Source organism: Sus scrofa, chromosome 9, assembly GCF_000003025.6.
Source record: "Sus scrofa isolate TJ Tabasco breed Duroc chromosome 9, Sscrofa11.1, whole genome shotgun sequence".
Taxonomy (NCBI): domain Eukaryota; kingdom Metazoa; phylum Chordata; class Mammalia; order Artiodactyla; family Suidae; genus Sus; species Sus scrofa.
Genome location: NC_010451.4, coordinates 544741 through 1025000, shown reverse-complemented (window position 1 = coordinate 1025000; position 480260 = coordinate 544741). Strand labels below are relative to the sequence as shown.

The 480260-nt window shown below is 53.5% G+C and overlaps 5 protein-coding genes and 2 long non-coding RNA genes across 12 annotated transcripts in view; 2 read left to right on the top strand and 5 right to left on the bottom strand.

The window, feature by feature from the left end:
- LOC102158037 overlaps window positions 1-3906 on the bottom strand; it is a 7420-nt gene extending 3514 nt beyond the window's left edge. The window contains exons 1-2 of the long non-coding RNA XR_305150.3: window positions 2368-3906; window positions 729-874 (exon numbers count right to left, since the gene is read on the bottom strand). This is a non-coding gene — a long non-coding RNA (uncharacterized LOC102158037). The remainder of the gene's footprint in view (window positions 1-728; window positions 875-2367) is intronic.
- Window positions 87023-238382, bottom strand: STK33 (serine/threonine kinase 33). Of its 6 annotated transcripts, none has more exons than XM_021062263.1 (13): window positions 238142-238360; window positions 157941-158323; window positions 156788-156901; window positions 153448-153561; window positions 151123-151227; window positions 145322-145460; window positions 143028-143116; window positions 141186-141270; window positions 130425-130500; window positions 126331-126443; window positions 125844-125929; window positions 109533-109730; window positions 87023-88934 (listed from the first exon to the last, which is right to left on the bottom strand). In XM_021062263.1, the coding sequence occupies exons 2-13, from the start codon at window positions 158178-158180 to the stop codon at window positions 88722-88724; spliced, it is 1572 nt and encodes a 523-aa protein (XP_020917922.1). In that variant the 5' UTR covers window positions 158181-158323; window positions 238142-238360; the 3' UTR covers window positions 87023-88721. The 6 variants fall into 6 exon arrangements, with proteins under 6 accessions (XP_020917922.1, XP_020917923.1, XP_020917925.1 ...); XM_021062264.1 differs by lacking the exon at window positions 87023-88934 and adding an exon at window positions 107226-107767 and having other exon boundaries at window positions 238142-238362; XM_021062266.1 differs by lacking the exon at window positions 87023-88934 and adding an exon at window positions 107798-108737 and having other exon boundaries at window positions 151192-151227; window positions 238142-238382.
- Window positions 255202-313430, bottom strand: TRIM66 (tripartite motif containing 66). The gene is given in 23 exon segments (XM_021062260.1): window positions 255202-260201; window positions 260832-261050; window positions 261390-261542; window positions 262414-262488; window positions 262774-262900; window positions 263286-263550; window positions 263804-263966; window positions 264375-264435; window positions 265736-265913; window positions 266062-266264; window positions 266267-266549; window positions 276308-276469; window positions 277755-278656; window positions 279978-280095; window positions 282259-282405; window positions 282877-282991; window positions 284124-284240; window positions 284530-284662; window positions 285763-285910; window positions 287812-287855; window positions 287858-287911; window positions 311203-311426; window positions 313306-313430. Coding segments are annotated over 19 exon segments (3366 nt in total). The 5' UTR covers window positions 313320-313430; the 3' UTR covers window positions 255202-260201; window positions 260832-261050; window positions 261390-261542; window positions 262414-262488; window positions 262774-262865.
- Window positions 264537-267546, top strand: LOC110255348. Its single transcript, XR_002335509.1, has 2 exons — window positions 264537-264624; window positions 266974-267546. It is a non-coding gene; the product is annotated as an uncharacterized LOC110255348 (long non-coding RNA).
- On the top strand, window positions 312591-316470 carry RPL27A (ribosomal protein L27a). Its single transcript, XM_003482496.4, has 5 exons — window positions 312591-313807; window positions 314172-314235; window positions 314620-314695; window positions 315228-315402; window positions 316291-316470. Exons 1-5 carry the CDS (start codon window positions 313805-313807, stop codon window positions 316417-316419), a joined length of 447 nt encoding a protein of 148 aa, XP_003482544.2. The 5' UTR covers window positions 312591-313804; the 3' UTR covers window positions 316420-316470.
- Window positions 321618-371187, bottom strand: ST5 (suppression of tumorigenicity 5). The gene is given in 21 exon segments (XM_021062259.1): window positions 321618-322317; window positions 322788-322874; window positions 323832-324071; window positions 324739-324850; window positions 325792-325833; window positions 326007-326184; window positions 327668-327816; window positions 330691-330831; window positions 331312-331389; window positions 333896-333965; window positions 334097-334206; window positions 335039-335223; window positions 335998-336042; window positions 336580-336676; window positions 337525-337740; window positions 339427-339578; window positions 346443-346579; window positions 349696-350011; window positions 350014-350942; window positions 359615-359719; window positions 370615-371187. Coding segments are annotated over 21 exon segments (3441 nt in total). The 5' UTR covers window positions 370632-371187; the 3' UTR covers window positions 321618-322282.
- On the bottom strand, window positions 452132-464208 carry LOC110262312 (formin-like protein 5). The gene is made up of 5 exons (XM_021102706.1): window positions 464179-464208; window positions 463515-463559; window positions 462917-463320; window positions 453472-453563; window positions 452132-453106 (listed from the first exon to the last, which is right to left on the bottom strand). Exons 1-5 carry the CDS (start codon window positions 464206-464208, stop codon window positions 452928-452930), a joined length of 750 nt encoding a protein of 249 aa, XP_020958365.1. The 3' UTR covers window positions 452132-452927.

Genomic DNA, 480260 nt, shown 5'->3' with positions numbered 1-480260 from the left:
GGTCTTTCCCACAGAGGTGAGGCTTTGTTTGAATGCACCCTGGGGAGTGGCAGCGGGCTCCTTTCCAGATGCCTCGCGGCCAAGGCCTTGGGGACCTGGCCCCCACCTGCCCGGAAGGAGGCTCAGAGGCTCTGCTCCTTCTCTGAGCTGCGGCATAAGGGCCAGCTGGGCCCTCAGAGGATCTGCAGGGAGCAGGGGTCTGGCAGCTGCTGAAACACGCAGCCCCAGTTTAGGCACTGGTCCCGGCCTTGTCACAAACTCCCCCTGGGCCTCAGCCTGCTGACCTCTAAAATGGGACTTGGGAAGCTCCACGGCTACTGTGACTGTGACCTGCCTTCCAGATGAGGAAGATGAGGTCCAGAGAGGTGTGATGCCTGGCCTGAGGTCGCAGGCGGCATCAGTGACGGCGCGGCCCCGGCCCTCACACCTGTGCTCACGCCCTGCCTTAGACGGCTGCGCTTCTCTTCTCACATGGAGACTTACTTCCCGATGAGGCTTCGAGCCCCTCGGGGCAAGAGCCACATCTGGTTCATGCTCCTCCCCAGTCAGGCAACCAGCAGGTGCCTGATGCAGGCTTGGCCAAGGGGACAGGGAGCCAGGGTGCCCGAGGGAGATGCATCCAAGCCAGGACCCCGCCAGGCCTTCCCGGTTCCCCCAGAGCCTCCACACGTGAGGATCTGGGCCATTCACTCGCTCGTCTGCTCATCCAAACAGCAGGTGCCAATTACCCGGTGGGTGCCCATGACCCCTGGAGCGCTGGGAAGCCAGGAGTGACCAGGCCAGACAAGGTCCCCGCCCTTGGGCGCATGTGTTCCAGTGGGAAGCAGCCGACCAGCAAGGACCAAATCCAGACAGTTTGAAATCAGGACGGGACCTGCGACGGAAACAAATCAGGTGGACATGACAGAGTGGAGCCGATTCGGATCCGGAGGAGCTGGGACCGGCAGGACAAGAAGGAAGGTCACACCAGGCAGAGGGAGAAGCAAGTGCAAAGGCCCTGCGGGGAGGGTCTCTGCCTGTGAGGAGCAGAGGGAGGGCGGGAGAGGCTGCAGGAGGCGCGGAGGTGCAGCTGGGCGAGGGAGCTGGAGAGGCGGGCAGAGGCTGGACCACACTGCAGTAAGGAGTTTGCCTTTTTTTTCTCTTTTTCCCCTAAATTTTTTACAGCTGCACCTGCCACATAAGGAAGTTTCTGGGCTGGGGATCAGATCAGAGCTACAGCTGAGGTCTCCCCCACAGCCACAGCAACACTGGATCTGAGCCCCATCTGTGACCTACACTGCAGCTGGCAGCAACACCCGGATCCTTCACCCGCTGAGCGAGGCCAGGGGTTGAACCCGCATTCCCACGGACACTGTGTCGGGTTCTTAACCCACTGAGCCACAGCAGGAACTCCTGGGGTTTGCGTTTCACTGGAAGTGAGGGGGGAGGTCTTTAGGGAGTTTCAGTAAAGGACCGGAAGACACAGCCCTTGCTTCGGGAGGACTTCTCACTCTGGGACTTCTTGCTGCTGCCAGTAGAGGAGCCGCAGGAGGCCGCAGCGCCTTGCCCAGGTCGGGCGGGGGAGGAAGCCTTTGCTCCCTGGCAGGCGGGCAGGCAGCGGCGGGGGCTGATGGAGGGCGGGCATCTCAGGTTCTCCTCCAGAGGAGCACAGCCGCATCGCACCCCCGGCCCCGGGATCCCATCAGCCACCCCGCCCCCGTCATCCCGGGGGAGTTACAGCAAACAGTGCCTGCAAGGTGTCTGGCCCCCACTCCTTGATTCTATTAATGCCAAGATGCATTAAAGAAGCGTGGTGGGAATGCCATTCTAATTGTTTCGTACACACGCCACTGGGAGGGAACTGATTGGACACAGCTCACAGGCAGTATGTTAATACGCTATTTTCATATGATGATAGCTTTGCATAATCTCCCTCTCTCCCAGCTTTGCAGGGACCTGTTGTTAACCGAGCCCCAGGAGAGAGGGAAAGGCAATCTGCCTTCAAGTCCACTCCCCGCCACATTAATTAGTCATGTGGCTGGGAAGGTGCCACTCTGTACAAAGTGGACTTTATAATTTATACGCCAGCTGTTTCTGTCCATTCTCTTCCCCGCCTGCCTCTAATGAAATCGTGTTACCGGAGGGCCGACTGGCGTGAATTGAGCCTTTAATCCCATTGACCCTGGCCTGGCTGGCGGGGCCCAGGGGAGCGGGGGTGGGGCTGGGATGCGAGGACCCTGCCGGGCACGACCCTCCCGCGCCCGCCCCGGCCTGGCCCGCGACCGCACCGCGCAGCGCGGCGGCTGGGCACAGGAAGGGGGTGCCGGCAGCGGGGGCCCGCCTGGCTGGGCGGCCCTCGTGGGGCTCCCCGGAGGCTGGGATGCTCACATTTACCGCCTCATCTTCCGAGATCCAGCGAAGCACAGCATTCTCATCGAGCTTGTTCCTCCACTTGGAGACCAGGCCAGGCCAGACTGCACACCCAATGAGCTAACGCTTGCTTTTCTGGCCGTGGGGGTCGCTGGGAAAAGGGAGCTGTGATTCCAAGGAGAGGACGCCACCCCAGCCCCCCAGCAGCCAAGCTGACCCCTCCCCAGACAGGAAGCTGCTCCGAGCCCAGGGGCCCCCGAGTGGGGAGAAGGGCTGGGGGCCAGACGAGAGGGACGCTCCCCTTTCCCTCTCCCCCTCCCCCGCCAAAGAAAAGCAAGACCAGGCAGCCGGAGCCACGCAGCAAGCAAATGCCTGCAGCACAGAGCCCATTTGGTGAGCAGGAATAAACACAGCAATTAGCACCATGGCAGCCTCTTAAACAAACACATGGGACGAGTCATGGGCGGGGAGATGCATCTGCCAGGGGGCCAGAGGCTCCAGAGGCACCAGCCGAGCTGAGGGAAGCTGGAAAGAAGGACGGCCAGGCTCAGGGGCTGGGGCGGCACAGACCTGCGTGGGCAGAGCCGGAGGGAGCAATGGGCTAACAGGCCTGGTGCACAGGGGGTGCACTCCCCGGGGGATGGGGTGGCTTCCCGCCCACCTCCTCTAATTTGTTGGGAACCCTGAGAGCCTTACATGGACGAGAGGGACTCGGGGAGGTGACGCGTGGCATCCTCCGGCCTCATGCCCCGTGGTCCACCTCTGTCCTCGGCCAGGCACCCTCCCGAGCCCCGCCCGCTGCTGGCCTTGGCTGCCACCGTCTCTCTGCTCTGGACCAGCAGCCTTCTCTTCCTCCCCGGCTAAGGCCTGGATCCTTCAAAGCCCTCGGCCTTTCCTGACCCCCAGGCTGGCCTGCGCCGACCCCATCCCCGCCTCCGTCTCTGTCTGGCCTGCTCCCGACGACAGGGGCCAGGCAGGGGGACCCGGGGCGGGTGCTCTCCGTGGGCTGCTCCTCCGTTTCTCCCTCTGTCAAGTGGGCTCGATGACCGCCTGGAACCACGCTGGCTGCCCGAGAGCCCCGGCCCGACTCTCAGGCTGGAAGCCACACGCTCTGCCCTAAGAACAGGAGGGCCTCTGTCGTGGGCGTCCCAGCTCATTTATTGGCTCTGAAATAGCCAAAGTCCTGTTTTGGCTTCATGGCATTAAAAACAGAAGCAAACCTGCGCTGACTCCTCTCTTTAATGAGAATGTGGGGCGCATCCGGGGGTCTCTCCAGGGAGGGGAAAATGAAGTTGTCATTTTTCAATATAATTAAACTTGGTTTTCAAAAAATCTCCTGATCTGAGATGTGAATTACGCTAATTACTTCTGGTGGCTGCGACATTGATTTCAGTGTTAAAGTTAATGGACTTAATGGGCGTTGCTCTCCCTCCGACGCGGCTCGGGGCTCCTGGCTGGGGGTCCTGCTGGCCCAGCCCAAGGGGCCTTTGTGGGACCCTCCCTCTGCCATCCGCTTCTGCTGCCTGAAGTGCCCTGTGGGCTGCTTCCTCCTGGCCCGCCCGGCCCCGGGCTTGAGGCCTCAGGGGGACCAGGGTCCCCTCTCCTGTAGGGGGGCCCTGGCACCTCCTCTGTGTTCCCACGGAGCCAGGCCCTCAGGGGACCCGGAAAGGAAAGAGCAAGAGGTCCCCCCTCCCGGACCCCCGCCTGGGGAGGCCTGACGGATGGCAGGGGCGGGCAGGGCCGAGCAGGCTGGGCGCTGGGGGGGCTCCGGGAGATGCGGAGGGGGAGGCCGAGCTGGCTGTGCAGGCCCTCCCAGGGCCGGGCGGGACGGGGCGGTCCTGGAGGCCGGGCAGGGGCTGTGACATGGTCTCTGCCTTAGTCCAGGAGGAGCCACCCAGGGCACCAGTGGCCTCTGTGGGCAGGCCCGGCCGCCTCCAGGGGCCTCGTCCCCAGGAAAATGCTGTCTGCGCTGGGAGTTTGGGGTCCCCTCCTGAAGGTCTGTTTCCACCGGAGGAGCCTTGGGGTTCGCTGACCAGAAGCTCATGACATGTGGGGCACAAAGCTACAGCCCCGAGAGCCACCTGCCTCCTTCCAAACAGCCCCGACGGTGTGCGCCAGGCCCCTGGGGCAGGGGTGCGGGGAAGGGGAGATGTTGGGGGCACACGTGGTGAGGGGGCAGGGGTCGCACTCCCTCCCGAGGCAGCCGCCCCCGACCCGGCGCAGGGGTGGAGCTGGTCGGCCTGAGGCTGTGCTGGCCTGAGAAAGATTTCCTGAGGCCCAAGGCATGGAAGTCACAGCCCTGTGGCCGCCAGGAGGCAGCCCTGAGTCCCTGGCAGGGGCCTAGGCTCCTGGGGTGCTGATGGGGGCCGGCTGGCCGGGGGGCTGCAGAGGGAAGCAGGCTGACGGCACCTGATGGGCAGCGAGGGGCGGGGCCGGCCAGGGTCAGAGTGGGAAGGACCTTGAGAACCAGGCCAGGGAGTCGGGACTGGGTCCTGTCGGGAGAGGGGGCAGGGGAGGGAAGGGCCTTCCTGAGACGAACCCCCCCCCGGGGAGGGGGAGAGGGCAGCAGGGCCCCCAGGAAGGGGAGCGAGGCGCAGGCCACTGCAGGAGCCTCATCCGCCCCGAGGAGGGCCCGATCCCCAAGCTCGCCTCTCCATCAGCGACCCTCCCTCTGAGCGGGTACCACCTACCCCCCTCTCAGGTCCTCCTGGTCTCCCAGCCCCCATCCCTGACCCCGACCCTCCCAGCCCTGGCCTGGGCTGCAGCAAAGCCCCCTCACCAGCCTGGGCGAGCTTTGTGAGACCGAGATCCAGCTCATCCCGCTCCTCTGAAACAGCCGAGGCCAACACCCACGCGGCCCTTGCGTCAAGCCAAGCACCGCCTTTCGCATTTTAGGTGCATTAACGGTCTTAAACCTTGTCCCAATCCTGTGAAGTTGACACGATTGTAAAACCCCGGGTTACATGTAAGAAACCGAGTTCCAGAGAGGTTAAGTCATTTTCTTGAGGTTACACAGCTAGGAGGTGGCCAAGCCGAGATGGGAACCTACACAATGTCCGCTTCTGCCCTGGGGGCCCCTTTGAGTCTGTCCTCAACCACGGGGTCAGTAAGGCCCTGATGTCACCTGCAGGCCCATGCGACATGGTCCTCCCTGCTTCTCCCCCCTCAGTGCATGGAGCCGCGGTGGCTGCTCCTCAGCCCCTCCTGCCGCGCGTGGCTCCAGATCCGCGGCTGCAGGTCTCTACGTCCTCTCCTCTGATTTCTGTCCCGATCCCCAGGACCTTGGACTCCTTCCTCCATTTCAAGTCCACATTTTCAAGGTCTCCTGTGCTTCTGACCTGACCCTCACCTCTCTGCCAAGCCAGCCCCAGCTTGCCTCTGGGCCCAGAGTCTAAGTTTGCCATGTTCGGTTGTAGAAGTTGTACACTGCACAATTTAAAGAGGGGGCATTCATATTTGCTGTCGATGTAAACAGCGCTCTCTGAGAGGGTGCAACGCAAAACGGCACAGCCAGACTAGCAGACCCGCTGGGCCCCCATTCGTGGCAACACCTTGGCTAACATTTCCGCTGAGACAGCCGTCTTTGGGCCTTTCTGGACGCCACCCGCTCTGCTGCCTGAAACCTGAAGGGCTGAAGAGTCTGGAGAGAGGAAGCAGGTTCAAGAAAGAAGGGCCCCTGCTCTGAATCTTCTGCAGGGGGACTGAGGAATCCTGGCGGGGGCAGCAGCCTCTGTGGACGGGAGTTGAACCGGAAGCTAACTAGTTTCTGAGCCCTACAAATCTGATGCAGAGACAAGAAGATCCAGTGGGCAGGTTACCTGGGGATCATTACTGGGCCAGCAAAGATTTCCGGATGTGGGGTGGTCACTCCTCACCCTACGGGGTCACAAGGAAGGGCCCCTGATGGTCGGCCTCACCTCCCACGTCCACCACTCGCTGCCCTTGCGTGGCATCTCGCCAAGCTGCCCACGCCAATCAACTTAGCCCGTTTCCCCATCTTGCTCTTGGGCACAACACAGACGCGGGCATCGTAACCACTGCAGTCACGCCCATTGCAACTGTTCACCAGGCCCCAGAGAAGACGGAGACCGAACTGTGCCCGTTCTACACACAAGCAGAGTGAAGCTGCAGAGACGCTGTGACTTAGCCCGGCTCATGGTCAGTGAATTTGAACGCAGGCTTGTCTGGCTCCACGTCCTAGGCTCTCGGCCACCCTGCTCTCCCAGCTTGGAGCCTGTGGATGCAGAACAGCTGGAGGAATGTGCGCAAATCCCCCAGCCTGGCCCCAGCACCCAGTGCAGATGCGGGTGTGGAACCGTGCCCAGGCCGGGAGCTGGCTGGGTAGAGCGTGGGTAGTGCACGGATTGGGCGGGGCCGTTCCATGCCTGTTGCAAGGGCTGAGGAACAGAACACGGAGCCCGGGCCTCTGTCCTGACAGAAGCAAGCGCCCGAGTGGATGTCCCTCGGAGCGGCATCAGGCCAGAGCCGCTTCCTCACAGGTGCCGGGCCATCCCTCGGGGGGTGGACGTTGGACGGCGGTTGATTTAAAACCCCGACACCTGGGTCCCCCGCCCCAGCCTCCGCCACGGTCACCATCCCTCTCCAGGTCCTAATCCCTGCGCTTGTGCAGTGTCCTCGCCCTCTGACGGGCCAGGCCCTGTGTGAGCAGGGAGACTGGGTTATTATGTAGAAGAGTTATAATAAGAAATATGACTGCAAAAGCCAAGTCAGTCGAAATTGGACTATAATTAAATGCTTAGAAAATTCTATGCTTGGCTCATTTTAAAATCAAGTGCTTCTTTGTAGCAATTTCCTTTCTTTAATTACAATTTCCTGTCTGGTTTGACATTTACAATGCAATCTTGGGGGACATGTTTGTGATTTATTATTCCTGCTCCTATCAGGATATCACTGTGCAGAAATGAGTTTATAAAATAAGAGCTCAAATTATTATGGCCTTTGACCAATAAAGCAGGCTCATAATTTCAGGCCTGAGAGGAGATTACCATTTTTGACAACCCAAGGCAGAACGAGCGGAGGGGGAGCTCGCTCCGTGTTCAAAACCACTGCACCGTCTCCTTAGGGAAGGCCGGTTTGGGAGGCAGAGGAAGATTCAGATAACCTCGCCAATACACACGCGCCGTCGCGGCTTGGAAGAACTTTTTCTGTCGTGGAGTCGTATCATCCTGGAGTTTGCCAGGCGGGCGCCATGGTTCCCACCTTACAGACGGACGCTGAGGCTCAGAGGAGTTCAGTGACTTGCTCAAGGTCACAACGCCAACAAGCGGGGTCTTGGAAACAGCACCCAGGTCCAGTCTAGAGTCCTTCCCCCCCAGTGTGGCAGCAGTCCCGAAGGCCTGAGAAGTGGCCCGAGGATGCCCTCGGGGCGCCTCCACACAGGGCGTGTCCTATCCTTCCACCCCGGTGCCAGGGGCTTTGACCAGCGCTCAGAGCAGCCCCTGCCCGTGACTCACAGGAGGCCTTCGGGGCTGTGGTCCCGGCACACGAACGAGACGCTCCGTCCTGTCCCTTTTCCTTGTTCCTCATCTCAGGGTTTTACCGGAATCTGGCCCTTTGACTCCGGGCCACGAAACGCAAGAGGGTTTACCTTGATGTGCACACGTGGACGTGCAGTTGCACATGTACGTGTGTGCCTGCACGTCTGCATGTGTTTGGGGGTCGTGAGGGCACCCGTGCCCCTGGCGCTGCATGACAAGTACGAGCGGCCTAGGGATGCTCGTGCGGCCTGTGCGCCGTGCCCAGGCCACTGGACATCAAGACCGGGAGGCGCGAGCGGATGCACGAAGGGACGTGCCTCAGCCTCACGAAGGCCCTGGCTTTGGTCCCTCTGGGCAGGCCTCGAAGAGAAAGGGCAGGACGGAGAGGAGCTGGGCCCCAGGGCTGACTTCTGCTCCTTAGAACGTCCTGCAGCAAAGGCTCTCATCAGCCTGGTCCCCGGCTGGAGGTGGGGGGCACTTCTGACCAGGTCAGGGACACCCACTGGCCCCTCTCTGAGGCTGGAGAGTCTCTGGGAGTGGGCGTCCAGGCTCCCGCTCCCTTCCGGAATGCCGGCGGGCTCTGTGCCCGGGTCAGGAAGGCATGATGCCACCTTGGTAACGAGGAGCAGGGGTGGGGCCGGCGGGGACCTGGTGATGCGTCCAGCTTCGTACTCAGTGAATCAGAGGCACAGGTGGACAGATCCAGGGCGGGGTGTCCAGGCGGTGGCATGAGCAGGCCTCGGGCCTGGGGACAAGGTCTGAGGTGGGCTTGCGCCTTCTGACCCTCTGCCCTGCCCCCTCCATGCCTGCCTGTGGCCTTCAGCCTCACTGTCCCGCTCCAGCTTTGACTGTGCCGCGCAGACTCAGTCAGGGCAGACCAGGCCCTGAAGCGGGCTGAGGCCGTCGGTCCGCAGCCCTGGGGAGACCTGGCAGCAGGCTGAAGCGGGCGTGTGGGGCCACTGGTCCGGGCTTGCCCATAAACCAGGCTTCTGGGCCCAGAGAGGGGGTTTCGGGGCGCTCCCCCCTCCCCCAGTGGGTCCCTTGTAGCAGCGAAAGCCAGGCTCAAGCTTTGTCTCACTTGAAAGGAGTTGTTATGAGAAGTAAATGCGCGTCTCTGGCTTTTGGCCTCAGATTAAGTCTGTCCAGAGACTCCTCTAGAGCCTGTGAAAATCCCTTTATTACTTCAAAACAATTTTAAAGCAGATGCATTAAGATTTTTGAAGACAGAGACGGATTCCTATCCCGACCCCGGCGTGCCGGTTATGAAATTCAAATGCCTGGGCCCCGATCCGCTTCCTGCGCCTCCCTCGCCTAGAGCCGGGGCCGCGGAGGGGCTCGGGCCCAGCGCTCTGGGTTCTGAGGAAACTCCTGACCCCTGATCAAAGTACTGCTCCCCTGAAGGCCACCGCGGGGGGACCGGGACGGGCTCCGCCTGGGCGGTCCGCGCTCACGCCCCGGCCCCGCCCCCGGCCCCGCCCCGCGCCCCGGCCCCGCCCCACGCCCCGCGAGCAGGTTCACACCACGCGCCCTGAGCGGCGTAAAGGCACACGCTGGCCCTCCCTGTCCACGGCGACTTCTTTGACGCGTCATATTCTTCAGGGAGGAAGCCTGGAAGGCTCTTTGATCTCTCCTGTTCAAAGGAGAAAATGGAGCTTTAGACGGGGGAAGAGACCCTTCCGAGGTCAGCCGAGGCCAGATCTGAAGTCTCTGCTTCCAAGGCAGACCTCCCCGTGCAGGTGTGAGGCTCCTCCAGGCTCCTGACTCCTTGGGGAGCTCCCTCCGGCCCAGGGGATCCCGGGTCCTAGCTCCTCCTCCCCACGGCTCGCCCACCCTACCCCGCCCCAGACACGAAGAAGTAGGTGGAGCGAAGCCATGCCCCTGCCCCAACCCCGCCCTGTCCCCTCCTACACTAGCGCTTTCTCCTCCCAGCCCCAAGGAGCGAGAAAGGCCTGTGCAGGAGGAGACGGTTTCGGGTTTCAGATCCGTCAAGTCAGTCCCTCCACCGCAGCTGCAGCAGAGTAAGGCAGCCAGTCCTGCCCGCAGGCTGCTCGTGGATCTGGGACAAGGCAGACGGGAGAACAGCCATTGCAGCCCAGAATGCGGGGTTGTGACCAGAGAAGTATAGGGAGCTAGGGCACAGAGACGTCACTTATGCAGCCTCCTGAGCCATGGCAGATGGACGAGCCAGCCCACATTCCTACGGAGCAAGGAGGGTGGACAAGGGGTGTGAGCCAGTCCTTTCCGAATGTCTGTTTGGCGAGCAAAGGTTGAGGGTGAGGGCGGCGACTGGGGCCCAGGACTGCCTCTGCTGAGTGCCGCAGAACTTCTAGGACGCCTCTGTACCGGGGGACCATCAACTGGCCCCGCAGGACACCCACCGTAAGCCCTCCACTGCACACTCGCCCGCGGGGCCCTTGCTAAGTACGATTTAGACGTGACTGTCTCTGGCGGGAACGCTCCAAGATGCGCACGACAGCTTCTACTGGAGGCTTCAGGGAGGCATCTCCCTTAGATGAGGAAGCAGGTACAGGGTGCCTCTGATGCTCGGTGTGCAACCCAGGAGCGTCGTCTCCGTTTTTGAACCCAGACTAAATCGGGTGCTGGCCAGGGCTCGCCAAGGCTGGTGAGGGATCCGATGCCAGCCACGTGCAGGTGGTTCCTGCTTCCCCTTCTTTTGATTTTGCAAGAGCTTCAGGTGTTACCCATCCCAGAGGACCAGAGAGACCCACGTCCCCAGACATGGCTGCCTCTGCTCCTGATCCAGGCCCATTCAAAGGCGGGTGCTTCCAGCTTAGAGCCGAGGCCTCGGCCCTCCAGCTCCAGCAGACATAGAAGCGTGGTCCCCACGACTGTCCCGAGGCCTCAGGACATAACCTGTGGACTAGATCACTCAGGGGCCTCTTGCCTGAAGCTCTGAAGCTGACCTAGTGGACTGGGATCCCCTCTGGCCACCCGAGGTCTTGGCTGCTGGCAAGCCCAGCATGTGAGTCCTTGTCACTGGCTACTGGGAGGGGCTGCTGGCCTGGCATCCCTTCACTTTCCTACCAAAGGCCCCGCCAGCCTCCTGATCACCAGCAGGCTGATCCAGCTCCGTGATAATTCAAAAGCTGTGCATCAGTGGAAAGAGGAGGCCTGATTCAGAAATTTGTGCTAACGAACTGTGCTTAATTGGGTTTGGGGAAGGACACGAAATGGGCTGCCTGACATTCCAGGGTCCTCGGCCGAGGGCTACGGCCTCCCTGGCTTCTCCCTGCAAGGCTGACCACGACGGCAGCCCTTCTCGCCCAGCGCTGCAGCCTTCGGCCTCTCAGCCTAGTAACAGGAAGTCATCTGCCTAATCAGACTAATTAGCACTGGGGACACAAAGTCATCATCTAGGAAGAATGCAAATGCCAGTTTTACAAAATGAAAACGCCATATGTGCAGTAATTAGCAAACCACGGGCACATTTTATAAATCATATTTATTAGTTTGTAAACAAATCAAGCTCTAAATGAAATGAAAGATGCCGTTAACCGTGACTGCAGCAGCGGCAGGGCCAAGCAGGCCTTGATAGGGGGACCGGGGCTTTGGGGTAGAGCCTGACCCAGGCTCCGCTAATCTCCCTTCTAGCTCAGGAGCCCTGGTCTGGGAGGCAGGGGTCTGTGCCCCAGCTAGCCACGATCCACGGACCACCTGTCCTCCTACCAAGGCCCCCCGGGGGCTGCCCCCCTGCCCAGGACCCCCGATCTGGGCGATTACTCAGCCGAGGGGTTAAACGAATCACGGCCCCCATCTCTGGGGACCCACACCTGGCCTCTGAGCCTCACTGCAGCACCAGGCCCCTCTCTCCTTAATTTTGGAGCCACAGGCCTCTTCGTCCACTGACACACATACCCCTGGGGCTTGAGGAAAAGTAAAGACGTCCCAGTTGAAGGAGTTTCATGCAGTGACCAAGCCTGCTGCCTGCCCTGCTTCTGCTGTCCTTGGAGAAGCGCTTGGGGGAGGGGCCTTTCCCGGGCGGGTCCTCTCCTGTGTCACAGTCATGTGTCCTGTCCACCCAGCTGAGGCCCTGCCTGGCACTCAGCCCTCACTCAGAGGGTTGAAACGGACCTATCAGGGTAAGTCGAAGCTTGCCAGGTGCTCCAGTCAGGAGAGGGCTCCCGGCGTGGGCTGCGTGGCCGTGGGCGTGTTCTGCTCAGCGTATTATCCAGCTCCCTTCTTTGGCGAACTGTACCTCCTTGCCTTGGGAAAAACCTCTTTCTGCCCCATGTGGCTGGGACGAGACTTTCAGTCCAGATGTCCGGCACCCCCTTCACCGCAAAGGGACCTGTCACGGCACTGCATATCCTGGACCAGTGACACCAATTGGACATAGGGCTCCTTGCCCAGATTTTCTGAATAGAGATGGAAGGACTGTCAGTGTCAGTATGACACAGGTCACTCCCACTTTGGGGGTCTGATCTGGTCTATGTAAGGAGCAATTATATAGACTATAGCAATTATATAGAGTAGATTATATAAAGAGAAAATCAACAGTTCATAGGTCATTTTAAAAATAAGACTAATATTTCTATGAACTAGAAAGGGAACAGAAATCTAATATATTAGATACATTATATATAATTTTATACTTTTATATACATAATGCTCACATACATGTATGCAATTGAGAAACATGGAAGTTACACTGAAGAGCTCCAAAGTGCATCTAATAAAAGCTATATAAGAAGAAAATGAGGAGTTCCCGTCGTGGCACAGCAGAAACAAATCCAACTAGGAAGCATGAGGTTGAGGGTTCGATCCCTGGCCTTGCTCAATGGGTTAAGGATCTGGCATTGTCGTGAGCTGTGGTATAGGCCAGTGGCTACAGCTCCGATTAGACCCCTAGCCTGCAAACCTCCATATGCCACAGGTGTGGCCCTAAAAAGACCAAAAAAAAAAAAAAAAAAAGAGAGAGAGAGAGAGAGAAGAGAATGCAAGACATAGTAGAGAGGCAATATTTAAAGAGATAATTGCCAAACTTTTTCCAAAATTGAAGATATAGGTTTTCAGATTTAAAAAATCCACAGAGTTGGAAAAATAAAAATAGAGCACGTTCAGATACATTATAGTGCCACTTTAGAACATCAAGGTAAAGAGATCATTTTAAAAGCCATCAGAAGAAGGAGACAGATCATTACAAAAATCAAATTAACACCAATACCAGGATCCTCTTCAGCAACCCATATCAGAAGAAAAATGAAATAATATCTTTAAGATACTGAGGGAAAAATCACAGGCAATCTAGAATTTTACACTCTTAATTTATTCTCTAAAAGTGCAGGCAAAATAAAATCTATTATGGACATGCAAGGACTAAGCTGATATGCCTCCAGAGCTCCAAACTGAAATAAACATGTGTCCTGGATAAAAAAAGAAAGCAGATTTAAGGAGAAGGCAAATGGGATGCAAGAGGCCGTGATGACCACAGGAAATGATGTAAAAAAAAACCATGTGCTGGCAAATTCAATTAAGTGTTGACTATAAAAAACAGTGACACCCATGTTTTGTATATTTTTAAAAAGTTAAACTAACCCTCTAAACAAAATAATGGAATGAATAGGCATGTTCAACCGGGTAATATATGAAGGAAAAAAGAAGGATATCTCCAGGACCAAAGACACAGTGAATTTATCGCCAGGTTGGCAGGCAGGACGTGATACCGTCGTGTCCCGTGATGGTGGTGGCGGCAGCATTCTAAGACCCACGTAGGGACAGGAGGTTGGGCCTCCTGCCCATGAAAAGCACAGAGACGAACTATGCCCCTTGTGCATGGCTGAGAGCACTGAAAGGCTCTATGTAAATGGAACCATATGAAAATAGTTCCACATGAAACTATATGAACACGGAACTGAGACACTAAACTCACAAGTGCAGGAAGCAGTAAGAAAGCACTGCGTGCGCCTGAGAGAGAAGGACCGTCCACAAGAGGTTGAAGCCCTGGGAATGGACCGGAGGCACACTGTCTGTGGTGTCTGGAGGATCCACGGGTCCGGAGAACAAAAGGAGCCGAGGGAACCAGCAACAGGAGTCCTGGAGCTGCTTGGCAAGGAACAGTGTGGCAACTACGGCACAGTGACTCCAACAGAAGCGCAACCCTTGCTGAGGCCAGCTCGCTGGAAAGGCACCACCCGCACTGGGGAAAGGAGGCACCACAGGGTACCTACCGTCAGACGGCCCAGAGACTCCCGGGGGTTCTGGAAGAGAACAGTACAGATGGGGAAGCGCACCCTAGAAGAGCAAATGCCTACGAATTCTCTACAACTGAAGAAGGAGGGAGTCCCTAAACTGAATCAAATGCCTTCAACCCCGAGAAGGACAAATAAACAAACCCAAACCCAGATGCATCAAGGCGAAACTTCAAAACATCCAGTAACAGAGAAAGGCAACTGGAGACCGCAGAATATTCCTAAAAAGAACAACACCGGACCGGCAGCAGACCTCGCAGCAGCCAAACGGACTCCAGAAGACAGTGGAGTAACATCTGCAAAGCATTACAGGAAAATAACTGGAAATTTATAGTTTATTCGAAGTTAAGGCAAAATAAAAGATATTAGAGAAAGTCTGACAGTTTACGACTCACGATTCTCTCTGAACTAACAACTAAGGGATGTAACTTAGAAGAAAATTGAAACCAAAAGGAAGAAATGATAAGCAAATACATCAGAAAACATGTTCGGCTAATCTAAATAAGCACCGACTACAGAAAATGAAGACTAATCTTTAGAAGGGGCTAAAAAACAGGGTAGAATAAAAATATTTTGCAACAATAGCAAGAAGATGGGGGTGGGGACTGGAGTTAAAACATTTGAAGATCTTTGTATTATTACTGGAGGCAAATAAAGATACCGACAAAAATTTAGACTTTCAAAAAAGGTGTAACATCCAAACTAGTGGAGAGAGGAAAAGAATAAAAAGAACTCAATAAACCCAGCTGAATATAGGAAAGGAAAAAAAAGAGAAATATTTAACATGGTAAAAATATTGTAAAGATAGTCCAAGTTTATCCGTAATCCCCCCAAATTTAATTAAACCCACTTATTTTGAGATATTCTCAGATTTTCAAAATCTAGTTAGAAGCTGCTTATAAGAGACATAATAACTAAAACATAATCATGCAGAATGTTTGATAGCAAAAGGATGGAAAAATATATTGTAAATAGTAACCAAAAGAAAGACAATATATAGAAATATTAAAAGCAAGTGAAAGAGATAAGACAAAACTTTTTGAGATTTAAAGAAAGTGAACGTTTACTGACAAGAAGAAAAATGCAGTAAATATCTACATCGATGCTGAATCTGATTGCTATTAATAACCTAAACTTAAAAATGACACAATTATGAGGAAAAATTGACAGAGTCTATTAATCACAACGACATGGAAACAACTGACAGAATTGTGGGAGAATCTGACAAACTTATCATTACACTGGGGAAATTTTTTTTCATTTTAGGGCCACACCTGTGGCATGTGGAAGCTCCCAGGCTAGAGGCTGAATTGGAGCTGCAGCCGCCGGCCTCCGCCACAGCCATGGCAATGCCAGATCCGAGCCACATCTGCCGCTCATGCTGAAGCCTGTGGCAATGCCAGATCCGCAACCCACTGAGCGAGGCCAGGGACTGAATCCACATCCTCATGGACACCAGTCATGAGCCACAGTGGAAACTCTTCACAATGGGGAATTTTAACATTGCTTCTTCAGAAAATGATGGAACAGGAAAAAATGAGTAAAAACATAGGCGGTGGAATACCCGTGACTGAACTACCCAAGGAACAGTTGCTTAATGTGTACATACATAAAACACTGTCCAATGGCCTGTGTCCAATTTTGATAAAACCCTGAGACTAAATTTTATTTTCAAGTATACATGGAATGTACTGACTACATAATAGGCCACAAAGGATGTCTTAAAAGATACTAATAATTGATATATTCAATGACACATTTTATGACTCCAGTGCAATAGTTAGAAAACAGTAAAAAAAGAGTTAGGTCCAAAAAATCTCATTCATCTTCTTCCTTGTAGTGAAATATATTATACATATAGAAGGGTATACATATGGTATATACGGAATTTAAAGACATACAATAAAATGACCATCACTCAGACTTTAAAATCCTCTCTTTCCAGACTCTCCCTCCCCACGTGCATTCTCTTCTCTCGCCCCACAGATAACCACCATCCTGACCTCCAGGATATTAATTTTCTTATTTTTTTAATTATGGCTTTGCTATCCACATATGCACCCCTAGATAATAGCAATTAGTTGTCTGTTTTTTATCATTGCATCAAATCATACTGAATCATACTTTATCATTACATTGAACCATGCCGTCTACACTCTGCCTGGTGTCTAACCATGTTCTGGGCAAAGGGATGGCAGAGATGAAACAGACATGGATCCTGCCATCAAAGTGACTACATCTGGTGATGGGGGTGGGTAGTTATGACACAGTTTCAGGTAAAACATGGAAGCACAGAGAAGGGGCATTATCACCATCAGAATGAGAAAAAGAGACAGAGCTGTTGACATTTGAGATGAGTCTCAAAATGAGTCATCCTATTTTGCAACAAGACAAGGAAGGTGAGACTTGCTGACAGCTTGAACACGGCGTGTAAATCAATTCAGTTATTATCTTAGTCAAGATTCAAACCAGGCAAAAGGAAATTTTTAATTTACATAATCGAAAAGCCATTTGCAGTGGGTTTAGGTATGGCTGGATCCAGGAGAAGACTTCCAGGTTCTGTCTCTTTCTACACCTCTCAGATGATTCCCACCCCCGCCACCATCCCGTGCCCATGGCATACACAGAAATTCTTGGGCCAGAGATCAAACCTACACCACAGCAGTGACCCAATCCACAGCACTGACAATGCTGGATCCTTAACCCACTAGGCCATTAGGGAACTCCAGATAGGTTTTGTTTATGTCGTGACTCAGAGGGCCCTCAAAAGTCCTAGGCTCACTTGCTTTCAGCATAACACTGCCCGTAGGAAGTATTTTCTTTCCTAAGTTCTAGCCACGATTCCCAGGGAAGATTCTAGCCGGCCCTGCTTGGATCCTGCTCACATGCCTGCCTCAATCACTGGGCCTGGAGGACAGGGTGTCCTGACCGTCCTAGGCCACCCAGCTATCTTCATTCAGACCACACAGAACCGATTCGGCTCTCAGAAGTGGGAAGAAATCTTAAGAAAGCAAGAACAACGAGAATCACCCCAAAGTAGGCGAGACTGCTTTGCATTTGAGAAGCGACAAGCTACTCGGTGTGACTGGAGGAGGTGAGAAGAGCGAGGTCCCGGGGAGGTGAGAGGCAGACGGAGCACAGGAGCGACCACATAACGGGAGACTGACGGTGACCCAAGGGACTGGGGCAGAGGCACGTGCTGAACGGCCCCTCGGGCAGGAGGGCTGAGGATGACCCCAGCGAGGGGCCGAGGCGAGGCGGAGGGCGGGAGGCCTGAGGGGCAGGGAATGACCCCGTGAGAACGGAGGAGGAGAGACCGGAGGACGAGGCAGGAAGGTGGAGGGAGGCGGGGGGTCAAGTGACACCCGTGTGTCTCAGCCGGGATCGGGTGTGTGTGGGGCGCGCGGCCCTGGACGGGGGCGCGAGCGTGATGGGCCCGTTAGACGGCGCGGGTGGCCCTGCTTCTCTCTCCAGCTTCTTCAAGCCTCAGGCTGGCTGCACCCTGGGGTCCCGACATGCCTTCATGGGTGGACTAAGTGGGGTTGCGTTGAAATGGAGACGTGGCCTGTGGCCTGTGCTTCAGGCTGTAGGTGTCCTTGGGCCCCGGCGCCGAGTCCTGCGGTTCCCACGGAGGCGGCTGGGGCTGAGCGGTGTGTGCGCTGAGCGGGAGGACGTCGCTTCCCACTGGCAGCCCCATCCTCGCCCGCCAGGCTCCCAAACCTGGGCATCCTCCCGGCGGGATCGGAGCAGGCTGCCCGGCGCTGCTACCTAGCCTGGCTCGGGGCAGGTCCTGGGACCTTGGCCTCCTCCAGCTCTGCCCTTCCCGCCTCTGCCAAACCCTTCCGAGGAACTCCTGGCGAGGCCGGAGTGACAAGGCCACATCCTAACCCCAGCCAGAGAAGGGGCTTCAAGGGGGGGCCTGGCCTCAGACGGGGCTCTCCCCCACCGTGACGGGGGCTCTGCGATGTCTCCCCCCTTTCACCCTCGACAGAACGCACTCTCAGGGCCTCTAGTTACTGGCTACGAGGCAGACACCAGCATCACCCCTAAATTACAGACGAGGAGACTGGAGCCCAGAGACGCAAACTGGGTTGCCAGAGGCCCCTGCTTGGTGAAGTGGGGACCAAAGAGCCAGTCCAATCCGAATCTCGGGGCTTGGGCCCACGCCGGGACTGCGGTCCAGAGGCAGGCAGCTGGGGCTCTTAGGAGAAGAGGCTGCGCTCCGAGTTCTGAGCTCTGAGGTCCAGCAGGGTCGACCAGAAGCCTGGCTCCACCGGGAGCACGCAGGCCCTTCCCCCTCGGGCCTGGGCTCCTAGGGGCCCAGGCAGAGGACGGTGACAGGCAGAGGCTGGCAGCCACGGAGCAGGCAGAGAGGGGCGGGCGGCTGGGGTGGGTTAATGCTGCTGCCTTATGAAGGACATTTTTCAATGGAGCCAGTAACTAGAGGCCCTGGGAGTGCGTTCTGTCTCAGCAGCTCCACAGTCGGAGGATGTGAACTGGCAGTGAGCAAGCCAGCAGGGGCTGGCCATTCCCAAACTCCGGGAAGGCACAGAGCTAGATTTAATAAAAGGGGGAAATGGAACATTTTCATTAGCACCAAATTCTCCATTTAATTTGGACTTTTGCAAAATAAGTGGCCTAATTACTGTCATGATTTGAGCGTCTCTATAGGTTTTTCCTCTAAGAAGCTGCAGACTCCGCACAGGCTCCATCCTCCAGAGGCTGCTCCTGCCCCTCTGGCCCTCCTGCCCCTTCCCTGGAAGCGGGAAGGCTTCAGGAGGGAACACAGGGCTCACGCGAAGTCACAGGCCCTCCTCAGCCACCGGGCCCTGCAGCCAGTGGGGAAGGCGCCATTCGGGGGGCCCGTGGAACCCCCAGCAGCGGCTTAGACCGTGTCTGAGCCCTGACCCGGGTCTGACCTGGGTGTCAGCTCGAGCTTGGGAGCTTGCGGAGCTGCGGTGAGCTGACGGGATCCCCCGCGGTCTGGCTTTTGGCTTTTTCGCTGCTCACCCTGGGCCTCTGCTCTTGGCCTATGGACATGGCTGCAGCCCAGCAGCCTCGGCCCACCCTGGAGAGCTCAGGGGAGATGAGCAGCCTTCGCCCTGGGACCCTCAGCTCCGGTCTGGGGCCCTCAGGGCCCCTCGCCGTCCCCACCAGGGTCGGCATCCAGTCCGGACGCCTCAGGCTGGAGCCACTGCCTTCAGCTCTCCCCCTGCCCCCCAACAGGCTTTTCCTCTTCCCTCTGCGCTTGAAGAGAAGCAGGGATTAAAGAAACAGAGCAAGAAATTGCCAGGAACTAGCCTAGCAGACCATCAGATAGAGAGATGGGGAAGGGCCCTCCCCAGAGCAGCTGGGAACCTCCAGCCTGAGGCCCGGAGACAAGGAGAACCCGTGGGATGGGTCTGGGTCCAGAGGTGCCCCGTGCCAGAGACCAGGGCACTGCCCCGCCAGCCCCGCCCCAGACCCCAGAGACCCAGCCGACCTCGTGGCAGCAGCACAGCCCTCGCGGGCTCCCTCCCTGCCCAGGATCGCCAGGCCCACCCCGGCCCCTCTTCGCGCCAAACCAGCAGCCTCAGCGCCTCTAAGGGCTCCTGTCCCTCGCGTCCACTGTCCAAGGCCTGCATCAGCCTCGGCGCCCCCGTCTGGGGTCCCTTCCAAGGGGGAAAGAAGCCCCCCAAGACCCTATGGAAGAGCAGCTCGAGGCCCGTGGCGACACGTCAAAAGCCACCTGACAACTGGGATGTCCCTTCAGACCCACGGCCCTTCCGACCCTCAGAGGAGGGTCTGCTCACACGGCGGCTCTTGGGCCAGACTCTCAGGAGGCCGAGGGCGGGCCAGCCGCGTCCCTGTTCTCTGCCCTCTCAGGCCCTGCTCTCGCTGGAGCTCGCTGGCCAGAGGAAAGAGGAGGAAACACTCCCCCTGTTTATGGAAGAAGAGGCTGATGTGCCCCAGGACCCAGCGGGGTGGCAGACGTGGTCAGGATGCAAACTGAGGCCCTGAAGGGCAAAAGGCCTACTACGTTCCTTTGTTTGTTGTCAGTAAATTTCCCAGAGCGAGAGGCAGGCGACTGCAGCTCAGGGGCCTTTCCCGCGCGTGGACGCCCATGTAACCATGGCGCAGCTCAGTCCAGATTCCCGGCATCCCCGAAGCTCCTCTGTGCCCCCTCCCGGGCTGTACACTCCCACCAAGCTCACGTCTATTCTGCATCGCTTGGCCCGCCCTGGCGAGCAAGAGGACTGCTGGCCCCGCGGGCTCCCCACTGATGCCGAGACTCAGCGTGGCTGGAAAGCCCGCATGACCAGCTCCAGACTGGCACACGGGAGGAAAGCCGGGCACTTCGGGGAGTGGCGAGGTAACAGTGTCGGGGCGAAGTGAAAGGTTACAGCTCTGCAGACACAAACATGAAAGATCACACGGTAGTGTTACAGACTAAGTTTGCATTTCTCTTATGACCTCGTTTCTAGGACAACTTTTTGCAAATAAAAATGATTTCATATCATATGATAGAGCAAGAAAACTGCTGAAGTGGTGTCAGGTAACCTAAGGTCAAATCCCCACCCCACCTGCCAACCGCTCAGTAGCTGAGAAAGTGATGTGTGTTCTTGGATGCTGACTTCTTCCATCTGTGAAACAAAGGCATTGAACTCAACGTTCTCAAGTCATAATAATAATAATAATGCCGGGTGCCGACTGTTAACCGGGACGGCTCCAGTCTCTCTCTCTCTACCGGGCCCAGCTGCCTCTTGGCATCCGCCCTGCCCCGCGAGAGTCCAGCGGCTCGGAGCTGAGGATCTTGGTGGGAGCTGGGGAGCTCTGGAACAGGACCAGAGGCGGCCCCCAAGCCCTTTTAGGGCCTACCAGCCTCAGGACTGGGCGAGCGGGGGGCCAGTAAGGAGCCCACAAGCTATGGCGGCTCTTGCAAGAAGCTTCCTTTGCCCCGGGTGGCAGCCTGTTCACGTAGCTCTGCTGGGTCCAGGCTGCACTTTCCTTGAGGGTGGACCTCGAGGTGCTGGGTGAGGACGCCGTGTCTGCCACCCACAGGATGGAGGCCGGCAGGAAGCCGGGTTCCCCCAAAAGGACTTCTGGGACCCCTGCTGCCCCCGCCCCGCCGCAGCATCCACTGCTCAGGAAGGGACCCCCCCCGCCCCGGGGCCGATCCTCCTTGACCCCAGCCTGCCTCCCTGTCTTTGAGCCAAGCTGGCCAGCTCGGTGTGAACGCCGCCGGAGTGTCCAAGGAGACATAAAGAAAGTTCAGAGACTTTTAATTTGCCAGCACGGCCTCTCCTGCCGGCCAGCAGGTTGAGCGTTTATGGACAAGGGCAGCTGCAATAAAGGCTTATTGTTCCTCCTCTGAGCCACTGCTTGGTGACTCCTTTCTTAAGTGAGACAAAGGGAACTCAAGGCCCACTGGCCTCCCCAGGCTGGGGGGCTGGGCCCACAATTAGCAGGCGTCCCCCACAGCCACCGCAGAGCCAGGCCTGCTGGGAACGGGCAAGCAAGCCAGGGCCGCTGAGCCTGGCACCCACACCCCAGTGGGGACTGCAGGAGGTGGGACTCCAATGGGGGTGGGGGGCACAGCCAACAACGGAGCCGCCACCGGCCGCAGAGGGTCCTCTCGTTTCCAAGGCCCCCTGGGAGGTGGGGGTGCCCTGGGAGAGACCACCTCAGCAGCACGAGCTCCCCGCTGCAGCGGGTGTGTAAGCAGAGGCCAAAAGGCCGCTGCCAGGAGGGTGCCCAGAACGAAGCTGAGTTCTGGTCGAGGAGCTCCTCCCGGGCCCAAACGCCCAGACCCAGGAGCCCTGCGCAGGCCCCCTTGGCCAGGCAGGGGGCGGGAGCGGAGGGCGCGTGGAGAGGCTCCTCTCCAAGAGACAGTCCGAAGCTGAGGCTGCTCCCTGGTGCTGCACACGGGGAGGCAGGGACCCCCGCCCGGCCCCAGGAACAGAGACCGAAGGTGTCACCGTGTCCCAAAGCGCCCTCTGCTGGAAGCACCTGGTATCGCATCCTGAACGGTCGGTCTGCCCTCACCTGTCAGGAGGCCTGGGATCTGCAGGTACCGGGTAGGGACATCCCATCTCACTGTCCAGCGCCCCCTCTGGAGACCCACCTTGCTGCACTGCCCAGAACGTCAATGGCTCTGGAGACAGCCTGCAGACAGTGAGCTGCTTAAATAGCTACATTTCAGGCCATGACGCCGCTGCTGGCAGGGGGTAGAGCCATTATGTACAATTGCGCAGGCTGTTCACTGCACAAGAGCAAAGGGAGCAAATGAGGACTGGGATCCAGACGTTGCTTTCCTCGCCAACTTGTGGGCCCTGGTGGCCCACCCCTGCCTGGAGGAAGGGGGACTTGGCCTAATTTTAATCCACAAAGATGCACCGGGAGGGCTGGCAGAGACCCCAAGGTCTGGCCTAGTCTCTCCAGGGCACTCTGACCAACGGTCACATTGCTGAGGTTTCTGTGACAGTCACAGACCCAGTACCAGTGCATCACCAGCACGCGGGGCCCTTTCTGGCACTGGCAGCAAGAACTGGTGCCTGTAACTTCCATGTCTGCACATGAGACTTCAGCCTCAGCTACGTGGGCGCTGCCGCCCTGCGCCTCCGCCTCCCGACTCCCCGCATCCCTGGGTAACTGGATCCGGGAGAGAGAGGATTACTTTCCAGCCGTTTAGACCTGCTCCTCCAGCCTCTCCTGCTCCCCATTCTCTGCCTGGCCAGAGAATCAAGATTGGGGATGAAATAAATTCAATAATAACCAATAAGGACCCCCAGAGAAAGTAAGGCAGCTTTTATTAAACTTTGTCCAAGACCTCTTGTGCTGAGCCTCCTCAGGATCTCTGGGTGCCACCTTTGCAGGCCTGGCTCTGTTCCCGTGGGGATGGGCAGCCCCCAGGTGGGGCCCTGGGGTCCCTCTTGCAAACACCCAGCAATAACTTGGGCCCTGGTTCTGCCCATGGCTGTCCAGTTCCAAGCGGACTCCCCCGTGAAATGCTACGTCGGAGCCGCAGAAAGACGCCAGCTCTGCCTTGCGGTCCTCCTCGGGCCGGGCCAGGGCTCTGGGCAGTGGATGCCGATGGGTCCCAGCTCCGGAGGCGCGCGCGCGGGTTGGGGCTCGGGGCCTGCTGCCTGGGTCCCCTTAGTCATCTCCCCAGGTTGAGTATGGCACGATTTAATGCTCCCATTCCTTCACTCCTGCTCTGCATGACAAATTGTTTTAATAAACATAAACCGGGTAATAATAAAGTCATAATAAGCCTGCGACTCACCTTATATCACTGCAGTTAAATCCCCCCATAAGCGGGCGCTGGTTACAATGACAATTACGGCCGGGCCAATCCGCAGGCAGGCCTGCGTGCGGACAGATTTAATATCGTTTGTAAATATGATTAGTGGGCTGTCATGTTATTGCAGGCTGCTATTTACATTTCTCTCCGGGGTTATACACTCCGCCAAATCAACATGAAGCAGCGGGTCTCTCCTTCCTCCTTAAATCATACACTCCTCTGCCTGCGCCAATCCCGCCTAATGAAGAAGGGGACGTGACGGCGGGCGCGGGCCAGGACAGGCCTCGCCTCGGCATCTTTCTGAAGACAGATGGGCACGGGGAGCCCCGCGAGGGCCCCGCCCGGACGCTCGGGTGGGTGGACGGGCCGACCGGCCGCAGCCCCCCCGCCCCCCGCAGCCCTGCCCCGCTCCCCGCCTGCTCGCTTATGAAAAATGTTCAAATAATGAATGGTTGTTGTTTACAGAAGTAATTTCATGCTACATTTCCATTATTGCCGGGATTTGTCTGGCTCCGCACACTGCCCCAGTGCCGACGTCAAACTTTTAAGGAAATATCGCTCCCGCAGCCTGCTCTGCTGCCTGGCTTCTGACGGAAGCCGCCCGCACGCGAGGCCCGGGGCGAGGCTTCCCAACTGTGTGCGAACGCGATTCCTAAACTGCTGGGGCCATGAATCGGTCTTGCAAAGGCTGATCTTGCTCCTGGGGCACCAGAACCACCCCACGGCGGAGCCAGGCTGGAGGCACAGAGGTAAAAAACAAAAATCTGGGAGTTCCCATCGTGGCGCATCAGAAATGAATCTGACTAGGAACCGTGAGGTTGCAGGTTCGATCCCTGGCCTCGCTCAGTGGGTTAAGGATCCGGTGTTGCCGTGAGCCGTGGTGCAGGTCGCAGATGTGGCTCGGATCCCGCGTTGTTGCGGCTCTGGCATAGGCCGGCGGCTACAGCTCCAATTGGACCCCTAGCCTGGGAACCTCCATATGCCGAGGGTGTGGGCCTAAAAAGACAAAAGATGAAAACAAAACGAAACTAACAAAACAAAAACCCGGAGGGTGTGAAGGCTGGGGAGCAGCCAGGGCCACGGCTGTGCTGTCCAGGTCATCCCGCGTCACTGCAGGCCACAAAGGTGCGCTCTTCTCGGCCCCCAACACGGTTGAGGGTGAGCCTAGCAGCCAGAGGTGGAGGAATGGGGAGCCACCTGGAAGGGGGGAACGAAGCTTGAGCATCACCCATCCGAGGGCTTCCCGGCGGCGCCTTCTAGACGAGAGCTCATCTCCTTGCGATGGCCAGGGTCGCCCTCAGGTCTGGAGCGGAACGGACTGGCGCACACCGGGCTCCTGGCGCCGCGCGGCATCCCCCCGAGCCCCGGAGAGGGACGTGGACGGTGTCCACAGCCGTCGGGGTGTCTGACCCCTGCCTCCGCACTTCCTCGTGACGCTCCTCCTCTCTGCTGAGCTTGGAGGCCAGGAACTCAACCCTGGAGCTGGAAGACTGAAAAGCCAAAGTCTGCAAATGGTTTGTGCAAGAAGACGCGTCAGACTTTGGCTGAGAGTGTGGGGATTCTCCTCAAAGTCAGAGGCAGGACGTGTATTTCATTCAGGGCCTTTTGTTTCCTTCCTGGTTCTCCAGGAGCAGGAGCCGGGGACCGGCCGCGACAGAGGCGAGAAGGAGCCAGATCCTGAGGCTGAAGCGTGTCCCTCAATTCATCCTGCAGGTGCTGGATGTCTAAGCGCCTGTGCGGACCGGGCACTTCTCTGGGCACTGGGCTCACGGGTCCCCTTCCTTGGCTGAGACGACGATGTCAAGAGAATCACGCTCCCCTCTTGGCGCCCACGTGCCAATCCTGCAGCCCCCCCCATGCACGCACACCTGTCTGCATTTTCTTCTTCATTAACGACGCCTGAGTGAAATAATTTCTCCTCATAATGGCCTATGGTTGCCAAACTTTGTATAACGAATATTTATTCTTTTAATAAAAAGAGATAAAGAGAGAGTCTTTGTGTGATGGCAGGGGAGAACTGGGGAAAACATTCATCCCCAAAGGTTCAAATGACCAAGTGGGTGCTTATAGGGTCACACAATCTGCTCTCCGGAAACTGGGTCAAGTGTGTGTGTGTGTGTGTCAGAGACAGGGACAGAGAGGAAGGGACAAGGGAGGCAGGGGTGCGTGTAGCTAAGGGCCAGGTGAAAGGGGCCTGAGGCCACTTGAAACAAATCACAGGTCCCAGAGCCATGTGCTCACCGGGCTTGTCGGCCCGCGCGGAGATTAGGGCTGGGACCGTGGCCAGAGAGCCGTCTCGGTCCCCAGCAGCGCGGAGGAAGCAGGAGACACAATGAAGAGCAGCCGCCCCGCGCTGAAAGTGGAAGATCGTGTGACCTCCAGTGCCCGGCTGCTCGGAGAGCTCGCCAGGTACAGCCATAAGGGAGCCCATGCCCCAGGGCGGGCTGGGTGCCCCCTGCCTGCCTCGCTTCTGCAGCTCCTCAGCCTGGCCTTTGCAACCCCTGAAGGGCCCGGCCCTCTGACCTAGGGGCAGACAGTGCGGGGACCACGGGGCGGAAGAGGCCCGAGAGGACCCAGCTCTCGGCTCCGGCATGTGTGAGCAGAGGTCAGGCCCCTCCCGCAGGCCACGGCCCTGGCTCCCTACCCTGGTCAATCAGGGCGGCCTCCAGGCACTTGGGTGGCCTGGCCTTGGAACCAGAGCCGTGAAGGGAGCTCCATCTGAGAACCAGAAGCAGAGAACAGAGGCAGGAACTCCACGGAGCAGCCTCGGATGCAAGGCCGGCGCAGCCCCACAGGCTGGTACCCACAGGCGGGTACCACCAGGTAGGTACTCACGGCTGATACCCACAGCCAGGCACCCACGGGCTGGTACCCATGGCTGGTACCCACAGGCAGGTACCCACAGCTGGCACCCACAGGCAGGCACCCACGGCTGGTACCCACAGCTGGTACCCATGGGCAGGTACCCATAGGCTAGTACCCACAGGCAGGCACCCACCACCAGTACCCACAGGCTGGTACCCACAGGCTGGCACTCAGAGGCAGGTACCCACAGACTGGTACCCATGGGCAGGCACCCACAGGCTGCTACCCACGGGCAGGCACCCACAGGCAGGTACCCACGGCTGATACCCACAGGCAGGCACCCACAGGCTGCTACTCACAGGCTGGTACCCACGGGCAGGGTTACCATCTGAGGAGGTGATACCATTAAGAGTAGGGTCTCTGGACTCAACCAGGCCTGGACCAGCAACCTGGCTCCCTCATGTGTCAATAAGGGAACTTCTTGAGCCTCCGTCACCCCAGGTGCAGAACGCAGCCAGCAGGTGTCTGTCTCCTTAGGGTAACTGTGAGTCACCGTCGCATAAAGCACAGACTCGGCTCTAGCAATGCTCCGGATCATTCGCTGAAACCACAACGATAAACACCACGCACTGGGCAGGGCGGAGGCCCACAGCAGTTCCCCACCGCTGCCTCTCCAGCAGGCCCCCTGCCCTGACCGCCTGGGGCAGAACCCGGGGGCAGCCCAGACTCCCCCCTGCGCCCTGGGCTGGTGAGCCCTCCAGTCCGGCTGCCCCGTCCTGGGCCCTTCTTCATGCCCACGGCCTCCTCAAGCATTCAGCCCCATGCCCGCTCCCAGATGACGGCGGTGGCTCCAGACCGGCCTCCCCAGAGTCGCTCTCGCCGTTCCCACTGCGGTTGACACCCCGTGTCTGAAGCAGAGCAGGATTCCACGACACTCTGACCTTCTGTCCTCAGGGTCACTCTCTTGTCTGAACTTGCCCGCCCCCCGCCCCGGCCCCCCGGGGCAGCGACTCCTCCAGGGCCGAGGCCAGGGGACCAAGCGGCCTCCGGAATGGCTGTTGAGTGAATATTCGAATGTTTGCCAGAGCCCCCCCCCCCAGCCGCATCTCTCTGTTTAGAGTCAAGGCTCTGGACTGGCCTCCAAGCACAATGCGTTCGGCAAGAAGCAGCGGCCTTTGGCGGGGGCGGGGGGGGGGTGTAACACCGAGGAGCGGGTGACTGGGGCAGAGCTGCAGAGCTGGGGGGCGGGGGGCAGAGGAAGAAGAAACGGGGGGCGGGGGGGCTGTGGGAGCTGGGCTGCGGCACGGACTCTGCAGCTCACTCTGCGGGCAACAGGGGCCGTGGAGGGTTCCGGCAGTTCAAAGACTTGCTCTGATGCCTTAGGAAGGCCGCTCTGGACGGCGGCCCGCGGAGCAGGAAGAGTAAACGCTTCCCGTTGTCCAGAGAGGCGCTGGGGTGGCTGCATCCGCGGTGAGGGCAGTGCAGAAGGGGAACCAGATTCAAGAGACACCGAAGAGGTAAAATCGGGAAGGTCCCTTGCGGCCCAGGGGGTCAAGGATCTGGCACTGCTGCAGCTGTGGTGCCGGTTGCAACTGTGGCACAGGTTTGATCCCTGGCTGGGGAACTTCTACATGCCAAGGGTGTGGCCAAACATTTTTTTAAAAAAGAGGTAAAACAACAGGCTTTGGTGCACTCACTTTTTGTTTGAGAAAAAGAGATGTGGGGGCCTAGCAGGCTGCCCAGTTTCTAGAGACCCTCCAGACAACTGCGTGCCAACAGCGCCATTCCCCAGGATGCGGGGCATGTGGGCTGGCAGGGAGGGGGATGCGACGGGCTCCATTCTGAAAGTGGGGTGCCCAAGGGCAGACGACGGGATGTGTGGGTTCTGAGGGTCTGGGGCCCAGGAGACAGCTCAGAGCAGGGGACAGAGGCAGGGGTCCCGGCACACAGTTCACTGGTGGGAGAAAGCCAGGGACAGGCCAGATGGCAGGGAGGTGCGTCTGATGAGGGGAGAAGGCCTGAGCAAGCAACCCCGACATCCAGGCGCCCGTCAGAGGAAGGCGGGAGGGAGCGGAGAGCCAGCGGGCGGGCAGTGTCGGGAAACACGAGGGACATGGGTGATGCCCGCGGAGCCCCCGCAGGAAGTGACCACGATGCCTGGGGAGGGGGCCGGCAGGGAACGAAGACTCAAAAGCATTGTTATTGTCATGGGGGGGGGGTGGAGGAGACTGGAATATGTGTAGCTACCGACCGACGTTAATGTATTTCCACCTCGTCCCCAAAACAATCCGGGGCAGCTGAGGATCACGTGACCCTATTCGGAGCCAGCGAGGGACGTTGAGCCGGGCCTGGCCCTCCATCTACGGTCACGGCGGAGAGAGGCCTGCGCTGAAACCCCTTGGCGGGGGTCGGGTGAGGGCCGCGCAGACAAAATCCGAGTTAGATGCGGTCAAAGTGAGGTCAGGACGTGTGGAGTCAGGATGGGGTGGCAGGGTCAGGGTCAGGCGAAGATGTGGGGGGACACTGGGGGCTGGGGTGTCCATCGAGGGAGGGAGATCAGGGGGCAAGAAATCCCACGGGAACAGGGCACATTCAGAATCAGGCTCTGGAGGTCCCGTCGTGGCTCAGCAGTAACGAACCCGACTAGCCTCCATGAGGACGCAGGTTCCATCCCTGGCCTCGCTCAGTGGGTTAAGGATCCAGCGTTGGCGCGAGCTGTGGTGTAGGCCGCAGACATGGCTTGGATCTGGCGTTGCTCTGGCTGTGGTGTAGGCCGGCGGCTACAGCTCCGATTAGATCCCTAGCCTGGGAACCCCCATGTGCGGCAAAAAACAAACGAACAAACAAACACCCAAAATCCAGAATCACGCTCTGGGGCGAGTGGTCAGGGCGGGATGGGGCAGGTGGGATCCCAGCGGGAGCGGAAGGGCGTGGTCGCTCTGGGTGGTGGCCAGGATGTCAGCCATCCCGTCCCTTGTCCCCACACTGGGTGGCATGTGTCCCCAGGGCCCGCAGCCTGTGTGTGTGCACGTACGGTGTCCCTTGACGAGGGTGTGTGTGCGCTCGCTTGTGGGTGCGTCTGAGCTCATGTTTCCTGAGAGCACGGAACAGAGAGGGGATGATAATCAGAACCGGACACCCTCAAAGCTGTGGCTGAGCACCCCGTCCCGCTCTCTGATGAATGCTCCCGGCTGAAGAGCTTTAGACGGAAAAGAGCTCTGGGCCTTGTCTGCCTCAGGAGGCTGCCGTCCGGTTGGTGGACGTAGGGTCAGGGGCAGCTCGTAAAGCATTGACCCCTGGGAGTTCCCGCTGCGGCACAGTGGGTTAGGAAACGGACTGCAGCAGCTTGGGTCCCTGTGGAGGCATGGCATCAACCCCCAGCCAGGCACAGTGAGTAAATGAGTAAAGGAATCTTGCGTTGCTGCAGCTGCGGGTTCAATCCCTGGCCCGGGGACTTCCACGTGCCGTGGGTGCGGCCATACAAGAAAAACAAAAAAGATGGGCCCCCTGAGTCTGGAATGTCCCCTCCCTGCAGCTCTCAGGCCCGGCAGCTGACCCGACTGAGCCTAGCCACGTCAACATCAGCCTGAACCTGTCCCTGTCCCCGGCCCATCCCAGGACAGGAGTCACAGTGACCTAAGACAGACCTGAGGCACCAGCCTGTCTGAAGCCTCCAAGAGCTCCTCCTGGCGCACCGCCCGGGTGAGAAGTAAGCAAGAATGAAAATTCGCCACTTGCAGCAACGGGGGTGCGCTTGGAGGGTGTTATGCTCAGTGAAACGAGTCAGGGAAAGACAGACACCGCACGATCGCACTAACGGTGGAATCTCAAAAGCACAACTAACTGGCGACTGTGACCAAAGAAGCAGACTTGGGCAGAGAGAAGAACCCAGGGGCTCCCAATGGGGGGGGGGTGTACAAAGGATGGGGAGTGAAATAGACTGTAAGGAGGGGCCACACGGGGAGCCACCCGCACCGCATCGTCACTGCAAATGGATCACAGCCTCACAATCCCGATCACCAAGCACCACACTGGGCGTCCACAACACACGCCCCACAGCAGCGATGCGGCAACAGATGCTTTTAATTTTAAATGAAAATATGTACAAAACACACACACACACAAATGTTGGTTTCAAATACCAGCAGAGAACGGGGCCAGGGAGGGGCCTCGGGGAGAGCTCGCTTCTCTCTTCCATTAACTTGACAAATACGTATTAGCTGCTTCTAGACCCAGAAGATAAAAGACGACTGGAACCCAGACAGTGACCTCCGGGCACCGGCTCACGCTCGAGGGCGAGCGTAAGCCAGGCTGTAACTAAACGTAATAGCGGCTCAATAAACACATATTCAACACGTAAGTGGACAGATGTCGTGTTATAACGGGGGTCACACAAGAAGGCACGAGGGGAGCAGAGAAGCCTTCTTTTCCTCTTCCGGGAGATCAGGAGAGATGTCGCGAGGCTGGCGACAAGCTGGGTGAACTCGGGAGGGTTGACGAAGAGCTAGTGTGTGTCCCTGGGGGAGGCCGGGGCAGAGGTGCAGGCAAAGGCAGCAAGGCCAGACGGTGGCAGAGCGTAAGGGGGGGGGGCGGGGAGCGGGCCCTGGCCCCAGGCGGCCAGCGAGCAAAGGGTCCCACCGGTACGGAAGGGGACGGGCCTCTTGCGACGAGTCAGGAGGGAGACGCCCTTGAGGGGCCTGGCGAAGGGCATCTGCGGGCAGATCCGTGGGAGCTGGCTGTTGGGCAGACAGCTGCGGCCTGGAAGAGGCGCCCAGGCTCAGAGGGGCCCTAAGCTCTGCGGTCGCCACACTGGATGTCTCCCCACTTTATCGAAGAACTTGTGTGTTGGGTGTGAAGCCTATGGGGACAGAGGAGCACCGGCCAGGGGGTGGAGCACAGCTCAGCTGCTGCCCCTCCCGGGAGACACCTGCTAGGCCCGCCACCTACCCGGGGCCCCCGGCGGAAGCCCCCGCCTGCCCTTCGCACCCCGAGCCTTCGTTACTCGACGGCGTGATTGGGGAAAGGCCTGAGTGTGGGCTGCTGGGGACAGAGTAAGAGAAGGGGTGACCCCTCCTCCTGTCCCAACTGAACAGGCCTCGGCCCCGCTCCCGCAGCTCCCGAGTCAGGGAGCTAGCTGCCTCCGGGGCAGCCGTGCCACTGGTCTGTCCAGCACCACCATCCTCCTGCCTCCGGGGCCGACGAGGTCCCTGGACGTCTCTCGGGGCGTGAGTACCCCTTCCGCACTCGCTCAGAGCCTCAGCTCCCGGCCAACCTCTGCCTGCTCAGACCACCGCAGCCAGGCCTGGGGTGGAAGACTCGGGGCCCAGGAGCGGCGGCGCCCAGCCGTCAGCAAGTGCCAGCTGTTCCACACGCAGGATGTCAGCGCGCCAGTTGTGAAAGTGTCAGGAGCCTCAAATCTGCCACAGTGGCCGCATTCAGTGTCTTCTCATCAAGGAAAATACGGCATTTTCATCAAGGAAACTGGCAAACACCACCAATCAGGGCGTGTTTTCCCTTGGAGAGCTGGCTCACCTACTCACCCCAGCGAGAGCCCTGATGCCCACGGCCAAGCGCCTGGAGAGGCCTGGGGACTCTGCATGTGCGTGCGTGTCCCCCTGTGTGTGGCATTGCGGTCAATGACAGCCCAAACGACCCACGGAGCAGGAGTTTCCCACTGTGGGGGAATGTCCTCCAGAGGTCCAGTGAGAGGCTGGGCCCTGTGACCACCCAGGCCCTCCTGCGCCACCCCAGGGGCCTCAGGTCCCCACCCCACCCGACAGCAACGGGCTGGCCTTTCTGTGCACATAAACCCTTTGAAATCCCAGAATCTCTGCAGCTAGTCTGGCTGTTCAAAAACTACATTCTGGGAGTTCCTGTCTGGCTCAGAGGAAACAAATCTGACTGATATCCATGAGGACGCAGGGTCAATCCCTGGCCTCGCTCAGTGGGTTAAGAATCCGACATTGCTGTGAGCTGTGGTGTAGGTCACAGATGCAGCTCAGATCTGATGTTGCTGCGGCTGTGATGTAGGCTGGCAGCTGCAGCTCCGATTCGACCCCTAGCCTGGGAACCTCCATATGCCGCGGGTGTGGCCCTAAACAAACAAACAAACAAAAACTACATTCTGATTACTGCGTTATTTTTCATTTTAACACTTACAGAAAACAATATTTAGCCGCTTTGGAAAGTCTTAAGTCTTGAAAGAGTTTAAAACAAAAGAAAATAAAACCACAAACTACTAGAAGATAATCTTTGGCTTTTCCTGCAGTTATGCTCAAACCAAATCCACAGAAACCCAGCGAGAAGGCGGAAGTGGAAAGGCTGGTACCCTGGCGCCTTCAGCCTGATGTCCCGGATGCTATAGCTGGAGCCTGGGAGGCGAAGGTACGGATCAGGCCCCTCCCCAGCTTCCCTGACCTTCCGAGCAGGAAGGGCGGGGTCACTACGTCCCTGAAGCGGAGAAGCCGGGAAGGGTGTGTGCCTGCACAGCAGTGACCCAGAGGGAAGGGCCCTCAGGCCGGGACCATTCCCTGTCCAGTTTTACCTGGTCCCCCCTCTGGGGACCCCTCAGAGAGGCACTGTAAATGTTCTCAGGAGGGGAGGGGTCACGCCTGGCCACTGGCCGCACCAGCACTCGGAGCCGCAGCAGCTGTCCTCGGTGGCACCCGGAGGAAGCTGGCTGTGCCCCCACTCACTCCCTCACCACCCACCATAATGGCCACATTCAGCCAGCTGTGCCCACGGATGGGCCCCCAGGAGAAGTCCCCAGGAACCACACGCTAGAGTCTCCGCTTCCTGGTTCCTGGGTGGCTGCCCTCTGGTAGAATTCTAGAGGTCCCCCAGATGCCTCAGGACGGTGGGGGGACAATTAAGGGGCCATTAAGACATTTAACTCGAGTTCCCTTATCTGCCCATCCCCTCTGCATAACAGGCTGTGTGCACCAAAGACTCTCTCTGAAGAAAGTGTTTGGCTGCTTTTTAAGAACTGCAGATCCTTGGTCTGGGAGAAGCGACTGGGTAGGTGGGTTAATAACCTTTAGGGGATCGCCCACGGGGAGGGGGGCTTGCAAGTATCTTGTAGGAGATTCTCTGGGGCTCTGATTTGTCCTCAGAAGCCACTGGCTAGCGGGTCAGAGAGGGCTGAGCCGGGCTGGTCCCACAGAGGGGCGGATCATGCCTGGTCCGGGTCCCCTGACCGCATGGGGCCTGAGGCCAGTCTGCCTGTCCTGTTTATCTGGGTGCTGACTGGCAGCTGCCCGGGCCCTCCTGCGACTCCAGCCTCGTACTGGGGAGAGGTGGCTGGACCCCCCGCCCCCAGCCCAGCCTCCCTGCCCGCAGGTGCAGAGAAAAGGGAATCCCTTCAACCCAGAGGACACGAGACGTCCCAGCTTGGCCTGGGCCACAGAGACTCTGCTGACAGACAGGACGAAGCCTTTGGGAGGCTGACTCAGCCTGAGGTCGCCCACCTTTCCCCCTCCCCACTCCGTGCTCTGGGAGTTGGAACCCAAAGGGGGGGGGGGGCCTGCGACAAGGTGGAGGCAAGCGCCTGCCTGGAGGAAGCTATGGTGGAGGTGGGTCCTGGGCCTGGAATCGGGTCAGGAAGTCCTGCTCCCGAGACTGAGCCCTCCCAGGGCCTGCAGGCTAACCTGTGTCCTCCCCAGCCCCTCCCCAGGCCCCTCTGCCCGCCCCCAGCCCCTGCCCGGCTGTCCCGGGCTGGGCCCGTGAACTCTGCCCCCGGCACCCCTGCCCTCTCTGCAGACCTAGCCGCTCCCCCCTGGCCTGGCACAGGGCATCTGCCCGGTTCTCCGCCTCTTCCTGGTCTGGCCTCTGCCCCTGCCTCGGGGAGCCTGTGCTTCAGCCCGGGGGCTCTAGGGGGCGACAGAGAGCGCACAGCGGCGAAGCCGCGGAGGAGCCCCGGTCCTGATCCTACCTGCCCCCAAATGCAAGGAAACCCCTCTCTTGGCCTCCGCCTCGTCATTCGCTTTTTGGGGGGATGACTCACAGGGCCCCGCCTGGGGGACTGAGCTGCAGAGAGACTCCGAGGAGGAGGAGGTGGAGCTGGGCGCGTTCCGGCTGCGGCGGGCGTGAGGAGGCCGAAGGGTGGGGCGGCCGGGCAGGCGTGTGGGTGCCGGGGCTCCGCGGCCCGCACCCCAGGACACAGACCGGCGCGTCCGGCCCGGACAACACGGTGCTGGAGCCTGGCAGCCGGAGACCCAGCTGCGGGCCCCGGGACTGAGACCCAGAGACTGCTGTGTGCCCGGAGGAGCCCAGCACCCAGGGCCTGGCAGGGCCACCAGCTGCCCCTCCCCCTGCCACCCCGCTCTGATGAAAGGTCGCAGAGATGAGGGGTTCCTCTCTGTAAGGAAATACACCCCCAGGGCCTCGCACACCCAGAGGCCCAGGAGCTCCCCCCCCCCTGCCCCCCAGGAAGGGCTGGATTTGGGCTCAGGGCGCTTGGCAGCCCTGCCCAGGAGAAGCTAGGAAGCCAAGGAGCCCCGGAGGGGCCTGTACCTGGCTCTGGCCTCTGCCGAGCTCACTGGGGAGGCCCAGGGGGGTTTATTTGGATTTTTTAATTATCATTTTTACTTTTTTTCTCTTCATGAAAAAGTTTTAATATACACAGTAAATTAAGCCCAGAAAACAGGAGGGGGGCACATTTCATCTTTAATCTATTTACTTCTGAATATTTAACATACAATTCTGGCACCAATCACCAAATTTAACTGGAAAATTACTCACTAATCTGTTTGCTTATTTGGAATAATTGGGTCGGCTGCCAGCGCGAGGATTTCCCCCGTTTAATATCTCAGTTAGTAGTCCAATTTCAGCTCGGCGGCATAATTACTCTGACAGAGCTGTAGCCACGGGGCCTGTGAGTGGGGCTGCTTTTAAACCGTAAATTATGAAGGATTAGCATTTATGAATTTTAAATCAGGGCTGGGGTAGGAGACACTAAAGCTGCTTAACGCTGGGGAACAGCAGCCTCCACTCAGCAGCCGAAGCCGTAACCCTTCCGCTCCCAGGACGGGCCACGGGACGTGGGAGCCGGGGATGCCAGGGGCGGTGACCCAGGAGGTGTGGGCGCTCCAAGGGCACAGGGGTGGGGGGGACCTGGGGTGAGGCAAGCAAGGGCTTTGGCCTCCCTCCCTGCCGCCGCTGGTCCCGGGATCCCTGGGGTGCAGTCTCCCCCTGTCAGGAACAGGTCCCCTCCCCTCCGCCCCAGAGAAGCTTGGAGCCCTGACCCAACCTGGAGTGGAGGTCAGCTCCTGTGGCTCCTGGCCTGCGCGCAGGGCAGCACCTCACAGCGGCAGTGTCCCCGCTGCTCTTTTAAGAATCCCCATCTGACCACAAGCCAGTCGGAATCCATGCCCTCTGGACAGGATCCGGGCAGCTGCAGAATGGCCAGCAAAGGCATTGTGACACGTCTTATGAGTTCTCACCTTCCCTCCCCTCCTCCTCCACCCCTGCCCTTCTCTGGCCTCAGACCCCCCTCAGAAACCCGAGGGACCAGGGTTTGAACCCCAGCTACGCTCTTTAGAAGCTGTGTGGCCGCGGACACGTTACTGAAACTTTCTGAGTCTCCATCTAATTCATCAGTTAAATGGGGACCTTCAGACCCCCCGCAGCAGGGCTGCTGGAGACCTACTCGATACGGTAGGTCGGGTGTCAGGCTCAGCGCCGTGCTCTTTGGGGTCTCCCCAAACCCGAGTCAACACCCTGCACCCACTGCCTTCTCCCTATACCTCAGCCCTCACAGTGCAGGGAAATCTCAGCCTCTGGCCACTCGGCCTGCCTGCGTGGTGGACGCCAAGGCTGGGCCTCAGGACTGGACTGGATTCCAGGCACCCGTGGCCTCTGAAGCACAGACACTGACTTTGGCTGGATGTGAACTCTGAAACTGTCATTCACTAGCTCAGTGACCTTGAACAAGTAACTTAGCTTCTCCATGCCTCGGTTTTCCTAATCTGCAAAATGGGAATAATGGCCAGAGCATCTCATAGTGCTGTTGAGAATGAATGAATGTGCAGCACTGGAATCACCCCTGCCACAGAGTAAGCACGAACGCTGCTGTAATTATTCTTCATCACCCTCAGGAAGAAGATGACCGGGGCCATCTCTGCGGAACCTGCCTGTTCTGAGGCTGCAGATGGACCTCCCTTGAACCCGAGGGATCTCTGCGTGGCCTACAGAAAGAGGAGGAAAAGAGGCAGGAGCTGAGTGGGCAGGAGAAGACCGCCGGGGGCTTGATCAGTCTGGAGCACATCTCTCTGTCTGAGATCCAGCAGCCCGTACAGTGGCCAGACCTCCACCTGCCCTTCTGCAGCAATGGGAACTCTGCATGACCTGCAGCTCTGGAAGGGCCTCCTGGCGTGTCTGACCGGGCAGATGTGTGGGGTGCAGGCAGCAGAGGCTGGCGGGGCACGCATGCGGCCAAGGGGCGCGCCAGCCCAGAGAAACCCTCTGTGTGGGTCAGCCCTCCTTCCTAAGCCGGCCAAGATCTCTGTCCTCCGGGTCCCCAGGCCTGGGCTAGACCAGAGCAGTGAGAGGCCAGGGAAGGCGAAGTGGGGGCAGCTCCAGGCGGCTCAGCAGGCGGCAGGGGGTGGGGTGGGGGGCAGGCCAGGCCTGGCTGAGCCCAGGGCCTCACTTGGGCCTCCAGGCTGATCTTTCCACTGCCCCCCGCCCATCACACGGGTGACAAGCTGCCAGTGCCTTTATGGGAGGCCACCGCCAGTCCACTTCCCCTTCTGGGACCTGATTCTGCACCTCTGAAGAAGGACAGGAGGGCTCCTCCCCACCTAGGGTCTACAGTTCAAGGTCAGAGCCTGTTCAAGGTCTGCTGTCTGCAGAATGGACACAGCACATGCTATTCCGCTGTTCTCTGCACAGGAGGGCCCACGGCCCGCAACAGGTCCAGCCTGGGCGCGGTCTGGCTTCAGGGGACACACTGGATGGATTCTGCGGCCCAGCCCCGTCCATGGCCTTAGGCTTAATGACAGACCAGCCGCAGCCTCAGCTCCCAGCGCGGGCTGGCCCTGGGCACCCTGGGAAATGCTGCAGCCCAGCTGGGGCTCTTGGGCGCTCATTTTAAAAATGGCCTCACAGTAATTCTGCTTCAGCCAATAAACCCTTAAGTCTCCCCACGTTGTCCCTCACACGGTCCCCCCAGCCATTTGTGACCTGGGGCACAGTGAAGGGGGTGGGGGAGAGGGCCTCTCGTGGGTCCGCCTGCAGAGCCGCGGGAGCCGGGGGGATGGGAAGGGCCGAGTCTGGCAGGTCCTTGCTGAGCTTTGTGATAACTCATTATAGGTCCTTCTTTACCAACCGGCCCCTTAGTACTTGGAGCTGAACGGGATCCTACGCCAGGAGCTACCCAGCCGGGCTGAGCCCGGCCCGGAGCTACCTGCCCTCTGGGGAGGAAGCTGGGCCCAGGCGGCTGGAGCCGGCCCTCTGCCTCCGTTCTGCAGGAAGTGGGTTGGTTTTCTTTAAACTCCAGGGAAGGAAAGTGTTCTGGCCCAGCCCTGCCGACAGAAATGGCAAGATTCTGCCTGGCTGCTTGCTGGCTTTCAAGCTGGGGCTCCGGTCCTGTTTGAGGGGTTAAACTCTAACCCCATTAAGCCATTTCTGGAAAGCTGACCACCAGGGAGGGGCCGCCCCTCTTCCTGCAGCCTCCCTAAAGCCCACAGACGCTGAAATTGGTTGTCATTCTCAGTCAGAGGATTCTAAACAAGGAGGCGCTAATCTCCTCTGTTAAGGAGATACTTATTTTGTCTGAAAAACTTCAAAGAGCCCATGACAGACACTCAAAATCAAAATTAGCATTCCAATGAGGATTTAAAAAATAATAATTCTTACAGTTCTGCTGAGGAGAGGAGGAGAGGGGAGGTGACTGGCCGGGGAGGGCGGGGGGGACAGGGTGGGGGCAGCGCCTTTCATCTGCCTGCCCTCGGAGCCTGAGGGGCCCTGTGGCTCAGATGCCAAAGCCCCCACCCCAAAGGGCCAAAGGCTGGGCAGGCCCCGGGCCTCCAGGGTGCCAGGAAGTGGCAGCCCCTAAGGACTGTGTAGATGAGAAGCCCAAGTCTCAGAGAGGGAGGTGGCGGCCGGGCCATCAGGCATGAGCTGCAGCTGAAGCCAGGCCTTTGGACCAGGCGGCCCAGGTCTGCCTCCCGAGGCCACAAGGGTGCTCTCAGCTCATGGGGCTGGGAGGACTCCAGACGGGCCAACGGGGGTCCTGGGCCGCCGGGGCAGCGTGTGCAGCCTCGCCACCACTGTCCACATCACGGCTGGGCCCAGGACCACCGCAGGGCCCTGAGACTCCCCTCCAGGCCTGACAGCCCCTCTTCTGGAAGCCAGCACGCCTCGTCCACCCCCAGGCCGGCCCTCTCCCATTGCTGGACGAGTGCTCCCCAGCCGGCCTCCCCCACCTCACCACCCAGACGACCCGAAGGCCTCCCTCGTCAGAGTCATTCTGGCACCTTCCTCCCCGAGGGGCCCTCCTGCTCCAGATTCCAGATTCCCAGGCCAGGGCGGCCCCATCTCCAGACAGGGCTCCTCTCCCGTCTCTGTAACCCTTTCTTTCTAGAGCCCTCAGTGCCTGCAGGACCTCCTGGCCCCCCCTGGACTCCTGGGCCCGCTTCCCCACTTGCTCTGGTGGCTCCTGCTGGGCCTTCCTAGGAAGCTGGGGGCCCGTCCCATCCCTCCCGCTCCCTGTGGCCGGGCTGTGCCAGGCCTGTTTGCTGTCACTCCCTCAGGAAGAATCCTGCCCCTCAAACACCGTTGAGGGCACGGAAGTTCCTGGACCGTCCGTCTCCCCCCACCCCCACACACTGCTTTCCTGCCGTCACCTCTTCAGTCCCCACGAGCCCCGTGTCCTGCTCCCAGGCTCATCTGGAACCAGATTCTGTCCATTCAACCCCCCACCCCTCCAGTGTGCAGCCCTGCACTGTGCCCGGCCCCGGGTGAGCGCTGCAGCCGGGCGCAGACCCGCGCTCGGTACGCTCCCCGCCGAACAGGAGCGGGGTCCCTGGCGGAACAGAGGCTGCGCACGCTGACAGGGGCATGAGAACCGCCTCTGGGCTCCGCAAGCAGGTGCCTGTGGGCTTCAGCAGAAAGTCACCAGGCGGGCAAAAGAGCAAGGAGCCTTCTAGCAGACAGAGCGGCCTGTGAGCGCAGGGGGCCGGGGGGGCCAGGGGGCCTGGGACGAGGGAGACCCCGACTCTCAGCTCAGGCAACCCCCGCCCCCCTCCTGACCACCAGCCCAGGTGCCCAAGTGGTCCTGGTCACCTGTTTCAGAAACAACCCGGCACAGGGGCACGTGAGCCTCGGGAGGGAAGACGGTGCCCGAGACCCCCCCCCAGCCAGAGAGAGGCCCCGCCTCAGCACTAATCCTTCCGGAGGCAGGCCGGGGTGCCTCCTGGGAAAACCGGCTCGGTTCAATTCAAAGCGCCTTCCCAGCCATACCGCATGTCATAGATTCTAGAACCCTCCTGCACACAAGCCACATGGACTGGTGTCTCCGACAGAAACACACTGCAAGCCACAGGGGTGCCCTCTAAAGTTTCCAGTAGTTACACTGAAAAGATTAAACTAATTTAACAGTATGTTTTATTTAGCCCAGTGTTATTACTGAGTGTAGAGACCCCCAAACACTACCGTTTCAACACGCAGTCAACATGAAATCATGAGTGAGATTTTTTGTTGCTAATGAGCCTCAGAAGCCTGGCATGCGTTTTACACTGATGGCACATCTCCGTTGCGACCGGGCACATCCCAAGCGCGGCTCCTGACCCAGGCAGCACAGAGACAGCCCAGCGTTTTCCAGAGGAAGAAACTGGGAAGGAAGAGAATGGATTTGCCACGGGCGAAATGTCTCCGAAATTCCTATCGCCTCAGCGCGCCAGGAGGCGGGACTTTCGACCGGTGATGAGGATGACACGCAGTCACGCAGGTGGGGCCTCCGAGTGGGAGCGGTGTCCTCGTGGGAGTCCCTAAGCACCCGCTCCCCTCTCTGCCCACCGCCCCGTGAGACGTGGGCGGCCCGCCACCCCCAGCCCCACCGCGCAGGCGTCCGGCCTTGGGCTTCCAGGCTCCAGACCTGTGAGGATCTAACCGCCCGTCTACGGTACCCTTTTACAGCTAAGGCAGACTTGCTCAAGGTCAAATGCAAATCAGGCATTAGGACGGGGTCCCGGACTCCAGCTTCTGGCCCCTCCACTGTAGGACCCGGAGGCGCCCAGGGTCTGAGATACAAGAGCCGGGGCTGGGTTCGAGGCGGGGATCACGTGCTGGGGCCGCCCACCTCCCTGCACGTGGCCTTGAGCGGATCAGGAACTGCAGGAACGGCACGCAGCCAGGCCCCGCCAGGCCCTGCCCGATCATGCCGCCACCGGCTGAGCAAGAGGCCAGAAGGAGGCTGTGCTGGCTGGGGGCGGCCTGCACCACAAGGAGCCTGCGGCTTGGCGGGCACAAGACAGCACAAGGAGGAGCGCACGGGATCCCGCGAAGCTCTGAAGACAGAGGCGGGAGAGGTGAAACGTGACCTGGGCCTGTGAAGAAGCGCCGAAAATCTGCTCGGAGGCCTCTTTCTGCTGCTGGCAGCACCCGGCTCCCTAAAACCCGGGACCCCGCCGCCACCGACGACGGCTGAGCAGCCAGGTGGCACAGAGAGGCAGCCCAGCCCTGCCCACAGCTGCCGGACAGGCAACACCCAGCCTCAGAGGTGGCTGACACCGTGCCTCCTCGTGACGCCCAGGGAGCCTGGCCCCAGCCTCCCCTGCCCCTTCGGCCCCCCGGCCCGCTTCGGCATGAACTGAGCCTGCCCGCGAACCGGGCTTGAACCGGAGAGACGGCCTGAGTCTGGCCTGCTCAAAGCCGGGCAGCCACTGGGAGGTGGGAGCCTGCCGGCCTCGGGGCGAAGGCTGGGGGCGGCCGTGGGGCTGCGGGCTGCTCTCTGCAGGCAGGGCCGCCGCCTCTCCCCCCACCTGACGCCGAAGCCCCGGCGCCGGTAATGAGCATCTCGGCGCCTCGGCGGCTCAGAGGAGGCCTCCCGGTAGCCCGGCCTTGTTCTCATTGTCCTGCTCCAGCCCAGATGCACCAGGCCCAGGCCTCAATCACGATCAATGGGCCGAGGATGTGCTGAAGCGGCACTTTCATCTTTTCTCAAGGCCGGTGTTTGAACTTCTCCGAGCAAGCGGCCTTCCCAAACGGGCTTGTCTTCTAAGAAGGCGGCCAATCTCCTTTTCCCTGCTTCCTAAGCAGGCTGATCCCGAGAGTTATTGAGGCGCACAGAAAAAGAGACGTTCAAAGGCAAATCTAAATTACCGTCCTCTTCAAACTGGGGAAAAGTCTTATTAAGTCACCTGCGTGTGAATCCCGGCCTATTTCTGTCTGCAGACCCTTCTTCCTTTGTGCCAGATAAATGGACACATCTTATTGATTTTCTTTCAACCCGGATCACCTCCATCGCTGTGAATGTGGGCAGACAAATCCCGCTCCTTCCCGAGGAAAAATGGGGGTGGCTGCACCCTCCCCCCACCCCGCCTGCCTTCCCTCGGGACCCAGCACAGCGGCCTGGAGCAGCCCCGCGGGCCTGGGCTGGAGGACAACGCCAGGACCCCTTGAACTCACCTCCTCTGCCCTCGGCCTGGGCCTCCTGGGCCTCGTACCTCTGGTCGCCCACGACTCCCACCCCAGCCCTCGCCACTCTGCTCCCACTGTCCCCCCTTGATCTTGCAGAACCGGCCACACACACCTCAGGGCCTTAGCACAGCTGCCCCCTTGCCGCCCTCGTCTCCACTTAAATGGCAGCTTCCTGCTGCAGAGGGCGTGGCTGCCTCCCTGTATCCATCTCCACCAGATTTCACCTTGTGGCCATGCAGGTGGCAGCATCCCCTCCCCGGGACACCCCCAGCCTGCAGGAGGCCTGCCTGCTTCTCCCGGGGACCCTCCCAGTGAGGCCCACCAGTGAGTGCTGCAGTCTGGGCCGCCTGGCCACGCTTCCTGTGCATGCCCCGTTCTCCTTGCCTCGCTTTTGTTTTTCTTTTTAGGGCTGCGCCTGCAGCACCTCACGTTCCTGGACTAGGGGTGGCATCAGAGCTGCAGCTGCCGGCCTGCACCACAGCCACAGCAACGTGGGATCTGAGCTGCATCTGTGACCTATGCCACAGCTTGCAGGTAACTACGCAGGATCTTTAACCCGCTGAGAGAGGCCAGGGATCGAACCTGCATCCTCAGGAACACTGTGTCGGGTTCTCAACCCACTACGCCACAATGGGGCTCCTCCTTGCCTCACTCCGACTGAGGTGTTCTCCTCTCCCTAGACCCCTGTGGTCCCTTCCTAACTGGCCTCGCTGACCCAAGTCTCTGGGCTGGGAAGCGGGTTCCGGCGCCCAGCTGCCAATGATCTTTCTAAAGCATCTGGTCCCGCATCTCTCTGCGGAAACCTTCCACTGCCCCGGGGCCCAGTCTATGGTGCAAAATAGAAGCATGAACTCACCTTTGGGCTGGTGCAAGTGCAGAGTCAGCCCCAAAAGGCAATGCCTCCTTCAACCCCTCAGGGCCCTGCCGTACTCACCAGGTCCTAGCACAGCGACACCCTGAAGTCCAGATACACCCTCAGGTCCTTCACGAGGCTCAAGGCACCCCCGCATGCCCACCCTGGTCCTTTCCTGCCTGTGGCCTACCAAACCCCACGGCCCCTGCACCTGGTCACACCAAAACCCACAGGCCCGTCCTTCCTGCTGTCCCGCCCTGCGTCTCTGCACATTCCTGGTACAGCCTGTCCCCTCCCTGGCCTGTCCCTTCCTGTCCCCTCGGCCTCACTCGGCTGTCACTTTCTCCAGGTAAGCCTCTGACCAGGGCCCCCGTGGGAGCAGCACACGCAGGCCCGTAAAGGAGGGGTCCCGCCGAGAACCCCGCATCTGCTTGCCGGAGAGACGCAGACACAGACAGATGGAGGCGGGGAGGCCCAGGACGTCTTTGGGGGAAAGAAGCTCATTTTCAAACGGGAGGCATAACGGCCGTGGGAAGACAAAAAAATTTCTCAAAATTAAACCAAAGGAGGGGCTGGGGGAGCGCGGGGCTCTCGGGGATTTATTAATATGCGCCTCGGAGCGGTTCTTCCTCCTACCATCCAGGTACTGGGGTAGCACCGACTTCCAAATTATATTTAATTGGACAATTATTCAAACTGAAAAACCTGCGCAGGAGAGGAAGGCGGTCCTTAATAAACACCTTGTCTCCTCAGCCCCAAACAGGCAAGTCGTTTACTGACCCAAGAGGCACATTTTGTCTTCGGTAAATTTATTTTGAAGTAATTGCCGACTCCAGGAGTCACCATTCTTCAAAGGGAAACCTGGCTCCAGCGGCAGGATAATAAATTGTTCTCCGACCCGACCCGTGTGAAGCCTAATCCCCTTAGAAAGAGGTGTGCTTCGAAGGCCGACGGCCGCCCCATCCACAGCGCCGCCGCTCTGCCCTGGACTCCAGCAACCGCCAGCACCAGCTCAGACCTTCTCCGCAGGAGGGGCTGCGAGGGCTGGGCCACGGTCCGGTCCGGTCCGGTCCGGTCCGGTCCGGTCCGCGCGCGCAGGACAGAGGCTCACCCCTTCCCCGCTACCTGGCACCGCCTGGAGCCCAGCGCGGCCCTGGCGCTCCAGCCTCTGCTCCTGACCCCGCCCCGCCCCTCAGACCCGCCCTCGACCCGCCCCTCGCCCCGCCCCTCCGCCTTCAGTCCTCAGCTCCGCCCACCCCGGCCCCGCCCCGCCCCCTTCTCTGAAGCTCAGCCCAGGTGGAGGGCGCCCAGGCCCGCGCGCACCCAGTTGAGCAGCTGAGGGCCTTGGGGAACCTGCTGTGATGAATAGGGGTGCGTCTGTGAATAGCTTATCCACATGCAAATGAGCACCTCCGACAGCCTGGAAACTGGCGGGCTCGCGTGGCTTCTGCACACACAGTTGGCAGAAACTGCCTTTTCTTTTTCAGGAGCGCGATGGACGCCTTCTCTCCACTTGCAAGGGTTCCGACTTGGTTCCTTGAAGAACAAGGTCCCTTCGTTCACGGATAACTCGACGCCTCCAAACCCTGCTCGGCCTGACATGGTCTTTTTGTTCCCTGATGCATCCAAGTGCCCACAGCAGTGACTGCCAGGAGATGGGGTGCAAGACCTGTTGTCCGCGGAGCCGGAGGCCTGGAGAACCCGGGGCCCCTCCAGCGCCTCTCACAGCGGTCTTCAGAGCTCGGCAAAGCGGAGCTCACAGGACACAGGGCTGGAAAGTCTCCAGTGTCGCCAGTGATCCCTCCCTCTTTTCCAGTCGGGAGAGCAAGCTCTGAGAGGCTACGTATTTGGCCCCACAACAAAGCAGCTCGGAGGCAGAAGCCGGCTGGGAGCTGGATCCTCAGTGGTCGGAGCGCAATCCCTCCTCAAGTCCGGGCTCTCTCCCAGGCATCAGCCTGGCCCCACCAGAAAGGAAACGCCATCAAAAGAGCCCTGGCCCTGAACAGGCCCCTTCTGGCTGCATACCTTCGATTAGCAATCAGGGAAACTGAGGCCCACGGAGCGGGGGGCTCTCAGAGGGGGGGCCTTGCCCCACTTCACACCTTGAAGGGTTGTTTCCCCGACCCTCAGACATCCACATGCAGCCCAGACGTCAGGGCCAGGCACCCCATCGCCACCGCTGGTCCTCTTGGGCTCACCGGGCACAGCCCCTCTATGGAGCAAGGCCACTTTGTCAGAGACCAGGACCTCCATGGAACAAGGAGGCTGCCTCTTTGGGTTCTAATTTCTGGGTCGTTCCACTGCTCCCAGCCCATCCCAGGCAGCATTCAGAGCACCTAAGGGGGCCACCCCGACACCACTCCCACGGCACCCCAAAACCTCTGGTCTTGCCCTGGGCTCCCAGACCAACCCCCCTGCCCCCCATTCATATCCCCCCCCCCCCGGGACCTCAGTGACTGTGGCCTCACCTTCCACTAACCTAACAGGAGACAACCAACAGTTCAGCAATCTTACCACCTGAGGGCAGTGGCTGCAGCCTTGGGGGCATTTTGCCAGAGGAGACCAAGTTCCGGGAGAGGGTTTCCAGGGAGGGTTGGGGGGGGGGCGTCTGAGAGTGGGGCTAGGGACTGGGTCCTCGAATAACCCCTGCCCAGCTCCTGACCAACCATGTGGCTTCCCCAAGTCACACCACCGCTCAGAGACCGTTCCCTTGCCTGGAAAACGGCGCCTAAGCTGCTACACCGTCTGGTAACGAGCGCGAAGACTTGCCTGTGCACCTGCTCTGTCCCAAAGCACGAGTCTAAGTGCCCTGCGGTTACCCAGTCACCTGACCTGCTCTGCACGCCTGTGAGGTAGATATTACCTCCCCATTTCACAGATCAGGAAAACGAGACACAGAGAGGCAGCTTACTTGCCCAAGGTCACACAGCAAGGAGGCAGTCTTCCAATAGAGGGAAAAGACTCGGCACGCTGTAAGCTCTCAATCAATATTATCAGCGCTATCATTAAGACCTGACTTCCTGTGTATCCGTCCAGAGAGCAGAATGAAGGCCGCAGCGAGGTCAAGGGCGCGAGTCGTCTGTTGGGGAAAGTAACGGAGCAGGGCGAGCACCGACCTGAGACTTCTCATGGGAGCACCGCGGCACACCCTCAGGCAAGCATCTGCAGCCAGGATTTGCCAAGAAGTACGCGGGGGGAAGGCCTGGGATTTACCCGACATACCATCACTCTCTAGGGCCCGGGGCCCTGAGAGAGCAGGGAGAAGGCCCAGCTGAGAGCTCACCCAGAGGAGTGATGGTGGCTGGGATACGGGCAATCCAGCCAGATCAGAGCCCCAGAGGCGATGTAGGGTCTTGGCCCTGCAGCTGGGGACCCCCAGCCAGGCACGGCTGGAGGCAGGGCAGCCCTCACTTGGAAAGGGAGGCCCAGAAGACACCGGTTTCCGCCATGCAAATCCCTGGTACAGGAGCTCTGGGGTGGCAGTAGTGGTGGCCGTGGCAACAGTGAAATCGTGGCCAGGATTTTGGCACAGCTGGCGGCCCCTGTGAGCACAAGTCGTGTAAGAGGTCCACAGACACCTGGACTGGGTGGGGCCACAGCGACCCAGGTGTTCTGCTAAAAGGCTTGACACGTACAAGGAAGCACCTGCTCACTTCAGAGTCTACCAAGAAATCCAGCAACCTGAAAGGAGAGTGAGCGCCCTGTCACGGGGAGTGTGCAAGAGGAAGCTAAGCCACCGTCTGCCAGGGTTGCTGAGGAGAGGTTCACGGGCCTGTGCAGAGGCGTGATGAGCCTTCCTGTCCCATCTCCGCTGTCTCGCTTTGCTTCCCCCTCTCTTCCCTCTCCCCTCACCTGCCCACATCCCAGGCTGCTCTTCTCTCCCAGGGGCTCGAGGCTCAGGCAGGAGAGCCGCAGAGAGATGACAGCAACAGCGAGCTAGCACTTAGGACAGGGACCTGAGGGCTGCAGCTCTGCCGGTCCTGACTTGCACGTGGCCTCAGGGCAGGTGAGCCAGGTATTGTCATTTGGCAGATGGGGAAGCCACTTGAGGTGGGGGGGGGCGCTGGGGGGTGGGCAGATCTGAGTGGAGGAGGCTCAGCATCCCTGCTAGGAAGTGGTGGTGCCAGGATCGGACCTGGTGGCCAGGGCCCAGGCCCTCACATTTAGCCCCATTCCTGGCTGCCGCCCACCCCAGGCAGTGCGCCGGGGGGTCCCGCATGGCTGGACTGAGGCCGGGAGACGTGGCTGGAGCCCAGCTGAAGGAGGGGCCCTCAGGCATGTCCCCTTGGGGCGGAGAAGGCCCCGGCTGTGCTGGCTGGGCGGCCTCTACCTGTTGGGTGAGCGGCGCGGTTCCCAGTCAGGGGGTCCGGGAGGAGTGGGGGTGGCTCTGCCTGCAGGAGGGAGGCCCACGGGGGCCTCGGCCACCACCTCGGAGGGCAGCAGAGCCGTGGCCGGGCACCTGCGTCTGCCTCCGCTGTGATTTCTGCCACCGTCTGCAGAAAAGCCCTCAGGGTAGACGGGCCCGGGGTTGGGGCTATGAAACGACAGCTGTGGAAGCCGATACTTCTCACTCTGCACCCAGGCAGGGAGGAATCCCCGGGACCAGAGCAGGGCAGGGCGCTGCCCAGAGGAGGGCCTATGCCCAGGACAAAGGGAGAAAGAGGGGCAGGGGGCAGGGCCTGGGCGCTGGGAAGCGCCCTTCCGATCCCCGTGCAGGGGCGCTTCGTTCCGACTCCCGGGGCCTCTGTCCCTGCCTGGGCTGGGGGTGAGCCGCCTACCTGGGCGCCTCTATAATGCCTGCCCACAGCCCCTAACTCTCCCCTGCCCTGGACTCATCCGGAACGTCCTTCCGCCCATGCCTTACCCGGTAACAACCTGTTCGTGGCTGCTCAGCACCCTGAGGGCAGCCGGGTCTCCTCTGCCACCTCGTCTGCTCTCCCTCCTTGGCCCTGTCACCTGGCGCCCTCACCACGCCCCCAAGGGCCATCTAATTATGGCCTCAAGTCTGCCCTCCGCTTCCTCCACGGAAGTTGCATTCTTCTGGCAAAGCCCTGACCCGGGATTCGTTCCTCCTCCCTGAGCTTCCAGACAAGACGTCCAAACACGAGCCACCGTTTCCACTGCGCTTCCCGGGTGCCGGCACTATTGTGACAGCTCCACGCCACCGAGGCTCTTCGCCTGACCTGATTTACGAGGTAATCAACCCATCAGCCCCATTTCACAGATTAGAAGACTGAGCACAGATAGGTTAAGTAATGGGTCCAGGATCACGGAGCCAGTTAGGAGGGGAGCTGACATTCAAAGCTTGGCAGTCTGACTCCAGAGTCTTAACCATTGTTTTAAATTCATGGGTTTGGGTGTCAGTTACAGGTTTGGTTTCCTTCTAGGGAGTGAAGAGGGGGGCTTGGGTCTATGCCTACTTTACTGCGTAACCCTGTGCCTGAGAGTATGCTCAGCCCCACAGTCAGGTTCTCGTCCCCAGCCCCAAAGCCAGGCTGCGTCTACGTCCCTAAGAGCAGGTCGTCCCGGGCCTGAGTTTGAGTCTGCATCCCTCTGTCCCAGGTCCTGGCTTTCCCCAGCATTTCCCTCATGTCTCTGCAGCTACCTTACAAAAATCCTGGTTGGATCAGCACACGGCTCTTAGAAGAAAGAATCCCTCCACTGTCCTACCCCCACCCTCCACCGTGTTTAGGGAAGGGTGAGGTTGGAGCCCCAAGACAACAGGCATCTCCAGAGTTCCCTAAGAGGCCTTGCAAGGTCCAATTTAAAATCTATTATCCTGCTCTCATCCAAATTCCAACCATTGACAATTCCAACCTTGCAATCTTAATCCCACGTAGAAAGTTCTGGCTAATATTAGTCATAAAACCACTATGTCTAAGGGTCACCATAAAACCCCTGGCAGGGAACACAGGCAAAACATTTTCGGACATAAACCATACAAGGTTTTCTTAGGGCAGTCTCCCGAGGCATTAGAAATAAAACCAATAATAAACAAATGGGACCTAATCAAACCTACAAGGTTTTACACGCAAAGGAAACCACCAACAACAAAAGAGGAAAACCTACAGACAAGGAGAAAATATTTGCAAACAATGCGCAGACAAGGCCTTCATTTCCAAAATATACAAACAGCTCAGACAACTCAGTAAGAAAAACCAAACAGCCCGATCAAAACATGGGCAGAAAATGTCCATCGACAGATGATTGGATTCGGAAGATATGGTATATATACACAATGGAATACTACTCAGCCATAAAAAGGAATGACATAATGCCATTTGCAGCCACATGGATGGAACCAGAGACTCTCATCCTGAGTGAAATGAGCCAGAAAGACAAAGACAAATACCATATGATATCACTTATAACTGGAATCTAATATCCAGCACAAATGAACATCTCCTCAGAAAAGAAAATCATGGACTTGGAGAAGAGACTTGTGGTTGCCTGATGGGAGGGGAGGGAGTGGGAGGGATCGGGAGCTTGGGCTTATCAGACACAACTTAGAATAGATTTACAAGGAGATCCTGCTGAATAGCATTGAGAACTTTGTCTAGATACTCATGTTGCAACAGAACAAAGGGTGGGGAAAAAAATGTAATTGTAATGTATACATGTAAGGATAACTTGATCTCCTTGCTGTACAGTGGGAAAATAAAAAAATTTAAAATAAAAAAAAAAAAAAAACATGGGCAGAAAAGCTAAATAGACAGTTCTCCAAAGAGGCCATACAGAAGGCAAACAGGCACATGAAAAGATGCCCAATACTGCGAATCACTGGAGAAATGCAAATGCAAACTACAGTGGGCCACCTCATGCTGGTCAGAATGGCCATCATTAAAAAGTCTACAAATAACAAACGCTGGCGAGAATTTGAGAAAAAGGAACCCGTCCACACTACTGGTGGGATGTAAATGGTGCAGCCCCTGCGGAAGACAGTATGGAGGTTTCTCCAAAAACTAAAACTAGAGTTGCCATATGATCCAGCAGTCCACTCCTGGGCGTCCATCTAGTGCAAAAAGAGAATGCACTCCAATGGTCATGGCAGCACTGGCACAACAGCCAAGACATGGAAACAACCTAAATGTCCATCGAGAGATGAATGGATTCAGAACATGTGGTACACATACACAATGGAATACTACGCAGTCATTAAAAAGAATGAAAGAATGCCACTGTCAGCAACATAGATGCAACTAGAGACTCATACTAAGTGAAGTAAGTCAGAAAAAGACAAATACCTTATAATTCATATGTGTAATATAAAATATGACACAAATGAACTTATTTACAAAACAGAAACAGACTCACAGACTTCAAAACAAACTATGGTTACCGAAGGGGAAAAGGGTTGAAGGAGGACTAATTAGGATTAGCAGAGGCAAACTATTTTGTAGAAGGTATGCAAGGTCCCACTGCCTAGCACAGGGAACTACATGCAGTGTCATATAATGATCCATAATGGCAAAGAATCTATGCATATGTACATAGCTCCGAATCACTCTGCAGCACACCAGAAACTAACATTGTAAATCCACTATAGTTGAATTAAAAAAACCTTGTAAAACCCATGATGTCTATATCAGCTCTATGAAAGGCCAGCAGCTCTTATGCAGGCAGAAGATAACGTGCCAAGGGTCTGGCAGAGAGAAGATGCCGTTAAACCGTTCTCCCCCTTCCCTCCTTCCTTCCACAGTATGTGCTGAGCACCTGCTGTGGGTCAGGCCCTGTGCCGGCTGCTGGGGGAAGCTCTGAAAGACAACACTGGTCTTCACGGAGCAGCACGCATCCACGGCACGAGGCTTGAGAGCGCAAGCAGCAGGAGGCCCGGGAGACGAGGACACGGTCCCCACCTGGAGACCTGGATGGGCCTGTGTGTGTGTGTGTGTGTGTGTGAGATGGGCAGGGAGGGCCGGTGGGTCAGGCGGAGCAGCCTGGACTCCACCACGGAGCTGAAGGGAGCACGATGGTGAGCCGTGAGCTCAGCAGGGCCCTTCTGGTGGACGCGGCAGGGATACGCCCGCACCGCGGGCTAAGGAGGACGATGACGGCCGCCTCTCCTAGGAAAGGGGCAGCGGGGGCCAGGAGCACGACGCTTCCACAGTGGTTGGGGGGTTACGGTTAATTACAGCGTCTCGTTACGGAGGGACAACCGCGTGCCAGGAGTCGGACCTTTGTGCTCTCTGCCTGCTACTCCATCCGCACAGACCCGCTTCCACCGAGGTGCCGTCAGCCACAGCCCGGCAGGCGCAGACGGCGCCAGGCGGAGCACCGCCAGAGGAGTCGGGGCTGTTTCGGGGTGTGCGCGCGGTTAGGGAGTGAAGGGTATCGGGCTGGGAACAGCGGGGACAGTTCCCACCCCAGGACGACAGGAGGGGGCAAGGGAGCAGCTCCTGCGACCCAGAGAGAGGAGAGCTGTGGGGCTGCCGCCTAGGAGGTGGGGAGCTGCAGCCGGGGACACAGTGAGCCCGCAGTGACCCTGCAGGAAGGGGAACGAGGACAAGGGCAACAACCGCCTGAAGGCAGAGCTGGGCAGGGTGGCAGAGGACAGGCCTGGAGGGCCCCGCCCCTGGGCAAGGCCAGGGGGCTTGGGACCGAATGGGAGGGGGAGGAGGAGAGGGAGGGAGGGAGGAGGGGGGAGAGGGAGGAGGGGGGGGCCGTGTTGGGGGAGGGGAGGGAAGGAGGAGTTGACCTCAAGGGTGGCCTGGGTTTCCGCTGGGCCGGTGGCAGAGGGTGGTGTGCTGCGCTGGGTCGCCAGCAGGGAGGGCAGGGGTGGCTCCCCCTGAGGAGAGGTCTCGCCCGCTCTCCTTATTTCTAAAGTGGGACTTGGCAGCCGCAGGAAACGGCCTTCTCTCCATCCTTCTTGCTGCCTGAGCCGTGTCCTCCCCAGGCAGGGACAGGAGGCGTCTGGGGACAGGAACGGAGGGGAGGCCCGGGCTCTGGGTCAGACGGAGCTGAGCTGGGCAGGCGCAAAACCGCCGAGGTCCCTCCCTGGAGACGCGCCAGGGCCTGGACCTGCATCCGCCGCAGCTCAGCTCAGCTCGCTCGGTGCCTGGGTTCCCACCGGCGCCGGGAAAGGCGGCGGCAGAGCTTTTAACTCATCCGTTAAAGAGAGCGCAGCCTTTTCTAGTTTAAAGCATGTCTTTCAGGTCAACTTCACACCTTTTGCATAAACGCTCCGTCTGTCAACACCCCAGCCCTGAGGACAACTTCCTCCTTCCTTCAGCACGTCTTCTTTCTACCCCTTCTTCCAACGGTGGCAGCCGACCACCAGGGGCAGCTGGCCCCTTGCGTGGGGCACAGCCTGCCCGTGGGTTCTCACGGGTCTCAGCTCCAGTGGCCACTGAGGTGCTGAGTCCTTGAGGCCTGTGCTGGCTTCTGCTTGTGAAGCCTGTATCAGCCGGTAGAAGTTAGGTTCTGCTGTGACAACCAACAGTCCCCAAATCTCAGGGACCTACAGTGAAGGTTTACTTCTCACCGTGTTACATGTCCAAGTTAGCCACAGGCTCTGATCCACATCGTCACTGTCCTCCTGCCAGGACCCAGGCGGGCGGAGCGGCCAGCATCCAGGATGTCATGAATGACACAGCAGGAGTGGATAAAGAAGATGTGGTATCTATATACAAGGGAATATTACTCAGCCATAAAAAAGAAGGAGACCATGCCACATGCGGCAACATGGATGGACCTAGAGATTCTCACACTGAGTGAAGTCAGTCCTTGGCCATTTCTAAGCTGCTGCCTCGCTGGTGCCTTCCCCGCCTGACCCCCACGGGGCTCAGATCCTCACGGAGGAGCTGAGAGGAGAGGAGACACCCCTCACTGGGAGACCCCAGGCCCTCCAACCCTTTGCAGCTCTTCCCGCTGGCCGCTCAGCGGTACCCAGCCGCCGGCCTGCTCCCTCTGCCTGCCCTCCGAGAAGAGCTTCCTCGCGTCTCACCCCATCCTCCTTCTGCGGCGGCGGAGAGGAAACCTCGGAGACCCGAGTCCACCAGGCTTGACTCCGCTGTGTAAACAGAGCCTTAGGAACTTAGAACACCTTTTCTCGCAGTCAGGCCTGGCTTGCGACATGCCCGTGTCTCTGCAGACAGTTCCCTTGGGGGGTCTGCGCGTGGCAGCTCTGCTCCAACAGCCCTGCACCTCCCTTTTACGGGGCGTCTCTGGCTGAATGGAGGTTTTTTTGGGGGGGCACTCAAGCAATTGAAGGGGAAAAAACCCCACGTGACTCCATTTAAAAACCATCGTCCCTTTACCTCTGTGGGGCTCTTTTGGCCGCCATGTGGTACACGGGGTTCCTGGGCCGGAGATCAGATCCGAGCCACTGTTATGAACTAAGCCGCAGCTGCAGCAACACCAGGACCCCGAGCCCACTGTGCTGGGCATCGTTTTATTTTTTATTTTTTGCTTTTTAGGGCCGTGCCTGCGGCTAGGGGTGGAACCAGAGCTGCAGTTGCCAGCCTACACCACAGCCACAGCAACGCTGGATCCTTAACCCAGTGAGCGGGGACAGGGATCAAACCAGAGTCCTCATGGTTGCTCGTCAGGCTCATTACCGCTGAGTCACAATGGGAGCTCCCTTCACCCCCGCCTTCGGGCATCCTTTTAGATGCTGGGTCAGATGTGTGACCATGAGTCACCTAAGCGGGCAACTTCAGCGTCCCTGATAAAGCCGGGGGGTGGGGTCCAGGCTGGTCCCCAGCAGAGAGAAGCCCTCAGGAATCTCCTTGCTGACGCCCCCTGCTGGTCAAGCCTGCTGGTCACGTCCACTCCCGTCCACTTCTACTCGTGACCCCGGGCACCGGCGAGGATTTTGCCAAGCCTCGTTTTCCTCACCCCCGGGGACGGTTACAGCCTCTAGCTCCTAGGGTTGTGGCAGTAAATAACACGAAGCCCTTCACCAGTGCCCGGGACCGTATAAACGCGGTGCTGCGGTATGAGCGGCCGTTGGCACTGCCCTCAGGAGAGCGCTCCGGGCTCGGAGGGGCCGCGCCCCGAGGCTGGGTGTGCCCAGTGGGGAGTGCGCTGCTCCTGCTTCACCCCACGCCGGCCCCTCGAGGCCACGCCTGGCCTCACGCGCTGGCCCCACGCCGAGGACCGCTGCAGCCGCCCTGGACCTGCTCCGCCGGGTCCCCCCACAACCTGGGCTTGGGAGCTCCGGCCGCCTCACACGCGGGTCCCCGGAGGAGAGCGGATGTGCGGAGGTGCCGCGGCACGAGTCGGGGGTCTCCAGGGAGGCAGAACCAACGGCACGGGTGGGGGTAGGCGGGAGGCTTATTCCGGAACTGGCTCGCGTGGTTGTGGCGGTGAGGCTCCGTGATGTGCCTTCTGCGAGCGGGAGAACCAGGCAAGCGGCAGGGGCTTCAGCCTGAGTCCCCGGGCCCAGGACCCAGACGTCCGAGGGCAGGAGAAGACGGATGGCCTGGCGCAGGCCGGAGGGCGAACGAGGCCTCCCTCTGCCTTTCAGGCCCTCGGGGGTTTGGAGGATGCCCAGCCCACCGGCCGGGACAACCTCTTTCCGCAGCCGACCCCTTCAAGCGCCCTCCTCTCTGGAACCAGCTGTCTGGGCGTCCCTTAGCCCAGTCACGTTGATGCATCCAATCGCAGGTCACACAGGCCTGGGCCAGTGACCAGCAGGGGCTGTGACAGGAGCCCGGCTCCCCTGCTCCCGGTCAGGGCAGCTCGGGCGAGTTTTTCGCACCAGAGTCCCCGCGCACAGGGACAGTCCCCGCTCTGCAGCACGGAGCCTGAAGCGCCCACCTCTTCCAGACTCCAGCCTGGCGCTCCCTCCTGGTCCTCTGCCGTCTCCTCTTTACAAGCTTGTCTTGGGAGCACCTCCTTCCTGAACCAGGATTTCTCATCTCAGGGTTCGCCACTGAGGCCACACCAGAGCCCCCCGGGCCCCGCAGAGGGTTCGCAGGCGCAGCTAAGGCGCAGCGCGTCGGCTCTTACTGAGCACCTGCTGTGCGCGTGGCCCTTCGCAGGCTTGTTTGGCTGAACTGCTGGCCAGGCATGTTATGATTCCCATGTTACAGACGGGGAAACTGAGGCTTAGAGCAGTCATGTGACTCGCTAAAGGCCATCCAGCCTTACGTGGTGGAGCAGGATTTGGATCCAAGACTGCGGGACCCTACAGAAATAAACCCGCACACCGATGCGCAATGATCTTCCGCAAAGGAGGCGAGAACATACAACAGACAAAAGACAGTCTCTTCAGCAAGCGGTGCTGGGAAAGCCGGGCAGCCGCATGTAAATCACACCCTCCCATCACACCCAAAAATAAACTCGAAATGGCTTAGAGACTTACATGTAAGGTATGACTCCATAAAACTCCTGGAAGGAAACACAGGCAAAACATTTTCGGACATAAACCATACAAGGTTTTCTTAGGGCAGTCTCCTGAGGCATTAGAAATAAAACCAAAAATAAACAAATGGGACCTAATCAAACCTACAAGGTTTTACACGCAAAGGAAACCACCAACAACAAAAGAGGAAAACCTACAGACGAGGAGAAAATATTTGCAAACGATGCGCAGACAAGGCCTTCATTTCCAAAATATGCAAACAGCTCAGACAACTTAATCAAAAAATGGGCAGAAAAGCTAAATAGACAGTTCTCCAAAGAGGCCATACAGAAGGCAAACAGGCACATGAAAAGATGCCCAATATTGCTAATTATCAGAGAAATGTAAATCAAAACTACAAGGGGCCACCTCATGCTGGTCAGAATGGCCATCATTAAAAAGTCTACAACTAACAGATGCTGGCGAGGTTTTGGAGAAGAGGGAACTCTCCTACCCTGCTGGTGGGAATGTAAATTGGTAGAACCACTATGGAAAACAGCACGGAGATTTCTACAAAAAACTATAAAATAGAGTTGTCATATGATCCAGCCACCCCACTCCTGGGCATCTATCTGGAGAAAACTCTAATTCAAAAAGACACATGCACCCCTACGTTCATAATGGCAGTATTTATAACAGGCAAGACATGGAAGCAACCCAAGTGTCCATTGACAGATGAATGGAGAAAGATATGGTGCATATACACAATGGAATACTACTCAGTCATGAAAAAGAATGAAATAATGCCATTTGCAGCAACATGGATGGACTAGAAATTGTCATACGAAGTGAAGTAAGTCAGAAAAATAAATACAAATACCACATGATATCATTCACATGTGGAATCTAAAATACGACGCAAATCAAAATATGTATGAAACAGAAACAGACTCACAGACACAGAGAACAGACTTGGACCCACGGGCGAGGAGGGGTGAGGGAGGAGAGGATTCAGAGTTTAGGGATGAGCAGAGGCAAACTGCTACAGAGCAGGTGGATAAACAACGAGGTCCGATTGCATAGCACAGGGAACCATGTTCAATATCCTACGATAAACCGTATTGGAAAAGAATGTGAAAAAGAAAAAATATGCATATGTGTATATATATATTGAGACATACATATCTGAATCACTTTGCTGTACAGCAGAAATAGACACCACACTGCAGATCAGCTACACTTCAACACAATTTTTTTAAAAGATGGGACACCGTAGCCGCCCTCCCGACACCCCATCCCAGGATGCAGAACAGGTGAACACGCCCCGGATTCCCAGAGCAGGAGGTAAGGTAGCCTGAGGGAGAAACCAGACCCTCTCTGGAGTAATTATGGAAAAGCAGAACGCAAAGAGCTCAAGCGGGGATTGGGTGGAGAGACAGAGCCCAGGCAGCACCAGGCACTGCGGAGGGCAGGGCCGGGCTCCCTCCCCCGCCTCACCCTGACACACAGCAGGGAGGCTCCGGGTCGCAGTTCGTGTCTCGTCATCTCATCATTCCCTTGCGGGTCCCTGGTCACAGCCACCTCGTCTTGCACTAGAACACCCCCAGCACGGCTCCAGCTTCCAGGGAGGAGGGGACAGGCCTGGATGGGTCACCCAGGGCGGGGGGTCTGCTCAGAGAGGGTCCTGGGTGGAGCCTGGAGACGCAACCCCCACAGGACGGGTCTGGATCTGAGTTGGAGGAGGGACTGCTCGGATCCAGCCCCTGACGAAGGCGCCGGGGAACGAGCACGGACCTCGGCTGGACTGTGAGGGTCAGGAGGGGAGGCAGGAGTGGCCCACAGCCGGGACCTGTCACAGAGCAGCTTCTGCCTGAGACCCAGGAGGCTGCAGGAGGGGCTGTAGGTCAAGGGCAGCAAAGCTCCCCTTCCTAGAGGTGGGGCCAAGCTTCCCCGTGAGCTGGGACTGGGCTCGCAGCCAACGGCAGGTGTGGGCAGGCGCTGAGGCTGTGGGCAGGGAGGAGAAAGGCCAGGAACACTGTCCTTTGAGATGGCACCACACTTCCCACACTGGCCGCACGGCAGTGACGAGGGACCTTCGGTTTCAGGGCTTCCACAGGGTCCCCGGCCTGTGACAGCCCTGGTCTCAGAAAATGGTTGGGGCGGGACACGCCCTGGGACAGGGGAAAGAGAGTGGGGACACTGGAAACAAGGGGAGCAAGCTTCTGGGTGTCCCCGAGGGGGGGCTGGAGTGGACCTTAGGGATGACCTGCCCGACCTTGTCCTCTGGGCCCCCAGAGAGTACCCCCCAAATGAGGAAATCGCACCCCAACACATACACAATCCGACTGTAACCTCACCACCAAAATCCTTTTCCCCAAAACCAAGCTCCAGTTCTGTCCCCTAACCTGACCCCTCCCAGAAGCTCCCCCGACAGCCTCCCCGACCCCCAACCTGAATCCAGCCGTCTCTCATCCCAACGGAGCCCAGACCCAGCTGCACCCTCGCTCTGTCCCGACCTCGACCATCCTTTGCGAGCCTGGAGCCTGGGAACCTGTCCTGACAGCTCCGCACTCATCCGGGCTCACAGCTTCCTCGGTTCAGAAGGACAGGGCTGGGCACCTGGCGGCTGCCAGCCTCCGCGGACCCTGCCCCGAGGACCGCAGGGGACCTGAGAGTGACCAGGGCTCTGAATGGCTCTGGCCGACCCTGCATGTGATGCATGAGCCCTGGCATCACCCGGGACCCCAGGAGGAGTCTCTAAATCCCTGTCACCGCAACATCCCTTCTAAAGCACAGGACGCTGCCTCTGTCCCCCAACGCCACAGGACTGTCCCTGCCCCGGAGGCCTTCCTTGGGGCCGGACCCAGAAGGGACAGCCTGGCTGTGATCACTTTCCAGACACCAGCAGGCACGCCGTGTCGACAGCCACATCCCGCTGGCCTCCTGGACAGACGCCACCCCAGGGCCCCTCTGGCCAGGCCCAGCTCTCCCGGCATGTCGGAGGCTTTCATGCCACCCACCATCACCTGGGAGCCTGAAGGAGGCAGGTGGGGCACAGACCACGGGCGTCCTTGACAGGCTGGGCCTCCAGCCCTCTGGCAGGTGACGGAAATCCTATCCTCAGAGGTGCTCAGGAGCCTGTCCACGCAGGCAGCATGGACACCAGCAGGGCCTGCTGTGACCTATGTCCCATCGCCTCCACCATCTGCAATTGTTCCAACAGACCGACTATGAGCTTCCTCTCCTGCTGTCACAGGACTCCGCGGGCAGCGGGTTCGTGGCCGCATGACCCCCTGTAAAGCTGGGCGCCGGTGTGGGGGAAGGTGGCTCAGGAAGGTGCCCATGGGTCCCAGGGAGGAGGGATGCTGTGGCAGAGCCCGCAGGACCGCCTGGGAACTGGAGAGGCTGATGGCACGGCCCACCCAAAAGACAGGCGTTAACCACAGAGCGCTAGGGTCTCGGCCCAGCCCAGAGGCAGAACCTGCCAGAAGGAGACGGGGCAACACTTCCAGGCCTCAGCCAGGTTGTCCAGCGGTGCAGCCCCCAGGGGCACGGTGGGCGTTAGAAGGCCCACAGCCTCGGGACAGGCTCCCATTGGGCCCTGTGCCAGGAGGGACCAGATGCTCCCGCCTGGCATGGGGTGGGGGGCGGCGGAAATTAGGGTGTTAGTGGGAAGGTTTCACCTCAATATAAGAAAACAACTTCCTAGCCACCCCGGCATCCAAGTGAGCAGAAAACCTAAGACGAAGACGTGACATCCGCTCTCTGACTGTGGGCTTTGCAGCCTGCCTGTGAAACCTCCTCGGTGATTAAGCAGAACGACTCCATTTTGCCACATCGGTGTGGGTATGGCTCCTGGGTGGCTGCAATTAATACAAAAGCAGCTTAAGGAAGCGATCAGCAAGGCCTAATGAGTTTTAAATATTAATTAATATGTTAATAACCATCCAGGTGAAGGGTGAGCTTTTGTGCCGGGAGAGAGGATTTCTGCCCGGGGCCGGATGCCTGCAGCCCACCCTGCCCCGCGTTACCTGGCCCACCGGGCGGGGCTCGTGGGCGGCGAGGGCAGCGTGGAGATCGGAGCCCCCGCTTTGCCAGCAGCCTCGCGGTGCCTCGTGCCCGACCCAGCGTCTGAGCGACTGGAACCGGAACGCAGAGCGTGGGCTTCAGAGGCCGGAGGGCCTCCCCAATCTAAACACGGGGTGAGGGCGAGACGCCCCCAGGGGCTCTCAGCCCACGTCTTCTCCCAGGACGTGGAGCAGAAGGGATGGGCAGGGGTGGGGGCAGCTGGACCAGGGCGCGCGCCCTGCCTGGGCCAGCGAGATGCCCTGAACCTACACTGGTGCCCATGGCCCAGCTGGTTTGCTGCCCATGCAGGTTGGCCAAGCCCTCCTTTGGTAGGAGCTGGAAGGACCGTGGTCAGAGGAAGGTCTGGGGAGGGGGAAGGGGGGTGAAGCACCCCGTTTTTGTTCTCTTCTGACTTTCTGGTCTACCTCGTGGGGGCGCAGCTGCCTCCTGGGATGGGGGCAGCAGCCGGTGGATACACTTGTGTTCCCTGCTCCCCGAGGCCCCTCCCGCAAGACCACTGGAGAGCAGCGGGTCCGGAGGCCCCGGAATCGGACATTCATTGAGTAACCCCAGGCCGTCCCTCGCGCTTCAGCCAAAAATTCACCCTCCTAGTTCCCCACCTTGGGTCATGACCAGCCTGGCGCTCCGGCTCGTTCCCAAAAGAGGCACCACAGACAGCGTAGGGCCGAGGTCCAAGCAGCAAGAGAAGAGTCCCCCAGGGCCGAAGCTCCACCTCTTCAGTACCTTCCTCCAGAGAAACTCCTGTCCGAGAAGGACCCCTTTTCTGCGTTAATCTAGTTCAAGGGTCCCCCTCCTGCTGCTTTCTGCCTGTCTCAGAGAGCGCGGGCCTTCCTTGGAGGCCCGGGGTGTTGAGAGGACCTCTTTATCCTTGCAGCCTGGACCAAATTTCTTCAGAGTGGTTTTCAAAACTACATAGAGCTAATTCAAACTCTCTTGTCTGTGCCATTTTCCCTAAAACTCCAAATTAAAACAAATGAACAAACAAACATCAGCCACAGCCCTCAATCCAGACCATTTGGAAACAAATGTGGTCCTTTTAGCAATAAATAACATTTCCCGGCTCTCTGGCTTCAGACTATACTACAAAGCTACAGTCATTAAAACAGTATGGTACGGACACACGCCCAGAAATAGAGATCAATGCAACAAGATAGAAAGCACAGAAATAAACCCACACCTATCGTCATTTATTCTATAACAAAGGAGGCAGGGACATACAATAGAGAAAAGGCAATCTCTTCAATAAGTGGTGCTGGGAAAAATCAGCTACACGTAAAAGCATGAAATCAGAACACTCTCTAAAAACAGACACAAAAATAAACTCGAGATGGACAAAAGACCTAAGTGTAAGACCAGATACTATAGGCCAAACACTCTCAGACATAAACCACAGCAAACAAAAATAAACAAATGGGACCTAATTAAACTTAAAAGCTTTTGCATAGTAAAGGGAACCATAAACAAAACAAAAAGACAACCCACAGAATGGGAGAAAATATTCGCAAATGAAGCACCTGACAAGGGATTAAGCTCCAAAACAGACAAACACCTCATGCAGCTCCAAATCAAAGGGAAAAAAAAAACCCAATCAAAAAATGGACAGAAAATCTAAATAGACATTTCTCCAAAGAAGGCACATGGATGGCCAAAATGCACATGAAAAGATGCTCCCCACCACTAGTTATTAGAGAAATGCAAGTCAAATCTACAATGAGGTATCACCTCGCAATGGTCAGAATGGCCACCACCAAAATCTCTACAAACAACAAATGCTGGAGAGGGTGTGGAGAAAAGGGAACCCTCCTGCACTGTTGGTGGGAATGTGCATGAGTGCAAGAGCGGTATGGAGAGTCCTTTAAAAATTAAATATAGAATTACCGTATGATCCAACAATCCTATGCTCAGGCATCTATCCCGAGAAAACCATAATTTGAAAAGGTAACACGCCCCCCAGTGTTCACCGTGCAGCACTATTCACAATAGCCAAGACACAGAAATAACCTAAATGTCCATCAACAGATGAACGATGTGGTACATTTATACAATGGAATACTACTCAGCCATAAAAAAGAATGAAATCACGCCATCTGCAGGAACAAAGAGCTATCAGATGATTATATTAAGTGAAGTCAGAGAAAGACAAACATATGATATCACTTACATGTGGAATCTTAAAAAATGATACAAAGGAACTTATTTACAAAACAGAAACAGACTCGCGGAGTGCAGAAATAAACTTACAGTTCCCTAAGGGGACAGGCATGGGGCAGGGATGCACCTGGGGCTTGGGACTGGCACATGCCCACCGTCGTATATGGAGTGGGTGGTTAAGGGGACCTGCTGTATCACACGGGAATTCTAACCCATGTTCTGTAATGGCCTACATGGGAAAAGAATCTGAAAAAACATGAATATGTTGGCGCAATGGGCTGGGAAGCTTTCACCTCCACCCTGTGGGGCCCTGAGCAAATCAGTTCCCCACGTGGGGCTCAGTTTTCTCTTTCTGTAAAATGGGAATGAGCGTCCACCCTGCTTGCTTCTCAAAGCTGTGGGGATAATCCGAGAGGAGGCATTCTACAAACGTGGAGTGACACGCGTGACGAGACTATCGCCGAGCTGGACCCTGCGGGGCTTTCCCGCCTCCTCTGCTGCAGCTCCTCTCCGAAGAACCCCGATAACAGGAGCTCAGGCCCAGTCCCCAGGAATTCAGATACTCAGTCTCTGCCAAGTGGAGGAAATGAACTACCTGGGGATGAAGAGCAGGGGCCCCCAGACCTTCTGACGGCCAAGGACTGACAGCTGGGGCATCCGCGGAGCCTCAGCACCTGCCAACCAGAGAGCTGACCACACGCCCTGGGAGCCCCTCCCTCACCTGGCCTTTAAAAGCCCTGGGATTGGGGATCGGGGGGCATGGGCCACCCGTCTTCCTGCAGGGCCCTGCAACAAACCTTTCTCTGCTTCAAACGCCAGGACTTCGGCTTGGCCTCCCTGCGCAAGTCCCTGTGTCAGGGACTCGAACAGCGCAAGCTCTCTGTACCTGGGTCCCCTGCTTCCTTGGCTTCCCTCCACATGGGGCAGCTCCAAGGACAGGGTGGCATCAGCGATGGAAAACCCCTGCCAGGCCCGGCCTGAGCCACCTCCCAGTCCTCCCACCTCCCACTCCACCCTCAGGCCTGATCTTCCTTCCTCACCCCACCCTCATCCTTGCCTCCCCACATGGAACATCCGCAGGCACAGGCCTAAGGCACCTGGGTGTAAGGTGCTCCATGCCCGGCTCCCGCCCCATGTCCCGCTCAGCACAGGTGACCTCACATCCAGGAGCTCTGTCTCCTAGCAGTCGGTCTGGGGGCCAGAAGAAAGTCCTAACGCTGTGAACACGGGCTCCCACCGCCTGTCCAGATGGTCTCAGACGTGCTGCGACCAACGGCTGAGCCCCTGCCCGGGGAGGAGCAGCATCTGGGCCGCGGAGCAGGGGGAGCGCTGCCAGGCAGGCCCGTGTCAACTGGGACCTGAGTAGCGGGGAGGCGGCCGGGTGGGCTGCTGGCCGGGCGCCACCCCTGCGGGGCTATAGCCTCGCTTCCCTAATTGGAAGCAGAGCCTGGCAGGGCTGGGCACAGATTTCATGCCGAGAGAGGAGAGGGAGCCGGGGGCAGCCGGGATGCTTCTGATTCTGGTCGCTTCTTGCAGGAAAGAGCAGAGCTGCCGGCTGCAAGAGGAGGCGAGCGCGGGTTTACGCGGCGCTGGTGCCTGATGGGGGGCTGCGAGGCAGGTGTACCGGTGGGGCCCTCACGCCTGCCCCCACAGCCCCTCCCTCCTGTCCTGCCAGGCGTTCCCGCTCCGAGGCCCTGGAGGGCGCTGGGGAGAAGGTTCCGGAAGGTCTGCGGGTCGGCGTCCTACCCAAGCTGGCAAGGCCCCTGGCATTCAGACCGCGGTGACTGACAGCAGAGATCAACCCCCACATCTGACCAGCGAACACAGGAAGGCGGCTGGCGTGACTCAGGAACCCAATTTGCAATTTTGTTTAAGGTGAGTTTGTTTAAAGAGCACGTGGCGTCAGTGGCAACGGCACAGATCCGGAGGAGAAGGCTGCCAGATTCCCCTCAGGTCCCTCAAGGGGCCCCGAGCGATGACACGACTGTCCCCGACCCCTCGGCTCCACCCACCCAAGGACTTGCCTTCCTCTCCCGGTCCCGCCTGGGTCCCCGCGGGCTGGGCTTCCAGGAGCAGTGGGGGCCTGAGGTGAGAAGCACAGGCTTCGGGACCAGAGAGACTGGAGTTCAAAGCCATCCCTGCCCTGCTGCTTAACGACAAGGCACCAGGCTTTTCTGAACCTCCATCTCCTTGGCTGGAAAAGGGGGCTCGAAAAACAATGCCCACCCCCACTTCTGGGTACTGTGGGGCGTGAATGCGGTAACACGTGTGAGGTGCCAAGGCTCGAGCTGGCACGTAGGAAGCACCTGTAAACGGGAGTTTTTGCTGCCAACACAGCTATCACTGCCAGCACCACCACTCGTCCGCACGCAAAGTAGCAGCCGGACTGCAAAGAAAGGGCCGACAATAGGCTTCCAGCGGGAAGACCAAGGCCTTGAAAGTGCAGCTGGCTCAGGAGCTTCCCCTTGAGCAGCAGAGTCAAGGCCGCCAGGAAAGAAACCAAACACCTCCACCACCGCTGGGGGGGCCACACCCCGTGCCAACGGAGGAAGGGTGTCCTTGCGGAGGGATGCCGTGGGGAAAGGGGCCTGTCAGACGTCCCAGGAACAGTCAGGGGCGACGCTCACCCCAGTGGGAACAGCGGCAGGACAACCCTCCCAGGAGCGCCCCTGTCCACCGGTGCCCTTGGGCCTGGCGCCCTTCCTGCCCACAGCTGTCCTGGGAGACCCGGGTGGCTCTGGACCTAGAGGGAGGGGAGGGTGGAGGCACGTGCTCTCGGCAGATGACTGATGGGGACCCTGCCCTGGGCCAGAAGGACAGACGCTCCTCAAGCCCTCACGTGCTCCTGAGAGGGGTTCGCAGGAGACCCCTGACGGGGCGGTGGCCTTGGAGCTGGAGGAGGCGGAGGAGGAGCCGGGGGCACCCAGGTCACCACGCCGCCTCTTAGGACCCCAGGCCTGCAGTGACGCGCCTGGGGGACTCTGGAGGACGTCCTGCTGCCCGGAGCTCTAAGAGCACCCCCGTGGGATACAGTCCCTGTCAGCGCCAGCCTGGGGGTCTGGGGAGCCAGACGCCCCGTCTCCTCTGGCTCCGGGAAAGAGTGTCGTCCGCTGTCAGATGGCTGGACCGTGACCCACTGTTCTGGGCAGTGGTGGCTGTCCGTGCAGAGCCAAGGCCCTTGGTGGAGCTGGCAGTGCCCAGGGACGACCCCCCCATGCCACGGAGAGACACTGGAGGGATGGAGCTTGAGCCCAAGGTGACCCCAGGCCAGGAAGCTGGGGGTGGGGGGACAAAAGACGGGGCTGCCCCTGGGGGCCTCAGAGGGGGGTGTTGGGGGCTGGCCTGCAGCTTGTGCCTCCCCCCCCCCCCCCCCCACCTCCGGGCAGGGCTGTCATCAGACTCATTGGCTCCCAAGTTCCGGAATGAACTCTGCTCCAAGTAATTAGAGCTCTTCAAGTTTCCCGTCCTCTGTTTAAAGAATTCGTCCTCTCGCCCTCAATGCCCCATCGGCTCGCTAATTAGCGGCGGCGATTACACATTCCCCGCAGCTCGCGGGCCCGCGCCTAATGAGGGTTTGCGGACAGCGGGGAGCCGGGCGCCCGCCCGCGAGCCCGAGTCAGGGCCCAGGAGTGCGGCCTGTCAGCTCCGTGATGGGGCTGCGGCTGGTCGCAGCCCCGCGGGCCTCGGGAGGAAAGGCCTTGAAATATAAATGAAGATGAATATTCATATTTGGCTCAATAAGTGCCAGCTATTAATATACATGTCTGTCGGGAGGAGGAGGCGGCGCCGCGCCACCCTGCCTGCCTAACCGGGCTCCTAACGCACAACCAGCCTGGAGCGCCGCGCCTGGGCACAGCCCGAAGTGGGCTCTGAGCGGTGGCAGCAGCGGGGGCCAAGGCCCTGACCTCCCACCCCATGCTTCTGCCCAAGCCCCCTCCCCACCGGGAGAAGGTGGCCTGCAGTGCCCGCTGCAGGCATCACGCGGGCATCACAGAACTGCCACCTTCAGGGGGACCCAGAGTCACCTCTGCATCAAGCACACAGCTCCTAGCGGGGCTGCCAGCCCGGAGGGCTCAGGTGCAGCCAGGGCTCCACACCAGGAACCGCCTAGAGACGCATGCGGATAAAAGGCCGAAAGCTGCAGGGACTTGGCCGGAGTGGCTGCTCTCCCCGTGGAAGGCGGGCTTCCCGAGGCCCAGGTGCCATGGCCGGGTCTCCACGCGCCGCCCCACCCGGTTCCTGGTGTCACTCAGCCTTTCTTTCTGGCCCTCTCGTGTGGCCCTAGACTCTGCCCAGACGTCTCCTCACACACAGCTGCCCCAGGCCTTCTCCACCGATGAACCGTGGGCCGCCTGCAGTCGGCTGAGCACTGCCTGTCCTGCGACGGACCCCCGACTCGGAGACAAGGAGGAAGACCTCAGGGTCCAGGGGCCCTGGAGGAGTCAGCCCAGGGAGCACGTGTCTGAGTCCTGGGAGTGACACACCCGGGGTGGCTGTGTAGACCCCCCTTGAGCCAAGAGCGGGTGGGGCACCAGGTGGCCCCTGGGTCAATGCCAGGAGGTCTGCTCCAGCCAGGGCCAGGGCCTGAGGTCCGCCACTGGGCCCCGGTTCAGACCCGTCAGGACTCAGCCCCGGGGGGACGGGAAGCGGGCGCTCAGCAGGCTGGCCTGGGGGTGAATGCAGGGTCGGACGGATGGACTGGAAGCTGGTCCAGGTACTTCTGCCTCGACAACAGCCAGGGGCAGGCTGGACGGTGAGGGGGTGCAGGTGCTGGGACAAGGCCCTGGGGCAGGGCCCCCCAAGGCCCGGCGTGATCTGGGCCTGGAGCGCGGGGTGCTTTCACTGACCTGCGAGGCAGGCGCTCTGCGGGTGAGGCGGCTGAGGAGCAGAGAGGAGGCAGCGCACAAGCAGAGCCACCGCCCAGCCTGCTGTCCCAAGGTCTACAACGCGGCAATGCCACTCGGTCCCGCAGCCAAAGGGGTGGCCTCCCACCGCCGGCAAGGGGGAGGGATTTTAAATGGAGTGTCTACTCCTCCCCTTCCTCTCTTTCCTCCCTCCCCTCCTCCCCCCTTCCTGTCCTTGCAGGTTTGCCCACAAGCCACTAGGGGAGGCCGAGCAGGTAGGTGTCTGCTCTGGGGGCGGGGGCGGGGGGAGGCCACGCTGGCCCAGAGCAGGTGTCCTGTCGGAGCCCGAGCAGGTCCACGTGGCAGGCGGGTCCATCTCGGTGGGTGAGAGCACGGGAACATGGGCAAGGAAGGTTCCTGGGACCGGGGTGTGCGGCGGGGGGCGGGGGGGCCTGATTACATACGGGGTTCCAAGTCATAAATGTATAGAGGCTAACGGGAGCCCCGTTTCACACGGCCGGGGGTGGGGGTGACAAACAAGGAAGGGGAGAAAGTTAAAACTGGAGGCGTCGATGGGAACGCACGGCTCTGAACAGAGACGGAGACGAAACGGGTGGCAGGAGACAAAAGCAAAGACCCAGATGTGGACGTGATCTGCCCATCGCTGGACTCATGTCCCCTCTTCCTTTGCTCAGCCCCCAGGCAGCCTGGGGACAGCGGCCGCCAGGAGCCGGGAGCTCACCTCACGCCACTTCTGCATCGGAGGGTCGTCCTCTTTGCACGTCTCTTGGTCTCAGCCTACTTTCCACACAGCGTTTCCGCACGAAGGGACAAGGAGTGACGTCACAGCGGAGAAGCCCGGCAGACGCCGCCTGCACCCAGGGACCCAGGTGAGCGTAGGGCGCCTGGGGCGAGGGGCACCTGCCCCCGAGGAGGCGGTGAGAAGCCTACAGCGCGTCGGTCGTATTTCCGCCCAGAGGGCACGGCCTGACCGGAATCTTGAGACACATCAGCCTCGAACTGAGGGACATTTACCGAAGGCGCCGTCGAGGAGCGGCTGCGGAAGCGCTTCCAGAGGAAGGCGATGAAGTGAACACGACTAAAGGAGACGCGCCTCTGGGCGGCTGTCCCCCCCCCAGCCTGTCCCCCAGGCTGAGGCTCAGACTTCTCCCCTCTTTCCAGCCTCTGCCCTCTGCCCGCCCCGCCCCACCATCCGCAGCCCCGTCGCTCTGGCTCCCCAGGCACCAGGCTCCTGCGAGCCCCGGGCTTCATCACACGGGCCCTGCTCCCACCGGGGTTCAGGGTTCCCTCTCCCCGATCCCTTTACTCGCATCCTTCCTACACGTCAAGGCCTGGTTTCCTCACTCCTCAGGAAGCCCCATCAGACGACCCCGCTGGGCCCCGTCTTCCTCGGCTCCAGGGCGGGGTGGAACGCCCCCAACCCCACGAGTCGGGACAGCAGGGAGGAACCCTGCCTGGCTCAGTACAGGCGTATAGGGTGTGGGGGTGTTCCAGGGCAGGGAGTGAGCCCCCCCAAGATGCTGGTGTTGCCCCACGTGATACAATGGCCGTCCAGCAGGGGCAGGTGCCCCCAAGCCCTCAGGCCCTAGGCCCCTGCCCCTCGTGCCACAGCGCCCTCTCACCTGCCTGCTCAGCCCCTTTGCTCTGTCAGGCACCCTGGGAGCCCCGCCCAGAACGGTTCAGTATCTGGTTTCTGTCTGCTGCCCTGGGTGCAACAACTCTGCTAGAGCATGTCTCTGTCTCCCGGGTCTCGGGAGCTGGACTCGGTCTGCAGAGGCCGAACTGGCTCCCTGGCTCCGGCTCTGACCTCCCCCAGCCGAGCTGCTGAGGGCCTCTCCAAACAAGGTCACACCCTGGCAACCGAGAGCCAGTCAAGCTCCCTCCATCAAGACTTTAACTAGAAAAATAGTGTGCCCATTTCTCTGTAATACACCTCTGGGCTTTTTTATTATGACTTCATTTCCCCTTGTAATATTGGAACGTCTCTATAATTGTAAAAGTGTAATAGAATCTAATAGAATTTCATTTGGCGCCCGGAATGCTCCGTGCCACGACCGCTCATTCCGAGTGAAATAATGATGTCTAATGCCCACACACGGCGCCCCGTGACCTTATTCAGTCTTGGGGCTGATCGGGAAATATATTGATTCAATTATACACTGATGACAGATGAACTCAAAGAAAGAGGAAAAAAAGGTCAGCATGTATTTGAAAATGTAAATCTTAGCAATGTCTTTGGGGTTCACCCCCCCAAAAAAGCCATTTCAAAATGCCATTTGTGGTAATAGTAAGGAGTCCCCGGCTCCAGGAGGGAGACTCATCGGGGGGCAGCTGGAAAGGGGTGAACACTGTGTCGCTCCCTTCCAGTGGGGATCAGACCCAAATCCGCCCTGAGGGGCTCCACCGCCCGACCTCTCCCGGCACAGCCTCTTCCCCGCAGGCTAGGATGCCACCCACAGCCAGGTAGTGGGGACAAGGAGGGGCCAGACAGGAAGGCGGACGCCAAGAGGGCTGGACCGTGGGCATCGGGCGAGGGAAGAGCCTGGAAGAGCAGAAGAGCCGTCGCGTCAGACTGTCCAATCCTAGAGCTCAGAGATATATCAGACTCCAAGGCACAGTCACCTAATTTCTCCAGTTAAATTTTTCTACATCAGGACTGTCTTACAGCAAAGAACACAAATACGAAGCACGGCTCGATGAGATTTTTACAAATGTGTATCTACCTGGGGCCAGCACCCAAGTGGACAGAGAGAATATAGTCGGCCCTCTGTATGCACGGCCTCTGCATCTGTAGATTCAAACTATTCGAGCCTTGCAAATATTTGGAAACATGCAATTCCAGAAAGTTCCAAAGAGCAAAATTTGAACTTGCCACACGCTGACAAGTATTTACATTGAGCATGTACGGCGACTTATTCAGCATTTACATTTTATCAGGCATAAAAAGTCATCCAGAGACGACTTAACGTACATGGGAGAATGTGCACAGGTTATGCAAATGCCGCCCCCTTTTCTATAAGGGACGTGAGCATCCCTGGCTGCTGGCGTGAAGGGGGGGTCCTAGAACAACCCCTTGCACATGGGGAGGGACGTTTTTCCAGTCCCCCAGGGGCCTTCCTCCTGACGCCTCAAAACCAGCAGCCCTGCATCCGGGCAGGGAACCGCTGCCCCGGCCTCCACCCCACGCATGTGCGCTGCCTGCCCCGCACTGATACAAACGGAATCACAAAGGCTGTTCTTCTCCGCTCCTCTGGCGTCGTGTCGGAGACGCACCCGTGCTGCGCGTACCAGCCGTGATTCGCATGAGGACTGCGACGCGACTAGGCCGGCGGACGTGAAGCAAAGCTGTCTTGATAATCAGTGGGGACCATGATGGTTCTTCTGTGACGTTTCGACGTTTTTATTTTTATTTTTTTGCTTTCTAGGGCCACATTCGCGGCACATGGAAGTTCCCAGGCCAGGCCAGGGGTCAAAGTGGAGCTAGAGCTGCCAGGCTGCACCACAGCCACAGCAACACGGGCTCCAAGCCGTGTCTGCGACCTACACCACAGCTCACGGCAACGCCGGATCCTTAACCCACCAGGCGAGGCCAGGGATCCAACTGCATCTTCGCGGATATGAGTCGGATGTGTTTCTGCTGCAGGAACTCTTGACTTTTCAAAGTTTTAATCAAAACATTAAAGACTCTCTTGCTGTTGGTTATAAATGCAGAGGGAAATGGAAAAACAGCAGCACTAATACGCACCTAGTGCCCTGTCGCTGAAGCACTAAAAGTCAGAGTGCTGCACGTCTTTCTGAAGAAGCTCGTCGAGCTCTCCTTCCCCGCCGGTGCCTCTTTCCTGGGCCTCGGCAAACGGCCCTGCTGTTTCCCGGGCTGGCTCAGCTTCTAACGCTGCTCTTTCCGCACAGTGAAATAGCTCAGGAAGTTTCTCCATCAACGTTTTCTGCAAGCTCCTCTTTGGGACGCGGCATCCCTTCTGTCGCCACCGCATTCCTCACCGAGTGCCTGCGGCTGCACGCGCAGCACCCAGCGGTGGCCTCGTCGCATCTGCGCGAGGCGCTCTCTCTTCTGCAGCCGCGCGTACGTCTGATTCAAATTGCACTTCGATCATCATTGACCTTCACTTCTTTGTTGTACTTTCACCTCTGTGACTAATACCTTCTTCCACTTGTTGACTTTTGTCAGGTGTTGCTTGTGTTTAGAACTTGGAGAGGAGGCGGCGGCACAGCTGGGCACGCCGCTGTCCACTGGTGACATGAACAGCAGTGTCCAGTGGCTAATCACCCGCAGACTCCCAAAGAAGCGACACGATGGGTCACAGATCACAGTGTGCACCTGCTATTTACACAGCGATCTGAAGAGCTAGCAGAGAAGTCTGTGGTTTACGTAGTTACAGTTAATACAACATGGTAAGTAAGATTTGAACTGTTTATTAGGAAACTAGTATTATCTAACTATGTAAACTGAAACCTGTGCGTATTGGACCCATGTAAAATGAAGACTGCTTATATAAACAGTGGGTTCTTTTTCACTGCTGTGTACTACTCCACTGTGCGACTGTCACAATGTATCTGCTCCTCCTTCTATTGATGGACACGTGGGTTGTTCCCAGTATTTATTATGAATAAGGCTGCCATGACTATCCTTGCACCTGTCTCTGTCTACACAGGCACTCGTTTTAGTTGGTTAAATATTTTCCTACTCAGCCTCACCAATTATTTCATGTGACCCCAGGCAAGTCCCCATCCTCACAGCGCTGGGGATTATGAGCCACATTCATAAAGAGAGAGGATTCACAGGGTCAAAGTTAAACTGAGATGGGAGGGAAGACCTGGAGATATCCCCTCGTTTGGCCTGCCCCTCGTCCAGATCCATCTCACAGATAGGAAGACAGACTCTAGATCCACAGGGACTTGCCTGAGGTCACCTGCTCTCCAAGAGACCTGCCTGCCCTGCCAAGGGTCAGCCCTCTCAGCTACGGGGCTAGAGCTTGCCTTATTCCAGGGGTAGGGGGGCTCCCCCCTCTTTCCCCTGACGGGAAAATACCTCCATGCCTCCCACATGGGGCAGAGGTCACATCAGGTTGTGGGGCTAAAAGACCAAAGGCAGGAAGCCCCCCTCCTTCTGATGCCCCAGAAGCTCTCAGGAAAAGCTCAGCCGGCCTGGCGGCCCCATTCAATTCTCATAATTAGCTGACAGCTCATTAGCAGCTCATTAGCAGCCCTGGAAATGCCTTGACAGTAACAAATTCGGTGCAACCAGGGAGTCTGGGGGTTTCGCCAAGGGCTTGACCCCAGCCAGGCTTCAGGGCTGGTGGAGGGGAGCCTTGGGAATGAGGAGCCCCTGTGCCCATATCTGAAACCTCAGAGCTTGAATCCTAGCCCTTGGATTCCATTAAAATGTCCCCTCCCCAGCCACCTGCCCACTGCCACTTTCCAGCAGTGCCCCCAGCTGCAGGACCCTCAACTACCCTCCCCTGGGCTCCTCTCCTCCAGGGACCCGAGAGGAGGCGCTCTGGCTCCAAGAGAGGAAGGTGGACCCCAGAGTCTCTAGGGAACCCCAGAGAATCAGGACCCTGCCCCACACTGGGCACCAGACCAAGTCTGGAAGACCCCTCTCTCTGGAAGACGTCCTCTCTCTGCATCCTGGGGGCATGCTCACCAAACCCTTCCCTGCTGGTCCCTCCAGCTCTGCTCTCAGCTCTCAGCTCTGACCGCGTGTCTCAGTCTATCTCCATTTATTCAACGTTCATTTGGCACCTGTCGTTTGCCTGTTCCAGGCTAAGTCTGAAGCAGCTACAAAGCTAGGTTGCATCAGGTGCTTACATCAGGTGATAGAGCAGGAAGGAGATGAGTAAACAGATATTACAATTCCATGAAGTGAAGCCTGGGAAGGAGTAAAAGCTGCAGAAGCATCAGAAGAGGGGACTCGAGGACCCAAGGGGATGGGCTGTCAGGGAGGGCTTCCTGGAGGTGGCAGCATGGTGGAGGAGCAGGAATTTCTGATTGATGCCTTCGTCCTTCTCACTGTGGCTGAGCCCCTACATCTCAGGATCTTGGGCCCACTGAAGGCCCCAGGGGCAGAGGGCAGAGACTTGGAAGGGAGCCAGTCCCATGGGAGCTAGCAGAGCCCCGAGAGGGCAAGATGAGACAGAGAGACCTCCGCTCCAGGGGGTGGGGGGAGGGATGAGACAAGGACAGTGCAGGCGCCCGGCCCCAGCGGCCTGTGACCGTGGGCTTCTCCCACTCCGGGTCTCCGTTCTGTCTCCCCGCTGCGCTGAGGGACCCGTGTAAGGTGGGGCCTCAACACAACTGGGCCACCTGGCAGGGCCACCAAAAGCGAGGGTCCGGGTGGCCGGCCTGGCTCCAGTCCCGGCTCCCGGCTCCACCTCTGGGTGGCCACGCGTCTGCCACTGGGATCGATGGGGAGCCATTATCATCGCCACGTTTTAATGACACCAATTAATTCCCCATCTGCGGATCCCTGCAGCCTTCAGCGCTGAAGGTTAAAGGGAGGGGCACTGGCTCGGGGTGGACCTTCCTCAGGGTGACAGTGCCGGCCAGTCGGCGCCGGCGTGTGGGTACAAGCTGGTGTGCTCGTTATCCTCGCGTGGCTTGTGTCTAAACAGCAAGATCTTCCTTGACTGGTTCACGTGGGTCCACAGGCACGCTGTGTGTGTGCTGTGTGTATACAAACATTTATGTGGATCAAGTGTAAATTGTGCATACGGCGCAAAGTGCTACACCCCATCTGTGTGCCTTATACGTGTGCAAAGTGTGTGCGTGTAAATTCTGCCTCTCTTATGTTTGTACACGTCGCACTGCGGGTGCGAGTCTCAGGTCACCGAGCGCCAAGGACACAAAGGACCTGCACCTCCGTATCCACTCGGATTGTGCGTCTGCCTGCATCACTGCACACACACCCGGGGATGTGTGCCTCCTTGTCCACTCGTGTGCGGGGTAGGTGGCAGAGGCTCCCTCTGCTTCTTCGGGGACTAAGGTTCTGCCCTTGACCCCAGGGCTCTAAGTGTAGATCTCCGAGCACTCTGACGAGGAGCCGATGCTGCCTGACCTTCACCTGAGTTTTGAAGGATGCGTAGGAGTTCACCAAGCCAATGGAGTAGCAGAGGAGGGAAGGGGGTTCCAGGCTAAGTGTCCCAAGTGTCACATTCATATAATCTTCCCAGCGGCTCTACAGAGTTGGCATTGTCATTACTCCCGCTTTACAGATGAGGAGAATGAGACAGAGAGGTTTAGTAGTTTGCCCAAAGCCCCACAGCTTGAAGGTGGCACAACGAGGACTCAACCCACACACACCGCCACATACGCACAGCGCACGTGTGGACACAATGATGGACACACACCCACAGTCCCACAGACCCCCCCGGGCACACACCTGTGCACTACACACAGGTGCACACACGCAGGCTGTCTCCCGCGCGTCCCCGCGCTGTCCAGAGCGACCCAGACCGGAGCGGCCGCCCAGCCCCGGCTTTGCTGGGCGGGCCCCTGCGGCGAGGAAGGCCGTGAGCATGAGATGAAGGTGGATGAGAGAAGGGCCTGGGGTGGTCTCCGCCCTGTAACTGTCCCCTGCAGCTCCGGAACGGAGGGCAGGCTCCTCCCCACGCAGCACACCCGACAGGCACACCTGCTCTGCCGACCTTGGCACGGCCTCACTTCCTCCACCAGCCTCGAGGCCGAGCGCGTGGAAGGGCTCCCTAGGAAACGGGCCTCAGGGTCCCCCGGGCCCCTCGGGGGCCAGCCAGGTCGCTTGCCCTAGGCCCAAAGCTGCCTCCGACCCAGGGAAGCACCCCGAGGGCCAGGCTGCCCCCGGCCCGCACCCTCGAGGTCAAGCAGTGTGTGGCTGCACCCTCATCCCAAAAGGCCCTGGAGGGACAGCCTGCCTTGGCTGCCTGTGCCAGCAAGCCCCGCTTGCCCTCTCTCGGCTGGGCTCTCTCTTCCTAATTAACAGAAAGCCGCTGTGGATGCTGAAGAAGAAATTAGCACCTGTCAGCATCCCCGGGTGTTTCTCGATTTCTCCGCGCTCTCCAATGAACCCCTCCGGTTCCGAAGCCCTGCCTGCCCTCGGATGGAAGTCTGGCCCCTACCCTCCAGGAGCCCCCTCGAGCTGGCCTTGTCCCCTGTTGAACAGCAGCTTCCCATTCATCTCAGGCCCCCGGGGAGGCCCCGCCGCCCAGGAGCCAGGCGGTCGGATGAGGACGTGAAATGCACATGTCCCCTAACCGCCACTCCCCACCCGGCATTTAGGAAAGGGGCGAATCGGCAAAGCCACCGGCTCGGCCCAAAGCCACGGCCACCTGTGTCCACGCACACGGGTGGCTGGTTGTGGGACAAACGGTCCCCCCGGGCAGCCACACGCCAGTGGCCCCGCAGACCGCGAGTTGCCGCGGCGGCCACTGGCCCATCTGCACGGTTTGGGCAAAGCTGCAGGTCACGAAAGTGCGTTTCTGACGTGACACTTACACCAACTCACACTGAGAGACAGCGACGGAAGGCAGACGCCTCCGGGGACAGGTGCCTTCAAGTCACCAGAACGCTGACAGTATTGCCTCTGCGAGGTAAAATCTCAGGGGATTTTTTTTAACTTCCCTTTTTTCATTTCTTTGTGGTGTTTGATTTTTATACATTGTGTATATATATTTATAAGTCATATAAACATATAAATCAGAAAGTCCAGCAGAGGTGCACTGATTTGACCAGGGCGCGGACTGAAAGCTGCAGGGACCGGGCCCTCTGGGCCCCAGGGGCGGCCGGAGAGGCTGGGGGGCGCATCTTCTAACCCATGAGGCGTGGGAGGGGTCTCCAGAGGGCTGGGTGGGCAAGTCCTGCCTGACCAAACCGCCTTTCTTAATTTTTATTTTTTTGGCTTTTTAGGGCCGCAGTCTTGCCACACGGAGGTTCCCAGGCGAGGGGTCCAATCGGAGCTACAGCTGCCAGTCTACACCACAGCCACAGCAACGCGGGATCCGAGTTGCCTCTGTGACCTACACCACAGCCCACGGCAATGCCGGATCCTTGACCCATGAAGCGAGGCCGGCGATCGAACCTGCGTCCTCATGGATACTAGCTGGATTCTTAACCCACTGCGCCATGATGGCAACCCCCGAAATTGCTTCTTAGGTTGTGTGGAAAGCAAGACTGTTGGGCACAGAGGGTAGGATGGGGGAGGGGCCTCGAGAGGAGGACGGAGCTGGCCAGCAGGCCTGGCCTCTCCTCCTGCGCCCCCAGCAGGCAAGGGTGCAGCCGGCCTGTGTGGGGAGGAGAGCCCCCGGCTGGAGCTCAGGCCTGGGCTCCCGCCTGGTGGACCTCGGTCCCTCCCTCCCTCCCTCTTTCTTGCTTGCTTTCTTTCCTTTCTCTCTCCTTCTTTCTTTCTTTCTCTTTCCTTCCTCCCTCATCCTTCCTTCCTTCCATTTTTGGCGACCCCAGGGCACGCACAGCTCCCAGACCAGAGATCGGATCCAAGCCTCAGCTGCAACTTCAGCTGCAGCTGTGGCAGTGCCAGATCCTTAACCCAGTGTGCCGGCCAAGGATCAAACCTACGTCCCAGCGCTCCAGAGACGCTGCTGAGTCTACACCATGGCGGGAACTCCTGACTTCAATTTCTTACTTTGCAAACGCTAAGCTCCCAGAGCTTGGAGACTCCTTAGAGGCTGGCCCAGCAAGGCCAGGACCTGCAGAGAAGCAGATGGCCTCCTGGGCAGCCGAGGGTTCGGGCCCAGGGCTGGTCTAACTCGCTCTGGAGGCCTCACGGATCATTTCAGCCTGAGAGGCTGGGCTTTAACCCCAGGGCCTGGCACAAGCCGTGCTGTGGGCAGAACTGCGGACCGAGCGCGGTTCTCAGACCCAGTCCTGGGTCTCAGCTTTCTTCAGTGAGGACCCCAAACAGGGGCAGGTGACCTTGAATTTCTGAGTCGGGGCCCTTCCGCTTTAAGGACAGACAAGCCCACGGGCTCCAGCCACAGCTGTGGCCAGTGAGGGCAGGAGGCAGCCAGCCCAGGCCACCTGCCGCTCCTGTGGGCCAGGTCTGAGGGTGGAGCTGGCTTGGGGGTGCCTAGAGCAGAGCTAAGGGGCACAGAAAAACAGCCTGTTCAGGCCCAAGGCCTCAGAAGCTGAGAGTTTCTACAATGGTCCCGGGTGCCTTCCCCAAGGGGGGCTTCAGGGAGCAGCACCACATCCAGAGCTTCGGGACGGGACCTCATGGGGCAAATGCAACATCCTGAATCTCGGGTCAAAAATTAACTGCTGGAGGCGCATGAAAAGACGCTCCGCGTCGCTCTTCATCCCGGCAAAGGCGAATCAAAACCACAGGGAGCGACCCCTCACACCTGTCGGAATGGCTGTCCTTGAAAAGAGCACAGACAGCAGGGGCTGGCGGGGACGGGGCGCAAAGGGAGCCCTCGCACACCGTCCGTGGGAACGCAACCTGCTGCAGCCACCGCGGAAAACAGCACGGAAGTGTCTCAAAAAACCAAAAGCAGAACTACCATGTGACCCAGTGATTCCACTCCTAGGTGTGTATCTGAAAACCCCAAAACACTAATTCCAAAGACAGGTGCACCCCCATGTCCACAGCCGCATTCTTTACAACGTACAAGCTACAGAGGCAGCCTGAGTGTCCGTGAGCTGATGAGTGGACAGTGATGTGAGGTACATACACACACATATGTGCAGTATTACACACACCCACAGTGTGCATGTGCACACACACGCCTGCACAATGGAGTACTACTCAGGCATAAAAAAGAATGAAACGTGCCCATATGCCAAATCCTGGATGGACTTGGAGGGCATTTTCCTAACTGAGATAAGTCAGACAGAAAAAGACAATTACTGGATGATAGCCTTTACATGTGGAATCTGAAAAATACAACAAACTAGCGAATGTAACAAAAAAGGAACAGACTCACAGATGCAGCAGACCCCCGGGGGAGAAGGAAGGGGGGGGCAAACGTGGGGGCGGGAATTAGAGGCAGACACTGTTAGGTACAAAATAAGCCCTGAGGCTACATCGCACAGAGTGGGAAATGTAGCCAATATTTTATCATAAGTCTACATGGAGTAGAATCTTGAAAAATTGTAAATCACTAACCTGCACAAGGAAACATATTACACAGCGCCTGCACTTCCATTAACCAAACTAAGAGCCGCATTGAAGATGGAAGCGACGAGGCAGCTCATGTGACACACAGGGCTGGAGAAAGATCCCAGAAGCCCCAGAGCAGGTGTCCTGACCTCAGGCACCCAGGGCCCGAGTGTGCGCAGCCCTGAGGAGCGGCCGGAGGCTGGGCTCAAGCCCCAAGGCCGTGTTTTCGGGGAGTCTCAAATGGGTCTGGAGGCCTTGCACTGGGCGGAGGGGACAGTAAGGGAAGCAGCAGGGCCAGGGGGGCCGTGGCTGGGGCTGTGGGCTGGCGGCGCGGGGGGCACAGGGGATGGGCAGCAGGGGAGGGTGGTAACAGAGTAGTGTCCCCCCACACCCCACAATTCAGGGCCACACGGAGAGTCTCAGGATGACACCGTCTTTGGAACAGGCTCTGTGCAACGTCACCGGTGAAGGCTCTGGACTACATCGTAACCTAAATCCTGTTGACTGCTATCCCTATAAGAGGAGAGCACACAGAGACTCAGGGAGCCAGCCACACGACGGGCAGAGATGGCAGCAGTGCTGCCACAAGCCACAGAGCACCAGGGCCACCAAGCTGGAGGCAGCAAGACAGGACCCTCCTCCAGAGTCTTCAGAGACGGCACGGCCAACAGCCTGAGCTGGACTTCTGGCCTCCTAACTGTGAGAATAAATTCTGTTGTTCTAAGCTAAGGGCTTGGTGGTAATTTGTTTCTGCTGCCCTGGGAAACCGATACAGGGAGAAAGGATGGAGGAAGTTTCTAGAGCCACAGAGTCTTTTCTAACGGCTGGAATCACACAGAAGAGCAGACTGCCCTGTGAGGTAATGAGCTCCCTGACCCTGGAAGGAGTTCAGGCCAAGTTCTGTGGCCAAATTCTGTGGACACCATGGGGCCACTGCAGCGGGGGGAGGAGCCCCACCCTGGAAAGTGATCTTGTGGGTCCCGGTGACCCAGGCAGGTTGTGTAGATCCAGATCTGGGGGTTCGGACCTGGGCTGACCCCTGGCCCGAGAAGGAGTGGGTGGAAAGAGAGGGAGGGAAACTTGGCCGGACTTGGCATTCTCAGCCCGTCCTGGGTCCAGCCCCAGTCTGGACCTTGCAACCTCAGCTTCTCAATCAGCAGCCAGTGGCAACACCCGCACGCAGAAGAGGGACCTGCGGACGTGCGCCTTTGGGTCTGGGCCTGGGCTTTGAGGCCTGCTCTTCACGCGGCCTGGCTGCTGGCAGCCCCACAGCCCGAGGGAAGGGTGGCTGCTCTGGCCCCACGGCCTGCATGACTCTGACAGGCTGTCACCTCCCCGAGTGCCTCCAGCAGCACGCAGGGTCACCACTGCAGGCCACGACGATGGCCTCGCACGGCCAAGAGCACACCTGCACTTTGAAAGCCTCCCTGTGGAAAAGGCCACCGAACTCGCATGTAAATGAGCTTGCTCTGGTAGCCGCAGACAGCGTGCAGGCCAAGCACCCGGGCAGCCCGCCTGGGCACCGCCCCTCTCGCTGGCCAGTCACCCTGAGGAGCCTGCATGGCCCTCGGGAAGATGAGGGCTGGCCTGGAGGTGGCCGAGGGCTCAGCAGGAACCTGAGGGTCGGCGCCGACGGTGGCCCCAGAGCAGGGGTTTGCACAGCAGGTGCTTTGGCAACTGCAGAGTCCCGTGCCCCTCCCCCCAGGCCCCCAGGCAGGCCCAAGTTCGAGGGCATCCACTGACCTTGGCTGAGGGCTCGGCTTGGATGGCTGGGTTCCTGCCAGTGGTCGCTCATCGTCCAGGAGGCTGATCCCGGCTCATTCTCAGGAGAAGGCAAAGGCGCAAGAACGTGCATGAAACCCCGGGAGGCCTCGGGAAGCCTCAGCTCCCAACCGACCCGAGTCAGTCATTCCTGCCACGTCTAACCGGCCAAAGCAAGTCACAGGCCAGCCCGGGCTCGCGAGGGAAGAGTCAGGCCACAGCGGGAGGGTGTGGGGACCACGCGGAAAGCCCAGCCACACGCGGATGCGGAGACAGCGTCCCAGGTGATGTCGCTAAAATATCCTCACGGCTGCCCTACTGGGAACAGCGGATAAAGGCGTGGGCGGCAGGACCCCACAGGAGGGCGGTGACTGGGCCAGGGCCGCCTGGGGCCAGGCGTGGCCGGGAAGAAAGGCAGGAGGCGGCCTCCCCATCGAGCCCAGGGCCGTCTCAGGCCCCATGGCTCCGCTGGCCCCACCGCCTCTGGGGCAGACCCTCTTCTCAGGGAGCTCATCCAGGCCACCGAGGCCCAGGCGGCAGCACGTGGGGCCTGGCGTCCCTGGAAGGGCAGGCTGTCCTGAGCCGGAAGAGCCCGCGCTGCTTCTGTCCTGGGCACGTCCCAGGCTCCTGCCTTCCGGTGGCCGTTGTCGAAGGGGCTGTGGCTTTGACACAGGAGAGCACAGGCCGCCTCCTCTCCCCCGAGGCCAAGCGTGAGGCCCCTTCCTGGCTCCAGGCCACAAGGCACAGGCAGTCCTATTGTGGGTTTTCTTGCATCCGGGCCGCCTTTCCAACGCCAGCCAGCGATGCCAGCCGCTGCAAACGCCGGTCCTCGCGGGCGCCGGCCGGCTCTCAGCCGAGCTCCCGCTGCTCCAATTTCAGTTACGCGGCCTCCGAAGAGACCCCAGGGCCTTCTCCAGGCTCCCAGGGCGTCTCTCTGCCTCTGGGTTCCCCCCTCCTCCCGCCCTGCCCCGGGGGCCAGCGGGTCCACCTGCGCTCAGCCCAGGGGCCAGGAGCGCACAGAGCCCGCCCACTGCTCCGTCTGCCCCGCCCCCCCGCCCAGGCCCCGCCCCACGCCTCGCCCTCAGGCCCTTTGCCAAGCGGGGGGGGAGGAGGAGCTCCTCAGAGGCAGGGGGTGAAATAGTCCGCTTGGGCCGCCGTAATGAGATACCAGGGACCGCGTGACTTTTCTTTTCTCACTGTTCTGGAGGCTGGGACGTCCACGGTCAAGGTCCCGCAGGTTGACTTCTGCGGAGGTCTCCTCCATGTTGGCGCCAGCCGCTGCTCACTGCCCTCCCACAGAGGGGGTAGGGCTTCCCCTGGCGCCTCCCACAAGGGCCCGCACCCCATCAGCTCAGGGCCCCTCCCCGGTGACCTCATGTAACCTGCCTCCCTCAAGGCCCCGTCTCCAAACACAGCCACCTGAGGGACCCGGCTTCGATGTGTGCCTTTGGCAAGGGCGGGGTGCGGCCGCAGTTTAGTCCAGAACTGGATGTCGACCCTGAGAAGTCGCACCTCCCATGGAGGGTTCCACTGTCCCGCCGCCCCTCTGGTTTCCTCTCCCAAAAGCCCTGGACGCTGCTCCCCATCAGCACTTCGGCGGACCCAGGCCTGCTTCCAGCCCAAGGACCCACCAAAGCTGTTTTGCAGCAAGCATCCCCTTCCTAGGAGCATTTTCAAGATCATTCCCCATCATGTAGTCTCAGTAAAGTTTCTTCGTGCGCATCCTGAGTCTTTGCAAGATCCTGAGGCCCAAGCCCGGCAGAGTCCGGCTGCACAAAGGCTGTGGACTCTCACCTGAACCCGCTTGCAGGGTTTGGAAAACGCTTCCCCGAGTGGTTGAAGTTTTAATTAGCTGCCATTCTCCTCCTTTAACCACCGACAACTGTTAATTTAGCTTCTTCATCATCCACTTAGTTGCCTGCCAGTTAACCCTGTTATGTGGGGACACAGCTGCAAAAAAAGAGTTTCTAGAAATCCCGTCCCATCACTAGCATGAGAGGTGGGAGCTCTTGTTGGTTCAAACACTTCTGCCCTGTGCCTCCCTCAGAGCACATGCCCCTCACCGGCCCTGCCGAATAGAATGGTTACCCGCGATGCACTCCTAGAATTTGTAGTGAACACTAGCAGGGTAAGAATAATACAACTACTGCATGGTTTTCAGGTTCACAGAGAATCGTTTTACGACGTGTTGACGCTTATACTCAGTCACAGGAAACACGCAGCTCATACATGCTGCCCCAGCCAGTTGTCTGAAAATTACTTGCAAATTTTTTTCCCTAGAAAATGGAAGCAGGTGGGTGAGCCTTGGGGAAATTCAGCTTTATGTGGAGAAGGCAGCCACTCCTTGGGCTCTAGGGTCACCAAGATTCCCAGACTTCCATCAGGACACATGCCCCCCACCTCCCTTCCTTCCTTCCGAGCCAGGCACCCATGGACATTTCCAGAGAGGCCACAGGTGAAGGAGCGGGGTCGGAGCCACGGTTCCAGTCCAGGCACTGCTGAGAGAGACCCAGCTGGGGCAGGGCTCCTGGGCATGGGAGCCTGGGTCCAGTGGCACCCAGCAGTCAAAGCAGCCCTCTCACTGGGCCCAGCTGTGCAGTGAGGCCTGGCCCGCAGCCCACCCGCTTCACGCCATGGATGCCTTTTATTGTTTCTTTTACGGATGGTGATTTGAATGATTGTGTCTCCCCCAAAACTGGAGGTACGAGTGTGGCCAGAGTGGGGATGCCCTTCCCTCGGGTTCAGACATTTGAGAACAGCCTGCAAGTCCCTCTCCTTGCTTTGGGGCCCAGACTGCTGCTTGTCAGGATTACCTGGGAGCCCAAGGCCTGGGGTGGGGCCAGGGACTGCCCAGGGACCTCTGCCCCGGCCCCCGCCCCTCCCGTGCACGACTCCTCCCACAGCCTCCACCCCCCATCACAGCACTCATCACCACCCCCGCCACCCCCTGTGCAAGCCGAGGCCACCGCAGGGGCTCTGAGGGGGCGCCCAGGCCACCACGTCTGCGTGGGACACCTGCGAATTGGGCCCAGCTTTCATCACTGGACACGTGGCATCTTGCTGGGCAGCTGCTGCCACAGCCTCTGGTTCCCCACGAGCTGCACCAGAGCTGGGGAAGCAGCAGCCCCGTGGAGGAAGGGGCCGTGCCAGGGCCTCAGAGGTTAAGCCTGGTTTCCAGGGTCATGTCGGGCACCTCGGCCTCCAGGAAAAGAGCAGCAAGCGTACGGGAGCCTGAGTGAGCCGTCCTGGGAGTTTGCGTGGAGGCCGGAGCTGACGAGGCTTTGATTCCTGCTGGTAACCGGGCGGGGGGCGGGGGCAGAGCCATGCGACTCAGGCATAGATATTCCTGCGTCCCCGTGGCCTGGGAGCCGAGGGGACATTTGGTGACGCAGACACGGAGGACACCTTGTGCTCATCCTATTGAGAGGGGCCAGGATGGGTCCCACCTGAGGCTGCCAAGCCTCTCCTGCCCCTCAGTGCCACCAGCACTAGCCGCTGGCAAGCAGGCCTCCGAGTCGGTTTGCACCTTCTCCCCAGTCTGTGTATCTGGGTGGATAATTAGAAAGACAGACACTCAGGGAAGTGAGTCCTTCTTCCCGGGTAACCTCAGGGCTCCGGGCCTCAGACTCACCCCAGCACACTCTCTGTCGCTCCCCGCGGGTGACATGCTGGGAAGGGGCCCTTTCGTGGTCGCTAAGAGCCCGCCACGAGGACAAGGACAGGAAAATAACGTGTGCTGCAGGGACGCGTGGTCATCAAGGGCTGTCCCAGCAAAGGCGAAGCAGACTGCGCACAGACGCCCGCGCACAGCCTGCAGGGACTGGGCCCAGCGCGCAGAGGACCAGGGTGGCGCCACACGCGGATGTCCGGGCTCGCTCCGGACACATGAGAGTGAGGGCCCAGGACGCCGCAGATGGTCACGAGCTGCCTCTTGGATTAAAGACAGTCTCTCAGTCCAGTTCTACTGAGGGATGGTCTTGGTGCCCCCCTGGTCCTTCGTGCCTGCGCTGCGGAGTGTGCGGTGCCGGCCACCCCGGAGGGAAAAGGAGACGCGGGCAGTGGTGACACTGCTGTTCTCCGGGGGAAGCGGGGTCCCTGCAGCAGGACAACCCGCCGAGGCTGACCCGGGGTGGGACACTCGACGGTGCTTCACGGACAGGGACTGCGTGAACCCACGGAGCAGAAGCTGGCACGAAAGCCAAGTGGCTGAACGACTGAGTCTACACGGATGGGAGGGGGTCCCGGCTACAGAAGGTAACTGCTTCTGGAGGGGAGACAATGCGTGTAAAAACTACTCATTTCAATGAGGCTTGGGAGCTTGCCCACTAGCCTTTTCTGCTACGGTTCCCCACAGCAACGCAGATCCGTGCAGGAGCTCCCTCTCTCCTCCGGCGCCAGCAGCGGGCCGCAGGCTGAGATGGGGGGCAGGGGGAGGCAGCAGGAGGCATCGCTGGGCTTCATTCTGGGGCAGACCTCACCCCATCCTGCCCCACGGAAGGGGTCCAAGACTTCAGAAACGGTCTGTGCTCCTCGGAGCCAGGGGGCTGTGGGTAGGACAAGGGAAGGGGTCGCCCCACCCCAAACTGCCTTAAAGCGGCAGGTGACCGCAAATGCTGGAGACACAGGAGAGAGGGGAGGCTGACAGAGGGTCCAGCCGCTGACTTCTGAACTCCGCACAGCTGCAAGCACTACCTGATGAAGGTCACGGGAAACGGAAACATTCTAGAGGTTCTTAACACCCGCCCCCCACCCCCCGCCGCCCTGTGACAGCAATCACAGCGCCTGGCTCCTGGTAAAGCATCAATCTATCGTATCTGCATGGACAGGGCAGCTCACAGGAATTTCTGAGGCGGCAATGGAGCCCTTCTTCTCTCTTCTGTCAAAAACATTCAGGAGTTCCCTGGTGGCTCAGCAGGTTAAGGACCTGATGGTGTCACTGCGGTGGCTCAGGTCACTGCTGTGGTACAGGTTGGACCCCTGGCCTGGGAACGTCTGTATGCCACAGGCATGACCAAAAAAACCCCTCAAAAACCAACAACATACTCAAAGACATCTGAAGCCTGCTCCTGACAATGACCAATTAGAGCATTTAGGACTTATTTTTATTATGCAAAATCCTACAGAAGGTATGGTGTGGTTGGATCTTACCCAAATTTGTAAGGAACCTGGGGTGGCACCGGGCTAAAGAGGGGAAGGCTCTCAGACCACCAGGGGTGACACTGCCGTGTCCCACTGTCACGCGTGTGTTGCTGCTTGAAGTGAGGCCACTGGGCAGTTGGCAGGAATCCCCGCAGCTCCAGCCCAGGGCTGCTCCAGGTAATTTAGGGGCGTGTGGAGAACTGGCCGGGAGCGAAGGGTCCAGCTGATGACACCAGCCGCTGAGGAAAGCGCCCCCCAGAAAGCAAGACGGACACTGGTCTTCCTCGGAAGAACAAAGGCAAAGAACACTGGCTCACCAACGAGAATTAAGCGACAGCCACACACGGAGCAGACACCGAAATTCATCCTGAGCCTGTACAGGCTCCTGAAGAGCAAAAGTCAACTTGGTGAGGCGTCTGAAGAGCTACATCGGCACTTTAAGACGCTTTGTGAAGCGAGCTTTAGCGCTCGTAGAGAGGAAACAAATGCACAGGCCAGGGAGGCGTCTCCAGGCCACCTGTGCCCTGTCCCCCCCGCCCCAGGCCTCTGCCCAGCCCGGGTCTGCAGCAGGAGATGCAGCGCCAGCGCCCGCCAGGCTGTAGAGCCTCTGGGCTGTTACAACCCAAGCGTTGCTTTCTTCCGGCTCCCAGAGGCCACGGCTAGGATTTAAGACCTAAATTTCAAGCTCTGGGTCCACAGACTCAGAGCCAGCTGGGCAAGGCTAGATTTACTTGCTTAATCTATGTGCCAACCCCAGGAACACCTCCCCTGGCACCCGGCCCGGCCTCAAGTCCTAGTGCATCAGACCCGAGCGCATCAGTTGGTCTCAGGAAGGAGAAGAGCTTCCTGCTCTTCACTTTACTGTCATCTCGTAGGAGACTGGCCACCACGGACAAAGCTGCCCCTGGGCTCAGCAGGAGAGAGAAGGTGCCCTCGGACGGGGTACCGAGAGGCTACCTGTGAGGTGCCGAGAGACTTTAGGAAGAGCCCATAAGGAAGACACGGTCCCCAAGGCAGAGGCACCTCCCCGAAGGGCCAGAGGGCACCGTGGTGGGGGTGCTGGGGCAGGAGCCGAGGCCTAGAGACGGTGATGCAGGGAGGTCGCAGCCGCCTGGCACTGGGGGCGTCAAGGCCTGGACCTCGCTCCCCCACCCCGAGGAGCCAGGGGCCGGGCGAGCCGGTTGACACGGTCCCTGACAATCACCGCCCTGGAGCCGGCACAGCCGGACGAGTGGTTCCCGAGGGGCAGGAAAAAATCCAGCCTGGGGTCATTTGCCAGAGGCCGCAGCTCCTCGGGCTCCAGCCAAGTGCAGCCATCACGGGACACTGGTTCCCCGGCCAATTTCAAAGCTCTGCTTACCGCTGTGAATGCATGTTTGAACAAAGCCTTTATTCTCTATGCCAACAGCAGGGCTGGAATTTAAAAAGCTTCATTTTCAGGACTGGCTGCTTTTCATCTTTCTAACCTGGAACTTACATTTTGGAGTCAAATAGAATTATTTAAACAAAGCATTTCAGTGATAAGCACAAAATGTTTTTGAATTTTGCCTTCTTTCTCCTCCCAACATCATAAAACACTCCCACATAAAAGGGAGGGCGACTCCGCGGCCACCTCTTACACCTGCGCCTCCCCCGCTTCCGTTCCCGCAGGCCTTTGTGGCTCCAGCTGGGTCCTCACCCAGGTGTGCGGGTGTTCAGGCCACAGGCGGGGCCGCTCCTGCCAGACTGACGGGGCAAGGACGGCTCTGACCCCCCGAGGGACCTGCCTCTGGCTCCCGCTTCTGGGTTTGGGACAGCCAGGTGCTGTCACCCGATCGGATTTCTTTACCGATCACACTCGTTCTCTTTTGGCTCCCCGACCCCAGTCGATATTCGTACATGGCCTGGCCCAAGCGTGTTCCGTGCAGAGGACTAACAAATAAAAACACTATGGGAGGAGTTCCCATCGCGGCTCAGTGGGTTAAGGACCCAAGGTTATCTCTGTGCGGACGCAGGTTTGCTCCCTGGCCTCACTCCGTGGGTTAAGGACCCGGGGTTGCTGCCAGCTGCGGCAGAGACTGCAGATGTGGCTCAGAGCCCATGCTGCCGTGGCTGTGCTGCAGGACCGCAGCTCCAGCTCTGATGCGACCCCTGGCCTGGCAACTTCCATGTGCTGCAAGTGCGGCAATAATAATAATAATATGAAAATTCCCTTTCGAAAGAGTGAGCTAAGTTCCTGTCCAAAGAAGTCTACGTGACTCAAATGAAGCTGCAGACGGAGGCACGTGAACACAACGCGCCCTACGGGAGGAGGACAGGTGGCCCGGCCTGGGGCTGGGGGGAAGGTACCGACGCCCTAAAAGGTGATAAAATGGCCTCACCTTTCATTCGGTCCTTAGTTCTGGACCTTTGTGGAGTTTACTGAGCAGAGTCCCTAATTTAAGACTAAAAAATGTGGACAGAAATTTGGAGCCGGTCCAACTTAACAACAGAGCTGCCCCGATGTGACCCGGGAGACGGCATCGCCGCCGACGTGAGAGCGTTTCGAACACATTTTGGAAGAAAGGGCACGTTCCTTTTTTGGGCCCAGAAGATCGACGGGGTTAAAGCCCCTGCCTCGCTGGCTTTTCTGCCAGGAGACCAGCTGCCAGCCCTCGCCCGCACCGCTGGGAAAGGGAACTCTGCACCCAGCTGCGGCCTGGCTCCTCCGAGGGCGACCAGGTCGAGCGCCGCAGAGACGCCTCACTCATCCGGGCGAGGAGGCGGCGCACGGGCTCCGACAGGACAGGGAAGCCATCACCACGAAGGGCACCCGCCGTGGCACAGCAGGAGGACCCCAACTAGGACCCATGAGGATGCGGGTTCGATTCCCTGGCCTCGCTCAGTGGGTTACGGATCTGGCGTGGCTGTGGCTGTGGTGCAGGCTGGCAGCTGTAGCTCTGATTCAACTGCTGGCCTGGGAACCTCCATATGCTGCAGGTGTGGCCTTAAAAAAAAAGAGACAGGCCTCAAAGGAGCGGTCAACTTGAGCTTTAGTAAAGTCAGAAGGAGAAAGACAAACACCACGTGATATCACTTGTATCTGAAACCCAATAGCCGGCACAAAGGAACCTGTCTACAGAAAAGAAACAAACTCGTGGACATGGAGAACAGACTTGTGGTTGCCAAGAGGGAGGGCGAGGGAGTGGGATGGACGGGGAGTTTGAGGCTGGTAGATGCAAACTTTGGCATTGGGAGTGGAGAAGCAATGAGATCCTGCTGTGCAGCACAGGGAACGCTACCCAGTCCCTGTGACGGAGCAGGATGGAGAATAACGTGAGAAAAAGAATGTATAATGTACGTATAACTGGGTCCCTGTGCTGTACAGCAGAGATTGACAGAACGCTGTAAATCAACTATAATAAAAAATTAAAAAGTAAAACGAAGTCTAGATCACCCCTTACCTAGCTCTGCCTCACCTGGCAGATTCCCCCCCGGGGAAGCGGACCAGGAAAACACCGGCAGAACTACCCAGCCAGGGCAACCCGCGTCAGAGCCCTCTCTGACCCATCTGGAGGCACGAGGGGGTCTTCCAAATTCATTGCAAGAAGGATATTCACTGCCTTCAGCCACTGAGGGGATTTACATGCATCCAGCACCCGCTCAGCTGGCTGGGTGGGGGGCATCATGGGGCCTAAAGCGCAATCCCACAAGGGGCTGGAATGAAACCAGGTTACTACTCGACAAGGGTAAAAGCAGATGCAAGCTGCTTCTTCACCCCGTGACCCAGAACACAAAATCACGCGCCCAGGAGGAGAGCCCTGTCATACTGAGCGGAGAGATGGCTCTCTCCACCCCGTCCAGCCTCAGCACCTTCCCGAGAGACGTGCGCCCACCTCTGCGGCAGCGGGTCAAGCTCAGGGTCTGCATCGGGGGCTTAGAACCCGACTAGGGCCACCTCCTGTTCACATCAAAATTAACGTGCATGGGTAACCACTTTTTTCTACTGATTCCATTGATACATTGGGAATTTAGCAGCAAGTTAAGGGGAAGCAGTTACAAAAACCTCTTTTTTCTACATTCAAAATAAGTTGTTTTAAGAGTCCCCTTGTGGTGCAGCAGGTTAAGGATCTGGCGTCTGAGTCACTGCTGTGGCATAGGTTCAATCCCCAACCTGGGAACTTCTACATGCCATGCGCACGGCCAAAATAAAATAAAATAAAATAAGCCATCTTAAATAATCTACAGCAACCTAAAGTGACAAGAACATGCATGACTAGCTGCAGCACTCCTGCTGTTACGCCTGCGGCAAGTTTATTAGCAATTTCCTAACAAATCTTCTAGTGCAAAGAGCACATAATCACTTGGAAGCTCCATTACCATATCTGGCTCTCACTTTCCCATATAAGTAATCGTGCCTAAATGTAAGAACTGGAAGTAAAGCTGGGCAGGGGCGCCCACAGCCTTGCTCTGCGGGCATCTGCTCCTCTAAACAACTCTCCAAAACACCTTGCGTTCATTTGGCCGCGCCTGCCTTCGAGCCTGTCGGCGGCTGCCTTTAACACCAACCCGCTTTGGAGAAAAGAAGCTTCCGTTTGAAACGGGTGCAGACCCGTGGCAAGGCTCCGCACGGCTAAGGGGCTAAAAAGCTCAGCTTGGTCTCAGTCCTTCTCCCGTCCTACCCCTCATTCCCAGCGCCAGAAAGAGCAGCTCTGCTTCTGTACGCGCAGCACTGTCAGAGCTTCTTTTTGGTTCTGGGCAGCGCAGCGGATTTAACCTTGCCTTTGGGGGATGCCCCTTGGCTTGAGGTCGTGGGGGGCTTCTCTGCTTCTCCCTTGAGTTCCACTGGAAGGAGTCTGCTGGGTACGGAACGCAGGGAACGCAGCTCCGAGTCGTCCACGTCGTCCTTCTTACCCGGCCCAGAACGCGTCTTGTCACAAGCAGCCGACTAGAAATCAAAGAAAAGGCCTGGGTGAGTTTTCAGAACGAAACAAGATCCATCAATTCAAGGAAGCGAGTCCAGCTTTGCAAAGTGGACTCTTCGGATGCGAGACATAAACTGAGCACACCGTGAAACTGTTCTTAAAGCGCCTTTAGAACCTTCCAGAAAACAGAACTGTCTAGCGTCAGGGTCTGTCGAGCAGAGCACAGGCTCGACCCCAAGCCCTGCGCCCTGCAGAGTGAAGGTGGCCGTGACTCCTCCTGGACAGACGCGTTCCTCTTCAGATTTTTCCGGATGCGCCCTGATGCGGTCTGGACCCGCGGGCGCGCTCATCCCGACCGAACCGTCTAACCCGGCGCAAAGGCGCCTCCCGGGGCCGCTCCGCGCATTCGCATCATTCTCGGCATCGAGTCGGGGACCGGCTCCACGCCCAGCCACCCGGCGCGGCGGGTCTGCGGGCCTCTCGGGGTCTCGACGCCTCGCCGTAAATGAGGAAAGTGGTATCTGCCCCTTTACGGCACGGGTTTATTACGAGGATGACCCGAGGTGCTGCCCGTGACGGCCCTCGGTGGGCTCTCAAGAGCAGAGCAAACAGAGGGACCTAACAGGCGGAGGTGTCTGCACAGGACCCTCGGCCCGCAGCCCAGGAAGGGCCTCTATCCTGCTGCCGCGAGGGAAGCAGAGCCCAGCGCGACCTTAGCTGCATCTTAAAAGGGCTCACTTCCCTTTCAGTGAAGCTGAGCAGAGCAGAGAGGGTCTCGGAGACCCTCACAAGCAGGACGGGCGATGAGACATGGGGGTCCCGGGGCCACAGGTCCACCTGCACACGGAGTGATCCTGGAAAAGGGCTCAGAAGTTTAAAGTCCTGGTGAGTTGAAAGTACATGTGAGTTAATAATCAGAACAACCTTCCAGGACTGTGAAAAGATTCCATGGAACACGGAATAAAGCCGGTGTGGGCTTTGGTGTTTGGGGGCCTCTCGTGATGCCAGCGACCACGTTTCACACTCAGCAGTAGGCCCAGTGTGTGATCTGTCCCAGGAATGAGTGGCTTCCCAGGGCTGCAGCAACACCTCAGGTCCTGTATGTGAAGAAAGAGAAACGGTGCCTGACGTTTGCCTATTTCGGACAAGCCCTTAAATGTGTGCCTCTTCACACCCCACGCCGTGTGACGTCACAGCGACGTGGGCTAAATCGTGAGCAGGTGATTTTGTACACTGAAAAATTAATTTGTATAAATTTGGAAATGCTAAGAGGTCCTTTTCGGCGCTCCTGTTGTGATTTAGTGGGAACGAACCCAACTAGTATCCATGAGGTTGTGGGTTCGATTCCTGGTCCCGCTCAGTGGGTTAAGGATCCCCTGTTGCTGTGAGCTGTGCTGTAGGTCACAGATGCGGCTCGGATCTGGCATTACTGTGGCTGTGCTGTCACCGGCAGCTGTAGCTCTGATTTGACCCCTGGGAACTTGCACATGCCGAGGGTGTGGTCCTAAAAAGCAATAAAAAAGAGAACATCAATCTTTTAAAAATCTATATATGTTCAATATAAGTTATAGAGATCAATTAAAAAAAAAGGTCCTTTTCTCAAGAAAATTTCTGGGTTGCTTCTCTGTGGGTTCTTTTGAGGAACAGAAAACCCTTAAAATGTGTTAGCATCCAGTAACACAGGCTGTGTCTCCGTGAAAACTCCTTAGGTTCAGCAATGGGGTGAGAATACAACACACCCACAGTCCAGTGTCTGCCTGACCATAAGCTGCTTTGCTGAGTTCAGAACTGGTCGCTAGACATGAAACCTACCTTGGAAATTTCACTGCGTAAACATTTAAGTCACTCGGCATACAACTCTTTTAAGGAGATGAATCTAAGTTTCACCCTCTCTCTTTCAACATTTCTCCCTCTTGAGTTCTCATCTAAGTAGCTGAAGAAAGGCTGTTCCACACACCTGCTAAACTAATACTCTGCAGGACAGGAACAGAGGCTCGGCATTTTCCTCTTTACGCTTCACACTCACCTCTGGTTTACCATTTCGGTTCTTCTTCACTGGTCCACGGGTTAATCACTGTCCTTGAGCCATTAATGTAGACTCGGAAGCTGAAGGCTCCAGGAGGAAACCCTCAGAAACAGTCTCTGAGCAGGACGAGGGGGACAGGGATGCTCTTTTTCCAAAGACACCAGAGGCTCCGGGTCCCTCTTGGGCAACATATCTTAAGATAATGCTTGGAATTTCCCGGCAAAGTGGAAGGAAGAAGGAAACTCAACCAAAATGTTTGGTTGCTTCAGGGTGGAAACATGGTATTTCAGTTTCGTCCTCGAGCGAGATGAGAAAAATGCCATCATGGAGCCACGCTCACCTTACTTGCTTATACCCAGCGTTAGTGCTTTTTAAATAGGCGGTGCAGCCTCGTGCTTCGAAATTCACGGTGTTCAAAGTGCCTCCTTGCCCGCTGGTTACTTCAGCTCTGCAGCCCCACCACAGGCGACCAGCACTGTCACTTTACAGTGTTTCTCTCCAAAGAGACTTTAGGCAACTTCAAGCAAATATTAGGCAGAATGAGATGGAATTGACTGTCACTTTTGCAGGTCAAAACCAGCCCACTAATGGCAATTTTATATGTTCCATCTGTCTCAACACTGATGCACTTTCATATCGCTTTTTAACACAAACGGCAGCCCACTGTAAACACTCTTTTAACCTTAATTTTTTTAAACTAATAATTATCGTGACCATTACTCCAAGTCAATAGACAAAAAGAGTTCTCCTCTTTCCTTCAGCTGTGCAGCGTTCTCTTCTTTGACTGTACCATAATTTACTTAGCCAGTTCCTTAATGGGCATTCAGGGTGTTTCTAACCCTAAGTAGCACAAATAATGCTGCTGTGAGTGACTTTATATCTGTGTCACTGTGTACACGTATAAATCATCTACAGGACGCACATATTTTAGAGGGAGAACTTCTGGATCAAAAGTTATAGGGATTTGGAGTTCTCGTTGTGGCTCAGTGGTTAACAAATCCACCTAGGAAGCATGAGGTTGCAGGTTTGATCCCTGGCCTCGCTCAGTGGGTTGGGGATCCAGCGTTGCCGTGAGCTGTGGTGTAGGTCACAGATACACTCAGATCCCGTGTTGCTGTGACTGTGGTGTAGGCAGCAGCTACAGCTCCGATGAGACCCCTAGCCTGGGAACCTCCATATGCCGTGGGAGCAGCCCTAGAAATGGCAAAAAGACAAAAAAAAAAAAAAAAAAAAGAGTTATAGGGATTTGTAATTTTGAAAGACATCGCCCCATGGCCTCCACTGCAGTTGTACCAACCTGCACTCTTACCAGCAGCATTATCAGTACCTGTTTTCTTATTTCTTTTTCAATTTGGTATTTAATACATATTAAAACTAACAGGGTCCACCATTTTTTGGTTTTTATGAATCTATTTTTTGTTTGGTTTTTATTGAAGTGTGGATAATTTACAACACGTGTTAGCTTCACGTGTACAGCAAAGTGATTCAGACACACATATATTTATATACATATTCTTTGCAGATTCTCTTCCATTATGGTTATTACAGCTCTCTGTTCTCTACAGCAGGTCCTTGCTGCTTACCTAGTTCACACATAACCGTGTGCATGTGTTCACCCCAAACTCCTAGGCTTACCTCGCCCCGCCCCACCCGTCCCGGGGGTTCCCCCGGTGACCGTCAGTTTCTTCTCTAGGTCCGTGGGTTTACTTCTTTTTCGTGAAGAGGTTCGTTTGTACCAGATGTTTACATTGCACACGTAAGTGGTTCACATGGTAGTGGTCTTTCTCTGACCTACCTTACTTGGCATGAGAGGCTCTGGGTCACCCATGTTGCTGCAAATGGCGTCCTTTCGTTCTTTTTATGGCCGGTGTTCATATGAAGAGACTGACCACATATTCTTTACCCGCTCATCTGCTGGGGGCGCTTCTTGTCTTGGCTGGACATGTCTCGGCTGTTGCAAATGGTGCTTCTGTGAGTACTGAGCTTCTGTGAGTCAGGGTTTTCTTAGGATATGTGCCCAGGATCATGTGTTAGCTCTGTTTTTAGTTTTTGAGGAACCTCCATACTATTCATCGCAGATGCACTAATTTACATTCCCGACAACAGTGCGGGAGGCTCCTTTTTCTCCACATCCTCTCCGGCATTATTTTTTTGACTTTTAATGACGGCCACTCTAACTGGTGTAAGGTGGCACCTCATTGTAGTTTTGCTTTGCGTTTCTCTAGGAATTAGCAATGCTGAGCATCTGTTCCTGGGCCTGTTGGCCATTCGTCTGTCTTCTTTAAAGAAATGCCTATTTCGATTTCCTGCCCACTTTCGGATTGGGTTGTTGTGTTTCTGATACGGAGCTGCATGAGTTGTTTGCATATTTGGGGGATTCATCCCTGGTCGGTTGCCTCATTTGCAAAGATTTTTAATCAACCATGTTTTAATTGAGCTTCGACACTGGCCTAAAACTGGCTGCACTGAAACCAGTCCCACTGACTGTACTTTACCCTTCGGTAACATCAGTGCAAATCTACTTACCTTTGTGCAGGAAGTTACCGCAAATGCCTAAAAGCCTCTGTGTGTGTGTGTACCGTACACAACATCACGTATGCTTGTGCTCCACACGCCTCTCTGCTAACTTGCGGATGTGCTAAGTCTGGGACGCCACTGTCGAGGAATCAGAATCCCGAGACGTTTCCTAAAGACTGTCCTTCCCGCTTAAATCCGCCCTTAGCGCCGCTGCGCTCTGATGCTAACAAAACATGGACGCAGGCTGGCCTCCCGGCGCCCTCTGGGCCAGGCTACAGCTTTCCTCACCAAGAGCCAAGCCTCTCATCTCTTTGGAATATAAATAACTAAGGGAAAGTCCAACTTCCAGGCTTTTCTGTAGGATTTTTGAAAGGATTTCTTTTGTAGGTTATAGGTTATCTAAATTTTAAGTTTCTCTTCTTCTTCTCTTATAGTTGATGGGATTCTTCAGGGATCTGTGCTGCCCTGATGCAGTTTTACAGTTTTGTAGTAGAAGAGAGAAACGGAAAGTGGACTTGCCAAGGTCGCAGACGTTCCCAAGATCCTCCAGGTCGTGAAAGGTGTGCGGACGGTCAGGCGCTCCGAGAAGGCTGTACGAAAGGGGGGAGCGCTCGGCGAGGAGTTTCCGTGCGCGGTGCCGGGGGCAGAGTCTGTTTCAATGGCCATCACGAGACTGTCGGCATCACGTCAATCCCAAAGCAGGCCTGAAAGGCACTGCAGACTGTTCTCTAAAGATGCCGGCGGAATAGACCATCTCACAGGGACCACGAGAACCGGGCTATAATCTGAAACTTAGAACTCAAAGAAAAGCGTTTGTCTCTCCTCGGATAAAATTATGAAGAACTCGTATGTGAAACACCGCCACCGGCCTGTGTACTCACAAAGGGATGGGATTCGGCTGCTGATGGGACTCCTGGGCGGGGACGTCTTTGTAAGAGAGCCCTTCCCAGTCACCGCTGGAAAATGAGGGGGGGGCGACCGCAGGGCCGAGGCGCCAGACGGCACCTCTGAGCGCTGCGGCCAGGTGGCGACACAGGGGCTCCCCAGGCAGCCTCTCTGCTGTTCCTGGTCTTTGGCAGACGCCTTCCGCGTGGGGCCGCTGAAGGCTGCCGCTCCTGCTGGAGGCAGCGATGGGAAACACGACCTTGCAGAGGTCCCTCGGTCTTACCGTCTAGTAATTCAGCACCCTGGGCCTCATTTCTCCAGATCACTTTACTAATCTTGAAAAGGGGGCTCCGTGTGTGCCAAGGGAGGTATGTAACCGGAAAACCGGGCTAAACACACCCATTCCATTATTCGCTGGCGTAACCTGAAGCTGATGAACTCCTGTGGCGATAGTGGATGCAAAGCCTGTAGGCTCTGGACACATCCCTCCAAGTTAATACCAGCGCAGCATTCCTAGAAACCGTCACCCCTTCTCTGAATTTTGAGTAAAATACATGCTATTTAAGTAAAGTGGTTTATCACCATAGCAACCAATTCTAGAGCCACACATTCAAATTATAGGCCTGCACAAGGTCCAAGTGACAGAATATCCTAAGTTTTCAGCTATAGTTTTATTGTAATGGTCACCTGCTTTCTCCCACATTCCTGGGGTTTTTGAAGGAAGAGAAAGGAAAGCAAAGGGAAGGAGATAAATTTACTTCCAAATATATAGATTTCTTATATAGGGCTACCTACATAAAGAGCTAGGCCTTGTGTGGAGTTAATGAAAATCAAATCTAACTTGCAAATTAGAGAAAGATAAAAATATCTCTTTTCGTTTTAATTAAAGTATAATTTACATATAGTAGAATGTCAAAATCTCAAATGCACAATTTGATGAGTCTGGATAATGCTGGTCTTATATAACCAACGCCCCAACCAAGAAACGGAACAACGGCCCAAGAGGTTCCCTCATGCCATGTCCCGGTCAGCACCCCCGCTTCTGGGGCTACAAGTGTCTTGACATTTTTCAGCCTAAATTACTTTTGCTTCTAAAACTGCGTATCAGTGAAATAACAGACAATGTTTACTCCTTCGTGCCTGACTTCTTTTGCTTAAGATGTTTTGTAATTGAAAATTTTTACTGAGATAGCCATAGATTCTCACACAGATTATAGCATGTATTTGGGAATCATCCGTGTACTCGGAGTTTTCTTCTTTTGCCTGCCAGGTGGTAGTCCACTGTGTGGACATGCCACACTTTGCTTATCCAATCTCTTATTATGGCTATTTGGGCTGGTTTCAGTTTAGGGCTCTTCTAATACACAAAGCAGCTATAAACATATTCTACAAGTCCTTTCTTGAACTTACACGGGATTCTGGGTAAATGGTAAGTAAATGCTTAACTTTACAAGTAACTGCCAACCGTATCCCAGAAGAACTGCATCATTTTGCATTCCTTCCAGCAATGCAGGAAAATGCCAGTTGCTCCAATATTTGCTGACATTTCAAGTTGCAGGTCCTTTTAAATCTGGGGCATTCTGGAAAGAAGGTAGTGATGTATCACTGTAACTTTTCCTTACATCTTTTGCATTTCCCTGATGACCGATGATGTTGCCCATGTTTTCACATGCTTATTAACTACTGGCATATCTTCCTCTCTGAAGTGTCTGTTCAAGTCTTAGGCCCATTTAAGACAAAGAGCTGTCTTACTGAGTTGTGGGAATTGCCTTTACCCTCCAGGTACAAGCCCTTTGTCAGATTTGGTTATGCAGATATTCTCTCCCTGGGGCTTGGCCCCTCCTTTTCTTAATATGCTTTTTATGAGGAAACGCTAATTTTGGATGAAGTCCACTTTATCCACTTTTAAAGGGCTTTCTCTGCTCTATGAAATCTTTGACTGCTCTCTGGTTACAAAATATTCTCCTGTGTTTTCTCCCAGGAGCTTCACAGATTAGCTTCTTTTTTTTTAATTTTTATATTGTTTATTTTTTATTTTTTTGTCTTTGCGCCATTTCTAGGGCCGCTCCCGTGGCATATGGAGGTTCCCAGGCTAGGGGTCGAATTGGAGCTGTAGCCACCGGCCTCCACCACAGCCACAGCAAAGCGGGATCTGCGCGCGTCTGCAACCTACACCACAGCTCATGGCAACGGTGGGTCCGTAACCCGCTGAGCAAGGGCAGGGGTCGAACCCACAACCTCACGGTTCCTCGTCGGATTCGTTAACCACTGAGCCACAGCGGGAACTCCACAGATTAGCTTTTAAACTGATCTTTGTACATATAGTGTAAGCTAGGGGGTCAAAGTTATTATTTTTTTTCCATACAGATATCCTATAACTCCAGCACCATTTACTGAAAAAACTATCCTTTCCCCCATTAAATGGCTCTGAAATAGCTGTAAAAAATCAAGTGACCGCATAAGTGTAGATGTATTTTTAGACTCATCGACCCATTGGTCTCTTCACACAGTACTGATTACTGTAGCTGTATAGTAAACGTTGAAATCAGGTCACATAAGTTTTTCTAACTTTGTTCTTTTCAGGTTATTTTGGCTATTCTAGGTCTTGTGTATTCCCAATTACATTTTAGAATCAATTTGTCCATTTCCATCAGATAGGCAAAAGCCCTAGATTTCACTTGGGATTGCTTTAAAACTACAAATCAATTTGGAGAGAACTGACATCTTAACAGTATCAAATCTTCTAATCCATGAACATGGTATAGCTCTTCTCATACTTCAGTCTTCTTCACTTTCACTCAGCAACATGTTCTGGGGGTTGGTATAAATATTTTGCATATATTTCTTTCAATCTATTGCTAAGTATTTTATGTTTTGTAATATTTTAAATGGTTAAAAATTTTGTTTTCTGATGTTCCTCGATAGCATATAAAAATAACAACTGATTTTTTTATACAGATCTTGCATCTTGCACTTTACGATCACTTTCTGAAGACTTCTTGTGACTTTCTATGTACACAACCATGTCATCTGCAAAACCAAGCTCTGTGGCTCCACCCAATGGCTCCGCAGGGCTTGTGCTGGCAGCGCAGGTTCCAAAAGAGCCGAGAGAGGACCACCAGTGCCCCTTCCCCCATGGGAACTGTAAAGAGCTTCACCAAGAAAAGCCACAGGCTCCTGCAGGGGCTCCCACTAGTGGTGCCCAATCTGTGCCAAAAAGAGCCAAGAGAGGGCCACCTAGGCTCACTCCATGCTCCAGCTGCAGGCTGACTGGCTGGCGAAAGAACAAGCTACAGGGCTCCTGCCAGAGGCCCCCTGCGAAGGCTCCCGTCAGTGGCACTCATTCTACATCAAGGAAGCCATGGGAGGCCCATTCATTCACATTCCAACCAAAGAGGCTACAGACAGCACTCCAACCAGCAGCCAGGTGGGGGTGGGGGAGGGACCGCCAGAAGTACATGTTCTGCAGATACAGGGAGTCTGTTAGCAACAGTTTGGGAGAAACCTCGCCCCCGCCCCCCGACCCTTGGGGCTTCAGAGAGAGATCTCTAGAGTGGCCAAGTAAGGGGAGTGATGGTAGGATGGTAGCACTTGCCCCTACAGCTTCAGAGAGCAGTCCCTAGAGCCTCGCAGCAAAGGGAGGGGCGGCAGGAGAAACTGCTGACACTGCAAGTACAGGAAATAGCCCTTAAATCTATCTAGTAGCAGGTGGGGTAGCAGGAGACACAGCTACCCCTGTGTGATACAGAAGCCATCCTGCGAACTGTGAATCACTGCCGCCTGCCTCAGAGACCCCACCCCTAGCAGCCACCCAGATCCAGGAGAAGGAGTGTGATACTGCTGCGCCCAACACGTGCTCTGGGTGCACGTGAACCACTACCACCCCCGAGAACTCCGGGACTGGGCACCTGCTACTGTATCTACATTCGTACTGTCAAGGGGACAATAAACAGAAAGGCAGACATTACGAGACAACAAAGAAGCAGCTTTCAGACAAAGGAACACGACGAAAACACACAGACAACAAAGAAGCAGCTTTCAGACAAAGGAACACAACGAAAACACAGAAAAACCACTGAGTGATGAGGAGACCGGCAGTCTACCTGAAAAAGAGTTCAGAGTGATGACAGCAAAGATGATCCATGGTCTTGGAAAAAGAATGGAGACGCAGATGGAGAGCTCCGAAGAGATGTTTAACAAGGAGCTAGAGGATTTAGAGAGCAAGGTGAATAGCGCGACAGCTGAAATGAAAAGTAACCCAGAAGGAACCAATAGCAGGTTAGTGGAGCAGAGGAACAAATAAGTGAGGTGGGAGACAGAGAGGTAGAAATCACTGCTACAGAAAAACAAAACCAAAAACTGAGCAGAGTCTAAGAGACCTCCGGGACAACATTAAACGTACCAATGTTCGCATCACAGGGGTTCCAGAGAAGAAGAGAGAGAAAGGGCCAGAGAAAATAGTTGAAGAGATTATAGCTAAAAATTTCCTTAATACGGGAAAGGAAACCCTCACTCAAGTCGAAGAAGCACAGAGAATTCAATCCAAAATAAGCCCAAGGAGAAACAGCAATCCACATGCTAATCAAAATGACAAAAACTAATTACAAAGAAAAAACATTAAAAGCCACAAGGGGAAAGCAACAAATCACATATAAGGGAACCCCCATGAGGATAACAGCTGATTTTTTAGCAGAAACTCTATAAGCCAGATGGGAATGGCAAGATATATTTGAGGTAATGAAGAGGAGGAACCTAGAACCAAGAACACTCTACCCAGGAAAGCTCTCATTCAGATTTGATGGAGAGATCAAAAGCTTTACAGACAAGCAGAAGCTAAGAGAATTCAGCACCTCCCAACCAGCTCTACATCAACTACTAAAGGAGATTCTCTAAGCAGAGAAGGAAAAGCCACAGTTAGAAACAATAATACTGCAAATGAAAAAAATTCACGGCTAAAAGCAAAGATAATATAAAAGCAGTAAATCGCCCGTTGACAAATATGATATCAAAACTAGCAGGTATGAGAAGAGGAGAGGACAAATGCAGAAAATTGAAAATGCACCTCAACTTAAGACACCAGCAAGCAGAAACAACTCTGCACACATACAGATGGTTAAGAAAATGACAAGAAATACATACTTATCCGTAATTACGCTGAAGGTAAATGGATTAAATGCTCCAATTAAAAGACACAGACTGGCTTACTGGCTACAAAAACAAGAGCCATATACGTGCTGCTCACAAGAGACCCACCTCAGCTCTAAGGACACAGACAGGCTTAAAGTGAGGGGATGAAAGAAAATATTATATGCAAATGGAAATTACAGAAAGTCAGGAATAACAATATTCATATCATACAAAATAGATTTTAAAATAAAGAAGGTCACGAGAGACAAAGAAAGACATTACATAATAATTAAAGGATAAATCCAAGACAAAGCTATAACAATTGCAATTATATATACACCCAACATAGGAGCAACACAATACATGAGGCAACTACTAACAGCCATAAAAGGAGAAACTGACAGGAACATAATAATAGCGGGGGGCTTCAGCACCCCACTTACAGCAATGGACAGATCATCCAGACAGAAAATCAACAAGAAAACACAGGTCTTAAATGATACACTAGACCAAACAGACTTAACGGATATCTATAAAACTTTTCAGCCCAAAGCAGCAGGATATACTTTCTTCTCAAGTACACAGGGAACATTCTCCAGGATAGATCATTTCCTGGACCACAGATCAAGCCTTGGTAAATTTTTAAAAATTGAAATTATTTCAAGCATTTTCTCTGACCATAGTGCTATGAGACTAGAAATCAACTACAAGAAAAAAAAAAAAAACACCAAAACACACACACACCTGAAAGCTAAACAGTATGCTACTCAGCAACAAATGGATCATTGAAGAAATCAAAGAGGAAATTAAAAGATACTTAGAGACAAATGACAATGAAGATACAACAACCCAAAACATATGGAACACGGCAAAAGCAGTTCTGAGAGGGAAGTTTATAGCAATACAATCTTATCTCAGGAAAGAAGAAAAAACTCATATAAACAACCTAACCTTACACCTTAAACATCTAGAGAAGGAAGACCAGACAAAGGCCAAAATTAGCAGAAGGAAAGAGATCATAAAGATTAGAGCAGAAATTAATAACATGGAGACAAAGAAAACAATTGATAGGATCAATGAAACCAGAAGTTGGTTCTTGGAAAAGATCAACAAAATTGATAAACCTTTAGCCAGACTCATCCAGAAAAAAATGGGAGATGGTTCAAATCAATGAAATTAGAAATGAAAAAGACATTACAACTGACAATGCAGAAATACAAAGGATAGTGACAAGACTACTATGAGTAACCGTATGCCAGTAAAATGGACAACCCAGAAGAAATGGATAGATTTTCACGAAGGTACAACCTACTAAGACTGAACCAAGGAGCAATAGAAAATATGAACACACCACTCACAAGGGCTGAAATTGAAAATGCAATTTAAAAACTTCCAAAAAACAAAAGCCCAGGGCCCGATGGCTTCACAGGTGAATTCTATCAAACATTCAGAGAAGAGTTAACACCTCTTCTTCTGAAACTTTTCCAAAAATCGCAGAGGAAGGAACACTCCCAAGCTCATTCTATGCAGCCACCATCATAAAGATACCACAGAAAAAGAAACGACAGGCCAACATCACTGATGAACATAGATGCAAAAATACTCAACATATATTCAAACCACGTTCGAATATATATGAAAAAGATCTTACACCATGATCAAGTAGGATTTATCCCAGGGATGCTAGGATTCTTCAATATCTGCAAATCTATCAGTGTGATACACCACATTAACAAACTGAAAAATAAAACCATATGATCACCTCAATAGATGCAGAAAAAGCTTCTGACAAAATTCAACAGCCATTCATGATGAAAACTCTCCAGAGAGTGGGCATAGAGGGGAACTACCTCAGTATAATAAAAGTTGTTTATGACAGACAAATCCACAGCTTACATCATTCTCAATGGCGAAAAACTAAAAGCGTTTCTACTAAGATCAGGAACAAGACAAGGGTGTCCACTTTCACCAATGTTACTCTATATAGTTTTGGAAGTCCTAGCCATGGCAATCAGAGAAGAAAAAGAAATAAAAGGGATGCAAATTGTAAAGGAAGAAATAAAACTATCCCTGTTTGCAGATGACATGACACTTTACCTAGAAAATCCTAAAGACACTACCAGAAAACTGTTAGAGCTCATCGATTAATTTGGTAAAGTTAGAGGCTACAAAATCAATCACAGAAATCTATTGCATTTCTATACACTAACCATGAAAAATCAGAAGGAGAAATTAGGGAAACCATCCCATTTATCATCACATCAAAAAGAATAAAATATCTAGGAATAAACCTACCTAAGAAGACAGAAGACCTGTACTCCAAAAACGGTAAGACACTGACGAAAGAAATCAAAGATGACACAAATAGGTGGAAAAATATACCATGCTCTTGGATTGGAAGCATCAATATGGTCAAAATGCTTGTACTACCCAAGGCAATCTACAGAGTCAATGCAATCCCTATCAAATTACCAATGACATTCTTTACAGAACTAGAACAAATATTTTAAAATTTGTATGGAAACAGAAAAGACCTCAAATAGCCAAAGCAATATGAAAAAGAAAAAAATGGAACTGGAGGAATCAGGCTCCTTGACTTCAGACTATACTACAAAGCTACAATCATCAAAAAGTATGGTACTGGCACAAAACTAGAAATATAGATCAATGGAAGAGGATAGCAAGCCCAGAAATAAACCCAAGCACCAATGGTCAACTCCTCTATGACAAAGGAGGCAAGAACATACAGTGGAGAAAAGATAGTCTCTTCAATAAAACTGGACAACTGCATGTAAAGTAATGAAATTAAAACGCTTTCCAGCACCAAACACAAAAATAAACTCAAAATGGATTAAAGACCTAAACTTAAGGCCAGATACTATAAACCTCCTAGAGGAAAACATAGGCAGAACGCTCTTTGAAATAAATCACAGCAACATCTTCCTTGATCTGCCTCCTAGAATAATGACAATCAAGACACAAATAAACCAGTGTGATCTAATTAAACTCAAAAGCTTCTGCACAGCAAATGAAACTATGCTAAAACAACCCAAAAAGATAACCCACATAATGGAAGAAAATCTTTGCAAATGGTTTTTAACCAACAAAGGTTTAGCCTCCAAAATATACAAATAGCTCATGCACGTCAACAAGAAAAACGGCAAACTACCCAATCAAAAGACGGGTAGAAGACCTAAACAGACATTTCTTTGAGGACATTCAGATGGTCAACAGGCACGTGAAAAAATGCTCAATGTCACTAATCATTAGAGAAATGTACATCAAAACTACAATGAGGTCCCACCTCACTCCAGTCAGAATGGCCATCACTAACAAGTCAACAATCAACAAATGCTGGAGAGGGTGTGGAGAAAAGGGAACCCTCCTTTTCTGTTGGTCAGAATGTAAACTGGAAAAACAGTATGGAGGTACCTCAGAAAACTAAATATAGAACTACCATACAACCCAGCAACCCCACTCCTGGGTATCTGCCCATACAAAACTTGCATTGAAAAAGATACATGCACCCGTGTGTTCATCGCAGCATCCACAGTATTCACAGTATCCAAGACATGGAAACGATATAAACGGCCATTGACAGATGACTGGATTAAGAAGACGTGGTACATATACACAGTGGAATACTACTCTGCCATAAAAAGGACAAAATAAGGCCACTTGCAGCAACATGGATGGAACTCGAGACTCTCCTACTAAGTGAAGAAATTTAGAAAGAGAAAGACAAACACCATATGATATCACTTATACGCTGAGTCTCAGATGTGACACAAATGGTCTCTCAGAACGGAAACAGATCAGGTCATGGGGGGCAGACTTGTGTTTGCTGGGAGGGAGGGGAGGAGAGGGAACTGACAGGAGTTTGGGGCTGGTAGATGCAGACTGTTCCATTTAGAATGGAGGGGTGATGGGGTCCTGCTGTACAGAACAGGGTGAGAAAAAATGGAAATGAAAATGAAGAAAATGGGTGTGTATGGGGGCGGGTCACGTTGCTGTGCCGTAGAAACTGAAGGAGACAAAATAAGGCCATTTGCAGCAACATGGAAGGAACTTGAGACTCTCACACTAAGTGAAGAAATTCAGAAATCAACTCCACTCACGACGTGTGTATACTTCAATCCAAATGTCTACAAAGAACCAGACGGAGGTTTTAGAGTAAAATGTAATGTCTGAGATTAACTATTCACCGGAGAGGTTTAGCAGGAAAAGAGACAACAGAGAGAGGAGTAAACCTGAAGCAAGATCAACAGGACGCATCTGATCTAAAGAACAAATTGAAAAAAAGATAAAGACAGCTTTGGGTACTTATAGAGCAATATCAAATGGTCTAACATGTGAGTAATTAAGAGCCTCGGAAAAAAAAAATGAGGAAAAATTCACAAAACTTCCCAAACTTGGAAAAATGCAGAAATACAAATTCGAGAAGTTTAGCAAATTTTAATCAAGATAAATGTGAAGAACATGCCTAACGATAGCATCAAAATGCTGAAAACCAAAGATAAAGAAAGACTCTTGAAAACAGTCAGAGAAAAGCAACACATTACATATAGGAAAAGAACATTTCAAATTACCAATGATGTCTTATCAGAGAATCTGGATATGCCAGAAGGCAGCAGAATAGCATCTTCAAAATGTGGACCAAAATAACCTGTCAAATCAGAACTCCGTAAACCGAGAAAACGTCCTTCAAAAATTAAGACAAAATAAAGACATTTTTAGATAAAAGAGAACTGAGAGAATTCACTGCTAGCAGACATCCAAGAAAGGCAAAGAAAGTTCATCAGGCTGAAGGGAAGTGACACTAGGTGGAAATTTAGATTTTAAAAAGGAAAGAAGAGCATCGGAAATGGTGACTATCTGGGTGACTTTAACAATTTTCCCTTTTAATTTCTTGGAAAGAGACGCAGTAAAAATGAAGCCATCATTTTGCAGAGCTTATAATTACGTAGGTGTGATACATGTGCCAGTTACAGCATGAAGGCGAGATAAGAGACGAATGGACCCCAGTTAATACCTTTGAAAGGAAAGCAATGTCTGTTATAACCCAGCCGGGAGTTGATTCTCCACAGGAAAAACTGCACGGCACACACTACCAGCTATGGGCCCTGAGGAGGGCCGAGAAGCAGCCAGGGTGGAAGAGCAGGGAAATGACTTGAAAGGCGTCCCCAACACATCCCTCAGCTGAAACCTAAGCCTCGCACAGCGGGTTCTCCTGGGAAGAGAAGCAGGGACGAGAGCCTTGCTGTTTTTCGAAGCCTGCGAATCCACACGAGCATCGGGCACTGCAAGCAGCCCGAGATCAGAGCACAAGAGGTCACGTTCCTGCGTTCGCCAGCTATTGCTCAGCTATGCTGCTGCGTCTGGGAGGCTCCCCGGTTCCACGATTCGCTAGGAGGACTCACAAAACTCCATGCACACTGGTGCTCACCACAGTCATTTTTTACAGTGAAAGGACACAGGGCACAATGAGCATCTTCTCCTAAGAAGAAGTCCAGTGAAACCATGCTCGAGCTCCAAAGCGTCCTCTCCCAGGAGTCACGGAGATGCTGAACGACCCCGGCAACAAGCTGACAAGCTGGGCCATCCCGTGTGAAGTGCGGCCAGCAGGGAAGCTTAGAACCTTAGCACCCAGGGGTTTGTGTGCGTGTGTGTGTGCGTGCGTGCGTGCGTGTGTGCGTGTGTGTGTGTGTGTGTGTGTGTGTGTTGGGGGGGTCTTTTCAGAGCCACACCCACGGTATGTGGAGGTTCCCAGCCTAGGGGTCAAATCGGAGCTGTAGCCACCGGCCTACACCACAGCCACAGCAACGCGGGATCCGAGCCGCGTCTGCAACCTACACCACAGCTCATGGCAACGCCGGATCGTGAACCCACTGAGCAAGGGCAGGGACCGAACCCGCACCCTCATGGTTCCTAGTCGGATTGGTTAACCACTGCGCCACGACGGGAACTCCCAGGGTGGTATTTTAAACGGAGAGCTCGGGCCCCCGTGCCAGCTGACAACGCTTCGGTGCTGGAGTCTAAAACGTGACCTGCACCTGATTCACAGGGCTTCGGGGAACTAAGATTCACCTTGTCAAGAAAAGACAATTTTCACCTTGTTGAACTAAAATACCAAGAAAACTTGACTTTCTCTCAAAGCAACAGGTCAATATACCACAGTTCGACTGTTTAGTTTTAATCTTACTTAAGTCTAAACATTCTTCGTCTTTGACGAACCGCTACATGAACACAGTTCATTGATCGAAATAATTTTCAGAGTTTGAGGCACCCTGATTTCCTACTTTCTAAACCAGATAAAGCATCTGCCACATGTGCCATCTCCCATGATTCCATAAAGACTATGTTTCGGTCAAGAAAAATGATCCTGGAGTTCCCGCCGTGGCGCAGTGGTTAACCAATCCGACGAGGAACCATGAGGGTGCGGGTTCGGTCCCTGCCCTTGCTCTGTGGGTTGGGGATCCGGTGTTGCCGTGAGCTGTGGTGTAGGTTGCAGACGCGGCTCGGATCCCGCGTTGCTGTGGCTCTGGCGTAGGCTGGTGGCTACAGCTCCGATTTGACCCTGGCCTGGGAACCTCCATATGCCGCAGGTGTGGCCCTAGAAAAAGGCAAAAAGACAAAAATAATAATAGCAATAATAATTTAACAGCTAAGCAGCCTCTCCTTTGTGAAGCAAGAATTCGCCAATACAAACATACTTCTGCCACATCCAGAGTTGCAGTCCCTCCCTCTAGGAGGAGGCGGGTGTGTTTCCTCTACAGACACTCATCTCTCTGCAGTTGTTTTCTGAAGTTAACCAATACTGCAAGTATCGCACCATATATTGTACGGAAGGCACTACGCACCCAATGTCACGAGGCGCTCCTGCCATAAGCAACGGTCGGCCGAGCGTCTCACTTGAAGAGGAGTGAAGTGCTGTCGCGGGGGTCAGAGTCGGGGGCGCCTGACTGGGTGGAGGAAGAAGCCCCGGCGGGGAATTAGGGGGTTGCGTGAACACAGGACACCCTCTAGAGGCTCTCAGCCTGCAGAACCCATGATCTGCAAGAGAGAACATTTCTGTCTACAAAAAATATGATTGCCTCAAGTAGACGAAAGGTTGGAAATGAACAGACAGAGGGAACAGGGACGCCGGCAAATGCCAACGACCTGAAACCAAGTTTGCAAGAGTGTGGTGTGTGACACCTCAGTCCAAGCGTGAACAATGAGGAGAAGCGGCCTGTCTTTCTCCACGATTCCCGGGGCACATTCGGAAGGAAGGCGCAGTTACTCGGAAAGAAAGCAGGTACTTAGATCCAGCGTTTGGTTCTTAACAAAGCCTCACTTTCTCCAAGAGTTTTCCAAGCACTCCCCACGCATCTAGAAAGGGTGATTACCTGGCTTGGGAGAAACACAGAATCGGGAGCTCTAAGTGGATTTATGACGCTCTCCTGAGGGAGGAGAGACCCATCATACAACGGGAAGCAGGAACTGCTGGCAGATTTCCATTCATTTATTTATTTTTCTTTCTTTTTAGGGCCTCGCCTGCGGCACACGGAGGTTCCCAGGCTAGGGGTTGACTCAGCCTGCGCCGCAGCCACAGCCATGCAGGATCCAGCTGCGTCGGCGACCTACACCACAGCCCACGGCAACGCCAGATCCTTAACCCACTCAGCGATGCTGGGGATCGAACCTGCGTCCTCATGGATACTGGTCGGGATCTTCACGCGCTGAGCCACAACAGAAAGTCCCAGATTTCCATTTAAAGTAAAGCCAAAGTTCACATATTTTAATGGAATAAGAATCATATATATCTCTTTCATTCAGTAGGTGTAAATTATTTTTCATGTCAAATTGTCCACATAATCTAATTTGAACAAACAAATTTTTCCCATGGGAAATATTTCAATATGCATAAAATGATTTTTAATAAAATTTAAGTTTCACTCTTAAGAGTATCAGTGACCGTATGAATCCTGTGTGGACTCAAGACTAACTAGCCAACTCTATTTTCAGGTATCACCCCTATTTACCATTAACGAAGATTTGAAAAAAAAGAATTTCTTACTAGAAACTCGACTTCAATATAATAACAAAGTAACATACTCATTCATAAAAATCTGTGGAAAAAAACGTAACCTGCATGAGAAGTCCTTCTCGTAAGGGGTGGCACTTTTCAGAAAAATGCCCAAATGCGGGAAAGTGTTCCTCCCGGGACCTCAGAGGCAGACCGAGGCAGGGAGGGCTCTTCAGGAGGGACTCCGGCTCCCCCTGCAGAAACCCTTTAGCGCATCTGCGACAAGCAGCCGGCTTTCCAGAGGCGGCCCGAGGCCTCCAGGGGCTGTACGGGCTTTGCTATGCCCGGTCCGGCCCGTGCTGCGGCCACTGCAGGTGCGCTGATGGCAGGGAGGTCTTCCTGCTGATGAGCAGAAACCCGTATTCTTAGCTTCCAGTCCGCTGGGCACAGTTCCAGCATCCCCACGCCGCTCAGATACCAGTTCCTCTGTTGGCCAGGTGGACGCAGCTGAGAGGAGCACAGGGCAAGTCCCACCACTCTGTAACTTGCAGGGGGTGAGGGGGCGACACGGCACAGAGCAACGGCAAAGGAGACGGAAGACAACCAGACGTGTGGCTCGCAAGGAGGTTTTAGGTCAGATGCAGTGACAAGCACAGACATAATCCAAGACTCCAAAAGACGTTCGCTTGGATGTGTATGTATGTGTCTTATTGTATACACGTGAACATACAGCAGCTGCATGTGCGTACATGTGTGTGCGCGTGTGAGCGTGTGCATGCGTGCGGAAAACGCCGAGTCAGCTAAGAGGAAATTTTTCAAACTATGTTCAATGAGGAAACGCAAGCGTGGGTTTTGGGGATATTATTTTAACAAGAATATACAATATACACGGCTGCTAAGCACCGCAGGAGCTGGTAACAGACTAGAGAGGATGAAAGGCGTTCAATAAGCTTACTTTCTACTACGGTAAAAATACGGTTCGTTCAAAACATCTGAATAATCAAATGTTAAGCTTACTATCTAGACGTTTGCTCTCAAGTAGATGAATAAGTTCCCCGTGAGTAAATCAAAAGCAACCAGATCGCTGGGGGGGGCTCCTTCTGCAGGTTCCGACAGGACTCCGCCTGGCAGGGGTGGGCCCGCCACCTGCAGCTTCCCTGGTGCGGCTGGGATCGGCTCTCGGTCCTTCTCTGCACTTTGCCGGCTCTGGCTCGGCCTCAGGGGGTGGAATGCAGCGACTCCTCCTGCGCAGTGTGGGCTGCCCTGGGGTGAATTCCAGCCCCCACGGGCGGGAGGTCCCGTCATTAATGAAGAGCTAAAATATGCTGATTAGACGTCAAGACAAGACAAAGACCAGACCTACAGAAAAACTTCCCCCAAATGTGGAGACACAAGGAAAAGGGTTTGGGTAAACCGCCAGGATATGGAGTTAGTGGCACGTGATCCAGAATTAACCAAACCTGCTACTACATTTTACTCACCAAACCAATAAAACCACATTCAGATCTAATGAGGTGAAATGATAAGCCCTTACAGAGAATTTTAGTTGTCAGAAAATTGGAAACAAGTAACTGGATATTGCAGGAAGTCTTTTTCTAGGTAGTACACAAACCCACTCCAAATTACGCAGCTTGGTAAAATACAAAATCTTTCCTTGTGACCATGGGCCAAATCTGGCACACCAGCAGTTTTGTAAACAAAGTTCTGTTGGAATGCGGCCACACGCACTCGCTTCTTGTCTATGCCTGTTTCCATGCTGGAACATCAGGGGTGAAAAGCTGCGACCGAGACCAGGTGGCCACAAAGCCTAAGCTATTTACTATCTGCTTCTTCACGGGAGGCGCTTGCAGACCCCACCCTCGATAATCACAGATCCTAAAATGAGCACTAGGACCTGGTGCTAAAGCATGATCTTTCAAAGGAGGAAAGAACGTCACTTTCCTTACCAAGCCGGCCTGTTACAAACCACGCGAACCAACAGCAAACACGAGAGGTGCAAGACCAGGCTCCCAAAGGGATGTCGGCTGGGGGAACGGAACCAGCCGTGTCCCTCCATACCTGCTTGCCCTCCTCTTCGTCGGAAGAGCGGCTGACGGCGAGCGCGTTTCCACTGGGCGGGTCCTCTCTCCCCTTTTCTTGATGGGCCCAGTTGCTTTCTTGGTCCGTCGTGCTTTCTTCGTCGCTTCCTGGGTTATTCTTCCATTCTTTCATCATCTCTAACACATTGGCTGGTCTCGCTGAAGAAGGTGCATTGCCCTAGCATTAACGGAGAATTTTTGGTGTTACAAGCAAGTTTGAAAATGGAAAAGACTCCCACGTCTTCCAGTAACGTATTCCCCCAAAGACAGTGCGTCCCGTGGAAAACGTAACGCTGAAGAAGAGCCAACCTTCGAATGCCCTTTTGAGACCTTCCCTACAACCAGGGCTCGGGCCCTCTCCTAACACGGCCGCAAAACCCCGAGACTCAGGGATGGGGTCTCTTCGGGTGTGAAAGAACAGTGCAGCCTGCTTGTGTGAAAAAAGGCCAGACAAGGCAGCTCCCTGGACTCCAAGACCCCCTTCCAGTGCTGCTCTCAGAAAATTACGAGGGAGGCAGAAAGAATGCAAGAAAGCTGTCCAACGTCCAGTGGGCCCAACACCCAGGGGAAGCCTATATGGCACCAAAACGTCCAGGTAAAACCGCAGTTCAACTGGTCGGTCAAGTTCTGTGTCCAAGAACACAGACGTCTGACTGGCAAGCTCTTAGCTGACTGGAAGACTGAGAGATGATGTGGCCATTTGATTAGAAGGGATTCCATGTGCTTCTTTACCCCAGATTTAAATATACATGTACCAGAGTTGACCATTTTACATTAACTGTACTTTTCTCCAATGCAGCGTTCCCTTTCATGCCAGGGAATGCATGAGTGCGGTCTCCAATCGTTCCTGTTTAACCAGACACACCGCAAGCATATTTGTTCGTAAGTCAGACTAGTAGAGAAAGCTTGGACGAGACGCCTGGATGATATCCAGAATACGACGGGGCACAGCTACGGAGCAGTTCTAACCTAACTCCACACATGGGTAGACGAAGCATCCGTGACACAGAATACTATGCCAGAGGGCAGCCCTCTGGTACACTCTGGAGGATTTGTAGGGTTTAACGCATCCGTGGTTAAAGGATAGATAGGCGTCGCGTACGAAACAGGGACAACTAAATGAGGGTCGCTATGCTATTAAATCCCTCTGGTTCTGCCATCTCATCCCCTTTGAGGGTTTATATTCCAACCCCTTTCACCGCATCCTACTCACGGTTGCACGTAAGCAGGTTCTACCACTTGCTCCCAAGTGCCCTTACCATGCCTTCTGCCAGCCCATAGCCTATGTTTCCTTCAAGGCTCAAGCTGAGAGCCACCTCTGTCAGGTATCCCAGAACTCCCAACATGATGTCGATTTAAATGAAGCACAGCCGAAGGCTCAGAGACCAAACCGGACCTGCTACTGTTTAAACGGTAGGCTCAGCGCTCTCGTCTGAGCAAGTTCTGACCTCCAGGGCTCTGTCGACCACCCTGCCTGGTCCCGACGATTCCTCTAGCCATTAGCGCACCGTCCTGGCTTCATCCTGACCTTGAACCCTAAGCGGTGTCCGGGCTCCTGCAGGGCTCACACACACAACTTCGCCGCAACCTGATTCTCTCACTAGCAGACAGAGACGGTCCGACACACCTATGTCTGTAACCCCATTTCCTTGGGTGCCCTTCCCTGCTGAACTCCCCAAAAGCTAGTGCTTTGGATCAGTGTCACTCGTGTGGCTCACCCAACACTCCTTTCTTCCAGGCGCAAGGTAGAATTTTGCTTCTCTACCTCTTCTGATTCACGACCATATGACTTGCTTTGATCAGTGAAATGTGACTTGAAATGGTACACAGCACTTCTGGGTGGAAGTTTTAAGAGGCAGCATGCAGTTTACAAGCTCCCACAGAAGCACAGAGATGGAGCCTCCCTCAGCCTGAGAGGATGGCGTAAAACAGAGCTCGCTCCCCTCCCCACAGGCAACGGGCAACAGAAAACACCAAAACCTCCGAGATTTGGGGGCCATTTGCTACCAGCATAATTGAGCCTTTCTCATGTCAATAGCAGAGTAAACATTTACATTCTATAAGGCACCTCCAAAAAGTGTTATAAAGATTGAGCCCACTGCACAATCAGCATATCCTGCAAAACTGTAATTACTACAGAAATTACATGCAATTATAGCACCATGCAATGGCCAGTTTATTTAGGCAGTCTTTGCTCTGCACAGTCCTGATATGCATGAATCTCAGTCATCAGGACTTCGTTAAATACGATCAGTGCCTCGGCAACACAGTTCAAATTTCAGTCACTATGGCACAACTATAATTGCATAAAGTTCAAACTTCACTGCTGGCTCTTCAAGCCTCACTCACCACGTAAATTACAGATTTGCATCCTGATCAGTGAGCAATCACGTCACTTCTTTCACAGTCTGTTGGTCATTGGACACCGTGCATCGGCTATTCAGTTCCTACAGACAGCAAGGCGTGCAGTTGTGCTGCCTCCTTGTCTCCCAGGGAATTTGCCAGCAAAGATGAACGTGCAACAAAGAAATTACAAGTGATACTACTGGAAGTACAATCAGATTACAAGTGATACTACTGGAAGTACAGTCGGAGTCAACGACAAATGAGTTAAGAGGAGAAACGGTTGACCACGTGAGTGTTGACGCTGCCACTGTGAGAGAATGGGCAAGAAAAGGAACTCAGCGAAGGCAAACTTATCAACATGAATGCGGGAGGATGAAGATGCGCCAGGGAAAACGATGCCCGCAAAAAAACTTGACATTTGAAGAACTTTCAGAGATATTTCACGATGTTGAAAGAAAGGAGGCAATGTTGAAAGTTGATCCACACTTATAAAACATTATGACAATTCGTCAAGGCATAAACAAGATGCTCCCCTCTCTAGGACAACTAGGCTAGCACTGTTTAAACTAATCTTGATAAGTTTTAAACCAAAAAATAAGACATTTTAATTCCCAGTGTTTCTAATGTTTTAAATTACAGTGCACTAAAAAATCTACTTTTGTTTCATTCCCTATATACGTACACTTATGAACAACGGAGAGTTTTTAATGTTTATCAAAAAACTTAAAAAGGGCATGGAACAGTCACTTTGCAGCTTCAACCTGCAGCTGCTGTGCAAAGCAAGGATTTCCTGTATTACCTCGAAGCCCCATTTCTAGCAATCTTTCAAATGCTTGGTTCACATATATGCACACCCAAGAGCCTGGTAACTGATGTGCTACCTGCTTAAAGTAGAATATGCCTTTGTATGCAAAGAAATGACTCTATTTCTTCTTTCAAAGATATGGTGGAGGCAAGCCAACAAGCTGCAACAGGAGCACCAGCCCCTCCAAACCAACCAACCAACCAACCAACTACTATTTAGGAAAATGTGACTATTTGGTTTCTATATTCACTTGAGACACCAGCAGGGCACACACGGTGGAATCGAGCCAAGGCCTTCCCTCTTGTCTAAAGTCCAGTCGACAACTGACCAGACCACCCAGCTCTTGCTTTTGCTAAGCTGGATGAGGAATTACATCAAATACTTGGACTGGCCAATGAACAAGTGGCCCAGGCTGTGTCAAGAGCCTTCTAGACTCAACACATGAACCAAATAAACAAACAAGAGTGGGTGGAATTGTGAGGGCAGAAACTGGAGCTTGTGGAGACACCCCACCATCAGAACACTAACCTCTGAACTCCCTTTACTGGCTGTACTCCGGGGATGGTCAGCTCCTGAACCAATCAACTAGGAAGCAGCAAGTGGCAAGAAGGCAGCAGCAATATGCTGAAAATGGGCTGTCACAAGTAGAAAAGCAACCTTTTGCTTAATAAGTTTCCACTTGTTTAATTAACAGTTTGAGACTATCTTATTTTGAAAAAACAAAAACGAACACTCATAGAGGAGACGCATCAGAGGTCGAATAGGAAGATTTGGGTTTATCACTTTAGAAGACAGGACTATAAATAGAGACGCAACGTATATCCTCATCTAACAGAATTTGCCTTTTCAAGGACAGTGCCTATCAGAATTTTGTAAATAACAAGCTTTTTTGTTTGTTTGTTTGCTTTTTGTCTTTTCTAGGGCTGCACCTGCAGCATATGGAGGTTCCCAGGCTGGGGTCTCATCGGAGCTGTAGCCACTGGCCTACACCAAAGCCACAGCAATGCGGGATCCGAGCCACCTCTGCGACCTACACCACAGCTCACAGCAACACCGAATCCTTAACCCACTGAGCGAGGCCAGGGATTGAACCCGCAACCTCATGGTTCCTAGTCCGATTCGCTAACCACTGAGCCATGATGGGAACTCCCTGTAAATAACAAGTATTTTTAAATGAATGAATGAATGATATATATGAGTTGGGGTGAGATGGTATGAAACACAAAAGCAGCAAAACTAAAAGGAAGGATTCTGGGTCTTTAGCTTATATTTTCAACTTTTTGTAAATAGCTAGAACTCTTTATTTTATAATGTTCCCAGAAATAAAATTTTCTATAAGAAAATGGAACAGTCACTTCATAAAAAACATATAAAAGGATGTTCAACTTCACGAAATGAATGAAACCCAAATCAAAACAATGGGTTGCCGATTTTCCCGTAATAGATGATGGACATAAATTTACGCCTGGTAGTGCCGAGGTGGCGAGGGCAAGGGGAAACAGGCTCTCGTTTACTTGCTTTTGATGGGAGGGCAAATGAGCAACAAACTATCCAAATGTGTAATGTACATTCTCACAGACCAGTAATTCAACTTTTAAGAATTTCTCCTATGGATATGCTGACAGAGGATGCAAACATTTTTACAGGAACATGTGTTGCACCACTGCTTGTAACAGAAAAGATCTGAAACAATTTAAATATTCCATATTCATGGGGCAAAGCTGGAGTGTATCCATGATTTTGGCTATAATGCTGCTTTTTCAAAAATAAGGGTATCTTTCCAAAATACATTAGAGAAAAAGAAAAGTCTGCATAATATAAACCCACTTGTGAAAAGTGGGTACATAAAAGTGTATAGAACATATCTGAAAGAATATATGCGACTTAATGGTTATCCTTAGTAAGAGGGAATGAGGGAATAGAAGGAAAAAAGTTATTTTTCTTGGTTTGTTTGCCATTTAAATAATTTACCAAGGGTAAATGCAACTACTGTATGACTGATAATTAACATAAATTACGTAGGAAAAGAAATGATGTAAATTGCAGATACTTGCAAAGGACTGAAAGCACCCAGTAAAATCACCAAACATGCCCTGATGGGCTCAGGGAGTCCAAGGCAGCAGCACAGAAGGCTAACAGTAACCGATAAAGCAAGCAAGCAACTGTGTTGGAGTTCCCGTCATGCTCAGCGGTGACAAGCCCAACGAGCATCCATGAGGACGCAGACACAAATAAATATATTACAATACAAGCACTGTGAGAAGCTGACCTAAGATAAAGAACATGGGAGTTTCTGCTGTGGGTCAGTGAGCTAGGAATCCGACTAGTATCCATGAGGATGTGGGTTTGATCCCTGGCCTCGCTCAGTGCGTTGAGGATCCAGCCTTGCCGTGAGCTGTGGTGTAGGTGTAGACACGGCTCAGATCCAGCGTGGCTGTGGCTGTGGTGCACGCGAGCAGCTACAGCTCTGATTCAGCGCCTGGCTGGAGGACGTCCACATGCTGCACGTGAGGCCCTGAAAAAGAAAAAAAAAAAAGGAAAAGAACATGGCAAGAAGTAGTGTGCAAATCCTTGCTCAAACAGGTGACTTTTGGAAAAGAACAGGTGATTGGAAATTGAGTGTCTTGACACTGATTCCCTGCAAGCTGTCCCTTGGGAAGGCTTTGTGTGCGGCAGGCGTACACAGAGCCCAGTTGCATGACTGCTGGTTTGGAATAGATGGTTTTTATCTTTCCAGCTTTATCGAGATATAATGGACATACACTTTTAACATTGCATAAATACAAGGTGTGCAACATACTGAGTTAAAACATCTATGTATCGTGAGATGATCCCCACAGTAAGTTCAGTCACTACATCCATCACCTCCCATAGTTAAAACTGTTTTCCTTGTGATGGGAAATTTAAAGAACCGCATCTACTCTACTAGCAGCTTTCAAACATGCGTCACAGTATCGAAGGCTCGGCGACACTTCCAGCTAGAGATTCTTGGCAGACAATTGGAAACGCACTTCTGGAATAAGGGTAAATTCCCAAATTTCCCGGGCTGCTTTCTCTTAAGGAATAAGAATATCAATACCAACGTCGGCTGCTCTCCACATTTGCTATACTTGTGAAAGAAAACCACTGACATGACTTTGTTAGGAAATTTTTTTTTTTTTAAATCAACCAAAGGTAGGTCTTTTTTGTAAAAATACCTGGTCCCGTCTCTTGTCCTCTTTGTACTGATGTGTAAGAATTACTGAGATTTCATCATATGAATCCTTCGTTGGTTATTTGGGTTACAAGAGCCTTCTCCTAATTTATAGCCTATCGACTCACCCTAAGGTATTGATGTATAAACAGAAGTTCTGAAGACTCACCTGTGCCCAGTTTATCTATCATTTCTTTTACGTTAGTGCCTTTGGTATCTTGCTTATAAAATCCTTTTCTACACCCCCCAAAGTCCAAAAGATCGTCACCCGTAATTTCCACCAAAACTTAAACATAAATCTGCCCCAGTTAAGTCCTTGATTCGGGCGCAAGCCAGGTTTTGCCTACGGTGTGAGACAGGAACCCAAAGTCATTTTTAACATGTACAATCATTTCTTCCAGTCTGGTTATCGAATCGTCTCTGCTTTTGCACGGATCTGCTCCACTACCACTGTCATAAAAGTTCCAGATGTGCATGGATAAGTTTCTGTGCTCTCTATTTTACTCCACTAGTCAATTTGCGTATCATGGCACCGTGATTACACTGTGCTGTAACTACTACAGCTTCCTAAGTCTGAATACCTGTTACAGCAAAACGTTCAGAAATGTCTTGGCCATTTCCGAGCCTCTGTGATTCCATATCAACTTTAGGGTCAGGAAAGCTGTGGAATTTGGATTGGATTTGCACCGTATATGAATGTCAATATGAGGAAAACTAGTTTTATGTGACTAAGTCTCCTGACCTACGAGTAGGGTGTATCTGTACACTTAAGTTTTCTTCACTGTTTTCCAATAAAATTTCATAACTTTCCCCAAAGAAGTCCTACAAATCTAATGCTAAATTTCTTCCTAGAAAGTATATATTCTTGGAAACTATTTTACATGTCTTTTTTTTTTTAACATTTTCTATTGCTGGTTGCTAGTGCAATTGACTTAGCATATTAATCTTTTTTGCCAACTTTACTGAGATATAATTGACATGTAACGTGGTGGAAATTGAAGGTGCACAATGTGTTGATTTGACGTTTCTGTGTTGATGTGTATCAGCCTCACAGCCGCCTACCTGGCTCAGCGCGACCATCACTTCGAACCATTTGGCTAATAAATAAGAAAAGTTTCATTCCTACTTTCCAAGTCTCACGACTTTATCTGTCTTGACTATGCTCAATAATGTTAGGGAAAAACCCTGAAAGCTGACTTCCTTGACTAGTTCTTAGTGTTAAAGAAAATGCTTCTCACTTTTTCCATTTAAAATGATATTTGCAGAGTTCCCATTGTGGCTCCTTGGGTTAAGAACCTGACTAGACTCTGTGAGGGTGTGGGTTTGATCCCTATGCTTGCTCAGTGGGTTAAGGACCCAGTGTTGCCACAAGCTGTGGTGTAAGTCGCGGATGTGGCTCAGATCCTGTGTTGCTGTGGCTGTGGTTCAGGCTGGCAGCTGCAGCTCCAATTTGACCCCGAGCCTGGGAGCTTGCTGCAGATGTGGCCCTAAAACGAAAAAAAAAGTAATGTGACATTTGGTGTAATCTTCTATCAGAGTAAGGATGTCTTCTTCTATTCCTAATTAAACTATGATTGTTGAGTCTTATTACAAGTGTTTCCTTTGAAATGATCATATGCTTTTTCTCCGTTAATGTGATAATGTGAGAATTTACATTTATAGATTTTTCTTTAAAAAGATTTTCTTTTGGCCATGGCCATGATATGTACAAGTTTCCCAGCCACAGCCGTCCCCTGAGCCACAGCAGGGACAACGTCAAGTTCTTCAGCCCTGGGCCACCAGAGAATTATGCCTACGTTTACAGATTTTTCTTTTTTCTGAAATCAAACCATCCTTGAATTCTTAGGGAAAATTCAGCCTGATTATCACCTTCTTAAATACACAGTTGGATCCCCTTTGCTAATATTTTGTTTATGGTTTTATACCTATATTAAGTGAAAGGAATCATTCTCTTTTTTCATATGTTTGGTTTCCATTGGCCTAATTTTGTTACAATAGAGTATACAGTTATACTAGACTCCCGGGATAAATCAGAGAAAATTCCCTCCTTCAGGAGCATGGGAGGAGGAGCGGTATAAACCTGAGATGAACGTTTTTGCTAAAGCTAATCTGTAAGGTCATCTAGGTCTGGGGTTTCCTTGCGGAAGATTTTAAACTACCTTTTCAATTTCTTTAATAATTACCAGGCAATTCAAGTTTTCTATATATTCTTGAGACAATTTTATGAAGCTATATTTTTCTAGGAAAAGCATTTTTTGGGAAAAGAGATTTTGCCCATTTGCCCAAGTTTTCAGATTTATCGTTGGTGTTATTCCCTTATCTTTTCAATCGTCATCCTTTTCATGTCTGCCGTATCTGTGTAATAATCAATATTATTTTTGTCTTCTCTATTTCTTACTTTTGCAAAAGATTTATTTGTGTGTTGGTCTTTTCAAAGACTCACGTATTGGTTATGCTGATCATCTCTTTCAAACTTTTGCTTTTATTTAGGTTATTTTCACTTACTTTTATTTTTCCACTACTTTATTTAAGTATATTCTGTTGGGATTTTTTTCTGCAATTTTATGGTAGGTATACAGCTCTTTTTTAGCCTTTCTTCCTTTTTAATGTAAATATTTTAGACTGATAACCATCTGCTGAAATGCTCTTTGATTGCGTCCTGCAAGTTTTGATCTGCTGTATTTTCATTACCATCTAGTTCTAGAAGCTAATTTTTTTTCTCAGTGGTATTTATTCTTTAACCCGTGACTTACCCAGAAGCATATTATTTAATTTCCAAATATGTGCAAATATTTAACCTTATTGTTATTAACTTTTAACTTAATTGTGTATTGCTAGAGCACATAATCCGGGTGAAATTTGCTGAGGCTTGCCTGAGTCCTGGTCAAATCAATTTTGGTGAATGTTCCACATGTGCTTAAGAAAGACATACATTCTCCAAGTGCTGAATGCAGAACCGTATATGTGTCCACGAGGATAAGCTTGTTGTGTTGTTAAAATACCCCTTTGTTTTCGTTTGTTTCACGTATGAGTAGTTGAGAGAAGTATGTTAAAATCTCCCACTATGATAGTGAATTTGCCCATTTCTCCATATAATTTTGTCACTTTGTGATATATATTGTTCAGGTTATTTTATTAGTTGCCTGCATGTTTAAACATTATATAGGCTGTTTAAATTGAAATTTTTTCATTATAAAGTGACTTTATTTATCTCTAAGGATGATTTTTCCGTGTTAAGGTGCATTAGTTGATACTAAGTCAGTTACACAGGCTTTCTTTGGTTAGTATTTGCCTGATGGGTTCTTTTCCAGTCTTTTTCTTTGAATATTTCTGGTCCTTATGCTCCAGACGCGCTTCTTGTAAAGAGAAGTTAGCTAGATTTCAACACTTCAACCTGACAGTAGGTCTTTTAACAGGTATTTCTAACCCATTCACTTGCAATCGCTTTCACATCTGGCCTCCTTCCTGCCATTCTCATTTACTACTTCAATTAGCTCCATGCTTTGTTTCTCAGTCCGCTGCAGCTCTGGAAGTCGGGTATCCACATCGCCCAGCTCAGCGCCCTTGAGCGCACCGCGCCCTCGCTCTTCTCAGGGCTTGTCAGTGGCTGTTATGTCACATTTGAACCCTGGGTTATTGTGAACCTACTTTCTCCTCTTCTTCTTGGGTCCTTTTCTTTCTCCAGACACCAACAAACGCTCTCAGGGTATGGAAAGACTCTTGGTGCACACGGCTCAAGGCTCGGCTACTGGATCTCTTCGTCCTATCTCGTGTGTGAAGTCTAGGCCTTACGGGGCAAACTGAAGGCTTATATATCTGAAAACATTTCTGATGGTTCCCTTTCACTTGATTGACAGCTGACATGGATGAAAGTTCGCAAGTGAAAGCGCCTTTCCTTTAACACACGCACAAGCATCACTTGCGGTTGCGTCTGATGTTGCTACGGAAACGATGCCCATGGGATTCCTGGTCTCTTTTACATAGTATCCCTCTTTCTTTCTGGGGACACTTAGAATTTTCTCTTTGTTTCTGATGTTCTTAAATCTCATTATTCATTTCATCAGTTTTTCGTCTTCTCCCCTGGTTGGTAGCCTATCACCCATCTGAAGCTCAAGTCTCTCTTCTTTCTTTATTTCTGACGAGTTATCTCTATTATAAAGACTCCCTCCTCCAACCTTTTTTTTTTCTCTGAGACTCCCAATATATGGAATTTGGAACTTTCCCTTCAACTCTAACAGCTTAACTTTATATTTTTGATTTTTTTTATCTTTACCTGTTCCATTCTATAAAGCTCTATTCCAGTTCCACAATCTGATCATCTAGTGTTTTAGTTCGTTCTTCAGCGGCGCACAGTTCACTACTTACCCTACACAACCGCATTCCCTTTTAACCAACTCATTTCATTTCTGGCCATCCCATAGCACCTGGAGTTCCGGGGCCAGGGATCAGATCCGAGCCGCAGTTGTGACCTACACCTCAGCGGTGGCAACACCGGATCCTTTAACTCACCGTGCTGGGCTGGGGATCGAACCTGTGCCCTGGCGCTGCAGAGACGCTGCTGATCCCGCTGCGCCCCAGTGGGAACTCCGCAGCTGCCTCTTCATTCCACAGCTACACCCAAACAGCCCCACGCGGCTCTCTTTCGTCATGTAACCTCTGGCTGTGAGTCGTCACTGCCGCCCTATTATCTCTTAAGCACGTTCGCCTTGACGACTTTGACACTCCTGAGTTAGGCTCAACCTAAAAGCACCAGAGGGGAGTCACAGTTGTTCAATGTATTAGTGTTTTGGTTTTGTTTTGAATGGTTGCACCTGGGGGTATGGAGGTTCCCAGGTGAGGGGTGGAATCGGAGCTGCGGCTGCCGGCCTCCACCACAGCCAGGGCAGAGCCGGATCCGAGCCGCGTCTGGGAGGCGAGTGTGAGATGCACGGGCAGCTCTAGCCTTCTTTGCGTGGGCGCCGTCCAGGCAAGTCAGAGCTGCCTCTGGCGCGGGAGGACTTTATGCTGCCTGTGCCTGACAAGGGATGCTACCGAAAAGCACCCCGGTACCAGGATCACAGCAGAACCTGGGGGAGGTCTCTCCGTTGTCCCTCCGACCCTCGTAGAGTGATCTGGGTGGATACAATATTTATATATAGTACATGTTTTACCCAGGGTATTTATTTATATACCTTATGGAGTGTATCCCGTTACATACTATGTAACTCCTAGAGAATGTATCTCTATTTTAAACACACACACACACACACGTACACACATACAGCAACATCAGACCTGAGCCACATCTGCGGCAACACCAGATCCTTAACTCACTAAGTGAGGCCAAGGATCAAGCCAGCATCCTCACGGAGACCATGCTGGGTTCTTAACCCACTGAGCCACAGTGGGAACTCTGCTGCCTGTGTTTTAAACCCTTCCCTGGGCTGTAGGGAATCTGCAAAAAAGGACTGTGTCAGCCTCATCCTGGCATCCTCAGCAGCACATAGCAGCAATTCAGTAAATGCTTGTTTGAACTATTAGGTATAAATCAATTACCTCATATTGAGCAAATCCCCAAGGTTCCTGGGTCATGAGCTTCTTTTTAACATAATTCTTACAAAAACCTTCATTAAACAGGGCCTCATAAGTATATTTACATACATAAGATAATTCAGAATTTAAGAGTAACTAAAAACAGTAAAATAAAGGTAAGAGGAGTTCCCGTCATGGCTCAGGGGTTAGCGAACCTGACTAGCACCCATGAGGTTGCAGGTTCGATCTCTGGCCTCGCTCAGAGGGTTAAGGATCCGGCAATGCCGTGAGCTGTGGTGTAGGTCGAAGAGGCGGCTTGGATCCTACATTGCTGTGGCTGTGGTGTAGGCCGGCAGCTGTAGTTCCAATTGGACCCCTAGTCTGGGAACCTCCACGTGCCGCAGTGGGGCTCTAAAAGACAAAAAAAAAAAAAAAAAAAAAAAAAAAAATTACAAATAAAGGTAAGAGTCTTAATATATTTAAGATAAAAACATACGGTATGAAAAAAACCCCAATGGTTCATTAGGCACCAGAAAATTTCATTCTCTTGCACCCAGCGCACATGGCAATGCTGAAGTCAAATGCTGCTGACTGAACCGAGGGGTGGTGTGTGAATGAGTGCACAAGGGCCTTGTTCACACACGGGCACAGGGTCTGGAGTCAGATCCGCCCTGCGTCACAAGGGCCTTGGAAAGTGTGACCACACGGCAAACACACTGCGACCCGCGGTAGCGTCCTCAGCGGGCCAGGCTCCGTTTTACCCTCCTTGTGCCCATCACACCTGACGGATTCAAATCGGAAGACACACATTAAAACCAATGCGGGCCTTTAGGCGACTGTGTCCCACTTAAAATGAGCCACCTGCAAGGCGCTCAGGATGCACTAGAACAGTAACTTCCTTCTTCTCCAGGAGGAAACAACTGCTCTCCACTCTCTAGGGCAGGAAGTTAAAACTCTTCAGCTTAGGACTCAAGACCCCCCAGCATTTTCTTCACTTTCAAAAAGACTCATTTCCCACGTATTTCCTTCAGGCATCCTCTCTGCCCATCAAGCCAAACCTCCTGATTTCCCGCTTGCGTGCCTCCGCACCTCTCTGGTCGTGTGCAAGTTTCCTGCGTCATTTACCATCTTCTCGCGCTGTACCGTAGGCACGGCTGGTTTCCCTGACTGGGTTTCAAGTTCCCCACGGCAGAGACCAGGTCCTACCTGGCTTTCACTGTATTTTACTACCTGGCACAGGCCCGGTGCCTGGCAGGCACCCAAAAGAATCTGCGGAAGGAATTACGACCTGATACCAACAGCGCGCAGGTCGGGAAACTGCCTTTTGAGGCCACAGAAGAAACACGCGTCCCTACCTCACTGCAGGGCGGTCGCTGTGAGCAGGCATTGCCAACCCCGGGACGCTCGTCAGCCCCGCAAATGCTTGGCGTCAGGTGTGACCAGGGGCCTGAAGGAAAACCCAAGGGCGCCAGCCAGCCCCTCCCCAGAAGGGATGACTCCGGGACCGCCGGCGGCCCGAGGAGGGCGGAAGAGAAGAGGGAGCGAAAGAGGCGAACGGGCAGCCTCCTGGCGCGGCGGCGTCGCCCCGCTGCTCCTGGTCTCCGACGTTTGAAACCAGGACGACACTGTCCCTTCAAGACTCCTCCGCTCAAACGTACACGGAGAAACGACGACAGCTGTCTTTTCGGCACCGGATTTCAAAACGCCCACTATGCAGGCCGAACCACAGCACCTTTCCCACCCAGTAAGGCTCTTGGAGAGGAACCGTGCTGAGGGGCAGCACCGGAGGACAACTCTGGCTGCGACGCTGCAGGCGCCGAGAGAACGGACACGTCCCCTTCGGGTTGTTCAAGCGGCGGGTGTGAGTCCCAGGAAGGACGCCCTCGTGGCAGAGAAGACGAGGCTTTGTGCCTTCCAGATGCCGGTTCTCTACCCCCCACCCCGACCCAGCTCCTCGGGACCGTCCGACAGAGCACACGCTGCCTGTCACTCCTCTACCCACGCGGCAACGACGACACAGAGGCAAATGCTACAGAGGCTTCTGGAAAAGTGACCAAAGCCAGAAATAGAGTCGTACTAATTAGAAAACAAGTAACTAAATGGCCAAACCCGAATGCTGAGCGACGCTGAAACGGGAGAGATTTCTAAGGCACACCATCTGCTGCGCAGTTTCGTATTTTGCTGCACTAGAGTCTCCTCAGTCCTTTTGCAACGATCTAGCTGCTAACTCACCTGCACAATTACGTTAGGCCAGAAAGACCTCGTGCACAGAACCATTTCAGGGCTCAACACAGGCACAGGCGGGGCCAGGGAACCCACTTTGAGTGGAGACATTTTTTTTCCTTAAAGAAAAAAATATTATTCAAAAGATGATGAGAAATTGCCAGCGGAGAATCAGGGAACATTTGAAAAGAGCAGTGTCCCGCTGAACGTAGGGCCCTCCCTGCTCTGGGCCTTCGGGGTCACCACCCACCCCTCTGTCGGCCGCCTCGTGAAAATACTTTCACTCTCACCTCCACCTCTCGGCAGCATCTACCTAGAACCGACGGCTCTTGCTTTCTCTCAAATAGTCCTCCCCTTACCTGCCTTGGCCCCCAGGCTCCCACGTGGCCTCCCTCCCCGTCCGCTCCTCCCTTACAGCCTCCTGCTGGCTCCTGGCTCGATGTCACTGTGCCTAAGCTGCGGCCGCTCGTCCTTCCTCTGTCTTCTTCCTAACTTCTCTCTCCAGCCCCCTGGCTTTATGGGGTGTCTACACACTCGTGACGCGCGAACCCCCCACCTCCAGCTCACACGCATCCAGGGCCAGACGCGAACATTCAGCGATCGAGTCGCTATCCCCACTTGAAAGCCACGGGGGCACCTCAAATTTAGCATGTCTAATAGGGAACTCTTGACTCACGACTGCCCCCGGGGAAAAAGTCCATTTCTCCTGCGGTCGTCCACACCTCCCGACAGAGCACCAGCTGGTTGCAGCACCAGCATCCAACCTGCTGTTAAAGCAAAATCTAGGAATCATCCCTGATGCACCCCGATGCACGTCCCTCACCTAATCCATCAGCACGTCCTGTCAACTACACCTGAAAATACATCACATGTGTCTCTCTCCAACTCCACGGCTCCCTCCCAAGCCACCACCTCTCAGTAATACTCCTGCAGTGTATCACGTGCCGCCAGAACCCAACGCACTGTGTCCAGCGAGTAGCAGAGGCATCAGAGAGAAGTCCTGCTTAACAATATTCTTATGTCTCTAGAAACCTCCCATCTCAACTCCCATTTTCTGAGATACCTACAGACGTATTCACTTGCTGAGCCATCTGCGGACTCAGCAATTACGAGTTGAGCACCGTACTCACTAAAGCTCACCTGCCTGCTTTTACAGTGGCTCCGGGAGGGCGGAAGTTCATTCCCTGCTCATGCTACAAAGTCTAGAGGCAGGCGGTGGAGGGCTGGCCTGGCAGCTCGGAACACCAAGGGCTCGGCCTCCTTGTGCCCTGCCGCTCTGCCATGCTGCTTACAAATCCCACTTCCCGGGCGACAACGGCCACTCGCACGCCATCCATCGCAGCTGCATTCCAGGCGCCGGGAAAGAGGATGGGTACGGGGAACGCCACACCCTCCGCACAAGGACACTCGCACTCGCACCTAAACCACACCGACCGGCATGATAACTAGCAAAGACGGGGCATGACTTGCAGAGAAGACCAGACAGCAGTGCCATCGGCTAAACGTCAGGATTCTCATCACCAGGGAAGAGAAAGGGCACAGATACTGAGCGCAAGTAGCAGCCTCCCCAGAGTGCCTGCTGTCATCAGGCAACAGGGATACAAAGGTCCAGGGTTACAAAGGCCAGTTGACACAGGGCCTCTGCCTGGGGCACCGGTCTAAGGCAGGAAAAGCAACGTGTAAATGAATCGTTGCTCAGGATTTCAAGCCAGGCAGCAGCCACTGCTAGATGACCTCGGCTTTCCCAAGTCCTGAAGACTCTTTGCATCTTAAAAGCTGAAAGAGAAGTGGATGGATGGTCCACGGTGCTTGGTTTTTTAAAGTTTACACAACTGTATATTCTGTACACATTATTTGTATCTTGCTCTTTGAAATAACACTATCTCATAAAAGAAGTGGTGGTTCCAGCGCTTGGCTCACTAAGCTCTACGGACCACTTCATACCCCACGGCTCGATAACGGACGTGTCTCAGCCCCTTCTACTGGACTTGATGCGAGAGCAGAGCCAACACATGCAAGCAAACAACTGGGGTCGTGACTTCAACAGTCTGAAAATACCCACTTCGGAAATGTCAGCAACACTCAATAATGTTTTAAGTTGTCAGAAGCTGAAACCACACGACCGCTGTAAGAAGACCACACATAAACCACAAGGCCAAGTGAAAACCAACACGCGATGACGGGGTGCCAACAGAAGTAAGGCTGCAACTTACCGTTAACCACTCGTTATCTAGCAGTTCCTTAGCTGTGATTCTGTGAGCCGGATCTACTTTCATAAGTTGCTTCAAAACGCTTTTCGCTGCAAATAAGGGAAAAATCCTGAAAAATCTTATTTATCTTCATTACAATTCATACCATACATTTCCCAATTTATTTAGGACGACGTTGGTGCTGCCTGGAGGAAAGATGTGGGTTGTAAAATAAACGCCATCAGTACCAGTGGCGACTACGAGATGAAGCTTAAGGCCTAAAGTGAGGCCTTGCCGCCCGGTTACCTGGTTTACGTCTCCAGTGAAAATCTTCGAGCTTCACCGTGTAGTTTTCTGCTTTTGCGGAAAGCCTCGGCCGCAACAACCGCAAATGCCACTCTTTCCACAAGTAAATGTAAGGACGGAAAAGAGACCAAGGAGTCCGAATCCCGGGCCCGCTGTCTCTGAGGACATGATGGCGTCAGTACGACGACGACGCGTCCCCACTCACCGGCGTCGCTGACGGAATCCCAGACGGCAGCTTCGAAACGCAGCTCCCCCTTTCTTATCAGCTCGAAAAGCTTCTCTTCCGAGCTTGCCACGAAGGGCGGCTCCCCACACAATCTGCAACGCAGGCAACCGGTCCGTTCAGATTGTTTCAGAAAGAGGCAGAATTAGGACAGCAAAAGGCACGTTTCCACGAGACCTGGGGGGAGGGGGCTCCCCGGGGAAGGGAGGGGGGCGGGGGGGCAGGGGTCCGGGTGTGGAAACGGGAGCCGAGGCCTTTTCTCGGGGTGAGGCTCTCGTTCACGTGGGCCCCTCTGGATCCGCAGGGGACCCAAAGCTCTGCCTGGTGGGGACACACTACGCTGCAACGGGGTTAAAATCTAGACAGGGGTGGGGTTCACGCGCACAGTAACAGTGGAGGCGCCGGAGGAGAAAGACGTCGCCGTGAGCCCGGGGTCGGCAGGGCCCCGGGCACGTAATTCAAGCTGGATTTGCAGAGAGATGCGCCGAGTTATCAGCCAAGGACCGCGGGACGAAACACCACACACGTGTTAGTGGCAGTAAGAAGGACCCCGGGGCCTGAGTCGAAGCTAAACACGCATTAAAATGGCCACGACTTTACAAAAAGCGAAGAAAATATGGAGGAGGAACTGCAGGTGATGGCGATTTGACCCTTCGGTCGGGAAGGGTAAGAGGTGAGCACGTGCAAAGGACCCACACCGTAACGCCGAGGGCGGCGACGCACAGCAAACAGGGGCTTATCCGTAAAGGACCCCTCGTCTTTAAAAGCGCTTCCATGGAACTACTGTGCTGTCCAAAGAGCACCGCAGGCCTATGCTCCCGGGGGTCCAGCCCCAGACTATGAAAACATGCTTCAAAGTCGCAACTGCGGGCCACCAGCCATGCTGCCCAGCCCGGCAGCTGCCGGCAACCCTGGAAACGGCCAATGTCCCCCGTGACACCCGACAGAAGCTGGGCCCAGACTCGGCCCAGAGGCCGCTCTGCAGGTCTTCCTTCCACGCTCAGGATATCGCTCTGCTGTCTTCTGGAAGGACAGCACGGCATGGTTCCATCGCGCTTCCCAAGTGCGGGGCTGTGACGCACGCACGTGCAGTGATTCCACGCCTCTTAACAGACGCACATGGGTTGTTGTTTAGTGATGTTTTTCTTTAAGTTCTTTCTGGACACATCTAAATTCGGTAAATACAGCCCACGATGGCGAGTCTGATGAGAATGACTCCCCGAGGGGACACACGCTGTTTTCATGCTGGCAGTTTGCCAGAAGAGGCTGGACGGCAGAGCTTTTCATTTACCAAAAGGTTCCCGCTGAAAGTGGAGTATTTATCAAATTGTTCTGCAAACTCTCCCTTCACTACTTTCCATTTCTCCAGCTCGTTCTGACCCTTCTCCCTCTGATCTTACCTGCCTCACTATTGTTTAGTTTTAAATGCAATTTTAAAAAAGCCGGATCACCACCTCTTATAAGGAGCCCAGGCCAGCAGAAGCCCAGCTCATCAAGTCTGTGAACAGCCAGCGATGTGCACACATACCAATGTCTGGGCTGCTCCTGCACGGCCTGACTGCCACGTGACTGTCGCTCAAGGGCTGTGTTTAAACAATGCCACTCTTTTCGGTCCTTTGCGATTTTACTTACACAAAATTTATCCAATGGTGGGTCAGTCAGCAGCATGTGAAATTCTACGACAGCAATTTTCTGCGCATCCAGAAAAGGAAACTCAAGACATGAAAAATGCCTCTCAAAGCCTTCCCATTATTTTCTGTTTCATGGGAATCAGAACAGCAAAAGGTGGCGTCCATTAAGAGTATTTCTGTTAGTTTCACCTTGAGGAAGCATGTCACCATTGTCCAGTTAAGCAGCGAGGAATCAGGGGAAACTGAGACACAAGAAGATAATCCCCCTGGAGAAGGTGACGTGTCTGTGCCCTTGGCGGAGGAAATTACCAGTAAGACCACTGGGCGCCGGCAGATTAACAAACAGGCACGGATTAGCTAAACAAGAGTCTACGCGAAAGAAAAAAGACATCATTGTCAGGATACGCAGTCATGCTCAGAAGCAGAAAAATTCAAATTGGAGAAAAAAATTTCGGATGTGTAAGACAGAATCATTTTCCTTAATACCAAATTCAAACTAGGAAGGCAGCGGATATGCCGCACGAACGTAGGAATGAGAGATTTACACGCAGCCTGCTCCACTCGTGTTGTCTAGAAGGTCTCGAGAGTATAAAACTCTCATTTTAAATAGCTACCTTCCTAACTCAAAGCCAAGGCTCAGAACTGTTATGATCTGAGTCTAACAGCACAAAACAGGGATCAGAGCCTTTGCGGCGACATTTGCGCTTTCCGCAGTCCAAGCAGGGGCGTGTGCGGACCCCTGAGTCGCAGCCACGGCCACACGCCCCGGTCTCTAGGGCCGCGTGTGTCCATTTCACAGAGCTGCGAAATGTAGCCGCCGTGATGTCCAAACTCAGAAACGGTCTGGAAGAGGCAGCGCACAGGGAACTCCGCGAGCTGACGGTAAAGCTGATGATGCAGCAACGCGGAAACGTCCCCTTTCACCAGGAGGCAGGACGACGACCCTAGCCTTTCAGAACAGCTCTTAGACAAGTCCCTTTAATCCAGCCTCACAGACGTATATGAAGCATCGACTACACGCCCACTGTTGTACCAGGTACCAGGTACACAGAGATGAATAATATAAAATCTCTGTCCTTCGTGGAATTTGGAGCAAAGAACCCAGATTTCATAAAACCACAGTCTGGTTTTTCAAAGAGCTATAAGAACACACAAAAGTGACCATTAATTCTGTCAAACTTATACACGTGCAGACTTGCGTAACGAAACAGTCTTACTTCACTTCTCTTTCAACGTCTCTGTTTTGCGTCTTTGTACTCTGGCTGAAACCCCCTGCGGAGTGTGGGGGAAGCATACACGTGCGTGATGAGCGCACTAACTCTGCCGGGAGAGCAGGAACGAGGGACCTGGAAGCTGCTGGTGTGTGAGCGGGACGCACCCAGGACAGAGGTCAGGAGCGAGGGAAAGAGAACACCCAGGCGGAGAAACCAGATGAGCAAAGGCCCAGAGGCACCAGCTCAGGGTGTGTGAGTCCCGAGCCCGGAGTGGCCCCCAGCACAGAGAGAGCGCTCGCAGGAACGAACACACACACACACACACACACACACACGTCCCCGAGACAGGAAGGCATGCCGGAGCCGGGCCGTGGAAGGCATGCAGGGTGCCGGCCTTCTCCTACCGCAAAGGAGCCCTGTCAGAGGCTGTTAATCAGGAAAGCAGTGCAATCGGACTTGTGATTTAAAAAGACAACCCTGACAACTGTGTGAAGGAGGAATCAGAGGCAGGTGGGCACACGAAGGCCACTGAAGTAATCTAGAAAAGGGATCAGAAGGAGAAACGATACAAGAAAACCGAAACAACAGGTGAGGACACTTCGAAGGAAAAGAGAGGCCGTGGCGTTGCCTGGATCGGGCACGTGGAACAGAAGGGAGAGCAGCGAGCCCGCGTTTCCAGCGGCACTAGGAGGCTCAGGAACCACGGACCAGGCTCCCGGACCCTGCGCCGCACTGCCGTCTCGTTCCTGCCGGCCCCTCACTTAGGCCCTGTGCACAGGGAGCTCTCGGGCCGGATCCCGCGACTCTCCTGAGAAAATAGGCAGGCGCTCTTGGTTTGTGGCAGAGGATCAGGGCGGCATTGAGGCATTTCCCCCTTTGCCCAAATCATGCAGTGCATGATCCAGGAAAAGCAAGGCTGAAAGTCAAAAATTTAGTGTCTTGAACAACAGCTGATGATAGCCAATGGGGAGTTTCCCAGCGGCTCAGCGGGTTAAGGACCTGGTGTTGTCACCGCTGTGGCCCAGGTCACCATGTGCTGTGGGTTTGGTCCCTGGCCCAGGAATTCCCACGCGGATGTACCTGACTCACAGGACCGCTTTCAGAATTCTTTCCAACTGTTTCTTCAGTCGCTTTCTTAAAACTATACTCATTAGTTTTAACTGAAAAATCTACGGAATCTACTGTGAGGGGCCGTGCGCTCACCTTAGTTGTACATTTAGCGGCTACTTACAGAAGGTACATGATGACCCCTATGCTCCAGATGTCACACTGCTGGCTGTAGTCGTGGGCGCTGATAACTTCGGGGGCTGCCAAACAAGCAGAAATAAGACAATATTAATAATACAGTAAATGACTTTAAAATGCTTAAACACAAAGCACGAAAAATGTGCTGATGTGTTGTAATTTATTCCCCCACAGGGAAAAAGAGAACCAACAGCAGATGTTAAATGAATAATGTACAGGCCGTAACAATTGATGGCGCTGAATCCTCACTCCCGCCCCTGAGCTTCTGATGGAACAGCGGCCCAGACGGCAGAGCTAACGGTACAACTTTTCATCTCTTTCAAACTGTTAAGAAATGATTTTGCCAAGATCGTGTACTTAGAGGACGACAACATCCCAGCTCTGCCAAAAACGGACTCGAACACGTGCCTTAAGCAGGTACAGCTGAAAGCAAGCCCCGTAGGTGGAAATCCGAGATAAACGGTTATAATCACTTTGGTCAAGTAACAGCAACAGTAACATCATAGCCCTCGGATGACGGTAAGAATGACCCCCCCCCCCCCCCGTTTTCCAAATGGGACACCTGAGGCAGAGAGGGAGCCGGACAGCGAGGTCGGTTCGTCCGGAAGCCAGGCAGCCGCAGGACCAGGATCCAGGGGCGCCTCCCGCCGGCTCTGGGCTTCTTACGACGAGGGGTCCACCAGAGCCCCTTCTTTTATAATGTAGCACATTTTGTAATGATTAGATGTTTCGAATAACGGCTAGCTGTTGCAAAAAGTCACGTGAGCTACATCGGGAGTGTGTCCTTTATGCCTCTACAGCCAGGGAGCTCAGAGTCTGCCTTACTCGCGGAGTCACCCGCGTTGTTCAAGGGTCCATGTGTACATCTGAACGCAGATTTAAAACTCAGAGTCCTTCCGTATAGACGCTGTCGTGTGTCCGAATGACAGCAGGAGCCGTGAGAGGTGGGCACGCAGACATCCGCCGCACTGTGCCAGCGGGAAACCACGGTTCAGAAATGCGTGTTAAGTGACTTACTGAAAAGGACACAGTCGCACGGCACCTCCCTGTGAAAGGCGACTTTTCCTTCAGAAAAGTTTCCGCCCTGCCTCCCAACACACCCATTTTGTTAACAACTGAAAACAAGTGACATTTCGTTTCCTCCACCTGTTACTAAAAGAACTAGAAGGCAACAAAAAGGAGTCAAAGGCAACAGAGGAGTAAGACAAGGCTCCACCGCAGACACTTAACGAACTGGGTGATCTGCCTCCAAAGCCCTGAACCTAACTGATTAACAGCAAGTACTCGGGCTCTCTGGCGCTACTTAAACTTTGAAAATGCTGACTCCTTCCAGCTCCAGTTGCTCTCTGGCTGCGCAGCGATGGCGAGCGCAGGTTCTGCCATCAGATGCCATCACCGTCTCTGCACAGCTGCCCCACACGGCAGGGCCAGGAAGCCGGAGCCCTCGCTCTCCGAGCCACCTGAACTATGGGGCATTTCTACTCGCAGTGTCCTCGCAGCCCGCCCAGGGAGGCAGAGGCCAGAAGAGCTGTGCCAAGAAGCCACTTAGGAAATCAGCAGAGCTCCACACACCATCTGCCTTCCCCCGCTCCCTCACTGGTTGTCCAACTCAAGGTGCTGGGCTATGTTTTCCCCTTGTAGCTACAGACCAGATGTCTTTTGCCAACCGGAGGATATGAACAGAATCTAAAGCAGCCTCTTCCCAAATAAGACAAAACCATTTAGAACTTTTATGCACGAGGCAGGCAAAAAACCAATGAACTAGGTATAGTCCTCGGCAATAAAAATGAATAAACTACTGATATAACAACATGGATACGTCTCAAAATCACTTACATGAAGCAGAAGAAGACAGACGACACAAAAGAAAATACACCTATGATTCGGTTTCTATCAAGTTCTAGACAAGCCACACTAAGTCAAGTGGTGGATTCGCCACAGGCTGGCAAGCGTCAGTGGTTACTGGGGGCTGGGAGAGGGACACAGAGGAAATTTCTGGGGTGACAGAAAAAATTCTCTATCTTCATTGGGGTGGTAATGATACAAGTCTACGCATCTGTCAAAACCCAATGAACTTTACACTTAAAATCTATGCATTTTCTTGTATGTAAATTGTATTTCAATAAAGTATATTTTTCAAGAAATCTACTAAAAGTACATTAAGAATCTATCAAAGCCCTATCTTAGCGACTTTAACAGCTTTCTTAGAAATCAACCCAAGAAGCAAGCAAAGTTAAATTAACAGCGTGGACTGGGTGGCCACGCTGCAGGACGAGGAAGGGCCTGAGCTCATCACCTATCACGGACACACCAAGATCGCAACCCTCATAGAACACGTGTCTGCAAGAATGACCCGAAGACTAGCAGAGAAGACGTTGCACAGTTGGAGACACCAAGTAGGGACCACGAGAAGGTGGGTAGCAGGGGCGAGACGAAGCACACCTAGAACCCACGGCCCCGGGTCAGCAAACCACAGAGTAGGGAGGGGTCCTCCCTGAGTAGGTAGGGGTCGTGACCCCACATCCAGCAACCCCGCCTGGGGGTCCTGCACCGGGAAGGCAAGCCCGAAGAGTGTCCGGCCAAGCTTACGTTCAGGAGAGCTGGACGGCTGTGGGTAACAAGAGACTCCACTCTTCCAGGGGGCACACAGAATCTCGCGCACTCAGAAGCCCAGCTCAGAGGCTGTAGTCTGAAGGGAGCCTGATTAGACCCACTTGCTGGTCTTGGAGAACCTCCCAGAGAGGCAGGAGGGAACTGCGACTCCCCCAGGGGACTGGCAGCAGCCTTCTGGGGAGTTCATCCTAACACATGGACACTGGTACGGGCAGCACCGTCCTGCTTGCACCACCAGCCCCACGCCCCCCAGGAGACAGGTGCTGAGACCTGGCCTGCCCACCAGCAGACAGCACCAGCACCAAGCCTCCAGTGCCACACAGACAGCCATGTTGGAACACAGCCTTGCCCACCAGCAGGCCAGCAACGGCCCCACGCTTACATGAAGACAACCACCTTCCAGCAGGCCCAGAGCCACGTACGTGGCACAGCCTCACAGCCAACAGGGCTGCGGGAGGGCCCCACCCCACCCACCAGGGTGCCCACTGGAGTTGGCCCCAGCACAGCTGAAGGGGGCATGCAGCACATGGAGGAGTCACTCCTAGAGCATACAGCTCCAGGGACCAGAGGGAAGCGTGCTGCTGGGCCCTCAGGACACTTCCCATATAAGCCTGCTTCACCCAGATCAAAAAATGCAACCAACATACCTAATATAATACATAGAGGCACAGACAATTGGGCAAAAGGAAAGGAAAAAAAACTGTAAAAAGCACAAAAACATGAAGTCTAAAAAATATACTACTAAACAATCAATGGGTCCCTGAAGAAGTCAAAGAGAAATTATAAAAACCTAAAGAGAAATAAAAATGGGAATACGAAAATCCAAATCCATGGGCCACAGCAAAAGCAGTTCTAAGCAGGAGGTGCACAGAGACACAAGCCTTACCTCAGGAAACAAGAAAAACCTCAAATGAACACTCTAACCTTACAAAGGAACTAGAAAAGGAACAAAACTCAAAGGTGGTAGAAGGAAAGAAATAATAAAAGATCAAATGAGAAATAAAATAGACCAAAAAGATACACAAAAGATCAATGAAACCAAGAGCTAGTTCTTTGAAAAGATAAACAAAATTGACAAACTTTTAACCGGATGCATCCAGGAAAAAAGGAGACACAGATAAATAAAATCAGAATGATAGAAAAGGTACAGCCAACAATGCAGAAATACAAAGGCGCATAAGAGACTACTACGAACAATTATTCGCCAATAAAATGGACTACTTAGGGAGCTCCCGTTGTGGCGCAGTGGAAATGAATCCAACTAGTATCCATGAGAATGCAGGTTTGATCCCCGGCCTCGTTCAGTGGGTCGGGGATCCGGCATTGCTGTGAGCTGTGGCAGAGGTTGCAGACATGGCTCGGATCCCACATGGCTGTGGCTGTGGTGTAGGCTGGCAGCTGCAGCTCCAATTTGACCCCTAGTCTGGGAACTTCCATATGCCATGGATGCAGCACCCTCCCCCCCAAAAAGAAAGACTACCTAGAAGAAGACATGGATAAATGGGTAAATTTCTAGAAACTTACAATCTCCGAAGCCTAATTCAAGAAGAAAGGAGAAAATATGAGCGAACTGGTTGCCAGTAATAAAACTGTATCAGTAATTTAAAAACTCCCAACAAACAAAAGTCCAGGACCAGGCACTTCACAGGTGAATTTTATAAAACATTTAAAGAAGAGTTAACACCTATCCTTATCAAAGTATTCCAAAAAGTTGAAGAGGAGGAATACTTCCAAACTCATTCTCAAGGCCAGTACCACCACTGATATCAAAACCAGATAAAGATACCACAAAAAAAGAAAATTACAGGGAGTTCCCATCGTGGTTCACTGGTTAACGAATCCAACTTGGAACCAGAGATTGTGGGTTCAATCCCTGGCCTTGCTCAGTGGGTTAAGGATCCAGCATTGCCGTGAGCTGTGGTATAGGTTGCAGATGTGGTTTGGATCCCACATTGCTGTGGCTCTGGCGTAGGCCTGTGGCTACAGCTCCGATTAGACCCCTAGCCTGGGAACCTCCATATGCTGAGGGAGCGGCCCCAGAAAAGGCAAAAAGACCAAAAAAAGAGAAAAGAAAAGAAAATTACAGACCAATCTCACTGATAAACATACATGCAAAAAACTTTAACAAAATATTATAAAACCAAATTCGACTATACATTAAAATAATCATATACCATAATTAAGTGGGATTTAGTCCAGAAACTCAAGGTGGTTCAATATCTTCAAATCAATCTTGTGATACACCACATTAACTAAAGGACAAAAATCATACAATCATTTCAATAGAGGCAAAAAAAAAAATCTTTTCCATTTATGATTAAAAACTCTCCAGAAAGTGCGTACAGCGGGAACACTCCTCGACCTAATAAAGGCCATAATGACAAACCCACAGCCAACATCATCCTCAATGGGGAAAGGCTGAAAGCATATCCTCTAAGAGTAGGAACAAGACAAGGATGCCCACTCTTGTCACTTTTATTTAAATAGCATTAGAAGTCCTAGATACAGCAATCAGACAAGAAAAAGAAAGAAAAGGAATCCAAACTGGAAAGGAAGAAGCAAAGCTCTCACTGTTGACAGATGATATGACATTATATACGGAAAATCCTGAAGATGCCACCAAAGAACTGTTGAAGTAAATTAATTCAGTAAAGTTGCAGGATAGATACCTATTCCATTTCTATCTACCAACCACTAACTATCAGAACGAGAAATTAAGAAAACAATCCTATATACAAATGCATCCAACAGAATAAAATACCTAGGAATAAATCTAACCAAGGAAGTAAAAGACCTGTGCTCAGAAAACTGAAAGGCAATGATAAAAGAAGCTGAAGACCATGCAAACGGAGGGAAAGATATACCATCCTCATGGATTGGAAGAATTAATACTGTTAAGACCATCATACTACCCAAGGCAATTTAGAGATTTGGTGTAATCCCTATCCAAATACCAACGGCATTTTTCACAGACTAGAACAAATGCTTTGAAAAGTTGTACAGAAATATAAAACACCCTGAATAGCCAAAACAATCTCCAGAAAGAACAGCTGGAAGTATCACACTCCTCAATTTCAAAGTATACACAAAATGACAGTCATCAAACCAGTATGATATTGGCACAAAAACAGACGTACAGCTCAATGGAACAGAATAGAGAGTCCAGAAATGAATTCACACTTACAGGATCAATGAACGCATGAAAAGGAGGCAAGAATATACAACAGCTTCTTCCATAAGTGCTGCTGGGTAAACTGGACAGCTACATGCAAGATGATCAAAATGGACTACTTTCTCACACCCTGCACAATTTACATAATCTAAAAACGAATTGAAGACTTAATTGGAAGATCTGAAACCAAAACCCCCAGAGGAAAACAGAGAGAGTATACTCTTTGACACATATTTCAGCAGTGTTGTTTGGATATGTCTTCTCATGCAGGGGAAGCAAAAACAAAAATAGACAAATGGGACTACAACAAATGAACAAGTTAGGAAGGAAACTACCAATAAAATGAAAATGCCACCTACCAAATGGGAAAGTATACCTGCAAATATAAATCTGAGAATAGTCAATGTTCAAAATATACAAAAAACTCATATAACTCAATAGCAAAAAAAAATCAAACAACCCAATTTAAAAATGGGCAGAGGGCCTGAACAGACGTTTTTCCAAAGATGACATAGATGGCCAAGAGGCACGCGAAAAGATGCTCAACATCACTAACTGTCAGGGACGTGCAAATCAAAGCCACAATGAGACACCGCCTCCCGTCTGTCAGAATGGCTGTCACCAAAAGACAACGAAGTGTAGGTGCTGGTGCGGATGCAGAAGAAAGAGAACCCTCGTGCACTGCTGGTGGGAATGCAAGCTGGTGCAGCCACTATAGCAAATGGTATAAAGGGTCTTCAGAAAGTTAAAACTAAAACTGCTCTACTATCCAGGAATCCCATTTCTGAGTATTTTTCTGGGAAAAAAAGTACAAATTTGAAGAGATGTCAGCACTGCTAGGTTCCCTGCAACATTATTTACAGTATCCAAGATACAGAAGCAGCCTAAGTGCCCACTGGTAGATGAATGGATAAAGAAGACGTGATTTACGTATACAATGGAATATTACTTAGCCATAAAAAATGAAATCCTGCCATTTGCAACAACACGGATGGTTCTTGAAGGTCAAGTGAAAAAAGCCAGAGAAAGAAAAATCTGTATGACATTACTTGTATGTGGAATCTAAAAAGTCAAACAAACAATATAAAACAAAATGGATACAGGTTCATGGAGCAAGAGGACAAACAGGTGGTTGCCAGGGGTTTGGGGAATGAAATATGTGAAGGGGATTGAGAGGTACCAGCCTCCAGTTTTAAATAGGTAAACCATAGGGGTGCGGCATAAGACATTCAGTCAATAATATTTTAATAACTCTGTCTGACTTACCGTGGTGATCACTCCAGACCGTACGCAAACGCCGAGCAGTACGTAGGACACCTGAAGCTAACGTGACACTGCGTGTCCACTATATTCAATAACATCAACATGAAAATTCTAAATCACAAAGGCATCATGTTTGATTTTTATAAACATACACAGACAAAATTTTTCATGCTCAGCAAACCAGGAATACACAGTCGTCCCTGGGTTTCTGCAGTAGATTGGTTCCAGGACACAAATCCTACCACCTAAGCCCCACACTCATCAGATACCAAAATCCGAGGACGCTTAAGTCCCTTATATACATTGGCTTAGTATCTGAATATAACCTACACACAACTTTCCACATATTCTACTTATTTTTTTTTTTCCTTTTTAGGACCACACCCATGGCATAAGGAAGTTCCCAGGCTAAGGGTTTAATCGGAGCTGCAGCTGCCAGCCTCCACCACAGCCACAGCAACGCGGGATCCGAGCCACGTCTGCAACCTACACCACAGCTCACGGCAACACTGGATCCTTAACCCACTGAGCGAGGCCAGGGATGGAACCTGCATCCTCATGGATACTAGTTGGGTTCTTAACCTGCTGGGTCGCAACAGAAACCCCCTCCCATAAACTTTAAATCATCTCTAGGTTACTTATAACCCCTAGGACAACGTAAGTGCTATGTAAATAGTTGCTACTGTGCGGCAAATTCAAGTTCTGCTTTTTAGAACTTTGTGGAATTTTTTTTTTCTAGAATATTTTAGATTGGTGATTAGTTGACTCTTCAGATGTAGAACTCATAGATACAGAAGGCCGTACATGCTTTCTAAATATCCAATGTAACATTTGCAAAAGCTAATAATGGGTTCCTTCACAGCGAAAACTCCACAAAGTTGAAAACCTATAAGTCCCAAAATCACTAGCATAATGAAGAAACCCAGATGGAAACCAAAGGGCAGACGCATGAACAAACAAGCACACAAGCATCAGACACATTTCAACTACCTGTTAAATGCCAGAGACACTCCCAAATAATTCATGGATTAAAGAAGACAAAAAGTAAAAATCACAGGCTATTGAGAAATGACTAACAACTGGCGCCAAAGAAATGGCCACAGAAACAGTCCAAGGAAAACACGCAGCCTTAAGGGCACTTACTAGAAAACGGGAAGATGAGAATAAAGTAGCATTTAACTCCAGTTTAAAAACACACCAAGAGAAAGTGAAGGAAGGAATGCCCAAAATAAAAGCAGAAATTAATGACAAAGCAAATCAAGCAGCACTAGGCTTGAGCCGACGCTCGCAAAGCCCAACGCATTTTCTCAACCACCAAAACGCGATCAGGAGAAATGATTTGGTAAAACCACGACGACTGAGTGTGACATGCCAGGGACTGTGCTAAGGAGCTGACGTGCGTTCCCGTTGAGCCTCACGCCCGCCTGGTAAGAAGGGCGTCCTCCTCGCCCTCCCTGCCCTGTTTCTCTCGCTTAGCTCTTCCCCGCGAACACTAACCTGCCTCATGTCTGCGCCAACGTAACAAGTTCGCGTTTTGTTTAGTGCTGTATTCCCGATACCTCGGCTGGTGTCTAACACAAGCAGACCCTCTGAATTGTTTGGATAAAGGGGTGACGTGATCTCTGTATCACAGAGGAGAAGCTGATTGCCCCGGTTAATCAGAAAGCATGGGGCTGAGCTGGAACCCCGCGTGAGCCAGGCAACGTCGGGGACCACACTGCTCGCGTTACAGTACATGCCTTCTTAGTAACTATTAGGAATTAAAGGGACATAGAACCACCGACCTGAGAATTAGAAGTGACTATAATATGCATCTTTATACCAAGAAAAAACTCTAGAAAAACATAAATTATCAAAATGATGCAAAAAGATGGGAAAAACTTGAACAACCTAATATAAACTGAAAGTATAATGGAAACTTTATCCTCCAAAGGGTATCAAGACCAAAACATTTTAAGAGGAAATTTAATCACGCAAGTAATGAATCGGTAATTTCTCTTACTTAAATGGTTCATGAGCATGTACAAAGTGAAAATATTTTATTTTAAAAACGAGGAAGCATAGCCCTGACATCGAAAGAACAAGGGCAGCACAAAAGAAATCAAGCTGCCCCCAAAGTTTCTGGAAAAACTGGTAACAAACTGAATACAGCAGTATCTCAAACCACGGGGGAGTCAACCCAGCAGCACAAGGATGGGTCAACAGCTTTTTCTTTTCTGCTTTTTAGGGCCGCACCCGCAGCACACGGAGGTTCCCAGGCTAGGGGTCCAGTCGGAGCTACAGCCGCCGGCCGACACCCCGGCCACAGCCACGAGGGATCCGAGCCGCCTCTGCGACCTGCACCACAGCTCACGGCAACACCGGATCCTTCACCCACTGAGCAAGGCCAGGGATCGAACCCGCCACCTCATGGCTCCTAGTCGGATTGCTTCCGCTGCACCACAGTGAGAACCCCTGGCTCAGCACTTTTAACGCCCAGTAATGTAATTATTTCATTACTAAATGTAAAGAGAAAAAATATTTGACCATCTCAGGAGGCGCAGATTCCAGCAGACACTTCCCAGAGGGGGTCTAGGCATGACTGACACGCACAGGAAAAGACGCTCGCGCCACGGGCCACGCGGGCCACGCGGACTAAGGATCACGTGGAGATCCACCCCGCCCCCACCGGGGTGGTTACAACAACGAGACACAACATCGAGTGTCAGCAAGGATGCCAAGAAGCAGGAGCCTCCCGTGTCGCTGGCGGGCAGGTAACTGCGTGGCCCCTCGGCGAAACTGTCTGGCTGCTTCAAAACTATTAACACAACAGCAGTTTTACTTCCAGGGAGCCAGCCGAGGAAAGCGCAGCCGATGTCCAGAGCACCACGTGCACGGCCACGGCCACGGCGGCGGAAGGCAGAACAGCCCGAGCGGGCAGCGCGCCGCAGGCAGGCTCGGCGGCCGAGGACGGGTACGGCCACGCGACGGCCAGACGGCCAGCTGCTCGACAGCCAAAGGGACAGACCGCAGGCTGCGCCTCAGCAGGGACGGACCTCACACGCAACATGCTCGGCGAAGGAGCCGGCGAAGGAGCCGGTGTGTGCACATGCCGTCCCACCGACACGCAATGCCCAGAAACAGCACGTCCCCCGGGCTGGGGTGGGAATGGGACTGGGCGCAAAGGGGCGCGAGGCAGCTCGGGGGTAGAATTTTTCTCAAACGGGATTGTGGTGATGACGGCTGCACGACTCTGTGAGCGTATGAAAAACCACGGAGTGGGACGCTTTTTACGGCACTTAAATTGTACTTCAGGAACGTGGCTAAATATCACGTTTAGAAAAGTGGGAAACGGTTCACAAATGCATTTAGTCGGTACTCTGAAAAACCAGTTGATGGCAATGAAATTGGATTACAAATTGGAAAGAAGCATAACACTCTCACGATTTTAGCTTGAATTAGCAAAACAAGAATTAAATTTGGGCGTGTGATTACCTAAGAGATATAAGCAGCCTTAAGACGAGCCCAGAAAACCACTGACAACTATCACCTTTGAAGACTCAGAACGACGGAGAATCTGCCAAAACAACTAAAATTATTTGACCTACGAAAAGAAAAGGTGGCTTGATCAGGGCATTAAGTCATAATGCGAAATCCAGCGGCTCGGATTAACCCACCGTCGTCATCCCCCTTTTCCTGCCACTTTAACCGCCAACGTACCCATGTAGATCGGCGTTCCACACGTGGTCTGCAGCATGGCCTCGCTCCTTCCCTGCTTCCTCACCGCCAAGCCAAAATCTGTCACCTGCAAGAAGAAACCCACACAGCGTCACCTGTCTCCCAGGCCCAGAATTCCCGTCTTCTGCACGTAGCACCCTCACCACACGCGGTCGCATCTGGTTCAGGGCTCCGAGGACGGAAGGGCTCTCCCTGTGTCACTGATTCGGACGGTGCTCCCCCATCGACCCCGCCCTCCTCGTGCCGCAGAAACTTGGTAAAGAGAAGCCTGGTTTCTCAAATCTTGTTCTTTCCGACTAATGCAAATTCACAAGTTCAACACAGGAAGCTGTATCTTGCAAGAAGGCATTTACTTTGGTTTCAAACAAAGACGTTCTTTCGTTGTAAGATACATTCCGGCTTTGGTAAGTTGACCGTCTGCGTTTCTGATGCTCCTGCTATGTCCCAGTTTCAAGCGCTGTCATTGATGCAAACCGTTATTCTCGTCAGCACTCATGGAAGCGCCCCCTTTTACAAGTCTTTGTAAACAATTCTCTCTAAGAAATGCTATCTTTGTCATTATTTCTTTTGTGTTTCTAGAGTTTCCTAATTAAAACAATGACTATACTATTAGAAACTGTGAGAAGCAACTTAACGGGAGAAAAACCCTCACAATGTAACTGCAAACACACGGGAGGCAACTGCGGTTTTTTGTTCAGTTCTAAATCTTGGTCACTAAACATGTGGTTATTAAATTGTCAGTATATGCTCTTAGTCTCGCCTCCCGAGTTGAAACCACCTGGGGCCGAAAGCAGAAAAACAGGTGCATTTACTGATCACACAACCAAAGACAGGCCCTTGGGCCGCAGACACCGAATGCAAAGTTTCCAGTGCCCTTCGCAGCAAGAGAAGGTTCCAGTCCACCTGTGACACCGCGGTGCCTCCACGGAGATGAGCAGACCTCCGGGAGCCCCCAGTGGTCCTGCTCGGAGCGTGGAGACACTTTTCTCTCCGCACAGAGGATCCATGCAGATGTCAAACTACAAAAGCTCTGGAGGGCACGTTTCCGTCCGGCAGCAGACACTAGGTGGGCACGTGCTACGCTGCGGGCACCACGCCAGGTAACAGCCGCCAATAAGTCAGACAGAATTCCTGCCCTCGGAGAGTCTAGAGTGGAGGTATTTAAGAACATTTACTTGAGGAAAAGAGCCATGCGGATAAACCTGTGTATGTGCTAACTGGCACAGAGTGAGTTATTCGCGGAAAACATTTTACTCCTAAATTAGCACATTCGTGCATTTTGAAAGCAGCCACTATTAAAGTGCTAAGCAATAAATAATGTGTCCTATCATTTATTCGACATTAAGGAACACTTAATTTGAATAAAACCTTCGAGAATAAATACTTGGCATATTAATTGTGCTTAGGACATAAATATTAATACCCAGGAAGTGTTTCAATGAGAAATACAGATTTTAGCATTAATTTAGCAACAAAGGCACAGCCGAGGTACATTTTTCTCTAAATTCCTAACACATTTACATCAAATTACCAGGCATCACTTTGAAATTAATTAGAATTCGGAGCATCTGTTTGTTTCCTATTAACTAATGACTTAGAGCTATCCAAATGCATATGTATTTTTAAAAATTCAGTAGCACCACTTCACCTGTAAAATTATTGTCAGCTCTAAACTCTTTTGTGAAATTTTAATTTTTTTTTTGAGCACAGCCACTTCTTCTTGGCTATTTAAAGGCTCCCAAAGTGTGTCTGAAAGGAGGATGTGCTTTGCGGCTTTGCTCCCGCACCGCTTGCGGGCGGGTCTCCACCCGCCCGAGGTCTCACCTTTATGTTCACGTTCATCTCGTTGTTAGCGTCAACAAAGCTGCTCTTCACCATGACGTTCTCTAGCTTGAGGTCCCGGTGCACAATATCTACCGAGAAAACAAACAACGGACCAAGTGAGGTGCCCGCACGGTCCGTCGCAGGGGACACGGAGAGAGTGAAGAAATGCCTCTGGCCGGCCGACGCCACCGCTGACAAGTGTGCGGCCGGTCTTGTTCCACCCCTTCGGTTCCAGTTCCTTCTCTCCGTTCGGCCAGCCTTCAGGAGCCCCGCTCCCGGCCTCTCCCACCTCTCCCCACCCCCGCTGCTCCAAGGGGCTGCTCCCCGCAGGCCTGGCCGGGCGGGTGAGGGGGACCAGAAGCATTTCCAGGAGGAAGAAGGGTCCAGGAGGATTCCTGCTTTACGTCCCTGCACATGCAATTGCCACGCCAAACACCTGACACACTCAGTGTGGCTACCACCTCATCAGCACCGCCTCCCTGCTCCTTACACACTAACGTCAAAAACAAAGACCCTGAGACACAAAGGCTCCCACCGAACGGGTCAGGGTTCGAGCGGGATTTTTATGTACATGCAGATATGTTCGTGTGTCAAATATCTCCTTTGAAAATAACGGATTCAGTTCGTATCCGCAGCAGTCATCTCCCTAAACTTAAGAAGTTATAGGCATGATTCCTGAAAAAGCGAAGCTGAATGAGCCTTGGACTGGCAATGACACCGAACCGTTTACAGTTTCCCCGGCACAGTTCCAGCCTCTGTTTTTGGAATTCTTATTGTTTCTGCTGCTCTGCTTCTCTCTCCTTACATAAATGCCACACTCTTTTATTTTGCCAATACACTGCTATTTTTTTTCTTCCCTCCGGCACGGTGAGCCCGTTCCACATACACGTACACGCTCTTTTTTCTCACATGACCAGGCTCCATCACAAGAGACCAGCCGGAGTTCCCAATGCTGCACACAGGGTCTCCACACACTTTCAACCAGCGTGTCTTTATCTGTCCTGGTCTCCGGCAGGGCCAGTCGGCTGCCTCCGCTGTTCTTTTTCATTGTTTTCTCTACTCGTCTCGTCCATTTCAAAATAATTATATAATTATATCGAGTTCTGTGGAAAATCCTGCTACGATTTTGCTTGGAATTCTACTGAATTTATAGTTTAATGTGGGAGAAAGGACATTAGCATGATAGTAAGGTTTCGGGTTCCTGCCCTTGCAAAAACCGTTGCCCTTTGTCTGGAAAGTCCTCCCTTTTTTGTCTGAGTTTGCATTCCTTGGTCTGAGTCGTGCTTTCTCTGTGAATTCTCCCCCGACTTTCCAAATCCCGTTCAGGAGGCACTGGAAGCACCCGTGCTGCTGGCATTCGACACGGCTCTCTCCCAGAAGAGAGCTCAGCACGGGCTGCTCTGACATTTGTGTTCTGTGCTCCGTCTCCCACCAACCTCCTTGAGGGCAGGGCTCCTCTGTAGCCCTAGGACCAGGAAATAGCTGCTGAACGAACCCCTGGGCTCCGGCACCGGCTCTGCCACCTCTATAACCGCGTCCCTTCTGGAACAAAGTTTTTCCTCCTCTGTAAACTGGGAAGTGTCTGAAGTCACATGTAAGGCAAACTAACATTACAGGGAAAAGGAGGAGCGTGAGGAAAAACAGCCACAGTAGCACCAAAAGCAGCAAAGCGATTAGAATAATAAGAATAATACTTAAATGAGGATTTTAAAGCAGTAAAATGATTCTCTAAGATGCTATAGTGATGGAAACGTGTCCTCATGCATTTGTCAAGGCCCACAGCGTGTACCGACACCAAGCCCGAACCCTGACTGAGGACTCTGAGTGACAACGTGGGCCCGTCACATAACAACCGTCCCGCTGCAGCGTGGGTGCGGATAACGGGGCGGCGGTGGTGTCCGGGCGGCAGAAGGCACGTGACAGTCTTGGTACCTTCTGCTCAGTGTTCCTACCAACTTAAACCTGCACTGATAATTACACCTAAAAGATGTAAATGCCTGGAAGGTACAGATTTTTAGTGTTAATATATGTGTTTTCAGAAATTTCATTTTCATTATTGATTTTTCTACTTCTGATTTAATACCAGTAGCGTCTTTGCAAACGGGTGACCCCACAGGTTCCTAACTCCGTCTCCGTCTGTGGACAGTGACGGTGCGGCCGAGCTGTTTCGGATTAAACACACGCCTATGACGTTAAAAGGAAACATGCCTTAACTTTCGACAAACTCCCCCTGCCAGTGGGCATCACGTCTGCGACCGGAGGCCCGACTGCAGGCCGCCCGACGCCGCTCTTACCCTTGCTGTGAAGATAGGCTGTGGCCGCCGCCAGACTCTGGATGATCCACCGCGTCTCGTTCTCCGAGAAGTGGCCTTTCCTGGCCAGCACGTCTTTGAGTTCTCCATCCTCACACAGCTCCATCACAAGGTACATTTTCTGACACCGCGTGTTCGAGAGAGAGCGAGCGAGAGAGCACAGGTGACTCAGCTGGAGTCTCTCCAGGGCTGGACGGGGCGCGCACGGCGGAACCGGGACTGTGCCGTTAACGGTCCAGCCATTCACTCAGAACCACGGGCTGTCGCTCGCGTACCAGACACGACACGCCACCGACGGCCAGAGGAACGAGCAGCCGTGCGGCCCGGCATTTACCCCGGGGAGCTCAGGTGCGTTTACAGTGACGGCATCGCGTGCTCCGCCAACAGACGCAGACAGCCCCGAACCCCGGCGTCACGAAGGGCACGCAGGGGAGGCCACACTGCGGGGTCCCGACACCCGAGGAGGGACCTACAGGGAGAGGTCGTGGCAGGAACAGGCCTGGCCCAGGGCGTTTGCGGGCTCCAACGCCTGCAACAGCAGGGCAGTTACAGACCAGCAAATATCTCCGTGCCAGCAGCCCCGAGGGCTTGGAAAGTCAGAGGAGCGGGCACGGGGAGGGCTGCAGCCAGATGGACACACTGGCTCCTGGGTGCAAAGAGTCGCAGACCCAGGGGGAGCTGGAGTTCCGCCCACACGCAGCAAGGAGCCACTGAAGATTTTTTTAAGCTGGGTCTGGAGTAGGAGGGAACGTGCTGCGAGGAGCAAGCCTGCGCTTCCAAATGAACTGACAGTCACGGGGAGGGCTCTGCAAACGTTTTCTGTAAGGCCGGGCCCAGAGGGTAAACACTTTCGGCTGTTCAGGCCAAACGGTCTCTTTTGCCCTCACTCAACTCCACTGATACAGCATAAAAGCTTCTAAAACAATTCAACAAAACTTTATGTACGGCCCTTCAAATTCAGTTTCATCTCATTTTCACCTCTCATGAAACAGTACACTTTTACATTTTTTCTAACCATTTCAAAAGGTACAAAATTTAGCTTACAGGCCATTAAAAACCCAGGCCCCATGACAGACTGGCTCACATGCTGCTGAGTGCTGACTTCTGTTTACTAAGGGCTAATTTGAGGCACCGAATGGAGACAAGACGGGGGGCGGGGGATGTGACAACTGCCCAGGAGGAGGCGAGGGGGACTTGGTGACGCACTGGGTGTGAGCAGTAAAAGGCCCCGGATGAGAGGCCCCTCCGTATTTGCTGGTTCCGTGGACGCTTCGCTGTGCCAATAGCCAAGCCATCTACGGAGTCCAAAAGAGGCACAGCCAACTAAAATGCACGTCTCTTTCATACCTGCTGCTGTTCAAACACACACGACCCTCCCTGTCTCCACTCTGTCCTGCGTCACTACCTTTTCAGTGCTGTTTTTAAGATTCTGGCATCTCAACCGACAAGGGCTTCATCTCTAAAATGTACAAACAACTTGTACAACTCAACAGCAAAAAAGCCAACAACCCAATTGAAAAATGGGCAAAAGACCTGAATAGACATTTCTCTAAAGAAGACATACAGATGGCCAACAAGCACACGAAAAAATGCTCAACATCCCTGATTATTAGAGAAATGCAAATCAAAACCACCATGAGATACCACCTCTTGCCAGTCAGAATGGCCGTCATTAATAAGTCCACAAATAACAAGTGCTGGAGGGGGTGTGGAGAAAAGGGAGCCCTCCCACACTGTTGGTGGGAATGTAAGCTGGTACAACCACTATGGAGAACAGTCTGGAGATACCTTAGAAATCTATACATAGAACTACCTTATGACCCAGCAATCCCACTCTTGGGCGTATATCTGGACAAAACGTTCCTTAAAAAAGACACATGCACCCGCATGTTCACCGCAGCATTGTTCACAGTAGCCGAGACATGGAATCAACCCAAATGTCCATCGACAGAGGATTGGATTAGGAAGAAGTGGTATATATACTCAGCCATAGAAAACAACAAAATAATGCCATTTGCAGCAACATGGATGGAACTAGAGACTCTCATACTGAGTGAAGTAAGTTGGAAGGAGAAAGACAAACACCATATGATATCACTTATATCTGGAATCTAGTATACAGCACAAATGAACCTTTCCACAAAAAATAAAATCATGGACTTGGAAAACAGACTTGCGGTTGCCAAGGGGCGGGGAGGGGGAGGGAGTGGGATGGACTGGGAGTTTGGGGTTCACAGATGCAGACTGTTGCCTTTGGAATGGGTCGGCAATGAGATCCTGCTGTGTAGCCCTGGGAACTCTGTCTAGTCACATAGGACGGAGCATGATGGGGGATAATGTGAGAAAAAGAAGTATACATGTCTGTGTGACTGGGTTATCTCGCTGTGCAGCAGAAAATTGACAGAACACTGCAAACCAGCTACAATGAAAAAAAAAAGATTCTGCCATCTACTCCTGTTCTATAACCACTACTCGTGCAACTTCTGTGTTCAATAGGCAAAGCACCGAAACAGGAGAAGGCTAACGCACTTCTTCCTAGAGTCGAAATTCTGATTCACTAACGCTCAGGGTGCTTTAGAATTTCAAAAGTAACCACAGAATTCGGCAAAGTCTAACACATAAATAAGCTTTTGAACTCAGCCATGTTTTTTCCGCAGGGATCATAAAATGAAGTGGTAAGTGAACTGCCTGGAAGGCAACGCTGCATTAGCAGTGCTTACAGTATAAATTGATATCAGTTTAAAATAATGTACATTGATAAAAATTACACCAATAAAAGCTCTTTAGAAGTCCTTCTGTAATTATTAAGAATAGGTGTGAGTCCCTGGAGAACAGGTGGACTCACAAGAAACCCGAACGCAGTCAACCTGGACGACCAGTGTTACAACCCTGGCCCCTGACTCGGGGCAACTCCTTTCATCCTTAAGACGGCGGAAGTGGAAGGTCTGGCACCTGCGCACGGGGAAGGCAGGGGTTCGGATGCGAATCGGGGGCAAACAACAGGTAGCAAGACAGTCACAGACAATGGTACCTTTGCCTTCAAATTATTCCAGATTTTGGCTCCCACCTGTGCCCAAGATGAAGGAACAGACCAGACGTACCCTCCCTCCAGAAACAACGGAAGAAATGGACGAAATACATAAAATAACCACTTTCAGACACTAGACATCCGGCAGGGACCCCTGAGAGAGGGGACAGCTTTGAGGCAGGTCCCTTGATGAGCCCTGCTCAGAGGCTGGGGAGGCTCCAGCCCACAGAGGAAGGACAGGGCATCCAGCAAGAGCCCGCAGGCTCTGGGAGCGAGGAGACGGCACGGGGAGTCCGGGAAGGCTGAGAGGGCTCATGAGAACCAAGGAGAGCAAGCTGTGCGCAGAGACAGCGCCACGGACTTGCAGCGGGACCCTCTCCGTTCTCCAGTCTGCACACGCGTATGAGGAAACCGCCCAAAGCTGAGATGAGAACTATGCAAAAAATCAGAAGGGGCCATCACTGGGGCTCACACAGGGCCAGGAAGAGTTTGTGTTCCCATGAGCCAGAGTGGAAAATGTCATAATTCACGGGGCATTGGTAAATACTCAAAAAGGTCCCACCCTCATTAGCAGGAATATATTAGCCTTAGACCAGAGGCTGCTCTGATGTCACCTAATAAAGCTTAAAGCAAGCTTCAAAAGTATCCAACTATTCCTAAGTAACTTAAGCTGTCATAAAGTAACTTGAGTTATCATAAAGCTCAAGAGTAATTGTAAAAACATAAAAAATCACCAGCCTCCAATCAAACACTAACAGGCAGGAAAGAAGCAGGAAAATATAACCCATAACAAAGGGGAGAAAAGCCATCAACTAAAACTGACCTAGAAGTGGCACGGATGACAGCGGTAACAGAAACAAACGCCCATCAAAAGTTAGTATCACCACCTCGAAGGAAAAGGAGGAGCTGGGGGCACAGGAAGCAGGAGCGAGGAGGCGAGCAGATGCTCCAACCCGACGTCCACGGGAGGAGGAGAGCTCCTGCGCCGCCACAGGAGAAGGACCGCTGCATCTGCGGGCGTCACCACGGAACCTACGCCGCGTTCAACTCGGAGAGGAGGAAGACTGGGAGACAGAGGAGCACCCCAGCACGCTCTGGGCAACGTGGAGCGAACTCACGTGAACCTCGAGGCCTCAGAGCGGGAGAAAGCAGAAAAACACCTGAGGAAAAGAATGGCCAAAAAGTTCCCCAGTCTGAGGAAAGCCATAAGCTCACAGATCCGAAAGGCTCCATGAACCCCAGCGCAAGAAGCGGGAGGACAGCTACACGACATCATCAAACCGGTTCAAGGTGACGAAAGAGCAAAGCCATTCCAAGACGATATGGGGGCAAAGAAGTCAGCACTAATTCTCAGACGAAACGCAGAGAGGCGCTTTCGGCACCAGCCACAGACAGCTCCCGCGAAAGACAACCGCTCTTCCACGGCTATCGAGCACCGCTAAGGAATCCAGTGCAGCACATAACCCACAACCCAACCTGCCCACTGCGCCGCGAGACCCGCAAAGGAAAGAGGAACCACAGCTGACAGCGGGGGAGGCCTACGCTTCACACTGATTCTCCCGTTTGGTTCCTCGGCAACCAAACCAGGTTGCTGCCATCATCAAACCCACCTTGCAGATGGGGAACTGAGGGACAGAGAGGTGGAGTCACTTGACCACAGCCTCACAGCTAATAAGCGGTGAAGACGGATTAAATGCACAGGCACCATGACCACAGAGTCCACACGCCTGACCACGGGATCAGACTGCCTCTAGGCAGAGAAACTCAAGCTCTAAACAACTTGGAGGCAGACTGGCAAACCACGCAGGCTTCAGAACAACTCTAAGTGGAAATTCCAAGCACTGAAAGGCCAGAAAGGTCACATCTGGGAAGACGAAACATATCAGTAAGACACAGTGACAAACCACCTTCCACACGGCAGCGAATACGCCCACGCCCATTCCACTGTGAAGCTAACCTTGCCAAATTATGACCATATTCCAAAGACTCAAAGGGAGAATCAAGGACCAAAGCAAAAGGAAGGCCGCTTCTAGGGAAGCTCTATCACTTCTGGGTTACTGTGGGCCTCCAAGGTCCCTTCAAGGAGACAGAACTCAAACCCTCTGGCCAAGACAAGAGGTCCTGGGCCCTTACCACTGTCCCAACCGTCTCATGGTAATCCCCCTCCCCCCCGGAGCAACGCGGCCTACTCCCTCTCACCCTACTAGGAAAGGCCTGCGGCCCTCCTCACCCCGGCCTACAGAGGCCGTATGTGCCCCCAACCAACCGGCGTGTGTATCGGGCCCCTCTCTCCCCAGCCAGTCAGCAGGTCAGCAGGAGCTTCCTGAGCCCTCGCCTCCCCCTGGGCTGTAAGAACAGATGCCACCACACGCCCAGGGGTGGCTGACCCTGACTATCGGGAAGTCATCCCGCTGTGCCAGCAGCTTCTCCTACCTCAGTAAACCTTCCTTCTCTTCACCTGGCATGCTGGAAAATTCTTTTTCCAACCCACATGCACAGACCGCAACAGCTACATCTGAAGGTGTTTCAACCTGCAACACTTGTTTGCAACACGCCACAGGAATACCACTAACGACAACAACCTAATCATCAGACGCCTAAGTATGCAATCGAGAAAAGCCCCCAGCATGCTCTCAACAGTCTCCAGAGACAGGCCTGGGAGCCGCTGTGCCCCACAGGGGTCACTTCCCAAGGGAGTCGCGTCCGTTTTGTAATAACCACAATTTTCAAAACACAGCACCTGTAAAAGCTTTACCTTAGGCGTCTCAAACACTTGTTCGAGTTGTATAATGTGTTCGTGTTTCACACTTTTTAGGATACTCACTTCCCGTTCAAGTAACTTCACAGCAGAGCTTCCAGCCTGAAATGATGAGGAAACAGATTTCACATATGAACGTCATTACTGCATACCTCTCTAAAAGTTGGTTATTTCGTATTTTTCCCTGTATTTTCTTAAGAAGTTTCTTTTTCAAAAGACAGCATGTAACTTACTTGCATGGTAAGATTAAAGCATGCCCCCTCTTTCCTTTGTCCAACTTTAAGTGATAGGTAATTTGGCCTCAAACCACATCTGTTTCTTGGACTGTGTTTATAAATCAGCTCCAACGTGGTCTCTGTCTCCTCACAAAACTACCGCAATTTTTACCATGCTTTTTGGTATTTCCTTCAAAATCATCTTGATCCTTTGATGTTAGAATAATAAAAACAAAATCTACTTTCCAGGGAAACCAATTAGACAATGGACATAAAGCATCTGTCTCATTATGTCAGCTATTATAAACAGAAAATGTTTCTCTTTTCTTTTATTGTGGTTCTGATTATATTTATACACATATCAAAAGCAACGGCGGGCAGTGCGAGTCTACCCCTGAGCCCTGCAGGCTACGCTTCCTGGCCCCCCGCCCCCACCTCAAAAGTCTGGGAAAAGGAAAAGAACCTGCAGCTTGGGCCCCGACCCCGACCCCGACCCCGATCCCGACCCCGACCCCGACCCCGATCCCCGACCCCGACCCCGACCCCGATCCCCGACGGGGATGGAGACTCTGGCTTCGGACCAGCTCAACTTCGGCTTAGCCCCCCGGTGTCCTCCTCAACCACGGCTGACCGGCCCTCTTTCGGGGGTAAGTGGCTGCCTGTCTGCAGGTCCTCCGAGAAACTCCACAGGGCTTTGCCCACCCCTCAGCACCGCGGCCAGCACCCTCATCACCCTGCCGACACCCACATCAGCACCACTCTTCTCGGATCAACGCTGTCCCAACCCGGCGGAGGGCTCGGTGCTCCCGAAGGGCTGGAAGGGGACTGACGGCAGCCCTACCGGATGAAAGGCGCAGCATCCCCGTTCAACCTGTGCCTGGGGCCGCGCTGCTCCCACCACCACCTCGGTGATGAGAAACTGCCCACCTAGCCTGCCCCACCCACGAAGAACAAAACTCACATCTTAAGGGCGGCCCAGAGGCTGAAAAGAAGCAGAGCCGGCGGGGAGCGGACTCCTATCTAGACTGAGAGGGAAGGTGTCCCCATCTCTGAGAACCACGTCACTCCTCTCCCCGCCTCTCCTCGCAATGGTGTCAGCAGCACCGGGCGCAGGACTGTAAGGGCAGCCCCATCCGTACGCGGACTGTGTGGTTTTATTACCTTAGTGTCCCCCAAACTCTCAGCATCAATACGTATGTGCAAGACTGTGAATTCCTAAAGTTGCGAGCATACATCCTGACGACGTGACCCTGAGACCCAGCCCCTAACCCTCTCTGACACCAGAGCAGCAAAGGAAATAACATGCCACGGTCTAGAATTCTAAAGGTTTCTAGAAGGCTCTGGATCGCCCTTTATTGAGATTTAATGTTACTTTATTAAACTTTGGGGGAAACAGTATGAAATTTCCTGTAGTTTGTTTTAAAGAATACCTAAGACCTACGATTTCATTTTGTAAATTAACATTTATCACCACAAACCCAAGGGAAAAAACACCGCGTTCTCTTTTGTTTTTCCTCAAGCACAGAAATTGTTCTCAAGTTGACGGTAAGACCAGGTATAAACCTGGAGGACCGACCCCTCCCCTAGAGAGCCGCCCAGTCGCTCCCGCCCAGAGAGGACGGGTGGATCCCGCTATGCCCTCGAGCAGGTGCAGGGGGAACCGCGGTTCAAACCGCAGGAGCAGGAATGTCGGAGGAGGGAGCGTGCGCTCGAGCTGAGCTGCCGGTGGGGAAACGGATGGGAGGGAGGCGTGAGAGGATTGAAGGGCAGTGGACCCCACCAGCAGAGGGTCCCCGGGCCGAGTTCCGCCAAGACGGCCCCAGCCACAGCCCTACGTCCGCACGCACGTACAATCGACGCCCGCCGCTAACTGTACCCACGCCTGGTTATCCGGGTTATGGCAGCGAATCCTCTCATTCGCTTTTTGCAGATGGCACTTGTCTACGGAGTTTCAGATGGTTCTGGAAGCCTAGAGAAACACCCGGACTCTCCAGGGGAGCGGCTCCGGCCTGGCCCGCGGGCCAGCTGAGCCAGCGTGAACCACTGCACTGCCCAGCCCTCGGCGCACTGGCACTGCCCCTGCTGAGAAGCTGCTAAGAAGCCTTACCTTCTCCTTGTTCACTTTTTTGATTGCCCACCTCGTCTCTGTTTCCTTGTTTATGGCTTCGATGACCATTCCGAAGCTCCCCTGTCCCAATATTCTTCCGAAGGTGTAGACTTCCTGGATAAGAAAGAAGGGTTCCTCCATCGTTCTCTGTCTTTCATCCGTATCAGAAACGAACGCCGAACGCGGCCAGGGATCCCCCAAGGGAAGGAAGAGGGATTCTGCTCCCGGGTAAAATCAAAGAGAAGACACCACATATTTGCTTCAATATTAATAAGCACGTCTTAATTAGACCAAAGTACGTTTTGATGAATTTCCCTATACGTCCCTTGGACGAAAACCGTAAAAATCCTAATGAGGAAATGTGGACAACCTCGAAAGTATAAACACGAACCTCTTAGAAGCGACAATATTAATGAAATGTCTTCAGAAGAAAAAGGAGGAAAGCGCTCTTGCCACAGACATACGAACATACATGTGCACGTGTGTGTCAAATACCCTCATCCAAAAACATCACCCCAAACTCAGAGCTACATGAGCGAAGCAACACGTGCTAATTCCTGCACAACGGCGCTCTTGCTTCCCGAGTCGGGCTTCCTCTTTACTAGTCTATTCAAAACCACTTCTGTTATTTTATCTCCTTTTGTTTTAGGAAAAGGAATATATGGCCAAAATTTTCATATAAACTAGCGCTGAGGGGAAAACAAAGGCTGGCCACCGCAAGACTCCCCAGACGAAGGAAGGTCCCTCTGCTGCTACAGGGACCCCGTCACTGGACAGGACAGCGCCCGAGCCGCACTGCGCAGCACAGCCAGACAGGCACTAGCTCCTTCACACCTGCGTGACCGTGCCCGTGCCCATGGTTGAGGGGGTCCGTTATTCAGAGGGTTTCTGGGCCCACGATGCCCTGGGAGCAGGGCAGGAGAGCACCTGAGCTAAGGCCCGGGGCGGGGGGGGGGCCTCACCAGCCTGAGCCTGCCTCAGAGGGGCCACCCTCCCTCCAGAGACAGCTGCCTCTTCCCCGTCCAGCAGGAGAAGGAGGGCGAGTCTTCACATTTCCCACTGCTCACATTCCTTCCTTTCTTTTGCAAAAGGGGATCCAGTGCCCAACTAACTCCTTCCCTCCGCCCTGAAGGGCTTCTCAGCCTACCTCTGCACCCCGGCAACTGCCCCCTTATTCTGACCTCCCGCAACAGGCGCGTCCTGGGCCCCCAACGCTGTGGTTCTCACTCTCTTGGGCACAAACATTTGGGCTTATTTTTTCCTTCCAAGAAGGTCTAGAAACACTTGTGAAGCTATTTCTTTTGTATCCTTCAAAACACCTGCCTGAAACCTTGCAAGCAAAATATTCATGCTTAGTGCATGGGAAGAAGAGGGAGGGGAAGGGAGGGGAGGGGAAGGAGGGAGAAGGGAAAGAAAGAAAGGGAAGGGGGGAGAGAAGAAGAGCAAAGCAAAGGAAGTGTTCAGCTTTAACATGTTAGATCTTCCTCAGAAATTGCCTTGGGATTTATACCTTGGGGGCTACAAAGACGAATGAATTCTCACCATTTGTCATCTACTCAAGAAACAAGATTATTACTTAAGTCATAAAGTCTTAAGCTAAAAAAAAAAAAGGACACCAGGGCCACAGAGCAGAACTGAAGTCCCGGGAGAACAGGGGACAGGGGACCATCAGGACAGAGGCGGCTGCTGGGCAGGGATGTAGGAGCACAAAGGCCAAAGACCACGAGAAGTTTTTTCTGTAATCCGATCAAGGCAAGGCAGGCATTTCAAAGACAGAGCAGTATAAATGTGGCGTGAATGAGGGAACCCATAAATGGACTGAAGCCAGCCAGCCAGCCAGCCAGCCAGCCAGGAACCTTTGGGACACCTGCCCATTTGAGAGAGGGGCAGACGGGGTGGGCGGAGCTGAAGCTTGGGGGCGGAGCTCCAGAGGGGCGGCCCTGAATGCTGGAAAGCCACTCCTAGACTCCTGCCCGCACATCGGGCCCAGGAGACTGCGCCCCAGGGCACAGCCTTGCATTCCCTCTAGTGACCTGGGCGTTGTCCTCTTCCCACTGACACCCAATGAGAGACTCAGAGTCAGGAAACCAAGACGATTAAAAGAAAACAAAACAATTTATATTATATGTACCTGCAACTCCCAACTGTATATGACATAACTTGAGTTAAATCTCAACTTAAATTTTTCATTCCCAAAGAACAAAATTTCCTAACCATTTCCCCAATCTTCCATGTCCTTTAAAAATTAACCTCTCATTTTCTCTCTAAACATGGAGAACTACAACTTGGACACAGCATCCTAATATTGTTTATAGGATTGGGGGGGGTACTGAGGGGCCACGCCTGCAGCACGTGGGAGACTCTGGACCGGGATTAAACCCACGGCCCAGGGATTAGACCCAGGCTGCTGCAGTGACAACGCCAGATCCTCAACTCGCTGTGCCACAAGAGAATTTCTGTTCACAGGACTGTTCACAGGAGGAACGGGCAGAGAGCCTAATTCGTTTTTTATAAAGTCATCTTTTTCTTCGACTGGCTGCTCTGCTATCATTACACAGAGGTGGAAATAAGGAGAAAAAAATTCTCAGGAAGTGCTTCTGATCGCTTTGAGTAAACTGCCACATAGTTCTTAAACCAATATTTTCAAAGTTACTTAATGTTAATTTTCTTCTCGTAGTTGTTCTGGAAACAACTGGAAAAGAAAAAATGGAGGGGACCTAAGGGAAATTCTGGACTCACTACCAGTCACCAAAGGGGTGAGCGGCCAGGTCTCGTCCTGGGTAGGTGCAGACAAACGTCCTTGGCAACAGGCAGGACCCGGAGACCAAAAGGTACTCGCGGCATCACGGAAAATGCCTCCGCCCGGTTCCCCGGTCATTAACGTCCACTTGCACCTCTACGCGGGGAAGCAGCTTCGTTTTCCTTAGAAAAGACTTTGACGTCCTTGACAATGACCCTTCCTTTCGTCTTTCCTTTTCTTACAGACTCAGTCTGAAATCATTTTTGCCGTTAGCATTGACTTAGAAGAAACCCGAGGGAGTTCCCGCTGTGGCTCAGCAGCAACAAACCCAACCAGCATCCACGAGGACACGGGTTCCACCTCTGGCCTCGCTCGTTGCGTTAAGGATCTGGTGTTGCCGTGAGCTGGGGTGCAGGTCAAAGACGCGGCTTGGATCCGCACTGCCGCGGCTGTGGTGCAGGCCGGCAGCCACAGCTCCGACCCGACCCCGGGCCTGGGAACCTCCCTGTGCCGCGGGTGCGGCCCTGAGAAGGCAGAAGACGCAGCCGACGACGAAGAAACCTGCAAGTGTCTAGTAGCTTCGGCGTGTTTTCCAAATACCTCAACAGCAGCTCCGTTGTCTGTTCGTATGTGAGGAACTCGTCCTTCTGGAACGTTGCCCCGACCCCACTGTGGCTGAGAGGGTTTTCTCTCCACCTCTGAAGTTCTTGAGGGCTTGGACCCAAAAGAAATTTTAAAATTAACTTTAGGATATAATACACTCATTGGTCAAAGCAGGAATCCCAGTTCAGAGAATCTGGCAAATCTTTGAGGTGTTAAGACATTGTGTTGTGAACAGGACAGTTTCTGTCTTTTGCAAATTAATTCATTGACTGATTAGGCTAAACAAGACCTTCAGAAGTTATTCGGTCTGATCTCCCGAGCCCAGGCAGGCCTGCGTGACAATCCACACCGCAGCTCTATCAGAACTCAGAATCTTGAAAATCACAAAAGAAGGCAACGTCACAGCTTTTTCGGTCACCCCTGCTTCGAGACACCACGATCATCTCAAGTAGGTTATACACAACAAACGACTGGCCAGACAGTCACGAAACATGCCTAGGATGAAAGTAACACAGAAACAAGTCCCTCGGGGGACCTACGCAGCAGCGGTAGCTGTACCATAAGCGATACAAGAAGTGATAGTTCAGTGTGAAAATGAGTAAAGGCAAAATTTGAGGGCTGAGACCCTAACTTTTCTTCAACTTGCTGCTCTGTCTCCAAAGCTGTGCTCGCTCCGGGATCATCTCTGCACGGCGAGCCTCCCAAGCCAGCCCAGCTCAGCAGGGATGACGGGCTCGGTCTGTCACCGGCACAAGGCAGCTTTGTGAGCCGAGTCTGATGCTGCGTCTAGACAACCGGGAACTGTCTTAGATAAGAACCACCATATATTTAAGAGCAACCATAAAGCTCATTCTGCATCAGTTGAAGAAAATGCCTCCAAATCCAGATTTAATTCCATTGGAAAACCATTTCTATATAAACCATTTTAAAAAAAGAAGAAGAAGCTGGAACAACATTCTGAATTATTCATGACCCTTGGAAATGATTCACTTGGACAGTGGTTGGAAATATCCTTATGTAAGAAAGGAAGGCTACTTTAACAGCTAAGGTGGCAATGAGTGAGCTGACAAGGACCACGGGCCGCGGGGGAGTCTAGGGCGGGACGAGGGGGGACACGGGCTGGTACTGGGCCAGGCGCGTCCATACTGACCGAGGCGTTTGCCGAAGCAGCGTCTTTGCTGGCGCGTCTTTCTTGTCTCCCCTCCGGCGAAGCGGTCAGCTCCGCACTCCCGATGCTGGATGTCTGGGACATTTCCACCACGGACACGGCTGGCAGCTTTGCTCTGCAGGAGCAGACACAGAGCACGTTTCTCCGGGAAGGAGAGGAGCAGCTGGGGCACTCGCGGGATTTTCGGCCGCAGCTGCCCTCGGCCATCGCTTCCCTCTGCATCAAGGGCAACTTGGAAGAAGACGACTCTCCTGCCGAGGGGAAGGACCAGACCAGAGAGGCTGCGGGCAGCGGGCGGTCAAGACGCGACGTCCGGGCGGGGAGGCCGGTCCCCCGGGCACCAGGCCCTCAGGCACACGTGAGAGCTGCAGGCGGAAAAGAAGTCGCCGTTCAGACGGTTGCTTCTCACCCTATCCCCTCCTAGAAACCAGCGGAAAACCAGCCACTAGCTCCAAAATCATCCTGCCTATACATGAAAAGTTAACAGTTAAAACAAAACTGCAACATTCTTCTGAAAACCAACACATTCTCACCTTCCAAAATTGAATTCTTCAACTGCAGGCATTTCATTTACTTAACAATCCAAAGAATCCCCCTCTGTTCAGAACCCCACAACTGCTGGAAAGCAGGAGCGAAGGAAATTTGGTGGGTTGGAATCTCTTTTTTAATGAAGTAGAAGAGAATAGATGGGAGTGTTTTGCATAGACCGTTGCTAAGCTCTATGAAACTAAAAAAATCATGTACATATGAGTGTATAGTGTGTGTGTGTGTGTGCTCTTTCTTGGTCATAGTGTAAAGTGTATTTCTTAGTGTGGGTTGTGTTTTAATTTTTTTATAAAGGCTTAGAAATACTGGTATAAGACATGCATGACCGTGGTTTCAAAAGTGAAGCCTTAGTTATTTATTATTAGAGCAAACCCTCCTACACACGTCATGAAGGAGTAGGTAATCTGACTTTTATAAAACCACCTAACCCCACAAGTTCAAAGGCAGGGCTGGAAGTAGCCTCACTTTCACTCTCAAGGAGAGAAACGGGAGCCAGTGGGTGCTTTTCCCCCCGAGGGCAGCGTGGGTGCACCCACCTCGCTAGACCGCCGGCGGGCCTCGCGGGGGCCCCGGCGCTGTGCGTGGGCACCGTGCCGAGATGCGAGCTGAGGAAGGAGGGAAGTGTTTCGTGCCCACAGAAGAGGCCACTCTGAGGAACCCCCAGAGGGACTAGGAGCACCTTACTCGCTTTTCTGCTCTCCTACTTCAGATCCTATTACCAGTGTATTTTGTAGTCAAGACTCTCAGGTCTGGAGACGTGGAATATACCTTTGTCCTCTGCACTGGAATAAACTTGACCAGAACAGAAACCTGACATCTGTATTTCATTGAAGAGTATGTGATTACATTTAGGATGGGTAAGCAATGGGACCCTACTGCACAGCACAGTGTCTCTTGGGCTAGACCGTGACGGAGGGTGGTGTGAGAAAAAGAAGGCGTGCGTAGGACCGGTGGCGATGCTGTACAGCAGAAACTGGCACAACACTGTAAATCAACGAATAAGAGAAATAAACTGGAGTTTCCTTTGTGGCTCAGTGGGAACGAACCCAACTAGCATCCATGAGGACATGGGTTGGATCCCTGGCGCCACTCAGTAGGCTAAGGATCTGGTGTGGCTGTGGTGTAGGCCGGCAGCTGCAGCCCTGATTGGACCCCTAGCCTGGGCACTTCCATATGCAGCAGGTGCAGCCCTAAAAAGAAAAAATAAATAAACAAACAAACAAAATTTTTTAAAAGAAACATCTTCCTAGTTTTCGTGGTCTTAAGACTGGTTTTCCAATCAGAAAGAAGTGTGGACTTTTATCAAATTCTTATCTATTGTGGTTATCAAGTTTATTCGGACTGGCTCTTTTGACATGCTGTATTGTATTAAAAGCTTTCCTGAAAGTAAGCATCCCTGCATTTATAGTATGAACCACATATGATCATGACGGATGATTCTTGCACAGGCTGAAAACTCGACATGATTGTACATTGACTTTCCACAGTTTCAGTCATGAGTTAAACTGGTCTATAATTTTCCTTTTCATCATCTTTGTCAGGTTCTGATACAAGATTCTGGCAGTTCTATAAAATAAATGGTGTATTTCTCCACCTCGTAATGCTTTGTAACAACCTGCAGAGCGTGGGAATCTACAGGAAAACTTCCCAGGCGCGTAGGATAGACACCGCAAGAAGCGGCTTTTCCAACACTAATTCTCCCCTTCTTCCTTGCCAACAGAACCCTGATTTCGTCTGGGGCGGCAACGTGCTAATTAAAATCCTCCACTTCCCGGCACCCCTGCAGCTTGGGCTTAGCCATGTGCCTCATGACCACGAGCCGCAGAAAACGCCAGCCAAGCTGGGCTTCCAAGAGAGCTGACGTGGCTAAACCTTTATGAGAACAGCAAAGGAAGGGGTGCAAAGGTACTCGATGAGCAGTCAAATCACAAAGAGAGAAAAACAAGATGAAGAAACAAAATTTAGGCACTCCTGTTGTGGCTCAGCAGGTTACAAACCCGACGAGGATCCGTGAGGAAGCAGGTTTGATCCCCGGCCCGCTCAGTGGGTGAAGAACCCGGTGCCGGCGTGAGCTGTGGTGTAGGTCGCAGAGGTAGCTTGGATCCCGCATGGCTGTGGCTGTGGTGTAGGCCGGCGGCTGCAGCTCTGACTCCATCCCTGGCCTGGGAACTCCTATAGGCCACAGGTGCAGCCCTAAAAAAAGAAAAAGAAAAAGAAAGTTTCTAAGGTACAAACTTGATGGTGAACAGAAATGAGAAAGAGGTGTAGGTCTTGCTGCATTTTGCCTTCCAGGCCCCAAACAAACCAAGCCCGACTCCTCTGATTCCACACCTTACATCCTCTCCCCGGCTCCAGACACACTGGGCGCCCTGCTGCTCCCTGCAGGGGAGCACCCGCTGCCTCGGCTGGGCCCCTCCACCTGCTCCGCTCGCTGGGATGCTCCTCCCGCAGCCTCCGCGTGTCCTGCCTTCACCCCCCCACCCCGTGCTGGCTCCGCCCACGTGCAGACCCCTCCTAAACAGCAGGCCTGTTCCCCTGTCCCCCTTCTGGGCTTGGTGTCTCACCGTGGAGTGTCATTGCCCTCAGGAAGTTCTCTGCCAGAGGGTTCCCACCTGCAGGGAACAGACGATTCCCATACATGTAAATGGTCCCAGAGGAATGAAAACCATCCGATTGGTGTCAGTCAGTTAGAATAACCACAATCAGACCACGACAACATTCTGAAAAGGGGGCAGTTCCCACAGGCCAGTCTCATCTGAGACGAGATACACAGATTCCAGATGCTGCGCTTGTGCCGACCTCAGTAACACAGCGCATATTCTAAGATCACTGGACAGAAAGAGCAGACACGTCCGCCCAGCCAGTGGGACCTCTTGCCAAAGCAGTGTGAACAGTTCTGCTGTGACGAAAACTGGTGATGGAAGCCCTGGAAAAGGCACGTGAAGACAGGCAGAGGGAAGAGCGAGTGCAAACGCCACCAAGACACACACGCGCCCCAACAGACGCCTGACTCACGTTTCAAGTGTATGTCATCAAGACAAAGAACACTCAGAAGGTACCCGCGTGTACTTAGCAAAATGATGTAACTTCAGGCCTGGGAAGAAAATGGCTTTGCATTTCAGCCTGTTAACCGTCAGTGACTCGGAGCAGTGGAGCAGACCTGCCTGCAAAGAACAGGCTTTCTCTTTGGGAAAAGCAGTGCTTTCTCTCTGGGGGTCTGGAAAAAGACCCCTGTCGGGGGGAAGGCACCGCTTTCTGCGGGAGGAACACGGGTTTTAGCTACTTTCGATGAGAAACTGAGAGACGTGTTCACAACGCACAGGTGCACTTGAAAGCGGCCGAGCTCCTCCACCACGAACAGCACTCCTCCAGGCAGGCTTATCACATCCTCCAGGTCTCCCCCCAGACGGGCACAAAATTCCAACACAATTTAAAAATATTAAATTTCCCATTCTTGAAATAGATTTTGTGTGGATCGAAAAAGTTCTCCGTATCTTAGCTCTGTTAAAAGTGTCCCCTTTAGTTTTACCCTCAGTTTCACAAGAAATCATGTTATCCCAGGGGCAGGGTCACTGACGCCCACGTGCAAGCATCTTCTTGTCCAGCTTCAGGCCCTCACAGACCCTGGCAGCTACACGCCCCACGCACAGGCGCTCCTATTAACTCGCCCCCCACTTGCCCAGCACGACATCTGCCAAAGCAATCGCTGGCTTTCTTACCCCAGCAATTCTAAAACAAAAGGCTGAAGAGCTGCATGCAAAATTTCCCGACAAGAATTGGATTTCAAATTTAATTTCTTTTTGGCTGGCTGCATTCTAATTATTTTAGCTTAAAAACCAAAACAGAGCAAACGTTTACTCACCTTTCTTTCTCATTTATGAACTGATCTAAAAGATTTGTGACTGAGATAAACCCACTGTCTAGCAGGCCCAATGATGCCATTCACTTCTAGGGCACAGAATGAATCAGGTCGCACAAGCCCAGCCCATCTTTGTGCAAACACGGAGACGAGCGGCTCTTCTTCTATGCAATCATGGAATTCTGTTCCAACAGGACTTTTGATATAAAAAAACATATCAGAAGACCAAAAAAGTAATGTCATAGCATCTCGTTGTGTCTCCAAAGACTGCGCAAGCACAGGTACTGAACACAGTGTGAACAAATAAAATAAGGTCAGACCCCGTCAGGGCTTAACTAACATGTGAGCTTTCCTTTGGCCAAAGGTTTTCGTTGTCCTCTTAGGAGGACAAGTCAGTGGAACAATGCTGATATGGAAACTCTCTGAGCTTTTATTTAAGCAGAAAAAAAAAGTCTCTTAACGTATTGGCCCAAGAAGATACACTTAGAGTAATTTCCTCAAGAAAATGAGCACAAGAATATGCTTTTATGAGATAGAACTAGCTACAATTTTCTACTCAAAAGCAATTTTTTAGTTTTCTTTGCTACGACTGTGTCTACAAGGTACCTAACAGTCAGTCAATTCAGTAAAAAACGTGGTCTATTCAAGGGAAGAAAAAAACCAACATATGGCTTGTCTGACATGATTCGGATCAAGAGGAATGACCACACATCCACTTTTCAACACCTCGCATTCACAATGCGCTCGCAGAGCCTCAAGAGGGGCCAGAGGAGCTTTCTGGGCCATCGTGCGGTTACGCTTTAACCAGCACCACCCTTGGGCACTCTTCCACCAAGGTGACAATTTGGGAAGCCAGCCTGTGTTGTCTTGTAAAAGGATTTACAGTATGTTTAAATTTTCCATTATTTCAGACATTTAAAAAATGTTCAACAGCTAAAAATTTTAGTTTTTAAACATTTTAATCTGCATCGTATCCCTCGCTGACTATGCTGTCATCTGGAGGGGGCTTCAGTGCGGCCCCATGCGGACGGTTTAAGGTAGGAAAAGAGACGTTATTAAGAATGCTTGGCTTAAAGAGGCTGAGCCCAGGAAGCCGGCCTCGACCCCTTCCTGTCGGGGCCCAGGGACCTTTCTCCATGGACCCTACAATCACCCCGGCCGCCTGGGACCTTCGGGCCAGCGCGGGCTCATCCTGGTACGTGGCAGACCCTCAGCAAGAATTTCTGAGTGTTGACTCCGTGGGAAAGAGCCCGAAGCCCACATCACATGGGCAGAAAAGCGGGCAGGTGGGCGAAGAGTCAGCAAAGGAGGGGCCCGAGTGGAGGAAGGACGGCGCAGCGGGGACGTGAGGGCGCTCGGCCCGTGGGACCCCGGCACGCGTGCCCACCTCGAGCTCGCTCAGAGGCGCCCTGACGCCTAGAACCACCAACGAGCCCAGGAAGGACGTCTCCCCGGCCCCAGACGTGACCCCGCCGGGGCGGGAGGGCGGCCGGAGGAGTCCCCGGAGGAGGATGCGCAGGCAGACCTTGCCCGGCCGAGGCGCCTTCTGGCCCGAAGAGCCTCCGAGGCTGAACCGCGCCTCGGGAGCCGGAGCCGGTGAGGACGCCGGCGTTTCGGGAACGAGGGGCGGCCGACCTGGCCTCCCCTGCGGACGGCTCGCATCGTCACGGCGCCCCTGCTTCCCCACCGCGGCCCAGCCCCTCGACGGACAGCCCCAAACCGCCTCGCCCCGAATCTGAACGTCTCTGCCCTCGGGGCCGGGCGGGGGAGAGCGAGGAGCCGGGGGAGCCGGCGGCCGGCCCCCCGGAGGACGCGGGGCCTGGCTGGACAGCAAAGGCGAGATAAGGGGTGAAAGCAGACGCTTCAAGCAAACGGAAACAGGTCCACCTTCCCACTCACGACATCGGAGAATTACAGGTGAAGCCCAGACGGCCCAACCCCACGGGCTGCCCAGAGACTCCGACGCAGAGGCAAGCACTCCGAGCTGCGGCGCCGCCGGCCAGCTGCGCTCCATCCAGGAGGGAAGAGAAAACCCTTGGTGGACTCGGCAATCATTTGTTTGTCCCTCCAGGCTTACTGAGCTATAGCTGACAAATAAATAGCACGGTGTCTAAACTGTAACAGGAAACTGTGATAAACATACACAGCGGGAAAGAGTCCCCTTCGTGGAGTTACCACATCCACCACCTCGCGTTTCAGTTACGACACAGGTCTGAGGAGCTAATGCACAACATTGTGGCTTTTGTGGATGACACTGTATTTATTCTACAACTGAATTTTTTTCTAAGAGACTAGAACTTAAATGTTCTCCTGCACAAAAGGAATCTGAACCCAGTTAGCAACAGCTCAGTGCGATGAAGGATCTGAGGGTAAATGTGAAATGTTTGCCAGCTTCGTTTATCAAGCACCAATGAATAATCTTAGATTAATAAGATGTGTTGATATTAACTGTATGGCCAGAGGTCTTTCCTGTGTGTCAGAGAGTGCCAGGAGTATTGGCAGGGAGGGGCTGTCCAAAGCCAGCAACTCCGCATGACACCAGCTAGTCACCTGAGAAAGGTGTGACACGTGCTCCAGCCACAGCCGAGTCACGGCGCACGAGAAACGGCACTCAGACCCCCCAGATCACGTCACACCCGGAAGCGCAATCGGGGCTGCAACGCTCCTCCCATGACAACTCTAAAACATCTACAACCAAACGCCAACAACAGAGTCCATGCTGCCTGTTTTCAAGGTAAATGACAGCAATTTAATAAAACAGAAAACAACAACAAAAATACTCCCCTTAACGGTGAGCCCTCCAGGGCAGGGACTATGTTTGAGTCACCCTGTCCCCTTCCATCCGGTAAAAGCCTCCGGTAGTAAAGAGGGATTACTGACTGAAAACCATCCACCGATGGACAGAAATAGTGTCTGAGCTTACAAATATGACATGGAATGCAGTTGCCTCGTGTAAGAGAGCCAGTGGCTTATAATGTAAATGAATATCCCTAAAGAAATCTCCTGGCCAAAAAACTGCACTACAACCCAGCGCTCACTCTCTTGAAAAGCTCACTCCGGAGCAAAACACCAAAACCTCACACCCCGTCTGATTCCGATCCGCCCTCTAAATTTCCACCCGCTTCTGAAAGGTTCCCTATCGAACCAATGGTTATAACTACACTCCCAAATTTACGTTCCATTCAAGACTTCGGGTTTTCGGGGATCAATCTCGAAGGATTTATGGACAAAAGTATTTATTTCAGGGACGACCATATTGTCAAACTCTAAGGGTTTCTGCTAAGACTAGTCCCCAACATCAAGAGGCCTTGGTCATAATAGACCTTGCAGTTTCTCAGCTCCTCATATGCAACAAAAGATCACTACTTTTGGGCAGACGTGTAACCAGCAATAACTGGTTCATGTTTCTTTCATAATAAAACGTGCGTGTCATAGCCAAACCCAAAACGAGAATGGCATGTAGGATGGCCTTGCCAGGCTCCCTAACCAAGCTGCCTAACCTAAGTAAGGATACTTATTTTCTGGAAGAGTCTGTCTTCTTCATTCCTAATGATGAGCCATTCAAGTATCTGCAGCACACAGACCCCAGACTTACGGCCAGAACAAAAGCATTTGGTTTTTTTCCTTTATTATTAAAGTATAGTTGATTTACAATGGTGTGCCAATTTCTTCTGTACAGCAAAATGACCCAGTCATATATAATATATATATATATACACACACACACATATATATACACACACATTCCCTTTTGTGTGTGTGTGTGTTTGCCATTTTTTCGGCCACTCTCATGGCATATGGAGGTTCCCAGGCTAGGGGTCAAATTGGAGCTGTAGCCACCTGCCTACACCAGAGTCACAACAACGCAGGATTTGAGCTGCATCTGCAGCCTACACCAGAGCTCATGGCAACGCCGATCCTGAACCCACTGAGCAAGGCCAGGGATCGAACCCGCAACCTCATGGTTCCTAGGCGGATTCGTTAACCACTGCGCCACGACGGGAACTCCAACATTCCCTTTCTTATATCATCCTCCATCATGGTCTCCCAAGAGGTTGGATATAATTTCCTGTGCTTTACAGTAGGCCTTGTTGCTTATCCATTCAAAATGCAATACTTTGACTCTATTAGCCCCAAACTCCCAGTCTATCCCACTCCCCCCACTGGCCCCTGGCACCACAAGTCTGTTCTCTATGAGTCTGTTTTTATTTTGTAGATAGGTTCATTTGGGCTGTATTTTAGATTCCACATATAAGTGATATCATGTGGTATTTGTCTTTCTCTTTCCGACTTGACTTACATGAGAATCTCTAGTTCATCCATGATGCTGGAAACGGCATTATTTCATTCTTTTTGATGGCTGCGTTAACATTCCATTATAGATGTATGTACCACATCTTCATTCAGTCATCTGTCAATGGACTTTCAGGTGGCTTCCACATCTTGGCTATTGTGAATAATGCTGCTAAGAACATACAGGTGCATGTATATTTTTGTAATTTTGTCCAGATAGATGCCCAGGAGTGGGATTGCTGGATCATATGGCAACTCTATTTTCAGTTTTTTTGAGAAACCTCCATACCGTTTTCCATAGTGGTTGTACCAATTTACACTCCCACCAACAGTGCAGGAGGGCTCCCTTTTCTCCACCCCCTCCCAGCATTTCCTGTTTGTAGATTTATTAATGATGGCCATTCTGACCGGTGTGAGGTGGTACCTCATTGTAGTTTTGATTTGCATTTCTCTAATAACTAGTGATGATGAGCATTTTTCCATGTGCCTGCTGGCCATCTGTACATTTTCTTTGCGGAAATGTCTATTTAGGTCTTCTGCCCATTTTTCAATTGAGTTGTGTTTTTGTTGTTGAGTTGTATGAGTTGCAGAACAAAAGCATTTAAAGTGTTCTATCTCAGGCATCGGTGTCACATGGCTGTTAATTCCAGCAAGACAGGAAAGACAGGGAAAATAAGACCTCAAGGCACATGGTGGCGCGAAATCTGTACAAGTGGCCAAGAAGAGTGTCCAGAGGGCAGTGAGGCGTTCAACCAAGCACCCGAGCACCAAGGAGGAGAAAAGACCAACCGAGAATCCAGCCGCCCAGCCATGTAGGTATGTATCCAGCAAACATTTTCTGAATACCTGTGATTTATCAAGGATTGTACTGGGGGCTGAGAATAAAGGTGTCATCACGACACAGACCTTCCAAGTAACAGTTATGACAAAGATGTGATAGATGTGTGCAAAGTACGAAGGTGACATAAAGAAGGGGTTGCCAGGAAAGTAATGTAATCTAGTGGGAAATTAAAAAATTAGAATGATAAAGGTCAGGATTCAGATTCCGCCTCTACCACTTACCAGCTCTGTACATACAGGGAGATGCAAAGCGGAGCGGACAGTGGTGACTGTCTACGGATTCCTGGGAGCACTGACTGCCCAACCCTTGCAAGGTACCTAGGTCCTTGCTTGGCACATATTCTTGCTTTAAAAATCATTATCACTCGCTTCTTGAGGGAGAGGCCACGAGTTTTCTAGGACAGGGAATACTCAAACTATGTCTTTTCCTTCTTTTTCCTGAGGTATAGATGATTTACCATATTATACTAGTTTCAAGTGTATAACGATTGAAAATTGTTATACCTTATACTCCATTTCTAGTTATTATAAAACACTGGCTATACTTCCTGTGCTGTACAATATATCCTTGTAGCTTATTTATTTTATACATGGTAGTTTGTACCTCTTAATACCCGTAACTGTATCTTACCCCTTTTCTTGTCCCTCTCTATCTGCAAGTCCGTTTCTGTTTCATTTGTTTTTTTTTTTTTTTTTTTTTAGATTCCACATATAAGTGAAAACAAACGGTATTTGTCTTTCTCTGTCTTTTTCACTATTATCATACCTTCAAGGTCCATCCCTGTTGTTGCAAATGGCAAATTTTCATTCTTTTTTATGGCTAAGTAGTATTCCGTTGTATTTGTTTACCCTATCTTCTTTGTCCATTCCTCTGTTGATGGACAATTCATTTGCTTCCCTATCTTGGCTACTGCAAATAATGCTGCTATGAACACTGGGGTGCATGTATCTTTTCAAATGAATATTTTCATTTTCTTCAGATACATACCCAGGAACAGAATCACTGGATCATATGGTAGCTCCATTTTTTGTTTTTTGAGGAACCTCCAAATTGTTCTCCATAGCGACTGGCTATACTTAGCAGCAGTCTACATCAGCAATCTACAAGGGTTCCCTTTTCTCCAAAACCTCCCCAACATGTGTTATTTGAGGTCTTTGAGGTCTTTTTCATGATACTCATTCTGACCCCTCGTTGTGGATCTGCTTTGCATTTCTCTTATGATTAGCAAGTCGAGCATCTTTTCATGTGCCTGTTGGCCATCTTTGGAATGTCTTCTTTGTCCTCTTTGAAAAAAATGTCTGTTCTGGAGTTCCCGTTGTGGCTAGGAGGGTTAAAAACCCAACTAGTATCCATGAGGATGCAGGTTCGATCTCTGGCCTCACTCAGTGGGTTAAGGATCCAATGTTCCCCCAAGCTGCAGCACAGGTCACAGATATGGCTCAGATCTGGCTTTGCTGTGGCTGTGGCTGTGGCATAGGCTGGAGCTACAGCTCTGATTCGACCCCTAACCTGCTCCCGCATGTGGCCTTAGAAAGAAAAATGTCTTTCAGGTCTTCTGCCCAGTTTTAATCAGGTTGTTTTTTAGGTACTGAACTGTTTGCACAGTTGATATATTTGGGATGTTAACCCCTTATTGGTCATATCATTTGCAAGTATTCGCTCCATGCAGTATGTTGTCTTTTTGTTTTGTCAATGGTTTCCTTTACTGTGCAACAACTTAAAAAGTTTAATTATGTCCCATTTGTTTACCTTTGCTTTTATTTTCTCTGCCTTAGAAGACAGATTCAAAAAAACATGTTGCTATGATTTATGTCAGCATTCTGCCTATGTTTTCTTCTAGGAGTTTTATGGTTTCTGGTCTTATGTTTAGGGTTTTAATCCATTTTGAGTTTATTTTTATATGGTATGAGAAAATATTCTAATTTCATTCTTCTACATGCAACTGTCCAGTTTTTCTAGCACCACTTCCTGAAGAGACTATCTTTTCTCTGTTGCATAGTCTCGCCTCCTTTGTCATACATTAACTTTCCATAAGTGCATGGGTTTATTTCTGGGTTCTCTATTCTGCTCCATTGATCTATGTGAGTCTGTTTTTGTGCCAGCACCATACTGTTTTGATGACTATAGCTTTGTGGTATAGTCTGAAGTCAGGGCTCAAGGTAACTCCACTTCTGTTCTTCTTTCTCAAGATTGTTTTGGCTATTTGGGATCTTTTGTGTTTCCACACAAATTTTAGAGTTAGTTGTTCTAGTTCTGTGAAAAATGTCATTGGTATTTTGATGGGGACTGTAATGATTTTGTAGACTGCCTTGGGTATTATGGTCATTTTAACAATATTAATTCTTTCAACCCATGAGCTTTCCATCTATTTGTGTTGTCTTCAATTTCTTTCATCAGTGTCTTATAGTTTTCAGAGTACAGGTCTTTTGCCTCCTTATATAGGTTTATTCCTAGGTATTTTATTCTTTTTGATGGGATGGTAAATGGGAATGTCTCCTTAATTGTCTTCTATTTATTTATTTTGGTCACAACATTCAGTGGCTTGATATTGGATCCCAGTTCTCAGACTAGAGATTATACCCAGGCATCAGGGTTGAAAGATTGGTGTCCTAACCTCTAGACCATCAGGAAACTCCCTTAATTTCCCTTTCTGATATTTCTATGTTAGTGTATAAAAATGCAGCAGATTTATGTATATTAATTTTGGGTCCTGAAACTTTACCAAATTCATTGATGAGCTCCGGTAGTTTTTTGGTAGCATCTTTAGGATTTTCTACTTATAGTATCATGTCATATGCAAACAGTGGCAGGGTTTTTTTTGGTTTTTTTTTTTTTTTTTTTTTTTTTGAGGCTTTATTTTTTCGTTTCTTTGTTTTTTATCACTCAATGAATTTATTACATTTATAGTTGTACAATGGTCATCACAACCCAGTTTTACAGCATTTCCATCCCAAACCCTCAGCCCATCCCCCCCGCAACCTGTCTCCTTTGGAAACCATACGTTCTTCAAAGTCTGTGAGTCAGTATCTGTTCTTCAAAGAAGTTCATTGTATCCTTTTTCTAGATTCCACATGTAAGTGATACCATATGATGTTGGTGTCTCACTAAAACAGTGGCAGTTTTACTTCTTTCTATCCAATTTGGATTCTTTTTATTTCTTTTTCTTGTCTGATTGCTATGGCTAGGACTTCCAATACTATGTTGAAATAAAATGGCCAGAGTAGGTATCCTTGTCTTGTTCCTGACCTTAAAGGAGAGGCTTTCAGCTTTTCACCATTGAGTATGATGTTAAGCTGTGGGCTTATCACATATTACGTGAGTTATATTCCCTCTATGCCTACTTTTTGGAGAGTTTTTTTAAATGGACATTAAATTTTGCCAAAAGCTTTTTCTGCTTCTATTTAGCTAAGTCTTAAAGAATGAATTAGGGAGTTCCTGTTGTGGCACAGTAGAAACGAATCTGACTAGGAACCATGAGGTTGCAGGTTCAACTCCTGGCCTCACTCAGTGGGTTAAGCATCTGGGGTTGCCATGAGCTGTGGTGTAGTTTTCAGACACGGCTTGGATCCTGCATTGATGTAGCTGTGCCATAGGCCAGCAGCTACAGTTCCGATCTGAGCTCCAGCCTGGAAACCTCCGTATGCCGTGGGTGTGGCCCTAAAAAGCAAAAAAAAAAAGAATTGGAGTTCACTTGGTAAAGTCAAAGAAAGGCTCTCTGGGTGGACATGAGCCATGCAAGGACCCAGAGCCTACAGTTCAAAAGGAGTAAAAGCAGGTGGTTTCCATCTGAAGGCAAGAATACTGAGAGAGAGAAAGCCAGGTCTGTGTAAAGATATGAAGAGGGGGAAACATTCCCAGGAAAGGTCAAGGTTAAACACGAGCATCATCACTGAAGAACAGTGGCTCCACAGGCACAAGAGACAGATAAGGTCAAGTGGTACATGAGGTACTGAGGGAGCCCCTGGAAAGAAGGGGCTGCTGCAAACAATCAGGTGAACCCTGACAGAGCAGACACTAATTAGCCACATATTTGGGGTGAAGAGAGAGTGCCAGCACCACCTCCTCCAGCAAGCATTTGAGGCTTAGCTGTGGAGGGGACACAGGGCTTCGGTGTACGCTGAAAATATAAACTGCAAAGTTCTAAAGTATGCAGACCAAGCCCTAGTCAGTACCATCAGTCCAAATCTACTGCCATATGAAAAAATTAGAGTTTTGTGACAAATTCACTAGCTTAAAAGTGATAGAAATATATATATTGGCTTATTTCTAATTAGTTTCAAGACCAAGATATACCAAGGGAAACTTCCCACTATAACTTCTATGATAAAGTGTTAAGTTATTTATTTTATACACTCACACATCCCTAATCCAAATTCAGCACTATTGCAAACAAAGCTACATCAATCCCCCAAAAAACAGAAGTCTAAAGACACCAAGTTTCTAAACAATTTGTGAGTATTTAAATATCAGAAATCTTCTCAGACATGATTGCATTTTAAATGTACAGAAAATTTTTAATGAAGTTTGTTGGCCTTGGATAGTCAGAGAGAGCCTAAGCTTCACTGTCAGACCAAGGTTCAAATTCCTCACCAGGACTTAACCTAAGTGGTCTCGACTTTCTTACATGCAAAGCGTATAGATGGTGTCCATACATCTCCACAGAAGAACGGATACAAGGGTAGGATGTAAGGTATGTAAAATCCTGATACCCTGTAAGCTCTTAATAAGTGGAGGTTGGCATTATTATTGTGAAACTTGGCCAAACCCCAATGGATGAGAGCAGCAGCAAAGTATTTTATCAGTCATAAGCTTGCCATCTAATACTCCAAATATTGTTCTACATGGATTCCAAGATACAAATTGTCATCTAATTAGCTCAGAGCTAACGCAGAATATAACCTGATGGGAGCTTGCTCGAAATGTATGCATCTGAGTTGCAGAGGGAACGGCTTGCTGAACTAGCTCAGGCAGCTTGTTAAATGCTACGTTCTGAATTCTACAGGCACCCAAATATGACATTTATAAGAATTTTTATTTTTAAAATATGTAATGCTGAGTATCAAGGAGAAGCCTAGCCAAGTCCACAGTCTCTCAAAATATTCCTTCTCTAGGTTATACCGTAACAGCTAATCAAGAAGGAATAATACATAATGGGTTAGGTTTTCAGAGAAAAAGGAGGTGTCTGCATCCACAGATTTATTTACTTGGTGAGTTTTCCAAACCTTGCAATGGAACTGTAAAAACAATGTGATTAAAATCGATAGAGCACATCATTTGCTGATACTGTTGCCCAAGAAAAGGCAATAAGCCTTAGGCATGTTATTACTAGATTACACAATTTCACTGACAGGTTCAAGATTTTTAAAAGCAACTGAGAATAGAGAGGATTTCTTTTTTGGAGCCAAGGGATTTTTCTCTTCAATTAAAAGGAAATCATCATTTCTCTCTTTCTTTATGATGAAGGTTTAAAATATCCTCTATAACATTGATATTAAATTTTCCTTTATCTCATAAAATAAAGAGTTTAATGATCCTGATTAAAATTAAACCGAAGGCTACTTTGTTTAGCAATACCATATCCAACCACACACCCCTGTGGCAAATATTAGAATAGTTTAGGGAACAGTGGTTATAGAATTATTACTTCTCTAAAGTCCATGCAAAAGAATATGAAATTCCACGAGAATGAATTTCCAACCTCCTTTTACAAAAATGATCAATGAGTCTCTTTTCTTAGTGATGAAACGATAAACTTTAAATTAGGCCATCAAATTCAAAGAATGCTATATTTCAAAGTAGGGCTTTTAATTGAATAGCAAAGTTAATCATGTAGACGTAAATTCATTTGATAAAAAGTGACCAAATACGGAATTATCTTGTGGTTCAGTGGGCCGGGGATCTGGCACTGTCATGGCAGTGACTTGGGTTGCTGTTGTGGCACAGGTTTGACCCCTGGCCCAGGAGCTTCTGTATACTTCAGGCACAGCCAAAAAAAAAAAAAAAAAAAAAAAAAAGTGACCAAATAAAACTGAAGCTAAAATCAGCAGGACATTTACCCTAGTCAGGCCTTCTACTACACTACAAAGAGAAGACGCAGAAGTATTTGATTGCTCTTGAGTGAAAATTCCAAAGTGGAAACATTCTTTCCTAGCAAGGGAAAGCTGACAGAATCATCCTTATGATTAAAAAAAAAAAAAAAAAAAAGTTGACTACAAGAAGCGAAATGGATCATGAATCCCGGTAGGAAAGAGAAGGGTAGGCTCACAGAAACAAACAAGTCGATCCAGGCGTTAGGCCTGCATGTAGTAGCTTTAACAAGTGAGCAGAAAGTCTGTTTGGGAACTCAGATCTTCAGACTATACCAGACATATAGACAACTTTAAAAATTTTACAAAACACCATAGACTTTCTTGTCACTAACCTACATGCACATTTATAAAAGTTTTATGTTCTAAAGTACATGAAAAGATGCTCAACATCACTAATTATTAGAGACATACAAACCAAAACTACAACGAGGTTTCACCTCCTTCTAGTCCAAGTGGCTATCATCAAGAGTCTACAGGAGCTCCCGTCGTGGTGCAGTGGTTAACGAATCCAACCAGGAGCCATGAGGTTGCAGGTTGGATCCCTGGCCTTGCCTAGTGGGTTAAGGATCCGGCGTTGCCGTGAGCTGTGGTGTAGGTCACAGATGTGGCTCGGATCCCACATTGCTGTGGCTCTGGTGTAGGCCGGTGACTACAGCTCCAACTGGACCCCTAGCCTGGCAACCTCCACATGCCATGGGAGTGGCCCTAGAAAAGGCAAAAAGACAAAAAAAAAAAAAAGTCTACAAATGATAACTGCTTAAAAAAAGTCCACAAATGATAAGTGCTTGAGAAGGTGTAAAGAAAAGAGAGCCCCTGTACACCGCTGGTGGCAATGGATATTGGTGCAGCCACGTGAAAAACAGTATAGAGGTTCCTTAAACAACTAAAAATAGAGCTACTATATGATCCAGCCATCCCATTATAGGGCAAACATCCAGGAAAGACAAAAACTATAATTCAAAAGATACACGTAGCCCAATGTTTATAGCAGCATGATTTATAACAGCCAAGTCCTGAAAGCAACTTAAATGTCCACTGTCAGACAATGGATCAAGAAACTGTGGTATACATACAATGGAATATTACTCAGCCATAAAGAGAATGAAATACTGCCATTTGCAGCAACACTGATAGACCTAGAGAAAACCATATTAGGTGAAGTTAAGTCAGGCAGAGAAAGACAAATATTACGTCACTTATATGTAGAATCTAAAAAAAATACAAATGAATTTATTTACAAAACAGAAAAAGACTCACAGATATAGAAAACAAGCTTACAGTTACCAAAGGGGAAGGCGGGGGGAGGGAAAAGTTGGGCGCATAGAATTAAAAGATACATGTTACTATATGAAGAATGGATTTTTTTAAAATAAGGATTTAAAATAGATTTTAAAAAACAATAGATTTTTAAAAAACATGGAGCTATATTTAATATCTTTTAATAACCTATAATTGAAGATAATCTGAATATATATATATATTTACAGCAAATAATCACTACTGAACACTCTGCTGTACACCTGATACTAACACAATATTATAAGCCAATTATACTTCAATGTTTAAAAAGCTTTATGTTCTAAATCGATAGTGACGGGATTCGAGAGCTTTATTAACCGAGTAAAACACACAGTGTTCCTCAGTTCCTCCCTCTTCCTGGGTCTCCACACTCAACGCTTCTATTTCCCAAACTCTTCTCAAATCCATCCAATTGTCTCCATTCCAAATGTCTACAGGATCACTGCCAGAGCTTCCAAACTGGCCACCTTGCCTGCACATCAACCCTCTCATCCAGAGCCTTCTCCATACGCTAGCCAAGGTGCTCTTTCTAATACGCAACTCTTATCATGCTTCTTCCCAACAAAAATCATGTCAGTGGGACATGGCTCCAGCTCACCTCTTCAGACTTAACTCACACTACTTCCTTAACGTAAGCTTTCCCAACATATAGAAATGCTTTCATTTCCTGCAACTCTGTGCATTCTCACTTGGAACACTCTTTTCCATTCTTCCCTTTGTCATTAAAATTTCTACTCTTCCCGCAAATCTCAGCTGAGACAGCATCTCCTTTGAAGTTTTCTTGAGATCTTGAATCTCAGTTGAGTGTCTGCCTTTATTTTGCGCACTCTGCTCCATCATATTCTGAACTGTACTGGGTCACTTCCTTGTCCGTGTCTCTCACTATGCCCCAAGTTCCCTGGAGGCAGGCATGGTGTCTATACTGCTAGCCATTGTTTACCCTTTGCAAGAGACAAGAAAGAAAGGTGCTTTTTCAAGAGCATATTCTCTCTGCAGTATAGAACATGTGTGAAAGGCAGGACAAGACTGGAGAGGGAAAGACAAGGAGGTATTATCACCGTTCAAGGAAGACAGAAATGCGGTCTTAATTAGGAAATCCGCCCCAGGGAAGAGGAAGAGAGTCTGCAGGTATTTGGGAAGTCGCGCATCAGAGCTTGGGAACTGACCGCCTGTAACTGCAGTGAGAGGAAACGTCGGGGACCCCCCGAGGTGGAGATGCCCAAGAAGCAGCAGGGACATAAGTCCAAGATAAGACAATCCGAGATTGGAACTTGGACGTGAGGGTTATGTCGTGGAAGAGGCAACTGAAGCCACAGGTGTAGACAACACCTCCCAGGAAGGAGGATGTGGGAAACGAACACATTTGAGACAGAAAGGACACAACTTTCAGGAACATCACCTTCTAAAGATAATGAGAGAAGGTCTGAGCAGTGGAAGAGAGAGCACCCAGAGAGGCAGCAGTGAGAGCATTCAATGAAGGAAGTCTGGCAAAGCCACACGGCTCAAAACTTCCAAGATGAGGGCGGGAGAGTTGTATTTTAAAACTAAGCTGTGGGGTACTGTGGGCACATTAGAGACCTGTAAAATTTTCTTCCACCACAAAAGTAATGAAACAGCTGACAAAATTCTGAAGATAAACTCTGTAAATTAACCAAAGGCTTGCAGCAACACAGGAAGCATTTATTTTCAAATCAAAAAAAGTTTATCTCAGTAAGAACAGCAAGCTTTGTGACACCTTAACTTCCCTTAGTCTTATCCCCCATTTTCACCTCTGCAATGGTCTTGAAAAATAATGGCCCATATGCCTGGTACAGCCTAGTAGTCACTGGGTAAAGCAGAATGGAGCTTCTTCTGTACGGCCATGCTGTCTTGGTTTTTTGTTTTTGTTTGTTTGTTTGTTTGTTTGCATGGCTCATAATTGTTTTGTTGAAAACTGAACACTCTTAATAACATAGCAGCTCTGGAAATCAGATACTCTCCCATCTCCAGGGTGTTTTTGCTGTTGCTGCTGGTTGTTGCTATAGTCATTGTTTGTTTAGTGACTTTTCTGAACTAGTTACTTGAAGTCTATATGGGCTACAGGAGATGGGGTGGCTCTTGTGTGGGCTATCGGTGGCTGGGCACCTCTTGTGTGGGCAAAGGACAGCAGGGGGGGGGGAGTAAGATGCAGCACCTCTTGTGTGATTACAGGCGGTGGGGACAAACCACAGCAGTCACCTCACAAACCAGAGGGGGGCGTGGCCTGCCACCACCAGGTGTCTGTGAGAATTCTCCAGCTATGGCCCCAGTCACCTCAGAGGTTGGCAAAAAGGAGGGCACTGCCACTGAACACCAATTGTTGTTGCTCTCACTCCCCTGGGAGCACAACCGCCCTGCTGCTGCCACTGCCAAATGCTCCAGGCACCACCTAAATCTGTCTGAGGCTCATCACCACTTCCCAGGGGCCTACAACTAGGAGTAGCCTGCATCACCTTCCTGCAGGTCCTTGCTACTGTCCAGAGCCCAGCAACAAGGCACTGACTACTGGCCCTGCCCATTGCCTCCTTCTCCCTGGAAACACGCTCAGCACCCTATAAAGGGGATAACAGCCTGCTCACACTGAGGAAAGAGACAGCAACTATCCAAACTCCTTCGCCAAAAATAAATAGGAAGCCCCCACAAAATACAAAGGGGCACTCTTGCATAGAAATAGCCCTCCAAGACTACAGTAGTTGGTTTCCTTAAACTCACAGAAAAAGAAAAATATAAGCAAAATGAGGCAGCTCAGGTACCACTCCCAGTTAAAGGAACAGGACAATGAAACGGACCTCTGCAGTCTGACAGACACCGAGTTCAAAAGGCAGATAATGAAAACGCTGAAGGAATTAAGGCTGAATATCAAGGAATTAAGAGCAGATATGAACAGTAATGCAGTTTACTTTAGAGAGGAACTAGAAAATATAAGGAGGAACGTGGAAAAATTAGAAAATTCATTTGCAGAGACGCAAACTGAGCTAAAGGCACTAAAGAGCAGAATGAATAATGCAGAGGAGCGAATCAGTGACGTGGAAGATAGAATAATGGAAATCACCCAGTCAGGACAGCAGACGGAAAACCAAATGAAAAAACACAAAAGCATTATACGAGATCACTGGGATAGTACAAAGCAGGCCAATCGATGCAGGAATTCCAGAAGGAGAAGAAAAAGAAAAGGGGATTGAAAATATATTTGGAGAAATTACGTCAGAAAATTTTCCAAATCTAAAGGAAACGATATCAAGACACAAGAAGCACAGAGGGCCCCAAAAAAGTTGAACCCAAACAGGCCCACACCAAGAATATTATTAAAAATGGCAAAGTTAAAGAAAGGACTCTAAAGCAGCAAGAGAAAAATAAAGTATTAATTGTAAGGGAATCCCCATAAGGCTATCAGCGGATTTCTCTACAGAAACACTACAGGCCAGAAGAGAGTGGCAAGATATAGTTAAAGTGCTGAAAGGGAAATTTTTGCAGCCTAGAATACTCCACCCAGCAAGAATATAATTTAAAATAGATGGAGAAATAAAGAATTTCTCCAACAACAACAAAAAAAGCTAAAAGAGCACAGCAAAACTAGACCCATTCTGAAAGAAACACTGAAAGGGCTTCTCTAAATAAAAGCAAAGTAAGAAGAAATGGGATAGAGGAAACCACAACTGTAAAGCAATCATTTAAATAAACCAGTTTACGAATCTAAAAGGCAAAAAAAACCTATTGTAAAAGTGATGATTAACACAAGGAACAGCAAAGGACAAACCTGAAGACATTAAAAAAGGACTTCAAAAATCACAGCATGTGGGGAGGAAAGTAAGAAAATCTAGACTCTTCTTCAGAACATGTTTGACCTTATGACTATCAGACAAGCAGAGAGAGAAAGGGCTTAACATACTTGAAAAACGGCAACAAATCAAAACCAAACACTACATTCATAACAACTAAAAAGAAAAGAATACAGGCATAAAATAAAAGGAAATCACCCAACCAAAAAAAGAAAGGAACAAAGGAGAAACATAGAATCAACTGGAAAGCAAGGTTTAAATGGCAGTAAATACATATTTGTCAATAATTACCTTAAATGTCAGTGGACTGAAAGACCAATCAAAGGACACAGAGTGGCAGACTGGATAAAAAAGTAAAAACCTACAATCTGCTGTCTGCAAGAGACCCACCTTAGGGCAAAGGACACATATAAATTGAAAGTGAGGGGATAGGAAAAGATATTTCATGACAATGGAAGAGACAGGAAAGCACGAGTTGCAATGCCCACATCAGACAAAATAGACTTTAAAACGAAGGCCATAAGGAAAGACAAAGAAGGATACTATTTAATGGTAAAAAAGAAGCATTCAAGAAGAGAATATTGAAACCGTCAATATATATGCCCCTAACATGAGACCACCCAGATACATACAACGAATACTGACAGACACAAAAGGAGAAATTGGTGGGAATAAAAAAAATAGTAGGAGGCTTTAACCCCCCACTCACACCAATGGACAGACCCTCCAGACAGAAGTTCAGTAAGGCAGCAGAGACCCTAAAGGACACAACAGAAAAGTTAGACTTAATCAACATTTCCAGGACATTACATCCAAAACATCAGAACATACATTCCTCTAAAGTGCACATGGAACATGCTCAAGGACTGACCTCATACTGGGGCAGAAGACCTCGACAAATTTAAGAGTAGAGAAATTATTTCAAGTATCTTCTCTGACCACAATAGCATGAAACTAGAAATCAACCACAGGAAAAGAAATGAGAAAAAACTTACTACATGGAGACTAAACAACATGCTACTAAAAAACCAATGGGTCAATGAGGAAATTAAAAAAAAAAAACCTGAGACAAATGATAATGAAAACAAAACCATTCAAAAGTTACAGGATGATGCAAAAGCAGTGCATAGAGGGAAGTTTGCAGTGATACAGGCCTTCCTCAGAAAAGGAGAAAAATCGCAAAGCAACAACTTAACCCACCATCTAAAAGAATCAGAAAAAGATCAAACAAAACCCAAAGTCGGCAGAAGGAAGGAAATCATAAAGATCAGAGAGGAAATCAATAAAATAGAGATTCAAAAAAACGATAGAAAATTTCAATAAAACCAAGCGCTGGTTCTTTTACAAGGTAAACAAAAGAAGAGAGAAGACTCACCAGGAAGAGGAGAGAAAGAACGCAAATAAACACAATAAGAAATGAAAAAGAGAAACGTCAATGGATACTGCAGAAACACAAAAAACCACAAGGGAATACTGTCAACAATTACATGCCAACAAATTGACAGCCTAGAAGAAACGGACAACTTTCTAGAGACCTACAGCCCAACAAAACGGAATCAAGAAGAAGCAGATCAACTGAACAGACTAATCACTATAAATGATATTGCATATGTAATGAAAACACTCCCTACAAAGAAAACTCCAGGACCAGATGGCTTTACAGGCAAATTCTACCAAACACACAAAGAAGAACTTAATCCCATCCTTCTTAAACTTTTCCAAAAGGTTGAAGAAGGAAAACTTCCAAAAACAGTCTATGAAGCCACCCTCACCCTAATACCAAAGCCAAAGATACTACCAAAAAAGAAAATTATAGACCAGTATCTTTGATGGAAATACACGCAAAAAAGTCTCAACAAAATTTTAGCCAACAGAATCCAACAACATATAATGAAGATCATACACCACGACCAAGTGGGATTCATCCCAGGTTCACAAGGATGGTTCAACATACGCAAATCAATGTTATACACCACATTCACAAAGAAAAGTCAAAAACCACATGATCATCTCAAGAGATTCAAAAAAAGCATTCGACAAAGTCCAACATCCATTCATGATTAAAAACTCTTACCAAAGGGGGTATAGAGGGAGCATATCTTAACACAATGAAAGCTATTTATGACAAACCCACAGCAAATATAATACTCAACAAAGTTTTCCTGCTAAAATCTGGAACAAGACAAGGATGCCCACTCTCACCACTGTTATTCAACATAGTACTGGAAGTCCTAGCCACAGCAGTCAGACAAACAAAAGAAGTAAAAGGTGTCCAAATAGGAGGAGAAGAGAAAAAATTGTCACTGTAGGCAGATACATGATACTATATATAGAAAACCTTAAGGACCCCGCACAAAACGACTCGAATGGATCAATGTATTCAGCACAGTAGCAGGATACAAGACTAACATTCAGAAATTGGCTGCATTTCTGTACACTAACAATGAAATATTAGAAAAGGAATACAAAAATACAACACCTTTTAAAACCGCACCCCAAAAAATCAAATACTTGGGAATACACCTCACCAAGAAGGTAAAAGACTTATATGCTGAGAACTATAAGACATTCATCAAGGAAATTAAAGAAGATGTAAAAAATGGAAGGATATCCCATGCTCCTGGGTTGGAAAAATTAATACTGAAAAAATGGCCGTACTCCCCAAAGTCATCCACAGATTCAAGGTGATCCCATCAAACTACCCACGACACTTTTCACAGAACTAGAACAAACAATCCAAAAATTTCTATGGAACCACAAAAGACCCAATTCTGAGGAACAAACACCAAGCAGGAGGCATAACTCTCCCAGACTTCAGGTGCTATTACAAAGCCACAGTCATCAAGACAGTGTGGCACTGGTACCAAAACAGACAGACAGACCAATGGAACAGAAGAGAGAACCCCAGACACCTACAGTCAAGTAGCTTTCAACAAAGGAGGCAAGAATATAAAATGGGAAAAAGACAGTCATTTCAGCAAGCGGTGCTGGGAAAACTGGACGGCCCTATGTAAATCAATGAAACTGGAGCCCACCAACACACCATGCACAAAAATACTCAAAATGGCTTAAAGTCTTACACTTAAGACACCATCAAATTCTGAGAAGAGAACATAGGCAAAACATTCTCTGACATTAACCTTACAAATGTCTTTTTTTTTTTTTTTTTTTTGTCTTTTTGTCATTTCTTGGCCGCTCCCGGGGCATATGGAGGTTCCCAGGCGAGGGGTCCAATGGGAGCTGCAGCCACCGGCCTGCACCAGAGCCACAGCAACGAGTTATATCTACTTATTCAGTCATTTACTTGATGATATTGGTCAAGTTCTCCCATGTGTAAGGAATCATGGGCCTATAGAGGAAACAAAGTAGTAAATTGTGGTCCTTTCGATGTAAAGGAAGTAAGACAGCATATACACAGGTAATTGCAGTGCAACGCAGAAAACAAAGGCATAAGACATAAGATGGAAAGAGAACGCTTTTCTAACTTGGGTAACCAAAATTCTTTTGTATTGGAGTTCCCGCCATGGCTCAGTGGAAAACGAATCTGACCAGTCTCCATAAGAACGCAGGTTCGATCCCTGGCCCCGCTCAGTGGGTTAAGGATCTGGTGCTGCCATAAGCTATGGTGTAGGTCACAGACCCAGCAAGGATCCGGCGTTGCTGTGAGCTGTGGTGTAGGTCGCAGACGCGGCTCGGATTTGGTGTTGCTGTGGCGTAGGCCAGCAGCTGTAGCTCTGATGAGACCCCTAGCCTGGGAACCTCCACTTGCCATGGGTGCAGCCCTAAAACGGAAAAAAAAAAAAAAAAAATTCTTATGTATCAATCCCAAATTATGGTTTCCCAAAGTTTAGATGATGTGTAACTAATAACAAATTGTTGATATACCATTGAAACAAGAAAATGAAATGTCTCAACGGGGCACTTCAGCAAAAATATCACTTAAGAAGAGGGAAAGAACTTCAGCCCAAGACAACAGGAAAGAAAGTCCACTGACCTCCCTTAAGAGAGGAGAAGTCTCTACACAGGAGGCTGGCAAGATGGAGAAAGATTTCTCCCTAAGTAGGAGCTTAATGTGAATAAGCATCAAGATCCTAAGCGATTTTACAAAATGAGCAAAGCAAAAAAGGAAGTTCCACGCCTGGGCAGTGGCCCGAGCCCCCGCAGAGACAATGCTGGATCCCTAACCCACTGGGCGACAGCAGAACTTCTGTTCGGAAACAAACACTTTATCTAAAGATGTGACACACAAGGAAAGGAAGGGACGGCTTTAAACTCTGTCTCCATCCCTCCCTGAGACATTCCTTTTTAGTAAAGCACAGTTGTGGCTTTTACCCTGCACAAGCCCTACAGGTAGCACCATCATTGCCCCTCGTTCACTTGCTCAAGGGCCCAGGCACTGACCTTCGCCTCTGAGGTCCAGGCGCTGGCTAAGAGGAGATGTCCAGGGGACATCTGTCTGGCACCCATTGTGGGTTCTCCCGCCAGCGCTCAGGCCCGGCTGAAGACGCACACCTCAGCTGGCAGCACCCTCTGGGCTAGGTCCCCAAACCCCGCACAGCCGTCAGCATCAAGGGAGCAAGGCGCCCGGGACCCAGCCAGCCCTCGGGCTCCTCAGGCCATGCAAATGGCAGCCAGGTCTCAGGACAGTGACCCAAAGAGACTGGTGCCACCATCGGGCCACAGAGATGGGGCTCGGGCCCAGCCAGTGGGCAGCCACGGGAAGGGCTCTGGGGCTCTGCAGGACACAGCTCTCAGTCCGTCCACAGACCCCAGCTCACCTGCAGACCCGAGGCCAGAGGGCCGCTGCCAGACGGACTACTGGCCAAGGGGCATCTTTAACAGCCCCGCGCTAATGGTCACAGGCTAAGGGTTTCAGGACAGAGGCGGGCTCGTAGCTAAGCACCCACACTGCCCCACTACGTAATTCACCAGAAATATCGGCCAGCAATTTTTCTGGGGGGGTGGTGTCTTTGGTTTTGGTATCAGGGTGATGGCGGCTTCACAGAACGACTTGGGGAGTGTTCCCTCCTCTTCAATCTTTCGGAAGAGCTTGAGAAGGATCAGTTTAAGTTCTCCTCTGTATTTTGGCAGAATTCCCCCGTGAGGCCATCCAGTCCTGGGCTCTTGTTTGCAGGGAGTTTTTTTCTTACAGATTCTATTTCACTTCTAGTGAACAGACCGTTCGAATTATCTGCTTCTCCTTGATTCCGTTTTGGTAGGCAGTATGTTTCCAGGAACTTCTCTGTTTCGTCTAGGTTGTTCATTTTGTTGGCATACAGCTGTTCATAACATCTCCTTATGGGGTTTCGCACTATCAGTTCTTCCCCCTTTCATTTCTTATTTTTTTTATAAATAAAGTTTTATTGGAACACAGCCACACCCATGCCATTGCATGCTGTGCTACAACGACAGAGTCCAGCAGGTGCAACAGAGACTGACCCACAAAGCCGAGGATACCTACCAGCTGGCCCCTTGCCAAAGAAGTCTGCCAGCCTTTGCCTAAACAACCGTTTTGTTCCACCTAATTGTAGTTGCCCTTTTCCGAACGTCAGCAGACCCTTGGTATCTTCTGTTGATACTGACGGTCAAGGCGCAGAGCAAACACGACAAACCGCTTTCCTCTCACGCGCTCAGGTGGCCACGACGCGGATGGCCCCGTGGAAGAGGATGTGCGACCGGCCGGGCCCAGCGAGGAAGAGGGCGTGAGTGGGTGGAGGTGTCTGCCGTGGGCATCTACTCGCTGAGCCGGACTGGAAGGTACATGCGTTTAAGCATCTTTTCAAAAAACGGCTGGGTAACCGAAACGAAATACGGCTGGAACGCACACATTTTAAACCATGCCATTAACAATGCATCAGATTTTATTCCAACTGCTGTGGAAGTCATTGTAATAACACGTAAATATTGCACATTCATAAAAAAGGAAGAACATAAAATCACTTTGTGATTTTATCAGACTATAATACACACCAATTTTGCCATGTTTGTGCATCAGATTTCTGAGACTGATGTCGGCTCTTGAAAGAACACTCATAATGTTTCAAACGCTATGAGCCTATATTTCACCCGCTGAAAATGTCCCCATTATGAAAAGATGGTCTCGACTTTGGGGTGATTTTTGCACATCAGCACCACCAGTTCCCCATGACGTTATTTCTAAGACAGTGACCCAGAACGTACCAAAGACAGAAGAGACATTTTAAGATTTGCATATTTATACTATTATTTAAAAGGAAAACATGTATTTTTTGTTCCAGGCAAAAGAAAAACTGCGCAGGAAAATATACGTATAGGTTTGTTGATCCAGGCAGAAAAAACCTGCAGATGACAATTTCCGACGAGGGCAGACAGCAGCCCAACACGAACGCGAGTGAAGCAGGAAGGAAGCAGCAGGGCTGCCGTGAAGCCCACGGAGGGCGGCGGCTCGGGACAAGCGGCCTCAGGGCAGAGGCTCGGGCGGAGCGGGTGCGTGATGCCAGGCGTGGACCCAGACCAGGCGTCTTCCTCGCCCGCCACTGCTCCCCGCGTTGATGAAGCCCGGCCCTCGGAAGCAGCTCAGCCGACGCTGGTGGAAGGAAGGCCGGGAAGCATGCGGGAAAGCACACGACAAAGCTGGGGCTCCGTGCGGACCTCCAGATGGTGGCAATAAAGACAGTGTGGGAAGTGAACTGGCAACGCAAGCTGCTCCCCTGAAAATGAAGACGGCCAGGGAATCAGCCTGCGTTGCCCAGGGACGTAGGTACTGAGGTCTGAGCGAAGCAGCAGCTCTGCAAAGGGCACGATGGCTCACGACATACCAGGAGCACGGGTTGTCTCTCCCAGACCCTGTGCACTGACTCCAAATGCCGTAAAGGCAGCAACAGACCCAGGAAGAACAAGGATCCTCTGAGATCTTAACCCTGATGTGCAAGAAGCAGCCGCCTTATTTCTGACACGGATTCCCTGGCCCCAACCCGGGATTAACGGCACTTGGCACGAGAAGGGGGAGCAGAAGGTCTGCGGTGCAGTCGCAGACAGCTCGTCTGCTGGGCAAAACGCACCAGCAGAGCCAGGTAACTCCAAACTGCACACGGCGCAGAAGCTTTAGAACCTAAAGGCTGTGACTCTCCTGAAAAGGCATATGCAAAAATATGTGTGTGTACATTTTTCTGAGAAGACGGTCCAGTACTTTTATCAGAATGCGGAAAGGTCCCCAAGCTACCGTACCCTCCCCCCTAAAAATACTAAGAACCGGAGTTCCCGTCGTGGCGCAGTGGTTAACGAATCCGACGAGGAACCATGAGGGTGCGGGTTCGGTCCCCGGCCTTGCTCAGCGGGTTGGGGATCCGGCGTTGCCTTGAGCTGTGGGGTAGGTTGCAGATGTGGCTCAGATCACATGTTGCTGTGGCTTTGGCGTAGGCCGGTGGCTACAGCTCCGATTCGACCCCTAGCTTGGGAACCTCCATATACCGCGGGAGCGGCCCTAGAAATGGCTGGAAAAAAAAAAAAGATGAAAAAAAATAATAAATAAATAAAAATAAATAAATAAAAATACTAATAACCACATCTGCAGGGATTCACAAACTAGGTCATTTGGGGACATGACGTTCTAAAATGAAATATAAAAGAAAATATGAGAGTATTACACTTGTCAAAAAGGTATTATTTCCTCAAATTCCCTTCGTGTGTGTGTGTGTGTGTGTGTGTGTGTGTGTGTGTGTGTGTGCAGCAAGGTAAAGGTTTTCATACTGAAGTGTGGGTCAAAATGTTTGAACGCCACTGCTCTGAGGCATGAGAAATGGCCAAATACGAGTTGGTAACATATTAAGTCATCACCCACTGACAACAATTAGGTGATCTGCGGTTCCAGTGGGCATTCTGCTGTTCTGAGTGACACCTGATCCACCAAAATGAAACTGCTATTATTAGAGGAGTGCAATCTGCAATAGTCAGAAGTGAAAGTGTAGCTTATAAGGTCCTATTGATCTTAAGGAGACCAAGAACTACGGAGACGCTGCCTTTGAAAGGACCCTGCACACCGGGTGTCCTCGAGAAAATGTGAAATACTGAATACAATGTTTAGGAATGAGAAAAGTGCAAATGTTTTCCCTGGGTGACGGAATCCTCCACGCGCCTTAGAAGCATATACTAGGAAAGGAGAGTATAAAAACTCATCTCTAAACCTGGCACAGAGAGGAGTTTTAGGGAAATTATTATTTCTTTTCCACACAAGGGACAAAAGAGCACGGTAAACCTGCCACGACAGCTTGGGTGTGGGACTGTTGCTTTAGCCCAATGACCAGTGTCTCTGCTACTTTCCACTCTTCTCTTCTAAGCCTCAATTCCAGAAACGATAATGGTCCAGGCAACGGGTTATTTAGCTTATGACATAAATGTTACTAGAGCAACTTACAGATTGGCGTTGTCCCAATCAGTGCAAAATTTTCAAACGTATCACTAGATGCTGCACAGCCGGACCCTGTACCTTCCTCAATCTACGAGAGACTAGAGTTGCCCTTTCGGAGAGCATCCATCCTGCGGGTGAAGCACATCCAAGGTCAAAAGTAAAGCACCACCTGAGGCATTCTGTCCCCCGATGCTCACCTCCCAGAACTGGGAGCCAGGTGTGCATCACCTAGGCAGGAGACAGGGGCTTCCGCGCTGGAGAAACTGCCCAACACGTGCAAAATGATGCCAGGTACTAATAAACAGGGATTGCCCCCCCCAAGCCCTGTGGCCCCCCCCCAAAAAAGAGCTTGGATCATTCCCAGGTCGTCTTTATATCTGATGCAGAGTTTCTGATGCAATTTAGTATCTCGTTCTTAAACAGGAAAACACACACAAGGATAGTTAGACATTTTGTGAAAATCTCAACCCTGAAAGAGAACAAAACAAATGGTGGGAAAGGAACTCAAAGAAAACAGCCAGAAAGCCAGGAGGAGCAAAAGCACGCTACACACTTAAAAAATCCTCTCAGAGTTAAAGGAGCATCTCCATGAAATAAGAAGCTACAACAAAAGAATATTCAGAAACCAGAGAAAGCCCTTAAAAATCTAAAAAGTTTTTTTTTAATTAAACACAGGAGTTAGAAGATAAATTTGGAAAATGTTTTAGAAAACAGACCAAAATGACCAAAAGATGGAAATTGAAGTGAACAGATGAGGAAATTAAGGATCAGTCCAGGAGATCTAATATTTGAGTAACAAGAGCTCAAGCAAAAAAAAAAAGAAAGAAAAAAAAAGAATGGAAAATGAAAGAGCAGCAATTATCAAAGAGAAAATGAAATAATACAAATAAACCTCCCTGGGAGTAAAGAACACGAATTTCCAAATTGAAAGAGGCCATAGATTTCAGAGCAGAAGTCGTGAAAAATGATCCATTCAATAATCACAAAATTTCAGAACACCGAGAATAAAGAGACAGATTGGTGACAGAACCTGGCAATGGCACAGGGCGGGCGGGAGGTCAGAGAGACACCCCCAAACCTACTGATTGCTATCAGTCTTACTGAGACTGGGACCGCTGGACACGACGCGTCTGATGAGGTAGTGCAAAGGCTTATAAGTGAGACCACAGGAAATACACTGCGCCACTTCCGAAGCGCTACTGTTTAACAATTTGCAGTTCCTACTGGGGCTCGGCTGTAAGAGCCCAACTAGAATCCATGAGGATGTGGGTTCGACCCCTGGCCTCACTCAGTAGGTTAAGGATCCGGTGTTGCCGTGAGCTGTGGTGTAGGCAGCAGACGAGGCTTGGATCCCGTGTGGCTGTGGCTGTGGGGTAGGCTGGCGGCTGCAGCTCCAGTTGGACCACTAGCCTGGGAACCTCCATATGCCACAGGTACAGCCCTAAAAACCAATTAACTAGAACTCAGTCAAACATAAATCTAAATGCTTTTTATTTCTATTGTTGTATTTTTGAGTACTAAAATTTTATTTGGTTTTTCTTTTATATCTTCTATTTCTACGCTGAGATGTTCTATCAAGGGAAATATTAAGAGTGAATCTTGCCGTTTTCGTGGTCATAAATACATTTTTATGGATTACTTTGTTGCCACCACCTGAAGAAAAAAGCCAATAGCAGGAATTTTTCTGGAGAAACAAAGAGCCCAGAAACACAGGCAATTTCCATGAATTTTGCAAAGTGACCCAAACTGACAAAACGTGTCCTGCACTAACAGCAAATGCTGATTGGACAGGTGGTCAGATGGATGGACGAACAGACGAATGGATGGATGGACGAACAGACGAATGAATGGATGGATGAAGGGACAAATGGACGGACGAATGGGCGGACGGATGGATGGACGAACAGACGAATGAATGGATGGACGAAGGGACAAATGGACGGACGAATGGACGAACGGATGGATGAACGGACGAACGGACGGATGAATGAACACACACGTATGCATGTCTCTAGAGACGTGGAAAAGGGAGCAAACTGTCCACCCCCTTTAAAAGACACTAAAGAAGTGAGGCATCTAAAGCCATAATCTAACAGAAGAACCCCGAAAAGTCAGGGTGAGGAACTGTTCCAGTGATGATAATGGAACAACGAGCCCCCACCGTCCGGCCCATGGGCCCTTCTGACAACACAAAGTGAGTAAGAGCTAAGAGGACTGTTTCCAGAAACACGGATGATATACACGGGATGAATACACTGCAGAGTCTCCCTTCGGTGCTCGGCCACAGCCACCGCATGCCAGCTCAAGCCAGAAGGGCTTCACTCTGCAAGTTCACGGCCAAGGCAGCCTTACTCTGAGGTCGGGCCTAGCTCCCCGGGTCTGGAGGACAGTCTCTGGGCACTGTGCTGCGTCTCCAAGCTGTTCTTTCAGCAGAGGGATGGCTGTCTCTTGCCCGGGTCTGGTGGACACATGAACAATCACCTGGGAGGCTGCGGACCAGGGAGAAAGCCGAAGGCCGAGCCGGCAGAGATTAGAAACCGACCTGGAGACACACCACGCCACACCCCCAGCAAAACAGGGGACACTCTGCACCCAGGCGAGGACAGCTTCACTTCTGGCCTAAGCGATGGAGCGCTCATAGAATCAACGCCAACGAGCACAAGCCACCCTGGTTTAGATCACGCAGGACAGCCAAGGTCTGATGAATCGACCTGCAACTGTTCCTCTATGTTAAAGTTGCTCCCCGGCAACTCACGTAATAATCACCTGGGGCACCAATACAGTCACGTGATTTGTCTGGCATTTAACTCACAGGAGAATGTGTAAAAAACTCCGGTTATCATATCCTTTTAACAGCGAACTCCTAACTAAACGACAACACACACAGAGGCGAATATAAACTTTAAGCTTCTGTAGATTAACAGAGTATTTGATATATCATCCTCAGTGAGCCATAAACTAAAGAAAAGACTATATGATCAATTTAGGTTCCAAACAACATTTTACAATGGAAAATAGACAAAGCAATTAAGGGCCCCTAAGGAATTCAATTCAGTTTTATACATTTAAGATAGGAGTTGGATTAAATTATATCAATTACTTGAGAACTGTGTACATTTCAAAGAGCATATTATTTTAAAACTGACCTAATTTACTAATGAAAGAACAAGAGGCTTTTCATCTCTCCTTTCCATAGAGGGTTTTTTCTTAAACAGTTCTGGGTTTCCTAACTCAGTGGTATAATACAATTTGACGTTTCCGGCTTTATCTGCTGAAACAAGATAACTCAGTAGCTATTGTGGAGGTAGATTTTCATTTCACCCAGACCACAGTCTTCTACAAAGTAAATTTCCTAACTTCGGAGAACTTAACAACCCTTCCTAATGAGAAACTCTTTCGGCAAAGCCAGGAATGAACCCCATGAAAGAAATTCTGCTCAAGCACGGTATAAACAGCTCCTTACTAAATAGCTTTTCTTGCAAACTTCAGTGCATTAGGTATGTTGCGTGCATATCTTTCTATCACTGTATATTTTGAAATAAAAAACATATAAAATTATACAGTCCTAAGTCAGATTCTATTTTACTTTTCATTTGTTTCAAATGTTTCACAACTTAGGTCTGTGCTATTGCAAGCCCCTCCAGAAGACTTAAATAGTATTAAAATACTGCTTTCAATTTAAAGGGCAAAATATCTGGAAAATTAAGGTCACAGTGTTAGAGAGTCTAATGGAGTATGGATTTCTGCTTGAAGTACTTCAACCAGAAACCTCAGCAATCTTAAATCTGTCTCTCCTGGATACTGGATATAATAAGTTTTAAAGCTTTGAATGAATTTTCAGAATGTTTCACATCTCTCATAACTTCAGAAAAAGATGCAACAGAGAAGCAAAAAGAACCGTTTCTACAATAATAGAATTTTTATGCAGTACCAATAAGTTATAGAGCCTTTAAAACAAAAGATGAATGGGGGAAAAACGACAAGCACTGGGAGGTTTCTTCATAAGAATTTGTTCTTAGGTATAAGGTACTTTTTTAAAAGGCCGAGACATAGTAGATTATTTAACCCAAGATGTCATAAATGCTACAGAATGGTGATTGAATCAACTATTAGCTTTAAAATACAAGGTTTTCATTTCAGTTATGTGTACCACTAATATGGCTAATTCCACATCTACTATAAAGTTTATGCTATTTTTCCAGAGAAGGCACCGCCCGGGAAACACTGAAGGACCAAATACATGGAACATGCGCAACAATTGAACTAGGGAAATAATGCAAAGTACACTTCAAAAAATTTGCTTTTAAAATGCCCATTTAGGAGATGGGATTAAGATGGCGAAATAGAAGGACTAGAGCTCAACTGCTCTCCTAAAAACAACACAATTTACAACCAAATACGGAGCAATCTTCAACCAAATGGACTGGAAATTTTCAAAAAGATATCCTACTCCAGAAGACAAAGAAGTGGCCACATCAAGAGGTAGAAGGGGTGACTATGGGATATAAGCAACCCCACACCTCCTGAGTGGGAAGCCCCACAGACTGGAGAGTAACTGGTCCACAGAGACTCACCTACAGGAGTGAGAGTTCTGAGCCCCACACCAAACTCCCATGAATGGGGATCTGGCACAGGGAGAAAGAGCCCCCAGAGCACCTGGCATTGAAGGTCAGTGGGACTTGTGCACTGGTGCTCCAAAGGACGGGGGGAAACGGAGACCCCATTCTTAAAAGGCGCACACAGACTTTCACCTGCACTGGGTCCTGGGGCCAAGCAAAGTCTCCATAGGAGTCTGGGTTAAACCTGACTGCAGTTCTTAGAGGACCTGCTCAGAAAACAGGGGTGAATGTAGCTTGTTGTTGGGGAAGGACATTGGAAGCAAAGCTCTTGGGAATCTTTAGCAGCATGTCTTTCTCTGGAGGTGGGCATTTGGGGAAAGTATGGCCCCGCCCATCAGTGCTGAGAAGCCCCAGGGCAAATAACAACCCAGGTGGGATCACAGCCCCACCATCAGTAAACAGACTGCCTCAAGACCCCCCAGGCAAACAGCCACCTCTAATATTACCCAGAGACAAAGCCCCACTCACCAGAGGGATAGGAATCAGCTCCACCTACCAGGGGGCAGGCATCAGCCCCTCCCATCAGGAAGCCTACAGGAAGCCCCCACACCAACTTCAGCCACAAGGGGGGCAGATGCCAGAAGTAAGAGAGGCTACAACTCTATTATCTGTAAAAAGGTCACTACACCAAAAATCTATAAAAATGAAAAGACAGAGAACTATAACTCAGATGAGGGAGGAAGGAAAAAACCGAGAAAAACAGCTAAGTGATCAGGAGATTCTCAGCCTCCAAGAAAAAGACTTTAGATTGTTGATGCTAAAGATGATGCAAGACACTGGAGATAAACTGGAGGCAAAGACGGATAACTTACAGGAAACACTGAGCAAAGAGATACAAGATATAAAACTTGAGCAAGAAGAGATGCAGAATACAATAACTGAAAAAATTCATTAGAAATAGCTAACAGCAGAATACAGGAGGCAGAAGAACAAATAAGCAAGGTAGAGGATAGATTAGCAGAAGAGAAAAGAGGAAAGAGATTGAAAACAAATGAAGAGAGCCTCAGAGAACTCTGGGACAACATTAAACGTACCAACATCCACCCTATAGGGGTGCCAGAAGGAGAAGAGAGAGAGAAGGGGACAGAAAAAATATTCCAAGAGATAATAGCTGAAAACTTCCCTCACATGGGAAAGGAACCACTCACTCAAATCCAGGAAACACAACGAGTACCACATAAAATAAACCCAAGGAGGAACACACCAAGACAAACATTAATCAAACTGACCAAAATTAAAGACAAAGAGAAAATCTTGAAAGCAGCTAGGTAAAAGAAACAAGTAACATACACGGGAACCCCAATAAGGTTATCAGCAGATTCTTCAACAGAAACTCTGCAGGCCAGAAGGGAGTGGCATGATATACTTCACGTGATGCAAGGAAAAAACCTCCAACCAAGATGACTCTACCCAGCAAGGCTCTCATTCAGATTTGAAGGAGAAATCAAAACCTTCAAAGATAAGCAAAAGCTAAGAGAATTCAGCAACATTAAACCAGCTTGTTTGGTTTTGTTTTTGTCTTTTTACCAATTCTTGGGCTGCTCCCGCAGCATATGGAGGTTCCCAGGCTAGGGGTTGAATCGGAGCTGTAGCCTCTGGTCTACACCAGAGCAACAGCAACACGGGATCCGAGCCATGTCTGCAACCTACACCACAGCTCATGGCAACGCCAAATCGTTAACCCACTGAGCAAGGGCAGGGATCAAACCCACAATCTCATGGTTCCTAGTCGGATTTGTTAACCACTGCGCCACAGCGGGAACTCTAACATTAAACGAGCTTTACAACAAATACTCAAGGAACTTCTCTAGGCAGAAAAATAAAGGCCACAACCAGAAACAAAAACACCACAAATGACAAGGCTCACCAGTAAAGGTATATGTACAGTAAAGATACGAAATCATCCATGCACAATTATGCCACCAAAATCAGAAATCATGAGAAGAGGAGGGTAGCAAGGCAGGACCCTGAGGATGCACTTGCAATTAAGAGACCAACAGCTTAAAACAATCTCATATATATAGACTCATATCAAAACTTCAGAATAACTGCAAACCAAACATCTACACTTGATACACAAACAAATAGGAAAAATCAACTCAAATAGTCATCAAACCACAAGAGGAGCGAACAGGAGTAGAAGGGAAGAGAAAAGAGCAACAAAAACAAATCCAAAGCAATTTAAAAAATGGCAATAAGAACATACATATCAATAATTACCTTAAATGTTAATGAACTAAACATCCCAACCGAAAGACACAGACTGGCTGAATGGACACAAAAACAAGACCCATGTATATGCTGTCTTCAAGAGACCCACTTCACTTCCAGGGACACGTACAAATGGAAAGTGAGAGGATGGAAGAAAATATTCCATGCAAACGGGGATCAAAAGAAAGCTGGAGTCACAGTACTCATATCAGACAAAATAGACTTTAAAATGAAGACTATTTTAAGGGACAAGGAAGGTCACTACATAATGATCAAAGGATCAATCCAAGAAGAAGATATAACAATTTTATTTTATTTTTATTTTTTTATTTTTTTGTCTTTTGCCATTTCTTGGGCTGCTCCCACGGCCTATGGAGGTTCCCAGGCTAGGGGTCGAATCGGAGCTGTAGCCACTGGCCTACACCAGAGCCACAGCAACGCGGGATCCGAGCCGCGTCTGCAACCTACACCACAGCTCACAGCAACGCCAGATCATTAACCCATTGAGCAAGGGCAGGGACCAAACCCGCAACCTCATGGTTCCTAGTCGGATTTGTTAACCACTGCACCACGACAGGAACTCCAAAGATGTAACAATTTTAAATATCTATGCAGTCAACATAGGTTCACCACAATATATAAGGCAATTGCTAACAACCTTAAAAGGACAAATTGACAATAACACAATCTTAGTGGGGGACATTAACACCCCACTGACAGCAATGGACAGATCAACCAGACAGAGAATCAATAAGGAAACACAGGCCCTGAATGAAGCATTGGATCAGATGGACGTAATAGATATTTATAGGACATTCCATCCAAAAGCAACAGAATACACATTCTTCTCAAGTGCACACAGAACACTCTCTAAGATTGATCACATCCTGGGCTACAAATCCAACCTCGGGAACTTTAGGAAAATTGAAATCTTATCAAGCATCTTTTCCGACCACAATGCTATACAAATGGAAATCAACAAGAAAAAAACTGCAAAAAACACAAATACATGGAGATTAAGCAACATGCTACTAAACAACCAATGGATCACTGAAGAAATCAAAGAGGAAATTAAAAAATACCTAGAAGCAATTGAGAACTATGTCTAGATACTCATGTCGCAACAGAAGAAAGGTTGGGGGAAAAAACTGTAACTGCAATGTATACATCTAAGGATAACCTGACCCCCTTGCTGTACAGTGGGGAAAAAAAAAATACCTAGAAGCAAATGACAACAAAGATACGACACTCCAAAACCTGTGGGATGCAGCAAAAGCCATTCTAAGAGGAAAGTTTATAGCAATACGAGCCCACCTCAAGAAACAAGAAAAAGCTCAAATAAACAAGCTAACTTTACATCTAAAGCACCTAGAGAGAGAACAGACAAGACCTAAAGTCAGTAGAAAGAAAGAGATCATAAAGCTCAGAGCAGAAATCAATGAACTAGAAACAAAGAAAACCATAGAAAGGATTGATGAAACAAAAAGCTGGTTCTTCAAAAAGATCAACAAAATTGATAAACCCTTAGCCAGATTTATCAAGCAAAAAAGAGAGAGGACTCAAATCAATAAAATTAGAAATGAAAAAGGAGAAATAACAACAGACATCACAGAAATACAAAGGATCATAAGAGACTACTATATGCAACTATATGCCAATAAAATGGAAAACATAGAAGAAATGGACAAATTATTAGAAAAGTACAATTTTCCAAGACTAAACCAAAATGAAATAGAAAATATGGACAGATCAATCACAAGTACTGAAATTGAAACTGGGATTAAAAAACTTCCAACAAACAAAATTCCAGGACCAAATGGCTTCACAGGTGAATTCTATCAAACATTTAGAGAAGAGCTAACATCTCTCCTTCTGAAACTATTTCAAAAAATTGCAGAGGAAGGGACACTCCCAAACTCATTCTATGAGGCCACCAACACCCTGATACCAAAATCAGACAAAGATACCACAAAAAAAAAAGAAAATTACAGGCCAATTTCACTGATGAACATTGATGCAAAAATCCTCAACAAAATACTAGCAAACCAAATCCAACAATACATTAAAAGGATTGTACATCATGATCAAGTGGGATTTATCCCAGGGATGCAAGGACTCTTCAGTATCCACAAATCAATCAGTGTGATACACCACATTAACAAACTGAAGAAAAAAAAAACATACGATCCTCTCAATAGATGCAGAAAAAGCTTTTGACAAAATCCAACACCCATTTCTTTCTTTCTTTCTTTTTTTTTTTTTTTTTTTGGTCTTTTTGCCTTTTCTAGGTCCACTTCTGTGGCATATGGAGGTTCCCAGGCTAGGGGTCGAATCAGAGCTGTAGCTGCCAGCCTATGCCACAGCCACAGCAACTCGGGATCTGAGCTGCATCTGCAACCTACACCACAGCTCACAGCAACGCCAGTTCCTTAACCCACTGAGCAAGGCCAGGGATCGAACCCACAACCTCATGGTTCCTAGTCGGATTTGTTAACCACTGCACCACGACAGGAACTCCCCAATACCCATTTCTGATTAAAAAAAAAAAAAAAAAAAGCCTTCAGAAAGTGGGCATAACGGGAACCTACCTCAACAAAATAAAGGCCATATACAACAAACCCAGAGCTAACATCATTCTCAATGGTGAAAAGCTGAAAGAATTGCCGCTGAGATCAGGAACAAGACAAGGATGTCCGCTCTTGCCACTACTATTCACCATAGTTTTGGAAGTCCTAGCCACAGCAATCAGAGAAGTAAAAGAAATACAAGGAATCCAAATTGGAAAGGAAGAAGTAAAACTATTGCTATTTGCAGATGACATGATACTATACCTAGAGAACCCTAAAGACTCTACCAGAAAACTGTTAGAGCTCATCCATGAATTTGGCAAAGTCACAGGATACAAAATTAATACACAGAAATAGACAGCATTTCTCTACACTAACAATGAAAAAGCACAAAGAGAAATTAGGGAAGCAATCCCGTTTACCATCACATCCAAAAGAATAAAATACCTAGGAGTAAACCTACCTAAAGAGACAAAAGACCTGTACTCTGAAAACTATAAGACACTGATGAAAGAAGTCAAAGATGACACAAATAGATGGAAAGATATACCATGCTCGTGGATTGGAAGAGTTAATATTATCAAAATGACTATACTACCTAAGGCAATCTACAGATTCAATGCAATTCCTATCAAATTACCAAGGACATTTTTCACAGAACTCAAACAAAATATTTTAAAATTTGTTTGGAAGCACAAAAGACCCAGACTAGCCAAAGACATCCTGAAAAAGAAAAATGGAGCTGGAGGAATCAGGCTCCCAGACTTCAGACTATACTACAAAGCAACAATCATCAAAACTGTATGGTACTGGCACAAAGACAGAAACAGAGATCAGTGGAACAGGATAGAAAGCCCAGAATTAAACCCACGCACCTACAGCCAACTCATCTATGACAAAGGAGGCAAGAATATACAATGGAGAAGGGACAGCTTGTTCAATAAGTGGTGCTGGGAAAACTGGACAGCCACATGGAAAAGAATGAAATTAGAACACTCCCTAACACCATACACAAAAATAAACTCCAAATGGATTAAAGACCTAGATATAAGACCAGACACTGTAAAACTCTTAGAGGAAAACACAGGCCAAACACTCTCTGACATAAACCACAGCAACATCTTCTCAGATCCACCTCTTAGAGAAATGACAGTAAAAACAAAAATTAACAACTGGGACCTAATCGAACTTCAAAGTTTCTGCACAGCAAAGGAAACCCTAAACAGAACGAAAAGACAACCCACAGAATGGGAGAAAATCTTTGCAAATGAATCAACTGACAAGGAATTCATCTCCAAAATTTATAAATGCCTTCTGCAGCTCCACACCAAAAAAACAAACAACCCCATCAAAAAATGGGCAGAAGATCTAAACAGACAGTTCTCCAAAGAAGACATACAGATGGCCAAAAAACACATGAAAAGATGTTCAACATCACTCATTATTAGAGAAATGCAAATCAAAACCACTCTGAGGTACCACCTTACACCAGCCAGTAGGGCCATCATCCAAAAGTCTACAAACAATAAGTGCTGGAGAGGGTGTGAAGAAAAAGGAATCCTGTTACTCTGTTGGTAAGATTGTAAACTGGTGCAACCTCTGTGGAAAACAGTATGGAGATGCCTCAGAAAACTAAACATAGAACTACCATTTGATCCAGCAATCCCACTCCTGGGCATCTATCCAGAGAAAACCATGACTTGAAAAGACTCATGTACTCCAATGTTCACTGCAGCACTATACACAATAGCCAAGACATGGAAACAACCTCAATGTCCATTGACAGAGGAGTGGATCAAGAAGATGTGGTACATAGACACAATGGAATATTACTCAGCCATTATAAGGAATGAAATACCGGCATTTTTAGCAACAGGGATGGACCTAGAAATTATCATGCTAAGTGAAGTCAGCCAGACAATGAGACACCACATCAAATGCCATCACTGACATGTGGACTCTGAGAAAAGGATACAATGAACTTCTTTGCAGAACAGATGCTGACTCGCAGACTTTGAAAAACTTATGGTTTCCAAAGAAGACAGTTTGGCGGGGGGCGGGGGGGGATGCGCTGGGGTGTGGGATGGAAATGCTATAAAATTGGATTGTGATGATCACTGTACAACTACAAATGTAATAAACTGAGTAATAAAAAATTTTAACAAGTGACAACACTTTGAAGACAGAGGTAGAAATGGAAGAGGATCTCATGAAGAGCTGGTGGGAATCTGCATCAAACCAAAATCACGCAGATGATGGAAAACATTAAGGGGAGAAGGGGAAGGAGAAAGCTAAAGGCTGCAGTGAGGCGCTTCCGTGGTGGCTCAGCGGTTCATCCATGAGGATTCGGGTTTGATCCCTGGCCTCACTCAGTGGGTTAACGATCTGGTGTTGCTGTTGCTGCAGAGGTGGAGGCCGGTAGCTGCAGCTCCAATTCGACCCCTAGCCTGCAAAACTCCATATGCCGAGGGTATGACCCTAAAAAGAAAAAAAGAGGGGGAAAAAGGTACTAAAAATAAATAAAATAAAATAAAATAAAATGCTCATTTAAGGAAGTTCCCACTGTGGCTCCGTGGTAACGAACCTGACTAGAATCCATGAGGATACAAGTACAATCCGTGGCCTCGCTCGGTGGGTTAAGGATCAAGTGTGGCCGTGAGCTGTGGTGTAGGTCACAGATGCAGCTCAGATCCCCAGTTGCTACGTCTGTGACGCAGGTGGGCAACTGTAGCTTCTCTTCAACCGTTAGCCTGGGAACTTCCATATGCCACGAGTGCAGCCCTAAAAAGCAGAAGGATAGATAGATAGAGAGAGAGAGAGAGAGAGAGAGAGAGAGAGAGAGAGAGAGATATGGATGGATGATGGATGGATGGACGGACAGACAGAATGTTCATTTAAAACAGTGGCTCTCAACAAGAGGTGATTTTACCCTCCGGGGGACACCTGCAACATCTGGGGACGTTTTTAGTTGTCACAACTGGGTGAGTGCTGCTGACATCTAGAGGGTAGAAGCCAAGGATCCTTATAAATACCTACAGTGCCTGGGACTGCCCACAGAAAGAACTATCCAGCCCAAACCGTCAGCAGTGCCAAGGGTGAGAACCCTCGATCTAAAACAACACCAAGCACACAATCAGAGGCACCTGAACAATGAACAAATAGCTTCTGAATAAGTGAATGAATCTTAATAAGCAAAATGATTTCATTTCTATTTTTTACAGCTTCTTATTATCTCTATCAATCTGATTCTGCCTGACAGAGACTCTATTTCCATTCTCAAGATCTTCAGCTGTTCATTCACCAGATTGCCCTATCACGTCACATACACGACCAACTGAAAGCACATGTCCATTAAGGATCCTGTCCCATGACACGGTTCTGAGGGAAAGCAAAGGGGGGACACTGCACTGACCATCTGACTGTCCTTCAAATCAGCAGATGAAAACGCTACTAAACGCCTTCGGCCATTAAGAGCTCAAAAACATATGCAGTTTTTTAACTACTGGAATCAAAACACAATTATTTGGCCACACTGGTTGATAAACCAAAGTATTTCAAACTTATATGTCAAGCCTAAGGAATTAAAATAAAAAGTCTTCAGCAAATACCCATCACGTCCAGAGTGTAACTAGGAAAGGCCCACGTGATCTTCCTTCACAGAAATTCACAATTTCCAAGTCAAAACAACCTTAAATTTTTAATTTTTTTAATATATTTTCTTTGCTTTTGAAATATCATTGTTTTATTAACAAAATAACACAAGATGTGGCACTTGGCTATTTCCCATGTAAGGATCCTGGAAAGAAACTGCCCACAGGTTTTTCATGTACTAATATGATGTGATTCTTTTGGTAATTTTTTCTTTTTTATTTATTTATTTGTAAATGATTTTTATTTTTTTTGTTGTTGTTGTTCTTTTTTTTATTTCCCCAATACATTAAAAACTGTCACTGTGTGCAGACGACATGATACTATATATAGAAAACCTTAAGGACTCAACCCAAAAACTACTTGAACTGATCAACAAATTCAGCAAAGTAGCAGGATATAAGACTGACATTCAGAAATCAGTCACATTTCTGTATACTAAAAATGAAATATTAGAAAAGGAATACAAAAATACAACACCTTTTAAAATTGCGAGCCAAAAAATCAAATGCCTGCGAATACACCTGACCAAGGAGGCGAAAGACTTGTATGCTGAGACCTTTAAAACATTAATCAAGGAAATTAAAGAAGATGTAAAGAAATGGAAAGATAATCCATGCTCCTGGGTTGGAAGAACTAATATTGTAAAATGGCCATAGTACCCAAAGCCATCCACAGATTCAATGCAGTCCCTCTCAAATTACCCATGACATTTCACAGAACTAGAACAAACAATCCAAAAATTTACATGGAACCACTAAAGACCCAGAATTGCCAAAGCAATGCTGAGGAACAAAAACCAAACAGGAGGCATAACTCTCTCAGACTTCGGGCAATATTACAAAGCCACAGTCAAGACAGTGTGGTACTGGTACCAAAACAGACATACAGGCCCATGGAACAGAATAGAGAGCCCAGAAATAAACCCTGACACCTATGGTCAATTAATCTTTGACAAGGGAGGCAAGAACGTAAAATGGGAAAATGAAAGTCTTTTCAGCAAGCATTGCTGGGAAACCTGGACAGCTGCATGCAAAGCAATGAAACCAGAACACACCCTCACACCATGCACCAAAATAAACTCCAAATGGCTGAAAGACTTAAACAGAAGACAAGACACCATCAAACTCCTGGAAGAGAACATAGGCAAACACTCTCTGACATCAACCTTACAAATGTTTTCTCCGGTCAGTCTCCCAAAGCAACAGAAATAAAAGCAACAGTAAACCAATGGGACCTCATCAAACGGACAAGCTTTTGCTAGCAAAGGAAACCAAAAGGAAAACAGAAAGACAACTTACAGAATGGGAGAAAATCGTTTCAAATGATGCAACTGACAAGGCTTAATCTCTAAAATATACAAACAACTTGCACAACTCAACAGCAATCTTAAATTCTTTAAACTCTAGAGTCCCCAAGTTATCTAACATGAAAAGTGCCTCCAAAGAGGAAATCAGGTTTTTATGGTTTTTTTAATCCAGATTTCCATGTGTCCTTAACTGGTACCTATTTAGAGATATACCTTTCAATTAACAAATGCCGAAAATAATGATTGTCCCCAAAAGAAGAATTTGAATGTACTTTCCTTGTAACTGAAAAAGTCATTGCTTTCACTGTATGCACAATAACTCTGTAAAAAAGCAAATGATGTGGCCAAAGAGGCAGAGCCTCTGATGATCCATTTACAGGGAATCGGATATTAGCCAAGGGTTAAAATTTAAGAACAACAGACCCAGTCATAAAGACATGAAATTTCTAAATTATTTCTTTTTACAGAACCTACCATTTAGAGGAGGGGAAAAGTGAATATAACTGAAAGAGACTTATAAAGAAATGATTCGAGCCCAAACAATAATGTTAAATGAATTACAAATACTAAATCAGTCATAAATACTCACACATTATTCTGTAACTATACTTTGCTTTACTTGTCCTTGGAGACAAATGTTTCTTTGACAAATCCTGTATATTTAAATATTGCCTGAGATAATGTTATTTCAATCTTTAAAAACACCCTAAGAATTACATCAACTAAAGCCCTGACATGGTCCTATAGTCATGAATGAAGAACCATCTAAAAGCTGCTCAAATGTTTATTCAGACAGAAATAAAGGCACAACTTCTCAAAGGGAAACGGGTTTTAATAAAAACTTACACACAGAAAGTTGTCCACAAGAGGGACGCGTCCAAATGGAACGATAAATACGGAAATTCTAAGTGGGAGCCACGTGTACCTGGAAAACGCAAAACAACCGAAGTGAGTCCATCATCCAAACACGCTGCCCAACCTACTTCTCCCCCCAGGTCAGCAGCGGGAGAGGGTGCTGATTTGCTGTGTTCGTTCATTTTCACAGCTAAATGAGCATGCAAGCCTTCAAAAGCGAGGCAAAAATGGAAATGACAACACCATTTATGAATCCAAAGTAATCTCTGTAAGCCAGTGTCAGTGAAGTGGGCAAAAAGACAATAAACACGCCAAGGGAGTGGTATCTCCGTAAGAACGGCAGAACCTAGGACTACAGACGTTACAAAGGATTTCTGCCTGTATCAGTCCCTTGGTGCATTTGTTTAGAGACTAACAGCCTTCCAAGAGCAATCTGGCATTCAACAACTAACTCATAAACTCCTTCCAAAATTTCCGATTTAGAGCTACCACACGCAAGGGACTGTGTTAGGCACAGGGAGAGAAGCAGAGACTCACTCATCACAGACTTTGGCCTCAAGATGTTTCAAGTCTAGTTGGGAAGCTAAGACAGGACCAGAAATAACTTCAAAACAAGATAAGAGGAGTTCCTGTTGTGGCTCAGTGGTAACGAATCTGACTAGCATCCATGAGGATGCAGGTTCGATCCCTGGCCTCACTCAGTGAGTTAAGGATCCGGCGTTGCCGTGAGCTGTGGTGTAGGTCACAGATACAGCTCAGATCTGGCGTTGCCGTGGCTTGGTGGAGGCCGGCGGATACAGCTCCAACTGGACCCCTGGCCTGGGAACCTCCCTATGCCACAGGTGTGGCCCTGGAAAAAGACAAAAAGACCAAAAAAAAAAAAAAAAAAAAAAAAAGGAAGAAAGGGTGAAGTACCTAAAAAGCAGTAAAAAGAGTCATAAGCAGTCAGAAGAAGAAGCAGTGATTTCCAGCTGGGTGGTCAGCGAAGGCGTTGACATTAGATGCTGACTTCTGAGATGGGTCTGGAAGTACAACTTGTGACCTAGACAGTCTCAGCAGGCGACTGTAGGGAAGAGAAATGATGCACCTGAACGTGGACCTGTGAGAAAGCACCTGTGCTCATCCAGAAATTCTACTGGCTAATGGAAAGTCCTGCAGAAGCGGAGGAATTAAAGCTCCAGTGGGATACTGAGACTGGGATCAGTTTGGGAGGGCTGACACGTCTGGACCTCACCGGGTAGCCGGAGAGCTGGTGAAGGTTTCTGAGCAGGAAAAAAGCATCATCAAAGTTGTGCTTTAGAAAACTCCATCCAGCAGTAATTGAAGTAACTGAACATCCATCAAATGCAGATGACAGAGCGCAGTGAATATAACGTAAGCCTGCAGGAATGCAGGAATTCATTTATAAAAATGTAATTTATATGCATCTTTTCAGTAACACAGCTCCATAAACTGTCTTGCCCATAGACTAGTACCTAATTACATAAGCATCTAAAAAGGTCATAAGGCCTATAAAGTGATATCACAAAGCCTCTTGCCTCTGCCTGGAAATCCTTCCACCCCGTTCCCTTCCGGTAAACTCCTTAGCCTGTAGGTCTCAGTTTAAATGTCACTTCCTCAGAAAGGCCTTTTGTAATCACTACTCCAAATTACGTCTCCCTGGTTCTTTCTCTTCCAAATGAATTTGCACATTTTCTTTACAGCACTTACCACAACTTAGATATTTGGTCAGTAGCTGATGAAAATCTCTCTCTCCCACTAGATGGCGGGATGAAGGACCATCCCACTTTTGCTCAGCATCCTGTTCGCCAGAGCCTGAAACAGTACAACGCATGGGGACACTTACAAATATTTGGTCTGAAGAATGAATGAATGAATGAATGAATGAAGAGAAGAGACTTTAGGTCACTGCTACAACGCCCTTCTCCGCTAAATGGACTACTGGCAAAGATACTCGCTTTCGAAGATGAAATTGAAAGAAATACTAAATTTCAACCTAGAAAGAGGCCAAATTCCTAACTTCTAAAATCAGAATAAAATCTCTGTCTTCTAAAATCCAGACAGAAGGCTACAGTTCTGTAAGGAAAACCTCAAATCCTCAAGCCCAAACATACATTTCTACTTCTCGTATCTTTATAAAAATAATTCACACAGCAACTACTAAGTGAACTGGAGTAGGAGGGAGTCTGAGTACAGAGTTGGCCTGTGTCAGATGTAAAAAGGGGACTGTGTACTGGTGACTCCCCGATCCACGCGCTTCACGTGAGAGCCTCAGAAAGACCGTCGACATTCAACAGCAAAGACCTGCTGTTTACCTAAATCATCACTGGAGGTGACAAAACCCTCAGAGAAAGATGCCTGCGCCCTAAAAAGGCAAAAGACAAAAAGAAAATAAAGATGCCTATAACATTCTTCGCAAGGAATTTAATTCCACATAATAAACGTAGCTTTGAATCACAAGCTGCTTGTACCTCTGACCTCCAGGCCACAGCGGGCTGGAACACTCCTCCACGGAGCAATAACCTGGTAGAAGACTAGCAAGGCAATGAACCTTGAGCCACAGGGTCTAGAGAAGGCCAAAGGCGCTGCTCATTCAACATGTGGCACTTTGGGTCTTGTTGCGAGATGCAGACCTTTACAATAGTTCGAAAAATCACCCAGCTCATGAATCTACGCCAACTAGGAAGACCTAACCAACCATCAGTAAGGAATCAGAGACTCTGGCAGCATCCTGCAAATGCTGAGCTAACTCAGCCAATGAACTGAGTTCCTACAGCAAAAGGGGAGACATGATCCCATCATTCTCTGGGGGCTGCCTGCGCCCCTACATTTTGCAAATCCGATGCGCTATATACATTTGAAATGAAAAGGAATAAAGATCAGCACAGCTTTGTTCAGGGAGGTTGTCAGTTTTGTTACAAGGAGACACCTGCATTCCCCAAATCACTACACCACGGGAAAATTACACAATAGAAAACACAGGCCTTACGGGGGAAAATGCTGTTAGGGACCCAACACTCAGACACGACTCAGCATGTGGAATCTTAAAAAGGATACAAGTGAATTTATTTGCAGATCAGAAACAGACTCACAGACTTTGAAAAACTCATGGTTATCAAAGGGGATGGGCGGGGGTGGGGAGGGATGGACTGGGGTTGGCACTGCCATGTGCACCCCGAGCTCCCTGGGGCCCTGCTGTCGAGTACAGGGAACGCTGCCCAAGACGCCGTGACCATCCGGGGCGGGGGGAGAGAATCAGAGAGGATGGACGGGTGCCCACGCGTAACTGAACCGCTCTGCTGTCCAGCAGAAATGACCCCAAGCGTGTAAATCAACTTTACTTCAATAAAACTTAAAAATAGGCAAAAACGTTGTCAGAGACACACACAAAAGATGGGAAATCAATAAAAACGGTAGCACAGTTTTATACACGTTAAATCATTAGGAAAATACATAAACGTGCACCTTACCTTGAAAAAGACCTTGGAGTTCCCGTCGTGGCGCAGTGGTTAACGAATCCGACTAGGAACCATGAGGTTGCGGGTTCGGTCCCTGCCCTTGCTCAGTGGGTTAACGATCCGGCGTTGCCGTGAGCTGTGGTGTAGATTGCAGACGCGGCTCGGATCCCGCGTTGCTGTGGCTCTGGCGCAGGCCGGTGGCTACAGCTCCGATTCCACCCCTAGCCTGGGAACCTCCATATGCCGCGGAGCGGCCCAAAGAAGTAGAAAAAAGACAAAAAAAAAAAAAGAAGAAAAGAAAGAAAGAAAGAAAAGAAAAAGACCTGAGTGTGCTTGTGGCTGAGAGGGTTTGAAAGGTTGTAGCTTGAGAATCAATTAAGTGGTGGAAAGGCACCTGCCATCAGGGAAAGGTGAGGGTGGGCGTGGCCCATCCCGCGGCCACGCGGCAGCTGGCAGGCAGGTGGGTGGGCACACATCTGCGCGGTGTGCCCGTTTATGGCCCACTTCAAACACGTGTGATATTCCACGTTCACCTGTGCTTCTTGCTGACAAAATTGTGCGTAAGTAAAGATGAAATTCATTTATGTTCAAATTGTTTCCTAATATACCAACCATGTTGCAACAAATTTGAGTTTTCAAAACAATTGTTAACAGTAGAACTGACCGTCCATATAGTATGGCTATTTATTTATTTATTTACTTATTTATGTATTTTGTCTTTTTAGGGCTGCTCCTGCGACATATGGAGGTTTCCCAGGCCAGGGGTCTAATCAGAGCTGAAGCTGCCGGCCTACACCACAGCCACAGCAACACAGGACCCAAGCCGCATCTGCGACCTACACCACATCTCACGGCAGCGACGGATCCTTAACCCACTGAGCGAGGCCAGGGATCGAACCTGTATCCTCATGGATCCTAGTCCGGTTCATTAACCGCTGAGCACAAAGGGAACTCCCAGTATGGGTATTTAGAATCAAACAAGGCCAACTGCATACTGCAATCATTTCCCACTGCTCAAAGGTCTCAAGCTCACAAGTTTCTGAAGAGTCACAGAGTTCCAAGAGAAAAAAAAATCTCGGAGTTCCCGTCATGGCTCAGTGGTTAATGAATCTGACTAGGAACCATGAGGCCCTGCTCTGCAGGTTAAGGACCCGGCATTGCCGTGAGCTGTGGTGTAGGTTGCAGACGCGGCTTGGATCCCTCGTTGCTGTGGCTGTGGTGTAGGCTGGCGGCTACAGCTCCGATTCAACCCCTAGCCTGGGAACCTCCATATGCTGTGGGTGCGGCCCTAGAAAAGACAAAAAAATAAAAATAAAAAATTTTTTAAAAAAAGAAAAAAAGAACAAAATCTTAATTCCTAAACGGATTGTATAAACCATATGGCCAAACTTTAGACAATGTTGAGGTCTGCTTGGCTCCGTGAAAGTACAGTCTTCTTCATGAAATAATTCCTTTAAAGCAGTACATGCAGAGTGAGGACGTAAAATCTAAGCATCACTGGCACACACGGCATTTGACCAGCCCTAGCTGGCCGTGCATTCCAGACCTTTTCCCACCATCAGCACACACCTCCTCGCATTTCCCCCATCTCGAGCAGCCCTTAGGCTGATAACCGAGGCATAAAGCCCACAGACTGGCGAGGCTGCATCCACAGCCTCAGCAACGGCACAGCTCCTGCGCTTGGCACTGGTTCCCAGGTTGGTATCGCAGGAGCGCCCGTGTAGGGAGCACAGTGTTTGTGAACAGGTCTCATTTCGCGGGTTTTAATTAGGGACATCTGACCCCCAGGAGAAATGTCCGAGCTCTACTTAAAGCATTTCTGGAGCACGATCTACTCCGCAGGAGTAACTGTAGGCGGCAAGGGCGCTCGGTTCAGTGATTTACACAAAATAGGAGCTTCCTTAATTTCTACTGGAGACATGTTAGCTAAACCTATGGATCTGTTTTGCTATTTATCCAAAATAATTTTCACCCAAAATATTAAATTCCATTTTCAAAGCAAGACAGTCATCAGTCACCACTAGTCAAAGACTATTTTCATTTGTTTTTAAATTACTGTGAATAAGGGTTCCCGTCATGACACAGTGGTTAATGAATCCAACTAGGAACCATGAGGTTTCGGGTGCCATCCCTGGCCTCGCTCAGTGGGTTAAGGATCCGACGTCGCTGTGGCTGTGGCATAAGCCGGCAGCAGAAGCTCCGATTCAACCCCTTAGCCTGGGAGCCTCTATATGCCGCAAGAGCAGCCCTAGAAAACGCAGAAAGACCAAAAAAAAAAAAAATTACTGTGAATGAGATGATTGCTATAAAAAACTGGAAGAGTCCAAAGGGTATAAAATACAAATAAAAGCCCATAGCATCCCCATTTTTCATCTCAGAGAGAACTCGTTTTAATGGTTCTTGTGTAATATTCTAGAAATTTTCTATAATTTATGTAAGGCTAAATTATGTATTATTTTTAGTAAGGTCATACCATGTTCTCATATAACTTACTTTCCCCATAAATATTATAGCCTGGCTTTTTTTCCATTATCAGTACATGCACTTAGAGAACTTTTATTTTAGTGGCTATATAATATTCCAAGGTATACAAGCACCTTAAGTTATTTAACAAACTCACATCAAGTAAATTGCTCTCAAATTGTTTCTGCTATAAGCGATGCTATAAGCAACACTCCATGACATACACCTTTGTACCCTAAGATAAATGTATTTGTAAAATATATCCTTAGAAGTAGCACTACACAGATGACATGTATGAGCATTTACAATTCTGATAAATTCCAACCCGTCCTCAAAAAGGGCATGAAGGAGTTCCCACTGTGGTTCAGCAGGTTAAAAACCTGACATAGTCTCTCTGAGGATGCAGGTGTGATCTCCGCCCTCGCTCAGTGGCTTAAGGACCTGGCATTACTGGAAGCTGTGGTGCAGGTCGCAGATGCAGCTCTAATTCAACCCCTGGTGCGGGAATTTCCCCATGCCACAGGTACAGCCGTGAAAGGATGGACAGATGGATGGATGGATGGAAGGAGGCTGGATGGATGGATGGGTGGATGGATGGATGGATGGAAGGAAGGCTGGATGGATGGAAGGCTGGATGGATGGATGGGTGGATGGATGGAAGGCTGGATGGATGGAAGGCTGGATGGATGGATGGGTGGATGGATGGATGGGTGGATGGATGGAAGGAAGGCTGGATGGATGGATGGGTGGATGGATGGATGGGTGGATGGATGGATGGGTGGATGGATGGAAGGAAGGCTGGATGGAAGGAAGGCTGGATGGATGGATGGGTGGATGGATGGATGGGTGGATGGATGGAAGGAAGGCTGGATGGATGGATGGGTGGATGGATGGATGGGTGGATGGATGGATGGGTGGATGGATGGAAGGAAGGCTGGATGGAAGGAAGGCTGGATGGATGGATGGGTGGATGGGTGGAAGGGTGGAAGGAAGGCTGGATGGAAGGAAGGCTGGATGGAAGGAAGGCTGGATGGATGGATGGGTGGATGGGTGGAAGGGTGGAAGGAAGGCTGGATGGAAGGAAGGCTGGATGGATGGATGGGTGGATGGATGGAAGGAAGGCTGGATGGAAGGAAGACTGGATGGATGGAAGGATGGAAGGAAGGCTGGATGGATGGATGGGTGGATGGATGGAAGGAAGGCTGGATGGAAGGAAGGCTGGATGGATGGATGGGTGGATGGGTGGAAGGAAGGCTGGATGGAAGGAAGGCTGGATGGATGGAAGGATGGATGGAAGGCTGGATGGATGGATGGATGGAAGGGAAGGATCTAACAATGCCTCTTTCATCGCATCCTTTCCACCCTTTGGTATTTTCAAGGTTTTCATCGTTGTTGATCTTACAGATAAAAAATGGCATCCCATTTTAATTCCTACCTCTTATAAGACTGTTATCTTTTCCAATTTTTATTTTTCCATTAAATGTTTGTTCACATGGATTACCCATTTTATACTGGGTTGCTCATATTTTCTCGTTGATTTTTTAGTGATCCCTGGATATTAACGACAGCAATCCTTCTTCTGTCAAACATCTTGCAATTATTCTTCTCCACTTGAGTATCCGTTCACTGATTCTTACCGTGGCGATTTTGCCAAGCAAAGGCCCTCACTTTTTACGAGGCCACACGATTACTCTTCTCCTTAATGGTCTCTGGGTTTACAGTCACACTTGGGAAGACCTTCGCTGTCCCGATTATAAAACTATTTGCTCTTATTTTCTCCTTCAAGTAATAATTAATAGGCAATTTCACCTGAGTGCTTACTCAGAGCCAGACACTACTCTGAGCACTCCACACACGCGACTGCCTCGGCTCTTCCCAGCCAGCTTAGGCAGTGGGGAGGGTCATTACTGTCGTGATACACATGGAGACTGTGGCAACGGAGGAGGTTTAAAATGACCCGAGGCTACCCAGCTGGGATGTGGCAGTGCCAGGACTCCGGCCAGTAAGTGCATCAACCTCGAGCTACGTCTGCGGATTTTCCCCGACTCTCTCCACTAAGAAAGAGTTCACACACCTCCACGTACCTTTATCTCGTCCATCTCCTCACCTTGTATTTGTCATTTAATTACTTTTTTCATTATTGGCTGTACAGCCTTTATACTTACTTCTGTTTTCATACGATACATAATTATTGAGATCTGACTCAGTTCCATATCTAAGTGGATTCCACACACCCTACCAAGCCTTTCATACCCCTGCTTCTCCAGCCCCCGTTCTTTCTCCTTGTTTATCATTTAGCAGACTAATTTCACTCATGGGGCAGTTTTCGGGACCTAGATCTTCGAACGTTTGAGAATAACAGGTTACCTTTATGCACAAGCCACTGCTAGACTGTTACGGAGATATCTGAGGCCAGTCTGATCATCCCCCAAGGGTAACTGGCTTTTTCTGCCTGGAGGCTGTAAGGCCCCTTTCTTAACCGTGAAGCACCTGGCTTCACTAATACGTGCTTGCTGGGCATTGATCCCCGTCTCCACTTCTCCTGGAACTGTCTGTCCTTTGGGTCTACAGATCATGACTTTCCTGCGTCTCTGAAGGTTTTTTCTCCTAAACATATGGAGATAGATAGATAGATAATATGTGCGTACATATGTGTGTGTGTTTTTTCTGCTCATTTGTTCTGCTCTCTTTACTAGGCACACCAATAATGCATATATGTTGGATCTTCTCCGCCTGCCTTTGTGACCTATGTTATATTAGACAGAACTTTTAGCCACACACTCATGGCAGAAGCCTACCTCGAACTGGCTTAGATAAAAGGAACGTGCTGAAAGGACACCAGAGTACCTCACAGAACTCCAGAAAGTGCACGAGCAGCTGGCCCGTAGGATAACTAGAAGCAGGGCTTTGAACACCACCGCCAGGCCTGTCTATCTCAACCAGGAGTGTGTCTCTTGTCTTGTCTTTCTTCTTCTGCGTGTTGACTTGGCTCCTCCTATCACAGACTAACTAACCTCCTTCGCGAGGCCGGAAACAAGGCCGCCAAGAGCTCCAAAGTCTCCCATCCTGTGGTTCTCACCACTAGTGAGTGACTGCCCTGCTTTCCTGAATTCCAACTGTGAAAAATTCTATGTTCCCTTCAAATTATGTCAGTGACTATAGAGGTATTTTTCTGGAATTTGTTTCCCCAAGTAATTCTTAATCTGAAATGATGCTTCGAGTTAAGCACTTCAGCCAACTCTGGCTTCTAACTTACTGCTTATTCATTTCTGTTCATTTGATTCTGGCCACCTTACACAAAGCTCACTGTCTTCTTCCCCTTACTTCCTCACAGGTTAGAAGTCAAGTGTAAACGGAAACTGCTTCCTTGGCCTGATTTCTCCCTCCGCTCTAAGAAACAGAACTGGCTCCCTTGGAAACTCTCCCGTTTTCTCATGGCCTGACCCAACTTAAAGGACAGCCCCGCTTCACTGAAGTGTGCATCGTTAACAATCTAGAGATGTAGTATCAGGTTTTAGCATCTTCCTTTGATTCGATCCATAAACTTCAGACACTAGTCCCTACCTTGGAACTTAGCCCTTTCCTAGTTTCATCAGTTTTTCTTTGGTTTTCATTCTGTTGGTGACTTTAAATTTGTTCCATGATAAGAACTAGTGAACATGCCTTTACTTTTCTAAAATCTTCTGAATGTTTAAAAGTAACGGTTACCTTGAGAATTCTACTTTGGGAAATTTACAATCATTCACTCATAAAGCATGCGTGGAACGCCACCGATGCGCAAAGAACTGTGAGAGCACTAAAAGATAAGTCGGCCGAGAAAGTCGAAAGAGTTCCAGTCCTCTTGGAGCTTATGTTACAGTGAGGAACATGGACATTTAAACAGATAATCGCAGGGAGGATAGATCAATAAGTCAGTGAAAAGGCAGCTGCTATAGCAGAGATTAGACAGAGTGCCCAAGAGGTATGGATTAAATTATTTAGCTAGAAACTCTCTGAGTTGCTTCTCAGTACGGGAGAGTCAGACATCTCCTTGAAGCCAATTTTATTTATTTTGTAAAGTCACGAAGTTGCCTCTCTTCGTGACAGACTGCAAAAATGAGGAAGTACCCACAATCTATGAGAGCATAAGAGGACCTTTCCTGGGCACCCAACTTAAAATTACCTTTCTTGTTGGTATGCAAAGCCAAGAGGCCTTCTGAAGGGAGGGTTCACTGGGAATCAAAGGTAGGGAAATCTGTTGGGGTCCATTTGACATGGAACCTACCAAAGTCGTCTGGTGAGAAGGGATGCAAATGGTACCAAAAGAGTACCTCAGCTGTCTGAGTCGGTGGCCCAAGCTCAAGCCCTCCCAAGGGTTTATGCAGAAAAGGTAACGCTAGCCCAGCCTGTAACCACCATAATCCAAGATCATGCTTTGAGGGATGAGAAGTGAATATATGAATGAAACTAATGGCACCTCCTGCAGCTGGAGCAGGTCAGCACAATGCAACAGAGAATCTGCCCCTTTGGGACGGGCAGGACCAGCCTTCAACACCTACGGCCTTCTTCAGCATCAGCCATACTGTACTTATCAGATTTCTAGTTCATTCCCTACCTGGTGCCTGAAGCTCCAGGTTCTCAGACGGCACACAGAGCTAAGGGAGAGTCCGCAAAAGGAAGACACTGACCCTCCGACAATAACAGCACGGAGGAGATGTTGCGATTAATTGGGTGATGAAAAGGGACGGGACTGCACAGGGACTTCTCTGGAAGAGCGACACCCGAGCAGAGGTCTGAGGCACGGCACGCGGTCACCTGCGAAGCATGACTCCCAAAGGGAGGACCCAGGAAGGAAGGTGGACGCGCTGCGGAAACTGAAGAGGGTCGCAGGGCCTGCTGCAAAGAAGCGCGACACTGACGGGCAGAGGGGGCGACCCCAGGCGGACTCTGTGATCTACGCTAAGCATTTGAGGCGTTGTCCCAAGAGCAATAAAGGTAATGACTGAGCTTTAAGAGTGACGTGATCAGACTGATATTGATAAAACACGGCTTTCGCTGTAGGACATGAGAGAGCAAGCGTGGAAATGAGCGCAAAGGCCGGTGAGCAGAGGGGACGGGCAAAGGTGCCAAGTGGCTCACAGATGCCCACAGGGATTCCTAGGAAATGTCCTCCTTCTCCAGGAGGCAGCAAGTGGAAGAGAGGGCTGAGGCTGGGCAGTCGCAGGATGAGTCAATTCGATCCCAAACGCCTCTTGGAAGGAAGCAGACACTCGGCCTTACCGAATTCTGCGCACGGCTTCGAAGGGAACTCTGGCACTTGTGGATTTAGTGTTCCATTGCACTGCTCGGTTAAGAATTCTGCACTCTTTTGTCAAAATAAACCAAAGTTTTACCCAGGAGATTAAAAGCTGTACCAAGAAAAGAACTTTCCGTTTGCTTTTCGCCCTCGTACGGCTTGTGCACGTGCTCTTCCCAAGGAGCCTTCCAGCAACTTCAGACGAAAAAAAGGAAGTGAACTTGGGAAACACTTTTGCAGTTGACCACAGCTAGACCCTGGCTAGACCACAAGAAAAGAGGGCCTTATTAAAAGCATCTTAGCTGATGGCCCTTTCAACATTTACCAGTCGCGTAGGTCAAAAAACAAAAGATAAATGCTATTCCCCAGGTCTAGTGCCTCCATCAACACGGAGGAAATGATGAAAGCCCTAGATTACAGGGGAAATTCAGCAACGGTGCCTTTGGGAGAAGAAAGCTGACATTCTGTCCTCATCCCTTCAAAAACATATCCCAAGCAGAAAGAGATCCCGGATCAAAGCAATCTTTAAAGGACTAAAAGGTCTCAGAAGCACTGCTGCCTGCAGGTGTAAAAATAAAGTGGCAAAAGTATACTGGCAGACCAAATTAGTGATCCCCAAACTTCCTTTTAGGTTGGCCCAGTGCTCTTCCTATTAAGACTCTAGAAAGTCCTTGAGAGGGCACCTCCAGTAGTGTCATTTGTGAAAAACCAAGGCGACAGAGAGAACACCTAGTAAGATAATTAGTGGATTTTAGGAGCGGGGGAAAAAAACAACAAAGTAGTGAGACGGACAAGGGACAGGTCTGCCCCCTCTAATCACTACCACACGACGAGCAGACAGGCCTTTATGGTGATTTACAGGCAAAGATGAAAAAACTTCACGTTTTTAACAAAAGCATCCCCACCTCCATCTCCCTGGAAGTTATAACCCTTTACTTTGTTATAATTGGGGTTTACCTGCGGGGTTAATTTCCCACTGGATGTAAGCCTATGACCATCCCTACGCTGCAGGCAGCATAAAACTGGGGCAGGAAAAAAAAAATACCTTATGCATCAGGAAGCAGAGTTTCATAGTTTCATCAGAAAGCCCTGAGTTCAAACACCAGTTGTACTATTTACAAGCTACAGGACTCCAGGCAGGTTACAGAAACTCCCTGAGGAGTGCCCATCATGGCTCAGTGGTGACGAACCCGACTAGTACCCATGATGACACGGGTTTGATCCCTGGCCTCGCTCAGTGGGTTAGGGGTCCGGCATTGGCAGGAGCTGTGGTGCGGGTCACAGATGCAGCTCAGATCCCGTGCTGCCGTGGCTGTGGTGCAGGCCGGCAGCTGCAGCTCCGATTCAGCCCCTAGTCTGGGAACGTCCATGTGCTGCAGGTGCGGCCCTAAAAAGCCAAACAAAACAAAAGAAAGCCTCTTTGAGCCCCCGCCAGGGAAGAGCACCGCTGGAATCGGCCGCCGTCAACTCCGACTTGCATGTTCTCTTATCCTCTCCCGCTGCCCTTGAAGAATTCTCGGGTCTCAGATGCCACCTGCCGACCTGGAACCCCAACATCCTGCCTGCTCCTGCCCCCGGGGGCCCCCTCGTTCTACCAGCCAGCCCTGGGTCTCCCCCTCCCAGCCCCCCAGACCCGTCGGCTGCGCGAGGCGCCCACCCGTGTGCCCTTCCTCCCCGGCTTCCTCTTCTGCGTGGGGACCTCCGGCTCCACGTGACGACTCTCAGGTCAAGTCCGACTGTGTCTCCGCGTTTGAAGGCTGCCCAAGAGGCCTTACTTCACCTACGGCAGCCAGAGCCATTCGCTGACATGTAACTACCATCACCGGCCAACGGAGAAGTCACTCTACCCGCGGGACCGTGCCAAACACCCGCAATAAGCGTACGTGATCCTCCAAAACACCACCCCCCTTGCCAACCGCGGACGCTGCCTTCTGACGCTGCTCCCAAAGGACGGTTCTCAGCTGCTGCATCCGAACTCAAAACCTCGCTGTTTGCTGTTTCTAACACCGGAGCGCCAGGAAACACGTCTCTAGGCTGCTTTTTAAAATGCTGAGGCCTTGGAGTTCCCGTCGTGGCGCAGTGGTTAACGAATCCGACTAGGAACCGTGAGGTTGAGGGTTCGATCCCTGGCCTTGCTCAGTGGGTTAAGGATCTGGCGTTGCCGTGAGCTGTGGTGTGGGTCGCAGACGCGGCTCGGATCCCGCGGTGCTGTGGCTCTGGCTTAGGTCGGCGGCTACAGCTCCGATTCGACCCCTAGACTGAGAACCTCCATATGCTGTGGGAGCAGCCCTAGAAAAAGCAAAAAGACAAAAAAAAAAAAAATGCTGAGACCTTGTGGCCTTACGATCACCAGAGTATCAATCAGTGAACACGAGACAAGGGCACTATTTCATCGCGCGCAGGGCATACTCCACGTCCCTGACGGAATTAAATGCATCCAGAAGAGGAAGTGGGGCACTCGGAACCCGAGACTCGCTTGGCGTTTAACGCGTGGTCAGTTCAGAGGCCATAAGGAAGGGCCAGGGCCATCAGCCTTTTCTGGGCTGGACATCACGGCACAGGGCACCGTGGCCATCGCTGGAGCCAGCACTGGGTCTTGTGCTGGTCATCCATGCTTTTATGACCATCACGATGACCCTCTGATTATATCTACAATTCCGAAGTGAGTCCACCAGCCAAGTCTTTCCCGTCACACTTCTTCAATATACTTGAAATTCTGCCCTTCCAAGGAGAGAGACAGAGGGGGTCGCGTTTCTATCACCAGGTGATAGACTGACCTCTAGTGGAAACTAGAGAAATTACTGACCAGGCTTCTCGGCCAGCCCTCCAGTGCAGTTAGCGGTGTCAAAGTCAGGACGCTGTGAAAGTGATGTTTAAAACACTGGATGACATGTACTTGGGATTTCTTAATTCGGTCCAGCCAGGCGTCACAGAATAGGTTTAGGAGCAGACTCTCTAAGCTCAGCGCTGCCCCTTTCTGGCTGTGTAAGGATCGTCTCCGGCCCCTCTGCCCACCGTGAAATGGGAAAATAACAGCGTCTACCTCACCGAACCTCAGAGAGGCAAGTGATGCAGAATCACTGGTTGTTCCCACTGGTGCTTAGAAGAGACTGTGACTGCAGGTCAGTCATCATTTCAAGGATGTGAAGAAAAGCCAGATCCCGGCAGGCCGGCCCTTCCTTGGGTTAGGCTCTAACACACCAGGGCAGCCCCAGTGCAGTCGGCCCTCCCATCTGCAGAAACGCGTGGGCTCTGCCTGTATCTACAGGACAGAACGAGCGAACTCGACGCGGGTAACATCTGGGGAAACACGCGGAAGCTGCTGTTGTCCCGGGGCAAGGCCTGGTGGAAACCGCCACACGCGCCTTCAAACACAGACACCTGCAGCTCCAGCCCAGCGGGCCCCTCTCGCTCCCGTGTCCACGGCAGGCACAGCGTCTGCCTCGCTGCCCACTAAACCCGAATCGCACATGTGGCCCGTCCCTACCACGCACTTACTCGAGGACGGGGCGGACGGTGCAGAGTCCTAACTATTGAAAGTCACATTCCGCGGGCTCTAGAACCGCATGTCCAATTGACAACAAACGATGCCTTCCCACCAAGTGAATAACATAACTTGCGACTCTTTTTCCAAGGAAAGTCCACATTGTAATTATTTTCAGCTGAAAGAAAAGCCAATAGAATTGGAAAAGGATCTCTAATTCCTGGGTTCCCCTTTACCGCAAATAGTTATCGTCCAGAAAAATGGCTTGTTTTTCCATAAAGCAATACGATCACTCTAATCAAATGAATATGGTTCTTAGTTATTTCCATCACTGTCCTGAGGCACCCTAATTCAGTTCGGTTAATTCCAATTTTTTTATTCTGTGAACACTCTAAATTGAAATAAAAAGTTGCAATTCAGTTATTCCATACCAACGCAAACCTATTAAAATGACATAAAAGTTCCTCTAAGATCTTAGTCATAACATTTCCATGTATTTACTACAAGAGATAAAAGGACCGACCTATGTAATTGGAAGCATAAATCGTGGGTAATGTTTTATATGTGTAAAGCTGCAACTCGGAAATACTTACAAAAATGAATACTACAATGCGGTTAAGTAAATTCTAGAAAAACAGCATATGTACCATAGAACAATTCTCTCTATAATTTAAAGTCACCAAGAAACCTAACACTATTAAAGCATATAGTATTTGAAGATAACAGCAAAAATTGGCTGCTTTGAAGTTTTCGAAAAGGTCAAGTTTATCTGGAAACATTAACGCGATGCAGCCTCTCCATTACAGTATGTGATATTTCACTAAGCACACTGCCATAAAATGACGTCCCTGAAGAAGTCCCTGATACCCACCTGTCTCGAGCATGTGATACAGCAGAAGGGAGGACAATTTCCATGCTGCAGAGGAAAAGCTCACCCTCCCACCCCTCCTCTGCAGATGCACCTAAGGATGTGCTTGCTGTGTTACCTTCTTATTTTTCTTGTACTCAATCAACCCTTGTATTTCTTAAGATTGAAACAGTACCAGTTCAGTTCTACCAAAGATTCAAAAGAGACAAGGCAACTTAGGTACTTAGGCAAAGACCTAAAGAAAAGTATTTATTGGTATAACTTTCCTTTTCAGAAATTGAAAGATACAAAGTTCAAAAAGAATGAAGCCCAGTTCTCAGCAGGAGTATTTTCTAAAGATCCACCAGGTGATGCCTCAGTAAAATCACAAGGCAAGGATTTACCAAGGTCTGTTCTGTGATTCTCTGCAGATTCCAGAATGTATTTGTAAAGACAAAGGTCCCAGAAAAGTCAAAATAATCTTGAAAAAGAAAAAGCTGGCTTCAAGATGCAACACAGAGCTACGGTAAGAAAGAGACTGCAGAACTGGGGTAAGGAGAGACAAACCGTGGAAACAGAACAGAGATTAACTGATTTTCAACAAGTGCGACAAAATAACGGTGAATTAGAAAAGTCGGAAACAACTGCCTATTCATATGGAAAAATACTCTTTAACTTTAATTCCTGTCTTCCACAACATATAAACATTAACTTGAAATGAATGATATGTATAAATGTGAAAGCTAAAACTAAAAAGATTTTAGGAGAAAAGAGAGAATATTTTCATGACTTTCAGATAAGTTAAGGATTTCTTAGAAAGAACATGGAACACACTAATCACAGGAGAGAGTCGATAAATCTAGTTTTTAGATTAGATTTTATCAAAACTAAAAACTTCTGCTCCTCAAAAAATACCAGTAAGAAAATGAATAGGCAAGCCACAGACTGGGAGGAAATATTTATATAATACATGTTTTTAACAAAGGACTTGTATCCATAATTATAAAGAATGCCTATAACTCAATAATAAAAACATAACCCATCACAAAACAGGCAAAAGAACAAATATCTTACAAAAGATGAACAAATGGCCAATAAGCATATGAGAAAATTCATGAAATTGGAGTTCCCACCGTGGCTCAGCAGAAAGGAATCTGACTAGTATCCATCCATGAGGACTCAGGTTTGATTCCTGGCCCCGCTCAGTGGGTTAAGGTCTGGCGTTGCTGTGAACCGTGGTGTAGGTCGCAGATGTGCTTCAGATCCAGGCTGCTGTGGCTGTGGCATCGGCGGCTACAGCTCTGCCTGGACCCCCAGCCTGGGAACCTTCCTATGCCACGAATGCAGCCCTAAAAAGACCAAAAACACAAACAAAAAATTCACGAAATCATTAGGTAAATGCAAAGTAAAACTATAAGACACTTCTACACGCCTTTCACAGAAGTTAAAATTAAAAAGACCAACAAAACCAATATTACGGAAGATGTAGAACAAGAACCTTCTCATGCTGCTGCTGAGAATACAAACTGGCACAATCACTTCAGGAAACAGTCTGACGCTTTCTTATAAAGTTAAAACTACATCTATCCTATGAACAAGAAATCCCCATTCGGTACATGGTAGGTATGTAGCAAAACACTAAAATAAAATCATGTCCACAAAAACCTTCCACCAATATGTTTGTAGCAGCTTTAGTTGTGAGAGCCAAAAACTGCAAACACCCAAATGTCCACCAACAGGTGAACGAATAAACAGAAGCGGTGTCTCCACACAAGGGAACGCTGGCCGGCAATAAGAAGCAATGGATTTTACGGTAAACATGACGATGACGACAACGACGACGAGGCTGCATTTCACAGTGAATACAAAGAGACGGAAAAGGGTACTGTAGTATAATTCCCAGTGCAAAAAGTTCCAGAAAACGCAAATTCGCCTACTGGGACAAATGATCGGGCTCCCTGGGGACAGGGAGTTGTCGCGGAGAGGCAGAGGCAAGTACTGAAGGGGCGTGAGGGAACTTTGGAGGGTGATGGGGACACTTACTGTCTTAACTGTGGTGATGGCTTCACAGGTGTAACATTTATCGAAATCAATCAAATTGTACACTTTAAGCATATACAGCTTATTGCCTGTCAGCTATATATCAACAAGGCTGTTAAAAACACACACACTGGAGATTTCTGCCTCTAATTAAGATGGAATAACAGGTGGCATATTTACCCTTCTGCCTTAAAAGGCCGGAGCTGGACAAAACACATGACACGGTAGTTTTCAGATATCACACAACTGACAACACAGGCCTGTGTGGGCTGGGAGGAGGAAAACAGACCGTGAGTTCCACAAGTTTACCAGCGCGCTGCCGAACAGCAGTTTCTGGGATGCATCGCAGGAGGAGGACGTCCCTCTCAACAAGGCCCAGCAGTCCAAGGTAGCTGCAAGGGGAAACTCACAAAAGGAGAGCTCCGGAAATTTACAGACAGGTCCCCGTGAGTCTCTGGCTAAGAGCTGATAAGCACCAAGACCAACCAAGACAAAGCTGGAAGACCACACGCTCTGTGAAATGAACCAGCTGCAAGAAGACAAGCACTGTGGAAACGACCTGGAACAGGGGACGAGGAGAATGTACAGGAGAGGCTGCGGAGGCGGCAGGAACGGGACGTTATTGCTTAATGGCCACAGTTTCTTTGGGGTGGCAAAAAGATTCATGGGTGTATTTGGGACGTACATGGTGGTGACAGCCACAGAACACTGTAAATATAATTTTTTTTTTGTCTTTTTGTTGTTGTTGTTGGTTGTTGCTATTTCTTGGGCCGCTCCCGTGGCATATGGAGGTTCCCAGGCTAGGGGTCGAATCGCAGCTGCAGCCACCAGCCTACGCCAGAGCCACAGCAACTCGGGATCCGAGCCGCGTCTGCAACCTACACCACAGCTCACGGCAACGCGGGATCGTTAACCCACTGAGCAAGGGCAGGGACCGAACCCGAAACCTCATGGTTCCTAGTTGGATTCGTTAACCACTGTGCCACAACGGGAACTCCAAGAACACTGTAAATATAATTAATGCCACTTAACTGTATGCTTAAAATGGCAAATTTCATGTCATACGTATTCTACCACAACAACAAAAAATTTTCAACCCATCCAAGGCTGAAGAGGGTGGAGGGAGAAGAGAGCCTTGAGAAGAAACAGCAGAACAACTCCCAGAGCAGATGCAAGATTGGGGGCCGTTTCTGTCCACACCAGCCAGAAAGCAGGGACCTCATCATACAGAGCAGCAGAAAGAATTCTCTGAACGGGTCCATCTTAGCATTAGAGTTAAATGAGCCCTGTTCCAAAGGCTGCTCTGGACTGCCCTAATTAAGCTAAAATCAAGTCTCAAAAGGCTTTAGTGGACACCAAGCAACCTAATCGCATACCAGACCAAAATCCAGCACTGGGTAAAGGAAGTCGACTAAATCCATCAACCGACAACATGAGAGTCATAATGCCTGGCCTCCAGTGAAAAGCTGCCAGGCGTGCGAAGGGTCAGGAAAACATGGCCCCCGATGACAGAGACGACGGAACTGGCAGACAAGAACGTTAAAGTGACTCTACAGAGGTGCTGCGCATGTGTAAAATGACAGAGAACTACATGGCCAGGATTGAGGGCGTGGGAGATACTGTTCCAACCACCCGAATGGGATTTCTACAGATTAAAAAACATATACGGTGCCTGGAATGAGAGACGGAGTGAACAGGATTAGCAGCAGATTAGATACTTCCAAAGGAAAGGCCCGCAATGTGAGGACACAGTCAAGGATCCGCCCAAAGGAACCCAGAGAGAAGGAAGGCGCCAAGGAAAAATAAACAGTGCTTCAGTGGCCTGTGGACACTGTCAAGCATCCAGCACAAATTTAAATGGAGCATCGAAAGGCGAGAAAAGAGAGCAGAAGAGACAAAGAAATAATGCCTGGAGCTTTTCCAAACATGACAAAAAACTACAAAGCCACTGATCCAGAAGGTTCAATAAACTTCAAACTGAATGCCCATTTTTTTCCAAAAAAACCCCAACAGATTAAAAAACACTGTTAACTTCAAAAAAATTTTAAAATTTTTGCTCTTTGAAAGACCCTATTAAGTATTAAAAAGACAAATTATAAACTAGGAGAAAAAATTTGCAAATTGCATATCTGACAATGACTTGTATCTAGAATATATAAAGGATTCTGAAAACTCAACATTAAAAAATCTGATTAGAAAATAGGAAAAACACATGAGAAGACACACAAACGGCAAATGAGCACATGAAAATAGGACTAGCATTATCAGCCATTAGGGAACTGTGAGTTAAAGTCCCAAGGTACCACCCCGCCACATGGCTAAAACAAAAAAGTGCCAATGCCAAACGCTGGTTAAGATGTTAGCAAATTAGATCTGCGGTATTGGCAGAAATGTAAAATGACAGAGCCGCTAAAACGGACTTCTCGTTCACCACAGCAAGGTACTCTTGGGCATTTGTCCCAAAGAAATGATAACTTACATTCTCAGAAAAACCTGCATATGACTAGGTGGCCTGATGAGTACTAGACAAAACTGGAAACTACCCGAAGGCCTTTAACAGGCTAACCATGAAACAAACGGTGGTATGTCCACACCAAGGAATACTACTCGGCAATAAGCAAAAGAGAGAGAGAACAAACCTCAGGGGAATTACACCAAGTGAAAAAAGCCCAAATCTCAAACTATAATGCACCTTCTGATTCCATTTTCATCACCTTCTTGAAATAACAGAATTATGGAACAAATGAGTGGTTGCCAGGGGTTACGGACGGGCAGAGGTGGGTATGGCGGTGCCGGAGGAGCACAAGGAAGAGAGTCCAGTTCGGCATCTTGACTGCAGTGATGCGAAGCAAAACTACACACGTGCAAAAAGTTCTACAGAACCACACACACTACACACACACACACCCCCCAATTGCTGTACGGAAGGTCCCTGGTATCGATGCTACCCTACGGTCACGCAGGATGTCACTCTTAGAGGACAGGCAAAAAGTGCACAGGAGCCTCCGGCCCGCTTCTACGCAACTTCCTACACGTCTGTTACATGGGAGGCAGATACCACAGAAAGGAACTCAATCAAAGAGCTCGCCAACCAGTGACAAACCACCATTAGCAGACGGCGTAGGGAAGGTCTGGGGGAAGCCGTACCCAAGAAGCAGAAAGCAAGCACCTGAGGTCGAGAGGATGAAGAGAGATCTAAGAGGAGGACTGAGGGGGGCGGAAACAAACAGCGGTAGCTCCCCAACCTCCCATCCTCTCGCCGTCAGCATCTCACCAGCGTCTGCGTCATTCGCACCCGTGCTCAGAGCTTTGCAGAGACAAGAAAAAAGAAGAGTCTAAACTCCGAGCTGATCCCCCCCATTCAAAGCGAGAATTGCAACCAACGATCAAAGTAAGTGTGTTCCTGTCGCGGCTCAGCGGTTAACGAATCCGACTGGCAGCCACGAGGACATGGGTTCGATCCCTGGCCGAGCTCAGTGGGTTAAGGATCCGGCGTTGCCATGAGCTGTGGTGTAGGTCACAGATGCAGCACGGATCCTGTGTTGCTGTGGTTGTGGTGCAGGCTGGCAGCTGTAGCTTCCATTCGACCCCTAGCCTGGGAACCTCCATATGCCACAGGTGCAGCCCTAAAAGCAAAAAAAAAAAAAAAAAAAAAAAAGCTAGGTCTGTTCCTAGGTATTCATGCTTTCATTTTTTTTTAAGTACTTTCCAAATTACTTGATTTTCACAAAACCATCTAATGTAACAAGAGGAAATAAATAAACCTAAAAAATTGACACTGACAGTCAAATGTTATACAAGCCTATCTGATCATTTCACTTTTACATACCAAACAACACAAGCCATAAACTGCCGGAAAGCCTACGTATCAATTAGACAGCTCTAGGAGTTCCCATTGTAGCACAGCGGAAATGAATCCAACTAGGAACCATGAGGTTGTGGGTTTGATCCCTGGCCTCACTCAGTGGGTTGAGGATCCGGCGTTGCCATGAGCTGTGGTGTAGGTCACAGACAAGGCTCAGATCTGGCACTGCTATGGCTGTGGTGTAGGCCGGCAGCGACAGCTCCAATTCAACTCCTAGCCTGGGAACCTCCACATGCCATGAGTGCAGCCCTAAAAAGACAAACAACCAAAAAAAAAAAAAAAATTACCCAGCTCTAGTCTAACCACACTTGGAAGGGAGGGCAGTTGGCTATGGCAGGAGCCGATGCGTCAGAACAGGGGCTGTGCGACAAGAAGACTCCTTTAGAAGGAGACGTATGAGGACCGGAGCCCCAGAATGCTAGCACAGAGTTAACAGAAAGTACTACACTAGCAGATATGACACGACTGCCAGAATTTGACGTCACTCTATTGCAAGCAGTCATTATCCAGCAAATGCAATGCAAGTCAACTAAGAAGTTCTATTTCTAGACAAGAGAGTTTAGTTGTTTCAATAATTAAGTTCAATAATTACAGTAAACTAAAGGTTCATTTAGTATAGATTCTAGAGCTAACAACTAAGAAACAGAAAATAGCCATAAAGAAAAATTAACGGAGTTCCCGTCGTGGCGCAGTGGTTAACGAATCCGACTAGGAACCATGAGGTTGCGGGTTCGGTCCCTGCCCTTGCTCAGTGGGTTAACGATCCGGCGTTGCCATGAGCTGTGGTGTCGGTTGCAGACGCGGCTCGGATCCCGCATTGCTGTGGCTCTGGTGTAGGCCGGTGGCTACAGCTCCAATTGGACCCCTAGCCTGGGAACCCCCATATGCCGCAGGAGCAGCCCAAGAAATAGCAAAAAGACAAAAAAAAAAAAAAAAAAAAACGAAAAATTAACAATGATATTCTGAGAATGCATAATTAATAAATGAGAATATTGTAGATCAAATTAAAACCAGTCGACTCAAATTTCAAAAGTCTGTATGACTTCCCACCAGCTTTATTTATTATTTACTATTTACGCAATGTGCTTATTATAAGCAGAATAAGCTCCGATACATCTCCTGGCTCTGCCATGCCACCCTCCTTAAACTTGTTCCTCTGGGCACAGAAATATATTTTCTATGGTCTTCGTGCTTAGTTTAAGATATTCGATACCACTTCTGAAAAACAGTGATATCTTCCCAAAAACAGGAAAATAAAAGGACTGTGGAATATTAATGTTTATCTTCACATTCAGGTTCTGCTCTACCGGGCAGAAGCTGTAAAGACGCATGCACTTCACCTGCGCCCCTCTCCAATCCGCATTTTACATACAGATCTTAAACATTCCCTTCTGCCCACTTTCCGGATGCCCTCCATGGCAGCAGAGCCACTACAGCCATTTTCATGTGGCGAACTTCCCGCACGAGCACCGCACCACAACCCTACGACAGGTCCAATGGGACGGGGCCTCTCCAGGAAAGCTTTTCCGAAAGGGCAGCAGGAGTCATTCTTCCTTGGGAATGGACGTTTCACCCTGCTGAGTAAACGACTGCTCGCAGGCAGACACTCCCTCCACGTCAGCCGACGGGGCCGTAACCTCGTCTTTTCCCACTTTTTCTGCTCTCGGCAAGCCTTTGCATGCACACGGCAGCAGCGCTTGCCACGGAGCCCTGCTGATGGAGAAGCACTCGTGCATTTGCTGATTTCTCGCACGCCCGTACCTGGGATGAAAACCCTTCCGTGTTAGTAAGAAAGTGGGGCTCTTCCTGCAGCGAACCTCACCATATACTTACTCAGAGCTCCCCCTGGTTCTTGTTTACCAGAACCTCATGTGGACTCACACAGGCACAAAATAACCTAAATTCAGAGTTACTCAAAACAGCATTGGTAGTCATGGCAAAGCATTGGGAAACACCCAAATGCCTTTTCAAAAAGCATTAGTGGTGCATCCATACAGTGGGTTATCATGCAGCAACTGAAAAACAAGAGACTTTTTAAAAACTGGAACAACCTCCTAGACACAGTTAGGCAAAAAAAAAAAAAAAAAAAAAAAAAAATCGAGGTGAAGGCATATGGTATACTGCCATTCATGCAGAAGAAGGGTAGCTCACATTTACATATAACAAGTATTATTGTATATGCACACTTTATACTAGTAACTTACACACACACCTCTGAAGACACACTCACTGTAGGGCGTAAGTGACAGGAGGACAGGGACAAAAGGAAGATTTTTCCACTATATTCGCTTCTATTTTTAAATTATGTACCAAGTTCAACTATTATCTATTCAAGTAATAATTAAACTTTAAGCTAAACGAATCCAAAGTGTGAGAGTTACACGCAGAAGCTCTGCCACTTACCAGTGTGTGGCCTCAGGCAAGTTTCTCCAAACTCCAGTTTCCTCATCTGTAAGAGGGGGTGATGACAGTTACTGGGAGAATTAGTTTAAATCGAGCATATAAACCACTCAGCAGAGTTCCTGGAAAGCGTTCTAGTCAATGTTCCACTGAAATCGCACTAGAGACCCGGAAGTCCCAGAGCTACAGGCACCACGGATCACTTTTCGCCTCCTTCTTCTTCTCAGCGAGCAAATTCTGCTGGCTCCTCTTTCGGAAAGACACGCCTTCCACCCAGTTGTGCCCACTGTGCAGCCCCCCAGAGGCTGGTCCAGACCCCGATGTGCAGCCCCCCAGAGGCTGGTCCAGACCCCGACGCGTCAGCTAAAGGGTTTGAATTTCAGGAGCAGGTCGATGAGGAGCCGCTGCACAGCTGCCACGAAACGCAGCACATCTACGTAATCTCTACCGATTACCAAACGCCACCAACTCATCTCTGTAACCGCACGTTGCTGTCTGCCAAGTGCTGGAATAAGAATCTCAAAAACACAAAGTCCATTAAAGGCCATTCTAATTTCTCAACAACTATGAGAAAACAGAGCAGGCATTTTCATTCTTCTTTCGTAGGTGAACATTTGCAATTGAAGGGCAACCTATTAACTATGAATTTCAATGATTTTTAAATAACAAATTAATTAAATGAAAGACAAAGAAGAGTGAGGTGCCCAAGACCACAGGCTGTACAAGAAGAAAATGCCTAGAACTTTGGTCGCCTCCGTCACTGCTCCTTCCAGCTCCAGGCTTGCCAGGGAGTATCCGCTCCGACCAGACAGCGCCGAGCATGCTGCTCCCCCCTTACCTAGAGGGCCCCTGCCTACGGCACCCAAGCCTCCGTTCACAGACGCTGTCCTGGGTCTGGCAGCCCCCGTCTCTGAATTCCAGCTGCCGCGGTGGCAGCCACCCAGGCCCACACACAACTGCCTCCTGAGAGCATCGAGGAGGACGGCCCGCGGGCGCCTCCAGCTCTGCAGGGTCGGCGGCTCACTAACCCCCTCGCCTCCGCCACCCCCTCCTCCCGGGGTCCCCCCATCACCCACACCGGAGTCCACCAATCTGAGGGTGGGGCTGCTCTCCTCCCCACACCCCCACGGCCTGCTGCACCTGCGAGCAGCTACAGGATGCATCGCTGTGCTTAGGTTCTCCCAGAAAACAGGCTTCTCGAGAGACTTTGGAAAAGAAACCCAGCCCTTAGATGGAGCCTCCCCACTTCGGAAGAAAGTCTGTCCTGAGAGAGAACATGTGTCCCTGGAGGTTGAGCCCCTTCCAAAGAGAGGGCCTGTCATCGTCATCGCCCCTATTTTGTCAGTTTATTGGCAGGATAACCCACAGCGATGTAAAGGCATTCCATCCACGGTGAGAGAAGGGTGTGAAAGCTAAACGCACTAAGTCTTCTTTCACAAGGGCTGTATTTTTTTGAGCTCTTAGTGGTTTGCACAAAAATCAGTTTAATCATTTCGAAAAACAAGTATTTCTTCAGGAAGATGGATTTCATTTTACCTCTACGACCCCACGTCAGAACTGCAGTGAGTGGTGATTCCACCCGAAACCACTAATCCTGCGCCCACCAGTCCCATGTGTGAGGGATTCTGAAAACACAATTTCCAAAATGACAACCGTGCTCCCACTCCCTGTGCTTAAATGTCTCGGCCACTGGCTGATGTCCAAACTACTTTATCTATAGATCCTTCCAAAGTAGCCGCACAATACAAGTACCAAGTTTTAACCCCTACGTCTGCAAAAGCTTTTTTGGCTTTATTTTGAACGCTTAACAACAGTATTTTTTAAATCGATCTGATAACACGTGTTCAAAATTTTTTTAAAAATGTTCCTATGAGGCTCAGACGTCTCTCTAGCATATAGCTTGATCCATTTTGATTCCAACAGGCACAGAGGACAAAACCACGAAGGTACAGTAACGCTCAATGACACAAAACAGGTGTGGGATGTGTGGGAGAGTGGTATGCGCCCACCCTCTTTGTGAGTCACCCAGGAAGACAATTTAGTATCGGCCGGCTCTTATCCACCGCGCCAGAGCCTTCTTGGCAAAGGCGTGTTCAAGAACAGAAATTCACATAAACATACAGGCTCACTGTGTTCATCACGTCAAGCACCAGAGCAAAATCCAGACGAGGGAGTGGAGACGCGGTCACGGCCTCAGGGATTGGAAGGAGCGTCAGAGGACATCAGGTACGGCCCGGGGCTCCGGTCAGAGAGCGGAGGGACGTGCACACGGACACTGCTCCACGTCTCCCAACGACAGCAGCCGGTCCCCACTTTCCCCAAGAAGCTGGCGTCGCTGGACTCCAGTGGCGGAGCTCCTTCCCGGTCGAGCCCAGCGACCTCCCTGTCGGTGGCACCGAGTCTGTCCTGACAGACAGCCGGTCCGTCTTTACCACGTCCCCGTCCTCTAGATACGCAGCAACACGTAACCTGGTGACACTGCCCAGAGGCCGGCTGTCTTCACGCATCCCGACGTCCGCAGCGGTCCCCCACCCGTTTACAGACCCTTCACCGTGCCCGGCCCTTCGGTCGCCTCTGGGTCAAATTCGACGGGCCAACATCGCCAGTGAAAAGCGGCATCAAACTAAGAGACCAAGGCCACCATCATCGCCAACACGTATTCACCAGGAAGCAGACATGTGGGATGGAGTCAAACCCAGGAAACCTCTGCTTCCCGCGGGGCAAGTCGTGGCTGTGCCACGGAGACGGAACACAGAAGCCAACGCCTCCGAAGCCAGGGACGAGGAAAATGGGGGAGGGCAGCTTCAGCCACGGTGTCATCGAGCGCCTCATCCAGAAAGACGCTACCCACGCGACATGCTGGGCCTCGAGCTAAATTCTCCGAGACACCAGTAAGGCTAATGTATGGGACCAAAGGTGCGCAACCCGCAGTAAGCACAGGTATGTACAGAGCAGTCAGAGCCTTTAAAAAAAATTCCTTTAATTTCATCTCAAGAATCAAATGAAATCAAAATGCTGGATGTAATTAAGACTGTTTAGTTTCCCTGGAGATTATACGAATCAGACAAGTTAAGCATTCTGGGAATGAAACATTTGATACAATTAAGGAAATCCTATTGAAAAAAATTAGTCTGTAAAACAGAGATAATATGGGGCTAAGGAATGGCTTATTAATTGCTCATTCAATTCCGAGTATAATAAATACAGCTATTACAATTTCAATTCACTAGTGGCTGAGCTCAGAGAGCTAAAATGCTGCCATTCAATCTGCCTCAAGAATCTAGATCTAATCAGCATAGTTACCGCCTGTTTCATTTACTGAATCACAGAATTATTTTAGGCTGAAAAGAATTTAGATGAAAAAATAATAATAACGCCAGTAAGAAAGAAGGCAGAATCAAAGCCCAAAATCTGGTGCCTTGTCCGCTACACCTGCAGGACCCTTCCCACGCCTGGCAAGCGCTCTCGGCCCTGCCCGCACACCCTCCCGCGTCTCCCCAGGACCAGCTCCTTCACCCTCCCACAGGGAGGCTCTCGGAACAAAGCCCCCGGGAGCGACCGCTGCAAACCCTGACGTGGCGGCCTGGCCTGTGTCTTGAAGGATAAAGGACAGGCTACCGAAGAGGCTGCCCCAGTGACAGCTCCTGCGCTGCTGGGCCCGTCGTCGGCCCCGCGGGTACCTGCAAAAGGCAGTGCAAGAGGGACCCTCGAGGCGCGGCCCGCAGCAGAGCCGTCAAAGTGCCCCCGGGGTGACGAGCGCACGGGCCCTGCACCAGCAAGACCCGGGGCAGCACGTCCACGCGGGGCCTTTCCGCCAACCTGATGGGCAGAGAGGGACAGAGACCCCTCCGGAGCTGGTGCTCAGCCCCAGAGGGAGCTCTCCCCGGCCACGGCGGACGGCAAAGCCCCCGCGATGCTGAAGGAGAGACACGGGGAAGCAGAAGCCCCACCTCGCAGGCTGGGGGAAATGCTGAAGACCGAAGACAAAGAGGAGGGTTTTTCGGCGAGGCTGAGAGGAAGGAGAAGAAAACCAAGACCGACGTGCGTCCTTCGCCACGCACCACGCCTGTGTCTCCCCGCCCCCAGCGGAGCTCAGCCTCTGCCCAGCGCGGCAGGCTGTCCGCCACTGCGATCATTCTCATACCGACGCCCTCAGACCCACGCCGTCCCCACCGCCGGGCCTCCCACCTACTCCTCAGCCCCCAGAGCCCGACGGCCCGGCTGCGGGGGGAGCTCTCCCAGCTCCGCGTGCACCTGCCCAGCGTCTCCCCAACTCCTCCCGCAGGAGGCGACCCCCTCTGGGTCTGGGTCCCTCTGGAACAGACTGCGAGCTCGCCAAGGCCGCGTCTGCACGCCTGGAGCTTAGCGCGGGGTCTGGCGCAGCATTTCGGACGTGAGTGAATCACGGGAGGGAGGCGGGGTAGGTGGGGTGCCAGCCACGTGCCAGGCTCTGTGTCCCCTGCCTGTCGTCTCCCTCTTCTGATGTGCGACAGACGTCCGGAGGGCAGCGCCTGAAACACAGGACGACACGTGATCAGTAAAAACTGACTGAATACATCAAGCGGAGAAACAGGAAAGGAGCCTTGACAGATACGGCAAGTGCTTCGGTCACAGGCGTGAAGGTCCCTTCCACTCCTGAGATTCCATGGAGTTTAAAAAACACTGTATTTGGAGCTCCCGTCTTGGCGCAGCGGAAACAAATCCAACTAGGAACCATGAGGTTGCGAATTCGATCCCTGGCCTCGCTCACTGGGTTAAGGATCCGGCATTGCCGTGAGCTGTGGTGTAGGTTGCAGAGGTGGCTCAGATTTTGCGCTGCTGTGGCTCTGGCGTAGGCCGGAGGCTACAGCTCCAATTCGACCCCTAGCCTGGGAACCTCCATATGCCACGGGAGCGGCCCAAGAAATGGCAAAAACAAAAACAAAAACAAAAAAAACAAAGGCGCACCTTTTCAAAAAAAAAAAATTAACTCAAAGTGAATCAAAGACCTAATTTTTTATTTATTTATTCTTTCTTTTTTTTTTGTCTTTCTAGGGCCGCTTCCGCTGCATATGGAGGTTCCCAGGCTAGGGGTCGAATAGGAGGTGTAGCCACCGGTCTACGCCAGAGCCACAGCAACGCAGGATCCGAGCCGCCTCTGCAACCTACACCACAGCTCACGGCAACGCTGGATCCTTCATCCACTGAGCAAGGCCAGGGGTCGAACCCACAACCTCATGGTTCCCATCGGAGCCACCATGGGAACTCCTCAAAGACCTAATTTTACAAGAGGTAAAACTGCAAAACTCTTAGAAAAAACACACGCGTAAATCTTCATGAACTTGAATTAGGCGATAGTTTCTGATATGACATCTAAAGCCAAGCAACCAAAGTAAAAACCGATATACTGAACTTGATAAAATTAAAACTTTTGTTCCTCAAAGGACACTGCTAAGCAAGGAAAAACCTACAGAACGGGAGGAATGTCTGCAGGTCAGAGATCTGATAGTCTAGTATCCAGAATGTACAAAGAATGAAAAAGGACAATCCAAACAAACAAAGGAGTTAGACAGACACTCCTCCACAGAAGAGACGCGAGTGGCCCGGGATGTCCTGCATCACTTGGCTCGGGGGAAATGCGGCTCCAAGGAACCCTGCGGTGGCTCCTCACGCTGAGTCAGAGGGTCCGAATCAAAAGAGAGACACCTGGAGTTCCCGGCCTGGCTCAGTGGTTAACGAATCCGACTAGGAACCGTGAGGTTGCAGGTTCGATCCCTGGCCTTGCTCCGTGGGTTAGGGATCCGGCGTTGCCGTGAGCTGTGGTGTAGGTTGCAGACGCGGCTCGGATCCCGAGTTGCTGTGGCTGTGGCGCAGGCCGGCGGCTACAGCTCTGATTCGACCCCTGGCCTGGGAACCTCCATCTGCCGAGGGAGCGGCCCTAGAAAGACAAGAAAAACAAAAAAAGCGAGAGCGACCATAAAACAGGGCTGGTGCTGCTGTGGAGAAATGAGACTCCTTCCACGTCGGCCACGGGGCTGTGCCCGGTGCGGCCACTCTGAGCAACAGTCTCGGAAACGCTACCTGCGGTGACACTCAGGGACGAGCCCGGCTACGCCGAGAGGCGGACGCGAGGAACACGAGGAGGAGACGTGTTCACACCAAACTCACTCGAGGATTTTCACGTGCGCACTGCTCACAAAAGCAAAGAAAACAAAGACGCAGGGGCCCCACCGAGGAAGGGACCAAACCGTCAGGCGTGTCCTCCAGTGGGACCGTATCTGGAGTGACTGATCTCCCACAACAGAAACGAGTCTTGAAAACACCGCGCTCAGGGAGGGAACCCAATGCAAGAGGCGCCACAGCACACGAGCCCGTTTCCAGAAAACCTCCCCCCGGGCAGGCAAATCCGCAGAGAGACCCGGGGGCGCCAGGGCCCGGGGGCAGGGAGAATGGAGCCGCCCAGGGTGTGAGGTCCCTTCCTGGGGCGATGGAACATTCCAGAAGGAGGCGGCGGTGACGACTGCAAAGCCTTGTGATACACTCAAAACTTAATTTCACACTTTCAAAGGATTAATTATATGCTATGTTAATCATATCTCAATTAAAACGTGAGCTGCAAGTACAAAAAGGAGCTAAGTGTACACAGCATAACATGTGTACCATCAAAGAGCTATGAGAGGAAAGCAACCACATTAACTTGAAAATCACTGCTGGACGCTGCTGTTTACGTTCATAATAACAAATAGGAAAAGCGCTGACTTTTATTGCCATAAACTGAACACCGGCATACAGAAGACCGAGAAAAAATTAATTTGACTTCCATGAAAAACGTCCACGGATAAATATTTGCTTTCTTCCCAATATCTCAGCCGCTGGAAGCCGGGCTCCCTGGAGCAGATACAAGAGCCTACGTCCGATCTGCTGACAGCGAACAGATTTGAAATAATTCACGTCTAGGAACCGGAGCCTCGGACGCGCTGCCTCTGGTAAGGGGTGCGTGGATTCTGCCCAGCGAAGCTCTGTCCCGCAGAGGGACAGGTCACCCCGACGATGACAGCGCAGCACAGCAGCGCTTTGCACCGCCAGCATCTCAGCGTCAGAGACGGGCCGCGTCTCCTCCACGAGGCTTCTCCTAGACTCTCTGAACGAACACGTCCCAGGCCAAGGGACCGGCCTTTCCAGGTGAACCCAGCTCCCGTCAGGGACACGGAGTCCCGAGCAGAGCTGGTGCACATGCCACGTAAAGGTGAAAATAGAAGACGATATTCCAGAACTGTGCCCAGCACACGGGGGCACCCCATAAATGTTTGTCGAATGAAAGTTTATAAAAGTTAATAATGTCTACTAAAGAATTTAGATCAAAAAACAAGGCAAATGGGAACAGTATTTCTAAATCAGCTCCTCTTCATCAGTAGAAAGTTGTTTTTTCTCACTTTATTCCTGGCCTTAAACCACATCCTCACTGACAGTCAGAGTGAGAGGCCAGTGGCTATTAAGAAAGACAGTCCACTCTGAGGAGGAGGGTTGCTCTGATTAATTACAAAGGTTAGTGCCCCCACCTTAAAATCTTCCCCAAATAAAACAACTTTGAACGGATAAAACCGCAGGAATTTGCGAGGTGATCAGTCTCGCACGCACCCTACGATTTATTTTAATAAACTAAGAAAAGATTTATTTTAGTTAGTAAACTAAGAAAAGCTATACGAATGTAGTTTAACGGTCTGTCTACTTACGCTCCACGTCCTGGAACCCTGGGACCGACCCCAGCAGGACCCAGTCCACCTCAGAGATGCCTTCTGAAGCTCAGCAGGACCGGAAACTCCGAAGCACATCTCAAAGCGGCTGCCCCAGTGCCCAGGAGGCTGGCAGTTAATTCTGCATTACATTTCCCCTTTTGATTTTTATTTATTTATTCATTCGTTGCTTTCTTGGGCCGAACACGCGGCATATGGAAGTTCCCAGGCTAGGGGTCCAATCTGAGCTACAGCTGCCGGCCTGCACCGCAGCCACAGCCCCGCGGGACCTGAGCCACATCTGCGACCTACACCACAGCTCACCAAAACACCGGATCCTTAACCCACTGAGCCAGGCCAAGGACGGAACCCACAACCTCATGGAACCACTGAGCCATGAAAGAAACTCTTCATTTTCCATTTTTACAGTCTGTTTTAAAAACAGGGAAATTATTTCTCAGTGTCTAACCACCGCAGGTGCCTGAGATACCACACAGGATCATCAGATGGATATAGCAGAAAAGTATCCTCAGAGATCACATCTCTTTCGGGACGCGTCTCAAAGCCTCCGAGGATACGATTCGACAAGTTCACAGTGTATGACAGACACGGCCAGAAAAAGTCTCCGTCAAGCGCCTTTACAGCAGCAGCAGCAGCTCTCTTCTGCCATCCTCAAGGTGACGTGAAGGTCACAGGCGGCATGGATATATTAGAAATCACGCCACGCAATTCTCTTTCACCTCCATTAACTCTCCTTGATTTGCTGACATCACAAGTAACACCTTTAAAGAGAATGTGGTTTGTTATGTGGGCTCTGCATGAAGACGACTTTCCAAGCATAAAAGCTATGAATCAAAAAGGGAAGAGTCAGGAGTTCCCATCATGGCGCAGTGGTTAACGAATCTGACTAGGAACCATGAGGTTGAGGGTTCGATCCCTGCCCTTGCTCTGTGGGTTAAGGATCCGGCGTTGCCGTGAGCTGTGGTGTAGGTTGCAGACGTGGCTCGGATTTTCCGTTGCTGTGGCTCTGGCGTAGGCTGGCAGCTACAGCTCCGATTCGACCCCTAGCCTGGGAACTTCCATATGCCGTGGGAGCGGCCCAATAAATAGCAAAAAGACCAAAAACAACAACAACAAAAAGAGTTCCAAGAGATTCATAAACACACAAACAAGATGTTCAATGTACATTTGCTGATTTAAAAAAAAAAAAAAGGGAAGAGTCAGTAAGGAGACAACATAAAATTGCTTTAATTTTTATAAATCAAAAGCTATCAAGAATGAAATGAAAAGACAACTGTCGGAGGAATGCCGGATGTGGCAAGCAAGGGTCACTCTCCTTACTCTGCACCGAGTTCATGCCCATCGGGGTCTGAGCGCCCAGCCCCACAGCCCGCACTCCCGTCTCACCCGCACAAGACATTGCCCGGTCCCTACAGAAGGAGGTCACAGCACCTCTCCCCCCGCGCTCGGGATCACGCTGCCTCTTTCTTCTGCCTTGGTCCTTGGCCTCCTACCTCGACGGCCTCTTTCTCAAAGGCCTGCTGGCCAGGAGATTCAGATCAACAGCCTGGTCTTGATTTCAGGTTTTCCCCAAGATCCGGCCTGTGAAACTCTGCTTTCTACATCGCTCTGTAGCCTGCAGGCCAGTAACACCTCGCCCAGCCTTCAGAGATACCTTATCCAACTAGTTCCAGCCAAAGCCCAGCATACGGCTCCCCCCACCCACCCCCAGGGGAAGGGGAGGCAGAAATCAAACGATTAAACAACAGAGACTCCGATACAAAAGCCACCAAAAAGCATGTGTAGGCAATTCGCAGAGAAGAAACAGCTAATATCGAGACTCTTTAATGCTTAAACATATTGATAATGGGAGGTGTCCGTTAAAACGAAGCACTATTTTACCTGTGAAATTTGCAGATTTCTTAAAAATAATGACACCAACACAGGTGTCATAAAACTGACACAGGATGGTAAACTGGTGTCATCTTTCTCAAGGTGGCAGCATGTTTGAAGAGCATTCATCTGCCCTTTGTAATTTCATTTTTAGGAACTGATCGTCAGTGCTCAAAAATCTAGTCAAGGGATTTGAGCATAAAGACCTTCGTCTCGACATTTTTGTACCTGACATGCAATTAACCAACAATAAGGAACCTGCAAATAAATTATGGTTCGGCCACAGTGTGGATTATTATGGAGGCGATAAAAATGATACGGTAAGATCTGACTCTTCGCAGCCCTGACTGAGGACCATTCGCCACGTATAACTAACTTACTCCTCCAACGACGTAACGGACCCTGGGAGCCAGGGAGGTGCTAGCACCACCTCCACTTTGCGGGTGAGAAACACACCTGCGACGAGAAGCTAAGTAATCGGGTCAAGGTTACAATGGCACAGACTCACACACCCTTATCTCAAAGTCTAAAAATCCCAAAAGCTCCCAACACCACGTGTTCTCAATGAATTTGTGGCAAACTGATTTGCTGGCAAACGCTGACCTGAACTGACACAAACACATGTACAGTATTCATTCATCCCACTTCGAGTGACACCATCTCCTAGAGGAAAATTAATGTGTTTGATTACAGGGTGCAGCTCTGGACCCCACTGGAAGAGATTCGGTTTATATACCATACCGTCTTTCTAGAATTTGAAAAACTCTGAATTTTAAAACATGCGTAGCCCCCTAGGTTTCAGGTAAGGAACTGTGGCAGAGCTGAAAGTCACATCTCTGCACCTGCCTGGCTCAGGAGTCTGTACTCTTAAGCACGAGGTTATCTCGAGAGACTGTTTAATGGCACAAGGAAATCCTTATAATTCAAATATTTAAGGATTTGTCAACTACATACTGTGTGACACAAAGACAAATAAAAGTGAAACTGTGGCAGGGCTCCTAAGGAGAGAAAACTGGTGTCAGAAGGGCCTGTCCCCAGGGGGTTCTTCTAGACAGAGTGGTCCGTGGCGGCTCTCCTGAGCAGAGAGCTCATCTGAGACGTGAAGGACAGGTGAGAGTTCACCAGAAGGGGGAGCACGTACCTGGAAGGAGAAGAGCAGGTGCAAAGGCCCTGAGGTAGGCGGGAGAAGAGCAACAAAAGACTGAGACAGCGTCACTGCAATGGGACACAGAGAGCAGGGGTCAGGGAGCGGGGCTGGTGTAACACAAGGCCAGAGAGGAGGAAGCGGCCACCGGACCGCACAGGTGGTGCCCATTTGCTCCAGTGCCTGAGGGACGGTCCCAGTGCAAATTACAGTCCTCTCGTTTACTCTCAAAGGCAGCTTGGTCCGTTTGATAATGTATGTGGTCGTTCAATTCACAGGCCGCATTAAAGAGCTGTACCTTTATCCTAACAGCAATGAGGAATCATGACGAAGTTAAGGGCACGTGGGCGGGGGGGTCAAAATCAAATTTCAATTTTCCAAAGATTACTCTTGCTGAAGGGCAAAGAACGGATGAGAATATCGAAAGCATAGGGTGCATTCCTTCGGGCCAGTTTGGAGGCTACCACAGGAGACCCGGTGAGAGACAGGGCAGCTCGGTCTAGGCTAAGAGTGGCCGAGACAGAAATACCAGGATGCGACTGAGTTTCGGTTTGAACGTAAAATGAACAGACCGTGGCGATGATTTGGACATGGAAATAGAGGGGGCAGCTAGTGTCTGGGACAGTCCAAGACGTCCGGCCTGCACACTGGAAGGGTGGTGGCGTGACCGACTGAGACCTACACGTGAGCCCACTGCATGGACAGCAGTTTGATGCGAAGCCGCGCGCGGGGGGGGGGGGGGGGGGGGGCTGCAAGAGTGTCTGAGACAAGGAAAGTTTCATTTCAACACTTCTGATGTTTCTTCCTACCGGCAGAGCCCTCTTCCCGTGCACCAGCACCCTATTTTCTGGTCGGATAACTGGAGTTGTTTGGTGGTCAGACAAAAAACTGGGTCCCCTTGGCTGGTGAGAAAGGCCCAGGAGAATCCCCCCCGTGCGGCTGGTAAACGAATACCCTGACAACGTGCAGGCTCCTGGGGCCACAAGCGCTAGGCGCGCCATCCCCTCTGCATTTACAGGCGAGGAAGCGGAGGCGAGGCGCGTCGCCTCCCGCCCGCCCCGCAGAGGCCGCTCTCCGGCCACAGTGTCTCCGAGGCGCGCTCGAGGCGCGCTCAAGGCGCCCCAGGAACCGCCTTACCCACCGCGCTGTAAGAAAGAGCTCCAAACACCGAGGCCCTACCGGGTGCCAGGCTCTAGGAGATTTTCAAAGAGGCAGAAAGGAAAACACAACACATCAACTTCTCAACTTTCCAGGATGTGTTACATTTCCCAAGTCACACTTACCCTACAGTGAGTTCGCTCTCAATTTCGAAACGGCTCACGGCCCGACGGGGTGGAGGCGAGAAGATGGAGAGGCGCCGGGGCCAGGGACCCCCCCCAGTCGCCGACCCGGGGGAAACGGGGTCCCAACGGCTGGGCCCCAGGCCACACTAGGAGGGGACGGCGGGGGCCGCCGGCCGACCGGGCAGCGGAGGCCCAGCCGCCGATTCGCCCGCGCGTCGCCATAGCAACGGCCCGGCGCCCGCTCGCTCCCGCGGACCCGCCCTGAGCCCGACGCCGAGGCCACTCACCCGCGGGCTGCCGGCCGCGCTGCCCCGCGACTGGCGCGCACCCGGGCGCTGGCGCCGGCGCCGGCGGCGGCCGAGCCCGGAATTCCGCACCTGGGGAAACTCCGCCGCCGGCCGGGCAGCCGCGAGGACGGGGACGGGGGCCGCGCGGGGACAAAGCGCCCGGCGGGCGCGCAGCCCCTTCTCCCGCCGGCGGCAGCAGAGGATGCCCGCAGGCGCGCGCGCTCGGAGATGCCGCAAGGTGCTCCTCCGAGAGGACCCGCGAGCCCTCTCTCCGGGGCAGAGAAGCAGCAATGGCTGCGCGAAGGGAAAACTTTGCAACGAGCGCCAGGCCCTGGCCCAGGCCTCAGCTGCAGCTCTGCTTGGCTCCCTGGCCCAGGAGCTTCATGGGCCGCAGGTGCGCAGGCAAAAAGGAAAAAAAAAAAGGAAAGAAGAAACAAAAAGAAACACTTTGGGCATTCCAGTTGTGGCTCAGTGGAAACAAATCTGACTAGCATCCATGAGGACGAATGAAGGTTCGATCCCTGGCCTCCCTCAGTGGGTTAAGGATCCGGCATTGCCGTGAGCTGTGCTGTAGGTCGCAGACAAGGCTCCCCAGATCCCGTGATGCTGGGGCTGTGGTGTAGGCCGGCAGCTGTAGCTCTGATTCATCCCCTAGCCTGGGAACTTCCATATGCGCAGGTGAGGCCCTAAAAATACAAAAAAAAAAAAAACCAAAAACAACCCACAACAAACAAAAGACTTTGTAACAGCGATATTATCAAAAACAATGATATTGTACTGCAGTGATGTCCAGGCTGATGCCCCAGGGTCCAGCCAGCTGGAGTGAGGGCTGTAAGCCTCACACTGCAGTGGGTTAGGAGCTGGTCTAAAAGATGGGGGGGGGGTACGGAGTGGAGGGTGTTTGTCCCCACAGACTGGCTGAGAAGGCTCTTGACAGATCAAATGACAATTCCCAGAAATATGTTTTAGCCACAAACCTCTGTGGAACCTTCTGAATGCGTTCCCCACCCCCCCGCAATAAAGGCTGGAAACTCTGGCTCGAGCCGTCTGCTGATGCAGTTCTTGACCTGAGAAAGACGGGCTTCTGTGCATCCGGGCCCTGCTCTCTATGAGCTGGGGATACAACTCTCCCGATACTAGCCCAATTATTCAGGCACTGGTCCTCCAAAGTCTGATTGATTAATAGCCAAGAACTTGGCACTGCATGTAGATTCATTTTAACGCCGAGAGGCAGAGGCCCACCTCTGGCAACGTGTGGGGCTCAACCGAAACCCATAATGGCCATGGCAGGCCACAGGTCGCTTCGATCTTAGAAACTTTCCAAAAGCACAAATAATCCCCAACATGTCCCGTACTGTAGACCTTTGGGGTACGGGCCAGACTTCCTTCTCAAGAAGGTCTGGAACAGAACACGAGGCTCTTCTCTCTGCCTTGCCCCCAGCGCTGCCTCCATCCAAGCATGCGTGTTAGTGCCACAGTGCCCAGCAAAAGAAGATAAACGCCACCAGCTGCCTGGCTGAGCTGTGACGTGTCCAGTCCCACCTTTGGTCAGCAGCTCTGAGGTCTTACGTCGCACCTCCTGTCCAGGAAATCCCTTGGCACTCCCTATGTTCCAGAGCCTGTGAAAAGCCTGGGGCAGGGAAGCTGCAGGCATGGAGGGCTGTTCGAAAGCATGGAGACGACCTCTTCCTGAACAGAGTCTGGGCCGAGTGAGTCCCAAGCCTGACTGCATAGCGTGGACATCCTGGGACTTCCATTTGCTTTGCTTTATTTTGTGCTTAAATACAGACTCACTGGACACCCTTCCAGAAGTTCTGCTTAAGGAGATCTCGTGAAACCACATTTAAAAGATCTTCAGGGAGTTCCCGTCGTGGCGCAGTGGTTAACGAATCCGACTAGGAACCATGAGGTTGAGGGTTCGATCCCTGGCCTTGCTCAGTGGGTTAACGATCCGGCGTTGCCGTGAGCTGTGGTGTAGGTTGCAGACGCGGCTCGGATCCTGCGTTGCTGTGGCTCTGGCGTAGGCCGGTGGCTACAGCTCCGATTGGACCCCTAGCCTGGGAACCCCCATATGCTTCGGGTGCGGCCCAAAGAAATAGCAAAAAGACAAAAAAAAAAAAAAAGATCTTCACATTAGCGGGATACAAAGCCAGGCTGGGAAGCACGGGACTATGTTTCATCCTGGACTGAGCCAGACCATCAAAAAGCTATGTGGTTGTGCTTCTCTTTCTTCACCCTTGTAAAATCACCTGTACCAAGTCATGCTTTACCCCATGCCATTTGCTCATATTAAGAGATGCCAGCACGTGGCTGTGGCTGTGGGGTAGGCTGGCAGCTGTAGCTCCCATTAGACCCCTAGCCTGGGAACCTCCATATGCCATGGGTGCAGCCCTAAAAAGACACAAGAAACACACACACACACAAAAGATGCCATCAAAACAATATTCAGGCCCCCCCTGCATTTACTGGAGGGAATATTTTAAGAATGATGTTGCTCACATCTCTGTAGCAGAAGCCTACCATGTTGCCTAACCCCGGGTTTTTCAAACTTTTTGGACCATGATCCACCAAAAGAAATGTTTCATATTATCACCAGGTCATATGTATCTACACATTTAATAATTAAGACAAGTTTCATAAAACATTACCAATACTGCATGCATTTTACCACTTTTTTACTGCAGGTTTCCACCTGTTAAATGATTTCTTGATCCCTAGACAAGTTGCAAGTTGCATTTTAAAAGCAGCAGTATAGGAGTTCCCATTGTGGCTCAGTGGTTAACAAATCTGACTAGGAACCATGAGGTGGCGGGTTCGATCCCTGGCCTTGCTCAGTGGGTTCAGGATCCGGCATTGCCGTGAGCTGTGGCGTAGGCCAGTGGCTACAGCTGATTCAACCCCTAGCCTGGGAACCTCCATATGCCGATGGAGCAGCCCAAGAAATGGCAAAAATACAAAAAAAATTTAAAAAAAAGAAAAAAAAGAAAAGAAAAACAAAAAGCAGCAGTATAGCCAGATGTCTTTTTCTGGAAACTAGCCCTGATTCTCAAACAAACTAGGCCACCAGGCTGCAGTCATCACTCCAAGAGTAGAACCAGAGCCCAGCCAAACGTGTCCCTCTCCCAGGCATTTGGAATTGGGACTGAGAGTTTGATTCTTTTCTGAGTAGCTACCATAGAAATATAGAAAGCTGATAATAAAAAGTCGTGCTTTCCCACCACGTGGCCTGGAGAAATGCGGAAACCCAGCCTGCAGGGAAACGTGAACAGAACAGGAAGGAAGACAAGATGCACAGAGACGAGACCGAAAGAGTGTTGAGAGCCTTCCCTCCCTCATCATCATACTTCCCGAAAGGAGCTGCCTCCCTGCCGTCGAATTCCATGACCCTCCAAATCTTTATACCGAGTTACCCTCTTTTACTTCAGCTAGTTTGAGCGGCTGTGTTTCTGCTATTGCCACCAAAATGAATCTAATTGTATCTATATCTGTATCTATCTAGGTTGTATGCGGCCTCTGTAACGAAATGCCACCAACGTGGTGATTTACATAAGACAAACGTAGTATCTCGCAGTGCGATAGCCTGACGTGGGACTGGTTGGACTAAATTCAGTGTCGGCGGGGCTTCGTTCTCTTCCGGAGGCTCCAGGGGAGAATCTGTTTCCTTGTCTTTTCTGGTACCTGGGGGCTCCCTACATCCGCTGGGTTCATGGCCCTCTTCTTTCACCCTCAAAGGCAGCAATATTGCACCTTTCTGACTAGGTTTCTGAGGTCACAGCTCCCTCTGATTCTAGCCAGGGAAGGTTCTTAGTTTTTTTTTTTTTCCTTTTTTTTCTCTCTCTCTCTTTTTTTTTTTTTTTTTTTTTTTTTTTTTTTTTTTTTAGGGCCACACCTGTGGCATATGAACGTTTCCAGGCTAGGGGTCGAGTAGGAGCTGCAGCTTCTGGTCTACACCAGAGCCACAGCAATGCCAGATCTGAGCCATGTCTGCAACCTACACCGAAGCTCAAGCCAACCCCAGATCCTGAACCTACTGAACAGGGCCAGGGACTGAACCTGCGCCTCATGGATACTGGTCGGGTTGTTCCTGCTGAGCCACGACAGGAACTCCTCTAGCTGGGGAAGGTTCTTAGCTTTTAAAGACCCAAAGGATTAGACGGGGCACACCCAGAAGATCCAGAATAATCTCCCTATCTGAAGGCCTTTTAATCACCTCTGCCAAGTGCTTTTGCATATAAGGTAATGTCACAGCTTCCGGGGCTTAGGAGCTGTTGGGGCAGGGCCTTTTACACCAGCGCACAATCAATCTATGCACCTTACAGGAAGGTCTGTGCAAGAAATATGTTTCTTTCTTTTTTTGAAGAAATATATTTCAATCCTAAGTGTCAGGAAAAAAAAAATCTTTCCCCTTGGGAAACTGACCCTTCATTTCCTTAGGGAGAAACTGACCCTTCGTCTCCTTAGGGAGAAACTGACCCTTCGTCTCCTTAGTCACATTTCCCTTTTCACTCTGGCCGCCGGGAAGATGGGAGCCAAATTGCAGCCCAGTGTTAACGATCATGTCAGACTCTCCGGCTTGCACATCAGCATTATCACTTTCTCCTGCTCTCGCTCTTCCATTTTCCCTCATTTCCACTTCTTTGGTTTTTTCAGGGTATTGACCATATTAAGCTGCATCAAGTGTTTTAACTTGCTGTTCCCTCTGCCTATGAGGCTGAGCCCCATCCCTCCACAAAGCTGCTTCCTTTTCATCATTTACGTCTCAGCTCACTCGCCACCTCCTCAGAGAAGCCGGCCCTGATCCCCCATCTGAAGCACCCCCTCCACGGTCTATCACAATAAGCTTTATTGTCTCAGAGCAGCAAACAATCTAAAACCATCTAATTTATTTCCTTTCTTCCGTCACTGGAAGTTAAGCTCCAAGGCAGTAAGGACCAGCCTCGTTGTTTACTGCTCGGTGCCAGTGCCTGGCAATTAGGAGCTGTTTAAGAAGAAGCTCGGCCTTAATAAATGGAAGAATGAAGGGAAGACAGGAGGGGGAGGGGAAGAAGGAAGGAAGAGATTTTGTAGAAGACGGTGAGATACGGATGGAGAGAGAGCTAGGTAGACTGACAAACCGACAACTAGGCATTTCTCATGTGCAAATGTCACTAACATTTATAGGAAAGAATCAGAGAAACTCACTAGGAAGTAAAACACAACGCCCTAAAATATGTACCTAGAGGCACTGAATTCTCCTGGGGAAGGCTTGATGTAAATGCTTTAGACAAAAAAAAAAAAAAAAAAAAAAATGTTTTGAGGTTTTCAAGTGGCTTGAGGCAGCCGCATTCAATGTTCTGGCTAGTTACCGTAGCTGCAGTCATCAGTTCTTACTGAGGCCGTGGATTTCAACACCATGAAAAACTCTGGGCACTGCCAAGGGAGTTCCAGCTATTCCAGGGGGTACAGTCTGTTCTCATCCTCTTCCGGTAATTATTAATGTCGCCCCTGGCAACAGGTGTTAATAGCTGTTTCCCTAAAGCCTCCATGGTGATGCCACGGTCACGATGCCATATCAGAGGCTTGGCATTGAGGGAAGAGAGATCAGAATGGACGTTGGTCAATAGCACAGAGCACAGAAGCAATGGGCACAGTTTGTTCCAGTGTTTGTTGACCCCGTTACTAAAAATACCAACAAATGCAGGGAAGAGGCGGACTTTAGTTTTCTTAAGTCGAGAAGCAGTTGGTTTACACATTAATTGTTATTTCTCTCTATTATTCAAAAGACTTTCAAAAGACTCTACACCACAAAAAGTCACTCCATAATTTTTCTGTCCTGTAAGATAAATTCAGAGATTTAAGAATCAATATGTGTTATATTAAGATGTCTTAAGTGGGGGGACATACCTTGTATTATGTAAAATGTAACTTTTATGATAATGAGGTCTTTGATGCCCGGTGGGCTCTACCAACCTATTCGGTCTTTCCGTTTTTCTCCCACCTTGACAAAAGTAAGACTGTGCCTTATCCCCTCAGCTCAAAATCAGATCGGCATCTGGCAGTTAACTCAGTTTTCCTGACCAACTGCACACGTCAGGCCCTGCCTACCTGTCAGATGAAGCCAGTGCACACCAAAGCCAAATTAACGGTTCACAGACAGGAGACTTAAAGCTGCTTGGACGGCACGATTCCTCCAGTTGATCTACAAATTACTGCAGTTCTTATCAAAATCTTAGCTGACTTCTTTGTAGAAACTGACCATCTGATCCCAAATTCATGTTTTGCCTCAATTTGTGTGTGTGTGTGTGTGTGCTTTTTAGGGCCAAACTTGAGGCATATGGAAGTTCCCAGGCTAGGGGCCGAATAGGAGCTATAGCTGGCCTATGCCACAGCCACAGTACTGCAGAATCCTTAACCCACTGAGCGAGGCCAGGGATCGAACCTGAATCTTCATGGATACTAGTTGGGTTCGTAACCTGCTGAGCCACAGCAGGGACTCCGAAACAACCTTGAAAAGGAGAACTAAGTTGAAGAACTCACACTTGCTGGTTTCGAGACTTATGACAAAGCTACAGCGACAAAGACTGCTGTACGAGCATGAGGATAGACCCTCAGAACAGCAGGACAGAACTGAGGGCCCAGAAGTAAATCCATGCGTCACCGAGCAGTTGACAAGGGTACCAAGACAATTCAATGGGGAAAGAATCGTCTTCAGCAAATGATGCTGGGAAAACTGGACACCCACTTGCAGGAGGAGGAATGCGAACTTGGACCTCACACCATCAACCAGAGTTAACTCAAAGTGGACCAAAGACCTAAACGTAGGAGCTAAAACCTTCGAAAAAACACGGTTATACATCTTCATGACCGTGGGGCAGGCAATGGTTGCTTAGACGCGGTGTCTGAAGCAAAAGCAACCAAAGAAAAAGCAGACCAACTGGACTTCATCAAATTACAGCTTCTGTGCTTCAAAGACGCTATCAGGAAAATGAAGACACTCTCAGAATGAGAGGAAGTATGTGCCAGTCTTATAAACGGTGAGAGTCAGTATCTAAAATAGACGAAAAACTCCTAGACCTCAACAGGAAAAAGACAACCCAATATAAAAATGGGCGAAGGACTGGATAAGACATTTTTCTAAAGACGATAACAATATGGCCCATAAGCACATAAAAAGATGCGCAACCCCATTTGTCATTAGGGCACCACAAATCAAAACCATAATAGGGTACCACTTCACACCCACTAGAGTGGCTATAACCTTATAACAAACGCTGGTGATGAGGCGGAAAACTGGCACCTTCGGACACTGCTGGTGGGGATGAAAAATGGTACAGCTGCCTCGGACGATTGTCTTGCGGGTCATCAAGCAATGAAACATAGAGTAATCACATGACCACTGCTGGATATACACCCAAGAGAACTGAAATCACATGTCCACACAAAACCCACACACAAATGCTCACAGAAGCATTATTCACATCAGCCAAAAACGGAAGCAAGCCAAATGGCATTACACGAGGAATGGAGAAACCACAGATGGCACCTCCACCTCCACGCGGCGGAACTGCATTTGGCTCCAAACGAGAATGAGGGGCTGCTACCTGCTACGGCATGGGCCAAGCTTGAAAACATCATGCTAAGTGAAAGAAGGCAGACGCAAAAAGCTGTATGTCATGTAATTTCATGCAGAGCGCATGTCCTGAACAGGCAAATCTGTACAGAGAGAACGTGGCCTGGTAGTTGCTAGGAACTGGGGAGAAGAGGGAATGGGAAGAGACTCTTAACAGTTTTCGAGTTTCTTCTGGCGGTGATAAAAATATTCTAAAATGAGACAGTGGTGATGGTTAAACAGCCTTGTGAATAAACTAAAAATCACTGGGTAGCAGACGTGAACAGAGGAAATATCGGGTGTATGAAATATACCTCAATTTTAAAAACAAAGTAAAAGCAATAAAATAATGTTCTGTAGTCCATGGATTCTAAAACCCACTTTTTCACCTTTTGAACTTTTCTGAAATTGGGTTGCATCTTATCACTGATCACGTTACTATGGTTTTCAGCCAGGTAGCACTCCCGGCACGCGTATGCATATCCTGCTGAGACCTTCGTGAAGGGCTCTATGTGTGTCTTGGTTTCCATAAAATACAGGTCCTACTAACTCGCTGTTTCAAACGCTTTCTGTATCTCAACTGCATCAGTGCTCACGTCGGCTCCATGACAGAAGCATTGTTATTATCCTCACTTTACCAAGAAACAGTGGTCCAGGGGGCTAGAGCGACTGGCCCACGATCACACAGCTGGGAACGTGGGTCCTGTGCAGGGCGCTCCGGGTCCAGAGTCTGTGCCCCTGACCACAGGGCGGGACTGCCTCGCTTCCCTGCGACGTGCTGCTGCGAGTGCAAGACGGCCGTTCCCGCCAAGGGGCGTCCAGGTTTCCTGACCAAAGCTGAAAGCGATAAAGACTCTTGCAGTCGCTTAGTGATAAAAAACAGCCATCATTTGGACGTTTGATGGGTTCACTCAGTGGTTTCTGGCCACGTCTAAGGGCCTCACGCTGTGACCTTCATTACCTGAGCCTGACTTACACGGTGAGCAAAGGGAGCTAGAGCCTTGCTCCAGACCCCCCTTTGCCCTGGCCGATGGCAGGGGCGGACCCCTTCTCCTATGAGCCTGGCTGAGTGGGGGGCAGGCTGGTCAGGTCAGGTCACAGCATGGGGACGGAGGGGTGAGGGTATGGAGCCAGAGGGCACACCACCAGAAGCCATCTCAGGACGAAGGGCAGGACCAGACCCGAGGCAAGCACTCCACCTCCCCATTACCTGTCAGCCAGTTCGGCTGATTTAATGCAACGTGAGTCACTGGAACAGCGGAAGGACTCCCGAGGACACGAGGGTGTGCAGATGTCAGGCTCCTGGATAGTGTCACTTCCAGGAAGCTGCAGGCAGAACGAAAGGATAATGAAGTCCCCATTCTGCCAAGGTGGCTCTGGCACAGCCAGCCCAGCTGGGCTCTTGGACACCAGATGCCTCTTTAGGGTCCCAGGGGACACCTGGCCCAAGCCGGACGGCTGGCAGCAGGCTGACACCACAGATCCGCTCAGCTCCTGAGGCCGGAGCCGGGATGGAGGCTGGACACAGAGCTCTCCGTATCCCCTTACGGAGGCTTCGGTCCCTTTTTCCAGCCACGAACAATGCTAATTCCACCTTCTCCAGTTTAGGTCTCGGCCTCAGAGCCCGGAAACCAAAGCATCGTCCTTTCAGAAGAGACTGAAGCAAAGGGACAGCAGAAGACACACACACATAAGGCAGGAGACCAGCTCTGAACTGCTGCAGAAGTGAAGCGGGGGGGGGGAGAAGGTCCTGGAACCATCATTATTTTTATTTTTATTTTGGTTTTTTAGGGCCACACCCTCAGTATATGGAGGTTCCCAGGCTAGAGGTCGAATTGGAGCGACAGCTGCTGGCCTACACCACAGCCACAGCAAGGCAGGACCTGAGCTGTATCTTCGACCTACACCACAGCTCACGGCAACGCCGGATCCTTAACCCACTGAGCGAGACTAGGGATCGAACCTGCGTCCTCATGGATGCTAGTCAGGTTCATTACCGCTGAGCCATGACAGGAACTCCAGTCGTCATTCTTTAAACCATTTTTTTCTTCCTAAATATTCATTTGGAAATAATTTCAAACTTAAAGAAAATTTGCAAAAATAAAAATAGCAGAAAGAAGACCCATATAGCCTCTTTACCTGATTCACCTAAGATTTTACTCCATCTGCTTTATTTGTATCAAATACATATATATGTATTTTCTAATTAAATATATCAATATATAGTGAAAATTACAATAAATGTACATAGATTTTCTATTAGAACATATTTTTACATATTTAATTAGAAAAAAACACAGTTTGTGCCCAACTTGAAGGTAAGTCATACACACCAGGGTCTTTTATTCCTAAACGCACCAGAGCATATTCTATAAAATAAGAATAACTTGCTATCTAGTCACAGCAGTTATCAGCTGCGGTGTATGTAACATCGATGCAATACTGCAGCCTCCTGCCCATGTTCCAGTCGGGTCAGCTGACCTAACCATGTCCCTGAGGCTCCCCCCCTGCATTTGGGGACCCAGTCTAGCCCCGGGTTTTGCACTTGGTTTTCATGTCTCCTTAGCCTCTTTTCTATGGAACATTTCCCTAGTTTTCTGCCGTTAGCGACATGGACACTTTTAAAGAATCCAGTCCCCTATCCCCCGACTTTAATACGACAGTTCTCATTTGGGGTTTGTCTGCCGTTTCCCCGTCTTTAGACTGGACTGTGACACTGGGTGCACGATGTGTGTCCTTCTCAAGGGCATCACTTCTGGACGCACAGTTTGTCCATCTGCTGCTCACTGGTGCCGTTATTTGGACCACATCGTCAAGAAGTTTACTAGTCGAGGATTCGCCCCTAACTATGCATACATACACTTCTCGCTCACAACCAGCGAGCCGCCGGGAGAGGGACGGCCTAGGACCGCGCACACGCCTTCTCCGCAAAGCGGCTCCCTCGCCGCGTCCTGACTCCCGGGGCGAAAGGAGTGCCGCTGGCGCCACCTGCGGGGCTGCTGGCGCACTGCAGCGACGTGAACGGACCGGATCCTCGCCCCAGCCGGCCGTCTGGTGCCCCGGGGCCATTTCAGCCTTGGATGTTCTGAAAACAGACCCTTTTGGGTCATAAATACGTGGGATCTAATAAAGAATGATACAGGGGTACTTGTTAACAAAACGGAATCAGACTCAAAGATTTCGAAACCAAGCTTAGGGTTACCCAAGGGAAAAGGCTGGGAGAGGCTGAAAACGGGGTGCGCACGGCTCCGGCGGAGGGGATGGGGCCCGAGGAGCCGCCTAGAGACCCGGACCCCGCGCCGTGTCTGCAGTGATCCGTGCGGGGAAGAGCCTGAAGCGGACGGGGTGTGCGCGTGTGTAACCGCGTCACGCTGCTGTACACCCGAGACCAAGGCCACGCTAAGTCACCGCTGGGCCAGTAAAACGCAATTTTAAAAAGAGCCCTCGGAGACTTGGGTCCCAAAGCCTGAGCTCCAGCTCTGATATTGCCACCAAGGCATGAGGGAACTGGGACGAGTTCTCTGCTTCTCAAGACCTCAGCGTGTCCAGTAAGATGGCAAGTCGGACGACAAAGACCCGATGTCACTCACCCACTCCACACTTTTTGTTACGTACCTGCAGGCACTCTTCTAGGCAGGCAAAGTTTCTGCTCTCAGGGAGCTCACACCCTGTGAGGCCACCCAGACGATGAAAGGAAACAAATGAAGGAAAAGGGTACTTGGGCCTAGTGGTAAGGCGCTGACAACCACCAAACAAGATCTGAGAGTGAAGGCCTGAGACCCACTTAGACTGGGTAGTTAGGAAAAGTCGCCAAAGAGGGGTTTGGGCTAAGACATACAGCATGTATTTGAAATCTACTACGATGAAAGTTTTAAAATACATATGAAACATTTGTGTAAGTATAAAATATAACATTTTCACGCCAAAATTTGGAGGAAAGACAGAAGAACTGCCCGTAGCGCTACCACTCTAATATATTTCAGGGTGATGACATTTTAATATATTTGTATTTTTTATCTTTAATTTTACATATAATTCTGTTTCACCTTTTCCAATTTAGCATCATCTCTTAAGTATTTTTGATGTTATTCTAGAGGCAAACACTGCATGCCCTGTAGTCCATTTGGGGGGGGGGGTAAGCGGAGTTTGTTTTTAAATTTTTTTAAATTAAAGTATAGCTGATTCACAAGTTTATCTGTCCCAGTTCCCGAGCTGTACAGTAGGGCCCCACTGCCCATCCTTCCAAATGTTACAGTTCGCAGCCTCCAGCCCCCAACAACCCCCGCCCCCGTCCTCCTCCCTCCCTCCTCACCTCCTCTGGCCACCGCAAGTCTGCTCTCCGTGTTGTGTCCATTTGTGGAAATTGCCTTTTTTCCCTCTCAAGAACAGTGCGATGAACACCCACATCTTCTTCACCTAATTGAGCGACTGTCAACTCTCACCCCATCTGCTTCACTTCTGACAATGTAACAGGCGGTTTTCCTGAACCCCAGGGTCGCAGGCATCATCGTGACCCTTTGTCCTGGAACACTTAGCACGTGCCACCTAAGCACAAGGCCCTTTTCCCCTGTATCCACAGTTCAAAGCAGCGCTCTCAGGAAGTTTGAAATTAATATGAGCTATCAGCCCGTATTCACATCTCCCCGCTTGTCCCAATAATGTCTTTTCCGCGGGGTTTGTTTGTCTGTTGATTTGGTGTCCAATCAAGGGCCAGGTATTTTGACAGTTGTTCTTTCTACATTATACACTTAAAGCTTCTCGGGCAGGAAATTCTGACTCAGGGTCAACTCACAGAATTTCCTTGCTCAGTCTTGAAAATGCAGGTCACTCTAACCGCTAGTGAAGATGAGCCCCTTCGACCGACTGCAAAAGACTAGACCACCTCACTCTCCTCCTGCCCACTGTGGAGACTGCACGAAAATTTGCAACGACAGAAAACCGAGCAAGGCTGTTCAAGGAGCCTCCGAAGTGGTATTCATTCGAGAGCATTTTTGGGGACTGGTGTCTCTGTTACGTTCTGTAAAACATAATCCAGTCTGCAAATCTGATCGGTCACCTTAAAAATTTACTCCTCTTTTGATAATTATTTAAACTGCTATCTCGGCATTCTGAAATACCTGAGAGATTAACCAAGCCAGAAGAAGTCTGGAATTTCCTTCTCCTTCTTGGCATCTTATGACTTTCTTGGATTCCTACTTCAGACAAAGTATGCCTGACAGACTCTTTAAATATCATTTAAAATTATCACATTATCTAGTCATCATCTGTAGGCTTTTGTTTCTAATATTCTACTATCACAAATCTTTTTTTTTTTTTTTTTGTCTTTTTGTTGTTGTTGTTGTTGCTATTTCTTGGGCTGCTCCCGCGGCATATGGAGGTTCCCAGGCTAGGGGTCCAATCGGAGCTGTAGCCACCGGCCTACGCCAGAGCCACAGCAACGCGGGATCCGAGCCGCGTCTGCAACCGACACCACAGCTCACGACAACGCCGGATCGTTAACCCACTGAGCAAGGGCAGGAATTGAACCCGCAACCTCATGGTTCCTAGTCGGATTCGTTAACCACTGCGCCACGACGGGAACTCCTACTATTACAAATCTTGATCACACCTAAAAGAAACATGAAAATTAAACATAAAGTAAAAATAATATTGAAGATAATAAAATTTTTTTTTTTTGGTCTTTTTGTCTTTTTCTAGGGCCGAACCCACGGCATGTGAAGGTTCCCAGGACAGGGGTCGAATCGGAGCTGTAGCCACCGGCCGACGCCACAGCCACAGCAACTCGGGATCCAAGCTGCGTCTGCGACCTACACCACAGCTCACGGCAACGTCGGATCCTTAACCCACTGACCGAGGCCAGGGATCGAACCCGCAACCCCATGGTTCCTAGTCGGAGTCTTTAAACCACTGAGCCATGCAGGGAACTGCAGACAATAAGTTCTTAATACCATCAAGTGTCCTGTGACCGACTGCTCATCTTTTCCCAACCCTCTCATGATATTTTTAGTTTCTTTAAACCAGGATGCAAGTAAGTTTCATACTTCACGATTGGCTTATACGGTTTTTTAAGTCTCCTTAGCCTGTAGGTTTCCCGTCCATCTCATGTTTTCCCCCCTTGCGATATACTTGTTGCGGAAACCGGACCTACTGTTGCTCACAAACCGGATTTTGCCGATTGTCTCCTCGGGGTGTCCCTTAAAATGCTCCTCTGTTCCGGGCAGGTCCCCTCACTTGGGAGCTAGAGCTGACTTGGCAGTCAGACCTCCAGACTGGATCACATTCAGACCTCGTTTGGCGGCGCCCTGTAGGTGATGTCACGTATCAGACTCGCGGCGTCTGGACAACTTTCTCCTTGCGCTATGGGCGGCCTTGGGTGGTCACTGCCGGGATTCATTCACTCCCTGGCGGTGCCCCAGTCTAGCAACCCTTCTGCTATTAGCTGCAGTACGTCTGAAAGAGACCCTTCTTTGCAAACAAAGAAGCACCAAGAGCCTCGCTCACCGCCCGGTTCGCCGGTGAGGCCCTCCGCCGCGCCGGGAGCTCGCCCCTGGGAGGAGGCAGGATGAGCGTCAGGACGGGGCCCTCTGTGCTTCGGAAAAACCTACACAGTTAAGTGTGTGCCTCAGGGAGAACTGCACGAACCCACATTCTTGCATCTGTCCACACAGAGAAAGCCACTGAAGCCACTGGCTTGGAATACTGGTTCTTTGCGACCAGCGTAACCTCTTACCAAGATGCGTGTCAGGCTTACAGGCGAGATGTAAGGCTGTTTATCCCTCCTCTCTGGAGCCGAGGCTGCCTCCTGAGCTGCAACCTAAACTCACAACTCTTATGCTGTGCGTTGTTAAGTTAACCGTCTCATCAACTGCTTGGTTACGCAGAGAGACACCTCACACAGGAGAGAGGAATGCTTCACTAGGCCCATTAATAAACCAAAAAAGCCACAGAGGCACCGCCTGGCCCAGGCTCTGCCATCAAGTGACATTATCAGTGGGCCAGACCGTGCCTGCGACTCGCTGGAAGAAATGGGGAGCCGAGCCCCAGCACCAGGCCTCGTCCCCAGGCTGGGGGCTGCTGAGGCTGTGGTGGCCTGGACCAGGCACGGAGAGAGCCCGGGTCCCTCCCCGCCTGCTGGGCTTGGCCTCGGCACGTCTTGGTCCGCTGGAGGCCAGCGGTGCCGCAGCTCCCAGGAAGCCCAGGCGAATCCTCGCGGCACAAAGGCAAGGCAGCTCTGTTTCTGCCAGAGCTCAGGCTCAGGCGCTGTAACGCCACGATGCATCACAGATGCCCAAACGGCTTAGAGAGAGGCCCGCAGTGCTCCCTCAGTAACCGGCGGAGGGGGAAGCAGGCAGTTGGAGGCGGGTGGACGGTCCTGCTCCCTGAGCTTGTCAAAGAACCGAGGCTCCTACGTCACCACCCTCTGGGACGCCACGTCCACCTGCAGGACCCGAGGCTTGTCCGGGTTCCTGTCACAAGGAAGGGGAGAGAGAGGAAGTGCGAGACAGCCAAAGTCCCGTAAAACCCGCGCCTTGGAGCTGGGACAGCCGCTGCTCCTCGCGGTCACCTGGCTGGAACCTGGGCCCGAGAGGCGTCTGTGCACAGGAGGCGGGAGGCGGGGAGGGACGGCGGCACAATTCCCGGGAACGGATCCTGGCAACGACTGGCAGGCCCTGCCGCCGGGTGAAAGTGGCGACTGGCGACTGGGGACAGCCTCGCAGACCTCAAACCTTGTCGCGCGCAAGGCCTCCCTGGGCTGGGGTCTGTAGGACAAGGTCCCCGCCCCAAAGCCGGGGCCCACGGCGCCCCCCCTCCGAGAGGCTCCGCCCTGCGCATCAGGTGCCAAAGTGCACACGCGGCCAGCGGGGCAGGCGGTCTCTAAAGTGAGATCTGGAAACTGTACAGTTTTGCTTTTGGAATTATTTGGTGAGGGTAAGTCACTTAATTTACACTTGGCTCAATCTTAGCCAATCCTCTTGCGTGTGCAGAATTTCTTGTGAGGTGAAGATTCTAACCTACGCGTTATTTTCAAGTGTAGAAGAATTCTGACATGCTATGAAATAGCTATGAAACTAACAATGAGTTTAACAGGATGGTACGGTTTATGGTATCTAATTTAGGTTTTCCCCTTTTAATTCTGATTCTTCTTCAGGACTTGTATTTCCACAGGCCCCCGACGAGCCCTCAGACCACGGATCCTCCGCCCGCACCGCCTAGTGAATGAAACGGCCACCGGCCGCCCGCAGGGAGGGGCGGTCTGCGCGGACCCACTGCCAGGGCGGGGCTTGCTCGGGGGAGGGGCTTGCTCTAGCAGGTGCTGTGGCCCCTGAGGAACGGGGCGCAGAGAGGCTGGGGCCTACAGAAGGCTGGGAGCAATAAGATCGGCAAGAAGAGAAACACAGCGGATCGCTCGGAGCAGGGCTGGCAACGGTTAGGTTCTCGCGCTAGTCCGAGAAGGGGCTGGAGGGCTTAGCGAAATGTCCCGGGTCTCATCGAGAGCGTTAACACGGGATTAAGCCAAGAGCTCACGGGCGCCCAGGCAGCTCCCCAAGCCGTCCAGCGTCGTGCACGCAGACCTGTCACTGCTGCCATGGAAACCCGCCTCCCTGCGACCTACAGCCACCAGGGAGGCCTCCGCAGCCCCTCTGCTTTGCTTTTCCTCTGCGTCTTTTCTTTTGCTTTCCTTTGTATGTTTAGATAGCTACCACTAGACCTGGGCCTGGGCTGCAAGGGCTGCTGGCACGTGAAGCTACGGACACATTTGGCTTCTACAGGGAGGAGAGAGCTGGGCTTCCCAAGACCCCTGAGGTGGGGGCTCCCCTCAGACGGAAGGAGATGCACAGCCCGCCCAGTTAAAGTGAACGACAAACACGCACTGCAGCGTCCTTGACCCTCAGTGCGGAGGGCACGGGCAGAGAGGGGAGCTGGGGCTGGGGCTTCTCCCGGAAAAGGCCCTCCGAAGCCGGGGGCATCCGAGACAGGCTTGCCCCGGCTCCGGCCCCGGCCCTGCTGCCTGCACGTGAAAGAGCGGCTGTGGCTGCACAGCCAGAGCAGGGCCCAGGCCTTCCCCGCAGGGAGGCTCCCGGGCCGGGCTCCCGCTCTGCGTCGTCATGACGCCAGGGTCTAGGGGAGAAAGCCTCAAAGCAGGTGCCCCGCCGCCCCTGAGAAAACACTCGGGGACGCGAGCGTGGGTAAAGAAAAGTGCTGTTTTAATTAGTTCTTGATCGCGTAGGTCCTCTGAGGATCAGCGACACCTCCCCTCACACTGTTCCTCCCTCGAGCCTCCAGCCACTGTGGATGCAACGGCCCTCCCGGGAAAGGCCCCAGGACCCCGGCCTCGGGGGCCGGCAAAGGGGCGCAGCTCCAGGAAGGGGCGCGGGGCTCCAGCAGCAGAGCCGGCCGCGGAGGAGGGTCCTCAGAGCAGCTCGGGCCGGCCCACCAGCCCTCTCGCCCGGCCCGAGCAAGCCTCCCCGGCTGGGTCCTCCCCCAGGCCCCCCGTTCGATGTGTGGCCGGAGCTTTACCAGGAGCATCACGTTACCATCTCCGGAGCTGTGGAGCCCCTGAGAGGGCACTGCCCTCACCCCCTCTCCTCCCCACGACTTTGCAAACAAGGGAGCTGGACCCGAGCTCCCACAGCTCGTGACTGGCAGAACCAGAGTTCAGGTGTTCAGCATCTCGGGTCAGCTGTCTTTCTACCACAGCCTCCTTCATCCAGGAACACAAAGAGCATCGGCCTCCAGCCCTGGGCACCCCGGGAGCAAGGCGGGCGCTGGTGATCAGCATGGACGGGAGAGATCCGGCTGAGGGCCCGGCTGGCCCCGCTGAACCCCACGCCAGAGTCGCAGCCCTCCCCGTGTCCCTGCACCCGGTGTGGTCGGTGGCAGACACCCAGGCCTGGCAGGACGCTCCTCCAGGCCAGCGGCACGAACCTGCATGGAAACAGCCGTCCCACGATCCCAAGCTGCTGACCGCCTTGGGAAGCTCCGACTGGCACGCGGGTCACCGCGACGAGCTACCCACCAGCCTGGCAACCCAAATCTGGCTTTGCTAAGTCCCAACCCACGTTCTTGGGGCCTCGTGGCAAACATGGCTCAAATCTGGCTCTAGGCCGCACGGGAGAGCGCTAGCGAAGAGTCACGGCCCCGAGCTGCCCGCAGGGCTCAGACCCACGCGTGGCACGAGGAGGAGGAGGGGCTCGAGAAGACAGGCAGACACGCGGGCGGGGGCAGCAGCGGCCGTGCTTCCTGCCGCGGGTCCAGCTCCTGGAGGGGAGAAAGCTGCAGAGGGGCCCCGTCAGTATCTCCAAGAAGCTCGGCCGGCGTGGTGTCGGGGGGCCCGAGGAGGCGGGGCTCGGAGAGGAGGCGCGACGGGAAGGGCCCGGGGCAGCTGAGGGGCACTCCTCTGATTTGGCAACTGAGTGGTCACTGGTGGCTTTCATGATAAACGACAGAGGGCTGAAGAATGACCAAGAAGAATCCGTGACAAGATCTTTGTCAACAGATCCGGCTGACAAGGATACGCAGGGTGACGAGCAGCGCACTCTAAGAAGCTGCTGGGATCTTGGGCAGAGCCTCGGCTTGGCGAGCCGCGCGGAGGTGGCCAGCGGGGACGGAGGCCGAGGCCTCGGGATGGGTGCGGGCCTCGCCTTGGAGGGCCTCTCGCAGGATTCAAGAAACGGAGTGGGCCGGAGCGACAGGGAAGGTGCCGAGGAGGGCGCAGGCCTGATGGGCTGGGGTCTAGGGGGGAAAACCATGAAGCAGGGTCCCCATCTCCACTGGGAAACCCTCCAGACAGGGGGGCGCCGACAGGAAGCTCTTGCTTTGGGGCGTCTCCTCTGGAAAGCGGCAGTGAGGTCAGGCGTCGGCTGAGAGCAGACCAAGGGCATGGACGGGGCTGAGCAGCAACAGGTCAAGGACAAGCCAGTCCGTGCTGAGAGCCCGACTGAGGCTGGAGACTCGGAATGTGCCACGCTTCGCGGCCCGGAGAAGACGGATGGCGGTGACAGTGTCCGCGGAAGGTGGAGGGATGAGACGGTTCAGGGGGCCAAGCCACGTGTCAGTGCGTCACGGGTTCTGGCTCCGGAGAGGAAGGGGTCCAGAGAGCCAAGGTCTCGGGACTGGGCTCGAGGCGCAGGCAACTAAAATAAACGGCAGGGAGAGGGAAGAGGAGGCACGGGGAACAGTATTGCAGGAAGAGCGAGATCTCGGCTCTGGAGCTCAGAAGAAAGGACCACGGTGACACGGGGAGCGAAAGAGAAGGCAGAGCTGAGCCCAGAAACAAACGGGGGGGCTGGGTCTTAGGAACAAGGCAAAGGCCCATCATTGCGGGAAACGGGTCCCGGGAGCCGGAGTCTGCAGGGTGGACGGCAGAGCCTCCCGTGGAGCAGCGCCTACAGAGGAGGACCTGGCGGCTGCCGCTGAGGAGGGTGCCCGCAGGGGCAGCAGCAGGGGAGGCTGGTGCCTGCTCGAAGTTAGGCAGGGAACCTAGCCACGTTCCAAAGAAAGCTCTAGACGCCCCTCGGTGTCGGCAGAAACCGCGCCATGTCCTGCTTCTCAGCACATCCGAGAAACCCAACTCCTCCTCTAGGTCAGCACTGTGAGTAAGAAGCATCCAGAACCCTCTGCGTTTCCATTTCATGACTCTACCAATGGCCAAAGGACTTAACTGACCCCCAAATGGGGCTGTCATGGGGATACGCCAAAAGCAGGGGAAGCAGGAGAGCCCAGGGCCCCTGCGGCCCGTCACTCGCTAGTAGCCTTTGTTTAATTTCTAAAAACTCATGTTGTTTTCCACGTGCCCAGACTAAACCACACCATTAAAACGTGTGCTCGGCAGCCAGGAGCGTCGGGGAGAGACAGGGCCGTGGGGTGAGCAGCGCAAGGACGGGGTTGCGGGCCAAGGCTTCACAGCCTGGGAAGAAGACACCCTACCTCTCGCCTGCCCCTGCTCAGGGGCCGCAGGGGGCGTCTCAGCACGCGGTGTCTCTGCGGTGGGAAGGGACGGCGGGGCTGTCCGCCCTGTCACTAAGGTCCTCGGGCCCAGCAGGCGACACCCAACCTGGGAACTTCACTGATAGAAGGGGCGCCGAGGATTTAAGCAGGTGCTTCTGCTTCACATCTGGGGTTCCCTCTGGTCTTGGGGCATGACGTCAACTGAGCTAGAGCCTGTCCCGGCCCTCACCGGGCTGGCTGCCCAACACAGAGCCCCAAGAGCCTGAGTCAGGGGAGGAGGGAAGGCGGCCAGACGAAGGAGGGCGACCAAGAGACGGAATGAAGAGGTAATCAGAGAAGGAAGCTTGTCAAGCCAACTCAACAGAGAAGAAGATCCGAAAACGGAAGGGGAGCAGCAGGGCCCCACCTAGAGAGTCACGTGATCGCAGAGCAGCGGGTTACAGCCAGAGACGGGCGGCCCTGGAGTATTGAGGACTAGGCTGCCCTGGACCAGAGAGCGGGAGGATGGAAGCCCATGTGCTTAGGAGAGCTTGTGCTGGTGACAGGATGGCAGGGCCGTGGGCACAGCCTGCTTGGAGGGGACGCCGCCCTCTCGGCCTGGCTGGGGAGAAAAGGAGCAGCACCGTCGACGCCCAAGCAGAGAAAGTCTGTTTCCTCTGATCGCAACCTTCCATCAACAAGGGCCCTAGAACAAAAACTTGCTCCAACCGCAGCTCTCGGCAAAAACAAAGCCATGTCCCGAGACGCCCTTGAAATCAGCGACTCCACGACAGGACAAAGGAGAGCGGTCTCCAGGCCAGCCAACCTCAGCCGCGGGCTCCCTCTCCACAAAGCCCTCGCTGTGAGGTGGGCTGACCCCGGCATCTGCCTGTGCCCCTTCCCCCAGACACTCTGCACGGACCACGAAGATCCAGCTCCTGTGGCCTCCAGGAAACCTCCTGCGTTCCAGGAGAGACTCAGTCCTGCGGCTGCTCCAGGGTCACCAAAGGACACCAAAAGAGCCTCTTGACGCTCAGCTGCCCCCTTTTCCATCCCAGACAGAACTCCCAGAATGTCTAGGCCTGCCTACTGCTGGCCCCTCCGGCCTTCTCCAACCTCCAGCAAAAAAAAGGCCACCAGCAGAGTCTTGGCTTTTCCTGGGCTGTGGAGAGCCTGGGGACGGGGGAGTCAGAGGACTCGATTCTGCTCTTTGGCTCTGCGGAGTGGAGGCGCTGACAGCCAGGCCCTCTAAGCAGAAGAGGCCCAGCAGGGGGGGTGTGGGTCCTTCCTCTTGCCCTGAAAGCTGTGTGTGTCAGACAGACAGCTGCTGCCTCCCAGTCTCCCCAAGCCGACCTCAGGATCTGGAGCCCTGAAGGACATAACGAAGGACTGGCCACCAGTAATCGCTTCCAGGAAGCAGGGTCTGACCCCAAAGAAGAACTATCAGCCCAAAGTAGGTGGCACAGAGGGCTGGCTCTGAAGTTAACATCCTCTGAAGCCCGCACGTGAAATCGGGGCTGTCAGTGGTCTCTGCACAGCCCCCAGCCCCGCCGAGAAGGCCATCCCATCCGGGGCTTCAGAGGAGCCGCCCGTGTCTGCAGCAGGAAAGGGGGCATGAAGAACAGATACCCTGGAAACCGTTAGAACCCGGAGAGGCACCAAGGAGGCCTGTGGCCTCCGGGAGCCTCGTTACCCTGCCCAGGGCAGGAGCTGTCCGAGCAGGACAGACAGAGGCAAGCAGTGCCAGTCTCTGGCTGTGCGGGGCCGGGTCACAGGCCCCGTGTCAGAGCCTTGCTCCCTCTTCCACCCCCTGCTGGGCCCAGGAGGGTTCGGACACACACGCTGCTCCCCAGCCCTGCGCGCGGGACGGCGAGCAACGTCCGCTTTCCCCGAGCAGAAAGAATTCGCCTCGGACACCTGGTCCCCCTTAGCCTGCTCAGGCTCGGTCTCGGCAGAGGGACCCCACACACCGAACTGTTCTGGGCACAGGGGACACCCCCTTGTGTCTTTTCCTGAACTCTCCTCTGGCCTGGACGCGCTCTGGCTCCCAAGGACGTGCGGTGAGAGGCAGACGGCAGAGAAGGGTGCTACGAACTCGACAAGACTCATCTCACATCCGATCGGCAGAGAAGGAGCTGGAAGGCGGGGAGGGCGGTGAAGAGGATGGGGCGCCAGGCGCGCGGCCTCGCTCCCACGCTCACACCTGTGAGATGCTGCTGGCCAGACGGAACGACACTCGTTTTGCTCTTTCGTTCTCCTGGAAGAAGATCAGACCACTTGGAATCAGCAGGGCCCGGTGTCAGGTTCGCCAGCGGGGAAAGGCCACTGTCACCTGGGAGCCAGGGCCGGCACTTTCTCCCACCCCCAGGATGCAGGCGCAAGATGCGCTGACGCCACGAGGCGCTGGGGGCCGAGTGTGGGCACCCCAGGGACGGCGGTCAGAGCCCGGCCTGCTGGCCGGGGGCTCGGGGCCTGCGCAGGCGGACAGACAGAAGGTCGGGGCGCTCCTTCCTTCTCTGTGCCAGGAGGCTGCGGGCCTCTCTCTCCCCCAAACCCAAGCTGAGATCAAGAAACCGAGCCCAGGCTATTCTCTCGGGGTGTCATAGTGTGGACTGACCAGCTCCAGCTGCAGCCTCAGGCCGGGCTTCTCACCCCACTTCTGCTGCTCTTTTGTGGGGTGACCCTGGGCAGGCCCGGCCACCCCCTGAGTTCCGGGCCCCGGGGGTAACTGGGGAAGCTGCGCCCCACACAGCCTTGCCTGCCCCTGGGCTAAGGGGCTGGCAGGGAGGGTTGGCCGGCACCTCTGCTGTGAAGGGAGCGGCCTCTCTCCTGCTCGCTCTGTCCTGCCGCCCACCCGCCAGCAGCAGCTCTTGGCAGCAGCTCCTACCATGTGCCGTCGCCGCCTCTTGGGCTGGATGCCCTCCTGCACGTAGTGGGGCCACGGGAAGCCCTGGGGCGTGGAGTAGCCACTCTCGCTGGACACCTCCTCGGAGTCCGAGTCCTCCTGCCTGGGCTGAGCAAACCGCTTCTCCGGGTAGATCTCCTTCAACCAGCCCTCAAAGAACACTTCCAGGCAGCGCCCTGCCTCCGCCACCTCGGAGTCGGGCTGCAGGGGGACGGGACGGTGAGTGGCTGGCCCCGCTCCTCCAGGCCCCCAGGAGCTGCAGGGCGCACGAGGCCTGCCCTGCCTCCCGGCTGCCTGGGGCTCGCGTGTCCTCATCTCCCATCAGCTCCTGAGGCGGAGCTACCCCCGGACGGACGGCCAGCCCCGCGCACCCCGCCAACCAGGAGGGAGAGCTTGCTTATAAACGCCCACGGCCGTAGGCCCAGAAGGTCTGCTCCCAGGGCCTCACTGGCAGCCCGGGCCCAAAGCGGACATCCCTGTCTGGCCCCAAGAGTCTTGGGGTCCCTGGAAACAGGGCAGCGGGAGAAGGAGGAGACGTACGTAATTGAACTTCGCGCAGTTCCAGAACATGAGGCGGACGTCGGACACCACCTCCTCGGGCGTGGTGTAGTGAGCGGGGTCCTTCTTCTGCAGCTTCCTCCGGATAATCGACAGGTCCATGGGCCTCTTGATAATCTGGTAGTAATGGCGGGCCTTGGGGGGGGAGGGGAGGGGGAAGGGGGAGGGGGAGGGGGAAGAGGAGGAGGGAAGAGGAGGGGAGGGAGGGGGCAGGGGAGGGAGTGGGGGAGGGGAGGAGGGGAGGGGAGGGAAGGAGGGGAGGGGAGGGGAGGAGGCGAGGGGGAGGGGGAGAGGAGAGGAGGGGGAGGGAAGGGGAGGTGAGGGGATGGAGGGGAGAGAAGGGGGAAGAGGAGAGGAGGGAGGCGGGGGAGGGGAGGAGGAGGGGAGGGGGAGAGGAGGAGGGAGAGGAGGGGAGGGAGGGGAGGGGGGGGGGGGGGAGGGAGAGAGGGAGGGGGGGAGGGAGGAGAGGAGGGGAGGGGAGAGGAGAGAGGGAGGGGAGGGGAAGGGGGAGGTGAGGGATGGAGGGGACCGAGAAGGGGGGAAGAGGAGAGGAGGGAGGGGCAGGGAGGGGGGAGGGGAGGGGGGGGGGGAGGGGAGGGGAGAAGGCGAGGGGGGAGGGGGAACGAGAGGAGGGAGGGGAGGGGAAGAGGGACGTGAGGGGATGGAGGGGACCGAGAAGGGGGGAAGAGGAGAGGAGGGAGGAGGCGGGGGGGAGAGGAGGAGAGAGAGCAGGAGTTGGGACAGAAGGAAAAGAACAAAAGGAAGCCAGAAGCAGCGGGAGGAAGCGCGTGCAGGGAGGAGGCAGTGGTCTCGGCGTCAAGCCCGGTGGACGCAGCGCTGCGGGGCTGTGGTGGCCTTGGCCCCCGCGTCCCCCAGACCACGCCCGCGTGACTCCCACCTGCAGGGGCCGTGCGCGACGAGCCCACTCTGGGCCCTGGCACCATCCGCCCAGGGGCCCCCCCCAGGCAGGAGGTAGGGCCGCCGCAGAGCAGCCGGGCCCTCTTACCAGTGGGCTCACGGGCTCGTGGAAGGGCAGGCTGAGGCTGTGGCAGCACAAGGACAGGACCAGCTTCTCACACTTCTGCGGGAACCAGAACCGGCACCAGCGTTACTCTGTTCTGGGCCGCCCCCCTGAGAAGGACCCCGACCCCCGCTTCTGGGCCCACCTCAATCAGGACGCCAGCCCCCCCAGAGGGAGGCTCAAAGCCTCAACACCAAGGCTCAGTTCAGCCGCCCCGGCCAGAGGAGAACAGCTGGCAGAAGTATCGTGGCGAACCCCCACGGACCGAAGCGTCAGGCACAGCCCCAAAGAGGGGCACCCAGAGGGGCCTGCCGGCCCCTCCGAACCTGGTTCCCAGGGGCCCACCTTCTGGTCGCACAGGCTCAGGCCAGGCGGGGCCCGTGCTCCAGGCTGGTCGTAGCGGGCATTCTCGCAGTCATACTCCATCTCGGGCTGGGTCAGGCTGCGGCACAAGGTACACACCCAGTCCCCCCTGCGGAGCAGACGGGCCGTCAGGCCTCGGCCCCTTGTCCAGAGCCCCCTCCCTGCCCCCTGCCCGTGGCGGCATCGGGAACAGAGGGAGCGCCTGCCTGCCCGTAAGGAGCATCCTCCTGGACACCAGCCGGAAGGGTGCTCAGTAACTCGGGGGTTTAGAGAGTCCAGAGCCACAGGGGCTAACGGCAGGGGGCTGGTGGGGGGAGACGGGGCCAGTCTGCACCGGAGGCAGCTGGCACCGAGCAGGAAGGGAAGCAGCCCCTGTGTGCGGAGGGCACCAGCCACAGGGTCCCTAACTCCCAGTCGTGCGCCTCAAACAGGCGGGCGAGGCGTGCTTCCCGAGCAGCCCTGCCTGGCCAGGTTGGCCGCCTGGGGGCGCTCACCCTGGGAAGCTGAGCAAGGCTGGCAGGTGGCAGGACAGGTGGTAGACTTTGGGGCAGCGGTCGCAGCACAGCAGCTCTCCGCCGTTGAGGCACACGGCACAGAAGTCCTCGTTCTCCACTGGGGCTGGGGGCCCCTTCTTGGCTCCAGGGGTTCGAGGCAGGAGCCCGTCTTCTTCAGGAGAGGCACTCTCCAGCTGCGGGGGCCGCGGCCCGGCAGAGACTCCACAGCGACCTTTCTTCCCCCCAGATTTGGGGCCTGGCTGACCTTGGGGAGAAAATGCGTCTGAACTGGAGGGAGGGAGGAGGGGGCCCCGGGAGCTCGAGCCAGCCGAGCCCCGGGAACGTGGGGACAGCTTGCTCCGTGTGCGAGGGTCTCACGGGCCCTGGCAGCAGGGGACAGCAGGGGACAGAGTCTGGAGACCGGAACAGGGCCAGAGCCACAACTCTGCCGGCAGCAGCGAGGAAAGAGAGGCCCTGAGGCTGGGCCACGGTTCGAGGCAAAGGCAGGGGAAGGGCACCTGGATGGACATGCTGGAGGACTCGGCCCCACACTCGATGATCAGCAGGAGGCGCCCGTCCTGGTCGTCCTTCTGTGGCTTCAGCTTGAACACCGGCATCTCTCCCGAGGAGGCAGCGCAGATTTTGAGCCGCTCTAGCCGCACGTAGGGAACCTTGGGCTCACTAGTGAAGGGGCCACAGCGAGAATGATACCCCTGGGTCTCGGGAGAGCCTCCTCTGCCCCCCACCCCACCCCAAGGCAGGTGCCTCTGTTGCCCCCCGCAACTGAACTGCTGCTCAAGTGTCCCTCAGCCCCACCGTCCAGGGCCCCTGGTCCACCCTGCCACCAGCTCTGCCCGGCCATCAGCCCTGGGAGCCCGCGCTAGGAGACGGGGGGCCCCCGAAGAGGAAGGACTGCATGCGGTGCAAGAGCCAGGCTGTGCTCCCACAACCAGCCCCAACCCCCACGCGCCACCCCACTCCAGGGTCTGGGGCTCCAGGTAGGTCACAGGGGATGCTCGCCTCCTGGGCCCACGCCCAGGACACCAAGTTGGAGGGGAGGAGAGGGAGGCTGGGCCAAGACGCTGTTACCTGAGGCTCTGGTTCCCCTTTGGGTCCAGCTCCAGGGCTCCGTGTTCCAAGTTCTCACCCTCTGAGGCAAAGGACAAGCAAATACATCAATACGTCACCACACCCTACCCCCCGCAGCTTCTACTCGTCCTGCCACTCATCCTTCAGCCACACACCTGTCACAGCACGTAGTCACCCACAGAAGTAACCATCCTGCCACAGCTCCCTCCTGAGGAGGAGAGGCCACTTTCTTCTAAGAAGACAGACACAGGTAAGGCTCAGAGGCTACCGAGGGCTGAGTGTTGGCTCAGGTGCTGAGGGGCCAGCTTCTCGCCTTCAAAATGAGCTCAGAGATCACCTGTTCCCCACAGACCCTGGGGTCCCCTGCTCTTAGGAGTCCGCCTGTCCAGCCCCTGCCTTTGGGGCCAAGAGCTGGGATCTCGGCACGACCTAAGAATCCAGCTCACCCTCCACGGGCAGGAGGCTCCCTGGAGGTGCCCCCCCCCCCAAGAAGTGCAGCCTGTGTAGGTCGGCAGGGGGCGGGGCCAGCGCTGAGTGAGGCCCGCTCAGCACCAGACACCGCCCTGGGCACGTCCCACACCTAAGCAGCATCCCAAGTTTTAATTACCTAAACATTCAGGCTTTTATTGCGCAGTTGAGGAGAAAAGGAGAAAAACTATTTCATTTTCATCTATCGAATGTGTAGGAAACAGAGGGATCAGTACAAACTAAACAGGATCATACGGTGAACGGAGAAAACCCCCAGAGCGTGCTGAGCTGCTGAGCTCCCCAGCATCCCTCGCCTTCCCCAGAGGGCAGGGACCTTGGCCCGGCCGGCTCGGGAAGGGGTGTGGGAGGCTGAGAAGAGAGTCAGACCATCTCCCCAGCTCCCTTTCCCTCGAGGCCCAAATCCCCGTGAGCGCCAGAACGAGGCGGCTCCTGTGAGCACAGGGTGAGTCATCAGTGACTTCGGTGGAGTTCTCTGTCCCAGGAAGCAGCTATGACTCACCCCATTTTCAGAGACGGAAACGAACTCAGAAAGCTTAGGGATCTCGGCCAGGTTCAGACATAAAGAGACAGAGCCAGCCCGCTGATGAAGCTACTCCAAAGTCAGGCATGTTTTCCCCTAAAACGCCCCGAGGCTGGCCCTTCTGGGCCCTGCATCCCGCGCCCCGATCTGCGTGGGGGTGTCACAAGGAGCGAGACCCTGCCACGCCTGGGGCAGCCACGCCACAGTGGGGGGAGGAGGACAGGCTGGGCAGGTGGGCTCGGGAGGAGGTGGGTCTGGCTGAGAGGGGACCCTGCTCCCCCAGGCTCAGGCTGCCCCCGCCGCCCTGGCTCGCCCGGCGGCTCATGAGTGAGGCTGGCGACCCGGGTCCTACCTTTCCGGGCCTGGGGCCGCTGCGGGGCCACGGCTGCGCTGACCACGGGGGCCAGCGCGGGTTTCTTCACAGAGAGGTTAATGGGCTCCTCCAGCTCCGAGGGGGCAGCTTCCAGACCAGGGGCTGTGGGGCCTTGTCCCAGAGAGTCAGTGAAGCGGGGACGGTCCTCCCTTTCCATCTGTCGAAAGTGAAAGGCCAACAAGAACCAGAGAAATCAGACCTTTTTCCTGCTGGCGGCCAACAGCCGAGGCCAGGATAAGGCCTTCGGGGGCCACCCGTCCCAGGGGTCCGCAGAGGAAGCCGAAGGGCACGTGCCCAAGACCTACCTTACACAGGGCACCCCCCAGGGAGGGGTCGGCCCCACCCCCGGGGCACAGGCTCCCTGCAGCTCGGCCAGAGCCAGGACTGCAGCTGGGTCCGGTTTCCGGCTGCGCGTCCGAGGCGGGAGGTGCGGTCTGCAGAGGACAAGCCGTGGGGCCTGGCACAGCCTGGGCAGGACCGGACATCAGGCAGGGCCCAGCCTGAGACGATCACCAGCCAGGCTCGTGATGGCCTGGGAGGGATCACGCATGAGGCCGGGCATGGCCGGCAGGTGACTGGCTGACAGGCTGCACGCCGCCTGGCTCGGACCGCTCGTCAGGCCGGACACGGTGGGCGAGGGGCCGCTCAGAAGGCTTGGCACCACCTGGGCGGGGGCGGCTGTCAGGCTGCTCATGCTCTGGAGCTGTGGCTCTAGGGTCCTCGCCAGCCTGGGCGACGACAGCGCCATCTCCAGCGTGTTGGAAGAGCCCGTGGTGCTCACGGAGGTGCTGTGCTGCGGGGCAGAGACGGGGGCCGGGCTGTTAGCTGGGGGCGGGGGTGGCCCCGCGAGTGCCCCGCTCAGGCCCCATTCTGCCTCCGAGTTCAGGAGCTGCGGGAACCGCAGACAGCACGAGTCCTGTCCTCACCCCTACCCCAAGGAGGCTGGTGGGCTGGACGCAGCGGCAGGCACGGGCTGAGGACCCGGGAGCACGGGCACGCGTGCTGGTGGGTATGTGAGTGAGAGACAGACTGACAGAGTCCCAGAGAGCGAAACAGACAGTCTACCCCCTGACCTGAGGGTGCCACACACACATGCACACGCACGCACACACATCCCCCGTCCAGTGCCTGAGCAAAGGGTCAGACTGCAGGGCCCTCCAACTGCACGTCCCCGTCTGACTAACCACTAACGGGCCCCCTTCCCTTTTATCCTGCAGGGGGTCCCACAGGGTGGCTTCCGCTCCGTAAACACGGGAGGAAGCTCAGAAGGCTCACTCAACCCCTGAGCTCACGGACACTGTCTGAGATAACGCCGAGGCGCGAGGAGCCCCAGCCCTGGGCAACGGGGTCGGTTCCAGACCAACCCCAGCACCACCAGCTCTGGACTGCGGGCTCGGCTGGAGGAAAGGCTTTGCGGCCCCACTCCAGCCGCCAAGACACGCTAAGCCAGAGGCCGAGAACCTCGGAGCAGCTGTATTTCACCACGACCCAGTCGGGACGACCCCCAATCCCTTCTCAGCTCTAACCGCCTGGTGACCTACGGAGACGAGGCCGGAGAGCGTGATAAACAGAAGCGAGAGAACACAGAACCCTGCGCGGATTCCACTTCCCTCCCGGGGCGGAGAGAGGCTTGACAGAGGGAGATGCTGAGCAGACTGGCTCTCGAGACGACCTTCAGGGATGTTCAAATGGGACGTTCCTGCCCTTTTTTTAAGACTCAAGATATAAAAATGTGATATCTTTTAAAAATCAAAGGGGAGACAAGGAATAAATCTAAGCTTCCAAAATCAGCAGCTTAAATCTGTCGTTCTTTCCCCCCAAGTAACACGTTCAAGTTTCCACGGGAAAAGAAAAACTTCAAATACCCACGTGAGGTCAGTAAAGCGGCTGAACGGGGCGGGCTGACCTCACCTCCACGATGTCCCCTTCGTCCCCCACCTCTTGGGTGCTGGGGGGCCGCATTCCCCACCCAAGCCAACACCCAACCCGCTCAATTCCACCCTTTAAACGCCCCTCAAAGGAGCCCCTCCTCCCCTCCCTGCTGCTGCCGCCCCGGCCGGGGCTGCAGTCGTGTCTTCCCAGACCTCGGCAGGAGCCTCCCCAGCACAGAAACGTGCCAACCACAGACCTGACCCCCCCTCCTCGGACACGCCCGCCCGAGCCCCGTTCTTAGGAAACCTGGGAAAACGACCTTGAGGCTGGGTCCCCTGACGGCGCCCCCACAGCCCCTCGCCCTCTGGGCACCAGCCACCCAGGCAACGTCTCAGGCCCCCAAACGTGCCAAGCTCTCGTGCTCATAACCCTCGCCCCCTGGAGTCTGCACGCCACTCTCCCAGCCCTGCCCGTCCCCCCCGCCTGCCCCCGACACGCTCGAGTGCCCTTGTACGCTCTCCAACTCCAGGACTTCCCTCTCGGAGCACAGGCCCTGGCACCACCTGGTCAAGGCCTGTCTCCTTCACTAGACTGCAGACTCCACGAGAATACGGATTTTGGATTTTGGCTGTTCCGCTCTCCCACTGCCTTCCTAGACCTAAAAGCTGAATGAATGAGCGAATGAGCTATTTACGATGTTTAAGAAACAACAGCAATGCACGGCTGTTTATCCTACAAACCATAAGCCAGATGAATAGCGGCTTAGTTCTACCAATCCCTAAGTCTGTGAGTCTCTGTAAAACAACGTCTATTTTTATACAGCTGAAATTCATTAAGAATTTATTATACGTACGCAAATTACTGTTTTACATACACTTCCTCATTTAATCCTTACAATAAGCATGGAAGGGTTGTGAAAAAGGAAGAAACAGAAGAAATGACCCACGTGAACACGTGGAGCGATGTCTGGTGGAACATTTGGAGCTGCCGCTGCTGTTACTGGGATGAGCATCACCGTGACTGTGACTGTGACTGTCGTGAACATCAGCGTCATCGTGATTATTAGTTACTGGGATGAGCATCACTGACTGACTGTGACTGCTATCGTTGCAGTATCACTGTCGCTGTGATTATCACTGTTACTGTCACTGCTACTGTTACAACAGCACTGGCGTTATCACTGTTACTGTTATTACTGCTACTGTTACAATGGCACTGGTATTGCCATGAATGTCGCTGTGACTGTTACTGCTACTGCTACAGTCTCACGGGTGTTATATTGTTGCCATCATTAGCTATTGTCGTGAATATCACTGTCACTGTGATTATTATCACTGTTGTGATCCTGCTTTTAACTCGAGAAAAAGGAAGCTCAGAAAGGCATCTGAAGTTTATGTTATTGAAAACGTAATTTTATGAATTTCCTTTTCGCTTTATGTGTGTTCATACGTAGAAACACAATGGCGTTGTGCAGACGGACCCTGTACTCAGGGACCCGGCTGGGTCACCCGGAGGCCTTCTGGGCACACAGAGCGCGTCTTCCTTTCCGTGCACCCGTCTTGCCGCCTTCTCCACTGGCAGGCTCCTCCCTGGGAGGATGAACCCAAGCAGCGGCCGCGGCCATTCTATGCTCGTCCCAGGGGGTCCTGCCACGATTCACCCCCAAGTGCGAGACTTGATACGGGATCTTTCCAGATTGGGAGTCAGATTCGGCACGGAAGCCCCTCTGTCGTCCCCCCCCACCCCCGCCCATGTCCGTCCTTCCCTCCTCCCCCCCGCCCTCTGTCTCTCTCCACCTGCTGCTTCTCCGTCTTCTCCTCTCTCTTCTGCCCCCACCTTTCCTCTTTCTATTTCTTTAACTGCTTTAGGAAAGCTTGTATTTTCCACTCAGTTTTCAGTTTTAAAAGCAGGTAAGCTAAATACTCCTTATCGCTCTAAAGAAATTTGCTTTCCCTGTGTGTCTCGGTGGTTCCAGAGTCCTCAATACAGACGCTTCAATTTGCCGTCCAGTCCAAGTCCCAAGGTACCAAGGGCTGAAGAGGACGAGGGACGCTCAGGCCAAACAGGCCAAGCGAGGCCCAGCCTGCATGGACACAGGCGCGTCTGGGGCCTGCGAGGCTGTGTGCCAGAAAGTTCTGACACTCCGTCTGGCTCCCTGCAGTGAAGAGCCGCGAAACCTGATGACGAAGTCCCTCACTTCAGGCACAGAAGAAAGAGGGGCGCTGAGACCCTCCGGCCCAGCCTGCCACCGGCGCTCCAAGGGGAGCAGGAGCCAGTGGGGGCCGCTTCAGGGCCAGGAAAGCCGAGCCCCGGGGCCAGGAGGGGAGGGAGAAAGGGCTTCCAGAGCCGCTGGGGCGGGAGAAGGCCTGCGGAGTGCAGCCGCGTGGTCTGACACACGCTGCCTCCCCCGCAGGGGCGCGCACGTGTCAAGGGAGGTGCCACCTCGGCCCTCGCTACCCCCAGGCGGTTGGGAGGTCCGGGGAGAGGGCGAAGGTGCACGGCCAGCGGGAGCGCTGTCTCGGGCGGTCACGGACACGTCGCAGCTCAAGCGACACCTGGCTTCACCTCCACATGCAGAGCCTTCCGACCTCACAAGGAAACCACGTGCCTCGAGATTCGCAGTGAAAGTAAACCCCTCTCCAGTTCAGGGAGGAAGAGAAGCCAAAGACGCGCAGCGCCTCACCCTGGTACCCGGCGCAGGTCCTCTCTGAGGCCCGGAGGGAGCCGCCCTCACCTCCAGGGCACGCCACCTCCCCACGGGCCCCTAACTTCCCCGCCTCCCCAGACTGGACGCCCCCGGCCCTCTGCGCTCGCCCTTAGCGTGTGAGCTCTGCGCGCCACCTGCCTGAACTGTGCGACTGTCCACCCCCTCTCCCGGTCCCTCTGCAGCCTCTTCTCCAGCCCATCCTGGTGGCCGGGCTCGGGGACCTGCTGCCTTCCCCTCCCCACCGTCGCCCCCGACCTTCTCCTGGAGCTCCGAGCGCCCGCACTACCGTTCCAGGGATCGCCACGAGGGGTCGCAATCCAGAGAAAACATCGTGCTTTTATTTTAACAGGAAGGGAAATGGAGACACAGAGTAATTACTCAAAAGCTTATAAAGGAATCCAAGCCTGCGCCCAGCCTCAAACATCTGCTGACAGGTCTTGACTTTGTGCCATCACGCAGAAAATGAGAGCCCCAGGAGGATACGAGGAAGAAGGTCACAAGCAGACACTTGGTGCCCAGCCCCCAAGTTTAATACGAATTTCAGGTTCTCCAAGCGGGATAACAGCCGGGGGGACGTAGCAGAGATAGGCGGTGCTCCACAGAACTCAGTTTGCAGATACGCGACACACTCCGCTTTTAACAACATGCAACTGGCTTTAAGATCTGATGCTGGGGAGAGCTCCCAGGAGACACTACCCCGTCTTACGAACCGGACTCCGTGGAGCCTAAGGACATTTCTTAGCGACGGAAAAGGAACGTGGATGAGGCTCCCCTGCCACCGTGTGTTCAGCAGTTTGTTGGTGCTTTGGGGAATTTCTAAGAACGTAAGGCTTCCTTGTGCTTATAGGGAAGACCTTACATCGTGGCACTTTTCCGGGTGATGTTTCTCGTCTTCTCCCTGTTGACAGCTGCCCTTACAGAAGCCCTGACTCCCTGCTTACTGCTGTCATACAGGAAATCCAAAATCTTCCGAAGAAAACCACACACCTAAGCTTGCTCGATCCAGAACAGTGACCAGCCCGGGCTTATCGTCTCATCCGGAAGGCGAGGTGAGGTTTGCGACTTCTGTTCTTGCTGCCGCTCCGAGGTGCTGCCTGCTCACTTCTGGTTTCAGGGTTTTGTTCTAGGAGTTAAACTGCCAAGGGCTGACCGCATGGCAACATGCAGGAGGAGAAGAGACCGGTGACTTGGGAGCCGAGCTATGGAAACACAGCGAAGGATGTGCAAACACATCCTGCTCACGTCTTTCAACAGAGACGGAAACAAGGCCGGGGAAACAGACTTGTGACTTCAATCCTTGGAACAGCTAAGTGTCAACAGCTTCAGATTAAGCAGAGTGGTTTAAATCAGCAGATCCCGAAACAACTGAATCGGAAAACTGCGGAGGGCGTGCTTCCCGCACCTGGTGCACGAGCTGCCTTCCGACAGGAGAGCGGCTCTTCCGGGGTGCGTGGCCCCCAGCGCAGCAAGGGGCTCCCGTCTGAAGTCAGGCTACGGCCACAGACGGATCTGTGCTGCGCTCTTCTAACTGGCCAGTCCAATGGCAAAGCCCACGGCTGCAGAGAGAGGCTGCGCGCGCCCAGAGCCCTGACGACCTGAGTTGAGGGCGGAGGCGGAACCCCCCCCGCCCCCCCCCCCGGGGGGGGCCTGGGGTGGAAGGAAGAGGAGAGGAGGGAGAGGGTTCCAGGAGCTCGGGGTCAAAGCCAGAGTGAGTGGAGCCCTCAAAGCCCACATCTTGGATACCTGGGAGAAGGAGGCCAGAGGTGCTTCCCCAGGCTGCTTAAGGAAATTTAAGGCTCAGCAGGAACCATCTGCTTTCCACGGGCACAGGTTGGGTCTGGGGATGAAATCAATCTAGAACGAAGGAGACAGGCCTCCTGGAGAAAGCACCACTGAGGAGCCAGGCCTCGGGCGCACCCGGCCCACGGCTGCGCAGGTCAGAGCACAGCTGCAGAGGGCTGCACACGCTCCCCAGGACCCGGGCCCTAAGGAACGCCCACCAGCGCCGGGACATTCTGAGCAAAAGCTGCTGTCGGTGCCAGGCTCTGGGGAAGAGGGCTGCTGGGGCAGGGCACCCGGGATCTGGAGACCGGGAAGGCAGGGGGCCCGGCATTTCCCTACGAGGTCAAGGTGGAGAGGGTGCATTTAGGCAAATCGCTTTCCGTCTCTGGGCTTAGATTTCTTCCTCTGCAGGTTCGAGTGAAGCTCGCTGAGTTGTAAGAACCTAATAGAGAGCCCTGAGTCGGGTCCCTCAACTCTTCCGCGTCACTCTTCATCTGGAACGGGACGCCTGCCACTTCTGGCCTCAGCTGAGAACGCATCCCAGGCTCCTCTTGAGCCACGGACAGCAGCTCGGTGGCCTCAAAGTCCTCTGTCGAAGACCTGGGGCCACGTCATGAGCAGAAGAGAGGCCTCCCTTGCAGGTGACCTCTCTGGATGCAGATGGGGCTCTCTGGATGCCCGCAGCCTGGACTCCACGAGAGTCTTGAGGAGAGGAGTGCGTGCAGCAAGGCCAGACGTACGGAATGGAGCCACGGAAGTGTCTTCCGGTTTCACTTGGGACTTAAAGGGGTTCTGTTGTGGGGTTGTCTTTCTTCAGAGGGGCTGAGCCAAGACTGGGAAGCCCAGGTAACAGTTAGTGCCCAATGCATGTCCAAGTTCATTCAAAAACACCCGCTGGAGCCAGGTCAAGTGACGGGTAAAACGCCCTTGAGCTTGCAGAGCGCAGGCCGCTATAAACCCATCCGGGAACTCTCACGTCTCGTTTTCTGCAGCAAGTCTATTTTCACCCCCAGCTCATTGAGTCCCAACTCCCAGGTACCTGTGGACAGCTGCTCTGCTCTAAGAGAAGTCCTCCTTGTGGTGACACAAAGTCAGGGAGCAGCGTGGAGCCTGTGGAATACACGGAGCGGGGCCGGTGCCACAGGCTCCTCTCGCTGTGGCCTCAGGGAGCCTGGACGCCCCTGGTGTGCACAGACCAGCCAGGCTAAGGAGTGCGCTGGGGCCGACCGCCGTGACCAGACAAAAAGAGCCAAGTCCTCGTCAGAGACTGGAGGAGCCTCGGCTACTTCGAAGGCTGCAGGGACAGGAACATCCAGCAGAGGGAGGCCAAAGGGACGCAGTTCTCCGCTGCCGGGCTCAGAGGGAGGCCGCCTACCGGTCACGACGCACAGGCTGAGGGGGGACCTGCACTCTGGCCCCACCGCTGCCGGCGGGGCGGGCAGCTGTTTAACGCTCGGGCGGTCACTTAACCTCTCTGGGTCTCAGTTCCCACATCTTTCAAAGGGGACTAAGAAAGTGACTTCCTCAGAGCATGGCTATAGGGCAAACAAAGGGACGAAATGGAGAAGTCCAAGTAAGACCTACTTAAAGGGCAGAAAATGCTGCCCAGAGTATTATCGATGAACAGCCAGAAACTCCAAAGGTTGTTTTTCAGTCTTGACCTTCACACCCTCTCCTGCCCAACAAGATTCAAGACAAAAAAGAAAGTCCTCCTTCCTGTTTCTGGACCTGTGTGTATAACGGGTGCCTCTGAGGCTCCTCTGGGCCAGGAGGGCCACCTGGAGGCTCTTTCCCTGGGAGCCTTGGCCATAAAGAAGCTGCTGAGGCAGCCGGTCAATGTCAGGCCCCTTGCCCCTCCGCAGCGCTGCCTGAGGCCGGGCTGAGGGCCGGGGTGCTCAAACGGAGAGGCGAGCGTTCGCGGGATCCCCATCAACCCCGCGGCCGCCCCGCGGCCCCCGGAGCCGGCATCCCCGCACTGCTCAGAGCGCCGTGGGCCACGCGCACAGCAGCCCCCGCACTGGGCCGGGGGCAGAACCGAGACGCATCCCCTCGGCAGCAGGGCTTGGGGCACGGCCTCGCCACCTCCGAGTGCTGAGAGCCTCGGCCTCCTGCGGGCCTCCTGCCGCCGGCCTGGCGCCCCTCCCGGCACCCTCTGACGCAGCTCCCGCAGGACCACAGCCGCAGTCAAAACCTGGCTTTGTCCTCCCCGCAGCGTGCTTTTCCTGCCATGCTCCCGGCTCGGGGAGGGACGAGCTCGCGGGCAGAGGCCCCCCTGGCCCCCCGCCCCCTCCCGTCTGCAGCCGGACTCCACGTCCGAAAGCTGCGGGGAGCTCATCCTCTGAAGGCCTCGCTGCCTCTTCACGCCCCGCACTCCGACTTCACGCAACTCCTATTTCTCCTCTGCAGGACTCTCATCTCCCGCACTGCAGCTAAAATGGCTTTTCTAAGGGGAATTCAAACCCAGCCCTCCGAGCTAGAACACCTCCACTCATGCCTCACAACCCCCGAGACTGAGTGTCAGCCTCAGAGCATCATTCGCGAGGCCGTCCAGGCTCTGCTCGCAGTCCCTCCCAGGCCCCGGGACAGCTCCGTTCCCACGAAGCCAAACCACCTGCAAGCCCCAGGCAGCCAGGCTCTCTCTCGCTTCTGGCCCTTCCTACTTCCTCTCTGACTCTTTATTCCAGCCTCTCCCCACCCAGCCCTCCCCAGCCTCGCTCCTCTTCCCCCAACCTCTGCTTAAAGCCTGTCCTCTAGGAAGCTGTCCGGGAACAGCCCCTCTCTCGTGCGAGGCGCTCCTGAGCCCGTGACCGCGGTATCCCACACCACGGCTGCTGTATCCCGACCCACCTGGCCCACCAGACGGTCCTCTCCAGTCCGCGTCCGACAGCTGGCGGAAGACCTGGCGTCCCATTAGGGGAATGATATACATAAACATATGTGAACACTGTATATAAACAAACGCACGAGAGATGGATCGCTGATGGCCAGGCAGCTACTCCAGAAGTAAAAACATAAACCTCTAAGAGTCACAAAGGGCCAATTTACAGACTCTCTATGGCCTTTAAAGCCAAACCATTTCCAAAAGGGTAGGACCGGCGGGGCAGAAACAGCCATGCGCACCACAGGCCTGCCCAGACCTCAAGAGTCACGGGAGGCGGCCAAGTTGACATTTCACTTGTGCTGTCTCTTCCTTTTTCAAACTCTCACGTAGCCCTGAGCTAGACTGATCTAGGACACAGATGGCAGTGGTGCTGCTGGGAGAGACGTGACGAGGGGCAGGTGCACAGAAGGACTAGGGGAACTGGGGCTGCAGAGCCCAGATGACGCGCAGGGCCGGGGAGGCGGGCTAGGAGGGTACAGACCAGTGGACAGGGCTTCAAGAACAGGGCTGAAGGGAGGCACCTGGAGACTGGAGTCCTGGCCCGAAGAGGCAGCAGGACAAGCGGGACGGGGCCAAGGGACATGCAGGGCTAAGGGGAAGGCATGCACAGCGCTGAGGTGCCAGCCAGGAGCATGGCCGGGGCGGGCGTGAAGGGCAGCTGAGAGTAGGATGGCTGAGGAATCCCGGAACCCTGGGTTACTGCCATGAGCCCTGCCAGGGAGCGGCAGGTGGACAGACAGGAAGGGCTCCGAGAGCTCGTCTTTGAGAGACTCCAGTGCCCTAGCGCTCAGCCACCCCCGCAGGACGCCCTCCAGGCCGCTCCCCCACCAGGCTCGTCATTCCAGCTTCCTAAGCCAACCAACTGAGGACTCTTCCCCATTCGCATCCGCTGCAGAGGGAACAAGTTCAGGCTTCGGATTCTAGGTGTAAATACACCTTAGCCTTCACATCTACTAGCTGTAGGAGGCTAGACCTCAGCTTCCTTAGCCATACAACAAGGATGCCGCCTCCCAGACCTGGTAAGGTAAGTGGCATCACCCAGGAAGCACATGCAGTCCCGGTACAGAGTCGGCCGTCCCTGCCTGGCTCCCTTCCCCTCGCCCCTCCTCTCCCCAGGCTCCTGCGCGTGGGAGGGGCGGCGGAGGGCCCTGCCGACTCACTAGGACAGGCGGCATGAGTCGGGGCTCTGGAGCATCCAGGGGTGCAACAGGGACGCTCCTCCCCCCGCCCAATCGTCCCGGTCCGGTTCCCCGAGGTCTTGACCGGCACAGGGCCCCGCGCGGTCAGGGAAAGCGGGCTCCGTTACTACCTTTCTTGCCACGTTCGCAGACGCGTGCTGGGCGGCGCCGTCCAGGGCGGGGACGGGGTGCGGGGTCTCCCCGCCCGCTGCCGGGGGCAGGCTGGCCACGGTGCTCCTGTCAAGAGGAAGGGCTGGCTTTGGGCCTTCAGGCGCTGGGGGCTCATCCGCAGCCTGGAGAGGAGAAGCAGACGTGGGTGGATTTTCCTGCAACGACGAACACCCGCAGCAAGAGCGCAGGCTCGCCCTGCACGGCGAGGGGCCACGCGCGCGCACTGCTTCACGTTTTCCCAGCAAGACAGACTCTCTTCTCTAAACCCTTCCGGATGGGACGCCTCGGGACAAAACCCAAACCGAGAATGCGGAGCTAACGCTGTCCCCGTCCCCTCAGCGATCGCAGGCGTTTTGACTCCACCGGCGGCCTCTAAACCCTGGACCACCCCTGCCACCACAGGGGTGAGTTCTCATCCCCCGGAGAAGTGGAGCCTCAGAGGAAGACACGGGAAGCACGACCTGAGGTTTCCGGGACAGAAGCCGAAGTGTGAGGCCGTATATTCTATAATAAAGTAAAAGTCAGCAGAGCCGCTCTGAAGGTATAAATGTGGCTGCACATTTAAAGGAGCTACCGCTACGGAAGTGAGAGAGGCAGAGGAAGGGGCTGGAGCGGGGCGCTCGGGAGACGAGGAAACGCACAGCCGGGCGGGAGGGCAGAGGCCGCGAGGCCCTGAGTACGGGCGGCTCTCCCGCGGGCTTTGGCTGGGCAGAGGGAGGGGCAGCCTTCCTCGCCCGGAGGGTGAGAACGAGGCCTCCTGCGGGCATCGTGGAGTCTGCAGGCCTGGGTCCACGTCTTGGCTCTACCGCTCAGTGTCTTATGATCTCCAGGCAGACCGCGTGCCCCTCTCTGCCCTCCACTTCTGCCCCCAGGAAAACAGGCGGCGAGGCCTGCCTAGCGTGCTGCCGACAGGATAAACGGCGCAGTGTGTGTGAAACACCCCGAGCTTCAAACCTGCCTGTTCGGTGTCAGGGGCCTGCTGCCTGCCGGCATCCAGGGCGCCTCCCCTCCCCTTCCCTTCCCCTGTGGTCTGCGATTCCCAGGTGACAGCAAGACGTCAGGGCTCACCCAGGTAAGACACAGCCTCCCTTCAACACTGGCACTGGCCGAGGTTCCGCACAGCTCGGGAAGTGCCACTCATGGACAAGGAGCCTGGGGTCGCCCAGGAGGTCAGGGATAACTTTGGCCTCTGGGGACAGTACTGAGCCCAGATCCACGCGGGGACTGGGGCCTCTGCTCTCTGGAGCTTTCCTGAGACGGGAGAGAGAGAGCCCGGGCCAGGCCTGAGTTGCGAGGGCGGGGTTCAAGGCCACCCTAAAACGAAGACACTGCTCCTGCGCCACCGTGAGTCGGGAGCGCCCTGCAGTCACAGGGAGAACGCGTGCTGCACGCCGCCCCGAGGCTCACCTGCACGGGGTCCTCCTGGCTCGGGGGCTGGACGGGCGCCGGCTGCCGCACGATGTAGTTGATCTGCCCCACAATGGTTTGCTGAAGGTGCTGAGGGGACTTGGTCTGACTCAGCTGCAGGCTGGGCTGCTGAGCCTGAAGGAGCAGCTCCAGGTCCTTCTGCATCTCCTCCAGCTCAAACTTGTGGTGCATTATGTCCACGTTCTGGGCACAGGCAGGCCCAGGAGGGCCCTCCTGCTGACCGGGAGCCAGGTGCTGGGACGGAGGCAGGGACGGGGGTGGCTGCTGCGGGGGAGGGGGTGGCGGCGGGGGCGGAGGTGGCAGCTGCTGCTGTGGCTGCTGCTGGAAGTGGCTGAGCTTCAGCTTCTGGTGGTGGCCGAACTGGACGTGGATAGAGGGTGTGTGTGAGGCGGGGTGCGCGTGGGCGCCCTGCTGGGCATCCTGGGGAGGGACGACGCACACGGGCTGGGGGGCCGGCGGCTGCCCCAGCCGCTGGGACCCGCTCTCCGGCTCGGCAGGGGGCTGCGTGTCCAGCCAGGGCTGCAGCAGCTTGGGAGAATGCGGGTGGCAGGGCAGGTCCTTGTCCTTGGGCAGCAGGGCGGAGCACTGCAGGGACCCCAGCTGCTGGGGCATCTCAGAGGGCGGCCTAAAGCTGTGGGCTGGGTGCAGGCTGGGTGGGGGGATCTGGCCTTTGAGGGAGGGCGACACTGGGGGGCAGTGAGAGCAGCAGACCGATGAGGAGCACAGGGCTGGCGACTGGAACTTGTACGAAGGGTGGCTCGGAGTCTCTTGCGGAGCCACTGGGGACGGATGGCTTTGACAGAAAGATGATGGACCCTGGAAGCCTCCATAAGCAGGAGGATCTGCCCGCGACAGCTGTCCGCCGTCCGTAGTTATACAGCCTAGAAACCAGAAGAGAGGGTTCCTGGGGTAACGGGCAGCTGTGCCCTTGCCACCTCCTGCTCCTGGGACCACAGGACATGACTCAGAGATGAAGACATGCAACCCTGACCCCCAGGACTCAGCCTCCATCGCTGCCAGCAGGAGGGCCTCCTGGCCCCGCTTGGGGGCAGGAGACATCGGAGACACGAGCTCAGCTCTTATCCGGTGCTCAGGCCTGACTCCGTCCGTGTCCCACGCGAGAAGCCGCAGCCTCACAGAGCACCTACCTCTCTTTAAACAGAAGAGCCCAGCGGAGACTCAGAACCACCACCACCCCTACACCAACAGAACCCAAGCCTGGGGAGGAGAGGGAGCGGCCTGCAAAGTGCAGAACTCCCCCCGCTCCCCCGGGACAAACGAGCCACTCTTCCACCACGGATCCAGGCAGGTGGGGCAGAGGAGAGCGGGAAGCTCCCACAGCGGGTCAGCGCCAGGAGCCCGGGCCGTGGGCCTGGGCCGCACGCACGAGGAGCTGGTACCTCTCGCTACTGGCACCTAAGGGCTCCTGCAGCTCGCCTGGGGCTCGCTCAGGGGGAGACCGCGCTCCCGAGGGCGGGGGGCGTGCTTTATTCACCTGGGGTCACTGGGGGCCAGTGTGCACCTGACTCAGAGCAGGTGCTTGAACCAAAGGGAAAGGGAAGCAAAACCAATAAGCTCAAAAAAGCACGGATCACTGGCCGCAGGTTCCACCCTCTGCCACAGTCAGAGCCGGAGGAAGGCAGCAGCCGGCCACGAGTGTAACAAGCCTGCCACGAGGCAGCCGGCAGGCACAGGGAAGCTGTCTGCGCTCTGCCCAAAGTCTGCGTGCCCACAAGTTACTGCAACAGGGGAGAAAACGCCTGAGGTCGTGAACTGTCTGCTCACATCTCACCTCCACAGGGTGTGCGCTCCTGGCCGCCCGTCTCTCTGCGTCACTGAGAGCCCTCTGCGTGCGCGCACACACACACACGTGCACCCTTCCACGTGCACCCTTCCACGTGCACCCCTCCACCCAGGCGGCCCACTGCAGCGCGGGCCACCGTCTCGTCTCCTCTCTAGCAACGAAACTGAGGTCACGGGCATTCACACAGGACTTACAAAAGTCCTGAACCCATTGAGATTTACGCTGTCAACTCTCCCCACCCCTGCCCTACCCTCATCCCCTCCAAAAAGGTTTGCTGAATGACCCCACGACTGCTGGCAGCCTCAGCGAGCGTTTCCTGGCGGGCAGGCGCTGACGTTCCCAGCAGGCGGGCAGACGGTCTGCACGCGGCCTTGGCGCGGAGCGGGCCCTGAGCTTACCAAGGGAAGCCAGCTGCTTGGTCCAGAAGTTAGGCTCCCACGTGAATCTGATGCTCCAAGGGGAGCCGGGGTCTGTGTTACAGTTTGTCTCCAGCAGTCGCTGCATCTGAAACACAATCTGACAACAGCGCCCGGGTCATCTCTGTGGGCGTCTTGTGCCGCGTGCCAGCTCCTCCCCCTCCCTCTGCCCAGGTGGAAGGGCCCAAGCCACGGCCCCTGAGCCTGTGGTCCCCACGGGCTCGCTTCCTCACTCCGGGAGTCTTCACACGCCTCCCTGCCCTCCCCCCACCCCCACGGACCCCTTCCATCACTCACTCTCCAAGACTCTGTCCAAGACTCTGGGGACTGTCCAACTACCCCACCAACACCCAGTTATAACCAACGTTCTCATCAGCCGCCCGGCCTCTTACTTCCTTGATCTTTTTTGGGGGGGTATTTTTAGGGCTGCACCTGCAGCACACGAAGGCTCCCGGGCTAGGGGTCTAATCAGAGCTACAGCTGCCAGCCTACACCACAGCCGCGGCAGCGCCAGACCCTCAGCCCACTGAGGGAGGCCAGGGATGGAACCCGCATCCTCGTGGATCCTGGTTGGGTTCTTAACCCCGAGCCGCGTGGGGAACCCTCCTCATCTCTTTACCGTAAATCACCTGCACCTCCCTCTCCCGAGTTCAGTCACCACCCTAGGCCATTTTCATCATCCAGAACCACCCCGCCCGGGGCGACCTTACACCCCAGCGACCCCTCCCGGATCCCAACTCGCTGTCACCCTTTCTGCGCGTGCTCGTCAGCCTCACCCAGCTCCCTGTCCAGAGGGCTGTCCCCGCCTCCTGTCGTTTTCAGTAACAATGTCACCAGGGCCCCAAGGCCTGAAAGCGCGTCAACGCCCCACCCCAAAGCTATGTGAGCTGGGGTCGCTTCAGGGATCGTCCACCTTGGGCCACCCTTCGGTCTGTGTTCCTGTCACTTGCTTTCCTGCCAGCTTCCTCTTCCACGACCCTTAACGACTACTTAAACCCTTCCTCATCTCTTCGATGCCATGGACCCGAGCCCAAACCTCTCGACATCACCTCCCGCTTCACAGAGGGCGGACAAATCACACAGGAGTTCCCGTTATGGCTCAAGGGGTTAAGAACCCGACCAGGATCCATGAGCATACAGGTTCCACTGCCGGCCTCGCTGCGGCATAGGTCACAGATGTGGTTCGGACCTGGCGTGGCTGTGGCTGCGGTGCAGGTCACAGACGTGGCTCAGATCCCGTGCAGCTGCGGCTCCGCTTCGGTCCCCAGCCTGGGAGCCTCCAGGAACGGCAGGTGCGGAGTGTGTTCCGTGTCCAAGGCCAAGGTCACCCGCGGACCGCTTCTTCCTGCCTCCGGGGTTGGCTGGCTCCACCCAGCGCTCGCCTGCCTTCCACCTCTGCTCCCGCATAAACATGGGCGGGTCCTCCTTCTTTGTAAAGGACCCCTGGCCCTTTCCTTCTCCAGCGACTTTCCTACGTCCTGCCTTTTCCCTTCCGTCTCTGCTTCTCATCCTCTCTTCCTCCATCGCATTTGAGCTTCTGCCCGCCGACTTCGCTGGAATTTCTTTCAAAGGCGACGAGGGCCTCCTGACGCCCAGATCCCAGGGCTTCTCCCCACTGCCCGTCCCCCTCACCCAGGCCGCAGCACGGACGCCGAGCTCGGGAGACCCCAAATAGCTCCGCGCACCAGGCCCTCCTGTCCCCTCTGCCCCGGCAGCTGCTCTCGGCCCCTCTGCCCCTCCGTCGTCCACACTGAAAACGACATCCCCCCGCCCCCCAGCCCAGGTGTCGACTCCTCCTCCTCCTTCGCCCCGGCACCCCAGTGACTCCCACGTGTCTCTCTCCAGCCCTGCCCTTTTCTCTGACTTCCAGACCCGTCTATCAGAACGGACTCCAACGGCTCCTTTCTGATGCCCCACAGCCCCTTAGATTCAGCACGTCCAGATCTAAGCGCCTACACGTCTCTCAAAAGTGCCGCTCCTTTTCCTGGGCTTCCCCATCCTCCGATGCCAACACGCTGACGTCCTCAACGCCCCCTTCCCTCCTAGATGCCGCCTGAACCCAAACAAGAGTCCGTGGAAGGTCCTGGTGTCCGGCCAATGCCTGGACCCGTGACCTCAGGCGGAACTGGAGAACTTCCCAGCTGGGTCGCCTGGAGGCAGCAGGGCTACCCCAGCACCTGGCCCCTGGCACTGCGGGGGTTGGTGAAAGACGGTTTTCCCTTGCTGACCCGACCGGTGATGGAGGAGGTGGAGCCCCTCGTACCAGCTCTTTGCTGAAGAGGAAGGGGACGCTGGTCTTGCTGCAGAGAGCCCAGGTAATGAAATTCTGCACGTGCTCAAACTGACGGCTGAGAAGCATGATGCTCTGCAGCTGCTGCTCCAGCTTCCGCTTCCGCTCGTTGGTGATGCCCTGGGGACAGAGAGAGGACAGCATCCCTGACCCTAGTCGTGGACAGCAGGCCACGTGCCTGGGAAGCGCGGTGGCCCGAGCGCGTGGCACAGACACAGACAGAATCAGAGGAACCTGCAGCCCTGCGAGGAGGACGTGGCTGCTGAGGGCGGGGAAGGGAGGGAGGAAGGGAAGCAGCGTTTGCGATGCAACCATGGGACGGGGGAGGCAAGAAGGAGGGTCTGCCCCCCCTTGGGCGTCAGTAATCCGCGACGCCCTTTCAAGGCTACCGCTGTCTTGCTGCCACGGCACGAGTGGGACTTTGATCTGATTTTCTACCCTGAACGAGCCAGCTTCCCACAGGGAGACTGGACGTTTTAAGGCACAGGGAGCTGCAGGGAGCTGTGGAAACCGAACCTCTGCACTCTAGCCCAGGAGACCGGAGCCCTGAGCCCGCGTCCAGCCCGCGCAGAGGGAGAGCCTGCCCCGTACCTCCAGCTCCTCCATGAGCCCGTTGGCCTGTTTGTTCAGCTCGCTCATCAGCACCATCTTGGCCATCTTGATCTGGTTCTCCACCTTCCTGTGCTGATGCTTCACCTCAAAAATCCTGCCAACAGGACGGGACGGTGCGTGGGGAGCCCTCCCCCAGGCCTGCCAGGCCCCGCGACAGCAGACCCGAGAGCCTGCCCATCCAGGTCGGGCCCAGCAGGCCCCAAATGTGAAGAAACAGGGGCCCCTCTCCCCCCGCCCCTCCCTCTGCAGCCCAGCCCCCTCGAGCCAAGCAGCCCAGTGCCCGCGTTCAGCCCCGGCTCCTCCAGGTAAACTCAGGTCCACCAGGCGACCCTCGCCATGACCTCTCACAGCGCCAGACGCGGGACACGGAGAGCGCGGGGGTGACCTCACGTCATCTGCTATTTGTGGAAAGGGAGACTACTGCGCTGGGCGGTGTCCGGCGTAAAGAGACCAGCCAGGGACAGCACGGGGAACAGGCGTGGCCAAGGGCTGCGGATGTCGCGGGCGCATGGGCGGCGACCGCGGACGCGGACAGCGTTGCTTTTCGGGGTGACTAAGTCGGTTTACAGGCAGATCGCCCGAACAGTGGTGGCACAACTCGATGACTAAGCTAAAACCCACGGAGTTACATATTTTAAAAGGGCGATTTTATGGTATATACACTGTATCTCAGGAAAGCTATTTCTTTAAAAAAAAAAATACATACATATATATATATATATATCTATGGGCTTCGAAGCCACACAGACCGAGCTTCCAAATTCAGCTCCGACGAGTTGTGAGCCGTGACAACCTCGGCCGCCTCATCAGGAGAACAGAGATGAGCCCTGCCTCAAAGGATGTGGGAACTGATCCAAACGACGCCTGTGTGGCATCCAGCCCAGTGTGTGCCAGCCGGTCCTGGTGGTTCCTGCCACGCGCAGGTTTACATGGGAAAACCGCCGGGAGAGGGGCGACGAGGTTCCATGGCCCTGACCTGAGCCCACACGACAAACGACACCCTCCTCCCCACAACCCACTTGGTGCCCTTGTGTTTAGCGCCTGCCTTTGGCTAGTTCACGGCCACTCTAGCCCAGACTCAGCCCTGCTCACCCAGGGATGACCCGAAACCCCTCCCTGCCCCGAGACCTGCATGTCCCCATCACAAGCACTGCACCCGGGTCCTGGGACCCAGGTGAGCCGGGATGGCACGTGTCCAGGGCTGGCAGGGGACTGGCCTCTGCTACCTGTCCTCGATTTGCTTGGCCGACGTCTGCAGACTGGATTTCTTATGCGCCACCTGCGTGGTCACACTTTCCAGGAGCATCCTCTGGTTTTGTAAAACTTCCTCAAGATGTCGGCACCTAGAGGAGGAGGCGGAGAAAAAGCCGAAGACGGCGAGTCTTACTCTGAGCTCAGCAGCCAAGCAAGAACCCGGAGGGAGCGCCTCAGCCAGGTCCGCGGAAGGGAAGCCAGAGGCTTCAGGCCCTTCTGGCCTTCTCCAGAGAAGCCCCCCGTGCCCCCCAGGAACAAGGAAAAACCTGAGCCCGGGGGCTGCTGGCTCGCTTGAGCAGGGGGAGGGCCCGGACACCCTCGCAGGTAAGAAGCGGTCCGCAGCCCTCCCGGGCACCCTCGGGGCCGCCGGCCGCCCACCTGTGCTCCTTGTGCTCCAGCAGGAGGCAGCTGTGGCAGGTGAGCACGTCGCAGGTCTCGCAGAAGAGCCTGAGCACCTCCTGTGTGTGCAGAGGACAGCACACGGCCAAGTCTCCAGGACCGCCGCTCACTCCTGCCGGAGAAGATGGAGGAAGTGGGCTTCCTTGGCTTGGGAGGCAGCCTCAGCCTCCACAGACACAGGCAGACGCAGCGCTTGCAGGGAAGGTGGCGCGAACTGGAAGGCGTCTCCCGGGCCAGTGAGGCTGCAGGAGCCTCCGGAGGAAGGGGCCGGGGCTGGCCGGATGCCTTGGCTTTCCAGAAATGATGCTCCATCAAGCCCCAGGCATCCTGCCACCTGCTGGGGCTGAGGGAGGTGCCTGCTTCCGTTGCACAGGGAGCTCCTGCAGAAGAGCGAAGCCTCTGACTCGACCTAAACCTCTCCATTAACCAGGATTCTCTATGGTGGGGCTGAAACCAGCTACCCCACCTTACCGGGCTCTGGGCCGGGTGACCTGGATCACGAATGTTGGCTCCTGTGGGTCCAATGAAGGTCAGACTCCTCCACAGTTCAAGGGCCTTAAGAAAAGACTTTCAGGAAGACTGCCATTTAAGAGACGCCAGAATTCGCTCAGCAGTTAATGAACCCGACCAGGATCCACGAGGATGCGGGTTCCATCCCTGGCCTCGCTCAGTGGGTTGAGGGTCTGGCGTGGCTGTGAGCTGTGGTGGAGGTTGACGTGGCTCAGATCCTGCATTGCTGTGGCTGTGGCTGTGGCGTAGGCCGGCAGCTGCAGCTCCGCTTCAACCCCTAGCCTGGGAACGTCCATATGCCGTGGTGTGGCCCTAAAAAGCAAAAAAATAAAAATAAATAAAACAGATGGTGCTGGATGGACAAATGGACAAACCCTAATCCAGGCTGTTAAATAAATCAAGTAACTAAACAGGAGTGAGGCCACTTGCTCTAGACAAGGACGAAAGACAGGGCACTCGATGAGCTTCCACGGTAATTCAAGACTGTTCCTCCCAAGACCCCTCCCACACCGCCACCCCCACAGGGAGAGCCTAGCGGGAACTCACGGGGCCACACGGCCCTGGAGGAGACAGCTTTCCTTTAGGAAAGGCTCTGAGACCACCCCCGGCAGGGTGACACGGCCAGAGAGCTATTCAACGAGGAGCTCACAGCCCGGCACTACTGAGGGCACGGGGGCCGGAGGGGAGGACGGGCAGCGCTACCTGGAGGTGCCTTCTGGGTGCGCGGCAGGAGCAGGCCCCCGGGCGCAGGACCGTGCCGGTGCTCCTCCGTGCAGGAGCTGCACAGCCAGCGGTTGCAGTAGGTACAGAGGATGTGTGCTGCCCGCTTCTCCTTGCACTCGGAGCAGCTCTGGAAGAAGAGTTCTGGAATTACGGACGCCACCTGCATCGGACCTGCTTCTATGGGAGGCAACCACCCTCGGGACTGGGGTCCGAAGGGCTTCCCCCGCTATGCTGGAGGGCAGCCCGTGCGGGAGGGCGGCCTGGGAGCCACCCGTGTGGCAGCGTGAACGGAAGCAGCCTTTATGACAACGCAGTGGCCTCAGGGGCTCTTCCCCCCAGCCCTGTGCTGAAGCTGAGGCTATGAACATGAAGCGGGCGAGGCTCTGCTCTCGGGGTACACACAGCCTGGATGGGGGGCTAACCCTCGGCAGGCGACACCGGGATGCAAGGATGCACCAGGTGCTAAGCAAGCAAAGCGAGGTTGCCAGGGTCCTAGGAGCAGCCGTCGCAGGAACGCTTCCACAAAGTGGGGCATCTAAGTGGGAGACTGAATGCCAGGTCACTGGGCAGGGCAGACCAGGCTGGGGGCTGGAATTCACAGGCAAAAGCAGAAAGTCCACCGTGCCTGCCGGGAGGGAGAAGCTGCAGCTGCGTTAGGACGTGCCATCAGCGGAGAGCCACTCGCAGAGCTGTGATCCCACCATGGGACAAGCCCCGTCTGCTCCCAGTCAAAGTTCATTCACTGGGTCAGAAAGGATCACGTGGGGCGGACAGAAAAGGCAGAGCAGAGGAGACGAGGGGACCATCAGCCCGTCTATGCCTGAATAACACGGGCCACCCAACGGACACGGATTTGGACAGCTCTGTCCTCGCACTGGGATTTCACAAATCCGCAGCAAGGGTGAAAAAAGAAAAGAAACACAAGTTTCACCGACTAACTATGAGCTCCTTAAGGGGAGAGTCATGGGTCTCCGTCCTCCTAGCCGCCAGCATAGGCCAGACATTCAATAAGAGCTAAACGCAGGAGCAAGTATGTCAACGGCAAGCGAATAAATCATGGGAGGGCGCCCTAGGGGCGACAGGAACAGGAAGGACACCTGTCAGCAAGGGATGGGAAACTTCAGGACTCAGGGAAGGGGTATCAGCAGTTCAACACAGGCAAAAGTGATGAGCTCCTTCCATCCAGGCCGAGCAGGAGTTGCAACCTGGTAACTGGGGGGGAAAGGCCCAGTCCCCACACTTTTCAGTAAGAGCTACAGGGGCGGGGAGCACTACCACGCTGCTTTCCCAACTCAAACATTCTGATTTTCTTCTGGATGGAAGGATGGATGGATGGACGGAAGGAAGGATGGATGGGTGGATGGATGGAAGGATGGATGATGGATGGATGGACGGACGGACGGATGGACGGAAGGAAGGATGGATGGATGGATGGATGGATGGATGATGGATGGATGGACGGACGGACGGATGGAAGGATGGAAGGATGGATGGACGGATGGAAGGATGGAAGGATGGATGGGTGGATGATGGATGGATGGATGATGGATGGATGGATGGACGGACGGACGGAAGGAAGGAAGGATGGATGGATGGATGGATGGATGGATGGATGGACGGACGGATGGAAGGATGGATGGATGGACGGACGGACGGATGAAGGAAGGATGGATGGATGGATGGATGGAAGGAAGAATGGATGGATGGATGGAAGGATGGATGGACGGACGGATGGAAGGATGGATGGATGGATGGACGGATGGATGGATGGATGGATGGACGGACGGACGGATGGAAGGAAGGATGGATGGACGGATGGATGGAAGGATGGATGGATGGACGGACGGATGGAAGGATGGATGGACGGACAGATGGATGGACAGAAGGATGGATGGATGATGAGACAAATTGGTGGAAGGGTAACAAGTCAGATGGACAGACAGGTCCAGAGTGGACAGACAGGTTAGAGGAGAGGGGCCCACAGATTTCCAAAAAGGATCAACTGCTTCGTTGCTTGTCCTGACTCACCCTGGCCATCTTGGATTGCCCAGAAGAAAAGCACTGCAGAAAAAATGTCCAGTTACATGCCTGGTAAGGTACACTCCATCACAGCCAGGCCAGCAGAGCTCTGAGAGGGGGAAAGACAGCATGGTCAGGGCAACACGGCAGACTACACACAAGGCTTTCTAACGCACAACACCAAGGCACATGCCAACCACCTGTGCCAAAATGAAGTATGTTTGTGCCCCGCCTGCACTTAGCATCCAGGTACCCTGGACATCGCCAGCCAGCAGGGCCTGCCCGGCAGACCTCCCCACATCCTCACCTTCACCCGAGGCTACATCTCCCTCCTCCCTACACGCTGTGGCACCATGAGCCCAACCCTGCTCCAGTTCTGATCGTTGCGTGCGCCCCACTCTTCATTCCATAGCCCTGCGAGCCCAGTTCCCATGACTGGTGACGTTCTGGGGCTCCGTGCAGCCCAGGGCACAGCCCCAGCCACTTCTGTGACTGGGTAGCAGAATCTTTGAAGATCTCGAAGGAGGGCTTTCCGCAGCTTCCAGCCAGAGAAGCCGGCAAGGCCTTCCTGCTGCTCCTCTGGGACACATTCTCCACGGTTACGCCCAAGACGAACTGCTCTGACCCTGAGGCCGAGAGCTTCCACTGGGCCTCCTCCGCCTCGGCCACATGGGCGCCACCGTGAACATGGACGTCTTGTCCGACGCCCCCTCCCCAGACCACCGCCACGGCCTCCGACGCAGCCCTCAGCGTGGAGGACTCCTGAGTGTGGAAGCAGCATGAGACCCCCCTCCTGGGACTGGAGTGCTTCGGGCCCCCCAGAGCACGGGCCCCACCGGGGACAAGAAGGGCCTCCTGAGAAGGGCCAGGCGCGCACGCCGGGGGACAAGGACCATCCGGACAGGGGCTGCCACAGCAGGGAGTGCGGCAGTACCTCCAGTCTTCTCCGCCTCCCAGCACCGAAATGACACAGTGGCAGTTGCTCTAGACTTGCGGGCAGGCAGTCGGACGTCCCAGCAAACGCCAGGTCGACCACTCCGAGACCCAGGTCGCGCAAGTCACTCAACCTCACTAAGTTCAAAACTGGGCCCTCGTTTCTCCCTAAGTGAAACAGAAAAGGGGGAGTTCCCATCGTGGTGAAGTGGAAACGAGTCCGACTAGGAACCATGAGGTTGTGGGTTCGATCCCTGGCCTCGCTCCATGGGTTAAGGATCCGGCATTGCCGTGAGCTGTGGTGCAGGTCGCAGACGCGGCTCGGATCCTGCGTTGCTGTGGCTGTGGTGTGGGCCGGCGGCTATAGCTCCGATTCAACCCCGAGGCTGGGAACCTCCATATGCCGCGAGTGCAGCCCTAAAAAGACAAAAAAGACAAAAAGAAACAGAAAAGGCAAATAGGAGTGGCTATGATGATTAAATTAAATAATAGCTGGGGAGTCACAGGATCCTCCACGAGCGCTGACTTGGAATTCCAAAGATTTCTCACATCCGTCACGGTGAGGCCGGAGCCTCACCAACCCACTCTCCCGAGCGATAAAGTCAGACAGTCTGAGAGGCCCAGAGTGGCCCCGCATGCTTCCCCTCCCTCAGCAAATTCCTCGCGCCTTTGTAATCCTAACCATTAAAAGTGGAGTCTACGCTCCACCGTTTGAGGCTGGGCTGCACTCATGCCGTGCTTCAGCCAACAGGCAGCAGAAATGACACTGAACAAACTCTAAGCCTAGTCCTCGAGCGGCTTCCTACGGCTCTGCTCTGGCTGTCAGGACTCTGGGACGGCCGTGTGAACCGCCCCCGGTTAGGATGAGAACCCGCGTGGGGAGCGCCTCGGCTGTCTCGGCTGTCCCCACCTGAACCAGCACAAACCAGGGAGCCCCAGGTGACCCACCGCCGGACACCGACGCGCAAGTCAAACCCAACCCAGCCCGGAACCAGCCGGAGGATCCCGGCCCGAGCTGCCGGCCTGCAGAGTCACACAGCAAGCGTGGCTGCCGGGTCGTTTTTTCTAAGTTAATGTTATTTTCTTTGGGGGCCAGGCCTGTGACATGTAGAAGTCTCCAGGCCGGGAACTGAATCCAGGCCACAGCAGCAACCCAAGCCACAGGAGTGACATCCCACACCAGGGCTGAGCCACCAGGGAACTCCTTGGTTGGTGTATTAACCACTAAGTTTGGGGTGGTTTTTGTTTTGTTTTGTCTCGTTTTAATGCAGCAAAAGCTACCTCATATATCCTGGAAAGAAAAAGATCTACAAAATCATGCAAAACAATAGTTCAACACTCCTCCTCCCCTCCACCTCCACCCCTCCGAAAAGAGGCGTCCCCCGGGCCTCACAGAGCCGCGGACTCAGTGACTGGCTCTGCCGTCTCCTCGGGCTCTCCTGCCTGCCAAGGAGGGTGGAGAAGCACGCTGGCCACCGTCGGGAGTGTCGGGGGGGGGGGGGGGCACCACGTGACAACCCGCCCTTCCACCTGGCTGCCCAGGGGAGACCCTCCTCGTCTACCCCCAGGTCAGAAATGCTGCTCTAATTGCTGCAAGTAATTTTCACAAAGCTTCCAACTCCCTGGGACCAGATGCTGCAACATGAGTCATAGTAACACAGCCTCGGCAGCATCCTGAGAAACAGAGAAATAACGGAGTAGATCAGACACGGCCGCGCCGCGCACCCTGCGCCTCCTCGGCGTGGGGCTCAGGTCCCTCCGAGTCGCCCTCACCCCCGCCCGTCTCGGCTCCGCCTGCCCCACGCTCAGCGGCCTCGCCCCGCCCGGCCCGGCCCGGCCGCCCCCGCCTCTGCGCAGCTGTGGGTGTGGAAGCGTCGCCCCCGCTCCTCCCTCCTCTTCAGATCAACCCCCCCTCAGCCTTTCGGACCCTTTGGGAAGCCGGGCTGTTTTCCCTCAGGACGAGCCCGTTACTCCCCCTCTGGGATCGCACAGCACCCTGGAGAGGCTTCCAGGACGACAAACGGCACGCTGCACGCGAGCGTCTGTCCGTGGTCTACACGCAACACGAATCCACGGCGGGTGCTAAAGGATGTGGCGTGCTTGTGAGCAGATCAGACCGCTCTGTTTCTCCTGGGCTCGTGCGGTCCCTGTGAGCTCTTGCGCTCACGGCCAGGGACAGGAGGCAAAGCCACGTGGAGGCGGGGCGGACACAAGCCAGCCGAGGAAAGTAAGGATCGGGTCGGACCCAGAGCAGAGGCGTGGTGCCCGGGGCAGGCGGGGAGGTGGGAGAGGCGGGCTCCAGGCCTGGGAGGGCACTGGCTGTGCAGCCCTGGGGGAGGGCTCCCTTCTTGCTGAACCGTGTGGCTTCCCCAACGTCCCTCCGCTGCCCACAGCAACCAGGCCTCCACCTCGCCCGCACGTCAGGGGACAGGCCAGTGGCTGAGGGGACGCCTGGACCTACCAGCCCCTCGGGTCGGCAGAGGAGCGGCCGTGGCAGCAGAGCAGAAAGCAGAACGGCGGCTGCGGCGCGTGCACAGGCCCCAGGGCAGCTGCAGGCCAGAGTGGACGCAGAGGACACGTGCTCTCCTGTGTCACACCTTCTGCCCGGAAATCCTACCTTCCCTCAGAAGGTCCCTCATCCCCCTCAAGCTGTGACAACCTTGAGCTTTTTGTTTCTTAAAGAGGATTCCCCATTTTTCATGAGGATACTAAAACAGGGTTTTTTTAGACAACTGGGCTACCTGAACCCATAGGGCTGTGGATCCATATAAAATAACCAAATACTGGCTCACAAGATCTAACATCCATTTAGTTACTAATGCACATTTAAATCACATTATTACATAAGATATCATTTAGATATATTGCTCCATTCTTTCTACTTGAATTATTCAAGCAATGGCATTAAGCTTTTAGTTCATACACAGGAAAATCGATTCTGAGAAATGTGGGACCAGGCCCAAAGGCCACACAACCGTCCCCAAAAGAGGTGGGGCTTCTGCTTCCAGAATGAAGTCCCAGGAACGGCAGCACCCCTGGGAACCCAGGGCCCCGGGGAGCGGCTCTGCTGTCTCAGGAGTGAGCACTTCTGACCCCCGGGGAGATATGAGGCATCCTTCTTCGACCACCACCAGGCACCTTACCTGTCTCATTTAATCACTGGACCAGCCCGAGACGGGACCGGCACTGGCCCCACCTCATGACTGCGTAGACTGAGGCTCCAAGAAGCTGTCGCTTGTTGAAGACCATGGAAAGCAGGCCGAACTACAACTGGAACCCGGTCTACCCACCTCGAAAACCCAGCCCTGTCTGTTATGCTATACTCCTCTCTAACGCAAGTGTAAATAAACAAGGCAATTGTATTTCAATTAACTAAACAATTTGATTATAAATAAAATGTTCCGTAATAATGATCCGACTGCAATGATAACCGGGCCCCAGCTTTGAACCCAGAAGGCAGGAGGAGCCGGAGCCAACCAGGGCTGTGCTTAAAGTCTAAGAAACAGGATCTGGAGAAAAGGCAAGTGAAGCCGAGTTTTTCTGCCTAAAGAAAACAAATCTGGGGGCGGCTGCATCCCACAGATCAGTGGTTATCAGGCCCTGTTACGTATTTGAATCATATGAGGCACTTTTAAAATGTCCTGATGTCCATTCCACCTCCCGTATCAATTAAATCAGTTTCAGGAGGTGGGAGCCAATATTTTTAAAATTCCCCAGGCAATTACAATGCATAAACAAGCTTGAGGAGCAGCACCACAGAGAAAGCACCCTTTCCACTGCGGCTGAGCCTGGAAGACCTGCCCCCTGAACCACGCTGCTGAGAAAGCAGCTCACACGTCTACAGAGGCTCCAGCAGTGAAGGAAGACTCTGCATGCAGCTGTCAGGTGTCTCCCTGCTGGCAGAGAAGAGACGGGTGGTGCCCAGCAGACAGCGCCCTGGGGGTTGCTGGGGAACTGGAGGCTCAGGGGCCGCCTCCCTAGCCCCCAGCTCGGCGGAAGGACCCCTGCAGGCTCAGAGTGCAGCCTGGGCTTCGGGACTTCAATGACTGCTGCCGGGCCAAGAGACTGTGCTGAGCCAGGACTCAGCGGGGCAGCAAGGGAGGCCACGGCCGGCTAGCCCAGCCCCGGCGTGAACGGCAGCGCCAGGGCGACCTGGGCCTGGGCTGTGGTGGGAGAGAAACCCCAAGGTTGACGCCGAAGCCCGCGAGGGGTCAGCTCAGCCCGGCAGGCAGGGGCACACAGACCCCGGGTGCCCAAGCTCGAGCTCAGTGCTAGGCGACCCTCTGAGGGTTAAGAAGCCTTCATTCCAGAGCTTCTGTCCAGGGCTCCATGAAACTTTGCAGCTGGGGCCCAAGCTCTGACTCCCATGGAGCAGCGGCACCGTCTGGAGGAGCCCGATGCTCTCACCTGTAGAACCAAAGCTGGACAAAGAGCTAGCTTTTTTCACCGTTCATCTACCCAAGCCTCTCACCATAAAGACGGTGACCAGGAGGCCCGGAGAGAGGGAGGGACACAGCCAAACCCTGTGGATCCTGGTCCATCAGAGGTGGCGCCTTGAGCCACTGGGCAGCCCCCGATAACCTCCACAGCCACAAGTGAGACAGGCCACTTCCACACGCCCCTAGCAGACATGACACAGGGAGGAAAAACCCCTGGCGGCTGGCATCCTCACTAACCACCCCTGTCCTCCCACCCAAGGCAGCCCGCTCCCCCCCACCCCGGTACTGGCATCGGATAAGACCCCCACCACACAAGCCCCCAAAGCCCTCCTCTAGCCCACAGCTCAGAGCAGCACCACCTCGGAGAACCAGGCAGCACCCACTCCCCCGACGCCCAGTCCCTACTGAAAAACAGACTCTGATCCTAAGGTGATTCTGCTCCCGCCCCTGGCTGCCAGCAGGCTTACCTGTGGCGCCTGCTGCCCTGTGATGAGAGCAACGCCTGGGGGAGAAGGCGGAAGAGCGACAGGTGAGACACCGCAGGCTCCAGGGGACGATGCCCACCAAGGGCCCAGGGACGCCCACCCAGGGGCTGCCGCCCGCTGGGCCGCGGGGCCCGAGCCTCAGGGAGCGGGGTCCCGGGCGGGGAAGGGGGCGCAGCCGGGTCCTCTCTGCTGTCCCTGACGCACCCTCAGCCGGGGCTGCCTTCCTCCCGCTCACCTGAGCCGCTTCTGCAAGAAAGGGCTGGGTTGACTCCTCCTGTTCCTGTTTATCTCCAAGGCTCTGCAGTATTTTTCCCAAACTGAACAGCAAGAGGGAGACCTCAAAGAGGCGACTCTCTTCCTGGCTGCAGCTCCTTCCTAATCCTCTGGGTGCCTTGGAACAGAAGCTCAGAAGGCAGAAAAGGAGATTTTCAACTTTCAGACACTAGCTCTGCCGCCCTCTGCACAGCTCAGGAGGCCGTCCCTCTCAGCCTCCCAGGACTCGATCCAGAAATCCTTCCGCCCTCCATGTTCCCCAAATGACAGTGCTCGTGTGGGGCCGGAGCCTGCCCCGATCCGGCAGCTCATTTAAATAGAGCGCATCACAACAACAGTGTTGGGAGAGAAGTGAGTGGCTGCACGGCCCTGGGGACCCCCTGTTTATACGTAGGAAGAATGATGCAATCTGAGGATCAAAATAGCAATCCAGAAAGGAATAACAGGCTCACGCGGCAGCCGTGCCTGCACCGCCAGAGCTCAAGTTGACACACTCTGTCAGCCCCACGCCACTGCAGCACGCAGATGCCCGGCACACGCTCTCCCCACAGCATCTCAAAAATCCGCAGGAGCCTGAGACCGCCCTCCGTGCCCCCGGCACGGAAGGAGGGTGGGGGCGGGGGGGGCTTCGACAGACGTGACGGTCTGCCGCCTCCACACTCACCTGCTCCTGCCACTTCACCTGAAGTCCTTGCCCTGTGACGTCACGGCCAGTTGCCATAGTGACCAAGCGGCCGTCACGGCGGAGGACTGGGACCTCACACGCACAAGGCGCAGAGGTCCCGCGGGGTGTCCCTCGGCAGCTCAGCCTCCCTCCCCCCAGGGAGACACCGTCACGCACAAGCAGGGCGAGGAAGGGGGAGGAGAAACAGGTCAAATGCAAGGGAAGAGATGGGGCTGGGACAAGGCTACGTGCCCAGGAAACCGGCAAAAACGCAGAAGGGGAGTGACGGGAAAGGAGCCTGGACAGACGCGGGGGCGAAGGCGCCTCGACCGCCAAGCGAAGGCCGCCCGGCAAGGGTCTGCGGCCACGGCCAGGGCCGGGCTCTGTGATGATCGGGGACCGCAGACGGGGGCTGGGCGCGCGGGAGGCTCGCCCCGTGGAGTGTTCACGGGAGCCCGAACCAGGGGAGAAAGGGAAAGAAAGGGACCCAGGCTTCTCCAAAGAGCATCAACAGGACGTGGCCCAGGTGCGGTGCTGAGGGAGTGGTGGTGTGAGAAGCACAGGGACTGAGAACAGGAGGAGGGCGAGGGCAGCTGCCACATCCTGTCTTGCCTATACGCCACTTTCTGTGCCATCCAGAGCCTCTTAAGGTCAGGCCCCTTTCTGCCGTGCTGGACCATGGCGTGCCAAGCTGGCGGGTTAGCTGGAAACCCTAAATCTACCAAATCCAAATCTCTTGGGTGTGGGTGCTGGACCAGGAATTTCTCCCCAAATGATTCTTAGGCGTCCAGACCCGTACTAGCTCTGGAGCCGGTGGCCTGGACCACAGCAACCCGGCAGGTCTTCCTGCATCCTGTCCTGTTTGCTCCGACCCTTCTTCCCAGCAAGCCGGAGTGACTCTTCAAACATTCGATCTGATTACACCCCCCTGACCTCCAGTGGCTCCTCATGTCTAAACTGGTCAAGACTCTTTTACTTGGAAAGAAAATCTGGCCCTGAATTTCCTTTCCAAACAGAGTTCCTACGTCTCTCCTCCAAACGATCCTATATTCCAACCAAAATTAATTCCCTTCCGTTCCCCTTCCCACTCTGCCCTGCGCCTCGCCCTGACCCTGTCCCCTACCTGTGGTCCCCTTCCATATGGCTCTGGCACTGCTTAGCTTCTACGCAGCTAGACCTAACTGATGCCCCTCAGAGGTTCAAATCCACCTTACTTCCCCAGGCACAGCCTAAATCAAGGAACAGAAAACTAGAGCTCATCTGTTTTGGTAAAGGAACGTTCCTGCAACGCAGGCCCGCTCGTTTCTGTATGGTCTACCATTGCTCTTGTGTTGCACCACGGAGTAGTTGTAATGGAGCCTGTACGACCCGCAAAGCCAGAAATACTTCCTGTCTATCCCTTTTCAGAAAAGGTTTGCTGAGCTAAAGCAACAGCTACTTTGCTCTATTCTCAACCTCTGAGGTTCAATTCTGGTGACAGGGCTCCTGCTTATTCCCAAGCCAACCTCCGTCCCTGTGACCTCTAGTTCTAGGGGGGCCACAGCTGAGCCAGACCTTCGGTTTGGGGTAGGAGGTCACTAACAAGGAACAGGCATTTCAGGAGGGGGACCGTCACAAACAGGATCACAGTTGTCAGGATAGGAGACCTCCAGGGGGACGGCTGATAAAAGCGAGCTCGTGGAGAGAAATGACAGGTGACACCCTAAAATTATCTTGGGGTCAATGGGAAGAGCTTTAAAGCCCACGCTAGGCATCTGCTTTGAGCTGCAGGTAATGAAGAGCCCTTCAGAGAGCCAGAAATGCAGGCCCGGAGAGGAGAGAGTGATCAGGACCGGCGCTAGAGGACTGGGGAGCAAAAGCTACATAGACAGCAGGCGAAGCGAGGCCAGGCAGGGGACCCCGGGGCTGTGGGCAGGGCAGGCAGCAGATCCGAGCCAGGATTCAGAAGCTGTGCCGTAAGGGCCAGGTGATAGGCTGTGGTTAGAGATGGACGGTCCACGGCCTTCAGAGCCCACGCTCCTAGGAACCACCTGACTGTGAAATAAGCTTCCTGTGCCTAGAAAGTACCCACAGTGGAACACAGAAGGTACAGGCAGGATGGACCCAGGCTCATCTCCCCTGGCAGAATGGCACCTCCCTCTCTTCCTGCCTCAAGAGTCAATCCAAGGACTGATTCACTGCCACACTGCATGCAAAGCCACTGCCCCCATTTCCAACGGGGCCTTGTAGAGGGACCACGGGGTAGCCCTTTCCTCTAGGTCTGCAGTCCCCACTGTCCCTCAAGCCTAGACGAGCCCTAGATTGGCAGGCAAGGGAGCTGGATTTCTTCTGACTCTGGAAGTGACTAGTTATGTGACATTCGGTAGGATTCTAGACTTTTCTAGAATTCATACAATGAGGAGCTAGAGATACCTCCAAGGGCCTCTCCTGCCCTCCAGCGTCCACAGCAGTCCACCACGACTGGTCCCCCTTGGATGAGAGCATCCCTGCAGACAAGGGGCTCCTCGAAGACCCTGCCCTTCAATTGCATCTACCTTGAACTCCCTCCCTGGCTACAGCCCTCCCCGGAGGCTGGGAGCAGCCAGCGCATCCCCCCAACACAGCCTGCCTCCTTCTCATCACCTGGGGAATTGCTCTCCCAGCAACGGGTACTGTCTCAGGTACCAGCGCTACCCCCAGGGCCCTAGAGAGCCAATTAAGGTGAGGAAACTGTTCACGAGCTAAATCGCCATCCTGCTGATGGGGCTCAGGAGCTCCGGCTTCTGCACCTGCTGCCACCCAGCTCGGCCCAGCTCGGCAGCCTGCCCTCCGCCTGGAAAATGTGGCTCACGGCCCGCAACGCACCTGACGAGGGCGGCACACCCGGCTGGGCACCTGGAGCAAGGACCCAGCGGTCACCTTGCCTGCCCAGCTCCTGCAGCTGGCGTCTGGCCCTCCTGCCTCCCACTCTCGCCCAGGCCATTGGAGCCCCACCAGCTGAGCTGCTCACTAGGATACGTGTCATTTCCCTCTCTGACTCCGAGGTTGTAGCATCTTGCATCAGGCCCCTCTCTTCGGATCTTCCCAAAGCCCCAAGGCCTGCCCACTGAGGGACAGAGACTGCCCCCCTCTCAGCCTCTGTCGTTTTCAAGGGATATGCTGTCACCTGTCACTAGCTTCAGAAACAGGAAGCTATGTTGGCTATTTCGTGCTCCTGGAGCTCTTCAGAGCTGGTCCCGGAGAGGACCTGGGATCGCCCCGCCAGCTCGTGCTGGAGTCCGGACTGAGCGCCAGGGCCCGTGGCTTCCAGACGAGGGCTCTGCTCACATGCAGGCGGCAGCATTCGCAGGGACGTGGGGACAAGCAGGCCGCTAAACAGAGCTTCTGGAATTCGCACCTCAGAAGCAGGGTGTGCCATCTGAAATGTGCCTTTTAGTCTGAAGGGAAAGAATCATGTTCCTCTGGCTTATGTGGGGAAGGAAATATCCAATTAATTGCCTTTCTCCCTAAAACAATAAGTAGAACCATGAGAGCCCTGGGAATTTTGAAGACGGCTCCAGCACATGGTAAACAGCTTCAGGCAGGCCAGCTTCCCTCAGAGCTTGTTACATTTATTTAAAGTTATTACTTGGGGACTCAATGGACAGCTTTCCGGAGAGAATCTGCTCTGGGGCCATTTCCAAATAGGCTTCAAAGCAAACCGTCCCAGGCAGCCAGTCTCACTGGCTGAGTAGACCCAGCTCCAACACCCAGCCTTCCTGCAGCCCGCTGCTCTGTCACCCCAGAGCCGGGCCAGGACGCTGTGTGCTCAGCCCGCTACCGCTTAGGCTTGGTCTCCATCACGAGCTTTCAAAAACCTTGTCGAGCCGATCTCCTGAGAGCCAACGGCACGATGCTAACCCATTTCCTAGTTGGAGAGAGCCGTCGATAGGCCGTGGAGGCATTAACGAAAGATTTGGCTCAGGCTGCAGAGTTGCTTCTTTCTTCGAAGAGTCTCCGTCAGTTCCGTGACTCCCGGTGAGCACAGAACCTCTCCCAAGCAAAGTGCTCCAGAGCAGAGATCACAAGCCCTGAAGACGCGTGAACCCGAGTCTGACTTGAGCTGACCCGACGCTTCGCAGCTGGGTGACCTCAGACACTGCGCACCGCACTCCCCAGGGTTTCGTGCATAAAATGGGAACAACACCGGCCTTACAGGGTTGCTGCAAAGTTCAGGGACGATAACACAGGCGTGAGCCCTCAGTCCACTGCCTGCCAACCGGGGTGTCCTGCGCCTCCCACCTTGGCAAACAGGGAGGGCGCTGACCTAAGGGAAAGAAGGCTCCCCTCCAGGCAAGAGCCATGGGGCGTCTCTGCGGATTAAACCGTCTGTTCAGTAACTGCTCACTTAGGCTCCCGGCCGGTGTCAGCTTCCGGGCTGGGCTGCAGAACTGCAGGAATGAAAGGCACAGCCCGCTGAAGGAGAAGATGCCACCTCCTGCCCTTTCCCATGCAGAGCCCGCGGCAAACACACAGGCCTGGGAGGCTCCGCTGAAAGGGCCGAGCTGAAAACCAGCCGCACAGACCCTGAGCTCAGGCAGTCCCTCTTATATTCTCAGCAACCAGGAGGCCCAGATTCACGGAAGTCAATCCAACCCCACGCAGTGTGGCCCCGCCTGACGAGAGGCATCGATGCCAGGAACTTACTTGCTCTTCAGCCTCTCTCATCTTCCTTGCCAACCCCTACCTGTTTCCGTATTCAACATTTGAAAACCCCAGATCAGATTGGCAGAAAGAGGGTAAGCCTTTCAGCAAGTCTGTGCTCCGACCCTGCTGGATGCAGCAGCAGTGCTAAAAGCTCTTTCTAAAGACCCGGACTCCCAAAGCGTGGCTCCTCAAATCACTGGCCAGAAATCCAAGTTCGGGTGCCGGCAGCTCACGAGAACGGCCAGAGAGAGGTGACAGCTCCGCTCTTCATCGTCGGCTCGTTTAGTCCTTCCGAAAACATTCCGCGAGCAACCGCCACCCACCGGCCCCCAGGTGGGGAGACCCTCCCAAGGTGTCGTTCCTTGGCCTCAATTCTGAGGCCTGCTCCTCGCAGTCCTACCACACCCGCCTTCCTGTCACTGGGTTCCCTGTCCTTCAAGGGGATACGAGTCCCCTGCAGGCAAGGGCCCTGTCTTTTCACTGCTGTGCCCTAAATGCCGTGGCCGCGGCACATAAAAGTCAGCAGCCACCTGTGAAGGAGACAGACACACAAACCGACAAATACAAACCAGCACAGAATCCTAAACCCTCTCAACAGCAGAGCAAGCTTATTCCACTCTGACCCATAAATGCAAACATGGAAAATAACAAGAGCCTGACCCGACCACAGGACATACTAAACAGCGAAAGATGCTGCATATTCAAGAAATTGCCTCTCTGGGTCCCCATCAAACGTGTTCGCATCGAAGAGATTTTTTTTCCACTTGAGTTTCACAAGTTCTAAATAATGGTATTTTTTCCCACACCTCTCGGTCTCTTGTCCTGGGCACAGTACAGGTGTTTTGTGTATATGTCGTCATTTAATCTTCATAACAATTCTATAAGGACAAAAAAAAAAAAAAAAAAAAAAGGAGTTCCCTAGTGGCCTAGTGGTTAAGGATCTGGCATTGTCACTGCTGTGGCTACAGGTTCAACCACTGGCCTGGGAACTCCTGGGTGCCATGGGCGCAGCCAAAACAAAGACCATCCTCTAAGTTAATCACTGCTGTTATCGCCCTCATTTTACAGGCAGGAAAACTCACCAGGCTCCACAATGGTGAAACAGTAGGTAGATTAGGAATCAGACTCAGATGCTCAGACAGACTGACCCCAAACTGAGGTCTTCCTTCTCCTTTGCATATAGAATAACTTGGCAGCCAACACTCTGATTCTAAAAACTGTCATGAGTATGAATTTAACTTTCTGGTTTTATTTATTTATTTATTTTGCTTTTTAGGGCTGCACCCGCGGCATGTGGAGGTTCCCAGGCTAGGGGTCGAGTTGGAGCTACAGCTGTACAGCTGCCGGCCTGCACCACAGCCGTAGCGACCTGGGATCTGAGCTGCGTGTGCAACCTACACCACCACTCATGGCAGTGCCGGATCCTTAACCCACTGAGCGAGGCCAGGGTTGAACCAGCAACCTCATGGTTCCTCGTCGGATTTGTTTCCACTACACCACAATGGGAACGCCTAACTTTCAGATTTTAGAGTCAAACATACATAATTAGTTCATGTTAAAAACATAAGCGAGAGCAAAGAGCTAAACCTAAGAGTTGGAACTCTCAGAAGAAAACTTAGGGGAAAGCTTCATGACAATGGATTTGGCAATAATTTCCTGGATATGACACCAAAAGCACAGGCAACAAAAGGAAAAAACAGGTAAGCTGGACTTCATCAACATTTCAAATGTCATCACATTGACAGGACATTGTCAACAAAACAAAAAGGCACCCCATGGAATGGGAGGAAATACGGGTGAATCATTTATCTAATAAGGACCTCGTATCTAGAATATGTAAAGAACTCAAACTACTCAACAACCAAACAACAACAAAAAATCTGATTAAAAAGGGCAAAACTAAAACTGTACCAAGAAACAACTCCTCATTCCCCCTCCCCCCCAGCCCCAGCCCCTGGCAGCCCCTTGCTGTCTCTATAAACTTGGCTGCCTTACAGAACTCATGTAAGCAGAGTCGCAGACTCTCTGCATTTCTGTGACTGGCTTACCTCACTTCGCAGGAGGTTCTCAAGGTCGCTCACGCTGCGGCTGTGACGCCGCGGCTGTGACGCCGCGGCTGTGTCGCGGGTCCTCCCTCCTCAGGCTGAATAGCATCCAGGTGTGGTTAGGCCACAGGGCCACCCCGCTCACCCGCGCACCTGTCCGTGGATGCTCGGGTTGGTTCCGCCTTTGGCCCCTGCAAATAATGCTGCTGTGAACATGGGCATAAAGTATCTCTTCTAGCCCCTGCTTTTAATTATGTTGGTTATACATCCAGAAGCAGAACTGCTGGTCATCTGAGTTTTAAGTTTGTTGGGGAACCACTGTACTGTTTCCAGAGTCTGCACCATTTTATACTGCCACCAGCAGTGCACAGGATGCCAACTTCTCCACATCCTCACGGACACTTGGGGTTCTTCGGTTTTGTGTTTGCATCTGTGGCACACAGAAATTCCAGGGCCAGGGGTCAAACTTGCACCACAGCAGTGACCCAAGCCACACGGTGACAATGCCAGAACCTCAACCACTAGGCCACCAGGGAATTCCTCTGCTCTTTTTTTTGATGTAACCATCCTGACAGATGAGAGGCGGTTTCTCAGTGTGGCTCTGATTTGCAGTTCCCTAAATACTAGTAACAGGAAACGTTTTTTCACCTGCTCACTGGGCACGTGAGTATCTCGTGTGGAGAGACGTCCAGGCAAGGCCTTTGCCCATTTCTTAATTGGGTTGTTCGTTTTCTTTACTGTTGACTGTGGTCTCCTTTACACATTCCAGAAAATAACCCAACAGTGCTAGAACTTCTAAGACACATTTAAGGTTCACCGTATTTATAAGTTTAACTTACTGTATTTTCAAGAGTTCTTTAAGTACTTAAGACTGCTTATTTGCTAGACAATTATTTTTAAAATTTTACTTTGTAAGAGCAAATATTAACTGTAAGTATGTTCAACTATTAATGAAAAGTCCTTTAAAAGTGGTTGTTAAATTTGCCACATTTACAAATAGGGTACAATTTATAAATTAAAATTAAAAGCTTAGGGAAGAATTAAGTTTAAAAATCACATGCTAATTTTAAAAAATCAAAATAGACCATATCTGTTCTGTGCTCCAAACTCTCAATAGAGACTTGGAGAGGTTAGATAGCTTGCCCCAGGGTTTAGAGGCCTCAAAATTCAAATCTAAAGACAACCGCAAGGCTGTAATGCCTCAAAGACGTGTGCTGCAAATCACTTTGAAAATACTGCGGACCACAAAACAAAGATGCTGCTGTTTCTAAATGCTGTCGACTCACTTGGCTTTCTCATCCTACAAGTTCACTGACGCACATGCATGGCCTATCTAGAAACTGAATTGAAGGGGCCTGGTTCACATCTCCGAGGCTTTCCCGGGCCTCAGCGAGGTTGCTTCCTAGGAAACCAGACATTCAGGAGCAAGACGCAAGCGCTTCCCGGCCAGGCAGCAGCCAAGACAGCAGATGGTTCCCGAGTCAGGCTGAGCCTGCTCTTTCCGCTCCCGGGTGACCCTAGGAGCCCGGCCCTTCTGCCGCTGCCACAGAGGTCAGTGGGCCAGGACACGTCCTTTCCTTCTGCGGCACTGGCCAGACCTTGAGTCAAAACCTTTCCACGTTTCTTAGTCTGGCACCAATTTAAGGAAATCCCAGTCATGAAAAATCCCAGCTTACAAGACAGATACAGTCAGTGTCAAGAGGATTTGCTTTGTCTCACAGGTTCCCCAAAGAGTTGCTTTCGGCAATGACTATCCCTTGGGCATTTATTTATTTTTTAATTTCTTTTTCTTTTTCTTTTTAGGAGCACACCTGTGGCTTATGGAAGTTCCCAGGCCAGGGGTCGAAACAGAGCTGCGTCTGTGACCTACACCACAGCTCACAGCAACACCGGATCCTTAACCTGCTGGCCGAGGCCAGGGATGGAACCCACATCCTCATGGCTACTAGTCAGGTTCATGACTGCTGAGCCAAAGGGAGCTCCGCCCTCGGGCTTTTAAGTTCTGATTCTTTCTACGCCTGAAATTCAGTTCCTACGAAATGGGGAGAGACTTGCTCTGCAGAACGAGGGGACTTGTGTCTGGCACAGGGACAGTCCCCAGAGCCTTGGCAACCTGCCCCAGCCCCGGGGCAAGCTCCGGAAGCAGTCATTACAGAGCAAGCGGGGATGGGAAGAGCTGGGCACCTACATCTGGGAGGTCCTGCTGCTCATACCACAGCCTCCATCTGTCCACGTCTGTGTTTCTGGTCAACCAGGGGCCGCCCAGTCCAGCTCGCGCCCACGGCTGTGGCCCTGCACCCGCCTGGGAGCACGGCTTTTTCCCACGGCCATCCTGCGGCATAAAGCAGCGTGGAGAGTGAGCCAGCCCCACTCCCTGCGAGCGAAGCCAAAGCAGAGCAGTTTCTTTCTTTGGGGAGGGGGATGGTCCTGGGCAGGCCAGAGGGACTCAGAGACAAAGGCCGCAGAAGTCCAGGCTATGCCCCCCCCAGAACGGGAGGGCCGCGCCCCCCAACAGGGCAGACCACCTCTCACGTGGGCCCCAGCGAGCCCAGCATCTCCGCTGTCGAAAACAAAGCCTGGAGGGTCTGCTGGGCTGTGTGCTTCTTACAAGGTTTGTTTGCAAACGTTGTGCCTCTTTTTACCAATGGACAAGCTCGATTCACAACGTCATTTTGAAAAGAGAAGGAAATTCATTAAATGCCGAGTTTATGCCAGGTGCTCCGTATACCTCATTGGCATCCTGCTCACAATTACCCTCGGAGACAGGGATTGTGATACATTTAAAATTTCATAAAACTATCAGAGACAGGCGGGGGAAACTGAGGTTCAGAGAGGCTGGGTAACTATACAAAGACAGATGGTAAATAGCAGAGTTCAAATTCAAATCCAAATCCAAGTTAATCTAATTCCAGACTCCACGCTGAAGTGTTTCTCAAGGTGAGAGCCACACACACGTCCTTATGTGTTTGCTCCAACAGTTTTTTTTTAAACTAGTGTTTCATTCTGATAAAAGTCTTCTTTAAAGTATAAATATTCCGGATCATCTGTACATCCACCGAGATGAGATTTGGAGGCAGTGGTAAGAACTTAAGATCCTAAACTCCCAGAAGAGAACGTAGGCAGAACATTCTCTGACATCAGCCTTACAAATGTTTTCTCAGGTCAGTCTCCCAAGGCAACAGAAATCAAAGCAAAAATAAAACAATGGGACCTCATTAGACTGACAGGCTTTTGCACAGCAAAGGAAACCCGAAAGAAACCAAAAAGACAACTTACAGAATGGGAGAAAATCATTTCAAAGGATGCAACTGACAAGGGCTTCATTTCTAAAATATACAAACAACTTACACAAGTCTACAGCTAAAGACCCAACTGAAAAATGGGCAAAAGACCTGAATAGACATTTCTCCAAAGAAGACATACAGATGGCCAACAAGCACACGAAAACACGCTCAACATCCCTGATTATTAGAGAAATGCAAATCAAAACCACCACGAGATACCACCTCACGCCAGTCAGAATGGCCATCATTAATAAGTCCACAAATAACAAGTGCTGGAGGGGCTGTGGAGAAAAGGGAACCCTCCTGCACTGCTGGTGGGAAGGTAAATTGGTGCAACCACTGTGGGAAACAGTATGGAGATGCCTCGGAAAACTATACCTAGAACTACCATAGGACCCAGCAATCCCACTCTTGGGCATACATCCAGACAAAACTTTCCTTTAAAAGAGACACATGCCCCTGAGTGTTCATTGCAGCACTGTTCACAATAGCCAAGACATGGAAACAGCCTAAATGTCCATCGACACATGATTGGATTAGGAAGATGTGATATATATATATATATATATATACATACATACATACAGTGGAATACTACTCAGCCATAAAAAAGAACAAAATAATGCCATCTGCAGCAACATGGATGGAACTAGAGACTCTCATACTGAGTGAAGTAAGTCAGACAAACACCATATGATATCACTTACATCTGGAATCTAATATACAGCACAAAGGAACCTTTCCACAGAAAAGATAGTCGTGGACTTGGAGAACAGACTTGTGGTTGCCAAGGGGGAGGGGGAGAGAGTGGGATGGATGGGAGCTGGGGTTAACAGATGCAAACTATTGCCTTTGGAATGGATAAGCAATGAGATCCTGCTGTGTAGCACTGGGGACTGTGTCTAGTCACTTATGAGGGAGCATGACAATGTGAAAAAAAAAGAATGTATACATGTATGTGTGACTGGGTCACCTTGCTGTACAGTAGAAAATTGACAGAAGACTGTAAACCAACTGTAATAGAAAAAATAAATTCTTTCCTTTTTTGAAGAATGATTTTTAAGATCCTGTTCCCACCAAGTAGTATTACTTTGTCTCAGGCTAATGAAAAAGAAAGGAGCAGACAATACGTAAATGATGCATTTCTGCCACAAAAAACCTAACTGACGTGGCGGCACACGACGACGGCAGCTTCACGGCACTCAGACCAGACGAAGGTGGTGGGGAAACTGGGCCATCACCGTGGGCCACGCCACCCTAAGCTGCAGTGCCAACTCCACGTAGCAACACATCATGGGCAAATGAAATTCATGTCCTTAATCTGATTGCTTTAGTTTTTATCATTTATAAACTGCATTCGTAGTCATTGTACAAAAGCAGAAAGAGAGCACGGAGTTTTATATTTGTATGTGTTTAAGAATCAAAACAAAAACCATCTACTTCAAATCTGGAGCTCTGTAATTATGCCACTTTGAGAGAACTCTCACTTCAGTTTGCCGTCTTTGAGAGCAAAGCCCGTTAAGAGAAAAGGGTGACAGGGCCAGGCGAGGTCAGGCTTCGTGGGGACCCCCCAGCAAGATGCCACGAAATAAAGTGATGGTGGGCTTTCCCCTCTAACTGATCCTGAGGCTCAGACGTCACCCCCGAGAGCAGCCACGTGCAGGTGAGAGGACGGCCGCTTGGCAGGTGGGGACGTGGCCGAGTGCACGTCATTCCACTGGGAGACGGCAGGCTTCTTGGTCTTAGACCCCTTCCGTGGCTGAATTACTGAGGACCCCCAGGAGATTCGGTTTATGTGGGTTATACCTACGGCCCTTTACCACATTATAAAGGAAAACGGAGACGACTTTCACATGTTAATTCATTAACAACGATAAATGTATTACATGTCTACATGAGTAACAGACTTTCCAGGAAAAATTAATTACTTCCAAATAATACACTTAGTGAGAACAGTGACACTGTTTTTCCCTTTCTGCCAACCTCGACGTCTGGCTTACGAAAGGACAACATCACCTGTGGCTTCCCAAACCTGCCTCTGGGGCCCGCCGGCTAGTTACACGCTGCTGTGCTTACAGCATGTGAAGAGGATCCAGCCTCACATGGCCACACAGCTGGAAAAACCAGAATATTGTGATAGTCTTATCAGACAATTGTGGATTTTCTTGGATACTAGACCAAGCCTCAACAAGCGTTAGTTTCTTAAAGGTCGGGTGTAATGTGGAATCTGAAACTCCACCACTGAGCTTAAATTACTCTGTTACGCCGCCATCCACTGGTCGGCCACACACTGTGAACTGCTCTGTCACCGAGGCATCGTTTTAAAAACACCACGCTTTGGGGATTTGGGAAAGATTGGTTCGTGATTTATGCAGATGCTCCAAATACTTTTTTTGTCCTTTTTTGGCGGGGACGGCGCAACCAGGGCCTATGGAAGTTCCGAGGCTAGGGGTCAAATCAGAGCTACAGCTGCCAGCCTACGCCACAGGCACAGCAATGCAGGATCCAAGCCACATCTGCAGTCTACACCACAGCTCACCATAATACCAGATCCTTAACCCAATGAGCGAGATCAAGGATCGAACCCACATCCTCACGGATCTTAGTTGGGCTCACGACTGTTGAGCCACAACAGGAACTCCCTGCTCCGAATATTGACTTTTCATTATAGAAAAAACCCACACTCTTCAATAGCACCTCTAATTGCATCGGAAAACCCTTTCACTGTTATGAAGTCGTCGAACGCGCAGAGGCAGCTCTAATGCTACCAGAGTTCTAATTTTTTCTTTGCAAACTCAGATTTTATCACTGGCAACAGATACTGTCAGGTTTCTTCCCCGAAGTGATAGGCTCACTTCTTTTTTTGAGAAAAATATCTGTCAAATGCTCCAGCCTAAATAATCAGTTTTCTGTCAGTTGTTCTTTTAAATAAAACCAGTAGTCTACAAAAAAAAAAAAAAAAAAAAAAAAGCCAGTGCAGTGCGCGACGCAGACAACTGCAGCCCCTTACTTGGCTAAGTCGCAGCGGTGCTTTTTGCATTACTTTCAATTTCTTTACACGGAACATTAAAAAGACTCGTAGTCAAGGGCTGAGATTCAACACAAATGAGCCGCCTTCAGGGCAACTGACTCCCTTTCCTCCTCTTTGCCGGCAGAGGCCGGGTCACGAAGAGCACACTCCCAGCAGCAGTTTTACGCCGCGTCTCTGCCTCGGGCTTCGGCACCCGCAGTGCAGGCGTCAACCCACTTACAGGGCCAAGGACACCCCAGAAGTCCTGTGAAAGTTGGTCTGACCTCGTGGAACCCCTCACAGGCCTTAAGAACCTGGGAACTGTGGCAAGAGACCCTGAGCGGCTCTGCGGGGCGTCTGAGGAGGGCCGTGGCTTTCCCAACCCGTGGGCACTTCACGGGGCGAGAACGTGGAGAAACGGGGTTCGCCTCCGTCTCAGACGAGCAATGGACGTGGGTCTCCGAGGCCAAGGCTGCGTCAAAGGCACAGCAGTGAGCCGCTGCCTGGAGGCTGCGGGAGGCAGGCGTCTCTCTCCAGCCCCTTTCACCTTCCCCACGACGGGCTCCTTCCTCTCCGTCCCGCTTCCACGGACCTGCACCAGTGAAGGGGACAGTTCGGCAGGAGGCACTGAAGCCGGGGCGGCACGTTCTCGGGCCTACGGGGCCAGCCCCATAGAGCGCAGAGCCCGCCTAAAGGAATGTGGGTCCAGGGTTGCCAAGTCTTAGCGTATCGCTGCCAAAATCCAGATTTTTATTTAATTGAAAACCTTAGAAACCAATTAAATTTTTTAAAAAACCATAAGAAACAGCATGAGTCAAATAAAATACACCAGCAATCAGTGTGTGAGTTGTGGTTTAAGCCACGAAGAGACTCGAACTAAATGAAACATCAGGAGTTCCCGTCGTGGTGCAGCAGGAACGAATGTGACGAGGAACCATGAGGTCGCGGGTTCGACCCCTGGCCTCACTCAGTGGGTTCAGGATCTGGCGTTGCTGAGAGCTGTGGTGCAGGTCACAGATGCGGCTCAGATCAGGCGCTGCTGTGGCTGTGCTGTAGGCCAGTGGCAACAGCTCCAATTCGACCCCTGGCCTGGGAACCTCCCTATGCCGTGAGTGCGGCCCTAAAAAGACAAAAACATAAATAAAAAGTACGTGAAACTTCAAGACAAGGTCTGGAAGGTGCGAGACCTTGCGGATGCCGCCTTCTTTGACATCCGCCCCCGAAGTGAGAGGAGGCAGACATTCGCTGGGCGTCCGTAACCTCGCCAAGGGATGCCAGGGCAGGCCACTCCACGCCACGCTGGGAGCAATGTCGGAAAGATTATTTGTATGGGTGGCACAGAACAAATTCCCAAAAAGCACACATTTTTGGGGAAAAAGGAGAGAGACACCAGGTAACAAGAGAGTACCTGCTCCCCGCTAGGCCATGCGGGATATGACTGACTATTTACTTGGTCCCTTGTTCACTGTTTTAGACTCAGTCCTAGGATAGGACTCTGTCTTTCTTGTTTGCCATGAGGTTCCTTCTCTCACTGTCCTGTGTGTGCACACACGCCGCCGGAACTAAGCATCTTCTAGGCAGCACACATGCCGCCGGAACACCACATCGTCTCAATAAACATTTCTCAAATGAGCAAATGAGCCTCGGAATTTTTTCATTATATCGACAAGAAAACTAAGACTCAACGAGAATACGACCTTTGTTCAAGATCATTAGTGGAAACGCGGTAGGAAAGGAGCACAAGTTCCTGTGTTCTTGCTGCTAATCATATCAGCTGAAATTAAATTAAACCCAAGTATGTAAACCCCTCCTTGCTGTGCTCTTGGATAAACTGCTCTCAAAGATCCTGGCACGCCTCCCATCTTGCTATTCTGAGTTTAGCGGCAGCAAGGTTTTCCATTCCGGCTTCCAACAAAGCTGCAAGAAATGCACTTGCCACACAGCACTGTGAGATGTTTTTAAAATTCTATCCAATACAGAAAGGAAGGCCTCCTAGTCCTTGAATTACATTATTTTTACTTTATACTGAAAAAAACGCTGTGTGGTCCATATTGCTATATATGAAAAACTACTGACAAACGCAAAAACAGAACGAACAAAAAACTCCCTAAGTCTGGTGTAGTTGAAATTGGAAACTATACATGCTGCTGGTGCATAAACTGATACAATCCATTCATAAAAAAAAGTGGGTGTATATATATATATATATATAGCAACATAAAATGAATCATAAAAATGTTCACACCCTATAACACAGCAATCTCACTCTTGGGAATTTAACCCAGACAAGCTATTCAACAGGAGAAGGAAAAAGCTATATATACACAAACGTTCACTGCATCATTTTCTCCAACAGCAAAGAACACAATGAGAACAACACACGAAAAGAAATGAGAAAAGAGCAGAGGAAATTATAGTACACACTTAAGATAAAGGATTCTTGGGCTGGCGGTTAAGAAGAATCATCACGAACACTGGGTAGTGACACAGAAAAATACAACGACCCTAAATGAAAAGCAGAATACAAAGGGGTTTGCATGCCCGGCCGCCGGCTCTGCAGACAGCTGTGTCTCCACGTGCAGGGACACCGGAAGGTCCCACCTAGACACGAAAGCAGCACAGTGGGCACGACGACCTGAGACGTCTCGATTTTTTTTTTCAAAATTTTTTTTAATACTTTACTGTCTTTTCTATTACGCATGACTCCTAAAATTCTTTCTGAAATAAATCTGGCTTTCTGAGTTTTTCTCAAATTCCCACTTAGAAAAGACATCCTGACTCTTCTTATCTTAAACTAACCATCCTCTACTTGAAAAGGAAAGCACCGTGGTATTTCCAAGTGCCCACATCTGAGGACGGACGGCAAGAAAACAAGCCCGGGGACACCGTGGTGCTGCTGCTGCAGGACAGCTGGTGACTCAGGGACCCGGAGAGGAGAGCAAGGGAGTGTGAGCACAAGGCCACCTGGAGAGGGCCCCGGGGGAGCAGAAAGCTCAGTGCGCACACACCCGCCCGCGTCCGCTGGTGGCACGGGTGTCCGCTGAGGCCCTGACTCCCTGGGGGCGCCCAGAGGGCTGAGATGCCACAGGCACACCCTCTACTTCAGAAGAGGTGTCACTGAGAGCGCGGCCCTCGGAGGTGCCGTCCAGGACCACAGCAGGCAGGACGGGTCACCCGGAGCCTCACGGCGGCCCCTGCTCGCCTCTGCAGAGGGAGGACCCGCTTCGCTTGCTCGCCCGCCCGCTCAGAGCCGCTGACGGCGGGAAGCCGACCGCCCCGACCAGGCCCACGGAGCCTCGCTCCCAGCCACGTGGCTGCCCAGTGAAGCAGAGGGGCTGCGCGGAAAGCCGGGGCAGAGAGCCGTCCAGGGCGCTTCCCTGGCCCGAGGTCAAGCCGCCGAGGAGACGAAGGTCAAGCGAGCCCAGAACCCGACGCGGGGCGCTGGTCGGCAGAGGACGGGCCCGCGCGCCGAGAAGCCAGCCGGCCGACGCCCCTGCGGCAGAGCCCCGGCCCCCGGCCCCTGCAGCCCTGGTCCTGGCTGCAGCCCCTCCGTGCTGGACACCGGGGGTGACCTTTCCTTGCCCACGCTCTGCCCGGCTCACCTCCTCGGGGCCGTGTCCAGGGAGCTCCGCTCACCGCTCGCGCACGCACGGGCCGCTCCTGATGCCGGATGGAGGGTGACCTCTTCTCAGGCCTTGCCCCCGACGCCCCAGGCCCCTCTTTCTGCTGGCGACAGGCAGCATGGGACGAAGGGCTCCAGGCCCGATGAAGGCCCCAGCACTGTGAGGTCAGAGGGCGTGTGGTCACTGAGGAAAGGGCAGGAGACCTGGAGGGACAGAGACCAGGCCCGGCTCTGTCTCAGCAGCCCTGGCGCCTGGCAGCCAGGCAACCTGCTGGGCCTCGGTGCCCTGCACCCGGGGCTGGGGGTGCGGACCCCTGAGGCACATGCACTCTGGAAACTGCAGCCTGTGTTCGGCTATTATAGCTGGGCACTGGGAGGGGATAAGGTGGGTCTCTGAAGAAGGAGAGGAAGCTTCAGGACCTCCGGTCAGGAGGGGGAGTATAGCTGGCATGAGAAACAGGACCTCACAGGAGGAAGGGCAGCAGGGATGGCTCAAGTTTGGCTGCAGTAGAAAACCTGTGTCGGAAAGTGGAGGGGAGTCTGCGCTGTTCTCTGGGGCCAGCTGGGGCTCCTGAACTTGTTGATGAAGTAAGTGAAAGCATGAGAGTCGTGGCTGGGGAAGATGAACCTGGCAGAGGCGTGAAGGACGGAGGGGCTGGAGGGGGGAGTGCAGGCAGGGTGATCACAGGAGGGCGCTGAACCCCAGAGAAGCGATGTGAGAAGGGCCTTCACGAAGGAGTGCCAGGAGGGCTAAAAAAGGACTTGGTGACAGCGTGTCAGAGAAAAGGATGCTCAGGATAATTTTTTCCGTCTCCCTGACATCCCTCGGAATGTCGGAGGGAAACTAGCCCGTAATTAAGTGAATACGACTGTGGAGTCAGCAACACAGATGAAGACGGAAGCCACCCAAGATGAGCTCGCCGGAGAGACGGCATCCTACGAAACCTTAACAGGGGCAAGCACAGACGGCTGAAGAATACCAACAGTTAAACGGTGGACAAAGGCAGAAGAACCTGAAAGGAAGACTGGTAGGAAGAATGCAAGAGGTGCTCTAGAAAAAGAAGTCAAATGGGTTAAGACAGAGTACAAGTGCTATGGAGAAGAGTCCATGCAGTTTGGAGTTTGGTTAATTGATGACTTTGGTAGGAGCACTTTAATTACAATAATGGGACTGAGGGCTAGACTGTGATGGATTAAAGGATGAACAGGAAACTAGCAAATGCACAGGATTTGTTGACTGCTCTTTGGGTGAACTTGGCTGAAAAGGAAGGAGCAAGGGTAGGAAAGAGAGACAGGGAGAATTTAGGATATTTTAGCTAAGCAGTATTTTAGCTTTACAGAACATGGCACAGAAACCACACACACACACACAGACTAACTGATGGACTGTGATCCTGAACACTGGTTGAGACTTAACACGGGAAGGGTGCCCCCTCCACTTTAGTTAACGATCATTTGTTGAACATGTACTACATGCCGGGAGCTGGGAGTACATGGATAAAAAGAAAATAATCCTCCAGTCTTTGAGGAGTTTGGTCCAGCAGGAAAGACAAACGCAGATCAAGATTCTCTAAGAGCCACGCCCTAGATTTTTGAGGAGGCCCAGTGGGGGCATGTGAGCAACCGTGACCGGATGGGTCAGTTTTCCAAGAGGGGACGCTCACTTTGGGTCCAGACTGAGCGGGGGTTCTCTGTCCAGAAGAGGAGGGGCTCACAGGCGCGCCCAGTAGGTGCCAGTGAAAATTACAAGAGAGCGGCGGAAAATCTACAGGGTCTGGAGAGTACAGGACCTTAACGCGAGCAAGCGCAGAGGTCCCTGAACTGAGGCTGTTCAAAGCGAGGACAAGGCCAGGACCAGGCACAAGGGCGAAGGAGCGAGGAAGACCGAGAGCGTGGGCGCGCAGGCCCGGGAAGGTGGGCGAGACATCAAAAACGGAGCCTAAAAGGACCAGAGCGAGGCTAACGAACCCGACTGGCGTCCGTGAGGACGCGGGTTCGGCCCTGGGCCCGCTCAGCGGGTTAAAGGCCGGCCTTGCTGCGGCCGTGGTGCAGGCTGGCGGCCACAGCTCCGACTACCCCTGACCTGGGACGCTCCATACGCCGCGGGGTGAGGACCCGGTGGGCACCGAAGGCCAAAAGTGGCTCCTCACGCGGCCAGGGGACAAGCCAAGCGGCCGCTACGCCCGGCCCGAGCCAGCCACCAAAACCAGAGCGAGACCCGCGGGACTGCTCAGGGCTGCGGCGGTCGGCGGGGAGCTGAGACCGGCGGCCCCGGCGGCTTTCCCGCCCGCGGCGCGCACCGCAGCCCTCAAGCCCCGCCCCCGGCGGCAGAGCTCAGCCTGCGAGCGCCAGCGCACTCACTGCACCGCGCAGGGCTCCCGGCCCCGCCGCCGCCCCCGGAACAGCTCTGCGATGGCGAGCTCAACCCCCGGATGCGAAAACGGCAAGACCTGTAATCGCGCGAGATCCGCGCCCTCGCAGGCCCCGCCCCCCGAGCCGGAAGTGAGGCGTGGGCTCCGCCCCTGGGCCCGATAGCTCGCGAGACTTTGCCGAGGCCTTCCTCTTGCGTCGCGGCCGCCGACATGGTAGGTGATTGTCCTGGTCCGCCCGTGTGGTTGCTACCCTAGGCCGCGAGCTTTGCTCACCTGCTCCCCCAGCCACCTGCTCCCGCCTTTGGCCTCATCCTCCAGGCCGCTCACGTCCGGCCGCCGGCCGGGGCGGCCGGGACGGGGCGGGGAGCCTGGGGCCGCGTGTTCTTCCCGGAGTCCGGATTCCTGAGACACGCGGACCCGGGCGCCTCCCTGATGAGAACCAGGCGGTGATCAGCCTGGTTCAGCTTCGCTGAAGGCGCCGCAGAGCAGACCCCCGCCCCAGCCCCTTCCCAGGCTGGCAAGCGTGGCCCCCGCCCCACCTCCCAGGGCCTCACCCCGGGCACCTTTTCCCACACAGCCGTCCAGACTAAGGAAGACCCGGAAACTCCGCGGCCACGTGAGCCACGGCCACGGCCGCATCGGTAAGTGCCGGTTTCCCGTCCTGGCCGGCCTCGGGCTGTCCCCGGCAGATGAGCTTAGAGAGGTGGGTGAAGCTTTGTGCGGTGGAGCCCGTCGAACTTGATCGTTAGCCGTTGGCCTTTTCTCTGAAAACCCTCCGCTTTGAGAGGATTTGATATCATTTGGGGGCCTGCAGATTGAGCGGGGCTCAGTCTTGAATTGGTTGAAGGCCAGTTATTACCGCGTTAGTGTTGCGACGGGAAGCCTTGCTTCGCAGTGTTTAGCCTGGAGCCTAGAGGGATAGTGTTGCCGGTTGCTAACAGCCTAAGCAAAGGCACAGAAGCACGGGCGCGCTTTTGCAAGCGCTCGGAGGAGACCGTTGGCCATGTAGCTGTGTGCTCCTGCAGGCAAACACCGGAAGCACCCAGGAGGCCGGGGCAATGCGGGTGGCATGCATCACCACAGGATCAACTTCGACAAATAGTGAGTGTTGTCAGCGTGTGCTTTCACGGTACTGAAAACCGCGGGTGTCGGGGCAGAGGGTGGCTGGGAACGTCTCTGATGGGAAGCAAGCTTTTGACTACTTGCAAAACTTGCTTGTTGTTGGCTTTTTGTCCTGTGGACATTTCATGGGAACTGAGAGCTCGAGGCTAGAGTCACGCTTGGGTATCCGCTGTTGCCTCAGTGTGCTAGAGTCCTCGAAGAGTAACCGCTGAGCTTATTCACTGGCTGCGCCCCCTGTGGCATAGCCAGTCACCAGGTTAGTGACATGCATTGAATTGACTTACACAACTGTTAGATCCACGTAGGCCTGCAAGTTAATGGGATAGTGTTTGCCCTATTTGTTTGGGGACCTCTGTTACAGAAGTGTGTGATGTACCTACTATGGTACTCTTTTCGCATCATTGAACAACCTACGCTGTTTGTGGTTATGTGCGGAGATGACCCATAAAGATGGTGAACATAGCTTTTTAATGAGAGTGAGGTTGTGAAAATGGTTGTTTTCGCTTCACAGTCACCCGGGATACTTTGGAAAAGTTGGTATGAGGCATTACCACTTAAAGAGGAACCAGAGCTTCTGCCCAACTGTCAACCTCGATAAATTGTGGACCTTGGTCAGTGAGCAGACACGGATAAATGCTGCCAAGAACAAGACCGGAGCTGCTCCTATCATTGACGTGGTGCGATCGGTAAGTAGGTTGAACATTAAATGGGCCCTTGCCTCTCAAAAAAACCAAACAAACAAACCTGCTTGATCTCCCACTTTAAGTCTATACCCAGCTACCTGTTCTACCTTTTGGTGGAATTGCCACAGGTGAATCACTGTTCCAAGTTGAACTGTTGTTCAATTATGACTCACGCAAAACATTCGAAGAGTAATCCTTCCACTTGCTTGGTCTTTTACTTCATTTTCACTTGAGTGTTTTTCCAGTCATTGATTTTGTTCCTGTCAGTGCCCCGGTCGGTGTGGGTTTCTCAGCTGCACCACTGGTGGTAAAGGCAGTGAGCTGCCTCTGGTCTCTTTACACCAGCCTGCCTGAGGCACAGATCTGCATCCTTCTGTTTTTCGCAGAATAAAACCCGAATGTGTTCAGTCATTATTCAAGGCCCTACATTATCTGAAGAGATTTCCCCTCCCTTCCTTCCAAAGAAGCATTTTTGAAAAGCTTTGGGCGTTCTGGCCCTTGTGTCGGCCTTAAACCCCCAGGGGTATGGAGGTAGTCAGAACCTTGCGGGGGGCTTTCGGTAGTTTTAAAATTCTCTTTTTTGCGTATTTAACATTCTCTGAGCGATGTTGATGACCAGGACTTGGAGCCTTGCTGGAAGAGAGAGGAGCTTTGCCCGAGACTAGAGTCACATCCCGACAGTCCTTGTCCTGGTGTGCTACAGTCCTCGGAGAGAATCTGCTGGTCTCGATTCACTGGCGAGGGCAGTCAGTGCCCCCGGGAGTGCCCAGATCAGAAACATGCCCTTGGCGCTTCCTGGATGGAGTGGGTTAGCAGGCGTCTTTCTTCGTACCCATCACAGAGTTGGTGACTGTCATGGTGCGTCATAAACCCTTTTCTCTGTTCTTCCAGGGTTACTACAAAGTTCTGGGGAAGGGAAAGCTCCCAAAGCAGCCTGTCATCGTGAAGGCCAAATTTTTCAGCAGACGAGCTGAAGAGAAGATTAAGGGTGTTGGGGGGGCCTGTGTCCTGGTAGCTTGAAACCACATGGTGGGAAACTCATTAAATGTTGACAAGTGCTTTTCTCTTGTAGTCTGAGTGTAGGTTCTTTGCCCCTCTGCCTCCTTCCCAGTACAGCAGGAACCCACCTACCAGGTTCTGGGAGTGAGGGTGTGAGAACCTGGCCTCTTGTGCCTACTCTCCTAAGAAAGAATGGGAGAGAGCACCAGTGCTCAGAGGCCTTGGCCAGTTACCTAATACGAGCCTTTTCATTTATAAAGCGAGTGGTAACCTGTTGATCATGTGTATGTGATAGAGATAAAAGGCCTGTTGGCATCGTGTGCTCTGAACTTGCAACAAATAAGGAACAGACGTTCCCTTAACTGTTGTTCCATGGAGCTCAAAGGGAAAACTCAGTTCCGATCGGGCATGATCTTCGCAAGACTTCGTTGGGTCACATTGGAAGCAACAGGCCGTGGGGTTAGAAGTGGTCTTATTTCCTCAATCCGAGGTTCTTGCACCTGGCTTCCGCGCTTCAGACCAAACCATCTGGTCATAATCTAGAGTCTTGGCAGTGCTGCTCAGCAATCTGAATTCTAAACGAGGGCTTTCACACATCAGAATTTGAATTCTAAAAAGCATTTGTCAGGGCTTCTGGATCCCTGTGATAGAAGTCTTGAAATGTTAATGATTTTCCTTCCAGTCTGAAGTTTCTAGTAGAAAAATTTGGGAAATGCCGAAGACCAGAAACCAGAGTTTTTTCCAAAGTTTGTATTGCCTACAAAACCAAGGAGGCAAAGCCAAAATTTATGCACATGGGACCCTCTTAGATCTCCTAAATTATAATCTGCTATAGCTGTACTTCCCGCCCCCGCCCCCCACCGTTAGGAACTCTTTTTGACCCAAAATAAAACTTTTAGGTTAGAACCTCAACCAAAGAACTAGTTAACTAAGATGGACACTTAAAGCCTACTAACAGTCTGGGTTGGTTTGGTGAAGGGTGGCTTCAGTGTTGTTCTGTGGGTTCTTTGGAATCGTCAATGGGCTGAGAACTGTGACAGGATAACCTGTCAGCACTGGAGGATGCTGGCAATGATCCAACCGATAATACTGGGAGAGGTAAAGGGTTAGGAAGGCACTCCGTTGGGTAAACTAAAAACTGCATTATTTACATCTTCCCCAAACTGGTGCTGATAGAAAAAGATAAAAGTGGGTTTTCCTGCAATGTCTTTGAGAGGACTTAGAATATGGAGCCTGAGACGTGGGTCTCCAGGGGTAGTGAGACACCAGACTCTTGGTTCCTGCCGGCCGGTGAAGGTACAGGCATGTGTAGATCTCGCGAGCTGCAGGGACGGGCTGGCGGTTGCCACCCAGAGCTAGCAGCTGTGGGTCTTGGGCTTTGTCTCATTGTCCTGTCTTTACATGCAGGTAAAGCTACCTACCCACTTGAGGACTGGGTGAAGTAAGAAAGCTGGCTCAGTAGCCAGTCTGTGAGCGGGAGCAGACAAGGCGGTGGACCTTAGCGATGCAGTCAATGGGAGAGTAGGCTAAGCAGAGAAGAGGGAGCCGAGAAAACTGAATCTGGGAAGACGGGCGAGTTGGGCGGTGGAAAGTAGGCAAGGAGCCCGCGGAGGACCCCAAGCCCGGCCCGGCGGGCGGGAGGTAGAGCTTAGGCTACAGTGGGAGGCTGGAGGTGGCCCAAATGAGCAGTGGCATTTAGAAAACACGACAGACAGGACTTGGTCACTGAAGTGGGGTGAGGCTATGTGGTCAGGGGTCGTTTCATGGCCAGGAGGGCGTTGTTAGCATTAGTTCCTGAAGCGGGAAGGGAGACTGCTGATCCCCGCCCTCCGCGGAGGTGCTGCTGCACCTGCTGAGATTGCGGGGCGCCGGCACAGCCGCCGTAAGCAGGACAGGTGCCCTGCTGTGCCATCCCATCGCCAGGCTCCGGAAGTGCAGGGCTGACCGTCCACGCCATCCGATGTGTTCCGGCTGGCGCGCTCGGTACCCGCAGCTGATCGCTGGGCAGAGCTGGGATTCCGCTCAAGGTGCTAACGCTGCCAAAGCAGGCTGGGTGACCGCAGAGAAGCCAAACCGTTCATGGTCCCAGATTAACGAAGGCCAGTGACCCACCGCTTGGCTTGTGTTCCGGGACCAAAGGTAGCCCTCTGCGTTCTCAGTTTCTCCTTCCGCTGAGAGCGAAAGGTGCCCGTTAGGAGACCGCCAAGCTTCGACCAGCCTGCCGGGTGGGCACCGACCCCACTGGCCGAGCGGGGCGTGTGGATGCGGCGCCTCCACAGGGGGAGCAGAGCTTGGTCAGAAGCCCCTCAACTCCGTGTCTTCAATCTTTGCTTCACGTGCCCCTCAGAGTAACTGAAAAGCAAGGTGAACGGCTCCGTCTTGTGCAAGCTACGCCGCCGCCCGTTACGTCGGCCGCCGGCCGCGCGCGCGCCCGCCTCCCCCGCGACCGCGGCTCCGGGAGCCGCTTCCGGCGGCGTGAGGTTCTGGTTCCGGCGCCGCTCTGAGCGGCCCCGCCCACGGGCGCCGGGCGCGGAGCGGGAGGCGCGGCCCCTGCGCGCGGGGGGGCGCTCCCAGAGCTCGGCCCGGACCGGGTGCCCGCTGCCGTTGGCGCACCCGGGGCTCGAGAAGTCGAACTGAAGATGCCGTTCCGCGCGTGGCGAGTCCGGAATCACCCCCCGGGGCCGCCTCGTGGGCTTCTGAGGCGGGGGCGGCGCCTGCGCGCTGCTACCGCTGGAGCTTGGTGGCCGCGGTCATGTGACGTGCATGTGAAAAGGCGGGTAAATAGACACGTGTTCTTTCCCCGCCACCCGGGGCGGCGGCGGCGACGGCCCCCAACCTGCGCCCCAGCGGGAACTCCCGCCAGGGCCTTTTAAGCACCCTTATGCGTCAGGCGTTTGGGGAACAAGGCGGGTTTAAAGTCTGTGAAGCCAGAGGTCTTATTTGCAGCAGCTTAAACTGAGCTGTGATTATAAATAATTTCCGTGGGGCCCCGACTCCCCGGCCTCCTTCCCCAGAGCGCCGAGCATTGCAGGAGCTGTCATGGCGCAGAGGTGGCCGCAGCGAACCCCGGCCTGGCGGGGGGCTGACGCGCCTGGGCAATGGGACGTCGGTGCACGCGGTGTAGACTGGAGCAGCGCCTTGCCCCGCGCACTGGCCCGGGGTCGTCACCAGGCACGAGCGTCTGAGGACGTTTGTTTTCAGTGGGAGCACTGCCGTCCCCGGCACATCCGGGAATGCTGGGCCCTGCGGAACGCATGGGTGGATTCGAAGCAACACAAAAGAATCCAGCTTCACCAGAACCTACCTTAATTTTACAATCAAAATAAAAAAAAAAATTTTTTTTTTTTGCAGTTTTCACGTACCTCTCCGTTTTCCCGGATTCCTAGTATTGTTTACATCGGGACCCTCCGTGTTGTTCAGAGTATTGCCAAAAATTGTTCATTTCAGAAAACTCTCTTAGCAGTGGTTTATACCTAATTAGCAGAAGCTGAGCTGTTAATTCAAAACATTCTTTATTTCTCCCCTTTTATATTACAGTTAAGACATGTTTAGGTAGGTCATATGATCTAGTCCTTTCATTTCAGGATAGTAAAGGGGGAGTTACCGTATTTGCTATACAAAAAGAGCACTGGATCTGCTAGGCTCGAGAACCATCTGTTTAGGGGTCCAGAGATCGTGTGAAAACAGAACTGGGAAAGACGCTCTGAACACTTTTTGTCAGCCCCAAGCCAGGCCCCCTGGACACACCCTCCTTTACCTTCCAGCTGAGACTTTGGTGTCTTGCCCAGAGCAGTCACTGTGGGTCCCTTGCAGCCCGTTCCAAGCCATTCTGTGCCAGTATTGGTTCTCTAGGTTGAGATGAGCTGTGACCGCAGGAGAAAAGAACCCCTAGGGTTAAAATGCACTGCACTTTAAAGCTACATAAAACTACAGAAGTGATAATTCACACCTGTATATCTTGTGAACTGATCACCTGTGTGGGGTTTCTTTGGAGCCACGTTAAAAGAAAAAGAGGTTAGTTCCCATCGTGGCTCAGGGCTAACAAACCCAACTAGGATCCGTCTCTGCCTTGCTCAGTGGGTTAAGGATCCAGTGATGCCATGAGCTGTGGTGTAGGTCGCAGGTGAGGTTTGGATCCCGACTTGCTGTGGCCGTGGTGTATGCTGGCAGCTGCAGCTCTGATTGGACCGCAAGCCTGTGACCTTCCATGTGCTGCAAGTGCGGCCCTCAAAAGGCTGACAAAAAAGAGGGAGAGGAAAGGAGGAAGAAAACAGCACCTTTTGGAAAAGTGCTATTTTATTAAGGAATCCACTTTTGTGACGGCCGCAAAGCCCAGGCTGACTGAAGTGGCAGGTTACGAGGGAACAAAGCCCCGCTGCGGACTGTGTGGGTCCAAGCAGTCGTCTCTCCACCTCAGCTGGAAACCCAGCGAGATGAGGCCTCCGTCCCTGCCAAAGCCAACCACGTAAGAGGCTCCTTCTCAACGCAGATACACCCTCTCTGTACCTGCTTCTCTGAGGCAGGTGGCGACCTCAAATCATGGCCAGGCCTCCGTGGAGGGGGGTGGGGAGGAGGGACCGTCTCCTGTGTGACAACTAGGCCAGGGCAGGAGGACAGGAACACTGGTTCACGTCCTGCCAGGCACAAAGCCAGTACCGACGAAGAGAATTCCAGCTCAGTGCCTCATCCAGGGTACTGTTGAGGTCTCTGCTCTGCCAAGGCCGTGGGTGGGTGGAAGACCTAAGCCACCCGTATCCCCACCCTGCTTCTCCAAGGAACAGAGCAGGATTTTCTGTGTGCACAGCCAGGGTGCCAGCTGGGAAAACCTACTAACAGAGAGGCGTGGAAGAGCCAGGGCAGCGGGCCGGGGCTCTGGGCAGGCCCGGTGTTGGCTTCAGCTGGGCTTCTCCTCCAAGGTCAGGACACCTATGATGCCTTTAAGGGCTCCAACCAGCGGTGGAGCCAAGGGGCACTGAGCATCCTCTCCATCCCTGGAGACACGCAAGCTCAGCTGGCGGCCGTTGAAGAGGGAGGCGGAGCTAGAACGATGCTTCCAGTCACAGCTCAGGCCGAGAACTCGGTGACCCCCGTGACACAGGCCCCTTAACCTTAGCCGAGTGCGCAGCTCCTGCATGGAGGTGTTTCATTCCTAACGGGCTGACCTCAGCCCAGCCCCTGGAGAGGGAGCTCTAGATAAGGACGACAAGGACGCGTGGGACTCTGGGCCCAAACACCTCTGCTGTTTATTGAGAACACCCGCAGATGTGGGAAGGAGGGTGCCCTGTACCGCATCATGGCCACCACAGAGCGGGGGCCGGGCCGGGCCGGGCCGGGGGCTGGGCTTCCAAGACTCACTGACCATCGCCAAGGTGGGTGCAGCCAGAGAAGGCCAGGCCCGAGAGCCGGGGACCGACTGGCCTTGGCCTCTGGGAAACAGGGTCGGGGCGAGGGGCTGCTGGGAAGACACAGACACTCTTCAGTTCTTTTGAAAGAAAGTCCTGTACGTGACAAGACAGCATCTGCTCTCCGGGCCCGAGACCGGCAGCAGGGGCGGCAGGGGCCGCGGGCGGGCGGGCGGCTCCCGGGAAGGTCAGTGGTTCTGCTGAGACAGTCCGCTGCACATAATGGGCCAGTCACCAGCACCCAGCGACACGGCGTCCATGCTCGGGCAGGGCGGGAAGGCACCGGCCCTGGGGGATGTCCAAGTATTTACCGGATGCTCTCTGCTGGCTACAGAAACAGGTAGGAAAGCTTACAGCAGATTATTTACAAACAGTATCCTGGGGTTCTGTGAAGGCAGAGGTGGGCTGGCCGGGCGGGGCCTGTGGGGGCGCAGCCGCCGCAGCCCCCCGCCCCCCCGGGCTCCGCGAGGCGCCGGCAAGAGTTAAGTCTTCTTGTGGAGGAACTTCATCTTGTTGCCTGCGGGCCGAGAGAGCGAGAATGGGAATGTTTCGACCCCTCTTCCGACAGCCTGGCCCTCCGTGGGCAGGAGGATGAGCAAGACTGGCTTCCAGCGAGGCCTGACCCCGGGTACCGAGACCGCGCCGGAGCTGGGGGGCGGCCCTGGCGCGTGTTAATCAAAAGCCGCTTCCCGTCTTTGGGCTCAGTTCTCCCGTCCAGCGAGACAGGCTGAGACTGACTCAGCTGGCTGAGCTCCCGGACGGGAGTGGGCTTTTGAGAGCACGTTCTGAGGGCGCCGCTGCTCCGGGAGCGGATCCCTCAGAGGAAGGCTCGCCGGTGCCCGGCCTGCCGGAGCCTCTGAGCCGGCCGTCGCGGCTCCTCCGGCCAAAGCCGACCCCGCGGCGCGGGCCTGGACTCGAGGGCGGCGCCAGCCCCCAGCCCCGCCCTCCGCGCTGCACCTCGGCCGGTTGGGCGACCGGGCCGCTTACCCAGACCTCGCAGAAACTTGTTCATCCCGCTCTGCTCGGTGTCCGGGAGCTCCTCCAGGTACTGCTCCACTCGCTGCTCAAAGAGGCCTGGGGGAGAGGGGGCAACAGGCAGAGGAGAGTCACTGGAGGAACAGCGGAGAGGAGGCCTGGAGGGGGACCGCGGGCTGTGCCTGTAACTGAGGGGGGCGCCGCCTCAGGACTCAGCCTGGCTCGTCACGCCCCCGGGGACAGCTCCCTGGGGTCCAGCGCTGAGGACGAGGGCCCTGGCTCCCCGCCCCGGCTGCGTGATGGTGAGGACGCCCCACCTCGGGCCAGAGCTGCCCCCGGATGGACGCCTTTTCCAGGTCCTCCTTTTGCCTCTGGCCGCACCCACAGCACGTGGGAGTTTCCAGGCCAGGGATCACATCCCAGCCGCAGCTGTAGCAACACCAGGTCCTTAGCCCACTGTACCGGGCCAGGGATTGAACCTGCACCTCAGCAGTGATCTGAGCCACTACAGAGACAATGCCAGGTTCTTAACCTGCTGTGCCGCAGTGGAAACTCCTGCAGTTCCTTTTAGACCCTCTACCCCCTCTACCGTGGTGCTTCACAAGATCTGTTCCCCTGAATGGACAGATCAGTGGGCAGAAGAAACGGGAACCCTGAGGTGAGACAGAAAGGTCCTGCTGGGATGAAGAAGCCCCTGGAAAGAGTGGAGCTGATGAATCACAGAAACGGGAGGACCGGGGCTCCGGAGGCAGACGCCCAGCCTCAGACAGAGCCCGCTCGGCTCGCTCCAAGGGCTTCCCAGCCCTGGACTCCAGAGCTCCCTCAACGGCGGCCTGGTCCTTTTCTCCCAAGAAGGACGGGGGGAGGGCGGGGGGAGCCAAGCCCCACCCTGGCCGCACGGCTCCAGCCTGTGCCCCAGCTCGCGAAGGCATTTACCGGGCAGGTGGGGAAGGCGCCCCTGGCAGCCTCTGTCAGGGCGGAGGGGGTGGCGGGAGGCCCTGGCTGACAGCCGGGAGCCTCCGGATGGAAGCCCAGTCCAGGCTCGGCTGGCCTTACCCTTTGCCCGACACTTTCTCAGCTCCCTGTCTTGGATGAAGCCGGCAAACATCTGAGACTCCATGAAAACTTCGAGAAAGCGGCGGATGCTCTTGGAGGCCACAGACTTGCGGAAAGCCTCTCGCTGAAAGGCCCTCTCGCCCTTCTCCGTCTGGGTCAGGAAGAGGGAGTAGTGCCCCACGGCCTCCACGAAGAACCGGATGAACACCTCCGACACCAGCCCGTTGAGGGTGTGGCACTCTGCGGGAGAAGGGAGGCCCTCTGGGGTTCGGGGCCGGGCCGGCCATCCCAGCCTCCCGCTGGCGTCTCCTCTCCCGAGCAGGACTCCTGTTCCTGACCCTGGGGCTCTTGTGCTCCTGGGCTTGTTTGTAACCAGTCCACAAGCCAGGAGGTCAGAGACTCGCTGTGGCAGGGGAAGCTGGCCGCGGCTGCTGCATGAGTGGCCGTCAGAGACCAGAGCGCCCTCCCCGCACCCAGGACCCTCCGTGCTCCCCTGGCTCCTGGGAAGAGGGAGCTCCCTCCAGCTCCCGAGAGGGGGCGCTGACGCGTGTCCTGGGGGCAGCCAGAGTCAGTGTGGCTGGGTTTTTCCTCCCAAACGTCCTGAGCTCGAGGGATTCATCTCAGAGGGTCGCTCTGCAGCCGGGGCCGTCCCCGAAGCAGCCCCAGGAGTGAGGTTCTCAAGTCCCTCGGATGAAACACAAGCCTGCCCTCCCTCGGACCTCGTCAGGCCACGATGCCCCGAGCCACCGGCAAAGGGGGGGCGAGAGGATTCCCGCTAAAGGAGGCCCCTCGGTCCTGCACCTGGAGCGGGAGCGGCCAGAAGCGTCTGGTCTGCAGACACAGGGCCCAGCGCCGGGAGGCCCCGCCCGGAGCAGCGCCGACTCCCGCCTGGGCGGAGCCTACTCACCATCCTCGGAGTCGCTGTCAGAGTCCTGGGAGATCAGCTCGTTCTTCCTCTCGAGGGCCTGCTCCAGGGCCGCCTGCAACTTCCTGGGTAACAGCGTGTCCTCGTCATCCATCTGCCGGGAGGGAAGAGCCGCCTGAGCCCTCACCTTGTGCCAGCCCCACCTGAGGAGCTCGACGCAGCAGCTCGTTTCCCTCTCCAGCACCCCTGACACTGTCTTATCTGCTGGTTGTGCCCACAGCGCGTGGAAGCTCCCGGCCACAGGTGGAGCCACCACGGTGGCCCCGGGACCCTCAGAAGCAGTCCGTGGCCCGGGTACCATGGGCAGCCTCGCTTGAAGCGGAGAAGCCGGGCACAGAGAGTGGTCCAGACACTCGTCCGAGGTCACATAGACCACGAGGCGCGGCAGGTGGCCTGCACTGCGCAGGGCTGCGGCTCCTGCCCGGGCCCGTGCTGGCTGCGGGGACCGTGGCCCAGCCTGGGTCTCAGGCAGGAGGAGGGGCTGTGTTCCCGTCTCTGTTCTGGCTCAGGGTCGGGACCCAGGAGGGGTGGCCCTGGCGGGGCTGAGCAGCAGCCCACGTGCCCAGCAGTTTCGGCATGGGTCGTGCTCCTTTACGGAGCCAGGAGTGTCTCCATCTAACGCAGGTTCTGGCGTCGACAGGAACCAAAACCCTTCCGGTCCACGGCACTCTCTGTGTCACGGGGGATCCTCCGGCAGCACTTCGAGGCCGGTGCCACCACCGCGCGCGTGCTCTCTCTCGAGATGAGAACTAGCTCAGAGTTCAGGGCCTGCCCAAGGCCGTGCGTCTCAAAGGCGGCAGAGGGCCGGTCTTCCGACTTGCAGGCCTCGTCCTTCACAACCCACACTGCCCTCCAGAGCTGACGATGCGGAGCAGAACGGCAGATCCCGCCAGGTCACCACGGCTCGGACCAGCTCCTCCCGCCCCTGCCTGCTCCCTGCACGTGGAACCCCGAGAGCTCAGCAGGTGCCTGTGTGGCAGCGGCAAACGGCACCCGCCCCAGGACAGGCTGTGCTGTGCGGCGTCCTGCTCTTACCTGTCGGATGAATCGGTCCGACCCCAGGTTCACCATCAGCGCCTGGGAGAGAATCACGCGGGCAGCGGCTCAGGGTAGGAGCCCCTGCAGGGCCCGCGCCAGGAGGAAGGACCGGCGACCAGCAGCCCCTCTCTGCCCCCGCCCCCTCCGGGGCCTCTGTCCCCTCTCCCTTTCGTCCTCCACCCCCGTCCCCACTGGCGCCCGCGGGGGCCCACCTCCTCCACAGGCAGCTCCTTCAGCTTGGGGAGGGAGCTGGAGAGCAGGCCGACCAGGAAGGGGGTCGGGCAGCAGACGATGTCGATCATGGAGGCCGGGAGCACGGGGATGAAGGTGTGCTGCCAGGAGAAGGGGTACAGCAAGGCCACCACCGCGTGGGAGCAGCTGGACAGGGTGCTGGGGGACGGACAGGCCAGCCCCTTCGCGTGAGAGCTCCCGGGCCTGGGCCCGACCCTGCTGCCGGGGGAGCCCCCCCATCCCCGCTGCGCAGGTGCTCAGAGACGGCAGGGCTGCCCTCCACTGCTCTGCCCGGAAACAGCCCGAAGGCACCCAAACGCCAGGCTGAGCCGGGCAGGGTCCAGTGCAGCTCCCGGGGCCATCTCATCAGCCCCGCCCCTGACACTGGGCCGCCCCTCCGGGCTGGCCTGTCACCCACCCTCACTTCCGCGGCTCTGCCCTGCCTGTTCCTCCTATAACTGGAACCGCGGTGACGGCGCGAGGCGGGCACCGTTCTTCCGCCCCCATCGCTCCTCCCAGGTCGGTAGGGTCAGCCCTCTCCTGACCTAGAAGGGCCTTCTGCGCCTCAGGACGGCCAGGGGACACCGGGAGGGAGGTCTCCGCGGAGCAGGCACGTCCGCTGTCGTCAGGAGCGCGGCAGGAGCCTGCGCGTGCATGTGCGCATGTGTGTGCACTTGCGCACCTGCCTCCCACGTGGACCTCGGAACTGGGCCAGAGGGACAGAGGACTTGTGGGAAACCCGAAACGTGACCCGAGGAACATGGGCTGCTGGGCTGCCTGAGCCCGGTCCGGGCCTGAGTCCCCCCAGGGCTGCCTCTCTGCTCCTCTAAGCACCTCCTCCCGAGACCCCAGGCCGGCGCCGGGCCAGGGTGGGGACAGAGTGGCGGCGGGACGGGGCGCGTGGGGCCCAGGGCAAGACCTCAGGGTCCAGGGCTGCTGGGGGCATCGGAGGCTGACCGGATGCTCAGACTGCTGGCACCTCGTTCTGGGCCTCGCAGCCTCCAGAACTGTGACAAGCTGCTGCTGTTTGTAAGCCCCCCGGGCTGCAGCCCAAGCGGACTAAGACCCTCTCCCGAACCCCTGGCTCTTCCAGGTCCCTCACTTTCAGTGACATCTCTGCCATGCACGCGCCCACCACCACATCGTGGCGTGGGGAACTCCTCCGCCCCCTAAGTGCTGACCTTCCAGACCAAGACGTGTGATCCATTCCTGTGCTTCTCCTCCTAAGCCAGCCCCTGCCCCGGTGTCCAGCCTTTCCTGGTGTGGCTGTGCCCCTCTCCCCGCCCCGCCTCCACCTTCTCCACCAACGCAGGGGCGCCTGGGCCTCCAGTCAGCTCCCTTCTGCAGGCGCCACCCTCACGCCCGTGCCCAGGCACTGCCCTTGGTCCCCCTTCGGAGCCGGCCCTGCCTCCCCTGCCAGGGACCCGCCGGCGCCAGAGGCCCGCGGGCTCTTCCCTGCCCCCCACCCCCTACCCCCGGCTCGCCGGGACCGATTCGGCCTACGGGTCCCTCCCGGGGCTCCAACCCCGCCGTCCTGTGCGCTGTCGAGCCCGCTCCTGCCACCGCCGTCTGCCCGCGTCTGCTCCCCTCTCCCTTGGCGCCGCGCTCCGCGCTCGAAGACGACGACGGCCGCCGCCGCTACCTGAGCTTGTCGGCGATGAAGATGACGCGGCGCTCCAGCAGCAGCGAGGCGAAGACGCGGATGAGCTGGCGCACGCTCAGGCAGGTGAAGAGGCACTCGAAGTCCACGTGCTCCAGCCGCGAGTCCGTGGGCCGCCGCAGCTCCAGCACCTGCCGACGCCAGGGCAGCGCAGCTGAAGGCGGGCCGCCAGGCCTCCGCGAGGCCCCCCGCAGCGGCTTCCCCTCCAGGCCTCTAACCTGCCCCCAGTCTCCTCCCTCGCGCCGGGGCGGTGCGGGCCCAGCTGCTGCTCCCCCATCTCCCTGCCAAAGGCCCAGCCCTGCCCCACCCCCACCCCCACCCCCACCCCCGCAGGACCGGCTGGCCCATCTCTGCAGAGACGAGGCTGGTGTCCCAGAGGCCACCCCGCCCCCAAGGTTCCTTCCAGAGGCTCCTCTGGCCTCTCTGCATCAGCTGGGCCAGTCCCCGAGCCAGGGACGAGGCCAACACGGGGAGGGCCCGCTAGGCCCGCACTCTGCCAGGAAGCCGGGCCGGTCTTTATCAGGGCCAGACCTGGCCGTCTTCCTCCGGGGAGGCTTCAAGGCCACTCCAAGGTCGCAGCCGTGGTGCAAAGGGCCACTTCCCAGGGGCCGTCATGAAGGTGGAAGGACAATGGACCCTGGTGTGAGAGCTGGGGGGTTGCTACCCTGGGGCCGCCTTGCCTCCCCGCTGGTTCCTGGGTGTGTAGGGCCACGGGGAAGCCTCGGCCTCCTGAGAGCCCAGGGGAAACGGCCTCCCCCTCTAGGCCCACGTGCTATCTGCCCTCCGTCTAAACAAGCGAGGGGCCAAGTCGCAGCTCAGGAGCCGCCCTGCGGGCCCCAGGGAGGCAGCAAAACTGGCCCCAGGCGCCCTCAGGACCTCTCTTTAGAGGTCCGCTTACACTCTCCTGCCCGCGGTGAGCATGCCCAGCCACTGGCCGGGGGGACGCCACGCCAGTCACCCAGGGCCTCTGCACCTGCCCCAGAGGCAGCCCCATCGAGGCTCCCACAGCCCCTCCTGAGGTCCGCTGGCCCGACACCAGCGCTGCAGCACGTGCCCTCCCCAGCACCCCAGGGTGCGGGCTCCTCCAGGGAGTGAGCACAGGCGGCTCGGGACCTGGGCCTCATTCCAGTCGCCCCGCCCTCCCTGGAGCTGAGGGAGCCTGGTGGCAGGACAGAAAAGGGACGATAACAGGACAACTACCAAGGGCGCCGAGCCCTCTGAGTGGGGTGAACGTGGGGGCACGGCAGCCGCTCAGCACCAGACACTGAGCCTGGCGGGAAAGGGAAGGGAAGGGCCTTCTAGGCGGAAGGCAGCAGGGCCCAGGGTCAGGAAGCAGTGCGGGCGCGGTAGACAGCAAGTGGCCGTCCTGCAGGCCTGCCTCCGGGCTGCTGCTGCTGGGCGCCCAGGCCACGCGTGAGGCAGACATCCCTCCAAGAGGGGTCTCTGCTCCCCGCAACAGCGCATCTCATTTCTCCTCCCTCTCCTCAAACCCAGCGCCCACCTCCCGCTCCCAGAGCACGACTTCCTCCACCGTCAGGAAGCCGAGGCCACGAGGTGAGCGTCGAGAAGCCCCAGGCCACGGCCCTTCCCCGCCGTCAGAGCCACTCTGTCCATCCGTCTGTCCATCTGTCCGTGGAGCCCGGGCTGCCTCCACCCAGCCGTCTGCTGGCCGCAACCAGCAGCGCCCAGCAACCACCTTCACCACCTGCCCTCTGCACCTGCCCCCCCCCCCCCCAGCCAAACTCCGTCTCACCCTCCCAGCCCCGCGACTTCTAAGCTCGCCACAGGCTCCTCGGCCCTGACCACCCACATTCGTGGCAGTCACCCCGGTCAAGGCACCTCCATCCCCTCATCCCACGGCTCCTGGTCACCCCTCCCCTCTGCAGACTCCCTTCCTGGGCCCCCCGCCACAGCCGCCCTGGTCCTCCTGCCTGCTCTGCTCCCCCCCGAGAGCCAACGCCCTCAGGACCCCTTCTGTCACACATCGACACTGTCGGCCACCGCACACCTCCCTGGTGGCATCTCGTCTACACTGTCTGCCACTGCACACCTCCCCCGTGGCGTCCCTCAGGCACCTTAGGCGTCAGGCGTGGAGGAGCAAGCTGTTCCCCTTGAGAAGCCCGCTCTCCTCCAGGTGCTCTGGCAGCTACCCTGCTGCTCCAGCCGGAGGCTGAACTGGCCTTCAGTCCCCCTAGTGCCTTTCCCTATTTCCCACCAAACACCGCATGCTGTCGACCCTAACCCCCCGCACACCTGAGATCAGCTACTGCTCATCCTTCCTCCACACCCCGATCCTGGCGCCTGGGACCTCTGGCCCGTACGCACCCCGGCACCAGCAGCCCAGCCGGTCTCCCTCCAGCCCCACAGCTGCACAGCAGCCCGGGCGCTTTTAGAGTCAGACCTCCGATCTTTAACCCTGCTTCAGACACACTCCAAGGCCCTGAGCTCGGCCCACCTGGCCGGCCTGGAGGCTCGGCCCCGCTGCCCGGCCACGGCCCCGTCCATGCCGGCCGTCTTCAGGCCCCCGCCGGGCACTCGCCTTCCCGCTCCCGCCCAGCCTGCGGCGCCTGCGGCCCGGCCACTCCTCTCTTGCCTGGACCCTCCTCCCTCTGCCTCTGCACGACTCCGTTCACTCCGGGTCCCCGGTCACAAGCTCCCTCCTCAGAGGCGCGTCCCCGGCCCCCAAGTCGAGCAGCCACCATGTCACACGCGCACGCGGCTGCGCTTCCCAGGCACCTGACGCATCCCGAGGTTTCCTCCTTCTGTGTGGCGTGTTTGGCGTCGGTCTGTCCCCAGCCTCCCGTCCACGAGAACTGAGCTGGGCCCTCCTCACCGTGACGCCTCTGGCCCGGGGTCCGCGAGCAGAGACCCCGCAGACACCTGCCCACAGTCGACGGGGGCCAGCAGGTCGCCCAAGGGCTCGGAGCCCCGCGTGCACCTTGAGTGCCGCGTGCGGAGCAGGGAGAGCGCGGCCGGGCCGCAAGGAGCCGCAGCAGAGGCCCTACCTCGTTGCCAGCGCCCGGCAGGAAGGTCTTCACTCTGATGGTCTTCCCGGGGGCGGGGAAGGGCGACTCCATGAGGCTCCTCATGAAGGGATAGACCAGCGCCGCCGAGACGCCCCGCCGGCGCTCCACCTCGTCCAGGACCTGCGCCCGCCGCCAGCACCGGGGAGGAAGGCGGTCAGGGCAGAGAAGAGGGCGGCCCAGCACTGGGCCAGCCGGGGCCAAAGCTGGGGCTCAGGGGACGGTCTTGCCAGGAGCGTCTCACCCTGCTCCTGCCAGGGCCTGGCCACGGGGGGCGGCTCTGCTCCCCGTCCGGGCCCGGCCCTGGCTCCTGAGAGCTGAGCAGCTGGACCAAGGACATGCCTTGAGAGGGGCTTCCTGGGCCCTTGGCCTCCCCAGGGGCCTCTGTCCCCAAGGACTGTGGCTCTGCCCACGGCCTGGGGGGCTGTGACATCGGCGGGCAGGCAATGCTGGGGCGGGAGCTGGCAGACGGGCGGGAGTCAGAGGGTTCGCCTGCCCTCTCACCCCCCCCCCAGGTACGGTTTCCCCATCCGGCTGCCTGCGGACCGTCCTGGCGGCCGGCAGCGGGGAGGGGCAGGCGGAAGGGGGCTGAGACCCTCTTACCTTGGAAAACAGGCCGAAGCAGCCGAGGCGGCTGATGACACAGTAAACCTCTGGCAGCCGGGGCCCCTTCCCACTTGGCTGGGCCAGCACGAGGACGAGGACCAGACACAGACACAGACACAGAGAAGGCGGGATCACTTCATGTGGCTTCTTTTCCTTGGGAACCAAGGACCAAGCGCCTCTCTGCTACTGAGAGGAGACGCCGGGCCTCTTCCAAACCTCTGCTCAACCAGGCCCCCAGGGGAGGCTGCCGCTCCCCGGGGCAGGGCTCCGGCCTCTGCCGGGCCCTCAGCCCGAGGTGCCAGGCTCCCCCCTTCCTCCAGGAGGATGCTGATGGGGCTGGCAGCAGATGCGGCAGTTTGGTAGAGGGTGTGGGTGATCTGTGGATTTACGGCCCTAAGTCCCCTGGGGCCCCGAGGAAGCGACGGGAAGATCGCGTACACCCTTAGGAGCAGGCCAGGCCGTCGTCAGTGCCCCGCCAACAGACACCCTACAGAACGTGCCCCCGCTCGGCTGTTCTCCCCCCGACCCACCCGCATTCCAAGAAGGCAAAGTGCTAGCTGTTGGCTGTTGACCGTCTCCGCGTCCTGCGCTTGGTACTTTCCAAGAGCTGGTCAGACGGGCGTATCACCCTCACTTTATTCACCAGGAAACTAAGTTCACAATGATTAAGCCGCTGCCCAAGGTCACGTGTTTAGAAGTCACGGCACGAGGCCTCTGGCCGTATCACCTCTACAGCACTTTCTGACGGCAAGGAAGAGACAGAAGCGCGGGACAGGCAGGTCTAGAGCAGAGGGGACAGAGTGAAGGGGGCGCTGAAAAGGCGGCGGCTGGGGGAGAGGTGCACCAGAGCCCCCCAGGCCTGGGGCCCCCAGAGGCAGGCTGGAGGGCATCCACGGAGCGTGTGCTTCTCCAGCCAGGGGCTGGCAGGGCTCCGTGGCTGCCTCTGGCTCAGAGGCCTGGCGGGCCTGGCAGGGCCCAGCCGGCGGGAGCAGAGTGGCAGGTGCGGCCCCGCGTGCAGACCGCTAAGCAAATGCAGATGGGCTACTCCAGCCTCCAAACCTGCTGGCCACACGTCACAGATCTAAAGAGGAGGCAGAATCTGGTTTTGTCCATATTAGGCCTGAAACTCACTCCTCTCTCTTTCCCTCCCCCCGCCTCCCCTAAAGCCCCAAGTGATTAAATCAAGTATGTGGGATTTGGGTTAGAATCGCTGCGTCCAATCTGCAGGAATGCCGAGCTGGTGCCAGCCCCTGGCAGGGTCCCAGCCCAGGCCCTCTCCCAGCACGCCAGGACAAACGTGCTCCTCCCCGGGGAGCCAGGCCCACTGCAAAGCAGCAGCTCTGCTCCATCTCTGCTCCTGCAACGGCGCCTTGGCGCGCTCCCTGCGGGCCCAGGTGAGCCAATCGCGCCCCGCACCTCTGCCGCTCAGCATCCCCCCCAGCCCGCCCTCGCTGACCATCCCGCATCCAAACAGCCCTCCTCCCAGACGACACTTTTGGGTGATCCGCGAGTGCCAGAGGTGTTAGCGGCCTTGGAGTGGGTGCTGGCCCTGCCCCGCAAGTCACCCCACCTCTGAGCCTGTTCCTTAACCTGCAGAACAGGCACAGTAACACCTCACGGGCTGTTACGAGGGATGAAGAGAATGACCTATGAAAGCATCTAGCCCGAAGCACGAAGAGGCCCAACACAACTGTTCATGCCCTTTGCCGTCGCCCTCTATCGAAAGCCCACCCTCCTTCACCGGACTGTCCGGTTCCCTTCAAGCTGACTCAGCGCCCGTGCCCTCGGCAGCTGCCTGCCCTCAGCAGGTGTAGGGCACGTGTTTCTGAAGGCACCAACCAACGCGTGGCCGGGAATCCGTCACCTGGAGTCCCCGCTACACGCCTAGGATCCCTTCACCTGCCTCTTCTCCCCCAGACACCTGGGAACCTGACACCCGGCCAGCAACGCTGCCCACAACTCCTCCAGGGAGCCGCGGCCGGCCATGGGTGACGGGCCTTTCTTTCTGTCGTCCCTTTCCCAGCCCCACAGCAGGGAGGAGATGGCACTTCTCTCCCTCCAACATGGCTTCTGTTGTCAAACCCCACTTCCGCTTGAGTTGAGAGCATCTCTGCCGGAACCCCCCACAAGGTAACTGCTCTGCCCCTGCTCGGCCCAGCCCCACCAGAGCACAGAGACGGGGCCGCGCATCAGGCTGGCAGGTGCGGGTGAGGAAGGCCGTGCCCCAGCCCAGGCTGCTGCACACGCGCCCGGGGTCAGCGCCCAGGGCCCCTGAGCCCCAGGAAATGCGTGGAAAGATAAAGAACAGAGAAGCTAAACGCCCAGGTGACCCGCCCTCCTCCTACTGCGTTGCTTTTAGATCCCAGGGCCAACCCAAGGGGGCCATGTGAAGTCCTGCCACCCCAGGCACACCATGTGTGCGTGTGTGCGCAGGTGGGTGTGTGGGCGTGTCTGTACACGTGTGTGTGCGTGCCCGGGCCAGTCCCAGGAAACACACAAAAGAGATCCTAGGAGGTCCTACGAGCCCAGGTTAAGCCCGCCCACTGCGCGGCCCAGTGCCCGGGACCCGGGACCCACTCACCAGTAAGCGCCTGCAGTAGCCGAAGCGTCTGCTGCCGTCCTCCCCCGTCAGCATGAAAGAAAAAGTCTCACTGGAACAGGGAGAAGTGGCATCAGCCAAGGATCGGGGAGCCGGGAAACAGCCCCCAAGCAGCGGGACCGTGTCCCCGGGAGGGACCAGGCTGAGCCCCGCAGCTGTCCACTGCTCCGGGGCAGGGAGTACCTGCTGTACTCAGACACGGGGAGCCAGTCCTTGGCGTCGGGGAAGCAGAACTGGGGTATGGCCTTGAGCCGCTCCTCAGCCTCCCGCATCTGCTTGGTGGGTCGGTCCAGCTGCAAGGAAGAGGGACACGGGGAGAGCTAAGAGGACAGGAACCTGGGCAGGAGCGGGGGGCGGGGGGGGGGACCTGCACCAGCCCCAGCTTCCCGGTGGCCTGCCCGCCCCCCACCAGCGCTCACAGCAGGGTCTGGCTGTGGGTTGTGTCCTCGTTCCCTACATGCCACAGAAAGTTCAAACCAGCACCTTCCATGTGGCGCCTGGCAGGATGCCACACGCAGAGCCACCAGCAGAAAGAGAGGCGGCTGAGGCCCCTGGCCTTGTACGCCGTGGTCAGCAGAGCTGATAAGCCACAACGACGCAATCTGGGGGGGGGCCCAAGGACACAGACATGACAGAGCTAACGGTGGGGGGTGGGGGTGGGGGACTACTTTAGAGTTTCTGGAAAGATCTCCTGCAAAAGGTACCACCTGAGCAGAGAAGGAGGAATGAGAAAGCGCCAGCAGCCAAGTGCAGGCTGAAGAAGAAGATTCCTGGCAGAGGCGACAGCAGAGAGAAAGGGCGGGCGCTGCCCGGGGTGACGGCAAGGTCCTCGACGGGACCACGGAGCCGTCAGTGCCCTCATGTCGCTGAAGTGCACACGCTGGCCAGGGGACCACAGAGCAGGAGAGCTGGGTGTCAATCCAGCGGTTATGGGGCCCAGGGTTGGGGGGGCCGCTGGTGGCTCCACCCAGGACCCTCCACGTCCTCGGCAACAACCTGGGTCTTACTCTAGGCGCGCTGGGGGCGCTTCCCGCCGGCACCCTCCGGATAATGGCCGGCCCAAACCCGCGACCTCCGGCCGGGCCGCGTGCAGGGCCCCGCAGCAGGACGCCGGCGGGCGCTCACCTTGGGGAACTGGTAGGAGACCTCGGGGAGGTAGGTGTTCCGGGACGGCCTCTTCCTGAGGGACACCACCACGAAGTACTCAAACAGCTCCCGCTCCTGCCACTCGAGCAGCTCCAGCTCCAGCGTCCGGTAGCTGGGCGCCCGCTTCAGCACCGACTGGATGTGGACCAGGCGCTGCGTGTGGGCTGGGGGTGGGGTGCGCGTCAGGCTGGCCGGCTGGCCCGCCAGGCCCCTCGCCGGCCTCCAGCCCCGACGCACGGCTCCAGCCTGGGTGGCGCGGAGGGCCTGAGCCCGGTCGGACGCCGCCCAGCCAGGTCCGCTACTGGCCTGGGCCTCCTGGAGCCTCTGGGGCCAGAGCACGGTGCGCCAGGCAACCCCAGGGACGCATGGGGCGCCCGGCCAGCTGCCCCCGCGGCACCGGAAGACCTGAAAACCCACGGGCCCGTCATCCTCCCTATCGCAGCCCATGGCCCCGGCCCCTCCTTCCGGCCCCCGGGTCTGAGGACCAGGCGGGAAGAAGGTCCCCCAGGAGGGAGGCAGGCTTCCCAGCAGAGGGAGCACAGAGATTTGTCCAAGGGCCCCGGAGTGGGAAGGTCCCAGGACCTCTCCGGGGAGGTGGCGCTTCTCTGTGGAGAGGAACCAGTTTCCTCAGACTTTGGCACACTTCTTACAACCCAGAAAGCTACTTGCAACCTTCTGATCCCGTCTCTGACCTCTAGATTCATAACGCCACCAGGCACACCCCGCACCCAACTGTCTGGGAGCACGGCTGGGAAGCACGGGCAGGGCCCCGACTTCAGTGTGGGGTCAGGGACAGGGTGGAGGGAAAGGGTGCAGGGCTGGGCCCACGACGGCGGGACCCCTGGCTCTGTGGGCTGCGCCGGGACACTGGAGGTGCAAAGGCAGCCGAGGGAAGGCGGGCTGGGAAAGGGCTCACGCTCTGGGGAAACGGGGCTCACCTTTGAACCTGTCGTCCGAGTCGCTCTCGCTCTCGCTATTCTCATCTGGAACAGGAAGAGCAGAGGTGCGCAGACCTGCTGAGCTGCTGCCCCATCGCACTCGCTCCCCGTGCCCCTCCCAACGCCTCTGCAGACGGCTGCACCTCGTCCGGGCTCCGGAGGCCCCTGGCCAGGTGCTGGGGCGTCCGGGACCAGGGTCCCTCAGAGCTCAGACTGAAGGGCTGGTCTCTATACAGACCCTACGCGGCCAGTCCTGATCTGGGGGAAGCTGAGAGCCCAGCCCGGAGGCTGAGCCAGCAGGGAGGCTGGGCCTGGAACACAAGGTCTGGCCTCCTGGCGGCCAAGTCTCGAAGCGGGAAGCAGACCTCAGGGCTCAGCAAGTCTGGCCTTTCCTTTGCCAAAAGCAGATTCCCACAGCCCCCCCGATGCGGGGCCTCCCAGCCCAAAGTCGGAACTAACCCGTCCCAGGGCCTTCTCCCCCGCTGCCACCCTGCCCGCAACGTGGCCACTTTCTGGGCCGCAGAAGGACGGCCTGCAGCTGGTCCCGGCCCCCCGCTCCAGGCCCCAGCCAGCCAGGCCCACCTCGAAGCGAGGCCGTCTCAATGCTGGACATAGACAGCTTTTTCAACCTCTTCTTCCCCCTCTTGGCGCTGTAGATGGAGTTAATTCTCTGGACGAGCTGGTGAGAAGAGCAGGGGGTTGAGGCCACTCCCACAGCTGCCCCTGCTTCTGAGAAGGCGGCTTTCCGAGCCTTTTGCTCCCTACACTCTGCGCGCCCACACCCCACCCAGGGCCCGGAGCTGGCCTCCCTGCTGCACTGACCCCAAGGGCGCACTGCTGGCCCTCCGTCTACTTGCCCCCTTCGTGGTCTCCTGCCCCAAGACACGGCCATTCCACACAGCTCTCCAGAGGAAGGAACTGATCAAACCAGACAGGATGGGAGCTCCTGGGCCTCAGGAGTCCGTGAACCCACTGAGACAAAGAGAGGCCACAGCAGGAACAGGGACCGACGAGCCTTTCCCTCGGGGCTACAACCTGGGGCCCAGCAGGAAGGAGCTATATTCCCAGTACACCCGAGCATTGTGTGCAAGCTAAAAATACCCTTTGGCTAACGCCTCTGCGCCAGTCCCGCTGCAAGTTCTCCGCTGGGCGGGGGCTCAGAAAGGAAGACCCTGCTTGAGTCGTGGGTCCCTTCACAGCCTGGAGTCGGTCTGTGCACACGGGGATTTCAAATTGCACAGCCCACGCCCAGGTACAGGCAAGTTCTCCGCTGGGCGGGGGCGGGGGCTCAGAAAGGAAGACCCTGCTTGAGTCGTGGGTCCCTTCACAGCCTGGAGTCGGTCTGTGCACACGGGGATTTCAAATCGCACAGCCCACACCCAGGTACAGGGCGCCTCCCGAGTGCCGTTTCCACCCACCCCAGGGCTCCGCGCACGTCCTGGGACCAGGCTTTCCCTAACACCTCGCTGAGAGCCACCTGCCGGCCTGGCCCTGCCCAGCCCCAGCTGCCCTGTCCGGGAAGCCCACCTTGGGGATGCGGCGGGCGCGGCGGCTGGAGAGCAGCTCGCTTGTGGTGCTGAGGCTGTCCTCGTTGAGGCTGGACGGCGAGGATGGCAGGCTCAGCTGAGCCAGCAGCAGCATGTCGTCGTGGCTGTGCCTCTTGGGCAGTCGTGGCAGCCGGTGGCTCTTCCTTTCCGACCAGTTCCCACTGCGCAGGGACTGGCTGCCAGGTTTCAGGGAGAGCTGCGGGGGGGAGGGGACCAGGGACTCAGCACGAGGCCTGGGCCGCACCTGTCTGCCCGGCCCGGACACAGACGTCACAGGCCAGCCCCCCGACTGCCCCCAGTCCCTCCCAGGCATCTCCATCGACCAGGGGGTCCTCCTTGAAGACCCGTGGCTCCTCGGCAGGTCGGGCCTGGGTTAGACACTTGCTGCCATGAAGGAAGCTCAACTGGTTCTGCTGGAGAAGAGACAGCAGAGCAACTGAGCTGTCATCTGAGTGAAAAGAAGGCCCAGCAAGACGTCTGGGGGTTCCTTCTGAGCTCTGGGACAAGGCCTATAGACCCTGCTCATTTCAAGTGTGGCCGATGGAATCTGTCTTCCCAAAAGGCTTCTCTGCTGAGGCCAGAGACCGTGTGCTGGCCCAGCCCTGCTCACTGCTTCTGGGGGACATGGGGCTCCAGGCCCTGACGCCAAAGCGGCCTCAGAGCCAGCAGCCCCTCAGCTCTGCAGTCCTGGGCTGCTCCCGCCCCACCCCTGATCCATTTTCTGCTCCCTCTGCCTACAATGATGGCACAGGACTCTCAGCGGACTCTGCTCCTGCTAGAAAGGCAGCACCCTGCAGACCGGCGTGCCTGCCACCTGCCGTCCTGACCTGGCCTTGCTCTCCTCACCTGCCAGGGTGCCTCCTTCCTCTCCAGCCCCATTTCTGCCTCCCACCCAATCAGCCTGCAAGAACAAATTCCACGGACGCGTGTTCAAACACAACACATCAGAAAGGTAAATCTATTATAAAAACAATCAGGAGTTCCTATCGTGGCTCAGCGGTAACGAACCCGGCTAGGATCCATGAGGATGCAGGTTCGGTCCCTGGCCTTGCTCAGTGGATTAAGGATCTGGCACTGCCCTGAACTGCGGTGTAGGTCGCAGATGCAGCTCAGATTTGGCGTTGCTGTGGCTGTAGTGTAGGCCGGCAGCTGTAGCTCTGATTCAGCCCCTAGCCTGGGAACCTCCACGTGCCACAAGTGTGGCCCTATAAAGACGAAAAAAAAAAAAAATACACATCATTTCAAAGCCAAAAGAATTAATTTTTATATTCTCTCGCCAGTGCTATAAAATGTCCAGGAGAACCGGGGTTGCCTGCACAGTCCCAAAAGGCTGTCCATTCTGCCGCCTCCCGTCGACCACGGACGAGACCAGAAGGAGCTCACGTGGAAGAGCCTCCTTCGACTCAGCACCTTGCTCTCACTCTGCCTCTGTCACTTCTCTCCTCGGAGAGTCACCTCCTCAGCCATTTATCCAATGCGAGTGGCTCCAAATCCCGTCCTGACACCTGTCTAGTTCTCCAAATCTCAGTCTTGGGCCAATGCCTGGCCCCCAAGTGCCAGCGCTGGGATGGGTTCTGCCACAGCTACGCCAGGCCTGTGTTCCGCCCCCACGAACAGGGAGGAGGGGCCGTGACTGCACGAGACACCACCCCCCGGTGCTGCGGCGCAGAGCCAAGCAGTGAAGGGCAGGAGGGGGCAGGCCGGCCCTCGGGGCGCGCCTCCACTGTCCACAGGGACGCACAAGGCGGAGGTCTCCTCGGACAGCGCTCCCTCCTGACGTCACCGCCGTTGCCGGGCACCAGTGGGCGGAGCCCGGATGAGGCCCCGCCCCGCCCCGCCCCCCGCGGAGCCCACGGCCGGCCGCAGGCAGGGCTGCCGTTACCTGAGCGGCCGGGTTGTTGTACTTGCGGTCCTGCGGGCTCCACATCCTGTGCAAAGAGTCCAGGGAGGTCTCCGACAGCGGCTGGGGTTTTCGGCCTGCCCTTCGGCTCTTCAAGTCCACATCCTCATACGGATTCTCCTTGGGCAGATCCCCTGCAGAGGCGGAAGAAGTGAGGGACGGGAAGGAGGAGACACACACACACACAAACAAGCTGCATTCCTGGGAGCCAGAGAGCGCGCGGCTTCTGCCTGGCCCTTCAGCTCATGAGTCACGCAGCTGCCCGTCTGCAGTGAGGAGGCTACAAACAGATCCTGGCTCCGCGTCCAGAGGCTGAACCCCCACCCCCGGTCCAGCTCCGCCATGTCCGGCCTCTGCTTTATAAATTCAAGGATTGCACAAGACTGGCTCAGCCACCCGTGCCTGTGCCCAGCCGGGGACAAAGCCAACACCAGGCATCTTTCCCCTGGCTCCAGCCCCTCTGCTGCAAAGGGCCCAGAGCCACACACAGTTCAATGGAAGACAGGCGTTCAGAGGCCACACGGCTGTCCCTGCACCCACGGCTCCCCGAGGAGCACTTCCGGGGGTGGGCGTGGAGGGACTCTGGGGACTCCAGGGGGCTGGGCTTTGCCAGGCCTCCAGCTCGCCTGCGCTCGGCTCCCCAGCTCCCTCAGGACGGGCCTCCTGTCTGGTCCGCTGAGATGACGCTGCACCAGAGCAGTGACAGGTGCGTCGTGCGTGCCCAGTGTTATTTGTTCAGTGAACTGCTCTGTCCCCCCTGCCCCCCATGGACCTCAGCAAAGACAGGATGGTCATCGGTCCCCTTTTGGAATCAAGTCTCCTACTGTGACACAGAGGAGACAAGAGGCCTGAAAGACGTGTGGGCTCAGGGGGTGGGGTGGGGGGTCCTTGCTTCTCTGGGCACTCACTTCTGAAATCCCAGCAGCAGGCATGGCACTGGCACTACCAGGAAGTCACAGAAGGTCCCGAGCACAGTCCCTGCCCTTGAGGACCGAGCCCCTCCCCCCAGCATGTGCCCGGGCTTCTCTGAAACACAACAGTGGCCTGGGGGAGGCTAGGCCTGGCCAGTCATGCAGCAGAATCACTGGAGTGACACGCTGACAGGACCAGGAGCGAGTGCTGCCCCTACCCTGCGTGTCCCACCCCCTCCCTGCCAGCACCGCTACTGAGGACAGAGGTGCCAGCAGCGCACTCCCACCTCTCCGGGCAGCAGGCCTCAGCCTGGGCCACCCCCAGCCCCCAGCGGCCTGCCCGGCCGTGGCTCCCACCCAGAGGTTCAGACGCCGCTTCTCAGGGAGCCACAGGACTGGACAAAAGGCCCCTGGCATCCAAGCTTTCCCAGGACGGGGACGCGGGGGAAACCATCCTTCTGCGCTTTCCGATTTCTCAACCTACAAACCGAGCTCCACCCCGCCGCCAACTGTGGTATCTACTTATTACTACCGTGAAAAACCACAACGAGTTTAGGAAATGCCTTTATGGGGGCAGGGGCTGCGAAGGGCCCGCTGGGTCACAGCTAATGACGCTGCTTGGGAGCCACGCCATCTCTGTGAACTGAGTCAAAGGTGGGTCAGGAAAGGATTTGGGGCTGGATTAGGGGCCCCCACACGGAGCAGAGTCCTCGGCCACTCCCCGACACCTTCCTGTGACCGTCAAGCTACGAAAATGAAAAGGACTGTCTCGTCCAGAGCCCCGACGGGCTGGGCCGGCCCAGTGACTCTGCCTCGAGAAGCCGAGAGTGAGCCCTGCGTGTTTTCTCCAGCGGCCCCACCGTGGGCACCGGGGGATCAGAAGAGACCCTGCGTTTCTTGGTTCCTCTCCGGCACACACCCTGCAGCTCTGAGGTCGGGGGCCCAAGGCCTAGAAACGCCGGGCCAGTCTTCCCGATGCTGCGAAAGGGCTCAGAGCTACGGCGGCAGGAGGAACGCTTACACCAGGCTCACCAAATCCCAACTCCACGGGGCCGGACTCCCCGGCCTGTGGGAAAGCCTCGTCTCAGCTCCTCAGATGAGTCTCTCCCGTCTGCTGCCGTTCGGGGCTGGTGGACTGTGCCAGGCACTTGGGGGGTTTAGCAGCAACCGTGGCCTAGTCCACAACATCTGTGACAGCAGCATCCTCAGGGCTCACAACGAAAACGCCCCCGGGCAATGTCCAATGTCCCCTGAGCAGACGGATGAATAAACGAGTGAGGGGAGGAAGCGAGGAGGTGGATGCACTGGCCCCCGGCCCGCCTGCCCCACTAGAACCACCGCTCTTTCTGCACTTATTTATGTAGCTTTTTCTAGGGCCGCACCTGCGGCATATGGAGGTTCCCGCATAGGGGTCCAATAGGAGCTAAAGCCGCCGGCCTACACCACAGCCACAGCAATGTGGGATCCAAGCCACATCTGCGATCTACACCACAGCTCCCGACGATGCTGGATCCTTGACCCGCTGAGCAGGGCTAGGGATGGAGCCCACGTCCTCATGGATGCTAGTTGGGTTCGTTTCTGATGCGCCACGACGCGACCTCCCAGAACCACTGCTTAATGATGTCTCTTCTGACGGCCGTGACGTGAGTCTCAAGGCAAAGGCCCTTGTCCTCCCTCCTTCTCTCCCTTCTTTCCTTCCCAGAACCAAAGCTTTGCACAGATGCAGGCGACTGAGCCCCAGGGAGCGGTGGCGGGCACACATCAGTGAAAACCTGGAGCTGAAAATAGGTGGCAACACCAGGTCCTCAAGCCTGGTGTTACCTCTAGAAACTAAATTTCCAGAAAGCCTTCAATGCCTGCCCCTCCTGCCTGCCCAGCCCCAGCTCCTTCTCCAGCTACGTTCCACATCCTCGCCGACACCACCAGGCCACTAACCACTTCTCCAGGAAAGGATGCTGGCGCTGGCCCAAGCCTGCCTCCCAGCCTCAGCTTGGGCCCTGCCCGGCTCCAGTTCACCTCGTGCCCCCAACTTTCTGGACCGCTCCTGCCCACCCCGACACTCGAGGTCATCTTTGCAGGCAGTAAGGTGCCCAGGGGGTGGGCTGTCCCCAAGCAGTCCTCGAGTCCCAGAACCACCAAACAGAACCTGCTGAGAGCAAACCAATCCTCAAGCAGCATCTCCGAGGTGGGAGAGGAGGAGGGCTGGAGAATCAAGCTCAGAACCTGCTCTGGAGAAGCAGGACCACGGCGAGGCTGAAGCAGCTGCAGCTGAGCAGAGAACCCTGGGCAAGCTCTAAGCGCAGGGGCGGGGGGCGTGGAGGGGAGGCGAGAGGCCTGGCAGACCTCGGGACTCTCACCTGCACCCCTGCCCAGGCAGCTTCCTCGGGGGCCCTCCATGCTGCCCTTAGCAGGCCAAAGAGGTGGGCTCTCCTCCCTGGAGCCCTCGCTCCAAGTAGCCCTATCTCACCTAGCCCAGCTTGGGAAGCCCCAGGTCCCAAACTTCCCAGCTTGGCCGCCGAGACAAGGACTGAGGGTGTCGCCAAGAACTGCTGCTCTGCACTCTTTAGAGGGGCTGGTCAGCGCCCACCCTCACACATGGGTCCTCTTGAAGGAGGAGCCCAGCCCGGCCTAGCCTGCGCCCCCCCCCCCCCCACATCTCCTCTGGTCACTTCCACAGGCGCCAAGTGCCCCACCCCAGCACACGCACAGCTGTAAGGAGCAGTCAGGGAAGCAGTGTGTGTGCACTGGCTCCCAGAATTCCTCCAAAGGGAATCTTCAGACCACAGCCCGGGCTCGGGGACCTCAGCCAGGGCTCGGGACCACAGCCTGGACGTGGGGGCCACAGCTGGGGCTTGGGCGCCGGGGTGGCAGCTCCCCTCCCCAGCCAGCTTTCCCCCTCCCTCACCCAGTGGAGGGTGAGCCAGATTAAGAGCTCAGCCTCCCGACAATGTGCAGCACATCAGACGGGGAGCTCCGAGGGGCCAGCCGTTAGCCACCCTCCAAGCTGGACACCGCTTTCCAGCTGCCCAGGCCCCCTTCCCAGGACCGCACCTCTGGGCGGCGACCTCTATACTGTTAGAGGCCTCTGTGCCCTACTGTCCCCCAGCGTGCGGACAAACGAGAGAAGCGGCTGAAAGAAAGGAGGCTCAAAAAGCTTTGCCGTACGGCTGCCTGGCTCTGTCCCCAGCCCCCACCCGGCTCAAGCTCCTGGAAACTCTCCCCCAGCCCGGCCAGCTGCCAGGAGCGGGAACCTCGCAGGAACGCAGCCCAAGCCACGTTCTAACAAGCGGCTTCCTTGGGTGCATTTTTAAGTGTCAGGCTCAGAATGCAAACGTTTCTCAGGCTCTGCAGGACAGCAGCATCTTCTAGAGGCAGATGTCAAACTGGACAGGCCCATATTAACAGCCCCAAGAAGCACCATGAGAGGAACCCTACCTCTGAACCACTCGACTGCAAACCAGCAGGATAAAGCTCAGCCTGTTTGGGGTGCCCCATCCCAGTCCCCACGGTGTCACGCCCGGCATGGGCGGGGGGCTCGCAGGCCCCACCCCAGGCCCTCTGTCAAGTCCGGGGCTCATGGAGAAGACACGTTAGTCTCTAGGCTGACTGGCCCTCAGCCTCTGACTTACCAGGAACGCCAGTCCATTCGGCTGGTGCCCAGCAAAGACCGAGGGTGATGCTCTCTGCCCGGCCCTCCACCTCCCGGCCACAGCCGCAGACATGGCCACAGTGACGCTCTGTCCGTCCCCAGGGAAGTGAGGAGCCTGACGGCGGGTAATCCCACCGGAACCAGAAACGACCTCGACCTAGCGAAGCACGGAGGCGGCTCCTGGGGGGCCCACTGGTCAGGCCGAGCGGGGCGGGCTGGGGACCGGCCCCCGCACTCCGTGCTAAATCTCTCTGCCACCTGCCGGACTGACCAGCGCCCTGGCCACCCTGGAGCCTCCAGGGGGTCCCGATTCTGGGGCCTGTCCCCAGGGAAGCAGACAGGGACAGAGCAAACGAGTCTGAGAGAAAGCCTTTCTCCCCGTCCTCCCCTTAGACGGGTCAGGGCCAGAGACCAGACGGGGCTGCTGGGAGGACGGAGGAGGATGAGCGCCAGGGCCCTGAACTGACCAGAGACTGACCTCCCCCAGCCCACCCCCAGGACAAAGCACCACACAGTGCCCCCCGCCAGCACTCCAAGGCGCAGAGACCAGGGGAGCGGCCGAGCCCCAGGCCCTGATTCCAGCCTCGCCTCCCAGCCCCAGCCCCAGCCTCCAGCTCGTCCATCTCGGGCCCTCTGCTCTCTCCCCCGCAGGCCACCTCCTCACGTGGCAGAATGTCCACTCTGTGACTGAGGGGCTCCTCTCCCTCTCCAGCCCGACCTGAGAAAGCCTGGAGAGCAGCTCTGTCAGCGCGGACGGGGGCCTGGGGTCGGGCCCTGACGCCACAGCGCTGACGCCCACTCTGGGGGACCGCGTGCACTGCTTCTCCCGGGGACAGCCCTGCTCCGAAATCCTCCTGCAGTTCTGAGGACCCGACGGGAACCCACTGTGGATGGTGCTGCCTGACCCTGTGATCCTGGGAGTCAGGGCCTGTGTGCGTCTTAACACTGCTGCCAGCCCCCCAGAAAGGCCGGACCCCGAGAGGCCGGAGCCCAGAGAGGCTGGCCCGGCCAGCGGTCAGGGGGAAACTAGGAAACCGACGGCTCGAACCCTGTAAGGACAGACGGCCTCTCTGGCAGGATCCAGGCTTGGGGAGGGCTCTCGCTAGGCCCCTCCTCTCTTGAAGACATCCACGCTCCAGTCTCTCCGGCGCCAGGACCTCAGACAGCGAGACGAGGACAGGGGAGGCTGCGAGAGGCCAGGGGCACAGGCACCCTTCCGTCTCCTGAGGCGCCTCGCCTGACACACACCCTTTGCTTCAACAAAACAGATGCCCCCACTGAAGAGAATGAGGCCAGAATTAAAATAAAAGCCAAATGTAAACCCAACCCGGCCTAGACTATCGGTTTTTCGTGGACCCTCAAACCAAGTGCCAACATGGCATCCGCCTGGTAGTTGGAAGGCACGTCTCTGTGTGCGTCCTTCGTTTCCGACCTTCTGAGCAAGAGAGGTCAGCGTTTCCACTTCCGGACGATCCTTCAAAGATGTTACAGGGCAAACAGCCTCGGGAGAGAGAAACAGCGTCTCCACGGGGCAGAGGCAGATGTGTTTCTAACCAGAATGCTAAGGATCTCTTGGGGTGAAGCTTCATCAGGTTTGCCCACAGCCCCTTGAAGGGCCTGGGGTCCCTCAGGTGAGACGCAGACCCACTGTGTGTGCAGCCTCTCCCTTGACCCTCCACGACGCCCCAGGGGACCTGGGCACAAGGGGAGCCCGAGTGGCCAGCGCGCTCACGTGCCCACTGTGCCACGCGCAATAAAGCACTCTGTCTGGGATCCGAGCGCCTGGGTCTCCCGCCGCACCTGCGAGCTGCGGCAGGTGGGACGTGTTCGCCTGCCAGCAGGGCGACATCTCCGACAGTTCAGTTTTTTCTTTTTAGTTCCCAGGCCAGGGACTGAACCCGCACCACAGCAGCACCCAGAGCCGCTGCAGTGACAACACGGGATCCTTAACCCCTGCACCACGAGAGCAGCCACCTTCCCAGTCCCCGACCCCACCACGTCCAGGGAGGAGTAAGAGCACCTGCCCTCAGGCCGGGCACTTTGGCGACACTGTCCCTCCATTAACCCTGACCATGGCCCCATCAAGCGCTACCACTGCTGTTACGGCAGTTGGTACCGCTGAACGCCCTGTCATCGCTTCCTGAGACAGGAAGGCTCCAAACACTTAAGTGACCTGCCTAGGGTCCCGCAGCTAAGAAAGGCACCTGCGGGTCTCCAAAGCCTTTGAAAAATAAAAGGCCAGTTTCCCTTCGGTGGTCCCGGAAGTCCCTGGGTTCCAGTTCATTCAAGGCCAGGCTTTAATCTCTTAGCGGCTGAGCTGCTTCCTCTGATGCCCGTTTCCCTGAGAAGTCCAAGAAGCTGGGCTGTGTCTGCCCAGGCCAACGAAGTGGAAGCTGGTCGTGCCCCCGTTCCTCTGGCCCACAGCCGGGCTGGCTTACCCACGATGTCTTCATAGGCGTTTTCTTCTAAAGTGCTTTTGGATCCAAACTTGGGTTGGCTCTCGGTACCGTTCTCAGTGGGAGAAGAGGGGTACAGGGACTGGAGGCTGGACGCATCCTCAAACTCAAAGGATTTTCTGTGGACAACAAGAGTACCCGTCATTCCGGCTGAAGCAGAGCCCTGCTGCCTGTTGGGGAATGGCTGGGCAGCAGCAAAGACCGGAGGCCCTGCTCACGGACCCAGCGAGGCATCAAGATGGGTCCAGACTCGCCACCCCAATGAAGAGCCAGATGGTCTGAAAGGCCCCAGCCTGGGCGCCTGCCAACCATACCCATGAGAAGCACAGCTGAAAGGGTGTCATGCATCAGGCTGTGTCGCATGCCCCACAGCTGTCAGAGCCCCTTGTCTTCACGATGCTGCAACTACGGGTCCTGCGCCATGTCACCACCGAGGCTCTCGAGGCTCAGGGAGGTGAAGCGACAGAGGCAGGACTCGCCCGGGCTGTCCGCCTCGAGCCCCGCGCCCTGGGGCGAGTCTTCTCTGGGCGCGTCAGTAACCCAGAGCTGCTCTCCGTCTCCCCCACACCTGCTCCCAGCCAGGGCTCGGGCGCCAGGCAGGCGGCAAGGGCTCCCCCGGGGCTGTTGGGGTGGGGAAGCTGCTGGTGGTTTGCTGACAGGGGCAGGGCTGAGCCCTCGAAACAAATCACATCATTTCCGAGGTGGAACTCAGAGAGGGCCTTCTGCGGCCAGAAGCCACTTCCAGGACCCAGGCTCCCTTCAGCTAGTCACCGGCTCCTGTCCGTCCCCCGAACACCCTTCCCTCGACCGAGGACCCGCCACACCTCAGCTTCTCAGCACCAGAGCTCACAGTGCCCCCCACTCTCCCATGCACCAGGCAGCTTCTCCCCGTCACCACGGACGGCCTGGCCCACTGCACCGCCTCCCTCTCCGAGCCAGGTCCCTGGAGGGAGAGGAGGAGATGCACGGAGCGAGCCTCCTCTATCCACTCCCTCGTCTCCGTCCTTTGGCTCACCTCGTGGCTGGCCCTCTGGAGAGCAGGGCCTAAGGCCGCATCTTGTCCTCAGCTCGCCTGGCTGCTCTGCATCCCTGGACACCACCCAACAGCCCACCCTCCCCGCCCTCCGTGACCCGGCACCCCCGTCCTGCCCTGCCTCCCAGGCTCCTGCGAGGGCCCCCCTTTCTTCTCGCCTCCTCGAGGCCACAGCCTCAGGCGTCCGTCCTCAGGACGCCCCTGCTCGCTCTGCACTTTCTAGGGGCCTGACGCGGGTGCCGTTTCTCCCACCTTGACGCCCACATCCCCGTCTCCGGCCCGGACTTCTCGGCCCGTTAAACATCCAGGGCCGAGCCCGGCAGCTCCTGAACGCTGGCCCACGGGCCACTGCTGGTCTGAGACAAACTGACACCGACGTAGACCCCGGGGTCACGTCCTTGGCAGGTGGTTCTCGGGTCGGCCAACACCCCAGACCAGGCTCGGCCAAGTCATCCTGAAAACCCCTCGGGAGGCACCTGTCGAGAACGACAGAGCGGTTCTCATCGGGACCAATGCGGTCAGTTTCTCCCTCGGGTCTGTAAACGGACTTCTCTTTCCTCGGCTGAACACCAGAAGCATCTGGCTTGGGTTCACACACGAAAGGAGGTAAAATGCGAGAACTGTGCCGGCACCACAGAGAGACTTACTCTCTCGCGCTCCTCAGAGGGCACATGCAGGGTAAATAGACGGCCTGTGCTCTGGGAGCTGTGTCTCTCTCTCCCCGAGAGCACAGGTTGAAATGTGCCGCTGGTCCTGCCGCAAGCAGCCTGCCCGCATCCGGTGCAGGCGTGTGTCTGTTACACACGCGGCATGTGCGTGACCCCGTGGGAACTTGGGGCGACCGACCAACCCTCTCCCTTTCCTCACTAGCCCGGGGCTCCCCGCGCTTCTACGTTTAGCTCAGCAGCTGCCTCGGGGAGGAGGCCTCCCTCCCCGCCCCCCGCCCCGTAGATGTGCTCCCTCTGGGTCTCCGCACCCTGCCCCGCCCCCGGACAGGTGGCAGGGCACAGAGCACAGCGTCTGGGACGGAGCTGTGTGTCGCTCTCCCGTCCCAGACCACCAGCTCCCTGAACAGCAGAGCCAGGCCCTCGCTGCCCGTGTCCCCTTGGCCAGCACAAGGCTTGGTGGACGGCGGCCCTGAACAGGTGCGTCTAAGAACGGATGACTACGGACGAGACAGGCTCTCGCAGGCTCAGAGTCGGGGGCACGTGCTGACGTGCGCCTAGACGTGGGATCGCCTTTAGCCACGGGCTCTTCGGGCTCACAGGTCTAAACCTTTGTGGTGTGGCTCTCTCTGCACAGGGCAAGAAAGTTTCCCCCTTAAACAGGCTGTGCCAGTGATGGAAGCTGGGAGTACGGGCTCAGACCGAGGCGTTCCCAGAGCCGAACCAACCTAAATGCCCACCTGTCTCCGGCTTAGAAGAGCAGGTGGTGGCAGGAGGGAGACAGGCCTCCTGAGGGACACTGGCGCCCAGCTGCCCCGACTCAGAGGGCAGAACGCCTGCCAACTGGCACCAACTCCAGCGGCTCCAGCTCCTGTTACTGCAATGGTGGAGGCGGCCCCGGGGGTTCAGGGTTGAGGTGCTGAGACTGACCAGGAAACCAAAACCTCAGAGCAGGTCCTTCTTGGACGTGGCCAAGAAGTAGGTGAAATGTTCTCTCTCCCCTTTTTCCAGCAGCCTCGGCTTTCAGGATCCAAAGGTCCCTCTTTGCGTGGGCCCAGGGTCCCTACATGGCCAGAGAGCCCTCGGGAAAGAGGACACGGCGTTGAAGCATCCCCCCCACGGTGCTAACGACAGCAGCGGTATTCAGGCGGTGCTCCACTCAGAGAAACCAATGCTTATGCTGGCCTTTCAGGGCGTCGGGAGGCCCAGCCCCTGAGAGTCCTCCAGGACTGCCTAGTCCATCTAAGGAAGGCGGCCCTGCCCTTCCCAAGGAGGAGGCTCCACAGGGCTCGAAGCCGAGGCCAAGCCCAGCCACCCCAGGTTCACAGCCTATGGGAGAAGCGCTTTCACGCCCCTGCTCAGGTTGAAGCTGGTTGTCCTGCAAGCACAGGACAGGCCATCCTTCCCCGCTGGCTCAGGCTGCACCTGACCTCATCGGGCTCCAGAACACGTAAGGCCCCGCCGCCAGGCTGCCTCTGCACCGGTCACTGCCCACACAGCGCTGTGCCCAGCTGCGCAGCCCCGAGGGCTCCGTTACCTGCTCTGGGCCTTGCGGTGGGCGCGCAGGTCCTTCCTGGGTCTGCGGGTGGCCGGCGGGGCTGGGGTGGAGGGCAGGGGCGGTGGAGCAGCAGGTGTGGGAGAAGGAGGTAGACCATTGCTCGGCTGACTCTTGGGGTTCTTGTCCGCCTCGTATTCGAAGGTGCGCTTGGGCTTGGGAACAGGGTTCACGGCGGGGTCGGGGGAGCTCCTCGACGAGAGCGGCTGGGGGGCCAGGCTGTTTGCAGGGGCCCCGGGCTGCGTGGCGCCCACAGAGCCGCGGCCTTCCCTCTCCGAGGGTGGGCCCGCCTCCCCCCGACTCCGGCCCCTCCGCCTGCCCGGCCACCAGTGCTCCCCGCCGGCTCCTCCAAGGTCCCAGGCTTCCTTCTCCCTCGCTCTACGCTGTAGCAGCTGCTGGGGAGCTGGGGGAGCCCCCGGCCGGGCTGCTCCTTCAGGGCCTGTTCAATTTTCTGGATCCGACTCAGCACCGCGGAGCTCTCCTTCCTGCCGCCCTGCCCCCTGGGGCCGGGGCCGGGCTCGCTCCGGCCTGGCCGCCGCTCCAGCCGGTGGCGCGAGTCCCGGGCAGGAAGCGCCTCTCCCTCCTCCTCGGTCTCAGGGTAGGAGCACTCGGAGAAGGTCCTGCTCATCCTCCGGAGAGCCTTGAAGTCGAAGGTCTTCTCCGAGCTGCAGGGGGACGGCTCCACGCTGGCGCAGCCCGCGCCCGGGCAGCCCTCACTGGCCGTGCTCGCGCCCCCGGAGCCCTCCCGCCTCTCTCCGCACGCGCTCGTCCTGGGCGCAGCCTCCCGGCGGCCCTCCCATGCCGAGATCTTCTCCCGGATGCCCAGGCTGCAGGCGCGGGGGCCAGGGCGGTTCAGAAAGGCGCCCCGGGGGCCCGCCGCTGGCCCCGGGGCCGGCGTGCTCTGGGCGAGGGGCAGGCAGGCAGCTAGTCCCGCCACACCCCGGGCTGCCCCTGCGCTGCCCTCCGCCTGGTCATCTCTCTTGCACACGGAAGGGCTTCTGTCCAAATAACCGAAGCTGGTGGCCTTGAGGGGACAGAAGGGTGGTGAAGCGTCTGGGGTGGGGGCCTGAGGATTTGGGGGTGAAGGATCGCGGGGCTGCCAGTCCTTGAGGAGCAGCCGGGAGCCGGAGCGGCTCGGGTACCTGCAGGCTGACGTCTCACTGTCACTGAGCGGGTAGATGGGACTCCTCGGTGGGGAGAGAACTGGAGGTGGAGAGACTGACTGAGACCTGGGAGAGGAAAAAGGCAAGAACAGAGAGGGCAGTGAGCGGCCTGAGGACAGAGCTGTGCTCCTGCAGCGTCCGCATCTCTCCCACAGGACCCTCCGGCCAAGCACCCTCCAAAGCTGAGCTGGAGGAGAGCCCCAGCTCCCGACCCGCAGCCACCAAACTCAAGGGGCCCTGAGCCCCGTCTGCACAGGAACCAGCTCGAAGACAGGCCAGAGCACCCAGGACTTCGGCTGCCAGTCAGGGGCAGCAGGAGCGGGGTGTGCCGCTAAGCGCTGACCGACGGCCCCCAGGGGAGAGGGCGCGGACCTGCAGCATCTGCCCACTTCCCCGGTGTACACACACATGCCCACCCTGGCTGATCCCAAGCCACCCGCGGGACCTCACCGGACGCGGAGTTGGAAAGAGACACTAGCCATCAACTCTCATGAGCTGCTCCAAAGCGTCCCCAGCATGCCACCTCCCAGAGTGGCCCCTCGGCCACTGGAGCCCTTCGCTCTGTCCCCGGGACAAGCCCCATCGCCCCTGAGGCTTCTGCCACCAGACACAAGGTACTGCACCTCAGCGTGGGTCTTGACCAGAAATCAGATCCCCGAAGTGAGTCTCAAAAGGATCAGGAGGGCCCTTCGAGAAAGAGTCCTTCCCGCGCGCTCGTCAGGAGCTGAGCGCGGAGCAGAGACAGACGTCCTTGCAGCTCGGGCTCCAGCAGCGGCCCCGCGTCAATCTGACCTCAGGCACTCCTCCGCCCACATCAACACACAGACCTTACCGCGTCGGGACCGTTCTAAATGAATATCTTACATGTATTTACTCACTTAATCCCCACGAAAACTCTGCTACACGTTACCCTTCATCATTATCCTCACTTCGCAAATGAAAAACGCTACCAAGGGGAGACGGCGCAGTCAAGGTCCCTGAGTGGCACGTGGTGGCACCAGCACAGAGCTGCCACTGCGCCGAGGTGCTGCTCTAAAGAGGCGGCAGGGGCCTCCACCCTTCTGCGAACTGCCCTGGGCCCCCAGACACGGTTCAGCAGATGCCCCCACAGCAGGGGACACGGCCGCCTCTTGTGAACGTAGCTTCTGTGAGTGTCCCCCGCTCGACCACGACGCCCTCCAGGTGGAGGCCCACAAGCAGGGTCTAGCGGGTGCCTGGGGAAGGATGAACAGACGGTCAGAACGGGTCGAGGTGCGCCTGCTGGAGAGAACCAGGGCACGCTTCCGCCTCAGGCCACTCCTGCTGTCCCCTGGAGGTCGACTTTCCGACCTCTTCCCAAACCGTCTCCGATCAGAGACAGCAGGGCTCTGCCCATGCCGCATGCTACCAAGGCCCCCTGACCCCAGGCCATGGCTCCAAGGGTGGCAGCCCAGCCTCCCGGGCTCCAGAGCGCCGTGCCACACGCAGAAGGGAGCCAGCTGTCCCAGCGCCAGGCCGCCGTCACTGCTTGATCACAAACAGAAACTGCAGCCCGGGGGAGTCAGGGATTGGCCAACAAGTCCCTGTTGGGGCACAGCCTCTGGCTGCCCCCGATCAACAGGAAACCTCAGCATGCTTAAGTTGTTTTTAAAAGGGCAAGTCAAACAAGAGCCATCCCACGTGTGCCGGGGCACAGACGGGAGAAACTCGGTGCCCAGCCAAGCGCTGACCAGAGACCCTGGTCAGCCAGGAGGTGTGACAAGGGTGAGCCTCAGGGCTCCGCAGGGTGGGCAGCGCTAGCGCGACCTGCCAGGCTTGAGCCCGGGGAGAGCCCGGCCACGCAGGACCAGGCAAGGCCTGCGGCCCCTCGCTGTCCTCACAGAACCATGGGTGCGAGGCCAGCTGTCCATCCTGCAGGCCAGCGAGGGTCTGGCCCACATAGAGGGGCCTCCCTAGGTGCCCTCCAGGTGGGTCTAGCGGGTGCCTGGGGAATGACAAACCAAGAGTCAGGACAGGTCAAGGAGCGCTCACTGGAGAAGATATAACTCTGTTTCAGTGACGCCCAGTCGGAGGCGGGAGAGACGCCTGGAATCGGGGACCTTATCATGAGCTTGTTCCTTCCACAAACACTCCGTGAGCACCGTGAGGTACGAGGCCCTGCTCGATACGAGAACAAACAAGAGGCAGACGTTCCCGTCCTCCCGAAGCGCCCGTTCTGGTCAGAGGCAGCCAGCGCCCACGGGCCGCGGGGTCTCTCAGGCAGCCGTTCACACGGCCTGCGGCCGCATCTCGGCCGACGTTCGGAGAACCTGCTCCCTAGAGCTGCATCTCCCTCCCTTCAGGAGAGGGTTCACCAGGCCATGAAGCCACTGCCACCCGGCTCCGGGTCTGTTTGCTCTCAGCAAGCTTGCCGTGCTCTCAGGAAGGGTGATTCTTTACCCTCCCTCAGCAGTTCAAACACAGAGAAAGCCTCCCGAGTTAGGAACTTCTCTCAATGCCGAGCCTGCTTTAACTGAGGTTTGGTTTTTCTCCTCTGGTTAAAGACAAAATAGAGAAGAGCCTGGCCTTCCCCTTCAAAGGTGCCGGTCCTCAGATCTTGGCTGATCTGGGACCCAGAGCTGCAAACCCCTCTCCCAGGCTCCCCACACAGGCCAAGCCCCACATGCCCCAGAAAATGGGGGTGAAAAGGGGGCCTGCCACGTGCTCTGCAGCCCGGGATCAGGACTCATCACAGAGAAGGCGGCGCAGGCTGACTCCACGCTCACGCCCCCGCCCCAGGCACTCGCGGTCCCTGGAGATGCCCGCAGCCCCCTCCCGACACACTCGCGCCTCAATGTGCTCACGGCCTCCAATGCGCTCGCGCCCCGAGGCTCACCTGAGGGCAGAACTCCCTGCATCTCTCCGCAGGCTCCTGATCCTACACCTTAGCGGGAATGCGGCCACGGGCAGAGCCACTGCACTCTGAGCTGCCATTTCAACCCCTCAAAACTGTTTAAACTACATCACAGGGTGTTGTACCAGGCACACGAGATTGTGGACGGGCCATGGTGCCATCGACTGTAACTGCCAGTGCCCGAGGTAAGGGCCGCGCCAGGTTCCCCAGGCCTGCTGCTCTCAGCAGAGGCACACGAAGGTCAGCCATGGGGCTGAAGTTCCAGCAGAGCCGCTGACAAGTTAGGTGACTTTGAGTAAAAAATCTTCTCTAAACCGCACCTGTTTCCGCACCTGTCAATGGAGGCCAAAGGACCACCCCGCCTCGGGGGACTGTCCTTCGGGGACGGAGATCATACACACGCACGCTGAGCTCAGTGGCCAACGCCCAGGACTCAATCTCGGCTTACTAAGAAGAACCGCTTGGGAAACGTTTCCGAAGACTCTGCCTCTGTCCTTGGATTTGAACTTCTGGGGCGGGAGGGGAAGGACTGAGTGAAACACGGTCGCGAGTTCTTCGCAACCCCTGCATCCAAAGGCACCCCCTGAATCTAGGCGGACCTGGCGATTTGATTCCATGAACAGAAGAAGGTGGAAATGGGTTTTGTCTGGGTTCCGAACTTGAGGACTCCAGAAGCCCTGCAGTTCCCGCCCGCACAGACGTGGAGTCGGAAAGCCCGCCCGTCCTTCAGAGGACGGGAGCCACGCACCACGCACCTGGGGCCCCTCGGCCAACTGGCACACGAGTGAGGCCATCCCGACCCAACCGGGCAGCGAGCCCAGTAAGCGCGGGGACCCCGGCAGAGGGGCCGCCCGGCACGCGGAGGGGCGTGAGGAAGAGCGGGCGGTTCTGAGCCGCGAAGCCTTCGGGTGCTTTGCCAGCAGGCGTGAGGCCGGGCACTGGTGCCCACACTGCGGCACACGACTGGCCGAAGCCACACCCACGGGAGAGGGCGTGAGGGTAGGAAGACTGGAGACGGTGCCTGCTGGGGCCTCCAGGTTTCCCCTCTTGAAAAGAAGCATCTACAGGGCCCTCCTGGGCCTGACTCCCCGTGACTTCCGGGTGACAGAGAGGCCTCCTCTTCCGTCTGCAGGTCCTCTGTCAAGAGGACCAGCCCTCAAGGAACTGCGCGCGCTTCGGGCTGTCTCAGCGCAGCGGCTGAGTGGACTCCGCATCTGCGAAGGACGCGCACGTCTGCGACCAAGACAGACCGGGGACAGTCCGTGTTTCCCCAGGACCCGACCGCAGCACACACCCCCAGGCGAGGCGACACCGCTCTCACCCCGGAGAAACTGTTTTCTCCCTGTGCGATGCTGGGATGTGTAATGAGAAACACGTCTTTGGCCTTCATTCCCCTCTCGGAGTCCCGAATCCTCAGACTCTCCTAAGTGTTGAGGACGACAGAGTTGTCTTTTGCTGATGAAGCGACTGTGGGCCGCACCTAAGGCTGGCTGCCAGGACCAGTGGTCTTGCCATGGGGCTGGGGGGGGGGGCTCGAGGGGGACCACCAATGGCTTAATCCACACGACCGCCGAAGGACAGGGTTCAGGGAGCTTCCGACGGGTGCATCGGAATCCTTCTACCTGTCATCACGCCGGGTCCAAGCTCCGTGGGGACAGAAGCCCCTTTATTAGACAGCTCACCTTATGTGTCTCTTTGGCTGGCTGTGGACCTGTGTCCTCTGAGAGCCTCTGGAATACACTGGTAACCTAGTGAGTAAACGGGTTTCCCGAGTTGAAGCCCCCAGCTGACACCACGGGACAGAGACGAGCCTTCCTAGCGCGTCCCCCCGAACTGCGACCGGTGGTCTAATAAAGGACTGTCAATGGCTTAAGCCACCACGTTTAGGGCCGTTGGTTTTGCAGCGAAAAGTTACCAGACCGTACTGACCACATCACCCTTGGATTCTCGCAAGCGTCTCAGGCGACCGGGGGCCCAAGGCCAAGAGCCCTTAAGGGTGGTGTGCCAGAGCCAGGACAGGCTCTGCCAAAGCGCCTTTCACCCGCAGCCCTACTCTCCGGAGGGCCTCTTCTCTGCAGGCTCTTACCCGCTTCCGGAAACCTAAGGCACGGGGCCGGCTCTGGACCCACTGTGGCAGCGGGAGCTCACGATCTCGTCGGATTCCAACATACCATGAACTGAAGCCTCTTTTGCACGGAAACCTCCAAACGTGAGTTCAAATTATAGCTCCACCGCGGATGGGCTATAGAAGGGTTTGGGTTTCTCACACATAACATCAAGCAACTGAGCTAAATGAACCCCAAGGCCCCCTTGATTCTAACAGTCCGAACCATGATGTACTGGGCCTCCAAAGAGTCAACTGAGGAGGGGGATGAGCCTACACAAATTACCCCCCTTCTGGGCACTAGAGGATCCGTGCCTTTGAGGCGCTCAACCAAGGGCTCTCAGCGTGAGCGCAGAGACGAGGGGGCCCTTCCTGAACGGCCAGGAAAAGCCCTGGGCGGAAGGAACGTTTGCATCCAGACTGGCAGGTGTAGAGTCTGCCTCGGAGGCAGTGAAAGATAAAGGTACAAAGAAACCAGAGATTCCCACAAACGCCTTACATACCAGACCAGGTCTGACTGCACCCACAGAGGACGGGCGCTTCTGCGCAGGGAGATCCCACGAGAATGTCGTCCCATCAGACGGAAGGGACAGGAGCGTGGGGCTTGCGACCCTCCCCTCGTTAGCTCTGCGTCCTTGGGAAGCAGCTCCCTTCTCGGGGACTGTTACCTCATGTGCCAAACAAGTGGGTGAGACTGAATGAGCTCGAAGGCTTCTTTTCAGCTCGGACTTTCTCAGAGTCTAGGGACTGAATGGAAAGGGAATCCCAAGTTCACAGGCCCCCTGTGGACGGGTCCAAGTTAGGACTCAAGTAGTACAGGAGGCTGTGCTCTCAGGGGCTGTGCTCCCAGCCATCAAGACGACTGGCCAACAGTTACTGTCTTCTAGGTGTCAGACCTTGTTTCCAACTCGGGGGGAGAGGGAAGGAACTCAGCCAAAGTCCTTGACCCCAGGAAGTCTATACTGTCACAGGAGCCCAAGGTTCCCACACACATGTCCAGAGGCAACGTTCCTGGAACGCACCTGACAGCCTCTACTTGCAAGTCACAACCACCCAGCTGCTGGGGCTGCATCATGAAGAAGCCACTGAGGACATCGGCAGGCAGGACACGTCTTCTGGAAGAGGCCCTGCTGCCTACCGAGTCTTAAAACATAAGTGAAATACCCCGAGAATAGCAAGTGGCAAAGTTCACCCCGTCGAGGGAGCTGAATTAGCTCTAAACATAACACCGTCTTGTTTCCAAGTCACCAAGCTGCTTCTAGCCCCACCCAGGTCATCGAGGCCAAATCGTAAAGCCTGACCTCCGGAAGGCAGAGGAGCTTTGAGAGTCTTCCCTCCCCCCAGAAAGGGAAGCCATCAAATCTAAGGAGCCAGAGTGGGAAGGGCCTAGGGAGGGGACAGCAGGCTGGGCTCGCCGACAAAGAGACGGGAACCTGCTCCAGGGGCCCAGACTCAGCAAAGGACAGAAATCTGGTGGGCAGATGAAAGGCTCAGACGTCCTCCTCCTACACATCCCGCCCCATTGAGGCTGCGCTGCAAAGGAAAGCGACAAGCGTAAATCAGCAAGACACCCAGAGCGACCTAGTAATGACAGGAAACCCAGGACCGTTACCCCAAACTGGCTTCCGCGTGGCACCCGGTGAAGTCTTATTCAAACGGAGGCTGCAGCCTGGCATGTACCTACCTGGGCAGGTCCCCACAGCCCCCTCCCCCCGCCCCCGCCCCCGCCCTTCTCCATATATCCCCTGCCCGCAAAGCTAGACACAAACGCCCTCGGCATCCCTGGGCTCCTCTGCCTCCATGTGCAGGTCCTCAGAGAGCGAGGGAGTCCAAGGTCCCGCCGTCCAAGACTCAAGCACCCCTGCACTCCCCGAGCAAAGCGGCAGCCACACCTGGAGTCTTCTCCCACTGGGACTCCTGGGCTGGCAGGGATGAAAGGGCCCAAACATACCCCGGAGCCCAGCCCCTCTGGGGAGAGCCCACTGGCGACTCCCTAAATGAACTGCTGACTGACCGCCCCACTCAGCCCGAAGAACGGCCCAGACAGGGCCGGGGGGATGCAGCCAGACACCCACCAGAGAACCACAACCAAGCCCGGCAGCAGCTCTGACGGGGGAGTAGCTCCACGGGGGCCCAGGACTCTGTGCAAGAGCCCGACAAGGCGGGGAGGGCGCGGGGGAAGCGGGAACGTGGCGGGAAGGAAGGGAAGGGAAGCCTCGAGGAGAAAGTGCTTTTTCAGGCACATCGGAGGCTCAGCTATTTAGGAACCCCACGCATCACGCTGTGATGGCGAGCACGCTGGGAAGCGAAGGGAAGCGTAAGTTTAAGACGTTTAAAAACATGCAGGTCTGGACTCCAAAGAGAAACTCAGGCACCTGTCAACCCCCCCAGCTCCGCTCCGTGACGTCACAGAAACAGCATCTCCCACCCCCACCCCCCAGTGGAAACCGGAAGAAAACATGACAACTTGAAGGAGCTGAGGGCTGCATGTGGTAATTTCTAATTCAGCTTCTAAAGGTGTGACTTCTTTTAATTGAAGAATAAAATGGCTCATCCACACATAATGCTTATTTCGCCCTTATAGTCTCACATCAAAAACTGGGGACCGTAATTCCAGTCTCCACCTGCCAACTCGCCGCAGGCAGACGGCCAAGGAAGAAATGCCACCAGCCTGGGGAGAGGCCGGCACAGCGGTTCCCGAGCAGCAGACAAAGACTCCAAGACCTGGACCTGAGTCTGCCTTGGCCACCAACATGCTCGGGGGCATCCAGGTTTTCCATCCGCTGGACCCAAGACGGTGTTGGTCCTCGCCATTCTCGGCCTCCCCCCCATTCTCGGCGGGGGAGCCAGTGTGCAGGCAGCTCCGTCCAGGTGAGAAAGGGCAGGTGGGCGGCTTTTCCGGCCCTTGCTCCCGCAGAGCAGCTATTCCACCTGTTTAAGCCCCGGGCGCTTGCAGGCTGACCAAGTCAAAACCTACCAATTTCTGCTCTGCTGGCACAGTCCACCCAGGACGTTTCAGCTGGGACAGACCCTGCACGTTTGGGGTTCAGAATGCCTCCCGTCTCCGTCACACCAGCCCTCCTCAGGGGCTGCCCGCTGGGCCCCACTCTTCCAAGTGTATCTGGATTCCAGCTCTGAGTAAACCAAACATCTGCCACTACCTCTGGCCAGACCGAGTGTGCCACACGCCCCTGAACCCATCCTGCTACGGTGCAGCCAGATCTCCAGGGAGGAACCAGCTTAGCCCCAGTCTCCAATGAGGGTCCTTTGCATCGGGATCCACCGAGGGGCTAAGGTTCCAAAAGCCACATCTTTCCACCTGAGCTTCAGCAGAAGGGGCTGTGGAAGGTGAGTGGCTTTAAAGAAAGGGCTTCTTCCAGGCCTTGACCAAGAAGAAGCCCTGGCGACAGCTGGACGTCCACCTGCCAGCTTTGGAAGCTTCTATCCCATCACAGGAGGGAGCTACCACCTCCCGAGTGGCTTTTTGCCAGACACGATGCTGCGCGCTGACACGTGCTCTCTCCCTTCATCCTCACAGAAACTCTGCGAGACAAACACTCCCGTTGTTTTCCAGATGAGCCACCAGAATTTTAGCGGGCACAAGAAAATGCCCTGAGACCGCACTCTCTGGTAAGCAGGTAGCGCCTGGCTCTCAGAACCACGATGCTCACCACTCGCACGCGGCAGGAACCTAGCCCAGGACCCAGGCCATTCGGTGTCCTGCCCTCCGGGGAGCCCCTGCTCCCCTGCTCCCCTGCTCACCTGCTCAGAGTCCCCCGAGGGGCCTTAGTGCCCCCAGCTCTGTGGGCGAGGCCGGAATTCTTGTTGGCGGTCATGGTCATTTCTGCTCTCTGCACACACAGAGCCCTGCGAAGAAGACAAGACCTGTTAGCCAGTTTCCGTGGGCACCAAAGCACCGCAGACACTTCCAGGTGACCTCCTGCGGTTTGCAGCAGGAACCACGTTCCCACATACATGTACTTTCATGTGTTCCAGCTTAGGAGCCTCAAGGGCGCCCTGATCTGTGCGGAGAAGGAGGCTGTGAGCCAACAGGGAACACGTAAGTGCACAGAAAATGAGGAAAAACTCGGTCTCCGTCCCGCCTCTTCTCATCTCTCAAGCTGGAATTCCTCAAACTTCTGGCCACACGGCCTTTGTGAAGCTGCCGTATTTGTATCCCTCCTAAACAACCATTTACGATTTTTCTTGAGTCAACCTAAAACTGACTTTTCTTAAAATATTTAACCCTGTTCTGAATAATCATTCATTCGACAAATACTGAGTGCCCACATCCTGGGCACTGCTATCCAGCGAAGAATGAGAGCCTCTGCTCTCACGGAGCTTACGTCCTCGTGCAGGGAAGCAGACAACCAGCATGCACGTGTCACGTGTGTGTGTGTGTGTGTGTGATACATAAGTGCACATCTGTGTGTCATATGTACGGTGATAAGAGGGAGGGAAAAATGAACCACGGTGGAGGGAGAGTGAAGAAGCTCTCATTTTCCACACGATGTTCAGGGCAGAACAGCCTAACACGGTGACATCTGAGCCACCACCACGAGACCAGGAGCTAGCACACTTTCAACACCCATTAAAATAAAGTTAATATACTGTTTTTGTTTTTGCAGTTTTTTCTTGTTGTTGAATTCCAGTCATATAGCGTTGTGGTCGGAAAAGATTCTTGATATGATTTCAACTTTCTTAAAGTTGCCGAGGTTGGACTTGTAGCCCAGGATGCGATCAATCTTAGAGAGTGTTCCGTGTGCCCTTGAGAAGAATGTGTATTCTGCTGCTTTTGGATGGAGTGTCCTACGCATATCTATTAAGTCCATCTGGTCTAATGCGTCATTCAGGGCCTGTGTTTCCTTATTGATTCTCTGTCTGGATGATCTGTCCATGGCTGTAAGTGGAGTGTTACCGTCCCCCACTAAGATTGTGTTATTGTCAATTTGTCCTTTTAAGGTTGTTAGCAGTTGCCTTATATATTGTGGCGAACCTATGTTGGGTGCATAGATAATTAAAATTGTGAAATCTTCTTCTTGGATTGATCCTTTGATCATTATGTAGTGACCTTCCTTGTCCCTTAAAATAGTCTTCATTTTAAAGTTTATTTTGTCTGATATGAGTACTGTGACTCCAGCTTTCTTTTGATCCCCGTTTGCATGGAATATTTTCTTCCATCCTCTCACTTTCCATTTGTACGTGTCCCTAGAAGTGAAGTGGGTCTCTTGAAGACAGCATATGTGTGGGTCTTGTTTTTGTGTCCATTCAGCCAGTCTGTGTCTTTCGGTTGGGGTGTTTAGTTCGTTAACATTTAAGGTAATTATTGATATGTATGTTCTTATTGCCATTTTATTAATTGCTTTGAATTTTTGTTGCTCTTTTCCCTTCTACTCCTGTTCTCTCCTCTTGTGGTTTGATGACTATCTTTAGTGTTGTATTTGAGTTGATTTTTCGTATTTGTTTATCAAGTGTAGATGTTTGGTTTGCAGTTATTCTGAAGTTTTGATCTAAGAGTCTATATATAAATGAGATTGTTTTAAGTTGTTGGTCTCTTAATTGCAAGTGCATCTCCGGTGTCCTGCATTTGTACCCACCTCTTCTCATGATTTCGGATTTTGGTGGTATAATCATGCATGGATGATTTCGTATCTTTACTGTATATATACCTTTACTGGTGGGCCTTGTCATTTGTGGAATTTTTGTTTCCTGATGCTGGCTTTTCTTTCCTGCATAGAGAAGTTCCTTTAGTATTTGTTGTAAGGCTGGTTTAGTGGTGCTGAATTCTCTCAGCTTTTGCTTATCTGTGAAGGTTTTGATTTCTCCTTCAAATCTGAAGGAGAGCCTTGCTGGGTAGAGTCATCTTGGTTGGAGGTTTTTTCCTTGCATCACGTGAAGTATATCATGCCACTCCCTTCTGGCCTGCAGAGTTTCCGCTGAAAAATCTGCCGATAACCTTATCGGGGTTCCCTTGTATGTGACTTGTTTCTTTCCCCTAGCTGCTTTCAGGATTTTCTCTTTGTCTTTAATTTTGGTCAGTTTGATTAACATGTGCCTCGGGGTGTTCCTCCTTGGGTTTATTTTGTATGGTACTCCTTGTGCTTCCTGGGTTCCTTTCCCATGTGAGGGAAGTTTTCAGCTATTATCTCTTGGAATATTTTTTCTGTCCTCTTCTCTCTCTCTTCTCCGTCTGGCACCCCTATAATACGGATGTTGGTGTGTTTCACGTTGTCCCAGAGTTCCCCGAGACTCTCTTCATTTTGTTTTCAATCTTCTCTTTTCTGTTCTGCATCCATAATTTCCACTGATCTGTCCTCCACCTCGCTTGTTTGTTCTTCTGCCTCCTGTATTCTGCTCTTGGCTGCTTCTAATGAATTTTTTATTTCAGTTATTGTATTCTGCATCTCTTCTTGCTTAAGTTTTATATCTTGTATCTCTTTGCTCAGTGTTTCCTGTAAATTATCCATCTTTGCCTCCAGTTTATTTCCAATGTCTTGCATCATCTTCAGTGTCAACAGTCTAAAGTCTTTTTCCTGGAGGCTGAGGATCTCCTGATCACTTAGCTGTTTTTCTGGGGTTTTTTGTTTCTCCCTCATCTGAGTTATAGTTCTCTGTCTTTTCATTTTTAGAGGGTTTTGGTGTGGTGACCTTTTACAGATAATAGAGTTGTACAAAGTTAATATACTGTAATGTATTTAAGTTCTTACAAAGTAAAGAATGAATGAACACGTACATGTACAGTTAGTTAATATATCACTATGTTTGAGGAAATACTATCTTATGCTAAACTAATGAAAGGAAGAAAAAGGTTAAAACTTGAGGGTACATCTAGACTAGAAAGGAAGAAGTAAAATTATCTCTTATTTGCAAATGGTATGATCCTGTATGTAGAAAATCACAATTTCACTAAAATACTTTGGGTTTTTTTTTTTTTTTTTTTTTTGGCTTTTTGCCATTTCTTGGGTTGCTTTCGAGGCATATGGAGGTTCCCATATGGAACTAGGAGTCCAATCGGAGCTGTAGCCACCAGCCTACACCAGAGCCACAGCAACACGGGATCCGAGCCGCGTCTGCAACCTATACCACAGCTCACGGCAACGCCGGATCCTTAACCCACTGAGCAAGACCAGGGATCAAACCCACAACCTCATGGTTCCTAGTCAGATCGCCAACCACTGTGCCATGATGGGAACTCCATAAAACACTCTTAAACTAAGGTATAAAGTCAAGCAAGTTTGCAGGATATAGAGTACTATTTTATTTATTTATTTATTTTTGTCTTTTTAGGGCTGTACCCACTGCATATGGAGGTTCCCAGGCTAGTGGTGAAATTGGAGCTGTAGCCACCAGCCTACTCCATAGCAATGCCAGATTTGAGCCGTGCCTGCGACCTATACCTCAGCTCATGGCAAAGCCGGATCCTTAACCCACTGAGCAAGACCAGGGATCGAACCTGCATCCTCATGGATATTAGTCAGAGCCTCTGAGCCACGATGGGAACTCCCTAGAGTAATACTTTATAACCCATTTTTTTTTATATATATACAAGCAATGAACAATGTAAAAATGAAATAGAGAAAAACCACTCCATTAATGTAACAGCAAAAAGAATATTAGTAATGTATTTAATAAAAGAAGTGCAAGACTTATACACTGCAATCAATCTACAAAATACCATTGAAAGAAATCACAGAAGACATAAATAAATAGCAAGATATACCATGTTTCTAATCCAAAAAACTCAAAGTTGTTAAGACGGCAATAGTCCCCGAACTGCTGTACAGACTGAACAGAATACCTATTGACTGCAGAAAATGACAGTCTGATAACTGAATGCGGAGCAGTGAAAACCATCTTGAAAGAGAAGAGTACAGTTGGAGCACTTGGACTGAACAGCTTCAAACACACTATACGAAGCCACAGTAACCCAGTAACCCAGTATGGAGAGACACAAAAATAGACACAGAAACCTACCGAACAGAATCCAGAGCTGAGGAATAACCCTATACATTTATCGCCAAGTGATTTTCAACAAGGATGCTGAAGAGAACAATTCGCAAGGGAAAGAGAGCCTTTTCAACGGGGCTTAGACAGCTGGATATTCATGTGCAAAGGAATAAAAGTGCGACCATTATCCCACTCTTGGACCACACCAAAAACAAAGTGCAAATGGATTACAGACCTAAAAGTAAGAGTTAAAATTATAAAAGCAAAACCTGGAAGAAAACATGGATGTAAACCTCGGTAATGCCAGATTAGGCAACGGTTTCTTAGCCAGGACACCAAAAGCACCAAACAACAAAAGAAAAAAGACATCAGCTGTGAACCTATCAAATTTTTTGTGCTGTAAAAAACTCAAGAAAGTAAAAAGACACCCATCAATGGGAGGGTTATGTGCAAATCATGCATATCTGCTAAAAATCTTGTACCCAGAATATACATAAAGAACACTTTCAATTCAGTAACAAAACCACAAAATCCAATTCAAAAGCAGACAAAGGATTTAAACAGACATTTCTCCAAAGGCATCAAATTGGCCCCAAAGCACAGGAAAGACGTTCAACATCACTAGTCCTCAGGGAACACAAATCCAAACCACCACGAGTTACCACCTCACACACCAGGATGGCTGTGACCAAAAGGACAGATGGAAACAAGTGCTGGTGAGGCTGTGGACAAGTCAGAACCTTCGTTTCCTGCTGGTGGGAACGTAACGTCGTACAGCCCCTTTGGAAAACAGTTTGGCAGTTCCTCGAAAGGTGACAGAAAGGCGTTCCCTGGTGGCGCCGCAGGTTAAGGACCTGGCACTGGTGCCACCACAGGAAAAAACAGTGACTCACAGCCTACAACCCAGTGATGTACACCCTACAACCCAGTATGATCTACGCCGGGTGTTCAGCCAAGAGAAACGGACACGTCCACACAGACACCTGGACCAATGTTCATGGCAGCAAAGACGCAGAGACAACTTCCTCGAAGGAGGAACTCATTAACAGAACGTGATACACCCATACAAGGGAATATTACTCAGGCATAAAAAAAGAATGTATTCTAGGAGTTCCTGCTGTGGCACAGTGGGTTAAGAATCCGACTGCAGCAGCTTGGGTCACTATGGAGGCATGGGTTAGACCCCCAGCAGTGGGTTAGAGGATCTGGCATTGCCTGATCCCTGGCCCAGGAACTTCTGCGGGGCAGCCATTCAAAAAAAAAAAAACAAAAACAAAACAAAAAAAGAGACATATATTCTACAACCTGGATGAACCCTGATACCATTTTTATGAAATGTCCAAAACGGGCAAATCTACAGAGACAGAGATAAATGAGTGGCTGCTTAGGGTTGGGTGGACGGTGGCAGAATGAGAAGTGAATGCAATGCGTATAGGGTTTCTTTTGGGGGTGAGAAAAGGTTCTAGAATTAGATAGATAGCGGCGATGGTTGCATAACCCTGTGAATGAATTAAAAACAAACGAACTGTACACTTTACATGGGTGAATTTTATGGTCGGTGAATTACACCTCAATACAGTTGTTCGAATTTTTTTAGGAATGTTAAGCGGCTTGCAGTGGATGTAAGAGACCAGGACACGGCACACACGACACGGCAGACACTCTACCTGCGCGTTCTGGCCTCGGCGGCCACCTCCTTCACAGAAGCTCAGGAGCAGGCGTCAGCGTTTCTCACTGTGACCACGTTCTCAGCTCACGGAGCACAATGAAGGCCATCGGAATGCAAAAGCTAAACGTGCTTATTTGTGGCCGCTAATGACCTTGACCCTGGAGGTCATCTTATTCATTATCTCGGTACAAGTGAGTGATGGGTCTCAATGATAAAAAATAAGCCCAACCTAACTCTTAGTAGCTGTAAATGTTCCCTAATTTCAATATGAAATGCACTGTCTCTAATCTCCTTGACCTCATGCAAGCTCTCAGGGCTGTCGTTTTGGTGATGGTGGTAGCGTGAAGAGGGCGCTGAAAGGGAGGAAGCGGCCGGCAGGGGACAGCAGGTGACAACATGTGCAACATCCCTCCCAAAGTGAACGCGGCAGATGCTTTTAGAAAAAGAAAACAAATCCTGAGCTTTACTTTTGTCCTTCATGAAAAGTCTTCCCGATCTATTGGGAAAAAAAGCCCTTATAAACTCGAGTGTGCAGCATCACGTATCAAGTATATGTATCAAGTTCACAGCATGACACGTGAAGTACACATACAAAGCACGCGGCTAATGCATAAAGCACACGCATAAGACACACGGTGTAACGTACACAGTCCGCGTATAAGGAACACGACGTAATGTATAAGGTACACAACATAACGTGTCGAGGGTTCGGCATCCTGCTGCTGCTGCTGCTGCTGCTGCTGGGAGGAGGAGAAGGAAGACGGGAGTCATTCCTGCCACCAGAGCACCCGCGTGCACCCGCTCTGCAGGCTAGCCTTTCCCGCGTCAGCCCAGTGCCGGGTTAAGTGCTTGGTTTACGGCTGTGCGCCAAGGTGCAAAGAAGGGGAAGGAGATGCAGCTTCTGGAGACTTTCCCAGGCCACTTCTCAGGGTCCTCACGGGGCTCAGTGCTGCAAGGAAGCAACTCGCCCAGGAGGCTTTCAACTGTGCCCGTGGTAACGAGAGTCACAGTACCCATGGGAAGCGTAACAGCACTGCCAGCCCCAGGAGAGGCCTTCAGGGAGAGCGCCGAAGATCTGCGGCAAGACCAGAAGCTGAAATGCATTAAAAGAACATGAGGAAAAACGTATTATTTCCTTCCCTGAATTCTCAATTTAAGGCGGGTGGCCCCACTGCTCTGAAATGCTATCATACAGCTGAATGTGAGAACACAGGGCCAACCCAGTAAGAAGAACAATGCAGGTAACTGTGATGTTTGCTTGGGCCACGAAGGAAAATCTTGCGAAGGTGCAACCGAGAGGCGTGGATCTAAAACTGCTACCCACCAGGCCCTCGGCAGGGCCCTCGCTGACACCTGGGCCAGAGCTCAGCTGCTATTCTCAGCAGCTGCCCAGGAGTTGAGGGATCTTGGGCAGGCTCTGCTGAGAACCCCACGAGGGCCACCAAGGCAAGATGCCATCTCAGCGTGATTCCATCGTGCAGCTGGTCCCTGCAGCCAGGCCCATCAGAGTCAGGGAACAAGCCAGCAGCTGGAGGACCCGGCTAGCCTGGCGCACCTGCAGTTCAGACTCCAGCACTCTGCATGACTGGCTTCCCAGGGGGACAGTGCTTCTCTCAAGGCCCTAGGAGCCACCCCAGGCTCTCATAATACCTTGGCTAGTCTCGCTACAAGAAGAGACTCCCAAGCAAAGGAGACACCCCCTGGGAACAGAGCAGAGGAGCCAAGGGGACCAGAGGCTGCTTCGGTCGTTTTCAGGCCCATCACTGACACCATGACACAATTCAGGCAAGAACGACATGTTTGGAGAATGAAACTGTTCAATCAGTACCTACCACCAAGCATGAATTGCTCAAAAACCCAGCTCTGACAAATAACAGAAAGCTACCCGAAGAGCTACAATCCAGAGAAAGCAACAGAATCAGCACCCCTGGAACTTTGCTGCAAACTCTGCCTAGAGACCTCGAAACCGCAGCCCCAGGTTCGCAAGTGCAGTGGGAACACCTCAGGTGTCAGACACCTCTGTCCAGCCCTGCCCACAGCCACCGCGGGGCAGGAGAAAGCGCCCGCCGCCTTCCAAGACTCCGCTTTCCCACTGTAAGAGCAGCTGGGATGACGTGGCTGCCTCGTGGGACTGCTACTCTGGCACACTGAGGCTTAATAAACCCTTTTTCTTCCAGGTCAGGCTTCTCTAGGTATGTGGAAGGCACCCTCTCTACTCCTGAGCTAGAGTCATTTTTTCTGACTCCCTGGCGCTGCCATCCAGTCCAGTGACGCTATGCCAGGCGCCACGCAAGATCCAAGGATGTGAAAGGGACAGACGCAGTCCCTGCCCTGGAGGAGCGGATGGGAAAGGGCGAAAGTGGAGGGAACCTGACGGAGAGGTGACATCTCAAAGCAAAGCCTCAACCTGTCTGTCACCCATGGGAAAAGGACCTGAGAGAAGGCAAGCATACGTTAATACGAAAGGTCCTGCTAGCTTCGGTATGTAATTAGAATAGCTAAAGTTATGGCCATCTCAAAGGATTAAAGCCCTGCTTCTTGGCCTCTGGCTAAGATCAAGTATAAAAGGATTAAATCAGTTCATCCTTGTGACAACCCTACAAAGTGGGCACTATTAGTATGTACACGTTACCAAGGAAACCACAGCACAGAGCAGTTAACCCCTCCCCCCAAATCAAACAGCGAGCAAGGGGCGAGGCAGGAGTCTGAGCCCAGGTGGCCGCACCGGTGCCCCAGCTCTGAGTCGGGACCCTGCACCGCCTCCACCCTAACGTGGCTCTCAGCATCCTCGGAGGACGTGCGACTACAGACCCCAGTTTCCAATCAGGACAGGCAGGCTCAGAGACGAGAGCCCCGCCCAAGGTCACCGGCCTGATGAAGGCTCAGGGCAGGGCTGTGGACTTGGCTCGACTCCACGGTCTGTTCCCTTCCTTAATGAGGCCGGGGCGCTTGCTTCGAATGCAGAGTCCAAGGCCGCACCGCCCCTCCTGAATGGGGCCTGGAATCGGCATGTTCGGCCAGCACATTAGGCTCGGCCCGTGCACCAGTACCTGTGAAGACGCGCGTCCCCAAACACGCTCTCTGAAGACCTGGAAAGGCCTGAGGGCCACTGCTGGCCAGCTGCCCACGTGGGCCTGGCTGGGAGCAAATCAGGGCGGGCACCCCGTCCCTCTTCCTCCTCCCGCCCCAGCTTCTTCCACCTGCGCAAACCACTGGCCTCGATGACAGGGACCAGCACACCTCGGGATCCAGTGACAGCACTGGCGGCGTCTGCTCGACCTGGGCTCCCTCTTCACTGTGCTGAGCATCGGAAACCGCTCCCCGGCCCCAGGGGCCAACAACCGCTTCTCCCCAGGCCCGCGCCCCAGCAAGGGGAGAGCCCTGCGGGCCGACCCCCGGAAGACCCCGCTCTCCGCCGGCCCTTGCGCTCCTCCCCGGCGCCCGCGTGCCCCCTCGACCCGCAAGCCAGCCTCAACGGCCGGCCGCGGGTGCTCTCCCCAGGGTCCGGGGAGGGGCCGGTCTGAGGTCGGTCTCCGAAGGGGGCTCCCTCGGGGGGCCGCCCGGCCTCTCGGCGTGAGCGTCTCCCCTGTCCGTGATGTTTCTCATCGCCCAAAAGCCTGACCGCTGGCGCGAGCGGATGCCTTGGCCTGGAGAAGGACACTTGAGCCCTGAGAGTGACCAGCGTTCGGACGAAGCCTCCTGTCCCGCTGGGCTAGAGCTGCCACTGAGCGGGGACACACACGGGGCCCGACAAAGGAAGCCGCTGCCCTGCGCTGGCCCGCCCTGCACTCATTTCCTCAGCAACCTCTTGTGTGGAGGCAAGAGCTTAGGAAAGAGCCCGCGAGGGGGGCACGGGCGGGAAAGGGCCCCGAGCTGTGTGTGCAGAGAGCCTGGTTCTGCGCAGACTGGACGGCTCTGTCGGCAGTGGTCCAACCGCCCTGGCTCGGCCCGCCTCTCCCTCTGCCCAGGGCCATTACACACACCCCTGCACCTCCTCGCTGATGCCCACCTGCCGCCGTTCCTCACCCCTGGGCCCTGGCGGGGAGAAGGTCGGGTCAGAGGGGCGGCTCCTGCAGGGGAGAGCCTGTGTCCTCAACTGCTTCATCCAAGAGTCTCAGCAACCAGTTCACCGCCAGCTTCAGGGAGGGTCACCTTTAGAAGGAGTTCCCTGGTGGCTCAGTGGGTTAAGGGGCCAGCCTGGTCACTGCTGTGGTACAGGTTCAATCCCTGACCCAGGAGTTTTTGCATGCCAGGGGCACAATCGAGGGGATGGAAAAAAGAGTTCCTTTTACTCCTTTGAAGTACCGAAACCAGAGTTGTGAAAAGCACACGTGTAGACTCTGCCTTTCGTCCCCTCCCTCCCCGGCCTGGGCTGCGCGAGGAAGCGCTGTGTTTACCTCTCAGAGCCCTGCCTGGACTAACAGCTCAGGCTCTGCTGCAGCAGCTCCCCTGCACAGGGTGTGTTCTCTGGCCCTCCTGGGAAATTCAACCATCCCCTAGGTCTCCTGACACCCCGGTCCCCCGTCCCCACACGGCTGGGACAGCTGCTGCTGCTGCTGCCAGCTCTCTCCGTGTTCACAACAACCCTTAGGACTGGGCAGTGAGTTCGCACGTAGAAGGCATGAAATAAGTGTTAACTGGCTCGTGAACTGCAAAGCCAAAGGGCCGAGAAACTCCAGTACTGGCCGCCACCTTTAAGGTGCATTTCCTCCCCCCAGAGGCGTGGCTGCCATAAAACCAAGGCAAGGGGGCTCTCCGGCGTAGCTGCCGCCCAGGGGACTGTCCCGGGCGGGCCTCTTCCTTCCAGAGCTCGCCCTCCTCCCGCGCAGCTCCTCGCCAGGACCTGCTGCAGTGACAGGTTCTCATCCAACACAGGCAAGGCTCCCCCACACACCTGCCTCCATCCCGCTCCCACGGCCTTTCTCCTTCCCCAGGTCGCTTTTCCGCTCTTCCTTCCTGCCTCATCTCTCGCTGGTTCTCCGCCCACGGCCCTGTCTTTGGCCCTGCGGTGCCTAAAGATGAAGGATTACAGGAGGGAGGGGGCAGCAGGGGGAGTGGGCACCACGGGCTTCGTGAAGGCTCTTCTCACGTCTACGCCCTGATCCCTCCAAACTGCCAGCCCTCTTCCCGCCAGGGCTCCACGTACCTGGGACCTTGGATCATTCCCACGCCAGCCCCAGGAGCTGGGGTGCCGGGTCCAGAAAGCCCTTCCCGCAAAAGCGCCGAGGGATTGTGGGCCAGATCGAGCGGAGAGGGGCCAAGATGCACTTTGCTGGGAGATGCGAAGAATTGCCGGGTGTTTTACAGGCCCCCGGAGGCTGCGATCCTCCTCGACCAGTCCCAAAAAAAGAAGATTTTTGTTGTTGCCGTTGAATAATAACTAGAAAAAAATCAGGCTCTCTTCCCTTCTCGTCACTGTCCACTTAGCACTCCCACGTCCTCCTCCCGGACTCTCCTCCCCAAAGGGCCTTCAAGTCCGGGTTTTCAGGCTCAACATTTTCATCCCTTTTCCTGCCAGATGGTCCTCTTCCACTTCAGGGCAGACTCTGCGGAGGGTGGAAGCGGGGCCTAAGTGTTTCCTGAAAGCCTAAAATGGGGTGAGGGCTTGCTAGGCAATTCCGGGCCAAGGGAAAGCTGCCGGCTTCCAAGCCAGTTTTACAAACCCAGACGTGGCTGTTTCGACCGGTCTGGAAACCCAGCCTCTGGGCGAGGGGCCTGAGCACCTCGTGCCCCCTGCCCCGCCAAGAGCCCTGCCCTCGCTTCCAGGCCCCAGGCCCCTCTCAGCAGGGCCCGCCCTCGGCCCATCGCAGCAGAGCTAACTGCCATTTCCTGCACATGCCGGGAATGTTCGGGCCTCGGGGCTTTTGGAGTCAACCAGCCCCTTTCATCTCCGTCCTCCACCGCCATTCCTCCCTAAATACCCAGTTCAAATGTCAGCGTCTTTCTGAAGCCTCTTCTGCTCCCGTCCTGGCCTCATTCTCACCCTTCCCATGCTCTCCGGCCTAGCGGACCTCAACCTGACGCCTGCCTGCTCCAGAAAAGACACCACCGCAAGCCGGCTTTCTCAGAAGAGGACTGGGAAGCAGAGCAAGGGCCAGCCAGGTCTTGGCACTGGGGCCCCCCGGCCGTGGCGTGGGAGAGGCCCTCCTCACCGTGAGGCCCCGAAGACCGGGGAGCGGCCAGGTGGGAAGCACCAAGAGGGGACACGCCTCCAGTGGCCCCGCGCCAACCCTCAGCCTCCAGACGCTCCCTCGGCCTCACCCTCTTAGCTCTTAGGTCAGTGTCTATTTCATCAAGACAAGAGAAACAACCGGAGCAGATCCTCGATGGGCCACCACCGGCAACAGCACAGACCCTGTCACTTCTCTGCTCAGGACGAACCCTCCCAGTTCGTCACAACGACCCTCGAGGCCTTCGGCACCTGGGTCCCTGTGGTCCCTGCGACCTCATTTCAACCAGAACGACTCTTGCTCCCCCGCCCCGGCCACACTGTCTCCTCACTACTTCCTGAAACACACCCGACACCTGCCACCGTGGAGCCCCCACACCTGCTGTCTCCGTAACCAGAGCCTGCTCCCGTGTCTCCCAGGACTTGGGTCAGACACCATCTTCTCAGGGAAGCCCTTCCTGGATCACACGATGAAACTCAGTATGAAGAAATTACTATTTAGGAATCCCCATCGTGGCTCAGCGGTTAATGAACCCGACCTGTGGAAGACAAAGAAAGCAGAAGAAAAACCAGGAGCAAAAAGCCAAAGAGAACTTGGAGCGAGCTCAGATTTCCTGCACTGGACACAGAAAGCGCCATCCATGACGGAAAACATCGATCAACTGGACCAGTCTAAGGACTCTGTTCATTAAAACGCCGTTTAGAAAGTGAAAGGGAACCTTCACATGGGTGCACAGGTAATAGAGCTTAGCAAATTTGGGGGCATGAGATACACAGAGCAAAATGATCAGGGAGTAGAGTAACCCCCAGACTACAGATCTCGGCCAGATGGGGGCTAAGTTTCCCTTTGGAGCAAAAGCTCAGTTCGGAAGGTCGCAGAGGAAAGCGCCCGTACACAGCCAGGCGCTGCGGGTTCTAAGTGCGTTTAGCTCATCTGTCCGGCTGTCATGTCTTCCGTTTTATGGATGAAGGAACCGCGGCTCAGGTGAAGGGATGCGCGCAGTTTTCCAGTAAGAGGCAGACCGCAGCGCCGGGAGAGGCGGCCACTCGGCTCCCGCTCTGATGCCAGACCACACAGGCCCTCCTCCGGGCTCTGCGCCACAGCCTCCTCCCCAGGTCCACCCCTGCAGCCCAGCTCGCTGGAGACAGTCAGAGAAGGACACTGCCGGGGTCTCAGGCCTGGCCCCCCTGGTGTTAAACCCCATTTTTCCTTCACCAAAGACACCCAAGAGGCTCCTCTCTTGCTCTTGCTGCTCCTCAGGCCTCTTCTCCCCACGGCTCTTCCCCACCCAGGGCCCGAGGCACTCACACACACAGACCCCTCAAAGAAGGCCGCCCCCAGCAATGCGATCCAGCTGGACCTACAGGCGTCTGTCCAGCCATCTGGCCGACTCCTCGAAGGGTTCTATCGGGGACAGAGTTTGCCTTTTTCCTCCTTTAAGTAAGGCAACTGCTACTTGGCTCCTGTGGTTCTCAAACTGTGGTGCCGGGAGGACCACAGTGAGCTCACGGGGTGCTGCGAGAGCTTTTAAATCGCTAAGAGAAGCAAGAGCGACACCCACCATCTGTTGGATACCCCGCGGGTTCACAGTTTTCACATTAGACTGTACTACATTCTTTTCGATGATGTCATTTCTTTGTGAAGCTGAGTTTTCAGCAGCTGCTGTGATACCAAACAATGACTGTGTGAACAGCAACGCGGAACAGGAAACGGGGACGGCCGAGTCCGATCTCAGCCCCAGATGTGGGACGTCGATCAGCGCCCAGCACATCCCCGTCCTGAGAACCAGTGACACCGACACACGCTGTCAGGTCAGTCCATGGGGTCTGACCTCTGCATACGGTAGGCAGTGATCACCATAAGTCTGGAACCATCTGCCCCCATAGAAAGCTTTTTTTTTTTTTTTTTTTTTTGAGGGCCGCACCCACAGCATTTGGAGGCTCCCAGGCGAGGGGTCCCATCGGAGCTACAGCTGCCGGCCTACCCCACGGCCATAGCAACGCCAGATCCCAGCCACATCTGCGACCTACACCCCAGCTCACGGCAACACCAGATCCTTAACCCACTGAGCAAGGCCAGGGATCGAACCCGCATCCTCATGGATGCTGGCCAGACTGTCTCTGCTGCGCCACGACAGGAAGTCCAATGCGCCCATGTAAAGTCATTATGACGTTATTGACCACATGCCTTCCGCCGGGTACCACATCCCTGCGGCTTACTTATTACATAACGGGGTTTGTACCTCTTAATCCCCTTCACCTATTTCATCCCCCAATCCTCCTCTAAAAATATTTTTCAATTTATATGTATAATTTTTTCAAATGGCTACTCAGTTATTCAGATTTAAGCACTTACTACATTGCTTACACCTAAATAATAAATAAAAAGAAAGTACTTCCGGGAGTTTCCGACATAGCTCAGAGGGTTGAGAACCCATCACAGTGTCCGAGAGGACACAGGTTCGATCCCTGGCCTTGCTCAGTGGGTTAAGGATCCAGCGTTTCTGTGAGCTGCAGTGTAGGTTGCAGATGCAGCTCCAATTCGACCCTTGGCCTGGGAACTTCCATATACCTCCAGTGAGGCTGTAAAAAGGAAAAAAATTGTAACAAAGTATTTCTTTTGGCCTATGAGCACTGTGAAAACTTAAGCATTAGAGGCCCGCACACTGAGAAAGGTTAGGCCGCCCTGCAGCAGGTGTTTGGAGGTCTCTGTGTCAAGGAGCCGAGGAGGAGCTTCCCAGGGCGGGCAGGCGGGCGGCGAGCGCCGAGCACTCAGCCTGTGGGCCGCACACTCGGGCTTCCACTGCGGCTGCCGGGGCCCCGGCCCCCTCTCAGCCCAGATGCTGTGCACATCTGCGTCCGCTGTACCCCAGGCTCCCCTCTCAACTCCCTCCCGGAAGAGCTCTGTTCAGCTTGGACCTCATGACTAAAACCCAAGCCAGCCCAGAAGCCAGCAGGGGACTTCCACAGCCGCAGCCACAGACCAAACCATGATGCCCAGGGGCAGGGAGTGCCCGACAGCCCCGCCTCTGAAAGGCCGTGACGTCCCAAGACTCAGCTTGGGCCACTTTCTGTGAGGAGGGGGTTGGACAAGGACAAAGGGCTGGAAGAGAACAAAGCTACAGACCTGGAATTTGCTTTTTCATGCTAATTTCCTGGTAGGGGCGGGCAGTGACTCAGAGAATGAAGGGAAGGCAGCCCGGCAGCCAGGAGGGGGCGGGGAGGGGCGGAGCAGAAAGGAGATGCGAGTTCCAATTCCAGGACGAGCCAAACAGGAAGATGTTCTCAGTCTGGCCAAGATGAGGCCTTTCTCCTTCCATTATCCCTCGTCTGAGCCCAGGCTAAGCGGAGAAAAGCTGAAATGCAGGAGGGGCTCCAGGCTGGAATGTTCCCCGGAAATTCCTGTTTGGGATATTGCACTGGGTTCTCCTCACTGTCAGAGGGACAGACTGGGCTCACACAGCATCCTGAGGACCGCGAGCAGGGTGGAGAGGGGAGGCCCGGCACAGGAGGCACGACGAAAGGAACCGAGAATGTTCACCCCGGAGAGGAGGCTGTGCGGGGGGCCTGGCTCGTGCCCTGAGAATTCTCAACGACGCTCATGCGAGAAAGGGAGCGGATCCACTTCCTGTGGCCCCAAAGGGACCTCGGGCAGCAAGAAGGTCCAGAACGGCCGAAATAAAGGAGAACGTCTCACCCTGACCTTCCGACGAGGCGCCAAGTCCTCCTTAGCACCCAAGCCTGACCTCTCGGTTACAGACTAGGCTCCTGAGGACAAGGGCTGCCTTGTCCACCGTAACTCACCCTGTTTGGAGTACACGGCACACACTGGGAAACACGTGCCAGGTCAGCGAACGACGCGGCAGCTGGTGCCTACAGTGACTCACTCCTTCAGCAAGGTGTCGGTTTGGTTTGGTTTGGTTTTTTGGCTGTGCCCGGGGCATGCGGAAGTTCCTGGGCCAGGGACAGAACCCGTGCCACAGCAGCAACTTGAGCTGCTGCAGTGACCACGCCAGATCCCAGACCCGCTGCACCGCAAGAGAACCCCTCAATATATATGCTTTGGGGGCCCCGTGCCAGACGCTCAGTTCAGATGCTGGAGCTACAAGGGTGAAAGGAGCAGCGAGGGCTCGTCCTGCCCGCCTGCACGGCGGGTGCGCACAGGCGGCACGGAGCGGGCCTTCTGCTGCCGAGGTGCGCTGATCTTGGAGAGGACGAATATCTTCTAAGCTGAGAGGGAAGAGGACCCCAAGGGCCATGGAGAACCCGCCTTCCATCACTGCTCCCACCCACGAGCCTGGAGACCCAGGCCCGCCTAAGACCGCCTTCTCGGCTGAGGCGAGGCCTCGGCTGAGACTGCCCTGTGCGGGGCGGGACCGGCCAGATGGGCGCTTTACCACGGTCCCGAGCACCCGAGACAAGACGAAGCCGGCTCCTGGGTGAACCTGGGCCCTCAGCCCAGCAGCAGGTAAGTGTGGGCCGGTGAGGTCACAGGAGCTGTTTCTGGGGCCCCATAATGTCCCCGGCAGCCGCAGGCAATTATCCTGCCGGCGGGCCTCTGGATGACAACACAGTTACTGCAGAACAAGTCTCCAGGAAATAATTCCACCATCTTCTCAAGATACAGGCGTGGTTCCGACGGCTGAGGGCACGAGAGGGCAGCTCCAGGGCACGAGAGGGATGAGGGGCACCAGCGACGTGCGGCCCAGACCCGATCCACTGCACAGACAGCAGCCTCTTCAGAGGGGCCCTTCGCGGCCTGCACACTTATCCCAATGCCTTCTCAGAACATTCCTGACGCTCCTGTTTGGAAACTGCCCTCGGAGACTTTCAAACATTATCTGAATTTTCTCTGAAGGAAGATATGCATCTTGCAAGGCTGCTAACTCCTACAGAGCCGGGTCCCACCAAGGGTACACACGAGAGAAACGCTCTTGGGTCGCAATAAGCCGCCGCCGTCAGACATGCCGTGCAGCCCTGACGTCAGAGGGAGGAGAACCGAGGTCCCCGAGCTCCACTTGTTAGGGCAGCGCTGTCATCACTCGCTCGAGGTCGCAGGGCCCCCCGAGGATCCAAAAGCCCTCCGAACCGCCACGGAAAAGGTCTGCGCCCACCGTTTCAGGGGCCGACACGCTCCCCAAGTCCCGCAGACCCACCGTCCGAATCCGTGTCCTAAGCCACCTCCCCCGCAAGAGCACGCACAGCCCTGACGGGAGGCCCACGTCCTCGCGCCACAGTTTCAAACCCGGAAACTGGCAACTTACAACGGGCTCTCAGGATCTGAGCAAACGCCAACTCCAGACCCATGAGACTCACAAATGCCCGCGATCCTGACGCTCCAGGGCGACCTTGTCTAACGTGGTTTTTTGCCAAGCAGAGCCGAAGACAATCCCCAAAGCGGCAGCAAACCCACCTCCGCTATTGCCACCTGCCTTCAGCAGCGGAAGTGCCTTCGAAGCGCGGGCCACGGTCGCGGCCTGGGTCCTGGCCCTCCCAGAGCCCCAGGCTCCCTGGAGAAATGGGGGGACGTGCCTCCTCCCCCCGCCCGGGCCAGCCGGGACGCTCACCAAGCAGCTCCCAACACACGGAAAGCCTCCCAGGTCACTTCTGACTCACGCATTCTTCTCCGTAATGAGGAAAGACACGTGGCTGAGCTCTTGTGTCTTTTCACATTTGTAGCCCCCAATTAGGCCTTTCTGAGGGACGGAGCTGATGCATTCTGTGCGGTGACCCGCAATTACGCGTACAGGCATCATGGCCTATCCAGGCCACCATCGGCTGCACGCACGCCGAGCTCAGACCCAGAGGGTGAGTGATGGGCCTCAGGGGCACACACTGCTCTTCCTTGGCTGCATGTGGGGACACTGTCCCTCTGCCCCCTTCACCAATCTTCCTCATCCACTGCCTGGCTCAGCACAGCTCACCCAAGGACTGGTACCTTGGTGGGCCCGGTGCCCACAGAAATGGACCACTTTGTTGGACTCAGTATATTACCAAGGCAACAGAACTTAAAGCGCCTTCTCCGGCTCCCCACAAACTTCTCACCTGAGGTCACCCCCACCAGCCGAGAGAGTCCTGTAGCCCACCGCTGAGGGGCTGGGCTGCGGGAGCTGACACGGGCCACCTCTCATGGCAGCCTCTCTGCCGCCAGCTGCAATGGCCTCACTGCTCCCAAGGGCCCAAAGAAGAATCCTTCCCCTTGCGAACGCCCAGCACCATGGCTCCGCAGCGCTGGCCTGGCCAGGAGCGACAGCGTCCGATCTGTCCCTAAGATACTAACTCTGCTAAAAACTGGTTTCTTCCACCTAAAAGTCCATCGACAGAGGAATGGGTAAAGGTGTAGGACAGGAGTTCCCTGGTGGCCTCACACTTAGGACTCAGCATTGCTCAGCACTGCTGTGGCTCAGGTCTGATTCCTGGGAATTTTTGCATACCGTGGGCAGACACACACACACACACACGATGGAACACTCCTCAGGCATAAAAAGGGATGCAGTGCCATCTATAGCAACACGATGGACCCAGAGATGATGCTCATACCAAGCGAAGGCATAAAGACAAACAACATGACATGGTACCACGCGCATGTGGAATCTAAAACATGACACAAACGAACCTACCTAAGAAACAGAGGCAGACTCGCAGACACAGAGAACAGACCTGGGCGGCCCAGGGGGCGGGGGTGAGGAGGAGGGAGTGGGAGTTTGGGGTCAGGAGAGGCGGCCGTTCTATGCCAGGCAGATAAGCAACGAGGCCCTGCTGTGCAGCCCAGGGGACTGCACTCGACTTCCCGGGACAAACCGTGACGGAGAAGACCGTAAAAAGAGGCCCATCCACGTGTGACGGGGTCACGCTTCTGGACAGCAGGAGTTGATACGACACTGCGCATCAATCACACTTCATTTCTAAAAGCAGTTTTTTTAAAAACTAGTTTCTTGAATCTTTAATGGAAGCTCAAATCCCGATTCCAAATATAATCAAAGACACTGCCGCCAGTCGGCCCAGGGCAGCTGGACGCACAATAAAGGCCCACACTCAGAGCAGTGCACACTTTAAGGAAGAGCACAATATCTCAAGCACAATTTTCTTGTTTTGTCTTTTTAAGGCCACACCTGCAGCCTGTGGAGGTTCCCAGGCTAGGGGCCAAATCAGAGCTACAGCTTCCGGCCTACAGATCCGAGCCGTATCTGAGACCCACGCCACAGTTCGCAGCAACGCCGGATCCTTAACCCATGGAGCAAGGCCAGGGATTGAACCTGCGTCCTCAGCGATGCTGGTCAGATTCGTTTCCACTGCACCACCACGGGAACTTCCGCAACCATAATTAGTTTGCAAGTTAGCCTTTTTCCCCAACGCTGGCTCCGAGTCCTTTGGAAGGCAAACATCTTTTCAAAAACACTTTGACCTGCTGCTCATTTGAGTCTGCCAAACGAAACAAGGTGAAAGGCAAGGTTCTCTCCCTTTTACAAAGACGGAAATGGAGGCTCAGGGAGGCTGTCTGGCGCCAAGGTTACTCACCCAGCAAGCACAGGGCCAGGTCTAGGACCCCGCGTAGCTGTGTGACCCTGCTCTTCACACGGCGACAACTGCCCGGAGCTCCCTCTGGGGTTTAGTGTGAGAGCAAGAGGGATGAGGTGCGAGAGGTCCTCGGAGCAGCGTCTGCTCCCCAGCGAGGCCCGAGCCACTCCTGCTGCCGCTGTCGCAATCGTGCAGAGCATCACCTACCGCAGCCCAGAGTCTCCGTTCCAGCCTAAAGCTCCTTCCTCTCCGGGCTTCTGCGAGGATCCCCAGGAGGCGTCCCCTCTAAGCCCGCGTTCGCTGGCCATCTGCCCGCAGGAGCTGGCGCCCCCGGCCTCACGGCCGGACAGCCCCCTCACCTGCCCCGGCTTCGCCAGGCTCCCTGCCCCACCCTTCGTGCGGGCCCCACTGCAGCCCCCTGCCCTCCAGGGCCACTCGTGGTGCTTTCCCTGCCCTCTGGGGCTCGCCCAGCCTGCGGTCCCCAACTTCTCATTCGTCTGGATCCTTCCTGCAGTGATCCTTTGAGGAGCACCGGCTCGTTAGCAAGCACTGGGGGAGCACTCCCTGCCCCTCGAAGACAGGAGGGGAGACGTGCAGGAGGGGGCTGTGCGGGAACAGGAGGGGGCCCAGGGCGGCAGGTGTTGGAAACGCGATGCTGAGGGGAGCCTTAGAGAGTGACTTCTGGGCAAAGGGAGGCAGGGCCATTGAGAGCTAGGACAATAGCGTCTATGCAGAGTGACAGGCAGAGTCTGCAGAACACGCTAACCCCACTGCCAGCACGAGCGGTCGGGGTTGAAGGTGTGTACGCGCGCAAGAGAGAGACAGAAAGAGAGACCGACAAAGTGAAGAGATGAACAGAGAGAAAAACGAGATGCGGGAGGGTGGGCCCGCCCGGCCTGGGGGTGGCAGGCAGCTGGGGCAGCAAGCGCCCCGTCTGCTGTGGCCCGAGGGGCGTCACGTCCGCTTTGGTCTGAGGGGCAACGTGACCCCCTGACATGCTCGCCAGGTACCGATTTTAAATGCAAAATCCTTTAACAACTGTTTTCTCTTTCCTTCTGTCTTCTCCTTCTAAAGAAGAGGGATTTATCCTGATTTTCGTTTCTGCCCTGCTCTGAGCCCTGAGTTTTAGTGCCAATGCTTTTACGCAAATCCAGCTTCACGTCCTGAGTGAAATATAATTTCACAGGAATGTGACTCTGGAATGATCTCATTGAAAAGGCACATCCAGCAAAGGCCACAAGCAAACTTCAGTCCAGCCCATTCTCCCCCAGAGCCAAGGAGATCGCGGGCCCCTTTCCCTTAAATGGACACTGCGCCTGGGACCCAAGCAGGGCCTACCAGCTGCCCACGGACACCGTCCTGCCCACAGCCAGCCTGCTTGCCTGCAGATGGAGGCCTGGCCCTGAGCAGTGATCGGCACAGAGCATTCTGCACCGTACAAGGCCAGGCTCAGGACAGCATCCGAGCGAGCTGGCCCCACCGCACGGAAGGCCTGTGGCCCCAGGCCAGGAACTACCAGCTGCAGCTATTAGCCCCCGTCCCCTCCCCGTTGCATCTCTGTCAGGCAGAAAAAGGCCAGAAACCAAGCCGCTAAGGGGTCCTGCCATAGCCACCTGCCTCCCCCACCTCTCGGAAACTGCTGCTACCCCATCCCATCGAAAGAGCCGGAAAGCAGTATCTGACTCTAAAACCAGACGGCAAAGCCAGGGGGAGGCGGGCCCAGCAGAGCTGAGACAGAGCAGAACTGGGAAAGAAATGACACACTCTGACGGACTTTCCAAAACTCTAGCTGAAAATCACTCCACTGGAATCTCTGGAAACAGCGTCCTGACTCCAAAGCTGTGCCACACGGCAAGGAGCCCGTGCAAACGGGCGGCCTGCAGGGTCCACAGGACGCTCTGTGCTGTACCCGCGACGTCTCTGCAGACCAAGCACTTCCCCAACGCAAAGAGTGTCCCAAGAGGACGGTCTGCCGGGGTGTGCCCTGCGAGGCCTCTCGGGAAAAGAGCTGCCCGGGGTCCGAGCCCGAGGGCACCTCCACCAGCCTCGGGCTGGGCTGGGCCGCCCTCCCCTTCCCTAAGCTCCAGTTTTCTCGACGGGGGTGGTGGTGGCAGTTCCAGCCAGGACGGGTACTGAGCAGGCTAAATAAGATGTGGCCTGCAAAGGACTCGCCACTGTCCTCGGGCCTCGTCTCTGGGCAGTGCGGCTCCTCAGTCCCTCCTCGTGGCTGGTCCTGTGCCTCCTCCCAGGCGGCCACGCGATGCCCCAAAGGGCGGAGGCCCCAGCCGGGGAGGGCGCACCTGACAGAAACATGCTTCTCCTCCCGCTTCCCGTCCTCCAAGGAGCCCGCGGCACCGCCAGGAGCTGAGCTGCGGTGCGCCTTCCCCGGGGCCCCCGGAAGGAAAGGCAGGTGACGATGACAAAGGTGGGCTCTGTCCGCCAGCCCCGGTCAGGGAGGCAGGAGGAGAAGCGCGTTCTCAAAATTGCCACAAAAGCTTCTTCCTCCCGCCCCCCAGCAGCGCCCCTGCGCCCCACCCGGGCCCCATGAGACGCCGGGCCGGGAATCTGGAAATTGGCCAAGCCAGTGGCACAGTCAGCTCCCCAACATCAAGGGACAGGCCCAAGGGCAGGCACCAGGTCGGCCCAAGCCCTGGAGCCCCAGCCACTCTGACCCTCTCACGGCCGCATGAGGTGCTCCGTCCCCAGCAGGACGGGGGTGAGCAGGCAGGCCCGGCTCCAGAGCCACGGGCCGGAGGCCAAGGAGGGAGCCCGGGGAGGAAAGGCCTGGCTCTGGTGTCACATCACCTCTCTGGCGATCACTCCAAGGCCACCAGGTCCTTAAAAACTCTCCTCAGGCACAGCAGAAGTCTAACCGCACCCTAAAAATTTAGTGTCCAAATAAGGGAGCGGTCGGGGCTGGAACCGCTGGCCTGTCCCAACTCCGAAAAGCCCTTCGAGAGAAGCAGTTCCCAGGCCTGGGATTCCATGGACAGGTTGTGACCCTGGAAGCACTAACGGGCACGTTCTCGTGGCTAATTTCTCTGACCCTCCAGATGGCTGTGCTGGGGACACACCCCAGAGGAGGCCTCGGGACCTTAGTTCCTGGCAGGGACTGTGCACCAGCACAGAGGCCCGGCCGAGCCAGCAGCTCCAAGGACACGCTCTGGGAGCCGCGCTCTGGAAGAAGACGTCCTTGGAGCTGTTCTTATTTAACCAAGCGAGAGCCAAATATGGCCAACTAGGAAGCAGCAAACTTTGTCATCTTCTGGGCAGTTTTTCTCCAGCTAATCGCCTCATTCCAAGCTTACTACAATGGCCTCTGGTTACGGAAAGCGCCCTTCCCTGAGCGCCAGCCCAGGGAGGTCCCAAAGCAACGTGAAGCGTCCCTACCATCACCACGAGGGCCCTTTGTTCGTCCATCTCAGGCCGCCGGCTCCCACACCAGAGACTGAGAACCCGGAACCACAGCACCACTGTGTCATTCCTCCCTGCGGGCTCTGAAAGGGCCAATCACACCAAATCCAGGTTCCTCCACTTCCCCGGAACGCTGCCAAATGCCAGCCAGTCTCACTCCTCTCCCCTCTCGTCAACCACCCCCACCCGACCACCGCCGTCCCCCACCCTCCACGCACGCGCACACACACCACACGCACACACACGTGCACACACACGCGCGCTTCTCTCTCCAGACAGGACACCTCCTGCTCCAAACCTCTTCATGTCTGCATCCATGTCTTACTTTTCAAACCATTTCCAGCCTGGGGTCGTCTCTGCCCTCGCTGCCACCTAAATCCCATCCATGCTCCAGGCCCAGGTCAAAGGTCCTTCTTACACGTGGGCTAGGAAACATCAGGTCCACAAACAATGGCCAGGCACCGTCTGTGAGGACACTGGTGACAGGGTTTCAGCAGGCCACACCCTTAGGTGATAAGCCACCCTCAGACCCAACGACAACAACTTAGCCCTCTCGCTCCTACTCAAGAAAGGCTGCTGGACCAGGAGTCAGAGGGCCACCATTGTGGGAAGAACCCTGGCAACCGTGTAAATTGTGCACCTCGATGAACCCATTCCCACAAACCCGGGTCCTTCAACTCCTGCAGTAACGGGTGGAGGGACTCCACGTGACGCAGTGTGTTCTGAGGCATTTGCTCTTTTCTCCCTGAGGGAAACACAAGAGGTTCTCCACGCGCCAACGTAGAGACCCAAGACTCGGCGGGAGGAGAGCCCCAACCCACCCCAGTGTCACGTCCGGCCGTGGAGACTCACTGCCCTCCGCCCCGCGTCCTCCCCGCAATCGGCCTGAGCCCCAAGCCTCGGGGTCAGTGCATCGCACGTGCGTCTCCGCCACTGCTTCTTACAGCGCGACGGTTTGGCCTCCTGCTGGTGAGGTCACCCTTCCCGGCAAGACTGAGTCAGCCTGGGACCCCGTCTAGAGAAGCTCACAGCGCTCGTGTGCTCAGGTGTGCTTGGTAGGCCAGGGCTGCCCGGAGGCCACAGCGCCTGCTGATCGATGTCTGGCACGTGTGGCCAGTGGCCAGAGCCTGACCGAACAGGCAGGACACAAAGCAGCAGCTGCCATCAGCCCTCGGATCGCTGGCATCTAGCTCGGAGGCGTGTACGCCTGCGCGGGGCGTCGTGTCCAACTGGAACAAGAGCTGAAGTCTTTGAAACCTGGAGCATCAGGCAGGGTCATCTCCCACTCGGCCCCCAGGCTGCCCCGCGGGCGGCCCCGCCAAAGGCTAGCGGGAGGGCCCGGGCACAGTCGGAGCATCGGCAGAGGCCTCGCCACACGTTTGCCGCCCCTCCCCCGCCGCTGACCACCCACTGGTCAGTCTGCACGCGCGGGTCCACGTGTCTGGGAGTCGGGCTGTATTTACACTGCCCGCGTCTGTTGTTAGCAACAGAAACCAAGTGCTTCAAGGCAGAAAAGGCCGGCCAGCCAAACTGGCCTGCCGCCCCCGGCCGGCCCCAGCTCCGGGAAGCGGCTGCCAGCCACCCTGCGAGCTCCTGCTGACCACGTGGGCCGATGGCGCCCACATTCAGGGCAGCTGGCCGGAGCCAGTCCCCCAGGTCGGTCACCGCCGGGCGGCCCCGGCACAGCCCCCCTTCTTCCCTGGAGGCCACACCTCAACACCGGTGCCCCCGCCTGCCTGCTGCGGCCTCCCGCCAGCGCCGAGGACACCCGCACTCCTCCCTCGGTCGCGAGGGACTCTCCAGATGAGCGCTGCCTCCCCAGACCCCGACCCCGACCCCGCCTCCCCGGCCTCTCCCCCCTTCAGTTCGTCCACAACGGATCGTGGCCCCGGTTCTGGCGTCAGGCTCCTCGATACAATCAGCGGTGAGCAGGGCCCCTGCTCTGTTCTCGGCAGAGGAAAAAGGGAGATGTGACTCCTGCGCTCAAGGGGCTCACGGACTATCGACAGGAACTGACGCCACGTGAGAGCCAGACCGAGCAGTCCAAGGTTCGTGGGCGGGAGGGAGGGGGCTCAGACGGGGTTGACGTGGGGGGGAGACGCGAGACAGGTTTTCAAGGACAAACAGCAGGTGAACAGAATGAGACAAAAGGCCCTTTGGCATGAAGACTCAGGCTGTGACTCCAGGTCCCAGGGCAGGAAGAAGGCAGGCCTGCCAGGTGCGAGGGAAGGAACCGAACCTGCCCCACGGCTGCCACACCCTCCGGTCCCTCTGCTCCTGCCTCTGCCGAGAGCGGGCTCGGTGCTTCCTCCTTCTGAGCGGGGCAAACGCCCTCCCCAGAGTGCCCACAACACCCAGCCCGGCTCCTGAGCCGGAAACACCCTGCTGGACCTCTCGGTGCTCCAGGCTCCCGCTCCCACACGGGCCGAGCCGCGTGCTCCCCCGGCCGCACAGGGGGTCTCTTCTCGGCTGGCTCGGGTCAAGCTGTCTTCACTCACCAGAGCAGGAGAGGGTGCGAGGCTTTAGTGCCGCCTCTGGTCCCGCAGGGCCGGTCTCGCCTCCTCCCGCTCACACGCGCCGTCATCCAGCTCATGTGTTCCGAACACCAGCAGGTGCGCGGGGCCTGGGTCCATCCTGAGTTGACGTTCTAGTGAGGTGGGCACAAACGACCACCAACCCTGGGAAGGAGCCACCGCAGACCAAAGGCCGCGGGCTTAGGTGCGGGGGCGCGGGGGAGGGGGTGTTACTCTAGGTGAAGACGCAGAGCGGGGTCGGGGGGGCTGCCCTTGCACTGGCCCTGGAAGGTCAAATGGCACAGGACGAGGCGGGCCGTCCTGGGCAGAGGGACAACGAGAGCACAGCCCTGGTGGCAGGAAGGCAGCGACAAGAAGGGGAGCAAGACAGTCTCATGGCAGTTGGCCCGGAAGGGGGCCAGAGACAGAAAAACACCAGACCCCAGCGGCCTCTGAGAGCCAGACTAAGAATCCCACCTTTTCTCTGCGAAGTCAAGAACATTTTCTGAGAAAGGAATGATGGATCAGAAACCGTGCTTCCAAAAGAAGGGGCCGTCCTCAGAACCCAGGGCTGCAGCAGAGGGGTCTGCTTCTGTGGTCGCCCAGGGCTGGCGATTTCAGGCCAGGAGGGAGGGCGGAGGTCAGCTGGTCGGGTACAGCGGCAGAAGGCATGTCTTTGAGGCTGGGGTCCTGAGGACGAGGACCGGCTGGAGAAGCAGGGGCCAGAGGGGCCAAGAAAGCGTAGGGCGTGGGCGTTCGGGAGCTTAGGGAGGGGCAGAAAGCATGCAGCGTCCCAAACTCCAAAGCAGAAGCGCTCAGGCGATGAGGCCTTAAGAGGAAGGACTTCTCAGAGCCGAAAAGGCTGAGGGGCTGTGAGGCGGCAGCCTTGCCGGGTTCTCGGCGGGAAGCCCCGGGTCCTAGTTCCGCCAGACAGGAGACTGGGAAGAAGGCTGGAGGCAGTGAGCAGGGAAAGCAAGGAGAAGCGACGGGCCAAAGAGCGAGGCCTTCAGGCAGGAGCGGCTGCCAGGCGGGTGCAGGGTGAAGGTCGGGACGGGAAGAAGCCGCTGCAGTAGAGGAGCCACAAGGGAGGCGCCCTCTTCAGGGAGAAGCGGGGTTTCGGGCAGGAAGGAGAAGGGAGAAAACAAGAGGCGGGACCACTTTCTGTCCCTCCGTCCAGGCAATCCCGTGCCTTAGTGACCCAGCATCAGGCAGGGCTGGCAGGTGGAGCACTCGGACACGCGGGTCTGCAAACAGCACAGCTCTGCGGGGGGGCAGCTCAGGAGCACACACGTCCAGAAGAGACACACTCGCACAGTGACACCCTGCATCAAGTCAAGAAAAACAAGCCACAGCCAGGAAGGAGACACTGCAAAGCACCTAAGTCACAAAGGATTAAAAAGAAGACCATATCAAGCACTTGGAGAAGCAACAGGAAAGAGACAACCCAAGTGAAAAACAGGCGAAAGAGAGGAAGAGACGATTCAAAGCCAAGGAAACCCAGATAATCAATAAAACACGAACCGAACCGGCACTCCGCCTCTGAAACCAGGAAAACGCAAACGAAGCCACGCGACGCTGCTGCACAGTCGAAGAGTGGAAGACACCGAGGCGTGAAGACCCTCCAACGTTAGCAAAAACGCCGGGAAAGAAAAACTGTCGGCATTGCCGGTAAACACGTAAACCACCACCAACAGCGAGCAGGTGTGGCCTCGCAAGGGGAAGCATCGCACACGCCGCTCCCGCCGGCTGGTTTACGGGGACGCGAGCGCGTTCCCCGTATAAGAACGCTGGTTACTCACAACACGCGGAAAGGCTCTGATCTCCCCGCAAGACTACACAGCGGCTCATCACACACCAATTAAACGGAACGATTTTATCCAGGCCCACTTTCCGACAATGACACGGGGTAAAACAAGCCCCTGCCAACGGCTGCGTGGAGAAATGGTGTCGAGTGTACAAAACTGAACACACACGCTGCTCTACATCATCCAAGGACACACAGAGAAGACGACCGCGTGCCGGGTGAGGAGGCTTAGCGATTTCCGAGGGGAAAGGACTGGGAAAGCTTATGCGGAGCCGCCGTATTTTTTCCTTTTTTCTTTTCTTTGTCTTTTCTAGGGCCACACCCGTGGCCTATGGAGGTTCCCAGGCTAGGGGTCGAATCGGAGCTGTAGCCACCGGCCTACACCACAGCCACAGCAACGCAGGATCCAAGCCACATCTGCGGCCTACACCACAGCCACAGCAACGCAGGATCCAAGCCACATCTGTGGCCTACACCACAGCCACAGCAACGCAGGATCCAAGCCACATCTGCAGCCTACACCACAGCTCACGGCAACACTGAATCTGAGTCACTATCCAGCCATGTCTGCGACCTACACCACAGCTCACGGCAACGCCAGATCCTTAACACACTGAGCGAGGCCAGGGATCGAACACACAACCTCATGGTTCCTCGTCAGATTCGTTAGCAACTGAGCGAAGGGAACTCCAGTCATATCTGTCATATTTTAAAAAATTTTAAATAAGAGACCTGAAGCAAATACAGTAAAATGCTAATATTAAATCTGAGTGGTGGGTGCACAGGTTTTCATTAAATCAACTTTTTTCTTTTGCTTTAATATTTGTCTGTGGAAGATACCCAAATAATATTAGTCAAAAAAGGAAGTTTCGACACAATGCTATGTGCGTTTGTTTTTTGCTTTTAAAGAGCAAACCTAGAACATATTAAAAAAAAGGGTTTAATCCCAAAACATAACAGTACTTAATGCTACTCTGGTAATGGGGTGATATGTGATTTTGGCTTTTCTTCCTAATAATTTTTGCTGTGTACAAATATTCTGCAACGAGCATGGCTTTCTTCTATTATTTAAAAATTGTTGAAGTTAGCTGACTTTGCACACAAGAATTGAAAAAGTAAAGGAAACGTGGAGAAGCTGGTCTGCCAACAGGAGGGGCTTTTACCGGGAATAGGGCAAGAGGTTGGCAGGGAAAGAGGGAGGCAGGGTGGACAGAAGTCTGACCAAAGCTCTACAAAAATGAAGCGTTGGGAGAGCAGGGATCAGAGGGTCACACACCCGAGGGAGAATCTTCCAACAGGAGACGAAGGCAGAGGCAGACGGTCCCCGAGACCCAGAGTCACGGCTGTGCTGACTGCACAGAGCACGAGGCAGCGAGGACCACGCGGCCCCCAGTCCCACTCACAACGCTGGTAACCGCTCATTCTCCATTCAGAGTCTGAACCTGGCAGAGAAACCCGCTCGAGGGCCGGAAGGAAGACTCCAGGCCAAGCCGCCTGGGTACAAAGTCCCTCCTAAGAACAGACCCCAGAGGAGTGACCTTACAGCCCAAACCCTGCCCTCTCCTCGGCTCGCCCACCCTCCCGCCCCGCATGCACCCTCGGAAGCTTTGAGGGATGCCAGGCCTGACCGCACGTGCTGTGATGAGAGGGTCACTGCGGCCCCACAGTGGCCTCGGCCTCGTCCGCACAGCCACCGACCCTCCTTCTCTGGACCTCGCCAGAAAGGCGAGGGGCATTCAAGGGACAGAACGAGAAAGGTGGGCTGCTGAGCAGCTGGGGCTCGCAGGCCCATCCTGCACTTGGGCAAATACGAGCTGTCTAAAACCTCAAACCAGCCAAGAGAGCACCGGCTGTGCGGCACTTAGGCACTGACACACTCTGCCGGCGTGCGCCTTTTCCTCCTGGGAATGGCACCCCGTCACGTCAGCTCCCGGAGGGTCACGCCGCTGTCACACAGCCCCGGGAGGCCCACCGAGCACGCGCGGACCTGAGGCCGCCCTGCACGCTTTTACAAACTGCGGGCCTCGTCCGAGGAGCCAGCGGCGGTCAAGCTTCGCCCAGAGGCCCCAAAGCCTCAATCTGCCTAATGTCAGCTTTTCTTTACGTTGAAAACCTCACGCCATTTCAAAAGTCTACCAACAACAGACGCCAGAGAGAGTTGGGGGAGAAGGGAGCCCTCCTGCACTGCTGCAGGAATGTGGGGATGTAGACGGGCACCGCTGTGGGGAAGAGCAGGGAGGCTCCTCAAGAACTAAAACTGCAGTTGCCCTACGATCCACTCTGGGGCATGGATCCAGAGAAAACGCTCGTTCCAGAAAATGCATGCACCCCAGCGCTCACGGCCACCCTGCGTACAACAGAGGAGACAGAGGAGTGGACTAAGAAGACGTGGTATGTAGATAGCACACCACACTACTCGGCCGTAAAAAGGAATGAAATAATGCCACTGGCGGCAACATGGATGGACCCAGAGAGGATCATCGTAAGTGAATTCAGAAAGAGCAAAACAAATACCACATGGCATCACTCACACGTGGATCTGAATGTGACGCAAAAGAACTTTCTTATGAAAGAGAAACAGACTCAGAGACACAGGAGACAAACACGGTTTTACCCTGGGGAGGTACAAGGGATAAATGAGGGTTAGCAGATTCAAACTACTGTGTGGAAGACAAGAACGAGGTCCTACAGCAGAGGGAATTAGAACCAACATCCCACAGTGACCACCGTGGAAGAGCCCGCGAGGAAGTGTACACACGCAGGCACGCACAAAGGGCTCACCGTGCTGCACACCGGAAATCAACACGAGACTGCAAATCAACTACACCTCAGTTTAAAGAAATAAAAATGGAACATTGATTGTGGTCACAGCGGTTTTTCCTGTTTTTCTAGGACCACTGCTACAAAGAGGAAGAGGCGCAAGAGGGTGAAAGAACACACACGCAAGTGCCTCGGTGGCTCAGTTTCCCCTCTTTCCACCTGCCTCTGACCCATAATGACGCCACACTGCAAGGGGTACCTCCTGCACGCGCCTTCTTGCGAGAAGGCGGCCACCCACCCCACCTAGGATCATGATTTGTTGGGGATGTGAGCTTCAATCCACAGCTGCCCGGGACGGGTGTCATCTGGAAGTGACGGCAGGCACTTCCAGATCAGAAACTGTCGCACGGATGAAGCAAAGGACAACCCCTGCCTGGCGCCAATGACCCAGGAGCTGGAGAAGGGCGAGGGGCCGGCAAATGGCTTGTCCCTGACCTCTCACCACTGAGTCAGCCTCCCGTCTGTGAGTGGAGGAGAAGCCCAGCCCCTGGTGGTGCCGAGGGAACTCAGCTCTCGGTCGGCCCTCTTCCCGCCCAGGGCCGCTATGCAGGTTAGACAAAATCATGCCTTCGCAGGGGCCAGAGCACAGGGGACGCAGCTCTGTCTTGTCGGAAGCCAGTGCTCCCATCCGGTTCCCAGACGCCACCGATGCCTTCCCCGGACGTGAGAACACAGGCCTCGGGCCTCGACCGACTGCAGTCGGCTCTCAGGACACCGAGACTCACAAAGCGGCGTTTAAAGACTGTCTGCGGGCGCTCGAGGAACATCCGGGCCCCGGGCACGTTCAGCTCCCTGTCTCTCATCCCTAGAAAGCGACTCAGACACACCATGAGCGCAGCTCCGGACAGAGTGGTTCTCTCCGAGCCGCAGTCTCACCTCGCACATCTGTATTTTATCAGCCGTCCCTGTCAGAGCTTTGGAAATTCCTTTGTGGTAAAAATGGTACAGAAATGTCCTGTACTTGTAAAAACAAAAGGAACACAGCTCCGGATTTTTAAGATGGCAAGGATGACTACTTATGACACCATTCAACACGCCACCAGAGATGGCGTTAAAACTGAGCCGCGTTCACCAAAGAAGAGGGTCTGTCTCCTCCCTCCGACGCTAAGGTGTCCGAGGTCCGCCGCCCAGCCTGCCGAGGACCTCCGAGCGGACGGCCCTTCCCGGAACCCCCTTCGCTGGCGACGCCAGGACCCCCGCGTGCTCTCCTGCTCGCTGCTGTGGACGCTGTGTCCCCCTCCCGTCACCTGCGGGGTGCCAGGCCTCTCCCTGTGGGTTGGCTGCGTTAATTTCATGCCCCAAAACAATCTTGGGTGCCAAGCGTTGTCCATCCTACTTCACCAAACAGGAAAACTACAGCCCGAGATCCTACGGCTGCCCAAAGGCGAAGCCGGGCTCCAGCAGGCCTGACTACGGCTCCTGTTCTCCCACCGTCCCGTGGAAAGTGCGGCCCGGTGCTGCTTTTATCGCCTCCGCTTCTGAAAAGGAAAAGCACAGAAACCGCGAAAGAGTCCATACAATACTTTATATGCTGTTATTCCTCAAATGCGAGTGACTCTCGTTACCTTCCAGGAGAAGAGGCACAAAGCAGGGCTGACTCGCTGCTCACGCGCGCACACACACATGCACACGCACGCATGCCAACAGTCCCAGGAAGTGAACTCCAAATGCAGCCCGACAGGAGACTTGTCTCTCAACATTCAAACTCATAAAACCCTGAAAACCTGTGGTCCGGTCCCCGCCATCACACAAGGTGTTTGGCAAGACGGTGAGCAAGCTTCCCACTTCCGGCCTCCCTGGCACAGACTGGGCTTGCTGCGGGTATCAAGTCAGCTAGGCCTTCCTGTCTGCCACCCCCCAATCTCCTCTCCTTCTGTGACGACCGTCCTTAAAGCATTATTTCAAGACACACTGTCTTTAGGAGGAGCAACTGCATTTCAAGTTTTCACTCCTGACTCCTGCCCAAGCCCGCGACTCTGGTTCCAAGTTCTTGAAAACGCTGAAACCCACAACCCGCTTCGTTCCGTAACCTGGCGGCCGTGGCCAGGGGAAGAGAGCCCGGCGCCTGGCCCCGTATTTCAGAGACAAAGTTCAGAGAAGGCGGGTCAGGAAAGAGGACGCTCCGCCTCTAGGCCTGAGGCACGAATGGCTTTCGAGAAGTTTAAGAGGCTGGCGGTCAGCGGCAGCAGGAAAATGCCCGAAGTTCTGGACCAGTTCTTCATTCAGGGACACACACACACACAGTCCACAGCAAGAGGCAGAGAACACAACACAAACCCTGGTGAAGGCTGGCTCTCAAAACCAGACTCACTCAAGAGGTACAGGGTCCGCCCCCAGAGGCGGCCCTCAGGGAGGAAGGGGTGAGCAGGGGCTCGACGGCCAACCCCCCGGTGCTGGTTCCACCTGGGCGTCCCGTCCCGCCTGTCTCCGGGGCTCCTGCCTCAGCTCGCACCCACATTTCACACTTCGCTTCCTCTTCAACCAGTCCCCGTCCCCAACCAGGGGACGCAGGGTCTACCAGAGCACAGCGGGCTTAGTTAGAAGCTCTCGAAAAGGGTGTCCTGCGTTTTTCCACCTTGCCCTCTGCCACCACCGACACGCTCACGAGCTTTCCTCCAGCGCCCCCACTCTGCTGTACAGCGACCCCCCCACGTCCTTGGGCTCGCAGACGCGCCGGCACCTGCTGCCCTGAACGCACACCAGGCTCGCCCTGGGCCCTCTCCTCCCCTGGCAACCTCACCGTCTATGTGCAGGGCCCACTCGGACCCTCGCCTCCCAACGGGCAGCCTGGCTTCAATTTTACGTTGTCACCCATGCCTATTGATCGTTCTCGGACCTTGGCGTTGCCTGAGATAATGCATCTCAGTCTTGCCTCTAAAACCCTTCCCCCTGAGCACAACGTCCCTTCCTGGCTGTCCATCTTTTTAGCATCCAACGCTGCCCTTTGGCCTTGGTCCGGGCCGCTTCCCTGGAGCCCCTCCTCCTTCCTCGGTGCCACCAGCCCGCCCTCTGTCCTTCCATGAGCCCACGATCCGCCCCACCCTCGGATCCCTGGCCCTGTTCTCTCTCACTGCCCAAGGAGGACACAGGTACCAACACATGGGGATACTCGGGGCTCCTACAGGACGCAGCATTTGCTTTTAGCCAGTGTACACACTCCCACGCCCTTCCGTCCTTCCTAGCATGTTACAAACCTAGGACTACGGAAGGGACATGCAAACAGTTGTAAATGCAGTGTAAACGCTGGGTAAACAGTTGCTGATGCGGGCGAGGGGCACATTCAAGCTTTGCTTTCTGAAACTCTCTGGGACTTTTCTCCTGAATATCTGAGGTTGTGGTGGAATCTGCACAGGTGGCGCCCACGCATACAAAGGAACAACATGCTACTGATGAGGCGCGACGCGGGGTCAAGTCAATCATCAGCCTTCTCTGCTCCTTCGGGGGGTCGGCTCAAACGGCTGATCAGGAATCAGTACAGCTGGGGGTTCCTGCCGCGGCACAGGGGGTCCAGACCGGGTTGCTACAACCACCATGGAGAACAGGATGGAGATACCTCGGAAAACTAAACACAGAACTACCACGTGACCCAGCAATCCCACTCCTGGGCATCCATCCAGACAAAGTTCATTCAAGAAGACACACGGGGAGTTTCCACTGTGGCTCACTGGTAATGAACCCGACTAGCATCCCTGAGGACGCAGGTTCGATCCCTGGCCTCACTCGCTGGTTACAGATCTGGCTTTGCTGTGGCTGTGGTGTAGGCCAGCGGTCACAGCTCCAATTCGACCCCTAGACTGGGGTGGCCCTAAAAAGAGAAAAAGAAAGAAAGAAAGAATCGGGTTGCTGCGGAGGCACAGGTTTGATCCCCAGCCTGGCGCAGTGGGTTAAGGGATCTGACCGCTGTGGCTTGGATTGAATCCCTGGCCCAGGAACTTCACATGCCCCGGGTGCAGCCATAAAATTTAAAAAAAGAAAGAAAAAGGAAGAAATCAACACATCTAAACGTGCCTGAAATGTCTTTTCGAGACGCTGTGAAGCGTTCAAGAATGAGATGGTCTACTGTCGGGAATTCACCTGCAAAACTCCACCGGAGAAGGAGAGGGAGCGGACGGGGCGGAAAAAGCAGCGGGTCCAGGCGCCGCTGGCAGCTGAGGCTGGACGGGGTACGCGCGTCCATCTTCCACCCCTCTGCTTGGGTGCCTGTCTGACATTTTCCACAATAAAAGTTAAAAAATAAAACCGCTTAATTTGAAGATTGAAGGGGAGTTGCGCCAAAGGTCACCCACAGATTATCTGCTGGTTACACACTGAAAGCTGTAATTTTATAATGGAGACATCTGGCTGCCCTACCTTACGTGGTGACCAAAGTCAGCCTCAGAAATAGTGAGGAAACCAGCCATTATGCGCCTCCGAGCTGCTGCTTAACCCAACCCTAACGAGCCTCTACGTCTAATTCACAGAGAACACGGGCAAAGAGGAAGAACCTGAACAATACCTGCGAAGAAACAATAAGACGAATCCATCAAGTGGCAAGAAAATTCATGCTGAAAATGTAAGAAGGAGGAATGCCTCCCCTGCACTCGTTTCCCACTGCGCCTCCCGGAAGCCACCTCCCACCTGGCCTCTTCCACGGTGTCCCCAGGTCTCTGCCGGTCACCCCGACCCGCCGGTCTCCCACCAAGCGCTCCAAATTCCTCCTCCTTCCACTCGCGCCTCCTTCCCCGCCGCTCTCGGACCCGTGGACGTGACGACCTACGGCAGAAGCCTCCTACAACCAGTTCTTTGCTCCACGTTCACCTTCTTCAAATCTATTCCCTACAATTCAGCCAAAGTGATCTTGCACATTCAACCCTATCAGGCTGGTGTGCACTTCTTTCAGCAGCTCGACTGCCCAGAGCAGCACGTCCTAAAATGTGGGAGGAACCACCAGACTGCATTACACAGAATTAAATGGCATAAAATCAGAAGGCCAACAAGCCATTCATTCTGTAAATCTTTCAAACCTTCTCACTAGACTAAGAGGAAAGTCCCCACCTGCCATGTCTTGATCACTGAGAGTCTTGGGGAACCGGGGGCGGGGGGAGCAGACACTCAAGGCAGCAGTTTCTGGCAAAATTTTTCCAGACTGTTTTTTGCGTTCACTGTATTTACTTTAGAACGTACCTCCTGATTTTGGCAAGTTATTTTGATCTTCCACTTTAACAAAGGGAGATAACGTTCCCTTTGAAAACACATTTCAGTTGGGAAGTTAGCTGACTTAAGTACGTAAATCTCAGTTCAGAGCGGCCTGAAGATGGTGAGCAGTGATTTGGGTCTGGGGAACACTGCCCCACAGCATAAAATCCAAATTAATCTGTGTGACCGTGGGCATCTAAAACAAGCTCAAATGGTTTGATCTGTCGCCGCGAACCAGAAGGACCTCAGCAGCCACCTCGAGGACGTGAAGGAACCTACTTTCCAAGGCTACAGGGTAGACAGGGCCAGGCAACTTCCGCCAGGCTCTCGGGCCACTGACTTCCCAGGCCTGAGCCGCCACGTGGAGGGGCCACAGGGGTCACGGTAGGAGGCCGAGGAGCAGCGGCCAGAGGGCCAGGGTCCCAGCCGCTGGAGTTCTCCCCAGTCAGGCTCCACCTGTGGGAACGAGTCCAGCCCCAGCCCCCTCTGAAAAAAATTACATGAGCAGACCCCAGGCAAGACCCCAAACCACGAGAGATGATACGAAAGCTGTTGAAGGCTCCCCGGTGTTTGGGGTGGCCTGGCACGGCCACCAATGCACCTGCAGGCTCCCCTTCTCTCTGCCCCGAGACTGCCTCCGCCCAGCGCGACCCCTCAGCATGGCTGCTTGGCTCTCCTCTGGCCTCGCGCAGGCCCTGCCCGCCCTGCACCGCCCCCCCATTTGAAAAATAACTCCTCACAGCGGCCAAAGGCACAAAGTATCAAAAAGAAAGCCAACCGACCCTACTTCACACTTGGAACCAGCACGACTCCCTCTGCCACCCACCGCCCTGACCCACCCGCCTTCCCGCCAGCAACTGGATGACTCCTGTCCTCTCGGGACCCCTGGACGCTGGCGGCGGCCTCGGCCCAGGGTCCTGGCCCTGCCCGTCCCGGCGACCCCCCGAAGCCGTCTCCCCCGTGGCTCCCTTAGCCGCGTCCTTCCTCGAAGGGCCTCCCGGGAAGCCTCTGGCGGCCCCGGGCATCGAGGCCGAGGGGTCCAGGCTGTCCTCTCGGCAGCCTCTCACCCTGAATTTCCGGTCCCAAGAGCTTCCTCATTCTGATCGGTGAACAAGGCTTTCTTTTCTGGGTTCACAACCCTCGGGCGCCGCACGTCCAGGTGGCTGAAAGGTGCTGTGGTTTCCAACGCAACCAGGAAGCGCCTGCGAGCCTCGTCCCTGGGGCTGCGGCGGGGCCTCGTCCTCCCCTCGCCCCGCGGGCCTTCCTCCGTCGGTCCCAGGCAGCCGAGCACCTCTGCACTTCTTCCCGCCGCATCCTCGCGGCCCCTGACCCGCGTCTCCCCAGCAGCAAGCCAGGCCCTCCCCCAGGCGGCCCCTCCCGGCCACACCGCAGCCACAGCCGCAGCCGCAGCCAGGCCGGGCCGGCGTCACACCGCCTGCGATCTAAGAGCAACGCCTTTCCGTCGCTGCCACGCCGTCTGGCCCTGGAGCGCCGGGTCCCCGGCACAGAGGGGGCGCCGGCTCCCGGAAGGGGCCCGGTGCAGGGGCCCCCAGCACCCAGAGAAGCCGCCGGGCTCCCGGGGAAAGGGCGAACGAAAACAGGCTGGGACCCGAGGACCTCTCACACAAGGGCGTGTTTTGGAAACCGAAGGGGAAATGTTCCCTATAAACAGCGCAGCACGTTTTCAGGGGTCAGGGTTCATGCTGAACGAGGAATATCCGAAGAAGCTGAAGCCAGGCAGCCTCGCGCCCTAAGACCCTCAGGCGAACAGAAGCCTATCGATTTTATCTCAAGACCAAATGTAACATGAAAAAGTTATTTTAGGTTTTTTATCAATAGAATTTAATTCCTGCTTCACCTTACTACAAACTTACTTAGTTTGAGTGTAAGAACTGGAATCATAAAAACACAAGAAAAAAAGAATCAATTATTTTTATAATTCTAGCGAGTGAAGAAAATTTTTCAAAGCATGACATAAAATACAACTCAAAAGCCATGAAGGAAAACATCATACATGGACCTACACAAAAATTTAAAACATATGAAAGGCAGCACAAAGTCAAAAATTAAAACAACTGAGGAGAAAAATAATCACCAGCACTTGCGGCAAAAACAGCTCTAACGTGATCTGTATGGAAAAGCACTTAGAATCTACAAGAAAAACAATGACCACATCAAAAATAAAGCATTTGAACAGAAAATTCGCGTAAGAAGCAGCTCAACTACCGGCGAGCATCAAAGGGCTTCAGTGTTCCTAGAACGGAGGCGATGTTACAGACGGCAAGAAACCCTGCACACATCAGGCCGGCCAAGGCCGGACACCCCAGAAGACCCGTGTCGGCAGAGGGCGGTGAGGCAGGGCTGCTGCTGAGATCCCAGCCGAGGCAGCCTCTGCGGAAAGCGGTCTGCCGGTTCCTACCGACACGCTAAATGAGCACGACCTCGGATCGGCAACCTTCCTTCTGGGGCCTTTGCCTAAAGGGGCAGGAGAAACGGGGGCAAAGACAGCTGCTCACCACTGTTTCCTGCTCACCTGTTTCCAACCGGAAACACGGGGAAGGACTCAAACACCCATCAATCCATCAATCGCGGTGGTTAAATAAATGAGGACACACCCACCTGGAGAAAGCTGCTCCTAACACTGATGCGCCGACGTGGAAAGACGGCCTAGGTACATTATCAAGTGAGAAAATCTCAACCAGTTTTTAAATTGTGTTAAATACATAGAATATAAACGTTGCTGTTTAAAGTATTTTTTTTTAATTTTTATTTTTTTTGTCTTTTTGCTAATTTGGGGGCCACTCCCGTGGCATATGGAGGTTCCCAGGCTAGGGGTCCAATCGGAGCTGTAGCCACTGGCCTACGCCAGAGCCACAGCAACGCGGGATCCGAGCCGTGTCTGCAACCTACACCACAGCTCACGGCAACGCCGGATCGTTAACCCACTGAGCAGGGGCAGGGATCGAACCCGCAACCTCATGGTTCCTAGTCGGATTCGTTAACCGCTGCGCCACGATGGGAACTCCTGTTTAAAGTATTTTTAAGGGGCAAACCCAGTGGCATTAATGGCATTCACGATGGTGTGCAACCATCACCACTATTCCCAAGACTCTTTCACACTCCCGGAGAGAAACGCTCTAACCATTTAGGACAGCTCGCAGTTCTCCCCGGGCTCCTGGGAACTGCTCATCTACCTTCTGTCTCTACGCCTTAGCTTGTTACTGATGTTGCACAGAAGCAGAATCAAAGACTCTTTGTCCTCTTATGCCTGATCTACGTCACTTAGCCCCCAGTGCTTTAAAGGTCCATCCGTGTATCAGAATCTCATCCCTTTTTATGGGTGAATAATATTCCACTGCACATACACACCACATTCCCTTCATTCATTTATCCATGGGTGAACACTTGGGTTGTTTTCACCTTTGGGGACAGTGAATAATGCTGCCATGAACGTGCCGTGAAGCCTCCGAGTTCTGTTTTCAATTCTGCTGGGTTCGTACTTGGGAGTGGAACTGCTGCATCACGAGCTTTTCGAGGAACCAAAAGAAGGCAGTCTCATGCACCATTTACATTCCCGTCAGCAGCATAAAAAGGTTCCGAATTTCTGCACACTGTCATAATGCTTCTTGCCATGTTTTTATTAAAGTATAATCTGTTTTGTAAAAGTAAAATAAATGTATATACAAATGTAGAAATAAATCCATTTTCACCCAACTGTTACCAATGATTATATTCCTGAGGCATGGGTTTATACAACAGGTTCCTATTCTGACTTACAGATTTTTCTACTTGGCAAGTTTTTAGAACAAATGTATTGCCTTTGTTACCGAAAAATAAAAAAGGAAAAAAATCTTACACAAAAATGAGCCTGGCACAGTTCTGTGCATGCTTGCTCATCTGAAATTCTAACACCTCCCAGCTCTTGAGCTGTGGACACAGCAGGTGGGTCCCGAGTGGGCAGCAGTGAGAAGCTCTGCGTCCCAGCCCTGCGGCTCTGCCACCTTGGCGCTGGCTCTCTCCCCTCGAAACTCCTGCGCACGGGGCTGGACCAGGCTCTGAGCCGGCAGCCCCAGAACCGTCCTGGCCGCTCAGGCACCTTCGAGCCCGGGGCCTTGCCAGGGCTCAGCGCCACCGGCAGCCCCCTCCTCTTAGCGGGGTATGCCTACGAAAATCCTCGTTTCCGGAGTGTGCGGGACACGACAAGGCTGGGCCGAGGAGGAGGAGGTCTCTTTAGCAGCCCTTCCTAGGCCGAGACAGGGCTCCACGGCTGGGCCGAACTCGGGAGGGGGCTGAAAAGGAGAGCGTTAGGAACACCTAAGAGTCACTGACCACAGCAGACAGGAGCGCAGACACGGACTCGAGAACCTGAGAACGTCCCAGACGCACGGGCAGCTGGCATCCACCGCGACGAGGGTCACACCTGAGGCAACAGCAAGGCGCCGGGCCTGCGGCCACGCGGCTCCAGCAGGGGACCTTGCCTACGTCGCCCACGCGGGCAGCAGACAAATGGAAAGCCTGACCTCCGAGGGAGAGGCCTGAGACCCGGCGGCGAAGGGGAGCCAGGGCAAGTCCTCCCTTCCAGGCGTCCTCAGCCGACTGGCCGCCAACTGCGGACTTTGCCCTTGAAATTCAACTCCTGGGCTAGAGAGAGATAATCCCCCGGGCATGTCCTGTGCAAACGTGGCTCATCGACAGAACTACCAGATGCCGAGCCTGCGGCAGGAGGCTGTCCCGAAGGGCGGGGGACCTTTCGGGCATGAAGGTCACCCATCTTAAAAGAATCATGTGCCCAGACGGCCGTGTCCCAACTCGAGCGCACACAGCTGGAGAGCTCACGCGGAGGCGACAGGGATACGGCGAGTCCTGGGGGCCTGGACCAGGCTCTGCCGATGCTCTGGCCTAAGCACCCAGGAGTCGCCAAAATGCAGCCGTGGGACTCTCAGCGAGAGAAAGAAGGTGCGCGGTCAACACCCGGCCTCACGCCCTCCCGGGTCCCAGCCAGAGCAGGAAGCGACTTAGGAACCTGCTAAAAAGGCAACCTCTCAGGCCCCACTTTAGAGCGAGTAAATTGGAAACAAGCTTTCCAGGTGAGTCTGGGGCTGCTCTGGTCTGAAAACCACGGCTCTAAGAGCCTAGAGGGCTCTGTACAAGGAGCTGGGACGCCCCTAAAGTGCATTTAATTGGACGGCAAGGGGCGTCCGGACGGCGGGGACTGAGGGTCCCAACTCCGAGTTACACACAAGAAGACCAGTTTCTTCCCGCTCTAATTCTATCCCCCCCGTAGGCTCCTAAGTTTCTTTTCTCCCCACTGAATTCAACTGTGTCCCTTTTCTGCTTTCAGAAGAACGACGCCCCAATTCTTGAGGAGTCCCAACACTTCAAGTTCTGGCCTCAACCAAGCTTTCCCCTCATCCCCTTGCTCACTTTGTCCCTCACTCACGGCAGGTGACCAACTAACGCGGGCTCAGTGACAGGGGCTGGAGACAAAAGCACCTGCTGATGGAGTCTTCCCAAACCACGGGGCAACCTCCGATGCAAAGGGGTTGCTAAGACAGGCAGGGCTGGGGAAACAGGAAAGCAGAACACAGAGCAGCTGCTGTGTGTGTCCGCAGTCCACGCTCAGAGCGAAAGCCAAAGGCGCCCTGCCCTGCTCTCCACGGACTCTTCCGTCCAGCTGGTGCGCTGGGCTGAACTCGGACCTCATCAAGCCGGGGGTTCGAAGCCTACAAACACCTCATCCATCTTCATGTCAGAATCCTGGCCCTTCCTTGAGTCACTGCGTCCAAACATGACCAGTCCCTCAAAAAAGAAGTTCCCACCAACAGAGACTAGTCCACGTTCAATTTCCCGCAAATGGAAGTTGTGACCTGATACATTTCTTCCCTCAAATACGTCCCACAAACTTGAAGACTCTGAGAGAGACCTGTACACTGGAAAGTCAGTTTATAAACGCTGGCTTACGGACAAATTCAGTCTTCCAGAACCAAACTCCGTCTTCTCATCCTGAACCGGAGGGGACCTCACGGGAGATCTAGCGAACTCACCGTGGAGGACTGACGAGGGGTCGCGGCCCCTCCCGCCCAGAGAGAGAGGGGGGTCCAGGCTCTTCCCGGCCGGGCCCCACCCGCCCCCAGGCCCCGCTGTGGCCGCCTTCTCCACTCGTAACCAGGGGCTCCCTTCAGAGAAAGACACTTAACCCCCGAGACAGACACTACCTACCCCAGCTGTCGATGGAGAGAGGAGAACAAGACGGCAGACAACACACAGCGATCCAGGGAAAAGAGGCTCATTCCTCGTCCGGGGCGAACCAGGAGGAGGTGCAGAGGGCTTCAGAGGAGGGCACGGCGCCGGGAATCACACCACCGCGAGCTGGATTAGGCCCGTCAGTGGCTCTCAGCTCCTCAGCTGTGGACACGGACACCAACAAATTCACCTGCTGCTGTAAGAACTCGCTCCAGTGACGCCAGTGAGAACACCTAGCACGAGGCGCTGCCCGAGCGGGGCTGGCATCTCCTGGTGACGCGACACAAGGCTGCCATCTACGAACGCTTCACCAACACACACTGCTTGATCCCGAGCATCACCCAGACCTGTCAACATCGTTCACGCTTCTCTCGTTCATGAGTTATGAGCCTATCCACCCTCCAGGTCCCTTCGACTGCCCCAAACTCCTTCCCTTGACTCTCTTCCATCAAATTCCGTGTTCCCCTTAGCCAGCCACCCCTCTCGAGTTTCGACACCTCATCCCGGGTCGTGCCAGAGACCTAGAATCCGCCCCGACACACTGGTTTTCCACAGACGGGCGGCGGGGGGGGGGGGTGTTAGATGGAAAAAAATAAGTTTCTCCTTCCTTATTTAATGAGATTTAAATACAACTAAGCCCTCCCGTTGCTCCTCACTGCTCCCTTTTCAACTGGATCCACTTCCCTTGCGGCTCCGACCCAGAGCTGATAAAACCCACGGCCCTCTCAGTGCCCGTGTCCTCTCGGCAGGCCCTCCTAGCACAGCTGAGCAGTGACCCAGTCGGGAGCGGTGGCGACTCTGGCAGCACAGGGCCCAGGCCCAGAGGCCTGCTCTCTCCGGCATTCCCATTTCTGTCCGAACCCAAAAGGGTGAGTAAATCCGGTGGGGGGCGGGGGGGCAAAGAAAAGAACCTTGCGCACTCTCTGTCCCTTGCAGACTCCAGAGCGCGAGTCGCCGAGTCCGTCAAGTCACAGACTGCAAACCAAGGCCACTGCCACCGCGATCCCGGACTTTCCTCCGCGTCCAGACGCCGCGGCCGGTCGGGCTCTTCAACTTCTGCTCCTGCGGATCCCACGCTCTCATTCTCAGATCCCACACGGGAGGACGAAGCCCCGCGCGTGGCTCCTGCGCCCTGCCTCCTCTTTCCGCCGCTCCTTCGGAACACAGAGCGGCTCCACGCCGCCGATCCACGAAGGCGGGTCCGGTGGAGCTCCGTGCCAGGCACACCCGCCTCTGGGACTGGGCTTTGGGAGGTGACAGAGCCATCACCACGGCTGCGCCTCTCCTGCGTCCTCAGGGAGCCACCCACAGTCTGAGCTCCCGCCTCTGGGAGCTACTGAAGGGAAACTGCCGGAGAAATACGCCGCTTGGCCTCACCTGCGGGCCTTGGTTCTCCAAAGCGAAGGAAACTCGAAATCGAGAGCCTCCCTCAGGGGCCAAAGCCCGGAAGCAGCCGCGCCCAGCCTGTCCGAGGCCCGCGGGGCACAGAGGCCTGCCAGCGGGTGCTGCTGATGTGCCCTCCCTATTTCCACACGAGACGACAGCACAGCTGAGTGCTTTGGGGGCGCTCAGAGGAGATGTGAGGCCTCCCAACACGCTGCTCCGTCCGGCAGCAACGCTCCTGCTTCTTGCAGTTGAAAAAGAAAACCTCTTTCTAATTACACTTGCAGATGAGATGCACCAAGCTGCGTGTGCTACTCCTTCTCGGGAGGAAGGGGTAGAACCTCCTCGTCCCGACCCACCGCTCCTCGGAGACGGAAATCCTGGTGTCCGCTGCGGAGGCAGTCTCACCCGAAGCGTGTCTCCTGGAAGATCAAGGACCCGGAGCTTCCCACACAGCTCCCGGTCTCGGCCACACGCACGTGCCAGGAGCCTCAGCACACTCTGTCACCTCCCTCTCTCAGCCCCTGAATTTACCCTCGACCCACCTGCCATCCTGCTCTGCGACTCACGGCTCTGCCCACAGAGAGGGGGTCCCTTTCACCTCGGAGGCTCCCCCGTTCAGCCAGACTGCCCTCTGGTTTACATCCTGCTTCACAAAAGCAAGTGACAAAAGCCAGCTTAGGATCCATGTACGGAGAGGGAACACTCGCTGCTGCCCTGCTAACACGAGACACCTGTCCAGGACACAGAGGAAGGGGCTGCCGCCTGGCATTCCTCAGAGAGCAAACCCGACGGATCAGCACTCCGACACAAGCTCTGCTTGGCTTAGTCATGGTTCACTCGGCTTTAGGCAGTAACGCAGGTACTCTTCTCAGCACCTGACAGTGAGAACAGCATAGGCACGAAATCTCGCCAACCCTCCGAAACCGGGGCTATCGCCACCTCCATCGTACAGAAGCGGAACAGGGGCTGCAGAGCTGGGAAGTGGCAGAGCCAGACGCAAGGCCCAAAAGTCTGACCCGGCTCCGAACATCACTCTTGGGTTGGATGGCTCTTCTCCTAACACACAGATCTGTCTCTGAACACAACTGGCCACTCCAGGCTCTAAACAAGAGAGGGGCAAACACTGCCAGTTTTCTCCACTGAGAGGAAAACAGTGCCAGCAGTATTCATTCCCAGAGCTGGTCTCAGTCTAGGTAGCAAAACAAACGCGTGCCCCAAACACCTGCCGACCAAACTTTTCCCGGAGGCACTGACTGAAACCACCCAGCTCCTTCCACTGACCTGGAAGCCTTTCCGGCTGCCTGGGGGGAGCCTCTCCAGAAGCCGTTGCAACCAAGCCCCAGCCGGCTGAGCGCCCAGTCTCCAGCATGAGAACCAGTTTGAAATGCTCCAGCTGATGAGGTGAAGTTACTCAAATATTTTTAAGCATAAATGACGTATAGTGGTCAATTTGAGGAAATAAAACACATCAAACATTACGCTTAATTTCACAGGACTTGAGGGAGTCTCGCGGCAAAGGTAAGAGTCAAGTCGGGACGTCGAGGAAAACGATCCGTGACTCCCACTTCCCGGAAGAGGGAGCTGGAGCCTCGAGAAGCCAGCTTTCTTCCCCAAGGTCACCCTGTGACCTGGCGGGGCTCTTGGCCTTCCTCAATCAATAGAAATGGATAAGAGGTCCGATAAGAAACCCAGGCAGGGCTTTATCCCAGCCCTGCTGCGGCGGGCGAGTGAGAACAGCACCAGCCTCCCAGGCAGCGGCTTCTTGGTTGCGGCGAAGGCAGGGCGGGGGCCAGGGCCGGGCCAGAGGGCGGCTGAGGGGTTTCGCCCACCCTCTGGGGGTGTTGTGTGCAGCACCCTGCTTTTGCTCAGCTCTTCAGAAGTGGCAGCTGGGTGTTCCGGTCTTTGTGGATCTTGTCCATAACTTGCCCCAACTGCACAGAACACAGTTGTTTTGGTCGCTTCTAGTTTCCTTGGATGTTGTCGCTTAGAGGAGACATTTTTCCAGGTCAGGCACTGCAGCGAAGGGTCCCAGGCCCCAGCCTATCTCAACCCAGCAAGTCACAGCTGGAGCCAGGACTAAGCCCAGATCTGCTGACGACCTGGCCAGGCCTCTTGCGGCTGCGCTGTGCACGCAGAGGGCTGTGCACGCAGAGGGCTGTGCACGCAGAGGGGTTCACGGCGGAGAGCAGTGACAGAGAGCACAGGTGTGCCAGAAACCAAGTGCTTTATGTCAATTAACTCACTTAACCCTTGCGACAGATCTCTGAGTGGGTACCACTGCTCCCAATTCACAGACGAAGACACCAAGGTTGACAGAGGTTGCCTCTCTAGAGGCCCCCAGACCTGGGTCTGGAAGGCTCGGAGTCAGAGCTGGCGGAAGCAGAGGCGAGGCGCGCTGGGGCAGCTGGGTCCAGAGCACCGGGAGGAGCCCCCGCTGCCGGGCAGGACCTCGGGAATCCTCCCGGGGCTGGCCTGCAGCTACGGAGCGGCCAAGAGGCCACTCGAGACCCCATGACCTAGGAGGAGAAGCGTCCCACAGGCAGGCAAACCCGAGCCGATAAAGCTGGGTGAGAAGGACCACCCAGAGACCCTCCTGGGGTCTTGACAGAAAGATGAATAAAATATTTGCTCCTCCTAACAGAGCGTCCGACTGGACCTGGCCAACAAGTAAGCCAGGCTTCTTCTCTCCAAGTGCTGCTGTGCACGGGTAACGATGACGGAAAAGCATGGACCGCTCACCACGCACCGGCCCTGGGCTGAGAGCGCCGCCTGAGTCCGCCCCTTCCATCCGCACCACGACTGTGACAAGCTAAGAACTACCGTCACACCCACTGTACACGTGCCTCACGGGAAACCGAGGCTCAGACAGATTCGATCCATGACCGAGGTTCCGCAGCCGGTGAACAGGAATGGCAGGTTCTTAACCCAGGCGTTTAAGAGCCCTGCGTGCCAGCTTTCCTCTCTCCAGCGCACTGCACGTGAGACCCGCTCACGTCATGTGCAAACAGCTCCATCGGAGCCCTCCACGGCAGCACCGCACGCTCGCTCGGTGTCCAGCAGGCACTGAGAGCGGAATAAACACGGTACAGGCTGACTCAAAAGCAATCTCTAAAACTCAGTTGCCAGGAGGTCCCTGGTGGCCTCGCAGGTTAAGGATCCAGAGTTGTCACTGCTGTGGCGCAGGTTTGAACTTCTGCATGCCACGGCCAAAACAGGACAAAAACAGAACCGCAGTGGTCCCAGCTCCGCAGGGGAATCCGTGATCTAAGACACAAGTGAGCCTGGACCAAAATGAAGGCCTCAAACACAGCTAAAGATTCTAAAAACTGGCTGACTTTAGTTTTCTTTCCAGTTTTCCCATTTTCCTATTCCCCACCCCCACCCCCACCCCAACACACATGCACCTCACGTTGGACGCCCACAGGGAAGCTCTGACCCCGGCCCGGACCCGTCCCCCCGCCGCTCCCAGCCCGTAGCTGGCTCTCTTCCATCCGTCAAACACTGCTTCAAATCCGAGTGGAAGCCTGGCACCATCTCCTGCCCAGCCTGAAGCACGAACGGTTCAGCCCCCAGCTCCCCACCCCGTCGAAACCTGCAACCACGGGAGGTCCGTGTTTTTCCTGGTTACACGGACAGAGGGGAGGAAACGACTGCAAAACGACGTCTGACAAACGAGAGCGGTCTGCGTCCACACCTGATACCTCTCTGGACCGGCCCGGCTGGGAGCCTGGAGCCTTCGTCCCCACGGCCTAAGCAGGACACACGGGCGCTGAGACGACCACGGGCCCAGAGCAAGTAGGCAGCGGGGTCCGTCCCAAGGCGCCCGCCTGCGCAGCGCCTGTCAGGCCGCCTGGGGACAGATCCGCTTTCTGCTAAGTCAGGAAGGCCCCGAGTCCGCCCAGGGACCCCCTGTCACCCCCCGTCCTGAGACCGACCTTCGCCCCAGGCCCCTCTCCCATGAGCCTGAGCAGCCTCCCTGCTGCTTCCCACTCGGCCGGCTCCTTGCGCCCCCGGGTTCAAAGGTCCTTCCTTCACTGTCCCGCTTCCTGTCGGCCAGGCCCCAGTAACATACAGACCCCTTCAGGGACAAGTCCCGCGGAAGAAGGGTCTGGAACTGAGAAACAGACAGTGTCGTGGCGAACCCTCATCGGCGGGTCTGCTTTAGCTTCGAGGGGGCAGCTCCTGACCGCAGGTAACCCACCCTCACCCGGATGCCAGTCGGGCGGGTTTGAGAGGAGATGTCGTGAGCCTCTTGGCAGCGTCCCAACATCTGCGCATCGGAGCCCCCAAACGAAGACGGGGCTCTGGAGGAGCCCTTCGACAAGGCAGCCCGGCCGCCCCGCGGCCTCCAGGCCCTCCGCCACACGGGCCCGCTTTCCAGGGCCTGTGGCTACCAACAGAGACCCCGGGTTTCTCTGTTGGACGGTGTGGTGCAGCATGTCCCCAGGGACAGACGTCCCCGGAATGTCGCTGCACCCCCGACACCAGGAAACAGCACGCAGTTGCCCGCCTGCGCACCCGGACGCGGCTCAGCGAGGCCTCATTTCCCACAGAGACAGAGAGTTTGCGGACCGGCCGACGGCCGCGTTTTCCTTCCAGGCCTCAGCTCACTTTCCTGGGTCCCTGTAACTCAGAGAACTCGACCACCTGCCAAGACCTGTGCCCTCCCCGCGCCAGCCCACTGGCTCCCCAAGCTAAGGCAGAAGCACAGAGGGAGACAAGCCGCCCGCAGGCTCCACACGCAGCCCCTTTTGCGATGTCCCAGGCCAGGGGTCAAATCGAAGCTGCAGCCGCAGCAACGCCGGATCCTTAACCCGCTGAGCGCGGCCAGGGCTCGAACCCGCGTCCTCATGGATACCAGCCGGGTTGGTGACCACTGAGCCACCTTGGGAACTCCCCTGCTAGACTTTAGTTTAAAGCCGAACCATAGCACAGATGTGTGGGGATGAACCACGGGTGTGTCTGGACCCCTCTTAGCCACCTGGCTGCCTCGGCCGACTGTCCTGGGCCCCGCACGGGACATCAGGAGTCTCCGGGGCTGCGACCAGTCCCGGCCAAGAGAAGCAACAGGAAGACACGCTCCCGCCGGCCTGCAGGGAGCAGCCCGCGAGGCCCAGGCCACAGGCAGTCCACCTCCCTCGGGCGCCAGTGGACCCCCGGCAGCAGTTCTCCGAGTCGGGTCAGGTGGGGAATGGAGCCCACGGGGGCTCCGGACCAGCAGTGTGGCCCTGACATCTGGAGTCGGGGTGCCCGTCCAAACTTCCACCCAAGTCCTTGTCCAGGGACAGGGCGGAGCCAGCAGAGCTGAGGATGGCCTTGGCCTGCCCTCAAGGCATCTCCAAGTTGCACCCTCCCCGGGTAACTGACCGTCCCATTCGGTGGAGAGAAGGAGCCCAGGAGGAGAGCGCACAGCAAGAGGAGCAGAGGAAGCGGGAGGGGAGCGGACAGCAGGGCTCCCGGGCACAGCCCCACGCACAGAGAGGACCTCGGCTCTTGGAAGTCCCACTTCCTCGTTTCTTTCTTTCTTGTTTCCCTCTGAGCTGTGGCTGCAGGTTCCTGAAAGAGCTGCCCAACCCCCAGGCACCTGAACAGCAACAGCTCCTCCTGCCAGTGAGACCTGCCTTCGAACCCGAAACCTAGGAGAAAGCCTCTCTGCCCACTCAAAACAGACTCCCCAGAAGAACCTCGCAGGATGAGGGGCCGGCCCGGCAACCAGCAGCCTCTCCTCCAGCTCCGAAAACCGATGCCTCTGAAACAGCCAGGTGTCTGCGGGACACTGGAAAAGCCCCTGCTCTGTACTAAAGACGTGAGTCAGGAGGTGGCTGAAGGGTCACCTGGGAGGCTCAGAGGCTGCAGTCAGCGTCACTCTGCCCAACTTCCCAGCACAGACAAAGCACTTTTTGTGTCCTTCACCATCTTGCAGAAGTTTTAAAAGGTTTTCCTCATTTTTATTTATAAATGCAAAAAAGAAGACGGGACTTTATTAATGGGAAAGCCAGAAGCGAGAGGCAAAGTGACCTCCCAGAGAGAGGGGGACCCTATGCTTCGAGTGCCAGGACCGAGAGGCAGAGTGACCTCCCAGAGAGAGGGGGACCCTATGCTTCGAGTGCCAGGACCGAGAGGCAGAGTGACCTCCCAGAGAGAGGGGGACCCTATGCTACAAGTGCCAGGACTGAGAGGCAGAGTGACCTCCCAGAGAGAGGGGGACCCTATGCTTCAAGTGCCAGGACTGAGAGGCAGAGTGACCTCCCAGAGAGAGGGGACCCTATGCTTCAAGTGCCAGGACTGAGAGGCAGAGTGACCTCCCAGAGAGAGGGGGACCCTATGCTTCGAGTGCCAGGACCGAGAGGCAGAGTGACCTCCCAGAGAGAGGGGGACCCTATGCTTCAAGTGCCAGGACTGAGAGGCAGAGTGACCTCCCAGAGAGAGGGGACCCTATGCTTCGAGTGCCAGGACAGAGAGGCAGAGTGACCTCCCTGAGAGAGGGGGACCCTATGCTTCGAGTGCCAGGACCGAGAGGCAGAGTGACCTCCCAGAGAGAGGGGGACCCTATGCTTCGAGTGCCAGGACCGAGAGGCAGAGTGACCTCCCAGAGAGAGGGGACCCTATGCTTCAAGTGCCAGGACAGAGAGGCAGAGTGACCTCCCTGAGAGAGGGGACCCTATGCTTCAAGTGCCAGGACTGAGAGGCAGAGTGACCTCCCTGAGAGAGGGGACCCTATGCTTCAAGTGCCAGGACTGAGAGGCAGAGTGACCTCCCAGAGAGAGGGGGACCCTATGCTTCGAGTGCCAGGACCTCAGTTCCGCAGAACCTGACTTGCTGCAGACTTTCCCAGGGGTGATTTCCTTTGCTCTCCCAACCGTCCTGTGACGGAGTTACTCTCATCACCTCCGTCTCACAGCCACACACCCAAAGGTACCCGAGGCCCAGGGCCTCCCCACGGCCCCCTGTCCCACAGGCAGGAGAACCCGGCCTGCCCATGTCCTATGCGCCAGTCCGCTATTCCCGCTGCTGCACGAAAGCAGGTTCACCTGCCAGCCCTCCTCACACGTGTGGGGGCAAGGACACTGGAGGAGCGGCCCCGCCACATCCACGGGAGTAGAGAAGACCCCAGATCCTGGATATGCGTTGCCTGCGAAGGGCCCGGTGACTCAGAGGCCCCCAAGCGAGCCCCAGCCTGTGGTGCCCGCACCCCCAGCCAAACAGAGGCTTCGACCAGGCGGAGGGGCCGCGGAGTGCAGTGCAAGGGCCTGGCTTTCGAAGGGGCCCATCTGAGGCCCAGGGCCACTGGGTTCACCCTGTGGAGCCTCAGGCCACATGCGGGCAGCCCGGCTGGGGACATGGCCAGTGCTTTCATTGGCAAGCTGACCCAAAGTTCATCAGAAGCCCCCTCCTTGTTTGCCAGAGTACAAAAGACATTCTGTTCAGAAAGTTCAAGAAGAAAACCGAAGAGCCAGGACAGCAGCTGTTCCCTCATCCCACAGAGAAACCAGAGGTACCCACCAGGCTTCCTGAGGCCCGGGAGGAAGGTCAGCGACAACACGGCTGAGGCGGAGGCACCTCCCTGACGCGCTGCAGGAGTGTCTCCCGCGGCCTTCCTCCGGCCAGCATTGCGGCTGATAAACCTGAAGGTTCTAGAGTGGCCGGCGCCCCATCGCCTGCAAGGCGCTTTCTGGGCCGTCTCCTCTCTGAGGCCACCCGAGGGCACCACCCACCAGGTCACAACAGGTGCTATCAAAACGCCGTGCAGAGAAGGGACAAGGTTAAATCACCAGCCAGGAATCCATTCGGCACAAGCTCAGCACCTCACGCGTCTTGGCAGCCGCTCACTCTGCCATCCGGCTCAGACACCTCTCTGCAGGCCACCGCCCCCCCCCACGCATCTTTCAGCAAAGCCGAGGGCTTCACCAGTCAAGGGGGACAGCATGCTTCTCTCCAGGCTCCCTGGGAGGGAGCGCGGCCGGCTCAGACCTCGCTGGGACAGCCCCTCTCCTGCGGACTCCGCTGCCGCCGGAGCCCTGGAACGCACCACCGGCTCCCAGCTGAGTTAATTCGCTTTTCTTTCTTTCTCTCTCTTTTTTTTTTTATTAGGTCAGACATAGCAGCACCAAGAGACAAAACAGGCAGTGTTCACTGGAACAAACCAAGCCACTCAAAAGACACTGGAATTTCCTTGTACAAACTACAAACACAATGAGGAGTGATGAGAACTCATTTTTTCCCTGCATAAAGGACTCTTCCTGTGCTAAACAAAAGTCAGACGATGATTTCCCAGAGTGGAGTCCCCACACCGCAGGTTCAGCACCAGTGAGCTCAGCAGGATTTGCAAAGTCAAGCGAGCTGGCTCTTTGCCTCCCCCTCCAGCTAAGAGACTCCGACCGCTGGAGCCCGACGCCCGGCGCGGAGCTCGGGGCCGGGGCAGGGACACTCGGAGCTCTCGGGACGCCCGGCGCGGGGCTCGGGGCCCGGGCCCGGGCCCGAGCAGGGACGCTCGGAGCTCTCGGGGCGGGAGCAGGGACGCTCGCCGGCCTCCCAGGAAACAGCCGGCGGCCAGGGAAGGAGGAGAGAAGGGCCGGCGCCCGGGCCCAGCTTACCTGAGAGTCCCGGCGCTTTCCGGTCCACTCCATCCTCACACCCCGTCTGCCAGCGAGCCCCGGGCCCCCAAATCCCCTCACTCGGCTCGGAACCTGCGGAGGGCGGCCCGCAGCTCCTTCCGCTGACCTTCCCGGCTCCTTCCAGCCAGGCGAGCGGGGCTGCGGGCCGGCCGGGCCGGTCGTCATGGAGACGCGCCCCGCCCGCCGGCCCCCCTCCCTCCCGCTCCCTCCGCCTCTTCCCGCCTCCGCCCTGCCCGCTCCCCCTCCCTCCCTCTCCTCCGCCTCCTCCGCCTCCACCTCCCCCTTCCTCCCCTGCTCCCCCCATCTCCCTCCTCCCTCCCTCCCTCCCTCCGTTGGGAGGCTTGCAGGGTGCAGCACAGTCTTTCGCTCCCTGGGTCTCCGCAGACATTCCACTCCTCCTGCCTCCCTGCCCGTCAAGCAAGGGCTCCGGGCTGCCCCCGGGAACCGGCTTCAGCAGCCCAGGGGGAGACGGGAAAGGACAGCGAGTGGATTTGTCTTGCTCCCCCCAGGGCCTCAGTTTTTGTAACTTGAAGAGTCCCGGCCGCCGGGAGGGAGCGAGCGGGCGCACCTGGAGGGGAGCAAGCCCTTCGCCTGGGTCCTGGGGCGCGGGGAGGACCCAGAGGCACTGCCTTGACTTGTCTGTGCACTTGGGGTTTTCCGGCGGCCGCTGAGGCGGAAATGCACTCACGCCCCAGGAGCCGCCTGGACTGGCCGCTCTGCTTACCTTGCTGCTGCCCAGGTCCCGGCGATGGCTTTAACCAGCGCAGGGCCTCATGGTACTACTGCTGGTGCCAGAGCCGTCTCTCATCTTCCTGCAGTGAGAGGAAAGGCACTAGGTAAGGGCCAGAAGAATCCTGGCCCAGCCCAAAGTCACAGCCTGAGCAACAGCTGTGATGCAGACACAGCCTAACGCCCAGGCTTTCTGGGAGCTGCTGCCACAGCCACAAGGAATATCAGTCCTTTCAGGAGTGCGCACAGAGCCTGGGACACAGCAGGCCCTACTGCCTCCCCAGCCCAGCCCATACCCCCGTATATTTCTGCTTTGTGATATTCTTTTATGTGCACTTTTATTTTTTTTCGGGCTGCCCCCACTGCATATGGGAGGTCCCAGGCTAGGGGTCAAATTGGAGCTACAGCTGCCAGCCTACACTACAGCCGCAGCCACACAGGATCTGAGCTCCGTCTGCAACCTACACCACAGCTCATGGCAACGCCAGATCCTTAATCCACTTTGCGAGGCCAGGGATCGAAACCGAATCCTCATGGATATTAGTCAGTTCGTTACCACTGAGCCACACTGAGAACTCCTATATGCACTATTTTATTCGATCCTGAAATCCTTTTAAAGTATACTGGATAGATATATGACCATTTTATGGATGGGAAAACTGAGGCTTGGGGGGGTTGTCAGATATTTAGTTGGTAGCCATGAAGCCAGTTAGGCTCTCGCGAACCTAACAGCAGAAACCAACCCGCCACCCTCTGGTCTGGTGCTTTCCACTCAAGTCCACCGCCATCTGACCTTAAAAGCTAACAGCTGTTTTGACAGCCAGCGATGAGCTAAAAGGCTGGTCCCAGGGGAGACAGAGACCCTTTCTGAGTCATGATGAAGTAGTCCTGACTCAGCCCTGAAGACCCCACGAGAGCCTCCAGGAGACGTGGAATGGACTGGCACAGTTAGAAAAAAGCCCTGCCCTACTCCTATCAACTACCTTCTAATTTGCTAAAACACACTCACAAATCTTGGCTCATCCATTCAACCCAGCAGACCTGACAGTTAGGATTGATGTCATCATGCTAATTTAATCGATTTTTTAAAAACCTAAGAGAGGCCAAATAACTTGCCTTCTTCCTTGTCACAGAACCAGGAGATAACAGACGTAGCAAGAGCAACCAAGCCTTTCAACTCTCTTTTGCCACATTAAGCAGAGAGGGGATCAGAAGACCATGGCAGTGCCATGTGTCCGTAGGCAAGTCACCCAGCCTCCTGGTTTCCACCTTTAAAACCTGTCCCCTGGCCAAGCGACAGGGCTGGGATGAGCATGAAAAGAGACAATGCGTGTGAAAGCGCTTCTCCTGAAGTCGGGCACCGTGCTAAGAACTTCACCTCTGCTGCTCTTCGCCACAAACAAACAGAAACTTGGGGCAGCTGGTGCGTCCCTAAGAAGTAGACACTGAGGCTCCAGAAAGATGTTTCCCAGGTTGCTTTTTCCTAAAAGGGTGCTAGAGACCCTGCTGGTGTCTTTGTACTTCTAACCTCCAATGTATCACAAACGTCTTGAGATCTGAACTCACTTGAAATTAAAAGGTAAATATATGCCAGGAGCTGAGGTAAGAGGGGTGTCACAACATCCAACAGGAACTAACAGGACGGCACCAATCCTACGTGGGGAACTGTTGCTTTAGTGAAGCAGTCATGGCTTCTAAGAGCGCTTACTCAACCACCCACTAAAAACACCCGACCCGGCCCAAGGACCAGTTCAGGAATCCCTCACGGGCTCCGGCGTCCCTGTCTGCGAAGGAAAACAAGATGGACCGGCAAGGGCAACGCCACTGACTCAGTAAATTCCTCCCCTCTTCATTCCCAAAAGGAGCCCTTTGCTCTCCTCCTGACCCCCCAGGGCACAGACCATTGGCCACACTCGAGGAAGAGGCGGCACCCACTCGTGTGCCTCCTACTAACACTAGTAACGCTCACCGAGCACCTGCCACTGGAGGAGCCAGGGCCCAGCACTAGAGAGGACATGCTCAGTCTCTAAAATAATGCAAATTTCAAAAAGCTCCCCAGACCAGCACAAAATGCAGGCCTTGTGCCCCCTGGCGGCAGGCAGGGTTATAGCAGCTCCTAGGGCCTTGCCCTGGGCAGCGACCCAAGGGTCGCAGTTAGAGCTCCAGTCATGGGAGAACTGGAACCTCTGCTTAGGTGCTGCTATTGCTTATATGCTCCTGGAACTGGGCCAAGAAAAAGCACCGCTGAATCCTTCCGCTGCCTCTGCAAGGCTGGATTCAGTCAATGCCACCTCACCCTTCCTGAAAGACAGGGCTTTGACCGTCTCACGTGGTCTAGGGTCTGCTGAGAGACCCACAGGCAGAAACTGTGCCGGACGCCCGGGAGATACCCTTGCAGGCCCCCAGTTCTCTCCTCGCTGACGATCCACCCACAACTTGGAGAACACAGCTGTAATCGCTCCACTGTTCTGCTCCTCCGCTGCCTTGGAGTCGCCCCCGCACCTACGGCGCAGCCTCCTCCCCCGGCTTTCGCTCGGGCCCTCACAGCTCCACTGGCCACGGAGCTGCCTGAATCACCCTTTGACACCAAATCATGTCATTTCCGGCCTAACACACATCAGTGGCTGCCCACTGCCTTTAGGAAAAACATCTAAATTCCTACCAGAACGTACCAGGCGAGCAGGAGCCTCCTCCAGCCTCCTGGCCTCCTGCTCTGGGTTCCAGCCTCCCGGCCTCCTTTCAGTCCCCGAAGGGCCAGATTTGCTCCAGGCTGTTCCCCTCGGCCCAGGACACTCCCCAGCCCAGCCTTCAGCTGGCTGGCCCTGCTGAATCCAACTCGCCTCTCCCCTCCTCAGAGAACCCTGCAACGCAGCCGAGGACCTCTCCTCTCGGCGCGCGCCATACCCTGTGGCTGCATTTGGGGGGTCTTTGCTTCCTGCCAGTCTCCCCAAGTCCTCAGAGGCGGGCGTCCTGACTGCCTTGCTCACCAGCACGCTCTCTGCCATGAGCGGAGGGCCGCGCTCACCGCTGGCCCGCAGTAAGAATCTGCTGAATGCACGCGGACCCCGTTTCCTCCTGCCCAACAGGACGAGGACATTCGGAGGAGCTCTTCCGTGTCCCTCGCTGCATCTTGTCGCAGACCTAAAACTGTCATGGCATCTACCTTCCTCATGCGTCTGGCCCGCGGGCTCAACCGAAGATTCCTATCAAGTCTCCCTGTGGCTTCCTTCCCAGAACTGTCCTCGTAAGGCCGCTCTTCTGGGGACACGCTCTAGGGTTTTACAGGCACTGCCACCCGCAGGGGGCCGCTCCCAGGGGGCCGCTCCCAGGGGGGCCGCAGGCATGGCCGATGGCGAGGGTCTCAGGCCCGCTCCACGCGGGGACAAGACTGCTTTCTCTCACCTCCCCGGCGCCGGTCACTGTGCTCACGGAGAGACGGGTTTTACTGTAAAAAGCCACCTTAGGTTTTGTCGTTTGGAGATGGGTATAGAGGCTGCGTGAAAAAGAAAGTTTTTCCATTACGCCGGGTCTGGGCGGGGGCATAACGGAGGCCTAAGTAATTGCGACAGCAGCGGCGACCAAGGCCAGCCCTCTCGCATGACACACATGGCCACCAACATCTGAAATCCCTTCAGGCTTCATCTCCGGCCACAGTCCCCTGCCGCCACCACCCCACGGCCAGGGCATCCCAGCCGGGCTCGGAAAACTGCCTGTTTCCTCCCCTCCCCGACTGCTCACTCACACGGGCACCGTTTTCTGAGCGCCGCTCCTCCCCCAGCGGGCAAAACCAGGCCCCCTTCGAGGCCCAATTTGCTCACCACCTGCTCCCTGAGCCGCTGCCTGACCTCCGGGCAGAATCTGTCCGCCGGGAGCCCAGGGCAGCTTCCCGAGGCCTCTGCCATCGCGATTATGCTGCTTTCTCGCTGCTCCTTGGGCTCCTGTCTCCCCTGCAGTCGCCAGCCCCTTGAAGTCTATCCATTTTCAAATTTCACTCGGAATGAGCAACCGATTAATGTGCGTCTGATAGATGAGTCACTTAAACAGACACTTTAAGAAAAAAACAGGGATAGCGGTCCCCTCCCTAAGACGAGGGAATTTGACTGGATGGACGTACATAATTTACCCACTCAAATTCAAAAGAAGAAAAAAAAATATATATATATATACACAGACATTACGTATGTGATCATTAGATTCTAGATTTAGTCACTAGAAGAGATTACAGTATTTCTTGTCCCTTTAAAAACTGCAACTCCAAATCCGAAAACCCAGGAGCAGGATAACCCCCCCGCTTTTTCTTTGGCCCTGCCCACGGCATGCACAAGTTCCTGCGCTAAGGATCAAACCCACAGCACAGCAGCCACCCAAGCCACAGAAGCGACCATGCCAGATCCTTAACCTGCTGAGCCACACAAGAACTCCCAGGATGAATCTTTTAAAGTCACTCCTTACTTTGGGGTCAGTGTAATTCAAGAAAAGAAAGCTGTTATCTCAGGATTACTGGTTGGATCCCAGAATGCCTAGGAGATGCAGCATAACTTCAGATGCCTCCAGGGAGCCCACTCCCAGTGCGCAGCAGACGGGGACCCGCTGCACGTGCCCTGAAGACCTTCCGTTCTGCCCAGGGTCCTGCCCATCTTCCTACATTCAGCGTGGCTGCTGCTGTGTGAGAGGCAGGTTTACACACGAGCTCTCTTCCTCTCGCGCCTCGGAGTGGCAGTGTGGTGAAGACGGGGAAACTAGAAATCCAGTAGAAAAAATCATTGGAATGGAGCCCAGGCCCTGGTTACAGGGCGGTGGGGTCTTGAACAGACTCCTAACCCCGCAGGGCCTCCGCCTTTCCCCGCATCTAATGAGGGGCTGCGGGGCTGCTGGAAGGAGCTGCTCTCCAACGTCCCTTCCAGCGGCGACCTGCTATGGCCTTGTTCTCTGGCAGTCACCCAGGCCTACTGCTCAGGCCTAGGCCCCAGGCCCCTTGCTGTCTGCAGGGGCACCGTCTCCCCCTGACCCTTTCCGCAGCGTCCCCGTGGGCGCTGGAGTCACCGGCCTGGGGTCAGGCAGAAGAAGACCGTTTCCTGGAGGAAAAGAGGGCAGATTCCGGCTCCCCGCCTCACGATGGCTGGAGAGAGAAGAACGTGCCAAACACAGGATGGGGAAATCAGGCAACGGGCTGGGAAGCGTCTGGAAGAAGACTGGCTCTGCCGGGGCCTCAGGCCTGGCCCTCGGTCTCAGACGCAGCAAAAGGACACACGACACCTAAGGAGGTTCTCCTGGGAGACGATCTGCCTGCTGCCAATCAAGCTGTCTCTCTGCCGTCCCACCAGGGCCTTTGAATCGGCAAAGCAAACATCTCCCTCCAGACGGCAAGCCCAGCCCTCCTCTGTCCCGGAGCCACGCCGTGGGACCTCCAGGGTGTGGCCACTGCTTCCCAGCCTTTGTTTCCCAGCCTTCCTGGGAAAAGAGAGAAAGGCCCCGCTGGGCTCAAGTCCTGGCGTTTCAGGCAGGGTAGGGAATTCTCCCAGGTCCTGCTTGCTGCGCTCGTCCCAGCCGCCTCTGACCCATTTCCCACCCACTCCCCTCCAGCGCTAGGCTCTGAACTAGCAAAGGGTGGCCTTAATTCTCCTGCTTATCAGCCTGTAATTACCCAGGTCCCACTGCCTTGTGGGGAAGCAGCTGCTGGACCTCTGGACATCTGCATGCTGAGCTGGGCATGCCCTCCTCCCACGGGCCAGCCTCCCAGCCTGCTACACCCCGACATGACGCTCACATCCAGATCACCGGGACACCAGGTACTCGGTTCCTTGACCCAGTCTCTTGGAATATCTGCCACAAGCCATATCAGGGCTAACTTCTGGAATCTCTCAATCCACAGGCCCCGGAGCACTGCTCCTGTTAAGTCCAAGCAGTTACCACTGGGCGACATAAACAGAGTCCCAGGGCCAGGAAAGACTGGACCGAGGAGCTCGTATCCCAGGCCCCTCTGGAAGCAGCCTTTGCCCTTTCAGAGTGGCCTTCTCAGGCCTGCTTGGCTTGGAACTCAGAGCTCGACCAAGCTTTTACCTGTTGCGACTCAAGTTTCAGGATGGGGGGTAGGGTGCAAAGTAGGGGGAAAGGAGACGGGGGCGTAAGAGGAACGTGGACTCAAATGCTTTGCCAGGACACGACCGAGAAAACACCCTGAGCCCGGAAAAGGTGTACCCCTCAGAATAAGTTCTGGGCAAAGCTGTGACGAATGTGGATCCAGACGGTGTCCCCTCCTCCACGCTGTCTGCCCTGATTTTCCCAGGCTGGGCTGGATTCTCTACCCCCACCCCCTATACCTCTGCCACTCCAGTGTCAGCCGTGTTCACTGCCTGGTCGTTTGCACCAAGGCCTTTTCAGCTCATTTCCTATACTAGCCTAGAGCTTGTCTTAACTCTGAACCCTACCTTAGGGTTCTGTACCAAGTACAATTAACAAGTTTTTAGCATATGAACTAGAGAAACCAACCAACTAACCAATCTAACTAATACAGGATCAATAATATCACCACCGAACCTAAACCATTTGCTGCTGAGCGCCTCACAGTGGTGCAAGGGTTTCAAGACCCGGTGTGTATACAAGGGGATTATAAGTGGTAGACGACATTTTTTTACATTTTTAATACTCTATATTTATTCTAATGTGTATTTTTTAAAAAGATAACCAGCTATGCGCCTCATTTTCACTGATCTCACTGATTAGACCAAAGCTAAAGAATCTATATATTTTTTGTTTGTTTGTTTGCTTTTTTGTTTTGTCCTGCTAAAATTGGTAGGTAAAAGTTTAAAGAGAAAAGCGGATACTAACTCAAAGCACCTGTCTCGGAATACTCCCAATTACAAAGGCAGAAAGTGTTCATTCATCCGTGGAGAAACCTGGCAGGTGTTACCGCAACCACGCGGTCAAGGTTAACAAACAGTAATGGGCCACGCGCAGCCCGTGTCCCTGACGTGAAGCCCGGAGAGGGCCCTTCACCTCCAAGGTGCTCGGCCCCACATCCGCAACCTCACTCTAAAGACGAGAAAACACCAAGCAAACCCGCACAAAACACCTGCCCGGCACTCCCCAAAATCTCAAGGTCATAAAAGTCAAGGCCAAACTGAAGACCTGCCATAGACTGGAGGAGACCAAGGTCTAAGTGGAAAGTGGGATCCTGGACTGGCTCCTAGAACCGAGAAAGGACCTTAACAGGAAAGACGAATGAAAGTCAAATCAACCGACGGTTTCCTCAACCCACCGTCAGCTTCTCACCTGACGCTCCTGCCACAGAGACATGAGGGGAACTCGTACTGTCTTTGCAGCTTTTCTGCAAGTGTACAATTATTTACAAATAAAGACTTGTTTAAAAGCCAGAAGGAAAGATAACTAAAAGTATATATATGGTATAAATCATAAAGATGAGCAAGAATGACTCAAGTCTGACAACCAAGAGTGGCCACGGGTCACCCCTCATCCAAGGAAAGCTGCCCCAGAATAAGAATCCTGGATGCAGAATATTTAGTAAAACTGGCAAGTTTACAGCTTATACTACTGGAGAAAAATCATTACCCTATTTTGTAGAAAAGAAAATAGATATTACATGTAGAATGCATAGGAAAGAGGTCTGTATGAAATAAAAATAACCTCTGCTGAACAAAGTACAGATGGCATTTATTAAACAGCAAACAAGATAAAGCTTCCGGAAAGCAACTTGTCTAGATCAATTAAAATGTGCGTATCTTTTGTTTCAGTGGCCTCACTTCTGGGAAGCTGTCCTAAGAGAAAAACTCCCAAGAATGAGGAAAGTAACTCATGTTCCCAGCATTATTTATAATAATGAAAACTAGAAACAACCTTCATGTCAGTCATGAGGAGACTGGTCAATTTCAAGCGTTTCTGACCGTGACCCACGGGAAAGGGCATTTTACACAGGAAAGGAGCTTGTGCAGACATAAAAGAGCAGGTGCCATGGGTGAACCCCTACAAAACTGAAACAAAGTTTCTCCAAACAATACCTATGTTTACTTTGTGTGATGCTCTCTGCTATTTTCTCTCCTGATCTATTACATGAAGAAAACAAACAGGAGTTCCCGCTGTGGCTCAGTGGGTTAAGACCCCAACACAGTCTCCAAGAGGATGCAGGTTTGATCCCTGGCCTCATTCAGTGGGTTAAGGATCCAGCATTACTGCAAGCTGTGACGTAGGCCTGCAGCAACAACTCTGATTCGACCCCTAGCCTGGAAACTTCTGTGTGCTGCAGGTTCAGCCATCAAAAGAAAACAAATACAAGCTTGCAAAGCCCCACTAAATTGCTTCCCCAACCCTCTAATGAGGACCTGCAGCCTAGCAAAAACCGCACGAGATGGACCGTTGTGCGGCCATTAAGGAAACGACTAGGGGAGACAGGACTCAGACGGTGGAGGAGAAGGACTGGAGCTCACCTTCGCTCATAAAACCAGCAAAATCACAACCAACTTCTGAACAACCTTCCACCAAACGGACTGTAAACCATCAGAAAAGATATCCCTCCAGGAGAGGCCACACTGAGATGGTGGGAGGGGCGATTGCGTAATACAAGCAACCCTACTGCCACCAGGGGGGCGGCCCACAGACTGGAGAGTAACTGTATGGCAGAGACTCACCCATGAGAGGGAAAGTTCTGAACCCCAAGTCAGGTTCCCACGCCTGGGGGTCTGGCATTGGGAGGAGGATCTCCCTGGAGCACTTGGGGTTGAGGGCCAGTGGGGGGGAGACGGAGACTCTACTCTTGAAAGGTACATACCCAGGCTTTCATGTGCACTGGGTCTCAGGGCAAAGCTGAGGCTCCATAGGAATCTGGGTCGGACCTGACTGCAGTTCTTGGAGGATCTCCTGGGAAAACAGGGGGTGCCTGTGGCTCGTTGTGGGGGAATGACATTGGAGGCAAAGCGTGTGTTTCTCTAGAGGTGGCCACTTTGGGAAAACCTGGCCCCACCCATCAGGGCTGAGAAGCCCCAGGCCAAACAATAATCTGGGTGGGAACACAGCCCACCCTTCAGTAAACAGGCTGCCTAAAGACCCCCCCACCCCAGGCACACAGCCCCCTCTAATCTCACCCAGAGACAAAGCCCAAACCACCTGAGAGATAAGAATCGGCTCCACCTACCAGTGGGCAGGCACCAGTCCCTCCCATCAGGAAGCCTGCAGCAAGCCCCCATAACCAACTTCAGCCACAAAGGGGACGGACATCAGAAGCAAGAGAGGCTACAACTCTTACTATCTGCAAAAAGGAGACCACACCAAAAATATATACAAAATGAAAAAGCAGAGAATTATGACGGAAATAAGGCAACAAGACAAAAACCCAGAAAAACAGCTGGGTGATCTTAAGAGAAGCAACGTCCATGAGAAAGACTCGAGACTGATGATAGCAGAGAAGAGTCAAGATCTTGGAAATAAACCAGAGACAATGACTGACAAATTACAAGAATCACTGAGCAAAGAAATAGAAGGTTTGAGGATTAAGAATGCAGAGATGCAGAATATAACCACTGAAATAAAAATTCACTAGAAACAGCCAAGAGCAGAATACAGGAGGCAGAGGAGCCAATAAGTGGGGTAAAACCAGACTAGTGGGACCACCGACGCAGAACAGAAAAGACAAAAAAGACTGAAAAGAAATGAAGAGCCTCAGAGAACTCCGGGACAGTGTTAAACGTACCGACGTCCGCATTACAGGGGTGCCAGAAGGAGGAGAGAGAGAGAAAGGGCCGGGGAAATACTTGAAGGGATAACAGCTGGAAACTTCCCTCACACGGGGAAGGAACCACTCACAAACCCAGGAAGCACAAGGAGTACCACGCAAAATAAACCCAAGGAGGAACACCCCGAGACACATATTAATCAAACCGACCAAAATGAAAGACAAAGAGAAAATCTTGAAAGCAGCTAGGGAAAAGAAACAAGTAGCATACAAGGGAACCCCGATAAGGTTATCGGCAGATTTTTCAGCAGAAACTCTGCAGGCCAGAAGGGAGTGGCATGATACACTTCACGTGATGCAAGGACAAAACCTCCAACCAAGATGACTCTACCCAGCAAGGCTCTCATGCAGATTTGAAGGAGAAATCAAAAGCTTTAGAGATGAGCAAAAGCCCAGAGAATTCAGCATCACTAAACCAGCTTTACAACAAATACTAAAGGAAGTTCTCTATGTGGAAAACAAAAGGCCACAACTAGAGACAAAAACATGACAAATGACAAGGCTCATTGGTAAAGACACACATATAGTAAAGGTAGGAAATCACTCACACACAAATATGCCACCAAAGTCAGAAATCCTGAGAAGAGCAGGGTCCAGACGCAGGACACTGGGGAGGCATTTGCAATTAAGAGACCAACAATTTAAAACAATCTCCTATGTATACAAACTTTATCAAAACTTCAGTGTAACTGCAAACCAAAAACCCTACAATAGGTACACACGCAAATAAGAAAAAGCAATCCAAATATGACACTAAAGATAGTCATCAAATCACAAGTGAAGAAGTGAAGTAAAAAGACCAACAAAAACAAATCCAAAACAGTTAATAAAATGGCAATAAGAACATAACTATCAATAATTACCTTAAATGTAAACGGACTAAATGTCCCAACCAAAAGACACAGACTGGCTGAACGGATACCAAACCAAGACCATATATATACATGCTGTCTTCAAGAAACCCATTTCAGTTTTAGGAACACAGACAAATTCAAAGCGACTGGATAGAAGGAAATATTCCATGCAAATGCAAACAAAAGAAAGCTGGAGCAGCAATACTCGTATCAGACAAAATAGACCTTAAAATAAAGAATATTATAAGAGACAAAGAAGGACATGACATAGTGATCAAGGGATCAGTCTAAGAAGAAGATAGGTAACAATTACAAATATATATGCACCTAACATAGGATCACCTCAATACATAAGGCAACTGCTAACAACCTTACAAGGAGAAGTTGACAATAACAAAATAGGAGTGGGGGAGTTTAAATGCCTCACTTACAGCAATGGACATATCATCCAGACAGAAAATCAACAAGGAAACACAGGCCTTAAATGATGCATTAGACCAGATGGACTTAACAGATATTTAGAGAACATTCCATCCAAAAGCAGCAGAATACACATTCTTGTCAAGTGCACATGGAACATTCTCTAGGATTGATCACATTCTGGGCCACAAATCAAGCCTTGGTAAATTTAAGAAAAATGAAATCATATCAAGCATCTTTTCTGACCACAATGCTATGTGACTGGAAATCAACAAGAAAAAAAACTGCAAAAAAACACAAACATGTGGAGACTAAATAACATGCTACTAAACAATCAGTGGATCACTGAAGAAATCAAAGAGGAAATTAAAAAATACCAAGAAGCAAATGACAACACAGGTACAACACTCCAAAACCTATGGGATGCAGGAAAAGCTGTTATAAGAGGAATGTTTACAGCAATACAAGCCTGCCTCAGGAAACAAGGAAAAGCTCAAATAAACAACCTAACTTTACACCTAAAGGAACTAGAGAGAGAACAGACAAGCCCTAAAGGTAGCAGAAGGAAAGAAATCATAAAGATCAGAGCAGAAATCAATGAAACAGAAATGAAGAAAACAGGAGTTCCCACTGTGACACAGCAGAAACGAATCCAACTAGGAACCATGAGGTTGCGGGTTCGATCCCTGGCCTCGCTCAGTGGATTAAGGCTCCAGTGTTGCCATGAGCTGTGGTATAGGTCGCAGACACAGCTTAGATCTGGCATTGCTGTGGCTGTGGCATAGGCCAACGGCTACAGTTCCAATTCAACCCTAGACTGGGAACCTCCATATGCTGCTGGTGTGGCCCTAAAAAAACAAAAAGGCAAAAAAAAAAAAGAAAGAAAAGAAAGAAAGAAAAAAAGAAAACCATAGAAAATATCAATGAAACTCAAAGCTGGTTCTTTGAAAAGGTCGACAAGCCAGACTCATCAAGAAAAAAAGGGAGAGAACTCAAATCAATAAAATTAGAAATGAAAAAGAAGTTACAATGGACATCACAGAAATACAAAGGATCATAAGAGACTACTACAAGCAACCATATGCCAGTAAAATGGACAACCCAGAAGAAGTGGACAAATTCTTAGAAAAGTACAATCTTCCAAGACTAAACCAAGACAAAATAGAAAAGATGAATGGACCAATTGCAAGCACTGAAATTGAAACTGTGATTTAAAACCTTCCAACAAACAAAAGTCCAGGACCAGATGGCTTCACAGGTGAATTCCATAAAACATTTAGGGAAGAGCTAACACCTATCCTGAAACTATTCCAAAAGACTACAACGGAAGGAACACTCCCAAACTCATTCTATGAGGCCACCATCACCCTGATACCAAAACCAGAAAAAGATACCACACACACACAAAAATTAAAGGCCAGTATCACTGATGAAAATCAATGGAAAAACCCTCAACAACACACTAACAAACCAAATCCAGCAACACATTAAAAGGATTGCACACCATGATCAAGTGGGACTTATCCCAGGGATGCAAGGATTTTTCACTATCTGCTGATCAATTTGTGTAATAAACCACACTGTAACAAACTGAAGAATAAAAACCTAAGATCCTCTCAACAGATGCAGAAAAATCTTTGACAAAATCCAACACCCATTTCTGATAAAAACCCTCCAGAAAGTGGACACAGAGGGAACCTATCTCAACATAATAAATCCATATATGACAAACCCACAGCTAACATCATTCTCAATGGTGAAAAGCTGAAAGAATTCCCACTAAGATGAGGAACATGACAAAGATGTCTGCTTTCACCACCACTATTCTACAGCTTTGCTGACAGCCACAGCAATCAAAGAAGTAAAACAGATAAAAGGAATCCAAATTGGAAAGGAAGAAATAAAACTATCCCTGTTTGCAGATGACATGATACTATACCTGGAAAATCCTAAAGACACTACCAGAAAACAGAGTTTATCAATGAATTTGGTAAAGTTGCAGGATACAAAATTAATACACAGACATGAACTACATTTCTATATACCAACAATGAAAGATCAGAAAATTAGGGAAACCAATCCCATTTACTACTGCATCAAAAAGAATAAAATACCTAGGAATAAACCTACCTACAGAGACAAAAGACCTGTACCCTGAAAACCCTATGATGCTAATGAAAGAAGTCAAAGATGACACAAACAGATGGAAAGACATCCCATGCTCTTGGATTGGAAGAGTCAGTATTTTCAAAAGGACTGTACTACCCAAGACAATCTACAGATTCAATGCAATCCCTATCAAACTAGCAAGGACATTTTTCACAGAACTAGAACAAAATATTTTAAAGTTTGTTTGGAAGCACAAAAGACCCAGAATAGCCAAAGCCATCCTGAGAAAGAAAAATGGAGCTGGAGGAATCAGGCTCCCGGACTTCAGACTATACTTCAAAGTAACAGTCATCAAAACCATATGGTACTGGCACAAAGACAGAAATAGAGATCAGTGGAATAGGATAGAAAGCCCAGAATTAAACTCACGCACCTACAGCCAACTCATCTATGAAAAAGAAGGCAAGAATATACAATGGAGAAAAGACAGTCCCTTCAAGAAGTGGTGCTGGGAAAACTGGACAACTGCATGTAAAAGAGTCAAACTAGAACACTCCCTGACACCATACACACAAATAAACTCAAAATGGATTAAAAACCTGAATGTAAGACCAGATACTATAAAACTCTTGGAGGAAAACACAGACCAAACACTCTCTGACATAAACCACAGCAACATCTTCTCAGATCCACCTCCTAGAGTAATGACAATAAAAAAAAAAAAAAACAAACAAAAAAAAAAAACAAAAAACAAATGGGACTTAATTAAACTTCAAAGTTTCGGCACAGCAAAGGAAACCCTAAACGAAACGAAAAAACCCACAGAATGGGAGAAAATCTTTGCAAATGAGGTGACCGACAAGGGATTACTCTCCAAAATATATGAAACTTCCTGCAGCTCAATACCAAAAAAACAACCCTATCAAAAAATGGGCAGAAGATCTCAATTGACATGCAGATGGCCAAAAAACACATGAAAAGATGCTCAACATCACTCATTATTAGAGAAATGCAAATCTACTATGAGGTACCACCTTACACCAGCCAGAACGGCCATCATCAAAAAGTCTACAAACAATAAATGCTGGAGAAGGTGTGTGTGTGGAGAAAAGGAACCCTATTACACTGCTGGTGGGATGTAAATTGGTGCAACCACCATGGAAAACAGTATGGGGATTCCTCAAAAAACTAAAAATAGAACTACCATTTGCTCCAGCAATCCCACTCCTGGGCATCTATCCAAAGAAAACCACGACTCACAAAGACACATGTACGCCAATGTTCATTGCAGCACTATACACAATAGCCAAGACATGGAAGCAACCTCAATGTCCATCAACAGAGGAGTGGATAAAGAAGGTGTGGTACATAGACACAGTGGAATATTACTCAGCCATGAAGAGAAATGAAACAATGGCATTTGCAGCAACATGGATGGAACTAAAACTATCATGCTAAAGTGAAGTTACTCAGACAGTGAGACACAAATGTCATATGCCATCACTTAAATGTGGAATCTAAAAAAAGGAATCAATGGACTTGACTGATTGAGTCAGAAACTGACTCACAAACTTTAAAACCTTATGGTTACCAAAGGAAACAGGTTTTGGGGGGAGGTATAGACTAGGAGTTTGGGATGGAAATGGAAAATTGGGTTGTGACGATAGTTGTTCAACTATAAATACAATAAAATTCATTGAGTTTAAAAAAACTCTTAATTAGTAAGTACAACTAACAAAAAAAGAAATGACTGGAGTTCCCGTCATGGCTCAGTGGTTAAGGAATCTGACTAGCATCCATGAGGACAGAGGTTCGATCCCTGGCCTTGCTCAGTGGGTTAAGCATCCAGCATTGCCGAGAGCTGTGGTGCATATCACAGATGCGACTCAGACCCCACGTTGCTGTGGCTGTGGGGTAGGCCAGCAGCAACAGCTCTGATTCGACCCCTAGCTTGGGAACCTCTGTATGCCTCAGGTGTGGCCCTAAAAAGCAAAAAAAAGTAAAAAGAAAAAAGAAATGACTAAGGAGTCCCCTCGGCTCGGCAGGTTAAGGATCTGGTGTTGTCACAGCAGTGGCTCAGGTCACTGCTGTGGCACGGGTTCGATCCCTGGCCTGGGAACTTCCACATGCCATAAGTGCAGCCAAAAAAAAAAGAGAGAGAGAGACATGATTATAATCCATAAACTGGTAAAAGCGACAGGCTCTGGGGAAAGAAAGGAAAAGGTGGAAAGAAGCCTTGCTTTGCACTGCACACGTTTTGTAGTTTTTGAATCTGCAATTTATACAAGAATTCCTAATTTTAAAAAGCTGACTGTGAGGAAGGACTTCAACAGCATCAGAAAACGCCAATTATGCGTGACAAAGCTGTGACTGCATTAAAGTGTAAAATCACATACCAGTGAAAAAGGAAATCATACAGAAACAATAATCGCGCATTAGCAATTTTTTCCTGCTTATTAAGTAAGTTCTAAATACTCCACATGGTCATTCATAAATTATTCCATAATTTAACATACATGTTTAACAAAATTTTTTAACTGAAAGATTGCAAAAGTGGAACCTTTTTTTCAGGTCTGCCTCTCCTTACCCTCAAACTCAAGAAGACACTCCAGCCAAGTGCTGGGACAGGATTTAAAGCCGTCAGTCAAAGGACACCTGCCATTCATGTGAAGAGTTTCTAACATGTTAGAACCTGGCTCCTAAAGACTTCCATTCAGAACACGGTAGGTGGCCCAGCCTCAGGGTTCAGCCACAATCAGGACTCTTTTTCGCTGTGTTGTTGCTTTTCTTTTTCCCTTCCACGAAGCCATCGTTTATTCCTTCACATTTTTAAGCACATATACGCTCTTCCAAGCAAAGAGACCATTTCTTACTCATCTTTGAATATCCAACAGGCTGTAATGCAATGTTTTCTTACGCACAGCAAATGCTCAGTAAGTATTTAGTTATTTATTTGTCTTCTGTCTTTTTAGGGCCGCACCCACAGCACACGGAGCTTCCCAGGCGAGGTGTCAAACTGGAGCTACAGCTGCCGGCCTACACCACAGCCACAGGAATGCCGGATCCGAGCCATGTCTGCGGCCTAAACCACAGTTCCTAGGAATGCCAGATCCTTGACCCACTGAGCAAGGCCAGGGATCGAATCCACGTCCTCATGGCTACTAGTCAGGTTTGTTAACCGCTAAGCCACCACAGGAACACCCTTGGTAAGTACTTACGAAATAGGCAGTATCATAGGCAGAATTCCAGAACAGACTGTATGAAACATGAAAAGCAGTGAGGACATAGAGCAGGAAGCACTGATCACTGGAGATTCAGTGAAGTCATGCAAAAAAAGGCACTACTTCAATAAAGTTAACATAGAATTACAGTAGAGAGTAAAGGAGATGACACAGGCTAAACACTCAACAAGAGACAGCAAAGCAAGTGGCCTCTAAATAAGAGTCTGGGGTTTCAAAAACAATGTGCACACATATTCACGACACATATAGGGTAGCTATTACGCATCACAGAAATAAACACATACATATGCACACACACATAGCAAAGACTGCTGGGACAGGATTTATCTGGACATTAGAAAAAATCTCTTGATCTCATGGATGAAGTGGAAACGCACTGGCAGCTGCATGATCTGTAACTCAGGACAGCTGGGTCCAGGTGGATGGCAAAACGGATTTCCCATCATCTGGAAAGGAGGGCTCTGGAACTCCTAGAAGGCTGGACAGTCGCATCTGTCCTAGACCCTGGCCTAGGCACCCTTCTCATCAATGACCTGGGAAAGGCACACCTACCAAAAATGCACATAACAAGTTAATCAGGAGGGAAAATTGATGTATTAGAGATAGTTCCAAAAAAGGCCTCCGTAAACTAGAACCATAGGTTAAGTGTAACAAGATGAAATGTTAAAAGGACAAAAGATATCATTTTACACTGAAGTTTAGAAAAAAGCTGCATGACAACAAGATGAAAATGGTTTAAGTGAAAGAGACCTGAGGACCGGTTCACTACGAGTCAACGCGGTTGAGTTTACTGACTGAAAACGGAGCCCAGAAAAATGAGGGCCACGTCTCACTTGGGTCCATTCTTACTAAACCAACCGTGTACCCACAGGACACAAGCTAGACTTGCAGACCCAGGGGCAAAAGCTGTCCTCATAGTGTCACAGGCAGGTGTGCTGAAAAGAATGAAGGAAATGACGTCGGGGGGCGGGGCCACACCGAGAAGTGACGCGTCTGGGTCACGCGGCTCCGAAGGCGACCTGGGGGCAAGAAGACGGAAAACGGTCGCGCTGCCCAGGAGTCAAGTCTGGAACCGGGGCTACGTGAGCTGAGAAGGCTCACGGGGCAGACACTGACCGAGCTTGTAAACCAACTATAATAAAAACTGGTTCATTTTAAAAAAGGAAGCCCACACTAAGAAGAGACCGCTGCGCCCTGCCTGCCCTGCCCTTTGTCACTCCCGCTGCTCACGCCAGACCCTCTCGTTCGGGGCTCTGACCATCCTCCAAGCTCTGCTGAGAAACCCAGGAATCCAAACAGGCCCCCACACCGAGGTTCACCACGGGCAGAATGACAAAGGGATACTGTTAACTCTCCGAGTGCATGCTTGTGGGTCTTGAACCTTCTCTGCCGGGCTGTTCCCCGACCGGCTTTGACTGTGGTGGCTGAAACGCCACACAGCAGGAGGGCAGCAGGTCAGCCCCCGCCAGCCTGGCAGGGACACAGACCCGCCTGTCTCCCGCAACGGGACCACAGGCTTCTGAGGACGAGAGAGTCGGAAGGAAAGAGCAGCGGTGGGCCCTCGAACCCGGGTTCTCATCCTCGGAACGTGGAAGGTGGCCCTGGTCTTCGGAAGAGTGTCACACTAAGTGAACGCCGAGTCCACAGTGGAAGAAGCTGGGTTTTTTTTTTTTTAACCATTCTCTCTTTTCTCCACAAGGATAGGGAGACCATCCAAGCTCTGGTGAGAAACTCAGGAAACCTTCCTTTTTTTTTTTTGGTTTTTTCTTGGGCCGCATGTGCAGCATATGGAGGTTCCCAGCCTCGGGGTCGAATCGGAGCTGCAGCTGCCGGCCTGCACCACAGCCACGGCCAACTCGGGATCTGAGCCGCGTCTGTGACCTACCCCACAGCTCATGGCAACGCTGGATCCTTAGCCCACTGAGCGAGGCCAGGGGTCGAACCTCGTCCTCATGGACCCTAGTCGGGTTCATTGCCGCTGATCCACAACGGGAACTGCTAGAAGTTTCTAATCCGTGCCATGATTACACGCTCTGGGTGTGTTCCAGAGTCATGTGCAACAGACTGAACGAGTTTGATTTTGGTTTGGAAAGAGGTGCTTGTAAACATCATTCGCTTGGAGATGAACACAGAGCAGAAGCCGGCGGAGGTTTCGAGGAAGGGAAGGGGGTGAGGGTGAGCCCAGGGGCTGCAACTGGGAGACGTGGCTCGCCTCAAACCCGAGCAAGCAAAGGGAGCCGCCGGCTGGGAGTCCTCGAGGTGACCAAAGGCGGCAGCCACTCGTCCCCGACGCAGATGAGCTCTGCCGTCAGTGACGCACGGTCACCCGCTTCCAAGGACGAGGCTGCCGGAGCCGAGAAGGGACGTGTACCCAGGAAGAGCCACCGGGAAAAGGCGGCGTGTGTCCTGCGCCCCAGGGAGCGGCCGCGGCCGAGGTCAGCCCCCTCTCCAGGCCCCGCATTTCTCCCAGCACGGCCGCCCGCCCATCCCAGAGGGTCCGAGACCCAGAGGCAGCTGTGAGAGGCAAAGGCGGGGACGCCAAGTTGCGTCTCGAGGCTTCAGAGGACCGTGAAGGTGCTGCTCGGCTCCGTGAGCTCTCTCGGCTCCTCCCCGCCCGATGCGGGGGACAAGGACACCAGCAGGCGGGTCAAGGCGCAGGGGACGGCCCGGAGCGGAGGCTGCAGCCAGACTGACTCCCAGACCCCGGCTGGGGCCACGGAGCACCAGCCACCACGTCCAGGAACAGACGAAACGGAATATTCCAAGGTGCTCTGCGGCTGTCGGGCCTGAGTTTCACCGAGACGGGAAGCCGCTCCGCACAGGAAGTTACTTAGACAACAGGACAGACGAGAGCGGAGAGGACAGAGATGGGGAAGCGGGACAGACGAGAAGAGTAAGGAGAAAAAATAAAAAGGACAGCAGGGAGAGCCGGGGGGGACTGGAGTGCGCGCGTGTGTGCGCCCGGGTGTGCGTGCGTGTGTGCTGCACGTGGGGGGGGGCGCACTCGTGTGCATTTTAAGGGAAGTGGGAAGGGGAGTGGCTGACACAATCAAGGCCATCCGTGCACCTCTGCAGAGAGCGAGTTCCACTGTCGGCCAGAGCCACTAACAGCGGAGGCGTGTAACCTCAGCAGCGAGGTCCCGGTCAGCGCACAAGCGGGGGAATCACGGGCACTCAATTCGCTCTAGAGATTCTCACAGGGGAAACCAGCTCGATACTCTGTGCACTCTTAAGAATCTCAGAACTAGAAGCACCGCGGAATCCACCTTCCCCATCCAGGGGTTCTCAGCAAGATGCCTGGTACCAGAACCGCGGATTCAGCAGACGCTTCTGAGGGAGCGTCAGGCAGCTCAGAGACTGGTAATCACCCAATGTCCCCCGACTAGACCAGACCGCTCTCTGCCACCCCCCAACCCTTTCTCCGCGGCACTCTGTCTGAACGCTCCCCTGGAGGGGGTGTGGAGAAAAGGGAACCCTCCCGCACTGTTGGTGGGAATGTATGTTGGTACCACCACTGTGGAAAACAGGATGAGGGTACCTCAGAAAACTAAATACAAAACTACGGTATGACCCAGCAATTGCACTGCTGGGCCTCTATCTGGACAAAAGGTTCCTTGAAAAAGACACATGCACCCATATGTTCACTGCAGCACTATTCACAAGAGCCAAGACACGGAAACAACCTAAATGTCCATGGACAGATGAATGCATTAAGAGGGTGTGCTACAGATACACAATGGAATACTACTCAGCCATAAAAAAGAACAAAATAACGCCATTTGCAGCAACATGGAGGAACTAGAGACTCTCATACTAAGCAAAGTCTGTCAGAAAGAGAAAGACAAATACCATATGCTATCACTTATATCTGGAACCTAATATACAGCACAAATGAACCCTTTCCACAGACAAGAAATCCATGGACTTGGAAAACAGACTTGTGGTTACCAAGGGGGAAGGAATGGGAGGGACTGGGAGTTTGGGGTTAATAGGTGCAAACTATTGCATTTGGATGGATAAGCAATGAGGTCCTGCAGTAGAGCACAGAGAACTGTGTCTAGTCACCTGTGATGGAACATGATGGAGGATAATGTGAGAAAAAGAAGATATATACATAGATAGATTCATATATATATGACTGGGTCACTTTGCTATACAGTAGAAAATTGACAGAACACTCTAAACCAACTATAATGGAAAAAATAAAAATCATTTAAATAAATCAATAACTAAAACTGAAACTCCCCAGGGGCAGAAGGCCGAGACGGGACATCCGCTCCACCGCCAGCTGCGGTGCGAACGGGGACTAGCCCCTCTCCTTCCTTGGCTCGCGTCTCCTCATCTGGAAAACAGAGCCAGATAAGACGGACTCTAAGAGCGGGGTAACTGAGAAACTTCCTGAAAACGCGCTTGGAAAAGTGCTTCACAACCCTAAGATGCCAGTAACGTCCAGCTCTCCCGGGGCAGAAAGGCCGGCGCCCACGCATCCCCTCGATCCCGCGTCCGGGTTCCGCCGAGGTGCCTCGGGAATATCCTCCAGGACGCCCCCCTCTCTGTTCTGTGGCGGATATAACCCAGACTCTAGAGGGCTGCCCTCCTGCCCACCTCTGCCCTCAGCAAAATCACCTACTTCCTTCCGTGGAGAGCTCCACACAGTCCCTTCCACCGCCTCACTCCCAGCTCCGGGCACAGGGCAGAGCCCGCAGAGTTCAGACCTGCCGGTCCCGGGGCGGGAGGGCGCAGGGACCCGGGGGCCGCACCCTCTCCCCGTTCCTGCGGTTCCCCGCAACCGAAGCTCGCCCTCCTCTGCTCCTATCAAGTCGGCCCAACTTTCAAACGCCTCCTCCTATCGTTTTAAGACACAGCTCTCCTCATGCTGAACCTTTGTGTACACACACACACACACACACACACACACACACACACACACACACACGGCTGGTGACCAAAGCCAGGTAAGGCCTCCCACATCCCCCGCTGAGCAAACGCTGCCTCTCCCAACAGACGCTCCATTCCCTCGGTGAGAAGCCAAGTTTCACATAATATCTGGACCCTAACGGCGGTTACCCTGAAAAATTCAGCTGCTCCTGTTACCTGTCTGATGGCTGAACAAGACCTCGGCCTTGACCCGTCACAGGACGTGTGTCAAGCGTGCGGCCAGGAGTGGGGGGGGTCAATGTGGCCCCGACTCGCGAAGCCCCTTCCCACCTTCTCCTCCCGACCGCCACGCGCCCTTCCTGGGGCGGAAGGGCCCCTCCGTCACACGTTCAAAGCAAGCTCTTCCCTCAGGATGAGCCCGGCCCGTCGGGGCAGCCCTCCCTACAACACTGCGTTAGCCTGGGCCGTCCTGCCCGCTCCGCTCTGAATCCCGAGCGGTCCGATCACAGTGAGAGCGGCAGGCAGGCCGCTGAAGGCACGGGAGCAACGCAGAAGAGAGAAGAGCTGAGACGAGCAGGAATTTGGTGACACACGTGTCAGATCGGACCCCTGCGACAGGTCTGCTTCAAATTAAGCCCCATCTGTTGTCGCGCCCCAAAGAGGCCGGGCAACCATGAAATGAGGCCCTGGGACCTGCCAGGGCCCAGGCACCTCGACCAGCCAGGCCAGCGAGGCCCGGAAGCTGCAGGAACGCTTCTCATCCCCAGGGAGGCAGCCGCCTGGAGGCGGGGACTCCGGCCGAGCATCTCTGCCAAGGGTTACCCACACATCCTGCCACCACCCCGAGTGTCAACGTGCCAGACGGGAGAGACACCCAGAAGACGGGGGCTCCACCGGCCTCTCAGTTCCCTCCTCACCAAAGCCCTCTGCTGCCCCCGCCTCGGGACCGAAGAAACACGCCAGGGAGCTGAGCGCTGAGCTTCCGCAGAGGCAAGGAGACAGGTTCACAAGTCAGGGAAGGCCTTAAGAGACTCCCTACCACGGCACCCCACCAACAGCTAGCTCCTGAGTCCAGGAACGCAAGAGAGGGCAGCTGTGCATTCAGACTGCGGGGTGTCTCCAGGGGCTGGTCTCCGGGGCTGTCTCAGCACCTACACCACAGAGGCCCCCAAGGCAGGGAGCTCCGGGCAGGGAACGCGGACGGCTTCCCAGAAGCGCCCGATGAGAAGGACGGCACGCGCCGAGCACAGCCCGCGGGGCCCGGAGGGAGGAAGGAGCCTCGGCCAAGGACCCTGGCGGCTCAGCGATCGAGAGGTTCTTCATGTCGGAACGTCCGGAACAAGAGAAGGGACAGTGGTGGGAAGACGCCCGAGGACAGCAGCCGGGTGGGCCCCAGATGGCCTCCCGGGCAGCGGGCCCCTCAACGTGAGCACATCTTCGCGAGACCCTCGACGACAGACGGCTCCGGAGAAACCCATGGCGGGTCTGGGTGGGGTGTCGGGACCTCTCGGTCAAGCTTTTCTGGGGCTTTATCATCTGCCTTCCATGCTGAAGCATCAGATTTTTTCCACATCTTGGGGGAGGAGGTGGAACCAGAGCCAGTGTCCAACATCTGGCAGGAAAGCAAAGCTGGTGAGCAGATGGCTTCGTGGGCTCCGGTGCCCCCAGCACCGCTCTCTGCCGTGACCCGGAGGACACGAAGCTTCTTCCGTCCCTGCTGTGACCTGCGGGCTTCCCCAGGAGCCCCCACCTAGGGCTGAGCAGAGAGGAAGCGCTTCCCTGCAGAGGGGAGTCTCCAGTCTCGGGAGGCTCTGCTCCAGAATAAGCACAGGAAGCTTCATGAACATGCTTTCCTGTGGGGCAGTAAGCGTCCCCATTCACCGTGTCAGCGAAAATCATCCAGTAATTTTAATTAAAAATGAGTGGACTCGTAAGCTGCCTTCCCTTCCAGGGAAAGGGCACCTGCTCCTACAGATCCCCAAACTCAGACGACGCGTGCCCTTCCCTTCTCCCTTCGGCGTCGGCTTGGAACCCCTCATCAGCTGTCAGCATTAGCACAAAAGCACACAGACCCACAGAGGTGCACACGTCTGCTCATTCCTCAAAGCTCTGTTCCCACAGCCACGGTTCCAAGACCCTCTTTCCAAGTCCAGGTCCCCATGAGGCCGGCAGGAGGCAAGAGTCAGACGCAGGCTTTTCTAAGCAAAGGCCCAGGCTGCCAACAGGACCCCGCCCCATGCAGGACGGAGGCTGAGCGCCTGGAGTCCCCCCGCCAGACAGTCACCCAGCTGATGTCATGGCTCCAGAAGCCACACGCCTGCCTCCAGCCAATGGGATCTGGCCCATCCTCACCTCAAAACTGCAGTCGGGGAACTCCCTTTGTAGATTGGTGGTTAACAAAGCCGAGTAGGATCCATGAGGACGCGCGTTCGATCCATGGCCTCGCTCAGCGGGTTGAGGATCTGGCGTGGCTGCAGCTGTGGCGCAGGCCAGCGGCAACAGCTCCGCTTGGACCCCTAGCCTGGGAACCTCCACATGCCGCGGGTGCGGCCCTAAAAAGCAAAAAAAACCCCACAAAAACCCCTGCCGTCAGGTAACTTACAGCCTGGTACGGAGACAAAGGTGCAAGGCTGCTCCTTATAAAACCATGGGTCTCGCCCTGCCCTGGCACAGGCCACACCGCCACACCTTAATTAACAAGCGCACCGCTTTCTGCAAAGCATGAGACCAAAGATGCGCTCAGACCGTCTCCGGGCACCACAGACAGAAAGACAGAGAAAGAGCAATCAGCTACGGACATGCTTCTTTAGAACTGGATGACAAATACCGCCCCGGCCAAACGGCTGGATAAACTTTCCCACGCGGACAGGAAATCCTCAGACACTTGGAACCCGGTAGAGTGTGGAATTTTATTCCACAATTTGTTCCATTCTCCTGAACTGTTCATTCCACAAGGAGACGTTACAGTTTACACACGGAGCACAGGGCCACCACCGGTTTGCATGAACTGGCAGCAGATTTATCCCACTGGAAACAGATCCAGATTCAAACTAGAAGCTTTCCATTCAGGACCTGACAGTGTCACAGTAAGAATGTATTGTTTCCTACTCAAAACAGGAGGAGAGAATTCAGTTAACTCCACTGAAGACGTGTTTAAAGACTGTGGTCCTGTCCTAACTGGGTCCTGATTTTCCAAGAGGGGGACTTCCTGGGCTTTAAGCTCAAGTATTTCCTGAAGCGACAGCCAGAGAGAGAGAGGGGGGAGCTGGGCTGGGCAGGGACCTCGCCGCCCAGCTCAGAGCCTCAGGTCAGGCAAGGACCCCGCTCACCCAGTGCAGCAACAGGCATCTGTGGGGAGCACCCCCCTCCACCCCACGTGACAGGAAGGGACTGGCCCTTCCTCAGCAGCATCGGCCGGTCAGAGGGCCAACACTCCTCAGTCGGTCGGTCACTTTGATAAGCCGACGACACTTTCCCAAAGAAACAGCATTAGATGCGGTAGCTGGATGCCAGACAGGGTCATGACGGGACAACACGGCGAAGAAGCCACCTCTACGCAGTGAGGACACGAGAAAGTGCCCGTGTAAGTAAATCCTTGCAATTAAACAAAACATAAGAGATACAAAACTAGGTAGTTTTACATATCCCCAAATTGTGGTCCTGGAAGAAGGGCCCACAGTTAACGGAAAGGTGGGCGGTTTTGAGGACTCAGACGGCGTCCTGCAGGCCGGGGCCACAGCACGCGTTTCCCCACCATCTCATCTCCCCCACACGTGTCCCTTTCCAAGGAAAGCGTGTTCCTGGTGTCACGCTTATTAGCTGTGACCTAGCGGCTTTCAGTCCACAGCCAGAGAGGGACAGGGACAGGGGGGTAACGCAGCAGAACAGGCAGGAGAGAACGAGAATGGAGAGGAGGTTAGAGGGTGGGAGCAGGATTTGAAAAACCCACACTTGACGGGGAGCTGTACGCGCCCCGACACGCGGGAGGCCTGGTGGAAAGAGGCTTCCTGAGCTTCTGGAGCTGGGGAGGCAGGGGGGCTCTGTCAGGCGCTGCGGGGCAGCCACTGCCGGGTTTACGGACAAGCGGGGTAGAAGGAAATGCGGGCTCACGGCCCACATCAGGCCCAGAGGCAAACCACCGTGTCGCCCAGGGACCCTGGCATATTCACACCAGGCACGTCTACAGAGCCCAGGGTGACCGCCCGCGCTGGGAGCTGGCTGGACTGGACTCCCCAGCTCCCTAAAGAAGAGGGGCTGCCCCAGGGTCCATGTCACCCAGCTCCAAGCAGCTCCAGGAAAGGAGATGGACCCTCCCTGGGGACGGAGGATCAGGATGGAGCCAGAGCGTATCAAGCACAAAAAAGAAAAAAAAAGAATCTAGCACTGTGGCGTCTGTCGCAGGGTCTGAGGACTCGGAGCTGCTCAAGGGCAGAGGCCCAGGCAAGAGAATACACAGTCCAGCGGGGAGCTCCTCCCAGGCCGTTCGAGTCCGTCCCATGACCTCCCGCAGCAGGTCTCAGCAGACAGGCTCCCGCGCCGGCGGAGCTGGAGCGAGGGCGGGTCTTGCTCACCGACCCCAGAGAGACAGGCCACCCTCTGCCAAGCTCAAGTGCCAAGGTTTCTGCTGACTATGCCTGACCGAGGATGACAGGGCAGCAAAAGAGGTTGCCAATCTTCCTCCAAATCTGCACCGGAGGAAACGAACGCAAACCTGCCACTGGAAGGAAGTATCACGGAGGCAAATCTGATGAAATCCAGCCACTTCGGAGCGGCCAGGGCGGGATGGGGAGACGTGTGGCTCTGCCTGTCTGAGGATGTGTGGGGGGCTGTGGTTTACACGGGAAGACGTTAAACGGCCTTTGTTCTCCTTCCCAGAGCTGCCTCTCACAATCACCGGTGGGCATCTCTCAGGGCTTCCGTCTACCTGCAGCTCCCAGCTGCTGGGGGCAGGATCCCCGTCACACCCCCCTGAGTCACACCACCTTCGGGCACAAGAACGGGCACGCGGCCACACACAGCAGGGCTGTCAACAAACGCAGAGGCTGGACGTGTCAGCCAACGCTTACGGTTTCTGGAAACTACCACGTCCAAGACGGGGAAATCAAAGCCAGGTGAACATCTGGGCTGCGTTTCAAGTATTCCTGGGTTTATGAAGGAGGTGGACGGTGGGAGGCAGGATTCTGGAACGGAACCGCAGACGGCCAAGCTTCCCACCTCCCAAGGGGGACAGCAAACAGGTGTGGCCCTGGAGCGAGCCCGGCGGTGGACAAGGCAGCTATCTCCTGGTCCTGTCACAGAACTTGTTAACACAGCTTATACTTTTTCGAAGTGACTATGAAGTGACATTAATTTTATCTCTTTGGATCTGAGTTTCCCTCTGGTCCCACTAAGGATACTCAGGGTCCCGGTTCTCTGCCTCCACACTGTCCACTCTAATTTTTGGGGCTGCGCCCACGGCATATGTAAGTTCCTGGGCCAGGGATTGAACCCACGCCACAGCAGTGAGCCAGGCCGCTGCAGTGACAGTGTCAGATCCTCAACCCACAGCACCCCAGGAGAACCTGTGTACTCTGTGACCCCCCCCCAGACGCACTCTCTGGGTCCCCATCTCACATCCAGAGATTCCTGTCTTCTTTATCACAAGGTCCCTTTTGGCAAAAGGAAATTGGGACATAGATACGAGCCTTGCGCAAGATCACACCGCAAATGAGGAGCACAGCAGGGACGAGAGTCCAATTCTCCAAACTCTAGTCCAGCGCTCTTTCCAACTGACCACAAGACCTCCGTTACAGGAGGAACGTCTGCCCCGGAGCGCCAAGACCAAGAACTCAAAACAGTTTATCTGCATGTCTTCTTAAGCAAAACAACACGGCCGGAATGTTTGGCAGAGACTGACCAAATAGTTCCTCTGTGATCTACGCCGGAGGGGAAGACAGACTGTGGGAGTCAGGCGGGCCCAGAACACGGGGACACCAGGGCCAACCAGGGCCATCCGCGGCCGAGGCGGCGAAGCAGTGACCAAGAGGAGAGACGCAGTCTTGACAGAGGACAAGCTGGGCAAAAGAAACAGATTTTCTCTTTAATCCTGAGGTTTAAAAATAGGATTCTAGAGCTAAATGTGACTGTAAACAGACTGTCATCTAAGAACTGACCCAACAGAAGCTGGAAGAAGAGGGATCAGAGTTTCAGGTCACGCAGGCAGCAATCTACGCAAGCGCAATGGGGGCGCCTAGGAACCCGGGGGCGGGGCCACAGGCTGGAGGCAGAGACCCTCCCTCGAGCATCATTAGCAGAACTGGAAGGGAGCTCAAGGGACTCCCACAAGGCTCTTTCAAATGCAGGGGGAAAAAAAAGGCTGGGGAACTGAAGAAGTCACTGCACAGACTAGCCCCACTGGCTTAAAAAAACAAAAACCACCGCAGACAAACAGAAAAACCGATTTGAATTACCCAAGAGAGAAACCCTCCCAAGAGTGCGTAAGCTGCGGACAGAGAGTTACTACCCCCAAGGAAAGTCCACTGAGCTTTTGAGGGGCCTTTAAGAACAGGCTTCAAAGGGCAGAGACGATCCCAGGATTGTGTCAAAGAAAAGGGAGAGGCCCACAAAAGGAGGAGGAGGTCTGGGCAGGCCCTGCGCCCCGGCCTGCCCCCCACCCCACCCCCACCCCGGGGGGGGTGGGGGCAAAAGGCTTTTCTCTAGCGGGGAGCGCACAGTGAGGTCAGCAGACTGGGAGCAAGTGAGGCAGCCTCACAGCAAACTCAGCCACTGGTGCAAAGAGGAACAAAGACCCCAGAGCTTCTTAACCTCAGCAGATTTACATTCCACTTGAGGCGCCAAGACACACGCTCCAGAGAACTAAGAGGAGTTCCCACTGGGGCACGGTGGGTTAAGAACCTGACTTCAGCTGCTCAGGTCGCTGTGGAGGTGCGGGATCCATCCCGGCCCCATGCGGTGGGTTGAAGGATCCAGCGCTGCCGCAGCTGCAGTGCAGGTGGCAGCGGAGGCTCAGATTCAATCCCTGGCCTCGCATGTGGCCAAAAAAAAAAAAAGCAAAAGATCCAAGAAATTCAGCATCACGGGAGGTCCACAAGCTCCAGAAGCAGTGCCGCCCTGCCTGGAAGATGTTCCCTTCCTAGAGGCCAGGACCCAGGCCCGCCGTCACCGCGCAGCCAGAGGCAGGTTCCCTGCTGGCTGGGACCTGAGTCCCTCACTAGGCAAAGTCTATGCAACAAGAAGTTAAGCCAAAGAAAGTGGATTTTTTGGGGGGTGCTCCTCCTCATGTGGAAAAATTGAGAAAAAAAGCAGACGAAAGGAGGACTGAGCTCCATGGCTACAGGGAGAACCCCCCCCCGCCCCCGCCCCAGGCCTCTTCTGCAACCAAAGGCAGAAAGGACCAACTACTCTAAACAGACACGGGGAGCCAGCCTGCCCGCCTCGGAGGGGCCAGCACACACCCTTCCCCAGCAAGGCCTGGAAACGCAAGAGGCAGGGGTTCCCTGGACAGGACCGGAGCGGCGGGCAGGGCACGGGGGAGTCCTCCCAGGCTAAGTTCTCAGGCACTCAGGGCTCACGAAGACTCCCGGCACAGAGAGCAAGCGGAAGGTAAGGCTGGGATGGCATCGCTCCGAGGAAAAGGCAGTTTGCCCAGCGCTCCCAGAAGAAAACCACCACGCAGAGCAGCAGGACCCCTCCCAGTCTGGGCACCGCGGCCACGGGCTGCACGCCCGCCTCTTCGGCGTGGATGCAATAAGCAGCTGCCCTGAGAAGACAGGGGGCCTCTGCCTGCGCCTCTCCTTGAGATCATCTTGGAGAACCAAACAGGGTGACCCTTCAGAGGAGCGGTTCTCTTAAACACTAGCTCAGCCACGATGAAGGCCGCGTCATCCTCAGCATCCCTCTCAAGTCCGCTTCTACCTGTGCAGCCCTTGCCCTCGCCCGGCACTCAAGCCAGTGGCAGGCAGGCCTGGCAGCACCCTTCCTGGAGGCCTCATCCGTCAGACACCAGAGCTGCGACTCCTGCAGTCTCCTCGGCCTGGCAACAGAACGAACTGCTGAACAACTCACCCCTTCTCTCCACTGACCAGAATATCCCGTCCTGCGTGAAGTACACAGACTGCTGTTTTCATGAACACACCTGGCGAAAGGCACGGTCAACAGTAACGGCGATAAAGCGAGAAATGAGAGAGACAGGCAAGGTCCTGTGCTGTCGAAGAGAAATTCCCAAACTGACAAAGAATGAACTGCATGTGCTAAGTCTTGATCCAAAATGTTTCGAATCTAAATTCCCTTCGTAAAAGATGAGAATAAGATGCTTTTCTCAGAAAGAGCTGTTCTTTATTATTTTTAATTTATCATTCTGCTTTTCAAATGTCCTTTCGTATATGGTATGGACGGTGATGGGTGTTAGGTTTTCGTATGTTTCGGGCCTCTTTTCCCGGGGAAAATCTTAAAATCTAGGAATTCTATGTTGGCCTCAAAAACAACCAACCAACCCCGAGCTGTGTCTCATGAAAAGCAACATCCTGCCGTGTGCGGGTCATTTCCCCTCTGCCGCAACAGAAATAGCTGGTGGCAAATGAAGTCAGGAGCCGTTTCTTTCAAACCACGGCCAAGGCCCCGACGCCTGAGCGTAAAATCCCTCTGCGGGGAACAGAGGCAGCTGAAGAATCTTCCTGGAGTCCGTCCTCAGTGTCCCCGCATCAGCGTCACTCCTCTCCTCCGATGCCTCCAAACAAAGCGGCCTCGGGTTTTTCGGAGCCGGGGCTGGAGGCCACGAGCTCCCTCATTCAAGCCAGAAGATCGCTCCTGACCGGGGATCTGAGCACCAGGAAGCAACGCGAGGCAGCAGAAAGGGTTCTGGAATCAAACGCACGTGGGTTCCGACGCGGGATCGGGGGACAGTCACTTGATCTTTCCGAGCCGCGATGTCCGCCTGCTCCAGGGGAACCGAGGAAAGCGGGGAGCCGTGACCGCTGCGCAGCCCCTCCCGCCCTGACTCCCTGACGACGCCCCTCCTGCTGCCCCCCAGGCGCTGGGCTCTTCAGAGGTGTTTTTGAAAACAGATTTGCTGGAAACGACGAGGCCGCGCACACCTCTTCCCGCAGCACCGCCGTGCGTGCGGCCTTCTCGACTTTGCCGCCGGCCGCGTCCTGGCGCAGCCCTGGGCTCCGTTCCGGGCTCTGCTGGCAAAGGCCCCGGGGAACCGTTCACGCTATCAGTGTCCCTCGTCTGCCCGAGAGCCTGGAAGCAGGAATGATGAGGCGGCTCAGGGCTGAGGGCAGGACTCTTAGCGTCACCCCGGAAAATATGACAATGTGGAAAACGGCTCGTCCCGCACCTCATGTTTGGGTGGCAGGGACCCGGCCCTCGGCCGGTTTCCTCTTGGAGTCGGCTCGGTCCGCCAGGCATCAGGCCTCCGGAACTCTGCTGAGCACATGCTCCAAACAGGCAACTAAAAACGGTCATCGTGTTTTTCAAGACGACATACAGTCTCGTCTTCCGGCGCTCCTGTTTGGGTCCCGATTAAGGGAAGCCTGTCCATGAAAGCCCGAGAACGCCCAGCACCCGACGGGCCAGCAGAGGGACGGCTCGTGCTCGATTTGCTGCCCCGCGAGTTTTACGCAGCGAAATTCCTTCTAACAAGGGTTATTCGGGAAGTGAAAATGTTAACTTGGATTGAATCTGCAGAATTTTCTAAGTTTTTCATGTAAACACACTCACAAATTAGAAAAAAACAATTGTTTACTGGCCAAGGAGCTCAATTTTTCATTCCAATATTGAAGCTACCCTTTTATTTATTTATTTATTTGTCTTTTTGCTATTTCTTGGGCCGCTCCCGCGGCATATGGAGGTTCCCAGGCTAGGGGTCGAATCGCAGCTGCAGCCACCAGCCTACGCCAGAGCCACAGCAACTCGGGATCCGAGCCGCGTCTGCAACCTACACCACAGCTCATGGCAACGCCGAATCATTAACCCGCTGAGCAAGGGCAGGGACCGAACCCGCAACCTCATGGTTCCTAGTCGGATTCCTTAACCACTGCACCACGACAGGAACTCCGAAGCTACCCTTTTAAATGCCAGGCTGAGGGCCTCATCCAAGCCTGCAGCCAGGGTGGATGCCAGGCCCCGGGACTGGCCAGCTCGCCCCGAGCTGCCCTGGTGACTACGAGAGAAGCTGTGAGAGGACGAGGCCCCGGGCCTCACGTCCCTCCCGCAGCCAAATGGACATGAGGCCTCCGCGTGCCAAAGAGGAGGATCAGCCACCGCAAGACAGGGCCAGGAAGGAGCGGCTCGCCACCTCCTGCGGGCCCCGGCAGGACCCCCTCGAGAGACCCCCACCCAGTCGCCTCCGCTGTCCAGGCCGGGGGGTCGACTGTCAGGTTGGCGTCCGTCGCCGTCCGCCTCACGGCACTCCTGCCACCGCCCCCAGGTCTCCATGACCTCTTATGCCCCCAGGCCTTTTGCACAAACTGTTCCCTCTTCCTCGAATGCCCTTCCCTCTGTGCTGCCAGCCAGCTCCGAAGTCCCTGGACTCGGCTCCCCCGGCACTCCCCTGCTCACTGGCTCTGCCCCGGGGCTTCCTCTGCCGCGCTGCCTCTGAATCCTGCCCTGCCCTGGGATCACGCTCCATTGTAACGGTTCACTTTCCATGTGCGTCCTAAGCGAATTTTACGGAACAAGTTCTCCCTCCATATATTTAAATTCACATTTACATTCCTGCATCATAGACAACAGTCTGGCATACTGCAAACATTGGCATTTATACATATTGACATCTGAAAATAAAACTGCATTACTCTGGTAAATGAATTCAGTGAAAACTAAACACCACAGTGCCTTAGAATCCATCACCACTGGAGCTCCTGCCGTGGTGCAGGGGTTAGGAATCCAGCTGCAGCAGCCCTGGCTGCTGCCGAGGCGCCCAGAGCACTGGGTTAAAGGACCCAGCACTGCCACAGCTGCAGCTGAGATTCAACCCCAGCCCAGGAACTCCCATGTGTGGTGATGCAAAAGTAAAAATAAAATCCATCCTCATTCATTTAAAAGAACCTGATTTTTTTTTTTTTTTTTTTTTTTGGTCTTTTTAGGGCCACACCTTCGGCATATGGTGGTTCCCAGGCTAGGGGTTGAATCGGAGCTACAGCCGCCGGCCTACACCACAGCCACAGCAACGCGGGATCCGAGCCTCATCTGCAACCTACACCACAGCTCACGGCAATGCCAGATCCTTAACCCACTGATCAAGGCCAGGGATCGAACCCCTATCCTCATGGATACTAGTCAAGTTCATCAACTACTGAGCCATGTCAGGCCCAAAAACATGAAATTTTATACTATTTGTTTTTCTCCTTGTACACTTACCATTTTTAATTCCTCTTTAGAATTTTCTCTAGTATTTATGCTTTAAAGTGTTTTACTGATAAACCTATGATATTTCTCTGCAATGTTATTATACACAAATATAATTTTTAAAATTTTCCTATGACAGTAAACTCTAAAGTTACACAAAATTTTCTTCTCTGGATTGGGGTTTCATTACATTTATTGTTAATATGCAATTGATCAAAAATATTACGAATTTGTATTATTAAATATAAATATTATTAACCATAAAAAGTAAGTTTCTATTATTTATTTTATTGTCTTTTTAGGGCCGCACCCATGGCATATGGAAGTTCCCAGGCTAGGGGTCAAATCGGAGCTATAGTGGCCAGCCTACACCACAGCCACAGCAACGCCAGATCTGAGCCTACACCCCACCTCCCAGCAACACTGGATCCTTAACCCACTGAGTGAGGCCAGGGATTGAACCCGCATCCTCACGGATCCTAGTCAGATTTGTTACTGCTGAACCACAAGGGGAACTCCGAAATTTTACTGTAAATGCATTAATTTTCCGTTTTTATAGTTACAAGTGTCAAGACATTTTGTTCACATAAATAACTAGGATGGGAATGAGGGAAATTTTTGTTGCGTCAAGTATCAGTCAGCCTTTGAACCTTGAACTAAATCCCAAAATTACACAGTGACCTATCATCGAAAAATATTTGTAAATCTACCAACTGACAATTCTTCCAGTTCTCTTGAAAGTAAAAACGAATATCCATCTGATTTGTAAAAGGATTTGTTACTCGGCGTCGTTCATTTTCTTAAAAGTATTTCTAACCATTCCTTTGTTAGCCAACGGGGAGGTGTGCACACAGACAGCAGATTCGGGACGAGAGGCGCTATGCCCTCCTTCTGGCACGAGAGGGAAGAGTGACCGAGAAAGGGGCGTCTTGGGCGCAGCTGCACACGCACAGGCCCGGCGGCCTCGGCGCCCATCGGCCGGCACCCCAGAAACAGGACAGATTCCGCGTCTCTCGGGTGCCAATGACGTCCCTAGAAAGGCTGTCTCCTACTAGGAGGGGCTCTTCCTTCAAGTTAATCTTAACAAAGATGAAAGGGGAGCTTAGAGTTTCATTTCTCTCACACAAAGTAATTTTCCAAAATGAGGGTCTGTAATTCAAATGTGGCCATTAATTAGTTTCACACTGCAAAAAAAAAGGGCTCAATTCCTCCAATTCCTCAACCTTTATAATGAGCCTGAAACGAAACTTCTATATTGAAAGACTTCTCAAAAATCTCAGTAAACACAGCACAAGCGAAACAGTCTGCAACCATGGAAGGAAGATTAGCAACTAAACGTACAAGAATGAACAAATAAGAAAAAGATGTATGCGGTCCAAGAAAAAAATCTTATTGTAGAAAGAAGAACAAAGCCAATTCCTTTCAATGAATGCCTTCCCCACAATAAACAATCAATCAACTCCTCAGAGTGGCTGAAACAGACATAACTACATAAGCACAGGTTGCAAAGCAAACAGTGGAATCATAAGGTCTGCACAAAATCAATGAATAGATAAATGTAATAAAAACAGAAGTGATGCTACAGAGAAAGCTAATCAGAGAAAGATATCATACAGAGATCTTTTTAACGAAAGAAATAGAGAAATTCAAAGAATATGCACAAAACGACGGTCATGTGAAGAGACGCGGCTCAGAGACCCAGCCAGCAAACAACACAAGTCTTTGAACAAATGGCCTCAAATCTATGATTAAAAGCGTAATAAAAGCAAACTGTTCAGAAATGTCAAAAGAGCATAGTCCAAAAACAAAAGACTTAGGGAATCTTAAAGACAATTAAGAGCCAGAAACTAACATTATGATAGTCTCCCCCGCCGCCTTTTTTTTTTTTTTGGTTTTTTTAGGGCCGTGCCTGAAGCACATGGAGGTTCCTGGGCTAGGGGTCGAACTGGAGCTGTAGCTGCCGGCCTCATCACAGCCACAGCAATGCGGGATCCAAGCCTCGCCTACGACCTACACCACAGCTCAGGGCAACGCCAGATCCTTAACCCACAGAGAGAGACCAGGGATTGAACCCACAGCCTCATGGTTCCTAGTCGGATTCGTTAACCACTGAGCCACAACGGGAACTCCATCACGTTTTCAAACATGAAAGAAAAGAGAAAACGGCATATAGAGAAGATCCAAATTTGAATTCCTTAACCCACGGAGAGAGGCCAGGGATTGAACCCACAGCCTCGTGGTTCCTAGTCGGATTCATTAACCACTGAGCCACAACGGGAACTCCATCACGTTTTCAAACATGAAAGAAAAGAGAAAACGGCATATAGAGAAGATCCAAATTTGAATTCCTTAACCCACGGAGAGAGGCCAGGGATCGAACCCACAGCCTCGTGGTTCCTAGTCAGATTCGTTAACCACTGAGCCACAACGGGAACTCCATCACGTTTTCAAACATGAAAGAAAAGAGAAAAACGGCATATAGAGAAGATCCAAATTTGAATTCCTTCCAGTTTTGCAAAGGATACAATTAAAGCCCAGAGCGCCATTAAAAAAACTCAGACAGGAATTCCCAATGTGGTTCAGCAGGTTACAAACCTGACTGCTATCAATGGGGACGCAGGTTCGATCCCTGGCCTTGCTCAGTGGGTTAAGGATCTGCCATTGCCATGAGCAGTGGTGCAGGTCACAGACCTCAGAACCAGCACTGCTGGGGTGCAGGCCGGCAGCTGCAGCTCCAATCTGACCCCTGGCCTGGGAACTTCCATATGCTGTACCTGTGGCCTGAAAGAGAAAGAAAAAAGAAAAAAAACCCTCTGAGAAAGTATTTTACCTCAAATTTTTTAACAAGGTGAGATGACTCCTTCTGAAAATGAAAAGCAATTAAGAAATTTACCCCTCACATATCTCAGTTCGAAATACACCTCAAAGAATAACTTTAAATGAGACTTAAGTCTTTAAGTTTAAAAAATAAGATCCAATACCCCAAATCAACAATTGCTTATTAAAAAGATAACCAAAATGTTAAATCGGGAAAGAACAGCCGTCAGGAATAAGCCATCAGTAAAACGGTAACAAAAGTAAGAAGCGACAGAGAAGGAGAGCGGAAGTGTCGGAACTCGAAGACACGTGAGCGGGGATCTACAGTGTCACCGGCATCTACAGAAGAGGCAGGGCAAACCAGTGGGCACTCTGGCGGCATTGCACAGGTGCCCACGCACACATCCCGTTTAAGAGACATCTTTGGACAATAGAGGCCATCCGAACATGGCCTGAGTAACAGATGATATAAAGGAATTATTGCTAATTGGTTAAATGTGATGAGGGGTTTTGTGTGTCTGTGTGTGTCTGTGCATGTGTGTGTGTGTTTGGCTGCTCTTGCAGCATGCAGAAGTTCCCAGGCCAAGGATCGAATCCAAGCCGCAACTGCAACCTTCATTGTGGCTGCAGCAACACCGGATCCTTAACCCACTGCACTGGGTCAGGGATCAAATGCACATCTCCACGGCAACCCGAGCGCTGCAGTCAGATTCTTAACACACTGCCCCACAGTGGGAACTCCCGCCTATACTCATAATTAAAAGAAATACTAAATTTCAATCAGTGGTCGGGGAAAGTGACGTAATTCTTCCTACCCAAGTCACAGGCCCTCTGAATTCTATCCATGAGCCTACAAGGATTACATCGTTGTGCAAATATTCATTAAAACATCTACGAGGTGACAGCCACTGCGAGGCACTGAGGACACAAAGAGGAGGCGCATACCGTCTTTAAGCTACGCAGATTAAAACAGTGTCGCATCATCACCAGGACCGTTCCGGGAACAAAAGTCTAGAGACACACCTAAATACACCTATGAATTTAGCATATGATTAAAACTGGCATTTTCAAAGCAGTGGGGAAAGAATGGTTTCCTCAACAAGTAACAGTAAGACAATCCTTGTGGGCAAAAACAGCAGAGTCGTTAAGGGCAGGGGCTCTGGGATTCAACCACCTGAACTTGAATTCTATTTTTGCCACTTACTAGCTGGACAACCTTTAGTCCATTCGCAGTGACTCCAACAGGGAAAACAACAATGCCCACATCACAGGGTTGCCCAAAGCACTAAATGAGTCTCCAACAGAAGCAGGCGCCGGGAATCAGCGCCTGGCACACGACCTGCACCCGAGAATGGTAGCTATCATTACTATTTCACAACAGAGCAAATTCCGGGTTGAGTCAATCTTAAAATGCAAAACATAACAGCATAAACAAGTTAGGAGAATATATAATGAATATTTACTAATCTTGCTAAAGGAAGATCCTTCTAAGAAATGACACTACAGGTAAAAAGTTTTGTTAAAAGACCAAGAATCTTCACTACATCAAATCATTTTATTTTATTTATTTATTGTCTTTTTGCCATTTCTGGGGCCGCTCCCACAGCATATGGAGGTTCCCAGGCTAGGGGTTGAATCAGAGCTGTAGCCGCCGGCCTACGCCAGAGCCACAGCAACACTGCGGGATCCAAGCCGCCTCTGCGACCTACACCACAGCTCACGGCAAGGCCGGATCCTTAACCCACCGAGCAAGGCCAGGGATTGAACCCGAAACCTCATGGCTCCTAGTCGGATTCGTTAACCACTGAGTCACAACAGGAACTCCCATCAAATCATTTTGAGGTGGCAAAATCAATAAGAATAAAATGTAAAACCATGAACATGTAAATTACAAAAGAAGTATAAATTAAACGGCATTAAACACGTGAGGAAATATTCAGCCTCAGGAGCCAGCACACAAACGCCCAATAAGACAACAATGCAACACCACCTTCACCTCATCGGATTTGCAGATGCTACCATCATCCTCTTCGTTAGGCAGGAACGGCTAAAACCAGGCGCGCACTCGCCCTGGGCAAGTGTACCCACCTTAAGGACTTTCTGGAGGGCAGCTGAGCTAAATGCCTCAAATCCTTCGAGCACGTTCCTCTCCTCACCTACCCGTTCATGGCTATGAACGTATCCTCCAAAACCACACACGCGGCAGCACGTTATCACGGTGTTTTCAGAACAGAAACAACAGGTAGGAAACCAAATGTAAACAACGTTGAAGTGGGTACTTACATTTCGCGACTGTTCGTTCATTTACGTCACAGTGTTGGTACAAATTCTGGCATGAAAAGTATACAAGGGTCATCTCTGTATGGTGGGATTAGGGGTGATTTTTTTAGTCTTTGTTTTCTAATTTTTCTGGAAAGAATATGAATTACTTGTACAAAACTCAGATAAATAGGGTTCCTGCCCCATCCATGGGCTCTTGAAAGTGCTGAACAGAGAAAGACATGTAAAGAAGTAACTACGTGTAACAATCATGCCTCCAAAGCACACGGCAGGGCTAGACTCTGTCTGGAGATGAGTTTGGAAGGATGAACTTGCCAGGGAATGGAGTCAGAAGCCAAGAGAAGAGCAAGTGCAAAAACCGCAAGCGAACAAAGCCTGAGTCGGAAACTTACGCGCCTCTCAGGCCGGGAGGGGCCAGGCGTGAAGGGAAGCAAAAGCCAGACGACAAAGATTTTTCAATGAGCTGCTAGATGAGTTGGGATCACCCCACCAAAGAAGATTCAATAAAAAGCTTTTGCGATTCACTTATAGGAAGATCAGAAAAGGCAAGAGAGGAGCTCCCTTGTGGCACAGTGGATTAAGGATCTAGCGTTGTCACTGCAGTGGGCCAAGTCGCTGCTGTGGGATGGGTTCGATCCCTGGCCCAGGAACTTCCACATGCCGCAGGCGTAGCCCCCCAAAAGGGACACACAAATGGGAGAGAGGTTAGGGCGAGGACCCAGAAACCACCCAGGCAAAGAAAAGGCACCCTGTGGGCTGCTGGAGACGCTCACATCGTGATCTGAGGGGCAGAGTCACATGGCAGACACAGCCCACGCTCGAGTCCATGAAGTTCCACGCTTCCTATGTGCACACTTGGCTGCGTGTCGTAAAAGGAAAGAGTCCTGAGCAAGGCAGAACGGGAACTGTATTGGGAACGCGCTCTTGGGAGAAGCCTGGGAGACTGACTGAGGAACATTCCGAGACATGCAAGCCGCCTTCCAGGAAAACGACGGTCAGGACTCTAAACGGGCTGGAGGCAGCAAGACAGCAGGAGGCCTTGGGGAAATGGGACGGGCGAGGCTGCCGGAGCACGGCGACCGAGAAAGGGGGAGGAATCCAGGTGACTCTGCAAAGGAGCCGGACAGGCCGGAGGGCGGAGGGCAGCAGGCCAGGCTGACCCCGGCGAGGGAGGGTCTGGGGTTCGAGGGGCGCCTGGCTGTCCAGCGACACTCATGAGACACACCGACCACGTGCCAGCTCGTCTTCTGAGCACTTCACACGCAGGAACTGACTGCCCCTCGCAGGAACCTTAGGAGGTAGGCACTGTTCCCAGGGCATCTCACAGACCAGGAGACTGAGGCACCGCGAAGATAAATGACCCGCCCGGCATCAGACAAAATAAGAGGCAACAGAATGTGACCCCAGGCCATCTGCTCAAGAGCTCATGCTCTTAAGGGGACCACTGAGACACAGGCGATGTGGCCTCTGACATAAACAGTGAGGCCCTGGGGAGACCTGACATCTCACAGGAAGAGAGCACACAACACGCTTCTTCGTGCCATCATAAGGCTTAAGTGAGGAGACATTTGATGCGCAGGTCACAGAGTCAGTACTCAATCAAAGGAATCTATTGAGCATACATAATTCTTCAACTAGATAATATCTGACAAAAGGACTCACTGGACTAGATTAAAAGAAGTTCAGGGACATAAAACCACATTTAACGTGGGGTAACGTGCAATGTCGGTATGGAAAAACGACAGGATACTTGGGGGTCAGTGGGGAGCTGAGACACGGTCTGGGTGTTAGTTAAAGCAAATTCACTGAACAGCAAAAGGAGATCATTTTTAAAAAGCAGAATGAAATATAGCATGGAGACTATGATCTTGTTTTGGTTTAAAAAGAAAAAAAAGGAGGAGTTCCTGTTGTGGCTCAGTGGTTAACGAATCTGACTAGGAACCATGAGGTTGCGGGTTCAATCCCTGGCCTTGCTCTGTGGGTTAAGGATCTGGCCTTGCCGTGAGCTGTGGTGTAGGTTGCAGAGGCGGCTCGGATCCCACGTTGCTGTGGCTGTGGTGTAGTGTAATCGCAGCTTCAGCTCCGATTCGACCCCTAGCCTGGGAGCCTCCATATGCCGTGGGTGTGGCACTAGAAAAAGACAGAAAGACCCCCCCAAAAAAAAAAAGGAGACTACAAATATGTCCACAGAAGCTTAGAGAAAGTTCTAGAAGAGGGTGCACCAGACAGTGGTGACATCCAGGTGTTGGGAAAGTGAAGCTTTAAAGTTTTTATAATGTACTACAATGCACGACAGTATGTTTTCAAAGGCACCAGTTTAAAGTTGAAGGTAAAGATAATTTTATATTCCGTAGTTTTCTATTAAAGGAGCCCACAGACATGAAGCAAGCAAACCTCAAACCGTGTACAAGCTGGTTCCAGATGCCAAGCACAAGAGGGAAAGACGACCTCACTCCAGACGGCAATGCGAAGGGTCAATGAAACACCCTCTTCTGCCTCCGTCCTCTGCTCTGAGCGGCTGCCCCCAAGTGATGGGAAATTCAGCAGGACTGCCGCCCTCTACTTCGTGTCGCTCATTCTAAGAAAACAAGACACATGCCCCTGCCAGCATCCCCAAAGAGCCAGCAAAGCAGGCAGAGGGGAAGAGCCTGAGAAATACTGAGCCCCACGTGCCCTGTATCACAGGGCAGGCAAAGCAACTTTCCAAAGAAAGAAAAAGACCCTTGGAGAAGGCTCTTCCTGAGATTTCAAACTTAAAGCTTTCATCAGGAAAGCTGTCCTTCCCAAAGGTAATGCAAAGAAGCCAATTTTCATCTCTCTGCAATTTAAAGTCGGCCCCGGGACAGGGGGGAGGGGGGAGGGGGCCGCTGTGGGCAGAACAAATGCAGGGCTTACACCGCGAGGCCCACACTCGCCTTTGGCCGGGAATCCCAGCAAACTGGGAGCCGCCAGATGTTCGGGGAAAATCCCAGTCACCCAGCTGAGGACCGCCTCGGTTCTCACGCTCCTCAAACCTGCCTGAGCCTCCAGCAGATTGCCCGTCACGCGGCAAACCCTCAACAAGGGAACCCCGCTTCGGTGAACCTCGGAACGAGGGCTTGTGCACTGAGCCGTGCGACCTTAGGGGCTTTCAGACCTTAGTGCAGAGTGGCATCAAATGTTAATGCACTCGAATGCTAACAGTGTGACCACAACACTCGGGCGGGGAACAGGTCCTGCTCATTAAGCACCTGCTGAATTTAAATGCGCCAGGACGTTCTCTCAACGCAAAGTCTTCGACCCGGTGTGAGCCATTATTTGAAGGTCTGTGTTCTCCCTGTCTTGCTGACTTTTAAAGTTTTCCCTTCGAGATGGAAAAAGGTTCCCGAAGACGGAGAAGCTGTTAAAGCATCCCAGCCCGTGCCAATTCCCTGGCCTGGAAGGACTGTATCCCTCTACTCCCTACAGCTCTGGCTGAGAAGTGATGTGGACTCCATGCCGGGGCCTGGCCTTCAGCACAAGCCACCCCAAAGCCTTTGTGGGCCCGAGAGCCAGGTCTTAGCTCCATCAGCTTCTTGCGTCCTAAAAAGAGAAGCAGGTGGAGGGTGGGGTTGCCGGGTGCCTGACCCGCTCGGCCCCCTCGGAAGCTGCCCCTTCAGCCCTCGCATCCTCATCAGCGTTTCTCCTCTGCGGGGTTTTCTCCTATCCCTGCTTTCCTAAGCTGGCCCGGCTTCCTTAAGAGGAACTACCACTTAGATGCTAAACTGTCATTTATGGCCACATACAGAACGAGGGGAAGAGCCGTTCTTCGGGCTTCTTACTCCCGCCTCTCTTAGAAACCTGGAGACACCTACTTTACCAAAGAGTCTTCTGTCATCTTCAAACGTCCCCATTTCCCAAACCAGAAAACAGGCTGAAATGCTACTAGGCCCTCACCACACTAATACCTCGGTTGCTACGAGGGCCTGTAATCCTCCGAGGCTCCAGTTTCTTGCTCGACTCCAATCCGTGTTCCACGCTGCCTCTCGTGTCGCCTTCACTGGGGAGAAAAGACAGACCACGACTTGAGGCATCTTCACACTCCTCCCGCCACGACATCAGGACGCTCCAGGATCCGGTCCTCCCTCGCCCGGCTCCCCGGCTCCCCTGCATCTCGCACACAACCTCGGATCAACCGGGAGGGCCTGATGTCCACCGCAGTCTCGCTCTCACAGCGCGGAGAGGACAGCGGACCACGCAGGGACCGACACACCTGGACTCCAGGCACGGCTCTGACACAAACCAGCTGAAGGCCTTTGCCGCTCCGAGCTCCATCTCCCTCCTCTCCACGATCGGAAAGACGGAACGAGATTTTTTCCCCCATGCCCATGGCATGCGGAAGTTCCAGTCCAGGGATCAAACTCACAAGAAAGCAATGACCCAAGCCACTGCAGTGACAATGCCGGATCCTTTAACCACAAGGCCACCAGGGAACTCCCAAACCAGATCATCTTAATAGACCTTCCAGCTTTAAAAGAAAAAAAAAAAAAATGACACTAGGATTCCTCTATGAGCAGCCAAATCTATCCTTCCTTCAAAGTCTACGAGTCCTCCCAGAATTTTCTCTAAGCACTCTCATGTACCCGACTCTTTTTCTGAACTTCTTTCTCCATCTGGAATTCAAAAACAAATCAAATTCATTCAACCAAGATCTTCTGAGCACTTTCTTGGCCAGATATCATGGCAAAGCCTTGGTAAAATACACGTGAAGTCAGGGGAGACCTAGGCCTGTACGATCCCTCCCCTGCCCTCTCCACTGTTCCACATGCCAAGCAGTCACATTACACACGGACACCCACTGCACGACACCACTTGGTCACTGAACGAATGTTTAAAGGAAACTTTCTACGTCCTGTTCGCAAAAGGAAAGACACCAGCAAACAGATGGACCAACTCCCTAACCTCATGGTGTTTATTTTTGTAAAAGCAGATAGGGAAAGGCACGCAAGTATGTTACGTAAGTTCGGGAAGGAAGACAAAGCAAGGATTAAGGATTGACGAGTTTGCAAAGGACGGTCAGGGAACGCCTCAGGACGAGGTGCACGGGAGCCCCGACGCCGACGAGAAGAGAGGGTACCTGCCGGCCGTCTTCAGGCAGAGGGGCCCGCGTGCAGGGCGCGCGGGGCAGAGGCTCGAAGGGCAGAGCCGGGAGGAGGGGGAGGGTGGGGGAAGGGCTGGGGTTAGAGCGCACAAGGACGCGGCGGGAACTGCGAATTCTTCCTCCCCGTGTGACGGGCAGGACGCCTCGTGAGGGCCAGCGTTAGCGGTGAACGTCCACTCTGGTTACGATGTCGAGAAAGGACAAGGAGAGAGGAGTCAGGGCGGTTGGAAGGCGAAACAGAACCGTCAAGAGCCTGGCATCCAGGCTCCAGGGATCTGAGTGCACCTCTGGGCTTTTCCGTGTAGGAGCTCTGGGCCCTCGGGAACGTTCGTTTCTCTGTCCCTGGGTTTCCGCATCCTCACGTGGGGATGACAGGAGCCTCGACGTGAAGCTGTCGGAAGGTTCGACGAAGGCATGCAAAGCCCTCAGAGCCGAGTCTGCCCAAGGAAGCAGCCACGAAGGCTGGTGCTTTAGAGCCACCAGGTGGCCCAAGAAAAGCACAGAGAGAGAGAAAGAGGCTGGAGCTGAGCCCTGGGCACACGGACGCCTCCACGGGCCTCGGCCAACCCCAGGCTGTTCCTCCAGCCTGCATGTCCTCAGCCTCGCCCGGGGCCCCAAGCCCTGCCTGTGACTCACAATGTAAAAATGTAAAACTTGATAATTGGATACTTTCTGTAGTTCTTTAGGCAACAATGACATGGTCCGAGTTCAGAGGGGTTTTATCCCCACACGCCTGTGTGTCCCCATCACGCCTGGCGTAGAGCCAGACACACACCAGGGTGTTCACAACTCACACGTGGATACATCAGAGAGATGGGAACAAATTTTTTCTGTCTTTCTGCCTTTTCTTCTAGGGCCGCTCCCCGCAGCATATGGAGGTTCCCAGGCTAGGGGTCTAATCAGAGCTGCAGCCGCCAGCCTACACCACAGCCACAGCAACGCGGGATCCAAGCTGTGTCTGTGAGCTACACCACAGGTCACGGCAACGCCGGATCCTTAGCCCACCGAGCAAGGCCAGGATCGACTCCGCAACCTCGTGGTTCCCAGTCGGATTCCTTAACTACTGCGCCACGACGGGAACTCCAAGATGGAACATTTCGAAGCCAGTGGTACTGTACTTACTCTTGGGGGAAACATCATCTCCTTCCTCAAGGAGTGACGTGGATGAGGAGACACCGTCCGCACAACCCCATCAGCCAACCGTCAGGTCCATCGTGGCAGCGACGGTCCCAACGGCCAGGGCACCTGCCACACCATTTCCCTCCTGGCGTCCAGTCCTCACGCGTGGTCTATGAACCTTCCTCTCCCTTCCTTCCTGGAGATCTGTCCAGGCACAAAGGCCTCTCCCATCCAGCAACACGCATACTCAGCCTCCCTATCCTCAGTTCCCACAGCCCCAAAAAAATCTGGACACTGAACCCAAGACATTCTTAAAATACAACAGTATCAAAACTTGGGTGAAAAAGAGGGAAAGAAAATGGGGATAAGCCAAGAACACATCCAAAAAATCACCTGGGAGGGGGAGGGCCCCTCCCTGCCCTCCCATGTCCAGGGGCCACAGGGTCTTCCGGTGGCTACCATACGTATAAAATGACCTCAAGGGACGCGTCTCCAGCAGCTCGAAGGTGCACGTCAGTGAGCGGAAGAAGAGTTCTAAGAGTGTATTTCTTGATTCAGCTTCCACAGAGCCATCTGCCCTCTGTTTTTCTTCCCCATCCCACCCCGCCTCCCCACAGCCCCAGCCCTGGGGACAACCACAGAAAACACTGCTGAACCTCCAGGACCAGCTCTGGATGTGGCTTCACCCAAGTGTGAGGCTCAGATCCCGAGACCCGCCCCGGCCCCCAGGGACCAGGACGTGGGAACTATGCAGGCGACGTGGATGTGGGCAGAGCTGAGCCCAGAAACTGCTCCCAAAGTGTCTATTTCAGGGTTAGAGACCAGTGAGAAAGCCAAAGGGCTGCTACATGTTATTTTATCAACAGCTCTCAGCAAAGCTCTCTCCAACTCATTTGGACCACTTAGCTACCTTAGGGATTTTAAAAATGACCTAAGATACAAAGTAGCCTCTGCCCATCTCCCAGGACTGCTCTCACCCTCTGAATAAACACTTTGGTCCTAAATTCTAGTCTACTTCACAGGGATGTGGAGAAAAAACGGCAAAACGAAACGCTCTGGGCTGGTATTTCTGATTCACTGGACATTAAGGACTCAAACGAGCCACACGTGACCCTTAAATCCCATTCTTCCGCCTTCTTCCTCGCCCTATACAGCACTACCTAGTCGCTGTGAGCTGGCTGTGCTCACTCCCAGGTCTCCGTGCAGAGATTCGAACATCCACTGAGAAGCAAGAGGCGTGGATGCCCCTCCCATCCTAACACAAAATTTCAGAACCGCCATCCCTCTGGATCCCGTCGTTAGCGTCACTCCGGTTTGGGTGGAAGTGCTTCGGGCTGGGCCCCCAGAGCCCATCCCCGGCTCAAGGGGCAGGACCAGACTCTCAGGAAAAACTTCTCCCAGCAAAAATCATTACCACTGACCCCAGTGGGCATTTCCTAATGCAAGTGACAGCACCAGCAACAGCAAGTGTAATCTCAGGTGACTAACAGCCAAAGAAACTGACCAGGCCCTGGCGACTCACTAGAAAACACCCACCCACTTGAGCCTCCTTAGCCGGGGTCATCTCACACCCAGAGCGGAAGCCAGAGTGATACATAAACAGCCACTTCCCCATAGCAGTGCTCTAAGCAGGGGGTATCCAAAAATTACTTTGCATCTAATTTCTTATCGCTACTCATTCATTGATTCATCAAACACCTAACATTAAGCATGCTCACGGAAGAAAAGCAATAAGAAAACAGATGCTTGTGGAGAAGGTGTGGAGAAAAGGGACCCTCCTACACTGCTGGTGGGAATGTAAACCGGTACAACCACTGTGGAAGATAGGATGGAGGTGCCTCAGAAAACTGAGCATAGAACCACCATACGACCCAGCAATCCCACTCTTGGGCATCTATCCAGACAAAACTTTCCTTGAAAAAGACACACTCGCCCCTACGTTCACTATTCACAATAGCCGAGACATGGAAATAACCCAAATGTCCATCGACAGATGACTGGATTAGGAAGAAGTGGTATATATACACAATGGAATACTACTCAGCCATAAAAAGGAGTAATGCCATTTGCAGCAACATGGATGGAACTAGAGACTCTCATACTAAGTGAAGTCCGTCAGAAAGAGAAAGACAAATACCATATGCTATCACTTATATCTGGAATCTAATATACAGCACAAATGAACCTTTTCACAGACAAGAAATTCATGGACTTGGAAAAGAGACTTGTGGTTGCCGAGGGGGAGGGAGTGGGAGGGACTGGGAGTTTGGGGTTAAAAGATGCAGACTTACTGGGAGTGGGTAAGCCACAAGGTGCTGCTGTAGAGCACAGGGAACCATATCCAGTCACTTGTGATGGAACACAGTGGAGGATAACGTGAGAAAAGGAGTATATACATATGTATGTATGACTGAGTCACTTTGCTGTACAGTAGAAATTGACAGAACACTGTAAACCAGCTATAATGGAAAAAATAAGTCATTAAAACAAGAGGACAGATGCTCGAAAGCACTAGCCAGTGCTTTTTCCAAAGCAGATCTTCAAAAATCCCGAACATCAGAAAGAGCTTGTGAATGACAGTGACACAAAGCACTTCCTTGAAGACCAGTGTCTGACAAAACATCCCAAGACACTGACTCCTTGATCACAGGCGACTTCTGCTCCGCCCTAGGCAGCCTCCAGGAAAGGGAAGAGTCGGGAGGAAGGGAGAATGACCTAAAAACATCCATATTCAAAACTGGCCTGAGCTAAGTTAACACCTGAGATCCCAACTTCATGTCAAGGAAAGCCAAAAAGCCACCAACACTGACACGTGTCCACTCAAAGTCATTTCCAGAACACTGACCATCAAGGGTCCTCAGCATATTCTAATCACACGGCCTTTATCACCAGGGGTCCCTAAAAAGAGTTTTCTTTCTTATGCTATCAATGAAGGGCCCAGAGGATTAGTTCCATCATATTTGCTTCGGGCCCTAAATTCTGGTTTAAACAAATGATCCCCACACAGTTAGAAACGCCTTAACTGGGTTAGTCTGTTACTTTTAGTGCAATCTTGCAAAGGCTGGATTCTTTCTAAGTCCTTAGAAGACTCGGGCAAAATTCTCGTTGTGATATTTTTTTAAAGCTCATCTCCAGAGTTTACATATGTTTCACAATTACTCATTATGACGGGGGAGAGAAAAGGCACAATTACCAAAAGGCTCCCTTCAATCTGAAAGCTCTAATTGCCTACATTCTCTGATACTGACTTCCTGCGTAAAACAACATAGCATAATCATAGGTCTACAAAGCAAGCCTTAAAGAAAAAAACAGAGCAAGTTCAGCTTATTTAAGCCAGGGCAAAGGAAGGGAGGGACAGGTGCAAAAGGGACGACCTTTGGTAGCTGACTGAGGACCCAGGAGAGACAACCCGTTCGCTCGGTGACCAGCCGCACTGAAGAGGGATGAGGACACGGTGAGAGAGAGAGACACTAAAAGAAACTCAGGCTAACTGCCAGGAGATAACCCGTGAGCATCAGTCTGGAAAGCTCAGAAGACATTTCCTGGAAAGGATGTAAAGTCTCTTGAGAGAGATTTAAGGGCATCTGGAGTAGAGCACGTTAAAACAGTCAAACGGTTCTACTAAACTAGGAGGTTACACCTGAGTGTCAAAAGCATGTTCTGGTCCTATTTCTGTAAGCTTTTGACTATCTCAGAAAATCTAAATCATTCCTTTAATAAATTACAAAAATGACAAATGTGTACCAAACATAAAGCCATTAACAACTGTGTGAGCAACGAGCCGAAAATGCAACCAAGTATCTCTGACATTTAAAACAAGAGCACTGCCAAAGTCTTCTTTCGAGACCCCGACTCTCAAAACAAACCTCAAGAGCATTCTCACAGAAATCCACACCAAAAGGCCACCAGGCAGCTGACAATGAAATCTGCCCTTCTCTGCAGGAAACCCTGGAGGCTTTTCCTTTCTCATCTCTAACCGCCGGCTACAGATCAAACAATGGCCTTCCTGTGATACTAGATACAAAATGGGATAAGGAGCCAAAAGACTGCTCAGGGCACCAACTCAGCTGGTCCTGGGGTTTCCCTGATCTGCAAGAACTAGATAACGGAGTTAAGACACTTCTCCAACGTCCAATTCCAGACACGTCTAAATCAGTGGCAGAGCGGGAACCTCAATCCCTATCTTTGGACTCCGATCCCCTGCACTGAGAGGTCACATTCCTCAGAGGTCCAAACCCCAAACTGAGTCACATCCTGACACATTTAGAGGGGCTGGTGAGACTGTCACACACCAAAGCCCCAATCAGTAGGGCCAGCTCTCCCGCAAGAGGCGGTTAAAGGAACGAAGATCAAATCTTGGTTTGCACTCTTTTATCCTACAAAAATAAACCAACAAACAAAGAAACAGGGTTGGCTCTTAACATGAATTAAAAGAAAACTTTCTCTTGTTGTCAAACTTGATTTTTCCGACCGCTGCCATTTTTTTGTGCAACCTCCTTGTCCAACAAGGAACAAGGCTTCGGAGCGCCGACACGCACAGAGGAAAGGTCTGGAGGTTTGCACAAGGAAGAGCAAGAAATCTGGACGGTTTTCATCGAGGAAACATTCCAGCAAAAGGCTCCACGAGCTGCTGCCCTTCCTGAGCCCGTGATCTGTAAAGAATCAAAGGGCTATAAACCCGGCATTCAAGGGCCCCAGCTGTACCTCGGAACAACACGATTCACTGGTGAGAAACCCGGCTGAGGAGAAAGAGCCCAGCACATCTCCAAATCCTGGCTCTCCTATCCCTCCCAAGGACACGGTAACCCCCCCAAAGGCGTCCTGTTGCGCCTCCATAACAAGAAGGGAAATGAATGTACATTGTCTCTCAAGTGGGATCGTCAGTGGGAAAGGTACTGTCCGTTCATTTTCACCGCGCTAGCACCAAGTGTGAAAACTGCTGGAGAAACAAGGGACTGCCAGGGGGAAAGGGCATCTCAACCTAAACGAGATCTTCCGGGCAGTGGCCCTCGATGGGGACATCGACTTCTGCCCGATTCCAACACTGACCTCCACCCCCGCGAAGGCTGTCACCAAAGCAGTGGGAAGCACCGGGAGGACACAAGAGACAGAGCAGCAGTCGGGCTGCTCGACCCGCACACGCCACGTCCACGCTCACCCACGCGGACCCAGCTCTTCTCTGACCCCCGGCAGCCTCGTGGTCTGGGCCACCAGTTCTCCCCCGTGAACTGAGGCATCGAAGGGGGCAGAACCCCAGGCAAGAATGCCCACGGCCAGATATCCTGCCCACGTCACGTCCTTTAACCTGCTAATTAAGAGCCACATCCTACACGGTACCTGAGACACGTGTCACATTCCTATACACAGATGTCGCATTAATCTGCTAAAAACAGTTTTGCCCGTCATTTCTTTTCTCAAAAATCTTTAAAAGCTGGACAGTGTTACAGGATAAAGTTTTTTTTAAAAAAATCAACTATCAAGCCAATCACAATTTTTTTTTTGTCTTTTCTAGGGCCACACCTGCGGCACACGGAAGTTCCCAGGCTAGGGGTTGAATTGGAGCTGTAGCCACCAGCCTACACCAGAGCCACAGCAACGTGGGATCTGAGCCGCGTCTGCAAACTAGACCACAGCTCAGGGCAACGCCAGATCCTTAACCCACTGAGCAAGGCCAGGGACCGAACCTGCAACCTCGTGGTTCCCAGTCAGATTCGTTAACCACTGTGCCACGACGGGAACTCCACCAATCACAATTTTTAAGTGTTCAGTAAAAAATACCCTGAAGATACAGTTGCCTTGAGGTTGTCTACCAAAAACGGTTGCCCTCTGGCCCAATTACTGGATAACACCACCTTGCCCCTGTAGGTGAGTAAATCTGTCCCATGTCAGATACTATTTTGGGGGTAAAGGAACCTGAAGACTTTGGTCTACGTCTTCCGGGGCTCCAAGCAGGCCAGCGGAGCACAAGGAGGCTTCTCCACTCCACGCACTCAACACACTCCTTTTCAGCTCTTGCTTTGTGCGGTCCTTAAACCAGCCCGAGACACACCACGACCATTCTGGTCGCGACCTCTGATGAGCCTTCTGGAACCCAGACTATTTCTGGTCCTGTGGAAACCCTTTTTCTGAACTCTCCTCAATGCAGGGACTCACCTTCTAGAATTACACTTGGAGAAAAAATAAAACCACTAGACTCACTTAGGTTTTACCCTTGCAGCCCTACCTTGAGACGGCCAGCTGAAGCGAGGGCACATAAGGACAGCTCAAAACAGCCTGGAGATGGGCCAGCCACCTCTTACCAGTGCCCAGACTCTGCCACCCAAAGAGCAGAAGCACCTGCATGGGGATAAGAGCAAGCCCTGGATGCGGCAGTAAGAAGGCGAGTTCTCTCACGCAGCGAGGCTGTCTGACTCAGGTTCAAGCAATCATAACCCATCCTCATTAAGATCCCAGGAAAACCCCACCATCTCCTTAGAAACACTTGAAGACGCCCAGTGTATTCGACTCTACAAGCTACTAAGTTCTTTAATAAGGCAGCATAAGTGTTGGCTAAAGTGCGTTCCTTTAGCCTTGGGTCACTTAAAAATAATACACCTTAGATACTCAGTGCACTTCAGACCCGAAGGGCCGGAGAGCACAGGCAATCGTAAGCACGGTTTAATTTGCCGAAGGGACAGCGTGCGCAGTTATTTTCCCTTTGTTTGAAATGCGTGTGTGTGTGTGTGTGTGTGTGTGTGTGTCTCGAGGGACCCCGCACACAAACGACCAGGCACGAGCGGCATCGGGGACCCGCCGAGAGCCCCGCGCCAGGCGGGCCGGGGTCTCGGCTCGGCGCCCCGCAGCCCGGCCCCGCCCGCCGCCCACCCCCGCCGGCGCAGCCCGGGAAGCGGGAGAGCGGCGCTCGCCACCGCCGCCCGGAGGGCCCGCAGCCGCCCACCTCTCCGCGCCCGCGGAGGCCCTCACCCCGAGAGGCCGGGCGCCGGGACGCAGACACTCACCGGGCTGGGAGCCCGCGGCGAGCGGCCGGGCGGAGCGGGACCCGGGCCGGGAGGGCGGCGGCCGCCCGGCCGGGAGCGAGGGCCGCGGGCGGCCAAGCGGGCGGGGGCGCCGGGGCGGCGGCCGGACGCACTCACCTCGGCGCCCCCAGCCAGGCTGGGCGCTCGCGCGGCTGGGGGCTCGCTGGGGCCGCGAGGCCGGGAGGAGGAGCCGCGCCGGGGAGAGGGCGGTGGGCGAGCGCGCCTCGGCGCCCGGGGCTGCCGCCGGGCTGGAAGCGGGGCCGGGAGGCCGCGCAGATCCGGGCGGCGGGGGCGTGGAGGGGGTGTGCCTCCGCCCGGGACCGGGTGGGGTGCGGAGCCGGGAGGAGGGGGAAGCTCGCAGGCTGCGGAGGGAAGCAGAAAGCCGCGCGGCGAGGGCGCCGAGGGGGCTGGGAGGGCGCCGGGGTGGGGAGGGGGAGGGGGCAGGAGGAGGAGGAGGAGGAGGTGGCCCCCCAGCTGGACCGGCCCTCACCTCGAACCCTCCGACCAAGACTCGTCTGGGTCTGGAGCAAAGCACGAGGGATCTGAAACTTTATGTCATTTTCTCATACACACGTGACCCCCTACAGTCCAGATGGTTTCAATCACTGGAGGAAAAAAGCGGCTCTGCTGGTCTGCGTGAAAAGCCGGAGCTGGGCGAGTCTGGGAAAAGCTGCCTCTACAGCCTGCCTGCCTGCCTGCCTGCCTGCCAACTAACCGACGACGAGCTCTTTCCGTTCTCCCAGCCCGAGGCTCGGGATCCCTGCAAAAGCCAAAAGCGCAGCGCAAGAAGCTCCGTTTGGTGCGGCCGCAGTAGCGAAAAGCCTGAGAGCGCTAGAGTCCCAAGGCGTCCGAGCTGAGCGGAGACTTCTAAGGGGATCCTGAGAATTTGTTTAAAATACTCCATTAGCTTACAAAGCCAAAAACTGGAAAAGGGTGGCATGCAAGAAGAAGCAATGGAATACTGCCAGTGAGAATCTGTGATTTATCAGTGGAATTCTGAAAGAAACTGTTAACCCAGTAGGACCATCCACTTGGAAAAGAATCATGCAACTCACTTAAAATCAAAACCCGGACCTACTCAGTGGATGTGAGGAAGCCACGTCACCTAATTGCTCATTCCCTAAATCACTCTAAATGGAACTGGATGCTGAAATGCACAAAATTGACGTTCACAAACCTAGCTACATTTTGAAGGAACAAACATGTATGAATGACCATAAACAGACTCTAAGGCCAAGCCAATTCAATTGTCATATCCTAAAGGAATATTTACTCAGCTCCAGGGCAAGCATCAAAAATATGGGCTGTTTAAGATACATCTTGGAAATAATTTAACTTGTTCATGGTTCAATAGAAATAGTTCCAAGAACCAAACTCACCGTCTGCTGTTCCTTTGCCAAAAAAGTCATCGATGTGAATTACCAGTATTAACACTTTATCTCAGTAATACTGGTGCCAGAGGAGACCTTAGGTCTCTCTAGCAGGAGGCCTTACACACCATGGGACCCAGTTGTCTCTGCGTGAAAAAGAGGTCAACTTTTGTGACTTGGTTCTACGTTAGGAAAACCCAAGTTTCCATTTTTCTACTGGAAAACACAGACAACCTGAAACACGTTTCACTCCAAACTCAAAATCTAACAGTGACTTTCTCCTACTCCAGTTCACTGACATGCTTGAACCCTGCAGGAGACCGAGGCCACCTGGATGGACTGAGTCCTCTCCAGCCTTCTCCAGCCTCAAGTGAGGGTGGCCCTACCCTCCCCAAGCCACACGAGAAGTCACAGAAGAATCCTCAGGGAACGAACCCAGGCCACATAATTTAACAATGCTCTAGGCAGACTCCACCTGCAGCTCCCCAGCTCTGAAGGGAAGTTCTTAGGTTTCCCACTTCCAGAACTATTCGCATTTGTATTAGAGTCTTGTTCCTCTTACGAGTGACACCTGTGAAGAAAGCCAGCTCAGCGGAAGACATCAAGATCTCCTCCATTGTGGTCGCCAAGGGGTAGTGAGGGTTGGGGAGAGAAGGGTTGCGCGTCTGGGATTAGCAGCGGCAAACTGGCGCATACGGGGTGGATAAACGAGGTGCTGCTGTGCAGCTCAGGAAGGGCTACTCGCTGTCCTGTGATAAACCGGAATGGAAAAGCATATGAAAAAGAGTACGGATGTAGGCAGTATAACTGGTCATTTTGCTCCACAGCAGAAATGAACGCAACATTGGAACTCGACTATACTTCGTAAAGTTTTTAAAAAAGATTTTCTCTATTCAGACCCAGGATACTAACTCCTTTCACCCCTGGCAGCTGCTGGGGCCTCTCACATGCGCTAAAGACAAGTAAGGGGGCAATAGCGAGATACAGATAGTTGTTCTTTTTGTTTGCCAAGGCTTTGCAAATTATGAATGGGGCTTTTTTTAATTCCTAAGAAAAACCTTAATTAGAGATCCTCTTTCAGAAAGAAAAAGTAATGTCCCTTAATTTTTCTAAATACAGTCTTGAGTCTAAACTTCACTGATGTCGGCATTAGGTAATCTGCTTCTCTCCTTTTTCAGCTGCACCTGCAGCATATGGAAGTTCCCAGGCCAGGGGTCAACTTGGAGCTGCACCTATAGCCTGTGCCACAGCCACAGCCACAGCCAACAATGGATCCGAGCTGCACCTGTGACCTACGCTGCAGCTTGCAGCAACACCAGATCCTTAGCCCACTAAGCAAGGCCAGGGATCAAACCTACATCCTCAGAGACAACATCAAGTCCTTAACCTGCCGAGCCACAATGGGAACCCCTATTTAGTTAATCATAACACTGGCCAAAGATTTTTAGAGACACTAACATATGAAATGTTTTTAATGCTACTTTAAATAGTGTTAATGTAGTGATTTGCATCAACCTAATGTCCACGTCACTTGATAAAAGCCAAATGTGTACGAGGTGCTACGGGAGATGCAAGCTCTGAGCCTGGGTCTGAGGCTTTTTTTTTTTTTAAGGAATGCACCTGCAGCATATGGAGGTTCCCAGGCCAGGGGTCGAATCAGAGCTACAGCTGCCGACCTACACCACAGCCACAGCAACTCCAGATCAGAGCTGAGTCTGCAACCTACACGGCAGTTCACTGTAACACTGGATCCTTAACCCACTGAGCAGGGCCAGGGATCAAACCCACAACCTCATGGATATTAGTTAAGTTCATTACCGCTGAGCCACAATGGGAACTCCAGAGTCTAGGTTTATCTTTCTAAAAACTACATCCTATGTGCCTACCACAGTGCCCAGCATGAAAAAGGTGCACAGCAAATATATTCTCTTTGAATAAATGAAAGATAAATAAAACACTCGTCACAAGGTTACAGTCCTGCAGAGGCAAGAGATACGTAAACAGCAGAATGAAACAACTGCTTTCAGAAGGATACCAGCAACAAAACAGAGAGAGGAGTAATTAGAATTAGCTGGCTTTGGATTTTAATCACAACAGATATTCAGAAATGTGCAGAGATTGCCCCAAAGAGAAGCATTTGCAGGAGAAACGTGGGATGTTCCATGTATCTCAGAGACTTGCTTTCCCATGTGCTTCCATTATTCAGTCCCCTCTGCACAGAGCCAGACAAGATCTGAGCGTAAACATCCTGGCTCTAATTTGGAGAGTATGCATGCTCTGCCTTTCATCCTCCCCAACAGCTCCTCCACCCCCAAGCCGCTTCCTCCGTCCTGTCTTCTCTCAGTCTAATGAAAGTTCCCTAATCTTCAGAAGCAGTAGTGCTGGTTCTCTTTGTGGGGAGAAGTACAATGCCCTCTGATTACGTGGTTATGTTCCACACAGATGCCTGGCAGCACATCATATAGCTGAGGGGCTGTTTGACATTTTAACTTCGAGGGACTTATAATTCAACTGTTTTGCTAGGACCAAAATAGCAGCTGACGTCACGGAGAAGGGCTTTACTTCCTTTTGCTATTTTAAATCCTTACTTAAGCACAGTGAGTAGTCTGGATTTTTGGTTCATGGATTTTGCGTTGGCATGTTTTTTTTTCTCTAAGGAACAAAGGGGTTAAGATTTGGAGGCGGTCTTTCAGGAATGAGGCCTCGTGCCCATGGAGCAGTCAATCCCCCTAGTGCCCTTTCTGCCCACAACGTGATACGTGGTCATTAGAGGGCTCACTTGTGCCAGCTGAGCCGCAAGGCGGGCGACGGGGCTGTGGTCGCCCAGACGACCTTTTCCTCTTCTAGGTCATATGCCCCAGCGCATAGCACTTCCTTCTTCAATGGGTTTTTGGTTTTTGGGTTTTTTGCTTTTTTAGGGCCACGCCTGTGGCACATGGAGGTTCCCAGGCTAGGGGTCAAATCGGAGCTGCAGCCGCCGGTCTACACCACAGCCACAGCAACACCAGATCCTTAATCCACTGAGCGAGTCCAGGGATCAAACCCGCATCCTGATGCATCCTAGTTGGGTTAATTTCCCCTGAGCTACAACGGGAACACCCCAAGTTTTTTTATTTTGAATAAAAATAGTATGTTTTGTTGAAACAGGTAAATTTAAATGCTAAAGATTAAAATGAATTCCCGTCGTGGCTCAGTGGTTAAAAAATCCGACTAGGAACCATGAGGTTGCAGATTCGATCCCTGGTCTTGCTCAGTGGGTTAAGGATCTGGCATTGCCATGAGCTGTGGTGTAGGTCACAGACACGGCTCAGATCTGGCATTGCTGTGGCTATGGGGTAGGCCGGCGGCTACAGCTCCAATTCGACCCCTAGCCTGGGAACCTCCATATGCCATGGGTGTGGCCCACAAAAGACAAAATAAAATAAAATAAAATCATCCTAAAATTTTTTTTAAAAGAAAGTAATTATTGGAGTTCTGTTCGTGACTCAGTAGTGAGGGAACCCGACTAGGATCCATGAGGATGCGGGTTCAATCCCTGGCCTCGCTCAGTGGGTTAAGGCTCTGGCGTTGCTGTGGCTGTGGTGCAGGCCGGCAGCTGTAGCTCCCATTCAGCCCCTAGCCTGGAAACCTCCCTATGTCACGAGTATGGCCCTAAAAAGCAAAAGAATTTAAAAAAGAAAATAATTATTCATCAGGAATCCGTAACCTCAACAAGTACTACCTAATGGAATCCTGCTTTCCATTCTCCCTAAACTTAAGTACATTTCTAAAGCACCTCTTGGAGTTCCCGTCGTGGCGCAGTGGTTAACGAATCCGACTAGGAACCATGAGGTTGCGGGTTCGGTCCCTGCCCTTGCTCAGTGGGTTAACGATCCGGCGTTGCCGTGAGCTGTGGTGTAGGTTGCAGACGCGGCTCGGATCCCGCGTTGCTGTGGCTCTGGCGTGGGCCAGTGGCTATAGCTCCGATTGGACCCCTAGCCTGGGAACCTCCATATGCCACAGGAGCGGCCCAAGAAATAGCAAAAAGACAAAAAAAAAAAAAAAAAAAAAAAAAAAAAAGCACCTCTTATTCACTCTGGATGTTCCTCCAGAAGCTTGAAGATTTGGGGCCAGTCTGGACAGAAACCCCTCCCCCTGTAACCTGCAGGGGCCGGCAGACCTCAGAAACAGCTGCCAGGGCAAAGGGACGGCCTCACCCTCCCTTGGGCTTTTACTTTCCTCTTTTCCAGGCATTGAAAAGGTGAATGGGGCTCACGTTCCTACAGATGTAACCAAGTCGGCAGCATGAGTCCTTGTAAACAGCTTTTGCAATCGGTAGAGCATAGCAGTGTGTACTAGATCACTAATTCCCACACCTCCTCGCCCTTCAGAATCAGATAAGAAGCTTGTCAGAAATGCTGATTTGGCTCCAGTCCCAGATTTACTGAATTAGAATCTCCAAGGTCAAGAAACACAAGACTAAGTTAATTCCAGGATTTTTACTTTGCCAGTTATACATAGGGTAATTTTCCCTTAGAAGAAAGCCCCTCTTGGAGTTCCCTTTGTGCTGCAGGGGAAACGGCTCTGACTAGCATCCACGAGGACATGGTTCGATCCCTGGCCTTGCTCAGTGGGTTAAGGATCCAGCATCGCCGTGAGCTGTGGTGTAGGCCAGTGGCTACAGCTCTGATTCGACCCCTAGCCTGGGAACCTCCATATACCGCGAGTACAGCCCTAAAAATAAAGAAGAAGGGGGAGGAGAAGAAGAAAGCCCCTCTGTCACCACACATTCGAACAGGCTTCCCGAAAAGAATCAAGAATAAGCAACTTACTTGGGCACAATGGCCGTTACAGCCTACCTCTGAAAGGAAAAAAAAAAAAATCCTCAAACTGAGTGTTTTTAAAAAATTATTCCTACCAAATACTCGTTTAAAAAGTTTAAGAAGATTATAAAATTGAGGAACCAGCAATGTTTTGTTAGACAAACATAACAGCAATAATAGGCCACTGAAACTATTGATTACATTTCTATTTTTGTAATCAAGTAAAATAATCCATAATAACAACTGACTAAATATATATTCTATTAAAATATGTGTGGCTCAACAGCTACAACCCCAGCTAGTATCCATAAGGACAGGAGTTCAATCCCTGGCCTTGCGCACTGGCTCAGGCCAGTGTAGCCATCGGCCTACACCACAGGTCAGTTAAGGATCCGGCGTTGCCGTGAGCTGTGGTGTAGGTTGCAGATACGGCCTGGATCCTGCGTGGCTGTGGCTGCGGTGCTGGCCGGCAGCTACTGCTCCGATTCGACCCCCTAGTCTGGGACCCTCCACATGCCACAGGTGTGGGCCTAAAAAGACCAAAAAATATACACATACATGATAAGATACATGTGTACGATATAGACCCGGCTTAAAGCCTTTAAAAACAGTATAAAGGAGTCGACAGGACGTCTTCCTTCCTCCAGTTCCTCCCTTCAGACAATCACTGTAGTTTCTTACATATTTTTTCAGAAATGTTGAAGGCGAATGCAAAATTATTTCAGTGTGCGTAATACATGCTGGGGAGGAGTGATCCATATCCCGTAACAGACTTTCAGAGAAGCTCATGATCTCAAGAAAGGTAAAAATCACCATTCCCAGCAGGGGTAAGGGTTCCGGCTTGACCCAGTCCGCTGGGAGGGTCGGCAGAACTCAACGTCCAGTTTGCTGCTGAGTCTTCCTGTGCGCAATTCCGCACACAAAACAGCCGCTGAAAGTGCTGTCGCTTAACACAGAATGTGGCCAACAAGACACCACATCTGTCTGTAAATGACCGCCTGATTTTTATGTTCTTCTCGAAGAATCTCTGTAATGAATAGTTCCTTCTGAGGACTGGCCGACAATGAAAAGCTGCAGGAAATTTCTTGCAGATACACAAAGACAATCGATATTTTCCTCTCACCACCTAACAATTTTATATCAGGATAAAATAAACATTTTATTTATGTCCACACAGAATTTATGGGGGGGAATTAACTTAGTAGTCCTGGTAGACATAATTAACCTAAGTTTGGGGTTAAGAAAGATCTTAAGAACCTGTCCTTCAGGATATAAATTAACTTTGTCAAGCTGGTAGGTCGCATTTGGATTTCAGTGATTATTCCTTTCTTGCGTGTTTTCGTTGGGATTTTAAGGTAAAATTACAGATAAGCTATTCATGTGTTAGAGTCTCTGAGGGATAACGGCACGGAAGTGCCTCGCTTACCCCTTTTCATGGTATTTCCCTCCTTCGCCTAAGCATCACATGCTGCTGTCCACTCTCCCTCCCACGGTACTCGAAAGGTAAAGCACAGGACATGAAGCTTCCTTCTGAGAGTCAGCTGGCAAAAGGTTCAGTCTGACCTAGGTTCAGTTCATTTTTCTTCTGTAATATTGTTTGGGTTTTATTCCCATAAATAAGGCTATTTGTTATTGAAAGAAAGTATGAGGCTAGCCTGACGCGTGATGCCGGGTGGGCTGGACCTGTGGGAGATGAGGTGAGATGCCAGGAGCTCTCCAGTCGGAGAAGAGACAAGCACAGGCTCAGAGAGGCTCACGAAGCCCGGAGCGAGCCAAGCCTCACGCAGCCGTCCTGCGGACCGGTCCTTTTTCCCTCTCTCCGAGGCGGGAAGATAATTTCTGATTGGGAGACATTGAAAGAATGAGTTGCCCTCATCACTAAGTCCACTGAATGTTGCTCAACAAGCATCCCTGAAGTAAGCATTGGAAGACTGTAATATCTCCTGCTCATTTTCCATATTACTTGCAAAAAAAGAACTTACAGTAAAGAGATACCCATAGCTATTTACTAACTTATTTACCCAACAAGCACTTATTAAACATCAACAACGAAATGATTCCATCTGGGGAATACACGACAAACACATCGTACAAGCAAGTTTAACATCTAGTGAGGAAGGAGCATCTAAACAGCTAGTCAGAATAAAATAAGAGGTTTAAAGAGGAGGAAACACAGGAATTCGCAGAAGTCGTCGAGATTCCTATTGAAAACTGAGGGAGAGGCGGGCCGAGTCTTGAATGACTGCTAGAATTTCCATTTCCACAGACAGAAAAGAAGGGGAAATAATTCACAGCCAGAGGCTTGCCGAGCCCTGGAAGGAAAACTGCAGCGCTGGGAGCCGGGGCTCGTCCGCTCTGGATGAGACCAACACAGGCTGAAAAGGCAGATTCGGGGGGACAGCTGGGCAGCTCCTCAAAGAGGAGAACGCACGCTCGCGCCGTAACCCCACACCGTCACTCCCGGGTACACACCTCACGACGGAAAACACGGTCACGCTAATCCTCGTGCGCGAAAGTTCACGCAGCGCTGTTCTCAGCAATCGGAAAGGAGAAAACCCCAGCTGCCTGTCAACAGACGACCGGAGAAACAAAATGTCTCACATTCAAATGCTGGAACACTCTCTGGCCACAAAAGGGAGTTAACGCACCTGCACGATGTGGAGGGGACATTATGCACCTGAAAGAAGCCAGACTCAAAGGTCGCCACGTCGTGTGATTCCATTTATACGAACCATCTAAAATAAGGAAATCCAGAGGGACCAAAAGAAGACCAGTGCTAGGGTTCGGGTTCGGGTTCGGGTTGCCAGGGGCTGGGGAGGGAGAAAGGGGCCTAAGGTCTCCTTTGGGGGATGGAAGTGTTGGAACCACACAGAAGCACTGGTTGCACCTCATTGTGAGTGTGATTCATGCCACCAAATTACACGTTTTAAAATGGTTCCTCGGTGACCTAATGGTTAACCATCCGGCGTTGTTACCACTGCGGCGAGGCTTTGATCCCTGACCCAGGAACTTCTGCATGACACGCGTGCAGCTAAATAAATAAGTAAATTAAATGGTTAAATGTTATTTTATTTTATTTATTTTCCTTTAACTTTTTAGGGCTGCACCTGCAGCATATGGAGGTTCCCCGGCTGGGGGTCTAATCAGAGCTGGAACTGCCAGCCTACACCTCAGCCACGGCAATACCTGATCCGATCTGTGTCTGCGACCTACCCCACAGCTCACAGCATCACTGGATCCTTAACCTACTGAACGAGGCCAGGGATCAAACCCACATCCTCGTGGATACCAGTCAGGTTCGTAACCTGCTGAGCCACAACAGGAACTCCAAAAACGGTTAACTTTTATGTTGTATGAATTCCACCTCAATTTGTGTAAAAACAACAACAGCAACAACAAAAGGTAGACCAAGGGCCTGTGGTACATAGAACTGGTGCTTGCCAACACCCTTCCCAGGCCTCAGCAGTTTGTGTCGTCCAGTCACTCTGCAGCTGGGCAGGGCCACAGGACTATTCGAGCAAAAGGCCGTGAGCAGGAGCAGCACTTCACTTCCTGGCCAAAGAAATGGAGGGTGGATGAAAGACACACATGCCTCTCTCCCCTGCCACCTGTACCCAAGCCACGCGAGCAACAGAGCCGCCGGCGACCCAAACCAAGAGTGCCTCCCTAACGGCCCGTGCTGCACGTGTCACAGGCGCAAGAAATTACGCTTTTCCTGTCTTAGCCACTGACATTTCAGGGGTTGTTCCTGCCGTGTACGCTCAGCCTACTCTGACTGACTAGAGAAAGATCCAGGAGAGCCATGAGGACAATGGTAAGAAATCTGAATCTTATTCCGAAGGTGGTAGAGAGACAGGGTTTTAGGAGGGACATGATGTGCATTCGAGGAGAACAGCTCTGGACCCAACGTGCTGAGGAAAGCGGAAACCAGAGCAGTCCCCAACTCTGGTGGCCTCAGAAATCACCCGAGGAGAACGGCAGTTATCGTCTAAATTCTTTACATTTCTGTAAAGAATAAAATACTCGTCTTCTGAGAAGGAAAAAAACCGTCTGAAGAGCTTCTCAAGATGCAATGCTCTGCTCCAGGGGGTCTCTGGATATTCTGGGTGTTTGGGGGGGGGGTGTCTTCATTTTGGCCGACCCCTTGGCATGCGGAAATTCCCAGGCCAGGGGTCGGACCCCTGCCACAGCCGTGACAACATGGGATCCTTAACCCACTGAGCCACCAGGGAAGCCCTAGTCTGGACCAGACTCTCTAGAGGTGGGACTAGGCACCTGTAACTGAAAAAATTCTATGGGAAATCCCAGACTACAGGTTAGAGTCAAGGCGGAGCTGTCTGGTTCTGAGATGACCAAAATTACCCGGGTAGTGAATTTAAATAAACAGTATAACAAAATAACCATTTTCTTGACAAATGGAATGATAAATGCTTAGGGAGTGTCTGTTAAAACACTAAGCCACGAAAAGGTGTCTCACCTTGACACTTGCGTGGAGGGCCACACAGACAACGCTCATTCCTCTGTAGGGATTTAAGCCTTGCTGAGGTCTTTTGGTTTACTTTAGTTTGGGTTTGATTTTCTCTTCGAAAACTATGCCCTAATGCCAAAACCTTACATTTTTTTTCTTTTTCCTGTTGAACTGATGCTGCGTTAAGATACAGGCACAAACATCTTGTAAGTGTTTTAAATCCATCCAGTTGTTTGAGAAGGCATACGTGCGGGGCCAAAGAAGCCAAAACATTAGAGCTAGGAATTTTGATGAAGATAATAATTGCTTACAGACCAGCTTGTTTTAACTTGCTGAACAAAGAACACAATTTTATAACACATTTTCATCTCAGGCTTTTTCTTTAGATAATCACCACTATACATAATGAGCACTTTGAAAAGGGAGATTATTCACAGGTTAAAGGAAGTTATCAATTAGATTCCATCATCTTCAAAATTTCACTTACTCAAACGCTGTATTAATTTTAAAAACCCTCTTTTTTCGCTGCGCTAAGCACTGTTTTGAAGCTCGACAATCCGTTTGCTTCGTGTGCGCAGCATACATCTAGGAATGAAGACACTTCATTTCCAGTGCTTCCCTGAATGGTTCTAGAGCCTTGGTCAGGTCAATAATTTCTTTGTGCCTGAGTTTTTTTCTAGGATATTCCTATATGGCAGTAAGGTTCCATCTTCCTCACATCCGAAAGCTGCACTCGGCTCCCTGCCTGTGTCAGGAGTTAAGCCCTCACTCCTCCCATCCGCTTGCTCCCATCACTCGCAGAGCCCACAGTTCAATACGCAGCCCCCACACAGGGCTTCCTACCCGCAGACAGCGCAGGGAGGGTGGGGAGTTCTGTGCCAGGAGGACGGGGCATCTAGTTTCCTAACTACTACCTAACAGAAAGCCTGTCTCGGTCCTTCTGCTTGTCTCTGGATTCCTATTCTCCACCTCCTCTGGAATACACAGCTGGAAGTCCTGAAATTTAAGGTGGTATAAATTCTCAGGACTGGGTTAAGGCCGTCGCTCGGTGACCAGGTGGTCACAGGGCCACATAGTCCAAGAGTCAACACGGTCTCGAGACAGAGATAAGACGTAAGGAAGGAGCCAAAGTCACAACACCGAGATAAGCCTTTGCAGGGTGACCCCAGGGGGCTGCATCTTTTTGCCCTTGTAACTCCAGCCTCTCAGGCAGAACTCTTCGGACCTCAGCAAGCTGTGCTGAGTTCTGATTCCCTTAAAGCAGGGAGCCATTCACCTCGGCGTCCGTGTGCAGAAGCAGGGCCGTGACCGCCAACTGAGTCTGAACACTTCTAAATGGCAGGTGAAAGGGAGGGTGGCCGTGAGAGACCCGAGCTGTCCAGAAATTCCAAGGGGGCAGATTCTAATGGTAGACCTTAAGTTTGAGGCCGCAAGCCCCGGCCATGTGCTCAGCATCCCCCGTCTACCCAGGCTGCAGGTGTTTGCAGAGCAGTCTCTTACCTTCGGTCTCAGGTCTGCTGCTTGCCCTGGGCCTTGCCATGCGGAGGCCATCAGATCCTGACCCATGGCCTTGTTTTGGTCTGTATGCTCCCAGTCTCAAACGCTTACCTGATTCCGGATCCCTGGCCCAGGCCTGATCACAAATGTTATTCTCTTGCCACCTATTCTCATGCCATTAATTTCAGTCTCGTCACAGCTTCTTGTCCTGCTTCCCCATCCATTGTTGCCTACAGTTTGGGGCTGGACAGAATTTTAGGGTCCTTTTTAGCTCAATCTGGCAGGACAGAGGAGGTAAGTAAGAATGAGTTTTTAACAACAGTGTACAGAAAGGATCTAAATTTGCTCACATTTAACTGCAATATGTACATCAAGTTATTATGACTTTCTGCATCTCAAGTTTCTCATCTTTAATACATTTACCACCTCTTTTCTTCAAAGGTATATTTACACTTAATTGAAATGGCATGCATTCTGGGCTTATAATAAAGCTATATATATGTTCCTGCATTCCTAACTGTATTACGAGCATAAAAAACATTTAGAAACAAATGGGATCCCTAAAAGAAATCAAAGTTGTAATTTATTTATTTATTTTTGTCTTTTTAGGGCTGCACCCACAGGTTCCCAGGCTAGGGGTCAAATCCGAGCTACAGCTGCCGGCCTACACCACAGCCACTACAGTGCAGAATCCGAGCCACATCTGCAGCCTACACCACAGCTCATGGCAACTCGGGATCCTTAACCCACTGAGCGAGGCTAGGGATCAAACCTTCATCCTCACGGAACTCCTGTCATTTATTTTAAATACAGTATGCCTCACTTTAGAAAATATTTCTGAAATTTTATTTAAAAATGTATGTATTGGGAGTTCCCATCGTGGCACAGTGGTTAATGAATCCGACTAGGAACCATGAGGCTGCGAGTTCGATCCCTGGCCTCGCTCTGTGGGTTAAGGATCCGGCATTGCCATGAGCTGTTGTGTAGGTTGCAGACACGGCTGGGATCCCGCATTGCTGTGGCTGTGGTGTAGGCCGGTGGCTCCAGCTCCGATTAGACCCCTAGCCTGGGAACCTCCATAAGCCGCGGGAGTGGCCCTAGGAAAGGCAAAAAGACAAAAAAAAAAAATATATATATATATATATATATATATGTATATGTATCATAAATGAACTAAGTAGAGGATCCTCTTCTGAACAAACTCACTGCTGGGTTCTTTTTCTTCGTGAAGAAAGACTTTGGAAATGCTAACAATTGTCCCATCATTTAATAAGCTTGACATATTCAGATATAATTGCACTGAGTTTTGTGAAAGAGATTTATCTTAACAGTCTTCTGGGAACGGAATATCCTAAGTACATTTTGCTGGGTTAACTCAGTTTAAGGCTTTGACTTTTCTGCTAGCGAACTCCTAAAACAGATGCATTTTTCTTTTTAAAGGCATAAGAATTCTCATGTTCTAGTAGGATGAAGAGCAGATTCTAAGTGTTATATAAAGCAGGCTTCTACAATTTAAAAGTTAAAGGAGATTCCTCCTCTTCATTCCTAGGAGATGCTGTATCTGGAAAGGGTAAACAGAAGCAAACAGTTTCCTGAAATTGTGCCAAGGCTGCATGTCAACTGCCTGGCAGGAAATGCTTCTGGAGGGTCCAGATAAACACACGATCATCTTTTTTTGGAAAAGTCTTCTCCTCTGACTTCTTACAAAGCAAACGTACTGAGTCTAACTAACATCGTGCGTACATGAGGCAGAAGAGGGCACGGGGGATTTTACACGATGGAATCTTCAGGACCTCTGACGGGTCACTGATCTGTCCCCACGTGCAATGCACGTGAACCTCACTGTTCAGCAAACACAGTCAGTGCACGCTTGCTGAAATTTTGTGGTAAATGACATCTCAGCGTTTCCTTAATTTTCATCATCATTTTGGTGAAGCTTTATCTTGCGAGGAATTTCCATTTAGCAGCAGCTCTTAATGTTTCAGCATCATACAGTAAGATCGCCTTGCATTTATGTAGAATCCATTTTTCAAAACATTTACATTCTTAATTTTTGTTCTAACACTTCATTTTATAAGCGTTAGCAGTGACGCTAAGCCAGCACGTAGCGTCCAGTGTCTCATGAGATGTCAATGTAAAAATCAAGTCAAAAATCAGGTTGGTCAGAGGATCAGACCTAAGGCTATTTGTCTGAAATATTTTCTAGCACATTTCCCTCTGTCTCCACCATGTATCAGATAACAGATGCAAAAATCTTCCTATCACATTTACTAAAATAATCCTCCCACCTCATTGCACTTTCTTAAACTGCAAAAAGAATGATGGGGTCCTAGGGGTGGTTCAGAACACCCGGTATCAGCCCGAGAAATCGCCTGCCTTGTGGACAGGCTGATCAGCTCTGCTGCACCTCCTCTGTCCCCAGCCCACCGGTCCTATTCCCCCACCATCCCAGCCACCCACCTCCTCTTGCCCTGAGGGCATCTCTGCCTCACTCATCTGATGCCCAGTCTCACCCAGCCCACCCCGCAGAACAAAACCCCCCGAGCCCAGGAACGAAGTCGTGCCAAGTGTGGCACCTCTCCCTGCCTGCCTCATCCTGCAACCCGGGCACCTCCGATAACACGCGAGCCACCGTGATCTGGGGCTCCTTCCCCACATTCCACGGCCCCCGGCCATCGCGTCCAACCGTGCTCCTTCCCCCCAAACAGGACAGCTTTGCCTGGTACCTACAGGGCCTCACGGGAAAAAGCGAAAAACACAGCTCTGTGTTTTACGCTCTCTCCACAAAATGTGTGCAGGGGATGGCGTGTGACCAGAAAGGGCACAAAACTGAAAGGTATAAACATCTGACTGTGAAGAGTAAATTGAAAATGACACAGTCACCCTATCATTTCTTAAAAATAATAGCCTTCTTAAAATAAGATATACCTATTATCATAACGAGGTAAACTTAGTGTAGACCAGGAAACATAGCTCAAGTTTTCTCTAGAGCTGGTGTAATTCGAACCCTGGAAATCTGGCTTCGTACTCCTTTCGTCAGAGTTTCTGGGAGTGGAAATACACCCAAACATCAACACAAAACAGAGGCTTCATAAGTGACTGCTGAACAAGTAAAGAAACCCTGGTGGCAGGCACAGACATACATTCTGTCTTAAAAGGATCTGTAAAAGAAAAACTTAAGAGAGTTAAGAGTTATACTATAAAAGGTTAGGAGGCTTACAAAATGGGAAGGGAACAGGAAGATCAATACACGAACTTTTAAAAAGCTGCTGACAAACCATCGACCCAAAAAACGATACGAAACTGTCCAAACCATCAGTTCAAGGTTTTTTTCCTGGAAAATTAACCCGAGGTACACAGCAAATTAAAAAGCATCATTAAAAAACCCGAAAACACCCAGCAAGCGTCCCCGTTTGGCTCTCTGTGAGGAAGTGTTCAATCCCTGGCCTCGCGCGGTGGGGCAAGGATAGGGAGGGCCATGCGCTCCCACATAGGTCACAGGTGCAGCCCAGATCCGGCGCTGCCGTGGCTGCGGTGCAGGCCTGCAGCTGAAGCTCCAATTCGACCCCTGGCCTGGGCACATCCTACGGCACAGGCGCAGCGATACAAAGAAAGAACTACTACGACTACTGCTAAACCTTTCTTACAGAGACAAGTGGGCATCAAAGGATGTTCCCACCCCCCGCCCCCAACTCCAACGTGGCGGGCGTCTCAAGACAGAGCGAGCCATGAAAACCAGCAGCTCTACTGTTGGAGGGTGAGGGCTTGATTTGGTGTCCAGAGTACTGTCGGGAACAAGTGATCTTAGACAACAAGTAGTAAATGATTATGGAAAAATCAGGACTACAGCTGGCCAATGGAGTTCCCGTCGTGGTGCAGCAGAAAGGGATCTGACTAGGAACCACGAGGTTGCAGGTTCGATCCCTGGCCTCACTCAGTGGGTTAAGGATCCAGCATGGCCGTGAGCTGTGGTGTCGGTTGCAGACGCGGCTCGGATCTGGCATGGCTGTGGCTGTGGTGTAGGCCGGCAGCAACAGCTCCAATTAGACCCCTAGCCTGGGAGCGTCCATATGCCACAACTGCAGCCCTAAAAAAGACAAAAAGACAAAAAAAAAAAAAAGACTACAGCTGGCCAAGACGGCAGTACTGGTTAGGGCAAGCAACAGACCAGCCGGAAATGGCAGCGAGATCCAGGGCACAGACAGCCCCAGCAGACCTCCAGCAGCTCCCACACATACCAGGTCTGGCGGGTGCGGCCGCGTGCAGGGCTATACACTGGCTGAAAGGGAGGCCTTGCGTGTACAGAAAGCAAGAGTCACAGCAGACCTGACCAGCCCATCCGCAAATGCCCAGCAAATGGTCGAGTCAGGACATTTGAGAACAGCCTGTTACCCATGAGCTGACCGCTAACTACACTGACGATCCCCAGGAAGTCAGGTTTAAAACAAAAACAATTAAAACAAAAAATCTAAGGAGAGATGTCAGTGGCCACACACTGCAGGGAAACAGACTTAATCCAGCAAATTGCCACACAACCAACAAACCACAGTAGCAGTGGGGAGGGGGCAGGTCAGAATCCAGGGTTGCTCTATTATCTAAAACAGAGGCCAGCAAACTAGAGCCCTTGGCCCAGTTATGGCCTATTGCCTGTTTTTGTTTTTTTGTTTTTTGTAAACATAAAGTTTTGTTTGTTTGTTTGCTTGCTTTTTAGGGCTGAACCCACGGCATATGGGGGTTCCCAGGCTAGGGGCTGAGTTGGAGCTAAAGCTGCCGGCGGATGCCACAGCCACAGCAGCTCAGGATCCGAGCCGCGTCTGCGACCTACACCACAGCTCACGGCAAAGTCGGATCCTTAACCCACTGAGCGAGGCCAGGGATCAAACCCCCAACCCCAGGATCCCTAGTCGGATTTGCTTCCGCTGCGCCGAGACGGGAACTCCAAACAGAAAGGTTTTGAAAGGCTCTATACTCACTCTTTACATAGTGTCTAAGTCGACTTTCACAACCTCCAGCAGCAGAGCCAGCAGTCACCACAGAGACCACATAGCTTGCAAAGCCCAAAATATTTACTGTATGGTCCTTAGAGAAAAAATTTGTTGGCCCCTGATCTAAAATGTTCCGTTTGCAGCAAAAAATTACAAGACATACAAATAAATAGGAAAGGGAGGTCCATATACAGAAAGAGGGCACACTTACTAGAAACTAACTCTGAAGGGGCCTAAATGTTAGACCTAACAAAGCCTTCAAGGCAGCTGTTACAAATGTGTTCAAAGAACTAAAAAAGTCAGTTTTTTAACTAAAGGGTTTTTCTGTTTGCTTGTTTT

Coding starts and splice junctions, on each gene's coding strand:
- STK33 (XM_021062261.1), bottom strand. CDS start 158,180: ATGCAGAGGGAAGCGATGGCCGAGGGCAGCTGCGGCCGAAAATCCCGC. Junction 141,271..143,027: donor AGATGAACGTGAACATAAAG/GTGAGACCTCGG, acceptor TTCTTCTTGCAG/GTGACAGATTTTGGCTTGGC. Junction 109,731..125,843: donor TAGATAACGAGTGGTTAACG/GTAAGTTGCAGC, acceptor CGTTAATGCTAG/GGCAATGCACCTTCTTCAGC.
- RPL27A (XM_003482496.4), top strand. Junction 314,236..314,619: donor CCACGGCCACGGCCGCATCG/GTAAGTGCCGGT, acceptor GTGCTCCTGCAG/GCAAACACCGGAAGCACCCA. Junction 314,696..315,227: donor AGGATCAACTTCGACAAATA/GTGAGTGTTGTC, acceptor TTCGCTTCACAG/TCACCCGGGATACTTTGGAA.
- LOC110262312 (XM_021102706.1), bottom strand. CDS start 464,208: ATGACTTTTTTGGCAAAGGAACAGCAGACG. Junction 453,564..462,916: donor GCCTGGCTGGGGGCGCCGAG/GTGAGTGCGTCC, acceptor TTTTCTCCCCAG/TGAAGGCGACACGAGAGGCA. Junction 453,107..453,471: donor AGGCCCTCGTAGCAACCGAG/GTATTAGTGTGG, acceptor TTCTCTTTTTAG/GACGCAAGAAGCTGATGGAG.